This window comes from Elephas maximus, chromosome 17, assembly GCF_024166365.1.
Source record: "Elephas maximus indicus isolate mEleMax1 chromosome 17, mEleMax1 primary haplotype, whole genome shotgun sequence".
Taxonomy (NCBI): Eukaryota; Metazoa; Chordata; class Mammalia; order Proboscidea; family Elephantidae; genus Elephas; species Elephas maximus.
In genome coordinates, this window is record NC_064835.1 from 27,546,837 (window position 1) to 28,114,380 (window position 567,544).

Here is a 567,544-nt window from a genome sequence, read left to right on the forward strand (position 1 = left end):
CACTGGGTTTGCTTTGGGAATACAGTTCCTTTAATTTGTGGAGAATCATAGCTTTATGTGTGAAATGGAAGAAAATGGTTGCGTTCTATTGAATACGTGTCTCAAATTCATTCTACTTTCAGTGCCTCATTTGCAGTTACATAAACTATCCCAAAATTTCTTACATGTTTAACAACTTTGCCTGACTTGGCCCAGTAAGGAGCTCTGTGGTTAAGAAAATCATTATTTTGATTAACTCATTTTATTACAATTCAGTGTTAACTGTAGATAAGCACTGTTAAGGACTGAGGATACAAAAGACATATGATGTGACTCCTGCCTTTATAGACTGTGGTTTTGTAATGTTAGGTCAACAAAACATGAAACACGAGCAGCTCAAGATGGTGGCTTAGTCACATAACTGTGCTGTCCCCCTACAGCAAAGAACCAAGAAACCAAGTGAAACAGATACAGATGACAGTCTGGGAACCCAGAACAGCAAACAGAAGGAGAATTAGATTGAACACAGAGGGAAAGGAGAAACGGAACCAAAACAGCAGGCAGGGTGCCTATGGACTGTAGACGCCCTGCCAACTGGCCAGGCAGCATGGCCATCTTGAGACAAAGCAAGTAGCATTCTCATGTGAGCAGCACAGGACAGCAACTTCCCGGAATCCCCAGTAGGTGACAGAGAAACTGGTTAGACAAACCTGGCGTGAAACAAGGTGAGTGGAACATGAACTGAATCTAAGGAGAGAAGCACAAAGGTGGGCTAGATTGCTAGGGATCCAGGCAACCACAGAGCAGGGAGGGAGTCAGAAAATGGGGACAGAACTGCTCACCAACAGTGGTCCCCAATCATTTGAGCAGGTGGCACTGGTGGAGTGGAGGATCCTTGCAGGGATGACTAAAGATCCCTCAACCAACAAGATTCTAGACAGCCTCCCCTCCCATCACATTTGGTCAGGGTTCGGTCTTGATCATCAACTGCACTCTAAGGGGAATGCCCTGGAGCCCATGCCAAAGACTGGAGGAACATGCTCCCCCCTTGCACCCCACCTTTCTGGTGACCAGTGGTGTGCCCCTCTCCCATCTTACACGCAGTGATCTGTGGTGTGCCCTCCCATGAAACTGGACCTGACACTGGAGGCTCGTGCCCACTCAGCCCACAACCACACGACCTCACCTGCCTAGAGACCAACAGTGTGTGCTCCCACTACCAGAATGGCAACCAGAGGCATGACGCCCCCCGCCCCGCACCCGCCATCCCACCCACCTGGGGACCAGCGATGTGAGTTCCCCTGCCACCCACTCAGTGACTGGTGACCCATGTACCCTCGCCCCAACTATCTGGCAACCAGCAGTGCACAGACACCGCACCCAACCTAGCAACTGGCGAGAATGCTCCCTGGACCCAAGCCCCAGCAACCAGTGGGACAGACACATCACGTCATCCGAAACACCAGTCATTCTGACAGGTGCCATCTGTACCTCTGCCAAACTGCAAGCAGGAGATTCTACTGCCTTCATCCAACATCTGCCCAGCTGTGCCATCACACAGCCCCCACACAGTTTGTGCAGGCTGTCTACACTAGCGCTGAAACCCCTTGATACCTCACCACCTACTGATATGCCAGTTTGTGCGTGCACAGCAGGCCTACCCTGTCCATTTGGGTAGCACTCACAGTGGATAGGGAGACATTCTGCCCTGACCCCAAAAGAAAATCACCAAGACATATCATAATCAAACTTTCCAAAACCAAAGACAAAGAAACAATTCTGAGAGCAGCTTTTTGAAAAAATGAATTATTACCTACGGAGCACCAATAAGACTAAGCACTGATTTTTTGGCAGAAACCATGCAGTCAGGAAGGCAACTGAATGATATATATAAAATTCTAAAGGAGAAGAATTGCAAATCAAGAATCATATAGCCAGCAAAATTGTCTTTCACATACAATAGTGAAACTAGGATTCAGAAAAACAGAAATTAAGGGAATTTGTAAAAACCAGACCAACTTTACCAGAAATATTAAAGGAAGTCCTTTGTACAGGGAACCAACGACATCAGACAACAACGTGATATTAAGCTCAAGACTGCATCGCCCAGATACCAAACTCAGATTAAAAATTCTCAAAAGTAAACACTGCAAAACTGAAAACAGAGAAACAGAGATGTCAATCTGTGAACAACTATAACTTCAAAACAAAAAGGGGGAATAAATGGTGTAGTTATAGAACTTACATAAGGAGAGAAAGTCAAGGCGATATCAAGATACAACAGACTGTTTTAAACATAGGAAGATAAATGTAAATGTCAGAGTAAACTCAAAGAAAATTAATAAATCTACTCACCAAAATAAAGAAGAAAATCAAGACACAAAATCAACAACAATGAAGGATAGAAAATCATGAACAAAAAGAACTCAGGACAGAAAATTAAGAGGAACAAAGAAACAGTTAACCCCACACCAAGAAACAAAACAAAACAAAAAGGCATAACAAAATGGCAAGAGTAAATTCATACCTATTGGTAATCTCATTGAATGTAAATTGTTTAAATGCACCAGTAAGACACAAAGAGTGGCAGAATAAATTTTAAAAAATGACCCATCAATATGTTGCCTACAAGAGACACATCTTAGACACAAAAGCATACATAGGTTAAAAATCAAAGAATGGAAAAAAAATATATTAAGCAAACACTAATCAAAAGAGAGCAGGAGTGGTGATAATAATCTCTGATAAAATAGACTTTAAGTCAAGAGCCATTATAACCACTAGGGCCAAAGATGAAGAAATAGAAGATTTTTATCAGCTGCTACAGTCTGAAATTGATCGAACATGCAATCAAGATACATTGATAATTACTGATGATTGGAATGCAAAAGTTGGAAACAAAGAAGAAGGATCAGTAGTTGGAAAATATGGCCGTGGTGATAGAAACAATGCCAGAGATCCAATGATAGAATTTTGCAAGACCAACGACTTCTTCTTTGCAAATACCTACTTTCACCAACATAAACAGCAACAATACACGTGGATCTCACCAGATGGAACACACAGAAATCAAATTTACTACATCTGTGGAAAAAGACAATAGAAAAGCTTAATATCAGTCAGAACAAGGCCAGGGACTGACTGTGGAACAGACCATCGATTGGCCATATGCAAGTTCAAGCTGAAACTGAAGAAAATCAGAGCAAGTCCACAAGAGCCAAAATATGACCTTGAGTATATCCCTCCTGAATTTAGAGACCATCTCAAGAATAGATTTGACACATTGAACACTAGCGACCGAAGACCAAATGAGTTGTGGAATGACATCAAGGACAACATCCATGAAGAAAGCAAGAGGTCACTGAAAAGACAGGAAAGAAACCAAGAGCAAGATGGATGCCAGAGGAGACTCTGAAACTTGCTCCTGATCATTGAGCAGCTAAAGCAAAAGGAAGACTAAAGGACAAAGGAGGGCATAATACAGTGATTAAAATTTCAACCCACTGAGAGAATATAACCATAATATTTATGCATCTAATGACAGAGCTCCAAAATACATAAGACAAACAGAATTGAAAAAAGAAATACAATAATAGTAGGAGACTTTAACACAGCACTTCTGACAATGAACAGAACATCTAGAAAGAAACTCAACAAAGATACAGAAGATCTAAATAACACAACCAACTCAACTTCATAGACATATACAGAACATAGCACCCAATAGCAGCACAGTACACATTCTTCTCCAATGCACACGTATCATTCTCTACATAAGACGATATTTTAGGCCACAAAGCTAGCCTCAATAAATTTAACAACATTGAAATAATAGAAAGCATCTTCTCTGATCATAGTACTATAAAACAAGAAATCAACAGAACAAGAAAAAAATTAAATACATGGAAACTGAATAACATCTTACTTAAAAACTACTGGATAATAGAAGAAATTAAAATATGAAATTAAAAATTTCTTACAATCAAATGAGAATGAAAACATGACGTATTAAAATCTGTGGGACACAGCAAAACTAGTGCTCAGAGGCCAATCTATAGCAATAAATGCACAAATTAAAAAAAGAAGAAAGGGCCAAAATCAATAGCTTAACTCTACAACACAAACATATAGAAAAGGAGCACCCAAAGAAGCCAACACTGTCACCAAAAGAAAGGAAATAATAAAGATCAGAGCAGAAAAAAATGGAATAGAAAAAGAAAAACAATAGTAAGAATCAAAACTAGAAGTTGGTTCTTTAACAGGGTCAATTGATAAACCACTGACCAAATTGACAAAGGAAAAAAAATGAGAAGATGTAAATAACCAAAATTAGAAATGAGATGGGTGACATTACAACAGAGCCAACTGAGATAAAAAGGATCGTAACAGAATATTATGAAAATTATACTCCAACAAATTTGAAAGCCTAAAAAAAAAGGGTCAAATTTCTAGAAATACATTACCTACCTAAACTAACACAAATAGAGGTATAAAATTTGAACAGACCAATAACAAAAGAAATATTGAAGATGTCATAAAAAACGCTCTCTCAAAAAAACCCCAAAAAACAAAAAAAACCCAAAGCCCTGGCCCAGGCAGCTTCACTGGAGAATTCTACCAAACATTCAGAGAAGAGTTGACACCAATTCTACCCAAACTATTCTAGAACATAGAAAAAGAAGAAATACTTCCTTAATTCATTCTGTGAAGCCAGTATAACCCTGATACAAGAGCCAGGCAAAGACTCCACTAAAAAAGAAAATTACAGATCAATACCCTTCATGAATTTGTTGTTGTTGTTGTTGTTAGGTGCCGTCTAGTCGGTTCCGACTCATAGCGACCCTATGCACAACAGAACGAAACACTGCCCAGTCCTGTGCCATTCTTACTGTGTCAATCCACCTCATTGAGGGTCTTCCTCTTTTCCACTGACCCTGTACTCTGCCAAGCATGATGTCCTTCTCCAGAGACTGATCCCTCCTGACACGTCCAAGGTATGTAAGACTCAGTCTCGCCCTCCTTGCCTCTAAGGAGCATTCTGGCCGCACTTCTTCCAAGACAGATTTGTTGGTTCTTTTGGCAGTCCATGGTATATTCAATATTCTTTGCCAACACCACAATTCAAAGGTGTCAACTCTTCTTTGGTCTTCCGTATTCATTGTCCAGCTTTCACATGCATATGATGTGATTGATGTGATTGAAAATAACAGGGCTTTGGTCAGGCGCACCTTAGTCTTCAGGGTGACATCTTTGCTCTTCAGCTCTTTGAAGAGGTCCTTTGCAGCAAATTTGCCCGATGCAATGCGTCTTTTGATTTCTTGACTGCTGCTTCCATGGCTGTTGACTGTGGATCCAAGTAAAATGAAATCCTTGACAACTTCAATCGTTTCTCCGTTTATCATGATGTTGCTTATTGGTCCAGTTGTGAGGATTTTTGTTTTCTTTATGTTGAGGCATAATCCATACTGAAAGCTGTGGTGTTTGATCTTCATCAGTAAGTGCTTCAAGTCTTCTTCACTTTCAGCAAGCTAGGACCTGGCAGTCTATTTCTGAAAAGCATTAGCCAGTGAGAACCTTATGAATAGCAGCAGAACATTGTCATGAATTTAGATGCAAAAATTCTCAACAAAATTCTAGCCATCAATGTATATATATATAAAAAAAATTATGATCAAGTGGGATTCATACCAGGGATGCAAGGATAGTTCAACATTAGAAAATCAATCAATGGAATTCACCACATGAATAAAACAAAGGGAAAGAATCACATGATCATCTCAACTGATGCAGAGAAGGCATTTGATAAAATCCACCGCCCTTTCCTGATAAAAACTCTCAGCAAAAGAGGAATAGAATGGAAATTACTCAACATTTTTAAGAACATATGTGCAAAACCAACAGCCAACATTGTTCTCAGTGGAGAAAGACTGAGAACGTTCCCCTGGAGAACATGAACAAGACAAAGATGCCCTTTATCACCACTCTTATTCAATATTGTACTGGAAGTCCTAGCCAGAGCAGTAAGGCAAGAAAAGAAAATAAAGGGTATCCAAATTGGAAAAGAAGGAAAATCACCCTTATTTGCAAATTCCATGATCCTAATTTTATACCTATAAAATTCCAGAGACTGCACAAGAAAGTTACTCGAACTAATAGGATTAGCAAAGTAGCAAAATACAAGATCAACACACAAAAATCAGATGGATTCTTTTACACTAACAAGGAGGACTCTGAAAAGGAAATCAAGAAAACGATACTATTTACAATAGCCCCCCAATGGATAAAATACCTAGGAATAAGTCTAACCAGGGACAGAAAAGACATACAAGAAAAACTATAAAACACCACTGCAAGAACCTAAAAGAGATCTATGTAAACGGAAAAACATTCCATGCTCATGAGTTGGAAGACTTAACATTGTGAAAATGTCTGTACTACCAAAAGCAATCTATATATTTAATACAACGCCTATCCAAATCCCAGGAACATTCTTTAATAAAATGGAAAAACTAATCCCCAACTTTATATGGAAAAGGAGGAGGTCCCGAATAGCTAAGGCAATATTGAAGAAGAATGACAAAATAGGAGGCCTCTCACTTCCAGACCTCAAAACTTACTATGCAGCATGGTAATCAAAACAGCCAATGACAGACACATAGACCAATGGAATAGAATTGAGAACCCAGAAGTAAATTCATCCATCTACAGGCAGCTGATGTTAGACAAAGGATTAAAGTCCATTCAATGGGGAAGAAACAGTCCCTTTAACAAACAATGCTGGCAAAACTGGATATCCATATGCAGAAAAAATGAATCAGGATCCATACCTCACACCATGCACAAAAACTAACTCAAAATGGATCGAAGACCTTAATGTTACAGCTAAATCTATAAAGTTCCTGGAAGATAACATAGGGCTAAAGCCAGGGGACTTTATTTTCACCATAAATAGCCTTCAAATAAAACTAAAAATTCGTGAATGAGAAGATAAATTAGACAACTGGGAGCTCCTAAAAATTAAATACTTATGGTCATCAAAAGACTTTACCAAGAGAGTAAAAAGAGAACCTCCAGGCTGGGAAAAAATCTTTGACAATGACATGTCTGATAAGGGTTTAATCTCTAAAGTATGTGGAAAATGTCAACAGCTCAACAACAAAAAGACATACAATCCAATGAAAAAATGGGAAAGGACATGAACAGTCACTTCACCAAAGAGGACATTCAGGTGGCCAACAAATACAAGAAAAGATGCTCAAGATCATTAGCCATTAGACAGTTGCATATCAAAACTACGACTAGATACCACCTTCCAAAAAACCAAACCAAACCCAGTGCCGTTGAGTCGATTCTGACTCATAGTGACACTATAGGATAGAGTAGAACTGCCCCATAGAGTTTCCAAGGAGCGCCTGGCAGATTCAAACTGCCGACCCTTTGGTTAGCAGCCATAGCACTTAACCACTACACCACCAGGGTTTCCAGATACACTTTCCCCAGGCAAAAATGGGAATGGTCAAAAACCAGAAAACAATAGATGTTGTAAAGGTAATGGGGGGATTAGAAGTCATACATTGCTAGTGGGATTGTAAAATGGTACAACCACTGTGATGGTTAAGATTGTGTGTCAACTTGGCTGGACTATGATTCTCAGTGGTTTGGCAGTTATGTAACGATGTAGTGTGGCACTTAAGTAATCATCCTCCCATTTCCGGATCTTATGTAGTCATCCCCCATTTTGTGATCTTTTGTAAGCAGCCAATCAGTTGAAAAGGGAGTTTCCTTTGGAGTATGGCCTGCATTCAATATATATATGGATATCCTGGCAAAGCTCCCATGCTCTGGATCCTGCATCCAAATCATCATCCTCTGACCTCTGGTTCTTGGGATGTGAGACAGCACCTTGCTACTTGACCTGTAGATCTTGGGATTCACCAGCTCCTGCAACCTCATGAGCCAGCATCCTTCAGCCTGACCTGCCAATTTTGGGTTTGTCAGCCCCTGCAACCACGTGAGTAAGGAGAAGCCTCCAGTCTGACACCTGACCCAGGGACTTGGGATTTGCCAGTCTCCACAACTTCGTGAGCTATTTCCTTGAGACAAATCTCGCTCTTTCTCTATGTATACACTTCGCTGGTTTTGCTCCTCTAGAGAATGCAGTCTAAGGCAACCACTATGACTTCCTCAAAAAGCTAGAAACAGAAATACCTTATGATCCAGAAATCCCACTCCTAGGTATATATTCTAGAGATATGAGAGCAGTGACATGAATAGACACATGGACACCTATGACCATTGCAGCATTATTCACAATAGCAAAAAGATGGAAACAACCTAAGTGCCCATCGACAGATGAATGGATAAACAAAATGTGGTACATACATACAATGGAATACTGCACATCTGTAAAGAATAACAAGAAGTCTGCAAAACATCTTATAACATGGATGAATCTGGAGGACATTATGCTGTGCGAAATAAGTCAATTACAAAAGGACAAATACTGTATGGTCCGACTTTTAAAAAAAAGTCAAGAATGGATACACCCACAGAAAGCTCTATTCTTTGATGGTTACCAGGGTTGGGAGGGGCCAGAGGGGGAATCACTTTCTAGATAGTACCCATTGTCGCAAGTTGTTTCCGACTCATAACAACCCTATATACATGGTAAAAAACCCAACCCAACATAGTAGACACCTGTTATTTTTGGTGGTGGGGAAGACAATACCAAATATGGGTGAAATCTGCACAACGTGACGGAGAAAAATTAAGACGTACACAAGAAGAAAGGACAATTTTGGTAAATGCTATAACATATACAATTTTGTGTAGAATAACCAAAAAAATAATGGGCAATACCTGCTCAAAAGCAAAGACAAGGCAAGAAGGGGCAAGAACACTGGACAAATGGACACAGGTAACCTGGGGTAGAGAGGGAAAGTGGGAGACTGCTGACACAATGGAGGGATTGCAACCAATGTCACAAAACAATTTGTTTATAAATATTTGAATGAAAAATTAATTTGAGCTGCAAACTTTCAATCTAAAAAAAACAGCACAATTAAAAAAGAAAGAAAGTCTGTAGGCAAGGAGAATTCATTGATAATTTTCCTAATTTTGGTCAGTGCTAGAGGTCCTAATACGTGGCATAAATAGGATACAAAAGATAACTAACAATAAACAAACACCAGAAACTAAAGCTGGATGACTGGCATCTTCTTTTAAAAATTAAACACTTATGCACATCAAAAGACTTCACCAAAAGAGAACCTACAGACTGGGAAAAAATTTTTAACTATGACAAATTTGACAAAGTGCTAATCTCTAAAATCTACAGGAAAATCTAGCACCTCAACAATAAAAAGACAAATAACCCAGTTAAAAAATGGGCAAAGAATAAGACACTTCACCAAAGAAAACATACAGGCAGCTAACAGACACAGAGGAAGTGCCCACTAACCCTAGCCATTAAAAAAAAAAAATGCAAATCAAAACCACAATGTGATATCATCTCACCCAGATACTACTGGCACACACAAAAAAAAATGTTGGAGAGGTTGTGGGGAGGTTGGAACTCTTATGCACTGCTGGTGGAATGCAAAATGGTACAACCATTTTGGAAAACCATACAGCACTTCCTTAAAAAGCTAGAAATAGAAATCCCATATGATCCAGCAATCCCACTCCTAGGAATATATTCTAAAGAAATAAGATTCATCACACAAATAGACATATGCACACCCATGTTCATTGCAGCATACTTCACAATAGCAAAAAGATGGAAATAACCTAAGTGCCAATCAACAAATGAATGGAAAAACAGATTATGGTACATACGCACAATGGAATACTACACAACAATAAAGAACAGTGATGAATCTGCAAAACATCTCCCAACATGATGAATCTAGAGGGCATTATGCTGAGTGAAATAAGTCAGTCACAAAAGGACAAATACTGTAGGAAACCACTCATTCAAAAATGAATATACCATAACCAACAGTTTTTATAATATAAAAACTCATGAAAATATTTACACACAAAAAGAAACAATCTTTGGTGGTTACAAGGGAGGGGAGGAATGGGGAGAGAAAAACACTAAATAGACAATAGATAAGTGGTAACTTTGGTGAAGGGTAACACAGTACACAATATTGGGGAAGCCAGCACAACTTGTCCAGACAAGGTCATGGAAGCTCCATAGACACATCCAAACTCCTTGAGGGACCAAATTACTGGGCTGAGGGCTGTGGGACCATGGTCTTGGGGAACATCTAGCTCAACTGGCATAACATAGTTTATTAAAAAAAAAAAAAAAAGTTCTACATCCTACTTCGGTTGGTAGCATCTGGGGTCTTAAAAGCTTGTGAGCAGCCATCTAAGATACTCCATTGGTCTTACCCTGTCTGGAGCAAGAGAGAATGAAGAAAACCAAAGACACAGGGAAAAGATTAGTCCAACGGACTAATGGACCACAAGTACCACAGCCTCCACCAGACTGTGTCTAGCATAACCAGATGGTACCCAACTACTACCACCAATTGCTCTGAAAGGGATCGCAATAGAGGGTCCCAGACAGGGCAGGAGAAAAAAGTAGAACAGAATTCTAACTCCCCCCACCCCCAAAAAAGAAGACCAGACTTACAGGTCTGACAGAAACTTGAGAAATCCTGAGAGTATGGCCCTGACACCCTTTTAGCTCAATAATGAAGTCACATGTGAGGTTTACCCTTCAGCCAAAGATTGGACATGCCCATAAAACAAAATGAGACTAAATGGGCACACCAGCCCAGGGACAAGGAAGAGAAGGCAGGAGGGGACAGGAAAGCTGTTAACAGGGAACCCAAGGTCAAGAAAGGGAGGGTGTCGATGTGAGGCATGGGTGGCAACCAATGCCACAATGTGCGTATTAATTGTTTTTAATGAGAAACTAATTTGCTCCGAAAACCTTCATCGAAAATACAATTAAAAAATAAGAATTTCTGTAATTTGGAATAGTATCTCATCTGCACAAATACAATGTAGCATATACCAATTTAAGAATACCTGCACTTTCAATACGTATTTCAGCTATAGATTCTGAGCTGCTGTCTCCTGTCCATTTTTCTGACTATGTAGCCACCACAAAGAACCGTTTCACTTTCATGCTCTGTCACTCTCCCTTAAAAATCTCTGTCTTCCCCCTCCAACACAGGAATTCATAACTGGCTGAGTTACCCTTCCAACCTGGATGGGCTGTATGTGTGAGTGCTTGAGCGTGGGCAGAACATGGAGGAGGAGTGTCCAGGAACCCTGAGATTGTAAGGTTTAGTGTATATGTACATATATGGGCTTTTAGGCGAGAGGATCCATAGCTTTCATAAGGTTCTTAAAAGAGTCAATGACTCCAAGATGATTAGGAATTAGAGGTTTAAAACATGTGTTTCGGGGAGAAAACCGCTCAGACGTGTGGTGGGGAAGAGTGATCTAGGCCTCCTGGGAGTGTTATGACGGCTGATATGAGGAAGGACTCTCTGCCCACTTACACCAGCCCACCCAAGTTTTACCCTCTCTGCTGCTCAGAGAGGTGATAAAAATTTATCAGATTCACAGAACATCTGAACTCAGAAGGTGATGAAATCCCAGTATAATTTTCTCCGAGGAACATTCTGATTAATAAAAACTGCAGAGGAACTAATTTTATGAAAATAGCCAATGGGATTGTTTCACTTGAAGCAAGCTGGGAGAGCGGTGCTGATGCCAAGCAGGAAGATGCAAACAATACCATTGTGCGGAGCTGACAGCTCCAGTCTTGGAGCATATTTATTAAATGTCTTTCCCCTGTGAATTATTAAGTCTGGATTTGGGGAGGATACTGGAGCCAACATAGTAAGACAATAGAGTGGAGAGCAAACCTTGGACAGCTTTCTTCGGCATTATTGCAGTATTGTGTCTTGTGAAAAGTCTTAGCCTCTCCTGGTGCTGGAGGTGGAGGGGAGCTCTCTCTTTTGTGGGACTCCGAAATGGACGAGACAAATAATGTGCTTTTGATTTCTAATTTATTTGCCAGTTTCTATGAATCAGAATGTTTTGCAGAGAAAAGTCAACCTGTTGGTTGATTGCCAACTGGGTGCCAGATATTTATTTTCTGGGAAGGCTGTTTTGTCCAGAAAAGGAAGAACTTGGCCTATTTTAACACTGTACCAAATTGAATATTTTAGGGTAGTCAGCTATCAGACGATTGGGTTCACCTGGCTAATTTGATAACTGGGGAAGTGCTGGGAAGGTGTTCTAAGGTTAGCAAAACAGGACGCTAGGTCAGGCAGCCCCAGAACTGAAGTTCTCAAGGCTTCTTCCCCTGTTTATAGACAGTGGCCTTCACCAAAATAAATAAATAAATACAGAATATTTGTGGGACTGTACTCTTAAGCTGGACTCATTCTTAAGCTAAAGAGCGGGAAAAGGCAGCTCAATCATTTGAAAAGCTGGAGCTCTGGTACATGAAGCATACCTGGTTTATTGGAAACTTTTAGCCCTTCTCTCCGGACAGCAGAATAGAGGGCAGTGGGCTATGTTTTTTCTTTCTTTTTTTTTTTTTGGCCAGGCACCACCTGGTTATTTGCGCAAGGCAAGTGACAATATGTGCATCAGTATGGATGTCATGTGAGTTGGTACCATTTATTCATTATTGTTCATTCATTCAACAAGTACTATTATTGTGTTGGAAAGTGGAGACAAAGAGTGAACAAGACAAGTCCTTGCTCTCATGGAATTTATATTCTAGTGGTGGATTCAGATAATCAACAAATAAATATCTAATACCATACTAGTTGAGAGCTTGCCTGGTCACCAAAAGATCAGCAGTTCGAAACCACCAGTCACTCCTTGGAAATTCTATGGGGCAGTTCTGCTCTGTCCCATAGGGTCGCTATGAGTCAGAATGTCTTGACAAGTGCTGTCAAGAAGAAAAATAGGTAAAAGAATAAAGAGTAATGAAGGGGCAGGTAGGATGGGGTACTGTTTTATATGGGATGGTGAAGGAAGACATCTCTGATGAAGTAACACCTTAGCAGAGACCTGAAAGAAGCTAGAGAGCAAGCCAAGCAGATATCCAGGAAGAGTCAACAGCCAAAAAAGCATACATAGGTCCTTACAGGAGAGGGTGCCAGGTGTATTCCAAGAAGAGCAAAGGAAGCCAGTAGAGCTAGAGAAGAGTGAGCTAGAGGGAGGAGGGGAGGGAGGAGCTGCAATCAGAGAGGTGATGGAGTAGATGGTGGAGGTCCACCCTCGAGGTCCTTGTAGTCACTGAGAGGGCTTGAGGTTTCTTCTGAGTGGGATGGGAAACCCCTGGAGGATTTTGAGCAGAGAAGCTACCTGATGTGATTTACCAAAAAGCAAAAACAAGGGGAAAAAAAATTATAGTAATGAGTATGTCAGATATCAGTTTGTGCAGCCCATGGGCAGAATGGAGGCTGCTTCCCATAATACCAAGCCACTAACTAGCTTTTGATGATTCCAACTCAGAGTGTGCTATGAGAGGGCTCGTTTCATTTTTCCCCATCTGTAGATTAAGTGGAATTTCTTTGCTATTTGTAAAATGGCAGTCTCTTGGAGAGCGCCAAGGGTGGTGGTAAGCTGGGGCTTAATATCCCTTTGTTTCCCTACATAGAGAAAAAAAAAAAAAAAGCAATCAAACAGCAAGAGAGAGAATCTGTCACCACCAGCCCTGCCCAGCCACTGGGTTTGCAGTTTAGGCATCTTTGCTGGGGATTTGATAGCAACTGGCTGGCAAGAGAATTCTGTGAGTTCTGATTTCCTCAACTCTTGTGACAGAGGAGAGGCCTGAAGCCCAAGAGGTACAATACCAGGCAGCTGCTGGAAGGATATATATGGCAAAGCTCAGCTGGAGCCTCTACAGGAACATTTGGAGGGTGGGGGAAGGAAACTCACCAGGCTTTATGGGAAAGTGTGAAAGTATTAAAAGAACCATGGGGTTTCTGGATCAGCAGATGTCTTCAGGCATTGTTACAGCCCATGACAAGGCTCAGCCCCATGCTTCCTTACAAGATGCAAGGCTCACTGTGAGAAGCAGCTGAAAAATGCTCATGTTCAGCTGGGTCACATCAACGGCCACTTTCTCTCTATTTCATCGAGGAAGGTCAAGCTGAGGCTGTGGCTATCGTAGCCACAGTTCTTAGGATCTGTGTAGGGGAAGATGGCCAGGGCCAAAATTGAGGGATTTTAAAACGTGGGGGCAAATCTTATTTGAGTTCTCAGCTACTCAAATTGAAAGATTCTTTACTGATCTGTGCTGTGCTCTGTGACTGAAAGACCAAATGCTTCAGATGGATATCTAAGGCCTGAATCAGGGTCAGGAGTATAATTCTCTCAGAAGCTCATAAATCCACAGTATGGTCCAGCTTGAGAGTGCAGTCTCACAAATATTCTGCTTTTTTTTTTTTTTATTATTAATTGGTGAAGGCTGCTGTCTATAAACAGGAGAAGAAGCCTTGAGAACTTCAGTTCTGGGGCTGCCTGAGAGTCCTGTTTTGCTAACCTTTAGAGCACCATGCCAAACTATTCTCAATCGAAAACATTAATAGAGAAGTTTGCTACACAAACTCAGAGGCCCTGAGGGCAGTAAATGTGATTTAAGTTAATGTAACAAGTAAATGATGACTAATAGAATTGCTTCTTTGATTGCTCAGCCAACTTGTTTCCCAGGTTGAGAGTTAGGGGAGGCAAGGGGTATGTAAGTAGGGGAAGGAGAAGAAAGAAGGGGGATGGCAAAGGGGAGGAGTCTTAAGGAATGCATAAAAAGAGACCAAATTCCTTAAATAAAAAAGAAGTGCCACATGTAATCATTTAGATGGCACACAATTGAGAAAAATGGCTATTCCCTCAGTTGGTCAAGATTCTCTCAAACCCTCTTTCTTGAGATCATTGCCTGTTTAGTAAATTCCAGATTCTGCCTGACTCCTTTGTCATGTTTTTTGTTTTGCTTTGTTTTTTAACCTTAGCTGGGCTGCTTGGAGTTGACATTGCATACGGGTGGTTCAGGAGCTAGCCAGAGATTTGGGCAAGAGTTTATATCCGGAAATTGGAGCTCTGCTCTTCTGCCTCTCTCCCTTCGTGGATTTTTCTTCTCACTTTCCAGCTGCTGTGGTTGCCATGAACTCTGTACTTGGGTTCTTTGAGCCAAAAAACTATATCTCTCCTTAGCCAAGATGCAAACTGGGGTCTGCTCCAGGCAAAAGCTCTTAAAAACAAGAAACAAATTGAGGTTCTCCTCTTCCAGAATTAGACCCCACCAGGTTCAGAATCTGCCTTCTTTGGTAGATTTCTCTCTTGGTCATGTTTTGACCTAAGGGAAAAAGGTCTAATGCAAGTCGCTTCGAAAACTAAACATCTATCAAGCTCCGGGCAGTGTTCTGGAAATAGCGAGTGTGGAGAAAAGATAACAGTCCTTTTCTTTGAATTGTTCATATTCTACCATGACAGACAGACAAGAAAAAGAACTTGTGTAACAGAGGCTACATCAGGAGCAGATGCAGGGTCCCTTCCAAGTACAGAGGAGGAAATTAGAAGGTTTAAGGTGCCTCTATGTGTGACTGGAAATTAGCCATAGAGAGTAAGAGGGAAGGGCATTATAGACCCAAGGAGCAGCACGTGCAACTCTCCAGCTACATGAGACAGCTTGCAAGTGGATGGTGGGCCAGTAGCTCAGGACGTCTGTAGTATGGAGTGTGCTGGGATCAAAGGCAAGAGAGATGGGTAAAGGCTGAAGATGAGGCAGAAGGGCTACTGGAATCCGAGGCATGCATGACATTACAAAGAATTTGGACACTATTCTAAAGATTATGATAAGCCACTGAAAGACCTTAAGGGAAGATGTTTGCATTTTGTATAAACATCTCTACCATAAATTCCTTACGGATATTTATCTAGTTCTTCATCCTCTGCTGGAATACCTTCAGGGCTGTAGAGCTCTTAACCTCCCAAAAATGTCCAGTTAATTATTAGATGATGATAAATTTTGGAAGGTTCTTTCTTACACTGAGCCGATGTTTGATGAGGCACTCTTCTTAATTCCTACTCATTGTGTCTAGTTGTGCTGTTTATAGCAACACATATAAAGTCATTGAAAAAAATATTTGAAGATATCTATCAAACCTCCCCTTAGTTTATCAAACCTCTCCTTAGTTTACAATTTTCCAAGGTAAGTACACACAGAGTTCTTTTGTTCTTAGTTTATTTTGTTGCTTCTGGACTCACCATCCTGGCCACAGCTATCCGGATAAACATTATCAATGAATGCATCAATGCACCTTTTAGAATGTAGCACTAGAATTTCTCATCAAATAGGCTCTAAAAAGCATGGAGCGCAGTGCCACTATACTGTTTCTTTTGAGCTGGACACTACACAACCAGCAGTGGTCCCAATGGTCCTTTGTTTGTTTCCAGTCATGTCTCACTGTTTTTTTGTTTTTTATTGTGGTAAAATACATCCAATGTACAATTTACCTTTTTAACCATCTTTTAACCGTGTCCGGCTCAACGGCATTTAGTACATGGACAATGTTGTGCAACCCTCACCATTATCTAGTTCCAGAACATTTTCATCAGCCCAGAGGAAACCCGTACCCATTAAGCAGTCACTTCCCTTTCCCCTTTCCCCAACCCCTGGCAACCACTAACCCTGATCTGAATATTTCATATGAATGGAATCATACAATATGCGGCCTTTTGTGTCTGGTTTATTTCACTTAGTGTCATGCTTTCCAAGTTGCTGCCTGTTATAGCATGTATTAGAACTTCATTCCTCTTTATGGCTGAATGATATCCCATTGACATATATACTACATTTTTTTTTTAACCCATTCATCTGTTGATGGACACTTGGGTTGTGTCTACCTTTGGCTATCTTGACTAGTGCTGCAATGAACACTGGTGTACAAGGATCTGTTTGCGCTCCTGCTTTCAAGTTTCTTGTTTTTGTTTTTGGTATATACTTAGGAGTGGAATTGCAGGGTCATATGGTAATGCTGTTTAACTTATTTAAGAGCCGTCAAGCTGTTTTCCACAATGCTGCACCATTATACATTCCCACAAGCAATGTATGAGGGTTCCAATTTTTCCACATCCTCACTAACAGTTATCTCCCTCCTCCCTTTTTCTAAAATTATGATCATCCTAGTGATGTGGCCCAAAAAAAAGCCTAAACCCTCTGCCATGGAGTTGATTCTAACTCATAGCGACCCCATAGGGTTTCCAAGGCTGTAAATCTCTAGGAAGCAGACTGCCACGTCTTTCCTCCCAAGGAGTGGCTGGTGGTTTGGAACCGCCAATTTTTCAGTTAGCAGTCGATCACTTTAACCGCTGCATCACCAGTGCTCCTTCTAGTGGTGTGAAGTGGCATCTTATTGTGGTTTTGATTTGCATTTATTATTAGGGAAATGCAAATCAAAACCAAGTGCTTCGGCTGCTAACCAAAGGGTCGGCAGTTCAAATCTGCCAGGGGCTCCTTGGAAACTCTGTTGGGCAGTTCTACTCTGTCCTGTAGGGTCGCTATGAGTCGGAATCGACTTGATGGCACTAGGTTTTTTTTTTTTTTTTAACTAATGTGGCGTAGTGGTTAAGAGCTATGACTGCGTTAACCAAGAGCTCGGTAGTTCCTATCTACCAGGTGCTCCTTGGAAACCATATGGGGGAGTTCTACACTGTCTTTTAGGGTCACTATGAGTCAGAATCAACTCCATGGCAACGGGTTGGTTGGTTTAATGACTAATGGTGTTGAGCATCTTTAGATGTGTCACTGTTTGCTTTCAAAGCCTTTGATTAACTGAAGCTTCCAACTCCTCTGCACATTATTTGGACTTTACTTTTCACTTAAATTTTACCTTGTCACTTTGAGACCAGCATTTCATCTTTTTAGGTTCATTTAAAACGTCTGATTCTCTTATCTATGATATTAGTGGGTGTTCTGGATTGAATTGTATACCCCCAAAATATGTGTTAGAATCCTAGCCCCCATACCTGTGGGTATAACCCCATTTGGGAATAGGGTTTTCTGTGTTATGTTAGTGAGGCCATATCAGTGCAGGGTGTGTCGTAAACCTAATCATTTCTGAGTTGTAAAAAGAGCAGATTAAATACAGGAGCAATGACAAACAGGGGAAAATAGATGTCACAGTGAAGATAGCCAAGGAGCCAGTGCCCTGAATTTAGAATTCTAGCCTCCTAAGCTGTGAGAAAACAAATGTCTGTTCTTTAAAGTCACCCACTTGTGGTATTTCTGTTATAGTAGCACTAGGAGACTCAGACAGTGAGCCTTCTGGCATATTTGGTAAACATCTTTGTAGGTTTTAAACCAATTCACTAATAAAAATGTTGACTAGGATAAAACTTGATAGCATTAGAGAACTTCTTCCCGTCTTAGCGTCTGCTCAGAAAGCTTCGGTTTCGCCTAATGGTCCACAGGAAACCCTGGTGGCATAGTGGTTAAGTGCTATGATTGCTAACCAAGAGGTCAGGAGTTCAAATCCGCCAGGCCCTCCTTGGAAACTCTATCGGGCTGTTCTACCATGAGTTGGAATTGACTCGATGGCAGTGGGCGGTGGTGGAGGAATAGTCCACAATTCTCAACATTATTTGTGATGATAACCTTTAAGATTTATTAGACACTCTGTTTAAATGAAGATACATTGCATTTGGCATTTTTTCCCATTCAAATCAAGAATGTATATTGTTGACTTCCTATCTGTATTAGGTGCTGAGGGTACAAGAATGACCAAGATACTGTTCTTTTCCTAAAGAGCTTACTATCTAGCACAGGTGACGGGCATATATATAAAATATACCAACTACAAATCAACGTATTTATAATTAAGTATGTATTACTTCTAATTTGCATTATATATATAATACATATATATACATGTATTTGCTATAAAGGATAATATAACATTATATCATATTCTATGTTAGCAGTATGAATGAAGGATATTGAGAATCTAGAGAAAGGGGTGGCTAATTTCACGGGGGAAAAGAGAAAGGAAGGCTTCACAAAAGAAGTGACATTCGATCTGGGCCTTGAAGGATACGTAGGATTTTTGTGAGCTAAATGGGGAGTGGAGATGGGAAGGTATTCTGGAATAAAGAAACAGGATAAGTAACCCACAGAGACATGAATGTCTTCAGAATGATTCAGGAACAGAAAACAGTCCAGTGTGAGTGGAATGCCAAGTTCAGGGCAGTGAGTGGCAAGAGGTGAGGCAGCGTGTGAAAGGCCTTGAACGCTGTGGTAAGGAATTCAGGTTTTATCCTGCAGGTGGTGATGAGAAGTCTTTAAGCAGGAGAGTAAGCAGCATAATTGGTTTATCAGCTTCATAACTCTACACAACAGAATGAATTCAGTTTAGCAAAACTTAGTGAACCCATGTGGGCTCTAGTATTAACAACTTTAAAAAATCAAACCCATTGCCCTGGAGTTGGTTCTGACTCATGGCAACCCCATGTATTACAGAGCAGAGCTGATCATAGGATTTTTTTGGCTGTAATCTTTGGGAAGCAGATCCCCACAGGCCTTTCTTCTGAGGTGAGTTAGAACCACCACCGCTTAGGTTAGTAGTGCAGTGTAAACTGTTTGCACCACCCAGGGCCATGTATTATCTGTAGCCAAAACCAAAAACCAAACCCACTGCCGTTGAGTCAATTCCAACTCACAGCAACCCTATAGGACAGGGTAGAACTGCCCCCTTAGAGTTTCCATGGAGCGCCTGGTAGATTTGAACTGCTGACCTCTTGGTTAGCAGCCGTAGCACTTAACTGCTACGCCACCAGGGTTTTCGTATTATTATCTCTAGTATGTGTTAAATGAACAGTCTTTTTTTTTTTTTTTTTTGGTGTATTTGTTTTCCTACTTCTTCAGCACTTACGTGTTTCTTAACTGTAGCTTTGAACTTTTGACCACTTGCCTTTCTTTTCCTTAGGCATTTTTGTTTTGCATTCTTTTGACCTATTTATTGACCCACAGCTTGCTCTGATCTTTACTATTTAATGTGGACTCTGCCTCTGGCTTGATTAGTTGATACCGAGCCGTAGAGACACCCTGGCCCTCAGTCCTGGATATGGCTCCATTTTGGACTGCTCACCTGATTCCAGTTCCCCAGTTCTGCAGTGACCCCTGGAATCTCACCTGGCTTCATCCTTTGTGCTACCAGTCTTGCCCCAGCTCTTCTGTCTCACTTCCTGACCTGTAAATTGTACCTGTTTGCTCATTTTGTTTCCAATTCTGGTAACAAAAATGTTATCTTCTCTTTCTAGTTGCTGTGGTGTACCTGAGGATATAGGACTAACACATAAGAAAATACGTAAGTTTTGTTAAAGTGTAAAAACATCACAAAGTTTACTAAAGCAAAAAGAAAGTTTTATTCAGCATATATTCAAAAAAGGCAAAAGTAGGAAAAGGATAAGCATGCTGCTACACCCATGTCTGTCCAAGTTCAGGGAACTATTACAGAACAGACAAAAGCGGAAAATCAGAGAAGCATGCTGCCACGGCCATGTTGCCCGAGCCAGAGGAACGTTACAGAATCATCAGTATATATTAACATCACAAATGGGCAAAACAGTTGAAAGCTTCACCTTTTCACAGATTGGCTAGAAACTGCTAAATCTCCTTAATCCTACATTTTGAATTGTCTCTCGTAACAATCATTGGTGCATGTTTCTGTACTGACAGTCAGGAGGTTCTTCATTGCTGTTTTATTAGTTTATGTGAAAGATTCCCGAAAAGATGTTTTCCAAGATGGTCCTAGCTATTATCTTTATAACTCAGGGCCCAGCTGATTTGTCCTAATGGGCCCTTGTGAGTCCAGCTCCAGCTGGGTCACATCCTTTATGCTCAAGGACAGGGAATAATGGCTCTAATTTTAATCTCTTAAATCAGTTTTAAGTGACTGATAAATTGGATGTAGTAACTAAAAGTGTAATATGAGTTTAAAGAAAGTATTAAATTCAAGAGCCTTAGAAGGAATGTTTCTTTCCAGGCAACTCCCTTTTAGAAAAGTTTGGATATTTGGGACACAAGCACTATCTTGGAGGAGAGGAAATGTAGGGCGGGACTTCCTCTGAACTTCTGTATCATTGGCTCCAAAGCTGCCTGTCTCAGAGGAGCTTCTCCTGTCTATGCCCTCTAGTGGTTACTGTCACCAGAACCTTTCCCGCCTCAAGGAGAGAGCAATTTAACGCCATTTCCAACTTAAGCACCATATCTACGGGGCGTGAAATTAGTTCCAGCAAGCAGCAAATTTGCTGCTAATAAAAATATTTAGCGATTCACTTGTCTTTAAATCAGCAGCAGAATATTCTTTACTTGCATCAATGCTTGTTTCTTCGAATTCTAATATTTGAGAATCAAGCTAGAGTTGTTTAGCTAAAGCTATGAAATAGCAAGTTCTTCAACTCTGCAAAAATTTGGGTCTCCTGAGCAGGAATTTTTATCTCCTTCTGTTTTAGTCAAAAATAGGCCTAACTGTTCTTTGGATCATGGAGATGTCACAGTTTCACTGGTTTGGGGGTCTTCGAAATAAGCCTTCGTTCTCTTGTCTGTCATCATTATCTCTTGAGTCGTTACATGTGGAGAATCTGGGACACTGAGAAGACACAATTTCTATTTCATATTTAGACACATCTTTACTCTGCCTCAGTGCCAAGCTTATTTTAATTCTCTTCTATTTCTTTTAGCCTCCATCTTTTCCAAGTCAAAAAAAAAAAAAAAAAAAAAGCATTGCTGTCAAGTTGACTCCGGCTCATGGAGACTTTGTACACAACAGAAGGGAACATTGTGTGGTCCTGTGTCATTCTTACCATTGCTGGCTAGTTCAAGTCCATCGTTGCAGCTAATGCATCTCACCAAGGGTGTCCTTAATCCTCACTGGCTCTCTACAAAACACAATGTCTTACTCTAGCTATTGACCCCTCCTGATGATATGTCTAAAGCAAGTGAGTTGTACAATGTTCTGTGTGGTCCATAGGTTTTCACTGGCTAATTTTTGGATGTAGATCTGCTAAAATCTGTCCACCTCAGGTGACCCTGTTGCTGTTTGAAATACTGATGGCACCGTTTCCAGCACCACAGCAACATACAAGTCATCACAGTACAACGCACTGACAGACGGGTGGTGGACCTAAGCAACCACATACTTTACTTTTCCTTATGGTAATACATTGGTTCATAAAACAGGCTGGCCACTTGATAGAATTTCTAAGGTGTTAGGTTGCTGGTCTTCATTAAAATTAGTTATCTAAGGGGTCATAGAGCAAGTGCCTGATTTCTCTCTGAGGAAAACTTAACCAACTCCTCACCTTACCATCAAGGATATGGATGGTTGAAATCAAGACTGGATCCCACATACTGAGAGAAGGAGTTATATGTGGTACAGGACTGTCAAAAGAAATGCCTCTGCTGGTAGGACAACCACACTCCAGAAATGGGAGGTCATTTGAAAAGTGTCAAAATGAGAAAAAGGAAACAATGCTTAGAGTCCCCTAAGGCAGCATGGCATTGTATAAGACTACAGGCACTTGTGTCAAACTGTCAGGGTTTGAATCTCCGCTCAAGTCCTTACTGGCTGTGTGACCTTGGGCAAGTTACTTAACTTTTCTGTGCTTTTGCTTACCCATCTGTAAAAGTAGAAAAAAGTTACTTACCTCAAAGTTTGTTTAAGGCAATAAAAGTCAGATATTAATACCTTTAGTAATCCATTCATGACAAATGTTTGTAAAGCTCTTCAAAATAAGACATTCTATGTATAAGAGTGCTCTCTGCTTGATGTGGAAACCCTGGTGGGCTGCTAACCAAAAGACTGACAGTTCAAATCCACCAGGGGCTCCTTGGAAACACTATGGGACAGTTCTACTCTGTCCTACAGGGTCGCTATGAATCAGAATCGACTCGACGGCAATGGGTTTGGTGTTTGGTTTTCCTGCTTGATGTAACTAGAAAACTTGAAATTCCGTACCAGTTGGATTTACTCTTCAGTTTATGCTGTTTAAGCATGGGTTGGCCTGTGCAATCCTCCTACCCATATCTTGTTGACTTCTTACTGAATTCCCTTAATAGTTGTTGTAAAGTAGGGTTTCTCAATAGCAGCACTATTAACATTTGGGCTGGATAATCCTTTGTGATGGAGGCTGTCCTGAACATTGTAGGATGTTTAACAGCATCCCTGGTCTCTGCCCACTATATGCCAGTAGCACCACCTCTGAGTTGTGACAACCAAAAATGTCTCCAGACTTTGCAAAACATCCCCAGATGGCGAAGTTACCCTTGGTTGAGAACCTTGTTCTAAAGTTTTTCTATCTTCCTCAAACTCATGACCTCACCTTCCAATACCTACTTTCAGTTGGTAATTTTGCCTCCTGCTTTTCTGAGGAGAGCATCAGATCTAAACTTTTTAAATATTCCTTTCTTTCTGCTCAAAATTCGTCTGGATTGACACCCACCCTTTCTTCCTCCCCTTCAGTCTCCTAGTGTCCTCTTTTTTAAGACTAGCCACTGCACTTAAACCTTTTATTAAAGTCCATGCCAGCTCCTCCAGTCTTCACTTCCATCAGTCATTGCTTTGCTCTCTGCTCCTTTAATCATTTTTCTGCTGAGGTCTTCACTTCTGTCTAGATGTAGTCGTAGTGGTTAAGAGCTCAAGTGCTAACCAAAAGGTCGGCAGTTCAAATCCACCAGCTGCTCCTTGGAAACCCTATGAGGCAGTTCTACCCTGTCCTATAGGGTTGTTATGAGTTGGAATCCACTTGATGGCAATGGGTTTTTAATCACCAACTTGGAGCCTCTGGGTGGTGCACACAGCTAATGGTGCTTGGCTGCTAACTGAAAGGTTGGCGGTTTAAGTCCACCCAGAGGTACCTGAGAGAAAGGGACTGGCAATCTACTTCCTAAAGATCAGCCTTTGAAAACCCTAAAAAAAACCCTATGGAGCACATTTTCTACTCTGACACACATGGGGTTGCCATGAGTCGGAGTCGACTCAAGGGCCAGTGGAACTGGAAATCACTAACTCAGCTCCAAACTTTGCAGGAGAACTATAAAATTCCTCCCAGGATGGTCATGAATATCAGGTAATTTATCGGTTCCATATCTGTTCAGTTTTATTTTGTTTTTCCTGAGGATAGGCCACCTAAATCATCCCTCTTCCTACTCCAGTCTAGACTGGTTGATCTTTAGGCCTATGGCACTTCTTTGCATCCACATTTTGGGAATTCCTTTCGCTCCCCTCTTTTGTTGAATCTTTTATTTCCTGGAGTCTGTGTCTTCTTCTTTCTTAATTTACTTTCTTATTTTGATGAAGCAAATTTTCTCTAAGCTTTTACACAAAAAATTCACAGGAGATAAGTATCTTTTAGTGCTTGAATTTTTGGAAATGCCTTTGTTCTCCTATAGTTGATTGATAATTTGCCAGCATATAGAAATATAAGAAGTACCTCAGCGGAGCAAATGGTTAAGCACTGGACTGCTAACTGAAAGGTTGGTGGTTCAAACCCACCCAGAGGTGCCTTGGAAGTAAGGCCTGGCAATCTGCTTCTGAAAGGTCATAGCCATGAAAACCCTATGAAGCAGCTCTACTCCACACAGCTGGTATCAACTCAAGGGCAACTAATAACAACAACAAACAGAAATATTAGTTAAAAGTCATATTCCCTCAGAATTTTGAAGACATTATTCCACCATTTTTTTGCATCCAAGCCTGCTTTCCAGAAGTCCAATACCGTTCTGATTCCTATTCCTTTGTATGTGAATTTTTTTCCTCTCTGGGAGTTTTTAGGCAGTTCTACTCTGTCCTACAGGGTCGCTATGAGTTGGAATCTACTCGACAGCAGTGGGTTAGTGGGTGGTCCTCACCGTCTTCCTCTTCTTCTTTGTCATCTTCTTCCTCTTTTTCTCCTTCCCTTTTTTAAAAATGTAACAACCCCACTGAGATATAATTCATACAATTCATCCATTTCAAGTATACAATTGCATGTTTTTTAGCATAACAGAGTTTTATAACCATCACCACAATCAGTTTTAGAACATTTTTATTACCCTGAAAAGAAATCCTGTGCTTATTTCCCCCCATTTCTCACCAAGCCCTCAAGCCCTAGGCAACCACTAATCTACTTTCTGTCTCTATGGATCTGCCTATTCTGGACATTCCAGATAAATGGAATCACACAATATGTTGTCTACTGCAACTGGCTTCTTTCACTCACACAATGTTTTCAAGGTTCATCCATTGTGTAGTATATTATTCCTTTTTGTTGTTAAAAAAACATTCTATTGTATGAATATACCACATTTTGTTTATCCATTCATCAGTTAATGCACTTGTTATGAATAGAATTTTCTTTTATCCGTGGTCTTCTGAAGTCTCACGATGACATTCTTTGGTGCTGCTTTTTTTCACTGTTATACTGGGCACCCAATAAATCCTTTTAGTCTAGGGAATTACAGTCTTTAGTTCTGGCAAATTTCTCACGTTATTTCTTTGATAATTTCTTTCCACCAATTTTCTCTCTTCTCTTTTTGTGGAATTCCTATTAGCTGGATTTTGAGCCTTCTAGATTGAGCCCCAGATTTTCTTATGGCCCTTCTTTTTCCACTTGTTTTCTTTTCTGGGAGACTTCCTCAGTTCTTTCCCAACTTTTCCATTTAATGTTTTATTTTAATATTAAAAAGCTCTTTTTTGCTCCCTGCTTTTTCATAGTATCCTGTTCTTTTTTACGAATTCAGTAAAAGCAGAAAAACCAAACCCAGTGCCATCGAGTCAATTCCGACTCAATATCTCCTCCTAATTCTCTGACAGTTTTAGTTATTCTATTTTTAATGTTTCTTTTTCTTTCTGCAGTGTCTGTTTCCTCAAAGTTCCTTTCGTTTTACCTCTGTCATTCATATTAGCTATTTTCCTCGATTTTTAGTGATTGTTGCCTATCCAATAGTATTTAAAAACAATGCCCTAAAAAGCAGTTCAGAGATTCTGTGTGTGTGTGTGTGTGTGTGTGTGTGAGCGGGGATAGCTAGGTGACTAGTGAACCTTATAGTAAAGGAATTGGGCAGGGATCTGGACATTTAGTTGTTTAGTCTTATCTCCTGAGCTGGTAATTTCCCCCCAAAAGAAATTCTCTAGACTTCTACCTGAAGAGGTGAGTTTAAGCCTGGCTGCTGACCTTTTGAGAAGCTAGCCAGGTAAGAGGACTAGGGAATCTCACCGTTAGGTATGTCATCACTCCCTACATCCCTCTGGTTTCTAATTGGCACCTCACTTCTACCTTCAGCTCTGACTGTTGACTCTGCAGCCTGATCCTCTCTAGTTCAGTCTCTCTGAGGATGTCCTGTCATCTGCTGGATATGGGGTGTGAGGTGCTAGGCAGTTACCTGGTTGCCTGTTTCCGCCTCACCCAGCAACTTGACCCTCAGAGGCCCCTAGTGCTTCCAATTCCATGTCAGATTGTGTTGACATCTCCAGTCTGCTGTTGTCTTCAGTCCAATATCCTTCTCCTTTGTGGGTTCATATCCTTTTTATACATTTACTATCATTTTAGCTGGAATTTAAGAGGGCATGCAAATAAACAAGTATGTCCAATCTACCATGTTTAACTAGATGACTTAGCTGCTTTCGATTGAGCGATTCCATCAACCTCATGCTCATCTCTGTTAAGGTTATTCCTCCTTTGGTTCAGTCTCTGGATTTCTGACAGGTTAATCTTTCTAAAGCATGGCTCGACTTATATCATTACTTGGTTAAAAATCCTGTACTGCTCCCCATCCTGCTACAGGATCGTAACATTAGAAAAGGCTTTATACTTTCTTTGGACCAGCTCCCTGTGGTGCTGGAGAGAATGCAAAGAACAAGATTTATGCCTCTGTTGATCTTGGGCTGTTCCCTACCTAAGGTGGAAAAACATTCCTTCTGTTCATTCTCTCTCTCTCTCTGTCACACACACACACACACTATACCACTCCACCCCACATACACTACAGTCTTTTACTTCTACCTTCCCCTACTGGGTGGGGCGTAACTGTCTCTCTCATCAACTTGCAGCAAGAATAGACTTGAGCCAAAGCGGGTCCTGGCTCCCTGATTTTGGGGGGCTGCCCCTTGTTACAAGGGTAAGAAAATGTAAGTCCTTGCCCATGTATCCCCTTCCCTCTTTTCTGAGTTCATTACTTGCTCTCCACTGGCCTGCAGACAGAAGATTAGCTGGTGTTTCCTTACAGAGAAGTGTGAACACAGAAGGGGACAGCTGGTGTCCTGTCCACCCAAAACCCAAGCCAAACCCAGTGTCGAGTCGATTCCGACTAATAGCGACCCTATAGGACAGAGTAGAACTGCCCCATAGAGTTTCCAAGGAGCGCCTGGCGGATTCGAACTGCCAACCCTTTGGTTAGCAGCCGTAGCACTTAACCACTATGCCACCAGGGCAGATGTTACGTGTTCCAAGTCTTTGTTTTGTGTTTGGGACTTTGGGGGCACATCAGTGAGTTGATCATACGCTTCATTTCATGGCATTCCCTCATCAGTGGTTCAGTGAGATCTCTTGGTCAATTAGTGAATTCTTACTTTCCCCTCCCATTCCCCACACGCCCTTTTCTTGTCCATACCCAGGCTGCCATTCCTGAGTATTGAATGCATTTCTTAGCTAGGGTTTCTTGGAAACAAGCTCTAAAACAGGGAGCTGTATGCTGAACGTTGATTCAGGAGTGCTGGCAGGAGATACATACATGGAGGCAAGTGAGGAGGGCAGGACTGGACTGAAGGTGAAGTTGATCCCCATTGTGGATGCAACTGAGGACTCAGCTGGGCCCACAGAGCTCTGGGCCTGTCATAACCCTTCAGAGTTATTCCTGTATCAGCCAGCCATTGGCCACTGGCCCTCCCCTAGGAGGGTCATAACCTTAGGTGAGGCAAAGGGCAAGTCCCCTGAGGAATGCAGCCTTGAGCTGCAGCAGCTGATATTTCTAGCAACTGGGGTGTGGTACATTGTCCACCCCCCACCCCAAAGTCCCAGAGGGGATCTAGATGGAGCGCCACCAACCAAACCAAACCTGTTGCCGTCCAGTCGATTCCGACTCATAGCAACCCTATAGGACAGAGCAGAACTGCCCCATAGGACTTCCAAGGCTGTAATCTTTATGGGAGCAGACTGCCGCATCTTTCTCCCCTAGAGCCACTGGTGGGTTTGAACTGCCAACCTTCTGGTTAGTGGCCGAGAGCTTTAACCACTGTGGCACCAGGGCTCCTTTGAACATCACAGTATCCACTCTAACGCATGTCCTTCTAATCCACCTTCCATAAGTTTATTCACCTACATATAGGTCCTTGAAACATGTAGTGTTGATTTGTGCCATTTAAAAAATGTATGCAAATGGTGGTGTACTATAAATCCATTCCTTTTTTTTTTTCTTTCCTTTTCCCACTCAGCTTTGTTTTTGAGCCCTATCCATGTTGCCATAAGTGAATCTATTTTATTCCTTCTTACCACTGCGTGGAGTTTCATCATTAGTATTTACCCCAGTTTACCCTTCTATTCCCATGGTGCTGGACACCCAGGTTGCCACCACCATCAGCGATGTGATGAGCGGTCCTGTGCTTGCAGGGTTTTCCAGGGTACACACACCCACAAAGTGGCAATTCTGGGCCATAGGTGCTATGCATTCTTCACGGGACTAAAAACCAAAAAGCCAAACTCACCGCCAAGTCAGTTTCGACTCGTGGTGATCCCACGTGTTACAGAGTAAAACTGCTCCATAGGGTTTTCTAGGCTGTAATCTTTACAGAAACAGATTGCCGGGCCTTTCTTCTATGGCATTGTTGGGTGGGTTGAGTGTAAACTGTTTACACAGCCCAGGGACCTCTCATTTCCCTAAGTACTACCAAACTGTGCTCCAAAACGGCTGCACTCGTTTTTGCATTTGTCGGCTTTCCTTGCCAGTGCTTATCAGGTTTTCTAATTCTTGCTGTTTTGTTGGATGTAAACTGGTATTTTATTTTTGTTTAAATTTGTGTTTTCTTGTTATTTATCAAATTAAACATCGCCTCATATACTTGTTGGCCATTAGGTTTCCCTATGAACTACCTGTTTGTATCCTTTGCCCATTTTTCTATTGTTTCCTGTCTTTCTCTGAACATTTCCTTGTGATTGTTTTCTTCCAGGCATTACCCATTTGTTAACACTGTCAATGGTGTACTTTGTTGACCAGAAATCCTCACTTTCGATGTAAAATCCATCCATTTTTCTCCTTATGGTTTTGCTTTTTTAGTTCTTGTTTAGGAAACCTCCCACCTCACGGTCACAATATATGATCATATATTTTCTTCTAACAGTTTATGGTTTTACCTTTCACATCTAGGTATTGAATCCACATTGAGTTTATTTTTGTATTTGGTAAGGAAATAGGCATTCAAATTTATTTTGCCATTTATAAAATAGCTCATTTTTCCTTTATGAGGCCAGATTTATCAAATGCCAAGTTTTTGTGCATTCATGTCTGCTTCTGCCTTTGCCCTTCCATTTCACTCATCTGTGTATCTGTTCCTGTGCCAGTACCACACTGTTTTAATAACTATAGCTTTGTAATACTTTTCAACATCCAGTATAGTGTATTCCTTCTTTTTTAGTCATGTTAGCACTAGTGGACCTTTAAACATTCTCATAAGTTTTAGAATGTTTGTCAAGTGGTCTTCCCACCCACCCTCTGCCCCAAATTAGACTTCCCTCCCCTCAGCCAAATCTACTGGGATTTTGACTTGAATTAATTAAAACTACAGATTAATTTAGGGAGAACTAACTTTTTATAGGGTTAAGTCATCCTTTCCATGACTATGATAGATTATTCCATTTATTCAGGCATCCTTTTATATTTTTAAATAGGGGTTTAAATCTTCCTTCATAAAAAGTCTTGTATATTATTTGTTAGACTAGTTTTTAGTTATTATACCACTTTTGTTGCTATGATAAGTAGTATCTTATTTTACATTGAATTTTTTTTACTGATAAAAAGGAATGTGTGTTTTATTCTCTCTTGGTAAGGTAGATATTTCATGCAGTAGGGGTAGATACTGAAAAAATACGATAACTGACTCTTAACGTTCGGTGTCAAATAATCACTCTGAAATGAGTGCTGAAGTTCTGGGAATAACTAGTGTCTAAATTCTCTACTAAGACATCACTAGTTTATAACTATGTGCTGTTTTCCAAAAACTGCACATGTTTAGTTGGAGCCAACATGCACCTCAGTTCTCTCTGGTCCTGCTTCCTTTCCTCCAGGGAACTCATATCCCAGAATATCTGACCGCGCAAGACCTGCCTGGACTTTACTTAGGTGGGTCCAGCCTTGATTGCAATACTGTTGATCGCAGAGTCGGGCCAGTGCCAGTGCAGGAAAAACTGACAGCCCTCTTCCCCAGACGCCTTTCCCAGCCTAAGTCAGAAGGGGGCCCTGGAGGGCACAAGGATGAATAAAGCAGAGCTGGGCATGAACAGAGCAGCAGGGCTCTCCACATCAGCACCACCAAGGAGCAGGATTTGATAGGAGCCCTGTGGTATCTCGGAGGCTAAGCAAGGCACCAGCAGGCTAAATATGTGCTCCCTTTTGTACCCCTGAAAACTCTGGTGGCACAGCGGTTAAGCACTACAGCTGCTAACCAAAGGGTCGACAGTTCAAATCTACCAGGCACTTCTTGGAAACCATATGGGGCAATTCTACTCTGTCTTATAGGGTCGCTATGAGTCTGAATTGACTCAATGGCAAAGGGTTTGGATTGGTTTGGTCTTGTATCCCCTTCCTTCTCCTCCGTAAAGTGTTCTAAATGAACTGCTATCGAGTTGATTCTGACTCATGGCAACCCATGCGTGTCAGAGTAGAACTGAACTCCATAGGGCTTTCAATGGCTGTTTTCAAAAGGAGATTGCCAGGTCTTTCTTCCATGGCACCTTTGGGTGGACTCAAGCCAACAACCGTTTGGTTAGCAGCTGATTACGTTAACCTTTTGTACCACCCAGGGACTCTGAAGCCTTGTTAGGTTAAATGGTAAGAGAAGTGACAACTTTTTTTTTTTTAATAACTTTTATTAAACTTCAAGTGAACGTTTACAAATCCAATCAGTCTGTCACATATAAGTTCACATACATCTCACTCCCTACTCCCACTTACCCTCCCCCTCTTGAGTCAGCCCTTTCAGTCTCTCCTTTCTTGACAATTTTGCCGGCTTCCCTCTCTCTCTATCCTCCCATCCCCCCTCCAGACAAGAGTTGCCAACACAATCTCAAGTGTCCACCTGATATAATTAGCTCACTCTTCATCAGCATCTCTCTCCCACCCGCTGACCAGTCCCTTTCATGTCTGATGAGTTGTCTTCGGGGATGGTTCCTGTCCTGTGTCAACAGAAGGTCTGGGGACCATGGCCGCCGGGATTCCTCTAGTCTCAGTCAGACCATTAAGTTTGGTCTTTTTATGAGAATTTGGGGTCTGCATCCCACTGATCTCCTGCTCCCTCAGGGGTCCTCTGCTGTGCTCCCTGTCAGGGCAGTCATCGATTGTGGCCGGGCACCAACTAGTTCTTCTGGTCTCAGGATGATGTAGGTCTCTGGTTCATGTGGCCCTTTCTGTCTCTTGGGCTCTTAGTTGTCGTGTGGCCTTGGTGTTCTTCATTTTCCTTTGTTCCAGGTGGGTTGAGACCAATTGCTGCATCTTAGATGGCCGCTTGTTAGCATTTAAGACCCCAGACACCACATTTCAAAGTGGGATGCAGAATGATTTCATAATAGAATTATTTTGCCAATTGACTTAGAATTCCCCGCAAACCATGTTCCCCAGACCCCCGCGCTTGCTCCGCTGACCTTTGAAGCATTCATTTTATCCCGGAAACTTCTTTGCTTTTGGTCCAGTCCAGTTGAGCTGACCTTCCATGTATTGAGTGTTGTCTTTCCCTTCACCTAAAGCAGTTCTTATCTACTGATTAATCAATAAAAAACCCTCTCCCACCCTCCCTCCCTCCCCTCCTCGTAACCACAAAAGTATGTGTTCTTCTCAGGTTTACTATTTCTCAAGATCTTATAATAGTGGTCTTATACAATATTTGTCCTTTTGCCTCTGACTCATTTCACTCAGCATAATGCCTTCCAGGTTCCTCCATGTTATGAAATGTTTCAGAGATTCGTCACTGTTCTTTATCGATGCGTAGTATTCCATTGTGTGAATATACCACAATTTATTTACCCATTCATCCGTTGATGGACACCTTGGTTGCTTCCAACTTTTTGCTATTGTAAACAGAGCTGCAATAAACATGGGTGTGCATATATCTGTTTGTATGAAGGCTCTTGTATCTCTAGGGTATATTCCTAGGAGTGGGATTTCTGGGTTGTATGGTAGTTCTATTTCTAACTGTTTAAGATAACGCCAGATAGATTTCCAAAGTGGTTGTACCATTTTACATTCCCACCAGCAGTGTATGAGAGTTCCAATCTCTCCGCAGCCTCTCCAACATTTATTATTTTGTGTTTTTTGGATTAATGCCAGTCTAGTTGGTGTGAGATGGAATCTCATCGTAGTTTTAATTTGCATTTCTCTAATGGCTAATGATCGAGAGCATTTTCTCATGTATCTGTTGGCTGCCTAAATATCTTCTTGAGTGAAATGTGTGTTCATATCCTTTGCCCACTTCTTGATTGGGTTATTTGTCTTTTTGTGGTTGAGTTTTGACAGAATCATGTAGATTTTAGAGATCAGGCGCTGGTCGGAGATGTCATAGCTGAAAATTCTTTCCCAATCTGTAGGTGGTCTTTTTACTCTTTTGGTGAAGTCTTTAGATGAGCATAGGTGTTTGATTTTTAGGAGCTCCCAGTTATCGGGTTTCTCTTCATCATTTTTGGTAATGTTTTGTATTCTGTTTATACCTTGTATTAGGGCTCCTAGGGTTCTCCCAATTTTTTCTTCCATGATCTTTATCGTTTTAGTCTTTATGTTTAGGTCTTTGATCCACTTGGAGTTAGTTTTTGTGCATGGTGTGAGGTATGGGTCCTGTTTCATTTTTTTGCAAATGGATATCCAGTTATGCCAGCACCATTTGTTAAAAAGGCTATCTTTTCCCCAGTTAATTGACACTGGTCCTTTGTCAAATATCAGCTGCTCATACGTGGATGGATCTATGTCTGGGTTCTCAATTCTGTTGCATTGGTCTATGTGCCTGTTGTTGTACCAATACCAGGCTGTTTTGACTACTGTGACTGTATAATAGGTTCTGAAGTCAGGTAAGGTGAGGCCTCCCACTTTCTTCTTCTTTTTCAGTAGTGCTTTGCTTATCTGGGGCTTCTTTCCCTTCCATATGAAATTGGTGATTTGTTTCTCTATCCCCTTAAAATATGACATTGGAATTTGGATCGGAAGTGCGTTAAATGTATAGATGGCTTTTGGTAGAATAGACATTTTTACTATGTTAAGTCTTCCTATCCATGAGCAAGGTATGTTTTTCCACTTAAGTATGTCCTTTTGAATTTCTTGTAGTAGAGCTTTGTAGTTTTCTTTGTATAGGTCTTTTACATCTTTGGTAAGATTTATTCCTAAGTATCTTATCTTCTTGGGGGCTACTGTGAATGGTATTGATTTGGTTATTTCCTCTTTGGTGTTCTTTTTGTTGATGTAGAGGAATCCAAGTGATTTTTGTATGTTTATTTTATACCTGAGACTCTGCCAAACTCTTCTATTAGTTTCAGTAGTTTTCTGGAGGATTCCTTAGGGTTTTCTGTGTATATAATTATGTCATCTGCAAATAGTGATAACTTTAGAGAAGTGACAACTTTTTAAATCTCATTGGGTCTAAGCATGCAAATCCAAGAACCACCTGCCCCAAATTAGATTCACCCTTTATTATGCTACTATGCAAAAACCACTTTACAGCATTTTTAAAAATCCTCATTTTCGTTCTCGCTAATCCTCAGAGCCTCCCTGAGAAAGAGAAAAGCACACGTGTCACCCCTATTTTACAGTTGAAACTGAGTCACAGACACGTCCAACGCAGCACAGTGAATTATGTTCGGATTAGGCCCTAGAGCCTTCTGACTTTCTAGCCCAAAGTTCTCCCATCCTACCATGAGAAGCATGTTTCTCATATCTGATTAATGTTTGGAGCTCTTTTGAAACAGGAAACAAAAGTCTCTCAGACATCTAACATTGTCCTAAGTTATTTATATCATAATGCAACCTAAAGTTACAAACAAAAATAAGCATTACTTCCTAATGTTTATAGCACTTTTACAACTAAGAATTAATGAAATGTGAACAAAATTCTTAAAAAAAAAAAAAAAAAGGTAAATTAACAGTCTCAGTCTAATTTGAACCATAATGTTGTCGTCCTGGAACTGAATCGTGCTGTGGGTGAGCATCTGGTCCAGACCGCTCCGGAGGTTCTTTTTCAATGCCGCGCCTGCCTCCTGTGGGCCTCGCCAGTCTTCTGTATGGGAACTTCTGAAGAATCTTTGCTTGCTGAAAGCACTCATGGCAACTTTTGGTCTTGGCTGGCCACGACTGCATCATTTCAGCGTTGGATCTTCCTCTCTTCCTTGAGCTTTCAAAGTTGATTCCTTCTTAAGGAAAAAGGCAACTAGTAATTCTTATTAAAGCCAGCTTTCCAGCTTGAACTGTGGTAGGGCTGACCCTTTGCCTGATGCAATCGACCAATCCGCATAGCCAGAATTAAGCATTTCTAGATTTGGGGTATTAAAAAAAAACTTATCGGATTTTTCTCTTTGGGGAAGAGTTATGAAAAAAAAGAGGAAGATAAATACTGAGGAGTTCAATTTGGCTCTGTGAAGGCCTTACTGATAGAGGAGACTATCTAGCAGGGAGAAAAATAAAAAAACGCTCAGCACCAGTTGCTACCCTGATGAACCTCATCCAATTATTCAACAGGACACTGCCGCGTAGGCTTTTATTTTATTTTATCTTCTCTTGTTTGTCATTCCATTGTAAAAGTTTTGTTTTTTGGATAAAAACCCTATTTTGTGTCTATTATTTTTCATTTGGCAACTTTTTTTTTTTTTTTTTGGCTTCCGTATTTGTAACTGAGTTCAAAATTAATGTCGGATTTATTATTGATTTATGCATTTATTTCTTTACTTTCCTGCTGAAATGTAGCAGCTTAGATGTCCACCTCTGAAAAGGATTTCTAAGGAGCATCTGTGGCAGAGCTCTAGGTTGAATAAGAAGAATCAGGCGGAAGGTGTAAATGTAAAGTACTTTAGGAAAATGTTAGTTACATTCTCCTTTCCTGACGGTGTTCTTTTTTTCAACATGAAGAATTGAGGCAAGGTGTTCTCCCAGGGGAAATTCCTTCAAACTGGTTTAGGCCAAGCCTCTGGGATTCCAATGGATGCAAAAAAAAGGAGGTGTTTTTCCTTGGGAGAGTCACTCTGATCCTGCCAAGCCCTGCTTCCTTCCATCTTAAAGTCCTTGGCAGAGATAAGAGGATCTGCCTGTATCCCCCACAGAGCCCAGAGCCATTTTACAACCCCACCCCACAGCCGGTGTATACTGGTCTGACACCGGTGTGGTCAAGCTCTTTGGCATGTTTAGCTCTAGGAAGACATCTTCAGCCTGGACAGGCTTCCTGGGCCTGGCCAAGCTCATGACACATGCCTCCTCATCACTGCCCCAACCTTTCAAACCCCAGGGATAGGAAAAAACAAAAAAAAACCCAAACCCAGATAGGGTGGCCAGATAAAGTATAGGACAGCCACTCAACTTTGAATATCAGTTAAATAACTTTTGTAGTATGAGTATGAGTATGTCCCAAGTATTGCATGAGTTACACTTATGGCCCTGTTCTTCCCTCTCCTCTACCACGTACTCCCGGAGTTTGACTTTTCCTCTTCTTGCTCCCTTTTTCCTTCAAGCTTCTAACCTTCAGCAGTCTTGGATTCCTTACTTCTTTCCATCTCACAGGCCCCTTCCTGTTCAGGGTCGCTGCTGGTATTTGCAGGCCAGGGCAAGGGTACATATGGAAGCCTGCCCTTCCCCACCCCAGCGCCTTTCTGCTCCTCCAGGAGCTTGCACACCCTTGGCCCCAGTCCCAAAATCTGTTCACACATTCTGTGCCCTCCCTCCCTGCCCAAACAGCCATCCCTTGGCTGGCCTGTGTACCTAGAGTGTGGTCTAGAAAGGAGAGAAGGACTTCCTGTGGAATGTCTCCTTGGACACGCCTGCCCCTTGTCCACAGGGAGAGACACGACTGGAGTAGAGCCAAAGACGGCTCTTATAACGTGCAGGGTCCAGGCAGAGACCTGGGAGTGGGCCCAAGGGTGGCACTACCCATGCCACAATCCTGGAGAGCTTACGTGGACATTCTTTTGGCCTTGGGACTTGTATTTGCTGGATTTCTGCATTCTTTCACAGAAAGTCCTGCTGGGATGTCTATGAACACCAAGGCATCCAGCTTACTATCTTGGCTACCCTGTTCTTCCCTCCCCCTCCTTCCCTGGCTTCAGCTACCATCTCCCTCCCTCTACCAGTGTGGCAGGCTTTGGGATTCCTTTTCCTTGTACAACAGAACATTGCAGGGTAGGGAGGTGGAGTCGCCAAATTTAATTGAAAAGTAAGAGTTTTAGTGTATTGTAGACAGCACTGGGTTGGTTTTTTTTTTTTTTTTTTGTGGAGGGGAGCAGGGAGGAACAGGTATGAAGAAGAAGTTAGCATGGGGAGAAAATTGTTACTTTGGAGAGAATTCAACCAGTTGTTTTTTACCCCCTACTCCCTTCACCCCCTGCTTTGGGTTGAATTCAGGTAGTGATTTTTCAGTCTGGTTGTGTGTGTAGACATACCCATAGCATCTCTGATCCCCTCCTTCCTAACAAACTGCTGCCAAAGCTGAGGGCTTCATTCTCCATGGTGACCAAGCCCCTCATTTCCATTTCATCTCAGCCTCCACCTCCTCTCCACCCACCCCTTCACTTCACAAATAGCCGGGTTCTTTCCTTTCTCTTGTTTCATTTCCCTCCTGTCTCACTTTTTTATCCCGCACCTAGAGATTTTCTCCAGCGTTTAAGGACTCAGTGTCACCATGTCACTGGCTCCTTCCTTTATCTGCCCTCCTCCTTCTCCTTGCCCCTTTTCTCCGCTGACTCCTGACTCTTTGCTCTGCCTCAGACACATTCCTTCTAGTGCCCCCTGCCTGCTCTCGCCTCTGGCCTAAGGGACTGGAGAGGCAGAGGAGGGAGGAGGAAGGAAGGCACCCTGCCCCTCCTCTGTCCTTGGCTCAGCCAGGACTCAGGATTTTCCCTGGGGGGAGACGAGTCTGCAGCACCATCTCCTGGTCCATCCCCCACAGCTGGGGGTGTGGGGTCTGTGAGGGGTGGGGGTGTGTGAAGGGCTGGGAGGCAACCCCCTGACTTCTGTGGAATGATTCCTGGAATCAGCGGCCACTGGAACCCTCCCAGATGCCTTCTTCAGCCATTCTCTGTGGGAGACTCAGAGGCCTCCCCAGTAGGACAGTCAAGGAAGAGAGACCGCCATTGCACCTTGCCTGGACTGTGGAATTCAACTCACGTCTTAGGTCTCACTGACAGGTTTCGAAATTCCATTCATAGCTAGCTCCTCTTTGCCAGGAGGGAGGCCTTCCTACTCTAATGGATACGCATCCCACAACTGTAAAATGGCACTTGTCCTTAAGCACTGTTTTTATGGCCCATTCCTTTACAGCATACAAAGCATTCTTACCAAAATTATCTTCTTTAATCCATTTGATAATTAATCAATTCATCGAGGAGTTCCTGGAAGCACTCAGCTACTAATTGAAAGTCTGAAGATTGAAGTCCACCCAGAGGCACCTAGGAAGAAAGGTCTGGCGATCTACTTCAGAAAGGTCACAGTCGTGAAAACCCTATGGAGCACCGTCCTACTCTGACACACATGGGTTCTCCATGAGTAGGAGTCCACTCCATGGCAACTTTAAAAAAAAAAATTTATTGATGATCACGTGATTCTGATTTGTAGGTAAACTGAGGCCCAGAGGCGTTGAATAATACATTACCCAAGTATTTGGAGGAAGAAGTAAATGGTGGAGCTGGGACAAACACCGGACTTGTCATTCCTGGTTCATCACCCCTTCTTTTCTTTAGAGGTCTGTGAAAGGAAGGGGGGAAGGCCAGGGCGCTGCCCACTGCACCCACCCGAGGAGAGGTGTTAACAGGAGGGGTGAGTCTCAGTGGTTTCCCTTCTGCCATGTCCCTTCGTGTCCAATTTGCATTACTGTACAGAGCTAATTCGTAACGTTCTTGTTAACGTTTCTTTATAGACGTTTTAGTTGTGCCTGCCCATATGTGAGCCTGATTTTTTTTTTTTTCCTAGACTGTGAACTCCTTGTGGGCACTTTTCACTGCCCGACTGCCCACAGGGAGTTAGTTCCGGGGTCCACACGCGTCCAGCATAGTGTAAACAGTAGGAACACTGGGGCAGGGGGAGACCCGGCTGACTCTCTGGCTTTCCCTTCTTCCTGTTAAACTTCAGCCAGGTTTCCAGCCTCCTCGTTAGCCTTCGAGAGAAATTCAAGTTCCAATCATCAAATCAGCCATTGTAAACTCCCTTGAAGCAGCTCCAGAGCTCCAAGGAACTACCAAACCCCAGACCCAAATCCATGTCAAATTTCATAGATAAAATTTAAGCAGGGATCATGGACCACACTAACCTAGTAACTAAAAAAAAAAAAACTAAGGCTGCTCAAAATGCAGAGTTTATATAGTCCATCTGCCACTCTGCTTCAGGGAGTCTGTATTAAATTTATTGCAAAGTAAAACAAATAAACCCAGGCAAAGGCAGGATGGGAATCTGCATACTCGTCAAAGAATTAGCGGTTCTCTCTGTTTTTTTTTTTTTTTTTTAGGAAGGCAGCTTCTCCATTTGCATCTCTAAGGAGTTGTGACTGGGCTGGATGGAGGCTGGGGGCTGGGATGCTCGGGGCAGAAACGAGACTGGCTGCAGGACCGCCCCCTCGTGGCGGATTGCTGAACTGCTCCCGCTTGACCACGGTGGAGGCTGAGGTGGGGGCTCAAGAAGGGTTTCTAGAAAGAGAATCTGCAGCTGAAAAAACCTGAGAAGTGAAAATATTGGGAAAGTGTGGAATTGGAAGAGGAGGTAGCAGAGAGAGGAGAGGGAAGGGCACTGTGGGGAAGAAATTTCGATTTCTAAACTTAAGATTTGGAAATAGGGAAAGGGAGCAGGGGTGGGAATACACAGGTATGTATCTGCTATATTCTTATATAACCATAGGTATCTCATCCTGTAATGTCGTGTGCCGTTGAGTCAATTCTGACTCATAGCAACCCTTTAGGACGGAGTAGACCGCCCCCTAGTGTTTCTCCTAGGCTGTAATCTTCTGGTTTTTGGAATCTTTGTGGAAGGTGCCCTGGTGATGGTAAAGTGGTTGGTGCTAAGCAAAAGATCTTTGATGTAAACCCACCAGCCACTCCGAGGGAGAAAGACTTGGCAGTCTGCTTCCTTAAAAATTGTTATTGCTGTTGTTAGGTGCCATTGAGTCAGTTCCAACTCATAGCGACCGTATGCACAACAGAACGAAACACTGCCTGGTCCTGCGCCATCCTTATAATCTTTGTTATGCTTAATCTCATTGTTGTAGCCACTGTGTCAATCCACCTCGTTGAGGGTCTTCCTCTTTTCCACTGACCCTGTACTTTGCCAAGCATGATGTTCTTCTCCAGGGACTGATGCCTCCTGACAACATGTCCAAAGTATGTAAGACGCAGTCTCGCCATCCTTGCTTCTAAGGAGCATTCTGGTTGTACTTCTTCTAAGACAGAATTGTTCGTTCCTTTGGCAGTTCATGGTATATTCAATATTCTTCACCAACACCACAATTCAAAGGCGTCAATTGTCTTCCTTATTCATTGTCCAGCTTTCACATGCATATGATGCAATTGAAAATACCATGGCCTGGGTTAGGCGTACCTTAGTCTTCACGGTGACATCTTTGCTCTTCAACACTTTAAAGAGGTCCTTTGCAGCAGATTTGCCCAATGCAATGCATCTTTTGATTTCTTGACTGCTGCTTCCATGGCTGTTGATTGTGAATCCAAGTAAAACGAAATCCTTGACAACTTCAGTCTTTTCTGCGTTTATCATGATGTTGCTCATTGGTCCAGTTGTGAGGATTTCTGTTTTCTTTATGTTGAGTTGTAATCTATACTGAAGGCTGTGGTCTCTGATCTTCATTAGTAAGTGCTTCAAGTCCTCTTCACTTTCAGCAAGCAAGGTTGTGTCATCTGCATAACGCAGGTTGTTAATGAGTCTTCCTCCAATCCTGATGCCCCGTTCTTCTTCATATAGTCCAGCTTCTCAGATTATTTGCTCAGCATACAGAGTGAAGAGGTATGGTGAAAGAATACAACCCTGACGCACACCTTTCCTGACTTTAAACTAATCAGTATCCCCTTGTTCTGCCGGAACAGCTGCCTATTGGTCTATGTAAAGGTTCCTCATGAGCACAATTAAGTGTTCTGGAATTCCCATTCTTTGTAATGTTATCCATAATTTGTTATGATCCACACAGTCAAATGCCTTTGCATAGTCAATAAACCGCATGTAAACATCCTTCTGGTATTCTCTGCTTTCAGCCAGGATCCATCTGACATTAGCAATGATCCTTAAAAATTACAGCCTTGGAAACCCTATGGGGGCAATTCTACCCTTTCTATACGGTCACTACGAGTAGGGATTGACTCCACCACAGTGGGTTTAATTTACGGGAGCAGATCACCAGGTCTTTTCTCCTGTGGAGCCGCTGGTGGGTTCAAACTGCAACAGAGTTTAAACAGTGCACCACCAGGGCTCCTTCACTAAGTGGATTTGAGAGTAACTTTGGAAGTGGACTAGAGCTCTTATGAGGTAGTCGAAGAAGTGAGAGAGATGGAGAGAAATAGAAAGTCAAGGATGACGCCCAGGTTTCTGGCTTACGTGACTGGGTAAACAGTACAGCCAAAACTTGATCACCTTCTGCCGCCTCATTCATTTGTCCACTCATTCTTTCATTCATTCAAAAATCTGTTGCCATCAAGTTAATTCCTACTGATAGTGACCCTATAGGACAGAATAGGACTGGTCCGTAGGGTTTCCAAAGAGCGGCTGGTGGATTAGAACTGCTGACTCTTAACCATTGCGATTCAACAGATGCTTATTCAGAGCCTGTTGTGGTTCAGGCACCTGGGAGGGAAAAGCAGGAAGAAAAGAGCAAGTAAATACTGAGAATGACCATGACGCTAGCCCCTTGCCCCTCCCCTCATCCAAGAGCTCAAGGACTTTATGGGGACGCTGTGGATACATATATAAATAAAACAAAGAAAGGAATGAGGTGATACAACGTGATCAAAATTTGGCTATACTGTTTACCCAGTTGTACAAGCCAGAAACCTGGGTGTCATCTTTTTTTTTTTTTTTTTTAACTTTTTCTTGTGCTTTAGGTGAAAGTTGGCAGAGCGAATTAGTTTCCCATTCCATAGTTTGTGCATAATGTGCTCCATGACATTGGTTGCAGTCCCCACACTGTGTCAGCACTCTCCCAGTTTCCACCCTGGGCTCCCCATTTCCTTTTGTCTGTGTTTTCTACCCCTTCCTGTCTTCTCGTCTTTGCTTGTGGGCAAATGTTGTCTTTTTGATCTTGTAGAATTGATTGTTCTAAGGAACACATTCCTCTCAGGTGTTACTGTTTATATTACGGACCTATCTATGGTTTGGCTGAAAGGTGGTCTCCGGGAATAGCCTCATTTCCGGAAGGGTGTCTTAGGGCCATACTCTCGGGGGTTCCTCCAGTCTCTGTCAGACCAGTAAGTCCGGTTTTTTTGCGTGAATTTGATTTTTATTTATTTATTTTAAGTGTACTTTAGATGAAGTTTCACAGAGCAAATTAGTTTCTCATTAAACAATTAATACACGTATTGTTTTGTGACATTGGTTGCCAATCCTGCAACATGTCAACATTCTCCCCTTCTGGACCTTGGGCTCCCCGTTACCAGCTCTCTTGTCCTCTCCTGCCTTCTAGTTCTTGCCTCTGGGCTACTGTGCCCATTGAGTCTCATTTTGTTTTATGGGCCTACCTAACCTTTGGCTGAAGGGTGAACCTGAACCTCAGGAGTGACTTCGGCACTGAGCTAAAAAGGTGTCCAGGGGTCATACTCTTGGAATTTCTCCAGTCTCTGTCAGGTCAGTAAGTCTGATCTTTTTCGTGAGTTAAAATTTTGTTCTACATTTCCCTCCAGCTCCATTTGGGACCTTCTATTGTGATCCCTGCCAGAACAGTTGGTGGTGGTAGCCGGGCACCACTAGTTGTGGGGATTCAGTCTGAAGGAGGCTATGGTAGTTGTGGTCCATTAGTCCTTTGGACTAATCTTTACCTTGTGTTTGGTTTTCTTCATTCTCCTTTGCTCTAGACGAGGTGAGACCAGTGGATTATTTTATATGGCCACTCACAAGCTTTTAAGACCCCAGACACTACTCACATGTGAATTTGATTTTTTGTTCTACATTTTTCTCCCGTTCTGTCCTGGACCCTCTGTTTTGATACCAGTCAGAGCAGTCGGTAGTGGTAGCTGGGCACTATCTAGTTCTTCTGGTCTCTGGGGCATGTAGGCAGTGGCTCATGTGGTCCATTAGTCCTTTGGATTAATTGCTCCCTTCAGTCTTTGGTTTCTTCACTCTTCTTTGCTCCAGACAGGAAGAGACCAATAGCTGTGTTTTAGATGCCTGCTTGCAAACCTTTAAGATCTCAGCTGCTGCTCACCAAAGTAGAATGCAAGACATTGTCTTTATGAACTATGTTATGCCAATTGACATAAATGTCTTGAGTCTATGGTCCTTTGCCTTCAAGCCTAGGAACTTTGTCCCACTAGGTGTTTGGTTATGTCTAAGAAGTTTCCATGACTGTGTCCCTTGTGTGCTCTATTGTCTATATTAATATACTTGCAGCACCTACAATTATGTATCTAGAAATATCCACAACCAAACCTGTATCTGCAGGTGGGTCTACTCGCTTACACCCTCCTACACCTCTTTAGCATACCTATCTACCTATGTATCCATTTGTAAATTATTGTTTCTTAAAACTCTTGTTGCGGGGTTAGAAATTACTGTACCCAGCTGCCCTTTATTCTTGCCTTCTTCTCAGTGTTTTGCTTTGCCTTGGTCATGTTGTGCTGACTTCCACCATATTGTGTTTTGCCTTTCCCTTCACCAAAGTTAACACGTGTCTTCTGTCTCCTTCCCCCTCCCATCCCTGATAACCATCAGAAAAAAAAAGGTGTAAAACTTTTCTTATTTTTTTATGTTGGTGGTATCATACAGTATTTGTCCTTTTGTGATTGACTTATTTCACTCAGCATAAAGTCCTCCAAATTCATCCATGTTCTGAGATGTTTTACAGATTTGTCATTATTATTTATTGTTTCATAATATTCCATTGTGTGTATGTACCACAGTTTGTTTATCCATTCATTTGTTGGTGGGCATTTAGGTTGTTTCCATCTTTTTGCTATTGAGAGTAATGCTGCAGTGAACATGGATGTGCATATGCCTATTTGTGTCATGGATCTTATTTCTTTAGGGTATATACCTAGGAATAGGATTGCTGGATCATATGGTATTTCTATTTCTAGCTTTCCAAGGAAGTGCCATACCATTTTTCATAGTGGTTGTACCATTTTACATTCCCACCAGCAGTGTGTAAGAGTTCCAATCTCCCCATAACCTCGCCAACCTTTTTTTTTTTTTTTTTGGTTAGTGTCATTATTTTGGGGGTGAGATGGTATCTCACCATAGTTTTGATTTGTATCTCTCCAATGTCTAATAATTGAGAACATTTCTTCATGTATTTGTTAGCTGCCTGAATGTCTTCTTTGGTGAAGTGTCTGTTCATATCCTTTGCTCATCTTTTTTAATTGGATTGTTTGTCTTTTTGTTGTTGAGATGTTAAAGTATCCTATAGGTTTTGGAGATTAGACCCTTGTTGAATATATTATAGCAAATTTTTTTCTTAGTCTGTAGGTTCTGTTTTTACTCTTTTGGAGAAATCTGTTGATGAGCTAAGTGTTCAATATTTAGGAAGTCTCATTTATCTAGTTCATCTTCTGCTGTTTGCTTTTTTAGCTATGTTTGGTATTTTGTTTATGCTAAAAAAAAAAAAAAATTTTAATATATATTAGGGCCCCTAGCATTGTCCCTATTTTTTTTTTTTCCACATGATCTTTATAGTTTTAGGTTTTATATTTTGGTCTTTGATCCATTTTGAATTAGTTTTTGTGTATGCTGTAAGTTATATGTGTATGGGTCCTATTTTGTTTTTCTACATCCAATTGGATAGACATCCATTTTGCCAGCACCGTTTGTTAAAGGGACTCTCTCTTCCCCATTTAATGGACTTTGAACCTTTGTTGAAGATCAGTTATCCATAGGTGGGTGGGTTTATGTCTTGTTTCTCATTTCTGTTTGGGTGTTATCCTTGGCTTCCTATTTCTCTCCATCTCTCTCTTACTTCTTATTCAACTACCTCATGAGAGCTCTATCTAGTCTACCTTCTAAATAACTGTCAAATCCATCTGCTGCTTCTTTATTCCCTCATGAAGCAGCACGTTTAAGTGGTTAAGAGTATGGACTCTGGAGCCAGAAAGACCTGAATTCTAATCCCAGCTCCAATACTCAAATTAGCCACAGGAACTATGGTGTCATTATTTAACCTCTCCAAGTCTGAGTTTCTCTGTGTTAAAAAAATAAAAATAAAAAGACATTATAAGGTAGTGGTTCAGAGTATAGATACCAAGCTATACTGCCTGGGTTTGTTTTGTGTGTGTGTGTGTGTTCTACAGTGTTTTTTTTTTTTTTTTTTTAGTTGATTCTATTCTATTTTTTTGTTGTTGTTGATAATATACATAGCAGAACATACACCAATTCAACAATTTTTACATGTAAAATAAATTACATTTTTCAAGTTGTGCAACCATTCTCACCCTCCTTTTCTGAACTGCTCTTCTCTCATTAACATAAATTCATTGTCCCCTAAGTTTCCTAATATTTCAAATTGCTGTTGTCTCTTTGATCCCATATAAATAGCTCTTAAAAGAGCACAATGCTCAAGACAGATGTTCTACACTTGTTAAGCTAGACTATTGTTTGGTTTGCAGCCCTGGTGGCACAGTGGTTAAGAGCTTGGGTGCTAACCAAAAGGTCAGCAGTTCAATTCCACCAGCTGCTCCTTGGAAACCCTATGGATTAGATTTTGTCATTATGAGTTGAAATTGACAATAATGGGTTTGGTTTTTGATTTATTGCTTGGTTAAAGATGACTTCAGGGAATATTTTTGGTTTAAGGTTTAAAGGTTATCTCAGGGCAATAGTTTCACAGGTTCATCCAGCCTCCATGGCTCCAGAAATTCTGGATTCCATGAAACTTTTTAAAAATTCTGTTGTACATTTCCCCCTTTTGAACAGGATTTTTCTATAGGCTGTTTGATCAAAATGTTCAGTAATGTAGCCAGGTATCAGACACTTCTTCTAGTCTCACGACAAAGAAGGCAATTGTTCATAGAGGCAATTAGCCACACCTTCTATTTCCTCCTCCTACTCTTGACTCTCCTTCTTCCTTTGTTGCTCCAAGCAAATAAAGACCAACTCTTGCACCTTGGATGGCCATTTGCAAGCTTTAAGACCCCAGGGACTACCCAGTGAACTAGGGAACTAGGAGGTGGAACAGAAGCACTGAACACGATATTAGGCCAATTAACTGAGATGTCCCATAAAACAAAGAAACCAAATCCCATGAGGTGTTTGATCGTGCACAAGCAGCCTCAGAAACTGCTTTTGTTGTTGTTGTAACTATATCACACAACATTTGCCAGTTCAGCTTTTTACAGGTGTACAACTTATTGACATCAATTACATTAATCATCTGTGCAACCCTCACCCTTAATCAATGCGGTTTTTCCATCACCATAAACCAAAACTCAGAGCTTCATAAGCAGCAAACTCCCTCTTACCCCTCTCTCCTATACCTGATGTCTTAGTTATCCAGTGCTACTATAACAGAAATACCACAACTGGTTCGCTTTAACAAACAGAAATTTATTTTCTCTCAGTTAGGAGGCTAGAAGTCCAAATTCAGGGCAAGTCTTTATGTTTCTGTCAGCTCTGGGGGAAGTTTCTTGTCTCTTCAGCTTCCATTCCTCGGCTCCTTGGTGATCTTCACGTGGCATGACGTCTATCTTCCCCCATCTCTGCTTGTTCACTTGCTTGTTTCATCTCTTTTATATCCCAGAAGGGATTGACTTAGGACACACTCCTACATTTTCGTACTGTTTCATTAGCATAACAAAGAAAACCCATTCACAAATGGGATTGTAACCACAGATATAGAGGTTACGATTTAAAACACATATTTTGGGGGGACACAATTCAATCCGTAACCCCTGGTAACCACTAGTATACTAAAAAAACTACCCGGGTTTTAATTCTGGCTTCTGCATTTGTTAGCCGAGTAGCCCTGGGCAAGTGACTTAATCTTTTTGTGTTGGTTTCCCCATCCTGGAATTAACAGGATCTACTTTACTTTAAAGGTTAAGAGTTAATACACATAAAACCCTTAAAATAATACCTGGTACATGGCCAGCATTAGCTAACTCAGTAAACACTAAGTGATCATTAACAAAAAGCAAAGGAATTTTGCCAGAATGAAGACAAGCACCTGAAGAAGCGGTTGTCCCAGAAGATGCTGAAAGGCAATTAGAAAATTTATTCATGAAAAAGAAAAGCCTTTCTACCCAAAATGTATGCAGATATGCGAAAGGTAGATTTAACTGACTAGGGTGGCAAAAAAAACTGGCTACTTCTCTTTACCTGCAGAACCCAAGTTGAGTTTTTTTTTTTCATCAGAATCAGAAGCATCAATGGGGTGAATCCAAAGTTTTAAAAGGTATAGCAGCTTCATGAACAACTGCCTCCTTTGCCATGAGACCGGAAGTACTGGATGATGCCAGGCTACCATTACTGAATATCTTGAGCAAAGATTCCATAGCAGAATCCTGATCAAAAGGGGGAAGTTGCAGAACAGAACTTCAAACTCTCATAGAATCCAGAATTTCTGGAGCCATGGAGGCTGGATGAACCCCTGAAACTATTACCCAGAGATAAGCTTTAAACCTTAAACCAAAAATATCCCCTGAAGTCTTCTTAAAACCAAACAATATTTTATCTTAATTGTAAAGAACGTGTGCCTTCAGCAGTGTGCATTTTTTCCGGATCTATCTAAATGAGATCAAATTCACAACAGCAACTTGAAAATGGTGAGATAGGAGACTTAGAGGGCAGTGAGTTTATGTTAGAGAGGGAGAAACTACTCAGAAATGGAGGGTGAGAATGGTTGCACAACTCAAAGAATGTAATCAACTTCACTGAATTGCACTTGTAGAAACCGTTGAGTTGGTGTTCTTTTGTTCTTTATATATATTCTCAACAACCACAACAAAAATAAATTATTTTAAAAAAGAAGGTATAACAGCTTGTTCTCCTTCAGGGTCTCCAGGGGAGTGTTCACTCCCCTTACCCACTCAACCTTGCTCTTGCCACTCTTCCTTTGATACCCCAAGTTCCATAACCATATCCATAATGAGATGTGTTTAGCTCCTCCAGCTTGCTCTGTCTTACCTCAGAGTCATCACAAGTGTAGGTGTCCTACCCTGATCACTCTTCCCCTCTTTTCACCTGATTAATCCTCCTGACCCTTCCAGACTGAATTTAGATGTCAAGTCATCAGGGAAAGCTTCTCCCATCCCATCGACTGGGTAAGGTGCCTCTGCTCTCTGCTCTCATAGCACTGTGGCCTTCCCCTATTTTATCACTTATCACAGTATATCGTTATTGTGTTTTAAACTGCCTATCTCCCCCCATTAGACTATCAGTTCCACAAGAGCAGGGCCTTGTCCATCGTTTACTTACGTGTTCCCCACCTTTCAGTCCTCACCCATCTCCTTGCTCATAGCAATGACTCTTGCATATTTGTTGAGTGAGTGATGAACGAATACATAAATTGGCCAATCACTTGTGATGATCAAACAGGTTTTAGAAACATAGGCATTTAGATATTATCTAGTTTAGGTTCCTCATTTTACAAAAGAGGAAACCGAGACATAAGGATACTTGCTAGTTAGTGGCAGAACGAGGATCGGAAGGCAGGCTCCCTCCATACTGCCTGCTACTCTAAGCCCAGTGCTCTTTTTCACTTGGAAAAGGGTTGTCAGACAGCTGTATACACTGGTGACCCTATTTAAACTCATGCCCAGTTTCCTTGCAAAGAAAAGTTCTCTGGTCTCGTATTGACAAGCAAAAACGCTTCCTCACTGTGTCACCACCCATCTGTCAGCTTGTCGCACTGTGGCGGCTTGAGTGTTGCCGTGATGCTGGAAGCTATGCCACCAATATTTTAAATACTAGCAGGATCACCCATGGTGGACAAGTTTCAGTAGAGCTTCCAGATTAAGACAAACTAGGAGAAAGGCCTGGAGATCTACTTTCTCAAAAATTAGCCAGTGGAAACCCTATGAATCACAACCATTTCATATTGTCTGACATAGTGCTGAAGATGAGCCCTTAGGTTGAAGGCACTCAGAATGAACGGTGGCAGCAGCAACGGACTCGAGCATGCCAGCAATCGTGAAGATGGTGCAGGACTGAGCAACATTTAGTTCTGTTGTACATAGGGTGGCTGTGAGTCAGAGGACACTCAACTGCAACTAACAACCACATGTCTCACTTGTCACACTTGCAGGTTTCTTTTCATCCTGGTAATCTTTAAAAAACCAAACCTGTTGACGTTGAGTTGATTCTGACTCATAGCGACCCTGTAGGACAGAGTAGAACTGCCTTATAGATTTTCCAAGGAACATCTGGTGGATTCGAACTGCTGACTTTTTGGTTGGCAGCAGAGCTCTTAACCAAGTACTTTGAATACTTTCCTCTTTTATTCTGGTGAGGAGTGAGCTTCTTGGATCAGGTGGACACTTGAGACTGTTGGCATCTCCTGCCTGGAGGGGAGATGAGAGGGTAGAGGTGGTTGGAAGCTGGCAAAATGGACACAAAAACAGAGAGTGGAGGGAGGGAGCGGGCTGTCTCATGAAGGGGAGAGCAAATGGGAGTGTGTAGCAAGGTATATATAAGTTTTTGTGTGAGAGACTGACTTGATTCATAACGTTTCACTTAAAGCACAATAAAAATTTATAAAAACAAAACTTTCCTCTTTCCCTTCTGGTTAGGGGCAGCCACACTTCGTCTGCTTTAGGTCAGGGACTTCCTTACCATAGATTTTCATTCCAGGCTGACAACCAGTGTGAGGTTCTTTGGATTTCTGCTACTTTGCTAATGGAGTTTGTTAATTGTCATTTGCTTATGCAAATCTACTTCTTTCTGCATTAAAATGAACCCAATTATAAAGGGAAATTTCACAATTAAACCACTTAGTGAAGGACATTAAGGGACCAGAAGGAATTGATTTGTGAAAATTTCAGCGATAATTACAAAGTATTTCTGAAATGTGACTAAGTCCTAGGTTTTCCTTTAAACAAACATACGGACTTGCACATTTTTACATACATACTGCACAGACACGTGTGCATATTTTCACACACCTGGTTTCCATCTTCTCACTGTGGGACTTATTCTTGCCCCTTCTCTGGGTCTAAATTTTCCCCAAATAGAGGAAATTCCACCAGCCATCAGATCATGTCTGCAAAGTTCTTGGAAAATTTCCAAGAGAAATGGCCACTGGGCTGAGGAAGCTGGGGTAGGCAGGAAAAGGGAAGAAAGTGTATTGGTTTTAATAAAGTCTCGTTGCCACCTTGGTGATTGATGGATGTGTTTTGGCATTTGCTTCCCAGCTCTGCCATAATCAATAGCAGTTATAGACCGAGGAGCAGGAAAGAGTGGGGATGTGGAATGGGGCTAGTATTGATTGGTCTTTACAGGAAAGAGCGAATACAGCGCTAGGGCCACTAGAGACTGGACCTCCCTGTGCCAGGGATAGGTTACCTAGGCTACCTTTCCTTACAGCTCCCCAGCAAGAAGGTAGGGAGTTTAGAAGCCTGGAGGTGGGTAAGGCCGGCTGGGCATCCCCCTAAAAATCATCCTTTCTAGTATTTGAAGGACCAAAGTCATGCTTACCTTCTGCATCACACCCACAGTTAGAGGGTGAGCAAGACAGTCTCCTGGGGTGGTGCAGGGACAAAGTGGGAAGGGTCTTTGAAGTTGAGGGGTTATGATATGCTTGTGGATAGGTTCCAGGTCCAACTACCTTGGCAGCATACTTCATGCTCATGGAGAGGTGACTGTAGCATAGACTCTGGAGCCAGATTGCCTGGGTTCAAACCCCAGCCCTGCCATTCCTGTGCGACCTGGGGCAGCTGTCTTAGTTTCCTAGTGCTGCTGTAACACAAATACCACAAGTGGGCGGCTTTAAAGAACAGACATTTATTTTCTCACAGTTCTGGAGGCTAAAAGTCCAAGTCAAGGTCACTGTGTGATTTTCTTCCTTGTTGATAGCCCAAGGTGTTCCTTGGTTCCTTGGCGTCTTTGGCTTGTAGACCATCCTCACATGGCATCTGTCTTCGCCCATGTGCATGTCTCTGGGTCTATTCTGGTCTTTTCATAACTCAGAAGTAATTTGGTTTAGGATCCAGCCTACACTGGATGACCTCATTAACCAACAAAAGAAAACCCTATTTCCAAACAGGATCTCATCCACAGGTACAAGAACATATTTTTGGAAGACACACTTCAGTTCATAACAACAGGTTAATTAACCTTTCTGTGACTTGGTTCCCCATCATCAAAATGGGGCATATAACAGTACCCATTTCATAGGGTTGCTATGATAGTTATGAGAGTTAATGAATGCAAGGCACTTGGAAGAGTCCTATCATATAGTAAATGCTATGTATGTGTTACTATTATTATCTGATGGGGGCGGACACCTGGCCTGACATCCATGATTTATGGGTGGAAACTTAAGGGTACGAGTTTCTCTAATCAAACAAGGTCATCGCAGCATTTGCCTTCTTGAGACGAGAACACAGGGCTGAGGACCCACCATCTGTTAAATAATTCTCTTAGTACGTCAGCTCATTAGCTACAGGGTTTCTCAACCCTTTTTAGATTAGCATTTTTTTTTTTTGAAGCATTAAAAAATAAGGACCAGGTCTAGATACACAGGAATAGAGGGATAGCTTCAGTACCTAAGAAGTGAGAAGGGGGAATGGATAGCTTCGTTGCTCAAGAAGCCCACCTAAGAGAAGTATTTATTCGTTCAACAAACGTCAGACTCCTACTATGTGTAAGCCAGTTTCAACTGATGTGATGAATTCTGTCTTGTGAACCCAGACTTAATACTGTATGTTCAGATGTACGATCACCTGTCTGCAATGTCATGAGAAGCACCTTCAGTGCGACTGGGGAGCTAGCCCTCTGTCTAGAACAATGTGCTCAAAATGGAAAATGGTTTGTTTAAGAAAAAACATTTGCCACTTAACATTTTTATTGAAAACATCTTCATTTTTGAAAGATGGTTTTATTTTCTTTTATTGACATGGATTGGTTTTTAGTTTTTAGACATTTATTATAACACATGAAGTGACTTTGGGGTTTACTTTCCTTCCAATCTTAGAACTGGATGCTGTGACTAGTAGGAGCCAGCAGACTGGCAGGCAGGTACTAAGAAATCCGTGTTGAGAAAACCAGGGTGAGCCCCTGAGTCATTCACTGGGCACTGGTGCCAACACATTGGCAGGGTAGCAAGCAGCTAGGATTCATCGGTGGGCCATTTCCTGAGCCAGTGGGTGAACTGTCTTTAGGTAATGGCACCCCTGGTGAAGTCACTAAGATTTCTGATAGTGCTTCTAGTCAGAGAATCTTTTATGTGCCCCCAACAATGGGTCCTTGCCCCCTCCATAGGGTTGCATGACTTATTTTCTTTGACTAAGATGTCCTGCAACAAAGTTGGAAAATTTTCACCTTCCATTATGGCCTCATTAGCATTTGTCCTCTTGTTCTTTGCCATCCTGTGTTGTTAGGATTTTAATCCTAAAAGGTTAGAAATGGAAATGGACCATAAAGAGCATCTATGTAGTTGTTCTACTGCTGTACTGGTTCATTCTCTTCATTTTAAAGATGAGCCCAGGAATGTGGAATGATTTTCAGGGCCTCAACTAGAACCTCGGTCCCTTGACTGCAAGCCCAGTGCTATTCCACATACCATGAACTAGTTGATGTCCTCCCTCCCCCCAACTCTGTATCAGGCCCTTTCCCTTTTTCAAATCTCATCTGTTCTCAGGCTTGTATATTAGGACAAGTTGTTATTTGACTATTCAGTTCAATTCAATGAGTGGCAAGCATTGTGTTAGGTCCAAGCTACAAAATAATACGTGAATACCACCCACCATCAAGGAGATAGTAGTAGATGATATTATCGTAACCTATTATTTGCTGCCTCTCCCTCTGAAATGATTATACTTATCTCTGCTGTTGACATCAGACTAAGTCATATGACTTGCTTTGGGCAATGAAATATGAGTCATTTCTAAGCAGAGGTTTTTAGGGACACTTTGTGGTCCTACCAACATTTTTTGTTTTCTATCTCGCAGGACAGCAAGATAGAAAGTCCATCCTTCAAATAGGGGTTCAAATAGGGCTGTGCTTCCAGCTTGTTCCCACCATGAAGAGAAGATGTGGAGTGGAGCCAGAGCCACAGCCAAGAAATCAGCCTTTATGTGGGGAGCCACTGGGATCTTGTGATTCTTTTTCCTGCAGCATAACCATCAGAAGACTATAGAGAGGATCAGAGTCCCTGCGTGGTGCAAATGGTTAACATGCTCAGCTGCTTTAAAATGGTAGCATCTGAAGTCCTCTAACTTCACTAAAACCCGTTGCCATCGAGTTGACTCCATGTGCCTATAGGACAGAGTAGAACTGTGAATTTGAACTGCTCAGCTTTTGGTTACCAGCTAAGTTCTTAACCACCAGGACACCTTAACTTCACTAGGGGGGAGGATAATCACTATCAGCCCAAACCTGATTCCAACAAGGTGGAAGTCAGACATACCTCCAGTCTTCAACCTTTTTACCAGTTCTGACACCAGCCACCCCTCCCACGGCACTCTTTACTTCTCTCCTGTTTGTTGCAACAGCCACACAGAACTCACAGACCACTCTCACAATTATGAGGTTTATTAGGGAAGTATCAGGTTACAATTCAGGATCAGGATCAACTTGGAAGTAACAGGAACAACTCAGGATCAGTTTGTCAATCAGGTCAGCTCCCAACCTCTCAGCTCCTTTTCTACCATGCCCACAGGAAGGCAGGTCTCACTCTCAGCCATGCCAGCTCTTGGCCTCTGCCCTGCTCGGGCAAGTGTTACAGCTCTTTAGCTGTGCCAATAAGTGCCCAGAGGCACCCCACTCTCCCAGGAAGCCTCCCCCCAAAAGGCGCTTATCTGTCTTGTTCTGTGGGTGAGCGGAGTCCACTGCAGCCATCTTGTTCTGTGGGCTGGGAAGCCCACTGCAGCTGTCTTGCACCAGTCTCCTGATTCTTGCCTGTTATGCCCCTACCATCTCATGCCACCACCAGTGTTACAGCTCTGTCTCCCTGGTCTAGGAGGTTCTTAGCATAGGGACTCCAAGTCTAAAGGACATACTCCACTGCTGGCTGTTCTTGATGGTAGTAAGGTCTCCCTCACCTTCTGTAGGATTGGCTTTTTTAAGCCTAGCAGGATGGCAAAACCGACCAATCCCATTGGTAGGCCACAGTCATCATATTTACATAGTTGCTGTCCAATCCCTGCAAGAGTCTTATACACTTTATTTGCATAATTCCAGCCAATCTTTTATGGGAGTTACAAGACCATGGCTAGAAAGACCAAATAGAAGCAATTCACTGCACATCAGCTGCTAACCAAAAGATTGGAAGTTTGACACCAACCATAGGCACCTTGGAAGAAAGGCCTGGTGATCTACTTCCAAAAAACCAGCCATTGAAAACCCTACGGAGCACAGTTCAACTCTGACACACATTGGATAGATTTTTTTTTTAGAGGGTCATAGATTAGTTAGAGACTTTGTTTATAACTGAAACGTAGTGTGATGGGTGCTTTGCTAGATGTACACATAGAAGATTGAGAAGTAGGCCAAAAGAAGGAACAATTAACTGTCTGGGGAGACGGCATCAGGGAAGGCTTTCTAGAAACTTATAACTGATAACTTAGAAGCATTTTTTAAAAATAATATTTCATTGTGTTTTAGGTGAAAGCTTACACAGCAAACTAGGTTCCCATTCAGCAATTTTTACACAAATTGTTCCATAACATTGGTTACATTTTCACAATGTGTCAGCATTCTCATTATTTGTATTCTGTTTGTTCTGTTTCCATTTATCTAGTTTCCCTGCCTCTCCTTACCTTCTCATCATTGCTTTAGGGTAAATACTGACTGTTTGGTCTCATTTAGTTGATTATTTAAGGGAGCACAGTACTTACAGGTGATACTGTTTATTATATAAGCCAATCTATTATTTAGATGAAAGGTGACCTCCAGGAGTGGCTTCAGTTCCAAATTCAAAGTGTATCTTAGGGCAGGAGTCTAGGCGGTTCCTCTAGTCTTTATTGGTCTGGTAAGTTTGGCCTTTTTTTTAGGTTTTGAGGTTTGTTCTACATTTTTCTCCCATTCTATCTGGGACCTTCTATTGTGTTCCTGGTCAGAATGGTTGGTATTGGTAGCTGAGCACCATCTAGTTCTGGTCTTAGGCTAGATGAGGCCATGGTTCGTGTGGGCTATTAGTCCTGTGGACTAGTTTCTTCTTTGACTCTTTGGTTTCCTTCATTCTCTTTTGTTCCAGAAGAGCAGACAACAATAGTTGTGTCTTAGATGGCCGCTACCAAGCTTTTAAGATGCCAGACGTTATTCACTAAACTAGGATGTAGAACATTATCTTTTTGAACTATGTTATGTCAATTGATCAAGTTGTCCCATGAGACTATGGTCCTATGCCTTTTAACCCAGTAAACCAATCCCATAAGGTGTTTAGATATGCCTAGGAAGTCTCTGTAACTATGCCCCCTATATCTTTACTATATGTATGAATATATATGCAGCACACACAAACATGTATACCTTTGCCTACAGATACACCTATACACGCACATGCACATAGTTACATATCCTTTCTATCCACATATATACATACATGTCTACCTATGTAGCCACACATATGTTTTTTGGTTGTTGTTACTGTTGTTGCAAAATTCTACGTTATAACATTCATCAAAATTGTCCCTTATTCTTGCTTACTTCTTGGTGTCTTCATTTACCTTGGTCAAGTTGTGCAGACTTCAGCCATATTGGGTATTGCCTTTCCCATCACCAAAAATAACAAGTCTCTACTTCTGGAAGGTGGTTCCCCCTCTCTCCTCCACCATCCATGGTAACCATCAAAGAATGTTGCTTCTTGTGTGTATATCTATTCTTGATTTTTTATAAAAGTGAGACCATACAGTATTTGTCTTTTTGTGATTGACTTATTTCACTTAGTGTAGTGTCCCCCAGATTCATCCATGTTATAAGATGTTTCACAGACTCCTAATTATTTTTTATAATTGTGTAGTATCCCATTGTATGTATGTACCACAATTTGTTTATCTGTTCATCCGTTGATGGGCACTTGGGTTGTTTCCATCTTTTTGCTATTGTGAATAATGCTGCAATGAACGTGGTGTGCATGTGTCTATTCACATCACTACTCTCATACCTTTAGAATATTATATCCAGGAGTGGGATTTCTGGATCATAAGATATTTCTATTTCTAGCTTTTTGAGGAAGCATCATACTGTTTTCCATAGTGGTTATACCACCTTATAATCCTACCAGCAGTGTATGAGAGTTCCAATCTCCCCACAACCTTGTCAACATTTGTTGTTTTCTGTTTTTTTTTTTTTTTTTTATCATTGCCATTTTTGCAGGGGCGAGATTTGGTACCTCACTGTTGTTTTGATTTGCATCTCTCCTTAGAAGGGTTTTAAAGGCTGAAGAGAAGTTCACCACATTTGTGAGAGTGAGAGATTTATTTACTGAGGCATTCTAATTGGAGAGACATACACAGACAGTGAGACATGAGATATCATGCTGTGTTTGAGAATTTCCTATAATGTTCGTAACTGTGGTTCACGATCAGATTTCTTTATCTTTGAATAGTATTGGCCAACAACCACCATGTTAGGTCCCCAAGAGGTATATGTAAACACTGAAATAAAGATAACCCAGACCAAGATGCCTCATTTATTTTGGTCAAACCTTTGGCTCAAATCTTCATCTGACTGTGTGTGAGCCATAAGCACCCTTTTTAAAAAGTGTAATTTTAATTTTAATCGAAAAATACATACATAAAGTTTAGAAATTAATAGTTGCCTTTACTCACCCCTCCATACTTCCAAGTCCCTTTCCCCAGAGACAGTCATCATCAACTCTTCTAGATCATTTGTCTTTTGTATTTATTTTTATGTTTCCAAATAATACACTTACACTGCTATTTCTTGATTCACCAATTTTAGAAATTATTGACTTCCTGCCATGAGAGAGAAGGGCTCAATTCTCCCACTCCATTATCCCCCAACTCCAACGCTGCTCTTTCCCTTCTATTATCTCTCTAATAAATTTATTGTTTCCAGTATTTTGTGTTTACATAATAATGACTATGCAAATACGGTGGCTCAGTGGTTAAGCACTCAGCTGCTAACCAGACGTTTGGTGGTTTGAACCCACCAGTGGCACTGGGGGAGAAAAATGTGGCTGTCTGCTCTCGTGAAGATTACAGCCTTGGAAACCCTATGGGATAGCTCTACTCTGTCCTATAAAGTTGCTATGAATCAGAATCAACCGGACAGCAATGAGTTTGGTTTGTTTTCTTTATGCAAATGGTATTCATTACTGGGCCAAGTGTCCTCATTCCATGTGTTCTTTTTTGTACAACCATTTTTTTCTCCTGGAGTTAATAATTACCTCTTTTTTTTTTTATTAATCTGTTTTAGGCTTTCCTTACGTATCTGGTGATTCTTGGTTGTTTATTCATATTTAAGAATCAGGCACTGTCTTGGTTATCCGGTGCTGCTATAACAGAAATACAAGTGGATGGCTTTAACAAACAGAAGTTTATATTCTCACAGTCTAGTAGGCTAAAAGTCCATATCCAGGGCGTCAGCTCCAGCAGAAGGCTTTCTATGTCGGCTCTGGAGGAAGGTCCTTGTCATTAATCTTCCCTTGGACTAGGAGCTTCTCCACACAGGAACCCTAGGTCCAAGGGACATGCTCTGCTCCTGGTGCTTTCTTTATGGTATGCGGTCCTTCACACTCTGCTTGCTTCCCTTTCATCTCTTGTAAGATAAAAGGTGATGCAGGCCACACCCGAGGGAAACTCCCTTTACTTTGGATCAGGGATGTGACCTGAGTAAAGGCATTACATCCCACCCTAATCCTCTTTAACATAATCTGATCTTGCCTTATTAACCACAGGCTGAGATTAGGATTTACAACACATAGAAAAATTACATCAACACAAAATGGGGAACAGCCACACAATACTGGGGATCATGGCCTAACCAAGTTGACACATATTTTTTGGGGACACAGTCCAATCCATAACAGGCACTCAAGCCTGATTTGGGGAACTTGGCACATAAGTGGGTAGAGCTTGTTCACTGGTGGGCTTCACATTGGATGATCACGTGGCAAGCCACCTTTTTATCAAGGGACCCTTGGATATCAGTAACTGAAATTCTTCTTCTCTCTGGGGCTGTTCAGTTCTTCAGAGAAGAATTTTCCAGTCTACTGGCTAGGGTTGGTGGTATGGAGGAGTTGCTAGCAAGGCCAGACAAAGGGCTGAAGGTCACATAGTTCAGTATGCATCTCCTTAAGTTTTCTCTTCCTCCGTAGTACTGAGTGTGCCCAAATCTAGTATTATTCTTACACAGTTTCAGCAAAGAAAAAAAAAATGTCTCATTGCCTGAGGGGTAGAGGGGAGTTGTTGACGGGCTGAGTGGGGAGGGTGGAGGACCTCCTCTATAAACAGACTTTCCTCCAGTCTCTCTTGTCCACTCAGGTGCCTGACCCCAGCTGCACAGAGCTTGGTGCCGCTGAGGACAGAACCTCTCAGAGTTCTGCAGAGGGAGTCAGCCCCACCACATGCACTTAGCTCGTGACCTCCTCTCCCTGCCGGGCCAGTTACCACTCTTCCCTCTGCATTCTGTCAGAAGAACAATTGTGAAACTCTTTAGTTCACTGCTTTTTCCTCTCCCCATCTTGTTCTTGATAAATGCCTCTGTGATCTCTAGTTTCTGGAGGTTGTGCTGATGATTCACAGGCTTTTCTGGGGTAATAGCCACAAAGCTGGAGGAGAAGCTGAATGCGTTGATTGGGTACCTGCGGTGCACTGAATTACTTAATATGGCCCTTCTAGCCATAGCTTTGTGACTCACATGCAATGATTAAGTGGAACTATGATTTTTTTTATGCAAATAAAGTATATGGAACCCTAACAAGGGGATTGGTCAGTTTTGTCATCCCACTAGGCTTAAAAGGACTTATCCCAGAGGCCGGAGGGGAGAATCCAGCCACCACCAAGAAGAATAGCCAGGAGTGGAGTATGTCTTTTGGACCCTGGATCCCTGTACTGAGCAGATCCTGAACCAGGAGACCGAGAGAGACAGACAGACAGAAAGAGAGCGGTAACACCGAAGACAGCAAGAAGCAGGAGCCGAGAAACGGTGGCAGCAGAACCAGGAGACTGGCAGGATATGGTCTGGCCCGTGGAGACAGCTGAGTGCCTTCAGGCAAGAGGCTTGCTGAAGGAGTAGTGTACCTCTGGGCACTTGGTGGAGCTAGGTTTGCCAACCCAAAGAGCTAGCATTGAGCATCTTCAGGTATAGGCTTACTGGCAAAATGGGGTGCCTTGGGGGCACTTACCAGGAGAGCTAAAAGAGCTTTGTAACACTTGCCCAGGCAGGGCAGAGCCAAACACCAGAGAGAGACCTGTCTGTGGGCATGGCTGAGAAGAGGCGGTCCTGATGGAAGAACTGTATCCTGAGCGTTCCTGAACCTGAGTTATAACCTGTTACTTCCCTAATAAACCCCACAACTTCAAGTATGGTCTGTGAATTCTGTGTGGCCATTGCAACGAATTATCGAACTCAGTAAAGAAGGAAGTAGAGAGTGCCATGCGAGGGAGAGTTGGTGTCAGAATTGGTAAAGATGGCAGAGAGAGAAGGTATGTCTGACTGCAGCCTCATAGGAATCAGCCTCGGGCTGTTGATCTCCATTCTCCTTCCCCCTTGTGAATTCAGAGGAGATCAGATGCCACCCCCACGCCATTTTTACAGCATCATTCTGGGTCTCACGGCTCTCTAAGGCATGCCTCAGTTTTCCTTGCAGGCGCCTCGTCTATGCGCTACCCCTTAAATATTGATATTCCTCAGGTTTCTGCCCCATAAAGACTCCTGTTGTCCCTTTAACATAAGCTGAAAACTGGGGGCAGGAGCATGATCTACTCCTTGACCCCCTTTCCCTAAGATCACATTCACTCCTGGACTGGAAAGGAGAAAGAAGAGAAGACAGAGAAGGCAGGGCTGGCCTATGCAAACTGCTGAAGACCTCTGGACCTTAGCTCCTTTGTCCCTGCCTTGATGCCTGCCTGGTCCTCCAGTGGTTTTGCCTGACCGCATACAAAAGGGTCCTAGTATGGCTGAATTACACAAGTCACATGGGAGGGCAGAGATGCAGAGAACACTCTTGTTTCTTGGTCCAATTCTTTTCACTCATTCCAGAATAAGCCAGACACTGCCCTAGGTGCTGGAATTATATTTATGAGCAAAATAGAATGGATTCCTACCCTCATAGAACTTATAATGTAGTCCCAGGGAAAATGATAGTGACAGCAATAACAACAAGAGTAGCAAAACAGAAACACGCTACCCTTTACCCCACAGCATGGACGCTCTGCTGTGTCACTGACACCCATTGGCTTCTTAACCATTACTGAGTTCTTGTCTCTTAGGACTGGGATGGGTGGGGTAGAGGGGGTCATGGGAAGGGTAGGGAGGTTTTGAGTAGGTGGTCAATACACATCATGCTATTTCATGTTTCCATGTCATTTTGCACATGTCATTCCCACTAGATTAAGTTCCCACTCCTTGTCATTTTGGCCAATGCCATTCATTATTGAAAACTGTTCAGTGATCTCTTCCTATGCAGTCTTGCCTGTCCCAGCACTCAGAGTTAACTATGTCCTCCTCTGTACCCCTCCATATCTATAAAATCAATGGCTTCATGAGTTAAGCACTGCTTCAGGTGTTGAAGACACAAAGATGAGTGAAACTCTGAGCAGTGGGCAGGGGAACAGGCATGCGTCTGGAGCCTCACTTTCTTGGGTTGAGTCCCAGTTCTCCTACGTACTAGCTTTGGCCTTGGGCAAGTGACTTAACCTCTCTGAGCCTCACTCTTCTCATCTGTGAAATGAGAATAATAAAAATCTACCATGAAGCATAATGGTAGAGATGAAATGATTGTAACTTGTCTAAGAAACTAAGCCAGCTGTCATCTAGTTGATTCCAACTCAAGGTGACCTCACATGTGTCAGAGTAGAGCTGTGCTCCATAGGATTCTCAATGGCTTATTTTGTGGAAGCAGATGGCCAGGCTTTTCTTCAGAGGTGCCTCTGAGTGGATTTGAACCATTAGCCTTCCAGTTAGTTAGTAGCCAAGTGCTTAACCATTGGTGCCAGCCAGGAACCCCAAAAGTGCCTAATGGGAGCTTATGATTGGCCATTGGCACTTACCGACTATTAACTCCCTTTCACCCTTTAAGAAGCTTCTGGCCTAATGAGGGGAGAAAGACAAGCAAACTAAGACATGCAGCAGCTTTTCACATGTCCTGTGATAAAGACGTGCATGATAAAGGATCATTAAGTACTTGGTACTGATTGAGTCTACTTCTCTGTCTGACAGCAGGCCCAACGATTCTGCCCTACACAGCCCTGTGTCTCTAGCATCTAGCACAGTGCTTGGCTCAGAGTAGGTGCTCAGTAAGTGTTTGAGTAGATGAGATGAGAATAACTCCTCCCTTCATTGATCACGGTTTGATGGTCAGAACCACGGCCAGCATTGCCTTTTTTTCTTTCCAGCAGCTCTCACTTTCTGTCTCACAGAATGGAAAAGGATGGTTTCAGCTACTGGGGTGAGAATCTTCTCTCCTCCCTAGAGGATAATTTTTTCAAATATTCTCAAGGTTTGGGATGTGAGCAACCCCCTATCCTTGTAAGGTGGGCATGGATGTCTGCCAGAGATGAGGGGCCGCTCATCCCCTAGCCTCCGGTGAGTGAGGCTGGCCTCACTCTGCCTCCCGCACTCTGAGCATCCAGACAGGCAGACTTCCAGCAGCTTATCCATCCTGGTCAAATGAGTCTGTCTCCCAAGAACCAAATATTTTCTCTCACTGGCACTGACTTGAAATGAAACAACTTAGCCCATAGACAGTTTTATGGTCCCTCGCCTTCCATTCTTCTTGTAGAGTTATCGCATTGGTGCGAACCCAGCCCAGGCCCTGATTTATACAGCTCTCCCAGGCCCCTGTTGAATTCCAAGTCTGGAACAATGAGACAGGGCTATTCATCACCCCTTTGCACAGGTCTCCCTGGACTCACTGGGAAGGAAGGAGGGGTGGGTGGCGGAGAAGACAGCCTCAGGGCTTCTGCCCAGAAAGCATTTGTCACATTGATCGAATGTGCAGAAGGGGGGAGGATGGAGGCTTTTTATCTTGCCCCAGGCCTACCCTGTGACAGCTAGGGACCAGGGTGAGAACATGCATAGGAGGAGGGGCAAGAAGGGAGTTAGAACTCAGAAGGCTGATCCTGACTAAGGCTGATTCTCGCCCCACCTGCCCCAGCTGGGAATGCAGCAACCACTGGTCCAACCATGTTTGACTACCACCAGCTTATTCATCCTATTGTGCCTCATGGTACCCCAGCACCTAGTACAGTGCCTGGCTCATAGTATGCATGCAACAAAAGTGTGTATTTGCTGATTAATTAAGCCTCTGTTACCTCCTTACTCCTTCAGGTAAGTCCCTACACACTTAAGCTTCCTGCATCTGTGCGTGTGTGAAAGCATGAGTGTGTGTGTTGTTTGTTTATATCTGAGGAGGGCATGTGTCTGCCTGCTGGCCATGGCACAGGTGTCCACAGGATCCCATGTAATACGCAGACCTTCCTGAGAGTCAGGGTTCTTCAATTCTAGAGTGGATGGCCCAAGGGAAACCATGACTTTGGCTTCTGGGCAGAATTGAGTTATCTAAGCCTGGGGCTGGGAGAGGTGTTACTCTGCCAGGGAGGGAAAGAATGAATGGGCTAACCTCTAAATGGCCTTCTATGCTTTCTGAGCTCTGCTCAGCCAAAGCAGAAGGGGGCCGTTAAGTGCTTATCATCTGTAAACAACTTGACATCGCCTTTCTGAGAAGTCCCTGCTCCTTTGAACTTGGGGAGTACTTCCCCAGAAACAAGTTGCGGTGGGGATGGAGCCCGGAGATTTGAGAACAGTGACTCCCTCAGCACCTCCCCACGGACAGGAAAGACTCAAAAACATGTTTGCCACTTCTAGCAGAGTGCAAAGACCCAGGGGAGAGCATTTTGGTTGTCAGGAAATTAGAGGCTTTGCTCAAAACTTGGAAAAGAAAACCAACGCCCAAATCTAGGAGGGGAAGAAAAGAGAAAGCAAGGGCCATGGCACATTTGTGGCTTTGTTATTCTTTTTCTTTTAGGGCTGTCGAAGCAATAACATCTAATGACCTGAGCACCGCTGCCTTTCTGTTGCCAGCTGCCTCCCAGAGCTTGGGAAGTTGGCTGACCTGAGGAGAAGCCAAGGGTGGCTAATGAGTCATTAAGAGTCTTTATCGAATTAGGATTATAATCCATCTCAACATGCAGTGGAAAGTGTTTCAAATTATCTACTTTCTTAATTGCAACTCGAAGATTTGGCAGGCAATTGTTGTGAGAGATAAAGTCTGGAAATTGACGGATTGTGCTGGTGTGTGTCTAAGCTTCTATAATAGCTGGAGAAGCCGTCCTCACATATGTGCACATGGTTGCACTGATCTTGTACGCACATATGCCCCTGCCACACACACACACACGCAGAGTGATGTCTGTACACAGTAGGTCAAGGTGCCAGCATTTGTTAGGCAATTTAAGCAAGGTGACATTGCTACCAAATGCTGAGCTATTGGGAAGGAGAAGTTAAGATACAAAAGAAACAGTTCAAAATCTAGTCAGAGAGATAATGCATAGAGTGGACATTTAAGCACAGGTACCCCGAGTGGTGCAAATAGTTACCCAGCTCAGCTGTTAACCAAAAGGTTGGAGGTTTGAGTACACCCAGGAAGAAAGTCCTGGCCCTCCACTGCTGAAAAAATCAGCCATTGAAAACTTGATGGAGCACAGTCCTACTCTGACACACATGGGGTCACCACGAGTCAGAGTTGGCTTGATGACAACTTTTTTTTTTTAATTAATTTTTATTGTGCTTTAAATGAAAGTTTACAAATCAGGTCAGTTTCTCATACAAAAATTTACATACACCTTGATATACATTCCTAATTGCTCTCCCCCTAATGAGATAGCACAGTGCTTCCCTCCACTCTCTCTCCTCATGTCCATTTGGGCAGCTTCTGGCCCCCTCTGCCCGCTCATCTCCCCTCCAGACAGGAGATGCCAACATAGTCTCATGTGTCTACTTGATCCAAGAAGCTCGTTCTTCACCAGTATCATTTTCTATCCCATAGTCCAGCCCAATCCCTGTCTGAAGGGGTGGCTTTGGGAATGGTTCCTGTCCTGGGTTAACAGAAGATCTGGGGACCATGACCTCTGGGGTCCTTCTAGTCCCAGTCTGATCTTTAAGTCTGGTCTTTTTATGAGAATTTGGGGTCTGCATCCCACTGTTCTCCTGCCCCCTCAGGGGTTCTCTGTGATGACAACTGTTTTTGTTTTTAACAAAGCAACATACAAAGTGCATACTACTCTAGAGGAAATGAGAGTTCATAAATTGAGAAGGCTATAGGACATAGGTGTCCCGGATTAAATGGAGTTTCTAGAGTGCATGAGTTCTGATTTGGGAGTGGACATTACCACGCTGTGTTGTGATAATAGCCAATGGACATGGAGGCAGAAAAAGGCATATTGAGTCCATTGAGAAGACCCAGGTAGCCAAGCAGTGATACAGCATATCTGCAAAATCTCCAGGATGGGTGGGGCCGGAGAACAAACCCTGGCTCCAGGTGAGAGAATCCAGGCTGACACCTACTTGCCCATTAAGTCAGGAGAGATATGAATTTCTCTCCTCCCTTGCTCCTCCTACTAGGCCTCAGTTTCTCTGCCTGTGGAATGGGAGTGAGATCTGAAGGCAGACTTTGCCTTTTCCATGGCTCTCCTGGCCCTTGAAAACCTGTAAGATTTCTGCCTGTGAGATGTCTGTGAGTTCAGGGATTGTGGCTGTTCATCTTTGCGGCCTCAGGGCCTACCGCAAGCCTGGCCTTCTGGATGCTGAATAGGAACCAATGAGCTGGTGTGTTTCCAACAGGCTCTCACCATGTGTATGTTGAATGAGTGAATCCGTGAATGAATTAATGAATGAGGGGGTGAGGGAGTGAAGAAGCAATACACAACAGTGGTTTGGAGTGCCGATTCTGGAGGGAGCCGTGAAGATTTGATGAGGAATGCATGCCATGCATTTAGCACCATGCCTGGCACAGAGTAACTATCAACACATATTAGCTATTGTTACTTCGTTTTGTTTTTCTTATTAAGTAGCCCATGCTCCCTGTGCCAGGTAAGCTCGGTGTATCTTGCTCCTTCATTTGGTCACTCCTTCTCACGCTTCCCACACAACTGGATAAGACAGGACCAGCTGCTCTGGGGGATGTGTTGGTGCTTGATGCCCTGCGCCCTGCATTCTGGCTGCTGAAGGCCACGGCTGCCAGACGGAAGTTGGGAGCCCAGCCATGCAAAATCCTAGGCTCAGGAGGGCTTAGAGGTTGGATGCAGCATCAAGGCTGCAAATGCTGCTAGGGTCATCCCTGGGGACATAGGATGAGCAGGAGGATGCAGGGAGGCTCTGTAAGAGGCAGTGATGGTGAGGGTGGTAGGAGTGGGCATAGGGTCAAGGAAGAAGACAGTGATGGTAGGGATGATGCCTGTGATGAGGATGAAGATGCTGAGGAGGAAATGGGGATGAGGCTCAGAATGGGTCCCCTAGTGGGGATAGGAAAGGAGGTCTTTATTTGCAAGGGTAGAGGTGTCAGGGAAACCCTGATGGTGTAGTGGTTAAGTGCTACAGCTGCTAACCAAAGGGTCAGCCGTTCACATCTGCCAGGCACTCCTTGGAAACTCTGTGGGGCAGTTCTACTCTGTCCTGTAGGGTCGCTATGAGTCGGAATCAACTGGACGGAACTGGGTTTGGTTTTTGGGTTTTAGAGGTGTCGGAACCCCATGTAACCCTGAGGCGGGGCTGGGAGATGGTTCTCAGCAACCTCTGTGGCCTGGGGGAGGCACAGCATGTCCTGATGGCCATGCTCACTCCTCAGCTGATTCTGTGTGGTGTTGGTGGGAAATGGAAGAGACTGGAGAGCTGGCGAGCCACAGTGATACATAACAAATGATAAGTGCTTCAGCATGCAACCATAGCCTATATCAGGACAAAAATGAAGCCCGAAAGAGAGGCTTCAACAAGAATAGAATGCAAGTCATAGAGTGATTTAAAATTTTCTGGTAGCCACATGAAGAAAGAAGAAGAAGGGCACATCAGCCCAGGGGCAAGGACTAGAAAGCAGGAAGGGACAGGAAAGCTGGTAACAGGGAACCCAAAGTTGAGCAGGGAGAGTGTTGACATGTCAAGGGGTTGTTAACCAGTGTCATGAAATAATATGTGTACTGTTTAACAAGAAACTAGTGTGTTCTGTAAACCTTCATCTAAAGCACAATAAAAACAAACAACAAAAAAAGAAAGTAAAAGAAATAGGTGAAATTAATTTTAATAACACATTTCTCTGTAACACAATGTATCCATGATTTTATAGTTTCCATATAAAAGAGTATAAAATAATTATAAATAAAATCATTGACATTCTTTAATCTGCTACATTTATTACACTTACTGCATATCTCAATTTGAACTAGCCACATTTCAAGTACTCGGCAGGTACATGTAGCTAGAAGCTACTATACTGGGCAACATAGGTTTTTATCTTCCCTTCTCAAGTTTTTGTGGCCAGACGTTTGGGATGCCAGTTCCCAGAAGTGACTCTTTTTGGAAATCATTGTAAGTGTCTCCTCTTCTCTTCCTGAACAGTCTAGATATTCACTCCTTCAATCTCTGTCTTTCTCAGTTCTTTCAAGCCGGGCTGTAAAACTTCCCATCTCTTGTTGGAACCTGGAGCAAACTACTGACTCAGTTAAAACTCCTGTCTTTCCTTTCCAGCCTCCTCCCAGGGAGGAGCCATACCTCCTTGAAGACCCCTCCTCTGGAACTGAGCTGCAGGGTGGCCCTAAGATGGGGCAGCTCCCACCTGAGTGCCTGAATATTTGGAGTGTGTGTGTGTGTGTGTGTGTGTGTGTGTGTGTGTGCGCGTGATGGAGCCCTGGTGGGACAGTGGTTAAGCACTTGGCTGCTAACTGGAAGGTCGCTGGTTTGAAACCACCAGCTGCTCCATGGGAGAAAGATGTGGCAGTCTGCTTCCGTGAAGAGTTACAGCCTCAGAAACACTATGGGGCAGTTCTGCACTGTCCTCTAGGGTTGCTATGAGTCAGAGTTGACTGGATGGCAACAGATTTGAGTTTTTTTTTGACGTGTGTGTGTGCACATGTGAAGGTCCCTGGATGGCACAAATGGTTTGCAGTTGATTACTAACCTAAACGTTGGCAGTTCGAACCCATCCAGTGGTACTGTGGAAGAAAGGCACGGTAATCTCCTCCCATAAGGACTATTACCATGGGGTTGATTCCAAATCATGGTGACCCTATGTGTTAGAGTAGAGCTGCTCCATAGGGTTTTCTTGGCTGTAATCTTATCAGAAGTTGATTGCCAGGCCTTTTCTTCTGCCAGGTGGGCTCGAACCAGCAGCCATTAGGTTAGTAGTCAGTGCAAATGGTTTGCGCCACGTAGGGACCTTCCATAAAGATTACAGTCAAGAAAGCCCTATCAAGCAGTTCTACTCTGTAACACACAGGGTCGTCGTGAATTAGAATCAGCTCCACAGCAATGGGTTTGGTTTTTGTTGTTGTTGTTGTTGTGTGTGTGTGTGTGTGGAACCCTAGTGGCACAGTTGTTAAGTGCTCAGTTGCTAACTGAAAGGTTGGCGGTTGGAACCCATCGGCTGCTCCATGGGAGAAAGATGTGGCAGTCTGCTTCCAAAAAGAGTACAGCCTTGGAAACCCTGTGGGGCAGTTCTATTCTACTCAAAATAGACTCCACAGGAACGAGTTAATGGGTTACGGGTGTGTGTTTGTGTGGTGGTGGTGGTGGTGGGGGTGCTTGGAAAAAGTAAGGCCTGGGGAGGAGACAGTGCTTGAATAAAGTTCCCATAAGTACATTGGTACCCTAAGATCAGTATTTTGAAAGGCTTTGGGGTATTAGCAGAGTCCTCGTGGTGCAGTGGTTAAGAGCTCAGGCTGCTAACCAAAAGGTCAGTGGTTGGCGCCCATCAGTCACTCCCTGGAAACCTTATGGGTGAGTTCTACTTTCTCCTATAAGGTCACTCACTGTAAGTCGAAGTCTACTCAGTGGCAGTGGGTTTGGTTTGGTGGGACAGTGGTTAAGAGCTCAGGCTGCTCCACCACCTGCTCCTTGGAAACCCCTTGGGGCAGTTCTACTCTGCCCTATAGGGTCGTTACGAGTCAGAATCGACTGGACAGCAATGGGTTTGGTGTTTTGGCTGGGGATTATATTGCTCCTGTATTAGAAAATCTGGCTGGAAACATGACCTGATTGACTGCTTCTTGCATGCCCAGAGGACAGGCTTCATCCTGTTACTGGAATAAGGCTCTTGACTCCCACTGGTCAAGAATGAGCAGGTAAGGCACGTAGTTTTCCACACAAGCAAAGCTTTACTGACTGAAGAGGCTTGCAGCAAGCACAGACCAGGAGGACCTAGAGCAACAGCATACCCTCATCTCACAGAACAAAAGATAGGCCTGAGTTTTTAAAAGTTCTTGGGCAGGAGAAGATTCATGTTTATTCATAGGCACAGGCAGGGGTATGTTAACCAAGGTGTTCCCAGCAGCAGCTTTCCAAGATGGCTCCTGTCCTGGTGGCCTCTGGGATTCGTAGCAGGACTTATTATGGGGTGTCATGCCTGCACAGCCTCTCGCTCCCTGGGTTCTATTCCCTGGCTGGGGCTGTAGCCCCTCACTGCCCCTGGTGGAAGGTCACCCAGAGGTCACAGGTGCATGTTCTGCACATGTCCCTGGGCCTGGTTTTCTCCAGCTGCTTCTGAAAGGCAACTTTAAAGAAGTTTGTGGGCTATTTTTAGATACCCTGTCCTGTTGTTCTCGGAAATGGCTTTGTTTCTGTGCCCTGGTCCAGTTCTTGTTATTTTGTTTGCAGATTTGGGGGCCCCTCTGTTCCCTGTCTTACTAAGTCTCTAGGTCCACACTCAACCCCCTATTACCTCCCCTGTAGTATGGTCTATTTCTGTTTTACTTGTTTCTCCTCTAAACACACCAGTCTCTGCTATTTCTCGAACAGACACCCTCTGATCTCAGGGCCTTTGCTCCCTGTTTTAATCCCCCATGTTCTGCAGAGTGGGAGTGTAGTGGGGAGCAGAGAGGCTTTCCCAATGTAAAAAAAAAAAGAATCAAAGATGAGCAAATGACTTAGACATCCTGACTTCCACCTCAGCATAATCCTGGAGCCCAACCATTCAGAGGATTTACTGTCTGTGAGTTTCCACACCGTGCAGCCTCTCTCTCCCTCCCCGTCCCTCTAAGGGACGCGCCCTTACGCGTTTAATCAGGAATGGAATCTTCCTGTTTCAGCCTGGCTCCCTTTTGCACCACAGTCTCACCTGGCCACAGGGTCAGGGTGAAGGGAAAGGTAGAGAGTAAGCGTCTCCCTTCCTCCTGTTCCTTGTTTCCGTTATCAGTGTTTACAACCCTCAGGGCCTGTCATTATCTGTAAACAGTCTCTTTCTTCCTCAGGCCAATTAAATAAGCACTATAATAATAAAAGTACCAGGCAAAGTGCTGTGGAAGGCCTGGGTAAAGGGCTATTAAATCTAACGTTGTTAGGTGCCATCCTGTCAGTTCCCACTCACAGCGACCCCATGCACAACAGAACAAAACACTGCCCGGTCCTGCGCCATCCTCACAATGGTTGCTATGTTTGAGCCCATTGTTGTCAATCCATCTCATTGAGGGTCTTCCTCTTTTTTGCCCACCCTCTACTTTACCAAGCATGATGTCCTTCTCCAGGGACTGGCCCCTCCTGAGAACATGTTCAAAGTGCATAAATAGAGTCTTGCCATCGTCCCTTCTAAGGAGCATTCTGGCTGTACTTCTTCTGACAAAGATTTGTTCTTCCTCTGGCAGGCTGTGGTATATTCAATATTCTTTGCCAACGCCATAATTCAAAGGCATCAATTATTCTTTGGTCTTCCTTATTTATTGTCCAGCTTTCACATGCTTATGAGGTGATGGAAAATACCATGACTTGGGTCAGGTGCGCCTTAGTCCTCAAAGTGACATCTTGGCTTTTTAACACTTTAAAGAAATCTTTTGCAGATGATTTGCCCAATGCCATATGTCATTTGATTTCCTGACTTCTGCTTCTATGAGCATTGATTGTAGATCCAAGTAAAATGAAATCCATGACAACTTCAATCTTTTCTCTGTTTCTCATGATGTTGTTTATTGGTCCCGCTGTGAGATTTTTGTTTTATGTTGAGATGTAATTCATCTAAATAAATCTAATGGCCACCATTTATTAGAGAGCCTCCCATGTGCCAGGGACTGTGCTAAGCTCTTTACTTTTATTTCATCTCCATGGTCACATGAGCAGGGTACCATTATCATCTTCATTTCACAAATGCAGAAACGGAGACTTAGAGAGTATCAGTAACTTCCCAGATACAAGACTATTTTGTAACAAATGAAGATTTGAGCTAGGTCCACACAACACCAAAGCTTGTGTTCTCTGCTGGGAGATCCAAGGAGGCTTTGAAAAGAGGTGACATATCAGCTAAATCTTGAAAGCAGGCAGAACTTTGGAAGGTAGAGAAAGCGGAGTGAAAAATCAAGGCTACAGGGCCAGTTGGAGCAGGAAGGTTTGAGAATGAAGGTTGGTGTGTTCTGGGATCCAGAAGTACTCTGGGGTTGCTAGAATAGAAGTCCCCAAACTTCTCAGTGGCAGAGACTTTAAGAATACAGATTCTTGAGCTCTTCTCCAGACCTACTTTCCCCAGGGGTGGTACTGGGACTTGAATTCTCCAGGTGATTCTGTTACAGGAAGTCCATGAAAGCACTTGGAAATACTGGAGGGCAGTAGATTGGCCTGAAAGGCAGATGGATCAGGGCCAGACTAAGAGGAGGAACTTGAATACCATGCTAAGGAAAGTGACCTTCAAAGCCCACCTATTTATCATATGACCCCAAACAACCTTTCAGGCTAAACCTTATAGGCAATGGAAGGCAACTGAGGGTTTTGAGGGGACATTCACAGTGTGATCCAACCTTTGTTTTAGGAAGAACATTGTGGAAGGATTGGGGAGACTGGAGACAGGGTGACCAGGTAGGAAATCATCAAAATATTCCAGGTGGCTAAACTAGGACAGGGGCAATGATGGAGAAATAAGTTCCATTCAGTTTAATTCAAGAAACATTTATTTAATACGTCTTCTGAATTGGCACTGTACCTGGTTTTAGAGATCCTAAGATGAAATGCAAGCCCTGGTGGCACAGTGGTTAAGAGCTCAGGCTGCTAACCTAATGGTCAGCAGTTTGAATCCACCAGCCACTCCTGGAAACCCTATGGGGCAGTTCTACCGTGTCTTGTAGGGTTGCTCTGAGTCGGAATCGACTCGACGGCATCTGACGACAACAACAGCAAGATGAAATGAGGGCAGTGGTAGAATTCTCGCCTTCTACACTAGAGACCGGACTTTGATTCCAGCTGATGCAACTCACGCACCGCCACCACCCATCTGTCAGTGAAGGGTTTCCATGTTTCTATGGTACTGAACAGGTTTCAGTGACGCTTTCAGACTAAGATGGGCTAGGAAGGAAGGCCTGGCGATCTACTTCTGAAAATCAGCCAGAGAAAACCCTATAGATCACAACAGTCCGATCCTCAACCCATCATGGGGATGGTATAGGACCGGGCAACACTTCATTCCATCATGCATGGGTTCTCCATGAGTTAGGGGTTGGCTTTATGGCAGCTAACAACAACACAACATGATAAAATAAGATGTTCTCCCTGTTCGCAAATTGATCACAATCTGTCAGGTTTCATTAAAAATAATTAAGCTGAGAGTAAAGAGAACTGGTACTTGGACAAGTTTTAAATTTTTATTCATTGGAGGATACAGGCAGGATTCAGGTTAGGCTGTTCATTGTACAGGTCTGGAGCTCGACGAGACAGCTGGGCTGGCGTGGGCTGCTTATACGACCAAGAAATGAAGCACAGCTACAGTGAGAAGAGGGGAGGGAAGCAAGCCTTATGAATGCCAAAGTTTAGAAATGCTAAGATTACTAGTCACTCCTGTTTGGTTATAAGGTTGATGCGCTGATGACATAAGACATGTACACGCCTCTCCACCCTCTTCTTCATCCTCAGAAGGGTGAAGGGGAAAGGACTGTAGAGAATCTAAAATGAGCTCTCTAATTAATGAGACATTAACGACTTAATTTCTGCTCTATCGCTTCTCTCCTCACTGACAGAGCCAATATTTAAAATATTGGCTACTTGTGTTCATGAACTATATATACTGGCCTGTGTCACCTATTGGACTTTTTGTATTATTGTCATGTAATATTCTACAGGTTGTGACATTGTCTTCCTCAACAGAATGAAAGCTCTTTGAGGATAGGAGCCAAACTTGAGCTTCTTTGCTTCTGTCCTTTCTCCCTAGAACTATTACTTGGCTGAGCTTCCCGTGGGTGCAGAATATTTGCCTCGAATAATTGTAAAAAAAGATGGTTGCCTTCTAGGTAATCATTTGTCAAACTTTTGCAAATTGAAAAAACAGTCAAAGCAAGATATAGATTTATTTAAAATTGCAATGTACATTTAAAAAAAAATCAAAAGTGGAAATCATGGTATATTTAAAAGAGTCCAACAAATCACAGTTCATGGCAATGGGTTTCCCACATGAAGAAAGAGTTGGGCACCAAACTGGATTTCAGAAAACGAGGGGCCTGACAAGTGTGAATCAGTGATGCATGGCTGTGGCCTGCAGTACTATTTATGGCTCACTGACACCTCCCTGATGGGGTTAAGTATTTATATGCAGCCTGAATCTCCCTTCTGACTGCAGCCTACAGCAACTCACCAGAGCCATGGGAAAGAGAGAAAGGCCTCCTTCCAGGGGTCCTGGGCACGGGCAAATGAGCCTCCCTTGCCCCGCCTGTGTCTGAGGAGAGCTTCCCTCTGAGAGTTTACGGCAGCCTGACCTCTAGCCTCTGGCTTGGAAAATCAGGTGGCTTCTCTACTACGTAAAAAGGGCAAGTGCATTCATGATTATTCTATTATTATACAATGTATAATATAAAATAGCAAATATGCTGTCAGCAGCCAGAGTCTCTGACCACAGATCAGAGGCTGGGGTAACATAAATCCACCAAGTGAAGTCTTTGGAGGTTCGATGTGAAGGTGAGCGGCTTCAACTCTCACTGTAACGGGCAATCAGTGAGGAATTTGGGCCACTTTGGAGGGTGAGGTTGCGGGTACTGGTGGGATCTGGCCAAACAGTAGTTAGTATATTTGGGATGTGATACAAAAGAGATTCTAATGGCTCCCCCTAAGCCATGGAACCTGAATAGCTCTCATCCTTGCCTGTGACTGAGGCAGGTGAGGAGTGACCTAGAGGCTCAGAGAGAGCTAAGGGGCAACCTTCAACTTCTTGGGTCACATTCTTTACTGAAAACCTGGACTGCCTGGGTTTCACTTGCTGCTTTCCCTGATTACATTAGCTCCTTTGTCTGGGCTTTATCCAGGCCCCCTGCCTGATCTGAGGTCAGAGGATCAATCGCTGCCTGACTGGCTGAAATGGCTCCTCTGTGAGCAGAGGGGAGCAGACTTCAAGGGGCAGAAGGGCTTCTCTGTCCTTTTATGCAGAGAGGCGCGTGCTAAGTTGTAGAAGCAAGCAAGCCTTCGTTTGTAGATGGCTGTGGGCCTATACCTGGCACATAATAGGACTGTCATCTGCTGAACGAATGAAGATACATGCCTGCCTTGGTCTTCTTCTGTAGGAACGTAACCAAACAGGGAGTTACTCTAAATCCTCACTTAGGTGAGGAGCCAATTTCACTCCCTGAGGTAGATGAAGCCACCCCACCAGGCCCAGGCCGAAACAGTCCAGCTGGTCTCTCCTTTATATTATAGCACCCCAGCCCCGCCCCCCACCCCCACCCCCAGGACTCACTGGTTTACTAAGGACTTTTTAGAATGAAAATAGCAGTAGCTTGGAACAGGCTTGCCTGATATTTGCAAAGAGGTGATTTACTGACAAAGCCTCTACGCCCTTTCATCTCTCCCCTACCCCATTACACTCTCTCCCTTTCTGCCAACCTAACGCCCCAGGAAGCCCACAGCAGAGAAAGCTCTTGAGAATAGGAATAACTAACCAGAGTGTCATCTGAGCACCTTCTCTGGGGCCAGGGTAATGAGAATTATTCAAATGCAATCATAAAATGAGGCCAGGCTGGCAGGAATGGGGGGGGGGAGTGGGGGTAGAAGGAAGGCTTCCTCGCTAGTCTAAAGTCTTATAATTTCTTGGGGAGTTCTCTTGGGGTCCACAGAAAATTTCACCTCATCCCTGTCCCCTCAGCGCAAGGATGTCTTGAAACCCTGCCTCAATTGTTTGCTGAGGAGGACTTAGAATGGGGAACAGTGCTCCTTAGTCACTTGGGGGTCCGCTGCGCTCCTCCCTCAGAGGCAACCCTCACATTTTGAGCCTTTTCCTCAGGGTGGTTCTTGCCTCCCCGCCAGCAGGAGCAGGCCGGCGTCTGACGTCTTAAACGAGCCTCCAGTAGAGGGAGACACTCCAGCAGCGCCTCCGACTTGGAAGCGGCCGGGGCCGGGAGTGGGTGGGGGTAATGGGGGGTGGGGAGGAAAGGGGGAGTGGGGAGAGGGGAGGTGTGTAAAGGGGGGCCTCGGGGGGCGGGTCCCTGTGCCGCTGACGTCCCGAGCAGTGCTGGGAAGTATAGGCTGTGTTGTCACGCCGGTGTCAGTCTGATGAAGATTGGCATCAGGTAAGCTGTCATTCATTTCCATGTCAGAGACGCTTTTGCAGGCGGCGGCGGCGGCAGCGGCGGCGGCGGCGGCGGCGGCTGCTGCTGCTGCGGGCGGCTGCCTCAGAGCGCGTGTGTTTTATTCCAGTCCCCAAGCCAGAGTATTATTCATTGCGACAGGGCAAGGAGGAGAGAGGGAGAGAGGGAGGCAGCAGGGAGGAGAGAGAGGGAGGCAGCAGGGAGGAGGGAGGCAAGGAGCAGAGAGAGACGGCGGAAGCGTGCAGAGAGAAGCTGGGGGAAGCGCCGGGAGAGCGCGGAGCGAGGCAGCGCGAGTCGCTGCGAGGCCAGGGGAAGGAGGCGGCCAGAGACGCGCCGCTTGCAGGCGCCCTGGCCGGGCGAGCGCGCAACCCTGCAGCCGCAGCCGCCTCCGCGCCGGGCGCGCATTGTCCGCGGGTGCGAGGAGTCGGGCTGCGGACTCGGGCGACCGCGGGCCCAAGAAACCGTAGTGGAACGGGCGGGGAGCTGCGCACCGGAGCGTCCGGGGGACCCGGGACTAGGGGCGGCGCGCGGTCGGAGCTCGGGGCCCGGGTTGAGGAGGCTCGGGCTGGGCGCTCCGTGGGGCGAGGCTGGGAACAGTCGGCTCCAGGTTGGCTTTCTCCGGGCTTCGGACGTCCTTGGGGCCGGCGCTTACTCGGCGCCACCAGCCTGGAGCTGCCTTCGAGTGGCTGGAAGCCGGAGCGGCCCCAGGCTGGGGCCGGGTGATAGGAGTCAAGGAGCGGTGGCCAGCCAGGCCTGGGGAGCCGGGACGAGTGGGAGGTTGCGGGCAGGCCAGTGAAACCCGGGCCAGTGAGCTGTAGCGTGGAGAAGCCAGGCTCCGAGAAGCCACTCTCAGGGACGCTCGCCCCGGGAGGAGCGAGAATCTGTACGGTCACTGGCTTTCAGCGGATTGCTGGGGGGATTTGGTGAGGTGGGGGGAAGCGGAGGGGCCCGTGACCGAGGCTTGGGAATTGGGAGCTCTCCTGGCTCGAGAACTAGGGGATGAGTTCGTAAAACAGGGGGGTGAAAAGCACCCTAACAGCAGAGAGCTGAGGGGGATGGGGTAGGGTCCTGGGTCTGCCGCGCAAAGTTTGCGTTTCTTTCTCTCTCTCAGCTCCCGGCCCCCAGGAAGAAACAAGCGAAGCAGGCCGCCTTTTCTCGGGGCTCTTAACAGGAGAACCCGGGGTTCCCGCGCGGTGGGGAGACCCGGGCTGGGCATGGCGGGGGTGGGTTGTGGATCAGCCCTGAATTAGAGCTGGGCTTTAGGGCCAGGCTAGAGTTTGGCGTATAGGATTCAGGCTGTTTTCAGAAGCGGAATTAAAGGGTTGCTGAGTAGTTTAGGGATCGAATCCACACCCCGGCGAGATCAGCGGGCTGGAGGTAGGAGTCGGGTGCCCGGGCTTAGATCTGAAGCTGGAGTCGGAGGAACGGGTGGCGTTTTTAGGGTTCGGTCTCGGGATCACGGCTCTTTATTGAGGTTGAGGCAATTGAAATTTGGGGAGGGTCGCGCGCGCGCTGGTCCTGACGCTCGGTGGGTGGGAAAGCGTTTAGGGAGGTGACGAAAGTAGTTGATCCGAGCCACGGCAGGCGAACCCCGAATTCCTATTCCTTCTCCCCGAAAGCGGATCTTTAGGAGGAGAGGGCTTAGGGCCCGCGGAACCCAGTTTTAGGAGAAAGATTCCGGGAAGCCGGCAAATAGAAGGGACGTTCTGGGCGAGTGACTGGGCAGCTGGAGGGACTCGGAGTGGATCCTAGGATCCGATGTCAGCTCGGCGGGCCCCGGGAGCCACTTGCGGGCTGCGGGCGCAGTGCGGTGGGGCGGGGGCGGGGGCGGGGGCGGGGGCGGGTGGCCCGGAGGGGCTGCGGCCTGCGGTGGGGTGGCTCTAGCAGCGAGTTCCAGCATCCTGCCCAAGGCAGGGCGGACTCGAAGCTGGGCGCCCTGGAGGGAGCTGCCGCCCCTCAGCCGGCAGGCGCTGCCTGCTCTTCCCTTGGCCGGCCCTGGAAGCTCACACGCCCGCCGCCGGTGCGATGTTCCGCCTGGTGGAGCGGGAGCTCAGGATTCCTACTCTCACCCCACTTGATCCAGGACTCCGCCAACGTGTTGTTGACTTTTTGGATTTCAGATGCTCCCAACTAGTGGAAGTCAAGAGCCTCTCATTTTAGGCAGGTTTAGGCTACTTCCCCCAGCCAAATCTGAGAAAATGATGGTGTTCAAAAATAACATGATGTTAACCAAAGCCCCAGCCCTTTGCCCTTCCATTTAGCCCGCCATTCTGGCCTCCCCAAGGCCTCAGGACCTTCGGGGAAGGGCGATCTCCCGTTTCTGGACTCATCTCCCATTCGAGCTGCACCCCCATGGCTCGGGCCTGGCTCGGAGGTGGGGGAGAGGTCTCGGATCCGGGAGGGAGGTATCCCTCTGATCATATAGGGAACAGTGGGGTAGGAGGAAGGTTTGAGGTTTCTTCCTCGCGATTTTGAACCCACCCTCCCTGCCCCCGACACTCTCGCTGGGCCAGCCAGGCAGCCCTTCCGGTCGCAGAAGACGCGGGACCCACGCGAGGCCCTGGAGGTCCCGGGAGTCGCGATCCGCCGCGGCCGCGGAGCTCCAGGGCTGTTGTTTTGCAGGCTTGGAATTCGTGCGCTCCCTCTCCCGCCGAGAGCCTGAGGAGGGAGGGAGCCCTGACCCCTACGGAGACTCCCCGGTCACCGCCTCCCTTTGTGAGCGCGAAAGGAATGAAAGCCAAGAGAAAAAGAAGCTACTCAGAATAAGGGGCAGGGGGTTACTGGAGGGAGATAGGCCCGGCCCCCGCTCACAGTAAAATGCCTCGTGCAAATTGCACTGAAGTGTACCCAACTTGAGACTGGCTGTTTTATGATCCTTTCTGGGAGTTTACTGCTCTCTGCTTTTAAGTCTATAGATTGCCTTAAGTTAATGAAAGTGCCGCTTTTAAAAGGGGCTTTTATGGTGTGGCAGCGGTCTGTCCAGTACCTCCCCTTTACTTTTCCAAAATGGGCATGTTTAGAAAGAAGGAACTTGCTGGAGTTCCCACATGGACTGAGTGTGGAGGAGGAAGCCATGTGACAATAAGGATTAATAAAACCCAATGTCTCTAATTCAGAAAGATGAGTTTTCTTCTTTTCCCGTCCAGTTTCGTCTGTACATTCCTGTATCACCTCTCGGGCTTTCACTGAGTCTGTTACTTTACATGTTGCTGGGTGCCTCACCCACGCTCCCCCACCCCCAATTCCTAATATGTAGGCCTGACCTTGTTCAATTAAACCCGAACTGGATTTCAGTATTTCAAACCCAGTGCCAATTCAAACAGCAACTGAAATATTCACTTGGGGGATTTGGGGAGGGGCTTTGCCTTGCATTTGGGAAGACAAATGTGTTAAAATGGCAGGGAGAAAGGCTGGGCACCTTGCTTGAGAAGGAACATGGCAGGCTGTTTTTCAGCTCTTTTTTTTTTTTTCTTTTTCCATCTTTTTGGCGCAAAAGGTGAGATGACAAGGTTTTTGAACCAGGTCCTAACACAGAAACTACAGTGGGGCTGGCCTGTGGCTTTGACCGCATGTCATAACCATTTAAACTGTGGTTACTTGTTCAAAGCTCAAAGCTTCTCCAAGCTGGGTTTCATTAACTCTACACCAGTTGCCTGGAAGTTCAGTAGCAATAAATTGTATAAACACATTTGAAGTGAGTTAGTGATGAAATAAGGAGAATTACTGTCTTGTGAGTGGAGAATCCTGAATTCATGGTGTTCTAGCTTAACTGGAAACATACCTTCTCTCCCTTGGCTTGATGTTTATGGGTGCACCAGAGTGTGTGTTAAATTTCTTTCTGCCATGTCCATCTTCAACCTGGGGCTGCAACTCATTAGAGACCAGGGCATGCCGAGAAAGCTAAAAGGCAGAGTTTTAAAGGGGCCTCTATTAGCCTGCTTTAGGAACCAACTCACACTGATCAACCTGACTTTCTTATCCCACATGAATGCAATGTGCAACCTAAACAGCAGCAGAGCAGAGGCAAATTAGATTTTTAAATGTTAGAGGCTTAATACTGCTGTGTTGTTAAAATTTGAATTTGTTGTTATTAAAGAAACAACCTATAACATTTATAGGCTTCCAACCAACGTGTTGCTAGATTTAGCCTCCCCCCCCCTTCTGAAATTCTATCTCCAATATCAGACTTTTGTCCCTGATTTATTTAATCTGGAGCACATTTTCTAAATTAGCTGGAGGAAGGTGAGAAGGGCCGTTATAAGTTTTCCGTTTCCTATGCTGCATGGCACGAGGACTGGGGTGCTCTAAGATATATATAAACGTGTGATGCAATGGCAAGAGGGGACGGCACGTGAAGCAAAGTGTCTAGATCAAACAAAATGTAGCTCAGAGTATTGAGAGAGTGAAAATGATACCACCCAAGAAAAACAGAGGAAGTTATATGGAAAAGGGAATCAAGAGCCACCGTTAGCCTTGATTCTAGCCAACACACTGTGCTTTGCAAAAAACACTTGACATGAGATCCGTGGCTTATGGCAGATTGAATTATATTGAGATGCAGAATTTAGCAGGAGGGGCTGCACTCACCCAGGCTGTGTGGCCAGGATGTGTTGCAGTGGGGATCTGCTAATTTAATTAAATTTAGTACCTGGTGGGAAGTGGCCAGGAGATAATCCAAGTTGGCAGATCAGCAAGCTGAGCTAGTGTATAGACTGAAATTTGGGGACTTGGTAATTTTATACCCTTTTACGGCCTGGCTTTGTGACTCCAGTGGGCCTTCAGCTTCTGAACCTGGGTTTCTTCATCTGTAAAGTGGGATGTGTCTGTTACACAGATTCTTCATTAGGCTGTGAGGAGTGAAGGACACAGCAGAGTCCCACACAGGGTTCACACTACATAACAAAGGACATAGGAGGCAGAAGGATTCTCTGCAACAAAGTCACACCCTTGGGTGTGTTTTCTTTCCCTGCCTGGTCCCAGAGCCTTTCCCCACAACTCTCAGGAGTTCTCACCTTGGTGAAGGGGCTGAACTCTGGCCTTTCTTTGCATACTTGAATTTGGAAACCCTCCTGTGATTCCCAAAACCACCTGCACTCTATCAGTTGGGAAAATTAAGGCTGAGTCGGGGAACCAGGCTGCTTATTCCCAATGGTGCTCCCTTGAGTAGTTTTCATACATCCGCTGAACATCAAATCGGACTTACCAGAAACCCAGCCCCTTTTCTTTGTGTCACTGGGGAGGCCTGAACCCTGACTGTTATGTGACATTTAGTCAGGTTGTGGGGACGCATACTGGTCTGGAGCTAGCCGCAGCCTGGGCCTTGCTTAGCAGTCTTCGTACTGGCAGATCAAAGCAGATTCTGGGCCAGAAGGCCCAAAAAGTTACACCCAGCATTCACAGCAACATGTACACTGCACTTATACGTAGCCTCCTTTCGTTCCAGTCCCTGATTTTTAAAAGCCACCCCTGATACTGCAGACGTAGCTCCTGTGGAATGTGTTTAATTCCCCCTAGTCCACGGTGACTCCTATGGGTCAGTTTTTTGTCCACACACTTATCTCGTTGCAGGCCACATCTTAGTTTCCATTTCGACTGCAAGTGGGAGCGAGTGCCTGGGGTGGCGGGGGTGGGGGAGTGGTGGTGGTGGTGGTGGTTATAGACAGACTTGGAGGGGGGATAGAAAAAGCAACAGTTTTGCTGAGACGATGCATGACAGTGGGGGAAGAAAGACCCTCTACCAGAACTTGGATTCTCCTTGATTCCAGAGCCTCCAGGAGTGCAGGGAGCAAGCGCTGGAGCAGTTCAGTGCATCTCATGCCGGAAAGAGAAGCTCGAGAAGAGCTTGCTGCAAACGTGTTGTCTTCTGGGGGATCTGCTGTTTGGCTTGGATGCCTCCCCGCAGGCCTGCCTGCCTGGGTTTCTAATTACAAGAAGGACGTTTTCTGCTAAGACCTATCTCACTAAAAACACATCCCTGCGTGTAATAAGAAACCTTAAACCAGGCAGGATATTTTAAAACTGAAGCCATGAAGATTAGATTAAGTCTCCACCAAACAGCTTCGTTCTCGTATTATTTTTGGCTGGAATGTGGAGAAAAGCAGCTGGCCCTGGGGCCCACGGCAGACTCTTGAGGCTTCGGATGGGGCCGGACTGGGTGGCGTAGCTGTTCATTTCTCTGCCTAATAGGAACGTGGCCAATTTCAGTGTGGCTCAGTCGAGGTAGGGGGGTGCCCAGTGGCGGATGAGGGAGGCTGGGGGAAGGGACCCATTCAGATGGGCCAGACAGCGGCCCCAGAATCAGGTCACAGAGCAGCAAGAATGCTTTTAAATCACCCACCCAATGAGTTCTTACTCTCTTGTGTTGAGCTTTTCCTTCTCTTCCCACCCCCCATCCCATTCCTAGTAAACCCAGCCATCTTCCAAGTGGCCTTTGACGGAACCTTAAAATATTGGGTATTTGTCTGGGTGAAAAGAGGGAGCAAATAGCTGTTCAGGATTTCCTGCAAGTAAAGCCCAGTAACCTTGCTTCCTGGGCCCTTGTCCTGTCCTGCTGGGGACACACAGTGGGCAGCATCCAGGCCACAGTGTTGACTGACCAGTTGCTCAATGTTTGGTGATGGTGTCAGTGACCTAAGGAAGGGCCCACACCAAGCCCTATGGAAGCAAAAAACAAACCACATCCTATGGAAGCCACAGCATGGTATTGACTTATTCCTTTGTTCCTTCACTCAGCAAATCGGCATAGAGTGTCTTCTATGGTCCTGGGACCATCCTAGGTGCTGAGGATACAGCAGCAAAAACAAAGCAGATACATATAGCTGGAAGTTCCTGTCCTCAAGGAGCTTCCTTGCTGTGGCCTAGTGGAAAGAGTACGGCCGTTAGTATCCGCCAACACTGCATTTTGAGCTGAGTTCTGCTATTTACTAATTGCATGAATTTAGACAAGTTGCTTAACATCTTTGATCCCAGTTTCCCCATCTGTAAATTGGGAAATGAAAGTACCTAGCCCTTAGGATTGTTGTGAATGTCAAGTGGAGGGAGAATTTGTAAAGTACCTAGCAGAGTGTAAGGCACATAGTGGACTCCATCTTGGTAGACTCTCCTCCCCCATGCTGTTTGGGAACTGATGGTCCAGTTAGTGGATTATCCAACTTTGCCTTTTCTTTTTGCTTCCATAGGATGTGGTTTGGGGCTTCCATTAGGTCACTGACACCATCAGATGACCATCACCAAACATCAAGTAAACGGCCAGTCAACACGGTGGTCTGGGTGCTGCCCACTGTGTGCAGAGCAGGGCAGGGGCCATGAAAGAAAAGAGATACAGGGTCCTTGCCCTCAAGGAAGGTGCAGCTTGAGGGTAGTGGTGGACAAGCCCAATACACAAATGCATGGGAAAGGACATGTGGACACGTAGAGGTGACATAAAAAAGGAATGAACCAATTGTCACACAAAAAAGGCAAAAGAGGGGTGGAATGGTGCCCAGTAATCAGAACAGAGTGGAGGCAAGCTCCGTTAGAGGAGGGGAGGAGAGGGGAGGGCTGGAAGAGCTGGGCTGCAGGGGGAGGGGTGAAACATGAGACTCCTCTGTCCAGTCATGGTGCTCTGGTGTTGTCATCAGGGATTGCTGGGGAGCAGCTTGAACTAGAATGAAGATTTTGGCCCCCTCTGACTTCTAAGTGGCCAAAGTGGGCTGCCATTGCTTCAGGAGTACAGCCTGGGCCTCCCTATTGGGGATTGGCTTCTTTTACACATTGAGGGATTTCTCAAAGGACTTTTCTGTGTTGACTTCTCAATGGACACAACTTAGGCTAATGATTTAGTCTACAAAGCAAATGAACTAATTTCCTTCCTGACTACAACACAGCTATTCTACCCAGTCTCCTTGCTTTTCCTAAGCTAAGAGAGCAGAGACTATAGGCTCCACATCTGGCCCTTTCATCTTTCAGGGACCATAAGGCTGGACAGATGTCAGTGTGGTTGGGATGTGGCAAGAACAGGAGTCTGTGCTAGAAGGCAGAGGGCAATGGAGTCTACTCTAGACTCTGTGTGACCTTCAACAAGCGACTTACCTTCTCTAGATGTTTTCTCCTCACCTATCCAATAACGGGCTTGAACTTGCCCTCAGAGGTCCCCTTCAGCTCAAAGTTCCATGATTCTGTGTTTCCTACCAACTGGATTGCTTCATAAATAGTCAGTCATTTAAACAACCACTACCTCAGGAAAAGCAAACAAAAGCAGACTGCAAGTGCTTGTTCCCGGGGTTGACTTGTGTTTTAGGGTCTCAAGAACAGTGAGAAGTTGGGCTTTGACTTACTTGGTGGTCTTCTTGAAGAAAATAGATGCACCCTAGCTATAGAGGTTAGCTCCATGAGGACAGCATTTTCAGTCTGGAGACTCACCTGCCTGCTTATAATAATCAGCATTTGCTTCTTTTGTTTAGACAGCCTCGTGTTTCGGGGAAAGAACACAGGTTTTGGAATCAGTGTCTAGGTTCTGATCCTGCTTCTGCTACTAATAAGTTGTGTGTCCTTGGGCATATCACTTAACCTCTCTGAGCCTCTGTTTTCTCAGCTATAAAATGAGGATAATAATAACACTGAGCGTGTAGGACTGTCGTAAAAACTCTGAAGGAAAATATGTAGAAGTGTTTGGCACAAGGAGAGCTCACGGTGAATGTTAGTTTTATTTCCTAATGAAGCACGCCCTCACATGGGCTCTCATTTGATCCTTACAACTTTGTGGAGTCGGTAGAATGGGTATTGTTATACAGTTTTACAAATGAGGAGAACTGAGGCTCAGAGAGGGGCTCCACCTATTCCTTTCTTGAGAATTTCTTTAAAGGAATAAACTGAAATTCCGTGGCCCCCCCAACCCGTTACCCATACCTTTGGTTGGCAAATATCTGGGAGAGCTACTGGCTGTTATGGAAACCAAAACCCAGAAGAAGAGCTATTTTTTTACTTCCACAAAACCTTCAGTCACAGGTTGGGGCTGGGCTGGACAGCACAAAGTGGTAGAAGTAGATTTAGGGGCACATAGGTGTAGTAGCCATGATGGTGGCGGGGGGGCAGGTGGCAGAGCAGTATGGCCTTTGCCCTTCCTTGATCTGCCCACCCAGGCTGTAAGCTGGACTGGGAGCCCCATGAAGAGAAGCCCTTGGGGGCCCACACCCATGGTCCACCGGCTCAGAATTCTGACTGACACCAAGGATCACTTAGCCCATTAGTGGTAGGGCTTGTCTGGGTCCTGTTAGGTGAAGGGTGGGCACAATCTCCCTCCACTCAGGGTAGCACAACGGGTCTGTGGTAGAGTAGGGGGGCAAGCCCCACTGCAGAGGTTCCTCTACCTGTCCTTACTCTAGCAGTTCATTTTTACTGAACACTAATTCCAAGGCCTGTGTTATTAGGCCTTTGGGAGTACAGCATTGAATACCATATGGTCCCTCTTAAGGAGCCCTTCCTGCCCATTTCTCAGGTGAGACCGCCCTCCACGAAGACTGTTAGTTCCAGCTCCAGGTCAGAGGCAGGGAACAGCCCAGAGAGACCCCAAGGGTATGCCCAGGGGCCCCATGATGACAAGTGCTGGTTCTCACCCCTGAGTCCTCCCTGTGGGTCCATCCACCCGTCAACAACCCTGGCCTGAGTACACTATTTAATTAATGCCCAGTAGTGTGCTATGTATGGAGCCCTGGTGGCACAGTAGTTAAGCGTTTGGCTGCTAACCAGAAGGTTGGCGGTTCGAACCCACCAGCAGCTTTGTGGGAGAAAAATGTGGTGGTCTGCTTCCATAAAGATTTACAGCCTTGGAAACCCTGTGGGGTGGTTCCACTCTGTCCTAAAGTGCTGCTGTGAGTCAGAATCAACTCCACAGCAATGGGTTTAGTGTGCTATGTAAAGAGCCTGTTGACTGAAAAGTCCACGGTTTGAACCCACCAGCCACTCCCCAGGAGAAAAGACTTGATGATCTGTTCTCATAAAGATTTCAGCCTAGGAAACCCTATGGGACAGTTCTAGTCTGTACTATAGGGTCACTATGAGTAGAAATCAACTCAATGGCACACAACAACAGCAGCGTGCTAGGTATTTCTAGGTGATGCAAATAATTAACGCACTTGGCTGCTAACTTAAAGGTTAGAGGTTCCAGTCTGCCAGAGGCTCCTAGGAAAAAAGGCCTGGTGATCTACTTCTAAAAAATCAACCACTGAAAAATCTTATGAAGCAAAATGGAATGTGTGGCTAATCGCCTCCATAAACTACTGCCTTCTTTGCCATGAGACTAGAAGAACTGGATGGTGTCCAGCTACTACTACTGAATGTTTTGGTCAAAGATTCTATAGAAGAATCTTTGATCAAAAAGGGGAAAATGCAGAATGGAATTTAAGATTTTCATGGAATCCAGACTTTATGGAACCATTGAGGCTGGATAAACCCCAGAAACTGTTGCTCTGAGATAATCTTTAAGCCTTAAACCAAATATATCCCCTGAAGTCTTCTTAAAACCAAACAATAGTATAGCTTAATTAGTAAATAATGTCTGCTTTGAGCATTGTGCTCTTTTAAGAACTGTATATATGGGATCGTACTGACAACAGCAGCTCAAAAGATTAGATAGGAAACTTAGGGGGCAGTGAGTTTAAGTTAATGAGGGAGGAAGAATTTGGAAAAGGAAGGTGACAATGGTTATACAACTTGAAGAATGTAGTCAATGTCGCCGAATTGTGCATGGAGAAATTGTTGAATGGCGTAAGTTCTGCTGTGTGTATTCTCAACAACAACAACAAATTATAATAAATTAAAAAAAGAAAACCTTATGGAACACAATTCTACTTGGACACATATGGGCTCACCATGAGTTCAAGTCAACTCGATGACAGCTGGTAACTGGTAACTTCATGAAAGCGTCCATTATACCTCGGGAACCTGGTAAATACTTACTGAAGATTTCTAAAGTAAACATTCGAAAACTGGAAAAAAAGAAGTTCTATGGAGCACAGTTCTATTCTGACACACTAGTGGCCACCATCAGTCCTAATCAACTCAATGGCAACTGGTTTTTAGTGTGCTGTGTGGGACTCAGAACCCTATTCTTTTGTTGGGGAGACTGAACTAATGCACATCAAACTGACAACAGGCAGCATGACTTTTGAGAGGTCTCAACTTCTTTGGGTCTCAACTTCCTCACTTTACACAATGGAGAGATTAGGCTAGATTAACTTCGAGTCCCTTCCAGGTCTGCTATTCTGATTCTTTGGGCCGTAAATGCTAGTGTGTGGCCAAGACCATCGGGCTCCTCAAGTTTAGAGAAGGTTTCTTGGAGGTGATAGGACAGCTGGGCCTCCCTTCTTTAGATGCAGGGGCCTGGGAAAGCTGCAGAGAGGGACCCTTCTGAATCCTCCAGTTACCAAGAGGAATATTTGCCCCAAGGCCATGGGAACAGAAATCAAGCAGGAAAGCTCTGTTGGGGTAGAGCTCAAGAGCACCGTTCCCCCATGGCCGGGGTAGCAGTGGGGTGGCTTTGCTCGGCTGCCATGCAGAGAGCCCCTGTCCTCACAAGTCCAGGGAGCCAGGCCTCCTCTCTCACTGTGCCTCTCCCTGCCCTGGGAGGAGATCACTAGACTCCTAGTGGGCAGCAGTCCCCTGGGGGCCCTCCTCATTGCCGAGTACCATTCTGGAGGAAAGCCAGGAAGCTTGGTGGGATTCTTTAGCGTTCTCTGGAGCCTCTTCCCAGGGAAATTGACTTTGGTTCTTGCACTGGCATGGCTCTTCTTGGGAAGGCACTCTGTTCATTACAGCCTCTGAGTTGCAAAGAGATGGGCACTGCTAACGCCTGCTGGCTTCCAGATTGTTGGGGAAGTCACCTTCCAAGCTGGACATCTGGTCTCCTGGAATACTTTAAAAAGTCATTTCCATTGGATTTGGAAAGGAAGAATGGAAGGAGAATTCAGTCCTAGGCTACTCTGGGGCATGCCTTTAGCTGCTGGCAGGGACGCCAGGAACTTCTCCAGCATTCTTTTTGCACAGAGTGCTGGCTTTGGTGTCCTGGCCTGGCCCATGGTGGATCTGCATCCGGGGAGGGAGGAGATAGGCTGCCACAACTAGCAAAGGTAAAGGCAGGAGAAGGTTTATTTCCTGAGCTCCGTGGTTTCTGGAGAGCTGTGGAAGACTGCCCGCACAGAGGCCACACACAGCAGAGACTCCTCCACTACAGTGTGCTGGGCCCTGGGCAGGGAGCTCTCACCCTTTATTTTACTGCGTCACCACCACAGACTGAAGAGGGAAAGTAGGCTCAGAGAGGTAAAGACAGTTAGACCAAGGTCATGCAGGTGGGTTTTGTGTGACTCTAAGTCTTTCTAGCACAGCTTGCTGGAGCTCTAGTTGTACATTTTAGGAAAGCTGCTGGCTTCCTTGGTCCCTTCTTTCTCTATCTCTCATCTTCCAACCCCAGACCTCACGCTTTAGTTCCTCTGCCGTAGCTCAGTGTAGGATGCAGGACCCTGGATTGGCTAGGTCATGTCTAATGGACTGTGGTATAAGAGGATAAAGTCTGGAGATTGAGGCAGAGTCGTGCAGAGCAAGACTCTAGATTCGATGCCAAGGCTTGGGGTTGAGTCTTAACTCAACCATACACACAACTGTGTAACCTTAAAAGCTAGCCTCAATTTTCTTGTCAGTAAGATGGGGATAACAATGCCTCCTGTAGGGGCTGTGGAGAAGATCAAATGAGTTGATGCGTTTGGATGAGTCACACGCTTTTTATAAACATAAATGAGAGTGCCTACACAGTGCCCTACATGTAACACGTGGGGGAGAAATTGGCTCGCACAGAGATATGTTTCTTATTAGTTTAAAATAGAGCACAGACACAAACACACACTCCCTGCCATACTCATTTGCAGAGTGATGACAGCCGTGTTTATGTGATTAAAAGCTGGCAGGGTGGCCCTTCGTGACTGTGCCCCACAGCTGGGGCCTGATGGTCCCCTCTGGGGCCCCTGAGTACCTGGTGGTTTTTCAGATTCCAGCTTAGAGTCAACATACCTGAGCTGTGTGCTTACTATGTGCTCTGGTATGGGTCAGCCTCTGCCTCACAGTCCTGTCAACCTGAACCAGCCTTGGGTTCCTCACTGCTGGTGACATTCAGTCAGTAGACTTTTATTGATCACCATCTATGGGTCAGATCCTGTGGAGGCAGTAGGGCTATGACTGTGAATTAGACAGATGGGATCCATCCTCAGCAGAGCTTATAGCCCATGGGGGAAGGCTGTGATAGGAGCCGTGAAGAAGTCCAGGAAGCTGTGAGAGCATATCACAGGGGCTGTAACATATTCCACAGAGTCCCTAGGTGGTGCAAATGGTTAATGTGATTGGCTTCTAACTGAAAGGTTGGAAGTTCAAGTCCACCCAGAGGTGCCTTGGAAGAAAGGTGTGCTGATCTACTTCTGGAAGGTCACAGCCATTGAAAACCATCTGGAGTGCAGTTCTACTCTGACACACATGGGGTTTCCATGAGTTAGAATCAGCAACTGGTTTTTAGCCTACATTGGGAGCCTTGGGGAAACCCTGGTGGCATACTGGCTAAGTGCTATGGCTGCTAACCAAAAGGTTGGCAGTTCAAATCCACCAAGTGCTCCTTGGAAACTCCATGGGGCAGTTCTATTCTGTCCTATAGGGTTGCTATGAGTCGGAATTGACTCGTCTTCTCAAAGCACGAGGTTTAAGCTGAGGTGTGAGGGTAGAGGAGTTACAGTGAGGTAGGTGAGGAGTTGGAGCAAGAATTCTAGATACCTTGTGGGCTGGCCTTGCCTGACCTCAAGCTGAGTTTTGTCCCTCAGACGAGGACCTTCCCAGAGAGACCTTTGGTCAGCCCCTCCATCCCTGGCAAGGCAGAACAAGGTGAGGGGAAGACAGCCGGGAGCAGATGATGTGTCCTGGGGATTTGCCCTCACCTGAACATCTCTATACCAGCTGCCTGGCACAGTAGAGTGGTTGCTATTTCCTGCCTCCCGCCAACCCACCATTCCATGCTCCCAGAGGCACAGCTTTCAGAAGGAGCCTTTGGAAAACACAGGCATCCCTGCCTTGTTCTTCCTGCAGCCCCAGCTAGGCCCTGATGACATCATGGGGGTACCTGGTGCTGTTCACATGCATATCTTACCTGAGTGTGATTTCTGGAAAGCCATCATGGGCCCTGCTTTGAAGTTGGGAGGGATGACTCAGCCCTTCCTTCTCAGTACCGGCCATGGATAGGACTGTTTATTTGAAAAATACAGAAAATTAAAAAATATTGTTCAGTGACCACGAGACCTAGGGCACTCATTCATTCTTGCGTTCAATTACTCTTCAACAATTATTTATTGGACACTTCTCGTGTGTGCCAGGCATGTGTCAGTGCTGGGGATAGGAAACACAGATACAGATACAAGTGAGTTTACATCTGACTGTGGGCATTGATTGAAAAAAAAAACAATCACACAAATAAACATGAGAATGCAAGTATAATAAGAGCTTGGAAGGGAAGAGTGTTCCAGGCAGAGGGAACAGTAGGTGTGAAAACCTGGGGGAGAGAGGAAGGATGACGTGTACAAGGGTCTGGAAGATGCTGGGCCGGCTAGAGCAGAGTGGTTTTGGTGTGAATCACAGAGCTGTGCCTTGGAAGAGTTTGGGAAAGAACCAGGGCTTTGGACTGGTTCATTCTGGTTCAAACCCCTACTGAGGAATTTGCATTTCCACCCCAGATATACTGAATCAGAGTCTATATTTTAAAAGATCCCCAGGTGATTCTTATGGATAATAAGTTTTAAGAACCACTGCTGTACCACTGGTTTTCAAAATTGGTCCCTAACCAACCGTATTAACATCGCCTACAAATTCTCAGCCTCTAGTCTAAATAGTAATACAAGACAGAAATGCAAGACACATCATGAGGTAGTGGTGTGAGGTCAAGGGAGGGGGGTTCACTGAAGGCTGGGGTAGTCAGGACAGCTTCCTGGAGGAGGTGCTGCCTGAAAGAAGAGGAGTGTGGATAGCAGGAGAGAGGCTTAACCCTCTTGGTTCTCCATCCTCATGTGGAAAGGAATGGTGTTTAGGAGTGCCTTGTGAGGCAGTGAGGTAAAGATGTGCCTCCTCCTCCCTTTATATGCACAGTTGGAGAGGACAGACAGGAGCAGGTGCCTACCAGCTGCCCAGTGAAGTCTGGGAGGAGAACCTGGTACCAGCCTTAACTCCTTCCCTCATAGGACAGTTCTCCATGGGCTTGTGTCATGGGGACTACCTAGCTCAGGTGAGGAGCCTCCTGGGCAAGATGCTCAGAATGCAGACTTATTAAATGCTTGGGGGATTCCAAGATTGTGGCTGTTCCATCTGTACAGTGAGGTCGTATTCCCTCCAGTATGTGGTTGTAGTAAACATTTGATGGGGGCAGTATCTATAAAGAACCAGCTCATTTGGCTTCAGTTACTGAGCTTGTCCTCCCTTCCATCTGTGTCCCTCCCCCAAGCCCCAGCTCAACCTAGATTGGTTACTCTTGGTCTTAGCCTCAAGCTGGGACACAGAGAGGAAAGTTCTATTTGATTCTGTGATTCAGCCTTTTGGGGCTGTGCTGGGGACAGGCCTAAAGCAACTCTGCTCAGAGAAGGAGTTATTGATAATGTCCTTTGATTATGTTTGCATTCTGAAAATATATTTACTCTTTTGGGAGCCACAAAGAATAAGGATGCCTCAGTCACAGGGTGACCAACTGTCCTGATATGTCTGGAGCCATGCCAGTTTTAGTGCTGAAAGTTCCATGTCTGGGGAAACCTCTCAGTTTTGGTCATAACCAGAATGGTTGGTCACCCTACCAGTTGGCCAAGAGGAAGCAGATGCAGTGGGACTGAGGACTTGTGCACCATTGAAGGCTATCCCATTGCTTCATTCATTTGGCATCTGAATCTCCCAGTGATAGAAGCAGAGGAGCCTAGTTGAAAGGGTCAAGGCTCAAATCCCACATCTGCCATGTACTATTAGCTTGACCTTGGCCAAATGTTTTAACCCAAGTCTCACTTGTAAAAATGGGGATTATAGTAACTATATCTGAGTGTTCTTTTGGGACTCAACAGGCTTAATGCATATAAAGTACCTGGCACACCCGTTAAAAAAACCCATTGCCGCCGAGTCTATTCCAACTCATAGTGATCCTATAGGACAGACCTGGCTGGTTAACCACTAAGCCTCAAGGGTTTCTACCTGGCACACAGTACCCAAAACAAACCAAACTGTTGCCGTTGAGTCAATTCTGACTTATAGTGACCCTGCTGGGCAGAGTAGAACTGCCACACAGTATTTCCAAGGAGCTTCTGGTGGATCTGAACTGCTGACCTTTTGGTTAGCAGCTGTAGTGTTTAAGCATTACACTACCAGTAGGTGGGTACACATAAAGGACTAAGCCATCTTAGCCACTACTTTTATTCCCAATGTTGGGGATGATGTGGGAAGGAGTAACTACTTCCATTCCCTCAGAGAGTCTGGGCTGAAGATAAGGCTTTCCCAGTTTCTTTGGCCTGCTCCATGGGCTTGTCCTGGCCTGGCAGCAGCTCCAGAGAGGGCCTGGTGAAGTACCCATAGCTTTGTTTGTGGAGAGAGATGAAGACAGGCGACACGCTGTTGTCCCTGTCCTTGAGGCTGGGCTGATGGCCAGACTCCTGGGGCTTTAAATGTGTCTTTTCCCCTTTCCCTGACTCATTTGACTTTCTGGCAAATAGGAAAGTTCATTACTGTTTGGAAGCAATGAAACTTGCAAGAGGGACCTTGGAGAGCCTCTAGTCTAATTTGGCCTTCTCTCAAATAAAGGCCTTGAGGTCCAGGGAGGGCATGACTCATCTAAGGCCTCACTGCTGGTTAACACTCAGGCACTCCCAACCCCTGGCCAGAGTGCCTCCTTGTCCCATACTCTGGGGACATCCTCTAAATCCTGAGGGATACAGTGCATGACGGTTTCTGCTGTTGTTGTTAGTTGCCATCTAGTCAATTCTGATTCATGGGGATCCCATGTGTGCAGAGTGGAACTGCTTCATAGGGTTGTCAAGGCTGTGACCTTTTGGAAGCCAATCATCAGGCCTGTCTCCCTAGGACGACTCTGGATTGGTTTGAACAACCAACCTTTTGACTAGTAGTCCAGTGCTTAACTGTTTGTGCTCCCAGGGACAACTGCAGCGGGCACCGAATCTGTTTTCCCACAGTGGATCACCTGCTTTCTGGATCATGGGTGACATATTTACAGTTGCTGGCCAGCTCTCTCGGCCACTTTAGCCTTCTCCTGGGCCACCTCTCCCTAATGCAGGGTAAGCTGTGTTCATGGGACATTGCCTTTTTTAAAAATAAACTTGTATACATTGACTTTTTTTTTTTTTTATTTTGTGTTTTCAGTGAAAGTTTACAGGGCAAATTAGTTTCTTGTTAAAAAATTTAGACATAAATTGTTTTGTGACATTGGCTGTAATCCCCACAGTGTATCACCTTTCCATCCCGGGTTCTCTGTGTCCATTTGTCCAGTTCTCCTGTCTCTTCTTGCCTTCTTGTCTTTGCTTTTGGGCAGGTGTTGCCCATTTGGTCTTGTATAATTCATTGAACTCAGAAACATGTTCCTCATGTGTTCTTGTTTGCTTTATAGGCCTGTCTAATCTTTGGACATGTCATCAGGAGGGACATCATGACATCATGCTTGGTAGAGGAGAGGGTCAGAGAAGTAGAGGAAGACCCTCAGAATAAGATGGATTGACACAGTGGCAGCAACAATGGGCTCAAGCATAGTAAGGATTGTGAGGATGGCGAAGGACCAGGCAATGTTTTGTTCTGTTGTACATAGGGTCGCTATGAGTTGGAATCGACTCGATGGCACCTAACAACAACAACAACAATCTTTGGCTGAAAGGTGGACTTTGGGAGTGGCTTCAATTCTGAATTAGCAGGGTGTCCGTGGGCCATAGTCTCTGGGATTCTTCTAGTCTCTATCAGACCAGTAAATCTGGTCTTTTTTTGTGAATTTGAACTTTGTTCTACATTTTCCTCTCACTCTGTCTGGGACTCTCTTTTGTGATCCCTGTCAGAATGGTCAGTGGTGGTAGCCGGGCACCATCTAATTCTTCTGGGCTTAGGCTGGTGGAGGCTCATGTGATCCATTAGTCCTTTACACTCATATTTTCCTTATGTCCTTGGTTTTTTTAATTCTTCTTTGCTCTGAACGTGACAGGACCAAGAGATGTATTTTTTTTTCCTTTTCTTTTTTTATTGTGCTTTAGATGAATGTTTACAGAGCAAGTTAGTTTCTCATTAAACAATACACATACCGTTAGTGACATTGGTTGCCAACCCAAAGATGTGTCAACACTCTCACCTTCTTGAACTTGAGTTCCTCATTTCCATCTGTCCGGCTTTCCTGTCCCCTCCTGCCTTCTCATCCTTGTCCCTGGGCTGGTGTGCCCATTTAGTCTTGTATACATGGTTGAGCTATGTGTATTATTGTTTGTTTTATGGGCCTGTCTAATCTTTGGCTGAAGGGTAAACCTCAGGAGTGAATTCAGTACTGAGTTAAAAGGGTGTCTGGGGGCCATTCTCTCTGGGTTTCTCCAGTCTCTGTCAGACTAGCAAGTCTGATTTTTTTTTGTGAGTTAGAATTTTGTTTTACATTTTTCTCCAGTTCTGTCTGAGACCCTCTGTTGTGATCCTTGTCAGAACAGTCACTGGTACTAGCCAGGCAACATCTAGTTGTGCTAGACTCAGTCTGTTTGGTGCTGTGGTGGTTGTGGTTCATTAGTCCTTTGGACTTATCTTTCCCTGTGTCTTTGGTATTCTTCATTCCGCCTTGCTGCAGACAGGGTGGGACCAGTGGAGTACCTTAGATAGCCAATCACAAGCTTTTAAGACCCCAGACACTATTCACTAAAGTAGGCTGTAGAACATTTTCTTTATAAACTATGTTATGCCAGTTGAGCTAGCTGTCTCCAGAGACCATGGTCCCCAGCCCTCAGCCTAGTAATTCAGTCCCTGAAGGAGTTTGGCTATGTCTGTGAAGCTTCTATGACTTTACCTTGGTCAAGTTGTGCTAACTTCCCCCATATTGTGTGTTGTCTTTCCCTTCACCAAAGTTAATACTTGTCTACTATCTAGTTAGGGATTTCTCCTCCCCACCCCTCCCCTCTCTCATAACCATCAAAGATTTTTTTTTCTGTGCGTAAAGCTTTTCTTGGGTTTTTATAATAGTGGTCTCAGAAATATTTGTCTTTTTGTGATTGATTCATTTCATTCCACATAATGCCCTCCAGATTCATCTAGATGTTTCGTGAATTCATCATTGTTTTTTGTTGTTGCATAGTATTCTGTTGTGTGTATGTACCATAATTTGTTTATTCATTCATCTGTCGATGGGCACTTAGGTTGTTTCCATCTTTTTGCTATTGTGAATAATGCTGCAATGAACATGGGTGTGCACATGTCTATTCATGTGACAGCTCTTATTTCTCTAGGATATATTCCTAGGAGTGGAATTGTAGGGTCATGTGGTATTTCTATTTCTAGATTTTTTAAGGAGGTGCCATATTGTTTTCCATAGTGGTTGTACCATTTTACATTCCCACCAGCAGTGTATAAGAGTTCCAATCTCCCACAACCTTTCCAATATTTTTTTTTTCATGCCAGTAATGTTGGGGTGAGATGGTATCTCATTGTAATTTTGATTTTCGTTTCTCTAATGGCTAGTGATTGGGAACTTTTCCTCATGTGTCTGTTAGCCACCTGTATGTCTTCTTTGATCAAGTGTCTGTTCATATCCTTTGCCCATTTTTTAATTGAATTATTTGTCTTTATTGTTGAGGTGTTGAAGTATTCTATAGATTTTAGAGATTAGACCCTTGTCAGATATGTCATAGCCAATTTTTTTTTTCCCCGTCTGTAGGTTCTGTTTTTACTCTTTTGGTGAAGTCTCTTATAAGCATGTTGTTGTTGTTGTTAGGTGCCATCGAGTCGATTCCGACTCATAGCGACCCCATGCACAACAGAACGAAACACTGCCCGATCCTGCGCCATCCTTACAATCGTTGTTATGCTTGAGCCCATTGTTGCAGCCGCTGTGTCAATCCACCTCGTTGAGGGTCTTCCTCTTTTCCGCTGACCCTGTACTTTGCCAAGCATGATGTCTTTCTCCAGGGACTGATCCCTCCTGACAACATGTCCAAAGTATGTAAGACGCAGTCTCGCCATCCTTGCTTCTAAGGAGCATTCTGGTTGTACTTCTTCTAAGACAGATTTGTTTGTTGTTTTGGCAGTCCATGGTATATTCAATATTCTTCGCCAACACCACAATTCAAAGGCGTCAATTCTTCTTTGGTCTTCCTTATTCATTGTCCAGCTTTCACATGCATATGATGCAATTGAAAATACCATGGCTTGGGTCAGGCGCGCCTTAGTCTTCAAGGTGAGATCTTTGCTCTTCAACACTTTAAAGTGGTCTTCTGCAGCAGATTTGCCCAATGCAATGCATCTCTTGATTTCTTGACTGCTGCTTCCATGGCTGTTGATTGTGGATCCAAGTAAAATGAAATCCTTGACAATTTCGATCTTTTCTCCTTTTATCATCTTGTTGCTCATTGGTCCAGTTGTGAGGATTTTTTTTTTCTTTATGTTGAGTTGTAATCTATACTGAAGGCTGTGGTCTTTGATCTTCATTAGTAAGCGCTTTAAGTCCTTTTCACTTTCAGCAAGCAAGGTTGTGTCATCTGCATAACGCAAGTTGTTAATGAGTCTTCCTCCAATCCTGATGCCCCGTTCTTCTTCATATAGTCCAGCTTCTCTGATTATTTGCTCAGCATAGAGATTGAATAGGTATGGTGAAAGAATATAACCCTGACGTACACCTTTCCTGACTTTAAACCAATCAGTATCCCCTTGTTCTGTCTGAACAACTGCCTCTCAATCTATGTAAAGTTTCTTCATGAGCACAATTAAGTGTTCTGGAAACAAAGTAAAGTATTATAATGACATGTGCAAAGAGCTGGAGATGGAAAACCAAAAGGTTTGGTATACGCTTGGTATTTCTCAAGCTTAAAGAACTGAAGAAAAAACTCAAGCCTCGAGTTGCAATAGTGAAGGATTCTATGGGGAAAGTATTAAACGACACAAGAAGCATCAAAAGAAGATGGAAGGAATACACAGAGTCATTATACCAAAAAGAATTAGTCGATGTTCAACCATTTCAAGAGGCAGCATATGATCAGGAACCGATAGTACTGAAGGAAGAAGCCCAAGCTGCTCTGAAGCCACTGGCGTAAAACAAGGCTCCAGGAATTGATGGACTATCAATTGAGATGTTTCAACAAACAGATGCAGCGCTGGAGGTGCTCACTCGTCTATGCCAAGAAATATGGAAGACAGCTTCCTGGCCAGCTGACTGGAAGAGATCCATATTTATGCCTATTCCCAGGAAAGGTGATCCAACCAAATGTGGAAATTATAGAACAATATCATTAATATCACACCCAAGCAAAATTTTGCTGAAGATCATTCAAAAACGGCTGCAGCAGTATATTGACCGTGAACTGCCAGAAATTCAGGCCGGTTTCAGAAGAGGACGTGGAACCAGGGATATCATTGCTGATGTCAGATGGATCCTGGCTGAAAGTAGAGAATACCAGAAGGATGTTTACCTGTGTTTTATTGACTATGCAAAGGCATTCGACTGTGTGGATCATAACAAATTATGGAAAACATTGCAAAGAATGGGAATTCCAGAACACTTAATTATGCTCATGAGGAACCTATTGATAAGCACGCGTGTTTAATTTTTAGGAGCTCCCAGTTATCTTTTAGTGTTTGTACTTTGTTAATTATAGTTTGTATGGTATTTATGCCATGGATTAAGGGCCCTATGATCTTTATAGTTTTAGGTTTTATATTTAGGTCTTTGATTATTTTGAGTTAGTTTTTTTGTATGGTTTGAGGTGTAGGTCCTGTTTCATTTTTTTTACAGATGGACATCCAGTTTTCCCAGCACCGTTTTTTAAAAAGACTTTTTCCCATTTAATGGACTTTGGTCTTTTGTCAAAAATCAGCTGACTGAAGGTGGATGAATTTACCTCTGAGTTCTCTACTCTGTTCCATTAGTCCATGTGTCTGTCGTTTTACCAGTACCAGGCTGTTTCGATACTGTGACTGTGTAGTAGGTTCTGACATCAAGGAGTGTGAGGCCTTCCATTTTGTTCTTCTTCAGTAATGCTTTGCTTATCTGGGATCTCTTTCCTTTCCATCTAAAGTTGGTGATTAGTTTTTCCATTTCATTAAAGAATACTGTTGGAATTTGGATTGGGATTGCACTATTCCTCTAGATCACTTTAGGTAGAATTGACATATTCCTAATGTTGATTCTTCTTATCTATGAGCATGGCATGTTTTTCTATTTATATAGTTCTCTTTGGGTTTCTTGCAATACTGTTGTATAGTTTTCTTTGTATAGGTCTTTTACATCCCTGGTTAGATTTATACCTAAGTGTTTTATCTTTTAGGGGCTATTGTAAATGGTATTACTTTCCTAATTTCCTTTTCGAAGTTCTCTTTGTTGCTGTATAGGAATCCAACTGATTTTTTTGTGTTGATCTTGTATCCTGCCACTCTGCTGAGTCTTTCTAATAGTTCCAGTAGTTGTCTTGTAGAATCTTTGGGGTTCTCTATGTGTAGGATCACATCGACTGTGAAAAGGGTTAGTTTTACTTCTTCCTTTCCAATTTGGATGCCCTTTATTTTTTTTTCCTGCCTTATTGCTCTAGCTAGGACTTTCAGCAGAATATTAAATAGGAGTGGTGATAATGGGCATCCTTGTCTTATTCCTGTTCTCAGGGGGAATGCTTTCAGCCTCTCTCCATTGAGAATGATGTTAGCTGTTGGTTTTGTATACCAAAAAATCCAAACCCAGTCCCACTGAGTAGATTCCAACTAATAGTGACCCTATAGAACAGAGTAGAACTGCCCCATAGAGTTTCCAAGGAACACCTGGCGGATTCAAATTGCCGACCCTTTGGTTAGCAGCCATAGCACTTAACCACTATACCACCAGGGTTTCCTGGTTTTGTATAGATGTTCTCTATTATGTTGAGGAGTTTTCCTTCTGTTTCTATTATATCGATAGCTTTTATCAGGAGCGGGTGTTGTACTTTATCAAATGCCTTTTCTGCATCGAGATGATCATGTGATTCCTTTCTTTCATTATATTCCTGTCGTGGATTATGCTGGTTGATTTTCTAATGCTGAACCATCCTTGCATACTTGGTATGAATCCTACTTGGTTGTGGTGTGTGTATATATATACATATATATATATATATGTATATGTATATTTGATATGACACTGAGTTCTATTGGCTAGAATTTTTGCATCTATATTTACCAGAAATATTGGCCTATAATTTTCTTTCTTTTTTTTTTTTTTTTTTGGTGTCTTTGCCTGGCTTTAGTATCAGGGTTATGCTGGCTTCATAGAATAAATGTGAGATTATTTCTTCCTTTTCTATCCTCTGAAATAATTTGAGTAGTACTAATGTGAGCTTTTTTCTGAATGTTTGGTGTACTTCTCCAGGGAAGCTGTCTGGGCCAGGGCTTTTTTTGAGGGGATTTTTTTTTTTTTTTGCCTCTTTTGCCTCTTCAATATCCTTTCTTGTTATAGGTCTGTTCAGATTTTCTATGTCAGTTTGTGTTAGTTTAGGCAGGTGTTGTGTTTCTATAAATTTGTCCATTTCCTCTAGGTTCTCAAATTTGTTGGAGTACAGTTTTTCATAGTATTCTGTTTTGATCTTTTTTATTTCAGTTGGGTCTGTTGTAAGGTCTCCCATCTCATTTCTTATTTGGGTTATCTGCTTCCTCTCCTGTTTCCTTTCGTCAGTTTTGCCGGTAGTCTCTCTATTTTGTTGATCTTTTCAAAGAACCAACTTTTGGTCTTGTTGATTCTATTGTTTTCCTGTTCTCTATTTCATTTCTTTCTGCTCTAATCTATTATTTTCTTTCTTCTGGTGCCTGTGGGCTCCTTTTGCTGCTCTCTTTCTATTTATTCGAGATTTTTGGCTAATGTTTTGATTTTGGCCCATTCTTTTTTGATGTGTACATTTGTTGCTATAAACTGACCACTGAGCACTGCCTTTGCCATGTCCCAAAGGTTTTGGTATGATGTGGTTTCATTCTTTGATTCTAGAAATTTTTTGATTCCCTCTTTGATTTCTTCTCTTACCCACCTTTTTTTTTTAAAGCGAGGTGTTATTCATTTTCCATATACTTGATCTTTTTTCCTTGAAAAAAAAAAATTTTTTTTTTCTTCCTGTTACTGATTTCTATTTCTATAGAATTGTGATCAGAAAGAATGCTTGTTTTATTATGATGTTTTGGATTTTGTTGAGGATTGCTTTGTGGCCTAAAATGTGGTCTGTTCTAGAGAACGTTCCATGTGTGTTGGAAAAGAATGTATAGCTTTCTGCTGTTGGGTGGAGTGTTCTATATATGTCTATGAGGTCAACTTTGTTGATTGTGGCTTTTAAATCTTCTGTATTTTTGTTGAGTTTCTTTCTAGATGTTCTGTCCTTTACCGAGAGTGGTATATTGAAGTCTCCTACTATTATTGTGGAACTGTTTCTTTCTCTTTTCAGTGCTGTTAGAGTTTGTTTTATGTATTTTGGAGCTATGTTTTTGGGTGGGTAGATATTAATTAGAGTTATGTCTTCTTGGTGGATTGTCCCTTTAATCATTATATAATGTCCTTCCTTGTCTTTTATGGTTGATTTTGCCTTAAATACTATTTTATCTGAGATTAGAATTGCCACTCTTGTTCTTTTTTCATATTGTTTGCTTGATGTATGTTTTTCTATTCTTCGTTTTTTAATCTATTCATGTGTTTGTGTCTAAGGTGTGTCTCTTGTAGACAGCATATTTATTGGTTGTACTTTTTTAATTCATTCTGCCACTGTCTCTTTACAGGTGCATTTAAGCCATTTATATTCAGTGTGATTATTGATACGTATGAGTTTATTGGTGTCATATTGTGCTTTTTTTTGGTTGTGCTGACATTTTCCTTGTTCCTCTTATTTTCCAGTGTTGAGTTCTTTTTGTTGTGAGTTTTCCTTTCTGTTATTATAGATTTTGTGTTTACTGTGTCTTTATGATTTTCTTCTTTTTTATTTTGATGAGTAGGTTTGTTAACTTTCTTTATGGTTACCTCATAATTTACTCTCATCTTTCTAAGTTTGAACCAGTCTTTTATTTCTCAGTATTGCCTTGACTTCCTCCCCATTTCAAAGTTCTATACCTGCACCATTTATTCCCCCTTTTACTGCTTTGACTTTGTCATTATTTGTAGACTGACATTTCTGTTTCCCTATTTCAGCTTTTTTTTTTTTGTTATGAAGAGTTCTTTACCTAGGTTGGTATCTGGCTGATGCTGTCCTGTGTCCTAGACTATGGTCGTTGTCTGATGTTGTTGGTTCTCTTACCAAAGGACTCCCTTTAATATTTCTTGTAAGTTTGGTTTGGTTTTTACGAATTTCCCTATTTCAGTTTATCTGAAAATGCCATAATTCCACCACTGTATTTGAGAGAGAGTTTTGTAGGATAGATTATTCTTGGTTGACAGTTTTTTTTGTTTCTTTTGAGGTCTTATATATGTCATCTCACTGCCTTCTTGCCTGCATATCTTCTGTTAAGTAATCACAGCTTAATCTTATTGTTTCCTCTTCATAAGTGACTTTTTGTTTTTCTTGAGCTGCTCTCAGGATTCTTTCTTTGTCTTTTGTCCAGGTGGGTAGGAAAGCAGCAGCAGGTTGAACCCACTTTGCTGTACACTGGTTTGGCGTGGTGGCTGAGGGTGGACTGGATGGGCATTGTCTGCCTTCTGATGTTGGTCCAGTGGTGTGGGAGCATTCAGAGCCCCTCTGTGATAGGTGGGGGTGTCATACGGTGAGTGGTATGGGCTCATTTCCCTCCTTTCAGCAGCTGGTGGATGGTGTGAGGGGAGAGCCAGTACAGGCCTGGTATGGGTGCAGGCCAGGGATGCTCTAGCCATGGTGGCAGGGTGGGGCCCAGTGGGAAGATGGGCTGGCATATGGGCCTAGTTGGGGTAGGGAAGAAAAGAGAGAAAGAAAAAAAATAAAGGTAGCCAGTGGGTGGGGTGGGGCGGACTTGGAGACTAATGGGAAGAGGGACAGATGATCTGTCTCCTGTTGGGAGCTTCATGAAGTTGACTTCTCATACTCCTTATCTATGGTCATTGCTGGCTGTGTTCCACAGTGGCGACACTGTGCTATATTAGTTGGCAGGAGACCTCCACTCCATATCTCTCTTGGTTCTTTGATTTCCATCGGTTTCTTCTTCCATTTGGTGTTTGATCTAGTTCTTTATCCTTTCATTTAATGCTTTGGATTCCAGGATTGACGTTTCTATCTGTTTTATGTAACTTTTCAGATCTTGGAGGCAGATGGTCGGCATGGTGCGACTGTCTATGCTGCCATGTTGGCTCCCAGGAGTGAGTCTGCATTGACTATTCTTGATGTTCAAACTAAACTAAGATAATAAACATAATTTCAAAATACATCTAAACTTTACAAACAAAAAGAGGTGTTCCCCCCCCCCAGATAAACTATTTTCCTGGATTAGCCACACTACCATTGACCCTAATGAACCAGGGACATCAGTGGGTTTAATTTGTTAGTGAATGGAGTGTTCATTAAGTGCCCGTATGGCAGGGAGCTGTTACATCCAGAGCAGAAAACATGAATGGGCTGTTACTCTCAGAGCTGAATGTGTTCTGCTTCCTGTGGGGTTTTCCCCTGTTGTCTGCGGACCCTCCATTTGCCTCAGATATATTTTCAATTTATTTAGCACCCACTGTGTGCTAGCCACCATGGAGTGAAACAAAAGATGACAAAATTTGGTCTCTACGTGAAGGAACTTACAGTTGAAGTGGGAAGATAAGCATGGAAACATGGAAAGTTAAATGATATTGGAGTGGCTAAATAATAATACACAAAAGTATATTAATAACAAATAATAGCACGTGAGAGTATATATTACATAGAAGGAGATGTTACAAGGCAGATGGGATTAATCATCAAATGAGTGAAACTATTAAGAGGGAGGTTTGTAGAGGAAGGAGAGATCAGGTGGGCTGTGGGGACCAAGGGAGACTTCACAGCAGAGGTGGGTGTGCCAAACCCACAGCAGACTAGTAATGGACAGTAGAAAAGGTAGGGTGTCCTTAATTAATTTTTCACATAAAATGAAATGGAACCCAGAGAGTCTAACCGAACAATTGAATCTAAACTTCTTTCAACTTTGAACTCAATATCTATAAATGTTGTTATATGTCTAAATACTACAGTTAACTCAGTGGTAATCAACACTCTTGTGGTGATTAGCTTTATCAAGTAACTCCACCCACAGGGGCCTAGATAATTCATAGTCAATGGTTACTTCCTTCCTCAAATTTCTGGGTCACTAGAGCTGTGTAAAATCCTCTTCTGGACAGTGTTATGAGGCCGGCTAGATGGTCCATATGTCTCCCCTCATCTTTTTTTAAAAAAGAAGTGCCTGCATGAGCCTGGACCAGAGACTCCCAATTGGCAGGGGTGGCCACCAGTTGCCATTGAGTCGATTCTGACTTTTGGCAAACCCATGTGTGTCAGGGTGGAACTGTGCTCCACTGGGTTTTCAATGGCTGAATTTTAAGAAGTAGATCACCGAGACCTTTCTTCCGAGGCACCTCTGAATGGACTTAACGCTCCAGCCTTTCAGTACCCTGCAGGAAGTCCTCAGGTGCTCTGAGTCCTGGTGCTGCGTGCTAATCCTTGCGATGGATAGCAGAGGTTGCTGTGGATATTTGGACCAGGAGACTCCTGCACACAAAAGCCCAGATCAACCCAGGGCAGGGAAATGTCTGTGTTTTTGCTCTCTTTGATCGCTTAGGTTGACTTTCTTCTTTCTTTTTGCATCATTTTCTGCATTTTAGTTGGGAACAGGGAAATGGATGAATCATTTCCCTGTTCCTTCTGTCCTGTTGGAGTAGTTTCATTGACCTTCCACTGGCAGTGTTGCCATTAGGATGCCACTTTCATGTTTTCCACACAGATTAGAATCAACCGTTCATGATGAGACTTTCCCGAGCTGCAGATGGCCACAGGACAGACCCACCAATGGGTACTTTTATTTTATTTAAAATTTAAGAACAAAACCAAGGGAAGTGGATTAGATCTGCCTTCTTTTCTCCCAACGATCAGTTCTTTTTAGAGCAGGGCTTTGAAACAGTTCGTTCTGGTTTGAGCTCCAGCTGAGAATCTGTGTTTCCACCCCCAGATATACTGAATCAGAATCTACAGGTTAACAAGACTCCCGGGTGATTCTTTTGTATAATAAAATTTGAGAACCACTACTCTACTAGTGGGTCTCAGAATTGGTCCCTAGCCAGCAGCATCAGCATCCCCTGGGAACTTGTTAGAAATGCAGAGTCTCAGCAGGGATTCGAAACGGAATGAATGGGTTTGGAGCCCTGCTTTAGCGTAAATTTAGCAGGTTTTTTTTTTTTTTTTGACTCAGTTCAATGTAGTAAATATCTTTGTGCTAACTCAGATAACATGCAGTTCTTGTCCTCAAAGAATCCAAAATCTGCTGCACCACTCAGCTGCCACAGATACTGCAGGTCCCTTTCATGCCTTACTTCTTTGTTGCTCAGTGCCACTTCCTCCCTTCATCCTCCTGCCTGTCCCCCTAACTCCCCAATTTTCCTGTCTTGCAGGCTTGAAACCTTGGAGTCCACCTTTGCCCTCCTTTCCTTCATTCTCTGGTCTCTGATACAGACAAACCATACATCCCAGGCTGCTGGGGACAGTTGTGGTTTCAGTCTGCCTTCCCAGTGTAATTGTTAATAGCTCCTCTTTCACTCTTGAAAGTGTCCAAGTTTGGACAATACATTAAATGGCCAATCTCTAACCTATCAGAGGCCAAGGCTGTCCCCACATCCTCACTGCATTCTCGCTGCCATTTGTCACTTCCTGCTTGGATTACTGCAGTTGCCTTCTCTCTGCTTTCCTTACCTCTTGTGCCTCTCACTTCCAATCCGTTCTGCAAATCATTGCCTGATTAATCTCAGAGTACAGTATTCCACAGCTCACTTCATCGGTTCCTTACTGCTTATGGATACAATTCAAACGTCTTAGCCTCACACTTAAAACCTTTTGAAGCCCAACCTCTGCTTCTGTCTACTGCCTTCCTTCTTTCTGTTTCTCAGCATGACATCTCATTTGCACTTTAATCGATTATGCTCTGTCCTCTGTCCCTGCCCTTTGATGACCACCTGTAGACATTTGCTTGCAAAAGTCATGCACTGGCCATTTCCACAGATGCAAATCCAATGCATCCTTCAAGCCCAGGTCCAATTCTCATCTCTTGAGTACAGTGTTCTGTGACCAGCGCATCCTTAGCACTCTCTCCTCCTCTGAACTCCACAGCCTGGAGCAATTATTGTCTGCACAATTCATTTGGTATCTAATCATGTGCCGCCTCATAACTTTTCATATATTGCTATCTTGAAATAGCACCAAAAGTATTTACTGTAATTTCACTTTTTGTTCTCATATGCCTTTCTCCTTGATTAAATTGTAAGTTCCTTGAGGACAGGAGCTGTGTGTTATTCGTCTTTGTCTTCCTCATGGCACCAAGTGCTTAATTATGCATAAAATAAGTACTTCCCAGAAAACCTGAATAAGTATTCACTTAGTTTTAGTAATCCCAGGACTGGAAAGACCCTTATAATTATGTGGTTCAAACTCTTATTTTGTAAATGAGCAAAAAAAAAAAAAAAAAAGAGAGAGAGGAGACAGCAGAAGTTAAGAGACCTAGTTAATGCAAACGGCAGAGCCAGGACCTATACGCAGACCTTGTCATTCTAAGCCCAGGGGTGTTGCCACATCACCAGGCTACCTTCTGTTCGTTGATTTCATTTATGTGAAATTGCATCTACTTTCAAGGATGATAAATAGATAGATAGGTAGGTAGGTAGGTAGGTAGATGATAGATAGCTGATAGACAGACAGACAGATAGATAGATAGTTGCTGTTGAGTAGACGCCAACTCATGGTGACCTTATGTACAACAGAACAAAACATTGGCCAGTCCTGTGCCGTCCTCACGATCGCCAGCATGTTTGAGTCCATTGTTACGGCTATTCTGGCAATCCGTCTTACCAAGGGTCTCTCTCACCCTCGTTGGCCCTCTACTTCACCAAACATGATGACCTTCTCTGGCAGTTGGTCCCTCCTGATGACGAGTCCAAAGCAAGTGAGCCAGACAGTGTCCTATTGTCATCCATAAGGTTGTCACTGGCTTATTTTCAGAAGTAGATTGGCAGGCCTTTCTTCCTTGTCTTAGTCTGGAAGTTTCGCTGAAATCTATCCATCATGGGTGACCCTGCTGGCATTTGAAATACCAGTGGCATAGCTCCCAGCATCATAACAACAGGCAAGCCACCACAAATATGACAAACTGACGGATGGTAGGTAGAAATTTAAAAACCAAGAGGATGGAATGGCATTAGTGAAATCTCAGAGGTGGGAATTTGCTTGGCATATTTTTTGGCGATAACAATTAGGTCAAGATAGTTCATATGGAAGAGGGTTATTGAGGAGGAGTAGATAAGAGAAGACCTTCAATCCCATGATTTTGGGCTTGGGTAGTAGGATGTCTACCACTTTCCAGTGCCTTAGATAAATATCTCACTTCTTGACTTCACTCTTCAGAGGCTGAGGTGGTGTGTGTGCTTGGGGCGGGGGATGGAGTGGACAAGTCAGGAGGACTTGGGGACGTGGGGAAAATGCTTACTTGGAAGTACCAGGCTTTTACTTTGGTTTGTAATGAAATCTGACTTCAGTGGCATTGGAAAGCACCACCAGTTATGCTGTTATATATAGCTTTTGACTTTAATAAGCTGTTGCAAAACTGAAAATACATGCACGGGCAGTCCCCGGGGTTACGAATGCCCGACTTACATACAACCCGTGGTTATGAACCAACCCCCATAAAGCCTATTATATTAAAAATTTGAGGTATATACGATGGTTCATAATACCAAATACGCATCAAAACATTATTATTATTATGTTAAAGATGTTTTAATGTATCTAGAAGCGTTTCATTAATATTTTTATGCATAGAAAGGTACACTACCAACTAAGACATTTGACTGACATTAGACATGAACTTAAGTACTAAGTGTTGAGACTTATGTACAAATTCAACTTCAAGACAGATTTAGGAATGGAACTCTGTAACCCGGGGACTGCCTGTAACTAAGACCACATTTCACTGGAAGCTTGCTCTCAAATCCCTCTCTACTGCTCCTGTGTGGTGCTTTGTGCTGTCAATACAGCTGTTAAAGCACAATGGAGTGTGGGTAATCGTGCGTTATATAGCTTTTGTTTTCCGTTATGAAATATTGACATCTGAAAAGAGAGTGGCATTATTGTGGCGAAGGGCACAGTGAAAGAGACACAGGAGGGAGGCTGGTGGCTTGGGCCGGAGTAGCGAGAGTAGCCGGAGTGAGTGGGAGGGGAGGAAGCTGGGCTTCTATTCCAGAGGGACCCTCAAAGCCTTGGTTTTTCTAGCCATAAACCTGAGGAAATTCACACATCTCACTGATGTGGAGAGGCTCTGAGCTGATAATCAGGGTTAGCAGAGGACTCTGGGGCCCTGGCATAATGGTGAGAGGCAAGGGCAGGGGCTGTAGGCTTATTCACGGCACAGCTGGCTGAAGAATGTGTCTGAAGGCAGCTGGGGGAGACAAGCGAAAATGAAGTCAGGAAACAGGCTCTGGAATTGTTTCCCCGGTAAAGCTGGGCCAGTGTCTGTCCCCGTAGCCCAGATGTCCTTTCACCTGATGCCAGGGGCCTGGTCTGAGGAGGGTCTAGAGAAGGTGGAGACTCCGCCTGGGTCACACTGTTCTCCCCCAGCAGGAGCAACAATAAAATCATAATAGCCACTGTTTATGGAGTGCTATATGGCAGGCGCTTTACATAGATTTTCTTATGTAGTTCTTGCAAGAGCCCTGGAAGGGAGGTGCTGGCCTCACTTTCTGGGTGGGGAACTGAGGCCAAGTTGGAGGCTTCTCTGCTTTGTCTCCCAGGTCTCTAGCCCTCCCTGATTCTGAGTGCCAAGCGCAGGGAGGGGCACATCGGAAGCACCTAGGAAGCCAAGGTCAGCCAGGTTGAAGGGCTTTGGCCTTGTTTTGGGGGAAAGAATCAGCAATGGTTGGCAGGGAAATTGACCATGAGCTGTCAGTGGGCTATGGTGGTTTCTGCGAGGGGAAGGCTGCCCTGAGGTGACCTGAAGGCAACCCAGCCTTAGGAGAGCCTTGGAAGCACAGGGGTCATCTGGGACAGTCCCCTGCCTCCATACAGGTGAAGCATTTGCTGGGGTGGGTGCCTTTGGGGTGATTTCTCTCAGATGTGCGGCATCGCAAGGTCTGCCATTGAATTTGAGGAACGACCTCTCTCTCAAGATAGATTACATTTGGTTTGCTCAGAAGGCATTTATGGCTTTATAAAGCTCTTCAATTGGCTTTTTTCCCCCCTTCAAAACATTTCTTCAAGCTTACAAGGCCAGTTTTAGAATAGCAATTACCAGCTCCAATATCCCCCAGCAAACTCACGCTGTGCTGTTGTATATAAACTGCTCGGGACATTTGTAAGGCTGCCGCGCTGGGCTCTGCATGGCCGAGAGCCCCATCTGTGCAGAGGACGCCATGGAGGCCCTTCCTCAGCTCTGATTTATGGGCCACATAAAACTCGGTGAAGTTGCCCTGCATTTTTCTGAGGCAAAGTTGAGGTTTTTTTTTTACTCTTTCAAGCTGCTAATTTTTTCCAATGAAGCCCAGCCTTCTGTCCCTGCCAGCAGACATGTGTGCGTACAGGTTGGCTGCTTTAATTTATGTGCCTCTCTCTCTCTGTAATGCTCGTAACTTTCAAAGATGCGTAATATACAACCAGTTCTTCATTATTACAGGAGACGTGTCTGCTTTGTCCTGGGTCTGCGGTAAACTGGGACCCTCTCTCCACCCCGCTCCCCACACCCAGAGAGGCTGCCCCAGTGTGGAGAGGGACACTGGCCTGGGAGCAGGAGCGCCTTACCTGTAAAATGCCTGGCCTCATGAGAGGCAGCCCTGCGGAGTATAGGGGAGGAGACTTGGAGCCGGGACTAGGCTTTAAGGCCAAAATGTAGCACATTCCTGCTGTGCTAGCTGGGGCAAGCCATGTAACCCTTCTAAGCCTCAGTTTCTCCACGTTCAGAACGGGGGTGGCATTATCAATTTCTCACTGGGGTGTTGTGTGTATGAAGTATGCTAAGGACTGTGAAGGCCCTTCCTAAGCTAAGGCAATATCCGAGAGTGGGTTGTAGCTATTCCAAGCTCTAAACTGCTGGCAGGGCCCCCTAGGAGGAGAAACAGCCAAGAGCAATGTGATGGCTCAGGGTTTTCCAAAGTCAAATCTCAATGCCTTTGGATGAGCCCTGCCTCCTGCGGTCTCTGCTGAGCCCAGAGTGGAGAGCCCTTGTGTAAAGCAGGGCAGGAAACGGAAGCTCAGCTGACCCAGCTCCTCCTTTACCTTCAGGGCCCTCCAGGCTCAGAGGGATTTCTTATCCCTCCATAAGAGCACATTGCCACCCCCTTCCCTATTCCCAGGCCAGAAACTACCCCTAACCTTTCTCAGGAGTCCCTGGGTGGTGCAAACAGCTAACTCACTTGGTTGCTAACTGAAAGGTTGGAGGTTCAAGCCCATCCAGAGGTGCTTTGGAAGAAGGACCTGATGATCTACTTCTGTTGAAAGCCCTCTGGAGACAGTTCTCCTCTGATACATATGGGCTCGCCCTGAGTCAGAGTTGACTTGATGGCAACTGGTTGTTAAGCTTTCTCAGGAGCAAGAATCCTTTCCTGGTCTTTGCTGATGCATCTCATTAGGAGATTACACAAGCTGGTTTTTATAGGCGTCTCCTGGGTTCTAAAGGCCCAGGAAATGTTCAGTAGGTTGTGAGCGATTCCCAGGCAGGGAGGTTTGCAGCTCCCAGTCCCCCCATCCCCACAGGAGGACCCTTATCCACAGCAGGGGAACTTTCCCCCTGGATTGAAATTAAGCCAGCTGATAGAAGAGAAGTTCAGTCTCTCCTAGGGGTTTTGGCGAACCCCTCAATGCAGAGGATTCCCAGATCCCACTCTTCAATGTCCCCCAAGGCCTCATTCCTCCTCTTTAATTGTTTGCTGCTGGAATGCTCCCACTTGGATATTTTGCCACTAATGCAAACTCTACGAGTTTAAAAACAGAGTAATTCAACCCATTTTTATTGAAGGGAAAGATGCTGTCATCTCTTGAGCATTTACTATATGCCAGGCGGTAGACAAGGTGCTTTATGTGCTCCAGATAATTTCTTTCTCACCACAAGCCCTGCTAGGTAATAATAATATAAACGTATTCAGCACTTCCTATCTGCCAGGGTGCTGAGAGCACTTGGTGTCTTCTGAGAGTGCTTTGCTGGAACTTGATCGTCACAATGCTCCTGTGAGGAGGTGCTATCAGTCCTCTTTTACATGAAAGATGATAAAACTTGCCCAAGGTCACACATCTAGTAATATGGGGAGCTGGGATTAGCACCCAGGTAGTGTGGTTCCAAGCCCGAACTCTTAAGCACCATGTAAGAAATACTGCTACTTCAAGGAAGGTATTTCTTCTTTTTTTTTTTGTATTTTAAGTGAAAGTTTACAAATCAAGTCGGACTCTCATACAAAAATTTATAAACGCCTTGCTATATACTTCTAATTGCTCTCCCCCTAATAAGACAGTACACTCCTTCCCTCCACTCTCTCTTTTCATGTCCATTCGGCCAGCTACTGACCCTCTCTACCCTCTCATCTCCCCTCCAGACAGGAGATGCCAACATAGTCTCATGTGTTTACTTGATCCAAGAAGCTCATTCTTCCCTGGTATCATTTCCTATCCCATTGTCCAGTCCAATCCCCGACTGAAGAGTTGGCTTTGGGAATGGTTCCTGTCTTGGGCTAATGGAAGGTCTGAGGACCGTGACCTCCGGGATCCTTCTAGTCTCAGTCAGACCATTAAGTCTGGTCTTTTTATGAGAATCTGAGGTCTGCATCCCACTGTTCTGCTCCATCAGGGGTTCTCTGTTGTGTTCCCTGACAGGGCAGTCTTTGGTTGTAGCCAGGCACCATCTTGTTCTTCTGGTCTCAGGGTAATGTAGTCTCTGGTTTATATGGCCGTTTCTGCCTCTTGGGCTCATAATTATCTTGTGTCTTTGGTATTCTTCATTCTCCTTTGCTCCAGGTGGGTTGAGACCAATTGATGCATCTTAGATGGCCGCTTCCTAGTGTTTAAGACCCCAGACGCCACTCTCCAAAGTGGGGTGCAGAATGTTTTCTTAATAGATTTGATTATGCCAATTGACTTAGATGTCCCCTGAAACCATGGTCCCCAAACCCCTCCCCCTGCTACACTGGCCTTCAAAGTGTTCAGTTTATTCAAGAAACTTCTTTGCTTTTGATTTAGTCCAGTTGTGCTGACCTCTCCTGTATTGTGTGTTGTCTTTCCCTCCATCTAAAATAGTTCTTATCTACTAATTAGTGAAAACTCTCTCCCTCCCACCCTCCCCCCTCTCGTAACCATCAAAGAATATTCCCTGTTTAAGGTATTTCTCCAGTTCTTATAATAGTGGTCTTATGCAATATTTGTCCTTTTGCAAGTGATTAATTTCACTCAGCATAATGCCTTCCAGATTCCTCCGCGTTATGAAAATGTTTCGGGGACTCATCATTGTTCTTTATCGATGCGTAATATTCCATTGTGTGAATATACCATAATTTACTTATCCATTCATCCTTTGATGGGCGCCTTGGTTGCTTCCATCTTTTTGCTGTTGTAAACAGTGCTGCAGTGAACATGGGTGTGCATATATCTGTTCGTGTAAAGGCTCTTATTTCTCTAGGATATATTCCAAGGAGTGGGATTGCTGGATCATATAGTAGTTCTATTTCTAGATTTTAAGGACACGCCAAATCGATTTCCAAAGTGGTTGTACCATTTGACATTCCCACCAGCAGTGTGTAAGTGTTCCAGTCTCTCCACAACCTCTCCAACATTTATTATTTTGTGTTTTTTGGATTAATGCCAGCCTTGTTGGAGTGAGATGGAATCTCATTGTATTTTAATTTGCATTTCTCTAATGGCTAATAATTTTGAACATTTCCTCATGTATCTGTTCGCTACCTGAATCTTTTCTTTAGTGAAGTGCCTGTTCATATGCTTTGCCCATTTTTTAATTGGGTTATTTGTCTTTTTGTGATTGAGTTTTTGCAGTATATGTAGATTTGAGAGATCAGACGCTGATCAAAAATATCATAGCTAAAAACTTTTTCCCAGTTTTTTTTTTTTATTAACTTTTATTAAGCTTCAAGTGAATGTTTACAAATCCAATCAGTCTGTCACATATAAGTTTACATACATCTCACTCCCTACTCCCACTTGCTCTCCTCCTCTTGAGTCAGCCCTTTCAGTCTCTCCTTTCTTGACAATTTTGCCGGCTTCTCTCTCTCTCTATCCTCCCATCCCCCCTCCAGACAAGAGTTGCCAACACAATCTCAAGTGTCCACCTGATATAATTAGCTCACTCTTCATCAGCGTCTCTCTCCCACCTGCTGACCAGTCCCTTTCATGTCTGATGAGTTGTCTTCGGGGATGGTTCCTGTCCTGTGTCAACTGAAGGTCTGGGGAGCATGGCCGCCGGGATTCCTCTAGTCTCAGTCAGACCATTAAGTTTGGTCTTTTTATGAGAATTTGGGGTCTGTATCCCACTGATCTCCCGCTCCCTCAGGGGTCCTCTGCTGTGCTCCCTGTCAGGGCAGTCATCGATTGTGGCCGGGCACCAACTAGCTCTTCTGGTCTCAGGATGATGTAGGTCTCTGGTTCATGTGGCCCTTTCTGTCTCTTGGGCTCTTAGTTGTCGTGTGGCCTTGGTGTTCTTCATTTTCCTTTGCTCCAGGTGGGTTGAGACCAATTGATGCATCTTAGATGGCCGCTTGTTAGCATTTAAGACCCCAGACGCCACATTTCAAAGTGGGATGCAGAATGATTTCATAATAGAATTATTTTGCCAATTGACTTAGAAGTCCCCACAAACCATGTTCCCCAGACCCCCGCCTTTGCTCCGCTGACCTTTGAAGCATTCATTTTATCCCGGAAACTTCTTTGCTTTTGGTCCAGTCCAATTGAGCTGACCTTCCATGTATTGAGTGTTGTCTTTCCCTTCACCTAAAGCAGTTCTTATCTACTGATTAATCAATAAAAAACCCTCTCCCACCCTCCCTCCCTCCCCTCCTCGTAACCACAAAAGTATGTGTTCTTCTCAGGTTTACTATTTCTCAAGATCTTATAATAGTGGTCTTATACAATATTTGTCCTTTTGCCTCTGACTCATTTCGCTCAGCATAATGCCTTCCAGGTTCCTCCATGTTATGAAATGTTTCAGAGATTCGTCACTGTTCTTTATCGATGCGTAGTATTCCATTGTGTGAATATACCACAATTTATTTACCCATTCATCCGTTGATGGACACCTTGGTTGCTTCCAAATTTTTGCTCTTGTAAACAGAGCTGCAATAAACATGGGTGTGCATATATCTGTTTGTATGAAGGCTCTTCTATCTCTAGGATATATTCCCAGGAGTGGGATTTCTGGGTTGTATGGTAGTTCTATTTCTAACTGTTTAAGATAACGCCAGATAGATTTCCAAAGTGGTTGTACCATTTTACATTCCCACCAGCAGTGTATGAGAGTTCCAATCTCTCCGCAGCCTCTCCAACATTTAGTATTTTGTGTTTTTTGGATTAATGCCAGCCTTGCTGGTGTGAGATGGAATCTCATCGTAGTTTTTATTTGCATTTCTCTAATGGCTAATGATCGAGAGCATTTTCTCATGTATCTGTTGGCTGCCTGAATATCTTCTTTAGTGAAATGTGTGTTCATATCCTTTGCCCACTTTTTGATTGGGTTGTTTGTCTTTTTGTGGTTGAGTTTTGACAGAATCATGTAGATTTTAGAGATCAGGCGCTGGTCGGAGATGTCATACCTGAAAATTCTTTCCCAGTCTGTAGGTGGTCTTTTTACTCTTTTGGTGAAGTCTTTAGATGAGCATAGGTGTTTGATTTTTAGGAGCTCCCAGTTATCGGGCTTCTCTTCATCATTTTTGGTAATGTTTTGTATTCTGTTTATGCCTTGTAATAGGGCTCCTAGGGTTGTCCCAATTTTTTCTTCCATGATCTTTATCGTTTTAGTCTTTATGTTTAGGTCTTTGATCCACTTGGAGTTAGTTTTTGTGCATGGTGTAAGGTATGAGTCCTGTTTCATTTTTTTGCAAATGAATATCCAGTTATGCCAGCACCATTTGTTAAAAAGGCTTTCTTTTCCCCAATTAATTGACACTGGTCCTTTGTCAAATATCAGCTGCTCATACTTGGATGGATCTATGTCTGGGTTCTCAATTCTGTTCCATTGGTCTATGTGCCTGTTGTTGTACCAGTATCAGGCTGTTTTGACTACTGTGGCTGTATAATAGGTTCTGAAATCAGGTAGAGTAAGGCCTCCCACTTTCTTCTTCTTTTTCAGTAGTGCTTTGCTTATCCGGGGCTTCTTTCCCTTCCATATGAAATTGGTGATTTGTTTCTCTATCCCCTTAAAATATGACATTGGAATTTGGATCGGAAGTGCGTTAAATGTATAGATGGCTTTTGGTAGAATAGACATTTTTACTATGTTAAGTCTTCCTATCCATGAGCAAGGTATGTTTTTCCACTTAAGTATGTCCTTTTGAATTTCTTGTAGTAGAGCTTTGTAGTTTTCTTTGTATAGGTCTTTTACATCCTTGGTAAGATTTATTCCTAAGTATCTTATCTTCTTGGGGGCTACTGTGAATGGTATTGATTTGGTTATTTCCTCTTCGGTGTTCTTTTTGTTGATGTAGAGGAATCCAAGTGATTTTTGTATGTTTATTTTATAACCTGAGACTCTGCCAAACTCTTCTATTAGTTTCAGTAGTTTTCTAGAGGATTCCTTAGGGTTTTCTGTGTATATAATCATGTCATCTGCAAATAGTGATAACTTTACTTCTTCCTTGCCAATCCGGTTACCTTTTTTTCTTTGTCTAGCCTAATTGCCCTGGCTAGGACTTCCAGCACGATGTTGAATAAGAGCGGTGATAAAGGGCATCCTTGTCTGGTTCCTGTTCTCAAGGGAAATGCTTTCAGGTTCTCTCCATTTAGAGTGATATTGGCTGTTGGCTTTGCATAGATGCCCTTTATTATGTTGAGGAATTTTCCTTCAGTTCCTATTTTGGTAAGAGTTTTTATCATAAATGGGTGTTGGACTTTGTCAAATGCCTTTTCTGCATCAATTGATAAGATCATGTGGTTTTTGTCTTTTGTTGTATTTATGTGATGGATTACATTAATGGTTTTTCTGATATTAAACCAGCCTTGCATACCTGGTATAAATCCCACTTGATCAGGGTGAATTATTTTTTTGATGTGTTGTTGCATTCTATTGGCTAGAATTTTGTTGAGGATTTTTGCATCAATGTTCATGAGGGATATAGGTCTATAATTTTCTTTTTTTGTAATGTCTTTACCTGGTTTTGGTATCAGGGAGATGGTGGCTTCATAGAATGAGTTGGGTAGTATTCCGTCATTTTCTATGCTTTGGAATACCTTCAGAAGTAGTGGTGTTAAGTCTTCTCTGAAAGTTTGGTAGAACTCTGCAGTGTAGCTGTCCAGGCCAGGGCTTTTTTTTGTTGGGAGTTTTTTGATTACCGTTTCAATCTCTTTTTTTGTTATGGGTCTATTTAGTTGTTCTACTTCTGAATGTGTTAGTTTAGGTAGGTAGTGTTTTTCCAGGAATTCATCCATTTCTTCTAGGTTTTCAAATTTGTTGGAGTACAATTTTTCATAATAATCTGAAATGATTCTTTTAATTTCATTTGGTTCTGTTGTGATGTGGTCCTTCTCATTTATTATTCGGGTTATTTGTTTCCTTTCCTGTATTTCTTTAGTCAGTCTAGCCAATGGTTTATCAATTTTGTTAATTTTTTCAAAGAACCAGCTTTTGGCTTTGTTAATTCTTTCAATTGTTTTTCTGTTCTCTAATTCATTTAGTTCAGCTCTAATTTTTATTATTTGTTTTCTTCTGGTGCCTGATGGGTTCTTTTGTTGCTCACTTTCTATTTGTTCAAGTTGTCGGGACAGTTCTCTGATTTTGGCTCTTTCTTCTTTTTGTATGTGTGCATTTATCGATATAAATTGGCCTCTGAGCACTGCTTTTGCTGTGTCCCAGAGGTTTTGATAGGAAGTATTTTCATTCTCATTGCTTTCTATGAATTTCCTTATTCCCTCCTTGATGTCTTCTATAACCCAGTCTTTTTTCAGGAGGGTATTGTTCATTTTCCAAGTATTTGATTTCTTTTCCCTAGTTTTTCTGTTATTGATCTCTAGTTTTATTGCCTTGTGGTCTGAGAAGATGCTTTGTAATATTTCGATGTTTTGGACTCTGCAAAGGTTTGTTTTATGACCTAATATGTGGTCTATTATAGAGAATGTTCCATGTGTGCTAGAAAAAAAAGTATATTTTGCAGCAGTTGGGTGGAGAGTTCTGTATAAGTCAATGAGGTCAAGTTGGTTGATTGTTGTAATTAGATCTTCCGTGTCTCTATTGAGCTTCTTACTGGATGTCCTGTCCTTCTCCGAAAGTGGTGTGTTGAAGTCTCCTACTATAATTGTGGAGGTATCTATCTCACTTTTCAATTCTGTTGAAATCTGATTTATGTATCTTGCAGCCCTGTCATTGGGTGCATAAATATTTAATATGGTTATGTCTTCCTGATCAATTGTCCCTTTTATCATTATATAGTGTCCTTCTTTATCCTTTGTGGTGGATTTAAGTCTAAAGTGTATTTTGTCAGAAATTAATATTGCTACTCCTCTTCTTTTTTGCTTATTGTTTGCTTGATATACTTTTTTCCATCCTTTGAGTTTTAGTTTGTTTGTGTCTCTAAGTCTAAGGTGTGTCTCTTGTAGGCAGCATATAGATGGATCGTGTTTCTTTATCCAGTCTGTGACTCTCTGTCTCTTTATTGGTGCATTTAGTCCATTTACATTCAGGGTAATTATAGATAAATAAGTTTTTAGTGCTGTCATTTTGATGCCTTTTTATGTGTGTTGTTGACAATTTCATTTTTCCACATACTTTTTTGTGCTGAGGCGTTTTTCTTAGTAAATTGTGAGATCCTCATTTTCATAGTGTTTGACTTTATGTTAGTTGAGTCGTTACGTTTTTCTTGGCTTTTATCTTGAGTTATAGAGTTGTTATACCTTTTTGTGGTTACCTTATTATTTACCCCTGTTTTTCTAAGTAAAAACCTAACTTGTATTGTTCTATATCGCCTTGTATCACTCTCCATATGGCAGTTCAATGCCTCCTGTATTTAGTCCCTCTTTTTGATTATTGTGATCTTTTACCTATTGACTTCCATGATTCCCTGTTATGTGTATTTTTTTTTTTAATTAATCTTAATTTGTTTGTTTTTGTGATTTCCCTATTTGAGTTGATATCAGGACGTTCTGTTTTGTGACCTTGTGTTGAGCTGATATCTGATATTATTGGTTCTCTGACCAAACAATATCCTTTAGTATTTCTTGTAGCTTTCGTTTGGTTTTTGCAAATTCTCTAAACTTGTGTTTATCTGTAAATATCTTAATTTCGCCTTCATATTTCAGAGAGAGTTTTGCTGGATATATGATCCTTGGCTGGCAGTTTTTCTCCTTCAGTGTTCTGTATATGTCATCCCATTCCCTTCTTGCCTGCATGGTTTCTGCTGAGTAGTCTGAACTTACTCTTATTGATTCTCCCTTGAAGGAAACCTTTCTTTTCTCCCTGGCTGCTTTTAAAATTTTCTGTTTATCTTTGGTTTTGGCGAGTTTGATGATAATATGTCTTGGTGTTTTTCTTTTTGGATCAATCTTAAATGGGGTTCGATGAGCATCTTGGATAGATATCCTTTCGTCTTTCATGATGTCAGGGAAGTTTTGTGTCAGGAGTTCTTCAACTATTTTCTCTGTGTTTTCTGTCCCCCCTCCCTGTTCTGGGACTCCAATCACCTGCAGGTTATCCTTCTTGATAGAGTCCCACATGATTCTTAGGGTTTCTTCATTTTTTTAAATTCTTTTATCTGATTTTTTTTTCAGCTATGTTGGTGTTGATTCCCTGGTCCTCCAGATGTCCCAGTCTGCATTCTAATTGCTCGAGTCTGCTCCTCTGACTTCCTATTGCGTTGTCTAACTCTGTAATTTTATTGTTAATCTTTTGGATTTCTACATGTTGTCTCTCTATGGATTCTTGCAACTTATTAATTTTTCCAGTATGTTCTTGAATAATCTTTTTGAGTTCTTCAACAGTTTTATCAGTGTGTTCCTTGGCTTTTTCTGCAGTTTGCCTTATTTCATTTGTGATGTCTTGAAGCATTCTGTAAATTAGTTTTTTATATTCTGTATCTGATAATTCCAGGATTGTATCTTCATTTGGGAAAGATTTTGATTCTTTTGTTTGGGGGCTTGGAGAAGCTGTCATGGTCTGCTTCTTTAAGTGGTTTGATATGGATTGTTGTCTCCGAGCCATCACTGGGAAACTAGTTTTTCCAGAAAATCCGCTAAAAAAAAAATGCAGTCAGATCCCTATCAGAGTTCTCCCTCTGGCTCAGGCTATTCGGATGTTAATGAAGCCGCCTGGGGAGGGTGGGGGAGGGAACAGAGAGATAGGAGAGTAGCACCTCAGAATATAGCCAGAGTTGCTTGTCTTGCTTGGAATGACTATTATATCTGAGATTCCCGCGGGGCGCGTCGCCTATGTGTGCTGGCTGTGTGGAGATTGCCCCCGGGGGTTCTGGCCCGCTGGAGTCAAGGTCAGATCCTCCACTTCCAGCCCCACACCCAGCTTCAAGGCTCCCCTACTGGGACGGTGCACTCTCGACTCCAAAATCAGTCGCTGCCTCCTGGGGACTTCTCGTCCCTCCAGCCGCGTTGCCGTGCCACCGCCACGAACCAGTTGGGCTGCCTCCCGGGGTTAGTTCAGGTGGGTGGAGCAGCTCCCCGTGCTTGTGCTGTGACCGAGTGTCCCGGCTGGGACGCTGTTCTCCCTGCTCCAATACCAGTCGCTGCCTCCTGGGGACTTCTCCTACTGGCTGCGTCCCACGCCGCCCATGCGAAACCGGATGGGCCCCCTCCCGGGGTTAGTTCAGGGGGGTGGAGCAGCTCCCCGTGTTTATGCCGTACTTGTGTCCAGTCCAAATCCCGGTGGGATGGTTCCCTGGCTGGGACGCTGCTCTTCCTGCTCCAAGACCAGTCACTGCCTCCCGGGGACTTCTCCTACTGGCCGCGTCCCATGCCGCCCGCGGAACTGGCTGATCCCCCTCCTGGGGTTAGTTCAGGGAGGTGGAGCAGCTCTCTGTGCTTGTGCCGTACCTGACTGGTACGCTGGCTCCAGGCTCTGAAAACAATCGCTGCTTCCCCATATTAGTTCGTTCTCCGTCTCTAAATCTGTGTTTGTTGTTCAGGGTTCGTAGAGTGTTATGTATGAGATCGATTCACTTGTTTTTCCGTGTCTTTGTTGTAAGAGGGATCTGAGGTAGCGTCTGCCTAGTCCGCCATCTTGGCTCCACCCCCTTTTTCCCAGTTTGTAGGTAATCTTTTTACTCTTTTGGTGAAGACTTTGGATGAGCATAGGTGTTTGATTTTTAGGAACTCCCAGTTGTCTGGTTTCTCTTCTGCATTGTTAGTAATGTTTTGTATAGTGTTTATGCCATGTATTAGGGCTCCTAGCTTTGTCCCTATTTTTTCTTCCATGATCTTTATAGTTTTAGATTTTATGTTTAGGTCTTTTGAGTTAGTTTTTGTGCATGGTGTGAGGTATGGGCCTTGTTTCATTTTTTTGCAGATGGATAAGGAAGGTATTTCTTATTGTCCCATTTTATAGATGTAAAAATTGCTGTCCACAAGGTTTGAGGAGCTTGCTCAATAACATGTAACTAAGAAGAGGCCGAGCCCAAATTTGAACCCAGGTTGGTCTGGCTCCAAAACCTGTGGTCTTTTCCTTATACCCTCTATCCTCTTGCTTATTAAGGAAAAAGACTTGGTGATCTACTTCTGAAAAATCAAACATTGAGAACTCTATGGGGCACAGTTCTGTTCTAACACTCTATGAGTGTTAGAGTGGCAATTGGATCTTTTTACTTTGTAGTAGTCAGACAATGAGAGGAGAGGCAGTGAGGTCCAGGTTAGGGTAGAGGGAATGGAAAGGAGAGTGGGTTTAAGAGCTGTTCTGAAGAACTGGTGGAAGCTGGTGATTGAACAGACACTAGGAGTCTAGTTTTGGGTGGAATCTCCAGGCTGAAAGGCACAGTGGATTGACATTCCATTTATGAAAATTAGAGAGATGTTCTTGTGGGGAAAGTGTCTCATTTTCAAAATAACTGAGTTTGCAGTACCTTGGAAACATCTAGCAGAGAAGACTTGGCAGATGGCAATGCCTGATAGTTTCTCCAACCTCCAAATGTATTTTAGGGGGCCAGAGTTCTTACGGCACGGGGTTTGGGTGTAGAGTTCTTAAAGTGTTTGGGCCATGGCCTCTTGGAGAATCCGATGGAAGGATGAGTTCTTTCCCAAGGAAAATGTGCATACACGCCATTCGATGACAATTTCCCAGGCCCTGGAATCCCTCAGGCACAGGGACTCCAGGTTAAGAACGCTTGGTTGGGAGCCTCTGTCCTGGCTAACAGCATCCAGGCTCCACCACCACTTGTTGGAACGCTGGGAGAATGGGCATCTGAGTGGTGCAGCTCCATCTCTGGGTACTGGGCATGGGGCCTGTGTCAAAATCCTTGGGTGTGCTGAGAGAAGACCTTTCCATTCCAAAGCATGCGCCTGGAAACAGTACCGGTGGAATCTCCTCTCTGACTCTGAGTGAACAAGAGGATCAGCTGAGTCAATTTCCCCGAGTTCTTGTTTCCCTCTGTGTGCCCCAAACTTGGCCCTGAGGTTTGTTCATTTTCCCTTTCACTCATTCACTCTGCTGAATGCCGACTGCTTGTCAGGGGCTGGGCTAGGCGTTGAGCTGGTTTCCCGTTGCTTTCTAAGGACTGTAGCTCAGAGTGGGGTCTGAAGCAGGGCCTGGGCAGAGGAGACCACCCCCCGCTATGTTGAGCTGCCTTCTGTGCACCGGGCTTTGACTGGTGAAGCCCTTCTATCACGGGGTCTCCAAAACACATCACCCTCTCTCCCAGACTGACTTGCGTATTTCCCTCTCTGTTGGGCTCCAATGTGTGCATGTCTAACCATGCTCTGGGGTGGGGGGATGAGGGTGGGAGGGTAGTTGTAGGGGGGAGTACTGCTATTCAGAGGCCTTCAGGGAAGGAGGGAGGTCTTGGTGCCAGTAAAGTAAAACCCAGACTCTGATGGTCCTGCAACAATTTCTTCTATAACCTTGGAAAAGGTGCCTCCCCTCACTGGGTCAGAATGTTCTCATCAATAGGACAAAGGGGCTGGATCCAGTCATGTCCAAGGTCCGGCCATGTCAATCTTCCATGAGACTAAGTATTGGTATAGAGCTGCAGCTGGCCTATAGGGTTTACAGGAATGAAGTAGCTCTGCTCACTAGCAAGGATGAAAAAGCTCCCCTCATCCTGAGCAGGATGCTGGCTGGATTTAAGCCTCCACTTCTTCCCTCAGTCAGTCACCTTTTTGTGGGCACAAACAGCACAGCTGTAGGTGCTGGGCCTTCTCTGCTTCCACCAGTGAGGAAGAAGGGGCCCTTGTGCTTTATCACATAGACAAACAGCCTTTGTACTAGTGCTGTGTAGATGTGAAGAAGGCACTTACCTGGGACCAGTGGATCTTATCCTACTGGGTAAGAAGAATATAGTAGCCACTAGCTATGTAGCTATTTAAATTTAAGCTCTAAAATGAAATCACATTAAAAATTCAGTTCCTCAGTCACACTAGCTGCATTTCAAGTGTTCAATAGCCACATCTACCACTGCAGAAAGTTCTACTGGACAGTGCTGCCTAGAAGGTAGCCCCAGACAGTGCTCCGGTTTCTCTAGGGGATGAAGACCTTGCTTGGTTTGGGAAGGCAGGTGTTTGCAGTAGTTAAGTAGTGATACTTTGGAAGTCCTTAAAACCAAAAAAGCCAAACCCATCGCTGTCCAGTGGATTCCTACTCATAGCAAACTTACAGGACAGGGTAGAACTGCCCCGTAGGGTTTCCGGGGAGCACCTGGTAGATTCAAACTGCCAACCTTTTGGTTAGTAGCTACGTTCTTAACCACTGCACCACCTGGGCTTCTGCTCCTTGTGTAATTCATTAAGTCTGAGATGAGAGGGGAATGATCAGAAGCCCCCAGCTCAGGGAGCTGAGATTTTTCAATTAATTACAGCCACTTCAACCTTCAGATTCACTGAATTAATGAAGTTTTGGGGGTGATGAGCAGCAAACCCAGGGTTGTACTGGCACCCCAGGGACTACACACATGGATCAGCTGGCCCTCCAGGTTCTTGAAGCCAAGGATCAGACCTCCCAGACCCCTGACTAGAGATCTCTCTTTTTGAACCCCTATTTGGCTGTGGCCCCAGAGAACTCTTTTTTCTGCTCCACAGGTGCCTGAGAAATAGGCTTTTTCCCCTGGGCTTCCTTGGGTATCCTCAACTTCCTGTCAAGGCTCCTCTGAGGTCTCAGGTTGGGAGAGTTCTTATGCTGGGGATTTCATAATAGTAAGTAACTCTACCATAACCCTTTCTCCTGCCCCAAAAGCAGGGAAGAAAGAGGCAAGGGCTAAGGCTCTGATGGAGCTGTTTCAGGAGCAATAGTAGGGGTGGGCTGGAGGGTCCCAGGGTCCTGGGTTGCTATAAAGTTGAGGTCAGCAGGGGAGCTGGTCTTGTGCAGGCAGCAGCTTCTTGTGCATAGAGCTGGTAGGACTCCTGGAAAGGAGTCAAGGTAATATCAGGGTGGGTCATGTCTGCTCCCCCTCCACTCCCCCCTCCACACAGATGCTCTGCAGCTCCCGCTAGTTGTGAGAGAGACTCAGGATACTGTTATCTCTGTCAAACAGTGTGTTTAGCACTCGCTAATGCTTGGAAGGGGTCCCAGGGTGATGCAAACATTAACATGCTTGGCTGCTGAGATTGGAGGATCCAGTTCACCCAGCGGTGCCTCGGAAAAAAGGCCTGGAGATCTATGTCCAAAAAGTCCACTCATTGAAAATCCTACGGAGCAGAGTTCTACTCTGACACACATGGGGTCGCCATGAGTTGGAACTGACTTAATGGCAACTGTTTTTTTGGCTTAGGTGCTTGGAACACACCATCTAGTACCAAAAGTTAAAAAACTATAACACGGCTAGTTGGGAGAGAGTCACTATGGTGTTATTCCAGTCAAACCATGTGTTTAGCACTCTCTGGTGCTAGGAACACGCTGTCTAGTGTCAGGGGCCTCTAGACACCACAACAACAGCTGGGGTCTCCCACTGGAAGTCACTGGGACATCTGGATTTCAGCTCCCTATGAAACATGTTGGAAACCCTGGTAGCATAGCAGTCAAGAGCTACAGCTGCTAACCAAAAGGTCTGCAGTTCGAATCCACCAGGCACTCCTTGGAAACCGTATAGGGCAGTTCTACTCTGTCCTATAGGGTCGCTATGAGTTGGAATCGACTCGACAGCAATAGGTTTGCGGTTTTTTTTTTTTTTTGGTTATGAACCATGTTGGCCACATAACCCTTGGCCTTGCAGGATCAATAGAGGGGCCTCCAGCTGATTTTTTGTTTAGCCCCTAAAGGCAGGCCCTTTGATGGAGAGGAGCTTGGGAGGCACTGAGCTTCCTTGACTGCATCTCCCAGCCCCATAGCAGGGGCATTGACCTGGATGTTCATCCTCCTGGGACTTGTTGGGGGCTCGCAAGTCTACCGACCAGAGAAGAGATGAGCAGAGTTCCGTGTCTAGAGTCCTACTTGCTTCCATCAACTTTTTTATAACAAGGCCAGGAGGGCAAAGGTGGGGCTAGGGGGAGCATAAACACCACACTCAGTCAACCAGAGTTTTCAACCTTGAGTTCTCTCTTTGTTTGGCAGCACCGAAAGGGAGGGGCCAATTCTTCCTTCAAAAACTGCTTTCTGGTTCTCCTTCAATGTATTCATTTCTCTTTGTAGTAGTGTGGTAATTTGAGTGCCACTGGGCATTGGTTGGTTTAGTGGTAGAATTCTTGCCCTCCATGTGGGAGTCCCAGGTTCTCATGCATAACTACCACCGGCTGTCAGTGGAGGCTTGTGCATTGCTATGATGCCAAACAGGTTTCAGCGGAGCTTCCAGTCTAAGATGAACTGGGAAGAGAGTCCTGGTGATCTACTTCTGAAAATCAGCCAGTGAAAACCCTGTAGGTCACAATGGTCTGACCCATAACTGATCATGGGGATGGTGCAGGACCAGGCAGCATTTAATTCCATTGTGCATGGGGTTACCAAGAGTCAGGGCTGATACGGTACCAGCTAACAATAATTTGAGTGTCTAACTAAATTTTACTTCAGGACAAGTGAATTTGGGGGTCAGGCTTGTCACCACTGAGCAAATCCACCAGAGTGTGTTCATTTTTATCCTTTGAGCCCCTTTTACTTGTCACAAGGGTCTGCTCTGAGATGACCTTGAGTCCCGAGCCTGTCACCTTACCTCTGGACTCCTCAGACAGACAGTCCCCCATACCAACACATTCCTCCCCTCCTTCCTGTTCTTTTCTTTCTTTACAGATCCTACTCCCTCTCTTCTCCCCATCCTCTTTCTCTTCCTCCTTTTCATTGCCCCCCCATCTCCTTCTCTTCCTTTTCCTTTACCTCCTTCTCTTTCACCTCCTCTGTTTCCTCTCTCTCTCCTCTTATTCATGGTTGTCAAGGTCTGTACCCCATCCTCTCAGCCCTTCCCCAAGTGGCACTTGATGGTACTTCTGCTCAGTTGACCCTCACAACTCACTCCTGTGTTTCTGAAGCGGCTCTCCCAGCCTCCAGGTCTACTCTAAAGAGGCGGAAGAGCTTCTGTGGAAGCAGAACATTCCTTTGTTCTCATGTTCACTCAGGTGCAGGTGCATCCCCCCCCCACTCACTTAGGTACAAATTAAGTTCGTTATCCAGCCAAGAAAAACCAAACCAAGACGTTAAATCAGTGATTGAAAAAACAGAACAATGTGATGCCTTTCCTTACCACAGATCATTGATCTGGGGCTTCTTGGCTGTTTAGGACTTTCTGGGTTTCTCCTTGTTATGGACTCGGTAAGACAAGCAACGTCAGTCTAAGAGTAAATCCTGGAACCGGACCACTTGACTTACAGTTCCAGGTCCAACACCCATGGCTGTGAGAACTCGGGCAGGTGGTTCAACTTCTCAGTGACTCTGTCTTCTCATCTACGTAATGGGGACAATTATGGCCTCTTAGAGTAGTATGTGAGGAATGCACTTGTATTGTTATACAGATATACAACACTGGGTCCTGGCTGCAGGCATCGCTATATCTCCCAAGAGGTAACTGAAGCAGGAGCCAGAGGGTCCCATGGCTAGTCCATTTTGTTCTCCATTCCCACAGTCCCACGAGGAAATAAGAAAAATGGATGAGCAAAGAGTTTTTCCCAAGGGTTGGAGTCAGGAAAGAGAAGAGAAAGAACCAGAGCAACTTGACCTCCTCTGCTCTCACCTAAGTCTGCCTCCCCTATCTCACCAAATAGCAGAAGATTCACCAAGTTACTCGAACTGAAAGCCTGGGCATCACCCTTGACTTTGATCTGTCCCTCATTTTCATGAAACCCGTCCCCAGGCTTTGTCAATTCTACCTACTCTATAAGGTAAATCTTGAATGTGACCACTTTTTGCCATTCCTAGCACCACGACATTAGTCCAGGCTTCTGCCCTCACTTGCCTGGCTCTTGCAATACCTGCTACTGGTGTCCTTGCTTCTACTCTTTTCCTTGATCGGTCCTCTCCACTGAAGTCAGAACAGTCCTTCGTACCCTGTGTCTCAGGCTGGGTTCTCTAGAGAAGCAAAACCAGTGAGATGTGTACATACATACATACATATATATATAACTAAAAAAAAAAATTTTTTATATAGTTGTCTGTTATTGTTAGGTGCTGTTGAGATGGTTCCGACTCATAGCCACCCTATGCACAACAGAATGAAACACTGCCCGGTCCTGCGCCATCCTCACAATTGTTGCTATGCTTGAGCCCATTGTTGCAGCCACTGTGTCAATCCATCTCTTTGAAAGTCTTCCTCTTTTTCCCTGACTCTCTATTTTACCAAGCATGATGTCCTTCTCCAGGGACTGATCCCTCCTAATAACATGCCCAAAGTATGTAAGACGCAGTCTGGCCATCCTTGCTTCTAAGGAGCATTCTGGTTGCACTTCCTCTAAGACAGATTTGTTCATTCTTTTGGCAGTCCATGGTATATTCAATATTCTTTGCCAACACCACCATTCAAAGGCGTCAATTCTTCTTTGGTCTTCCCTATTAATTGCTCAGCTTTCACATGTATATGAGGTGATTGAAAACAACATGGCTTGGGTCAGGCACACCTTAGTCCCCAAGTGACATCTTTGCTTTTCAGTACTTTAAAGAGGTCTTTTGCAGCCGATTTGCCCAATGCAAAGCATCTTTTGATTTCTTCACTGCTGCTTCCATGAATGTTGTTTGTGGACCCAAGTAAAATGAAATCCTTGACAACCTCAATCTTTTCTCCGTTTATTATGATACACACACACACAGACAGACAGACAGACATTCATACTATATATATATATATATATAATATAAAGAGAGAGAGAGAGATTTATATCAAAGAAATGGCTCATGCAGTTGTAGAAGCTAAAAAGTCCCAAGTCCATGGGTCAGATATCAGACTGGAGGCTTCTCCTGACTCAGGTAGCTGCAGAGGCTGACGAACTCAAGATCAGCAGGCCAGATGGTAGGCTGCTGGCTCAAGGGCTGAGGAGGCTGGCAAATCCAAGATTGGTAGGTGTTTTAGTCATCTCTGCTATAACAGAAATACCACCAGTGGATGGCTTTAACAAAGAAAAATTTATTTCCTCACAGTAAGGTAAGTTAAAAGTCCAAAATCAGGGGGTCATCTCCAGGGGAAGGCTCTCTCTCTCTGTCGGCCTTCTCATCAATCTTCCCTGGACTAGGAACTTTTTCGCGCAGGGACCCCGGGTCCAAAGCACGCACTCTGCTCCTGGCAGTGCTTTCTTGGTGGTACGATGTTCCCCTGTCTCTCTGCTCGCTTCTTTCTTTTATATCTCAAGAGATTGCCTCAAGATACAGTCCAATCTTGTAGATTGAGTCCTGCCACACTAACATTACTGCCGCCCATCCTCCCTCATTAACGTCGTACCCGTAACCCATAACCCATTGCCATAGAGTCAGTTCTGACTCATTGCGACCCTATAGGACAGAGTAGAACTGCCCCATAGGGTTTCCAAGGAGCACCCGGTGGATTCGAACTGCTGAGCTTTTTGTTAGCAGCTGTAGCACTTTACCACTATGCCACCAGGGTTTCCCATTAACATCATAGATGCAGGATTTATAACATATAGGAAAATCACACAATACTGGGAGCCATGGCCCAGCGAAACTGATAACACACATTTTTGGGGGGACATAATTCAATCCATGACAGTAGGTAAGATGGCAGGCTGCTGGCTCGAGTCCCAAGAACTGGAGTTCAGATGATGATGAGCTGAGTGCAGGATCCAGAGCAGAGCTTTGCCAGAAAGTCCATATATATTGGATGCAGGCCACACTCCCAAGGAAACTCCCTTTCAACTGATCGGCTGCTCCTAGCAGATCTTATCATGGCGGAGATTACATTATATCAGATCTCATCATGGAGGTGATGACATCACTACATCACTCAAACCACTGAGAATCATGACCTAGCCAAGTTGACACACAACCTTACCCATCACACCCTGTATTTCTCCTCCATCAAGGCCATCGCAGTTTGCAGTCATATTTATTTGTGTGCCTTGGAGTTTACTACCTGGTTTGCCCATGAGACATGCTGCAGAAGGCCAGGGACAGTGTTTGTGTTGGTCATCCTTGCATCCTCACTGCCTATGATAAGTAACTGTTGAGCAAATGAATGAGTGATCCTGCCAGGCACTTGTTTTCTTGCCGTCTGTTGCCTCTCTTGCAGAGGAACTCCCCATCTGGAATGTGCGCTACACGTGGACAGGGGTCTATCTATCTCTTTTGTACATTGATGCACCCTCAGAGCCTGGAGTGCCAGCTCATTGAGGATCTCAGTGAATTTATGCTGAGCGAACTGAGGGTCTCTGAACCAGAAGGCTTGATGAGCTCACTGAATTCAGACCATTCATCCTGGGATCACCTTCTCTGTAACATCATCCCTCATTCTATCTCCTTCTCTGGCCTCCCAGAGCCTCTCAGCTTCATGAGTTGAGAGTTTAGGCTGAGCTTAAACCCAGATTGCTGTTTAACCATGTCCCTGCTGCCACCCAAGGAGGCGCCCCTGCGTGGGGCAAATCCTTAATGCATTCTGCTGCTAACCAAAAGGTTGGAGGTTTGAGTCCACCCAGAGGTGCCTCAGAAGAAAGGACTGGCTATCTACGTATGAAAAATCAGCCAGTGAAAATGCTATGGAGCAGAGTTCTACTCTGACACACATGGGGTCACTATGAGTCGGAATCAGCTCAGGGCAACTGGTTGATTTACTGTCAAGGAGGATCTTCCCTGTCACTTCATGTTTAGGACTGGAAGATGGGGGAGGAGTTCTGGGGACACTTGAGTGAAGTGCCATCCTTACTGACACCTGGGCCCTTGACCCGATAAGCTCCTTGGAGACCTCTGTGCCACTCTGGAGCCTGTGTCCTGTGCAGCTAAATCTTTCCCACCTCTTCCTTTCTTCTCTGGTAGAAAGAAAAGCAGTATCTCTCCAAACCCCGTACAAAGTCTTGGAAACTCTTGGATATATGGAAAATGTCCCTAAGGATTTGACTACAAGAGAGGGGAAGCCTTAGAGTGTCCGTGCAGTTGTTGTTAGGTGCCACCATGTCGGTTCTGACTCATAGCGACCTTATGTACAACAGAATGAAATGCTGCCCTGTCCTGTGCCATTCTCACAATTGTTGCTATGTTTGAGCCCATTGTTGCAGCCACTGTGTCAGTCCATCTCATTGAGGGTCTTCTTTTTCACTGACCCTCTACTTTACCGAGCAGGGACTGGGTCATAAGTCAGGGAAGCTTAAGTGGCCCTATGGCATTGTGTGGTTCACACGTCTCAGTCCCTCTCTCAGCTGTGGTTTCCATCTGTGAAAGGGAGGGTGTGACACCTGTGTGGCTGCCAGGCCAGAGAGTATCAGAGATTCATTGGGAATGGGAGTCTGACAGCTGGAAAATGGCTATTTTTCATCTCAAAGTCTCAGGACACCCCAAACTTAGCCCCTTCCCTCTCTCCTGTTATTCATGGCCCCTTGGACCAAATTCCTCAGCCTTACTTCCTCAGAGGATTTCTCCAGAGCCTTATCTTCAGAGCTCCCCTCTGCCTTTTCATTCCTCTCCCACTGTGTAGGCATTTCCCCCAAGAACCTGGCTAGTAGAGTTTAAAGCTTTGGGTTGGGGAAGGTGTGTGTTTGGGGGCCGTGAGCTCGGCTGGGAGGCTGGGGGTCGCGAGCTGCCTTGTGGCTGCTCTGCGGGGTTTGGCCAAGCCGCTGCCTCTGGCTGTGACATACAGCCCCCTTCATGGAACCAGACAGAATTAAGCCTTTTGTTTCCTGTTTGCTAGGCTGGCTTAAAGAAAACACAGAAAGTCCATGAGGCTGGGGCTTCCAACAAGACGGCCTTTGTATTCATTTAATTAATCAGTTCGCTGAGGGGAAGGAGAGGAGGGAAGTTCATGTTATAAATACATGTTTTCTTTGGCTTTTTTTTTCTTTCCGAAAGACATGGCCTGAATGGCTTCCCCAAGAGAGCCCCCCTTCTCACCCCAGACATGCTGGGGGCCAGGGCTTGCCAGGCTGCAGTGGAACCTCCTTGCTGTTTGCCCCCCGCCCTCTTCCCTTGCAAAGGATCTCTCTGGGTCCTGGGGAAATATTATAGAAAAGGGGGAGATGGCTGCTAGCTTCCAGACCCCATTTCCTCCAGTCGGCACCTCCCCCCTCAAGCCCTGCACCCTCCTACATCCACCAAGGGTGAGGTGCCTGCACTGCCATGTGGGAGAAGTGGTCTGTCCCCTAAGAGAACTGTGCATACTGCAGGTGTATGGTGGAGGCGGGGGGCATGCTTCAGTGTGGAGTGATCTTGGTGCTTGCCCCCAAGGGCTGGAGTTGCTCCCTTTTCATGGTGTTTCAGGCAGGGGCGGGTTAACCAGTAAGCCTGGTATGCGCCAGCTTGCATTGAGCAAGGTACTCGCAGGCTTAATTGTATTTACTTGCTAAGCTGTAGTGAGCAATTTCACATGGGTTTCACCACATCCATGCCATGGTGGGGGACAGGTGAAATTGTGCAGTGCAGATTGGTGGGAAGGCACAATTGGGCCCGTGTGTACCTTGCTTATTGGGTAATCTGGCCCTGGTTTTAGGCCTACTATAATAGAAATGGAGCCCTGGTGGCGCAGTGGTTAAGAGCGCAGGCTGCTAACCAAAAGGTTGGCAGTTCAAATGTACCAGCAACTCCTTGGAAACCTTATGGGGCAGTTCTACTCTGTCCTATAGTGTTGTTATAAGTTGGAGTCGACTCAACAGCCACAGGTTTGGTTTGGTTTGAGTATAACAGAAATACCAAGGATGGGTGGCTTTCAAGAACAGAAACTTACTTTCTCACAGTTCAGGAGGCTAGAAGTTCAAATTCAGGGTGCCATTTCTAGGGGAATGCTCTCTTTGTATCTACTCTGGGGGAAAATCCTTGTCTTTTCAGCTTCTGTTCCTGGGCTCCTTGGTGATCTCAATTTTTCCCCATTCATGTTTTCTTTTCTGTGCCTAATCTGCTCTTTTTGTATCTCGAAGTTGATTGCTTAAAACACACCTTACACTGATATGGCCTCGTTAATATAACAAAGAAAACCCAATTCCCAAATGGGATTACAGCCACAAGTATAGGGGTTAGGATTTACAACACGTGTATTTTTGGTGGTCATAATTCAATCTATAACCATCCACCCCAAATTGTCATGGGCACAGCACCCAGCAAGCTCCCAGGGAATGGATGCCTTTGGCCATCCAGGGCACGTTGTCCCTGTGCCTCATTTTGAGCCTTCTGAAGTGCAGGGGAAAATGAGGTGAAGAGGTCCCGTTAGGACTCTTGGGGAGAGGCTGTGGTTGAGGAAATGTAGTGAGCCCTCCCACTTCCATCTTCTCAGAACTTTTTCTTTTTTAGAGACGGGCAGATTCACTTACTTTCCCTCACCCTCCTCACTGCCACGTGTTTTTAGAGCTTAAAAACATTTCATTACGAGGTAAAATATTTGTAGTCTCTAATACGGCCCTCGTAATGCAATTTCACTGGGGTAAAGTTTTCCTCATGTGCCTTTCATTTCAAGTTTCAGCTGGAATGCTCTGGTACCTGGTAACCATGACGCTAGGTCTTCTGGACACAGCTGCCCAGAATTTCCCCAGACCTGGCCCAAAGGTAAAGGATCTAGCTAGGGCCTGGGCCTTGCCTCTGGACTCTTAGTGTTTAACTCGTCTCCTCAGGCCAGCATCCAGTGCCCTCTGAGGAAATCTCCACAGCCCCGACCTCCTCTCTGGCCTCTGTTTATGAGGACAGGGCACTGCCTCACAGACAGCACAAAGCCCCTGCTTCCTTCCTCCACCTCTTCTCTGGCTTCCTTGTCCCTCAGTGAAATGGGAAAACAGCGGTGGGCAGGAGAAGGGTAAAGTCTGTAAAATGCTCTGGAGGATAGGACTGCCAGGCCTTGGTTTTCTCTTCCCCAGCTTGAGCATTCTTCCCTTCTCAACCACTGGGGAGGCCCACACTTACAAACCACAAACCCCAATGACCTCCCTTCTGGTCTGTTTTTTTTTTTTTTTTTTTTTGGAGCACAATCAAGCTAGGCTGAGCCCTCCAGGTGGCATGGTCTTTCTCTAGCGAACCATCAAAATGTCTGGAGTCATGCATGACTTGGGTTAGCAGCCTGTACTCAATTTACATACTATGTGCCTGGGGTGCGTGTCTGTGTGCATGTGCCCCCTGGAGCCCAGCACCCCAAGAGCAATGAATGAGGCTCCAAACCAGTTGCAGTCAAGTCAATACAGATTCTTGGGAACCCCAAGTGTGTCAGAGTAGACTTATGCTCCACAGGGTTTTCAATGGATGATTTTTTAGAGTAGATCACCTGGCCTTTCCTCTGAGGGACCTCTGGGTGGGCTTGAACCTCTAACTTTTTGGTTAGCAGCCGAGTGTGTTAACTGTTTACATCACCATCTCCAGACTCCAGAATTTCTGTGCCATCTTGTGTGTGTTCTTGTATCAGCCCCTTTTCTTCCCAATTTTTTATTTTCCCAAACCAATGCCTCACCTGTACCATCTGAGTAGGGAAAAGTACAACCCTGGTGGGTTTTTCTGACATGAGAGTAGGCCATAAGTTCAGGAAAACAAATCCATGTTGCCCTCTGCCTGGGGCCCTGGAGCTACCTTTTACTAGAGATCAATCTTTCTTCATGCCCTCCATCGTGACTCGCACACAGTGGGTTGTTAATCCTTGGAAGATAGGGGCTTGTCCTGTGTGCTCCTGCATTCCCAGACTCAGCACGGTGCCTAGCGCAGAGGCAGTGTTCATTACATGTTCATCACATGTGCGTTACACATTACCCCTAGGAAGGAGGAGTGAGTTAGGACATGCTCAGTGCATATTTTAATTATGAATGTTCTTTGCAAGCTGGGTTCTTGCAATTATTTCTACCTGGCACAGACCAGGGCTGGGTACTTTTTATCTTTAATGAGAGCATGCTCTTGGGTGTGGAGTCCCTTCTAAAAGGGAGGATGAGAGTGAGTTCTTGTGAAGGGCCCCAGTCTCAACCCGAGACTCTAGTGGGCTCTCTTTCCTCTACCCCATGGCCCGCTGCCTTCCCTGATGGTGTCTTCAGCCTGTGGAGGGAGAATTAATTGACTATGGCCTTCAGTGTCCTGCAGGCTAGGCAGGTGGCTTCATGGCTGAGGGCAGAAAGTGAAATCTTTGGTTTTTTTATGCATATTTTATGATCTCCTTTTTCTGAATCCAGAGTTTTAATTCTATATTTTATTACATCCAAATAAATACAAATTCATTTCAAAGCCACTGGGTGACTCTCCTGCTGTGGGGAAGGATGAACAGAAACTGGGTTAAGCGCCTTGAGCACCAAATATTTTGCCCATCTAAATAGCCTCTATTTTAAAATCAGGGTATCTTCCCTCCTTTCCTATCATGTCTCCTACCCAAGCACACATACTGCAGCTCCACCTCAACTTTTCCGGATTGTATCATATTAAATCACCATACACTTATTGGGCACATAAGACGTCCAAGGCACTTAACCCATTGCTGTCGAGTCGATTCTGACTTATAGCGACCCTATAGGACAGGGTAGAACTGCCCAATAGAGTTTTCAAGGAGCGCCTGTTGAAGTCGAACTTCTGATAATTTGGTTAGCAGCCGTGGCACTTAACCACTACGCCACCAAGACACTTAAAAGAACCAACCAAAGCTGTTGTCATTGAGTCGATTCCGACTCATAGCGAGCGTATAGGACACAGTAGAACTGCCCCATAGAGTTTCCAAGGAGCACCTGGTGGATCCGAACTGCAGACCTTTTGATTAGCAGCCATAGCTCTTGGCCACTATGCCACCAGGGTTTCCCCAAGGCACTTAGGAAGATAAAAATGCAAATGAAGCCTAGCCCCTAACTTGCACATTCAAGGAGTTTCTCCTCTAATTGGGGAGGTGGGTCATGAAAAGGAAAGTAACAATACTAGAGTTAAATAATAATAAAGATTACAATGGAAGCAATGTCACAAGATGGGACAGGATTAATTAATTACTGAATAAGTGGCAAAGATTCTACGTGCTGAGGGTATTCAGGGAAGAAAGAAATGGCTGTGTGCACTGGAGTGACCTGGAATGACTGGGGCCAGGCCTCAGCTGAGGTGGGATGGAGTAAGCCAAGGAAGATGGAGTTCAGTAAATTATTTATGGAGCACCTGCTATGTTCCAGGCACTGTGCTAAGCTCTGCAGATACAGAGACGAGTAAGAGATAGTCCTCACTCTTGATGAATCTGTAATCTAGAGGGTAAGGAGTGTGGGGGCATCATAAAGGGACACTCAGCTTAGGCTGATGGTTCTTGGGAGGTTGAAAGGAACTGTCTTCTGTGACATCTTAGCTGACTCCAGTAGGAAGTAGTTAGGCAAAAAAGTTGGGGGGCGGTGAGGGATGCTGTTAAACAGAGAGATTATTCTGTGCAAAGACATGGATTCATGAACCAGCGTGGTGTGTATGTGAAAAGCAAACAGTTCAGGATCTCTGGAGCATAAGGCATGGTCCAGGGAGCAGCAGGATGTGAGTGGAGAAGCAGGCAGGGGCCAGGTCATTCAGAGCCTTGTACCCCTTGCTAGGGAGCTTAGATTTTTCATCTGGTCTGTGGGAAACCCTGGGAGAGGCAGTAGGAAGTAGTGGCTAAGAAGCAGACTCTGGAGCCAGATGCCTACCCTGCTCTGCCACTTGCTAACTGTGTGACATTGGACAAATTACTCAGTGATTCAATTGCCTCATCCGTAAAAAGGAATAGCAGCAGTGCTTGTTGGTAGTTGCAGTCGAGTGGGCTCCGACTCATAGTGGGCCTTACGTATAAAAGAACAATCCTGTGCCATCTTCATGATCCTTGCTATGCTTGATTCCACTGTAACAACAGTACTTACCTCACAGCTAATTAGCATCAAGGGTTTACAGGAGTCTTAGAGCAAAGACAGCACTCAGTAAATTATATCTATTGTTATTATTAAAGGCTTTTAGGTGAGTGAGTGACACAGGCAGATTTGTGTTTTAGAGGAATGACTCTGGTGGTACTGAGAAGCCTGGGTGAATGTAGGGTAACCCACTAGATGCAGGAAAACCAGTTAGAAGTTATTGCAGGACTTCAGGTAAGCAATGATGCGGCCTGGATGGAGGCAGGAAAGCTGTGGATAGAGGAAAGGGCCAGATTCCAGCAGTATTGAGAAGGAAAGATCTGCAAATCTGGGGAACTGAGCTAGAGATGGGAGGGTAAGAGAAACAAAGACTCCAAGGAGACTGCAAGTCTTTACCTTATATACTGGGTGCATGATGGCTCCAGCAACTGTGATGGCAAACACAGGAATAGGTCTTCTTCCCTCTTTTTCTCCCTTTCCCACTTCCTTCTTCCCTTCCTTTTTCCTTTTCTTTTAACATATTGCATTTCAGTATCCACAGGGCATTTAGTTGAAGGTGTCTATCAGGGAATTGAATATACATGTTAGAGGACATGGCTGGAGATAGAAACATGGGAGTCATTAGCCCATGGATGGTGGTCAAAACCATGAAAGTGAATGGGCTTATCTGGCAGGGTGTGTAGAGGGAGAAGAGCAGTGGACAAAGACAGGATCCTGAGGAATACAATATTTAAGGATGCTGATAGAGAATTCACAGAAGAGACAGAGAAGGTAGGAGAGTCAGGAGGAGAGTCTGGAAAGGGTGGTATCACTGAACCTGAGGAGTGGGAAGTTTTGTGATGGAGAATGAGACCACTAAGTTAGATACTACAACAAGAACAACAAAAATCCAGTAAGAGAAGGACTAGAAGAGTATTCATTGAATTTGTCAGTTTGAAAATCGTTGGCACCCTGAGGAGAATAGCTTTAGTGGCAGGTCGGGGTGGGAGACAGATTGGAAAGGGGTGAGGATGAATGGAAAGCGAGGAAGTGTTGGGAGCAAATGTGTGTGGGGCATTGCAGATTGCCAGTTGCCAGTGTTGACCTGGTTTGCCACAGGACTCTTGGACAGTAGGGAGCAAGTCCTGCATGTGGTTCTTGAATTGGAAACCACCAGTTAGACTTACTAATTTAGTAATTCAACAAATACTTTATTGTATAACTACTATGGATAAAAAAAAAAAAAAACTGCTCAATGTAATTCAGTAATGATATATGTTCAGTAGAGGAGATAGGATAAGGACATGGATAATAAACATCATAGACCACATGCTGTGAGTTTGGATAAGGAAAGATTAATTCCCTCTGGGATGACCGGGATATTTCAGAGGTGAGATGACTTTTGAGCTGACCTTGAAGAAGTAGGGTTCTAATAAATACTAGTGGAAGACAGGGATTTCAATAGATGGATGGGATGTGCAAAGGCCCTCGGACAGGTAAATATGGAACAAAACTGGGGAACAAGAAATATTCTAATTTATTTAGAGTGTAAGGTTGGCATAGAGGTAGATTGGAAGTTGAGGCTGGAAAGTTAGGTTGGGGCCATGTCATAGGAAGCTTCCCATCCCAGGCTTAGGACTTTATGCTTTGTTCTACAGACCATGAAGAGCCATTGCAGATTTTTGATATAGTGGGTAACAAAAGCAAGCTTTGCCTTAGAAAGATCTTGTTGACGCTAATATGCAGCGTAGATTACAACAGAGAGGGGTGAGTCAGGGAACTACTGTATTTGCCTGGGAAGGAAACATAATGAAGGATTAACCAGCATGTTGGTAGTGGGAAAGGAGTAGGTGAATATGGGAGACATATATTGGAGGAGTCCCTGGGTGGCACAAATAGTTAAGCACTGAATACTAATCAAAAGGTTGGTGGTTCAAACCCACCCAAAGGCACTTTGGAAGAAAAGCCTGGCCTTCTGCTTCTGAAGGTCACAGCCATGAAAACTCTACGGAACACAGGAACTCTATGGAATTCTGCAACACATGGGATCGTCATGAGTCAGAATTGACTTGATGGCAACTAGTTTTTGTTTTGTTTTAACATGGGAACTGGACCAATTAGAACTTAAAAACCTGTGTTGGGTCTGGATTAGATAGGTGCTGAAATGGGAGTTAGGGGAGGAATATATTGAGTGATGGTGTGAGAGAAATCAACAAGGATTTCAAGGTTTATATATAGATGATTGGAAGAAAAGTGGTACCATTAGCAGAAACAATAAAGGCAAGAACATGAGCAGGTTTGAGGGAAGGAGAGGGGACAAGTGTTCCATTCTTTGGACATGTTGAGTTCATGTACGAAATGTGTGGCTGGACATGACTTGAGAAAGGCAAGGTTATGGAAGCTTCATAGACACATCCAAACCCCCTGAAGGACCAAATTGCTGGGCTAAGTGCTGGGGACCATGGTTTCAGGGGACATCTAGCTCAATTGGCATAACATAGTTTATAAAGAATATGTTCTATATCCTACTTTAGTGAGTAGTGTTTGGGGTCTTAAAAGCTTGTGAGTGGCCATCTAAGATATTCCATTGGTCTCACCCCACTGGAAGCAAGAGATAGTGAAGAAAACCAAAGATACAAGGGAAAGATTAGTCCAAAGGACTAATGGACTACAACTGCCACCACCTCTGCCACACTTAGTCCAGCATAACTAGATGGTGCCTGGCTAGCACCACTGACAGGAATCACAATATAGGGTCCCAGACAGAGCTGGAGAAAAATATAGAACAAAATTCTAGCTCACAAAAAAACACCAGACTTACTGGTCTGACAGAGACTGGAGAAACCCCGAGAGTATGGTCCCCGGATATACTTTTAACTCAGTACTGAAGTAACTCCTGAGGTTCACCCTTCAGCCAAAGATAAGGCTGGCCCATAAAACAAACAATAATACATGTAGCTCAACCATGTATTCGAGATTAAATGGGCACACTAGCCCAGGGGCAAAGACAAGACGGCAGGAGGGGACAGGAAACCTGGACGAATGAAAATGGGGAACTCAAAGTCGAGAAGGGGGGAGTGTTGACACGTTGTGGGGGGCTGGCAACCAATGTTGCAAAACAATATGTGTATTAATTGTTTAATGAGAAACTAATTTGCTCTTGTAAACCTTCATCTAAGGCACAATTAAAAAAAAAATGTGTGGCTAGAGCTGGGGCTGAGTGTGTGCTATTCTCCTGGAGCTGAAGGTATTATTTGAGGTCCTGGAAAGAGTGGCAAGGGTGCCATTGGGAGTGTGAGAACAGCAGGGCCAAGAATCAAGGGCAGATCATTAGAGAAGCCACAGTCTGAAGGGGCAGAGGATACAGGGAAGGTTCCTTGGTGAACAGCCTCACCAAGGTCAAGGGAGGAAAAAGTGGGGGGAGGGGCACTTGTGTCAGATGCCAAGAGGGTCAAGGAGGGCTGTGACTGAGAAACAGCCATTCAGTGGGTGATTAGAAGTACTTGGTGAACTCAAGAGCAGCCTCACTAGAGTTGTGAGGTCATAAGCTGGGTTTCTCGAGATGAGAGAGAATGGGAACTGAGGAAGCAGCAGCTGTGACCACACTTGCTCTTTCAGAAGTTTGGCGGTGAAAGGAAAGAGAGAGGTTGGAGGCATAAATCCAGAGGGCTAAGAAAATTATTTGAAAATTCAATAACTCTTTGCATTCACATTACAATTTATAAAATACTTCAAGTCTGTTATCTTACCTGATCTTTAGAATATTTAAGAGAGTCAGGGTAGGAGCTATTACATCCATTATACAGATGGAGAAACTGATTCCCTGTGGACACAGGGCCAATAAGTGTCCCAGGTGGAATTCTGCCTCTATGCCAGTACTCTCCACTTCATCATAATGCCTATAAGAGCCTCTGGATGGAATGGTTACCCATCTTGACTGCTAACGAAAGGATGAAGGTTCGAGTCTACCCAGAAGCATATAAAGAAAAGCCTGATGATCTACTTCTAAAAAATCAGCCATTGAAAACCCTATGAAACTCAGTTCTACTCTGATACATATGAGGTCACCATGAGTTATATTCAACTTGATGGCAACTAGTTTGGTTTTTTTGTTTTTGTGTAATGCCTAGGGTCTAGGGGGACCTCTGCATGCTTGTAGATCACAGAGCTGGGGTTCAGGCGGTGGGGCGGGGTGGGTAGTTGAAGTAGAGGAAGAGATTGAAGACACACATAACACATACGTATAGTTGATGATGTACCAGGGATGGAGGGTCAGAGTCCAAAATAGGGTCAGCCTTGAGAAACAGGACAGTTGAGGCAGAAGGAAAGGAGAAGGAAGTTAAAGATACAGCATGTTGAGGAAGAATGGAAGGAAATGAGGAAAACTTATAAGACACAGAGCCAATGAACACTGAAAACACCCAAGGGAAAAAGTTGAAGAGAATTTAAAAAGCAACACCCCAACAAGCGTAATAATGAATGGGTGTGGGGATGGAGGGCAGAGGAGGAATACAGCAGGGTGTGGGTACCGATAGGTGAGCACCATCTTTGTTGTGGATGAACAAAGGAACGCAGGAGCAAAAGGGCCCCTTCCATATGGCCCTAGAAGTAGAAACCTTGAAGGCAGAAGGGAGTTATAGCCTATACAGTTCCACACTCTACCTCAGTGTCTTTCTTCACTCCACTGTCACCTTTACTGGCTCTCTGCTGAGGTTTTGGGCTGCTGTTTATCTTATTCTAGCCCTAGCCCCAGGGAGAGGAATTCCATTAGCACCCACTCAGAGTCAGAGGTGATCCAGGATGGAGGTTGGCGGTCACTAGAGGTGAAGCATGGTTGGGGAGAACAAGGCGGACCCTGGACAGGTCTTCCCTATGGAGGCAGGAGAATGAAGATACACAGTAAAGGTTTTGCTGGCTGAAGAGAACCCCACGGAGGTGACCTTTCTCTCCCAATCTGTGCCTTTGATCTGGGAACCTGGGAGGGTTCATCCCAAAGGCCCTCTGGTACTTCTTGGTAACTTATTGGCCATTCTGAATTTTCCTCTTTGTGTTGAGGGAGGGGGTGTCTGGCTAAGAATGAAGCCTCATTGACTGGAATTCCAGGAATCCGCCCTCCTTGCTTTGGGGAGGTCATCTCATCCTAGTGATTGCAGTCCCTTCAGGGGAGGGCCTACACTGTTCATACTCTGAGGCCAAAGTCTGCATCCAGGACAAAGGAGAGCCATGATGCCTCATAAGGTTGTGACCCCCTCTGTGCAGCGTGAGCTGGAACTTGTGTGTCATGCCTGCAGAGGCAGGCATGGTGTTGGACTACATGCTGCCATGTGGCACAGACCTGGCTGGACCCTCCCCTCACTACAGATGGGAAGACGCGAAGATGTGCTCCTTCTAAGAAACCTGGGCACCCCCATGGTCTTTGGCTCAGTGTCCAGAGTGTCTAGCTGTGGCTGCATCCCACCTTAGATAACCGCCTGTTCCAGTTTGCCGAGGACTGAGGAGTTTCCTGGGATATGGGGCTTTTAGTGTTAAAACGTGAAAAGTCCCAGACAAACAGGAACGAGTTGGTCACCCACCCCTACTTCTGGCAAAATGCAGAGAGGCCAGTATCTCTAAATCCCCTGCTTGCAGCCTGGATTTTCCCTTGGGCTTATCAACCCAGAGGAACAAACTGTAAAATCAACCAATGATTTTATACACATAAAATGATACTCTGAAATGTGGAGCCACCGTGTTGTGTAGATGTGGCTTTGGAATCTGTAAGCCAGGGTGGAAATCTCCTTTCTGTCACTTCCTAAGTGTACAAGTTAGGGTGAGCCTCAGTTTCCTCTTCTGTAAAATGGAGATAATATCAGTGTCACAGTGTTGCTGTGAGGATGCAGTGAGACAGTGTATGCTACGTGTAGCACAGTGCATGGCCCTTGCAGGAGATAGCACCATCATCCTCCCTGGACTCTACCTCTCCTTCCTTGTATTGGAGTAGCTGGTAGGATGACTGATATCCATTCTGCAAATGGGGAAGTGAGGCTGACGAGCAGGCATAGTTTATTCTGGGTCAGAATGACAGCACAAATTAGAAACCAGAAACAGTCCTCCTAGCTCTGAACTGCCATCTTCCTACTTTGGAGTAGTCCAGGGATCCTCTTTTGGCAATGTTCCCTGCATGAGAGGAAAGGGAAGATTTTGTTTGCTCATTCATTCATTGATTCATTCAGCAAATATATGAGCCAGGTACTGTTCTAAGTGCTGGAAATACAATTGTCAACAGAATACATAAAGTTTCTCCCCTCATAAAGCTCGTCTTTGTTTTTGTGTGTTGTTGGGTTGATTCCAACTCACAGTGATTGTATAGAACAGAGTAAAACTGCCCCATAGGATTTTTTAGGCTGTAATCTTTATGGGAGCAGATTGTCAGGTCTTTTCTTCTGTAGAGCTGCTGGTGGGTTCGAACCATTGACATTTTGGTTAGCAGCCAAGCACTTAACCATTGCACCACCAAAGCTCCTTCAGGAAGCTTACTTCCTGGTTAAAAAACAAACAGAGGCACGGCCAAGATGATAGAGTAGTCAGACGCTTCTGGTGGTTCCTCTGACAACAAAGACCCTAAAAAACAAGTGAATGGGTTATATATGACAATCTAGGAGACCTGAACATCAAAGGCAAAGTTGAGGAATTGGACTGAGTGGCAGGGGGAGGGAGAGATGGTTCAGAAGCAGTGAGGAGTTCCAGGCCTGACCTGGAGGGAACCAGCACTCTGCAGGCCAGATCAACTGATGAGCACGGTGAGGCAAGCAGTGGTGTTCAGGACATGTTTTCTACATCAGGAGAGACCAAGCAGTGGAGAGTCTGCTCAGCCCTCCAGAACCAACAAGAAGCAGCCCTCAATCAGCAAAAGATAAGTACCTGCGTGTAACCTACCTTGCAGACGAAAAACACCCTGTTTGGGAAGAACCTCTCTCCCTTCTCCCTCCCCACTCTGCACCTGTCCTGGCTGGCTTCAGTGATTGCCAATTGCTGCTTCCCCTGGGCTGGAAGTAGGGCCCATCCCGCACTCTGAGCCATTCTCCCGGCATAGGAGAGGGAACAAATTTACAAACAGGAAAAAATAATCTGCCAGTTCCCCTAAGTGGGAACTCAGGGCAGGTACAGCTCTTTTGTCTAGGGACAGGCATAAGGGGTCCCTGGACTTTGAATGCCTTTCATCCCTGCCTAGACCTGCGTGGGTCCATTTCAACAGCAAAGGCCCTCAGCACAGTACAACACGGTATATACCTGAAGCCTAACTTCACAGTATCAGCTGTACAGTAGAGTGGCAGGTTTCTGACATTTGATACCACTCTGCCCATTAAGCAGAGTCCTTAGCTACCCACATCAGGGGCCTGAGGACTGGTGGCTCCATCCACACCACCTAGCCACCTGCAACAGGGGTCCAAGAATAAGTGGTGCCTCCCAGTCCTTACATCCAACAGCACTGAGTGGCCATAGGCCAGCTGCAAAGCCTGCTCACCTACGTACTCTGGGGAACAGGGACATGGTTTCCTCCCAGACACTCAGGGGCAGACATCAGCCCCCTACCTTGCTCAGAGCATGACCCCATATTGCAGCCAGATACCTGTGCATACTCCAATCACCCCTGCCCATCTAGGACTGTAGGTAAGAGTCTGCACCACATGCTTGGTGACCAACTATCTGGATACCAGAGCTGAATCCATACAAGACAATTAAATGGACTTCTGGGCTCACATAAAAAACCAAACCAAACCCAGTGCCGTCAAGTCAATTCCAACTCATAGCGACCCTATAGGACAGAGTAGAACTGCCCCATAGAGTTTCCAAGGAGCGTCTGGTGGATTTGAACTGCTGACCCTTTGATTAGCAGCCATAGCACTTAACCACTATGCCACCAGGATTTCCTGGGCTCACATGCCTAGTAACAAATCTAACCACCTGGTGACAGGACATTAGCACTTCAAAGGCGCCAATAATCAAACTAGCTCACATGAGCAGCCTAGATGGGCATATCAAGAAAAAAAAAAAAAGAAGCTAGGACACAGTAAGCAAACATAAAATAAATAAATATAATAGCTTATTTATGCCTCGGAGACAACAGTCAATATGAAATCACATAAAGAGGCAGACCATGATGGCTTCAACAAGGCCCCAAAACAAAGAGTCAAGCAATCTTCCAGAGGAAGAGAATTTCCTGGAATTACCGGAGGTAGAATACAAAAAATTAATATACAGAACTCTTCAAGAGATCAGAAAGGAAATCAGGCAAAACACAGAACAAACCAAGGAACATACAGACAAAGCAATAGAGGATCTTAAGCAGGTTATATAAGACCATAGTGACAAATTTAACAGGCTGCAAGATTCCATAGAAAGACAGCAAAGAGAAATCCAGAGGATTAACAATAAAATTTCAGAATTAGACAACTCAGTAGAAAGTCAGAGGAGCAGAATTGAGGCAATGGAAGTCAGAATTAGTGAGACTGAACATAAAGCACTTGACATGAACTTATTTGAGGAAAAATCAGTTAAAAGAATTTTAAAAAATGAAGAAAACTTAAGAATCATGTGGGACTCTCTCAAGAAGAATAACCTACGAGTGATTGGAGTACCAGAACAGGGAGGGATAACAGAAAATACAGAGAATTGTTGAAGATTTGTTGGCAGAAAACTTCCCTGATATCGTGAAAGATGAGAAGATATCTATCCAAGATGCACATTGAACTCCACATAAGGTAGATGTTAAAAGAAAGTCACCAAGACATGTTATGATCAAACTTGCCAAAACCAAAGATGAAGAGAGAATTTTAAGAGAGACTAGGGATAAATGAAAAGTCATCTACAAAGGAGAGTCAAGAAGACTAAGCTCAAACTACTCAGCAGAAACCATGCAGGCAAGAAGGGAATGGGATGAAAAGCCTTGAAAGAAAAAAATTGCCAGCCAAGAATTATATATCTAGAAAAACAGTCTCTCAAATATGATGGCGAAATTAGGACATTTCCAGACAAACAGAAGGTTAGGGAATTTGAAAAACCAAACAAAAATTACAAGAACTACTAAAGGAGGCCTCTGGTTAGAAAGTCAATAATATCAGATAAGAACCCAAAACTAGAACACAGGACAGAGCAACCAGATATCAACCCACTTAGGGAAATCCCAAAAATAAATCAAAGCTAAAATGCTCAAAACAGGGAAACAGAGATGTCATTATGTAAAAGATGGCAACATTAAAACAAAAAAGAGGGACTAAAAAATATAGTCATAGATCTTTTATAGAGAGAGGAAGTCAAGGCAATATAAGGAAATAAAAGATTGGCTTAAACTTAGAAAAATAGGGTAAATATTAAGGTAACCACAAAGGAAACTAACAATCCTACACATTAAAATAAAAACCAAGAATAACATAAAGACTCAGCAAATACAAAATCAACAACAATGAAAAAAAAATACATAAAGAAAAACGACTCAGCACAGAAAATTAAGTGGAACAAAGAAACCATCAACAACACACAAAAAATTACATCAAAATGACAGCATTAAACTCATACCTCCCAATAATTACACTGAATGTTAATGGAATAAATTCACCCTTAAAGAGACAGAGAGTGACAGAATGGATAAAAAACACGATCTGTCTATATGCTGCCTATAAGAGACACACCTTAGACTTAAGGACACAAACAAATTAAAACTCAAAGGATGGAAAAAAATATATCAAGCAAACAACAATCATAAAAGAGCAAGAGGGGTAATATTAATCTCTGACAAAATGAACTTTAAAGAAAAATCTACCACAAAGGATCAGGATGGACACTATATAACGACTAAAGGGTCAACACACCAGGAGAACATAACCAAAATAAATATTTACACACCCAGTGACAGGACTCCACACAAAAACTCTAACAGCATTGAAAAGAGAGAGAGACAGTTCCACAATAATAGTAGGAGACTTTAACATACCACTTTCGGTGAAGGACAGAACATCCAGAAAGAAGCTCAATAAAGACACGGAAGATCTAAATGCCACAGTCAACCAACTGGACCTCATAGACATATACAGAACACTCCACCCAACAGCAGCCAAGTGTACTTTCTTTTCCAATGCACATGGAACATTCTCCATCATAGACCACATATTAGGCCATAAAGCAAGCCTTAACAGGATCCAAAGCATCAAAATATTACAAATAATCTTTTCTGACCATAAAGCCATAAAAGTAGAAATCAATAACAGAAAAAGCAGGTAAAAAAATCAAACACACAGAAAGTGAACAACACCTTGCTCAAAAACTACTGGGTTATAGAAGAAATTAAGGACGGAATAAAGAAATTCACAGAATCAAACAAGAATGAAACCACATCTTACCAGAACCTTTGGGACACAGCAAAAGCAGTGCTCAGAGGTAAATTTAGAGCAATAAATGCACACATACAAAAAGAAGAAAGGGCCAAAATCAAAGAATTATCCCTACAACTCGAACAAATAGAGAGCAGCAAAAGAAGCCCTTGGGCACAAGAAGAAAGCAAATAATAAAAATTAGAGCAGGATTAAATGAAATAGAGAGTAGAAAAGCAATTGAAGAGTTAATAAGACCAAAAGCTGGTTCTTTGAAAAGATTAACAAAGTCAATAAATCATTGGCCAAACTGACAAAAGAAAAACAGGAGAGGAAGCAAATAACCCAAATAAGAAATGAGATGGATGATATCACAACAGCCACAACTGAAATTAAAAGAATCATAACAGAATACTATGAAAAATTGTACTCCAACAAATTTGGAAACCTAGAGGAAATGGACAAATTTCTAGAAACACACTACCTACCTAAACTAACACAAACAGAGGTATAACAACTAAATAAACCTAAAACAAGAGATTGAAAAGGTAAGTAAAAAACTCCCAACACAGAAAAGCCTGGGCCCTGAGGGTTTCAATGGAAAATTCTATGAAACTTTCAGAGAAGAGTTAACACTACTACTGTTAAAGGTATTTCAGAGCATAGGAAAGGATGGAATACTCCCAAACTCATCCTATGAAGCCAGTATAACCCTGATACCAAAACCAGGTAAAGACACCACAAAACAAAAAAAAAATTACAGACCAATATCCCTTAAGAATATAGATGGAAAAACCCTCCAAAAAATTCCAACCAATAGAATTCAACAACATATCAAAAAAACAATTCACCATGACCAAGTGGGATTCATACCAGGTATGCAGGGGTGGTTCAACATTAGAAAAACAATCAATGTAATCCATCACATAAACAAAACAAAAGCCAAGAACCACATGACCTTATCAATTGATGCAGAAAAGGCATTTGACAAAGTTCAATACCCCTTCATGATAAAAACTCTCAGCAAAATAGGAATAGAAGGGAAATTCCTCAACATAATAAAGGGTGTTTATATAAAGCCAACAGCCAACATCATCCTAAAGGGAGAGAGTCTGAAAACTTTTCCCTTGAGAATGGGAACCAGACAAGGATACCCTTTATGGTCACTCTTATTCAGCATTGTGCTGGAGGTCCTAGCCAGAGAAATTAGGCTAGAAAAAGAAATAAAGGGCATCCAAATTGGTAAGGAAGAAGTAAAAGTATCTATTTGCAGATGATATGATCTTATACACAGGAAACCCTAAAAAATCCACAAGAAAACTACTGGAACTAATAGAAGATTGCAGCAAAGTGTCAGGATACAAAATAAACATACAAAAACCCGTTGGATTCCTTTACACCAACAAAGAGAACATCAAAGAGGAAATCACCAAATCAATTCTGTTTACAATAGCCCCCAAGATGATAAAATACTTAGGAAAAAATCTAACCAGAAACATAAAAGATCTATACAAATAAAACTACAAGACACTACTGCAAGAAACCAAAAGAGACCAGCATAAATAGAAAAAGATATATTGCACATGGATAGGAATACTCAACATTGTGAAAATGTCCATTCTATCCAAAGCGATCTACAGATAAAATGCACTCCTGATCCAAATTTCCAATGGCATTTTTTATGAGATGGAGAAACAAATCACTAATTTCATATGGAAAGGGAAGAACAAATATGGAAAGAAGAACAAAGTGAGAGGCCTCACACTACCTGATTTTAGAACCTATTATACCACCACAGTAGTCAGAACAGCCTGGTACTGATACAAAAACAGATACATAGACCAATGGAACGGAATTGAGAATCCAGACATAGATCCATCCACCTATGAGCACCTAACATTTGACAATGTCCCAAAGTCCATTAACTGGGGAAAAGACAGTCTCTTTAACAAATGGTGTTGGCATAACTGGATATCCATCTGCAAAAAAATGAAACAAGACCCATACCTCACGCCATGCACAAAAACTAACTCAAAATGGATCAAAGACCTAAATATAAAATCTAAAATGATAAAGATCATAGACGAAAAGGAGCCCCAATAAGTGGCATAAACAAAATACAAAAGACCACTAACAATGCACAAACATCAGAAGAGAAACTAGACAACTGGGAGCTCCTAAAAATCAAACACTTATGCTCACCAAAAGACTTCACCAAAAGAGTAAAAAGACAACCTACAGACTGGGGAAATATGTTTGGTTATGACAAATCCAATCAGCGTCTAATCTCTAAAATCTACAAGATACTGCAAAAGCTCAACAACAAAAAGACAAAGAACCCAATTAAAAAATGGGCAAAGGATATGAACAGGCACTTCACCAAAGAAGACATTCAGGCGGCTAACAGATACACAAGGAAATGCTCACGACCATCAGCCATTAGAGAAACGCAAATCAAAACTACGATGAGATACCATCTCACCCCAACAAGGCTGGCATTAATCCAAAAAAACACAAAATAATAAATGTTGGAGAGGTTGTGGAGAGACTGAAAAACTTATACACTGCTGGTGGGAATGTGAAATGGTATAGCTACTTTGGAAATCAATTTGGTACTTCCTTAAAAGCTAGAAATAGAAGTACCATGTGATCCAGTAATCGCACTCCTTGGAATATATCCTAGAGAAATAAGCGCCGTCACAAGAACAGATATATGCACACCAATGTTCATTGCAGCACTGTCACAATAGCAGAAAGATGGAAACAACCTAGGTGCCCATCAATGGATTAATGGATAAACAAATTATGGTATATTCACACAATGGAATACTATGCAAGATAAAGAACAATGATGAGTCCGAGAAATACCTCATAACATGGATGAATCTGGAAGGCATTATGCTGAGTGAAATTAGTCATGAAAGGACAAACATTGTATGAGACCTCTATCATAAGAACTAAAGAAAAGGTTTAAACAGAGAAGAAAACATTCTTTGATTGTTATGAGGATGGGTAGGGAGGGAGAGGGGTATTTACTAATTAGATAGTAGTAGACAAGAATTATCTTAGGTGAAGGAAAGGACAACACACAATACAGGGGAAGTCAGCACAACTGGACTAAACCAAAAGCTAAGAAGTTTCCTGAATACAACCAAACACTTTGAGGGACAGAGTAGCAGGGGCAGGGGTCTGGGGACCATGGTTTCAGGGGACATCTAGGTCAACTGACATAACAATTTATTAAGAAAATGTTCTGCATCCCACTTTGGTGAGTGGTGTCTGGGGTGTTAAAAGCTAGTAAGTGGCCATCTAAGATACATCAATTGGTCCCACCCCATCTGGAGCAAAGGTGAATGAAGAACACCGAAGGCACAGGTGAAATATTAGCCCAAGAGACAGAAAGGGCAACATAAACCAGAGACTCCATCAGCCCGAGAGCAGAGCTAGATGGTTTCCAGCTACCACCAGTGACCACCCTGACAGGGAACACAACAGAGAGCCCCTGCTGGAGCAGGAGAAACGTGGGGTGCAGAATATAAATTCTGGTAAAAGACCAGACTTAATGGTTTGACTGAGACTGGAAGGACCCCGGAAGACATGGTCCCCGTACTCTCTGTTAAGCCAGAACTGAAACCATTCCCGAAGCCAACTTTTAGACGAATATTAGACTGGACTACAAGACAGAAAATACTTGTGAAGAGAGTGCTCCTTAGCTCAAGTAGATACGGAGACTAAATGAGCAGCTTCTGTCTGGAGGCGAGTTGAGGAGGCAAAAAGGGACAGAAGCTGGTTGAATGCACATGGGAAATCCAGGGTGGAAAGGAGTGTGCTGTCTCATTATAGGGATAGCAACTATGGTCACGTAACAATGTGTCTGTATGTTTTTGTATGAGAAACTAACATGAGCTGTAAACTTTCACTTAAAGCGTAATAAAAAAAATAACAGCTAAAAGACAAACAAGCAAAAACCCATCTTGTTGCTGTTGAGTTGATTCCGACTCATGGCGACCCAATGTGGTACAGAGTAGAACTGTTCCATGGGGTTTTCTTGGCTATAATTTTTACCGAAGCAGATCGCCAGGCCTTTCTTCTGTGGAACTGTTGGGTGGATTCAAACCTCCACCTTTTGGTTAGTAGTCAAGTGCAAACCATTTGCACCACCCAGGGGCCTACATCCTGGTAGTGGAGATAAATAATAAACATCTATATATTATAGATACATACTATAACTGGTTTGGTTTTATTTTTATCTAAAAAAAAGAAAACTCTCTTTTCTTTTGTATAAATTCAGTTGCTATTAGATCAATCCACCTCATGGCAATCCCACGTGTGTCAGAATAGAACTGTACTTGATAGGGTTTTCAAAGGCTGATTTTTCAGAAGAAGAGTGCCGGGCCTTTCTTCTGAGGCACTATATACTATATACAGCCATATTCTATAATGCAGAGTAGTCATAATTGCTTTTGAGGGAAAACAAAACAGGTTATGATGCTAGGAGGTGTCTGGGGCATGGGCATTGTTCCATATGGTGTGGTTAGGGGATATCTCCCTGAGGAGTGGATGTCTTAGCTGAGCCCTAAAGAATTTGGTCAAGGCCCAGAGGTGGGCCTGCCCTCCCTCATCCTGGAACTCCCAGCTCAGGCCCAGCTGCCCCAGGGTAGAGTCAGCTGCTGCAGAGAGATAGTGGGTCCCTGATCTGGGCTGAAGTGGTCGGTGAGAGTGCAGCTGTTTTCATCAGCTGTCCTTCCGCGGTGCTGACCCCAAGCTGGAGAACAGTACTGAGGGTCAGAATGCAGACGAAAATGATATAAACGGGATGCTCTGCCCTGCTTGGAAACACTCTACATCTGAGGACAAATCACAGTGCATTGGGTTCCCTGTATTGCTCTATTTCTTTGGGATTGCCGTTTCCTTTAAGAAAAAAAAAATGCACCCGTGTTTGGATTCCGTGCTAAATGATTTATGAACGTTCTTCTTCTTCTTCGTTAGTTCTACCTGTAGGAGCTGCAGCCCTCGCAATCCTTTTCATGTTGATTAAGTACATTTGAAAGCAAAAGGAGACCGTCTGAAATTGCTTCATAGTATTGACTAGCGGCTTCTTTGGGCCCAGGAGGAATTCCTCGTCTTCCCTTTGAAAGAGTTCGTTTGCAGCTGGTTAAGCAGGAGATCAGTCCAGAAACACGTAACCAGCCTTGTGTGCCAAAGGTGGCAGAGGAATCGTTTTTGTCTGGAGCTGGCGATTACGGATTTGAGATCCCAGAGTCATCCTCCAGTCCCTCCCTCCAGGAGTGACCTCACCTGGCATGTCCCTGGCAGGTCCACACTGGTCAGGAGGATGGGAGGGTGTTCTTAAAGGGCCTGTCAGAGCCCGGGGTCATCAGGGGATCCCACTGAATAGGAGGGGAGGGGGGAAGGAAGTCAGAACATCACAGCCCTGTTCTCTGAATGTCCCCCAGGCTAATGGAAGGTGCTGGGAGGGGAAACGTAACCCCCAGTCAGCTCCCTTGGCTGGTTCTACAGTGAGGACAGCTCTTGCTGCTAGGACAGTGACCTTCCCTAGTCTCTCCTCCACCCCTCATTTATTACTGGGTGTTGGACATCTCAGGCACACACGCTGTAGGTCAATGGAAAATTAAGGTTGTAGGCTCAGAATCCACTTGGACTTTGCCCAAGTTAACCTATAAAGGAAACTTTAGTAGATTCCATTTCTCCCACTTATTCAGTCTCTTGCACCCCAGTCTGGATCAGTGCTCTCTTCTGCAGCTCTTCAGGTCAAAGGTGAAGGTCGGACAGTTTTCCCTGAACTCCTAGTCTATGTACACTGTTCCCTGTTCCCTGCCTCATTGACCCACAGCTGCTGTCAGCATTTGGTCTTCCAATACCAGGCTCTAAAGGGGTAATGGTTAAGCACTTGGCTGCTAACTGAAAGGTTGTCATTTTGAGCCTACCCAACAGCTTCATGGGAGAAAAGACCTGTTGATCTGCTCCTGCAAAAATTACAACCTAGAAAACCCCATGGGGCAGTCCTACTCTTTCCTATAGGGTCACTATGAGTTGGAATAGACTCATCGGCACATGACAACTAACACAACAAAGTTTTATTCTCTCCCTTCTTCAAAAAGTTATTCTTTGTGACTGCCCTGTCTTTATAAGCCCCAGGTATCTTCCCATCTGGCACCTCTCTGTGTCCTTTTCAGGGTGGTGTGGAGGTTATGTCTGCATTAATAAGACGTGGTTGATAGTGAGAGAACATGGCATGGGGCCAGGAACCAAAGAGGGTATCCAGTCTTATCTCTGTTGCTTGCCTATTGGGTGGCTTTGACGAAGTCACTTAGTATCTCTGATCCTCAATTTCCTGACCTGTTAAATGGGAGTAAGACCACTCGAGGAACAGGTGACACTAGTTTTGAAAAATGCTTTGTAAATTGTATGTTATTGTCTTCTCAGGACAGAAGTTAAGGTAAACACTCACATACTTGAATCTGGTTTCATTTGGGACCTTCAGTCCCAGCTAGACTGGAATTACAGTCCAGCTATCTGGGGGAAGGGTAGGTGCTGCTTTACTGAGATGATATGCACTCAGGAAAAACCCAAGCTATTTGTATGGAGACATAAAGACAAGCACTGATTCTGCTAACTCTCCATGAATTCTCACAAGGGGCTTCTGGATTCCTGGCTTCCACAGCAGGGAGTGGGGAGGGGAGGGGAGCTGCTACTGTGTGCCAGACTCCCCGCTTGGCTTTGCCTCTGTTGTCTTGCTTCTTCCTATCAGCCTTAAGGTGGGTGTTGTTCTCCCCATTTGAGCAGATGTTGGATGGCAGACCCAGAGAGGCTAAGTAACTAGCCCAAGGTTACAAAGTTAGCAAGTCGTGGGGCTAAGAATCAAGCCCAGCTCTGCCTGACTCCAGCACCCATGCCTGTTCAATCGTGGGTCAGGACCCACTTCCTGAAGGGGGGCTCTGAGGAGAGCTAGACTCCCATCAGAGTGGCCTCCCCACTCTATCACCCCTGAACCCCACCTATCCCTTGAGCCTGTTATTTTACCCTCAGCAATTTATCCCTCAGAGCTAAACATTTCCTCCTCTGGTTCTCTCTTGCTTTCCCTCTTGTTCCATTTCCCCGTCTCTTTTTAATGTACTCACTCATGGGGGGTTGCTTGGAAAGCATGGATTAGTGTTATTAGCCCCTTTTCTTTTGGCTAGAGAAGACAGTGGTTGTTCAGCGGGAGAATTCTCATCTGCCATGCTGGAGACCCAGGTTCAATTCCCAGCCAATGCACTTCATGTGCAGCCACCACTTGTCAGTGGAGGCTTGATGTTGCTATGGGGCTGAACAGGTTTCAGCAGAGCTTCCAGACTGAGACAGAGTAGGAAGACAGGCCTAGCAATCTACTTCCAAAAATCAGCCAATGAAAACTCTATAGATCACAATGGTCTCGTCATCTTGTGTGGGGAGATGGCTGAGAACTGGGCAGCGTTTCATTTCACTGTGCACGGGTTTGCCGTGAGTTGGCCGCTGATTCAATGGCAGCTAACACCAAAAACTTCCTGGCTAAGAGAGACAGACAAAGTAAAATCTCTACATCATGTACCAGGGAAGCAGCTGGTCCTGAAAGGGACAAACAGGAAAGTGGTGTCCATCTAAGACAAACCTAATCCCTTTCTCTGTCCTGCCTGGACCAGCCCTGCCTCTATGCAAGCTGAGCTAAGCCTGGGCTCAACCTTGGTGATCCGCACCCTGCCATCTGAGCCTCTCAGTAGCACCCCCACCGTGGGGAGGGGGCACCCCCATGCCCATGCTTACGTTCAAGGCACATGCGCACACAGTCTCTCCTCTGGCTCTTGCTCTCTTCCCTCCCCCACCCCTGGATGTGTAGGGGTCAGCCTCACTGAAACTTCTGTCCACTCCGAGAGCCCCCCTCCCCTCTGAGTGGCTCAAAGGGCCTTTTGAGTGGGTAAACGGGCAGTCTGTGGGCCTGGGAGGAGAGAGAAAGGCACAAGATCCCCCGAGGTCCCGTAGGGTCAGCAGGCTACGTATCTGGTGACTTCTGAATGCAAGCCCCAACAAAGAGAAATCTGTGGTGGGAGAGCCTCCGTGAAGGAAATAAAATCTCCATGAAAACAAACTTTTGTTGGAAGCTTTCTCCTCTTGTTTTGGCGGTGTTGCTAAGGCCTGGAAGGGGAAGACCACATCTTCCAGAGCAGTTGGGTAGGCTCTCAGATTATCCAAATATCAGCCTGCTACTTGATGACTGTTCTTCTCCCACCAGGAAGATGGGCTTGAGAGTTAGTACAGTAATCACTGGATTTCTAATCAAGGTGAGAATGATTGAAAGAAAAGCTGGGGCAGTGGAAAGAGCTCTGGAGTGTGAGTTAGGAGACTTGGAGGACACTAGCCACTCAGTAGGATGGTATTCTGTGACTTGGGCAGACCCTGCAATCCCTTGGTACCTCACTTTTCTCACCTGTAAAATGGAAATAACTTGCTTCACCCAAGGTCATTCAGCTAGAATAAGAGAGTCCGAGCCAGGATTTAAACTGCTCCGAGACCCTGTGATTAACGAAAACAAGAGGGGAGGTTAAGTGTCTTCTACAGGCATCATAAGACCACGGGAAGGTTTGATGTTGATGATTCTTTTGACCCATGGCCAGGTGGACACGTAGCATGCTCAGTCGTTTAGCTTCTATGTTGCATTTTGCTAACGTCAAAGAATCTTGCTCTTGGTGTGAGCTGTTGAGTCCATTCCAACTCATAGTGAGTCTATAGGGCAGAGTAGATTTGCCCCAGAGGATTTCCTAGACCGTAATCTTTATAAAAGCAGACTGACCGGTCTATTCTCCTGCGGAGCTGCTGGTTAGCAGGCAAGTGCTTAACCATTGCGCCACCAGAACTCCTTTCAAAGAAGCTAGGGGATGATTAAAGAAGGGTCAGACATGCGTAGGTGTATCTGTAGGCATATATACACATGTTTGTGCATGCTGCATATGTATCCACATATGTAATAAACCACATAGGGATACAGTTATGGAGGCTCCCTAGACATATCTAAACAACTCATGGGATTGGTTTACTGAGTCAAAAGTCTTGGGACCATAGCCTTGGGGCACAACTTAGTCAATTGGTATAACATAATTCACAAAGATAATGTTCTACATCTGAGTTTAGTGAGTAGCGCCTGGGGTCTTAAAAACATGTGGGCAGCCATCTAAGATACAACTATTGTTCTCTACTCATATGGAGCAAAAGAGAATGAAGGAAATCAAAGGCTCAAAGAATAGTCCACAGGACTAATAGCCCACATGAACCACAGCCTCTTCTAACATGAGATCAGAAGAACTAAGTGGTGCCCAGCAACCACTACCAATTGTTCTGACCGGAGACTCAATAGAAGGTCCTGGATAGAATGGGAGAAAAATGTAGAATAAAACTCAAATTCCTAAAAAAGGCCAGACCTACTGGGCCAGTAGAGACTAGAGGAACCCCTGAGACTATCACCCTAAAAGACCCTTTGAACTTGGAATTGAAGCTATTTCTGTAAACACCTTTCAACCAAATAATAGATTGGCTTATAAAATAAACAATACACCTGTGAATAATGTGCTTCTTTAAACAATTAACCACGTAGACTAAATGGTCAACAGTTACCTAAAAGCAAAGATGAGAAGGCCAGGAGGCAAAGGGAAGCTAGATCAATGGAAATAATGAGAATGCTTACACATTGTAAAAATTGTAACCAATGAGGCATAGAACAATTTGTATTAAAATTGTTAAATGGAAACCTAATTTGCTGCGTAAACTTCCACCTAAAACACAATAAAATATTATTAAAAAATAAAATTAAAGATCACAGGTTAATCTTTAGTGATAAATTGGTCAGCTACGTAACCTCTCTGTAGATTGATGTGGGGACATTGGGTACTCATGAGGTTTAGGGGATGCAGAAAATGAGGCTCTCCCCAGCTGCTGGGATGGTTTTAGGTTAAATAAGTATGGAAACCCTGGTGGCGTAGTGGTTAAGTGCTACGGCTGTTAACTAAAAGGTTGGCAGTTTGAATCCGCCAGGCGCTCCTTGGAAACTCTATGGGGTAGTTCTACTCTGTCCTATACGGTAGCTATGAGCTGGAATTGACTTGACGGCAGTGGGTTTGGTTTGGTTTTAAGTTGTTGTTGTTAGGTGCTGTGGAATTGATTCTAACTCATAGTGACCCTATGTGTGACAGAATAAAACACTGCCTGGTCTTGCGCCATCCTCACGATTGTTGCTATGTTTGAGCCCATTGCTGCAGCCGCTGTGTCAATCCATCTCATTGAGGGTCTTCCTCTTTTTCACTCACTGTCTACTTTACCAAGCATGTTGTCCTTCTCCAGGGACTGGTCCCTACTGATAACATGTCCCAAGTATGTGAGATGAAGTCTCGCCATCCTCACTTCTAAGGAGCATTCCGGCTGTACTTCTTCCACGACAGATTTGCTCGTTCCGGCAGTTGATGGTATATTCAATATTCTTCGCCAACATCATTATTCAAAGGTGTCTATTCTTCTTTGGTCTTCCTTATTCATTGTCCAGCTTTCACATGCATATGAGGCAATGCACCTTTGTCCTCAAAGTGACATCTTTGGTTTTTAACACTTTAAAGAGGACTTTTGCAGCAGATTTGCCCAATGCAATGCATCCTTTGATTTCTTGACTACTGCTTCCATGGATGTTGATTGTGGATCCAAGTAAAATGAAATCCTTGACAACTTCGATCTTTTCTCCGTTTATCATGACGTTGCTTATTGGTCCAGTTGTGAGAATTTTTGCTTTCCTTAAGTTGAGGTGTAATCACACTGAAGGCTGTGGTCTTTGATCTTCATCAGTAAGTGCTTCAAGTCCTCTTCACTTTCAGCAAGCAAGGTTGTGTCATCTGCATAACACAGGTTGTTAATGAGTCTTCCTCCAGTCCTAATACCATGTTCTTCATATACTCCAGCTTCTCGTATTATTTGCTCAGCATGCAGATAAGTACAAGGATATTTTTTCTCTCTGGAGTCCAGAGAAAAGAGTAAGAATTTGTGTTGGGCCCAGGCCCCATATGATTGTCATCTTTTGCTCTGCTCAGGGAGAAGAGTCCTTGCACAGAGCTCAGAGGGATATGGAGCAGCAGGCAGTGGGGGATCCAGCAAGGCCTGTGAGCAGAGTTGTGATTTCTAATTCTCTCTGCCCCTGACAGGCAGCATGACTCTGGGAGAGGTGCCCCTCCCTGGCCCTGTTCCTTGCACCATAAACCCATTACTGGAGAGTCAGTTTCGACTCATAGAGACCCCATAGGGTTTCCAAGGCTTTAAATCTTTACAGAAGCGGACTGCCACTTCTTTGTCCTATAGAGTAGATGGTGGGTTCAAACCGCCGATCTTTTGGTTAGTAGCCAAGTAATTTAACTACTGCACCGCCAGGGCTCCTTCCTCTCACCATAAAAACCCATAAAACCCGTTGCTGTTAAGTTGATTCCAACTCATAGCAACCCTACAGGACAGAGTAGAACTGCTCCATAGGGTTTCCAAGGAGCTGCGGGGCTGGTGGATTTGAACTGCCTACATTATGGTTCGCAGCTAAGCTCTTAACCAAGGCTGAAATGGGAGGAGTCCCTCTGGCCAGCCATCCACATCTGAGGGAGAAGTCCTTGTGGCAATAGTGCAGCTGAGGAAGGCCTGAGAGGGCTGGCGGGGGCGGCAGAGGGTGGAGGAGGGGTGTGGAGGCCCGGAGCCAAGCTGCCATCCTCCCTCAGCTCCCCTTTCCTCCTTCTTCCCCAGCCTGTCTCCCATCCACTAGCTCCAGGGCCAGGGCTGCTGTTACTCTCTTCTTCAGGAGGGCTGCTTATCAGCCGCATGTGTGGGTGTTTTGCCCGTGCTGTGAACGTCACTGAGAGCTGAGAGATGTGTCTTCCCCAGAGTTCTCCCTGACCAGAGGGGCCAGGATGTGTCTGGATTTGGGAAGGCCCGTCAAGGAAGGCCCTCTCTTCTTCCCTTCTCTGTCCATTCAGCAGCCTTCCCTGGTCAGTCTTAGGTAATAACAGAGACAGTAATGGCCAGTCAGAACTGCCAGCAGCAGGGGGGCATTGTTAGAGGTAGTTAATAGGTGAAGTCTCCTACTGTCAACCACAAACGGATTCCACATGGGGTGTGTTTAGGCTTGGCCTGGCTGACCAGGATGTGAATGTGTGGAGAAGGAGGCAGGAAGCCAGTTTGTGCTAGCTTTCCTCCTCCTATCCTACACACACACACACACACACACACACACGGAGTCATGTATACACATAGGAGTATGTACATACACTCTCATGGTGGCAATAGAGAGAAATATTTTCTAAGAATTTCTTTCCCCTCTCCCATTTCCTCCTTTCACCCCTCCTTTCCTACCCCTAGAGCTTCCTTCTCCTTGTTCCCTCTTGGAAACCCTGGTAGCATAGTGGTTAAGAGCTATGGCTGCCTACCAAAAGGTCAGCAGTTCAAATCTACCAGGAGCTCCTTGGAAATCCTATGGGGCAGTTCTACTGTGACCTACAGGGTCGCTATGAGTTGGAATCAACTGAACAGCAATTTTTTTTTTTTTTTTTGTCCCTTTCCTGGTCACCTCCTCCAGTTTTACCAACACTGAACAGAAGTCCTGGATTTTTCAGGCCATCCTTCATTTCAAATAGTTTGGAGGTACCATGAAGCAATAAAAAGAGCCCAGGTTTGAGAACCAGAGAGATCTGGGTTCAGATCCCAACTCCTCCACTTAAATGGGTTTATGACCATGGACAAATTAGGCAAATTGCTTAACTTCTCTAAGCCTTAGTTTTCTCATTTATAAAATTGGTCTAAAAATACAGCCTTGGAGGGTTGCTGTGATGAATACGCGTGCTAATAAGTATGAAGCAGTTAGTACAGGCTGGCACACGGTTATTGTTGTTAGTTACCATCAAGTTGGCTCCAAGTCAGGGCGACCTTATGTATAACAGAACTTTCTCTGGTCCAGTGCCAGCTCCATGTTGCTGGTATGTTGAGTCCACTGTTGTGCCAATCCATCGCACTGAGGGTTTCTTTCATTTTTGCTGACCCTCTGCTTCACCAAACATGATATTCTTTTCTAGCTATTGGTGGTTCCCACCTCTCCCCATTTGCCCCCATAAGTATATTTATGCCTTATGGTTACCATACTGGTGTTTGAGGTAGAAAAGAGGCCATCCTAATAAAGTATTTGGTCTCTAAGTAGATTTTGTCTCATTTATCTGAGAGACTCATTATCTGATTTCTACTTTAAGGGGGAAATTCTTTAACTAACATTTATTGAATACTTCCTGTGTGAGACATTTACACCCATCTCATGTTCACAATAGGCTACCCCATCCCTTTTTCACAAATAAGGAAGCTGAAGCACAGAGGGGTTAAGTAATTTGTCCAAGTTCACACAGCCAGTAAGTGGCTAGGAATCCAGCCCCTAACTCCTAATTTTGTTGAAGTCGATTATTTGCTATAGTATTAGGGCTATTGGCATGGAGCCTGTCATAATCTGGGATCTCTAGAGGAGCAAAATCAGTGAAGCTTATGTAAATATAGATAGAGAGAAATTTCCTTCCAGGAAATTACTCATGCAGTTGAGGGGGCTGGGAAGTCCCAAATCCATGGGTCAGGTGACAGGCTGAAGATCTCTGCTGGCTCAAGTTGTTCAGGGGCTGATGAACCCAAAATCTGCCCTTCAAATGGCAGGGCAGACATTCTTGTGGGCTTACATCCCAAGAACCGGAGGTCAGGTGACAAGAATAGTACAGAGTCCAGAAAAAAGAAAGCGAACTTTGCCAGAACATCCATTTATATACCGGAGGCAGACCACACCCCCAAGGAAACTCCCCTTTCAACTGATTGGCTGCTCACATCAAATCACAAAATGGAAGATGATTACATAGTGTCTTCCAAACCACTGAGAAGCATAGCCTAGCCAGGATGACACATAGCGTTAACCATCACCGAATCCATGCCTAACATAGACCACATTATTTAGTCTGGTAATTTAACAAGTCTCCTGCTGCTCTTCTTTGAGCAGGCCCACTTAAGGGGGGCCTTTCCTCTAGTCTGTATATAAATTGAGGTGGTTTGGGAAGGTTTGGCCCTGAGAGCCTGGTAGGGGGTCTGAGGGGGCATCTTTGAGAACAAATGAGATGAGGACAGGATGGCTCCATTCGGGCTTGCAAACACCTATTGGATACCTGCCATGTGCTGGGCACCAAGCCAGGTACTGGGGATACGGAAATGAAGAAGACGTTGTCTCCCTACCTTCAAGGGGCCCATGAGGAAGTGAGTGGAGTGGGGCTCAGGCATGTACAAAGGTGTACACACATGAGGTTAGTACAACCATTGAGGAATGTCTGACCTCTGCTTCATAGGAATCAGCCTTGGGCTGTCGATCTTGATTCTCCTTCCCACTCTTGAAGTTAGTGGAGGTCAGATGCCATCTCCACACCGTTTTTACAGACATTGTCAGATTTATGTTTTAGGAATACTGGCCTTAGTAGCAATGCGAATGGTTTAGAGGGACCAGACTTTTGCAAGAAAAGCATTTGAGATGTGTAGCAGAATGCCTTTAACGTCTGTCTTAGTCATCTAGTACTGCTATAACAGAAATACCACAGGTGGACGGCTTTAACAAAGAGAAATTTATTCTCTCACAGTCTAGTAGGCTAGAAGTCCAAATTCAGGGCGTCAGCACCAGGGGAAGGCTTTCTCTCTGTGTCGGCTCTGGAGGAAGCTCTTTCTCATCAGCCTTCCCCTGGACTAAGAACTTCTCTGTGCAGGAACTCCAGGTCTGAAGGACGCGCTCTGCTCCTGGTGCTTCTTTCTTGGTGATATGAGGCCCCTCTGTCTGTTAGCTTCCCTTTCTTTTCATCTATTGAGAGATAAAATGTGGTACAGACCACACCCCAGGGAAGCTCCCTTTATATTCTATCAGGGATGTGACCTGGTAAGGGCGTTACAATCCCACCCTAATTCTTTAACATAAAATTATAATCACAAAATGGTGGATAACCACAGAATACTGGGAATCATGGCCTAACCAAGTTGATACACACATTTTTGGGGGGACATAATTCAATCCATGACAGCTGTCATTAACAATAAATCCAACCCGAAATGGCTTAAAGGGCAAGGAATTAATTTTCTTAAGTATTGTGAAGTTCGGGACCAGGACTGCTCTAAAAAAACAAGCAAACAAACAAAAAGTGGATTTCAACTCAGAGAGGCCTGCTAGGACAGAGTAGAACTGACTCATAGGATTTTCAACGAGCGACTGGTAGATTCGAACTGCTGACCTTTTGGTTAGCAGCCAAATGCTTAACCACTGCACCACCAGGGCTCTAGGACAGCTCTAGGGTGGATAAACTCAATGGATTAGTGATGTTAATGAGCACCCAAGTTCTTTCTCTGTCATCCTCTAGATATCAGCTCTGTTCTCAGACTACATTCCCTCTGGATCACAAGATGGTGATGGAAGTTCCGGGCATCACACCAGCATCCAAACTGGAATTAAAGAGTAAAGCAAGCAAATCTGTGAGGAGTAGTGGAGACTGCAGCATTCAAACTGAAAAATTTAAGAAGCATTGGAAAAATATTTTAAACAAAGTCAAAAATTAAAAAATAAACGGGGAAAAGTCTTTTGCAAATCATATCACAAAGAGTTCCTAAAAATCAACAACAAAAAACACAGCCCAATAGAAAAAATGAGTGAAGAACACAGACTAGTCACAGAAAAGAAAATGCTAATGGCTCTTAACATATGAAAGGATGCTCAACCTCGCTCATAATAAGAGAAATGCAAATTACAATTATCCTGAGATACCATTATTTATTTACCTCTTAAATTAGCAAAAGTCCAAGAAGTTTGATGTCACATCCTATTGGCAAGGCTCTGGGTAAACAGACTGTCCTATAGTGTAACTCAGTACAACTCCTTTGGAAGGCAATTTGACAATATCTATCAAAATTACAAACCGACATACCTTTTGATCCGGCAATTTCGTATTGGGAAATTGATCCTAAAGATATACTTGTACGTACCTGAAATAATGTATGTACAAGTTTATTCTTTGCAGCAACATTATATGTAGTAGGAAATGATTGGAAACAACTCAAATGTCCATCAATTGGGGGAACAATTAGTTAAAACATGGAAAATCTTGACAATGGCATACCATGTACTCAAAAAGAGAAAAGGGGAAGTTCTCTTTGTACTGATATGGAAAGATCCCCAAAATACATAAAGTGTTAAAAAAAAGAAATTCACCAAGGTGCAGAAGAGTGCATATAAAGAGAGAAAAAGAATGTATATTTGGGTCTGCTTGAGCTGGTTGGGGACAGGAGTGGGAGGAAGACATTTCAGTGTATACCTTTTTCTGTTTTTTTCAATTTTTGAACCATGTGACATATTACCTTTTAAAAAAACCAAATCAAACTAAAAACATTGCATAAATATCACAAAACACATCTGGGACTGAGTTCTGCCAGAGCTGCTTTCAACCTCTGGGCTCTGAATTGCCCAGTACCAGTAGAAACGGAAAGGCACAGATTTGAGAAATATTTTTTAGGAGTGAAATCGACATGGGTTGGTTGTGGGGTGAGAGAGAGGGCAGAGATAGAGTCAAAGATGGCTCTCAGATGTGGCTAACTGGGTGGAAGATGGCACCATTCTGAGACGAGGCAGCAATGAGGCAACTTCAGGTCACCAGGGCCATCTGCCCTGGAGAATCATGTCACCTCTGGAGCTCAGTCTCTTTGCAATTCTCCAGTCACTCAATTCCTGGTCCCCTGCTTTGTCCTATTTCTCCATCCATCCATAGTGGCAGTATTTCCTGGCTGCAAAAGCAGAGGGGCCATTCTTCCAAAGTTTCCCCATTTGCTAAATTCTACCCAAACAGAGACATGGGACCCACTCGAGGATACAGACTTCTGGATTGACAGTGGCATTCCCTGCTCCTGCACACACAGCCAGCACAGCCCCTAGGCGGCTCTGGGCTCTGCCTCAGCGTGTGGCCTCCCAGGGAATAGTGTCTGGAGCACTGAGAACATAGAGGAGGCCCAATTAGTGGGCACGAAGACAGGCATCTCAACCCCTTCCCACATTCCCCACGGCCAGAAAGACCTAGAGAAAGGGCAGGCCTTTGTGTTCCCTTTCCCAACCTCTTTCTAGTTCTCTTTGGCTCACCATCTTCTGTGGGAAAGAATTCTCTGGGGCTCTGAGCATGGTGCTTGGGCATCCAAGGAGACAATGGCCTGCATCCTCCCAGAATTAGTGGATACCCAGTGCATGGTGAGCCTGCACCTGGTACTGACAGCAATGGGGAGGAGGGAGGGAATGGGAGCCCAGAGGAGGGGCACTGTGTAGGCCAAATGAACATGTTTTGTGTAGCACTGATGTGAGAGGTGCGGTGGTATGGGATATGTTTGAGGGGACATCGCTCCCTTTTGTGAGGATAGCAGTCCCCTCAGCTCCTTGCTCTGCTGCAGCCCATCCACAGAGTTGGGGGCCAGAATGAAAAATGGACTTAGTAGTTAATGGCAGCTGTGCTGTTTGGCGTTGGAGGCATTATGAGCTGGTATGTGAAATATGGCCACACTCTTGGTTTTACTTGTAGCTGGAAAGGATTAGAAGACAATTATAAATCATTTAGTGCCTTGAGTTTAAGTAACTTATTATTATGGGCTGCATATATTTATTATGCTTCACCGAGCAACATTGGCAAATTTCTTTTGAACGTCACACAATTTGTATGCAATTTGTTTCAGAAGGTTTTTTTTTTTTTAATGCATATATAAATTATTAACCTGCATGCCTCAGGACAGACTGCCAGACCCCTCCCTCACCATCCCTTATGAGTGTCATAAAAATTCCCTGTCCCCTAAATGCTGACAGTGCTGCATCCAGCGGCCCACTGTATAAGGGGCAGGGAAGAGGATGAAGGGTGGCTCACTCTCTCCTTGGATTAGGTAGAGACCTGAAGAGGTTATGAAGAAAACAGACACAGGGTTTGGGGTGATTGGCTAGAGGCTGGAGAGGAGCTGTTGATCAAAATCCTTTTTTTTTTTTTTTTGATGAAAATTAAAGAAATCAGGTTGGCCGGGAGGGTCAAGCCCAAAAAACCTATTGCTGTTGAGTTAATTTCAACTCATAGTGACCCAATAGGCCAAAGCAGAACTGCCCATAGGGTTTTCTTTTTTTTTAAACTTTAAGGAACCAGACTGCCACATTCTTCTCCTGATGGGTTCAAACCACCAACCTTTTGGTTAACAGATTAGCGCTTAGCCACTGGGCCACCAGTGCTTCTTAGGGAGGGTCAGCTATTGAACAAAACTGGGAACCCACTGACTATGGGGCTGAAAGGATTTCAGCCACTGATGGCTCCAAACTGCTCACTGTATAGATGTGGAAAGCAAGGGCGACAACTTGCCCCAGGTCCACAGTGAGTCAGCGACATCGCTGGGCGATTCCTTCTCCCCACCCTCAGCTCATCCCTCCCTTACCTCTTCTGGCTGTGATTTTTCTGAGGCTGGTATGGATGCTCCTCTTTCAAATTTTGTATTAGATGAGCTGAAGAATCTTTCTCATATTTTTCCAGGCCTGATTTTTTTTTATCGTTTTATTGTGGAGATATATGTATATATATATCTCTGTGGAAAGAGACAATGGAAAACCTCAATATCATCAGCCAGAACAAGGCCAGGAGGGGCTGACTATATGACAGATCATTAATTGCTTGTATGCAAGTTCAAATTGAAGCTGAAGAAAATTAAAACAAGTCCACAAGAGCCAAAATACGACCTTGAGTATATCCCTTCTGAGTTTAGAGACTATCTCAAGAATAGATTTGACGCAGTAAACACTAATGACCAAAGAACAGACAAGTTGTGGGATGACACCAAGGATATCATACATGAAGAAAACAAAAAGGTCATTAAAAAGACAGGAAAGAAAGAGAAGACCAAAATGAATGTGAGAAGAGAATCTGAAATGTCCTTTTGAACATGGAGCAGCTAAACAGAATGGAAGAAATGATGAAGTAAAAGACCTGAATAGAAGATTCCAGAGGGTGGCTCGAGAAGACAAAGTAAAGTACAACGACATGTGCAAAGACCTGTAGTTAGAAAACCAAAAGGAAAGAACACACTCAGCATTTCTCAAACTGAAAGAACTGAAGAAAAAATTCAAGCCTCAAATTGCAACAGTGAAGAATTCTATGGGCAAAATATTGAATAACACAGGAAGCATCAAATGAAGATGGAAGGAATACACAGAATCACTATACCAAAAAGAATTGATCATTGTTCAACCATTTCAGGAGGTGGCGTATGATCAAGAACTGATGGTATTGAAGGAAGAACTCCAAGCTACACTGAAGGCATTGGTGAAAAACAAGATTCCAGGAATCCACAGAATAACAACTGAGATGTTTCAACAAACGGATGCAGCACTGGAAGTGTTCACTTGTCTATGCCAAGAAATTTGGAAGACAGCTATCCGGCCCACCAACTGGAAAACATCCATATTTGTGCCCATTCCAAAGAAAGGCGATCCAACAGAACGTGGAAATTATCAAATAATATCAGTAATATAACACAAAAGTAAAATTTTGCTGAAGATCATTCAAAAGCGTTTGCAGCAGTACATCAACAGGGAACCATCAGAAATTCAGGCTGGATTCAGAAGAGGACATGGAACCGGAGATATCATTGCTGATGTCAGATGGACCCTGGCTGAAAGCAGAGAGTACCAGAAAGATGTTTACCTGTGTTTTATTAACTCTGCAAAGGCATTCGACTATGCGGATCATAACAAATTATGGATAACATTGCAAAAAACGAGAATTCCAGAAGACTTAATTGTGCTCATTAGGAACCTGTACATAGAACAAGAGGCAGTCTTTCAAATAGAACAAGGGTTTAAAATTAGGAAAGCTGTGCATCAGGGTTGTATCCTTTCAGTATACTTATTCAATATGTATGCTGAGCAAATAACCTGAGAAGCCGGACTATATGAAAAAGAACACTGTATCAGGATTGGAGGAAGACTCATTAATAACCTGTGATATGCATGTCATACAACCTTACTTGCCGAAAGTGAAGAGGACTTGTTTGAAGCACTTAGTGATGAAAATCAAACACTATAGCCTTTGGTGTGATTACACCTCAAAGTAAAGAAAACTAAATTCCTCACAACTGGGCCAATAAACAACATCATGATAAACGGAGAAAAGATTGAAGTTGTCAAGGATTTCATTTAACTTGGATCCATAATCAATGCCCATGGAAGCAGCAGTCAAGAAATCAAAGGATGCATTGCATTGAGCAAATCTGCTGCAAAAGACTTCTTTAAAGTGTTAAAAAGCAAAAATGTCACTTTGAAGACTAAGGTGGACCTGATCATGGTACTTTCAATTGCCTCATATGCATGTGAAAACTGGACAATGAATAAGGAAGACCAAAGAAGAATTGATGCCTTTGAATTATGGTGTTGGTGAAGAATTTTGACTATACCATGGACTGCCAGAATGAACAAATCTGTCTTGGAAGAAGTACAACCAGAATGCTCATTATAAGCAAGGATGGTGAGACTTCATCTCACATACTTGGGACATGTTTTGAGGAGGGACCAGTCCCTGGAGAAGGACGTCATGCTTGGTAAAGCAGAGGGTCAGCAAAAAAGAGGAAAACCCTCAAGGACATGGATTGACACAGTGGCTGCAACAATGGGCTCAAACACAGCAAGTATTATGAGGATGACACAGGACTGGGCAGTGTTTTGTTCTGTTGTGCACAGGGTCGCTATAAGTTGTAATTGACTTGACGGTACCCAACGACAACAACATATATGTATACGTGTGTATATACATATATATATGTGTGTATATATATATTTGTATGTCCATAACAAAACATTTGCCAGTTCAACATTTTTACATGTACAATTCAGTGATATCAATTACATTAATCACGTTGTGCAATTGTCACCACTAGCCTCTTCCAAATTATTCTACCACCATTAGCAGAAACTCAGTGCCCCCTAAGCAAAGACTACCCCTCTCCTCCTTCCTCCTACCCCTGGTTTTAAAAAAAAAAAAAAAACCTATTGCCCTAGAGTCAATTCTGACTCATAGCGACTCTATAGGACAGAATAGAACTTCCCCAAGGAGCACCTGGTAGATTTGAACTGTCGGCTCTTTGGTTAGTAGCGAAACTCTTAACCACTAAGCCACCAGGGTTTCCCCTACCGCTGGTAGCCACTAATAAACTTTGGTTTCTATCCATTTGCCTATTTCATATAAGTGAGATCATACAGTATTTGTCCTTTTGTGTCTGACCAATTTCAGTCAACATGATGTTTTCAAGGTTCATCCGTGTTGTAGCATGTGTCAGGACTTCATTTCTCTCTATGACTAATATCCCATCGTCTGTATGTACCATCTTGTTTACCTGCTCATCTGTTGATGGACATTTACATTGTTTCTACCTTTTGGCTGTTGTGAACAGTGCTCCAATGATCCTTGGTGTACAAGTCTTATGCTGTGTTTTGTTTTGCTTTGTTGTCATGTTTTGTTCTGTGCAGCCGTTCAAAGTTTTTTTTTTTTGGTAATATGACATTTTTACTTGACTCCTGAATTATTTTAGCCCTTCTTGCCACACCTTAAAGATTCCCCCCAAAATACCTAGATACTGAGTTCAAGGACACTCTGGCTTATTCTTTTTCTGTCTAGATGCTTTTTCTAACATCTGTACAACATGCACCTATTGGTCACCTAATGTGCACTAGATGCTCCTGGTGTGTGTCTGGCTGTGTGTGTTTGTGCATTTGTGTGTAAAAGCCCCTGCCTTCATCATGCACATGCATTGTCGGGGTGACCCAGCACCCACAGGAGCCAACGCAGGTTGAATAAACGAATGAGCCAATGAGGAACGGTCACAAGCAGCTTAGGAACAACCACAGGACAACCTACAGGAAGAACTCAGCAGCTTGGAGCCATTGAGAAGGGGACTCACTTGCTGTTTTCCAAATAGCTAAAGGGTTACCTTTTAAAGTATCCCAAGAATGTTTTAAACATTACCTGTGGACGTCCTCCCTGGGTTCTTACGCAAATTATCCCGAACATGTTTGAGCTCTCTTCTTGGTCGAGACTCCAGGCCCTCTAGTCGTCCAAGCCTCTGTGTGACTTCTGGAGAAGCCCAAGCCACCTTCTCTTTTATTGCTTTTAATTGTCCAAGATACCAGATAATATAGCCTGTTAGAAATACGTTTAAAGTCAGAGTAAAGGAGCCCTAAGTAAAGGGCTGAGAGTTTCTTTTAGAAATAAAACTCATAAACTGTAGTGTAAGGATGTTGTGACATGTATTTTGACTGCTCAGAGTTTTTTAAAAATTTTTATTGTGCTTTAAGTGAAAGTTTACAAATCGAGTCAGTCTCTCATACAGAAATTTATACACACCTTGCTATATACTCCGAATTGCTCTCCCCGAATTAGACAGCACACCTTTTCCCTCGACTCCCTATCTTCGTGTCCATTCGGCCAGCTTCTGACCCCCTCTGCCCTCTCGTCTCCCCTCCAGACAGGAGATGCAAACATAGTCTCATGTGTCTACTTGATCCAAGAAGCTTATTCTTCACCAGCATCATTTTCTATCTCATAGTCCAGTCCAATCCCTGTTGCTCAGAGATTTTTAAAAACTGTTTTCTTTCTAGTATCTTTAACTATGTTGGATATATGAGGTTGTTGAATAGCTAAGTCACATGCTGGTTGGGAAGGTATTTTTGTAATAGAAACTATTACCTGTCTGCTGGGAGGAGATAAATATAAGGAAATGGTAGGGCTGGCAAGGGAAAGCTCTTTGAGGCAAGGTATTTCATCTACTAGTTTGTGTTCAAGATGGTCATACTGAAAGTTCTCTGATTCAGCTATTTTAAACCACAAGAAAGCAATATAACTATGAGAAGGGCCCCTTGCTTATTGGTGATTTTGTACATCAGTCTTGAGAAACCATCTGCTGCAGTGGCCTTGTTCATCACCTCTTCCTCTTTGCCCCTGGAGGGTGTAGCTCTTCACTCTGTCGTGTACAGAGCTTCTTTTGGGTCTTCTGATGGGCGTCCTAGGCTGACCTTACTGCAGCCCAAAGAAGAGCCCTGGAAACTAGCGCTGCCTCAGGAGACCTTTGCGTCCCCATCTGCGCCTGGGGAGAAGCGTCTATGCCAGCCAATGACACCAGTGAGCTCTTTTGCTGGCAGGTGCCATGTGGAGATAGTCAGGTGCTCAGGAGAGAGATTGTTCTGGGTAGTTACAGCTAGCAAGGGACACCATTTTATCTACCTGCCATCAAAATAATCTGCTCTCTGCTGGAGGCACCTCAGAGGAGAGATGAGCAGGTGAGGCGAGGCAGATGCCTGCTGCGCTCGGGGCGACAGCTGGCCGAGGGGAAGCTGCGGCCAGCCCTGCTCTGGTACTGCTAGGAGGCAGGGGGATGCACTCCAGGTGAACTCCGGAGCGCCTCCCACTGCTTCCCTTCTATGTGGTAAAATGGAGTCTCCTTTAGGAAAGGCACAGTTTTCCTACTCTGTTTGTACTCAGACTGGTGTTATACCCCAGAGCCAAATTAGTGGCTGAGAACAATTGGAAACAAATGCTCTTTCAGCATCCTGCTGTGACTCCGAGATCCAGGTGGGGACACCAGCCGTGTTGTGTGGTTGCCTTCTCCACAGAGCCACCTCTCCACAGAGAATCAGCATCCCAGACCCATTCAGCACAGCCAAATTCCCTCATAATCAGCCTTTGCTGTGCACATCTGCCTAACCTCAGTTAAACAAGCTGGAGCCCTGTTAAGTTATTTATGAAACAATATTCAGGACCAGCCCCGGGAGGCGAGTTAGGGGATAATGAACGGCAAGTGCCACGGTGCTGTGCTCGGAGGCTGCTCACTACGGGCTCTGGCTGGCCTGCTGGGGGTGTGGCCGGATTTCCCCAAGGGTGCTGGTACTCCAAGGCTCCTTTGGGGTGGCTGCTGTGGTGCTACCCTTCTCTGAGCTGTGGGTGGCTATTGGCTTGCCTGGGGTTTGATAGTGAAGTTATTTCTGCTACCTCCAGCACCTGCACAAGGGAAAGCTGTGAGCCACCCGCCTCACCTGTTATCCTGAAGGGAGATTGTTAATATGAGGCTTTGCAGAGCTTTGGTGGGACAGCCTCCTCTGGGGTCCACACATACCTGCTGGATTACGCTGACCACCCAACCGCCTGATTGTCTATCTTCCCCATTAGACTGGGCCCCTTGGGGGCAGGGACCCTGATGTTCATCATTGATCCCCAGGGCCTAGTAAAGGGCCTGGCACTCAAAAACATTTGTGAAGGAATGAAGGGAGATACTGGTCTGACTTCCAGCCCTGGACTTGCATAAATACATGTCCATTTCTCTCTAAACCTGTTTCCTCAAAAGCAAAATGAGGAAGTTGGAAAGATGGTCTCTAAGGTTCTGTCCGGGAATCCTTGGGGGGTGCAAATGGTTAACATGCTTGGCTGCTAACCGAAAAGCTGAAGGTTCGAGTCCACCCAGAGGCACCTTGGAAGAAAGGCCTGGTGATATACTTCTGAAAACTCAACCCCTGAAAACCCTATGGAGCACAGTTCTACTTTGGCACACATCGGGCCACCATGAGTCAGCATTGACTAATGGCAACTGGTTTGTGTTTTTCTGTTTTTTAAGATTCTGTGGGTCGCAATGAGTCAGAATGGACTCGATGGCACTAGGTTTTTAGGTCCAGGTCCAATAGTGCGCCTGGCTCTAACATGGAGTCGTGCACTCAGCTGGCTGCAAAAGCTTTGCTCCCTTGCTGCCTCTGGGTGGTCCCTCCTGGATTTGCACTGCCCATTTTAGTTACATTTCTCTGCATCCTGGTGACCCTGGCTTAGCCATTATGCCAGTTTCCAGTCTTAGTCTTGGTATCTGGTGGCCAAATGCTGTCCCTTGTTACATCCTGGTCTGTCACTTTTCTGTCACACGGTTGAAAATTTCCTCTCAAGTAAAGCCAGTTGCGAAATGAGGGCTTGTTGCCACAAAGAGATGCGTGTATTCTGCCCTGGGCTGTACCTCCGGGGGAGACTGTATTTACTTTTTTCCCTAGGCTAGACACCTCTCCACAAGGGGAATTAAGGGCCTCTTCATTTCCAATCAAATGAGTAAAAGCCAAGGGGTCAACCTGTAGAGCATCGGCTTCTCTTTTCATGTGGCCTTTCTCCCTTTGTCCAAGGAAATCATGCTGAGACTCACAGAAGGACCTGGCTTCTTTCCACGTCCTTAATGCCTGGCACAGAATTCCTCCGACTTCCTGTGAAACAACAACAATGACAATAATAATAATATTTACTTTTCATGACAGGAAATTTTAGCTTTTCAAAGTAGGTTATTATTTCATCTTCTTTTTGTAACATCTCTGTGTTGCAGGCAAGGCAGGAACAAACATCTTGATTTATTTGAGGCTCAAAGATTTATTGGTATCTAGTCCAAAATTTCTTGGAACCTTAGAACTTTTGAGCTGACTGTGAACCTAGTGAATATCTTAACGTCTCTGGGGACATGGACACCCTTGAAATCTTGGTAAAATTTGTAAGCCTTCCCGTAGAAAAAGGTACACACAGATACCATCTTGGATAAAATTTCAAGGGGATCGTGAACCCTGAAATCTTTATATTCCTCTTGTTCCAGGCCAGCCACTCAGTTTAATAAATTAAGAGATTGAGGCCCAGAGGGTTGATGCAACACGCACAAGGTCGTGGAGCTGTGGGGACTAGGACCTGTCCCCTAGGTCTTGTCTACCACTCTCTCCCCACTCTAAGCTGCTCACTGCCACATCAGATGAGGAGACCAAATCCCCTCAGCAGTTTTCAGCCTCCTGTTCCCTTCGCCTTTTAGAGTCCTTGATAGTCTTTCATTTCAGACTAGAGCATAGGTCTCCCTTCCCCCTTCTCCAAGTGTTTTCTTTTTCTTTTATTTCTTGTCTTCTTTCATTCCCTTTACTTTAAGTCATTTCTCCAGCATCAGTCCTCTGCAGTCTCCTTGGTTCAAATGCTCCCACTGGAAAGTCACTTTCCCTGTTGGCAGGCTGCCGGGTGTCCTCCTGTGAGGCGACCGGGGCCCCAGGAGCCTTAGTCCCTTCTCCTTGCAGCCCTGCTGCTCCTTCTTGCACTGTGTTTTCAGAGCCTCTGGCCCCCTGCTCACTCATTCACCTCCCTTGGCTCTCTTGTCCTCTGCTATCCTTCAAGTCTATTTTTATTGTATTCTTAAACTAACATTTTTTTTAGCAATTATCACACCGTTTGTGCTGGATCTGTGGCACACTCCACAAAGGGCACTTCCTTGGAGAGACTGGGGAAGCTTTCTGACCCCTCTATTTTTAAAATACCCACCCCTCGCCTTTCTGGCTACTTCTGTCCCCTCACCTTTACCATCAAAGCACTTATCATCACCTGACATATATGTCTTCTTCATTTTTTTGTATTTTGTTTTCCCCTTAGACCATGAGCTCTGTGAGAGCAGGGACTTCTCTGTTTTATCCATTGCTTTATACACATACACAGTGCCTGGAATATATGCCTGTTGTGGTTGCTAGTTGCTGTTGAGTTGGTTCTGACTTGTGGTGACCCCGAGTACAACAGAACAAAATATTGCCCAGTCCTATGCCATCTTCATGACTGTCGGCATGTTTGAGTTCATCGTTGGAGCTATTTTGCAGTGCTTTCCAGCCTAGGGGGCTCCTCTTTTTCCACTGTATTGGACAATATACTGCTGTGATCCATAGGATTTTCATTGGCTAATTTTCCAAAGTAGATCACCAGGACTTTTTTCCTAGTCTTTTAGTCTGGAAGCTTAGTCTGAAACCTGTCCACCATGGACAGATATTTGAAATACCGGTGGCTTAGTTTCCAACATTGTAGCAACACAGAAGTCATCGCTGTAGGACAAACTGACAGATGGGTGTGGTATATGCCTAAAAAAACACAAAAAACTAAACCTGTTGCTATCAAGTTGATTCTGACTCACAGTGACCCTATAGGACAGAGTAGAACTGCCCCATAGTGTTTCCAAGGAGTGACTGGTGGATTTCAAGTGCCAACCTTTAGGTTAGCAGCCGTAGCTCTTAACCACTACGCCGCCAGGGTTTCCTATATATGCCTAAAAAAATTAAAAAAATTTTTTTTATATATGCCTAGGATACCATTAATAAGTGAATAAATAAATGACTGAGTGATAAATAAACAAGGGACTGTCCATACTCACAAGGAACTTAGATTCTGGTAGGGAGACACACATCAAAATAGTAATGTAAGGCAAAATACAGGGACCCTGAGAGGTATACAGTAAGATGTTATGAGAGCCGAGGAGGGTTGATCCAGGAAGTACCTCTGTGTACTGGGCAGGAAATTCCCAGGACAGTAATAAAACCTGCACTTTGCTACCACGTGATGATGCTTTAAATTCATTTTCCCATCAGTCTCCTCCACAGCCCTACAGTATAGATACGATTATCACCAATTTCCAGGTGAGAAACCAGGACTGAGAGAGGTTAAGGAACTTGCCCAAGGTCATACAGCTAGCAGAAGGCAGGCCTGAAGTCGGGTCTGGCTGCCTCCAAAGTCCAACCTCTTTTTCTTTCTTACAAAAATTAATTTTCTTTATTAAATTTCTCTTCAAAAAGGACAGAAGCAGCAGTGCTCACTGCAACCAGTGAGACAAGGCAACATAATGAAAAATTAAAAAAAAATAATGAGCTTTTATCCCTGTTTCTGTTCTCCCCCACCCCCGCATCAGCACCAGTATTAACACTCTGGTGTGTATCCTTCCAGTCTCCTTGTTTGTGCCAACATGTTCAAATGGACACACTCATATTCATTCACTCAGTCATGCATTTAATCACTTGTTGGTGTCCTAGGCACTTGTGGGAGAAGTGATGGGTATCTCCATGTTCATGGCAACACGGTCAAATGGACATACTCACACTCATATTTAGAGTTTTCTTTGTTTTCACAAAAATGGAATCACACTCATTTTTCTGCTGCTTACTTATCTTACTTTGAACATTACGGCCATCTCCTGTGGCAAAAGATGGTGATTTAACTCAGTCTTTCTAACGGTTGCATTTATTTACAATATAGTTGTACCATAAGTTATCCAGCAATTCCCCTACTGATACCGTATTACCTTATGTACTGGTCGTTCCTTCTGCAGGATAGATTCTCATGTTGGGGTTGCTCAAAGCATTCGTGTATTTTTGATTGTAATAGATACTGCCATACTATTTTGCCGAGAGATAGTAGCAATCAAATGTCATGCTTTCAACTACTGCGGAGTTTCGGGCCCTGCAGACTGCCCCTCACTTCTTCCCTTCCTGCTTCTCCTCTGGATCAAGCATCCTCCAGGCTTATCCCAGCCCCTTCTGACCTAACCCAGGACTCTGGAGAAGTGCTGAGGGGATGCCTCTTCCTCTTCTCACCCTGTGGCCATTTATTGACCCTGGGAGTTGCTCTGTCCTCTCCTTGGCCAGTGAGGACTAGTCGTCAGAAGACCTGGATTGTAGTCCTAACTCTGTCACTAACTAGCCATTTAACCTTGAGCAGTCTTTTGGTTTTTGCCTGATTTTCAGAAGTTGATCGCCAGGCCTTTTTTCCTGGTCTTAGTCTGGAAGCTCTGCTGAAAACTATTCAGCATCCTATCAACATGCAAGTCTCCACTGACAGATGGGTGGTGACTGCTATGCCAGGAATCAAGCCCAGGGATCCTGCATGGGAGCTGAGAATTCCACCACGGAACCACCAATGCCCCCACAGATGATCTCTAGGCCCTCTCTTTCTGACTGGCCTTGCCCTGTTTGTACACCCTCAGAGCTGGCTCCTCCACCTCCTTCAGACCGGAGCCTGTAACTGAAGTAGAACACTGAGGTCTGTGCTCAGTGACGGTGACCGCAGAGGACAGAAGAGCCTTTCTCCAGCCAGCTTCCCTCCATAGTCTGAGGAGCACCTCCCTGCTGCCTCTACTGCTGGTTCTCTCAGGAAGTAGGGTACAGGGCAACAACCCCAGAACCAGACTGACCTCAGCAGAGAACCTTGGGCAGATTGCCTCACCTCTTTGAGCTTTAATTAATAATCTGTTAAGTGGGAATATAGAATGGCCTCAGGGTTCTAGAGCAGTGCTGTCAGTGACAACTTGCAGTGATGATGGGAATGTATCTGAGCTGCCTGCCCAGGACCGTAGCCACTAGCCATAATGGCTGTCGAAGCGCTTGAAATGTGGCCAGTGAGACTGAAGACTGAATTTTAAATCTTTAATTTTAATTAATTAGAATTAGAATTTAAATAACTACATGTTCTAGTGGCTCCCTTATTGGACCATGCAGCTATAGAAGATAAAATGGAACATAGCTTAGCCCGGGCGTCTGGCACATAGTAAATGTTTGCTATCATTAGGTACCATGTGCCTTGCTTCCCTGCCTTCCACACCTGAAGGCTCTCAATGACACCCCACAGTGGCCGTCCCAGGGTCACCTGGGTGAGGGGGAGGGCAGGAGCGAAGGTGTTGCTGCAGTGGTGCGTGTCCGTAATGAGCCTTGCACTAAATGTTTCTGGCCTGCTACTTTCCCTGGAGGGTCATGTGAGCTAGAGTGGTATGTGGCCTGCTTTGCAAGTGATTAACATGGTGTAAGCAATCTGCATAGAGAGAAAAAAATCCTGGGCTGGTATTCCATTATTCTATTAGAGTTTCAGAGCTGGGATTAAGTGGACATGATTTCTTCCTATGGGCCATTAATTTTGTTTTATTGCTGGTCTGATGGCCATTACCCTTTTTTGCCAATGCATTCCCCCATTAGGTTTGTACAATTAACAAAATATGTGCTGTTAGGGCTTTGATAGGAACAGAGAGATGGAAATAAAGGGGGGTGGGGGCAGCAGCCACAGAGCTGGGGGTGGGGAGAGGCTAGAGCCAGGGGTGGGCCTCTGAAATAAAGAGGGGTCAGACCGCTTCAGCACCTGCCTTGTGGCCATTGCATTCCTGGGTAACTGCTGGGAAACCCCTTCTGAGCTCTCTCCTGGCTAGGAGCTGAGGAGCTGATGAGGTGAGAGGGAAGGACACCTCTGGGGGCCAGGGTGGGAGCCGTGCCGGCCTTTTCCTGTTCTCCTTCAGCCTCTGGCCAAGTACAGTGCAGCTGAGAACATAATGTGGCCTCTCCCCCACCCCCATCACCTTAAACCTGAAGCTCCTCAGCAGGCAAATGCATTAGCCTCCAGGAGCCTGGCCTTGTGATGGGAGACCTTTCTCTGGGGGCCAGCAGGAGGACCTGTACAAATCACAAGGAGGTGGCTGAGACTCAGCACTATCCAACATTTACCATGTAGAAGTGTAGGATTGATGCGTTAGGTCATCCAATATTTGGAGAAAAGTTAGAAATCTGGGTTTTTAAATGTGAAATTCCCAATTTTTAGATGTTGGCAGAGTTTATAAAAACACCGTATAGGTAAGAGTCAACCGAGGGACTGCCAGCTTGAAACCTCTGCCAGGCAGTGAGGAGTTCCTGGAGGATTTTCAGGAACGGACGTGATCAAATTTGTGTTTCAGAAAGAGCATGGACGGGGGAGTGAGTGTGACTGGTGGGCAAAAACGGGGCGAGGCTGGTGGACAGAGACCAATCAGGGGCCTTTGCAATAGTCAAGGAGCCCTGGTGGTGCAGTGGTTAAGCACATGGCTGCTAACTGAAAGGTTGGTGTTTTGAACCCACCAGTGGCTCCGCAGGAGAAAGATGTGGCAGTCTGCTTCCATAAAGATTACAGCCTTGGATACTTTATGGGGCAATTTTACTCTGTCCTTTAGGGTTGCTGTGAGTCAGAATCGACTCGACAGCAGTGGATTCCAACAGTCAGGAGAAAAAAGAAGACAGCCTGGGCCAGGGCAATGATAATGGGCATGGGTAGAAGAGCAGTGAGATTGCTGATGGTGAATTATCAAGCTTGGGTCTTGGTGTAGTCACACTGCAGAGTATGTGCCCAGGGCCAGGGAGGCTCACCCTGTAAGTAGGTCCATCATGCATAGGGTTCGCCCCCGCAGAGGGCTCGCTGCAAGTGCTGTATTGAAGTCTTCCTCTTCTCTGGCTCAGAGGGTAAATCTGCTGTACAGAGGTCATTAGCTTCTCCAATTCCACCTCCCATATAAGAAAATCATTAGGATTAGCCACAGTGCCAACATTCCTTCTCCTTACAGGATTTCATATTCAATACAGGCCCAAGATTAGAGGCTTGGGTCTGGGGAGGACTTGGGGACATCACGGAGAGGGACATTTTCCAGGTTCTCTGCAACTGGGCACCCAGTGCTGCCTGTAGCCCATGGGGCTGAATCTGGAATTAGCACCCTTACTTACCAGGCTTAGAGAAAGGCTGTGCAGTATCCCTCAGTGCTGGTGGGTGAGTCTCTTGAAGCCAAATATTCGATGCCAGGTAATTATATCTTTATTAAATAACCAGTTACTGTGTAACTTAGAGCCTGGTGTTCAGGGGTTACAATGTGACTGACAACCACATTCAACAAATGCGAACAACTGAAAGCTGTGGTCAGGTGGGGCGGAGAGGGGACTCAGGGCCATGAGGGGGAGAGACGCAGGACACACTATCTGGAGGGGCAAGTGGGCATTCAGGTGTTTCCTCCTGGAACAGTCTATCTCACTTGGATTTTTTTGTTTAAGTTGTATTTCTTTTCTGGAAGTTTTGCTCATATGCTTATAGAGGGCTTTTCAGAGAAGAAGAGTGTCCAGGGGCACTCTTGGTGCCCAAATATGTGATGGTACAGTTTGGTCCTCATCCCAAAAGTCTGACTTGGACAGGGAAGCTTGTCACAGGCAGTGGGATAAATGTAGAAGTCCTCAGTCTTCTTGATTTGCCTCTTCTTTTTCCCTTTCAGTTCCTGCCAACTCTTACCTCATAACACTGAAAAACAACCCAGCAGCATTTTTGTTGTTAGCTGCCATCAAATTGGACCCTGACTCACGGCGACCCCATGCACGGCGGAACAAAACTCTGCCCAGTCCTACACCATCCCCATATTCGTTGCAGATTGTTCCATAGGGTTTTCGTAGGGTGATTTTAGGAAGGAGATCACCAGACCTTTCTTTCTAGTTCATTTTAGTCTGAAAATTCCCTGAAACCTGTTCAGTGTCATGGCAACACACAGGCCCCCACTGGCGGATGGGTGGTGGCCGCACATGAAGTGCCTCGGTCGGGAATCAAACCCTGGTCTCCTGCTTGGAAGGCCAGAATTCTACCACTGAGCAACCAATGTCTCAACAACAGTAAAACCAAAAAAAAAAAAAAAAAAAACCCCATTGCCGTTAAGTTGATTCCAACTCCTAAAAACCCTATAGGACAAAGTAGAACTGCCCCATAGGGTTTCCAAGGCTGTAAATCTTGACAGAAACAGACTGCCGCATCTTTCTCCCACAGAGTGGCTGGTGGGTTCAAACAACTTTGGGTTAGCAGCCAAGTGCTTAACCATTGAGCCTCCAGGGCTCCAGAGTAACAATAATAGCCCCTGCTTATTAAGTTATTATCCTGTTCAAGGCATTGTGCAAAATATTGTCCATGCATCATCTTGTTTAAAAGTACTACTCTCATCCCTCTTTTGAAGAGGAGAAAATTAAGGTTCATAGATGATAATGTTGGGTAAGTGATGAACATAGGGCTGAACTCAGAACTGTTTGATTCTATCATCATTACTCAACCACAATGATACACTGAGCTACTTAGGAAGAGAATTAGAGCTTTCCCTGAGGGATTAGTCTGGGCAACCTCATAGGTGTGGAATTTTGTTTTAAGAATCATCTAGTAGTCCACCCTTATTCATTTTCCAAATGGGGAAACTGAGGCATAGAGTAGTTAAAGTTTCTTGTTCAAGGTCATGTAATAAGTTAATGACAGAGTCAGAGTGTGAACCCAACCCCTGTCTGGTGACCCCCAGTTTTGTGCTCTCTCTGTTAGACCCTGTCTTAGTCATCTAGTGCTGCTATAACAGAAGTGGATGGCTTTAACAAACAGAAGTTTATTCTCTCACAGTCTAGTATGCTAGAAGTTCAAATTCAGGGCGTCAGCTCCAAGGGAAGGCTTTCTCCCTCTGTTCGCTCTAGAGGAAGGTTCTTGTCATCAATCTTCCCCTGGCTTAGGAGCTTCTCTGCACAGGGACCCCAGGTCCAAAGGATACGCTCTGCTCTTGGTGCTGCTTTCTTCGTGGTATTAGGTCCCCCATCTCTCTGCTCGCTTCTCTCTTTTACATCTCGTAAGAGATTGGCTTCAGACACAATCTAATCTTGTAGATTGAGTCCTGCCTCATTAACATAACTGCCACTAATCCCATCTCATTTAACATCATAGAGATAGGATTTACAACATATAGGAAAAATCACATCAGATGACAAAATGGTGGACAATCACACAATACTGGGAATCATGGCCTAGCCAAATTGGTATGCAAATTTTGGGGGGACACAATTCAGTCCACGACAGACCCCATGGCTATGCTATGCCCAGGCTGATCTTCTTCCATCCCCTCAACTTCCTAGGTGTGCTTCCCGGATGCTCACACAGCAATCCTTGAGAACAGAGTCGATTTCCAGTGTCATGTGCGACTTCCTGTGGGAAGCTTTACTCTGTCCCTCTTCTCATCACTCTTCCAAACAAGCACGAGCATTCAACAACTCCCTTCTCATTTGCCATTTTATATTTATGAATGTGAATGATCTATCTCATTATGATTCCACTTTATTTTCATGGCGAATAAGACAGACTTGAGTTTAAACTCTGGTTGCATTATTGTGTGGGTGCTTGTGTGAAGGCTTTTGACATGATCATTTGCCTGCCAGGATCACAGCCTCCTGGCTTTGAAAGGCCCTAAAATATCATGAACATGGATGGTTCCCCAGCACACATCCGTGGAAGCCATTTCAGTAAGAATTTTCCACTGGTGAAAAATAAGGACAATGTGGAGACGGTGTGTGTGAGAGAGAGATGTTTTATTTATGGAAAGGATGGCCTTTTATTCTGAGATTTCGTTCTTCCTATTTTTGTTATACTGTGGTGGCTTGCATGTTGCTATGATTCTGGAAGCTATGCCAATAGTATTTCAAATACCAGCTGAGTCACTCATGGTAGACACGTTTCAGCAGAGCTTCCAGACTAAGATAGGCTAAGGAGAAAGGTCTAGTGACCTACTTCCGAAAATTAGTCAAAGAAAACCTTATGGATCACAACAGAACGTTGTCTGACTTTGCTGCCTTGAACCTGTCATGAGGAAGGATCAATTGCTTGAAGAGGACATCGTGTTTGGTAGAGGGCCAGCGAGGGCAAGGGAGACCTTCAGTGAGAAGGACTGGCCAATAGCTAGAACAATGAACCTGAGTATGCTGGTGATGTGAGGATGATGCAGGACTGGACAATGTTTTGTTCTGTTGTACTTGGGGTCGCCACGAGTCAGAGCCAACTTGACAGTGGCTATCTATCTATCTACTTTCAGGGGTTGAATTACTTTATGAAATGATGGTGAAGAAGACACTATGAATATTTAATCAAAATTTAAGTTTGTCAACCCTATCAGTCTTCTAACATTTTTCAGCGTTTTACTGCTGGGTGAAACCCAAGTCTGGGAAACCACTGCTCTGGAGAAGCTTCTCACCCACTGCAGGATTATCCTTCCAGTGTCAGGGTGTTCACTACCTCTCGAGAAAGCCTAACTCATATTTGCATGGTCTTCATTGCTAGAGAATTCTTTCCTGTATTTAACTGAAGATTGGCTTCCTCTAACACCCACCAATTTGTCTTAGTCCTAGCCTCTGTAGCAATGCAATTCTTCTTTCACATAGTTTCTCCGAGTATCTGGAGGATGGCCCTGAGGGAGAGGGATGGTGTTGCTTTTTTAGTGAATAGAGCTAGGACCAGTGGGTAATATCAGAGGGGAACAAATGAAGAGACATCTCTATACTCTTCCCATATCTTCTACCTCACAGCCTCCTAGTAGTAATGAAGGCAATAACAATGACAGCTAACATTGAGTGAGTGCTTATTTTGTGGGTGGCACTGGTCTAAGCACTTTATAGTACATTAATTTCTTCAATTCTCAGAGAAACCTCTTTTTAGCCTTCTGTCATGGATTGAATTGTGTCCCTCAAAAATGTGTGTCAACTTGGCTAGGCCACGATTCCCAGTATTGTGTGGTTGTCCACCATTTGATCTGATGTGACTTTCTTATGTGTTGTAAATCCTACCTCTATGATGTTAACAAGGCAGGATTAGAGGCAGCTACTTTAATGAGGCAGGACTCCATTTATAAGATTAGGTTGTGTCTTAAATCAATCTCTTGTGAGATATAAAAGAGAACAGTGAGCAGAGAGACGGGAGGATCTCATTACCACCAAGAAACAAAAGCCAGGATAATAGAACATCCTTTGGACCCAGGGTCCCTACCCTGAGAAGCCCAGGGAAGACCGATGACAAGGGCCTTCCCCTGGAGCTGGCACCCTGAATTGAATTTGAACTTCTAGCCTCCTAGACCATGCGAGAATAAACTTCTCTTTGTTAAAGCCATCCACGTGTGGTATTTCTGTTATAGCAGCACTAGATGACTAAGACACCCTCTTTTACAGAAAAAACTAAGGCACAGAGAAGTTAAATGATTGCTTATAGCCATACAGCTAGTAAGGAGGGAAGCTGGGATTCAGGCCAGTGCAATCTGATTCCAGAGCCTAGACTTGTAAGCACTAGAATTTTTTTTTTTTACTTGTGGCAAAATACATACGTAACAAAGCGTTTGCCATTTCAGCCATTTTCTCGGGCACTCTTCTTGGCACTAACTACGCTCACCATGTTGTTGCAAACATCACCCCTATTTGTTTCCAAATTTTTCCATCATCCTGAAAAGAATCTCCATGCCCCCTAAACAATGACTTTCCCTTTCCCCTTCCCACCCACCCCTGGTAACCACTAATAAACTTTGGTCTCAATGCATTTGCCTGTTTGAGGTAGTTCATACAAATGGGATCATGTAATATTTGTCCTTTAGTAGCTGATTTATTTCATTCTGCATAATAGTTTTATTCATGTCGTAGCATGTATCAGGACTTCATTTCTCTTTATGGCTGAGTAATAGTCCATTGAATGGACTTATGACGTTTTATTTATCCATTCATTTTATTCATCCAAATGGACATTTGAGTGGTTTCCATATTTTGGCTACTGTGAATCATGAGACAATGAACATTGGCATACAGGTATCTGATTGCATCCTGGATTTCACATTTTTAGGGTATACACCTAGGAGTGGAATTGCTGGGTCATTTGGTAATTCCATATTTATCTTTTCGAGGAACGACCAAACTGTTTTCCATAGTGACTGTACCACTTCACATTCCTACCAGCAAGGGATGAAGGTTCCAATCTCTCCACATCCTCATCAACACTTGTGGTTTTTCATTTTCCTAATCATAACCATCCTGGCGGGGGTGAAGTGGTGGTTTTGATTTGCATTTTCCTAATGACTAATGACACTGAGCATTTTTTCATGTGCTTGTTGGCCATGTCTTCTTTGGAGAAATGTGTGTTCAAGTCTTTTGCCCATTTTTTGGTTGGGTTATTTATCATTTTGTTGATGACTTATTGTTCTTTATATATTTTGGATATGAAACTCTTATCAAGTACATAGTTCCCAAATATTTCCTTCCATTCTGTAGATTGTCTCTTCACTTTATTGATAACCACTGTGCTTTTAACTCATACTTTAATCATTAGATCTCTTCTCTCACCTCTTTTTCTACCCATTGCTGTCAAAAGTTTAAAAATATGATGCCAGAGTTATGGTACCTATAAAACTAATATGGAAAGGGCCACATAAATCAGAGACTACATCAACCTAAGACCAGAAGAACTAGATGGTGCCCAGCTACAACCGATGACTGCCTTGACAGGGAACACAACAGAGAACCCCTGAAGGAGCAGGAGAGCAGTGGGATCCAGACCCCAAATTCTTATAAAAAGACCAGACTTAATGGTTTGACTGAGACTAGAAGGACCCCGGTGGTCATGATCCCCAGACCTTCTGTTAGCCCAAGACAGGAACCATTCCCAAAGCCAACTCTTCAGACAGGGATTGGCCTGGACAATGATAGAAAATGATGCCGGTGAAGAATGAGCTTCTTGGATCAAATAGACACATGAGACTATGTTGGCATCTCCTGTCCGGAGGAGAGGTGAGAGGGCAGAGGGGGTCAGAAGCTGGAGGAATGGACACGAAAAGAGAGAGCAGAGAAGGAGTGTGCTGTCTCATTAGGGGGAGAGCAATTAGGAGGGTATAGCAAGGTGTGTATAAATTTTTGTACGACAGACTGACGTGATTTGTAAACTTTCACTTAAAGCACCATAAAAATTAGAAAAAAAAAACTAATATGGACTAATAAGTCCAGAGTAGAGGGGTTCTTTCACCCCTTGGTTGGATACCATATGACGATTAATGCAACCTAAGATCACTTTTAGTGGTTTGGGGCAGCAGCATTGAACCCTGGACTCATACTGAGCTTACATTTAACTCAATAACCCAGATCTTTCTTTCTTTTTTCCTTAGCCACAGGTAAACCAGGTCACTCCATCCTGTGTTTTTACAATTGATTTTTTGAATGTAAGAGCAGGACTTGGTGTATATCTTCTCGTCAAATTTTTTTTCTAAACTCTGTGCAAAATAGACTTGTAGACAGAAGATGTGATAATTTGATGGTTTGGAGGGATGCGATTATGGACAATTTTTCCAAATTATTTCATTTATGACTGTCATGATGTTATTGTGCTAGAAATAACTGGTAAAGGGGGGGAAAAAACTGACTTTTTAGTTTTGGCCAATCCTTTCGGGTGGTTAAGAGCTTCTTTACAACTTTGAATCAGTCTTCCCAGCAGAGAGAGTGTCCTTCCCAGCTTTGCATCATGTACAAAAGGGATAAGCAAGCCTGTCACGTCTTCTCAGTTGTAGGTGTCTTAGACGGACCCTTCCCAGAGGGCAGGCTTAGGGCATACAGCTCTCTGTAACTTAATCTAGAGACTTCTTGTCCTGGGTTTATGTAGCGCTCAGTATCTATGTGTGAAAAGTTTAAAATTATACAAGGTGGACCGTGTTGCTGGCCTGGGCCCGGTGCTGAGGTGCTGGTTGTGGATTCTGGTGGGAATTAACACAGTCCACTCTCTAACATTCAATAGACATTTACTGAGAACCCTCCATGAGCTGGTCACTCTGCTAGGTCTACGTGATCCTTTGTCCTCAAGGGCTTGCAGGCCAGAGGTATTGTCTCTGAGGTACCTCCATGAACTACTAGCCTGCATCACACAGATGTTGCTAGACAGCTCCAGAGGAAGCACCTCAGCCTGGTGGACACGACTGTGAACAAGAGGGGCATTTTCTTTCCATAAACACATTTCATGCCTGAATCTTCCCAGTGAAATTCCACCTCTTCCAAGAAGCCATTGTGCCTTAATTAACGGAAAAATGCTAAAGGCAGAGGAAAGCTCTTCCACTACCTTATTTCCTTGTTGAAAAACCTTCCCTCGTCCTCTGAACTCACAGCCCAAGCCTGACCTCTCTTGCCTGGCACTGCCAGCCCTAGATGTCCTGGCCCCGCCAGCCCTAGATGCCCTGGCCCCATTCTCTTACTCAGCGTTATCCTCTCTTTCGTCTTTTTCAAGATTCCTGTGTGGTGCCAAGGGTTAATGCGCTGAGCTGCTAACCTTTCAGTTTGGAGGCTCTAGTCCACCCAGAGCTCCTTAGAAGAAAGAGCTGGTGGCCCACTTCCAAAATATCAGCCATTGAAAACCCTGTGGAGCACAGTTCTACTCTGACACACATGATAACTGGTTTAGTCTCCTTCAGGCAGCCTCCACATTGTTCAAGGGCATGTCCTGTTTTTTCTCTCCTCACCCTGGTTCAGATAGCTTCCCTTCCTTGGAATGTCTTCTGCCTCCCTTCCACCAGCCAAATCCTGCCTGTCCAGTCCTCCAAGGAGCCATTAAAGTTCTACCTCCCCCTGAAAACTTCCTTGACTGCTTCAACTCATGCTGACTTTGCTTCTCTGCAGAGAGAGAATTTATAGTCTCTCTGTCTTTTTTTTTTTTACTACACAGCTTAACACCCCTTGATATATAATCTTGTCTTCTCTGATGTTGCTTCATATGGGTAATTTTATTTCCCCAATGACAGGGCAGCACCTGTGTAACAGGGCTCATGTATTATATCCCTATCACACCTACGAGTGTAGATCATGGAGTGGAACCTGATGAATATGTTCTCGATGTGTTTGTTTTTTATTGCTTTATCTCTGAAAGAGAATTAAAAGCAATCGGGTTTTTTATCTTTCTAGTCTCGACCCATCGTTTTTCTCCCTGCATCCTGTGCTTCCAGTCCAACTGGACTCTACTTTTACTTGAAAGTTCTCTCCTGCATCAAGATTTTCCATAATCTTGCCATGTACAGTGCCATCAGTTTTCTTTGTTTGTTTTCAATATTCCTTATAGGGACCGTAAGCTTTCTCAGGGGCTCCTTCCACCAGGTGGGCAGCTCCAGTAAATGAATATGGCCTTGGTCAGCTCAGGGCACTCAACAGCCATGAGCTTTTGTTTCTCTGGGATTCCTGTAGGGAAGGGGATGAAATTAATAAGAAATTGAAGTACTAAGCAGGTAGAGGAGTGTTTGGCCCTGGCTCTCTGTGCTGGTTAGATCTCTAAACCATAATGGTTTTGCACCAGAAGTCCCTTGCTCAGGAAACTTGCCCTGGCTTTGCTCCTGAACCAGGCCCACCTCTGGGTTTACCCCACCCCCACCCTAGCTCTGACTCTTAGCAGAGTCATACACAGTCTATAAATATGCTTCGTTTTATCAACAGGTGAAGTCTGGAGCAGGACTCTGGGGTTCTCTGTCCTCCGTGCTGCTCACCAGAAAAGGGACTGTGAATTGTAAGTAACTTTGATTGGCATTTTCCACACTGACTCAAGAAGGTTATGGGCTAAAAGACCAGCCCTGAACCCAATCTTTAACAGCCATGCATTGTGCAGGGGAAACACTCAACAATGAACTAGTGAGAATGTAAACTACACGGGAACTCTAATTAGATTATGTCTGAATGTGACAAAGAAGCCCTGTAATATGACATCCTATTTAATTAGACTTTATTGATTGTGCATTACGGTAGACTCTATGTGTTACGTGTGTCAGGAGTGCTGGAGAGGGAAGCTCTTGAGTTTGCGAGGCCACCCGAGACCCTAGCCACTACTATCTGTGGGCTAAGCTTGGGAGGCAGTAATAGGAAGAAGTGCCAGTGTCAATTCCAAAGCTGGTCCGAGTTCATAGCTTGCAATTGCTTTTACATCTGGTTATATCTGGGAAGGTGTGAAGGAGGGAAAAGGAAATATTGCTGACCACTTCCTTTCCACTGACACAGTAATAGCTGTACCTTATACCTGTAATGGAGTCTCTGGGTAATTGAATGCTAACCAAAAGGTTGGTGGGTTGAAACAACCCAGAGGTGCCTCAGAAGAAAGGCCTGGTGATCCACCTTTGAAAAATCAGCCATTGAAAATCCTTTGGAACACAGTTCTACTCTGACATACCTGAGGGTTACCGTGAGTCAGAGTTAAACTGAAGGCAACTGGTATACCAGTAAGTAGCTCCACCTTATACCTGTACTTATTTGCTCATATTGGTTCCCCTACTCAGCAAAAGCCTACTCATCTCTAGGACCTGGTCTAAGCCCAGCCTCCTTGGTGAACCTCCTCTGATAACTCCAGCTAGAAGCAAGTGATCTCTCCCCACTCTGAAACCCTGCAGCATTCCCATACCATCTGGCTCTCCAGCGAGGCTGTGAACTCCTGGAGGGTCCAGTCTGGGATTCTCACTTCTTCATTTCCCCGTTGCCTCTTCAACCTGGCTGGCCACTGTTCAGTAAGTGGTAGCCGAATGGCTGTGTTGCCCTGGGCCAGCATGGCTTCTCCGTCCTGCTTCTGGCAGCACCGGAGGCTGTGCTGCTGCTGCAACTTTGATAGTACATTGGCTTCCAACCAGTCCATGGAATTATAAATGATTAACCGTTATCAGTGCACATCTTCACCTCTGTGTAAAAATAGATTGACTGTAATGAGTATTTGAATAAATCATAAGAATGGCCACCCTGCGATCGTCTAACATCCTGCCTATGGCTGCCCGGTGAGTGAGCAGGGCGCCGGCCCTCCCGCCTAATGGCCTGCGATTCAGTGCTGGTTGCCTCTGTGATTGACGGGCCTTAGCTCGCAGGGTACCTCCTCTCTAGCCCAGGCTCTAGAGTGGTCAGATCTCCAGGCTGAGGAGGGGGGAAGGTGCCTCCCTCCATCCTGTTCCAGGAAAGCCAGACTTGGAGACGGGAGGTGGGGGAAACCAGAGTAGAAGATAATGACCTTTGTGAGAATCGATGTCTCCTCGTACCGGAGGTTAGAGGGACCTCATAAGTCAAGTCAAGTATGAGAAAAGCAAGCTGAGCGTGAACCTTAATGAGAGAGGAGAGAATAAGGGAGATGAGTCTGCATTCCCTCCTCGTCCCTGAGGGCAGCTGGTCACTCACAGGAACACCCATACCTGGGGAAATCTCCCTCACAGGGAACGCACTCTCGGACCTCCACTGAGGAACTGGTTTCTGGGCTCGGACCTGGGAAGACTCAGTCTTTCAGGGAGTGGGTTGCCAAGACCCCCTCAGGCATGAGGATGCTGCTTTTTGGAGGAGGAGGAGGAAGAAAAGGAGGAGAGGCAGGTCTAGAGGAGCTGGGGTCAGCTGAGGAGGGAATAATCTGAAAGTCTGAAGTCTCAGAGAAAAGATCAGTGAGGGAAACAGCAAACATTCTGATTTAATTTCATGGTGTTCTAGTTACTGTGGCTGTGTAACAGACCACCCCAGAACGTAGTGACTGCAAACAACAGCAACTTTTATGCTCATAGATCCTGTGAGTCAGGAACTCAGAAGGCACAGAGGGGACACCTTGTCTCTGTGCCGAGATATCTGGACTCTCAGCTAGGGCAACTCAAAAGCTGGGTGCTGGATTCATCTGAAGCCTCATTCAACTGTAATTTTGTGGTTAGTGTAGTCTCAGCTGTTGGCTGAGACCTTACTGGGATTGTTGGCCAGAAGACCTACATTTGGCCTTTCCATGTAGCCTGGGTTTCCTCACAATATGGTGGCTGTGTTCCAAGGACCAGCCTCCTGAGAGAGCAAGAGCCAGGTGACCTCCCCTCAGAAGTCAAGCAATGTCCCTTCCACCAGATTTTCTTGAATGAGGCAGTTACAAAGGTCCAACTGGGTTTAGAGGAGAGACCACAGACCCCACCACTACTGCCCTCTCTCAATGGAGGACTGTCGGCATCACATTGAAATAACATGACACATAGGATATTCATTGCTGCAGCCATCATTGGGGACTGCAGTCTACCACAACTAGTATTGGTAATGTATCTGCCAGTGGCCTGGCACAGAGCAGCCTCATCTATTTCCCAGAGAGAATGAAATGGACCCTTTCTAGGTCGTGACCTGCTCGCCTGAGAAAGACAGGCTAAAGAAACCCCTGTCTTAGAAAAATCAAGCTGCCCCTGATTTCCAAGGGCTATTTCAGAGGCCAGGCTTGCCTTCATCCCAGGCAGGACTCCCCTAGGATACACCTGTGTTCCTGAGTTGTTGCTAGAAGGTTCTGCAGTCAGTGGAACCCCCTACATCATAGTCCATCTCAGCAGGAGTGGGTTTTGTTTGAAACCCACAGCTTGAAGTGCCAGGACTGGACGGGGACTTAGATGTGTGACCAAGGAATCTATAAGCCCTGAGCGCTTCCTTTGCTTTCAGGGCTTCCCACAGCCCCATCTCCATGGCCTTCTAAGCTGGGGAAGGTTTCAGCCAAAGATCAGGACTTATGAGGCTACAAGGGGAGTGTCCTGGGGCCTGGGGAAGTCTGGGTGGCCCTCTCTCACCCTCCCACTTCCACAGCTCCTTTCTTCCCCTCTGCCACAAAAGGAACCAGCTTCCTTCTGCTCCTCCATTTTCCTGACCCAGATGCAGCTACATTTTGGAAAGGAATCTGAGTGTCCTGGATGTCTTGTTGTGACTTAAGGAAATAGAAACAAAACCCAAGCAACCAAAGAGTGGAAACAGAGCCAGCCTACCTTCCCAAAGGGCAGAGATCTGAGAATGGCTAATGCAGAAAGGGAAGGGATGGGGAAGAGCGGGTAAGTGGGCATGCCTTTGTTGAATCTTGGGTTGGAGGAGAAGTTTTGGGTTCTTCCACAAGTCAGCTTAATATCAATATTTATCCCATTAATAGAAGACTGAGCACTTACTGCATGATAGATGCAATGCTAAGCACTTGTTGTGCATTTTTTCATTGAGCCCTTACACTACTTTATGAAACACTGTTATTATCTCTGTATTACAGAAGAGCGAAGGTTCAGAGAACATGAGAAATACCCTAGTAAGTAATAGTGTTCTGGTGGCACAGTGATTAAGCACTCGGCTACTAACAGAAAGGTCGGCAGTTCTAAACCACCAGCCGCTCAGTGGGAGAAAGATGTGGCAGTCTACTTCTGTAAAGGTTGTTTTTGTTTTTGTTTAGATTGTACTTTAGGTGAAGGTTTAGAGAACAAACTAGCTTCTCATTAAACAGTTAGTACACATACTGTTTTATGACATTGGTTAACAACACTGTGACATGTCAACACTCTCCGTTCTTGACACTGGGTTCCCTATTACCAGCTTTCCTGTCCCTCCTGCTTTCTAGTCCTTCTCCCAGGGCTGGTGTGCCCCTTTAGTCTCGTTTTGTTTTATTGGCCTGTCTAATCTTTAGCTGAAGGGTGAACCTCAGGAGTGACTTCATTACTGAGCTAAAAGGGTGTCCCAGGGTCATACTCTCAGGGTTTCTCCAGTCTGTGTCAGGCCAGTAAGTCTGGTCTTTTTTTGTGAGTTAGAATTTTGTTCTACATTTTTCTCCAGCTTTGTCTGGGACCCTCTATTGTGATCCCTGTTAGAGTAGTCAGTGGTGGTAGCTGGGCACCATCTAGTCGTTCTAGGCTCAGTCAGGTAGAGATTGTGGTAGTTGTGGTCCATTAGTCCTCTGGACTAACATTTCCCTTGTGTCTTTAGTTTTCTTCATTCTCCCTTGCCCCAATGGGGTAAGACCAGTGGAGTATCTCAGATGGCTGCTCACAGGTTTTTAAGACCACAAATGCTACTCACCAAAGTAGTATGTAGAACATTGTCTTTATAAACTGTTATGCTAATTAAGCTAGATGTTCTCTGAGACCATAGTCCCCACAGCCCCTCAGCCTAGCAGTTCGATCCCTCAGGGAGTTTGGATGTGTCTATTGCTTCCGTAAAGATTGTTGTTGTTGTTAGATGCTGTCGAGTCATTTCCAACTCATAGCGACCCTATGTACAACAGAACAAATCAACACCCAGTTCCTGCACCATCCTCACAATTTTTGCTATGTTTGAGCCCATTGTTGCAGCCACTGTGTCAATCCATCTCATTGAGGGTCTTCCTGTTTTTTGCTCACCCTGTACTTTACCAGGCGTGATGTCCTTCTCCAGGGACTGGTCCCTCCTGACAACATGTCCAAGTATGTGAGATGAAGTCTCACCATCCCCCTCTTCTAAGGAGCATTCTGTCTGTACTTCTTCCAAGACAGACCGGTTCGTTCTTTTGGCAATCCATGGTATATTCAACATTCTTTACCAATACCCTAATTCAAAGGACTCAGTTCTTCTCTGGTCTTCCTTATTCATTCTCCAACTTTTACATGCATATGAGAGAATTGAAAATACCGTGGCTTGGGTCAGTTGTACCTTAGTCCTCAAAGTGACATTTTTGCTTTTTAACACTTTAAAAAGTCTTTTGCAACAGATTTGCCCAATGCAATATGTTATTTGATTTCTTGACTGCTGCTTCCATGAAAAGATTACAGCCTTGGGAACCATCTAGGGCAGTTCATCTCTGTCACGCGGGATTGCTATAAGTCAGAATCTACTTGATGGCAATAAGTTTATGTAACAGGGAACTTATTAGCAATGCAAATTCTCAGTGGGGGTTTGAACCAGAATGAAAGGGTTCGAAGCCCTGTTTAGTAAGAGTTGGAACTCAAACCTAGGACTCTCTGATTCTAGAAACTTAACCACTTCATTGTGTTGCTCCAAGAGCCTCAGTTTACTCTCCTGTAAAATGAGGACATCTGATGACATCATCTCCAGTGTCACCTTCACATCTAAGATTCTTAATGTGCAGAAAGGATTCTGAGAATTTGCTTGGATATATTTAAAGCAGAGCCCCATGTTATGGAGATGGGTCTATATGAAACTGTAGAATGGTTTCCTGTTCTTTCTTTTCCTCTTTCATGGAGCTTATGCAGGAAACAAGTGTTTAATTTGGTCAGGTGAAGGAAGTAGATACATTTGTATGTATTCTCCAGGCTCTGACTTGGGAAAGGATGTTGAATATGAAGTGCAAATCTCATATTTGAATTCTAGCCTAAACTTAGCATCTTTATGACCCTGGACAAGTCAGCTAACCCCTTTGGCCTTTGGATGCCTCATCTCGAGAATGGAAATGGGATCGGATATACTTCCCCAATTACTCTGGGCACTAAAGGAAATCCAGCATGTAAAGGCACCTAGAGTTGTTCCTGGCATACAATCGGTACTCAATAATGAATCAGACATTCTTTCCGGTAGTACATACATGAAAAGTGGAGTGGGAAAAGAAGAGGATTCGTTTCCATTGCTCCTAAGAGAGATGGTCAAGAATCTTTCCTTTAACTGAACCTACCATAAAAGTTCACTCATAAACTATTGATATTTTAATAATACACATTAGCATCGTGCCCTTTGACAAATGAATATTGAATAAGCAATAACGAGGCAAAAGAGTAACCCGGGTATAAGGCCGCAGAGAGACTGGAATCGTGAGCAGTTGTCAGAGGGAATGCCCCTCTCCCTCTACCTTGTGACTCACCTCGCTCCCTAGGGGCCCCCAGGAAGCAGCTCTGAGGGAGCTCACATCCCAGCCCAGCCCAGCCCAGCCAGAGCAGAGTTTGTCCTAGTGTTTTCTTTCACTGGCTAGAGGGGACTTGGGAGAAGAGAGAAGAGGTTGTGAAAGAGCTGCTGAAGGGATGGATATTTCACCCACCTGTGAAACACCTTGGCTGTCTCCTCCAGCTTTGCTAAAGGTGTGGGTGTCTTCATAAAGTTGTTGTTAGTTGCCATGGAGTTGATTCCAACTCACGACAACCCCACGTGTGCAGAGTAGAACTGCTCCATAGGGTTTTCAAGGCTTCGAGCTTTCAGAAGCCTATCACTGGGCCTGTCTTCTGAGGCACCTCTGGGTGGGTTTGCACTGCCAACTTTGGTCTTGTAGTCGAGGGCTTAACCATTTGCACCACCCAGGGATTCCTCCTACTCCATAAAGTAAATGCCTACAATTAGACAATGTGCCTGAAATAAGTTAGGCACCAAGCCTAGAAAGAACTCAGACCAGTTCCATCCTTCTCTCTCCTTTCTCTATCAGGTCTTGATGGGAGCCTATGCTTGGGGTGTGTGTTAAAGTTCACAAGACAGATTTTCTTGCTCCTCCAGCCCTACATCTGAACCTTCTTTTAGCTCCTTTGCCCAAGCCCACTCTGCAGACTCCAGTTTTTCATGGCCTCTGTCTGGGCGGGAGAGTCCTTGAGTGTGCAGAGAGCAGGGACAGGGACTCTTCGTTGGTCCGGCTTAATTGGTGTGATTTAATGGTGTTTCTGGTGGATTCAGATTTATATGGCTTTTTGAGCTGCAAATCTGCTTTCTAAATGTAGAATTTTTGTGGAGTGGTAAAAAATAATGGCTGTTCTGTGATTCCTGCCTCCCGAGCTAGGAGATTGCAATTTACATTATGCAAATAGACATTATGCAATCAAGGCACTTTAGCAGGAATCTGGCGGCAGCGAGGCCGCTGATGAGCTGCGAGGTCTGCAGCCCCCATTGGAGGGGCTCTGGAAAGTGGGTATGAAGTGGGGGTAGGGGGACAGGCGGGAGGAGGGAAGGCGTCTGTTCCATGGACCCAAGGAAGCAAAGTGGAGCCTGCCCGGAGATGAATACATCCAGGGAGCTGCCAAAGCGACTCTCTCAATTAATGGCTTTGTTTAATCATACCCCCTGTCCAGAGGAGTATTGTCTTACGGATAATTTCGTTTGCCTAACGAGATTTTGCTAATTAAATCTCCTTTCAGTTGGTGTGACTATGCCTGCCGGAGAGGGGCTATTTGGAGTCTTCTCCATAAACCTTTTTCTGGAGAGGAGCTAGGAAGGAGGGGAGGGGGTGGGGAGGGAGAGAGAAGGGGAGGGAGACCCTTCCCTACTGTGAGGAGGGCTGGTGAGGCTCTGAGCAGGGTTTGGAAACTGCTGGGGGATGGAGGACAGCTGCCACCCACCCACCTTTCCTCTCCCTTGTTCACTGACACCCAGAATGCAGGCACTCATAAATCTTTGTCCAGCCAGAAGGGGTTTCCCTCTATTTTCTTCCCCTGTGGCTTCTGTCATCTCCACCATTACCTGTGCTCAAGCTCTTCCCAAAATCTCCAGGGAGAGAACAGTGAGGCTTATAAGGAGGTTCTGATGGATTTCCAAGTACTGCTCCCAGCACACTGGCTGGAGGGGGGTAGTGGTGGTGTGGGAATCAGCTTTCCTCCTCTTGCCTTTGCTGTTAGCCAGCCAGTCTGGCTCTTCAGAGAGGAAAGATTGTTCCCCAAACCAGACATTTCTTCAGGGTTAGTTGCATGAATCAAAGAGGGGAATACTTAGTCATGTTCATTTATCCTCAGAGTCCTTCAAGGGTCTCCTCTTTTGTATGGAAGATCCTAGCACTATGCCTTTTGATAATAAGACCTGAAAGAGAAATGAATGTTGTTGTTAGTATCTGACCATGTCACTCCCCTCCTCAGCTACCCCAGTGGCTTCTTACTGTCTACAGGCTCAAGGTCAGCTTCCTTGGCCTGGCTGACTTGACCATGGGCTTCATCATTCAACTCTGGTCTACTTTTCTTTTCATCTCCCACCAGCCCATGCCGTTCCCTCCTCCCTGTTACGTACAAACACTGAGACACACAGCGACGTGCTTACTCCTGATAGGCCACATATTCTGAATTTCTCAATTTCTCCCAAATACTCTCTGCTTTCGCACCTTAGTGCCTTTGCACACGCTGCTCCTCTACCTGGAATAGCTTCAGCCTGGAGAACCCCTGCTCTTCCTCTAATACCAGATCACATTTCTCATCTGTGAATACCTTTTTACAGATCTTCTTTGCCCTCTCATCCCGCCTGACACTGATGTACTCTTTTGTTGTCCTATATGTCAACACAGGACATCAAACATATCTATTTGTCTATCCAAGTTAAGGACCGAATCTTACTCTTCTCTTAACCCCAGTACCTTGAATAGTCCTGGTCACCACATGTACCCTACAAAGTTGGTTGAATGAAAGAACAAATGAATGGACCAAGGGGAGAAGGGGGAAGTGATAGAGAGGCACTCTCCAGGAAGCCTCCAAAACCCTGGTGGCCAATGATGGTGGTGAGGGACCAGGAGGCAGTTCTCTGTTGAGGCTGTTCAGAGTTACCTGCCCATCCTTTACCTTTATTTCAAGGACAGGCAGGGTTGTTTGTTGATTCCCTTCTGCATGCTAGGCCCTGCAGTAGGTGCTCTGTGTCTCATTGCACACATTTGCACACAGGCCCTGTGAAATAGGTGTTATTTCTGCAGAAGGAACTGAGGCTCATTGTCTTAGTCATCCAGGGCTGCTACACCAGAAACACCACAAGTGGACGGTTTCAACAAAGAGAAATCTATTGTCTTACAGTCTAGTAGGCTAGAAGTCTCAATTCAGGGCATCAGCTCCAGGGAAAGGCTTTTCTCTCTCTGTTGGCTCTGGAGGAAGGTCCTTGTTATCAACCTTCTTCTGTTCTAGGAGCTTCTCTGTGCAGGAACCCATGATCCAAAGGACACATTTCATTCGCAGAGCTGCTGTCTTGGTGGTATGAGGTCCTTCTGTCTCTCTGCTCGCTTCTCTCCTTTATATCTCAAAAGAGATTGATTTAATACAAAAGGTAATCTGGTCAATTGAATCCTGCATCATTAACATAACTGTGTGTAATCCCACCTCATTAACATGGTAGAGATAGGGTTTACAACACACAGAAAAATCATGTAAGATGACAAAATGGTGGACAATCACACAATCCTGGGAATCATGGCCTAGCCAAGTTGACAGATATTTTTGGGTGACACAGTTCAATACGTAACACTCATCTACTTTCCTCAGAGGGCAAGGCGGTATCTACCTGTAACTGGTCCCGCTCGCTGGTGGGGCTCCAACAGGGTCTCCCCTTAGAGAGGAGGAGAAAGCATCTTTGCACCCTAGCCTCTGCTCCTCCACGCTGTCCCTCCTTCTCTCCATTCCTCCTAATCAGAACCTAATGGTCTAAGACATGCATCACACTTTTGTTCCCCATGGTTCCAGGGTTCATGCGCATGCTGGAACAGTTGCACTCTGAGTGTGTCCGTCTGTCTCTGTGTGTGCTGTGGGGTGAGGGGAAGCACAGGCCCCACAGGGTGGCCTTCAAAGTGGCTGCTGGTTCTAGACTGTTGCCCAGTCAGCAGTGGGATGTCAGGGGTGGAGCAGTCTGCATTCCATGCCTTGGAGGGGATGCCCAGGAGAAATGGCTTAGATCTTCATGTGTGATGTATATGTGTGTGTGTACAGGCTGTCACGTGTATGCGTGCACGTGTGCATGAGAGAAGTCCATTTTTTGAGGAGAGTGGGTATGTGTTTTTCTTGGCCCCTGAGTTTCAAGTGCTCTGCCTTTTGCCCTTGTTTTCTCCCTTTGGTCCAAGTCTGTCCAGTCGTTGTTTTGTCTCTTCAGACTTTTAATCATCTTAATATCCTTACCATGCTATGCTCTGAGTATATAGTATTTCTAGGTACACAGTAAAAAAAAAGTGCTCACCAAATGCACAAGTCAATGGCTGAACGAGCATGCACTTTGGTGCCAGAGAAACTTGGGTTTCAGCCCTGGTTCTGTTATTTAATAACTGTGACCTTGAGATTTAATTTTCTCATCCAAAAAGCAAGAATAACCCTACTTATTCTCTCTTTCTCCAAGGGTTGGTAGTGGAGGGTTATAAGAAATACGTGGAAATGTTTTATAAACTATAAAGCACTATACAAGTATAAAAAGTTATTATTATAATGGTTATTACACTTGAAGTGATCGTTGTGTTTGAAAATTAGGGATTCTGTTTTTAGGAATATAAAATCATCTAGGCCTGTGTCTTAGTCATCTAGTGCTGCTATAACAAGTGGATGGCTTCAACAAACAGAAATTTATTTTCTCACAGCTTAGGAGGCTAGAAGTTCAAATTCAGGGCGCCAGTTGTAGGGAAAGGCTTTCTGTCTCTGTGGGCTTTCGGGGAAGGTCCTTGTCTCCTCAGCTTCTGTGTCCTGGTTTCTTGGAGATCTCCATGTGGCTTGGCATCAGTCTTCCCCATCTCCTCTCCCTTGTTTAATCTCTTTTCTGTCTCAAAAGAGATTGACTCAAGATACACACTACACTAACCCTACCTCATTAACATAACAAAGACAACCTATTCCCAAATGGGATTATAACCACAGGCATAGAAGATAGGATTTATAACGCATGTTTTTGGGGAGACATAATTCAATCCATAATAGCCTGGTTTGAACTCTGAGACTTCTACTGGAATTGTTATAGGAACTGACTCCAGATTTGCCTCATTTTGGGAACTTTCAGGGGCTGGAGTCTCAGGGGCGACTGGCCTCTCCGCTCCCCCATGGGTTGTCACTGGGATTAGAGGCAGGCTCTAGGAAAGTAGCCCATTGTTTTCAGTCCACCTGTCCCCCAACTGGGACTATGTAAATGGCTTTCCCTGAGTCACTGCAGTCACGTAGCGGTTCATGCCTCATTACCTTTGCATATGCTATTCCCTCTGCCGGAAACCCTTTCCCTTTTTCTCCACAGGTCTTTTGGCCCTTTCATGCCAAGTTGCAATGCTCTCCCCAGGGCTCTAGGGTTACCAGGTATCGCATTATGAGGGCATTTATCACAGTGTATTGGTGACCATTACTGCCCATGTGTACCTCCAGGGCAGGTACTGAGCCGTCCTCATCTCTGCAGACCCAGGGCCAGGTTGATGAACGGACAGATGGATGAAAGATGAAGGGAACGGCTGAGGCTTGGTAGATGCCCAGCATTGGAGCTTCTGAAACATCTTAATCTGAGGGGAAGGCAGGGAAGCAGTTTCCGAGAGATTAGCACTGCCTTGCAAATAACCCCCGGAAGTCTGAGATATTTCCCACCTACCGTCAAGCCCCAAAGATCAAATAGATTGATCATCTCCTAGGGTCATCTGGGCCTGGGGACCCCAATCCCATCATGGTGGGCAGTGAGGCCTCCATATTGGAGTTGAGCCTAAGGATGGGAAGGCATCTGTCTGTTGCTGACCCTACAGGTGAGCCTTACCCACATGGGGAGGCAGCCATTGCCTACCCCATCCACTATCCTTCCAGATTGTCTCTTGCCAGGTTTGGAACCAGCTGGCAGAAAATTTGCTGGAAGACTTCCCTGGGACTTGGCCTGCTCAACTTTTCTCTAGGTTTGGTGGCACCTTGTCCCCTGCATGTTTTGGGCCTCTTTTCCCATGCCCTGCCCACTCTCACCAATTCTCCTGGAGCCACAGGCAGCTTCAGCAAAGTGCCAGGGGGCTGGGAGGCTTTTCATTATCGAATGCACTGAACCTGTTTGTGAGCGTTTTGCAAAGTGTTTAATCCAAGGTGTTCCCTCAATTAAATTAGAGCAAACATCTGTGTCCCACATCCACCTCCATTTGCATTCTGTGCCATTTATTACAGTGGGAAATTGGAAAGCACCTCAGGAATACTTAGGACCGAATTAGGCTAGGTTGAGGTGGGCGTCTGGGGGAGGGAGGGGTGTCTGTGAGGCTGGTCCACAAGGCAGATCTGTTTCCAGTCTGGGACGTGTGGAGAAGCCACTTTCTGGTGCAGGAGAACACGTGGGGGAACAGTCAGGGCTGGGGACCACCTGGTCCAAGGGGGAGGCTGGGTGAGTTTAATTAATGCCCTGATGCCCGTCTGGGACCAAGTACCTGCGGAGGCAGGAGGAGTATGCTGCTGGTGTTTTATAACTTTAAATCCAATTAAAAAAAAAAAAAAGTGTATCACATTCAAGTGCCCCTCCCGGCGCTTCTGCTGGGGGCAGGGGCCTACCTATGGAAAATAGCACCTAGGGCAATTAGTGTTAAATTGCTGAATGATCTCTCCCAGCTGGTCACGGAAACTGTGATGGGCCATCGAAACTGCTCTTGGCATCCCAACTCAAGCGGCGCCAAGGGCACGTGCCCCCTGCTATATGTTAGCGACACCCTTGCCCAGGGGAGCCCTTTCCTCCTGGAAAGTGGTATGTTTTCATCCTGGCACTACTCAGCCTTGGTGACTGAGCATGGGCAGCAGTGTCTCTTCCCTTATACCATGTGATGCTTCTGACCGTCAAGCACCTTAGGAGTGCTACCATTATGCTAACCTGGGAGGGATAGAGGAACAGTTTCTACTGTATGGCAGCCCCTGTAATAAGTGCTTCACGTGCGTTATCTGTTGGGATCTCCCCACCAAGCCCCTGAGATAGGTCTTCTAAAAAAAACCCAAACCGGTGACCGTGGAGTTGATTCCGACTCTTAGTAGGATAGAGTAGAACTGCCCCATAGGGTTTCCAAGGAGTGGCTAGTGGATTTGAGCTCTTAACCACTGCGCCACCAGGGCCACCACAGGATAGGTCCTTTAATGAGAACAAACCAGGGAGCCACAGCTCAGAAAGGTTAAGCAACGTGCTCATGGTTTCACAGCTGGAAAGTGGAGCAGATTGGGTTTGAACTGGGCTCTGCATGACTCCAGAGCCTATGTGTTTTCCACTACTCTCAAACATCTCTCTGCAATATAGCAGCTGGGATTGGCCTTGAGTCAGGGACTTTGTCACCTTTCCCAACCCCCTGACCAGCACACCCTGGCCCAGTTGGACCTGGCCGGCCTGGCTCAGTCTCCTATACTCCTGTTAGGATGGCTTAGCCTGGGACTCTCAGGGGCGTTCAGATGGGTCACTCAGCCTGCAGTTGATAGGAGCCCTGGCTTTTGTGGGGTGGGTCGGGGGTAATAGGACAAAGGAAAGTTTAGGGAGTGAGGAAAAGGCTCACAGGCTACTGAAAGGGACCACAGAAATTGCTAAATTCTTTTCATAGTACTGAGAAGGTAAACTGAGGCTCAATGGAGGCAATGACCTGCCTATGGCCATGGGATTTAGTTGGTGGCAGAGGCTGGACTGGAACTTAGGGCTCCCAACTTCTGGGTGGGGAATGATGTCAGGGCTTGGGAAGGTTCCAACAGTTTTGTAGGGAGGATGCTGCCTTCCTGGATGCAAAATGTAAAACCAGGCTGGAACAAGGAACCAGGGTAGGAAAGGCATGGGAGGCTGCTGTGGCCCTCCTCCACCCAGAATTCTCAGCACTCTTAACTGAGAACCTTCCGGCTCCTATAGAGCTGCTGGCCTTCTCCAGCCTGGGTCCTGGGGTACCTAGACCCCAACAGAAAGGTCCTAACTAACCCCTGGAGTTCCATCTAGGGACATCCAGGAGGAGGCAGAACCTGGGGAGGCAGAAGGGTACTCAGGATCCGGGTCTGCACATCCCCTTGCTGGCATCCATCTTCAGTTCCCCTCTCATTTGCCCTGCCATATGGGGCAAGTGAGTACAATGGAAGGATGATGAATTTGAATTCAGACCCCTGTCTTCCCACTTCCTCTGTTTGGGGAGATATGACCGTGTCTCGGCCTTAGTTTCCCCATCTGTTAAAGGGAAATGATAATCTCATCTCACAGGATTGTTGGGTAATTAATGGAAATAATAGGCAATGCTTGACCCAGTTTAGGGACCCAGTATACTGTTGTTTTGTTTTGTTTTCCTTTCTTTCCTTACTCTCTTTCTTTCTCAGACCCTGTGTGTCTGGATCCCGGGTTATTGGGCGGGAGGTGCTGTGGAGGTGAGGGTGGACAGCCTGTTTCAGGTCTTCCTCCCTGTCTCTCCTCTCTGCCCCTTCCTCCCTCATCAGAAGACTTTAATAAATGTTCCCAGCATGTGGCACTGCCTGGGGCTTTCTAAGAATGAATTGCTTATCCCAGCCCCTATTCCTTATAAATGACAATCTACAATCAGCAGACATTTATTAAATACCTACTGTGTATAGTGGAGCCCTGGTGGCACATTGGTAGACAGCTCAGCTGCTAACCAAAAGGTCAGCAGTTCAAATCCACCAGCTGCTCTTTGGAAACCCTGTGGGGTGGGTCTACTCTGCCTTATAGAGTCCTAATGAGTTGGAATTGACTTGACGGCTATAGGTTTGGTTTTGGTTACCATGTGTAGTACTCAGCACTGAGCACAGTGGGATCTCAGGGATACTTCCAGCTTAAGAGCAGACCCCAAGGGCCTCTTATTTCTTGCCAGTACCTGAGTGGTTCCTGCTCTCTTTGGATTGGTCGGATCCCAGGCCCAGGAAACCCTGGTGACGTAGCGGTTAAGAGCTACGGCTGCTAACCAAAGGGTCGGCAGTTTGAATCCAGCAGGTGCTCCTTGGAAACCATATGGGGCAGTTCTACTCTGTCCTATAGGGTTGCTATGAGTCGGAATTAACTCGACAGCAATGGGTTTTTTTTTGGATGCCAGGCCCAACCGCCTTTACCACCGGGGTGGGGCCTTCTGTACTCTTGTGCCCTCCACTTCTACACATGAAGCTCTCTCTGCCTAGAGTGCCCTCCGCCACCTTGTTCCCTGGTTAGAACTCAGTTTCTGGGTGACAATTAGCTCTGTGACCACATCTCAGGTAGAATTTATCTTCCTTGAGCTTCCAGTGCATGCTGGCACACCTTCTGTGACCATTTGTCACACTGTATTTCAACTGCTACTTTACCAGAGATGCCCAGCTCTTCAGCTCTCCAGCTCTCCAAAGGTAAGGAGTTCACAAGTGTAGAACCCTCGAGCTAGAATGGGCCCTTGGGGTTGTCCGTTCTGTCTCGCTGCCTCTAGGCCAGATCGCGCTCAGTCCATCACTAGCAGAAGAGAAGGCCCAGTTATTAGAATGCCTTCCCCTCCCATTAGCCTTTGGCACTGCATAAATGCATGTTTTGTTGAGCGACTTCAGCAGCCTCCGTCACCACTGGCAAGTTTGAAGGGAGCCTGTCATAGCAGGCCTCCCTCTCTGGTTTCCAGGATGTTCAGTCTGAGAGCACTTCCCTGTCTCTTTTCTTTGCAATTCTAGTAAGTATTCTTCCCTCTCCCACCCAGCCTCAGGATATGGGATCTCCAGATGGCGCTGAGGGTAGGCAGAGAAGAATGACCCCCTTAATTTATTGCCCCTGTATCTTTGCCAAGGACATTTCCTTTTCCTGAAAAGTCTTTCTTCTTCCTCTGCGAGGCCGAACCTTACCCATTCTCTCCAGCTCCTGTGCTTTCTCTTCACAAAGTTTTCTTAGATCCCTCAGGAAAAGCAATTTCTCCTGTCCAGGGCACCTGGCCTGAACCTCCAACACTGACTGGTGTCCACCTGCATCCCAGGTGTATCCAGGCTGAGTTTTTTCGCCAAGCTGCATCAGTGCAGTATTCACAGCAGCTTTGCTCCTGTGTACCTCGGTCCACCTGGCACTGTGCCAGGCACATGTGGCATTTATAACAATGAATGAATGAGTGAATGAACAAATGCACAAGACTCCTCTCTCAGAGGGAGTTGTCTGGGTTCTCCTCTCATCTTCCCCTTTGACTTTTCTGCCCCAGGTTTTAATGGACCTGGAGGTGCACATTTGTCACCAGTTACTGGAAACTAGATGCTCTGGTCGCAAAAGAAAAACAAGTGTTAAATTCTGCATGGTGTACTGAGCAGACTGGAATTACTTCTGCAGGGCAAACCTGTCAAGTCCCAGGATATAGTCTACACAGTAGTCTGCAAAACAGAGTGAGCAAGATGACCCACTGGAATAAGAGAAGAAAATATTACTTTATTTGTGCTTTTATCTCATCTTGTTTAGATTTCTTTTTTTGAATGTGTGTCATAAGACATATAATATATTGGTAGAATGTGTCTAATATATATACACATTTTTTTTTATACATATATACATGCATGAGCATATATATATGTATGTATATCTTGAGAGGAGTCCCCAGGTGGTACAAACAATTAACGTGCTTGGCTGCTAACTGAAAGGTTGGAGGTTCGAGTCCACCCAGAGCATCTCCGAAGAAAAGCCTGGTGATTTACTTTTGAAAAATTGGCTGCTGAAAACCCTATGGAGCACAGTTCTACTCTGACACACATGGGGTCACCATGAGTCAGAGTCTTCTCAATGGCAGCTGGTAACAGGTATATCCTGAGAATGTATTAAAGTTGTTTTTATTGATACAGTTGTGAAAACATCTGGCTACCGTGAACTGAGGCCACAGGTCCACTGTTCGGGAGGTGAAACAAATACATATTTGCTAGTGTCTCTAGACACGTGTCCCACTTTCTATGGTGGCCTCACCTCATATCTAAAGCCTTACAGTTTGACCCTCACTAGATGGCAAATTCCTTAAGGAAAGGAACTGGGGAACCCTATTCATGTGTGAGTCTCCAGGCCTGGACACATAGCATAGCAGGCACCCATTAAATAAGTATTGCTTGAATTGTATTTAATTGAATTGATTGAAACAACCTGATAATCTTTTGAAGTTTTAAAATGTGACTTTGATTTAATCATCTATTGTCTGCTTCCAAACAGTAAACTTGGTGACCAGAACCGTTATATAATAAATAAACAAGCATGTGCCTACCGTGTGGCAGGTCCTGAGCTAGGTCCTGGGGTGACAAACCCTGCTGGGGTAGTGGTTAAGAGCTATGGCTGCTATCCAAAAGGTCAGCAGCTCAAATCCACCAGGCACTACTTAGAAACCCTATGGGGCAGTTCTACTTTGTCCTATACGGCCACTATGAGTCAAAATCTACTAGACGGCAACAAGTTTGGTTTTCTGGACCTCAAATTACTTATATTCCTTTTTTCAAAAACAAACAAAAGAACCAAATGAAGTTTTTTATAATATAAATTTTCAAGCTTATTTTAAAAAAAGAGAACAAATAGTATAATGAACTCCATGTACTCATCACCCAGCTTCACTATCAACACTCCCCTCACCAATGGGGTTATTTTGAAGCAAATCCCAGACCTCATATAATTTCCTATGAAAATACTTCAGTACTCACAGCCTTTTAGGGAGAGACCAAAAAGCCCAGTTACAGTGGAGTTGACACTGACTCTTGATGACCCCACGTATGTCACAGTGGAACTCTGATCCACAGGGTTGTCTTTGGCTGATTTTTCAGAAGCAGATCACCAGGCCTTTCTTTCGAGATGCCTCTGGGTGAACTCAAAGCTCCAACCTTTAGTTAGCAGGCAAGCATGATAACCATTTGTACCACCCAAGGACTCCATTAGGGAGAGACAGACCCATCCGCAAATGCAATAATGCTGCAAGAGCTGAGCTAGACCGTTCTGTGCACGGCCAGGGCCCAGAGCAAGCCGGCAGTTACCCCCTGGGAAAGTAGAGTGGGGTCAGAAATGGTTTTTATATAGATAATGCTTAGGCTCTGTCTCTAGGCTTAATTTCTAGGCTCTCATGTTGAAATTTCAGAACCAATTAGAGGACCTATCGGATAAGGAGAGAACAGGAGATGAGGACACACCACTAGAGAAAGATGGGCAGGCCTTCACCAAAGACAAATCAAACACTCGAGTTTGACCTTAGAGACCTTAGAGTTCACCTCCCTAATTTCAAGACAAGAGAGCTGAGACCCAGAAAGCCTAGGTAGGCCTCTTGTTCATGGTTGCTCCAGAGATCAGCCCTGGGGCTCCTTGGCTGGGCGGGGCTCCTTGGCTGGGCTCCTCCCTCTACCTCCTTTCCGCACATGGAGGACTTGGTCTGGAGAGCCAGGCTAGGCTGCCTTCTCACACACCCAGGTTTCCGTGGCCAGGAATAGCACACACTGGGCCCCCAGCAGGCTCCGGGCTGTGCTCACCCTTCCGCCCTCCAGCAGCTTCCAGAGGGGGCCTGCGGCCTGCAGCCCCAGTAGTCACTGTCTGCATGTTCCCTCTTCTTTCTTTCTGTACAAGTTGAGCACTTGCCACCCTGCTGTCTGTTTTTCCTTGCTAAGGTTCAGTTCTAATTATGTTGATTTTCTTCATCCCACCCCCTCCTGGAAGCTTATTAGGTTGAATATTTTTATTTATTATCATTTCGCCCAACTCCTGCCAGCATTTCCAATTACTCTCCCCGCTTCCTTGTAATTGTCTTTCTGTAATGGCTCTGAAACAATTGCGCTAAATGAGGTGTCTCCTGGAAGATGAGAGTTTCACTTCATTAAAGGCTAATGTATTCTCAGCTCCAGCTCTGTGGGGCTAGCTTGGAAGGAAGACATTTAAACAGCTTCTTTTATTTTATAGGGAGCAACTTTTCAGCGACGGAGATGTCTGTGGGGTGGATGCGTGTGTGTGTGTGTGTGTGTTGCCTGATTTTAATTTAAAGAAAGTTTATGAAATAGCATAAGTCTCCTTCCTGATGAGACCTTCTGTTGGCAGGTAGCTGAGATTTATGCAGATGGGGCAGTAGGCTCTGGCGCTGGGCGGGAAGGGGCAGTTGAAAAGGGTATTCTAATGCCCTCCCTGCCTTGCTGCCAGTCCCCAGCCCTTCCTGCTCCAAGCTTGCCAGGATTAGCCCCCAGACCCCTTCGTGCCTGCACCCTGTGTCTCTGCTGCCCACGTTACGTGCTCAGTGTCTGCTGTGGGGCTGGCCTCCTATTACGTATCGCTTTGTAGGAATCAAGTTTTTTTCAGTTTATATATTCAAATTCATTCATTCCTTTCTTGCTTGTCCATTTGTTATCCATTCAATACATGTTTATTGCCCACTATGTTTTGGCATGTGGAACATTGATGGTTCAGTGGTAGACTTCTTGCCTCCCACGCAGGAGACCTGGTTCAATTTGCAGCCAAGACACCTCATGTGCAGCCACCACCCATCTGTCAGGGGAGGCTTGCATGTTGCTATGATGCTGAACAGGTTTCATCGGAGCTTCCAGACTAAGACAGGCCTGGTGATCGACTTCTGAAAATCAGCCAATGAAAACCCCATGGATCACAATGGTCGGATCCAAAACCAATCATGGGGATGGCCTGGGACTGGGCAACGATTCGTTCCTTTGAGCACGGGGTCACCATGAATTAGGGGCCGAACTGATGGCAGCTAACAGCAACAACGTGTTCAGGCATCTGTCTAGGAGCTAGAGCTCATAATGCAGCAAGAGGCAGAGAGGAATGACAAGTGAGCAGACATTCATCATACAGTATGATAAACACTGTGATTGAACAAGGACGGGTCACTCTCACAGAGCATAGGTGGGTATTGAATAAACTCTTGGGGGGCCGGGGAAGGCTTCTAGAGGGAGAAGGGTCTGGGCTGATACCTGAGGATGAGGAGTTGGCCAAATGATGAGGGAGTAAGGGGAAGTATTCCAGGCAGAGGAAACTTCATGAATAAAGTCCTGGTAGCTAGAGAGAGGAGTCCCTAGATGATACCATCAGTTAATGCTTCTAACCAAAAGATTTGAGGTTCAAGTCTACCCACAGGTGCCTTGGAAGAAAGGCCTGGCGATTGACTTCTGCAAAATCAGCCATTGAAAGCCCTATGGAGCACAGTTCTGCTTTGACACACTTGGAGTCGCCATGAGTTGTAATCAACTTGACAGCGACTGGGAGCTAGAGAGAGCTTGGCACATGAGGCAAGATGTGAAATTCCCATCTGGCAGGTGTGTTGTATGGAACAGGGGTCCTGCTGATGCTCCTCAACAGTGGAGATCACAGAGGGCCTTGAGTGGCAGTCTACTGAGTGGTCCTGAGGGCTGAGGTGGGACACCGAAGAGTTTTAAGCAGGGGGATTATAGTTTGGCCAGATTTGTGTTTTTGGCAATGTTGTTCCTGCTTCAATACGTAGAATGGATTGGAGGAAGGCAGAAAAAGAGGAGAGGAGACCATTTAGGAAGCTGTTCCAAGAGATAATGATGTCCTGCTTGCAGCAAGTGGCAGTAGGGAAAGAGAGCTGTATACATTTGTGGATGTTACAGATGAAGAAATGACACCACTGGAGCAGGAGGTGGTGGTGCGGGAGAAGGAGGCAGCAAGGATGAGACCCGGGTTTCAGGCTTGGGGTCCTGAAAACCAAGACATGCCTTTAAACTCAGTGAGTGTTCCACATGACTCCTCTAGGGTGTGGGACTAACAGGCTCTAATCCCAGCAAATGCTGGACACTCTGCTGCTGTCACCAATAACAGCTAAGGCTTCACCGCACCTTCACCAGCAGGGCCTCGTGGTTGCGCGTGAGCTCTAGCTAACTCCTTTGAGGGGTCAGAGACGGTTGTACCCATAGAGGTCTTTAAAGCACCCAGATGCTCTGAACTGAACAGGCCACCTCTTGGACCTGACTTCTATCCCAGGTAGCTACCATGCTAAAGAGCTGCCTCTTCTAAAGGGTTTTTCATTTCACAACCAGGAAAGAGCAGGAAGTCCTTCTGCATACGTTTGGTTTGAAAGTGAAGAATTTAAACTTACACCACGGAGAGAATCAAGTACAACTAGAAGTGTCTTTAAGCCTCTGAGGCATTTTTTTAGAGTTCCTAGAAGCTCCCTTGGACCTGAAAAATGGTAGTGATAATAGTAAAGATAACAGTTTTTCTCATTTATCAAGGGACTACTATGTCCCATGCGCTCTTTTAAGCACTTTCATGAAAACCCTGGTGGCGTGGTGGTTAAAAGCTGCTGCTGCTAACCAAAAGGTCAGCAGTTCAAGTCCACCAGGTGCTCCTTGGAAACTCTATGGGGCAGTTCTCCTCTGTCCTATAGAGTCGCTGTGAGTCAGAATCAACCCGACAGCAATGGGTATGTATGTAGTATCTCATTTAGCTCAGTCCTCCACTTCCTGTTTCTCTTACTGCTCTTCACACCTATGTGTCTTTCAAGGCCCTGTACAAATGCCACTTCTGGAGCGGAGAACTAGTACTCCCTGATCTCTGGATCCCCACGACATATGCATTTCTTGATTGCAGGACTGCCAATTGGTAGTTATTTCTTAGCCAGTCTGTCACCTCAGCTCTACTTTGGGTTTTCCCAAATATGGGGTCTTGCATTTCCCTTTATATCCTTGGCATCCAGCACTGAGTCTGCTGACACATAGTAGGCTTTCTGTGAATAAATGATATTAGGGATGTCAGGATGTCCAGAAGGGCTCTGGATGACTGTCATGGATTGAATTGTATCCCCCCAGAATATCTGTCAACTTGGCTAGGCCATGATTCCCAGTATTGTGGGATTTGTCCACCATTTTGTCATCTCATGTGATTTTTCCTAAGTATTGTAAATTCTGTCTCTATGGTGTTAATGAGGTGGGATTAGTGGCGGTTATGTTAATGAGGCAGGACTCAATCTACAAGATTAGATTGTGTTTTAAGCCAATCTTTTTTGAGATATAAAAAGAGAGAAGCAAGCAGAGAGACAAGGGGACTCTATATAACCAAGAAAGCAGTGCAGGGAGCAGAGTGCATACTTTGGACCCAGGTTCCTGTGCAGAGAAGCTCCTAGACCAGGGAAAGATTGATGGCAAGGTCCTTCCCCCAGAGCCAAAAGAGAGAGAAAACCTTCCCCTGGATCTGGCACCCTGAATTTGAACTTCTAGCCTCCTAGACTGTGAAAGAATAAATTTCTGTTTGTTAAAACCATCTACTTGTGGTATTTCTGTTATAGCAGCACTAGGTAACCAAGATAAGATCAGAATAAAAGAGGATCCCTCATGCCCCCTCTCCATTTCAGGAGGAGCAAGCTGTCCAGATATGTCCCAGATTAGACTCGATTCCCCAGGGAGACAGCCTGGCAGTAAGGGGGCAGTTGTTAGGAACAAAAGCCTCCCTCTGCATTCTGGGAAACTGAGGGGGGTTGAGGTTAGTGCTCCTCCAGGGTGGGAGGCCGGAAGGAAGCGCTGCTCACTGGATGTTTGTTCTGACGAGGTGCTTATGTAACACCAGGCGTCCTTGGGCTCCCAGGGACTGAAGAGTGCACATGCCAAGGAAAAAAACAAACTGAGACTGCAAACCACTTGTGCTGTAGATGTCTCAAGTGACAAGGCGTACACAGCTGACATCTTCAGCAGAAGTTTAACACCAGGACAATCTCCAAACAGCTTTTTACAAAGAATCAAATGTGTTTTCAAATAGTCAAATGCAACGCAAGAAGTCACCGCTCTTGTTCTGATCGCTATTCTTCTCAGGCTGGTGCAGGGAGATTCTGCCCTCAGGGGGGACAGGGGTTGCCTCTTCAGCAGCCCTGGCCTCAGCAAAATGGAATGAGGGCTCTGTCCATAACCCAATGGCAGCGAGGACCCCGGGAATGGAGGTGGAGAGCAAGGCGTCCTGGCTTTGAGGCCTAGTCACTAAATAGCTATGTGACATTGGGCGAGTAGCATAACCCTTCTGAGCCTCAGTTTCCATATCTGTAAAATGACGAACATAGTCAATTCTGCCCTGTCTAACTCACAGGTTGGTTTTGAGTATCTGAGCCTAGTACCAACGCACCAATGTATGGGATCATTATCACTTTGTGATGCTGTGTCTCATCCAAGTTGGGTGATGGGTTAAAGTTGGGTAACACAGAATTTCCTGCCTGCTCTGGCCAACTCTCTCTTCCGGAAGCTCCAGATTTGAGCAGAGTGTCCCTGCCTCACTTTCCATAACATCGAGCACAGGGTCTAGCTGAATTCTAAGTCTGAGGCCCTGTGGGTCTCTTGGAGACAACAGACAAGTCCTCCTGGGCCCAAGGGAAGTGGGAAACTGACCTGTGTAGTGTAGAATGACGGGCAATTTATGTTAAGGAATCTTAGGCTCCTAGAGTGGTAGCTAGACAAAACATTACTTTGTTCATGTAATAAATATTTATTGGGCACCTACCATGTGCCAGACATTGTGTTAGCTATTGATATGTTGTTGTCATGATGTGCCCTAGAGTTGATTTGAACTCATAGTGATCCCATGTGACAGAGTAAAACTGCTCCATAGGATTTTCTAGGTTGTAATCTTTTTGAGAGCAAATCACCAGGCCTTTTCTCCCACAGAGCCACCGGGTGGGTTTGAACCATCAACCTTTTGGTTAGCATTTAACTGTATAAGGGCTGTGAAAGTCATGCTCGGGGTGATATGCTAGAGTTCTCACTATCAGGGGTGGCGGATTTGGGGATGGTGAATGGGGGTGTAGGGTTGTGCCCTTCTGGAAATTGCCCTGCCAAATGAAACAGGATTTTGGTGAGTTTCTACCCAGCTCCAAAACACCAGAGTCTCTAAGCTCAGCATCCCAAAGAAATGGTATCAATACTGACAGAATCCCTACCCTACCTAGTTCCCCAACCCACAGCTAGAAGGCAACCAGCATAGGCCACCTCAGTTTCCATCCATATCCTCTTTGGACTTGTGTGACCCTGATCTTAGTTACCAGGTGAGTCCCTTAGTGGGTGGCCTCAGGACTGCAGGCACCCTGGAACCTCATCAGCAAGGGGCTGGGATCCCCCAAGCCACCTCATGATTTGGAAGCAACTAGACTCAGTCTTGACTGCACCTCAGGGCCCAGCCAAAGTCAGGAGCCTTCTTAGGGGCTGGACAAGCATACTTGAAAAGGCAAAGATCTGAACAAACCTGATGTAGGGACTTGATGGTCCACAGTTCTGGGTTCTTCATTCCTAGGTGTGCCTGGGACATGAAGGGGTCACCTTTTCCTCCCCCCTTTTCCAGACAGGAATTCACTTACTTAACCAAGCAGATGAAAATCTCTCCTGTTCCTAAAAGCACCCATTCACAAAGTCTAAAGGCAGGCTCCACAGAAGGAATTTGATTGGGGGGTGGGGGGCACACTCAGGGGGAGTTCAGAAGACAAAAAAAAACAGGCCCTGGATTCATAGGGAGCTGGACTTCTGGATATGGGACCCCACTGAGTCTGCCTCTTCAGAAATCTGCCAGGAGCCCCTTTTGAAAGAAACATTTGGCTCATAAATGGAGTGTTCTCCCCGATCTGGGTCTCCTCCCCACTGCCTCTGAGTCCTGCCTCTGCAGCTAGGGGCAAAACTGGGAACAAAGGAGACAGTCCTGAGCGGGTGGCACTCACTGTGTGTGCAGGGAGGTGGGGAGAGCACTTCTCAGACACCGTGCAGCAAGTACCATGGCGTCTGCGAAGCCAGTCCTAGAATTGACAAGACCCCAAGCTCCTAAGGAGGCTTGCACAGCTAACTCCTGAATTGTCAGCTGAGCCTTCCCCACCAACGTTCTAATCCTTGGGCCCCAATCATCCCAGTTCCCTTTTTGTCCACCAATCCCCTGACTTGGTAGCCCCCCTGGAGACAACGCCTCTTCCCAGGTAGTTTGCCACTTCCCAATTTCTCAGCAGATAAATCCTGCCGCTCTTCTCTGGCTCAGCTGCTGTTGAGGTTGCAGATTTCTTGGTAATGATCTTCCTCCAGGATAGGGGTGACAGAGGGGTGCTGCTGCTGCTGGGCTGCCAACATCAAAGCCCTCAGCTTGGCTTTGGTAGAATGTTAAGAATTGAGAGATAATTAAGTTGCGTTTCTGTGCATTGTTTACTGTTGCTCTCAACCAATCGCTATTCCATAGGGGCTAATCTATGTGTAGGCTTTTTTTTTTTCCTTTGCAATGCCTGTTTGTACCACATCCTTCATTATGCTTCAGTTACAATTTTAATTTTACTATTATTAAATCTTCCCCAAAGCTGTATTATTCAGCTCTTCTGAGCTGGAATTCCTGATTTGGGGACTGTTTGCATCTGGGCCTGTTCACAAATGATTGTTCTTGTTTACAAAAGAACAGACATTAAAACTCAGCCCTGGAGGAATCCTGGCTCCCTGCCCTCCTGCCTGCCTCTGGCTCACCTGGTTGTAGGAGGCAGCGGAAGAGGGGAAGTGGGGAGCAGAGGGACCTGGTGCTTCCTGAGGTTTTGCTATTGAAACATGGTCTTCATGGTCTAAAGTGGTGGTGGCGAGCTGAGGCTCGGTTTTCATAGCCTGCAGCAAACCAGTAGTGAAGGAGCTGCAAGCTTCTCCCTACAAGGCAGTGTGGTCACATGGATAGGAGCATGGATTTTAGAATCCGACAAATCTGGCTTTGAAACCTAACTTCTTCACCTACTAGGGATTTGATGTTGGGCATTCATGTAACTTTTCTCAACCCGTTTCCTTGCTTCAAAAATGAAGAAGATGCTGCTGCTGCCCCCAGGTAAGGATTAAAAGGGATAACGTTTTAGTACAGTGCCTGCCACGTAGTAAAGATTTAGTAAAGCGTAAATAAGGTTATGTCGTTGTTACCATCATCGTCATTATTATTATATCTACTATCTGTGTTGCCTCCTCCATCTCCCGTCTGAGGCTTGCTTGCTTACTTGGCTTTGCGTAGAGGGCTGAGGCCCAGCCCAGCCTCTGGCCTCTATGTCACCACTTAACCAGCTGAGTGGAATAGGGAGCACTTTCCATGTGCTCCCAATGACTGGGTAATGGTAGGAATTCCTTACCTGCCTCTCCAAGAAGCAAAGAGTGGCAGGCTCTTTGGGGACCTGAGCTTGCATGTCCCAGGCCAGGGGAAGGTGGTCAGCTCTGGAGTTTTGAGAGCTTAAAGCCAGCTGCCAGTCCCCCTGCTGTCCCAGCTAGATCGCTGGGCCCCAGCAGACCCAAACCAGCCAGTCTCTCAGCTCTCTCCCAGTGCAGCCACCCCCAGCTTCCCTGCAGCCTCACCTTCCTCCCCGCCTTTCCTTAGCTTCTTTCTTCCTCTGTCACCCCTGTGTCGCCACACACACACTAAAACCATAACTTTTTCCCCCTTTCCCATTATCTCTAACCCATATACTCCAGGAAGTTTAATTTGTTCTTGGTAGTAATCACCATTAACTAGAAATTGTCTTTCTCTGTGTAAACACGTCATTAGTGAAGCTGGTTTTCTGCAGGGTCCAGATTTCATTTTTATTAAAATGAAACACTTTCAGGCGCCTCACTGTGTCCAAGGAAAGAGAGTATAATTTTAACCCATTGGGTTGGCCACAGATAATTGGGCTGGCATTTGATTGGACGATTAGGGAAATATCTTCTTTGCATGCAGTATAATTTGCATTTTTTCCCACTTATATGAAGCTAAGTCATGCTTTCTTACACAGGCAGTTTTAATGAGCATTATAAATCCTAATGAATATATTTTCATGTTCATTTTATTGGCTTGTTTTTATTACTAGAGGTCTGAATAACAGGGCCAGTAAGGGAGCACCAAAGAGAGAGACTCTGTAGCAGGCTCCCCCTCCCCGCCCTTCCCGCCTTCCCCAGGCTGCAAACCACTGGAGGACCCTGGCTGATGCGGGGAAGGCAGACTAAAGGGGTCATCCAGGTCCTTTTTAAATCAAATCATAAAGTTGCTCTGAACCCCAGGGGATGCGGAGAACATGGCTCTTGCCGGGGCCCAGTGGAGCTCCTTCCTACAGCCTGGCCCGTGCGCAGCGTCAGCCTCTGAGGCAACAGCCAACAGTAGCCATACCTAGAAGCTGTGAAAGCCATAAACTTGAATCCGTCATAATCTGGGATGGCGGGGGAGGAGGGGGGAAAGAAATATCTGCACAGTATTTGGCACAGAGTAGGAACTCGATGCACGTGGATCCAGTGGAACTGAACTGAATTCCGATTCATCAGGAGTTATTGGTACGGAGCTTGGGTTTTCCAAGGCTGCACTAAAAGGCAATCAACAAGGTAACTCTACAGAGCACAATTTTCTCCTGGGTGATTCAGGAGTCTTGTCAACATCCTGGGTCCTCGCACATCATTATGAATGATCGGATACAGGTTTCAGAGTTTTATCTCTAAAAATTTATTCATTCGTCCATTCATTCATTCAATAAATTTTTTTTGAGCGCCAGGAGACATACAGGGTGGCCCCCAAAATGTCTGCCAGATTCAACATTTCTTAAAATTCTGTAGTAGATGACCATGAGGCATTGGTGTCCAGTGGCCTTTCAGTGGTAGAGCTCTACCATGAGAGAGACCTGGGCCCCATTCCCAGCCAGTGTACCTGCCTGATAGTGGAGGCTTACATGTTACTATAAAGCTGAACAGGTTTCAGCAGAGCTTTCAGACTAAGAGGGATTAGGAAGACAGGCCTGGTGATCTACTTCCGAACTTAGCCAACGAAAGCCCTATGGGTCACAACGGTGAAATCTGCAGCCCATCATGTGGATGGTGCAGGACTGGGCAGCATTTCATTCTGTTGTGATGGGGTCACCATGAGTTGGGGACCAACTCCAGGGAAGCTAACAACAGCAGCAATAAATTACTAATAAAGTAGCATTTTTTGTTCCAGTGTGTGGCTCTGGTTCCAAAATCACTCCGTGAATGCCAGAAGTTCAGCCTCTTTTCGTCGGGCACCCTGAGTATTTCTGGTGTGAGAGGATGGCCCAGGTCTCTTGCCCCAGTGTGTTTGAGCTTCCAGGCCTCTGAACTGAGAAGGCCTTTTGTAACTGCCCATGCACACTGAGCTTGGTCCTGGGGTCTTCTGCTTTACCCTTTGCTTCTTTGCCTCTAACTAAAGGGCACCGTTCATCTCTCTTCCTCTCAGTTTCCCTGAGAGGGCCTCCCTTTCTTTGCTGTGGAAGATCGACCGGCACTTGGCAGTGGGTCTTGCTGTGGGGGACCTGTCTGGAGTCCGCTCCCTTCTGTTGCTCAGCCGCAGACTGCTCTTCCTCACCAGATGACCTGCTCTCTGCTGACTGTCGCAGCCCAATCCTCATTCTTCCTACTTGCCCTCCCCCCTCCAATTTTTGCTTAATCATAAATATGTTTGCTGCTCACATAGGTTGGGAGTTTTGAGGATGTTTTAGAAGTTAATTCAACTAAAAACTAGTTCAGTTTTGTTGCCACTATCTCTTCAAAATGGCAGCTCAGTGATTGGGGCAGTGGGTGTGACTGTCCCAACTGGAAACTGATGAGCCCTGCAGGCTTTTGCTACATTCCCTCCTTCGACCACCACCAGACATGGACACAGCTGAACATGTCTTCCTGTGGTCTTCAAGGTAACTTTAGGTTTTCCTGCTGTGCAAAAGATGTTCATTGAACAACTACTATGTGCTAGATTCTGTGAGAAACAGAAAAAATTAAGAGAGGCCTTGTTTTTATGGTGTAGTGGAATGAGTACAGCCTAGAGCTGAAGACTGCGGTTGAGTTCTTTGCTGCTTTCAACTGTGTAAGCTCAGGAAAGCCTTTCACTTCTTTCTCCTCATCTCTAACATGGGAATAATAATCACCACCTGTGTTAGAGGGGTGGTGGTCCCTGGGTGGTATAAATGGTTAAGGTACTCAGCTACTAACTGAAAGGTAGGACGTTTGGGTGCACCTAGAGGTGCCTGGGATGAAAGGCCTGGAGATCTGCTTCTGAAAGATCAGCCATTGAAAACCCCATGGAGCACAGTTCTGCTCTGACACCCATAGGGTGGCCATGAGTTGGAATTTACTCGATGAGGGTTGTAGAGATTTAAATGAGATAGTGATTATGGAAGTGACTTAGAAATTGTAAGTGCTGAGCATCATCCAGGTGGAATGTGACCAAGTCCCCACTTGCTTCAGACCAGGAATCCTCAGTCAGGGCCCATCTCTCATCTGGGAAGGGCCGGTGAGGAAGAAAAGTGATGCAGGCAGGGAGGTTACTGCTTCCTGGAGTTGGATATTTATGTGTCTGTCTTTTCCAAAGAGGAGAATAGAAGGGATGGTTTCATAGATCTGGCTTTGCCGTCACCATCGCAGTCTGCCCAAAGGCCCCGTCACTACCAAGGGAGTGCCTGGACTTTGCCTCGGGAAATGGGCAGGGAAGTTCCCACTGGCATCTCTTCTTCTTTGTGTTTATTTATTTATTGTGTTTTAAGTGAAAGATTACAATTTAAGTCAGCCTCTCATACAAAAACTTGTACACACCTTGCTATGTAACCCTAGCTGCTCTCCCCCTAATGAGATAGCACACTCCTCCTCTCCACCCTGTATTCCCCGTGTCCATTCAACTAGCTTCTGTCCCCCTCTGCCTTCTCATCTCACCTCCAGGCAGGAGCTGCCCACATAGTCTCCTGTATCTACTTGAGCCAAGAACCCCACTCCTCACCAGTATCATTTTCTGTCTTATAGTCCAGTCCAATCCCTGTCCGAAGAGTTGGCTTCAGGAATGGTTCCAGTCATGGGCTAACAAAGGGTCTGAGGATCATGACCTCTGTGGTCCCTCTAGTCTTGGTCAGACAATTAAGCCTGGTCTTTTTATGAAAATTTGAGGTCTGCATCCCACAGTTCTCCTGCTCAATCAGGGATTCTCTGTTGTGTTCCCTGTCAGAGCAGTCACTGGTGGTAGCTGGGCACCATCTAGTTCTTCCGGTCTCAGGCTGATGGTTGGCATCACTTCTTGCAGAGAGTTTGGTGCCTCGACTCCTATCACATCAGCAGTCAGAGTGGGCTGGTGCTCAGCACTGATTTGTTTGTAACTGCTCCATGTCAGAGGTCAGCCCTGCCTTTCTTTCAGACTGCAAACTTGTAGTGGACGGGGATCCTTGCCTGGACTTGCTCCACATGCCCCTCCCTACCACCAGGCACAGAGGCTCGGCGCAGGGTAGGGTGCTCAGTAAATGCCTTTTGATGACTAACTGGCTGAGGGGGTGGTACAACGCTCCTCTCTGCCAGTGCATTTCACCCTCAAATCAAAGCCAAGTGTCTGTAACTGACCAGCTGGTCTAAGGCGGGCAGAGGAACAGCACATCAGCTCCAATCCTGTCCTTGTCAGATCTGCAAACACAATATAAATACTCACCTGAGATATGAATTTTTATCAAAAAGGTGGTAAATGTAAAAGCAATCTGCTGGCCCATTGCAGAGCCAGGTATTCAGTTACAGGGTGCAGTAATGCTGGTGCAGTAATGCTGGTACATTCCCCAGCTGTTTACCGAGTCACTGGTCTGCGAGTAAAGCCTTCATAAAGAAGACAACTGCCCACCAGCAAAAAAGGGCAAGTGCGCAAAGCAGTCCTCTACTGGCCTGCAAGCAGCTGTGCTTGGGTGGCTGGTGGGGAAAAGGCTTACAGAGGGCACCAGTTCATTAGGATCAGTGAGGCCGGTTCTGGAGGAGAGAAGAGGGCCGGATGCTTACTACACTGATTTTAGACTCCATTCTAGATGAGTATAGGTTCACTATGAGTCAGAATTGACTCAATGGCAATGGGTTTCTAGATGAGGAAGGGCCAAGGAGGGAAGGGGCGGGGAGTTGGGAGATGGAGGAGGGGTGGGGCTGCTGAAGAGTCCTCTCCTTCAGCTGCATCTCCCCTTGAGCCAGCAGGGTGATGACCTTTAGGGGTGGGGACAAGGGTCATAACAAAGTGAGCATGAGGCGGGTCATGCTGGGGGAGGAAAAGGAAGCCTGTGTTCTCGCTGCTGTAGGAGGTCGACTGATAGGGCACCTGGAGGAAAAGCTATCTCACCTCTCTGGGCTGAAGGGGTGTTTGCTCAGCGTCCTGCTCAGATTAGCCTGGCCTGAGCCTGGAAGCTTCACACTGCAGCAGGGGCCAGGTTGGTGTGTTTGCATTAGGCCACTTGGGGAGCTCGAGGCATTATGGGATGGCAGGAGATGTCTCCCTGAAACCAATCCTAATATGCCTTCCACCTTTGCCCCTTCTCCCTTCCCCATTCCCTTCCCCCTCCTTTCTGACATAACGCTCACTATCCTACAACACCTTGTTTGGGGTGGGGAGGCTGTCTTTTCCCCTGCTCAACTCGTTCTGTGTAGCTCCTCACCTCTCTGTTTTCTCCTTCCCTGACTTTCTCTGCCCCTCTGCCCTCCCCCGCCCTGCTCCCCAGCTCACACACACTTCTTCTCTTGATGTAACCCTCTTTCTGTTCCTATTATCAGTTTTCTGGCATTCCTTTTGTTGAGTGGTTAATGCCACCTCCACTTGCTTATGTCAGGGAGTGAACATTGGCTGAATGCTCCTGTCTGCACGGAGTCCGTGACTCTGGAGTGAGGGCTGAATTGCTGTAAGGGCTGCAAAGAGACCGCGCAGAGAGCAGAGCTGTGGCTTCCGCCTTGACCTGCTGCGTGGCTGGGGCCAGAACCTATTTTCCTCTGGACCTCAGTGTTCCCTGCTACACAATGGCGATGAGGCTGCCCTACCATTCAAGAATGCATCATGCTTCATAGAGGAGACCTCCTCTCTCTGGATTCAAGCATTCTGTTCTAACTGCCCCCCAGTCCTGCCATGGCCGACTCAGCCTTTCCCTTCCTGGCTGTGGAAGGGGGAGCTGTACGAGAATTAGGAGTGGGAGCAAATGGAGGGGATCTGCTGCTGGGACTAGTTTAGACAAACAGCAGGGATAGCTGGCTGCGGTTCCAGCCCCCACTTGAGCTGTAACAGCTGCGGTCCAGCTGCTGGCATCCCTGCTGGGGGAGCGTGCTAAACCTCTCCGGGGTCAGCACTGTGGTATGTCGGTTTCCATAGCAACCAGCCAACGGGCCACTTTCTCAGAACAATTCCCCTACTCAGCCGGGTTCTGGACTTAGCTCAGCCCAAGGGCATGTGGCTGAGGAGCAAAGCAGAATGGGGAGAGGCTGCCCCAGGGCCGGAATGGGCCCCACAGAATGTGGCTATCTCAAGAGTCTTGTCTTTGCATGGAGGGCGTGGATCAAGGACAAGACATGCAGACTCTCTTCCGGTCCTGGCTCTCACTGGTCCCTCTCCTTGCCACCCCGCCTCCACCCAGACCGCCCAGCTCGGCCAGGCTGGAAGAAGTAGTGGGTCTTTGTCTGGACAGCAGCTGCCTTGGCGGGGCTCAGAGCTGGGAGGTGAAAGTTCCAGAATGGTGTCTAATGAAGGAGAAGGAGGGTTATTGGCCTCCATCTCCACACCCTTCTGTCTAGCTCTTCCGGGACCATCTGATAGTCCATTATCCTCAACTCATCCACCCAACCCTGTGACCTCAGGGGACCAGCACAGGGTTATAATGTTTACAGGGTGGTAGAGATGGCCTTTCCCCCGCCCCTTAAGCCTGAACTCCCTGACCCTGAGCAGGATGGTGCCATGACTGCCATCCCTGATGTTGAGGATGCTGTACTCCTCTCTCTGAACACTTCCAGAAATAGTCTTTAGAGGTAGACATACAGACCAGGAGCTACAGGGCACCTGGATTCATTTTCTGGACGTGAATCACATGCCCCCTCCCTGCCTACCACCACACACAGTGCTAAGCACAGGGTGGGCCCAGATGGAGAGGCGACTGGGAGGAGTGGGAATGACGGCCCCATCCCTGTGCAGAGGGCAGTCATGTCCCAGCCTCTCCCCTCACCTGGTGAGCTCCATGGGTGCCTTCCTCAGGACTCTTGGAATGTGGCCCTGACTACTGTGGACTTGGGGACTTTGTCACTGGATATGAGCCTATTTCCGGAAGGGCGCCATTAGCCAATGGGGAAACTGAGGTCAGGGATAGTATATCTAAGCAGGTCTGATAACTGTGGGGTGGGGCATTGGAGGCTGGGACTCAGCTTCCCGAGAAGTGACCTGAGTGGTCCCTGCTTAAGATCTGCAGAGGCCTGGAGTGCTCTTGGGGTGGCCATTTCTGTTACTGCCTTCTTAGTTACTCTGTTCAATGGCTCTTCATTTTCAAGGGGCCTCGTTCTTCCTTCCCCATACCCCACTTCGTGCCCCATTCCCTTAAAAGGAAGGGACAGATATCCTTTCTTCCATGTGCCACAGCTGCAGCCAGACGTGTTTTCTCTAAGCCCTGGAAACAGGTGTGGGCTAATTCTCAGCCACATATACTGGAGAGATGAGGAAGACTTGGGAAAGTGACCAATTTTATAAAGCTGCACCAGTTCCCATCCTCCTTTGGCCCCACCTGTGAAATGGGAAGGTGGCCCCAAATCAGTTATTTCCCAAAGTTCAACTCAGTGGACTCGGGGGGTAGGGGAGAGGTTCCAGAGCCAAGCCAGCTGCCTCCTAAACCACATCTTGAAGAGTTATAGGGCTCATACTCCACTTTAACCTAGGTTTCCTAAACACATGTGAACATGGGAGTTCCAAGGCCTTTATCTGCTCCATGTCCCTCATTGACAGCGCCCAGCACCACAGATGACCTCGTGATAAGTCTCTCTTTGTATCCTTCTCTTGGTTGGGGGCATCCCCAATACTGATTTCCTCCTCTGCCTCCTCAGCCTAGCTGGCCATGTAGCTTCACTGGGACCGTTTCCATCCCAGCGACAGATAGAAACGCTGGTGTCGCAAAGAGATCTGTCCTAGACCTTCAGAGAGCCAGGACAGAGTGGACACAGTGCAGGGCTGTTGTCTGTGTTCCTCAGTGGAGTGTAGGACTCACAGCCCCCCATGGCACTGTCCCCAGAGCTTTACAGGCCCCCGTGGTTTTTCTGCCTCTAAGAGCAGGGGAGAAAGCCCTGGCTGCCAAGTGTCTAGTCAAAGGACTCTGAATGGGAAGCTTAAAAAGGAAAAGTGCCCCTCTCCTCCCCACCAATCTGAACTCGCAGAGAAGTAACTTTACCTCACATTCTCCAGCCCTTAAACTTCCCAGAGGCCCGGAGCACATGACCTCATCCTCACATCAGGAGACAGCTGTGGTGAAGTAGAAAGCCTATGGGCTCTGGAGTCAGAGACCTGGGCTCCACCACAGCTCCACAACTGACCAGGGCTCTGCTCTTAGGCAAATCGCTGCACCCCGCACTGTTGTCTCATCTCTCAGAAGGGAGTGCTAGCCTTTCCTCACAGGGCTGTTGTGAAAATTGAATGAGAAATGCGGTGATGGCCGACACGCAAGAGGAACTCTAAGCATTAAAACTGAGCAGAATTAAACCCCCCATGAGATAACATTTTTCTTATGCTGGAAGGAAGAAAACGGAGGCTCAGAAGATAAGTGACTTGTCCAAGGTCACAGAGCTGGTCAGTCTCCTGACTCTCAAACCTCTCGGCCTTCCAACTTTACCTTATTTCCAGGAAAATGCCTCTGAAGTGGGGCTGTGTCTCGTTTTAGGAAGGCATTCAGCAACTGTGATTTCCTTTACTCTTGACCCTTTCACGCTTCCCTGCAAGGCAGGTGGAGGTGTGTGTAGGTAGGAAGGGGTTATTAGCCCTTTTGAAGACAGCTTTTTAAAAATAAAATGTTTATGAAAGGTAGGTTTACAAAGAGCTCCACCCCCTAAGACAAAAACAGTTGTCGTTGAGTTGACTCTCACTAATGGTGACCCTGTGTGTGTCAGAGTAGAGCTGTGCTCCATAGGGTTTTCAGTGGCAGGTTTTTTGGAAATGGATTGCCAGGCCTCTCTTCCAAGGCACTGGGGGTAGGGTGGGTGAGTTGAGGATAATGGACTATCAGATGGTCCTGGAAGAGCTGGACAGAAGGGTGCAGAGATGGAGGCTACCCCCTCATTAACCTCCAACATTTCAGTTAGCAGTCAAGTGTGTTAACTGCACTACGACCCCTGCCCCTGCCAGTCATCACCAAGAAGGAAGAGCACGTTCTCCTGACCTTTCTCCTTCCTGTCCCCTCAGACCCTAGACCTTGCCATCGAGTTCCTCTCATTCAGCACGTGCAGCTAGATAATTTCTTGGTGAGTTACCACCCTTGAGCCTCTTTTCTTAGAGCAGCAAAACCAACGTACACACATGTTCTGGGGTTCAGGAAAGGCCTCACTGTTGTCTTCCAACCCCCAGCCCAGGTTTTAAGATCGTTTTATATTGCACAAGGAAGGGAGGAAAGAATAGGAGGAGACGAGAGAAAGAAAGGATGCCTAGAATATGCAGCGTGCTGTGCTCAGATCCGAAAACCTTGCCTTCTGCAAACTCTCTGCCTCCGTGGGGATTTGAGTATAGGTGAGAGAGAAACTGCTTGGAGCCCCTGGGAGAAAGGGGTTTTGTTCACGCCAGGTGTTACCAATGAGCTTGCCATCACTGTTTGTGTTGCTGTCATCAGCCACAGTGTGGACACTGATCGGTGTCTTCTTTTGGCTAAATCACCTTCTCATCTGCCACCTCCCTGCCCCGCCCCGCCCCCCCATATCTGAACATTTCACAACTGGGTGAAGTTGGGAAGGATGAGTAGATGCGTTTGGTGACGTATGAACAACTGGTCTACCGAACTTATCTCCATGTGTTTGTGTGCAGCCTTCAGTGCCCATGTGGATCAAACTCCTGTCCCTGGACAGTGCTCTGATCTGGAGCAAACAGAAGGGCCAGGGAGGACGTGCTTGTCCCCAAGGCCTGGCAGGAGAGGTGACATCTCTGAAGCTGTTCGTTTTGCACTCATCCAGGCGTGCCCTCTACCTCGCTGGGGACTCTCTTTCCTTGCCCTTTTGGGAGGAAACCGTTTGAATTATGCTAGAGAGAAGAAGAAGGTACTGCTTAGAGGGTTTCTGCTCTCCAGACATTAAGCTGGGATGATTTCTAGCGCTGCGGGTCTCATTTAAAGGGCTGGCCCGACTCCAGCAGGTATCTAGTAGTAAAAAAAACAAACAACCCCAAACATCTCTCAGCGCCAGATCGATATCTCAGATCCCCACCACAGGTACGATTTCCTGCTCAGCTTTCTGACAGAGGGAGTGTGTGTTTTGTGTGTGTGTGTGTTCTCTGTTGGTTTACAGGCACTTTGTGCATCAGTAGACACATCAGGAGGAGTGGGACTGGGAGGAGGGGATTGTCTTCGAGCAGAGGCCTAATTAGAACAAGGAGCTAATCAGCACTATTTATGAAGGTGTTTTGTATGGGAATTTGTGGTAAGTGATTGTTGAGTGGGAAGATACTGAGAGAGAGAGAAAAGGGGGACAGTATAAAGCCCAGTCTTTGACAATTCAAAGCCCAGAGGATCAGAAAGATGTTGGGATTTCAAGGCCACTTTTCCAACAGTTCTCCTCTGAGGGTCTCTGGCCGGAAGGTCACTGGAAGTCTCTGAGGGAAAAAGGAACAAAGACACAGAGGCCCTGTCAGGTGAACAGAGAGCTCAGTCCCTAAGTTCACATTGTTTTCATCTTTCTCTAAGTCAACCATGCTAACTGGCCACTCAGAAACCAGGAAGCAAGGTGAAAGAGCGTCTGTCAGCCCAATTTTTCTGTTTACTTCCATGTTCAGTATTTTGGAAGGCATTTGCTGAAGAAGCTGCACCAAAACAGTGGAAAGAGTTTTGGTTTTGGAATAAGGAGAACTTGGGCCTTGTTGGGGTCCCTGGGTGGTACAAACAACATGCTCAGCTGCTAACTGAAAGGTTGGAGGTTCGAGTCTACCCAGAAGTACCTTGGAAGAAAGGCCTTGGTAATCTACTTCTGAAAAATCCATCATCGAAAGCCCTATGGAGCACAGCTCTACTCTGACCCACATGGGGTTGCCATGAGTGTCTACTCAGTGGCAATTAGCTAGGGGTGGGCCTTGTCACATGGCCTCTCAGAACCTGGGTTTTCTCCTGTGTAAAGTTTATTTTTAAAGTGAAGCTTGATAACAGCATCTTCACAGGGCCGGGGAGGGGCCAACGTGGTCCGGGAAAGTATTTCGTGAGGGAATACAGGTGTATAAAAAAAAATAGTTTGGCATTATTGTGAGTGAGTTTGCTCACCCAGGTTAATGCTGGGCGTGAGGACAAGGGCTGGATCCCGGAGCTGGGATTGAAGGAGAAGTAATAGTCCTAAAGTGACTCTCCCAGGTGTGATCTTCAGGAAATTATTTCTTCTCTCCAGCCAATTCTGTCTTACAGTAACACTGGAAGCACAGAAAGCCGATTTGGTGGGACTTGGACTAGAAGCTTCTAGAGGGTAGGGAGGGCCTGGGGCTGTGTGTGAGAGAAAATCTCTTGTTTCTATGAGAAATTAGTTCAGTGTGGAATTTCTCTATTTCCCATACCTACAAACCTGGGCTTAGGCAAGCACTTTAAACCCACAACTTGGCCTTGTCATCTCTGAGAGCTCCGTGGCCCTCTCTGAGTGGGCTGAGGAGGACAGGAAGTGCCTCTGGTCTCATAAGTCCTTCTGGCGCCAGAAGCCCAAGGACACTGGCTTCCTGGAGGGGAGTTGGGGGAGATGCCTGGGGTGGGGAGAGCAGAAGGACGCTGTTCTCATACCCTTTTTACACAGGTTCTGTTAAAGATGGTCCCTGGAACGGCGACGGCAAAGTGCCTCCTGGGTGGAGGAGAGAGGATGAAAGAGATGGGAATTCTCTTAAATTTTTAATCTGAAAAATAAAGAAAGTGTGAATTAGAATTAATGCAGGTATTAAATATTTAAACTTTCTGTACTCACTTTCATTTTTAACATATTCCTCCTTCAAAAGCCTCGATAACGCTTGTCAGATTTGTTCTCGAGATGTCCCTCTCTCTCTACCTGCCCCCCAGCCGTAGTCCCAAAGTTAGACTGCAGGTATTCATCATCCTGATGGAAATTCTCATTTTATTTCCCCTCCAGGAACCATCTGATCTCTCTCTTTATATTTACGCTTTGTCTATATGGCAGTGTAAATAATTAATGCAGTTATAAACACATCCTATGCAAAATATTTATTAGAAAAAATAACTCTTTAATTTGGCGTGTCATTTAATTCCATTTTGTAATCATAGAACATGGGCTACAATCAGTGCGAGGGCTGAGGGAGCTGGCGTGACTACTAAGGCTTGCAGAGGTGGGGTGGAGTGTCCCAGGGTGAAGCACCCTTGGCCCCTTGACTGTTTGTTGCTTAGGTGTATTTGGTTGGTGAAGGCAGATGGGGTCTGTTGTCCAGTGTGGGACTTAAGGTGAGTCTGGGCGCAAGACAGGCAAGTCGCTATTCTCTTCAATAGAATAGGGAGATGATCTAGGTCTCTTCAAGTACATTTGGCAGTGTGCATTCAAAAGGATGCCAGGTCATTTAGATGTAGGCTGTTTGTTACATCTTCTTGGGTGGGGGTGACTCTTAGAGTTTTGGTGAGTTCTCCCCAGTGGATTGGCTTGGGGGATAGTAGCATATAGTGATAGTTTTCTAGAGGTTGGGTTTCATGCATGCATTCATTTAACAAATACTTATTAACAAATACTTCATATGTGCTGGGACAGTTGTTGGCACTGGAGATATAACAGTTAATGAGGCAGAGGATGGAGAGAATATCCACAGTTCCCGAATATTCTGCTATTGCTCTGCTTCTTCCCTTTCCCTATTAAACAATTTTTCTGGCTATCTGAAGGAATCTGTTTACTTACTGGAGCAGCTACATCTCTAGTCATGGCTAGTATTTGGATAACTCAGTGTTCTTAGACTTATCCATCCCTACATGCACTTGGCTGCCAAGCAAAAGGTTGGCAGTTTGAGGCCACTCAGAGACGCCTTGGAAGGAAGACCTGGCAATCTACTTCTGAAAGATCAGCCACTGAAAACTCTACAGAGCACACTTCTACTCTGACACACATGGAGTCGCCATGAATCAGAATCTACTCAATGGCACCTGAAGACGGGTTTAATACAGCCTTGCAAATAACCTATAACTAGCACCAGCCCACTCTTCTGAAAAGCAAATGAATGACATCAGTGCTCTTTCCTCCTGGAGCCCAGTTGTGGCTCTCCCTCTGCACTTAGGTGAGTGGCTCTTTTTGGAGATCACTGATCCTGTCGTGACACGTCTCTCCCTGTGTCACCTCAAGAGCACAGGTGTCGAGCGGATGCCTTGGGGTTTTTAATTTTGGCTTTAATATGCCATTCATTAGTCTTTGTTCCCATTGACTATCTTCTCTAATTTTCCCCATGCCTAGTGTCATTCACAGTGTGCTCCTAAGCTAAGACTGGCTCATTCACTTGTGGTCCAACTGTCGTGAATTTGTTCATAGAATAGAGAATAATGAAGGGACAATGAATGCACTGGAAAACAAAAACTTTATTTTCAGTTAGCAGTTTGCCACTCTTCGTTTGGAAGGCAAGTGTGGCCTCCTCAGCCTTAATTCAGCGGAGAAGAAAATTAAAACAAATGGCACCCAGATCCCAAGCTACCTTTCCAAAGAGGCTCTTATACCTTCTGACAGGCTTTTATGCTCTCTGCCTTTCATATTTCCCAAAATAGGATGATGAGAAGAAACATGGAAACCATAACTGGCCACCTAGGCAGCCCCTGGGTCTGGGTTTACAATGAGTATGGGCTATTTAAGGAGAGTTTGACATTTGACTTGAGAGGCCCTGTGGTAAGGGTCTTTCAAGGTGTGTCGGGGCTGTCCCTTGGCTGAGGTCAAAGCTCCAGACATCTGTGTCCTTCACAGGGTCTGATGGTCCTGTTTAGAGATTTGGGGGCAGAAATTTGAATGACCTTCCCAGTTCCTTGCCTGTGGTGCTCATCTCTCTAAAGCGGTAGCCACAGAATTTCTACCCACAGACTGAATCCTACCCATGCTCTGGGATATATTTTGGTCTTCTTTCTCGGGAAGGATCTAAGGAGCCCTGGGTTAATTCTCAAATCTTGCTGCAAGTCCAACTTGACCATTTCTCCCTGCTTTTAGAAAAGGGGCTTCTACCTAATTCTAAGACCAAGTTCCCATTTGTACACTGTCGAGGCACTCATACTCTCTTGCTGGACTTCCTCCATGCTGCATGTAGCCTGAACATGGTGCTCCATGCACTTCTCTCTTAAATGGGCCTCTACTCCCATCATGTGCACTGGATTCCTTCCCAGCCCCTTACCTCCATCCCAAGTCAGATCTCAGCCCCACTCCTGCCTCCATTCATTTAACATTGAATGGGCAGATACTGTATCTCAGAGCACTCTGCCAGGCACTTGGCTTTCAAAGCAGACTCAGTCTGCACCCTCCAGAGGCTCTGCTTTCAGGTCTAGTTAGTCCTTCCGTATCTGTCCTGTCCAGAAAATAGCACAGTTAAGGGAAGGATAGCAGCAACTTGATGACCTTCTCAAGGAAAAACAAACAAACAAACAAAATCCTGCAAGACCTGTCAAGAAGCATCTTCTCTTTGGGCCCCAGAGCTCCATTGACCCCATGGCACCCGGAAATGGGATGATTCCAACTGGAGCCATTGAGGGACTCCCACATGCTGACAGGAAAGCTGCCCCTGCCCACCTGAGGTACAGAGGCCCAGCTGGCTCCCTCAGCTCTGCAATAAAATCTCCTCTTGTTTCCCTAATGTCCAGTGCCTAGGGCAGCAGGGCCAAGTACTACGGTGGCAAACCCAGAGAGCACCTTGAGTCCGGAGCCACTCAGTGCTTTTTATTAGACCTGACAAATATCCAATAACCCAGGCCTCTTGCTACACTCCTAGAACATTTGGAACAAATTGCATGGAGGCTTGGAGGGAAGATTATTTCAAGTCGGGAAAAGTGCTGGCAGTGTTGGTGGGATGGGTCTCAGAGAGCAGGGTGAGGGTACAAAAAGCTCTCCAGGTGTTTTTACCTAAGTCTGTCTCGATGTGGCTGATCCTGGATTCTTAGGTGATTGATCCACTGATTCAATGTCTGACTCTGGTCAAATAATGACAACCGACATTTATAAAGCCCTTTACCATTTACTGGAGCCCTGGTGGCACAGTGGTTAAGATCCCTGTTGCTAACCAAAAGGTCAGCAGTTTGAATCCACCAGGCGCTCCTTGGAAACCATATGGGGCAGTGCTACCGTGTCCTGTAGGATCACTATAAGTCAGAATCGACTCAATGGCAATGGGTTTGGTTTGGTTTTTTGGTTACCATTTACTAAACACGTGCACAGTTTTTTTTTTTTTTAATCTCATTTAGTGTTTACATCAACCCTGAAATGGCTTCTGTTGCCCCAACTTATAAAATTGAGATGACTGAGACATAGAAAGTTTAAGTGACTTGCTAAGGTCACATAACAAATATATGGGACAACCAAGACTCAAGCTCAGATCTTCTGGTTTTACATATCATGTTTTTTTTTTTTTTATTTTATTTTTTGTGATAAAAATACGTGTAAGAAAAATATTTGCTATTTCAACATTTTTTACTTGTACAATTTAGTGAACGCCATGTTCTTTTGACTGCTCATTTTCTTCTGTGCCTGCCCTCCCTACCTCCGTTTACAATATGGAGGATTCAGGCCTTGCTCTACCTTGGACCCTGCCTGAGAAGGAGACAGATGTTCTTTAGGCTTTGATCTTCTCAACTAAATTGGGCACAATGACAACTCTCCGGCTTCCTTCAGGGGGAGCAGCCTTCTTTATGGTGCTTTCTCTCAGTGCCTTCAGCAATGGGTCCTGATGGGTGTCGGAGCGAAGCAGCAGTGAATCAGTGCTTTCCTGAGGCTGGTTTCCAAAGTGGGGGAATTGACTTCTCTACTCAAGCCTGCCTTGCTGCCTTAGCCCTTGTTTCTGGGGGAGAATAGAAGTACCTCTGAGATGCCTCATTTCCTTAGCCCTTGTTTCTTTTTTTGTTTATTTGTTTCTGGGGTGGCAGGGGGATAGAAGTACCTCTGAGATGCCTCCTCTGTGGTCTGGGCACCCCACCTGCCACTGACCCATCATTCAAGGACCTAAGCAAGCCAGCCTGCTGCATCAGTCTTAGATTGGAGAAAACTTGCAGCTTGTTTGCCTAAAAGCATCCTGAGCTCCCCAGAAGCCCAGGGTGAGAGGCCCTTGTGTCAGGCCAGGAGTTCATGGCCTCACTAGTCAGGAAGGCAGCTGCTGAGAGGAACAGCTTTCCCTGGTGAGGCTCAGAGGCCATGGATGCACGTTTGCCTTTGTAGCCCACTTTGCTTCTCAGCACTTGAAATTCTCCTAAAAACCCAGAGGAGCAGCTGAAAATATCGTAGGTAATATGAAAATGAATAAAGGCTCAGCAAACAGAGCCCAGCTTCTGAGCAAACAGCCAAAAAGGCAGGCAGCCCAGGCAAAACGAGGAAAGGGGAAGATGCAGAAGGAGGCGGGGGACATAGAAGAAAGAGAAGGAAGGTGGGAGGCGGGAGGCGGGAGGCAGGCAAGGTCAGGTCAGCCCACAGTTCTCTTGCTGTGAGTTGTTCTGTCTCCAGTAATCTCTCTAAGGGGTGAAGATGATGCTGCAAAGAAGACGTGTTTTGGCTTTGGGCTACATGGACAGAATTTTTGCTGGAAAATGTGTCATGGTCTGGTGTCTTAGGCAATGTTTTTCTACAGCAGAAGGGTATCTGGAAACGAGGTTAGGTGTGGGCAGTGTGCCTTCCTTTGAATTAGGAGGCCAGAGTTCCAGACCCAACTATCACTATGTGACCTTGGGTAAATTCCCATTTTTGTGGGCTATAGTTTCCTTATTAGCAAAATGAGAAAGTTGGCTTAGATGATCTCTGGGGGCTCCTTTCAACTCTAACGTTCTATATATATATATATATATATTTACCATAATCAACAAAGACTTTGATAAGTGTTTTGGTAAGTCAACTAGTTGAGTTGTGCAATTCAAGAGTGTATGGTTGTGGCTAGTGTTCTGGGGGAGCTTATCCTCTAAGACACACCTTGGATCCAGGGAATCATCCTAGCAGTAACCAGGAGACTAAAAAACTTCTGCATATTCTCGGAAAGACTAGAGGTGGGGGTGGGGGTGGGCCAGATAAGAAATTGTTTCCTTCTAATGATGTAAAGATAGCATTATGTTGGTCTGGGGCCAGAGGGTAGAATTGGGGCACCTAATATCTGACATGGAGCCCCGGTGGCCCAGTGGTTAAGAACTCGGGTGCTAAGCAAAAAAGGCTGGCAGTTCAAGTCCACCAGCTGCCCCTTAGAAACCCTATGGGGCAGTTCGACTCTGTCCTATAGGGTTGCTATGAGTTAAAATCGACTCAATGGCAACGGGTTTGGTTTGGTTTTAATATCTACTATAGTTATCATTTATTGAGTGCTTACTCTGGCTAGAACTATAGTAAGTACTTTGTCTTATTAACACATTTACTTTTATAATAATCCTTTGAAACTATTATTATTTTTGAACTAAATGTTATTATTATCTTAATTTTAGAGATGAGCCTCAGAGAATTCAGGTAACCTGCCCATGGTCTTACCTAAGTCTTAAACCAGTTGTCATTGAGTCGATTCCATCTCATGGTGACCCCAAGTGTATCAGCGTAGAACTGTGCTCCACAGGGTTTTCAATGGCAGATTTTGCAGAAGTAGATCACCAAGGGTTTTTTCTGAAGGCTCTCTGAGTGGGTTCGAGCCTCCAAACTTACGGTTAGCAGTGGAGCGCATTAACCATTTGCATCACCAAGGCACTCCTACCTAGGTCTTACAAGATAGTAATCCAGATCTTACCTAGGTCTGAATGATGCTGGAAGCTACACTCTTCACCACAGTATCACATGACCTTTCATGACCTCAGGATCCTTGGGCGGGGGAGGGGGAAGGATGGATGACTGGTTCCGGGAGTGAGAAGGATGAGGGTATTTGGCAGAAGTAGACCAGAGAAAGCCAGGTTACCTTACCAGGGTATAGCATGGAGTCATGACGTCTGGGGCTCAGGTGCCCCTGCAGAGCTGCTCCTGCTCCCTGGAGCTCAGTCAGTTCACATAGGAGAGCTGCTCATGAAACCGTAGCCTTTGCATCAGCTGGGATGTTTTTTTACCTTGTAATAAAATTGAAGAACAAGCTGTGGGGCAACCATGGCACCAAGAACGTAGGCAAGGAAGCGCAGAAGAAGAGTGTGGTGGCGCCAGAAGACCAGGTTGGGAGCAAGGAGAATTTGACAGGGCCTGGGGGCTGGGCCAGGCCTAGGCTGGGACCCTGAAGAATGGCACCAACCTTTCTTACCGATATTCTAGGATCTTGGAAAGCTGAATGACCACCTGTCAAGGATGTTATAATGAATGGAAGATCTTGCATTAGGGTGGAAGATCAGATCAGGGATGATGAAGGAATGCCCAACTCTGAGATGCTACACGTCCACATGTATTTATTATGCACTGATTATGACCCAGGCCTGTGCAGGTCCTCTCCTGGGGCACAGAGATAAATAAGACAACAGAACCTGCCCTTAAGGAGCCCACAGCCTTACTCCTACATCTTTACCATATCTGGGGGTCTCAGAGTTCCCTGTGCCCCCACATCTGGGCACAAACTGCTTCCTTCAAGCAGGTAATCGACAAATATTAATTAAGTTCCTACTGTATGCAAGGCTTTGTTGTACGTGCTGGGAATAGAGCTGAATAAGAGAGACAGTGCCCTTGCCATCAGAGAATTCATATTTTAAGTGGGGAGAGAGCCAACAACAAGACTCTCAACAAGGACACAAATATACACATAAGAAAGTGTTAGCTCCTGATAATGCCATGAAGAAGACAAAGTAGGGTCCTGTGGAAGAGAGTGGGAGAGAGTGTCTGGGCTGGTATTAGAGAAGGCTCTCTGAGGCCTTTGAAACTCTGAGGATGGGATATTTGCATTGAACCTGATGGAAGGGAAGGTGACAGCATTTCTAGGTAGGAGGGAAAAGCATCTCAAACAGAAGGAAAAGAAAGAGCAAAGTAGCTGAGATGGAACCAAACCAGTGTGCCTGGGAATCAGGAGACAAGACAGAGAATAAAGAGAAATGAGGTCAGAAAGGCAGGTAGGGGCCATGCAAAAGTCGTAGGAGGCCACGCAAAGGTGTTAGGATCTTACTTTACTTGCAGTGGGAAGCCATTGGAGGATCGTAGGTGGGAGAATGATGAGAGCTTACTGTGCTTTAGAAAGACCTCTCTGACTGCTGTGTGGAGCCCAGGAGGCCCAATGGGAGGTTCTGTTGACTTGGTCTAGGTCGTGGCAGTGGTTGGATTCAGGTGGTTCTACTCCCACTCACTTTGGGAGTAGAGCCAAGAGGACTTCTTCATGAACTGGATGTGGTTGAGGGAAAGGGAGGAATCAAGATTGATTTATAGGTTTTTAGCAACTGAGTAGAGAATGTACTTTTTACTTAGATGGGAAGGCTTGGCAGGAGGGGGTATTTGGATTTGAGGGGTGAAAATTAAAGATCTGTTTTGACTATGCTAAGTCTGGAATGCCTTTTGGACTCCAAAATAGAGATGTTGAATAGACAGTTGAATGCAAACATCTGGGGCTCTGGAAAGAGGTACAGTTGGGGACGTAAATCTGAGTGTCTAAGGAGGTATTTAAAACCAGAGGACGAGGTAAGATCAGGGAATGACAGAGGATGCAGGAAGTAAGAATGCTGAAGACACTCCAGCATTTTCAGGAAGTGTCAGTAATGGTGACGGAGAATGAGTGCCAGAGAAGTATGAGGAAAAACTGGGTGAGTGAGGTGTCATAGAACCTGGAGAAGGATGTTTTTTGAGAAGGAGCAATTGGCCAACTCTGTCAAGTGCTGCTGGGAGGTCAAGATGAATATAAAGAATTAGCCATTTACTTCAGTGAGATATAGTCATTAATAATCTTGGTAATAGGAGTGGGCTGAAAAGAGAATGGAAGGTAAGAAAGTGGAGACAGTGGGCAAAGACAACTCTTCTCAATAGTTTTGCTGGGAAGGGGAGCTTAGAAAAGAGGTAGTAATTGGAGGAAGGTGTGGGGTCAAGGGAGGGTTTATTTAAAGGTGGATGATATTGAGGTATGTTTGTATGCCAATGGGAAAGATCCAGTAAAGAGGGAGAAATGATGAATGCAAGAAGAAATAGAAAAGTTCCAAAACAAAGTTCTTGAAATGACCAGGGAGAATGGGCTCACAGCCCAATGAAGGTGCTGGCCTTGGATAGAAGCCAGGACTCTTCTTCTATTGGAATTGGGGTTGGAGAGGTGGCAGTGTGTTTCAATTCTGATGCAGATACAATAAAGGGCTTGTTGATGGGAAAATGAGTTAGCTCCCATCTTATAGAAATCTATTTTCTCTATGAAATATACTTCAAGGTCATCAGCTGAGAATGGGATAAAGGGAGGGAGTGTTGGAAGCTGGAGGAGAGTGAACGAAGTATGATAGTTTCCCCAGAGATTAGGAAATTGAATTTTCTAGGGAAGTGTAGTGTGTTTTTCTGGCAGTGTTGAGTGAGATTTGTGGCTATGTTGGTCAGTAAATTTGCGTCATTTTTTGTCTGGAATTATTCAGCTGATTTGGTGCAGGCCCAGAATAAGTGGATAGGCTATCAGGACTGGAGTTCTTCCCAACTAGCACAACAGAGAGAAAGATGCAAGAAGATTAAGGTTGTTGACAAGGAAGTAGTTCAAGTGTTGGACTGTGGAATCAGAGCTAGGTAAGAAAGGAAGTGGAAACATGCAGGGAGTGGTAGTGATGGATAATAGAAAAAGTGTTTTGTAAATGGAATGGAGGCCTAGATGAGGTTCAAGTGCCGGAGTAAGTGAGTGCTGAGGAGAGTGGCAGTGGCCATAAAGTGGGTTGTTGGAAATCTGCATTTCATAGGTTATTCAGTTATTGGTGTAATAAAGCCTAGGGAATGACCATGTGAGGGAAGAGAAGTTTATTGGAGCTAGGAAGCTCAGAAACCAAGAGGTCAGGGTATTGAATGGGTCATCTTTATGGGTGTCGAAGTCTCCAACAATGATGGCAGGAGTTGTGGTGAGAGGGAGTCAGGGATCCGAGCAGAATGACAGCTTCATATATGCAGGAAGTGTCAGAAGATCTGATGGCAAGCATTTCAAATAAGCTTGGGTTTTTGAAAGAAGGAGAGACAGTTTAGAAGCTGCAGTGGGGAGCGAAGAAGATACATACCCATTTCTGGATGCTGAAGTACTTGGGATGTGGTAGATATGACTGCCTCCACTGGAAGGGGCTTCTGAGGAAATGCATCCTCAGGGGAAAGCAAGTGTCACGGAAAGCAAGAAAGTGGAGGAGGCAGTCAGAGTGGACCAAGATCTACAGAGGGCACAGAGAAGGATGTGGGGAGGGGGAGGGTGGCGTTGAGATTAGGGAGATGTACAGAACAGGATGGAGCTGAGTGTCCATACGGTAGTGCGTGATGTGGGAGGCTTAGGCTTCAAAAGATGTCTCAGGTGAATGCGAAGCTGAGGTATGATGGGATTATTCATAGCAGTCTGTGGTTGAAGGCCTTGGGATGGCTGGTCTTGGATGTAATGGAGATGTGGAGGCTTCAGCTGAAGGCCAGGGGAGAGGGGCTGACTCAATGGAGTTAGTATGATGTGACTGAAGATCTGGGTAGCTCATGTAGCCCACCAGTGGAGGTGTGTTAGCTGTCTGCATATGGTAATGGAAGATTAGAATCATGGTCACAGAGAATGTCCAAGCATGAAAAGCATTTTAAATATCCCCAGTCAACTCTTTGATTTTTCAGAGGAGGAAACGAAGGCCCAGAGAAGTTAAGTAATTTGTCCAAGGTAAGCCAGATTAGAATGCATTCAAAACAAAGGTATGTGTATATGTATTGCCTGTCTAAGGCTGAGTGAAAGAAAGGTGAAGTCAGTTCTACCAGCCTGGCTGCAGCTGGAGAGAGCACTTTGTCTTGTGTGTCTTTTCCCTCCTTGTGGTCTTCCTATTTTCTCCAAACAGGGCCATATACCTGGCTTGGCGGGACCCTTGGAAACCAGAGAGCTTGGACTAGAGTCTCCATTCCTTTTACTTCCTGTGGCACCTTGGTCAAGTGCCCTGGCTTACTCTGCTTTAGGATCTCTACTTGTGATTGTGTGCACACCTGTGCGGCAAGAAGGTGTGCTGCCCTGTGAGCTGCAGTGGGTGAGGCAGTTCCCAAACTCTCAGGACTGGGCTCTGGCACCCCGTAGAATGGCTCCTGTCTGACCAAATGAATGAATCATTTACCGAGCAAATTAACCGTTTCCCTGTGCCCAGCTCTGCTTCCGTGAAGCTCAAAATCTGGTTGAAGAGACACTTGCCTGTAGAGATTCATAGACTTGGTGCTAAAAGATACCTTGAATTCAGCTGCCTCACATTTCAGATGCGAAAACTGAAGCCAAGAAGGTAGAAGCAACAGAACAAGGATTCTGCCCAGGCCTCTGAACGCTTGGTCCTCAGCTCTGTCACTGATGTGTGCAGCCTTCTTATTTAACTTGGAATATCTTCCCGGTGGCCCCAGCATCTGCGGGGCTACCTGGGAGCCCACCCATCTCCTTCCTGCAGAACACTTGAGGAGTAGAATTCTGGGGGACTCCCCTCCCCCACCCACAAGCCTGGGGCAGCACTGAGTGCATCATGGTGCCTGGGTCGGGGGGCCCTCTTGCCACTCTGGATATGGTGCCAGTGAGCATGGCCCCAGTGAGCTGGCCCCTGCCTTCCAGCCCCTCTCTCCTTCCAGCCCGTGCAAGTGTTAAATACTGCATCAAATTAAGCAAAATTAAGTACATTTCCATGCAGCATTTTTCTCTTGACTGAATCAAACAATGCGGTTGCCATGGGAACAGCCTCTTCTGAAAAGGTCACCTGCAAGAAACTGTGTTTTAGGTACAACTCAAGGAGATTATAGGGGATTAACTCATTTTATACATATATATTAAATATATTTATTTTTCTTTAAAGGGACTGTTAGGAAGGACTAATTTCCAACTGAGCTGGAAGATACTCACAGAAAAAAAAAATTTAAGTCCCTGATAAAGGATTTTTTTCCTTTCCTTTTTTTTTTTAACCAGCATGCAGTGGGGGTGATATCTGAAATGGCGACTCTGTGTTTTTACTCAGCTTTAATTAAACCTCAGTCGGGGCTGAGAAATGTGGTGAAGCGAGATAATTGCACTATTCCCAGTACAGTTTTTAAACTCCGGCTTTGATATGCACCTCGTGACAGCCTGAACCTGCACCCAGACTCCTGGGGTGCTTGAAGCTCAGCTTATAACCATCCCTCTTAACCTGTAGGCATCTGGGAGTGGCATTCGGGATCCTGAATGGAAAATGAAGGCTGGGGGAGGTGAGAGTCCATGCCCTCTGCATAGAAGCAGAGGGAGGCCATGTCTCCCTCCAAAGTTCATTCCTCCACTGGTCTTTAGAATCCAAAATGTCAGGAAGGACAAACACCCACCAGTCTAACTCAGACAGCGAATAAGATGGGTCTTCTCTAGCTTTCCCCCATAACTTAGAGAGTAACTAAAACATCTCTAGGAAATCCTCACTGGGTTTGAGTTAAAACGGGCTGACTGGCATGGGTTCCTGTGTGAGTGTTGTTAGATGCTGTTGAGTTGGCCCCTGACTCATGGTGACCCCATGCATAACAGAACGAAACACTGTCCAGTCCTGTGCCATTCTCACAATCAGTTGCAGATTGGACAGTTGTGATCCATAGGGTTCTCACTGGTTGATTTTTTTCAGAAACAGTTCACCAGGCCTTTCTTCCTAGTCCTCATTAGCATGGAAACTCCACTGAAACCTACTCAGCAACAGCTATATGCAAGCCTCCACTAACAGATGGGTGGTGGCTGCACCTGAGGTACATTGGCTGGGAATCCAACTGGGTCTGTTGCATGAAAGGCAAAAAGTCTACCACTGAACCACCAATGACCCCTTCCTGGTCAATACGGAGGGGAAATACACGTGGGACTCAATGCTGTCTGGAAACTAGTTGTGGAAGTGGTTGTGAGCAGCCCAGGTGGGGTCCTCCCAAGGAAGAAGCTTGATCACAAGGCTCACAGGGCCCACACGGTCCCACAGCTCATCCAGTAATGACACAGGAGTGGCAAGGTCCTGGCTGTTCCTGGTGCCAGAGTGCAGGACATCTGAACCTAAGTTGTACAAAGAGAAGGCCTGGCCTCTTCCCTCCCACCCAGGGAGGCAGAGGTTATGCCTTCTGTCTTGGGCCAGGAGGCAGAGGGCCTCTAGCAGAAGGAAGGTTAAAATAGATGGGGGAACAAAAATATCTTGGGATCTGTGCTGGCTTCCTGGGCATTAGCTAGACAGCTTTTCTGGAACCAGTTAGAGGTAATTCAGAGCTTGATGGCCAGGGCTGACAACTTGAGATCTGGCCACTTGCTGCGCCCATGCCTTCCTTCTCTTTGGGCCTGTAAGAGCTGACAGCCAGCGGCAGCTCAGAAATAGCTCAAGAGGAAAGAGATTTATAGCTTAGGATATATATGTGTGATAAGGTCAAATATGACCTACAATGGGTAGACCAGGCTCAATGGGTGGAACAGATGCTCCCAGAAATATTCCTTCTCTTCCTGGTGGCTGACCTGCCATCACATGGAACTTCTTTCCCCTTCCATATTTATTAGACTGCTATGCCTTAGATCTTGCATTTACCCCAGCCACCCCCCCAGGCCCCAGTCCTTTCTCTTAATTTATCCCAATGCTAGACACAGTAGGGTTGTGTGGTGTTGTAGAGAGTGAGAACTTTTGAGATAGACAGACCTTGGTTTAAATTTCAGCTGATCACTGACCAGTTGTATAGCTGTATGCCTCTCTTGCCTTATCTGTCAAATGGGGATAATAATAGCTACTGTCTTAAATAACAGACCCTCATAGCGTTGTTCTGAGGATTAAATGAAATGACCTGAGGGAAAATATCTGGATAACACAGGTGCTCAACGGATGTTTGTTGAATATTTCAGGAATGTACCTTTTGTACAAAGCAAACTATGTGTTTCCTTTTCTGTGAATCCAACTTGCCAGTCTAGGGACTATCGCCGATATTAAAGAAGGAACAGTAATTTCTAGCTCTAATCCCCTAATACAATCACTGGAGGTTTTCTTGAACTCTTAAGAAAATCAAATCTGCAGTTATCCAGGGAAGAATTTTTATTTATAGATCAATTCAGATCCCTGAATTCACATATGTTCTTAAAACATGATCCCCAAGTACCTGGACAAACTAGAAAAATTTGGAAAAAGACCATCGTCCAGAGTAAAGAAGACCTGGACTTTGAGTTTCCCACATTCCCCTTATTCAAGCCCATTCAGAGCAAGGAGGAGCTGCTGTTGGCGTAGTTGCTCAGTGGGAGCTTGGCCACATTTCTTTTCTGGTCCTGGGTCCTGCTGCTGAACTTGACAAATGAGGAGAATCTCCCAAGTCCTTTCAGAAGACAGTCAGTAAGGACAGCTCTCTGCCAGCTCTGAACCAGCAGGTGTTAATACATGGACTTTGGAGTCAGGCACAGCTGGGTTTGAATCCTGCCTCTGCCAATTTTTAGCTGTGTGAGCTCGGGCCGCTTATTTCCTACTCAGGACTCCAATTTCTTTTCTGTAAAATGGGAATAGAATGTTTATCTCACAGCATTGTTGCCAGGAATAAATGAGATAATATTCGTAAAGTGCTCACCATCATGACTGGCACACAGCAGTCTCCCAATACACAACATTATTCTCATACCTGTACCCATGTATAGCAGGTGCCAGAATCACCTGGAGGGCTTGTTAAAACACAGATTTCAGGGCCCAACCTCCAGAGTTTTTGATTCCATAGGTCTGAGAAGGAGACTGAGAATTTGCATTTCCAACAAGTTCCAAGGTGCTAGCCCAGGACCACACTTTGAAAAGTATTGGTTTATACCACCAAAAGCAAGGGAAATATTTGACCACGATCCATTAAACCTGAGCCTTATAGGTATCCAACCTAGTTTATGGATTCCAAGTGGGTTAGAGGACTGAATTATCTAGACGTCTGTGTCTAGTGGAATTTTCTGCAATGATGGAAATGTTCTAGATCTGTGCTGGCCAGTTCAATAGCCACTAGCCACATGTAGGTATAAGCACTTGAGATGTGACTATTGCAACTGAAGAAGTGAATTTTAACTTTTAAAGAGCCATATGTGGCTAATGGCTACCATACTGGACAGTGCACACTAAATTCACATAGATACAGCTAATTTTTGTTGTTAGTTGCAGCTGAGTTGCCTCCGACTCATGGTGACCCCTTGTACACCAGAACAAAATGTTGCCTAGTCTTGCGCCATCTTGTTTGAGTCCATTGTTGTGGCCATTGTGTAGCGCCTTCCAACCCAGGGGGCTCCTCTTCCACCACTAAATTGAACATTATTCTCTTGTGATCTGTAGGGTTTTCATTGGCTAATTTTCAGAAGTAGATTTACAGGCCTTTCTTCCTAGCCTGTCTTAGTCTAGAAGCTCTGCTGAAACTCATTTACCATGGATGACCCTGCTAGTATTTGAAATACCAGTGGCATAGCTTCCAGAATTACTGCGGTACACAAGCCACCGCAGTACAACAAACTGAGAGACGAGTGGTAGCTTAGGGAAGACATATACATTAACCATAAAAATGGATGGTTATTGGATGACAACTCAAAGACCAATGCTGGAGTTAGAACACAACATTGTGGGCACCTGCTCCTTCAGTGACCTCCTTCAGAGACTTTAGGAGCCAAGTAATGAAGCTTCCCCCTTCCCTCACATACCTGCACATCTAGGTATGCTGCTCTCTGGAAGGGCAGCAACAATTGAAATATATGAAGTACAGCGTTTGAACATCCAAGTAGAACACAATAGTGATGGGCATCTTAGGGACAATGACAGAGAACCACAGGAGTGGAGGTGTGCCAGGGCCATGACCAGTATGTTTCAGAAATAGAATAAAATAAAGACATTTCCTGGAAGGAAGTGGAAGCAGAAGCAGAGTGATTTGTTCAGGGTTAGAAGGTGGAAGAATAGAAGGGTCAGTCTAAAAGGAAATATAATGTGATGTAAGGCAAGACAGCTAGTAATACCTTGAAAGAAGGGAGCTGATTCTTCACAGTGGTAGACCGTGGGAAAGAAGGAGATGGTGTTTGCAGCTAGGATGGAGAGATGCTGATTCAGGATGTTTCTGTCAGTGGGAAACCAGGAAAAAGCTACTATTCAAGAGTCACTCTGACAAGGTTTGCCTTAAAATCTTTCATCTCAGGTTGTGTCTACTCTGCTTGGGAAGGTGCTGTAACACAGCAGTTAAGATCATTGGTTCTGTGAGTCACAAAGATCAGGTTCAAAACTAGCTGTGCCATTCACATGCTGTGTGGCTCTTAGGCAAACTACTTAACCTCTTGAAGCCTTGGAATCTCCATCTATAAATGGAAATAATACTATTGCACACCTATAGGGTTGTTTTGAGAATTACATGAGAGATTGGATCTCAAATGCTTCACACAATGCCTGGCACATGACAGGTGCTTTTTAAGATGGAAGCTATTATGTTTACACCCACCCTGACCTCATGCCAGGTCTCCCTAGTGAGTTTTCTAATGAGGGAAATGGGTTTTCTAATGAGGGAAGTATAAGAGCTCAGACCCTGGGAGGCCTTCTCTGAGGGAGTTGACAAGGAGCGGGTGCCCTAACCCAGACCCCGTGCTTGGGCAGAGGTGATGTCTCAGCTCACCAACTTCTGGAATGTACCATCACTCTGCAACAACCACCATGATGATTTGTGGTGCATGTTTGAGCTAAGACACAAGAAATAGCATCACCAGAGAACCAACTTAAGCCTGGCCTGATTTAGTACAGAGAAAATGACAGCGGCTGTGCTCGGCTGGCTTCCACCCAGCAGAAGGCTATTTTTTGCAAATAAAATGGTAAGTTGCTAATCAGAAAGATAAATTAAGAAGCATTAAGATAATGATGGTCTAATCACCGTCCACACGGAGAATTGCTAGAGTGAATATCCAGGCTACCAAGTGCTTGAACGCCTTTGGTGATTATTTGTATTATGAAGAGAATGATGGATTCCAGGCCTGGAATCAATCTTGCCTAGGAAACCCACAAGACCGGAGACTTCTGGAGGTCATCTGATCCCCTTCCTACCCTCGCCCAATCTATTCTTCATTTCTAGGTGTTTCACCGTTGAGGTTCCCCAGCTTCTGTGCGGGCACATCTTCGTCCAACTTTTTAGGTACCCAGTATCCTCCTGGAGTCCCTGGGTGGTACAAACAGTTAATGCATTAGGCTGCTAACTCAAAGATTGGTAGTTCGAGTCCACCCAGAGGTCCTTTAATAAAAAGGCTTGATGATCTGCTTCGGAAAAATCAGCCACTGAAAACCCTATGGAGCACAGTTCTACTCTGATACACTTGGGTTCACCATGAGTCAGAGTCAATCCATGGCAACTGGTTTAATGTGCTTCTGCTTGGTACTGGTTGGGTGGGAGGATCTGCTCTAGTTTGAGAACAATACAAGAACACTGTCTGGTGGTGAGCCAGCCACACTGCTGAGAATGGAATCTAGGAATGCCCTTTCCATAGGTTGTTGGGCAGAAATGCTAACCCATAGCAGCACAGAGCCTGGACCTAACAAGACCATGGAGACCGTTTGCTCCCCTCATTCTTCAGCTGAGGACTCCAAGGCCTAGGGAGGGTGATTTGTACAACATCTCAGAGACACAGCTAAAACTAGAACTCAGCTGGTGCTGCTATCCCTACATATGGTCTTCTGCCTTTAAAAGAGCTCTAACACCAGGCTGACTCTGAGAGAACCTACCCAGGTCTGCAGTTCCACCCTGATGCCTCATTGGGGATGAGGGTATCCATTGGTGTTGAGAAATGAAATTGCATAAATAAAGAAGGCTCAGCTGATACAGAGCCTTAACAGTTAGGCTGAGGCATTTAGATCTGATCTATTGTTGGGCTATAAATCACTTAACTTCTCTTATACTTCAGTGTCGCCTCACCTGTATCCCCATCAGTAAAACAGGGATACTGAATAATCTAATCTATAGGTGTCTTAGTCATCTAGTGCTGCTATAACAGAAATACCACAAGCGGATGGCTTTAACAAAGAGAGATTTATTCTCTCTCAGTCTAGTAGGCTACAAATCCAAATTCAGGGCGCTGGGTCCAGGGGAAGGCTTTCTCTCTCTGTTGGCTCTGGAGGAAGGTCCTTGTGATGCATCAGTTTTCCCTTAGTCTAGGAGCATCTCAGTGCAGGAACCTCAGGTCCAAAGGACACACTCTGGTCCCGACACTGCTTTCTTGGTGGTATGAAGTCCCCATGTCTTTCTGCTTGCTTCTCTCTTTTATATCTCAAAAGAATTGGCTTAAGACACTAATCATGTAGACCTCATCAATATAATTGCCACTAAAGCATCTTATTACATCATCGTGATAGGATTTACAACATATGGGGAAATAACATGAGAAGATAAAATGGTAGACAATCATACAAGGGAATCATAACCTAACCAAGTTGACAGATATTTTGGGGGGACACAATGCAATCCATGACACTAGGTTTGCTGTGAGGCTTAATTGAAAGGCTGCATTTGAAATACTAAACTTGACATCGTTACTACTAACTCATTGCCATCAAGTTGAATTCTGACTCATAGGAACCGTATAGGGTAGAATAGAACTGCCTTATAGGGTTTCCAAGACTGTAAATCTCTACAGAAGCAGACTGCTGCATCTTTCTCCTGCCGACCTTTCAATTAGCAGCTGAGCACTTAACCACTGTACCACCAGGGCTCCCTATCATTACTACTACTGTGAGTATTTGCGGCAACAACAGCAGTACAACAATAAATACTAGTAGTGGTCATGGCAGCAGTAGCCGTAGTTAGGATCTAAGTGGTGGTGTGCTGGAGACAGCTTGTACCAGCTTACAAAAGCTGATGGTTGAATTCTCAGGGATTTTGCCACTCAGTTGCTAAGCACAGTACTAAATTAAGTTATATATAAATTAAATTATATAAACTTGCAAGTAAATAAATCATATTAAAAACAAAGATAATAAATATTGAAAACTCGTGCTTCCTAAGAATTTTCTGCATTTTACTCTGACCTATGCCCTCAAGGTTATTTACGTCTATCATGTCTGAATGGTGAAAATACAGCATGCGACTGCTCCTCTCAACATCCCAACTCCACATTCAGAGTTAGCTCACGCCAACATTGGTAGCTTGAAATGGACCGTGGTGGGAGTATTAGTCCAGAGAACCAGTTGTTAAACATTTACCAGCACACCTCTGGCTGTAGGTATGGGATGGGCTGTGGCGAGAGTCCTGGGGTGAGGATTAATGAGGGTGTATAGAAAAGCCCCAGCCCAGTGCGAGGCACTGATGTGACTGAGGAGACATGGGTGGAAGAAAGCAGTGGGGGAGACCAGGGACAGGGGACTAAGGCTTACAGGTAGATTTCAAAAATGCACAGTTCGTGACTAAAGGAAATCTTAGTGCTTCACAAATTTGAGTTCCTGAAACCTTCTGTCAACTGAGTTTTTAAAAATCAAATCGTAACTTAAAGATATTAGGAAGCTGTCACTGAAAAGTCCCATGACATAATAAAATCTATTAAGAAAATATTCTGCATCCCAATTTGGAAAGTGGCATCTGGGTTCTTAAATGCTAGCAAGCGGCCATCTAAGATGCATCAGTTGGTCTTAACCCACCTAGAGCAAAGCAGAATGAAGAACACCAAAGACACAAGGTAATTATGAGCCCAAGAGACAGAAAGGGGCACATAAACCAGAGACTTCATCAGCCTGAGACCAGAAGAACTATATGGTGCCCAGCTACAACTGATGACTTTTCTGACAGGGAACACAACAGAGAACCACTGAGGGAGCAGGAGAACAGTGGGATGCAGACCCCAAATTCTCGTAAAAAGACCAGACTTAATGGTCTGACTGAGACTAGAAGGGCCCCGGAGGTCATGGTCCCCAGACCTTCTGTTAGCCCAAGACAGGAACCATTCCCAAAGGCCAACTCTTCAGTCGGGGATTGGACTGGACTATGGGATAGAAAATGATACTGATGAAGAGTGAGCTTCTTGGATCAAGTAGACACTTGAGACTATGTTGGCATCTCCTGTCCGGAGGGGAGATGAGAGGGCAGAGGGGGTCAGAAGCTGGCCGAATGGACATGAAAAGAGAGAGTGGAGGGGAGAAGTGTGCTGTCTCATTAGGGGGAGAGCAACTAGGAGTATATAGCAAGGTGTATATAAATTTTTGTATGACAGACTGACTTGATTCGTAAACTTTTAGTTAAAGCACAATAAAAATTAAATAAATAAAACATTAAAAAAAAAAAAAAGCCCCACGACAGAAAAACTGTAGACTAGGTGTATATCCAAAAGACTAGTAAGCGGGAGAAAAACATAATTTTACACCAATGTTTGTTGCAGCATTATTCACAATAGCCAAAAGGTGGAAACAACTCAAGTGTCCATCGATGGATGAATGGATAAGCAAAATGAGGTATATCCGTACAATGGAAGACCATAAAGAGGAATGAAGTTCTGATACATGTTATGACATACAAAAAAAAAAAGAAAAAAACCAAACCCATTGCGGTCAAGTCAACTCCAACTCATAGCAACCCTACAGGACGCAGTAGAATTGCCATCCAGTTCCCGAGGAGCTACCGGTAGATTCGAACCACCAACGTTTTGGTTAGCAGCCTGAGTTCTTCATCATTGAAAACTTCATGTTGAGTGAAATAAGTCAGATACAAAAGGACAGCTATTGCATGATCCCACTTATATGAAACCTATACAATGGCGAGGGCATAGAGGTGAAGGATTATGGGTGGTTACCAGGGGCTGGGGGAGGGGAGAAAGAGGAGGAAGTGCTGAAGGAGTACTGAGTTTCTGCTCCAGGTGCTGAAAGACTTTGGAAATGGATAGTGGTGATAGTTGTACAATGTAGTAAATATAATTAATGCCACTGAATTTGACACTTAAAAATGGTTAAAATGGAAATAATTTTGTTATAAATATTTTATCTCGATTAAAAAAAATTTTTTTAACATAGAGGAAGGAACCCTTTTGAAACATAATCAATTTCTACCCCAATCTCAAATTTTGTGTAAAAATGGATTTTTACCAAGTTTCTTCAAAGTTTTACGAGGAGTCCCCGGGTGGTACAAATGGTTCAGGAGCTCACCTCCTAACCAAAAGGTTGGAGGTTCGAGTCCACTCAGAGGTGCCTCAGAAGAAAGGCCTGGAAATTTACTTCTGAAGAATCAACTATTAAAGATTCCCATGGAGCACAGTTCTACTCTGACACACACAGGGTTGCCATGAGGTGGAGTTGCCTTGACGGCAACTGGTTTACCCAGTAGAATTGTGCTTCATGGGGTTTTCAATAGCTGGTCACCAGGCCTTTCTTCTGAGGTACCTCTGAGTGAATTTGAATCTCCAACCTTGGAGTTAGCGGCTGAGTATGTGTTCATGAAAATATTGTGTGTGACGTACAGGTGGACACTGCACAGCCTCTGCCCACTGCCCCGACACTATGCCAGTGGAATAAACGTCTGACTATACCACCCCCTTGTTGCTTATTGAGGTTTGGGAAGAGGTGTACTGACCCCCTCCTCCCCACCACCGAGGGCTGGGGACGAACCTGGGCTGTTGGGCTTCCCTGGGCCTCCCAGCTCTGCGCCCTGCTGGTTGTAGCGAGGGGGTGACCGGTAGCTAGTATCAGTGCTTTGCAGCCCCTCTCCCTCTCCCTCCTTCCCCTCAAGCTCCCTGAGAATCGGGTCTTTGGTTTCGGCCGGGACCGGCAACTGGAGGCGTGAACCTCAGCCCTTTCCTGTCCCAGGGGCTAACATTGCTGTTTGGCCAGAGTCTCCCAGGGATGATGTGGCCAAACTGTGCGGGGAACAGACAGCGCGTGTTATAATGTTCAGGGAGAGTATGGCCTGTAGGCTGTCCTTGTGTCTTCCTAAGAGGAGGTGCCTTCCTCATGCTTCCATCCTGGATGAAAGAGTGGATCCTCTCCCCGCTCTCATGTTGTGAGCTCCATACTGCCAGGGAACCTGCCAGCTGGGGAGGCTCTCTGTGTCTCTTAAACTTTCTCTCCCTCAGGCAGTCAGTAATGATAATCTCACCACATTAATCCTCACCGTCACCTATGAAATAGATAGTTTATCATCCCCACTCTGTAGATGAGACAACTGAGGCACAAAGTGGGAGGGAGGTTCACTTGCCCAAGGTCTTGTAGCTACTAAGTGGGGTAACTGGGACTCAGCTCCAGGGCCGTCTGGCCCCAGAGCCCACGCCTCACCACAACCACATGGCTCACTGGCAGCAGCCAGGGGGAGAGGAGGACCGGCCTTGCACTTCCAGGCGGAGTTCAAGGTGAGGGCTCAGCTTGGGCCCTATCCATCCAGGCCGCCCACCCCCAAGTCTACTCTCAACTTAGCAACTCTGGTCTGGTGGGGCAGCTCTCCCACGGCAAAGGACAATAACACCCTGCTCAGAGGCTCCACGCGGCAGCCTTAGGAACGGATGTGGTCACCAGCCAAATACTCTAGGGTCCCTGTGGAAACAGGGCTTGACTCCTCCACCCCATGTTGGCAGGGAGGAAGGGTCCTCAGAGTCTCACCATTTCCTCTCCCTCTCAGCCCCCTCCCAGCAGCCTTCAGGCAGACGTGGAGCAACATGTGGCTTTGGGCTATTTCCAGGCTGAGTGGGTGGGGGAGGAAAGGGGCTGGAAATGCCTGAAGACTCGGCCTTCTGGGGAACAAATGAGTCTTCTTCCTCCCAGGTCTCCTCGGCAGCTGCTGAGCTGCAGAATTTATTGAAGCCCTTCACGCTTTGTGACAGACTGCTAATGAAAGGAGGCCCGGGCTCCTGTGTCTGCCTCCTCTGGTTTCTAATTTGTCTGGGGAGTCTACCCCCAAGAGGGGGCAAGTGACTGGGAAGCCCAGAGGCCCCCCAGGGCCCTGCAGCCTGTCAGCAGGGCTTGGCTTGAAAGGCTCCCGCCGTGGGCCACCCAGGGGGCTGCTCCCAGCTCCAAGTACCTGCCTGGGATGTGAAACATGCCCTGGGATTAATGGAAACCAGATGGGGCCGGACAGCCCCACCACCTGGCCTTTCTACCAGTGAAATGTTCAGGTTTCTGGCAGAGTGGTGAAGATTTTCTTGGTATTCCTTTAATTCTGGTGTTCGCTCCAGGCCACATGCCCAGGAATAGTGGAGCAGAGCTAAGAAGCCAGGAGTCCTGGTGCTTTCTTTCCAAACAAAAATATGAGGAAGCTAGTGGGGACCTTAGAGGTCACCCAGTGCAATGGTTCTCAACCTGGGCTGTATACTAGAATCACTGACGGCTTTTCAAAAATATCTCGGCCTGAGCCCTGCCCTAGACCACTATGTAAAAATCTCCTGGGAAGAGACCCTGGCATTGTTTTGTTTTAAAAGCCCCTCAGATGTTCAAATGTGCTCCCCAGACTGAGAACTATGGAACTATTCCACCGTCCTCATTTTACAGAGGAAGAAAATGAGGTCTGGATTGAGGAAGTGACCAGGCTAGGGCCACACAGTTAATACTCAAAACAGCATCTCTATCTCCAACTCCCAGCCTGGGGTGGGCTCTGCAATGCTTTGACGGCACCCTCTTCGGTGTCTCCATGACCCATCTGCCCCACAGTTTCTATTAAGGCTTGGAATAGCCTTTTTTATTCTGCTTTAGAAGCCCTGGTGGCACAGTGGTTAAAAGATCGGTTGCTAACGAAAAGGTTGGCAGTTTGGATCCACGAGCCACTCCTTGGAAACCCTATGGGGTAGTTTTACTCTATCCTACCAGGTTGCTAGGAGTCAGAACCAACTCCACAGCAATGGGTTTGGTTTTTTTTTTTTTTTCTTCCTCCTCTGAACAATGCATAAATGCATCTCCCCTAGCTCCTCTGACTTTTCATAATATGGGCCATACATTGCCTGGCTACTCAAAGTGGGGTTGAGGACCAGCTGCATCAGCGTCATCTGGGAGCTTGTGAGAAATGCCTCAGCAAGTCTCAGCCCCCAGCTCTGATCTACTAAATCTGCATCTGCATTTTAGCAAGATCCCCAGGTGATTCACAAGCATATTAAAGTTTTCCAAGCACCAACGGTCATGTTTAACATGCACTCTATCAGATTGGTTAGTGTAGGTTTTGTCTCAACAATAAAATTACCTTCTTGAGAGTGTGTCTTCTACAACTCATAGCACAGCACTATGCATGTGTTGCCGTTGTTGTTAGTTGCTGACAAAGCGGCTTCGAATCATGGCAACCTTATGTGTAACAGCACGAAATGGTGCCCAATCCTGTGCCATCATCATGATTGTTGATATGTTTGAAACCATTATGGCAGGTATTATGTCAATCCATCTCATTGAGGGTTTCTCTCATTTTCCCTGACCCTTTACCAAACATGATGTCCTATTCTTGTGATTGGTCTTTCCTGATGACATGTCCAAAATAAGCAAGTTGAAGTCTTGCCATCCTCGCTTCGAAGGAACATTTTGGTTGTATTCCTTCTTAGACTGATTTGTTCACCCTTTTGGCACTCCATGATATGGTCAATATTCTTCTCTAGCACTGCAGTTCCAATGCATCAATTCTCCTTCCATTCCTTGGCACATAAAAACAAAAACCAAACCCACTGCTGTTGAGTCGATTCCGACTCATAGCGACCATATAGGACAGAGTAGAACTGCACCATAGAGTTTCTAAGGAGCGCCTGGCGGATTCAAACTGCTGACCACTTGGTTAGCAGCCATAGCACTTAACCACTACGCCACCAGGGTTTCCCCTTGGCACATATGCTTTTTACCTTTTTGTTGACCTGGAACAACGTCTTCTGGCTGTCCATTGTGTAGAGATGTAGAGCGTGGACATAAAGTCAGGAAACCCACAGCTCTTCAAACCGAATCCCAGCAGACGTGGATTGTGTTGGCCAAGGGAAACCATCTCAGCTCCCAACTGGGAGTCTCCCGCAGTGTGACGAGCACTGAAGCAGGGATGAAGGCAATGAGCATCTGTTGGCTGCCAACTCTGTGCCCAGGGCTGTGGGTGGCCCTGCTGCCTTCCTTCTGCCTTGACCCACTGACTAGCCTGCTGTGTGAGCCAGGTGACTCCATGCAACTTTTTGCTTCCGTTTCCTTTTCTCCAAAATGGGAATGATAGGGTCTGTGCCACAATATTCAAGGCGTCACTGAGAAACTGGGGCACTTAGTAGGCATTCAGTAAATGCTTTGAATGAGGATCAAATGAGATAGCAGCTGTGCAAACACTTTGATATCCTGAAACCAAGAAACCAAACCCATTGCCATGCAGTCAGTTCCAACTCATAGTCACCCTGTAGGACAGAGTAGAACTGCCTCATAGGGCTTTCAAGGGGCGGCTGGTGGCTTTGAACTGCCAACCTTTTGGTTAGCAGCCATAGCTCTTAACTAACCACTGCACCACCAGGGCTCCATTTGATACCTCTAGTGGTTCTGGCTTAGTCTTGTTTAATTATAAGGTCATTTTCTTATTCTTCCTTCTCCCATTGTCCTGATGAGCAAACTGAGGCTTTGTCCTCAGCCTAGAGCTTTCAGATTCTGGGTCAGATTTCAGCACAAACAGTCACCCCTGGTGCTGCAACTGGAGTCTCCATTGCAGAAGGGGGCAGAACAAATGTTACCCAGGGCAGAGCATGGCGTTAGCCTGACCAGGTCCTAATAGGAGAGGAGATGGAAGCGGGACAGAAGACCAAAGCCTTAAATCACTTCTTTAAAAAAATTGCTGCTCACCACCAGCATGTCACCTGGTGCTCATTAAATGTGTAAACACCTTCACAGAGGCCAGGCGTCTTCTGAATGCTTTATCCTTTGCCCAGTAACCGCTGATCAGCCCATAGCAGCAGCACCAGCCCTGCGAGGGCTGGGTCTTGCTTGGCAACGGCAATCTGTTCCTGTTTCATCTAAAAAAATAAAATGGGTAGGATGTTGTGTTCCAACCCCCCACCCAGCATGAAAGCCTGGAGGATCAGAGCCCTCTCCCAGCCCCCACCCCGACTCCTTCATGAAAAATTAACCAGCTGTGCGAGAGGATGAATCCCTAAAGGGAAATGAGGTCTCTAATGTGAGCTGGGCTGGATTCTGGGAGCTCGAAATTCCTCCTGGTCGTTCATTCTCCCGCCCGTGGGTCCTGCGCGCAGGCGCAGCAGACAGGTGTCTACAGCATGCTAATTGGCCACTCTTCCAGCAGCCAGCCATGCCCAGCAACTGGTGGAACAGAGAAGGCCCCGGTCAGTTTTGCGATGTGGTGCAAGTCCCTGGGTGCTTTGGGGGAAATGAAGCCGCTCGCAATACGCCTTGTTTACTTCTGTCTTCACCTTCTTGTCTGTGGGCTTCCTGAAGACAGAAGCCGAGTCTTATCAGTATCTGCCCCTCAGTACCTAGTACTATCTGACACACAACAGTGACTCTAATGAGTGAATGAATGAGTGAGTGATGAATGAATGAAGGTTTAACTTTGAGCCAAGAGCCTACTCCTAGGCTTATCTCAGTCTTTGTGATACCATTCACCCATTCACTCATTCAGTCAATGAACATTTACCAAGCCGCATGGTTGCTCACAGTTTATTCATTTTTCTCATTCATACATTAATTCATCTACAAAAAAAAAAAAAAAACACTAGGTAACAAGCCTTGTCCTGGCCCTGGGGATACAGGGATAAAATTCTCTGCCCTCAAGACAATCACGATGTGGTAGGGGAAAGAGGTTAGCAGGTTGACAAGAAAGGGAAGGGCAATGGTAGAATTCTTGCCTTCCATGTGGGAGACCTGGGTTCGATTCCCAGCCAGTGCACCTCATTCCAGAGACCTTCTGTCAGTCTATGATCCTGAACAGGTTTCACTGGAACTTCTAGACTAAGATGGATTAGGAAGAAAGGTCTGGCAGTCTACTTCCAAAAATCCACCAACGAAAGCCCTGTGAATGACAACTGCTTTATCCCCAGCTGGTCTTGGGGATGGTGCAGGACTGGGCATCGTTTTGTTCCATTGTGTGTGAGGTGGCCATGAGTCAGGGGTCAGCTCAACGGTGGCTAAAAAGAATAACAATCCTTCTGGAACTTGCTTAAAAAAAAAAACAAGAGTCAGCCCCCTAAGGCTCTGGAGGAGCCCAGAGGAGGGCGCCCAACTCCTCTGCAGGGACAGAGGGCAGGTGTCAGTGGAAGAGGTTGAGGAGAGGACACCTGAGCTGAGCTGAGCAAAGCAGGTAGGAGTTAGCCAGGTGAAGCTGATGAGGGAAGGAGGATTCTGGCAGAGAGAACCGAGACACAGGACAAAGCTCAAATACTGATATCATGACAATCGCAGAGCCAGCTCTGCAAAACGGTAGAGCAGAAAGAACGGGGGACAGGGTCAAGAGGCTTAGGTCCAGTGTCATGGGATCTCAGGGTTTCACTTTGCTTGAATGTAAATAGGAGCCAGGTGGCTGGATCCTTAAGATTCCTCTCCCTCCTCACCCCAACCCCCAGCCTGTCCCTGCAATTGTAGGTTTACAATGGGCACTCTCCCAGGTTCTGGTGGTACCTGGGGGATGGGCTCAGAGGGTCGAACCTCTTTCTCCTTCTTCCCACTTGGGACCTGAATGTCCTTGTGATCTTCCCGGACCAATGTGCTCAGGACCCTGTCTCCTAAAGCGGAGAGTGAGTCATCCTCTTAAATCTTAGACTAGCTTTTACAGAAGACCAGCCAATCCATACACACTCTGCTAGACCCTCTGCCCACCTCCCTGGCAAGCTCTCCACCCCCCCCCCCCACCCCCCGCAGGACTTCTCTCAGCACTGAGTTCTGCCAGGCCTGCGTGTTTCATTTTTGTTTTTATTTCCTACGTCCGCATCTGTTACCACCAGGATCTGTGATTGCTCTCTGGGGCTCATGCCTTGACAGCAATCATTTGTACATGTAAATCAGAGAGCCAGGGACAAAGCTTTCATGACAGTCTCTTTGGTAGCAGCAGCGGTGGCAGCAAGATGAGCAAGTGGCAGCCCCTGCTGAGTCCCCCGTGGTTCTGAGCCAAGGGGTGGGAATGGGGTGGGGGGGCTGACCCTGTCTGGTCTTTGTGGTAGTAAAGTGAATCCTGGATTCTGGGGCTCAACCTTTAAAAATGCCCTTGAGTGGAAGGATTCATTTTTAAATCCTCAGTTCCTATTACAGCCAGATACATAGTGGGCACTCAGTTTCGGACTACTGGAACTTAGCAAGTGGAGCCACGTAGGGGAAGGCAGCTCTTCTTTTCAGCAACCTCTTCTCTTCTCCTCCCTGAGAAGTGACTGCCCCAAAAGAGAGGATGGACATCAGTTCAAGATCGGGGACACTTATCAACTCTTTTTTTTTTTTAAATAATATTTTATTGTGTTTTTGGTGAAGGGTTACACAGCAAGCTAGGATGTAGAACATAACTTTATGAACTATATTATGCCATTTGACCGAGTTGTCCCACAAGGCTATGGTCCTAGCCTTCAAATCCAGAAAATCAATCCCTTGAGGTCTTTGGTTATGTCTAAGAAGTATCTGTAATTGTGCCCCCTATATGCTTTATTGGAAACCGTGGTGGTACAGTGGGAAAGTGCTATGGCTGCTAACCAAAAGGTCAGCAGTTCGAATCCACCAGATGCTCCTTGGAAACTCTATGGGGCAGTTCAACTCTGTCCTATAGGGTCGCTATGAGTTGGAATCGACTTGAAGGCAATGAGTTTGGTTTGTGTTTTTTATATACATATACATATCTATACACATACATACCTATGCACATATATGCCTACCTACATACATATATACCTGCACATGTATTTTTTGGTTGTTGTTGCAAAATTATATACACCACAGCAATTACCAACAGGCCCTTTTCTCTTATGTACATTTTAGTGACATCGTTTACCTTCTTCAATCTGTGTGCACTTCACCCTCATTTGATGCTACCTTCCCCATCACCTAAAATAACAAATGTCTACTATCTAGAGAATGAATTCCCCCTCCCCCCCATCCCTGGTACCACTAATGAACATCGTTGTCGTTGTTAGGTGCTGTCGAGTCAGTTCGGACTCAAAGTGACCCTGTGTACAACAGTACGACACACTGCCCAGTCTTGTGCCATCCTCAAAATCATTATGCTTGAGCCCATTGTTGCAGCCACTGTGTCAATCCGTCTCGTTGAGGGTCTTCCTCTTTTTCACTGACCCTCTACTTTACCAAGCATGATGTTCTTCTCCAGGGACTGGTCCCTTCTGATAACATGGTCAAAGTATGTGAGATGTAGTCTCACCATCTTTGCTTCTAAGGAGCATTCTGACTGTATGTCTTCCAAAACAGATTTGTTTGTTCTTCTGGCAGTCCATGGTATTTGAAATATTCTTCACCAACAACATAATTCACAGGCATAAATTTTTCTTCTGTCTTCTTTATTCATTGTCCAGTTTTCACATGCATATGAGGCAATTGAAAACATCATGGCTTGGTTCAGGCTCACCTTAGTCCTTAAAGTGACATCCTTGCTCTTTTAACGGTTTAAAGAGGCTTTTGCAGCATTGCCCAATGCAATGCGTCATTTGATTTCCTGACTGCTGTTCCCATGGGCGTTTAATGTTAGTTTCTAAATGTTTCCCTGTTCATGCCATTTCTTAAGAGTGAGAGCCTACAGTATTTGTTTTTTTGGTTGACTTATTTTGCTCAACATATGTCCTCCGAGTTTATGTTTTAGGAATTCATTTTTCTTTATAGCTGAGTAGTATTCCATTGTATGTACGTACCACATTTTACTTATCCATTCATCCATTGATGGGCACTTAGCTTAGTCCATCTTTTTGATATTTTGAATAGTGCTGGGATGAACATAGGTGTGCATATGTCTATTCATGTCACTTGTATTAGACCTCTAGGGTGTACACCTAGGAGTGGAATTGCTGGTCAGATGGCAGCTCTACTTCTAGTTTTTTGAGGAACCACCAGACTGTTTTCCACAATGGCTCTAACATTTTGCATTCCACCAGCAATGCATAAGGGTTCAAATTTCTCCATATCCCCTCCAACATTTATTTTCCTTTTTTTGTTGTTGTTGTTGTTGTTTTTAATCTTAATCATCCTAGTGGCATTAGCTCATTGCAGTTTCAATTTGCATTTCATTGATGACTCATGATGTAGAGCATCTTTTCATGTGTCTGTCGACCATTTGAATATCTTCTTTGGTGAAGTGTCTGTTCATGTTCTTTGCCCAGTTTTTGATTGGGTTTTATGTCTTTTTGTTGTTAAGTTGTAGAAGTTTTTTATATATTTTAGACATTAGGCATTTATTAGTTATATCATTCCCAAAGATTTTTTCCCAGTCTTACTCTTTTGACAAAGTCTTTTGATGAGCATAAGTATTTAACTTTTATGAAGTCACAGGTATCTGTTTTGTTTTCTGTTGCTCATGTTATTTATCAACTCTTGATGTACATATGTGTCTTGGTTTCCCAGGGCTACCATAACAAAATTCCACAAAGTGGGTGGCTTTAAAGAAGAAGAATTTATTGTTGCACAGTTTTGGAGGCTAGGAGTCCAAATCAGAGTATTGATTCTAGGGGAGGGCCCTTCTTTCTGTAGCCCCAAGCATTCCTTGGTGTTCCTTGGCTTGTAGTAGGTTCTTCACACAGTCTCTTCACCCTGTGCGTGTCTCTCTGTGTCTGTTTTCCCTTTTTTGAACCATAAGGCACTACTCAGAAAGAATTAGGTTTAGGACCCACCCTATTCTGATAATAACCTCATTGACGTAACAGAAGAAAAACTTTCTAAGTAGGGTCACAGTTACAGGTACAGCGTTTAGGACTTCAACATATGTTTTGAGGGGACACAATTCAATCCATAACACCACGGCTTGGAATTGGGAGAGGGGCTGCAGGAGAAGCCAGAATCCACAAGTGGGGGAAACTGCGCATGTCATTAGGCTTGTTTAGGGGGGAAAGTGGGGAGTCACCATGAACCACCTCAGCTTGTTTATGGGCCAACACCAAGGGGGAAAAGGCAAGATACAGAACAGTTGTTGTAGAGCATGTTGCCATTTAGGTTAAAAACATACAGGCTTGTATGTGCATAAAATATCCCTCTGGGAGGTAGACCTGAAACTTATAACAGTAATTGCCTCTGGGGGACGGAGCAGAGGAAATGGGGGAACTCAGGATCAGAGGTAGGAGAAATATTTTCCTTTTACTATATATTCTTTTGTACTGTTTAAATTCTTTACTGTGTGATTTTAATTGCCTAATCACAAAACCAAATTTTAATAATTTATTTTATTTTTGTAGTTGTTGAGAGTATACACAGCAGAACATAAACCAATTCAACAGTTCCTACATGTACAATTCAGTGACATTGTTTACTTTCTTTGAGTTGTGCAACCATTCTCACCCTCTTTTTCCAAGTAGTTCCTTCGTCATTAACTTAAAGTCACTGCCCCCAAAGATTCCTATCTAATCTTTCTAGTTGCTGTTGTCAGTTTGATCCCATATACCATATTTTAGGTAAACAACATGTGTGTTTTTTGTTTGGCAACTTTGTCCTCCTCCTGGGAGGTATTTTCATACTTTTTTTTTTTTGCCATGCTAATCTTTAAACAGCACAGTGCTCAAGGCAGACATTCTTTACTAGTTAAGCTCAACTATTGTTTAGTTTTAAGAATACTTCAGGAGATACTCCACAGGAGATATTTTTGGTTTAAGGTTTAAAGATTATCTCAGGGCAATAGTTTCAGGGGTTCATCCAGCCTCAATGGCTCCATGAGATTTTGAAATTCTGTTCTGCACTTTCCCCTTTTTGATCAGGATTCTTCGATAGAATCTTTAATCAAAATGTTCAATAATGGTAGTTGGGCACCATCCAGCTCTTCTGATCTCATGGCAAAGGAGGCAATTGTTCGTGGAGGCAATTAGCCACCCATTCTGTTTTCTCTTCCTATTCCTGACTCTCCTTTCTCTGTTGCTTCAGTCAAATAGAGACTAATTGTTGTACCTTGGATGTCCACTCCCAAGCTTTTAAGACCCCAGGCACTATGCAACAAACTAGGAGGTAGAACAGAAGCACTAAACACACTATTAGGCCAATTAACTGTTATGTCCCCTGAAACCATGAACCTGAACCTCCAAACCAAGGAACCAAATCCCACGAGGTGTTTGGTTGCACATAAACATTCTCAGCAGCTATTCTTTTTTTTTTTTTTGTCATTGTTGTTCAATATATCTATTACACAACTTTTGCAAATACAACTTTTTACAGATATACAACTTTTTGACAGCAATTACATTAATCGGCTGTACAACCCTACCCTTAATGTGATTTTTGCATCACTGTAAACCCAAGCTCAGTACCCCTATAAACAATTTTTTTTAAGGCAAACAACATGCATTGTAAGTGGGCAGGTGGATGGCTCCCTGGGAAACAGAGTAAACTGTAGCTCTCCTCCCCTTGATGTCTCTCGGTGAGTGTTTTTCAGAGGGAAGCTGGAGAAGTGAGGAGCGGCTCTTTTCTCCCTGGGGAACTCACCAAGGGTTAAGTGTTACTTAAATTTCCTTCTCTGGCATTTGGAGAAGAGATCTTTTCTTTTCAACAGTCTATTTTTTATTGTTGTTGTTCTCATCCAACCTGGTTTTACACCTGGAGGATCCCCCCTCTTACCCTCTGAGCATCCATGTTTTATTGTCCCGGCCTCTCAAGAAAACATCCCTGTTTGACTTTAAATCTTTTCAAATTTTGGGAAGAATCTGTCCTCATCAATGACCACACTCTTGTGGAGTTCCTTTTTGTTTGAGTAGTTGTAACGCGCGCGCACACACACACACACACAGAGCTTCTCCCATCTCCCTTACTCCAATGCCTTCAAAATGGCTATGGATATTACCTTTAATCTCATTTCCTCACTACATTGGTTGAGGGAGGGAAAAAAATCAGAATGTTTGAGAATACTTTGTGCAATGGAAAACTCTGTGTTAGGAAGGAAGTTGTCTACTGAACTGAAGTCTGTAGTTCACTGTCATTAATGTTGTAATAATATTTTTCTTAAATAACAAGGCTTCCTAACATTACTGTCCCACTTAGTTTGTAATTTCAGAAAATTATTTCCATATTAACTAGAGGAAATTAATACATTACACTGAAATACAAATGATTCTTGCTTAAAGTTGGTTTGAATATTATTGTTAAGGAATTTGCTGTTATCTCATTTTCATTTCCACATTTTATGAACTGTTGCCCTTGGGCCTAGCATTGAACATGGGATATGCGGAAGCCTGAGACAAGGCCCAGCTCTATGGAGCTTACAATCTTAGTGGGAAAGCAAGACTGAAAGGCATGAAATAAAGAATCGTGGAAGGCCTTCTATAACTATATGGCCAGAGGAGAGGTACAGAAAATAACTGACTTGTGCATGAAAAGAAAGAAGAAATCAATGCTGACTGGAGAAGCTGGGAAAAGTCAGACTTCGTGGAGAAAGGAGGCCCTGGGAGCTGGGCCATAAAGGATATAGGGAGGAGAGGCTCAGCGGAAAGGGTGGGGTTGAGAGGCTGCATGGTAGGGCACTGCAAATGAGTAGAAAAATACGAGCCAAGTCTCCACAGTGGAAAGACTGGTGTGTATGCAGGATACAGCACGGTAATGATGGAAAGGGTGTGGGCTTTAAAGCAAGAAAGGCTCAAGCGCGAATCCCGCGAATCCCGGGTCGTCCACTAATAGCTCTGTGACTGCCACTCTTACTTAGAACATTTTTCTTCATCTGCAAAATGAGTATGTTAATATCTAGCTTGCAAGGTTGTTGTGAGGATTAAATGAGATAATGAAAGACACATACCGAGTGCCCAACAATTGCTGACTCTCTCCACCCCCTGCCTTGAGTGGAGAACTGGAGTCCCAGTAAGAGCTAAGAGTGAGACCAGTTACAGGGGAAGGAAAACACCAGGGTGAGGAATTGGAACTCTGTCTTGGTAGGCATGAGAACCCACCTGCAGTTTTGAACAGAGACGTGAAACAGTAAAGGTCATGCTTTAGGAAGATTAATCTGGCAGTGGCCTTCAGGAGGACCGATGAGACAGAGAAGCTAGAGGCGCAGCCACGGTGTTAGGTCATGTGATATAAGGGAACATTTCTGAGGAAGTAGGAATAAACCAACAAACCAACCAATCCATTGCCATCGAGTTGATTCGGACTCATAACGACCCTACAGGACAGAGTAGAACTGCCCCATAGGGTTTCCAAGGAGCTCCTCATGGATTTGAACTGCTGACCTTTTGGTTAGCAGCCACTCTTAACGACTTAATCAATCAAACTTAATTACTTAATGGATGAAAGCATGGAAAGGAGGAGGAAGCCAAAGGTGGATCTAGGGCTTGGAACAGAGTGATGGGACAACCATGGTGCCACTGACAGAACAAGCAAAGCAGGATGGAAGGCTGAAAGAGGGGAACAGCACTGATCACATCTTGAACGTGGGACAAGAGCTGGACATTCAAAGGAAAATGTCCAGTTGAGAAGAAAGTCTTTGGGGGTGTGGTCAGTTCTAGATATATAGATTTGAGAGTCAAGCATTCTCATATATCAACTCTGAGGTCCAAGGGGGAAAGGTGGATGAGTGTGTATGTGTATGTGTGTGTGTGTGCGTGTGCACATACACCCACATCCACTCTCAGAGCCAGAGAGCAGAGGAAGAGCTCAGAAGTGCACTTGGGTGGATGCCTGTGGTTGGAGGAAATGGACACAGTGAATTGGGGCAGTAGGAGAGGAGGGAGGAGCAACGTTACGGAGCAGCACTAAGGATGCTATAGAAAGGGGACTTACACAGACTAGGGTAGATCCTAGTGTCAAATGTGAGAATAAGTTACAGAAAAATGAGGTCTGAGATAAGGTCATTGGGCCTGACAAGAAGATGGCCTTCAAGAAGGTGATTTTGGGGCCTAAGCCAACATGGATCCCTGTCCTTCCTGACCACTCACAACCCTCATTGTCTGTACCATTTCAACATGTTTCCATTTGGTTTATTCTTTCATAGATTGCTCTCTTCTATTCTTCCCTCATTATGTGCCATGTGTAACTCCCCTGCTCCCCATCTTCATTATGTTTATAAGCTCTTTAGAATGTTCTTTTGTCCTCTCCACCCCTGATCCATGGAAGACAGCCATCTCAGTAAATGACAAATCCATGCTTCAGGTTGCTCAGATAGGATACCTTAGGGTCATCCTCTTTTTTTCTCACACTCCATATCCATGTCTTCAGGAATCTTGTCAGACCTAACTTCTCACTATTTCCATTGCTCCCACTCTGGTCCATGTCACCATTAGCTCTTGCCTGGATTATTGCAATAGTCTCCTAACTGGTCTCCTTGCTTCCACCCTTTTCCTCTTCGGTCTGTTCTCAACCCAACAGCCAGAGTCTTCATTTAAAATGTCAATCAGATCATGTCGTTCCTCTGCTCAAAACTCTCTGTTATGGATTGAATTGTGTCCCCCAAAAATATGTGTTATAAATCCTAACCTCTGTGCCCATTTGTGAATGAGTCATCTTTGTTATGCTAATGAGACAGAATTAACATAGGGTATGTTTTGAGTCAATCTCTCACAAAATGTAAAAGGAGCAGAGATGGGGGGAAGAGAGATGCCAAGCTACATGGAGATTGCCCAGAAGCTCAGAAGAGGCAAGGAGAGCCGAAAGAGAGAGAAAGCCTTCCCTGGAGCTGGCACCCTAAATTTGGACTTCTATTCTCCTAGGCTGTAAAGAAATAAATTTTTTTGTTAAAAGCTACCCATTTGTGGTACTTCTGTTATAGCAGCACTAGATAACTAAGACACCATCCAATGGTTTTTCATTGTATTCGAGTGAGACTTTAAAGGCCCTATGTAATCTGGGTCCTTGCCGGTCTGCCTCATGTCCTAGCTTCAACCACACTGGCCTGCTTGCTGCTCCTCCAAAATGCCCCCTCTGTTTACACATTCTTCCCCCAGAAGCCTCTGCTCAACTGTCCTCTAATCCATGAGGTTTCCTGACTACCTTATATAAGATATAAGAGAGCAAACACCTCCCCCACCCTAAACTCTCTATCCCTTTTATTTTGGCTTTTTTTATTTTTCTTCCATGGCTCTTAATCTCCTCCAATGAGAACAATGCCCTATGAAGACAAGGAGTTTGTTTTGTTTACTGCCTGGAACCCAGTGCCTAGATTAGTGCTTAGTACATGCCAACATGAGTTGAATGAAAGAGAAGTGAAACTAACCCTTACAGGTATTTTCTACGTGCTAAGTTGTGGTGTAGTGGTTAAGTGCTACGGCTGCTAACCAAGAGACCAGTAGTTCAAATCCACCAGGTGCTCCTTGGAAACTCTATGGGGCAGTTCTACTCTGTCTTGTAGGGTCGCTATGAGTCGGAATTGACTCGATGGCAGTGGGTTTGGTTTTTTTGGTTTTTTAAGTTGTGTCCTAAGCACTTCCACCTCTATCATCTACTCCTCACAACAATCCTCACAGTATTATTATTCCTCTTATCTGGATGAGGAAACAGATGACTGTAGATCCACGTCAGTATTTATTTACTTACATTGAGGGCTCAGGATGGAGGGAGATAAAGTGGAGTCAGTAGATCACTTGGCTTCATTTTGCTCTGGTTTATGTATCCAAAAATATTTATTAAGTACCTGAGTATGCCAGGCCCTCTGCTAGTTTCTGGAGATCTAAAATTGCATAGAAAACAATTCCTGGTCTCTAATACAGTGGCGGAAACAGCCATTTAAACAAAAACTTAGAGCAGTGTGGTAAGTGCTGCAGTAACCTAAGAATGTGTCATTCAGAAAGCAAGGGTAAAAAAGTACTTAATTCTGGGTAAGTCAGAGAAGGCTTCCTGGAGATGGTGACATTCGAGGTGAGTCTGTGAGTGAAGGCTAGGCACTCAAGAAAATTGGAAAGATGAAGACCAAGCTCTTGAGCTGGGCATATGGGACCTACATAACTCAGCTGCTCCCTGCCTCATCAGCTTCATCTCCTGCTACTTCCTTATCATGTACACAAGCTTCTCCTTATTCCCTGCGTATACTATGCTATCTCCTGCCTTTGCACATGCTACTTCCTCAGACTGAATGCCCTCTACCACCTCTTTTTACTCCTCAAGGCTCAGCTCAGTGTCATCTCCTCCCCGGGATGGACCCAGTGCCCTCCTTTGAGCCTCTATATCACCCTCCCCCTAGATTAGCTCATTGTTATTTCTATAACTCCCTCCAAACTACAATCTCTTTGAAGACAAACTGTCTCAATCACCTTTGTTCTTGCTAGTGTGTAACCTCATGGGACCAGTCACACAGTGGACACTCAACATCCATCTGCTCAACCAAACTGTACCAGCACTAGAGGAGAGAAGAGGGTTCCTAAGGCTTGGGAAGGTCCATGCATATTGAAGGAAGCTGGGGACCAGTCAGTTGAGGAGGCAGGATTGATAAGTAGTAGCATCAAGGAAGCAGGTAGAGGGACACCTGGGCCACAGACATATAGACAAGGGTAGATGAAGGAGTCTGCGCAGGATACTCTTAAAGGTGAGCACTGAGAGATCGGAAAAAGCAAAGCATCCAGTTGAGGGAAATAACCCTTGTGGGCCCACCTTATGTACAAGAGTTACCTGGGCTAGAGACCCATGTGGGGCACCTTGGAGCCAGCGGGTTGGTCACAGGGCTGTGGGAACATTATTGCCTCCCTCCTTACATACCTGGGCTGGCTTAGCCCTCAGCCTGGCCACCTGAGTGACAGGCTCTTTTTAAAACTATGCTGAAGCTCAAAAGCAATAGTTGGGGGGTGGGAAGCCTGACTCTAAGGTGGGTAAAAGCAGAACCAGTGCCTCCTTTCATATACTCGCCTTGGCTGAGTGCAGGCAGGCCTTCCAGTTATCAAGCTCTGAACTCCTGAAAGGACAGCCCTTAGCACAATGTCAGGTACCTAACAAATACTTGGAGTGAATGAATGAATGAACGAACGAAGGAAAGCGAAGCTGAAGGGCCAAGTCAAAAGTGGCCAAAGGTTGGCCTCAGGTTGTGACTCCTGAGCTTGAACCTATTTCTCAGGGTCTCCTCAAGCTATGTGATGTGCCGTGGCCATGTCCTGTTCTTCCCTTTCTCAGTCCTTACCTGACCAGTGATTATCATGTCAGAAGTCTAAGAAACACCTATCAGATTTCCCCAGCTCAGGTTTGAAACCCAGCAATAGTGTGAGTGGGTAACCCTGATGGCTACCAACCTCTCTGAGCACAGGATAAAGGAGCCATTGAATGAGCCCCTCGACTGCTTCCCTGGGGAGATGGAGAACTGACCATTGAGCCCAGGGTGAAGGGGCAGGGTGGTGGGGTGGAAGCTGTGCTCACTAGGACTTAGGACATCACCACTTACTCATGACCTTGGGCAAGTCCTTAGAATCTCTGAGTCTCAACATCTTTGTCTTACGCTGGGTTCTCTAGAGAAGCAAAACCAGTAAAGCATATAAATATATATAGAGAGAGATTTATATCAAGGAAATGGCTCATGTGGTTTTAAAGTTTGGAACATCCCAAGTCTGTGGGTCAGGGTAGAAGCTTCTCCTGATTCACCTAGCTGCAGGGGCTGGTGAGCCCAAGATCAACAGGTCAGAGAGCAGGGCTCTTGCTCACAAGCTGCCAAGATCAATGAATCCCAAGATAGGCAAGCAAGATGGCAGGTAAGCTGCTAGCTCAAGCCCCAAGAACCAGAGACCAGACGAACAGCAGCCAGCTCCAGGATCTAGAGCGAGCAAAAGCCACGAGCCTTTCCAGAATGTCCACTTATATTCAATGCAGGCCACACCCCCAAGGAAACTCCTTTTCAACTGATAGACTACTCACAGCAGATTCCATCAAGGAGGTGATCACATTATATCAAATCTCATCCTGGAAGTGATCACAACACCATATGACTGCCAAACTACGTCATAACTGCCAAACCTCTGAGAATCATGGCCCAGCCAAGCTGACACACAATCTTAACCATCACAGTCTTCATCTGCTAAATGCGGTTGGTTATATCTGCCATAATTATCTCAAAGGATTGTTGGGAGGAATTACAAGGTGTGTAAGCAACTTCATTTTGCAGATGGCAGTGGTTTAAGTCTGAAGTTGCCGCCTGGAGCCTCCTTATTCACTCACCTGGAGAGGGAGAGCTGAATCCCCGCCGAGTAGCGCGAAGGGTGAGAGTGGCCAGTCTTGGGATTGGGGCTGAGCCAGGTCCCCTCCTGTCCTCCTACTTGGGCTGCTTGGCAACTCTTACTTCTCTGCTTTCCACCTGGATTTTCTGGGTGCAGTTTGTGAGCCAGAAGTCACAATGCAGCTCCCCAACTGCTGTGAAGCAAACCCAGAGGAATAAAAGGCAGCTTGGGCTCTTCCCATGACCCTCTTGCCACTCCGTCCATTTATTCCCAAGACTCTCTCACTCCTCCTTCCCCTCAGGACTGTGCTCGTGGTTGGGAGAGGCTGGGCCCTGGGCCTGGGGGGAGGATGACTCTCCCTTCTCCATCAGTGCAGACTGTCATTTATCCCTGCGCTGGCTGTCCAGGCCAGCGTTGCCTCTGCTTGTGGCCCTAGAACCTGCCCAGGGAGGGAGAAGAAGAAAGACGGTACCTGCACTTACCAGCTGTCAGACCCCCTGCAGCAGCGGTATGGTGGGTATGGAGACAAGAGGGGGCTGAAATGAGTGGCTCGTGCCCTGATTTTGGAACGGTATCTTTGGAGAGTCTGCTTTGAAATGAGCCAAGCTGGCCAAGGCTAAGGCTGGAGACTTCTCTTTTCCCACTCCTCTTTATCTTTTGCCTCTTCCTTATCAGGTCTTCCAGTTGCCATCAAGGCGACTCAATTCATGGAGACCCCATGTGTATCAGAGTAGAACTGTGCTCTATGGGGTTTTCAATAGCTGATTTTTTCAGAAGTAGATTGCCAAGCCTTTCTTCTGAGGCACTTCTGGGCAGACTCAAGCCGCCAGCCTTTCAGTTAGCAGCTGAATGCATTAACTGTGTGCACCATCCATGGCCTTCCCTATTAGATCTAGATAATAATGATGATGATGGTAATAGCAGCTAGTATTTTTTTTGAGTGCGTACTATGTGTTAGGCATTGCGCTAAACATTTTACGTGATTATCCCATTTAATCTTACGTAGAGGTATTATTGGAGCCCTGATGGTGCAGTGATTAAGAGCTTAGGTTGCTAACCAAAAAGTCAGCAGTTCCAATCCACCAGCCACTCCTTGGAAACCTTATGGGTCAGTTCTATTCTGTCCTATGCCGTCGCTATGAGTCAAAATCGACTCGATGTCAATGGGTGTTTTTGTTTTGTTTTGTTTAGGAGTATTATTATTATTCACCCCATTTTACAGATGAAGCCTTTGACTCACAGACAGGTTAAATAAGTTGCCATGGTCCTCAAGCTGGCAAGTAGTAGAACCAAAATTCAAACCCTGGCGTTTAGACTCCAGAGCCTGCACGCTTAACAATTGTTCCCTGAAAATGAAGGAATTCTACAACAATCTAAAGGGCCTCAGGTGATCAGTGTGTTCAGGAGGGCTGGAGTGCAGGCGAGTGTATGCATGTGTGCGTGTGTGTGTTAGAGAGAGAGAGCACCTGTAAATGCCTGCTGAAGCTAGGTATTGTTTGTCCTGATGGGACCTGCCCAGGTGTAAACTGGCAGAGCCTGTCTCTAGGGGGCAACCTGAAGGCCTAGCCCCCAGGACTCAGGAAAATCCACCCAGGGCCTGAACACCGTGCCTGCCACATTGCAAGCATTTAGTATTTGTTAGATCAATTTCTGACCTAGGGGTCAAAGTAGGAGGTTTCAAACTCTAACAAGATGCCAGTGTGTGCCCCTGGGCAAGTCTTGTCCTCTACATAGTCCCCTTCTCCGGAAATGAAGGTGCAGTTCATAGATGCTTATTTCAGCACCAGGCTGAGGTGTGCTGCGGAAGTCAGGAATCTGAGCTCGGAGGCGCCAGCCTGCTCTGCAGAACTCCAGGGCCCTGGGCTGCCTCTGGCTCAGGAAGCATTTGTTTGGGCTCAGATGCTCCCAATCTGTGGCTGGGACTGTCTGGAAGAGGACAGTGGACAGAGGGGACCGAAGGTCATAAAGAAGAAAGGTGTCGCAGTCTATCCTGGACACCCCAAGTGAGCAGGACCCTTCAGTCCAGGCCTCCCTTGACTGTGGATAGAGCAGACATAGGGTCCTGAGTGCTCATCCCAGAGATCCTTGGGTGAGGACAGGCCCCCACACAGGGCCGACTTCTGCATGCCAGAAGCAATGCGGCATCTGATTTCACCTCCCACAGCCAGCAGCATAAAGTCGATATTTTTTTGTGGTGCAGACAGAGTAAAGAGAAAATAAAGTGTTGAATTGTTTGGCATTATCAAGGATTTCAGCTCCCCAGGACTCCTGCATAAAGAGATGGAAATTTTAGCTACCAGAGCCAAGAGACACACAGAAGTATATGAATTTATTATATATTATCTTTCCTTCTTCCAAACAGCCCTGGAAATGTCAAAAGATCATCTATTGTTTCATTGTTGATAAAAAACAGTTTGAGTTTGGTGGGGTGTCGACTCGGGCAGGAGGCAAGCAGTAGAAAGCCAGTCGGAGAGGAAGAGAGGGGTATTTTCCCAGGACACCCTCCAGGGGCCCCAGCCCTCTTTGTAATTCTCCCTCTGTGGTTGCGAGTTTCACAAAGGTAATGCAGGCCAGGCCAGGCATGTGGTTACACATTGTCTTCCACCAAATCATTTGGGCCAGCATTTACTGAGCACCTACTGTGTGCAAAGTTCTGCATACAGTGCTACTGGAGACCCCAGTATGTGTTGACAAGCTCAGTGTTGCCAGGAGCTCAGGGCCTGGTGACTGATGGTGTGCTGAGCAGTCATGGCATCTGTGCGGCAGCTACCTTGGCCTGCCTGGAGAGTCCAGAGGAGGGAGTGGCTATGGCACCTGGAGAAGGTCCAGGAAGGCTTCCCAGAGAAGGCAGCACCTGAGCAGAACCTGAAGGATGACTGGCTTTCTACTGGCAGAGAAGGGGAGCAGACACATTGGGGGCAGAGAGAACAGAGTGGATAACGTGAATTGAACGGCCACATTTAGTCATCAGACCTTGAAGTTGGGCCTGGAAAGGCAGAGAAGCAGTGAGCCAACTCCCTGGCCCTGAGCTGACCCAGGCCCTGGCAATCTATCTGTGTAATGGAGGCCAGGTCTGATCAGAGATCTGATTTCTGAGCTCTCGCCGATGCTGATATGGGTGTAATTCTCTACCTGTGAGTTTCACACTGCCCACCACCCTCATCGCTGCCCATAGCAGGCAGGCCTATATCTGCAGCTGGACTCTCAGACCTCCAGGGAGGAAGCTGACCTTTGGCTTACCTCCCTGCTCTCTCCTCATTTGGCTGGAGGGAGGCCGACTGTTGGGGAACTGCTTGGCCACCCCGCATGTACTGGAGGGGCTGTAGGGCCAAGGGAATTGGATCAGGCCCTCTTTCCATTATCACCAGCCCCCAGGGTATTGTGGGGTGTTTAAAACAAGGCTGTTTCCAACAGAGCCATGTTTGCCAAGAGCGGTCAGTCTCACATACATTGGTGCCTGCGGCCAGCCCTGAGCCCTCTGGGCAGAAGGGCTGACAGCACCCCTGGCTTCTCCTCCCCTGGTTGGACACTCCCTCAAAGGGAGGCTCTGTATTCCTTCCACATGCCCTTTCCACCTCCCTTTTTCCAGGGCAAAGGTACAGGGGGAACCAGTGTCCACGAATGGGGACTGTCCGAGCCGTGAGAAACCCCAGCGATAGAGAACCCATCCAAGGCAGCCTGTTGTTTAGCTTCAGCCTGGACACGACCAGCTGGAACCACCAGCCAGAATCCCCAGCTTGCCACTCCACAAGGCGGCCCATTTTGTGGTTGGTCTGATCTTCCTTTGGTTAGGCTGAAACTGTCCCCCTGGTAGCTTCTCCCAGAGAGGTGAGTGTGGGTGAGGCCCGCTTACTCAGAGGCCAGACCTCTGTTGGTCCCTGCCCTCTAGATGGGAGACAGAAGAGAGGCCTGAGCTCGTTTCTTGATTTCACCTGCAGCTCCTCTCACTGCTCCCTTGCTGAGCACTGGGCACCAGTTGGAAGGGAAGATTCCTTTCACAGACCTCTATTTATCAGCCTTTTCTTAAACCTGAACCCCCAGGTGGTTCAGAGAGACCCCAAGCCCAAGAAATAAATATAATCTACATCTGTTACTTTTGATTCCTGCTTCTCAGTTTTCCTGGCATTTTCATGTGTATTCCTCTTGTGACCCTCAAGCCACCCAGAGGACAAGCAGGAAAGATTTGTATCACCCTCACGTTTTCAGATGGGCAAGTGGGGTACAGATTGCCTGAGGTCATGGAGCTAAATTGTGGCAGAGCTGACACGGGGACCCAGGTCTCCAAACTTTGGCCGCAGGCCCCAGCCTCTCAGGCCATGTCCCCAGGCAGGCCTCAGGCACAGCATGGATCCCTGCGCAGCGGTCAGGCCTTCTCTGTCTGCAGTCAATGGCAGCCTGAATCTGTGGGTGGGGAGACCCAATAGCCTCTGAGATTCCTTCCAACCCCAGTGTTCTCTGGTCCTGTGATTCTGTCACATAGGTCCTCCTTCTTGATCAGAAGATGGCCACTTAATCATTTCTTCTTCTGTTTTGGGGGAACAGTTGACAGAATGAAGAATAGAGCCAAATCAGCATCACAGACCAGTGGAAATAATTGGGATTATGTACAAATGGGCACTAGAAGGGCACTGGTGGTTCAATGGTAAAACTCTCACCTTCCATGTGGGAGGCCCAGGTTCGATTCCTGATCCATGCACCTCATGTGCAGCCACGAATCTGATCTGCCAATGAAGCTTGTGAAGCTTACGTGTTGCTATGATGCTGAACAGGTTTCAGTAGAGCTTCTGGACTAAGATGGACTAGGAAGAAAGGCCTGGCGATCTTCTGAAAGTCAGCCACTGAAAACCCTTTGGATCATAGCAGTCTGATCTCCGAACGATCATAGTGATGGCATAGGACTGGGTGGCATTTCATTCCATTGTGCATGGGGTTACCATGAGTCAAGGGCCGATTTGATAGCAGTTGACAATAACAACAGGGACGAGGCATGTAGTCTAATGGGAAAGACAGGTTGTAAGGCCGTCCTACATAAACAAATCAATGGTGGGTATGTTTCTGTCTACATGTCCAGTGCAAAACTCTCTCCTCCCACTTCATCAGCGCTCCCTTCCTCCAGCCCCCCCAGAGAAATCCAATCCTAACTGAGGAGGAGTAGGTCAGTGGTGCTTAATGTAGGCCAATCCCAAAAGGCTTCTTAGAGCCCACACAGAGGTTGCTGGGATCTGGAGGTGGCAAGGGGTAGCTTGCCGAGCCTCAGTGACCTGGTAGACCAAGGAAACATCTCTGGGGCTCCACAGAGGAGACTGCCTCCTGGGGCTGCTTGAAATGGGCTGACTTGGGTGGAGACTGAAAGAGCTGATGCCCTGGACTACAGCCCCAGCCCTGAGGCTGGTCCCTCTCAGCTCTGGCTTGAAAGGAGAACTTTCCATTCCCCTTCCCTAGGAACCCCCTGACTTATGGGAAGCTGGGTGTTATCTTAAGGTCTGTAAACTGCCTGCCTGCTTTGCCAGCTGGAGCTGTTCATTCAGAACAATTAGCAGGCAGTTTAGAGCTGGAATGAAGCATATGGCAGAGGGTCCTCAGGAGTGAACCTGTGGCAGCCCAAGAAGGAGGGAAGCAACCTGGAGAGGGGCATGGGGGAGCGTTTGTATAACAGGAGGGCTGCAAGTCTGCTGCCTTACCAGGTACACCTGCTTTTAGTGTCTGAGGAAGCAGAAGTGAGGGCTGCGCACACTCCCTTTGCAGCTCAGGCTTGCATGCATTCAACATCGCTTAAGCATTTCAGGTCAAGAGACTTCAAAAGTGCCCCATAAGCCAGGCAATGTCCCAAATATCCATGGGTCTGCACTGGGTTGAGGGTGGGAATATTGGAGACCTCATATTTATCTAGGCACTCTTAGGCATTTATTCAGTAACTGTTAAGTGCCTGCCAAGCACTGTTCCAGGCACTAAGAATCCATCTGTGAACAAAGACCCCTCCCCTTCTAGAGTTTGCATTTGAGAGTGGGGAGTCTTAGTTATAAGTAGACTGCTCAGGAAGTCAGAGGGCGTGTTAACGTGGTTCCCTCAGATCAACTGCAGTAAGCATTTTTTGTTATTCCATTTTCACATTTGAGGAAACAGAAACTCAACGAGTTTAAAGAAAGCTTGCTCAAGCTCACTGAGCAAGTAAGAGGTAAAGTCAGAGTTTAAATCCATCCGGCCCAATATTTGCAGCATTCATCTTGTCTAGAGAGAGAGAGGGATGGATGAGATGGCCACCTGAACGACCTCCAATTTACAGCTCTGGATGGTCTGAACAGGCGATAGACTCATAGACTCACAGAGCCCAGAGAGATGAGCCCTCTGGCCTCAGCTTTTTACAGAGGAATAACGACCTCCAGAGATGTAGGGCCCTGTCTAAGGACACACAGCCAGTCAGAACATTCACTAAACTAGAAACTGGAAGTCCTGACTGTCTGGACGAGAGTTCTTTCTATCAACAATGCTAACTTGCTTAGGACTTCTCAGCAAGCCCACCATGTGTTCTCCTGCCGACTCCCTGTGCCCTTTGTGCTTCAGAGACACTGCACAATGCCCCCTTCTCGGCTCCCTAGCCTGCACTGCCTGTCGCCACATCAGGGACACTCACGATTTATTTGGTGGCTGACTCATGGAGCCCCCGCAGGGCAGTGATCTGGCACAGCTGGGGAGGGGGACTCTGAGCAGCACTGCCACCCTGCCCCTAGCCTGAGTTTTAATGTGCTCAAAGGAATGGCTGTAAACAGGTGTTAGGTGTCTTGCAGGGTCAGGAACTAACAGCACTCTGTCTGGAAGAAAAATAGCAGTAACAGTACTGGGGGCAACTGCAAAGATGGAGGGGAGGGGAGAGAAGAAGCAAACTGACTGTAATGCAGTGGTTATGAGACTTAAATTGGAGCCTAGGGCAGGTAAAGAACAGAGCTATAAATCCAGCCTCCTGAAAGAATATTCCAGAGGTAGGAGACACACGCTCACTTAAAATCTGCCTGAGATGAGAACCCAAGATCGTTATTTTTGAGCAAGGATATAAAATGCTAAACACCTCCTTTATTAGTCCTTTCTTTTTTTTTTTTTTTAAAAGCCAGGTATAGAATACTGCCATGCCCAAGACAGGGTTTTCTTTTTTTTCCTGTTTCTTTTATTTAATGGTAGAAGTTAAAATCTCCTTACACCGTTAGCCATCACTCCCAAGGTGAGCCCCCAAAGCGGTTCTCACAGGAAACCCCCTCCACTCAGGAGGGATGCTAGCCACCCCAGTAAGCCTCCCATGCCCCTTGCCCACCTTCTTTTGGCCCCAATTGGCACCAAATGCCTGCCTGGCAGCAGGTGGCTGAAAGGCTGAAAAGTTTATGGGTCTGCCCCAGTAGACCCTGTCTCTCCCCAGCTGCCAACTTGGCCAGTTGCTTCTCACTCACAAATACCTAACACGAAAGATATTCAACCCACTGGAGCATGGCCAGGGCAGGCCTGCCCCCAGAGTGAGCAGCGCTCAATGACTCAGCTTTAGGTGTGATCGAATGACACTTCTGCGCCCAGGGACGCTTCTCCCTGGACCGACTCTTCTTTTTCCTTTCCCACTGCCTTTCTTTCTTTTTTCTTTTCTTTTCATCAAAGGCTAGTGCTACCAGAGAAAAAGTTCATAAAAATGTTATGTCCACCATAAAACCCCTAATGTGGCATTCTGCATGATCCATGCATTAACATTAACATTTCCCAGACAGTTATTGTGAGATAATGGTCCCAGCTATAATTCAGCAGAACGTTCCTTCGAGCAAATGTTATGGAGGAATAAATGACTTGCCGAGTGTGCTGCTGCGGCGGGGGTAGGGGAGAGGGGAGCAGCTAGGCACGGCAGACTCTGGACTTCAGAGACCCCAACATGACTGTAGAGGGGCCTGGGATTCATTCTTGGGCTGAGCACAGACTCTCTGTGGGGTGCGACCAGGCCCATCTGCTCCCCTGCTTCTGTTTCATACAAGTCCTATTTTTCCTCCCAATGCTCTATTGGGAGAATTGCCAAGAAAAAGGACTCAGGGTCACAGGTCGGGCTGAGAGGGTGTCGAGTGGCTCTGGCATTTATTCTCACCAGCATTCTTCTCCCCATCATTCCCTCACTGTGGTCCCAGCACACTTTACACTCACCTCTCAGAGAGCGCTTACTACCTTGCCTTCTTATTGTTTACATCTGTGTCCCCTGCTGCAGCTGTGCTCTTCTTAAGAGCAGCAGACACATCTTAGTCTTCTTGGCAACCCAGCACCAAGCAGATATTCAATAAATGTTGGTTCAAGTTATGGATGGATGGATGGGTGGATGGGTGGGTGGGTGGAGGGAGGGAGGGAAGGAGGGAGGGAGGGGTGGATGGGTGGGGTGGGTGGATGGATGGATGGATGAATGGGTGGGTGGGGGGGATGGGTGGGGGGTGGGTGGGGGTGGGGTAGGTGGGGGGTGGGGGGGTGGGGGTGGGGAGGTGGGTAGGTTGGTTGGTGAGTGGGTGAGTGGAGGGATGGATGGAGGTATGGATGAGTGACAACGGAAAAAGATCCAGAAATGAAAGCAGACCATACAATGAACAGGATTTGACATTAGTAATAAAGGAGAAAGCACCCCAAAACAATATTTATTGAACAAAATCATAAGGGTGCCAGCCTGAATGGACCTTAGGATCTGCCATTACACTCACTTTACTCTTCAGGAAAATGAAGCACAGAAGACTTGGTGTCCAAGCAGCACTAGAACTCTGGGCCCCAATTTAATGCTCTGCCAGCTACCATCTTGCCTCTAATATGCAAGGCTGCTAATATACAAAAGAACCATTGTCTCCCTAAAGGAGTTTGTCCCCTAGTGGAGGGGATACATCAGGTACACACACACTCACCATAATTCAAGGTAGAAGATGAATGTTGCAATGTGAAATGTCTTCAGTTGGAAGACTAAAGAGGTAAGGTATGGGCCTTGGAGGAAGAACAAGACCCAAAAAGGCAAACATGGGGGGAGGGAGAGCATTTGAGGCAGAGGAAGCAATGTAAGTAAAGGAACAGTGGTGACTGAAAACAAGAATCCCTCATGGATATTTAATTTGTATCAGTTGGTGTTATGGTCCTGGGAGACCATTTGGCTATTGGGATGGTCGCCCTAAAAATATGCCCCATTACTCCCTCTTGCTACTTGCTCTGATGAATTATCAGCTCATGGTTCATGCTGTTGGCCACAGTGGTCAGCTCTTTGGACCTTGCCAGCCTCACTGCTGTCCGACCCATTGCCTCTGAGCTTGAGGAAGAATCTCCTCAAGAGGATGGCAGCCACGTCCTTCCTGGTTTTTTCCCAGTCCTGCCTATACCTCAGGAGAAGGTTAAGGGTACAAACGGTTAAGGCACTCAGCTACTAACTGAAAGGTTGGACATTTGAGTTTACCCAGGGGCACCTCAGAAGAAAGTTCTAGTGATTTACTTCTGAAAAATCAGCCACTGAAAACTCTGTGGAGCACAGTTGTACTCTGACACACATGGCGTTGCCAGGACTCAGAGTCAACCTGATGGCAGCTGGCACAAACACATTCCTCCCAGAAATGTTAGGAGGCAGAAAATTCTGTGAGCAGCCCCTTCAGCCACAGATTAGACAGGCGTATACAATAACACACATAGTTCAACCATACCTACAAGACTAAATGGGCATACCCGCCCAAAAGCAAAGCCCAGAAGGCAGGAAGGGACAGGAAACCTGGATGAATGGAAATGGGGAATCTGAAGTCGAGAAGGGGAGAGTGTTGGCACATTGCGGGGCTGGCAACCAATGTCTCAAGACAATTTGTATGTTAATTGTTTAACGAGAAACTAATTTGGTCTGTAAACTTTCCCCTGAAGCACAATAAAAATAAATAAAAGTTAAACATGAAAAAAAAGACAACCATGAGAACCAGAAGGGAAAATGTTGGCTCTTTTCCAAATGCCACATGCCATGGCCACCATGGTCTCTCCCAAGAGCAGTTTCCCAGAATGCAGGACCAGATTTATCATACAGGTAAAGGAGATGGCCACCTCTACAATGTATTCGAAGGACTCTGGGGAGGCTTCGCCCCCATCAGAAGTATCTTCCTCTCCCGAGACCTCATAATGTCCTAGAGCTGGAAGGGGTCTTGGAGACCAGCTGAGCTAACCTGCCATGCTGTGAAGGTATCTCCAATGGGCAGGCTTTTGTTCTCTTCCTGAAGGTTCCCAGAGAAGGTAGCTCTTCCATCTGGGGCAGATTTCACTGGTAGAGCTCCCTCACACAAGGGGAAAATTTGTCTCTGTCACTTCCACCCTTCTGTCTTAGTTCTGCTCTCCAAGCAGCACAGTGTAAGACCAGTACCTCTTCTGCATAACAGTTCTTTAAATATTGAAGACAACACTCATGCCCCTCCCCAGGTCTTCTGTTCTCCAGGTATATACCCTCAGTTTCTTCAGCATCCTAGCCTTTCCCCCCAGATGCACTCCATATGATAAATATTCCTTGAGGAAGTAAACATGGTCTTCCATTATGGTCTGAACCATTGCCCCTTTCATCTGGACGCTAGCCTTGCAATAATCCAGCCAAGATTGCAGCTGCTTTTTTTTTTTTTTTTTGGCAGTCACATCACCACACCTATTGAATTTTCCATCAACCCTCCTTTTTTTTTTCACATGAAATGCTTTTAGGCTCCATCTCCCTCACTTGTACAATTTGTGCTTTTTTCTACCAGTATAAATTTAGGTTTTTCTCTACTCCACGTTATCTCATTGCTTTTGGCCTGTAGTTCCTGCCTCACAATTCCTTTCTCGCCCTGATGCTGTCTTTAAACACATTAACTATCCATCCAGTGCATGGAATCAGAATGATAAGCACCCCTTCTACAACATCAAGCAAATTGTTGGTAAAAACACTCAACAGTACAAAACTGGTTACTTCACCATGAGAGACCTCTCTCCAGACTGAAATCAACTCTCAGTACTGATAGGTACAATCACTCATCCAGCTAAACGTTCACCTACCTGTTCTCCCATCCAATTTCCTTTTTTCCATTCTATCCAGAATGGTTTCATGGAAGACATTGTCATATATATTGCTGAAATCAAGATTCTCCTCCGATTTTCCCTTATCTACCAATCTTTTTACCAATCTAGGAATCCTGTTTGTTTGTTTTTTTTTTTTAAAGGGCAACAGAGCTACTTTGCCATGACTTTTTTTTATAAAGCTATTCTGGTCCTCAGCCATCACTTCTTTCTTTCACAAATTATCCAATTAAAAAATTGTTTTAGCAATTAATGTCAAACGTGCTGTTAAATAGCTTCCAGAATCTGATATTTACCACTTCGTGAAAATAGGGAAACTTTTGCCTATTTTTGTATCTAAAAACCATTTTGTTTTTCTCCCTTCACCAATAGCTAACAGCGGCTCTGCAGGCCCATCTCTAAGTTCTTTCTCTACTCCAAAATGTAATTTGCTGGTGTCTGTACTCCTGACTTTATTTAAAGCTGTCAGATACTTACCATCTCCTCACCTATCTGAAACTTGAATGCTTTTAAAATCGTGTTTTTGGGTTGATGATTGTTGTCCTTGAAGAAAACAAAGCAAAGTGGGAGTTGAGTCATTTTTTGCTTTTCTTATGTCATCTGGTAAACTCACACTGTCTGCCCCAGGCCGTCACTACCTGGATCCCTTCTTCGTCTGTGTGTATGTGTGTCTGTGTGTGTATGTGTTTGCATCATGTACTGCTTTGTAAGAGAAAGAGGAGACAGAGAATCTGTGTGTGCAGCGGGGGAGGTGTTTCCAGACTCCAGTTGATCCTGATCTTTGCCCTTCACAGCACAATCCAGGCAGGCTCCGCTGCTCTTTTGTATTGCTTCTTGTTTATAAGCCCCTTGTTTTATCTTCTGTGCGTGTGCTTTTAAATCATCACAGACCTCCGATTTGAAAATGCCTACAAAAAGTGTGATGTCCATTACATTTCACATTCACAGTAGAGGAAAACATGTTAAACCTTATCGTCTTTTCCCAGTCCTTCTTAGAAATAGGGAACAATGGAATCCAACCCAATTAATATTTCTTGATCACCTCTGATGCCCAAGGCATAGTACTGGATGGTGTGGGTGATCTAAAGGTGAGCAAGGACTGTCCCTGCCTTAGTCCCTGTGAAGGAGGCAGACACATACATTGCCACAGCCCCACAGAAGGAGACAAAACTCGCAAAGCTGGTATATACAAAGTGCTGTGAGAACCCAAAGGAAGGAGAGGACATTTCTGCCTGGGCAAATCTAGGAAAGATCCATGAAGGAGGTAGCCCTGAAGCGGTCATGGAAGGCTGGGTGGAATATCAGAAGTCAGAGATGCAGAGAAAAAAACAAAAAAACCAAAACCATTGCCGTCAAGTCAATTCCAACTCATAGTGACCCTATAGGACGGAGTAGAACTGCCCCATAGAGTTTCCAAGGAGCTCCTGGTGGATTTGTTTAGCAGCCGTAGCACTTAACCACTATGGCACCAGGGTTTCTGAGCTGTAGAGAGGGCTATAAATTCCTTATAAAGGCACAAAGGTAAAGAAGCAAGAATGTGTAGATGGTGTTTTGGAAAAAGCAGATAAATTTCGTGGCGAGATCATATGGTGGACAGAGGGTAGACTATAGCTCTAGACATCCATTGCAAGCCTTCTCTACCCCACTGTCCCATTAAAACCTTGAACACAACACACCTCAAATAAGCTATCAGCACCTTCTCCAGACCTATTCTTCCTCTACAATTAACACCACCATCCTTTCAGTAATCTGAACGTTGGACTTAGAATCAAAAGATCTGAATTTGAGTCTAGGTCTCAGCACTTGAGATGTGATCTTGGCCAAGTCCCTTAATTTTTCCAAGCCCCTATTTATTCATCTGTAAAGTGGGGAAAATAGTGCCTAACTTACCTCCTCACATAGGAAAGTCATAAGCTGGAATGGCAGAAAGGGGCAGGCACTGCTTTGTAGATAGTAAATGCTATGTACGGATAAGAGTGATGTTAATATGATATTCTGCCCCCTGATCTGTGCACCTTGCTGTAAATTCTCTGTAATGGAATGAGGCTTCCTTTAGGCAGTGCCTGGTGCTCTCTGTAGGGTCCCTATGAGTCGGAATCGACTCCACAGCAATGTTTTTTTGGGGGGGGCGCGGGGAGGTGCTCTTTATTGGTAGAATGCCTTGTGGAGGAGGCTGGAAAGATGAGCAGGGCAGGGTTGGGAAGGCCGGAGGCAAGGGGAGGAATGTTGGAAAGACTGGTTTGGAGATCACAGACCAAAGCCCATTTTGGTTGGGGCTGAAACAGGTTGTTGTTGAGCTGCTCTTCAAAGCTGTCAGGGTGAATGCTGAGTGCCAGGCTCTGTGGGAAGTCACCCCATTGTGCCTCAGGAGAGCAGGCTGTGAGGTGAATCAGGAATGTCTGCACCACCTTTCCCTACAAGCCTCCATATGCAGAGAAAGGTGGTGTGGAGATGGGGATAGTGGGGGAGAGGGCAGGGGCAGGAGGAGTATCAAAGAGAGAAACTGATAGCAGATATCCGATTGGGGGGTTTGATTTGGGGGTTTTCTTACCCACAAAACCAAATATTTACTGAATTTGAATTCCAAAAATATGGCTGGGTGGAGGGCCAGAGACCATCTTAGGGCCTGTTATCAGATAACCTCAGTAAAGGGAGGAGGGCAGAATTCTATTAATTGTGATCAGATTAGCCATTGGTTGGTCTTCTATATTTCTCCCTTCTCTTCCCTTTATAAGCCTCTTTGTACCTAGCTTCTTCAACCCATTTGCTTTTTCTGGACTCAAAGTGGTCTCCCTATATGCACATAGAATAACTGCTCAGAATAAACTTTATGCTCAAATTTTGCTGAGTTCTGTTTATTTTTAACAGGTGCTTTAGCTCTCCAGAGAACAGCTGGTGCAGCACCCCTGCCCCCTCCCCTCCTCCCTTCTCCCCTGGGTCACACACAATGCAGGCACGCTGGACACAGATGGCAAACCCACTGTCTCTGACCTCAGAGGACGCAGTCTGATAGGGGAGACCCACCGACCTATAATTACAATTCAGTATGGTGAGCAGAGCCACAAATATGTGTTCAAGAATTGTAGGAGCACAGACGTGGGAGTCACTATCTGCCAGAGGGGAAAGGATTTCCAGAAAGGTAACCCTGAGCTGAATCTTTAGGACTGTGTAGTTGTCTGAGTAGAAATCTATCTCTCTATCCATCCATCTAGCCATCTAGCCATCTAGCTACCTATCTGTTAGCTATATCTATTGCCTTCGAGTCAACTCCAACTCATAGCGACCCTATAGGACACAGTAGAACGGCCCCATAGGGTTTCCAAGGAGCAGCTGGTAGATTAGAACTGCCAACCTTTGGTTAGCAGCCAAGCTCTTAACCACTGATAAGTCAGGAAAGGGCATTTCAGCAAGAGGAAATGGCACAATCAAAGCACAGAAGCACGAGAAAGCTCCTGGAAACGCCTGCTAACGTGGTGTGGCTGGAGCATGTGGTGTGGGAGTGTCAGGAAAGAGCCGCAGAGGGGGCTGGGGCCAAGTTGAAAGCCTTGTATGTCACACTATAGGCAGGGCAATGGGGAGCACAGATAGTGGGGGTGGGAAGGGAGGACCGTAGGTGAATCATTGGAGGAAATATCATCTTGTCATTGAAAGTGAAAGGTGAGAGAAGAGGGGTGGGGGGAAAAGAGAAGTCGAGGGGGTCTCTAAGCTTCCTGCTTGAGTGGCTGCAAAGATGACAGTGCCATTCATCCAGAGGAAGAAACACAGAGAAACAAATGGGGAAGGGGCAGGCAGAATGAAGATATGGAGTCCATAGCCAGGCTTGGTTGAGTTTAGGGCACTGTAGGATACCTAGGTGACATCCTACATCATTCAGTTTTACACCCAAACTCCCTGTTTCAAGTGGAATTTATTTTGTCTTTCAGCTGGATTAGTAACACCTTGAGGGCAGAGACCAGGCAGATCTTACTCACCTTTGTGCCCTTCAAGGCATCCCTTGCATCCTCCTAGATTTAGCACCATGCTGGGATGCAAAGTCAAGGTTCCATGGACTCGTTGATGACATACTATTTCTTTACTTCCTCTGGCCTTCATTTCTTCACCCACATGATGATAGTTCCTCCAAGGACAGCATCGTGGAAGGGCACATGTGCCCTAGAGCCAGGAAAACCCAGTTTGAATCCTGGCCATGCCCTTTACTAGATGGGTGAGCTTGAGTATGTTTGCTTGACTCCTACGCTCCAAGTCTTTGGTGTCCAATATGGTAGCTGCTCACCAGATGTGTCTATTTAAATTAAAATTAAATTAAAAGTTCAGTTCCTCTGTCACACTACCCACAATTCCAGTGCTCAATAGCCACATGTGACTGTATTGGACAGGGCCAATATGAAGCATTCCCATCGTCACTGACAGTTTCTGGGATAGTGCTGGGCTAAGTCATATTTCCTTATTTGTAAAATGCAGATATGAGTACTTACCTTACAAGGCCATGTGAGGGTTTAAGGAGGTCACTGAGCTTAACGGCTGGCTCACAGGATAACATTCAATAAACATTAGCTATTCTTAAAAAAAAAATTTTTTTTTTTTATATTCTTACTCTGAATGATTAGAAGAAATAGCTGTCCATTGTTTGAGAGCCTCCTTGAGGTATGCAAGGCCACAGCAACCCTGTGGGGTGTAAAGAGGTGACTGGCCCTGACCTTGGGCCTGGGTCAGTTCCTGAAGAATGAATAGGTTAAGGTGGGGAGAGTCAAAGGGGCTTTAATGAGCAGGTTGAGAATTTGGGATTGATGTGTTGGGCAATTCCTTGAGACCTTCCAGAAAGGCATTTTGAGTACTTTGGTGATTCTAAACTGACCCTCCTTTGAGCAGAGGGGGTGCCCTCACTCGCTTGTGATGTCACCATGGCTGGGTGTTGACATGGCTCTGGGGAGGGGCCTGGGCAGCTCTTGCTCAGAAGTCCATCTGCGTAGCAATAGGGAGAAGACACGGAGCTCGGCGTCCAGATGGCCCAGTCAATTTCTCTTCCTGAAGGCATGCTGCTTCTCTGCACACTTTTGCCCCTCTTTTGTGCCCTGTGTTGGGGGCCAAATGAGCAGGATCCATCACTGACCTGTCGCCAGCAGGGAGGGGAGAGGATTGTTGCAGGAGGCCTGGCCAGATGGAGCTGATGGCTTTGCGCTTCGTTCCCCAGAGCTGGCTATGTGCCAGCAGCTGGGAAGGGCTTGTGGGGAGAGGCAGATCTGTGTCCCAGCTCTGGCAGGGTACTGAAAGGCTCCCTCTTTCTCAGGGGGCCATCGCAGAAGCCTGCCTTCCCCCACCACTTCCTAAGCCCTTCCCTTCCCAGAGTGGGAGCTGGAGACAGCCTGAGCCAGAAGGCAGTGATTTTGGTCCTCCATCCAAGGGGCAGCCCTGGCCCAGGCCTGGGGACATACATTAGATTACCCCTGCCAGCAGCTCCCCTAAGGGGAGGGAGGACAGTCACTTTGAGTGGGAGAAGAGGCAGTGTGGGAAGGGACTTCTGGTGTGATAGGAAAGCCCCTGGTAGGGGGCATCAGGCTGGGTTCCAGCTGAGCACTGTCACTGGCCCTTTGGGGGCTGTGTGGAAGTCACACCCCTCCCTGGCCTTCCAAATAAGGGCTAGGCTAGACATCTCTAAGGCCCCTTCCTGCTCTGCTCTGCCACCGTGGGGGGAGCGCAGGCTGAAACCTGCCCAGAGACAGGAGCCTCATCTCATCCCACCCGCTCCCTGAAGCCTCCTCCTCTCCCTCCTCCTTGTCCTCCTCCCTAGTAGGATGGATGGAGCCAGTGCTGAGAAATCCGAATAACTAATCAGAGTCCTCATTAACCCCCTGCCGGGATGCTCAAACATTCACTTTGCTGTTTGTGAAGCAGAAAAAAAACCTCTCCCTGCATTAAAATTGATGCGTTATTAATCCCCCTGTTCCCGACCTGGTGGGCCGCCTCACCCCCACCCTGCCCCAGGCACCGCGTCTGCTGCTCAGGCCATGTAGACTTTCTATTATTTATTGGCCCAGCGCAGAGCGGCCTGTCTTCACAGGGAGCAAGACTGAGCGCCAGCTCAGAAGTAACTGCTTTGTTTTCTCCTTTGCTCAGCCCAGCCCATGGCCCCTCTGCTCTGTCCAGGGCACAGAATCCAGTTTGCCCCCAGGCATCTGGAGTGGAGTGAGAGCACCCACGGTGTGTCTTTCTCCAGACCTGAGAGGGTGGCCTGCTGTTTGCTCAAAACAGGCAGCTTCTGAGTCCAGTGAGGGGCTGGACTTTGAAGGTCTTAGCATTTGTCTGGCCCAAGAGCTGACCCTTACTATACACCTGAGACCATAGTGGGAGTCCCTGGGTGGTGCAAATGATTAACACACTCAGCTACCAACCATAAGGTTGGAGGTTCGAGCCCACCCAGAGGTGCCTTGGAAGAAAACCTTTGAGATCTACTTCTGAAAAACGAACCATAGAAAACCCCGTGGAGCACAGTTCGATCTACTCTGACACACATGGGCTTGCCATGAGTCAGAATCAACTCAACAGCAACTGGTTTTCCTGGTACCACAGTGCCCCCACGGCTGCTCCCTGGAGCCATACCACATGCAGGCATCCCCATATTGCACACTCTTCACATAAGGACAGCAATCCACAGGTCCCTGATCTTGTGCCAGGAGCTGTGGGGGATGCAAAGACACAGTCCCTATCCTCAAGGAGATTACATTACAGTCAGGGACAAGGTGTCCACACATACAAAGATTACTATACGACAGGCAAACGAATGAATAAATGAACGTGGGGGCCACAGGAGAAGAAAAGCTTCCTCACGGTTCTCATGGAGACTTCAGTGCTGTGGGAAGGCAGATGGAAGAAACAAGGCCTACTGCAATACCATCCCTGACTGGTTAGTGCTGGCTCCACTCTTTTCGTTGGTTGTTGATCTGCCCTAATATGGGTCTGTCCACATCTGTTGCCTGCCTTGACCTGTGAACCCACAGCCAGCGACTGGGCTTATGTAACCTCCTTTATATGGTCTTCTGTGCAATAGGCCCCTAAAGACAGCTGAGGAAAAGCTGAAAGAAAAGAACGAGAAGAAAGAGGAATTTAATCTCTAGCTTTTACATCTAATCACCTTCCTTCACTGCATAGAGGAAAAGTCAGAGATTGCCTTCCCCAATCTTTGACTCAATTTGGTGAGGATGACCACTCAACTAATATTTTTGAGTGCTCCTAGGCGATGGGATTCAAGGTGAGCAAAACAAGCTTGGTCCAGATGGAGTTTATAGCCTAGTGGAGAAAACAGGCCTTGGTCAAATAATCACAAACGAAGGTGTATAATTACAAACTCAATTACTAAGTGCTCAAACTGAATTAAGAAATGCAGTATAACAAAGGAGGCTTACCTGGCTGGAGAGGTTAGTATAGTTTCCCTTAGGAAGTGACTCTTGAGCTGAAATGTGAAAGAGAAGCAGGTTGTTACTAGCTGAAAATGGGTGAGGAAAGAGCGACTTCCAGGAGGATGGGATAGCTTGTACAAAGGCCCTCTGGTGGGAAGGGACAGAGGTGTCAGGGAAGCAGAAATGTGGGATTACCAGAGTGTATCAGTCACTATACTGGTCTGTTGTGCTGGCGTTCATGCACAATGACACAGACATAAATTGTGCAACCTCTATTCCCTGCTCAAGAGCTTCCTCTCATTTAGCTAATGGCTCCTCCGTCCTTGGTGACCCTACTTGCTACTAAGAAATTGCTTTTGTCTAGTTTAGGGAGAAAGTTCTTCCTTCTTTCACTTCCACAAACATTCATTGACCATATTCTAGGTATAAGAGTACTCTGAGGGTCAAAGACACATAAAACACTGCCCTTGTCCTTGAGCATGCTGCCTCTGGGAGAGAGAGATATGTAAACAAGTAACCCGTAGAAACCCAAATGAAATAAGCACTAAGGGCAGAGTGACCGTATGACCTGGTTTGCCTATGGTGGTCTCTTTTGAAGCTGACACTTGCTGTGTATTAATACTGCTGTCTTTCATTCTCAAAATTGTTCTAGTTTGGATGATAAATTGTGTGGTCACCCTGGCAAAGGTGACTGTGGCAGTAAAGAGGTATGAGTACTACCTTGTAGGGATTCAAGAAGATATCACAGAATAAATAAAATTGAAGCTGAGTCCTTGGAGAATGAATGAGCTGTGTTTCAGTTATTAGAAAAGGGGAGGAAGAGCATCCCACTGCTGGAGAGTAGAACAGCAAAAGTGTGGAGGTATCTGTAAGTAGAGTCTATAGGAGAGGCTGAGTACAGTTTGACTATGACTACACCAGGGGTCAGCAAACTTTTATGTAAAGGTTTACGTTTTTTAGGCCATGCGGTTTCTGTTGCAACTACTCAATTCTACCATTATAGTAGAAAGTGGCCAAAGACAACAGTAAGTGAACAGGCATGGCTGTGTTCCAATAAAACTTTATTTACAAAAACAGACTGCCACAGGATCTGGCCCATGGATGTAACCATCCACCTCCTGTTCTACTTGAAAGAGAGTCATAAGAGTTAAGCCTGGAAAGTTGGGTAGGAGCCGTATAAAGAAAAGTCTCAAATGTCTGGGCTGAAGACTTATTTTTAAAATGTAATAATGTTCTGAGCATAGGAGTGGATCATCTTGGGTCTGAGGGTTTATTGTCAGGTTTGGAAGGGTACTGGAGAAAAACAGGGAGCAACAGTGAGAATACTGGACTGGCTTTGGTCCTGGACCCCTTCTTGGAGGCAAGTCTGTGAGAATGTAGGAGAGCACTGGCCTCGCCTTCCTGAATCTTCCCTTTTGTGCTGTACTCCCCTCGCACTCCCCATCCTCTTGTCTTTCTGAGGGTGCTATGGGACCTCACACTGGCTGACTATCCTCTGCCTCTCCCATAGAGTGAAGGCAATGACCCCTTTCACCTACCCTCTCCCCATTCCACCCCAGTTGGTTGATGTGGTGTTTAATCTTGACAGAGCCCAGCAGCTCCTGGGCAGCCAGCACCTCACCCCCAGAACATCCCATGGGTTCTGGCACCTCCACAACCTAGTTACTATGGCAGACACGGGGATGCACAGCTGGAAGGGGAGCAGATAGCCTTCTGCTATCACCTGCGTGTCCTCCAAGCCCTCTGACTGCTGGGGTCACCTTTCCCTTCAATATCCCCGTAGAGCAACTTGAGATTTCCTCCCACGCCGCAGAAAGCCCAGCATCTTCCTCCAGTTTCCAAAGATCCCTAGAGAGGAACAGTGTTTATGTTCTCCTGGCCACGTCTTGCTACAAGGTCCGCTTTGGGAACAAGTCCTGCTCCCCTTTCTCAGTCTTGTGTGTGGTGCCTTCTGGCTCTCCCAGCACAGCTTTCCCCATTCCTGGGGCAGCCCCTCCTCTTTCATTCCCAACACAAAGCTGGGGCGCATGCACCTTTTTCTAAAGACAGGGTGCAGGGCTGACTCAAGTCAAGCCTCAGACAGCAAATTTAAGAAGCACCAAAAAACCCAATCATCAATGCAATATTAAAAAAAATCAATATGAATGCAAGAAAAATCCATGAAAAGCAAAACAACAAAATTTTAAAGAAAGGCAAGATCACTATTACTGATTTTTCCTTTCTCCCCAGGCTCCAATATTACTCAACAGGGCCATGGTACTGATGCGCTTGTACTCAGTGTTTTGAACTACTCCATAGAGTTTCTAAGGCTGTAAAACTTTTGTTTGTTTGTTTTATTTCTTTTTTATCGTGCTTTAGATGAAGGTTTACAGAGCCAATTTGTTTCTCATTAAACCATACACATATTGTTTTTGTGACATTGGTTGCCAACCCCAGGACATGTCGACACTCTCCCCTTCTTGACCTAGGGTTTCCTGTTTCCATTCATCAAGCTTTCCTGTCCCCTCTTGCCTTCTTGTCCTTGCCCCTGAGCCAGTATGCCCATTTAGTCTCATATACATGGTTGTGCTACGAGTCTTCTTGTTGGTTTTATGGGCCTATCTAATCTTTGGCTGAAAGGTGAACCTAGGGAATGAGTTCAGTATTGAATTAAAAGGGCATCTGGGGGCTGTACTCTTGGAGTTTCTCCAGTCCCCGTCAGACCAGTAAGTCTGGTATTTTTTTTGTGTGTGTTTGAATTTTGTTCTACATTTTTTTCCAGCTCTGTCCAGGACCCTTCATTGTGATCCCTGTCAGAACAGCCAGTCGTGGTAGCCAGGCACCATCTAGTTGTGCTGGACTCAGTCTGGTGGAGGCTGTGGCAGTTGTGGTCCATTAGTCCTTTGGACTCATCTTTCCCTTGTGTCTTTGGTTTTCTTCATTCACTCTTGCTTCGGATGGGATGGGTCCAGTGGAGTATTAAATGGCTGCTCACAGACCAAAGTAGGATGTTGAACATTTTCTTTATAAACTATGCTAAACTGATTGAGCTAGATGTCCCCCGAGATCATTGTCCCCAGCCCTGAGCCCAGTAATTTGGTTCCTCAGGGAGTTTGGATGTGTCGGTGAAGCTTCTAAGACATTACCTTGGTTAAGTTGTGTTGACTTCCCCAGTATTGTATACTGTCTTACCCTTCACCAAGGTTACCACTTATCTATTGTCTAGTTAGTGTTTTTCCCTTCCCACCCCTCCCTTCCCTCATAACCATCAAAGATTGTTTCTTTCTGTGTGTAAACCTTTTCACAAGTTTTTATAAAAGTAGTCTCATACAGCATTTGCCCTTTTGTGATTTACTTATTTCACTCAGCATAATGCCCTCCAGATTCATTCATGTTGAGATGTTTCAACGTTCATCATTGTTCTTTACTATTGTGTAGTATTCCATTGTGTGTATGTATCATAGTTTCTTTATCCATTCATCTGTTGATGGGCACTTAGGTTGTTTCTATCTTTTTGCTATTGTGAATAATGCTACAATGAACATGGGTGTGCATATGTCTATTCATTTGATGACTTTTGTTTCTCTAGGATATATTCCTAGGAGTGGGATTACTGGATCATATGGTATATCTATTTCTACTTTTTTAAAAGAAGTGCCTTGTCTTTTTCCAAAATGGTTGTACCGTTTTATATTCCCACTAGCAGTACATAAGAGTTCCAATCTCCCCGCAGCATCTCTAACATTTGTTATTTTCTTTCTTTTAAATTTGTGCCAGTAATGTAGGGGTTAGGTGGTATCTCATTGTAGTTTTGATTTGCATTTCTCTAATGGCTAGTGATCACAAGCATTTCCTCATGTGTCTGTTAGCCTCTTTGGTGAAGCATCTGTTCCTACTCTTTGCTCATTTTTTAATTGGATTATTTGTGTTTTTGTTGTAGAGGTGTTGGATTTTCCTGTAGATTTTAGAGATTAGAACTTCGTTGGATATGTCATAGTCAAAATTTTTTTCCCAGTCTGTAAATTCTCTTTTTACTCTTTTGGCGAAGTCTTTTAATGAGCGTAAGTGTTTAATTTTTAGAAGATTCCCGTTATCTAGCCTAGCTTCTGGTATTTGTGTGTTGTTAGTTATGGTTTGTATCCTATTAATGCCTGTACTAGGGCCTCTAGTATTGACCCTATTTTTTCTTCTATGATCTTTAGAGTTTTTGGTTCTGTGTTTAGGTCTTTGATCCATTTTGAATTAGATTTTGTGTGTGGTGTGAGATATGGGTCCTGTTTCGTTTTTTTAAAGATGGACATCCAGTTTTGCCAGCACCATTTGTTAAAAAGACTGTCTTTTCCCCAGTTAATGGACTTTGGGCCTTTGTCAAAGATCAGGTGACCATAGGTGGATGGATTTACATCTGGGGGGAGGGTCCAAGATTCTGTTCCATTGGTCAGTGTGTCTGTCTCACCAGTACCAGGCTGTATTAACTACTGTAGCTATATAGTAGATTCTGAAGTCAGGTAGTGCGAGTCCTCCTACTTTATCTTTCTTCTTTAGTAGTGCTAACCATCCTAACCAGGGCCTCTTTCCTTTCCAAATGAAGTTAATGATTAGTTTTTCCATCTGATTAAAGAATGCTATTGTTATTTGGGGAAACCCTGGTGGTGTAGTGGCTAAGTGCTACGGCTGCTAACCAAAGGGTCAGCAGTTTGAATCACCAGGTGCTCCTTGGAAACTCTATGGGGCAGTTCTACTCTGTCCTGTAGGGTCAGTATGAGTCAGAATCGACTTAACGGCACTGGGTTTGGTTTGGTTTGGTATTGTTATTTGGATATGGATTGCATTATTGCTTTTGGATAGAATTGAATTTTTCGCAATGTTGAGTCTTCCTGTTCATGAGCGTGGTATGTTTTTCCATTTATTTAGAATAGACCACGTCTTAGGCCACAAACCGTTTATGTAGGCCACAAACTGTTTATGTAGGTCTCTTTTTGTTTCTTGCAGTAGTGTTTTGTAGTTTTCTTTGTATAGGTCTTTAAAATCCTTAGTTAGATTTATTCCTAAGTATTTTATGTTTTTAGGCAGTATTCATAAATGGTATTGTTTTCCTGATTTCCTTTTAGTAAATCTCTTTATTGGTATATAGGAATCCAACTGATTTTTTTATGTTTGTCTTGTATCATGCTACTCTGCTGAATCTTTCTATTAGTTCCAGTAGTTTTCTTTTGGAGTTTTGGGGTTCTTTATGTATAGTATCATATCATCCACAAATAGGGATAGTTTTCCTTCTTCCTTACTAATTCGGATGCCCTTTATTTCTTTTTCTTGCCTTCTTACTCTAGCTAGGGCTTTCTGCACAACACTAAATAGGAGTGGTGATAAAGGGCGTCCTTATCTTGTTCCTGTTCTCAGGGGTAATGTTTTCAGCCTCTCTCCATTAAGAATGATGTTGGCTATTGGTTTTGTATAACCAAAAAAAAAAAAACAAGCCCACTGCCATTGAGTCGGTTCCGACTCATAGCGACCCTATAGGACAGAGTAGAACTGCCCCATAGAGTTTCCAAGGAGCACGTGGCAGATTTGAACTGCCGACCTGTTTGTTAGCAGCTGTAGCACTTAACCACTATGCTACCAGAGTTTCCTGGTTTTGTATAGATGCCCTTTATTATGTTGAGGAATTTCCCTTCTATTCCTATTTTATTGAGAGTTTTTATCAGGAATGGGTGTTGGAGTTTATCGAATGCCTTTCTGCATTATTTGAGATGATCGTGTGATTATTTTGTTTTATTTATGTGGTCACTCAGCTATGGTACAGTAGGGCAGGTCCAGTGGGAGGGAGAGATGGTGATAGGCTATCTGCGGCACAAACTGGGGCCAGTGGGGTGTGGCAGGGGGTCAGTCTGAGGATGCTGTGCTCGGCACATGCTGCATATAGGCAGGAGGGAAGGGAGAGGATATGATATGCAGAGCTAAGTGGGTGACAGAAAGAGGAGAAAGAAGAGAGAGAAACAGAAACAGAAGCAACAAAAAAGCAAAAAACTGAAGATAAAAAAGTAAATGAAATGGCCGTGCGGTGGGATTCGGCTGGTGGGGCAGGGCAGATCCAGAGAAGCCATGTGCTCGTGGCTTTCTAGCCAAGCGGTACAGCTCGGCCTGTTGAGAGAGAAGAAACAATCAAAACAACAAAAATGGTGATGGGGAGACTGTGTATCAGCGGATCTCTAGCCATGCAGTACAGCACGGCCCTTCAAGAAGGGGCGGGGTTGGTGCATGGGGCTAGGCGGGTTGGAGACAGGGAACGGAAGAAGGAAGAAAGAAAGAAACAAAACAACAACAACAAAAATGGTGCTAAGGGAGCCAGCCTGTAGGGGCAGCACAGACCTGGGGAGGTTGTGTGCCAGTGGCTCTCTAGCCAAGCAGTGCAGCACACCCTTCAAGAAGGGGCAGCAACACATGGGGCTAGGTGAGTGGGAGAAAGGAAAGGAAGACAGGAAGAGATACAGAAGAAACATCAAAAACAAAGCAAAACAAAACAAAATATGGTGCTGAGGGATCCAGCCTGTAGAGGCAGCACAGACTTGGGGAGGCCATGTGCCCATGGCTCTCTAGCCAAGCAGTGTGGCATGGCCCTTTGAGAAGTGGCAGGGACAGCGCACATGGCTAAATGGGCAGGAGAAAGGAACAGAAGGAAGGGATAGAGCGAGAAGAAACAAAAAAGCACAAACAAAAAAAAATATGGCACTGAAGAAGCCACCCAGGGGGGTGGCATGGACCCAGGAAGGCCATGTGCTGGTAGTCATGGGGTACAGCACAGCCCATCGAACAGGAGCGGGGACAGTGCACTGGGCTAGGTGGGTGAGAGAAAGGAAAGGAAGGAAGGCAGACAGAGAGAGAGAAGAAACAAATGAAAAAAGCCAAAAAAAAAAAAAACAATTAAAAAAAAATATATATATGGTACTGGGGGAACTGGCTGTTGGGGTTGGGGTGGACCTGGGTGGCAGTGAACTGGTGTCTCTCTGGCCCGTTGGAAAGCAGCAGAGGCCACATAGAGGAAAGAGGGTGGGGGATGGGAAAGCTTGTATCCCTAGTTACTGGGTGCTCTGTCTCCTGTTGGGAGCTCCATGAATTTGACTTCCTGTAGTCCCTGTCCATGGTCCTTGGTGGATGTAGTCCAAGATGGTGAATCTGCACCATGTTAGCTGGTAGGGGACCTCCACTTGGCAGCTCTCCTCTTTCTCTATTCTCTGTCAGTTTCTTATTCCACTCAGTGCTTGATCGAGTTCTTTATCCTTTCATTTGACACTTAGGTTTCTAGGATTGATGTTTTTATCTGTTTTACTTAGTTTTTCAGGTCTTTGCTGAAGAGGGACAGCATGGTGCTTCTGCCCACAGCACCATGTTGCCTTCATCTTCCCCCAAGACTGTAATCTTTACAGAAGCAGACTGCCACATCTTTCTCCTACAGAGCTGCTGGTGGGTTCGAAAAGGTGGTCTTTCTGTTAAGCCAAGTGCTTAAACAATATACCATCGGGGCTCCTTGAACAGACAGTAAGGGAACTTTGTTGTCGTTGTTCTTGTTAGGTGCCATCAAGTCTGTTCAGACTCATAGCGACACTGTGTAAAACAGAAGGAATCACTACATGGCCCTGCACCATCCTCACAATCGTTGCTATGCTTAAGCCCATCACAGCAACCACTGTGTCAATCCATCTCATTGAGGGCCTTCCTCTCTTTCACTGACCCCCTATTTTTTTTCTTTTTTTTTTTTAAATAATTTTTATTCTGCTTTAAGTGAAAGTTTACAAATCAAGTCAGTCTGTCACATATAAACTTATATACACCTTACTACGTATTCCCATTTACTCTCCCCCTAATGAGTCAGGCCGCTCCCTCCTTCCAGTCTCTCCTTTCGTGACTGTTTTGCCAGTTTCTAACCCTCTCTACCCTCCAATCTCCCCTCCAGACAGGAGACGCCAACACAGTCTCAAATGTCCACCTGTTACAAGTAGCTCACTCTTCATGAGCATCTCTCTCCAACCCACTGTCCAGTCCCTTCCATGTCTGGTGAGTTGTCTTCGGGAATGGTCCCTCTCCTGGGCCAACAAACGGTTTGGGGACCATGACCGCCGGGATTCTTCTAGTCTCAGTCAGACCATTAAGTCTGGTCTTTTTATGAGAATTTGGGGTCTGCATCCCACTGTTCTCCTGCTCCCTCAGAGGTTCTCTGTTGTGGTCCCTGTCAGGACAGTCATCGGTTGTGGCTGGGCACCATCTAGTTCTTCTGGTCTCAGGATGATGTAAGCCTCTAGTTCATGTGGCTCTTTCTGTCTCTTGGGCTCATAGTTATCGTGTGACCTTGGTGTTCATTCTCCTTTGATCCAGGTGGGCTGAGACCAATTGAAGCATCTTAGATGGCCGCTTGTTAGCATTTAAGACCCCAGACGCCACACTTCAAAGAGGGATGCAGAATGTTTTCTTAATAGAATTTATCTTGCCAATTGACTTAGAAGTCCCCTTAAGCCATAGTCCCCAAACCCCTGCCCTTGCTCCACTGACCTTCAAAGCATTCAGTTTATCCCGGAAACTTCTTTGCTTTTGGTCCAGTCCAGTTGAGCTGACCTTCCCTGTACTGAGTATTGTTCACTGACCCTCTGTTTTACCAAGTGTGATGTCCTTCTCCAGGGACTGGTCCCTCCTTATAACGTGTCCAAACTTCATGAGACAAGGTCTTGTCATCCTCCCCTCTAAGGAGTATTCTGACTGTTCTTCTTCCAGGACAGATTTGTTTGTTTTTCTGGCAGTCCATGGTATAGTCAGTATGCTTCGCCAACACTTTAATTCAAAGGCATCAATTCTTTTGTCTTCCTTATTCATTGTCCAGCTTTTGCTCACATATGAGGCAATTGAAAATACTGTGGCTTGGGTCAGGCACACCTTAGTCCTCAAAGTGACTTTTCAACACTTCAAAGAGGTCTTTTGCAGCAGATTTGCCCAATGCAATACATTGTTTGATTCCTTGACTGCAGCTTCTATGGGTGTTGATTGTGGATCCAAGTAAAGTTCAAATCCTTGACAACTTCAGTATTTTCTCTGTTCATCATTGTGATGGCTAATATTGTCTGTCAACTTGGCTGGGCCATGATTCTCAATGTTTATGTGTAATCATTTCCATGATGAAATCTGCGGTAGTAGCCAATCAGTTGAAAGGGAATTTCCTTGGGGGTGTGGCCTGCATCCAAATATAAGCAGACATTCTGGCTTTTTGCCCACTCTGGATCCTGCAGCTGCCTCCTGTCTGTCTGGCCTCCAGTTCTTGGGACTTGAGCAATCAGCTTATCTGCAGATCTTGGGATTCATCAATTTTCATAGCCTGAGCCCTGCTTGCCGACCTGCCTATCTTGGGTTCACCAGCTCCTGTGGCTACATGAATCAAGAGAAGCCTCTATCCTGATCCACAGACTTGGGACATTCCAGACTCTACGATCTCGTGAGCCATTTCCTTGATATAAATCTCTCTCTATATATTTATATGCTTTACTGGTTTTGCTTCTCTAGAGAACCCAGCCTTAGACAAATGAGCTGCTGCTTATTGGTCCAGTAGTATTTTTTTTTTTCTTTATGATGAGGTGTAATCCATACTGAAAGCTGTAGTCTTTGATCTTCATCAGTAAGTGCTTCAAGTCCTCTTCACTTTCGGCAAGCAAAGTTGTATCACCTACATATCACAGGCTGTTAATGAATCTTCCTCCAATCCTGATGCCACATTCTTCTTCATATAATCCAACTTCTTGGGTTATTTGCTAAGCATACAGATTGAATAAGTATGTTGAAAGCTTACAACTCCAATGTACACCTTACCTGATTTTAAACCATGCAGTATCCCCTTGTTCTGTTCAAACAACTGCCTCTTGGTCTATGTACAGGTTCCTCCTAAGCACAATTAAGTGTTCTCGAATTCCCATTCTTCACAATGTTATCCATAATCGTTATGATCCATGCAGTCAAATGCCTTTACACAGTCAATAAAGCACAGATAAACATTTTTCTGATAGTCTCTGGTTTCAACCAAGATCTATCTGACGTCAGCAATGATATCCCTTGTATCTGTCCTCTTCTGAATCCAGCTTGAATTTCAGGCAGTTCCCTGTCAATGTACTGCGGCAAATGCTTTTGAGTGGTCTTCAGCAAAATTTTACTTCCTCTGATATTAATGATATTGTTAGATAATTTCCACATTCTGTTGGATCATCTTTCTTTGGAATGGGCACAAATATGGATCTCTTCCAGTCTGTTGGCCAGGTAGCTGTCTTCCATATTTCTTGGCACCTCCAGCGCTTCATTCATTTGTTGAAACATCTCAATTGGTATTCCATCAGTTCCTGGAGTCTTGTTTTTCACCAATCCCTTCAGTGCAGCTTGGACTTCTTCCTTCACTACCATCAGTTCTTGGTCATATGCTACCTCCTGAAATGGTTGGACATCTACCAATTGTTTTGGTACAGTGACTCTGTGTATTTTACCATCTTCTGTTGATGTTTCCTGTGTCATTCAATATCTTGTCCATAGAATCCTTCAATACTGCAATTCGAGGCTTGAATTTTTTCTTCAGTTCTTTCAGCTGACCCTCTATTTTGCTTTTCTAATTCCAGGTCTTCACACATTTCATTATACTTAGTCTTCTAGAGCTGCCCTATGAAATATTCTGTTCAGCTCTTTTACGTCATCATTTCTTCCATTCGCTTTAGCTGCTCTACATTCAAGAGCAAGTTTCAGAGTCTCTTCTGACATCTGTTTTAGTCTTTTCTTTCTTATCAATGACCTTTTGCTTTCTTCATGTATGATGTCCTTGATGTCATCCCAATACTCATCTGGTCTTCAGTCATTAATGTTCAATGCCTCAAATCTATTCTTTAGATGGTCTCTAAATTCAGGTGGGATATACTCAAGATCTTATTTTGGCTCTCGTAGGCTTGTTTTCATTTTCTTCACCTTCAACTTGCATACGAGCAATTGATTGTTCTGTAGTCAGCCCCTGGCCTTGCTCTGATGATATTGAGCTTCTCTATCATCTCCGTCCATGAATATAGTCAATTCGATTCCTATGGATTCCATATGGTGAGACCCACATGTATAGTTTCTGTTTATGTTTTTGGAAAAAGATATTTGCAATTAATAAGTCTTCCGTCTTGCAACATTCTATCTTGTGATCTCTGGGGTCATTTCTGTCACCAACGCCATATTTTCCAACTGCTGGTCCTTTTTCTTTGTTCCCAACTTTTGCATTCCAATCACCAATAGTTGTCAATGCATCCTGATTGCATGTTTGATCAATTTCAGATTGCAGAAGTTGGCAAAAATCTCAATTTCTTCAACTTTGGCCTTAGTGGTTGGTGCATAAATTTGAATAATAGTCGTATTAACTGGTCTTTCTTGTAGGTCTATAGATATTTTCCTATCACTGACAGCATTGTACTTCAGGATAGATCTTGAAATGTTCTTTTTGACAACGAGGGCAACACCATTCCTCTTCAGTTTGTCATTTCTGGCATAGTAGACCATATGATCGTCCAATTCAAAATGGCCAATACCAGTCCATTTCAGCTCACTAACGCCTAGGGTATTGATCTTTATCCATTTCATTTTTGATGACTTCCAATTTTCCTAGAGTCATACTCCATGCATTCCATGTTCCAATTATTAATGGATGTTCGCAGCTGTTTCTTCTCATTTTCAGTCATGACACATCAGCAAATGAAGGTCCTGAAAGCTTTGCTTCATCCACATCATTAAAGTCAGCTCTACTTTAAGGAGGCAACTCTTCATCAGTCATATTTTGAGTGCCTTCCAACCTGAGAGGCTCATCTTCCTGTACTATATCAGACAGTGTTCTAGGGCTATTCATAACGTTTTCACTGGCTGATTTTTTTAGAAGTAGGCTGCCAGGTACTTCTTTCTAGTCTCTCTTAATCTGGAAGCTCTACTGAATCTTGTCCACCATGGGTGACCCTGCCAGTATTTGAAATACTGGTGGGATAGCTTCCAGCAACACAGCAACACACAAGCTACCACAGCACGACAAACTGACAGACCAGTGCTGGGAGGGAACTTTAAATCCTTAATATTCTATTTCCTTTATTTGCTTTTTCTCCTTTGCCTTTATCATTATCTTACATGCTTTATTGATACATCTTGCTATTATTTATAACCCCCATAAACACTGGGATTGTTATCTTTTTTTATTCACAACTGTCAACAGTTCCTGGCACATAGCAGATGGGTACTTAATAAACATTTCAGTGGATAACAATTTAGTCCCATTTTCTTGAATCTTCCTCCTGTCAGACTAGGCTGGGCCTTTTCTTTAATAGCCACAAAACCTGTTAAAGCTTTTTCTTAAATGAAAGAGTCAGCTTTCTTGGGCGTCCACCCCAAACCATGCAAAAAGCCAACAGAAGCTTTGAAATTATGGTAATCACTTAACAAGTCCCAACCTAGGCAATAGAAAAAAAATATTTTCTAGAGCAAGCTTCAGAATTTGCAAGATGTGTTGTGTGTGTCGTTGTTTTTATCCCCCTTTAAATAGGGAGTAATGTCCAGGGGATGGTTTGAATTCCATGTAATTTGAAGCAATACTGATTCTTTTTGCAAACTTTGCCAAAACACTTGAGTCTCAGTTTTGCTTGTCTTGCCTATAATATGGGCATATTGATTTCAGCGCTACCAACTTCGCAAAGGTGCTGTGAAACTCAAGCTGAAAGCTAATGGATGTGCTTTTTAAAAAATATTTTATTGTGTTTTAGGTGAAAGTTTACAAAGCACATTTGTTTCTCATTCAACAAATTGTACATGAAGTGTTCCATGACATTGGTTAAAATCCCCACACTGTATCAGCACTCTCTCTCTTTCCACCCTGGGTTCCCCATTTCCTTTCATCTGCCTTCTCATTTTCACTTTTGAGCAAATGTTGTCCTTTTGGTTTCATATAATTGTTTGTTCTATGGAGCGCATTCTTTTTGGGTGCTATTGTTTATTTTATAGGCCTGTCTATTGCTTGGCTGGGAGGTGGTTTCCAGGAATGGCTGCAATTCCAAGTCAGAGGGGTGTCTTGATGGACATGCTTTAAGATGTACAAATCTCCTTGCAAATTCAGAGGTTTGTAAAGTGTTATGAACACTGGGGCCAGGGTAGAGCAGGGGTCTCCTGATGCAGACTATGATGGGAGTGATCAGGCCTAAACTTCTCATTTTACAGATGGAGAAACTGAGGCCCAGAGAGGAGATGTGCCCAGGGTTACATCGAAAGCTATGAGGCGTTATGGATGGAAGCCAGGTTTCCTGGCTCCCAGTGCAACCTCTGACCTCTCTAAGTTCCTCAGATTCTGATTCCTTCAGAACAGGGCTCCTTGGCTCAGCGCCCAGGTCAAAATTACCATGACCGGAAGTTATTTCCTGATTTTTGGATATCCGTGAAAATCCCAAACCTTCACAAACGGCCTAGGGAGGGAGGCATTTTAAATAAAATCCTTTTGCTATTCCTGAGATTCATTTCTGAGTGGCATCTGAATGAGGACTTTACAGACATTTCATCTTCCTTCCTTGCTATCATTCCTTTGTGGTCCTCCAGAATCTGATTGTGACTGATGCCTGTGCGAGACACAAGGTATAAGTCTTTCCTGAGTGAGCCCCTTGCCTTGGGCAGCAAGTCACTAGATTGGCAGCATCTGCATATTAAGTGTGGTCATTGAGGGAGGGGAGAGGGCCCTGAGAAGGGCGGGGAGCCACAGAGATATTAATTTCTTCAATGTTATGCTTCCTGTATGTTCCTTAATGACGGAAATTTCCTTGTAAGAGGATAATCACAATTTCCCCTAAAAGGCATGGAAGGGAAAGGCAGAGCCACCAGACTGTTTTGCAAGTAGGTGTGTCCATAGGGCTGTGTATTGATCTGATGTGGAATCTTTTGGCTTCTTCCATGTATGAGGCCATGACCATGAGCATGAACTGGAATCTGTGCTTTCATGTGTCCATGACAATGTCTCCGTGATTACTCCTCTGTGTGTGTTATCACTGGTGTCTTTGTGACTATGTGTAGATCAATGTGTGTCTCTTAATAAAAAAAAAATTATTTCTCATTTCCAGCATAAATTACTCCATGTGAAAGGCCATCTGAGCTCAATTCCTGGCATCCTTTTTCAATAAAGCAATATTATCAGATCATAGTCCCAAAACTTGTCCCAAGAGAGGTTCTTCCTAGATTCTTTGTCAAACGAAATGTCACCGACTCACCAAATGATGAGAAGAAGTATTCTTCTAGTTTATTTCCCAGGTGAGGAGAGCGGAGGCAGCTCAGCCTCTTTACAGCAGCCCTTCGACTTGTGCTTTCCCTGGCTGGGTGTCCAGTGGGCAGGGGTGCCCAGGAGGCCACAATAAAATCCTTGAACCCTAATCTTTCACTTCACCCCTTAACTACCTTGTGACCTTGGACAAGTCACTTAACCTTTCTAACCTCAGTTTCCTGTTTTTAAGATGGGACAAGTAATGCCCACTCTATAGGGTTATTGCAAGGATCAAATAATAAGATTCGAACTGCCGACCCTTTGGTTAGCAGCTGTAGCACTTAACCACTATGCCACTAGAATGTCCAATTTATATACCCAAAAAATTATATATATATATATATTCAAGGATTTTACTGTGGCCTCCTCAGCACCCGTGTCCACCGGCCAACCAGCCAGGGAAAGCACAAGTCGAGGGGCTGATGTAAAGAGGCTGACTGCCTCCACTCTGCCTCATTAAATACATATAGAAGTAAGCGTGTGTGTTAGTCATCTACTGCTGCTGTAACAGAAATACCACAAGTGGATGGCTTTAACAAAGAGAGATTTATTTCCTCATAGTAAAGTAGGCTAAAAGTCCAAATTCAGGGCATCAGCTCCAGGGAAAGGCTTTCTCTCTCTGTCGGCACTGGAAGAAGGTCCTTGTCCTCAATCTTCCCCTGGTAGAGGAGCTTCTCCGAGAAGGGACCCCAGGTTCAAAGGACACGCTCTGCTCCCGGCACTGCTTTCTTGGTGGTATGAGGTCCTCAAAACTCTCCTTACTGCCTTTCCTTTTATCTCTTGAGAGATAAAAGGTGATGCAGGTCACACCCCAAGGAAACTCCCTTTACATTGGGTCAGGAATGTAACCTGGTATGGGTGTTACAATCTCACCTTAATCCTCTTTATCATAAAATTACAATCACAAAATGGAGAACAACCACAGAATACTGGGAATCATGGCCTAACCAAGTTGATACACACATTTTGCAGGGAACATAATTCAATCCATGACAGTGTGTCCATAGGGCTGTGTATTGATCTGATGTGGAATCTTTTGGTTTCTTCCATGTATGTGGCCATGACCATAAGCATGAACTGGAATCTGTGCTTTCATGTGTCCTTGGCAATGTCTCTGGGATTATTCCTCTGTGTACATGTGTGTATGAGTGTGTGTGTGTGTGCGTGTGTGTGTGCTCTGTGTATGTGTATATACTCTGTGTGTGTGTATGTATATATATATTTGTTGTTGCTGTTAGGTGCCGTCAAGTTCATTCCAACTCATAATGACCCTATGTACAACAGAACAAAACACAGCCCAGTCTTGCACCATCCCCATGATTGTTTTTATGCTTGATCCCATCGTTGCAGCCACTGTGTCAGTTCAACTTGTTGAGGGTCTTCCTCTTTTTCACTGACCTTCTACTTTATCAAGCATGATGTCCTTCTCCAAGGACTGATCCCTCCTGATAACATGTCCAAAGTATGTGAGACATAGTCTCACCATCCTTGCTTCTAAGGAGCATTCTGGCTGTACTTCTTCCAAGACAGATTTGTTTGTTTTTCTGGCAGTCTATGGTATATTCAATATTCTTCATCAATGCATAATACACACACACACACACATATATATTTTTACTCCATTCAACAAATATGTATTGAACACTTAATACATACAAAACACTGCTATGCTCCAGGGAGATATATAGGCTTAAAATACAGTTGAGGATTATGTAATCTAGTGGGGTAGACAGACTGGTAAATAGTCCCAATTCAGCAGGATGAGTGCTAAGAGAATTGAGCATAGAATGCGCTAAGCTGCTAGAACCATCCCCACGGTAGTTAACATGGGGATGGAGTAGAGAACAGAGAGGTTGATTAGAAGGCTGTTGCTAAGCGGAGGTGAGTGGCAATGGATTGGAGAGAAGAAAAAGGATATAAAAGAGGGAGAATTGTTAGGATGAATTCTTACTGGATTAATGTAGCTCACTCATTCAGGAGGAAGGTACAAAAAAAAAAAGAATGATTAGATTGTACCAAGATGTACTTTCCTTCTCCTGCCCCTGGAGAGCTTTGGTGCTGGGAAGCCTGTCTCAGAGCCAGTCATTCAGCAGTCTGCCTGGGTGATGAAGCAGGGTGTCAGAGGTGGGTCTGACCCCAGGGGAAAGGAATGGGAGGGGGGTAGTAGAAGTGGACAGAGCACAGGCCTGCTAGTGAGGAATCCAGGGAAGAGGAGAGGGTAGAGATGTAAATAATTAATGCACTTGGCTATTAACATAAGGTTGGAGGTTCGAACCTACCCAGAGGGACCTTGGAAGAAAAGCTTTGGGATCTACTTCCAAAAAATTAGCCATTTAAAACCCTGTGGAGCACAGTTCTACACTGACACACGTAGGGTTGCCTTGAGTCAGAATTGACTCCGAATCAACTTTTCTGTGTCTGGTTAAACTCTGCCCAGGTCTCTTGACGGCTTTTGGCCTTTCTACTCATCCATTCATCCCTTTATTTAGTGAACACACATTGATCCTGATGCTAGGCCCAAGCTGAGAGCACAATGGTGAGGACAACAGAGCCCCTGCCATCAGGATCTCAGAGCCTAATAAAAAGCCCAGAAACCAAGCCTGTTGCCATCGAGTCAGTTCCGACTCATAGTAACCCTATAGGACAGTGTAGAACTGCCCCCATACGGTTTCTAAAGAGCGGCTGGTGGATTCAAACTGCTGACCTTTTGGTTAACTGCTGATCTCTTAACCACTGGGCCACGAGGGCTCCTCAGAGCCTAATGGGAGAAACAAATATAGGAATTGTTGTTATCAGGTGTTGGTTGCCATCTGTTTGGCTCCAACTCATGGTAACCCCACATACAACAGAACAAAATGTTGTCCAGTCCTGTGCCATCTTCACGACTGTTGATATGCTCAAGTCATTGTTGTGGCCACTGTGTATTCTGAATGCCTGCCGACCTAGGGGCCTCCCCTTCCAGCACTGTGTCAGACAATATTCTGTTGTAATCTACAGGATTTTCATTGACTAATTTTTGAAAGTAGATCGCCAGATCTGTTTTCCTCATCTGTCTTAGTCTGGAAGCTCTGCTAAAACCTGTCCACCACGGGTGACCCTGCTGGTATTTGCCATATCAGTGGCATATCTTCCAGCATCATAGCAACACGCAAGCCACCGCAGTACAACAAACTGACAGGTGGGTGGTGGAATATGTTGTTAATTGTTATTGTGTCAGCTCTGACTCATGGTAACTTTATGTTATAAACACTGCCTGGTCCTGTGCCATCTTTAGGATATCGTTGGTATGTTTGAGTCCATTGTGGAATACAGGATTAGATAATAATAATTCTAGATACAGCCTGGAGTTCATGACTAAAAAGGGGTTGGACTTATAAGAGTAATGGTCCCAGTTATTTGGAGGGAATGATTAAACTTGGGTGGGGTAAAGAGTATTCAGAGAAAATTTTACAGAGCTGAATCTCGAAGAATAGGATTTTCCTAAACTGGATCTAAACAAATTATTGTTACTATCGTTATCATTAACACAAAAAGACAGAAAGAAAGAAAGAAAGATCGATAGATAGATAGATGTTGTTGTTGTTAGGTGCCGTCAAGTCAGTTCCGACTCATAGTGACCCTACGCACAACAGAACGAAACACTGCCCGGTCCTGTGCCATCTTTACAATCGTTGCTGTGCTTGAGCTCATTGATGCAGCCGCTATGTTAATCCACCTCGTTGAGGGTCTTCCTCTTTTCTGTTGACCCTGTACTCTGCCAAGCATGATGTCCTTCTCCAGGGACTGATCCCTCCTGACAACACGTCAAAGTATGTAAGACGCAGTCTCGCCATTCTGGCTTCTAAGGAGCTTTCTGGTTGTACTTCTTCTAAGACAGATCTGTTCGTTCTTTTGGCAGTCCATGGTATATTCAGTATTCTTTGCCAACACCACAATTCAAAGCCGTCAATTCTTCTTCGGTCTTCCAAGCTTTCACACGCATATGATGCGACTGAAAACACTACGGCTTGGGTCAGGCGCACCTTAGTCTTCAGGGTGACATCTTGGCTCTTCAACACTTTAAAGAGGTCCTTCGCAGCAGATTTACCCGATGCCATGCGCCTTTTATTTCTTGACTGCTGCTTCCAAGGCTGTTGATTGTGGATCCAGGTAAAATGAAATCCTTGACAACTTCAATCTTTTCTCCGTTTATCATGATGTTGCTCATTAGTCCAGTTGTGAGGATTTTTGTTTTCTTTATGTTGAGGAGCAATCCATACTGAAGGCTGTGGTCTTTGATCTTCATCAGTAAGTCCTTCAAGTCTTTTTCACTTTCAGCAAGCAAGGTTGTGTCATCTGCATAATGCAGGTTGTTAATGAGTCTTCCTCCAATCCTGATGCCCCATTCTTCTTCATATAGCCCAGCTTCTTGGATTATTTACTCAGCATACAGAGTGAATAGGTATGGTGAAAGAATACAACCCTGATGCACACCTTTCCTGACTTTAAACCAATCAGTATCCCCTTGTTTGTCTGAACAACTGCCTCTTGACCTATGTAAAGGTTCCTCATGAGCACAATTAAGTGTTCTGGAATTCCCACCCTTCTCAATGTTTTCCATAATTTGTTATGATCCACACAGTTGAATGCCTTTGCAGAGTCAATAAAACACAGGTAAACATCCTTCTGGTATTCTCTGCTTTCAGCCAGGATCCTCAGCAATGATATCCCTGGTTCCACACCCTCTTCTGAAACCACCCTGAATTTCTGGCAGTTCCCTACTGCAGCCATTTTTGAATGATCTTCAGCAAAATTTTGCTTGGGTGTGATATTAATGATATTGTTCTATAATTTCCACATTCAGTTGGACCACCTTTCTTGGGAATAGGCATAAATATGGATCTCTTCCAGTCAGTTAACCAGGAAGCTGTCTTCTATATTTCTTGGCACAGACGAGTGAGCACCTCCAGCGTTGCATCTGTTTGTTGAAACATCTCAATTGATATTCCATCCATTCCTGCAGCCTTGTTTTTCGTCAATGCCTAGAGCAGCTTGGACTTCTTCCTTCAGTACCATTAGTTCCTGATCATAGACAGATAGCTAGATGATAGATAGATAGACAGATAGATAGATGCCATTGAGCTGACTCTGAATCATGGTGAACCCATGTACAACGGAACAAAATTCTGCCTGGTCCTGCATCATCCATACAATCTCCAGGATGTTTGAGTCCATCATTGTGGTTATTGTGCCAGTCCATCTCACTGAGTGTCTCCCTCACCCTCGCTGACCCTCTACTTCACTAAACATGATATCCTTCTCCAGAGATTGGTCCTCCTGATGATGTGTCCAAAGCAAGGGAGCTGGACAATGTTCTGTTGTGATTCACACACTTTTCATTGGCTGAATTTCAGAAGTAGTTCACCAGGCCTTTCTTCTTAGTCTGTTTTAATCTGCTGAAACCTGTACACCATGGGTGCCCCTGCTAGTATTTGAAATACTTGTGGCATAGCTTCCAGCATCATGGCATCACAAAAGCCACCACAGTGTGACAAACTGACAGATGGGCGGTGGCTAATGACAATTAAAAAAAAACCCACCAAACCTATTGCCATCAAGTTGATTCCAACTCATAACGACCATTAATTAAAGGCTTAGTCTATGTCAATGCTGAGCCTTGACTCTTTCCTAAGCCCATCATGGATACAATATAATACCATAAAATCCTAATAAAGACCTTGAGGCAGAGGTATTATTATTATAATTTTACAGAAATAGGAAAACTGAGACTTACAGAGATCACACAGCTAGGAAGAGGGTGTGTTAGAATTCGAATCCATTTGTCTGACTTCAGAGTCTTTTTATGCCACTAGCCTGTCTTTTCCAAGTTCATTGCTAATACCAGTGCAGGAGGTACATGAAATAACCTGTTGGCCAACTAGCTCTCAGTTCAGGGCACGTTGGAATTTAGAGAATTGTGATTATCTTTGGCAATAAATAATAACTAAATAGGTAAACTCTCAACGAACTGATTAAGCATTGATCTGGTTTCGTATTTTCCAGTAGTAGGTCCTCTTCATGTGATAAGAAAATACTTTTGATTATCTACACGGTTACAGTACTAACCTAGGTAGGTATGGATGGCATAAGAGAATTATAAGACACAGTCTTGTCCTCAGACATTTATGATAACACTGAAAAAAAAAAAAAACGAACCCATTGCTGTCAAACCAATTCAGACTCATAGCGACCCTATAGGACAGAAGAGAACTGCCCCATAGAGTTTCCAAGGAACGCCTGGTAGATTTGAACTGCTGACCTTTTGGTTAGCACTCATAGGTCTCAACCATTATGCCACCAGGGTTTCCATGATACCACTGAGGAGACTTTAATTAACACAGAAAACAGTTCATAAAATAGAGTGAGATTAAGGGCTAAGGATAGGGTAAGGGCCAAAAGGCTGATTTCTTTCAGCTGCAGAAGTTCAGACAAAGTAGGCCTTGGGGCTGACTTTGAAGGCTGGATAGGACTTGAATGAGCGAGCACAAAGCACCCTAGAAAGGTATGATGGTTTGAGCAACAGGTGACAGAGGGCTCAAATTTGTTCGCTAGCCAGCGGCAGCCTGCTGTGGCCAGAGAAAAGGCTCGGTGTGGAAGTAGCAGATTAGGTAAGAGAGGCAGGTTCAGGCTGACCACGAAAGAAAAGAATAGACGGTACAGAGGTTTGGATTTTATTTTTCTAGTCCCTGGAAAGCCAGTATAGATTGTTGTTGTTGCAGTAAAATTTATACAACCAAACATTTGCTATTTTAAATATTTTTAAGTGTACGACTCAGCAGCATTAAATTCATTACCATTTTCAAATGTTTTTCCTCCTCCTTCACAGAAACTCAGTACCCATTAAGTATTAACTGTCCATTTCCCCCTCCCCCAGCCCCTGGTAAACCCAAAAACCAAACCCAGTGCCGTCGAGTCGATTCCTACTCATAGTGATCCTATGGGACAGAGTAGAACTGTCCCATAGTGACCCTATGGGACAGAGTAGAACTGCCCCATAGTGACCCTATGGGACAGAGTAGAACTGCCCCATACAGTTTCCAAGGAGCACCTGGTGAATTCGAACTGCCGACCTCTTGGTTTGCAGCTATAGCACTTAACCACCAGGGTTTCCCAGCCCCTGGTAGCACTAATAAACCTGTCTTTATGCATTTGCCTGTTCTAAGTACCTCAAATAGGTGAGGTATTTGTCCTTTTGTGTCTGACTTATTTCACTCAGGATACTCTTTTCCAGGTTTATTCATGCCATGCCATGTATTGGAACTTCATTTCTATTTATGACTGAATAATATTCCATTGTATACATATTCCGTATTTTGTTTATCCATTCATCTGTTGATGGACACTTGGGTTGTTTCCGCCTTTTGGCTATTCTGAACAATGTTGCAATGAACATTGGTGTACAGGTATCTGAGTCCCTGCTTTCAAGCCTTTTGGGTCTATACCTAGGAGTGGAATTGTTGATCATATGGTAGTTCTATGTTTAACTTTTTTTTTAAACTTTTTTTTTATCGTGCTTTAGATGAAGGTTTACAGAGCAAACTAGTTTCTCATTAAACAGTTAATACATATATTGTCTTGTGACACTGGTTGCCAATCCCACGACATGTCAACACTCTCCCATTCTTGACCTTGGGTTCCCCATTACCAACTTTCCTGTCCCCTCCTGCCTTCTTGACCTTGCCCCTGGGCTGGTGTGCCCATTTAGCCTCATTTTGTTTTATGGGCCTGTCTAATCTACGTTTAACTTTTTGAGGACCTGCCAAGCTGTTTTCCATGCGAGTTGCACCATTTTACATTCCCTCCAGCGATGGATGAGGGTTCTAATTTCTCCACATCCTCATCAACACTTGTTATTTCCCATTTTCCTGATATTAGCCATCCTGGTGGGTATGAACTGGTATTTCATTGTGGTTTTGATTTGTATTTCCTTAATAACTCATCATGTTGAGCATCTTTTGGTTATTGGCCATTCATTTATCTTCTTTGGAGAAATGTCTAATCAAGTTCTTTGCCCATTTTTTGATTGGGTTGTTTGTCTTTTTGTTGTTGACTTGTAGGAGTTCTTTATATATTCTGGATATTAAACCTTTATCAGATACATGGTTCCCCACATATTTCTCCCCTTCTGTGGGTTGTCTCTTTACTTTCTTGATAAAGTCCTTTGCTGCACAAAGGTTTTTATTTTTGATACAGTCCAGTTTATTTTGTCTTTTGTTACTCAAGCTTTTAATGTCATATTTAAGAATCCATTGTTAAAGAGGCAGAACAGCTGAGTGGTTAAGAGCACAGACTTGGAGCCAGGCTGCCTGAGTTCTAATCCCATTTTTGCCGCTTACTTAGGTTGGCCAAGTTGTTAATCACTCTGTGCCTGTTTTCTTGTTTATAAAATGACAATAAAAATGCCTACCTCACAGAGTTGCTGCAGGAATTAAAAAAAAAAAAAGAATCCATTGTCAAAAGTTAGATCTCAAAGCATTACTCCTATATTGTCTTCTAGGAGTTTTATGGTTTTAGTTCTTATATTTAGTTCATTTATCCATTTTGAATTAATTTTCATATGTGGTATGAGTCAGGGGTCTAACTTCATTCTTTTGCAAGTGGAGATCCAATTATCCCAGCACTATTTATTGCAGAGACTTTTCTTATCCACAGAATGGATTTGTCACCCTTGTAAAAAATTGGTTGACCATAGGTATATGGGTTTATTTCTGGACTCTCAATTATATTCCACTGGTCTATACGTCTATCTTTATACCAGTAGCAGACTGTTTTATTTACTGTAGGTTTACAGTACATTTTGAAATCGGAGAGCGTGAGTTCTACTTTGTACTTCTTTTTAAAGTTTGTTTTGGCTGTTCAGGATCCTTTGCAATTCCATATAAATTTGAGAATTAGCTTTTCCATTTCTGCAAAAAAGGCTGTAGGAATTTTGACAAGTATTTCATTGAATCTCCATTATAGATTTTCAAGCAGGGGAGAAACAATGTAAAGAAGTCTGTAAATAATTTTAGCTTCCAAGGAGCCCCTGTCTTCCTAGAGGATTAGAACCTGGTCTCCATTGCTCTGGTGAAATTTGAGGCTTTCCCTGGAATGACAATTGAGTTCAATAGCTGATCAAGAGTAGTCAGAGAATGGAATCAGAGAATGTCATGGCTGGAAGGGACCTGAGACACAATTTGGTCTAGCCTCTTGTTTACAAATGACAGAGGAAGATTGATGAAAATGATGATGTAACAGAAGTCAACGAGGTGAAGGATTTTGTCCAAACTCACAGAGTAAACTTGTGGCAGAGCTGGTACTGGCTGCCATTGTTTCTTAGCTCCCTCCCCAGCAGGGAGGTTGGAGGAGCCTACAGGCTGCTGCCACACTGTCCACTATTGGGAAAATGCTTTAGGGTCCTTGTAGGCAAACCTCACTTCCATCATTGCACTTATAGAAAAAGAGGCCCTTGGCTGGGCTCCAGTGTGAGAACAGACTCTTTCAAGGCTCTTAGGCCAATCTGGACAAAGACCTTGGTGGGTTTTTTTGCTTCTGTGATAGTTACCAGGATGGGGTAACTTCCCCAAAGTGGACAGAGGACAGGTCATTGATCTGGGCCTTTGGTCAGACTTCAGATGCTCAGGCCTTCACCACCGTTCTCATCTGAAAAAGCACCAGTTGCCCTCCTGGCACAACAGGCAAAGGTGTTCTCTGGGAAGCTTACCCTTCCCAGTCAGAGGAGGTGCCCTGGTAAAATGAACTTGGATGGGCTGGGAAGGGTTGATCTAAGAATGGAGGGTAGGGCTGTTCCATTTCTTGGGAAGACTGTGGGGTCAGAGAGGGACTGTATCTCCAAGCTGAAGCCCTTGCTTCTTTCCTTCTCTCCCGAAACCTCTGGGCCATCAGGTTGCACAGGACCCGTGTCTTCCTATCCATCTCTCTCTCTGTCTTTCTGCCTTCATGGCCCTGCCCTGCCCGTCAGGCTGCCTGTTAATTGGGCAGTCTGGGACCCTGAGCTCAAGCTTGGGATCAGGGCGGTAGTGTTGCAGCCAGTACTTTAGCCTCTTAAAGGGGAAGAACTTTGCGTGGTAACAAAAAGGATAGTGGTGAGGTCTCTATTCCCAAGATCTAAAAAGGTGGGACCAGGCCCCCTTCCTCCAGGGCAAGGGAGGTGTGAGTGTGGAGGGGTGTGTGAGGACGGCTGTGGCCCAACGGCAGTCTCCTTCCCCTGCCATCCCCAGACTGTCTTTCATTCTTCTCAGTGCTTTCTGTCATGCAAGCTGCCCTTCTTATGCTCAGAGGAATAGCTGGCAGTGACAGAAAGGAGATTACAGGCTGTATTTCTGCCTTGAAGCATTCTCCAGGCTGTTGAAAAACAAGTGGAACCAGGTAGGTTGTTAGCTCTGGAAGGGAGAAATCTGTGTAGATTGTAGCCCTGGAGCAGCGCTCTGCACAATGGCATACCAGGGTCACCTCTGATCTCCCTTCCTATCTCCAATGTGCATTTGATTAATTTCTGAGTCGGGGGTAGGACTTGCTTCTCTTCCTAATAGTGGCATGATTCCTTTCGGAGGAGCTCTGCTTTCCTGATGCAGTCTCGGGCTAGTGGTAGGCAGAGGTACAGATAGAGCAGAAATGCAAAAAGCATGGGGCTACCATAGGACACCGGGAGGGAGCTCCGGCCCCCCAGTGCCAGGAAGGACGTGACTAGAGGCAGAGGTTAAGGACACACCAGGCAGGCAAAGCTAGACCCAGACAAGGCCTGCCTCTGGGGGTGTGGGCAGAAGAGGGAAGAGGTAGAGGAAGGGGTGGTGAGGCCATCCACCTGAGGCAGCATCACACACATCACATATTACAACTATTTCCTTACCATCTAGCTTTCCCAGTAGACTGTGAACACCCAGGAGGCAGGGAGGCCCTGTGTGTGTGTGTGTGTGTGTGCGTGTGTGTGTGTGTGTGTGTGTGTGTGTGTGTTTCATCCTGTATCCCCTGGCCCCAGCACATGGTAGATCTTAACACATGGAGGCTAAATGGAAGCAATTTACACCTGCCCAGAAGAGCAAAGCTACCCAAGAACAGATCTCTAATCTGCCAAGTTGACCTCAGACACCTGGAAAATGAGGTGGGGTGTGGGGCTGACATCATCTAAGCTCCTCCTTTTCTTCTGAACAACTCAGGGCACATCATTTTTGTCTTCTCCTTCAGGGAGCCCAACATTTTGTTGAGCATTTACTACTCCAAACATGAGACCATTGGTGGTTCAGTGGTAGAGTTCTCACCTTCTATGGTAGGACTCGGAAACCCTGGTGGCGTAGTGGTTAAATGCTACGGCTGTGAACCAAAAGGTCGGCAGTTCGAATCCGCCAGACCCTCCTTGGAAACTCTATGGGGCAGTTCTACTCAGTCCTGTAGGGTAACTATGAGTCAGAATTGACTCGATGGCACTGGGTTTGGTTGGTTTTTTTATGTAGGAATAATGGGTTCAATTCCCAGCCAATGGACTTCATGCATAGCCACCACCCATCTGCCGGGCTTGTGTGTGGCTATGATGCTGAACACGTTTCAACAGAACTTCCAAACTAAGGCAGACTAGGAAGAAAGACCTGTCTATCTACTTCCGAAAATCAGCCAATGAAAGCCCTATGGATCACAACAGTCAATTCTCAACCAATCATTGGGATGGAGAAGGAGCAGGCAGCATTTGCTGTCATTGTACATGGGGTTGCCATAAGTCAGGTGTCCATTTGATGACAGGTAACAACAACACTCAAAGTGATAAACTAAGATTGGGAAGAAATACAAGAGCTAAGAGGAACAAAGAGTTTTGAAGAGCAAATTGAGTCAGAAGACACACCACTTGCTGGCTAAGTTCTTAGGCTTGTTTGCTTGACTTTCCTAGACCTCACTATCCACATATATAAAATGGAAACAACTACCTGGCAAGGAGACAGACATCTACACTGCTGATAGGATGTCAATGGTTGTGACCTTGCAGAACCATTTGGTAATGCCATAAAAACTCTTTCAAATGAACATACCCTCAGACTTGGCAGTTCCACATCTAGAAATTTATCCTGAGAAAATGATCAAGGCTGGAGCAAAATTCAGCTACGAGAATGTACATTATTTGTTGATAACGGCTAGAAATAATCTAAACAACAAATGAGAGAAATTTGGCTAGCTATAATAAGTCATAAATAGGATATCATATAGGCAATAAAATTTTAATGTATATTTCCCTTTCATGCAAGCATTTATGACATATTAAATGAAAAAGGCCAGTTATAGAACAGTATATACAGTATGATGCTTTTTTAAGAAAGAAGAGTTTTGCTGCAAATACTAACCGCGGTTATCTTTGTATTGCAGGACTAACCAATAACCAATTGCCATGGAGTTGATTCCAACTCATGGCGGCCCCGACTCAGGGCAACCCTGACTCATGGCGACCCCATGTGCGTCAGAGTAGAACTAGGCTCCACAGGGTTTTCAGTGGCTGATTTTTCAGAAGTAGATCCCAAGGTCCTTCTTCCAAGATGACTCTGGGTGGGTTTGAACTACCAACCTTTTGGTTAGCAGCCAAGCATTTTAACTGTTTGAACCACCCAGGGCTCCATTGTAGAATTACAACTAACTTAAATTTCCCTCTTCTTCTTATCTATACTTTCTATGATAAGCATACATTATATTAGAAAGATAATCAAATAAGTTATTGAATAAAATACTTATCTCTAAAGTTTGTTTTGAGGGTTAAAGAATATACTGCACATGAAATTACTTCTGAACAACTCAGGGCACATCATTTTTGTCTTCTCCTTCAGGGAGCCCAACATTTGTTGAGCATTTACTACTCCAAACATATAATGCAAATTATAAAACAGGGTCTCTACCCATGAGGAGCTTACAATTTGGAAAGAGAGATGAAAGATGTGTAAGAAGACAGCTAAAGCATAAGGCAGGATGTGAGAAGAACTTTCAGGGCATTATAAACAGCATATTACTTGGACGTACAGAGGAGGTAGAAATTACATCCGGCTGTGGAGGTAGCGGCATTTGATCTGAACATTGAAGACTGGTTAGGGTTTTGTCACGTAGCAATACAGACTTGGGGCAGCGTGAGAAGTGGGAAACTGTGGACCAGTTTTGGAGAATGGAAAGTGGCTGTGTGTGGACATTGGGTAGAGAGCTTGAGGGAGAAGTGTAGATGAGCCTAGAAAGGCACTTAGGGGCCAGAGGGCAGGCACCTCGAATGCCGTACTTGGTATAATGCAACGAGCAAATACTTGTTGAGTGCCTTCTAAGCATAAGGAGTTTATTCTGGGGACAGTGGGGTGTCCGTGACCATGCTGGCGGGTGCTAACACAACTGTAAGCCCATCGAGGGTGGGGAGATGCTCATTGCTGCATTCCCAGGGCATAGAACTGGTTCTTGATGGGTGCAGCATGCAGGCGTCTGCCTCTCTGGAAGCTCAGTCTGGAAGCTGCAGTGTGCAGACATGCTGGAGGGGCTGGCAGGGAGGAGGGTTCTGGCAGGCATGACCACAGAGCTGGGCCCTCTCTAGATTTGTGTCACTGAGTAGGAAGGGATGGGAAGTGAGAGCCATGTGAAAATGAGGTGGGGCTCAGCAGAGGGAGGGATCAAACCTATCTCTAGATTTGCTCCTAGGCAGCCAGAGAACTGGGGGTCATTCACAGAATTCGGAGAGTCATTTGGAGGAGGAGCAGATTGGGGCGAGGTAGGCGGAGGAGAAAATCGGAATCCTCTCTCTCAGTTGGTCCTGATCTCTTGGTCTCCTCCCTGTGGCTACCCCAGGGCAGGCAAGGGCCCCAGGACCTGAGATGCCTGCTGCTTTATAAGTGTCTCCATGTCCTTTATCTCCTCGGTCTCTCCTCCCTGGATACGGGTTTGGGGGGCTGGGGGTGGGGTTTGTTTCGATCCAGAGAGCTTTTGTTGATAAAAATTCATTAACTAGTCTGCCTACACTTGGAGCCTCACTCAGCTCAGCCCATCCATCCTCCTAACACGCTCGGCTTCCCGGTTTCTGCTACTGGGAATTCATACCTCCCTTAGGATCCCGGATGCTGTCTCTGCCATCCTCACCTACAGCAGCACGCGCTCGCACCGCCCCCCCCCCCCCCGACACACACACGCATACGCACACCCTGGAAAGGAGGCCGGAAAGTCTTTGTGTTCAGGCAAATGTCTAAACCTCCATGCCCCTGCTGCAGCTTCCAGCCTGGACCACTGTTCAGCTCCCCCTGTTGTCATGTCACTAGTTAATTACACTCTTTACTGAGGTGTGAATGTGTTTTTGCAGGGAGAATAAGATGGTGTTAACTAGGAAGGAACTGTTGATGTTAAAGATGCATTGCCTTCTGGCGTAGGGCTGGGGCTCTTGGCTAGAGGATCGCCCCAATGTCGCCCTGAAAATGGAGCCAGGGCGCTGGAGTAGCCCTGCCACCCAGGCTCCGAGCACAGCCTACTTGGGGTAGTTATTTGACCCTGGTCAAATTAGCAACTCGATGCACCAGGAAAAATTAATGTCTGTTTAGGTAGTGTCAGGCCAGGCCTATGACAAGATGACCACTCAACCTCAATTTCCAGGCACCTTGATCTGCTTCAAATATGGATGAAGTTTATCCATTTACTTTAAAAAAAAAAAAAAAAAAAGTTATACAGCTAAAGCCACCTTTAGGCCTTAGGTTTACTGCTAATTTCTGCTCTTGGTCCATTCCCTCTAGACTCTTCCTCCTGCCCCTCGGCCACCTGGCCCCACCCCATCACTGTCTGTCCAGCCCCCAGACAAAACCTGCAGATCCCAGGAAGGATCTGTAACTCATCTGCATAACTGAAAAAGCTGCAACTGCCACCCCTTCCTCTTGAAATAAGGTATCAGCTTTGGCCTTCCCGATGCCCAGAAATCACGCCACAGAAACACGCCCACACTTCAGGGAGAAGGCAGCGTGTAAGCCTGGTGGCAGGAAGCCTGGTTCTTCATTGGTGGCAAGGGGTGGGCTCTAAAATGGCCTGGCAGGCCTAAGCAGCCACTCCAAGGAGACAGAGCTGATGGGTAAATATGGTAGAGACATCTGTGAAGGAAATGAAATTTCTCCGTCAGAGCAAGCCTGGGCCGGAGGAGAGGGGTGAAGGAGGGGCGGTGGTGAACGGAGCGGGAGCCCCTTGTTCTCTGGTCACCACTACACCTCTAACCTTCCCCGCTGAGACCTGGTCTGCCCTTTTTTTTTTTTACAGGAACTTGGGCTCTGGCTGACTGGTTTTCTGGCCCAGCTGGGAGTGAGAAGAAGGGAGGAAGTCTCCCGAGGACTGTCTCAGAGGCTGCCAGGATCACCTAAACAGTAAGAAATGGTTTTCCCTCCTTCAACACACAGTCAAGTCCCAAGGTAGATTCTGTTTTCTCCTGAAAGCCACAAGAATCAGCTCATCATGTTAGCTGACACTTAGCACGTACAGCCTTAGAGAGCAAAACGGTGTATTACCTTTTTCATGTCTTTGTTTTACTTCCTCTTCTTGAGAACAAGGGTCATGCCTTATGCATGTAGACTTCTCTTTTTCTTCTATGTATTCTGTAAGCAATAAATTTCTGTTGGTATAGATGGTTGGGGCATTGTTTATATTTGTGAAAAATGATGACATTTGTACCACCCTCTGGAGCAAACCTTGTTTGTGTTGTTGTAAGTTGCCATCAAGTGGATTCTGACTCATGGTGACCCCATGCATGCAGAGTAGAACTGGCTCCACAGGATTTTCAAGGCTGTGACCTTTCAGGAGCAGATGGCCAGGTCTGTTTTCTGAAACACCTCTGGGTGAGTTCAAACCACCAACTTTTTGGCTAGTAGTTGAGCACTTAATTGTTGGCTCCACTCAGGGACTCTAGAATAAGCATTATCACCTAAGAATCACCTGCAGGTGATCATTTCAAACTCAGTTCCTGGACCCCACAGCTAGAGGGGTGGGTCCAGGGTAAGACCCAGGAATCTGCACCCCAAGTGTTTTTGATGAACATTGGGGAAACTGTATCCCACGTGTTTCTGATGAACTTTGAGAAATAGTTCTTTAGAATTTATTAGGCATTTTGAATAGAGAATCTCATTTAATCTTCTTATCGGATAGGTTTTGTTTTTAATCCCCTTAATTTAATAACTTCCTAATCTCACAGTCTCAGTATAGGCAGGGATTTTCAATCCAGTTATCCAAAACAACCTATTTTCTTTCCAGTGTGCCGCGATAAGGGCTGGATCTGTTACGATGAGGTTGGGCTTGTAACTCCAAGGGCCCTGCCCAGGATTTAATAAGTCTCCCTATATCCTAGGGCCACCATGACCTTAGAGTTCATCAGCCTTTATTTTGGGGGCAATTCTAGAGTAAGATGTACTAGGAAGACAGGCCTGGTGATCTACTTCCAAAAACCCGCCAATGAAAACTCTATGGATCCCAACAGTCTGATACACAACTGGTCATGGGGATGGCACAGGACCTGGCAGTATTTTGTTCTGTTGTGCACGGGGTTTTCATGAGTCAGGGGACAACTAACAACAACAACAATTATTGCCATCACTGTTATCTGTCAGTTTGTCCTACTGCAGTGGCTTGTGTGTTGCTATGCCATCAGTATTTAAAATATCAGCAGAGTCACCCATGGTGGACAGGTTTCTGCAAAGTTTCCACATGAAGACAGACTAGGAAGAAAGGCCTGGCAATTTACTTCCAAAAATCAGCCAGTGAAAACCCTTTTGAAACACAATAGAACATTGTTAGACTGACTTGCTTTGGACACATCATCAGGAGAGATCAATTACTGGAGGAAAACATCATGTTTGGTGAAGGAGAGGGCTAGCTAGTCCAAGGGGGACCCTTGTTGAGATGGACTTGAACATGCTGATGATCATGAGGATGACACAGGACCAGACAACGTTGCTGGAGGAGAACATCACGTTTGGTGAAGCAAAAGACCAGCAAGGGCAAGAGAGGCCCTTGGTGAGCTAGATCGGCAAAACAGCCACAACAGTAGACTCAAACATGCTGGCAATAGTGAGGATGACGCAGGACCAAGCAATGTTTCCTTCTGTAGTACACGGAGTTGACAAGAGTCAGAGTCAACTCAATGGCAGCTAACAATAGTCACTGCTGACTAAAGATGGTTTTTCTGGAGCGAGGGAGAGAGAAAGAAACACAAGGTCAATGTTCCCAGGCCTGACTCTCCACACCGGTAGACAGTAAAGCCATGAGTATCAAAAGAGGACCACATTTCAGAAGATGACAGAACTGGCTAGCAGTGATTGTCCTGCCTCCTGTCCCTTCCACCTGTGTGAGAAGCATCTAGAGCATGCTGTACCCTTGAGGTGGAAGCTGGAAGGAAGACTCATCTAGAGGGGGTCAAGACTGCACTAAGTATGGGTAGGGTCAATGCCTGTTTGGGGGACAGGTTAACAGTCTTGTTAATAGCATTTGGGACCTGTGTGCAGGGTGGAGTTGAAAGGAGCCCACGGTAGACCGTGGCTGTGGTGAGAGCTTGCAGAAGGTAGGGGAAAGTGAAAAAGGAAAAAAAGGACAAGGGTTACAGACTCCTGGCAAAACAGTTGGCAAGTGTATTGTTGCCCAAGTCCAGTGGCTTTCTCTGGGACTGGAAATAGAACTGAGCTACCTGGGAGAGCCCTATTTCTCTCCAGCCCAAGACTGCGGATCTCCATGGGTCGGAATTGACTTGATGGCAGCTAATAACAAGACTGTGGATGCTGGAATCCAAACAAGCCAGACTGTGCCTGGGAAAATGGAAGTGCCCCTGCTATCACCTGCAGGGTAGATTAAGGATGGAAATAGACTGAGTGACTGCTACCTCCTGCTGTGGGCTGTGTCTTTCTGTAGGATGGAAGATGTCCATGAATGGGAGAGAGGCAAGCTCTAATACCACCCCCTCCTCCCTGACACATGAATACACACACCCACTGACCACTGAACAGTCTTGACAAGTGAGTGACAGTATAGTCTGTCCTGGGGGCCAGATACAGTTGACATGGTTGCTGTGGATGGGTGCAATTGGCAAGGACGATTTTTGCAACGAATGCTGGAAGCGTGGCAATCAGGGAAGCTGCCAGCTGTCTCACTTAAATTCTTAGCTCTCTCACTCTTTTTTTTTTTTTTTAAATCGTTTTGCTTACATAATCCACCCCCTTTTTATTTTCTAATTCTCTCCTTGCAAAGCTGGCACCGGAGGGAAGGGCTGGGGTGGATGGGTAGCAATTACACACCAGTTTGGGGAGCATTTACATTTCGCAATTACAATTTAAAAATAAGCCTCGTTAATGATCTCCACGTGTAAACGACAAACCTAACTGACACACATACTCTCTTGGGCCTGCCTGCTGCCCCCTGAAGTCAGAAGCTCAGAGGAGGCAAAGGTACCCAGGGAGGCATAGAAGGAGGCTGGGCTAGCATCTGAGGGGTGACAAGAGCAATTAGTGTGCTTTGGAGGTGGGTAGGGGACAGACCTGGGACAGAGAACCTGGAAGCCAAGAATTCTGGACGGCCAGCTTCTGTCCTCCTCTTTCATGCTCAGTTCTAGCCCACCTCCTTCCAAGTCCTGCCACAGCAGGTCTTTGTCCTCAGGAAGCAGGGCCAGTGCTCAGAGCTCTGGGAAAAAAGAAGACCCGACTGCGAATATTCTCCAAAGCGGGAATTTTTTAAGTCCTATTTTTTTTTTTTTATAGGGCAAAAGCAAATTCTAGTCCCTAAGACCATGCCAGTGTACCCAGATATTCACGGATTGGGAAAGGGGGTGATTGCATATGCAGATTCACGAAGGAAACGGGAGGAATGGTATTTTAGCTCAGGAAAATAATTTCTCCTCTTGCCAATTTGTCGTTAGTTGCCGTAGGGTGTACTCCAACTCAGGTAACCTTGTGTACAACTGAATTAAACATTACCTGGTCCTGCACCGTCTTCATAATCATTGGTATGCTCGAGCCCATTGTTGCAGCCACTTTGTATTTTGAGTGCTTTCCAACCTAGAGGGCTCATCTTCCAGCACTGTATCAGGCAATATTCTGTTGTGATCCTTAGGATTTTCATTGGCTCATTTTTGGAAGTAGATCTCCAAGCCCTTTTCCCTAGTCTGTCTTAGTCTGGAAGCTGCATTGAAACTTGTTCACCGTGGGTGACCCTGCTGGCATTTGAAATACTGTTGGCATAGCTTTCAGCATCACAGCAACATGAAAGCCACCACAGTATGACAAACAGACAGGTGGTGGTCTTGTCAGTTAGCTGACATACCTATCCAAGCCCTCTGATTCCTTGAGTAGTGTGAAGAGCAGGGACTTGGGAATCAGACCATCCTCGACAGGACTAGACAACCAGCTAGATCAGGTGCTAGCTCTGCCATTTGCTGGCTGTGGGATTTGGGGCGAGTTATGTAACTTAATTTTTCTAATGGACATTCTCTTTATGTAATTAGTATAATCCTCCTTACCTCACAGGACTTCTGTGAGGATTAAATGAGATAGTGTACGAGAAAGCACTCACACAAAGTCTGGCACATTGTAAGTGCTCAGTAATTGTCAGTCCCTTTCCAAGCCCCTCCCCAGTAGCCCAGCCTGCTTCCTCCCTGCCCATATGACAGCTGCTGCTTTTCCAGCTTCCGTGCACACTAGGGAAGGATGACCTGTTCTCATTTCTCCAGGTCTCCCCCCTCAAAGCTAAGCCATCTGAATTCTGAGCAGCGCCGAAATGGGTACAACCCTCTCTCTCTCATACACACACACTCACACTCACAAACACACCCACACCCTCTCTCTCATACATACAAGTCACCCACACACACAGTCACACCCACACTCAGCCACACACAGTCACACACACACATGCTCTCACACACACACTCTTACATGCACGCACACACTACACACACTCTCACACAGTCACACACCCTCTCTTTCATACATACACACTCACCCACACACACACCCAGCCACACACTGTCACACCCACACAAACATGCACAACCCTCACACATACACTCACACACACACACTCTCACACGCAAGCACACACTACACACTCTCTCACACAGTCACACATCCTCTCTTTCATACATACACACTCACCCACACACACACCCACACCCAGCCACACACACAGTCACACACACACTGTCACACCCACACAAACATGCACAACCCTCACACACATACACTCACACACACACACATATGCACACACGCATACAGTCTCACACATTCTCCACAAACTTAGCCACACTCACTGTCTCACACCCACACACACGCACACACCCACACAGCACTGTCACAAACTCACACACGCGTACCCACCCCTCTCTCATAATACACACCCACATACACACACACACTCAGCCACACACACACTGTCACGCTCACACACCCTCTCTCTCTCACAAACACACACACACACGCACACACACACGTCCCGATAGGAATCCCTGCAGGGTCTTCACGTCAGGTTTCTGATCCAGCCCCCAGCTTCTCATCAACTTTCCTCCTGACTCTAGCATTACGAGCCCAGTTCTCTCTTTTCTGGTCACTAATTCACCCGTGTGACCTTTTAGTGGCCACTGGCCCTCTCTGGGCTCTGGTATGTTCCTTATCTGTGAGATGAGGAAGGGGGACTGGGAGCCCTCTGAGGTGCCTCTCCGTCCTGACATCCTGTATCCTTGGCTTCCCTCCACCAAGCGTTTGTGTATAAAGTGTTTTTGTTTTTCTTTTCTTTTCTTTTTGCAGGAGGGAGGCTTACAATATAATCATTTATTTAGTTCTGCTGTTTTTCTTCTGGGCCTGGCTCAACTGATTTGTCTAGGCTCACTCACACAATGACAGTATAAATTAGAAAACCTATCAATGTATTAAATCACATTGACAAAAGGGGAAAAACAAAAAAAAAGGATCATCAAAATAGATTCCAAAAAAGCACCGAGTAAAATTCAACCTCCTTTCATAATTTTCCAATAAAGCCTAACAAGAAACAGAAGAGACATATAAGGTATTTCATCTCTTTTACATCTTTATTCTGTCCAGTCTTTGGGTGTATCACATACAGTCAAGAGTTTACATTTGTTCCTTAAAGCATATATAACATAGCTCCTAGCTACTGCAAAAACAGGCCTGTATCTTACAAAAACCTGCCAGAGGGAAGATGTTCCAGAGGCAAGTTGCTTTGCATAGGGCAGAGAAGATGGAAAGGGAGCTACAGGCAGGGGTCTCCTTGAAGAAAGGGACTATGTCTTGTTTGGGGTTTCTATTTTAACCCAACTGAGATTATGTTTTAAATGCTGTTCTAAACACTTGTTTTTTTAACCTAAGGTTATATAACAGATAGCTTTCCAGATCAGTGTAATAAATCGGCTCCATTATTTTAAACCACTGCATAGTGTGGTTTTTAAATGATATGCGTATTAAACGACATAGGAAGCACCAAAAGAAGATAGAAGGAATACACAGAGTCACTGTACCAGAAAGAACTGGTCAATGTTCAACCATTTCAGCAGGTAGCATATGATCAAGAACCAAAGGCACTGAAGGAAGAAGTCCAAGCTGCACTGAAGGCATTGGTGAAAAACAAGGCTCCAGGAATTGACGAAATATCAATAGAGATGTTTCAACAATTGGATACACCACTGGAGGTGCTCACTCGTCTATGCCAAGAAATTCGGAAGACAGCTTCCTGGCCAAACGACTGGGAGAGATCTATATTTGTGCCTGTTCCCAAGAAAGATGATCCAATCGAATGGGGAATTTATCGAACAATATAATTAATATCACATACAAGTAAAATTTTGTTGAAGATCATTCAAAAGTGGCTGCAGCAATTTATTGACAGGGAACTGCCAGAAATTCAAGCCAGATTCAGAAGAGGATGTGGAACGAGGGATATTATTGTCAGATGGATACTGGCTGAAAGTAGAGACTACCAGAAAGATGTTTACCTGTGTTTTATTGACTATGTAAAGGCATTCGACTGTGTGGCTCATACCAAATTATGGATAACATTGCAAAGAATGGGAATTCCAGAACACTTAATTGTGCTCATGAGGAACCTGTACATAGATCAAGAGGTGGTTGTTCAGACAGAACAAGGGGATACTGCGTGGTTTATAGTCAGGAAAGGTGTGTGTCAGGGTTGTGTCCTTTCACCATACCTATTCAATCTGTATGCTGAGCAAATAATCTGAGAAGCTGGACTATATGAAGAAGAATGGGGCATCAGGATTGGAGGAAGACTCATTAACAACCCGCATTATGCAGATGACAAAACCTTGCTTGCTGATAGTGAAGAGGACCTGAAGCACTTACTGATGAAGATCAAATACCACAGCTTTCAGTATGGATTACACCTCAACATAAAGAAAACAAAAATCCTCACACCTGGACAAGTAAGCAACATCATGGTAAATGGAGAAAAGATTGAAGTTGTCAAAGATTTCATTTTACTTGGATCCATAATCAACACCCATGAAAGCAGCAGTCAAGAAATCAAACAACACATTGCATTGGACAAATCTGCTGCAAAAGACCTTTTTAAAGTGTTAAAAAGCAAAGATGTCACCTCGAAGACTAAAGTAGGCCTCGCCCAGGCCATGGTATTTTCAATCGCCTTGTATGCATGCGAAAGCTGGACGATGAATAAGGAAGACCAAATTGAATTGTGGTGTTGGCGAATAATATTGAATGTACCATGGACTGCCAGAAGAAGGAACAAATCTGTCTTGGAAGAGGTACAACCAGAATCCTCCTTAGAAGCATACTTTGGACGTATTATCAGGAGGAACCAGTCCCTGGAGGAGGACATCATGCTTGGTAAAGTAGAGGGTCAGCAAAAAAGAAGAAGACCTTCAATGAGATAGATTGGCACAGTGGCTGCAGCAATGAGCTCAAGCATAACAACGATCATGAGGATGGTGCAGGACCTGGCACTGTTTCGTTCTGTCGTACATAGGGTCACTATGAGTTGGAACTGACTTGATGGCACCTGATAACAACATAGTGTTATACTGCATAGATGTTCCATGATTTATTATTTATTTATTTTAGTTAATTTTTGAATTAGGAGTAAAATATGTACATGGGGAAGAAAATCAAATGTAAAAAATGTTAGATAAAAAGTCTCCCTTCTTTTACCCTTAAGCCTTGAAATCCAAAGTCAACCACAATTAACAGTTTCTGATTATAGTTATTTGGTGGTCAACATTTATTATGTTAAATAATATACTTGTGTCTCTCTTTCTTAATTTATCTATGAAAGTTGGAGCCCTGGTGTAGTGGTTAAGAGCTTGGCTGCTAACCAAAAGGTCAGCAGTTCAAATCCACCAGCTGCTCTTTGGAAACCGTATGGGGCAGTTATACTCTGTCCTATAGGAAAGCTATGAGTTGGAATCTATTCAACGGCAGTGGGTTTTTTGGATATGAAAGTTGAAAAGTCCCTGGGTGGTGCAAATGGTTTTTGTGTTTGGCTGTTAATCAAATATTTGGCAGTTCAAGTCCACCTAGAGGTGCCTTGGAAGAAAGGCCTGGCGATTTACTTCTGAAAAATCAGCCAATGAAAACCCTATGGAGCACAGTTCTACTCTGACACACACGGGGTCGCCGTGAGTCTGAGTTGACTCAACAGCATCTGGTTAATGAAAGTTGAGGAAATTAGTACACATTGTTCCCTTCTCGATTTTTATGAGCTTGAACCGCTGTTTTCACAGTGTTAGGATTTAGAACATTTACATCCTGGGTTTTTTTTTTTTTATATAACTTAGTAACATCTGTATTCTGATTATAGGTTGATTTTAAGATGGAAATATATTAAAAAGCCTTAAACCTTCTATGGTTATGGAAATATCAGTCAACCACAGAATGAAATAGTGTGATTTGACCATGGAAATGAAAGTGTAATTCTCTGTCATTACAACATGGCAACCGTGGTAGGATCTTCAGAGCACCAGGTGTCATGACCTGTCTCTCATGTTCCCTCCAGCTTTCTTCCTTCCATTGGGTCACATTGAGCTGTTACTCTTTCTGTGTACAAGTTGTCCTCTTCCTTGGATTTCTTTGCTGGAGGGAGAACCATCTCTAGTTATTTTTTATATTGATGGGTAGGTAATAAACTCTGAGTTCTTATACGTCCAAAGCTGACTTTATTTTGTCTGCACGTGTGGTTAAAAATCTGATTGAACTCAGGATCCCAGGTTCAAAACCTTTATCTCTTAGAACTTAAAGATGTCGCTCCATTGTCTTATTTCCAGTCTTGTGGTGAGAATCTATGGAATGTTTTCATTTTCTTTCTTCTCCATTTTTTTTTTTTTAGCTTCAGAATTCTGAAATTTCATCACTGTGTGTCTAGGCTTGAATAGAAGTTTGCTTGCTCCTTTGTTTGTTAATCGTATTCAGTCATTTCATCCCTGTGTATCTCAGCTTAAAGTTTAGTTTTTTGCTCCTTTCTTCATTAATCTTCTTCAGGCCTTGGAGTCCTTTTAAATCTGAAGTCATCAGTTTTGCTTCAGAAGCTCAGGAAACTTTTCATTTCATTCTTTCTTTATTCCCCTCAATCATCTCCCTTTTCTCTGTCTGGAAGTTCCACGGTCCAGCATGGTGCCTCACACACAGAATGTGTACGTACATGTTTATTGGATTTGTTATTTGGGACCTGGGTTCTAGTTAGGACTGGACTCTAACTTCCTTCACAGATTTGGACAAGTGTCTCGTGTGTATAAAGAAGAAGCCAGACCTCATGACTGCCCAGGGCCCTCTCTCTGGTTCTGCCAGTCTCTGATGCTCTGCTCAAGAGCCTTGGGCCCCCTGCTCCTAGAATTGGGGAAGAAGCAGTTTCCTGAGAAGTGAAGGGATGTTGAGGTCCAGCTGCGGGTGGATCCACAAAAACAGGCTTACCTCCCTCTGATCCTTCCGTCTCGTCAGCACCCCCTCTCCTGTCCATCCAGAGGACCTCTCTTCTTGACCGTCCCAGTCATTCTCATTCTGCTTTCCTTCCTCTTCACCTCCCTGTGCCCACTCCCCTGCTCCCCCACATCTTCTCATCCCTGACCACAGCAAGTGCCTCATTAGGATCCTTTTTTTACTTTTATAAACTCCAGGACACAGCTGCTGACTGCTCCCCTCAGTGCTGCAAGGCAGGGGCTCTGCCCTGAGATGGCCGGGCCTGAAAGGAGAAGTCACATCAGCCATAGCAGGACAGCTGCCCAGCCTTAGGCAGACGTGTGCCCTTGGGGAGCCATCTTGGGTGAGGATTCCAATTTACTCCTCTGCCCACCACCCTCTGGGAGGCAGCTCTGGGAGCAGACACCGCTCCTGGCTGCCCAGCTCTGCTGTGACTCTGGATGGAACTTCTGGGTCTGGAAGTCACGATGCTAGGCTATTTCTCCCTGGGCAGTCTGGGCCCTGGAAGATCCAGATTAACAAGCACTCAGATCCCAGCAGATGGTTCTGTTCTGAGACAGAGCATCCTAATTGGTCCCTGAGAGGCAGAGGCCGCTGTGCGAAGTCGTCTTCTCCTCCTCTTCCTGCAGCCCCTGGTCCTTGCCCTGATGTGAGAGGTGGGGTCTGCCTCACCGGAGAAGTATGGGAAAGTAGAAGCTCCATCTTAACTTCAAGCCCACAAAGATTCTTCTACTGAAGGCAGAGCTCGGTCTTTCCACGTGGTAGGAAATGAGTTGTCATTGCAAACGGAGGGATGAAGGTTTGATTCAAGTTACAATTTCAGGCAAGTTTCTAGCATTCAAAGATTCTGCTGCTAATATGAAACACTCCTTTGTATTTGCGTGCAGCTGGAGGGACCAGCATATGACTAAGTGTTTCCCTATTAGAAGCCAGAACTACAGACCCCCTTCCAAGGCTGGAGGTTGAAGGGGATGGGGCCTGGCAGCGGACAGCTGGGAGCTGGTGGGAGGTGGAGCGCAGCTCTGGTCCTCTGCCCTTTGTTTAATTGCTGCCTGCTGCGGGGCTGTGTGGAATCACCCCACTGCTGGCCCGCTGAGACTGCTGCTGCCTCAGAAATCTCTGGGCTGAGAGAGGAAGCAAAAGACTCTGAGAGGAAGGTGAGAAGGAAGGGGCTTCTACAAGGGGATAAAGCTAGTGCTGAGGGAGATACAAGAGTGGGGCACCCCCTAGGGACAGGGTGCCCCTAACTTGAGAAAAATTAGGCCCTGGGTGGTACAAACCATTATGCAGTCAGCTATTAACCGAAAGGTTGGTGGTTAGAATCTACCCAGAGACACCGTGGAAGAAAGGCCTGGTGATGTACTTCCAAAAGGTCACAGCCTTGAAAACCCTGTGGAACACGATTCTACTATGCAATAGGTGGGGTCACCATGGGTCAAAATCGACTCAACAACAGCTGGTTTATTGGTTTTTACTTTGGAAAAATGAATACCTTCTCAACTGGACAGGCTTTCCAAAGGTAGCATCAGGTACTTCTCAGTCTGTGAGTCATGGACGTGTTTCCCTCCAGAACAGGGACTTCTCTGCAGCTGTGAGTGATCCCTGGGAAACCGTGGGTGGGGTGGGACAAGAAGGTCAAGCGAGGCAGTGACAGGAGAAGACTTACTGAATGTTCCCTTCCACCCCATCCCACCTGGACCCAGCAGAGCTCTGGGCTCAGGCTGACAAGCAGACACTGTTGGAATCTTAGTCACACATGAGTCTGAGCCCTGCTGCCAGCACTGCTGAATGGGGGGCTGGCATGGACAGTCCCAGTTTGCACACTGTCTGTGTTCCTGGAGTCCTGCTTCCAGACAGTGAACTCACCTGATCAAATTTCCAATTATACATTGACTTTCAGATGCAATCTTCAAATATGTATTTCCGTCATTTTGTATTTGTTCTTTAATTTTGTTCTTTCCCTTCATAATTGAACGCACAGCCCAGTGAGTCTACGATTGAGACTCAAGATCTACCGCTTTCAGCACGCTTGATGTTTTCCATCTTTGTTTCAGTTGTATTATGTTTATGAGACCTCGACTTCTTATCGCTGGTATCAGCACTTTCATTTTTCCATCTTCTACCCATTTTTATAAAATAATAAGAGCAAACTGCAATAAAATATTTAGATGATTTTGTACACATGCTGCTGTGCAGAGAAAGGTGACGGGACCAGCAGAGATGAACTCTTGCTGTTGGAGCAGCCCCACACAAGCTGTGTGCTCACTACCTGATGTACAGAAGCCCAGATTTGGGACACAGAAGACATTTAGGGTGTCAGTATACACTGCTTTGAAATTTGGGGCATATGAAATCAAGGGCAGCCTACATTGCATGGCCTGACTCAGAGTTGGCAGCGTGTTTTCCTGACCAGCCTTGCCTTTTTGGTACTTTTCCCCTAATTTCTAGGGAGTCTCATTCCTCCTCGGGTATTTCCTACCTTCACCTTAAACTTCTAGGTTAAATGTTTGGACTCTGGAAATCAGACAGTAGGTAACATTTGGAAACTTTCTCCACCCCTCTAAGCCTCAGTTTTCTCACCCAGGAATGGGGGTAATCATAACACCCACATCCATATGGCTGTTGAGAGAAGGAAACAAGGTTATCTGCATAAGAAACTTAGCAGGATACCTGGTGCGTAGTGAGGGCTCAATAAATGGTAGTTATTATTTTTACAGTGTCATCCCATACCTATCAAAATTTACTCCAGGGAAAGGGACTAACAAACTTATTCTTACTGAGGTGTCAATGACTGCCAAGACTTAAAGGGTTATCCTTCCCAGATGTTTTTAACAATAAGTTAAAGGAATCAAGTTGTAATGGTGTATATATTCAGGCTCCATAAGGAGGTTGTTGTTGTGTACCATTGAGTTAATTCCAACTCATAGCCACCCTATATGACAGAGTAGAACTGCCCCATAGGGTTTCCTAGGCTGTAATCTTTACCATGGAGCCACACTGGTGGATTTAAACTGCTGACTTTTCAGTTGGCAGTCATGAAATCATATGGCATAGGCTTTCTGTGGCTTTCCCTAGAAGGAAAATGCAATACAAAGCCATGACCTTTTCTGCTGGGGAACACAGGATTAATAGGCAAGATGGGACACATGATGGGAAGTAGATTTTCAGTGACCTAGGAACACACAAACCAGTTGCCACCGAGTTGCCTCCAACTCTGGTGACCCCATATGTATCAGAGTAATGGCTGATTTTTCTGAAGTAGATCACCAGAGCTTTTTTCCGAGATGCCTCCGGGTGGACTTGAACCTCCAACCTTTGGGTTGGCAGCTGAGCGTGTTAGCTGTTTGCACCACCCAGGAAGGACTCCAGGAGCACACATAGTGATAATTAAAGCCACAGCGTCCCCATTGACACCTGATGGCAAGGCTCCAGCTGAGAGGACAGCCCTGGGGTGGGAAACAAATGAAGGCTTCCTGAAAGAGTGGCGTTTTGAGCAAAGTTTTAACGAAAGAAAGACATGGTTATGTGATACAGAGGGCCTTGCTGGCAGCGAGACGCACAGCAAAAGGCTCAGAGGAAACATAGAAAGTGATAGAGGGCATGTTTTCTCAGCTGGGGTTTAAGTAGAGACGGTAATGCTCAGGAGTGGACTCTGCCCAGCCTCACTCACGGCCATCCTAGGGGCTGCCTTTCCTGACAGGTCAGGGAAACAGAGCCCAATGTTGCTTCCCTCATTCCAAACAGCATTGAGGACAAAGGATGGAGGGAACCTGGCTGGGCATCTTGCCTCCCTCCAGCTGATCTCCATGGCTGTGGACTCTACCCTGGTCTCCCCTCCTTTTTCTCCTGAGCCTCACTTGGGCTACCATGAAGGCCCAGGGCAAGAACCTCCCTTGGCTGGCTAAGGAAGTGTCAGGGATGAGTGACTGCTCAATGGTAGACTGAACCCAGGCAGCAACTTGCTTCCACAAACCTATCTCCTGACCCCTTTTTCTGGAAGCCAGTTTAGAAAATTGGAACCAAGTATCATCCAAGGATAGTATCATCCGGCCCAGTCATTCCCAATGAGAAAAGGGACCTGTGACTCTCTGAGCATCCTCTGCTTCCAGGAGAATTCTCTGGCAGCCCCTCTTTGCTGAGATCAGTGCAGGTGATGGGTTGGTGGGCTGCAGGGAGCCTTACCCCTGTGGAGCCTCCTGTGGCAGCCCCACTGCTCCTGCCCTCTTCCCACCTGCACCTTACTCCTCCTGCCCTCTCTCCTCTTCCCAGCTCCCAGGCAGTGCCATCTGCCCCACTGTGCCTTGGAGAAGGTCAAGGATTTTGAAAGGGAGGGAGGCAGGCTGTGCAGCAGGGACTGGCTGTCTTGATCCTAACAGAACAGAAGCCCTTCTTGGATGTGGGATCCCCAGCGTCTGAGCTGTTTGTCTGTCTCTGTTGAGTTGTGAGCCTCAGGGGCCTGCCCGTGTTGTTTTCTCAGCTCGGTTCCTGAGCAGTGGCTGCTGTCAGCTCTCTACAAATAATAATAAAGCTGGGAATCAGGTTTGTCGAGGGGGATTTCAGTCCCTGGGTTCATTTTTAGATTTGTTTCTCTGTGCGTGTGCACATGATGGCGTCTCACGGGAGCCGGCTGGGCCCCCAGGTGCCCTGGCAACCCTCCTAAACAGCCGCCCCATGAAAGAGCTGGAGGGCTCTCCCATCCCTCACTCCTGGAGCTGCTTGGAGGCTTACAAGAAAAGAGGGTGAACAAAAGTCCTCCAGGCCCCTTTCCCTGTTGTGTCCCCACTCTCTCACTCATGTTATTGGGATTAAGGTGAAGGGGGCTAGAGGTGAGAAAGAGAGGACAGAATCCCATCTCTGGGTTAGAGGGTTGCCTGTGTGGTGGGCGGGAAGCACTGGAAACAGACCCAGAGAGAGGCACCACCGACTTGAACCTCCATGTGGCCTTCAACCCCAGGGTGGCAGTTATGGCCTCTGACCTCCATCCTGGGGGTGCCACAGCCAGGGGAAGGGTCTCCTGGAAAGGGGAAAATACTGGATAAGTAGAGCATCAGTGGCAAAAGGAGAAGCCCAATCGTGGGTGAGGGTGAAATCTGGGACCAAACTAACGATGCCCCTCTGGGGCAGAGGTACACCCACTTTAGCAGCTAGAACGTATTAGAGGTCATTGCAACCATCCCCCTGCCTCCAGGCAGGAGACGGTGCAAACCATCTCTCAGTGAGAAGGATTCAGGCTTACAACCAGCATGCTTTTTTTTCCTTCCCTTTTTTGTTTTATTTTGTTTAAAGGAACCAAAGGAGGAAAAATTGCCAAGTTATAAAGTGCTTAAAGAGGAGATGAGAATCTTCATCAAAATGCTAAAAGCTGGAGGGGGAGAGTAATGTGAAAACTCTTGCCTGCTATTTATGGGATTGATTCTCAGATCAAGAAGAAGCAAGCAGTTGGATGAAAGGAATTATTGTTAAGCTCCTCGGTAGGAAGATCTAATGGACAATTGCCGCTATCAGGGGGAATTAAATTGCTGTTTCAGTTTGTAAAATATATCAGCGGCTTTTTGAAGCCAGCAGAGGTATGACAGGCAAGGCAAGGAGGAAGTGGTACTGGGATGGAGAAGCCAGGGCTGAAGCCAGGAAGGAGGGGTTTGGGAGCAGCCTAGGTGTTGCTCTCATAACTCTGGTCCATTTTTTAGAAGCCAAGTTGAAAATTAGCTGAATCGGGGGTAGTGAAAGAAGAGAGGCTGCAGCCCTGGAATTCTGGGCCCTGGTGCGCTGTGAAAACCCATGAATCCAAGAGGCATGTCAGGAAGGTATAGGACAGGATGGAGGGGCTTATCCTGGGAAGCCAGGCCAGGCCAGGCCGAAGGTCAAGGAAAATGAGCCTGGCCTTGAAGGGACTGCAGGTGAGGAGGGTGGTGTGGGTCCGGCCTTGCCAGCAGCCCCTTCAGTCCAAGGCTCAGAGCCCCTCCTGAAATCCCACCTTGTGTGACCACACAGCTCCACCCACAAAGTTGTGGACACAGAAGGGCCCAGGGTGAATAGAAGCCATCCCTCCTCCCAGAATTGGGTCTCTAGCAGCAAGCTCTTACTCATCTCTAGGCTGGGGGTCAGCGCGTACATAAATGACCTGCTGACCTAGCCACATAAGGGGCATATCGTTATTCCAGACAAAGAGCAAACAATAAAATGGCTTTGGAGACAGGGAAAGGAGAGGAGGTGGAGGCCCTAGGAAGCAGGACTACGAGCCATTCAGAGGAGACCACGCTCCTTGGGATGGGGATGGGGGTCTCCTGTTTTCATAGAGGGCTCTTATCACTTCCAAAGGCCATTTTTCCCATAGGGCAGTTGAGGGGAGGCAGAGAGGGAGGGAGAGAGTGATTGCTTTCCACATCTCTCACGGAGTCAGAAGCAGGTAGTCCCAGCCAGAGCTGATGCTGGCATCCTCTCTGTCCCTCTCTGTTCCCTGGAGACCAGCATCATAATAATAGGGTGTGACCTGGCACCACCTCCCAAGCAGGCTTCCCAGAAAGGTAACAAATGGTCATTAGTACAGAGAGCTGTGGGGAGCCAAGGGCCTGAGTTGCCTGCTGTCTTGGTTGCCCTCTCTGCTTCCTCCTGAAGTCAGTAAAGCAGGAACAGCACGGGCATCGGGGAAGTGGGCCTCCGGTGCAGTACCAGGCTCAGTGTCCCCTGGGAGCTGGGTCAATGTGGACCATTGAGTCAATCGACCTCTTAGTCAACCAGCCTTCAGGACACAGAGTGAGCAAGGGGACCAGATCCTAAGTGCAAATCTTGCTCAATTTCTCCAGCTCAATTCCTCCTTCAGTAACACAGACACAATTACTCTCCTGGCTCCCAGGCCCCACTCTGAGCACCTGCCCTGACCCAAGGCAGGAAGGTAGGTACAGGAGAGCAGCATCCCCTAGGGAGAGCAACATCCCCTAGGCCGTGACATTCCTGTTGCCTGAACTCTTAGGCCCCTGAGCTTCCTCCTGGCTCCCAGGGCACCTGGCAGGGGAACCACAGGGACCGTGATCCGTGTGCTATGAGCTGGGAGCTTGCCTCTTTTCCCACCATTCTGTGGGCCCCTCCTCAAAGACCTTTCACTTTTCCCTCATTTGGATACATTTTCAACCAGACAACTGACTCAGGGGAACAGATCCCTGCTCACATTTTAAATCCACACAGCCCATGGGTGTGCCCTGTTTCCCACTGCACCCCCCACTACACCCTCATTGTCCTCACCCTTGTCATGGCCCAGTCCTTGGTGCCAACCCCATATGCCAAGCCACGGGACCACTGAGTTTCCCTAAACACTCAGCTTTCGGCTTGTTGATTTTCAGCCCTTACAGAGCGACTGGGCGAGGGAGGGGTGCACGCATGCATTTCTTTAGATAAATCCACAGTCACATGAAATCAGTGACAGGCTGACACCGTTATTTCAAGATTCATCGCTCTGAGCTGCCAGCAGAGGAGAGCTAGCCAGTTCCTTCCCACCAACAGCACTTTTTTCCAGGCATCATTTATAGCACTGGGGTGAATTTGTTTCCAAAAGATGAATATCACACTATCAGCAACAGCTGCCTCTCATTTTTATTTGTTTTTAAATTTGACTCAAAGTCCAATTCTCCATACACATTAGAAGCTGTAAATCCTAAGGCGACTGATTACATGATTTAGTAAACAGGTTACATTATATAATGCAATTAAAGTGGGTTCTGTGACGCCACCTACAGCCCGCTTGTGGGAAGGGAGCTGGACCAGGGACGGTATCAATCCGGACAAGGCTCTCCCTGAAGAAAAAAATAAATGGATCATCCCAGGGTTGAAGTAGCTGCTCCAGAGGGAAAAGTTGAAGCAAGCCAGGTCACTAAAGCTGCTTTTTGGTCCCTCCTGCTGAGTTCACTGTGTTATTTCAGCCTCCTGCAAATCTGTCTAGACATCAGAACCCAGGCCCGGGCAGCTGCTCAGATGGGACAGGTGGGGGTGGGGTGGGGCCGGTAACCTGGGGGTGTCTGGGTTGGGGTGACTGAGAAGGGCTCCTAGCTTATGGATTCAAGAGGCCTCCTTCCTCCGCACTCAAGTATGAAGTGAGGAAGAGAAGAGAAATAAAGCTACAATCCAACAATTTGAGTTCAGCTCAACAAGCATTTATTGAGTGTTAAGGGTAGGCAAAGGCTTTCAGAACGGTCTGGTAAAGGCAAAGTGACTTGTGCAAGAGGCAGATAAGTGGCAGAGCTTGGGTGCCAGAGTCCGGACGCTCTGACCCGCAGGCTACCATCACGGGAATTAGGAACTATGGAGGAGCTCACGAATCACTGCACCCAATCCCAGCGTTTTGACAGACGAGGAAATTGAGACCCAGAGAGGGAAGGAAAATAATGAAAATATACTGCTATACAGGTTTCCCCCGCTATCTGAAAGTATAGTGTTCCCATGAAATTTTTCGTAAGCAGAAGTGTAAGGGAAGACGTAATTACCCTCAATTTATATGGGAATTTTTTTTAGCATTCCAACACCCGCAAAATAACCTACAAATTATACCAGATGGCACATGAAACCTGGTTGGGAGCTGTAGAAGATGGTCCCAGAGGGCAGGTGGCCCAGGACGATGGAGTGCCCCCTGACGGTGGAGTGCCCCTGACGGTGGAGTGCCTCCTGACGGTGGAGTGCCCCCTGACGGTGGAGTGCCCCCTGACGGTGGAGTGCCCCCTGACGGTGGAGTGCCCCAGGGGCAGTCGGCCAGGAGGTTGGGGGACCAGCAGCCACCACAGCCTCCCAGAAGCCATTGGAGAAAGAAGAGAAGGAGAGGGCGGCAGCAGAGGAAGGCGAGGAGGAGCCTCATGAGGGGGCGGGAGGGAGGAAGGAGCTGCTGGGCTTTCTGACCAGGCTTTCCCCAGCCGACCCCACCAATCTGGACTGCGGCGCCCTGGACCTCGACTGGACCTACCACCCTTTGGGAGTGTCACATGAGACTGGTGCCCATCTAACCTCGCCAGCCTGCTGAGCCCACCCTCAGTGGGGCATGCAAGCCGCCAAACCGGCTGTTTACAGGCAGGAACGCTATTTTCGCTTTTTGCGCCATTTTTGTGTAAAAGCGAAAATCCTCTTCGGGTTTCTTTCCTTAGCCAGAACAGGTGGTAATGTAGTGCTTTTGTAAAAGCGAAGTGGTGTAAGATGAACAGGCATAAGATAGTGGGAAAACCTGTCCCTGTAGTGTGTCAAGGACAGAGAAGACTCCTAGGGGACCCTCTATCGTGCCTCTTAGCAGTCCCAGGACCAGCCAGTGCCCTACAAACCCTCCCTTCCCAATATAACATGTTTGGATGAATTAGGCTCTGGGGCCTCAAGAGTTCGAGCTCCTCCAAAGTTTCTAAAAGTGAGTAACAAATAAACAAAACCAAACCCATTGCCATTGAGTTGATCCGGACTCATGGCTACCCCATGTGTTACAGAGTAGAACTGCTCTGTAGGGTTTTCTTGGCTGTAATCTTTACAGAAGCAGAACGCCAGGCCTTACTTCTATGGTGTCACTGGATGGGCTCTAACTGCCAACCTTTAGGCTAGTAGTAAAGCTCAAAGCGTTTGCACCACCTGGGCTCCTGGGGCTAAGAGAGAAGTTGGACCAGAACGGAGTGTGTGTGCATGTAAGAAAGGCAGAGCATGAAGAAAATGAGCCTAGCCGAGTCCAAGAGGGTGGAAACATCACCCCCACCTCTGTGTCCTTGTGTTGACCACCCTCCCAGGCCCCAGTATGGGGTGGTGGACTGGGACAGCAAGGAACCAAAGGAAAGTCAGCCCCTTTCTCCCCTCTCCTCCCTCGGCACCGGATACAATTTAGTTCCAGTCGGCTAGGGTCAGGGGGCAGGAACAAATGCTGTCAGGCCAGCTAGCCAGAGAGGTCCCAATTAGACTTTGTTTCTCATCCTTGAGGCCCCAAGCCCCCAACCCGGGCACCCCGGCCCAATTACTGCTGGGCAGCATTAACCCCTTGGTGCCCCAGGCCGTTAATGGAATGTTAATTGGTCTAATGGGTTTCATGTCAACAAGTCCTAATGAGCTCCTTCCTAACAAGCTTGGCATTTTTTTCTAAGCCAGTTTGTCAGCATGCTGGAGCTTGGGCTACAGACGGAAGACCTCAGCACACAGGGATGTGGAGGAGCTAGAGTTAGGGAGACAGAGGGAGCTGGGTTCCTGGTGTCGGGACATGCCCACTCACCTACACCCAGCCTACGCACGCTGCATCACTCAGGTCCTGAAAGTTGCAAAGCGGTGCTTTAAGCTTCTTCTGATGGTATCAGTGACACATGATTCCTTTCTGTGTATCATTGTGGGGTCGGGTGTTGCATTAGATTGTTGTTTTTTGGTTTTTGTTTTCTCCCAGCTGTCATATAAAGATTTTTCAGCATTAATAAAACCTTTCCACGTGAGCCCCTCCTTGCCGGGAAATTTCTCGTTAGCTAATTGTCCCTCATGTGGCCTCCATTTGCAGTCTTGGCTCTGCTCCGTCGAGTGCCCTGGTGTCTGGTAACAGAGCCACCGACTAAGCCTCAGAAGGCTGGGCTGGGTTTCCTGGAGCTCCCTCTCCCGAAGAAAGGGCAAAAAGGGCAGGTTTCCCCACAAAGGGCTAGCAGCTGCAGCTACTGCTCCAGTTTGGGGTGGTGGGTTGGGACGAGGAGCCACAGAAAATCAGTCCCTCCTCCCTTCTCCTCCCTCAGCACTGGATTCAGTTCCAGTCAGCTAGGGTCAGGGGGCAGGAACAAATGCAGTCATCTGTGCCCCATACCCTGCCGCAACCTCAGCCTATCACGAGAGGAGTCCAATCCCAAAATTCCTCCCCAGGATGGCTCCACGTGGCCCCCCAGGATGAGCCTAGCTGGCGGGTTTTCCCAAGGATGTGGATGGAGGCAGTGCAGACAGAGGCGTTTCCCCAAGGTGGACACACGGTCTTAAAGGAGCTGAACCCTCTAAGTGTCACATTGCCGGAGGCATCTGTGCCTGAGTGGGCAGAGAAGGGAACTTAAGCCCCTGATGAAAAGGCCTCCTGTTCTCTTGCAGGAGCCCCCAGAGGGCAGTGGGGCAGTGGCCTAGTGGCCTATGGTGACCTGCAGGGGGGGAGGGGCAGGAGGAAGGGCCATCTGGGTCTTCAGAAGTTTGCCCCTGTGTCCCCTGGGGAGGCTGCCCCACCCTGCCTGCCCTGGGTCTGAGCTCAGGACTGAAGACTCTCCCCTCGGCCTCATCCATGGTTGTCTCTGGGGCAGACCCCTCTTAACCTTCCCTCCTCACACCCAGACAGCGCAGCCCCGTGTTCCTGCAAATGTTTCCAGGGATCCCAAACAAACAAACCAAACCCAGTGCCATTGAGTCAATTCTGACTCATAGCAACGCTATAGGACAGCATAGAACTGCCCCATAGGGTTTCCAAGGGAGAGCGGCTGGTGGTTTTGAACTGCTGACCTTTTGGTTAGTAGCCCAACGCTTAAAATGATTCCACCTCTCAATGGGTGGTAAACAAAAGAATGCAAAGGAAAGACTCCCCTATTTAGCCTAAATTCTCCTCATTGTGCTTCCATTGCTCTGCCTTCAATATGACTTTCTTATCCATGGGATGAGATTACCAAAGACTCACACCCCAGATTTGGCAAAAGGGAGCTAGTTGCCCCTCAAACCAAACCCATTTTGCTGTCGAGTCAATTTCAACTAGAATCAACCCTATAGGACAGAGTAGAACTGCCCCGTAGGGTTTCCAAGGAGTAGGTGGTGGATCTGAACTACCACCCTTTTGGTTAGCAGCTGAGTCCTTAACCACTGCACCACCAAATCCCTTTAGACTAAGCTGCCACCTCAGACTCTGTCCCCAGGCTCCCTCTTTTGGTGACTGCCGACACTACAGCTTTCTACTTTTTTCCCCCCGACCATAGAACATCTAAGATGGGTGCTTCCAGGGAAGAGATTTCCCCTGCCTTCAGGGCCCTTGGGCCCCACCCAGAGAGCCTGGCACACTCGTGAAATATCCCTATTTCCTTTACTCCTCAGAGTCCAAAAGAGAGATTCCACACCCATTTTAATATCTCAGAAGTCTTAATCCTGGGAGGTTCTTTCTGATATCTCAAGGAGTCTGTTTCCTCTTTTTTTCCTCTAGAACCCTCTCCACTCTGCTCTTGTCTTTTTTGGAGCTTACCACCATCCAGACAAAGATGCAGCCATGAAACTAAGCACTTATTTCCCTGCCTGAAGAGAGAGACTCCCCTCCATGGCGCCCTTCTGGGCCCTTTGCAAAGTAGATCATAGATCTCCGGTGTCCAGTGTGCATGACACAGGAGAGACCCTGAGTGCTCTTGTTACAAAAGAACCCTAGTGACCCATCTTCAGAAATAAGGCCCCGATACAGTGGGGTATAAAATGCAGCCAGGCCAATGAAAATTATTCTGCAGTTACCACGTTTTTAGCACAGCCAAAGTCATCACTCCCTGCAAAATCTCCATTTGTACCATCTCGGTTTCTTCCTTCCTGCTTTACTATCACTGCCTTTATTGACAGAGAAGACCTTGGCTCATCTCATCCAGCCTCCCACATCCCCTAGCACAGTTCTCTGCATGTGGGTGCTACATATCTGTTGAATGAATAAGTGAATTTCCAGGATTCTCCCACATGCACTTAAGGTCAACGCATCCTTGGTACCTGAGAGCTGATCTTCCCTGCAATTCCTAAAAAAGAACAGAAAGAACAATGTGCTCACACACACATATAGGGCCTGGAGACCCACCCCTTTACTTAATGACAGCTCCAAAACACCCTCAAATTCCTGCAGAGTTCAGATGTGTGAACATTTTGGAAGACTTGGGGTGGGGGGGGCATCAGGCTGAGAGGATGGGGGCATCAGGCTGAGAAGATGGGGTATCAGGCTGAGGGGATGGGGGGCATCAGGCTGAGAGCATGAGGGGCATCAGGCTGAGAGGATGAAGGGCATCAGGCTGAGAGGATGAGTCCCCACAGGGAGAAGGGAGGGAGGGTCTAAGTGCTGTGCTCATAGCCTTCCTTGCACCCAGGGTGGAAGGACAGAAGGACAGGTTGTACACCCCACAGAGATTCTTAGGAGTCTCCACAGCCCACAGATGGGCAGGCCTGCATCAGGCAGCTAGCCTGGGGTTTCTAGCTGTAAATATCTCAGAGCATCTACTGTAGCAAACAGCTCTCTGGGCATGCTGTTTCCTTGGGTGGCACTGCCAGGCTGTCTCTTCTTACAGCACCACACTCTCGAGGTCCACTGGAGACAGCTCACTTCCTGGTGATGGAGGGAGGGGCAGGGGTGTGGCACAGTGGTGCAGATGAGGAGCTGGGAATCTGGAGATTTAGGTTCCATCCCCACTCCACTAGCACCCCCACACTTCACCTCTGCTGGCTTCCATCTCTTCCTGGGTAAAGAGGGGAGGTGGACCACTTGGCTCCTGATGTCTCTTCCAGCCCCAAGTGCCTGTGACAATAATTAGCCAAAAGCAGCCCTTGGTGGCACAATGTTTAAGCTCTTGGCTGTTAACTGAAAGGGTGGCAGTTAGAATCCACCAGCAGCTCCACAGGAGAAAAGACCTGGCAATCTGCTTGCGTAAAGATTACAGCCTAGGAAACCCTGTGGGACAGTTCTACCCTGTTCTATAGGGTCATAATGAATCAGAGTTGACTTGATGGCACACAACAACATAATCAACCAAGGCTAAGGAAAATCTTCCTTAACAAAATGCACAGATTCATCCATACGCTCACACTCACAAGACACACCTAGAAAAGCCTGAGAGGTGACCTGAGTTCAGTCCCTGGCTCTCCGGTTGTCTTAGTCATCTAGGGCTGCTATAACAAAAATACCACAAGTGGATGGCTTTAACAAAGAGAAATTTATTTTCTCAGTCTAGTAGGCTAGAAGTTCAAATTCAGGGCATCAGCTCCAGGGGAAGGCTTTCTCTCTGTGTTGGCTCTGGAGGGAGGTCCTTCTAGTTAATCTTCCCTGGACTAGGAGCTTCTCTGCACAGGAACCCCGGGAGCAAAGGACGTGCTCTGCTCCCAGTGCTCCTTTCTTGGTAGTATGAGGTCCCCACTCTCTGCTAGCTTCCCTTTCCTTTTATCTCTTGAGAGATAAAAGGTGGTGCAGGCCACACCCCAGGGAAGCTCCCTTTACATTGGATCAGGGTTGTGACCTGGTAGGGGTTTTACAATCCCACCCTAATCCTCTTTAACATAAAATTACAATCAGAAAAGGGAGAACAACCACAGAATACTGGGAATCATGGCCTAACCAAGTTAATACACATATTTGGGGGGGGGGGGAACATAATTCAACCCATGACACCGATGTTTCCCTGCCTCTTTTCCTTCTGCAAAGACCTCAGAGTAGTCCCTCTTGGGCCCCTAGCTCTGTTCTTCTGAGGAAAGGGCAATGGCTTACATCCCTTTTCACCACTAGGGGGTGTGGTGAGCGCACTTGAGAGGGGCTACCTGGTGCTTGGAGATCTCGAGGCCAGGAAGGTGGGAACTGGAGCGCGTCAGGGTGAGGCCTTGCAGCCCCATGTGAGTGCTCGTGGCTGCCCCAGAAAGGCTGGGGAAGGGTGGGGTGAGAAGGACCCTTCTCATGTCTGGATATGAAGACGCTCAGGGCACTCTTGGCCAGAAGAAGAAAAAAAAAAACACCAAACCCATTGCCGTTAAGTCGATTCCGTCTCATAGCGACCCTATAGGACAGAGTAGAACTGCCCCATAGGGTTTCCAAGGAGCACCTGGTGGATTTGAACTGCCAACGTTTTGGTTAGCAGCAGTAGCTCTTATCCACTGAGCCACCAGGGCCAGAGAAGAGGGATGTTGAAATGGTCTCCAGTCCCCCTCTTCTGCCACCAGCCAAGCCACCCTCCCTCTCCAGCCCCACCCCCTGCCCCAACACACACATACCAGGCCAGATGCTGAACAAAGCATCACTGAGAGTGTACAGGTTGTTTTACACATGGCTTGAATACTGTTTCTTTCAAGTCAAAATAGCACAGCAAGGCCTCTCTACCCTGACCTCTCCTATTAGCTCTCATTTGTTTCCCTAAAGGGATTCCAGCCCCTGCTGTATCCAGCCAGTCCAGGCGGCACAGCCTGAAAAAATGTGGAGCTGGCTGGTCCCCAGGGGTCCTCTGTGCTAAGTGATATTAACGGTGCGGCCCCCTCTCTCCTGCCCACAGATCCTCCATGTGAATCAACCCCATGATGCAACATGCCTCCCCAGCCCCAGCTCTGACGATGATGGCCACGCAGAATGTCCCTCCCCCACCCTACCAGGACGGCCCGCAGGTGAGTGCGTGAGGGGCGCTGCCTCACAGGTCCCAGGAAGAACAGGTGAGGGACTGTGGGGGCCTTTAGAATCCTAATTTCAGTTTGGACTTCCTGGCCAAGGCTGGGATGGGTATTCCGGGGGTGGATGGGCAGAGCTAGGCCTCCCTCAGCTGTAACCTGGGAGCTCTCTGGGCTGTCCCCCTGGCAGGACTGAGGAGGCCTCTCTGGAGAAAACCCCAAAACACAGACTCCTGAAGGAAGGCATTGCCTCTGATAACACACTCTACTTGGCTAACTCTGACACCAGCACGCAGGACCTAAGAACTAGTCCCATAAGATGTAGGACCTAGGACCGTTGCCTAGAGCACATAGTCATAGTCCTGTCCCTGCCCCCCACCCTGCTTCACAGTCACAGACATCAGACAAATGTAGCCGAACCCTTTAGACGCGATCAGTACATAATCCCCACTCAGGTACAAAGTGCAAATAGTTTACCTTCAAGTGTTATATGAAACTTCCTACTTAGGGATTCTTTAGCTCCAGACCCACCTGTTTGCTGGTCATTAGAGCCATTTTGTCTGGTCCTTCTCTGCTGACCTACTGGAAGAATCTCCATTCTCTTCAGGACTCTGCCCAGTTTTTACCCAGAAAAAGCCAGGGCTCACTCTCAAAGTCCTTCAATCACTTCCCTCTGGCCCAGTTTCCATCCCTCAGCTCAGGGATGACACGGCAGTCCCCCAAGTTCTTTTGAGACTCCAGCCCTGGATGTAACACCTACAGAAGGCCCCATCACCTCATGGGCAGTCTCCTCACTGCTATCCTGTGGTCCCCTCTCCCTGTCTGGAAGCCTGGCTCAGCTTTGGTGGGTGGGGCTCCTGCAGTCCTTGGGACTCATCACTCCAAGTCTTTGCTTCCCTACATGTACCTCCCATCCATGCTCGGTTCCTTTGGAGACTCAGAGACTGTGCTTTCTCAGAAGACTCCTTCCTCTGACTTCTAACTTCATGCTCTCTTCTTTTCTCTACCCTAGCCTCTCAAGACAATATTAGTTTAAAGATTATTACTGAGTACCCAGCTAGAACCTTCATTCATTCATTCATTCACTGGGCAAATGTGCAGTGCGTGCCTACTGTGTGCCAGTGGGAGATCCTTCTCACCCTTTCCCCGTAGCCTTCTTGGCCCTCCCCCTGTTGTTCCTCACTCGTGAGAATTTCAAACACAGGGGAGATCTGTGCGCCATGAAAAGGATATTCAAGATGCAGACACGGGGTGGGGCTTTGCTCACATTAGGTCCTGGCTTAGACACCCCCAGCCTGGAGTATGCACATAGTAGCTGCTCTATCGTTCTTGTTATTCCTCCCCCATCCCCAGTGAAATTACCAGATGATGGGGTCACTTGGTCACTTTTCAGTGTTGGCATGTGACCACCATTGACTCTTCGGCTCCTGAAAATACAAAAGCACTGGCAACTCATGACCTTTAAGCCCATGTCCTTCTCCCCACCCCTGCTTGTCCAACGCAACATGCTCCTTCCTCAGCCCTGCTGAAGTTTTCCTTGTAGTCTGTGACCCCTCTGCCAGTTAGTCAGTAGCTCTCCATGGTGACCCCAGCCTGGACTCAGCATTTCCACGGCTCTTCTGTGGAAAGCTTCCAGCATCATCACCATGTTAGGCCCTTCTCAGAGCCCCAGACTCAGATTGAAAGTACAGAGGGAGCCCAGGAAAAACTGAAAAAGAGAGAGAGGAACCTAGGGACCATAGTGGGGAAGCCGAGAGTCCATCCTGCCTCAGTAGAAGCAGACTCATCTCTCATCTCTCAGCCAGTGTTGGACACCCCTGGGATATTGATTAAGAGACAGGAAGTTTGGTTCCATTTCCTTTGTAACTGGCTCCAAGCTCTCCAGGCTCCGCAGCAGGTATGAGGAGCAGAGAGGCAAAGACCCACATCCCCATACCTCACTCAGCTCAGGGTTAGGTTAGGTTCAGGCCAAGAGGTCAGAGAATGCCACACTGGCACAGCTGGCAGCTGCTGCTTCTCTCCTTCCCTCCTTTCCACCCCGTTTTGCCTGCCCAGCAGCTGGGAGAAACTTTGGTTTGGCGGGGGTTAACAGGAGTGCCGTAGCAGGGGCCTGCGCTGCCCACGAATACTGAGTGGGCGTAGTTAAGTAGAGGAGCCTAATGCAAAGCTCAGCCTACAGCTGGACTAACATATCCCCAAGCCACCTCTAGCCTCTTGTGGGGGAAAAGGAAGTTCCAGTTCCCTATCAAGGACCTCAAAGCAGAATCTGGAATCAGGGACCATTCCAAGGCTCTCCACACTGAGACTTATCAGGATGTCACCACTGAAAATATTCACATTTACAGCAGAGGAATATTTGCCGTGGGAAGGAACAGCTCTACTTGTATGTCCAGAGGTCCAGGAGTGAGGTGTCTGACAAGGAGCGTCATTGTCCACAGTGAAGTGACCAGGCCAAAGTCTTGGGGTCTTTGTGGCCCTGGCTAGTTTGCTAGGCTATAACTACATTGCCATTGGCCTTCCCTGAGCTGAACTGGTCCCTAAGAAACTAATCAAGGCGGGAGGATAAAAGGAAGGCATTAGGGGAAGAGATGGAGTGGATAGGATGGAGGAGATAGTGGGGCCACCAGAACAAAGGCTTCTGACCCACGGGGCAGGCGGAGGCTGTTCTCTCCAGAGAGAGCTGAGCTTTGAGGCCAACTGGCCTGACTTTGGGGGTCCGTCTTCTCATTCCTTAGGACTTTTAGGAATGGCTCCCTCACGGAATGACTCTTCCATATGCACCTGGTCACTCGAGTTTTGTTGTGGCATCTTGCCCAGGTCCTCTTGCCTCCTTCCCTTTATTCTTTCAAGAGGCTGGTCCCAGCTTCTCAGGGGAAAGCTCTGCTCTATTTCCTTCATAATGTTCATTATCCCGGAGAAGCAAAAGACCTCCACCACTCAGTGTCTTCAGGAAAGCGGCACCTAAGGAACATGGCTCAGACATACAGGGGATACCAGGCTATCACTTCCTGAAGGGGACTGTCCCCTCCCTGTTCCTTTAGCTTTAATGTCATTGCTTTTGGACCCTGTATTTCCTGCTTCCTCAAAGCCTGGACAGCTGAGCACACCTCTGTATACCTCTTCAGAAACCCAGGTTCTTCCACAGGCAAGAAATGGACAGTCCCTGACATGAAGTCCCCAAAATGAAATAGGAAGCAAGGAGCACAGCCCTTCCTCTGAGACCCACACAGTCGTTTTAATAATGTTCCCGTTGTGCTAAGGGCTAGCAATACCGAGCATAATCTATTCAAATGCACAGGAGAATCTCATTTTGGAAAATTAGGGATCTGCATTAAAAAAATTCCCAAGCCCCGGACCTTCTTTATAATAAATTAGAATTTCCTTTTTTTTTCAAGGGAAGTTCTTAACTTGGCAATTTCATTTTTGAAGTTTGGGGAATAAAGTTATTAAAAATGAGGGAGGCTTTTTTTTTTTTTTCCTTCCCAAATTAGTAGAAAGCATTCATGGTTATGGCCACATGCTATTTGGGCACAAGCCAAATGGTATGATAGCCAAGGAGTTTCTAGCCCCTCAGTTCTGCTTCAGTCCATCCTGGGGAAACTCTGTGATTACTTGTAAGGATGTCACTCTGTGTTTATTAGGCACTGAAGACTGACTGAGTTTAGATAGTACAAAAGCAACAGCCCACTGGAGCCTTCTATACAGCCTACTTCCTCCTCCTGATGGCATCTGATTAAATTCCCTCCCATCAGAACAGCAGCGTCCTCTACCATCTAATGATGCCGGAAGCTATGCCACCAATATTGCAATACCAGCAGGATCACCCATAGTGGACACATTTCAATAGAATTTTCAGAATGAGGCAGTCTAGGAAGAAAGCCCTGTCCATCTACTTCCAAAAACTAGCCAATGAAAACCCTATGGGTCACAAGTAGGTATTGTCTGATACAGTGCTGGAAGATGAGCCCGCCAGGTGGAAGGCACTCAGAATGCACCGTGACCGTAACAATGGACTTGAGCACACCAACAAGTGTGAAGGTGGCACAGGACCAGGCAACATTTTGTTCTGTTGTACATGAGGTCATCATGAGTCAGAGCCGACTCCATGACAATTAACAACAACTACCGTAGCTGGGTCCTTCATCTAGACCCTCACGTTATGCTGCGAAAGGGTAGGGGCAAGTCACTGGGGCAAATGGAATGGTATAATTAATGAAAAAACTATCTCTGGTTACGGTGTGAACTCTCAGTTGAGTGTGTTGTGTTGATTCCTCCATCCCTCCCTTTACCTTCTCCTACATCTCTGCCACTGCCTGACCATCTATCCCCTGGACTTTCACAAGGCCCTCCTGGCAGGCTTCTTGCCCCAGTGCCTCCCACTAATCCTAATGGAACTGTCAAAGTTATACTCTCTGCTGTCGCTCCCCTCTCCCCCACATTCATAGAATCCCCAGGAAGTGCCCCTCCAGTCTCCCTCCCAGACAAATACCCTCTGTCTCCTTCCACGCATATCCCCTTCACTCAGGTACTCTCTCTCCACCTCTGACATGTTATTGAGTTCTCCCATTTCCTATAGCGCTCCATACACACTATCACCCACCAAGCAAACTTCTTTCTTCCATGGTTCAGCAACGACTCCAGAAAACCATCTTAAAGTCCTAGTGAAGGAACACCTTCTCCACAGTCACTTTACCCACACACAAAAAAACTCCTACTATCAGCAACCCCCATCCTCCTCAAGCGTAGAGACATACCTACTGTTCCACAAATATAATTCACCCTTGGCTTATAGGCAGGACAAATATTTCATCTGGTCTATTTGTGTATATGTTCAATATTTAGTATTCCCCTGTCTGCATGTCCCCAGCATGTCAGGCTGCAGGAGTATTTGACTTGAAAGCAGAAATCCTAGTGGGTACTAGTCTGACCCACTAGACACACACCCTTACGAACGTGGATGCTCAGCTCATAGTTGAGATTAAGAACAAACTGATATGTAGGTAGATACATGTTTACTTAGTGTGACTTGATGATGAGCAATATTGAGAGGGTTTTGCCAACTCACCCAGGATGCGGCCTCATTATTGACCAGAGGGAGACAAGACAGGCAAAATCAGAGCTCCTTACTTCAAGACCAGGGTGGTGAGCTCACTGCACAAGAAAGTCAAGTGTTTGCTCGGGACCCTGTGACAAAAGTTATGTTTCCCATGACCCACCCAGGGCCCTGGGAGACTGCACTTGGAGGCCTGGGGTCAAGATAATGTTATCTCACCTGCCCTGCAAGGGGAAGGTTAAGGCTGGGGCCGGCCTCATCAGGAGAGGCCAGTCCAGCCTCTCTTGCCCCTTCTCTCCCTCCCTGTCCTGACACCATCCCCACTCTAGGCAGGGCCAAGGGGGCAGGCATCTTGGGGAAGCTGGATGGGCTTTGATCAGTCATTAGGATCCCCATGCTGGTTTCATTAACTGGAGGCAGAAGGGGGTGGCTGGGCCACAGGTTATGAATGGGCAGCCTCCAGGCCAGCAGCAGAAGTGGGTTCAGATGTTTTCACACTGGCTTTGCATTCTTCTCATCTCTTTAAGGGCTACAGCCCCCTGCCTTGCAGGCCCTCTGCTCAGCTGCCTGTGAAACACATTCACTCTGCAGCAATAGAGTTAATTCAGCAGATTTTCAAGTCCCCCTAAGCCTTTTCTGTGGCTGTGATTGACGGCTCCCTGTGCCCCTGGGGGCAATGCCCCAGGGACCATATGGGAGACCTACCTTCTCTTGCTTTGACTCATTCGAAAGGGACTCTTGTCTTTCTTTTTATGTTCTGCTGGGCCTTTCTTTGCTTTGTGAACAGTGACCTCTCTCCTTGCCCTGTTTGGGCCACCCATGTCTTTAAACTGGACGTACCCCTGAACTGCAACTCACAAGAGTCCTGGACTCCTCATTGTGTAAAAGGCAAACACAGCCTGCAGGTCCCATCAGGAGGACTTTCTGCCCCCATTTAGTAGACAGTTGTCTCAAAAAATGACTTTTAAGCTTGCAAAGAAATCCTCACTCTAATGACCTCGTCTAGGCTTTTTATTTGATGAATTTACTACCTCAGCTCTCATATTTACCAAACAAAGAGATTATACAGCCTGTTCCCCTGCCTCCATGCATCTTAAATGGCCGCAAAAATAGTTAACGGCCCAAGGACACAAGCCTAAAATAAATCAGGGAACAGGTGATCAAAGTCAGGCGGTGGGGCTAATGAACACTTTAACTAGTTTGCCTCTCTTTTCTGTGTGATCTTGGTGGAGCTCCGAGGTCTGTGGGTGGCCTAGCAGGAGGGGGCCGGAGATGGGTGGGTAAGGACTGAAGGATTCCCCTTGTCCCTGGAGTTGGAGTTTTATGACCTGGAGGAAGAGGAATGGGATGACCCAATGTAGTAGAAACTCAGGAATCCCAGGCCTGTCCCATCTCCCCTGCTGATGAATTATACAAATCTAGGCCAGTCATTTCAGTACGATTTCTTTCATTCACTCTTTCTGTAAACATCGGGCACTTTCTGTGGCTTTTTTAGACTTCCTGCTATACTAAAAAAAAAAAATTGCTGCCAAGTCAATTCCAACTCATGGTGACCCCCTGTGTTACAGAGCAGAACTGCTCCATAGGGTTTTCAGTGGCTGTGGTCTTTTAGCAGCAGATTGTCAAGCCTTTCTTCTAAGGGACCTCTGAGTGGATTCAAACCGCCACCCTATTGGTTAGTAGCTGAGGGCTTAAGTGTTTGTGTCACCCAAGGATTCCTTGTGCTATGTACTGGATTTACAAAATTGACAGAGTTCCTGCCCTAAAGGGCTTACATTCCATTTGGGGCCTTTGTGTCTACACTTTAAAACAGCAATAACTTCTGCCCCCCACCCCCCAGGCACAAATGAGAGCATGGGTGTGAAAAATAGAGCTGTGCTTCGTGGCCCTTTCACCCATGCCCCTGACATTGATTTTTTTTTTTCTTTAAATAATTTTTATTGTGCTTTAAGTGAAAGCTTACAAATCAAGTTAGTCTCTCACATATAAACTTATGTACACCTTACCACATACTCCCATTTACTCTCCCCTTAATGAATCAGCCCACTCCCTCCTTCCAGTCTCTCCTTTCGTGACCATTTTGCCAGTTTCTAACCCCCTCTACCCTCCCATCTCCCCTCCAGACAGGAAATGCCAATGTAGTCTCAAGTGTCCCCCTGATGCAAGTAGCTCACTCCTCATCAGCATCTCTCTCCAACCCACTGTCCAGTCCAATCCACTGACATTGATTTTTTACTCTCTCTTTTGCACACCTCCAGTAGTCAAAGTCAAGATTAAATTCAATTTTAATTACCCAACTTTTTATGAGGAACACAATAAATTCGTCGTCGAGTTGATTCCGGCCCATAGCGACCCCATTAGAACTGCCCCCATAGGGTTTCCAAGGAGCAGCTAGTGGATTCCAACTGCTGACCTTCAGGTTAGCAGCTGAGCTTTTAACCACTGCACCACCAGGGCTCCTTGGAACAGAGTAGACGTATCAGATATGTTTTTCCTGCTGTAAATATCCCTTACACACACACACACACACACAGAGAGAGAGAGAGAGAGAAACATACACTTGGTGAGATTCCAGGATAGCCCCTAAGCCCTGGTTTGGGACTGTTAGTAAAGTTAGGTGACCTCCAGAGATGGAGGAGCAGACGATCCCCAGGAAGTGCACAGACCTGGGAACTGGGAAATTTGGATGGATATCTACAGCCTTCTTTTATTAGCCACAGGTCCGTAAACACCCCAGGAAGACAGGGAGGCCAATGAACATTTTATAAGACGTATTTCTTAAACCTCTGCCTGCAAGCCCTTTTAAAATTAATTGATTAATTAAACCCCCATTTTACATCATTAAGTAACTTTTCTGTGGTTGGCTTTAACCTGTCAGCTGTGGACCAGAATGATGGTGACCTAGGCTGCTTGTCCAGGGAGACTCTGGACTGACCTGGGTCTGCTGCCAGCCCTTCCCCTCTCTGGGCCAGCCAGGGTGCGGGATATTTTGAGGTGCCCTCTTTGACCTCTCCCCTTTTTGATCCTTGATGTCTTTAGCACATGACTCCTTGCTTCACACATTCGGTTGGCTATCGTGTCTTTTAAATGTAACGGACACCTGGGAGCTCGCCATGAGCAGGCCATGGCGATGGGAGCCAGGGACACAGGCTGTGCCAAGGGGCTCTCAGTCTGCTCAGCACAATGAACATACAAGGGCCCTGCAGGGTTACAGGTTTTGTGCTTAGTGCATATGTAAATGAGGAAAAGGCCATCTACCTGGGCTGGGGCAGGTGTGGAGATTCTAGCCAGGTGATGCTCCAGCGTGTCTTGAGAGAGGCATGGTTTCACGTGGTGGGAATGGAGGCAAGGAGGGGGTGGCGTGAAGCAAACACATGACAACATAAACCAGTGAGGACACTCAGGCAGTTCTCAGCAGCAGGGTACAAGCAGGTGCAGGGCGAGGGTGCTGCACAGAAGACAAGATCATCAGCAAATAGGCCCGGGCCTAAAGCCCCACCTCCCCGGGTTGTACCCCCTGCTGCCTCTCACCTGTTCAGGCCAAACCCACGTAAATGGCTTCAAGCCCTGACCTCCTCCCAGGTCCCTAGACTCTCCCCTGGTTGCCAGGAAACCTGATCCTCTACCCAGCATGCCCTGGCACGGGAGGGAATGCCAGCTTCCCTGCAAGCTTAGCCTAGCTGCTGGAGCCTTAGTGGCCCCTAGTGGGCCAGTCTAGGCACAGCCCCTGGTGTTCTCTGTGACCTAGAGGGACAGGCACTGGGCCTGGTCAGCTCTCACCTACCTGTGCCAGGTGCAGGACCCAGCAGAGGGGGTGTCTTCTTAGGAGGAGTATCTATGCTGAGTGCTGAGGAGGTGCAGGCTTAGGTTGTCCAAGGTTTGCAGAAAGGGACCCTGTGAGAAGTATGTGGCTGTACTAGCCACAAAGAGCAGGCTGTAGATGGAGGAGGTGTGGGGGCTGGGGCCTCTGGGACAGGGATAGGGACAGGATGTGGGGTTTGGATTCAGAGGGAAAAGCTAGAAAAGTAAGCACTGAATGTGGTACTTTATATTAAAAATGCTTAGAAACCAAAATGTACAAAGCATCCACTGTGTGCAATGCACCTTAACATCCATGGTCTCAGAGTGGCCATGGGGGAGGTATTATAGCTACCTTTTTACTAATAGGGAAACTGAGGCTTGGAGAAACTGAGTTATTCACCCAAGGTGACGTAGCTGGTGATTAGTGACGTCTCCTTTCACTACACCACAGGCCCCTCTCCCTGTGCCTGAGCCCATGTGTGCCCCACACCCCTGAGTGCTTATGGAAGGGTGGGTTCCTTCAGCAGGGGCAGCCCAGGCAAAAGAAACAAATGCAGCAGCCACCTCGGAGTGTGGGCTGCAGCTTGTGCGGATTATATTAATGATAACAAACCCTGGTGGCGTAGCGGTTAAGAGCTATGGCTGCTAACCAAAAGGTCAGCAGTTCCTCCAGCCCCTCCTTGGAAACGCTGTGGGAAGTTCTACTCTGTCCTATAGGGTCATTATGAGTGGGAATCAACTCGACATCAGCGGGTTCGGGGTTTTTTTTTTTTAACTATACATCCACAAGGAGCCCTGGCGGTGCAGTGGTTAAGTGCTTGGTGGCAACACTGGTAGTTCAGCAGTAGAATCCTCACCTTCCATGTGAGAGGCCTGGGTTTGATACCAGCCAATGCATCTCACGCACAGCCACCGCCTGTCTGTCAGCAGAGGCTTGTGTGTTGCTCTGATACTGAACGCGTTGCAGCAGAGCTTCCAGACTAAGACAGACGAGGAATAAAAGCCCAGTGATCTATTTCCAAAAAAAAGCAGCAAATGAAAGCCCTATGGATCACAATGGTCTGACCTGCTATGATCATGGAACTGGCACAGGACTGGGCAATGTTTTGTTCTGTTGTGCATGGGGTCGCCATGAGTTGGGGGCTGGCTCAACAGCAGCTAGAATCAACAACCACATATTGGATCTCTCTGTTAAGCGCCCTTGAAGACTAAGGTGTGCCTGACCCAAGCCGTGGTATTTTCAATCACATCATATGCATGTGAAAGCTGGACAATGAATAAGGAGGACTGAAGAAGAATTGACACCTTTAAATTGTGGTGTTGGCGAAGAATGATGAAGATACCATGGACTGCCAAAAGAACCAACAAATCTGTCTTAGAAGTACAACCAGAATCCTCCTTAGAAGCAAGAATGGCGAGACTGCATCTTACATACTTTGGACGTGTTGTCAGGAGGGATCAGTCCCTGGAGAAGGACATCATGCTTGGCAAGGTACAGGGTCAGCGGAAAAGAGGAAGACCCTCAATGAGGTAGATTGACACAGTGGCTGCAACAATGAGCTCAAGCATAACAACGATTGTAAGGATGGCGCAGGACCTGGCAGTGTTTTTTTCTGTTGTGCATGGAGTCACTATGAGTCAGAACCGACTCGACAGCACCTAACAACACAACATTAAGTGCCAACTGCTTTGCATACATTATCTCATTTAATTGTAACAATCCTGTCCCTCAGGTATTATTGTTCCCATTTAATAGATGAGGACCTTGGGTCAGAAAGGTCTAAGTTACACAGGCAGAGAAGGTCGAATCCAAAGTAGATGCTCACCCCTCCACACCAGGCTGTGTGCCCCATTATCTCCCACTCCAGGTTGGACACCACAGGGACTGTGGACTTCTCTATGGTGGCCTGAGGCATTCAGCATCAAGAAAGTAAATCTGCAGCCAAAAAAAGTACCATTCAGTGGGAAGGCCAACCCACTCTGTGCCCACTATTCCTTCATTCTACAGGTATTCTTGGACACTCTCTCCATCAGACACAGGGGCTACAGCTGTAAGCAGGAAAGACAGGGTCCCTGCCCTCAAGGATCTTACAGTCTATTGAAAGAGAGGGATAAGTAAGCAGACAAGTCTAAACAGTGCGATATGAGCCATGACATACAGAACAGAGGGGTCCAACCCAGTGCCAGGTGTTCTGCCAGCATGCACCAAAGGCGACACAAAGCTCACAACAATGGAAGGTAGGAGGCACCATTCCTATGTTACAGATGAGAAAACTGAAGCCCGAAAAGGTAAAGCAGCATGTCCAAGGTTACACAGCCAGTAAGTGGCAAAGAGGGACTCAAGACTCACTGTAGGATGCCTAACCTCTGCTCTGCCACCATGCACACTGTCTCCGGGAGATGGGAGAAAGACTTTGGCATTGTCCCCCATTCTGAACCATCTGCTCCCACCTCCCAGGAGCAGCAGACAGGAGCTCTGAATGGAAGCTGACAGGAGGCATCAGCTGATCCTGCTTTGGAGCCCAGCACCCTGAAGGTTCAAAGCCCTGTGTGGTCAGGTTTTTCTGGCTTCGGGTCTCAGGCCCCCTCTGCAGACTCTGGGGAGAAGTTAACACAGCAAGTGAGTCATCTTTCTTCGGTTAATAAACCACCCATGACTGTCTACTTGGGTTCTGCATGGAAGGTCTGTTTCTGGCACAATTAGCACTTGGGGAATTGACTTGAATTTGTATGCCAGAGGTTTGTTAGGGGGTAGGAGAAGCTGGGGCCAGCAGTGAGGATGGGGTGAAAAAAAAAAAAGTGACCCAAGAGCATGTGCTGGAAAGTGAAGCTTCATTCTAACCAGGACCCCTTCCTCTCTTGCCCCTTTTTTCACTCAGGAAAAAAAAAAATCTTCCTATTTCTCCTTTTCAAAGAAAACTAATTAAATACACTAATTCACTTAGTGTGGTTTTTCAGAAAGGCCTAGGTTCTGGCCCCAGGCTTTGCATAATCTGGCTGTGATCTCCAGCAGTTACTTTCTCTCTGTGATCGTCTGTTTTCTCACCTGTAAAATGGGGGTGATATTAACCTACTGCACAGGATTGTTGTTAGAATGGCAGGAATGTAAGAATGATTTGTAGACAAGAAAGCCTACAGAAATCTTTTCTTAGTTCCTGAGAATGTAATGTGCCACGGTTTTCCTGTGATAATATTTTCCGAAAAAAGATACAGATTTGGGGAAGGGCAATACTTAGCAGAAGACAAAACACTGATGGAACATTTTGGGTGTCAGAGGGTAACTGAAATAGGCAGGTCAGATCCGCCTCCAACTTCTCTACTCCATTTTAGGCTGAGGGTGGGGGTGGTCAGGACGTTTATCTCAATGTGTCACAGAATCTGGGCAGGGGCCCTTTAGCTCCAAGCTCAAGACAGGGCTGATCCTAGCTAGATGATGGAAGGAAGTCCAATGCTTATAGCATCCATGGGAGGGAAGAGCATGGAGGTGGTTGCTACAGAGTCTTTTGTCCCGAGGAGGGACCCTTTGGGTAAGAGAGGAGATAGGAACCATAGAGCCCCATGTAGGTGCTGGGCACAGCCTCACAGCCGGAAGCTGACAGGGCACACTAACACCCTTTCCCATCCGTTAGACTAAGGTGAAACATTTGTTAGTCCTACCTTGTTCTCTTGATTAATCCTCATGGCCTGTAAAGTGGGAAACCAAGGGCCAAAGGGGTCAGGAAACATGCCCCAAAATCATAGCTAATAAGTGGCAGAGGAGCATCTAGCCCAGGGCCTCCCACTGCGGTCCTCTTCCCCTTCCACTCTGATCTCTTCTGATCTCCCAGATAGCTCGCAAGACATCATTCAACTTTGACCCTCTTCCTCTGTGCCTCCATTTCCCCATGTTGGAAAGGGACAACCCTCCATGTTAGTGTTGATGCCATACCCACCCCACCCCCTACCCTGTCCCCAGTGAGCTGCTGGGCAGGGTCTCCAGGATGCTCTGAGCTCTCCTCGTGGAAAGCCCCAGAGTCTGGGGTGGCCAGTTCTGGGACCGGCTGTGAACACACCCAGTGGTCTCCTGGAGTGTGTAAGGCTAGTTTCTTCATGTGCCAGATGGAGGAGATGCAGAGAAAGCCATGTGGGGAGATGCCTGAAATCAGCTGTGAGCTGGTAACTATTTAACTATGGGCTCTCTGAGGGCAGGAGGGTCCTGACTTAAAAAAAAAGCATTTGCCAATTCCCGTGGTATGAATGTTCCCACCATGGCCAATTTCAAGCTACCAGTGCATTGTCAACCAGTTTAAAATTCCTGCAAATCTAACAGTCTGGTTTCACAGGCCAGAAAAGGCGTTCCAGCCAGACACTTAGCAGCCTCACCCCTGGTCCACCCAGCTCTCCCTCCTCCTGCTCTAATGGCCATGCTGCCCAGTAACCTCCCCTTCCCCCTAAAGCTTACCTCAAGTCACCCCATCCCTTTACCCCTGGACCCTGCCATAGCTCCAGCTCCTCTCCCTTTGAGTTCTGGTTGTGGGGAAGTAGAGGTTTCTGGCTAGAAAAGAAGTCTATTTAGAAATAAACCGTCCTTTTTCCAAACCTAGAGGAAATGCAGAGTTGCTGAACTGGCTCCCAGGGGCTATATAAATGTGAGTCCTCATCCTCCTAATGCCAGCTCTGCTGTCTTCTCCCCCACCACCACCTCTCCCAGCCCAGTAACAGCCTCTCAGCTGGGGCCTCTTGGGATGCTAAAGTGACTGCTTTTGATTTACGTTTTTATTCCGTGCTTTCCTTTTCAACCCAGCAGGGCTTTCCCCCTCTTCTCCTTCCCCCCCACTGGTCCCCAAAGTCCCAGCTGAAAACGGGAAGGTGAGAGGAAAAGAAGTCCCTCCTCTCATCTCAGTCTATCCTAGAAGATCTTCTTGATGGAAGCCCCTGTGGGTTCCTCCAAGGACACCAGGAAATTCGCCTTTAGTCTGCACAGCAGAGCGTTCGGCCTACCCTGTATTTCACACTTCAACCAGCTATGTTGACCCAGCTTGCCTTGCTTTATGAAAGAAGTACATTTCTAAAATCTCGTGTTTAATAATATCCACTACCCTTCCACTGTGAAGAACTCAAGAGTTTTCAAAGCACGTTTACGTACTCTGCATCATCTAATCCGAGCCTCACCCCAACCCCTTGTGGGGATTACTAAACCACCCCCATGGCATCCGAGCCTGTCAGTGTTGGATGGGACCTAATCCAGCCACCCAGCTAAAGTTTCAATCCTCTGCACATGGTTTCAGCTGGTCAATTAATTTCTGCTTGACCCCTGCAGTGGTAGGAATCCCACCATCTCCTAGAGGCAGCCCAGTCCAGAAGTAAACAGCTCTGAGTCTTGGGCAGTTACAGTGAAACCTGGGAGAGACGGAACTCAACAGGACTGCCTTGTTTTTCTGGGTCTTGCAAGTCTTCCACCTTTGACAGGGTGCAGTCTTACCACTTTTCTATCACTTATTTTAGTGGAAAATACTTGCGTTTTCCTTCTCTGACAGCTTTCTACCTTACACAAGTTCCAACTTTTTCAGGTCTTACCGTATTGCTTGTGTTGATCCCAAATTTGTCTCCTTGTTCTAGATTCAATGGATTGTTTGTAGTTTGACCCTTTGGGGGTCGTACAAAACATAACTGATCTAAGTCCCTCTTTCAGATGTTCAAAGGATAACTCCTTATGTTCTCCTGCTCCCTCTCCCCCAAGTCTTGTTTGTACATTCTTGATCTTTCAAATATTCCTCATAGGGCATAGTGCAGAATCTCTTCACCACCCTGGTCAGTTCTCCTCTGAATGTACTGCCACACACTTGTTTAATATGAGTATGACAGGGTTGGAAGACCTGTTGTTGTTTTTGTCAGTTGCCATAGTCGGTTCCAACCCATGGTGATCCCATGTGTGCAGAGTAAAACTGTGCATAGGGCTTTCAATACATTCTCAGGTAGTATGGCGTAGTGGTTAAGAACTCAACTGCTAACCAGAAGGTTGGCAGTTTGAATCCACTAGCTGCTCCTTGGAAACCCTTTGGGGCAGTTCTACTCTGTCCTATAGGGCCGCTATGATTTGGAATTGACTCGAAAGCAATGGGTTTGGTTTTGTTTTCAGGTAGCATTAGTTTAGATGTTGGATTTTGTATTTTCTTTTTTTTTTTTGACAGACACATTTCACTTTTGACATACTGCACCAACTGTCAGTTAAAACACCGCTGCTAAGCCATGTCTCCTCTGTTCTGTATTTATACTATTGATTTTTTTGGTCTAAGTGTTAGAGTGTAAAAATTCAACTTATTTGATGGAAATTAATCTTATTAGACTCAGTCTGTTGCCAAAATCTGTAAAGATCCTTTGGAGCCCAGTTTCTTGCCATCCATTAATTGGTTGAACATTTCTTTAGCCATCCTCCAAATAAATAAAGTTGTTGACTAATGAAGACTAAACAAAAGTGTGTGGCCCTCCTCTAGAACCTTCCCATGTGCTGACACCTGTCCTTTCAGCATCATCTCGGGTGTAGCTGACTAATCATTCCATTGTCCACTGGGCTACCTTCCCCGAGTTTCCACAAGTTATCACAAAAGATACCTTGATGAGGTCATTTACACTATACCTACCACATTTTCCTGATCTACCAGTTTAAAAAAAAAATTTTTTTCACCAGTTTAGTTGTTGTTAGTTGCTGTCAAGTCACGCCAACTCATGACAACCCTGTGTACGACAGAACAAAACATTGCCCAGTCCTGCACCATCTTCATGATCATTGTATGCATAAGTCCATTGTTGTGGCCACTGTGTATTTTGAGAGCTTTCCAACCTAGGGGGCTCACCATCCAGCACTATGTCAAACAATATTATGTTGTGATCCAGAGGGTTTTCATTGGTTATTTTTCAGAAGTAGATCACCAGACCTTTCTTCATAGTCTGTCTTAGTCTGGAAGCTCTGCTGAAACCTCCCCACCATGGGTGACCCTGCTGGCGTTTGAAATACTGGTGGCAGAGCTTCTAGCATCACAGCAACATGCGAGCTACCATAGTACAACCAACTGACAGTTTTGTAATCCTGTCAAATCCAGAAATTGAGCCTCCATTATAACTGGCCCTCGCCCTTCTGACTCCAGTGCCCAGCGCAGTGCCTCGTGCATGGCAAGGACTCAAGAGGCATTTAAAGAAATGGTTGGTTGCTGTAGCAAATGAGTGAATCCAGCCCAGATCAGTGTGAAGCTTGCCAGTATTTAGCTTTTCTGAATCTAACTTCTCTATTTTGAGAACTGGGACATTTGCTTCTACTTTCTTCCTCCTAGAATCTCTTTAATACTCATAGTCTTAAAGGTCACCAAGTTGATTACCGGCGAGAAAGTAGGAAAGTTGGGAAATAGAAAAATTAGAAAGTTAAGGGATTTGGCCAAGATCAAATGTTAATAAAGGGACAACTTAAGATTCAAGCAATTGTCTGTGACTTCCAGATGCCATGATGCTAGGCCTATCTTCTTACACAATGGCCTTGGGAACGTTCTCCCAATTCAGCCAACAAGGATATTTTTTCCTGACAAAAATGATAAGGATACAGCGTAGTAAATCAGACCAATTTCTTTTATAGTCTCAGTCTCATTGGCCCTCTGTCATTCATTAATTCATTGATTCAACAACTGTTTATTAAGTACGAGAATGGTACCAGACTATTCTGGGCCCTAGGAATGCTACTATAAACAAGCCCTCCTTGAGCTTAAATTTTATTTCAGCTTGGGAGAGAAAATAAATAAGCAAATAAAAATATAACGTCAGGTCGTGGTAAGGGCTATGAAGACAGATACAGCTGAGTGAGGGAGTACCAAGGGACGGAGGAGTTCTCTCACTCTGAAGAGGCGGCATCTGAGCAGAGATCTAAATGAAGGGAGAGAATGAGCCATTCAGATCTCTTGAGGATATCTACATCGGCAATAACGTACTTGTATTTGTGGAAGTGACAATAGATTTTTCTTCCAGAAACCAGGGACCTAGATCATAGGATGAAATTCCCAGCTATAAAATATCTGATTCTTTAAAGGTATATTCATTCATTCATTTTTTTCCAACAAGTAACTTTATTAAGCATCTACTATGACATCTGTAGTGGTGCAAATGGTTAAAGCACTCAACTGCTAACTGAAAGGTTAGAGGTTCAAGTCCACCCATAGGCTCTTCAAAAAAAAAGGCCTGATGATCTACTTTAGAGAAATCAACTGTTGAAAACCCTATGGAGCACAGTTCTACTCTGATACACTTGGGGTCACCGTGAGTCAGAGTGAGCTGGGCAGCAACTGGTTTATGTGAACAAGGCAAGTGCCAGTGACAGACGAGTCTATCAAGCCTCAGAGCACAGCGTGATCAGTGCTATCAGGATGCTCTGTTCAGGCTGATGTAAGGAAACAGCTGAGCCATGTGATCATTTACCCTTTTAGGGATCCATCTGACTAAAGGAAATACAATGTCAAAGCATTTAATTCTGTAATGATGGTTTTCAAAATTTTTAAAGCCATTGAACCATTTCTTTACATAAAAAAAAAAATCTCATGCTGACAGTCCAATATACAAAGATTTGCTCTGGTTGGCACAAAATTGGGAGCCCAGAAGCATCTTCAAAAATGTAACAAAATAACAAATGTTGGAGAGGTTGTGGGGAGATTGGAACTCTCATGCACTGCTGGTAGGAATGGTACAACCACTACAGAAAATGATATGGCACCTCCTGAAGAAGCTAGAAATAGAAATACCATACAATCCAGCAGTCCCACTCCTAGGAATATATCCTAGAGAAATAAGAGCCGTCACATGAATAGACATATGCACACCCGTGTGCAATGCAGCATTACTCACAATAGCAAAAAGATGGAAACAACCGAGGTGCCTATCAGCAGATGAATGGACAAACAAATTATGGTACATACACACAATAGAGTAGTACGCATTGATAAAGAACAATGATGAATCTGCCAAGCATCTCACAACATGGATGCATCTGGAGGGCATTACACTGAGTGAAATAAGAGAATCACAAAAGGACAAATATTGTATGAGACCTCTATTATAAAAAACAGAGAAAAGGTTTATACACAGAAAAAAACAATCTTTGATGGTTATGAGGGAGGGAGGGATGGAGAGGGAAAATCACCAACTAAATAGTAGGCAAGCGGTAACTTTGGTGAAGAGAAAGACACCACACAATGTAGGGTAAGTCAGCACAACTTGACCAAGACAAAGTCACAGAAGCTTCCTAGACACATCTAAACACCTTGAGGGACCAAGTTACTAGGGCTGAGGGCTGGGGACCATGGTCTCAGGGTCATCTTGGTCAATTAGCATAACATAGTCCACATGTTTGGTGAGTAGCGTCTGAGGTCTTAAAAGCTTGTGAGTGGTCGTTTAAGATACTCCACTGGTCTCACCCCATCTGCAGCAAAGGAGAATGAAGAAAACCAAAGACACAAGAGAAAGATTAGTCCAAAGAACTAATAGACCACAACTACCACAGCCTCCACCAGACCAAGTCCAGCACAACTAGATGGTGCCTGGCTACCACCACTGACTGCTTTGACGGGGATTACAATAGAAGTTTCCAGGCAGAGCTAGAGAAAAATGCTGAACAAAATTCTAACTCAAAAAAAAAAAGACCAGACTTACTGGAGAAACCCCAAGAGTATAGCCCCCAGACACCCTTTTAACTGAGTACTGAAGTCACTCCTGAGGCTCACCCTTTGGCTAAAGATTAGGCAGGCCCATAAAATAAAACCAGACTAAATGGGCACACCAACCCAGGGGCAAGGATGAGAAGGCAGGAGGGGACAGGAAGCTGGTAACGGGGAACCCAAGGTCAAGAAGGGGAGAGCATTGACATGTTTGGGGTTGGCAACCAATGTCACAAAACAATATGTGTATTAATTGTTTAATGAGAGACTAGTTTGCTCTCTCAACCTTCATCTAAAGTACAATTAAAAATATATAAATGTAATGACTGTACCCTTACCCATACAATGGTTAAGGTTTCTTTCTGTCTTTGCAAATTCTTTAGCGGAATGCCCGTGATGCATCACATTCTGGTTTAATGCTCATTCAATAATAAAACTTCTTTCTCTTCAAAAAAAAAAAAGAAAAATTTCTACATCCTACTTTGGTGAGTAGCGTTTGGGGTCTTAAAAGCTTGCAAGTGGTCATCTAAGATAACATCTGTTGGTCCCATCCCATCTGGAGCAAAGGAGAATGACAAAATCCAGAGACACAAGGAAAATATTAGTCCAAAGGACAAATGGACCACACGAACCACAGCCTCCACCATCCCGACCCCAGAAGAACTAGATGGTGCCTGGCTATCACAATAGAGGGTCCCAGACAGAGTGGGAGAAAATGTAGAACAAAATTCAAACTCACAGAAGAAGACCAGACTTACTGGCCTGACACAGACTGGAGGAACTGCCGAGATTATGGTCACCAGACAGCCTGCTAACTCAGGACTGAAGCCACTCCTGAAGTCCACCTTTCAGCCAAAGATTAGGCCTATAAAACAAACAATAACACATGTGAGGAACGTGCTTCTTAGTTCAATCAAGTATATGAGACCAAATGGACAACATCTGCAGAAAAGCAAAGGCAAGAAAGCAGGAAGGGGCAGGACAGGAAAACTGGACGAATGAACACAGGAAACCATGGGTGGAAAGGGGGAGAATACTGACACAATGCAGAGATTGCAACCAATGTCACAAAACAATTTGTGTACAAATTTTTGAATGAGAAACTAATTTGCACTATAAACTTATACCTAAAGCACAATAAAATAAGAAAAAGCCCATCTAACAGCGTGAAACCAGTGCCTACACATTTGTATGGCCAAGAACAGAAATCTTTCCATTGCCCACCAAAACCTGCTTTTCTCCATGTTACCAGGTAAACCAAATTTGGAGAGCCGTTTAATCATCGGTCAAAACCATTAGAACTGTTACCTCTAGCTTGCGTTAAACAAAGTAAATAAACCCCTGCCCAAATGAGACCTGATTTCAGCTACTGTTTTCTGCTCTTCAAAACCATTAAATCAAACTTATTACCGCCCAAATGACTCATAATTTAAAGGGTTCATCTTTTCTTTTTGTTTTTTTTTTCCTACTTCTGGTCAAAGGTCACAACATTCGCATCAAGGATCATCTCTTCTGAAGTGTGCTGGTCCGTCACCTAGTATTGTATGGCCCTCACTTCTTCTCTCTAACTTTGTCATTTGAAGAAAGGGCTATTTTTCTTCCCACTGTAGTACATATGAGCCCTGGTGGTGCAGTGGTTAAGTGCTTAACTGCTAACCAAAAAGTCAGCAGTTCGAATCCACCAGGAGCTCCTTGGAAACCCTATGGGGCAGTTCTACTCCACCCCATACGGTTGCTATGAGTCAGAATTGATTCAATGGCAATGGGGTATAGGGTCACTATGAGTTGGAATCAGCTTGATGGCAATGGGTTGGTAGCACAGATACAGATGGCGCTCATTGTACACTCCTGCATGCTCTTGCATACGTTCTCTTAACCACGCACACACCACAGACCAAGAGAGCCCTCACACCACAGCTCAGAAACCAGCTCTCCTGCTGTGCTAACTACCGCCTCCCCGTTCTTCTCTCTGCAGATGACAGCAACTGCCCAGCCACCCTCCAAGGCCCAGGCTGTCCACATCTCAGCACCCTCTGCTGCTGCCAGCACGCCTGTGCCCAGTGCCCCCATTGACCCCCAGGCACAGCTGGAGGCTGACAAGCGAGCTGTGTACAGGTAGGAGACCCTGCAGCCGTGTCCAGAGCCCCAGCCAGCCTGAGAACCAGCTCAGCCAGAGTAGATGAGAGTGCAAGCCCGAGCTTGGCACAACAGAGACAACGGCCACCCATTGCTCTCCTCACCCTCTCTCTCCCTCATGTCAATCCAGAAACCCCTCAGCAGGCCACTGTGGGTTACTTGAGCTTCCTGAAAATGTTTCATGAGAGAGATGAAGTCCTGGGCACTAGCTCCCAAGAGGGCCCCTTTCCCATCCTAACTGGGGAGGTGGGCCCCAATGAGCGTCAGAAACCGCCAGCTGAGTAAACTCTACTTGCCCGTCTACACTGTTGCCTTCACTCCAACAAGCTCTGCAGAGCACCGGACATTTGACTGCACCATCTCAGACTTGGTAGTACTCACGCTTGAGTATGCATAAAAATCACCGGGAGGGAGGGCCTGTTAAAGTGTTGATTTCTGGGCTCCGTGCTCAGATGCTGAATCAGTAGGTCAAACTATAGGAATTTTTTAAAAGCATCCCAGGTGAATGTGATGCAGCTGGTCTTTGGACCACACTTTGATTCATGGCTATCTTTTTTTTTTTCTTTTTAGCAATAGATGTTGGCGTAGGTGTGTAGGTTCTGGCGCCCTGTCTCCAGATAGAGAGTTTGCTGCGACCAGGCAGCTTCTCTCAACCTGCCCTGCATCAGCCCTACACGTCCAGGGCTGGGCCCTAAGCACTGCAGAAGGAAGGGGCTCAGGGAAATTTCTATCTGCCTTAGTCAACTCTGGGGCCCTTGGAGGCACAAATGATTAAGAGCTTGGCTGCTAACCAAAAGGCCGGCAGTTCAAATCCACCAGGTGCTCCTTGGGCACTGTGTGTGGGGCAGTTGTACTCTGTCCTGTAGGGTCACTATGCATCAGAATCGACTTGATGGCAACGGGTTTTTTTTTTTTTTAGTGAACTCCAGCTCTTGTGTCCCTGGCTGGGGAGAAAGATGTGCATACCTGAGAGCCAGCCTCAAAGAGGCTTCCACAGTACTTCAGTCACCATTTATCTGTGGAGAGCCCAGATCACTAAGAAAAGAAGCCCGTGCCAGCACTCAGCGTTGAGATTGAACCCTTGCTCACATTCACTCGTGTGGGAGCATGTATGTCCACATGTATCAACAAGCACAGCTCACCTATGGCTGGTATACACTCGCAGCATGTGTTAATGTCAGTAACACGTGGGATGATCCATTCAAGACAAAATGAACAGAAAGAGGACTGATTCCCTCTTACCTCCTTCCTCTCCCCACCCTGGGTGACAGTGCCTTTATGGTAATTATTTCTGTTATTATCGTTATCATTGGCATTATCTTTAGTTACTCAGATGACTGAATGCCTCTAATATCAGCAGATGGGAGCCCAGAGCAGTGGGCCCTGGTCCATGGATCCCAGCATCGGGGTCTTCCCCAGGCCTGAGGCCTGCCTGCAGGAAGAGAGTTCTGCCTTGGGCCCCCACAGAACTCTGGGATTTGGTCACAATCCCCGTCAGGAGATGCTGAGGGAGGCCAGGCCATGCTGCCCCAGTGTGGGAGGAGCCCCCCGCCCTCCCTCTCTTTCACACTCTTTCATTGTACCCTTGCTGTTAACATCTGCTGGCACTGTGCTAGACTCCAGGGGAAAGAGGGTGAACATATGAAGGTAATGCATAGGCCCTTTCCTTGTCTCTCCAGCAACTGATAGATATGCAAACCAGTGAGGCGGCACAGGTGAGGCAACTGTAAGTTTGGTCTTAAAGACTGAGTGAGAGGGTTCACCAGCTGGAGAAATGGGGGGTGAGGCTCTCCCAGGCAGAGAGGAGCCTGGTATTTCCAGGAACTGCCAGTGGCCAGAGCCACTGGATGTGGGAGAATGAAGCTGCAGAGCCATCTGGAAATTAACCTGGGCACCGTGCCTTTGCAGGGTGCTGAAGAAGAGAGAGGGGTAAAACGTGGCCTCTGGAAACTGTCCAGTGCCTGGTAATTTGGGGTTGACTCATCTAAACCCCCAGGTGATTCATTAGCACACTACAGACTGATCACCAGCTCCTTCCCAGACCTCTGGTAGTCACGGCCTATAGGGAGGTAACAAGAAGTTCCTGGAAACAAAGGCTTGAATCCTGCCTTCACCATATACTAGTCTGTCTGAGCTTTAGTTGCAAAATAAAACGGAACTCAGCAGGTTTGAAAGAATTTAGGTGTGTAAGTACCTGGCCCTGTTTCTGGCACAAAGCAGGTGACGGGAAAGCAGATGGGTCACCATGTCCCACGAATGGAATCCGTGGGCTCCCAAGCCCTTCCCAGGATTCCACGTCAGGCTCATACACTCCCCAGGCCAAACCACAGGAGAGGTGGGTCACCTCCCGCATTGGAGCTTTCCATCACGATATCACTTGAAGTATGAATGCCCATATCTTCCTCAGCCAACATGATCTTCTGCTCACCTTTACTCCTGAGCTTGACCTTGTCCCATGGCTCACCCCAGCTCTTGGCATTTGCCCCAGTTATTCTTGCAGCTGTCTGACCCTGAAGAGGGACTCCCAGTGTGGGTGCCAACAAGTGCCCAGCCAAACATGGCCACCTTGGCACCTCTGGACCACTGAGGACATCTGTCCTCCCTCTGCCTCCTGGGCCAGGGGCGCCCCATGACCACACCTCTCCCGTTAGTACCAGCTGCCCTCTCGGCAGCCAGGGCCAGGATGACCGGGAGGAAGCTTAGCCTCCTGTAGGCTTACCCACCCAGAAAAACCCAGTGCCTGTAGGCTTAGGTAATTTTAATTAGATCTGCCTGCCTGGGGCAGCCCGACTGCTGCAGAGCACACTAGGAAGTCGACATTTCTTGTCAATAAATATAACAAGGCCCTTTCAATTCAGATTAGTACCTGGCACTGACTTTTGGGAGCCCCTACCGCGGCCCTTCCCGGAGCCACAGAGGAAGGAAGGGTGGGAAGACCCCTCCGTGGCCAGGCCCCTGCTGGTTGGCCCAGGGGTAGGGTGACAAAATAGGGGGCGCCTATGGGTGCAAGGAGCCTGCCAGTGCTTGGGAGGTTTTATTTGTATATGAAGATGTGCTAATGAAATGTGTGGGTTCCTTTCTGACGTGAAACTCGTGTGTGTGTGTGTGTGTGTGTGTCTGTCTGTCTGTCTGTCTGTCTGTCTATGGGGGGTGGGGTGAGAGGGAGGCCAAGTCTGCCTTTAATTGGATCATACCAGAGCATCATCTGGGCTAATCAGCAAGGCAACCAGGAGCTCCGGCTCAGATTAATGATTGCAGTATAATCTGAGCAGATCCCATGATTGGATGCACAGCATGGGTAATTGTGTTTGTGGCCCGGGAGAATGCCGAGGGGTGGTTCCAGGAGGGGAGGCTAGGGCAGTAGTGGGGGGGAGGTGTTCAGGTTTGGACTTCTGCTCAGTTCTTTTCGTCCCCACCCCCCACCTCAGCCCTGGGGTTTTCCTCACCCTGTGCTGGTAGGCAGTGTTGTGGAAGGTGAGTGCTGTTAGGTGCTGAAACCTGGGGATTAGGTTGCCTGCACAGCGTATACACAGGGCCAAAAGGGTGAGGTTAATCCAGCTTCACTCTCCCCGCCTCCCCTCCATCATCTCCCTCGTTCCCCTTTGAAGTGAGTGGGTTCCCATGGAAACCACGATGTCCTGGGGAGCAGAAGAGGGGCAGGGAGTGAGGCCTGACCGGGTGCTAGTGGGGGAGGAGGTTGCCTTTGCAGACAGACTGCTCTGCTAGGTATTAGCTCTCTCACTTGAAGGCTGGAAACCTCTCAGAGAGCCTGGGAAGTGCTGAAGAAGTTACCCATTAGTGATAAGGAAATGCTGGGCTGAAGGCCTGAGTGAGGAGAAATAGTGGGGCAGCTGCCATGGCACTTTGCTTCTCCCTTAAAAACAGGGCTTCAAACTTGGTTTCAGATTCGACACCCTGCTGAGAGTTTACATTTCCACCCCAGATGTACTGAATCTGAATCTACATTTTAACAACACCCCCAGGTGAGTCTTATGGATCCCCAGGTATGCATAAGAATCACCTGGGGATCTTGTTAGAATGTAGATTCAGATTCAGTATATCTGGAGTGGAAATGCAAATTCTCGGCAGGGGGGTCAAACAACAACAACAAAAAAAACCGAACCAGTTCAAAGCCCTGAAAAAAATGCTAGAGAACTGAGCTGCAGGACAAGGTGGGGAGGGTGCAGTGGCCCTGCACCTGTTTCTCCTCTGTGGCATTACTTAGGACTGAATTAATTGTGTTCACGTTTGTATTTACATTGTTTCTGTTTCCATCACTAGATTGTTAACTCCATGAGGGCAGCATCCATGTCTTCTTGCTCATTACTTTATTCCCAGCACCTTGGAGTCAGCAGCTTAGACGAACCAAAAAACCAAACCCATTGCCATCGAGTCGATTCCCACTCATAACGGCCCTATAGGACAGAATACAACTGTCCCATAGGGTTTCCAAGGAGCGGCTGGTAGATTCAAACTACTAACCTTTTGATTTAGCAGCCCAGGTCTTACCCATTGCACCACCAAGGCTCCAGCTTAGATGAAGTAGGTTCTCAATCAGTGCTTACTGAATGGAGTGAATTGATTCAATAAGATAAGCAGTACCCCATAAATATACCATGGTTCTATCCTGGTGTGCTGGTAAACTGGCTCTCTGGATATGGGGAAGCCCCGATTTATAGCATCTGCTGATTTTCGTGGTGTAAATACTCGCACCATGTCTGATGTCAAACTACAAGCATGATGCTACTAAACAGTTGGAAAGAGATATGCACAATCGTTCTTGCAAGCTGGTGTACAACTCTGGTTCCAGGTATGATGACAATGACTCTTACGATTACCACCGCGGGTGACCAACCACTGTCCCCATACCCAAAGACCATGCCGACTTCACAACTGGGTGAGGAAAATTTGAAAGTTCAAACCACACCCAGGCAGCCAAGCCACAGGTGCAAGGTCTCTGTTGTTAAGCGGGTCGCACATCTGATATGCCAGGTCTTGGTCATGACCCTATGTTAATTGGTCCTCGCTGGCCTGTGAGGTTCTAAATTTACAATGTTCTGTCTTAATGAATTAACACTTAGAACAGTGTCTGGGACAGAGTAAGTGCTTTGCAAGTGTTTGCTATCATTTTTTCCCACTGGAACCCCAAGGTAGTGAATATTCTCTCTCCTAGATTCTGTCTAATAGCCAACCGGTTGCCATCGAGTCGACTCTGACTCATGGCTGATGACCATGGCTGGCTGATTTTTCAGAAGAAGATCACCAGGTCTTTCTTCTGAGGCCCCTCTGGGTGGACTTGAACCTCCAACCTTCTGGTTAGCAGCCCAGGACGTTAGCTGTTTGCACCACCCAGGGATACTGCCTGTCTTTTTCCCTCTGGTTAAACAAAGCACAAGCTTCACCTCCAACTTCCCCACCTTCTCCAGTTAGCTTCTTGGCAGCTCCAGAAACTCTGCATTCTGCGGCCTCCTCTTCAGTTCCTCAGCTGTCAGAGCCTTGACCCTCCACACAGCTTTTCTAGCTCCTCACGTCAGTCTCATGTCCCCACAAACCACACCCCTAAAGCTTCCACCCCTGTGTGGTCTGTCCTCAGGTAGCTCAGACTTAACCGCAGCTCTAGCTCAAAAACAGCAATATGCAATTCTGATGTCCTCTCTATAGGACACCTGTTCCTGTCTCGTCCAGACTGGGTTCCTCTAGAATCCACACTCATTTGGGGGAGGGCTAGGACAGCGCAGTGGGCAGTATTTGGGGTGCTCCCCTAGAGACCATCCTCTGAAGATTACTGGCATTCGCGCTCCATCCTGATGGTCCTGCAGCTAAGGTTCCCGTGCAGCCCAGTGGCGATGCTGGGCAGTGGTGAGCTTGCCCTCTGGAAACAGACTTGATGATAACTAGCTTTGTCACCTTGGACAAGTTCATCTCTCTGAGCCTCTGTTTTCTCAATTGTAAAAAGAAAATAAGAATAGCTAGAATAAAATTACGGGGGCAATGGTGGTTCAGTGGTAGAATTCTCACCATCCGTGCGGGAGACCGGGGTCAATTCTGAGCCAATGCGCCTCCTACACAGCCACCACCCACCTGTCAATGAGTGGAAGGTTGCATGTTGCTATGATGCTGAGCAGGTTCAATGGAGCCTCCAGACTAAGATGGACTAGGAAAGGCCTGTCGATCGACTTCTGAAAATCCGTCAGTGAAGACACTATGACTGCGACAGTCTGATCTGCATTCTGCAACCAATCGCGGGGATGGCATGGGTCTGAGCAGCTTTTTGTTCTGTTGTGCTTGGGGTCACCATGGGTCAGGAGTGACTCAATGGCAGCTAACAACAACAACATAATAAAATTAGGTGTGATAATACTTGGTACACAGATGGGTGTTTGCTAGGTGGACTGGGGTGGGGTGAGGCAGGGGGAGGACATGGGAATCAGCTGGTGTCCCTTTGACACTTCCAGGGCAGCCTGGGGCACTCAGGGAGGTGAAAGTCAGGCTTGCAGGGTGGCCTTCGGACTTAGAGCCTGGGTTCAAATTTTGGCTCTACCACTATTTCCTTTCTGTGTCTCAGTTTCCTCGTATGTAGAACAGGGCTAAAAATTCATTATCTCACAGTTAGGATTGCCATAAGGGTGCTTTATGGCAAGCTCGCCGTAGGTGTTAGCTGCTACTAGATGGTTGGGAAAATGCAAGCTGGGGTTGGTGAGGCTAGAAGGTAAATACCAAGAGGTAAAACTAGAAAGGACCCCCAGTCAGATGGTCTTCACACGACCCCTCAATTAAGCCTTCATTGAGTTCTGCTGTGTGTAAAGCATTAGGTTAGTTCTGAGAGGGTTAGAGATAAAGAGGTAATGTTCAGGGAGGTGGGGAAGATAGACGGAGAAAGGAGTTACGAGCTTAGCACTTAGTATGTGTTCCAATAATATTTATGGAATTGACAATAAGGCATTCTGGCCTGTGGTGCGGGGGGGGGGGGCGGGGTGCATTGCTTCTCCCAAGGGAGGTGAACCCCAAGAGAACTGACAGCTAAGCTGCTTTTTAAGGGGCTGGGCTGGCAGATGGGGAGAGGTTGGGCTGGACCAGAGGGACTGGGCCCTGTTGTGACTGTTCTCTTTAGCAGCTACTTGATCAGGACCCTGGAAACTGGTACTTCCTAATGAAGTGTCTTTGAGGGAACTCTTCCACCCTGTGACCCAAGGGTGTTCTGACTCTGGTGAGTCGACCCTGAGACCTAACCCTATGCCTTTCCTGGCATTGCCCTTGGTCACTCCTGGAATGTGCTGGGTGAGGGGACCTGAGAATGGTGTGACAGAATATAGCCACTCCAGGGGGAAGGCAGGACCAGGTGCCTCAGGCCAGGCCTCAGGACTAGGTGCTGGGGGCTGATGCTCCAGGCTGTGTTCTGGGCTGCACTCTAGCAGACACTCTCTGCTTTTTGAAGCAATTGTTTTCACCGGGGAGTCTCTGGGTGATACAAACAGTTAACATGCTCAGCTGCTAAGCAAAAGGTTGGAGATTCGAGTCTATCCAGAGGTGCCTCGGAAGAAAGGCCTGGCAATCTACATCTGAAAAGTCGGCCATTGAAAACCCTATAGAGCACAGTTCTACTCTGACACACATGGGGTCACCATGCTTTGGAGTCAACTCAATGCAACTGGTTTTTACTGGTTTGGTTTCACCACCATCAGAGTTAACGCATTTTAGCTGTTGACTATAGTCAGGGGCAAAGCCTGTTCCCGGCCCTTGCTGTCACGTCTGCAGGCTCCCCCACCCCAGCCCAGCCTCTGCAGGTGCAGCGGCTGAAGACGCCTGGCTTAGGGAGCAGGTGTGTTCAGAGGCAGTGGCCTGCTGCTTCTACAGCTCAGCACCTGGCCTAGGTAGAGCTGATCATTCCAGGTACCCAGAGTCTGGAATTGCACTCACAAGGTTATGTTTAACCAGTGCTAACAGCTGACAGTGCTTGGTACATAGAGGGCCCTCAATGAATGGTATTTAAATTTGTTTAGAAGCTACTCCTAAGTACTAGACTGGATCTGCCCCCTTTCAGGAGGGAAGACAACCTGCAATCTATTCCCCTCCCCACTCTACCACCATCCCCCCACTCCCGCCCATGTGAGTGGGACGGGATGGAGTGGAGTGGAGTGGAAGGAGAACCAGTAAGCAGGGCCTTTGAAGCTCCTATGGCCCTGGCTTCTCCCAGAGGCTGGACTAAGCCAGGCTGGTCCTTCTTTTAACCACAGTGCCACTCTCTGCTTCTCCCAGACACTGGCCCACTTCATGGCTGAGTGTAAAGAGCCTAAAACTAAGACTTCAGTCTGAGTGATGACTCTGCACTGGGGCAAATTGTTTCACCTCTCAGGAGAAGCTTTCCTACCTCACAGGGCAGGCATCAAATGAGAAAATCAAAGATCTGCAGAAACGGTAAAGCCCTTTCTGAACACACAGGAGTCTCGTTAGTGGAGGAGGTTCTTTTGGAAACTCAATTTGTAAGGCAGAGGTTCTCTTGTATGCAACAGCCCCGACACTCAAAGGGTAAGCTCAGCAACTGAGTCATGCCACCCAAGATGCATTATGACTCAAGGAGACAGTAGAGAGAAAAAAGGGGGGAGTATGAAGTGATCCCAATAATAGTTCTAAAAAGAACTCATGGAAAGAGCACAAGGTATGGAGTTTGGGTATCCAGATTTAAATCTCAATTCAGTTGCTTCTTAGCTTGATGAAATTATTTAACCGCCTAGCACCTCAGTTTGCTTGTCAGTAAAATGGAATAATAAGACTGTTGGAGTGTTTAAAACCAAAGAAAACCTAACCCATTACCATCGAGTTGATCCCAACTCATGACGAACTTGTACGTTACAGAGTAGAACTGCTCTGTAGGGTTTTCTTGGCTGTAATCTTCACGGACACAGATCAACAGGCCTTTCTTCTGAGGTGCCCCTGGGTGGGTTCGAACCATCAACCTTTAGGTTAGTAGTCGAGGGCAAACCACCTGTGCCACCTAGGGACCTCTTTAAATACAACTAGCACATAAAAGCACTTTGTAAATTAGTGCAGTGGGCCTGCTGCTAACTTACAACGTGCAGTCAAATGTGCGTGGGTGTGTGCTTTTAGTCTCTGCGGGTGACCATGGCATAATGGATAGAACACGCCCTACCCACACAACGCTGTCCCCTCAAGTAGTTTGCCTTTGGGGACTGGCTGAGTCTCCAGGCGTTTGGATAGAAGCTCTGGCACCTGACCTCAGCAAAGATACTTCTTATTTCTGTGTCTGAGTTCCCTCTCCTTAAAAGGAAGGGGTGGGACATGAAAGCCTTACCAGGGCTCAAGTTTTAGTTTCTTTGTAATTTTGCACTTCCAGGCCAGCCAGCTTTAACATTCACGTTGTTGAGATTTCACATTTATTTTTAAAAAATTTTAAAAAGTGCTGGGAGGGGCGTGTATGCATGTGTATGTGTGTGTGTATGTGTGTGCATGTGTGTATATGTGTATGCATGTGTGTGTGTGTGTGTGCGCGCGTGTGTTTAGTGGGAGGGGAGGGGAACTGAGCAGACTGTGACCTGCCCTGTGCCCCACACTTGCAGAGAATGGTCCTGCCCACCCACCTGGGGGAGGAGTGCTGGATGGGAGCCCAGGAACCCTAACAGATGCGGTTCTAATTTAGTCACAAGAAGTCCTCTCCCAGGCAACCCAGGAGAACACACCGCCCACTGGGCAGGGCTAAAAATACACCCGCATGGTTTCAACGTCACACCTGAAGTAAAAATACATCCAACCCGGGGCTGCGGGCTTGTTCTTCCCCACCCCACTGTGCTCTCTCCATCTGGTGCCTTCCAGGGGAGGAGTGGCAGGCTGGGCAAGCACCATCCTCACTCACTCCCCTCCCTCCGGCACCCGACCCCACGCCCACACCACAGCCCACAGCAAGCTCTAAGACAGGTCCTTTTTAGCAACTGTGGCCAGAAGCGGACAGATGGCAAAATCTGAAGGGACTCCGGCAGTAGGCGTGGATTCTGCGCCTGGAAGGACTTCAGGCTTGTTGCTCAGAACCTTCATTCCCATCATCATTGCTTACTTCATTTGTTTGTTTTATTCCCATTCATTAATTCGCCAAATATTTATTGATCCTCTGCTCTGTGCCACACATGGTGCTTGACCTTTGGGAGTTCTAAGACAAGGTCACTGATGGGAGGAACTCACCAAGTAGACAGATAGGATCCCAGGTAGTTAGTAAAATTCAATAAATGTCATCAAGGAAATAAAAATAAATTTTTATTGGCAGTGCTTTTTGGTTTAAAAATGAGGTTCTGAGTTCTGATAAATTGTAAACGGCTTCTCCTACTCCTTTCTTTATTAGAATTGGCACGTGGACTTGTTTTTCCTGCCAAATGAGTCAGTTGAGATGGGAATATACATTGATTGGAGCGGATGGTGGCAATGTTGCTCTGAATAAAAAAGGTACCCGCACATCCTTCCAGAGAAATGGAACAAGCATTAATTGATAGCTTACTAAGTGCCAGGCACTCTACAGGCGTCTTCACCTCATCCTCAAAAGAACTTTCATGGAAGGCGTTTTCCCTCTTTTATAAAAGAAGAAACCGAGGCTCAAGGACATTCAGAAACTTGCCCCAAACCACACAATTCTCTGACTCCAAAGCCTGTGCTAGTTCAGATCACCAAGCATCCCACCCCAAATTGTAAGTAAGGTCAAGGGAGAAACCCCAAAGCATTTCCTGTGATGATTCAGAGAAGACCATGGTTTTTCTTGTCTGTAGGGAAGCAGGGGAGACTTCACAGAAGAGGCAGCATTTTGAGTTGGATTTGGAAGCTCATTAGAAGGGAGGCAAAGAGACACATAAAAAACAACAGAAACAGTTGCCGCAGAGTCGATTCTCACGCGTGGTGACCCCGTGTGTGTCAGAGTAGACTGTGCTCCATAGGATTTCAATGGCTGAGTTTTTGGACGTAGATCAACAGGCCTTTCTTCCAGCGTGCACCTGGGTGGACTCGAACCTCCAGCCTTTTGGTTAGCAGTCAAGAGAGTTAACCGTTTGCACCACCCAGGGATATAGGAGTAGGCAATTCAGATGGAAGAAGCAGATGGAGCCAAAGTACAGGGCATATGCAGAGAATGAACTCAGCGTGTCTGAGCCAATGAAGGGGAGTAGTGAAAATACAAGCCCCCAGGGCCCCCGTTGTCCCTCTTAACTACTCCATTGTCTCCGCCAAGTCTGTCTAGGAGAAATACCGACCAGTAGGCTGAGGCCACATCATGAAGAGCCTCGAATGTCCATCTGAGGAGTGCTGACTTCATCAGCACCCTGGAGAAATGTCACTGCTTAGTTCTCAGAGTGGGTGCTTGTAATGGGCCTTCTGACAGTGAACAGATGCCCAGGAAAGGGGGCGAGGCAGTCTTGGAAAGTGTCTCTAGGATATTGTCTTTGATTGTGTGACCCCCAGTGACCATTAGCCTGGGGCACTAAAAATAAAGGGTCAAAATGCTAGCCCCTAGGTAGGATTTTTAGGGTTCTGGGTCTTTAGCGGAAACCCTGGTGGTGTAGTGGTTAAGTGGCTACAGCTGCTAACCCAAGGGTCAGCAGTTCAAATCCGCCAGGCACTCCTTGAAAACTCTACGGAACAGTTCTACTCTGTCCTATAGGGTCACTATGAGTCAGAATCGACTCGATGGCACTGGGTTTGGTTTTTTTTGTTTGGGTCTTTAGCAACTTGAGACAGCAACATGTGTGTCGTTGGAGAGTCGGGCGGGCAGCTAGAAGGCCAGTCTGGCCACCGCTCTGACACCTCACAGGCCAAGAGACAAATGTCCTCTGGAGTAGTCTGACCCTGACCAGGTCCGTGGTCCCACTGACCTATCACTGAGAATCTCCACATACCAAACCAAAAATCCAAACCAGTTTGCATTGAGTAGACCCCAACTCATGGCGACACTACTCGTGTCAGGGTAGAACTGTGCTCCATGGGGTTTTCAGTGGCTGACTTTTTGGAAGTAGATTGCCAGGCTTTTCTTCTGAGGAACCTCTGAGTGGACTCGAACTGCCAAGCTTTCAGTTAGCAGCCCAGCACTTAACCTTTTGCACCACTCAGGGACGCGATCTCCATGTGTTGTTGTTAGTTGCCGTCAAGTTGATTTTGACTCATAGCAACCCCAGAGAACTGCCCCATAGGGTTTTCCTAGGCTGCAGTCTTTACGAGAGCAGATTGCCAGGTCTTTCTCCCTCAGAGCTGCTGGGTAGGTTTGAATGGCCAACCTCTCTGAAGAGCCGAGTGCTTAACCATTGCACTACCAGGGCTCCTTTGCTCCCCTGCCATGTGTTCCACCCTCTGGATCATCCATCCTCGTCCCAGCTAAGACAGGCCTGGAGCTTCTGCCTCCTCTGTCCCTACTGGAAGAAGCAGCAGAGGCTCCAGTAAAGGGTGAGTTCAGATACTGGGCTCCCTCGCCCCACCTCCACCCGCCGTGAGGCGAAGTGCAGGAGGACCCTGGGGCTCAAGGTCACTCACAGGGAGAGGAGGTGGACAGCTCAGGAAGGCTGCCACACACTTGGCTGGACCCATGATTGAGGTCTGCAGTTCTGGCCAAGGTCACAAGGGAAGGATGGCTGAGAGGCTCAAAAGTGACGGAGTGGCATGACTGTGAATCACAAGGTTTATCACCCAGAAAGAGAGCTCAACACGAAAGTCTCCCTCTGCCTGTGACCACCCTTCCCTCCACCCTCCCTCAGCTTTGGTGCTGTTTCTGACTACTGTGTCTCTTCTGTCTCACTCTTTGTCTTTCTCTTGTTCTTTGTATTTCTGTCTCTGCAAAGCTCTACATGTTTGCGTTCTTTCTGACTTTTTTCTGTCTCTATTATGGCTCTTAAAAACTGCTTCTCTGTTTCCACTTCTCCCCTAAGCAAGAAAAAATGTTTTAAAATTTTTTGTTTTTTAATTCAGATTGTCCAAAAAGGAAGGCAGATGGAAAAGGGCCCGAGAATCTTTCCTTGAGTCCTTTTAACAAAAGGACGTGCACTTCAGCCATATACGGAACTTTAAGTAGAGATGAGTGGCCTATCAATTATAAGCATTACCAAGAGGTTGTGGCCTTCCATCCCAGGAGGTCTTTGAAAATGTTAGGGAAACCCATAGCCCAGTTTATGTTAAGAATATCTGCCTTGACCCATAAAACAAAATGAGACTAAAGGGGCACACCAGCCCAGGGACAAGGCCGAGAAGGTAGGAGGGGACAGCAAAGCTAGTAACAGGGAACCTAAGATCGAGAGAGTATTGACATGTCGTGCGCTTGGTAACCAATGTCACAAAACAATATGCTTACTAATTGTTTAATGAGAAGCTAGTTCTATAAACCTTCATCTAAAGTACAATTAAAAAAAAAAAAAAGAAACACCTGCCTTGAGGCAGGTAGGCTTCTCTCAGGAGCCACACCAGAGGTGAGTCAGGATTTCTTTGCCCAGAAGACAAAATGGGGCTTGAGCCGGGGATCTCAGCATTTCTGTTGATAGGAAGAGGATGGTGTTCACCTCTGCAAAGGGCTCCCTTGAAATCCTGCCCCTATCATCCCTCCCTTGAGTAGCCCCTCATCCTCTGGCCCCAAACTGGGCATTCCAGGCCAATGAATTTGGGTGAGATATAAAAAACACGAAGGCAGAAATGTCAGACATAATTAAACCAAACGATGGTTAAACCCCTGTAGAAATCAACACATCCGGTTTAATCACCTTCTTAAGCTAGCACAAGACGGCAAGCCTGTTGAGAGGGCTTCTTTATTTCTTCGGGTCGTTAAAGGGAACTGCATATCTGGAGCTTGATTTTAGTTCAGATGCTCCTGGGGCGCGGCGATGGGGGGTGGGGTGGGGTCGGGGGCTCAGAACAGAAAAAAGAAATAATCAAAGGGTGTTTGAGATCCTCTCCCTCCCTCCTGCCTTGGTCTGCACTCCTGGTACAGCACCCGCCCTCGCAGCGCCCAGGCGGAGGCACAGTGCTGAATGTGCTAAATTAGGCCATTAGAGAAATTCATTTCTCTTTATTAGTCTGTGTCAAATCCTTTTTATTAGTGGCTGGAAACGACCTCTCTTCTGCAGTAAAATGTCATGCCAGTTCACTCCTTTTATTTGTTCTGCACTGACGAGGCTCAAACTCTCATGGAATTAGTGTGTGAGATTTATTTCCTCCAAATTTTGAGCGGCTTAAGAGATATTGGGGTGGGGGGTGGTCAGGCAGGAGAGACTCGGAGCGGGAGTGGAGAAGGGACCTGAGAGGGAGAAGGGTGAGCTCCTGTGGAAGTCAAATGCCCCAGGTCCTTAGGAGATAAGGTCTAGTGGTCATCTTTCATATCTTGCTCATTGCCTAATGGGCACCGGGGCTGAGTTTCCCCATTCCTGCTTTTAGCCCTCTAAAGGGTATTCATTCAGAGTGGAAGAGACCTGGCTGGCAGGAAGAGGAGTTCCTTAAAAGCCATTTTCTAGTTGGACAAACTGAGGCTCAGGGAAGGCAGGAATAACAGAATCAAGTTACCACATCTGACTGGAAACCCCCTCCCTGGTTCAGCCATTCATGTCCCAGGGCACTAAGATGCCCAGCCCAGTGGTCCCTGCCCTGTTCTCTCCACTCTCCCCATAAGCCTGCAGCTAAGGCTGCTTGAAAGGACCCTTTGAGGGTGGCTGCCAGCCTCATTGCCAGTCTTATAGGGTGGTGTTGGAGGGTAGCTTAGGAAATAGAGGTCGACCCTTAGGCAGGCATAGGCTGGGCAACTGAGGAAGGGACACAGGACTGTCCCAGAACTGGACTGGGAATACCTTAGTAAAGCCTATGGTGGACTGCAGCCATGCAACCCAGCTGAGTCTCTGGGAAACTGAGCTTGTTTCTCAGGGGATGGGTAGTAATCTGGGTTCATGGAGGGGTTCAGGTGCAGTGCTTGAGAGCCGAAGTCACCCCCTGACCCTGGCAGGGTCCATCGGAGAAGGTGTAGGTAAGCTTAGTGCCACCATAGCTCAGTGACACAGATGGGCTCCTGAGGTTGGGATGGGAGGTACCAGAGGCAGGAGCTGGGAGGCTGGGGTATAAGAAGGGAGGATTTGGGAGCTGATCATGCAGATGACTGTCCTCCACCCTGACCGCCCAGTCCTCAGGCCAGCAGGAGGGGTGAAGAGGGAGCATGCTAGCACCCATGATGTCTCCCTCCGCCCTGTGCTCCACAGACCCTTAGTTAACTTAGGGGGGAAGAACAGAAAGCATGCTTCCCTCCTTTGAGAGAGCAGAAAACACCCCCAGATATGTCTGCCACCCCACCACCCAGCCCCATTCTGGAGAGATCCGACACCTAGAACTGAAAAGGGCTTATGAAATGGGCCCATGCTAAGTGGCTCTGCATAGAAGGTACGTGTCGTTCCCGATGTAGGTGGCTACCCTGCCCACTACCCCGCAAGCCCAGCTCTGTCTGAGACTTCTCAGGGGCCTTATGACTGGACCCCTGCTTACCTCTCCATCCTCCTCTCCCTCCACCGCCCTCCTGACTACCTCGATCCACCCACACCCATCTGGGTTTTTTCCTGAAACATGCGGCTCTCATTGGTATCTCAAGTGCTTCGCTCCTGCTTTTCTCCTGCTTGGAAAGTCCCGCCCTCCAATCTCTGCAAGACTGCTTCCTCATCATTCGAGGCTTAACTTAAATGTCACCTCCTCGGAGAGGCCCTCCCTGACCACCTAAGTAAAGCTTCTCCCCCTATATAGGCAAGGAGAGGAGCAGAGGAGACAATGCTCCTTTCCCTGCCCCAACCCTAGTGCTAGTGGCTGGGGGACTCGATCGCCACAGGTCCATTTTCCCCTCCCCACACACCACTCGTGCTGGGTGCACAGAACACACAATTCCCACACACAATAACACCTAGTGCAGGCACGCACACTGCATATGGTATACTCACAGCACACAAAATCTGCACCCAGATTGCAAACACGCAAGGTGTGCGTGCATACGTACTGCATAAATAGAACACGGTGTGTGCACATACAGTGCAAACATACAAGACAGCACATACACACCACACCCCCACACTTGCTCTCCTTGACAGCGTACACTCAGCCAAGGTGCACACGCATGCACGTGCACGTACACGCACACGCACGCACACGCACAAATAGACCTTCCCCTCTTCATTCAGCAGCTGCCCAGTCTCCCTCCAACCTGCGAGAGAGGAAGGTGCAGTGACCATGTGGCTGCAGCGGGGCTGGGGGCTTGGGGCTGCACTTCCACCACCTGGCACGATGCTGCAGATTATTAGTTCCTGGTAATTTAGTGCCCTTGTACAGAGTCGATTTGTGCCTTTCATTCCTAATTGATCTAGTGGCTGTTTAAATGGCAGCAGGCATCTGTTGAGAGTAGGAAGGTTCATAAGGCGCAATAATTCATAACACCGTCTGGAATTTGCCTTTCATGTCCCTCAGCTAAACCACTGCAGGGCTCTGCTTAAATTACAGCCACTGAGGCTTTCTTTGGTATTCCACTCAGGGCCAGGAGGATCTTGCATTAAACTGGGATCAGGTTAGATTAGACTATAATATGCTGCGGTATTAGTGGCTGCAAATGAAGACTTACACTGGAGTTTAACCCCTTCACCTGGTTTTCTCTTTGTCTTCAGCCAGATGGCTAGGCTAACCTATTGTTTTCCCTACCAGCTTCCCACTGGGGCTGAATCTATCTTCTAGCAGTTTGAGGCTGCAGATGGGCCACCCCCAATACTCACTTTTTTCCGGCAGCCTGTGCACCCTGCCTGTAGCCCTGGGGCCCAATTGTTTATGTATCAGGTCTCAAATCACAGGTTGGGAGACCATGTCTGGGGACAGGTGCTGCCATACCAAGCAGCTCATCCGAAGCAGAAATTATCTCCACTTACCCACCACTGCCCATGAGCCTGATGTAAAACAAAACAGAAACACATCCATTGCTGTCGAGTCGATTCCAACTGGTGACCACCCCATGTGTTACAGAGTAGAACTGCTCCACAGGGTTTTCTTGGCTGTAACCTTTACGAAAGCAGATTGTCAGGCCTTTCTTCCATGGTGCCACTGGGTAGGTGCTAACTGCCAACCTTTTGGTTAGTCACCAAGTGCAAACCATTTGCACCACCCAGGGACGTAAGCCTGATTAGAAAGACCAGTAAGATGTGGGTGTGAGTGTGGATAAGAGAAGACATTCTCTGATTTTTGCCCAGAATTATAAGAATCTCAGAATGGGACAGGCTTTTAGGGGCTCCCCCACCCACTTACAAGCACATGTCAACTAGACGTTCAGCCCGTCTCTCAGTATGTTCGATCACGGTGTGCCGGAGAGAAAAAGCGTGGCCTGTTTTCTGCTTCAAGATTTACCACACTGTCCAATACGGTAGCCACTTGCCACACGAGACTATTTAAATTAGTTAAAATTAAACCAAATTTAAAATTCGGTCTCCTAGTCATCACAGCCATATTCCAAGTGCTCGATGACCAGATGTGGTGAGTGGCTAACACATTGGACAGCAGGAATTATAGAGCATTTCCGCCACTGAAGAAAGCTCTACTGGACAGTGTTGGCTAGCACATCCCTTTTGGCAGAGGCCTGGGACCTGGCACCAAATATGCATTCTCCTCTTCTTCCAATAAGCAGGGCTTACCCAAAAAGATAGGAACTAGGTTTGGTGGTCCCAGGAGGCTGAGGAAAGAGGCCAGGGAGAGATGTGCAGGTGTGTTTTTGGAATACCACTGGAAGGGACTTGGCTCTCCAGAGTCCAGTGTCAACAGCCCATGTGCACACATGCACACATGCTGAACTTTGAGCTGCAGTCATTCACACGTGCTATGGAAATACACATGGTACACTCAGATGTGTACATTAAGCATACCCACAGGTAACATGTATGCATTCAACAAGTGTTTACTGAGAGCCACATACTCGGCTACACTCTGGCCGTGCAGTGATTAATATAGTGGGCTTGATTCCTGTCCTTACGCAGCTCACCATCCCGTGAGGAAGGCAAATGATAAAACAGACAACTCGGTGCTATCAGCGTAGACTGGGGGAATCAGGAAAGCTTCCCAGAACTGGTGATATCTAAGATCAGGTCCACAGAGTTATCCGGGTAAGCACTTCAGCTCACGTATATACATAGATGCATCGTAGAACCATGCAGACGTCCACACACACTCACCTACTCTTCCATTCATCGATTCCTTGACTCACTCATTCACCAACTACTTATTACGGGCTGCTCTGAGCATGCATGGCCAAGGGCCTAGGGATAGAATGATCATTAAGACAGGTACAATCTTCCAGGAAGACAGTGAACAAGTAACTATGCAAATAATCATTTAATTACAGTTGTGCTAAATGTGTAATGATGGAAAATTGCAGAAATATGTTACCACATGTAATTAGGGTGTGTGACCTCAAGGGAGTCTGCCAACAGATGCAAGACAGGTAGAGACTGCTGCCCGCCATGTGTGGACAAGTAGTCTGGTCACACACACACACCCTGCATACACTGTACAGACACACAGGCGTGCACACACGCTGCCCTCAGCTGGATCCAGACAGCCAGCAATTGGTTGTGACCTCTCACTGAAATTCATGTCCAGGACTTTTCTGGACACTTCCCACATTTCCTTCCCAGGGTGACCCTGAGCCAGAAATGGACACCTACTTCTTTGGAGGGTCATAACTCATCATCCCTCACCCTATCTGTGCAGCTTGTCTGACCACAGAGAACAGGCAGGCACCCATGAGTGGGAATAGAAGGCTTCTGAGGCCCCTGGAACAAGGAGCCTGGAGTCTCCACGCCAGGGCATGAAATGCTGCCATCTAGATTGACCACGGGGACTGAGAACGTTCTCAAGGAATGGGACCTTGGGAGAAGAAGTGATGGGAAATGTGGGCAAGGGGCCCTGGTGGCTTCTAAGCCCCGCCAGCAGCATGGTCTCTTTGTACACATGTGTGAGCTCTCAATGTCCCCGCAGGCACCCTCTTTTCCCGCTCCTGACGCTGCTGTTTGAGAAATGTGAACAGGCCACCCAGGGCTCTGAATGCATCACCTCCGCCAGCTTTGATGTGGACATCGAGAACTTTGTCCACCAGCAGGAGCAGGAGCACAAACCCTTCTTCAGCGATGACCCAGAACTGGACAATCTGGTAAAGACCCTCCAACCCCCACCCTGGCTAGGGTCTTCCTACCCTCTGATCCCTTCCTAAGCCTTAGAAATGCTTCTTTCATTAATTCATTCTACAAATACTTGCGAGCGAGCACTATGTGGCAGGAACTAGATGTTTTGTTCTAGAAGCTGAGAACCGTTTCTGAGTTCCTTAAAACTAGAATTCCATGCAGAGGTTTGGCTGCCAAAATCCTCCCACTTTCTGTGTAGCACCAGCATCTCACTACCCACCCTCTTAGCAGCACAGAGAAGTCAAACCCTTGAGTTGATCCATGACTACCCTAGAGGACAGAGTAGAACTACCCCATAGGGTTTCTAAGACTGTAATTAATCTTTATGGAAGCAGACTGCCACATCTTTCTCCCACAGAGTCGCTGATGGGTTCAAAGTGCTGACCTTTCTGTTAGCAGTGGAGTGCTTAACCACCGTGCCGCCAGAGCTCCTTAGAGAAGACTGAAGGAGGGTCATAACAGCCAGAATGTCTGGGGTAGATGTCTGAGGGCTGGATTCCTGGCACATTAGTTATCTGTCTTGGGCTGCCCAAAGAGGAGTTGATGGCTGCTGTGCTACGGTATGGACGGTGTTGCCAGGGTAACATGTTCAAGGCCATCAACAAAGAGAAAGACCTGGAAACAAGTCATGTGGAGAAGACGACCAGCACAGGTCTTGCCTATTTAGGGGTTCACAGTAGATCAGGTTCCCAAACCTAGTGTGCCATCCAGAACATCACTACAGATTTATGAAGTCCATCTTCTTGGGTCCCATGACCTGGAAGTTGTGATTCAGTAAATTAGGTAGGGCTTGTGAATCAGCATTTCTTCAAGTTTCCAGGGCAATTCCAATCATCAGTTAGACTTGGCAGCCACTGAGACAGATAACTTCTGAAATTCTCATCCATCCCCAGGAGCTGTGCTGGGGGAGAGCGATAGAGGGGCTTCTCTGTTGGTTCACACTATAGTCATCCTGGAATTATGAACCACAACTCTTGATTTTCTGTAGATGGATTACTCAGACTGTGCACAGTGAATTTGGAAACTCTGCAGAAGTCTCCCCACCCTCCCCCCCCACACACAAACACATTGATTATAGAGTTGACGTCTCACCTCTAGAGTTTAGCCTGTACCTGCTCCCCAAAGGGAAATGGAATTAGAAAAATAAACGTGGTTCCAGAAAGGTGGGAATAAAAAGCACGCACACACGCAAACAGAGAGAAACACAGCACACCTGCAGAACAGATGCAAACAACTTCGGTATTATTCTACATTGTGAATTATCCACCCCACTGCTCCTCTCAGGAGTTGAACATGGTACTTTATGGAGTCCAGAAGAGCTACCGGGAAACCCCACACTGTCCTGGAAATTTGTGAAGTGTTATGTGGGGCCGGTGTTTAGAGGGAGGGAGCAGGACTCAGCCAGATGATAAGCACTGGCAGAGCAGCCAGGAGCCCTAGACTGCTCTGCTCATCCCTGGCTCCTCCTTCTCCCTTCAGGGACTGAGCAGACTCTCTTTCTAGGCAGCAGGCCACTGCCTCTCAGGCTGTGGCTGCTCCTCCCTGCCCCATCCCTTGGGAAAGCTCTCCCCGGGTAAGTTCTCCCCTTGATCCAATATGAAATGCAGCCTGGTCTGCCCCTGCCTTGTTCTGTGGCTGATTAGATGGCAGAACTGCAGGCGTAAAACAAGTCTACAGAATCTAGGCCCACAGCAGCCATGATATCAGACAGCCATCTCTGGGGAAGCTGGAATATACCTGGGGGGCCCGTGGCCCACTCCCCTCACCTTACGTTCACAAGAAACTGAGCCCTGGGACGGTGAGGAAGTGCCTAAAATCAGACTGAGTAATGGGAAAGAATTTAAACCTTCTTAAGGGGAGTGTTTTGTTGTTCCTCACATTGATTCTGACTCATGACGACCCCATGTGTGCAGAGTAGAACTGCACCATGGGGTTTTCTAGGCTGTGACTTTTTGGGAGCGGATTGCCAGGCCTTGCTTCCGAGGTGCTTCTAGGTAGGTTTGAACCACCAAGTCTTTGGTTAGTAATCCAGAGCTTCACCTTTTATGCAACCCAGGGACTCACCTAAAGGGTAGGAGTCCTGGGGCGACAAACTTCTCATTCCTCCGCCACCACCTGCCAGGTGAACTGTGGAAGACCTCCTGAGGAAAGCCTCCTATTGTAGTGAAACCCATTGCTATCTAGTCAATTCTGACTCACAGAGACCCTATAAGAGTGGCTGATGGATTTGAACTGCCGACGTTTTGGTTAGCAGCCAAGTTCTTTACCACTACGCTACCAAGTCGAGCCTAGAAAATGCCCAAAAGTGGTCAGTTCCTTCCTTTCCCTTGCCTACACTGCCCAGCTCTCAGGGTTCTCTTTAGCTCAGACAATCAGATTTTCTCCATTCAGTCCACAAACTTGGTTATGTGCTATGTGCCAAGCCTGACCTGGGGACATGGAGGTTGTAGAAGCTGCCCGAAGGGTCCTGGACCTCTGGTGTTCTCTGATCTTCTATCCCAGGTGGCTGGGCTGGGAGTGGACCTGCTCAGGCACAGGCCAGGTGGTAGAGCAGTACGCCAGACATTCCATCCTTCATCTGGACCTGATCTACCTAGCTGAGTTGGGCTGAGTCACACAGTCAATGACTGGTTGATTGATGGATTAATTAAGTGGAGAGATCTTGAAAGAGCACTTAGAGACGAAAAATCAGAGCCTGGCTTCACCACTTACTATCCTTGTGACTTTGATGACTTAGCTCCTTTGAAGCTCAGTTTCCTCATCTGCAGAGCTAATCATATCTATCTCACATGATTGTAGTAAAAAAATAAATGTGATGGCCTGTGGAAATAGTGTTAAAATTGCCCAGCATCCAGAAGATTAAACAGCATCACTAAGGAAAGGGCCTCCAGCTTCTGCCCTCATCGTCTGTCCCATCAAAGAGACTGTGTGGCTTGGACATGGAAATTTTATTTAGGGAGTCAAGCAGTGCCCTTTGCCAACCCCCACTCCTAGTCCCGTGATGGGAGGGGGGATGAAGAGACCAGCCACAGGAGCCATCATTAGAAGGAGAATCATGTCGCCAGCACAGGCGAGATGCACATAATTAGAAATTAGAAAAAGGTCAGATCGCGTCATTATCAGCTCAATCAGCTGCCGAGTGCCACAGTCAGTTAATTTGGCATCTGTATTTTTTACAACCCCGCACACGTAGCCCAACGGACTGTAACTCTTTATCCGGACAGATATACTGCGCAGCCGAGCAGGGACATAAAATGAGAGACCCCAAGCAAATGAGCTGAGATAATTGAGAGATTTATTTTTTATATATGTGTGTGTCAGGGCGGCTTTCCTTTGCCCTTGACTGTTGACTTTCATAGATGGGACTCTCAGGAGGGCACTCAGGTCCCCAAAAACTCTGTCACTCATAAGGTCCAATCCTTAGACCCTAGAGCCTCACTCGGGTCCCACTTTATCCCAAGCCCAGTAAGCCCGCCGTCTCCAGCCATACCAGACTCACCGTTCGGAGATGTCGTCCCCGCCCCAGCTTGTCGCCCTGCTCTCCCCCAGGCAAATTGCTATGTCATACCCTCCCGTGATCCTGCTTCTGGACAAGTTCCCATGGGAACAGCTGACTAAGCTCTCCTGGAGCTACCCAAAGAGTCCCAGATTGTAGTAGACATTTCAGAAGAAACTTCTCTGCCCGGGTTACACAGCTGCTCCCACAGCGCTCCTACTGGAGGAGACAGAATCACAGAAAGTCGTTTCTATGTGCCGTCCAATTGATTCCGACTCACAGTGACCCTATAAGGCGAAGTAGAACTGCCCCAAAACAGTTTCCTGTGAAGTAATTTTTACGGGAGCAGATCGCCAGGTCTTTTCTCCTGTGGAGCAGCTGGTGGGTTCGAACTGCTGAGCTGTCAGTTAGCTGCCAAACCCTTAACCATTGCGCCACCAGGGCTCATCACAGAAAGCTGGGGAGGAGGATACAGCCTTAGAAACAGGAGTCCCTGGGTGGTGCAAACAGTTAATACGCTGGGCTGCTAACTGAAAGGCTGGAGGTTTGAGACCACCCAGAGGCACCTCAGAAGAAATGCCTGATGATCAACTTCCCAAAAAGCAGCCATTTTGAAAACCCTGTGGAACACGGTTCTCTTCTGACACACATGGGGGTCACCATGAGGGAGAATTGACTCAATGGCAACTTTTTTTTTTTTTAAAGAAAGAAACAAGTCTCATTTTATAGGTGGAGAAATTGACGTCTGCAAAGGATGAAGGGACTTGTCAGGACCAGAACCTAAGCCTCTGACTCCTAGGTTGTGCTCCTTTCATGATGTCACACCACCTCTCTTCCTCCTTCTGTGACATCACACCACGCCGTCATTTAAAAATAGGACCAAGTACTCCTCCCCCCGCCCAACACCCACTTCCACACACACATTCTCTGGCCCTTAGGGTAGCTTCCCAAGGACTAAGCTGGACTGCCCCCAGGGAGAAGAAAGGTCATCTCCATCCACACCGTCCACTCCAATTCCCACACCCACCCAGCACTCCCCAAGCCTGTTTCTTACCTGGCCTCCTGATTCCCTCCTTGAGCCCAGCAGCCTCTGACTGGCGGTTGGTAAAGTTTGTAAAATTTGCAAGTTCCCCAAACCCCTTTGAAAGGCAGAAGCTTTTTGTTTTATAAAATCTGATTTACAGGCCCCAAGTGTAGGGCCAGGGTTTTATATATTATGCAAGATTTCAAACCGAGGCCGTAAAACGTACGGTTTCAGTTTCATGCATGGAATTTTTTTATGTGTAAATTTTTTAACATTTATGGGGCACGTTTTAATGAGACTCTCGTGTGGCTCGAGGGACAGATTACTGCTGCCTGACCGCAAAGCCAGCTCCAAAATGGGGCCCCCCAGGTCCTGGGCCCACTCCGCTCGGCCTATGGCTCTGAAGAGGCAGGGCCAGAGGCCTAGGCTGTGGCTAAGGAGCCACGTAAAGGAGCCAGCTCTGAGCTCTGGGTCCACAGGGACTTCGGGCCAGCCCCGTATAGAAAGAGAGCTCACTTCCGCCCTCAGTCCAGACTCTCCCTGCCTTGACTGAAGCAGAAAATCCTGCAGACACGGGGAAGGGAAAGGAATTAAGAATAATCAAAGCTAATTAACATTATGGAGCACCTACTAGGTGCCAGGTGCCCTGATAAACACTTTACATGTGTTTTATTTAATCCTTTTTGCAAACCCACTAGGCACATATCATTATTATCCCCATTTTAAGGTGAGGAGATTGAAAGAAGAGAGGTGAAATACGAGGACAAGATCACACAGTTACTGCACGGCAGAGGTGGGAAGCACGTGCAGGTCTCCCCATCCGGTGCCCATGCCCAGCAGTTACGCTGCCCCAGGGCTGATATTTTTCTTAGATCTTTCTGTGTGCCAGGTCTTGTGCTTAGTTCTTTTCTAACCACATCTCATTTAACCCTCAGTGCAACTGTGAGGGAGCCACTATTATTGTCCCTGTTTTATAAATGAGAAAACAAAAGCTCGGAGATGATGTCAATTGCTTAAGGTCTCACAGTAAGCAGAAGACCCAGAACTCTCAGACTCCAAAGCCCATTCATTGTCCTTGAGCATACTTCTTTGCTATGTAATTCTCACAATTGCCCTGTGAAGTAGTCGTTATTATCCCCCATTTTATTGTTGTTGTTAGCTGCTGTCGAGTTGTCTTCCGACTCATGGCGACCCCAAACACAACTGGATTGGACTGTTGATCCATAGGGTTTTCATTTGCTGATTTTTTGGGAATTAGATCACCAGGCCTTTCTTCCTAGTCTGTTTTAGTCTAGAAGCTCCACTGAAGCCTGTTCAGCATCATAGCAATACCCAAGCCTCCACTGACAGATAGGTTGTGGCTGCACATGAGACGCAGGGAATCGAACCTGAGTCTACCACATGGAAAGCGAGAATTCTTCCACTGAACCACCACTGCCCCCTCTATCCCTATTTTACAGAGAAAGAAATAAAAAACTAAAGACCCTACAGCTAATAAGTTGCAGAGCTGGGATTTGAACCAGGGGTCTGATTCCCAAAGCCACACTGCTTCTCCAGGTTCTGAGGACATCAGAGAGGAAGTACCAAGCTATTGACTCAAAAGCGATTTAACTTGTCGAGCATGATGGTTTCCATAAATTTTTCATTCTTCCTTCAAATCACCTGTCAGTTCCCTCATCCCTGGCATTCACCTTTCTCCCACGGCCTGTTCTTTGTTCTAGTGACACCATACTTCCAACTGGTCAGGTTGAGCTGGTCCAGTCTGGAAAAATTCCTGATTAGATTTTAACTTGGCTGCCCTAAAGATCCACAGGAAATATCCAAGCCCTTTAAGGAATGTGTGTTTATAAACTTTCTTCATCTCTAAGTGGTGAAGAATAGTCCCAGCTTCCCAGCTTGCAGAAGAGGAAGGAGCCAGCGAAAGAAATCTGTCCTCCAGGGCAAGACTCACTCTAACTCTGTGCGGTCGAGTCGATTCCAACTCATAGCAACCCTATAGGACAGAGTAGAACTGCCCCATAGAGTTTCCAAGGAGCGCCTGGGGGATTTGAACTGCCGACCCTTTGGTTAGCAGCCGTACCACTTGACAACTACGCCACAAGAGCAGCCCCTAATTGCTACATGGAGTGGAGCAGGTTACCTAATCTCTGAACTTCAGTTTCCTCATCTCTAGGACAGTGAGAACATTGCCTAGCTCCCATAGGTTAGGAGACACAAACAAGATAATGGGGAAAAAAAAAACAAATACATTTTGTACACTATAAAGTGCTCAATACGTAAATGTTCTGAAAGGCAAGGAATTGTGACTATTAAGTGAAGAGGCCAAGAGCCTGAAGGAGAGGAAACTTTCTTAAAAGGAATTGGTGGCAGAGGAAGGGGCACATTGGCAGAAATAATTGACATTTATTGAATAGCTACCATATACTCAGAGCATTTACATACATTGTCTTATTCAACTGTTACAACTCTGAAAGTTAGGTATTATCATCGTACATTTTACAAAGAAAGCTAAACCACCTGTCCAGAATACCCAGGCAGGAAATGGGTTCAGGACATCACACCATCCATAACCCCCGTTGCCATCGAGTTGATTCCAACACTTAGCGACCCTATAGGACAGAGTAGAACTGCCCCATAGAGTTTCCAAGGAGCGCCTGGTAGATTCGAACTGCGGACCTTTTGGTTAGCAGACGTAGCTCTTAACCGCTACCCCACCAGGGTTTCCCATCACACCACACTACTTGATAAAAAACGAGGAGGCCCCCTCGGGTTGTGCCTGGGACTGCGGTGTGGTGTGGAACTAAAAGTTAAAGCTGAGGCCTATTTTGCTTTGTGGGACAGGACTTCTTAGAAGGCATGATCTGTGTTTTGAAAGGGAAGGGAGAGAGAGAAGCTGGAAGATAGAGGAAATGCTGGGCAAAGGAATTAGGAGCACGTTGGTCAGATTTGTTGATGATATTAAATAAGTGGAATTGCCTTAGAAGATTTGCAGTAACTTTCTACATGACCTTGGTCATTTAGAAAAAGCAGTTTTATAAGTTAGGATCACATTCTGGTAACTTTTTACATGACCTTGGTCATTTAGAAAAAGCAGTTTTATAAGTCAGGATCACATTCTGATAACTTTTTACATGACCTTGGTCATTTAGAAAAAGCAGTTTTATAAATCAGAATTACATTCTGCTTTAGAGGCAAAAATCCAAAATTGCAAACACATAGGCTGAAGGATGATTTACTAAACACAAACATAAAGGAAAAAGCTGAGAATGATTGTTTTCCACTGGCTGAATATGGAATAATTATAGAAAAGTCAACAGGGTATTAGAAATTATTAAAAGAGGTAAAAAAAAAAATATATATATATATATATATATATGCATTTTTTCCCTGGGATTTATAAAGCACTTTCTCATTATTATCTCCCTCACCAGATCTTTTGAGTTGAGGACAATTGTTACCCCCATTTTACAAATGAGGAAACTGAGGCTCAGGGAAGTCGTGGAACTCGCTCAGTGTTGCCCAGTTAGTAAACAGTAGGCCTGGACTCAAATTCAGTTGTCTGACAGTGAGCCCAGCACCTCCCCACCATGACTGCTTCCCCCGTGTGGCTCTCTAATGCTGAATAGGTGGGTCCTACATATTCACTGCCTCAGAATACCATTGTGATTTACTCTTCCTTCTTAAAGCTTTAAACCAGTTCTGTCAGCCCATAGAAAAGTCATCCTCTGACTGTGTTAATAAATACCAAAGGGTAGGTCCACTTTTGGCCACTGTGCTTTTCAAAGGGTAGAGGAAAAAACAGGCGATCAGGGAGAACAAAGGTAAGGAAGTCACTGTCACCAAGTGTCCCTACTGTAGGCCAAGTCTGCCTGAAACACACTGTGCTTGTAAACACAGTCATTTAAGCAAAGCTTGGTGGGTGGTTTCAGCTTTCTATTTTGTTTTACTTGTCCATACTTTCTGGTTCTTTTTATAATAAGTATATATTGGTAATTTTTTTGAAATAAATGAATACATATGTGCACTTTACCCTTTCTTTCTCTGTGTGTGTGTGTGTATTTATATATATATATATGTATGAGCTTGTGTAAGACCTCAAAGAAAAAGTTTAAAAATAAATGAGTAAATAAAATATTGATAAGACATGAAAAATAGTCCAGTAAAGGAAAGTTCAGAGGAAGGAAGGAAAGGAAGAAGAAAGACAGGGAGGGAGGAAAAGAGAGGAAGAAAGAGAGAGAAAGGGGAAAAAAAAAGAGAAAGGCTTAAAGATTTAGGATTATTTCTAATCATTTCTGGAGAAGAGAAAGCTTATTGGACAACTTACTCAAGTCGGATGCTTCAACCAGTGTATGGCATAGAGTGAGACTCAGTATTTGTTGAATGAATAAACAGCTTCAAGGAAGATTATATTGATCAGAGGTACTAGACGTTCTTGGTGCCTACAGAAAGCTGGGTGAATTAAATTAATTACAGTGCTTACTTTAAGGCAGGAGAGGTTTGGGTTGGACGTGAGGGAGAGCTTTGCACTCGCAGGGTAAGAAAACACTTGAGAGTAAGGTCCTGACCTTGAGAGCCTCAGGAAGAGAAGCTGCACCTGTGTCATGGAGAGTGTGGACCATGCACTCACCAAGAGACTGGCCCACAGCAGCTCCACGGACTCCTCCCAGCACTCAGTGAACCCAGGACAGAAGTCCTGGTAGTGTTCCGAGAATCAGAAAATGGAAGAGATCCGACAGTCCCACCCTCTTTTTTGACACATGAGAAAGCAGACACCCATGCTGGTGAGAGCTTCTAACTCCTGGGGGCCAGGCCAGGAGCGGGAGACGGGTAATCAGACCAATGTGATTACATTACCACTGTGGCAACATTACCAGGGAGGAACTCAAGTAGGGAAACTGTAATGTTCCAAAAGCTATTTGGTTTTTCAGGAACCCCATACTTGCCTGTCACTGAGCCACTTTCCCCCCCAAACTCTACACCCTTTCCACTGCCATTTTCTCTTTGTACGTAAGTCCTGAAAGTCTGTATTAGGGTGAAGCAACACAGATTTAGGGAGGAGGCAACCTGGCTTCCTATTCTAGTTCTGTTACCCGCTGTGTGACATTAAGCAAGTCGAACTTAATATCTCTAGACTTCATTTTCTTCAGCTGTAAAACGTGGACAATAATAGTAACTACTTTCATAGGTGATCATGTGGAGCAAATGACATAGGGTATGGAATGGGCTCCACACACACCTGAGGCATAGTAATGTTTGGTGTTGTTACCCGTCAATCAACAAGTATTTATAAGTACCTTAGACTGTGCTGATTACTCCGAGAGACAAAGACCAAGATCTCCATGGCCAAAGCCAAGTAGAAAGCTTGGCAAGAGCTAATATTTATTAAATACCCAACTTCATTTTTTGGTACAAATAATCCATACCAGAGCCACCATTCTCACCTTTGCCTGGGACAGCCCAGTCTCCGTTGGTCTCAGCCCTGTGGAGGTGGCACTCCATCAAGACAAGACCCTGTGACTGAGCCCTGCATGAAGACTCAAGTTGTGCAGTTTGGTCTTTGAGGGACACACAGTCTAGTTCAGTAATCCAAGAGCTCTTAATTAGTTGAGCACAATCCCTGCCCCTCAATAACTTAAAACCTATCCCCTGGTATTGTGGGCCCCCCAGTTGAAATTTTAGTGAGGATCAGAAAGAGAGATATGCGGCACTTCCAGCCAAACAGCTCTACTCATATCTCATAGTCAAAATTTTCTGGGAGAGACTCCCTTCCTTGCTTCCATCCCTGTTTATACTGTCCAAACGCTTCCCTGGGCCTTAGAAGCTGGTGAAGTGCGATTAAAAAAAGACTCAAATATTGCTGTGCCAACATAAATGTGTATCACAAGGCAACAATCCCCCCTTTTTAAAACATTTTATTTTGACAGAATTATAGATTCACATGCAGTTATAGGAACTAATACAGAGAGATCCTTGTTCCCTTCACCCAGTTCCCCCCAGTGTTAACATCTTGCAGAATGATAGTGTAGTCTCCTTGCCAGGAAATGGACGGTAATACAATCCACCCGCCTTATTCGGGTTTCACCAGTTTTACATGCACTCACACACGAGTATGTATCTTTATTCTATGCCATTTTATCACATGTGTTGATTCAAGATGCAAAACAGTTCCTCCCCCCAGGCCCCCAACTCCTGACAACCACTAATCTGTTCTTCATTTCTATAATTTTGTCGTTTCAAGAATGTAATGGAACCATACAGTGTGTAACATTTTTAGATTGGCTTTTTTTTCTCTCAGCCTAATGCCCTTGAGATCCATCCAGGTGGCTGCATGTATCAGTAGTTCATTCCTTTTTTATTGTCAAGTAATATTCCACAGAATGGACATGTGACAGTTTGTTTAACCGTCCAACCGTTGAAGGGCATCTAGGTTCTTTCCAGTGTTTGGCTATTACTAATAAAGCTGCTTTGAACATTCATGCACAGATTTTTGCGTGAAAGTGTGTTTTTATTTCTCTGGGATAAATGCCCAAGAGTACAATTGCTGGGTTGTATGGTGAGTATGTTTAATTTTGCAAGAGACTTTCAGAGTGGCTGTACCATTTTACATTGCCACCAGCAGTGTGTGAGTGATCTAGTTTCCAGTTCCTCGCTGGCGTTTTGCATTATCACTATTTTGTATTTTAGCCATTCTGGTAGGTGTATGGTGATATCTCATGGTGCTTTTCATTTGCATTTTCCTAATGGCTAATGACGTTGCACATCTTTTCATGTGCTTGTTTGCCATCTGTATGTCTCCTTCCAAGAAATGTCAGATCATGTCTTTTGCCCATGTTCTACTTGGATTGTTTGTTATTTTACTGTTGGTTTTGGAAGTTCTTTACATATTCTAGATACAAGTCCTTTGCCAGATAATATGGTTTGCAAATATTTTCTCCTAGCCTGTGGTTCGCCTCTTCCTCATTGTCACGAGGTCTTTCTCAGAGCGTACATTTTTAATTTTGATGAGGTCCCATTCACCAAGCTTTCCTTTTACGGATTATGCTTTTGGCATCAAGTCAAAGACCTCTTTGTTTAGCCGTAGGTTCTGAAGATTTTTCTCCTTTTTTTTTTTTTTCTAATAGTTTTGTAGTTTCATGCTTTATATTTACATTTAGGCCTTTGGTCTGTTTTGAGTTAATTTTTATATAAGGAGCAAGATTTAGATCGCGTTCTTTTTTTTTTTTTTGAATGTCCAATTGCTCCAAAACCATTTGAAAAAGCAATTTGGCAATATTTATCATTAACCAGAAGAATGTTCATAGCTTTTTTTCTGTCACTTCTGGGGATTCACCCTAAGGAAACAATGCATAAACATGAATAAAATCTGTAAATTTGAAAAACAGTCACTATAACATTTTTTCTAAAGTTGAACAATTGGAATGCATCTAAATGGCCAACAATAGCATGGTGGCTAAGTATGGCACATACATAGAATAATATACATTAAAAATATTTACTCAGTAACTTTCACTCATTCAACAAATACCATGTATCCACATGCACCAAGCCCTGGGTCAGTGCTGAGGCTACTATGGTGAGCGAATTAGACATCATGCCTGCCTTCTAGAAGCTCCCGGTCTAGGAGGGAGACTCGAGAAGACAGTTCTGCCACTTAGAAAATATCTGCTAAAAGAAAAAAACAGGAAACAGAATTGCATGCACAAGGTGATTGAAACACTGTTTAAATACATGCATGTAGAAAGGACTAAAAAAGAAAAAAAAATTTTAAGGACTAGAAAAAAAAATTGTCCTTTTGTGATGGCATGTCCAAAGGCAGATTTTTTTTATCCCTATTTCCAGACCTCCCGTTACATTGTTTTCTTTCTGTAATAATAACAATAAAGAGAAAAGCTTCCATTGAGAAATAGCTTCTTGACGTAAAAGTGTTAGGAGTATCCCTTTGAAGAGGTGACAGGCACACAGACGACAACCCAGAGGGCACAGAAAAGGCCACAAGAGACAGTTAAGTCTCCCAGCTCCAAGCTAAGTCATGCTGGATTACTCAGTCAGTCTGCAAGTATTGATAGAGCGTCAACAAGGTCTCCAGGTCACATGAATCACTTAGAATGTGTTCAAGAATAGATAGTCCCTGACATCTTTGGGCACTTTCAAGAAACTCTGATCTCAAGCTTCCTTATGCTTGTTCAGTACTTCACACTTTGTCATGTGCTATCATATACATTTCCTTGTACGATTCTCTCAACAAACCTGTAAAGTTGCTAGGGAAGGTATAATTTTATCCCCATTTGTGAGATGCGACAGTGCAGAGAGCTTAAGCAACTTTCCCAAGGTCACACAGATGACGAATGGCAGGCCCAGGATGGAGATCTAGCCTTCTAGCTCTAAGGCCAGCACAGTGCTCAGAGCATCACAACTGCCTCAGTAACAGCTGTGATAGCAGCAGGATCAGAGCAGGTGAATAGTCAGCAGGTAGGCACAATTAGAATGCAAAGGACGTTGGTGAGAAAGCATGTACCTAAGGTCGAAGAGGGTTGGTACAGGGAGCCAGGGCAGGGGATGGCCTCCTGTCCCCTGGTGTGGTTGGGGGCTGGGAGTTGAGGCAGTGAGGGGTGTGTGACATGAACACCGGGGCTCACTTCTCCTCCCTCTCCCCAGATGGTGAAAGCAATCCAGGTGCTGAGAATCCACCTGCTGGAGTTGGAGAAAGTCAATGAACTCTGCAAGGACTTTTGTAACCGTTACATCACCTGCCTCAAAACCAAGATGCACAGTGATAACCTGCTCAGGAATGACCTCGGGGGGCCCTACTCCCCCAACCAGCCCTCCATAAACCTGCACTCCCAGGTAACACACAGGGCGGGGCCCTATCTCCTAAGCCAGGCCCCTAAGCCAGGTGAGTAGATATCTAGAAGTCCCATGGTGACCTAAGAAAAGGGGCTACACTCACTGAACCCTTTAACCACGAGGGCCCTCCTCTATTCAACTCCTTTTATTCATCCAGGCAGTAGTCCCTTCTTTTTTTGCCCAGGCCCGACCATGCTAGGCTATCAGTGATCCCTAGAAAATAGCCAGATCCGAGAGGGACAATGTGTAAAGGAGTTCCCAAAACTCCAACAGTGGCTTTCTGGCCTAAGAAATTAGCAGAGTTGGGGAGACAGAAAGCTCTCCTGGAGAATGGGGCAGGCACAGAGCTGGGGATGGACCCAGACATCCTGGCCCCACAAGACGGCTAAGGCTTGCTGAGCTCTCTGTGTTCCTGAGAAGGAAGGTTTGGGAAAAGTGGCCATTCCCTGAATCCTGCCCACCCAGCAGATGAAGACAGCTTCATCTGGTCTTCCGGACCATTCTCCAGTTGCTCTCCCGAGCCTGGCACACCTGCCTCCCTAAGTTTCAGAGCGACTGTGAGTTCACCTCGAGCCACCCCCCTTTCAAGATTCATCTACCACCTCATCCTGGGAAGTGGGAAATGAGGAAATGGTAGCTACATGTTCTAACCTAGCATAAGCTTGTCTCTCCTCGGCAGAATATTTTCCCCAAACCTACAAACTAAGAAAGCCTCCTGGCAATGCCTTTTCCCCATCATTTGTGTCTACATTAGCCATTGGCTCACTACTTCGTTCCCTCCCACTGAGTTCCAGCCTTTACTTCACACCCAGGACAGAGGCACAGAGCCCTCCTTCACCCGTCACCGGGAGGTTGACAGTAGTTTATTGTGTTCACCTCTTCTCATGAGACAACTGGGCTTGGGGATAAGGGTCAGCTCTCTAAGAATGAATGACGAGATGCCAGGAAGAGTGTCTGAGCAAGGCTATGCCATTTCTATCCCTAGGTCTTTTAAGGACCAACACATATCATCTATAGTTCCTTGAGTGGTACAAACAGTTAACTTGCTCAACTGCTAACCCAAAGGTTGGCAGTTCGAGTTCACCCAGAGGCACCTCAGGAAGAAAGCTCTGATGATCTACTTCTGAAAAAACCAGCCATTGAAAACTCTGTGGAGCACAGCTCTACTCTGACATACATGAGCTGGAGTCAACTCGACAACAATTGGTTGGGATTTTTTTTTTTTTTTTTTTTTAACACATGGTCTGTCTCTCCAGGTTGGATAGAGGCAGGGGAAGGAACAGGATAACAACAGGCATAGAAGATATTCTCAGTATATCAACCCCACCCCGGTGGGATCTCTGTAGACTGGATAGTGGACAAGACACAAGATGTACTGCCTGGGACATGGGGCAAGAAGTTTATTTCCACTTCCCATAGCTTGAAATCAGCAAATCACTTTATTACGGATCTAAAAACAGCCGCCCAGGCTTCTGCTTGCTAATATTCTCTTGAAATAGACTCATTCCTTCAGAGTCTTATTGTACTTTCCCTTATGATCAAAATTAGCAAGAAACTTGCATAAAAGAGGACAATAATTGCTCAACGAGCATCTCGTTTGTAATTTATTAGTTTCTATTATTGTGGGTTTCCATGGCAACAGAGCGCAGCCCTGGTGACGGGAGAGATGCAAGATAGGAGCTGAGGAGGCTGTGAGGCCTCACCAAATGGAGATGCACATTTTTATCAGTAATTTTCATGAAAATAATAAGTGAGGAGTTAATGAGATGGAAAGCAATCCTGTGGCTATTGTGAATTTTTTTTAAGTGTTGATCTAATTAGAATGCATCGGTCAGGAAAAGTAATGAGGACTTAGTGCTCACAGAGATGTGAGGATCATATCAGAAAATTAGCACAAGTCTTTGGAAATAATCAGGTCCTTGGAGAGCCACCGGATTTCCCCTCCCGGGCCCTCCAACCCTACCTTGAGATGTGGAGTTGGGGGTGTACAGGGTGGTGGGGAGAGCAGAGGAGGGAGGGTAGTTAGCAGCCCTAGTGGCCCCTCTGGGCTGGGGCCTGAGGCTGACGGGTAGAGGAAGCAGGGTCCCTGGGGGTGGGGGTTTACAGAAAAGGAGAGAATGGGCTCTGGGTGGTCAAGGCTAAGAGACACCAAGTCCTAAAATCAGTCCTCCTGGGGAACCCCAGCACTCACGGCCTCTTTGCTGTGAGGAAAGAGAACGAACTTCGATTCTTATCATTGTAAGCATCAGATCTCTGCCTGAGGGCGAAGCTGACACTGCAGAAAGGCCCCTGGTCTGCTTGGAAAGAGGAGCCTAGACAATCAGGCAAAAACAAAGACACCGAGAAAGAGAGGAAAAGACTCTCGCCGAGACATTCCGACTTTAGTTCTCAAACTTGCCCCTTGGTTGCCTGTGACTGCCACCACGTGCTTAGTTCAGGCTTCAGTGGGTGAATAAGGTAATGACACACAGGCTGCTGCAATAGCTTCCTAGCCTGTCCCTTGCACTCTTGTCTTCTCTGGCTACCCCTCAGCCCTCCTACACGCACACACACACACAAACATGCGCACACACATTCCTGTTAAGCCTCTGATGCTGGATTTATCTTTCATAAGCTGTATTCATATCCTTCTCCTACTCAAAAACCCCAGTTGCTCCCCAGAGTTTCCATATGTTTTCAGCTGACATTCAAGGCCCTCCTAGGTCTGGCCTCAGCTGACCTCTCTAGGAAAATCTGACTGCTCATGGTGCCGCAGCTATTCTTCCAGGCCTGTCCCACCTCTGCAGCCCTGTAAGACCAAATGCAGCCTCTTCCCCAAAGACAGTAACAATGCTGCTCGCCCTGGAGGTCCCTGGCCCCCCATCCAGAGTAGACTGTCCTTTATCCAACTAACTGCTAGAGTGCTTCGAGCCACTTATATGGTAAATTTCACCTATGGCTTTATATTAATTTATGTAAGCCTCAATTTCCTCTTCTAGATAATAAACATTTTTTGAGTACAGACAGTATTTTATATATTATTATAACTGAAACGCAAGGTGGCTACCATAGGGTACATGAAAGAAGGTCAGTAAATATTTGTTGAAAGAAGTAATGTAACGAGAAAGATGGAAAGACAGAGAATAGTGGCAAGAGGAAGCCAAAGGAGAAAAGGAGAAATAGGAAGAAAGACGAATATAAAGAGTCAAAGTTCAAGGAGAGGAAGAGACAGAGTGAGGAACTAGAGGACAAGATAAACAGTCAGGAAGGGACGCCGACCTCGCGAGAGGGAGGTAAGGCAGAAGAAAGACCAGGCAGGAAAGGGGAGAGGAAGAAGGTGGGAAGAGGAGGAGCAGCAATGGTGAGATGATGAAGGTGTGGGGTCGGTGGAAAGTCTGGGGCATGTGGAGGGTGGGGGTGGTGAGCAGGACGCACTGTTTGCTGTCTCCCACATATTCCCAGGCCAGGCTCCTGTCCTGTCTCACAGAGGGAGGGACGGGGCCAGCATGGACTCTCCCAGGAAGGAGAGACCCAGGGTGTGCGTGTCCCCCGGGGCTGCCAAGGAATGAGCACCAGGGACTTCTCAGCGCAGGAGACAGGGCTGGGGGTCAGGGCACGGGGCAAGTGTGAGAGAGGAGAGAAAGAAATGTTTGGGGCGTGTGTGCGCACGCCTGTGCGCGTGTGTATGCATACACATTCGTCATGGTTCGACCTTAATCCCCCGAGCCTGAAATAGCCACGCTGAGCGCCAGCCTGGCCTGGGGAGGGGTGTCTTCCCTCTGGAACATGATCCTTGGGATCAACATTCCAGCCGCCTGCCAACTTTGTTGCATCCTGCTGGCTCAGGCTTTTCCCTGTGTGCTAATCATCCAGCCTTGTGCTGCAAAGTAGGAGACATTGTTGGTTTTCCAGTCGCTACCCGCCCCCCAGCCAAGAAACCACAGTCTGTCCAGCTCTGTGGAGTCTGTGCATATTCCCTCCTCGGCCTTCCATTTCTGTTTTCCAGTTTCTGTGAGGGTGGATGGAGGAGGGCAGTGGGGAGGCTGCTTCTACCAGCAGGAGAATTAAAACAAAGTTTCCAAGGACTTGGGCCAATCCTGGTTCTATCCACCCGCCTAGAAAGCCAACTGCTACTGTCTGCACCCAATAGCACCCAGGCTTCCTAACCCCTCAGGGCCCAGACTTTTGCAAGGGCAGTGTCCTCAGTGAGGAGACTCATTCTAGACCCCACTCTGGAGTTTCCTGTCTTTAACCAGAAGGCCCACACTAAACCATTGCCTTGGAGAAAACCTGACTCCCGCCTCTCTTACCTATTAATTTGACCTGAAATTCATTCCTCTTTCTCCACGGAGTTTTAAGCCTCAGCTCTAGTCCTGGGCAAATGCAACTGAGCTGTGGTTCTCATTCAGTTGCCAAGCATTTTTTGGCCACTTACCGTATGCACTGTGCTAGGTTCGCTGTGAACACAATTGAAATGTCCAGGAGGAGCTCCCAATCTCAGTGGGAGGGCGCTGTAAATCCCACCTGGAGATCTAGATAAATAACATGTGCCATAGAAGGCTCCGGCTCCAGTGGGCGCTGCGAAGGGTGGGAAATGAGAAGCTAGAGATGGGGAGAGGAGCCACAGGACAGGGTTCTGGATTGAGCAAAACATAGTGGCTCAAGGTTGCCCTCATCACCACTCAGCATCTTTGTCCCTCCCTAAGAGAGTGCCCAGGTCCCAGACCTGGCCTCAGGCCCTCATGGTCAGGGTCTGTTCCTGCCCAGAGACAGGGTGAACAAACCTCAGTATGGGCTCCATTAGGCCAGCAGAAGAAGTTTGCTCATCGTGATTGGAGAAGTTATAGATTCGCTGGTCTTGGGAGGACTTCCTGGAGGAGAGGGCATTTCAGGCAGGTTTGGGGGAGGCTAGTGGCCTAGCTGCCAAATAGGCCACTAAACCCGACGGCAACGGGTTTAGTGGCCTATTTGGCAGCTGCAAAGCGGAATGTTCCTAGTGTACAGGGAAATATAGGAGAAGGCAAGGAACTGAGACAGCCTTTCAGAATCCTCTAGGGTATTCAAATCGCTGGAGGGAAGGAGACGTGGCAGAGCGGGGAGCATTCATTCCTTCATGCCTCATCCATGCATTCAAGCATGGATTGAGCACCGCTGAGTTTCAAGAATATAAAAATGGATGTGGCACAGCTCCTGACGTCAAAATGTCCTGATGGAGTATCTTACAGCCAAATGGGGCCAGGGGTGTTTTGCTTTGAGGCTGATGATGGCGACCAACTGCTAAAGACTGTAAAGGTAGTGGAGAATGTAGGTAATAGGCTAAGGGTTGGAAACACGTTGGAGACAAATGAATTGAGTGGCCACACCTTGTGTTGCTCAGAGAAGAACTGGCAGAAAGGGGAGAAGGTCAACATTCACTGAGTCCCCTGTGTCTCCAACACTGTGCTAGGTGTCTTACTTATTTTATCTTATTTACTCCTCCCAAGGCTGCAAGATACACATCATTTTCTCCCTTTTACACTCAAAGAAAGAAAAGCTCAGAGAAGTTGGGACCCTGGCTGCAGACCACACACAAGCAGTAGAGTCTGGGCTGGGTTACTTTAGAGCCCATGTTCATTTTCCTGTATCTTGGCACTTTTTATGTGTGTGGTACATAGGAAGGAAGGAATACCAGGGGTCCTGGGCCCAGGGGTGGGGGTGGAGGTGGGGAAGAGGAGTGACCCTGAAGGAACCAGTTGTTGAGAAGCAAGGCTTTGGATTTGCTAACTGAAAGTAGGGAGACAAGAGGTACAAAGTGAACACAGTTCTCAGATTCTGGACAGACATCAGACCAGAGAGTCAGAGTCTAATCGCTGCAATTTGTGGTCCTACCGGGACCAGAATGGGACTAGTCACATATCCCTACCTGGGAAAGAAAAGTATGTGTCTATTGACCCCCAAGGTCACCAGGAGCTTTACACTTTCCAGATTGGAAGGAGGTTTCGGGTATCACCTCAGCCAAGCTCCTGGAGGTTCTGCCCAGTGGCCAAGCATCTTAAGAATTTGACCACTAAGTTTCAAAGCAGGGTGGGCTAGGGAGAGGTGGTCTCCTACCCTGGGGGATTACCACTTGGATGGAAAGGGGATGCCCTCAGGCCAAAGTGACCAGAAGTGGAGTTCAGGGAGGCACATTCCTTGGCTCCTGCCATAGACATCAAAATTGTTCCCCTACCAGTTCCTAGCCCCCAGCTCGCCAGCTCAGGAGCCAGGAGACCAGGAAGGCTGCCCTTCCCAGCAGGCTAGTGAAACCTGAGCAGCTCTCTTCTTTGGAGAACGTCTGTTCCTTAAGAGCAGCAGCTGCTACTTGTCCCCACAGGCCAGAATGGCCTTTCCTTTGAGACTAAAGCCCCCAATAGGAGTAGAACAGGGAACAGGACAGGATTAGGTGGCTTGTTTACGTGGGTTTGGCTTCCTCGAGTTTGGGAGCCCAGCTTTTCCTGGCCTAACACAGGACCCTGGCTCTGCCAGAATGGAGGGAAGCTGCCAGGAACAGGGTGTCTGGGGACAGGTGCAACCTCTCCATTTTCCTAAGGCACACACACACACACCATCCCAGGCCAGAGCCCCCTGGCCCAGTCGGTTCACACATTGAGCATATACCATGCACCAAAAAAGACCCCTCTTTCCCTCAAAAACCCTGCAATCAAGCTAGGGAAAGAAGATACCTGGCATAAGAAAGATTACCAATCTGTTGTGTGTCCAGTTTGTGAGGCAGACAGGAAGCATTAATTAAGGAGGATGGGCCGTGGTCATGCCCTGGGTAGGTCAGGACAAGCTTCCCAGTGGAAGGGAGGCACTCAGAACCACCCCACCACCACCACCCCCCCCCCCCCCCCACCCAAAACCCAAGCAAGTTAGCTGCCAAACCCGCCCTCCTCTGGTAAAGCCTGGGGAGGCTTTGGTGAGCGTGAGCTGAGCTGGTGGATCGGCAGAGACCCCTAGTGGCCTGGGGGGTGGATGGCACACAGCTGGGGCCAGGCTCAGCACCTGTCCAGCTTCCCCCTCAGCACACACAGTAAGTCCTGGGTATGGGCATTGGCTTTCTAAAATCCTAGTTGGAAAAACCTTTGCAAGGTCATCTGGCTCATTCCTCTGCCTCACAAAATTTTAAAATCACTTCAAGGGAAATTTTCTATAATTTCTTTCCTTCACCCTTTCATTTCTTTGTCCCATTGCTGTTTATTCTAGAAATTTCTTCCTTCAGTAGAAATTAAGTCTCCCTGGGCCACTTAAACCCTTTCCCTGTTAACAGTGAAGAACTGTGATCCACAAGAATGACATAACTTCCTGGACGGACATCAGATCAGAGTGCCAGAGTTTGCAATCGCTGCCATTTGTGTCCTCACCCCCACCTCCAAATGTAATCCCATAGCCATTCACTTTCGTAGTAAGGTCTTCCTTGTTGAATAAGGTATGTTTTTGTGTGTTCCAAAGCTGAGATTTGGGGTAAAGCTCACCCAGTGGCCAGTGAGGTCCAGAAAGAAGGACTGTGGGCCACAGGGAGCAAGGGCTTTGAGGTTGGTTCAGTGGTGGGAGCCCAGGAGGCACAGGCTCTCAGCCATTCCAAACCTGCTACCCTCCCTTGCTCTGAGAGGCTCTTTGTCTCTCTGTGCCTTAAGGGAACGGCGTACAAGAAACAGGCTTGGAACAGCTTCTGGGCATGCCCATGGAAACTCCTCAGTTTCCATCTGACTCCTCTGTCACCTGGTCTGTGCCCTATAAAATGGCATTCCTGGAAAACTCCTATGAAATTTTTCAGCTTTTGGCCCATTTCCCTGGGTACTGCTAGAAGGCAAAACTTCAGAGGAGACCCCTCACTGCCCAGTCTGGGTGGAATGGCTCCATTCGGAAACCAGGAAGCACCCACAAGTCCCTGGCTTCTGGCAGTTTCCAGAGGATTAGGGACACCACTGCCATACTCCTGATGAACAAGACAAAGAGCTCTTTGGATAACCGGCTCTCAGCCCCTGGTTCCTGGGCAATCCAAACAGGGGTTTGGCTGCTGAAAAATGTCACTAAAATCGTACCAAATGTGCTTCTCACCTCTTTATGAGTGCTAAGGAGCCTGGAAGGAAACAGCTTTATTTAGGTCTAGACAGCAACATCCACCAGGTCTGTAGTCTGATAAGCCCCAAGGGAAGCTGTCGAGAAGATAATAATGCTGTGCGCTTAGCCAACAGTTTTTCCCCAGGTGTTTCTGCTGCTGCCGCAGTAACTCTCTCCTGAGACAAGACCTGTAAGCTGTTCCCAAAGATGCAGAGCCTATTGTCTCTATGCTACAAAGCCAGAGACTAAGGCTTCACCTGAAATAGCTGCAAAATCACATCATGGAGCTAGCTCAAGACAGGGACCCGGCTTAGAACTCTGGGGCTCCCCTTGGCCCAGGAACAGCCTCGCCAGGGAGGAGGAATGAAGGGTGCATGTGGAGAGATGTGTACTACTGTGGCAAGAGACTGGGGGTGACCCCCAACGGAATCTCTTCTGTTGCTAAGTAAAGAGCCCAGGAGGTGCTAGGACTTCTGAGACAAGTTTAAAGTCCTGGCTGTGCCTCTTCCCAGTGGAGTGACCTTATCCAAGGAGGAAAGCAAAAAAGAGGAAGACCCTCAATGAGATGGATTGACACAGTGGCTGCAGCAATGGGCTCAAGCATAACAACAGTTGTGAGGATGGTGCAGGACTGGGCAGTGTTTCATTCTGTTGTACATAGGGTGGCTATAAGGCGGAACCAACTCGATGGCACCTAACAACAACAACACGGAGTGCCACGCACTGTGCTCATATTGGAACCTGGCTGCCTGACTCCAAAGCACGTATTCTCTTTCCAAGCATCAGTTCTGCACTCAGAGCCAGGAGGCTTAGGTTTAGGGTACAGCTCTTTGACCCTGGAAACCCACTTCCACTTGCTGGACCTCAGTTCCTCTTCAGGCAAATGGAATCTCTCCTGCTGACCTCATAAAGGGCTGTTGTGAGATTAAAGTGAAACATAGTGGTGGAAGAATGCTCAATACTATTCAGTGCGTATGGTGAATAGGCAGTTTTCAGGCCCATCTGATCTTTGGCACCATCTAAGGGAGCTTATTAAAAATACAGGTTGCTGAGGGTTGTAGTCAGTGACTCTGAGAATCTGTGCCTTAAAAACACCCCAGTGGTACTAATGCTCAGACAGGTTTATAAGCCACCACTCCAGCTCCTGTATACAAATGTAAGGAATGAATAGCCTTTCCCTGGACCTGAGGGAGGCCAAGATTTCATTTCCTCTTTCTTGCCCCAGCTAAGACTTGCCCAGCCCTGGCCAAGGTCAGGTCTCTCCCCCAGAGGTTTTCCATTCCATTCCTTTGCTGACATAACTCAGCTGCCTTGCCGTGCCTCCCCATCAAGGTTCTTTAAACAACCAAAGACCCAGAGTAGGGTGGAGAAGGGCAGGAGAGAGAGAAGTCTGATTTAATGCATAAATTGCCTTAGTTACCCAAACTGGGCAAGCAGGCCTGGAGGCTGTCCAAGCCACAAGGTAGAGAACCAGCCGGAGTTTGAATAAGCAGATGAAGTATCCAGATGATGTCTCACCTGTTTGTAAAAATGTGGGCTGGTAGAATCTCAAGGGACACGTCTTGTAAAAATTTTACTGACTTCGCTTGTGATTTCCTAACCTGGCTGGGTACTTTTTTGGGGTAAAGAAAGACTGGGACAACTTTTTATGTTCAGAGTTCCCTAGCCAAAAAGGAGTGCCATGTCATGGCTGATTCCAAACAAAAGATTACTGAAAAGTCATTTCCATTGGTTTTGGGGTGAATGGCATGGGGGTGCCTCCTCCTGTGTTAAATTTACCTTCCAAGCTTGCCTCAGTTTCAAACAACATTAGTACTGGTTTACACCCTATGAGAATGGTTGGCTGGGATGATGGAATGAGGGGAGCTCAACCTTGGAGCAAACTCAGCTGAAAACTCAGGCTTAAGGGCTCATGATTGCCGGCATTGTATTAATGAGGAGACTGAGGCCCAGAGAAGAGATAGGACTTGCTGATTCCCAAACTGACCTCTGTCCTCTTGTGCCCATGTGGCCTCTGTATCCTGGGTTTGAGTTGTTTTTGCCTCTTCACCTTGCTATCAGTAACTATTTATTGAACCCCTGTGATGCTCTGCATGTAGGGTGTACAGAAAGAGGCATGGTATAACCACAGAAACACCCTGCAGCCCAGGACCTGGCACAGCATGGGTATCCAGCATTTTCTAGATAAAGGAGACCTGTGTTCTAGTCCTCTGGCTGCTGACCAACTGTGTGGCCTTGGGCAAATCACTCAGGTCTCTAAATATCAGTTCCTTCTCTATACATCAGGAAATTGACTTTTAAGGGCCCTTCAAGTTTCAGGCTTCTGAATGTCAGACTCAGTTTTAGATTCAGTCAGGCTGCATGAGCTGGAAGGCCAAGAGTTCTGCTCAAGGAACAAACCTTACTGGCTGGGAGGCTCTCACAGAATCCCGGCCAGGGGATACCAAGGCAAGAGCCACCCTCTCTCTTACCCAAGGTCACAGCAGCAGAGGTGAGCCAAGAACAGAAGCCAGGCCTCCACCCCCTCACACACTGCCCCACCCACCTAGAGGAGCCAGACCAGGAGGCCCCAGGGCACCAGGTGGGTGAGGGAGAGCCTGACTCCGTTCCCCTAGCGCTGCTAATTTATAGGAGGTACACCTCCAACTCAGGGCCAGACAGTCCAGGAGGGAAAAAGGCAGCTCTGGAGGAGATGCCAAGGGGATTTAGCCAGCTGAATCAAGCGAGGTTTACAAACCAGCGCCAACTTCCACTCTGAGAGGCTGTGCCTCTCCATGGCTGTCCACTGGGGCTGTGATGCTTTGCCTTTGTCTGTTGCTATAGGTAGACAGTCATTGGCTCCAGGTGCCCTCCGAACAGAGATTTCTCGTCACCCCAAACTCTAGGCTCCCCTGAGGACTGAAGGCCCAAGCTTCTTCCCGTTTTGAGACAAAAACTAGAAGCTAGGGGCCTTCATTTTACATCTATTTATTTTCTGAACTGCTTACCTATTCCCAAGTCTTTACAGCTAAGGTCTTATGATTCTAGCATTCGAACATGGGAATGGGAAAAGGAAAGAAAATGGGTTTGGGCCTAGAGAACGACAGCCCTGGATGCCCTTGGACCTGTTAGCTGATTCAGTCCTGATTTCAGATGAGGAGAGGGGTAAGAGGAGCCAAGAGCCCCGGGCAATGACAGCAGGCAGGCCCCTAGACACTCCTACCTCTACACCTCCCTCAACGCCTTTCTTGCTTCCTCCAACCACGCCTAAAGGACACCAACCTCTCCTGTATCCAGTTCCTTCCTCACAAACTCTGAGCTTAGCCATCAAGCGTAGGTTCCCGGGAATGAAGTCCCCATGCAGGAGGGCTCATTGTTCCTTCTTGGAGGCCTGCGGCCAAACCTCCTTCCCATGGTGGGAGGAGTCCCTCAACATAAAGTCCAAGGACTTCCTTGCCCCACTGTTAGAATGATGAGGGGCCTGGCATGCTGGAAGAAAATATCTCCTCAGCTGCCTTTGGCTGCTGCGAAAACAAACCGCAAGGATTGTCTACTGGGCTGACAGTGTTGGGCAATGGGAGGTTCTGCTTCCAAGGGAGCCTGGGGAAAAGGAAGGAATCAATGAAATGTGCCCAAGGGCAGCTGAGATTGAGGCTCATCAGAGACACCCTTAGGAGCCAGGTAATGCAGAGGCTAAATGGCTATTTTTTCTATTTAATAAATATTTTAGTGTCCCCTGTGTGCCAGGCACTGATAAAAAGTCAGGGTCCACTTTGTACATAGAGATTGGTGTAATAAATGGTGGGATGCAGGTATGTGAAGAAGAGAGGCTAGGGTGGGTGGTCAGGGAAACTGAGACAACTGAGCCTGAAGAACGAGTAGGCGCTGGTCAGGTAAAACACAGTTCTTAAAGCTGACAGTATGTCTGAGTCACCTGAGGAGTTTTGGGAGTCCCTGAGTGGTATGAACACTTAATGGGCTCGGCTGCTAACCAAAAACTTGGAGGTTCAAGTCCACCCAGAAGCACCTTGGAAGAAAGGTCTGGCAATCTGCTTTTGAAAAATCAGCCATTGAAAACCCGATGGAGCACTGTTTGCTCTGACTTACATGGCATCACCACAAGTCAGAAGGAACTCAACAGCTGGTTTGGGGGGAAGTTTTTTAAAAATCCCAAGCCCAGGCCACACCCTTTGACCAATTAAATTAGAATCTTTGGAGTTGGAATCCAGACGTCAATATTAGAGGTTCCAAAGTGTAGCTGAGGTGGGGGACCACTGGTTTTGGGGCTAATTTGGGGCTGAGGTTAGGTAGGTGACTGTTGTTGGTTATCTTGTGTGTTGAGCCTTCTTAGTCACTCTTTCTAGGGAAGCCAAGAGAATTGCCTTCTGGGTTTGGGTCCAGGGTGGGAGCAGGAAGCAGGCAAGAGGGAAGGCAGAAGGGGAAAGTGGAGAGGAAGAATTTGGGGCTGTAGCATCTAAGCCCTCAGTGACATTGTCACCACACCACGCTTCCCTTACTGGCAGGACCTCCTGCAGAATTCTCCCAATTCCATGTCTGGAGTCTCCAATAACCCCCAGGGGATTGTGGTCCCAGCCTCAGCGCTTCAGCAAGGCAACATCGCCATGACAACTGTCAACTCACAAGTTGTGTCAGGTCGGTGCAGGGAACAAAGCCTGGGGGATATGGGCAATGCTCTGGGAGGAGGAAGGGCGGCCCAAGGGAGCTGGGGGGATAGCGCACTGCACAAAGCATTGTGGGAAGCTGGAGGGGCATGCCTTGCCGAGGGAGGGCCTCGTAGCTTAGTTTCTGGACTAAAGTGTGCTGTACATTTGGAGATGGTTAACTTCAAGTCCGAATTGTGATGAGCATAGCAGTTTGGGGCAAATTTGGGTCAAATTCTCATGAGCCTACAAAGACCAATGAAGGTTATCACCCCTTCCTCGAACAATTTGATGGCTAGAGTGCCTCCCCCATCCCACCCGTGACCTTGCTCTCAGCTGTTGACAACCCAGCCCCACTTTCACCCCAGACTTTCTTCCCACCCACTCCCCCCAGAGGCTGAATACCTACAGTTTTCAAGTGGGAAGAACACACTTCCCTACTCAAGACTCCAGAGTAGAAGGTCTTTTCATGTGAGTTCAAGTGAATCGGGGGCCCTGCTTGCCCTCCTTCCTACCCACCCTGGTGGCAGGGGACCCAAAACTGGTTGTCTCCTCAGGTGGAGCCTTATACCAGCCGGTTACCATGGTAACCTCCCAGGGTCAGGTGGTCACACAAGCAATCCCCCAGGGAGCCATCCAGATCCAGAACACACAGGTGAGTGTACAGGTGTGTGCACACGTGTGTGGGAATGGGGAGAGGAGTCATGATGGCTGACACTTTACACACTAACTCACTGAATCCTTGTTATGTGCTAGGAGGGGTCTTTATCCCCACTCTACAGATAAGGAGCTGGGTCTAGAAAAGGTTTTATTCAACTCCTGGGATTGTGCTGCTTTCTGGGCCTACATCAGAGGATGCTGGGCACTTCCTATTTCTGGTCTCCAGACCTAGCCACCACGTACCTCAATGTGCATTTGTGTAGAGTGCACACACAAGGCAGGGGGTATAGTAAAAAAGCTCTGAAATTCGAGGCTTGAGACCTGGCATTAGCTCTGTGATCTTGGATAAGTCACCTAACCTCTCTGAGCCTGCATTATTATCAATAAAAGAGAGATTAATACTAAGGGTACACAGTGCTACCAACCCACAGACTGGATAGGAAGGTGCTTTGCAAACTGTGAAGTATCACAAAGATGCTAATAACTATTAGAAGGTTTATGGGAATTCACATCTTCTATACCCTCTGCATGACAGTTTACTCTGTCTTCTCTCTTATTCCCTCCTACCCCTCCCTTCCTTCCTCCTCTTCTTCCTCCTTTTCCTTCTCCCTTTCTCTCCCAGCCCCAAGCCTCACCGCTATTCTCTGAGAGACTGGTGTGGGGTTAGAGAGAAAGGTGTCCTCCCCAGGGCCCTGAAAATGAGCTGGGAAAGGGGGTTGGCAGCACAAGTCTGCTGTCGCTATGGCAACAGGTCCCTCAATGCTGGCCTGCCAGGCTACTGATGCTGCTTTTTTCTCCACATGCCCTGAAGGTTAACCTTGACCTCACCTCCCTCCTGGACAATGAGGATAAGAAGTCCAAGAACAAAAGAGGAGTCTTGCCCAAGCATGCCACCAATATAATGCGTTCTTGGCTCTTCCAACATCTCATGGTGAGTGTATGTGTGTTGGGGATATGGAGTTGCAGTGTGGGGTATGAATAACCCCTTGGGTGCCAGACTCTATGGTAATGGCCAAACCTAGAGAGGGTGAGGCCTCAGAGGTAGGAGTAGCAGAGGTAGGGAGACCATCTTCCAGAGGCCAAGTCAGAGGGGAGGCTTCAGTAGGACTAAAGCTTGCTTTGTTGTTGCTGCTGCTTCTGCTGCTTTCTCAAAAAAAGTGACATCAAATGAGGTAATGGGAACAAAAATATCTTGCAGAATTAAAACTGGGCAAGTGTACCATACTGTTTCATTAACAGTGAAAGCTCATGAGGGCAGGGGCTGCGGTTACCTGGACAGATCCTTCCTCCTGCAGGCAGCCTTCTCCTGTGAAAGAAAATGCTGGTTCTCTGCCAGGACTTTTGTTCTGCTTTCCCAGAGTCCTCCCTGCTCCATTTTGTCTGGGGAAGCAGGGTGTGTGTGTCCACCTTCCTCTGGATCAGAGTGGCCGACGAGGTACAGCGGAAGGGAGCATGGGCTGAGAGCATGGACTCTGGGGGGCACAGAGGCCTGACTGAAACCCTCGCTCCCTCACTTAGCCAGCTCTGTGACACAGAACAACAGAACTTTCTACCTTTGTAAAATGGCAACAATGCCTCATATTCAAATGCAATTTATAAAGTGCCTACCATGTGTCTAACATATGATGGCAGCTATGTGTTTGTGTGCAGAGTTAGTTGCAAGAGATAGGCCTTTGGTTGGACGTCAGGAATGACTTCAAAACTATAATTCAAGAGAAGTAGCAATAAAGAAAGAAAGGTCAGGGTCTCTGTGTCTACGCTGGGTGTGTGTGTGTTTTGGGATTCTGTGACCACAGGTGGGCTCCCAGCAGCCTGTAAGCTCTTTGCCTGGCCCACTGCTATTCTCAGTGGATACACGGATACAAAACAAGTACCAAAGGACTATAGATGTGTTTAGGAGTCCCTGTGCTGTGCACACAGTTAAACGCTTGCCAACTAACGAAAAGGTTGGCAGTTCGACCCCACCCAGAGGCACTTCAGAAGAAAGGCCTGGCAGCCTACTTCCAAAAGTCATGGAAAAATCCTACGGAGCACAGTTCTACTCTGTAACACATGGGGTTGCCGTGAGTCGGAGTCAACTCAGTGGCAATGGGTTTGGTTTTCTTTGGATTATAGACATATTGACCTGAGAAGTCTGGAGAAGAGCCAGGAGTAAATGGAAGTCTTGTTTTAGAGAGAAGGAGAAAATGCAAATGGATCATGAGAATGAATTAATCAATTCAGTCAAGCAACAACACTTTATTTGAAATGGGACCATCTCTGGAAACCATTGAGATTGGTCCATGGCTCTCAGACTTTAGTGAAGACAGAAGTCTTAGAGACCCTGCATTTCCCCCCAACTCATCCATGCACCCATCTCCACTGACTGCTCCCCCTTCCCCAACCCCTACCTCCGCCCAGAGCATTGCTGAGTGAACACATTTTGAAAATGGGAACAAATAATAACCAAATATGGAGAGAATGGGCTGAGGGTTCAAGAAGGAAGAGGAAGCTGGAGAGACCCCAGAATGTAGATGAAGAAGCCAGTGAAGGAGGTGAGAGGTCCAGCCTCAGGCCTTCTGGGGGCTGTCCTGAGGGAGCACGCGACGGGGATGCCCAAGCCTGCTGTCTGTCTGGTTTTCCAGATAGTCAGAATGTCGGTGGGCTCCTGGACTTGGTGGCCCCATGAGCCCAGTGTCCACTCTACAGCTCCCAGAGCTACAGGAGTGAAAGATTCGTGAGAGAAGGGGCTCTCTAGGGACAGACCCATCTTCTGTGAACACACCTGTGACACCCAAGATTGGGGCAGTGTGGCTCTCACCTCCTCATCCCCACCATGGATCTAGATCTGGCTCCACTCATTGTGAGGCAGTGATGTATAAATAGGGGCTTGTGGGTGAGGCAGAAAGCTCGCGAGCTTTTGAGGCAGCCAAACCTGGGTTCAAATCTAAGCTTTACCTCTTACTCTGTAAGCTGACCACACTCATCTCGTGTGAAGATTATATGAATAAATGAGATACTTGCAAAGATCCTGGCACAGTGAAGGTGCTTAATAATTGTTAGTTCCTTCTCCTCCACCACTTCCCACCTTGAAGAATCTTTTTAATACTAGCAGCCTATTTATTTATTTTTGAACATTTTAGTGTGTTTTAGGTGAAAGTTTACAGAGCAAATTAGTTTCCCATTCAATAATTTATACACGGGTTATTTTGTGACACGATCCCCACAACGTGTCAGCACTTTACCCCTTTCCCTTTGACTGAATTAATCAATTCAGTCTATCAACAACAATTTATTTGAAATGGGACCATCTCTGAAAGCCACTGAGATTGGTCCATGGCTCTCAGACTTTAATGAAGACAGAAGTCTTAGAGACCCTGCATTTCCCCCCAACTCATCCATGCACCCAACTCCACAGACTGCTCCCCTCTCCCCCTCCCCTACCCCCACCCAGAGCATTGCTGAGTGAGCACATTTCCACCCCGGGTCACCTCGATGCATTTTTGAAGACTGATGTGAGCACCCCAACAACCTCACTTCTGAAGAGGAGAAAAGGCAAGAGATGAGACTGCAAGACAAATTCACCTTCCGGGGAGCCCAGGCCAGCACCCCCTCACGGACTCCATCACCCCATCCTTGGCTACCTTCCTCTCCCCACTCAACGCTCACTCTTGAGTTAAGTCTTTAGCCTGAGACTAGATGGTCACCAGCTCAGTCCCCCCTGGCTGTGCCTCCCCTTTCTCCTTGTACCTAATTCACCCTCTTCTTTGTGAGGCTCCCTCTAGAGCTCAGAGCTTTTCTTTCCACTCCACTGCCACCTCCTCCACTCCAGGCTGAAGAAGGCAGAGGAATATAGAGGTGGAGGAGAGACAGAAGGCACTGGCTGAGCACAGAACAAAGGGAAAGAAGGACCCAGAACACCTCTTAAGAAAAGGATCTGGAGCAGGGCAGGGGGCTTTGCTGGAAAGCTTCAGTAAGAGCTTTCTGCCCCCTCCTCCCACCCCTCACTGCTCTCGCTGTCTCAGGGGCAGGTGCTATTAATAAAGCACGTGGTCCTGGCAAAGACCTCCCCCCATTAATGCCTTCATCACAGAGGCCATCAAGAGATGAGAAGGGATTGGCCACTGGGCCTATAAAGGCAGGACTCTGAACTTCTGGACCAAAGGGGAAGAAGAGAATGGGGAGAAGCCCAGGCTAGTCTGGGAAGTAGGCAGATTACAGCTGTCCTCTGTAGACCCAGGCTGGGCCACATAGCCAGGGGCTTCCACCAGATCAACCCAGTTATCCATATGGACACACATCCCCAAACCCAGTTGTCCGTATGGGCACGCACCCCCAAACCCAGTTATCCATGTGGACACACACCCTCAAATCCAGTTATCCATAGGGACACACACCCCCAAACCCAGTTATCCATGTGGACGTATACTCCCCCAAACCCAGGTTCAGGATAGAGGTTATAATGACTCTTGGTAACAGGGAGCGGTGAAAAGAAAAGAGGCTCTGAAACCAGATAAACAACTGAGGCTCTCCCATTAATGATGTGATCACTCTGATCCTATTTCTTTGGAAAAATAAAAGATAATACCTATTTCCCATGATTGTGAAAACTAAATGAGCTAACATAAATAGCCAAGTCTTGGCACATAGTCAGAGCTTAAGAAATGTGAGTTCCCTTTGAACCTTCTAAAACAGTAGACCAAGGGCAAGTTTTTTGAGACTGAGGCCCAGAATCTGTGAAAATTACTTAGAGATGGATGGATGAGTTCAGTTTTTTTGATTTGTAGCATCTACTAATTTTACCTACTGGTCTGACCCTAAGACTGTAGGAGCTAATGCTGCTGATTACCTCTTCTGTGCAAAATCTGTGTGTCTTGTATCTCCAGCTCAGCCGTAGATTTCTCCTCTTCTGGTATCCCTAAAGCATTGATTCTCAAAATGTGTTCCTTTACAGGGTGCTAATAGGTGTTGCTCCCCAAGAAAGAGTCCATGGTAAAATATGTTTGGGAAAATTTCAATTATACAAAGTTTAGCGTGTTTCTTGATTCTTAGTGTACTAGGGGACATCGTGAATTTGCAAGAGGTGGGATAGTTTGAAAATTTTCCCAAACTTATCGGATGACTCTAAGTTACTGTTGTTTTTCCTGTTGTATTGGGGGGCAACCCTGAGACTAGACATGCAGTTGCCGTTGTTAGCTCCCATTGAGTCGGCCCCAACTCATTGCAACCCTGTGCACGACGAGATCAGATTGTTGTGATCCACAGGATTTTCATTAGCTGATTTTTGGGAGCCGATCACCAGGTCTTTCTTCCTAGTCTGTCTGGAAGCTCCGCTGAAACCGGTTCAGCATCACAACAATATACAGTACAACCCTCCACTGACAGACCGATGGTGGCTGCATGGGAGGTGCATTGGCCAGTTCTTATGGTCTTGTGCGTAGAGGGCAAGCAGCTCTGTGGTAACACCACACGAGGTGTAGGAAAAAAGGGTAGAATAGGTATCAAGAAAGGACAGACCTCAGCATACAGAACCAGACCAAACCCACTGCCGTCAAGTTGATTTCAACCCATAGTGACCCTAGGGGAGGGAGTAGAACTGCCCCATAGGGTTTCCTAGGCTGTAACTCTTTACAGAAGCACACTACCACATCTTTCTCCCACAGAGCAGCTGGTAGGTTTGAACCAACAACCTTTTGGTTGGCAGCCTAACACTTTAACCACTGGACCACCAGGGCTCCTCAGTATAATATAGTAGATGTCCTCATAGCTGATGCATTTGAGACAACTCATTTGTTGGTTTGTGAATTGGAAAAGTTGGTTGAAGAAAGGAGCCAACCGTTAAAAAGATAAACTTTATTTTAAAGATATACATACATTGGTTGGCTAATCTTTGGAAAGGCCCAAGATCTTTTTCTGATTGAAGTTTGTCATTTTATTTGCAACAAGCTCATCTATAATATAACATCTATAAACTCCATCTTTATTTTATTTGAAATGGAGTAAGAACTTTGACACTTGAGAAGAAACCTGGCTGTAGGGTCTTCCTGGATTTTTATTATGTTTTCCACATTTATCTCACCTACTTTTAACATTATAGCATCTTAAGCAACTCTGGGGTCTTTCCAAAACATTCCACTTAGATTTCTTAGAAGAATAACTCACTCTTTTTATAGTTATATTTCATTAGCTTACAGAATAATTAATTAAATGACATAATTATAATAACACGTACAGCTGGCATAAACCAGTTTGGATGGAAACACTGCTGCCTCCTGGTAAGCAGCTCATTTAACTGGTAAATATTCTAGAAAGTAGCCTGTTCAGCTCGAGCATTCAGGATCCTGTGACAGCAGTTCTTAGGATTTGCAGGAGTGGAGAGTGTCGTATAATCTTCAAACATGGTTAAATCAAGATTGGTTAAGAGACCTTCTATAGTAAATACTGATTTTTCCTGTTGTCTTCTTTCCTTTGGGCAGAAGTTAGTATTCTTTGGTTCCTTTTGTCCCGTGTCTGAGGTATCTTGTCATTTCCAGTGTTCTGTGGCATTAGCAGCTCCAGAAATGTATTCAGATACCAAAACGCTCCTGAGATGAAGGTTGAATCTCAGAGTCTTTTTGTTGTTAGGCTGCGGTGAGGTTGGGATGGTTTCATCTCTTAGCTGCCAGCTTCTGAGCCCCTGAAGAATCCAGTGACATTTTCTTACTATTGCATTTTGGCGGAAAGAGGCTAAACCCCTGCTGGAAGCAATCATTCCTTAGCAAACCCAGGTCAGGTGAGAAACCCTAGCACAGGGTCTTTCCCCGTGGAGGTTGGAGAGGTCCCTCATGGAGAGGAGGGGGCTGCTCCTCCTCCCCAGCTCCTGTCCCCACCTCCTCAGCTCCAGATTCTGGCACCACCCTGACCTGCTCAGTGATTCTGAAACACCTTCTTTATCTGCTCATTTCCATCCTTCCTTGAAAATTCTGAAAAATGTGACTGTTCTGTATGCTGCTGCCACCCTAGAGGGGAAGCCCAGCCCCAGGAGGCCCTGCCATCCGTCACTGAGCCACTCATTGACAATACACAGCAGCGTGCCAGATTCCACACTCAGCTCCTTACACACAGCATCTCATTTAACCCACACAGTCACCCGACAGACACTGGTGCTTGCTGGTATTAGAAAATAACTATTATTGTTATTATTTTCATCTGAACAATGAGACAGCTGAGGCTCAAAGCAGACAACACATTTCCCAAGGTCACACAGATAATGAGGTCGCACAGGATTTGAACCAGATATGTGTGGCTCGGGGCTCTAGTCTCTTACTCACTAGGCTATACTGTCTCCACATTGATCCAAGAAATCACAGACCTCTCTCCGCTTCCAGGCAAAGTCTAGGGGAAGCAAAGGGGAACCGCGGCTTGCAGCCAAGGCACAGAGCCCTGTCCTGGGAGAGGTACTGGGTTTTCACACACCAGGCCTGGCATGTGACACTGCTTTACCATCTCTTCCCTTCCTCTCCCCCTCCCCATCCATTCTGGCCACAAGACTGACATGGCACCAGCCGGGGCCAGAGTTGACTGCTCACTGCTATCCTACACCCTCGTCTGCAGGTGACTGTTCTTCCTCCCAGCCACACGGAGGCAAGGGCTTACTCCAGGGCCCTGGTGTGCCTTCTGCTGTAGTCACAAAAGGCAGAACCAGGGGCCTCGTTTCTCCGCACAATATGTTTTGTTAAGATATAATTCGCATACCATAAAATCTACTCTTTTAAAGTGTATGGTTTAGTGGCTTTCAGTATATTTATGAAGTTGTGCAACTATCACCACTATCTAATTCCAGAACATTTTCGTCTTCCCAGATAGAAACCTCATACCCTGGCTACCCCTCATCTACTTTCTGGACCTTCATACAAATGAATCATACAGGATTTGTGTCTGACTTATTTCACTCAGCATGATGTTTTCAGGGTTCGTCGATGTAGTAGTGTGTGTCAGGATGACATTTCTCTTTATGGCTGAGTGATGTTCCGTTGGATGGATGTGGCACATTTTGTTTATCCATTCATCAGTTGATAGACATTTGGTAGTTTCCACTTTTTGGCTGTTGTTCACAGTGCTCTGTGAACATTCGTATACTCGGTCAATGTCTCAGTGACAGGCCCTTTGTCAGGTCCCCAGTTAATCTCACACCCAGCCCTAGCGCCCCCCAGGCTGGGCTCATCCTGCCGGGGAGGCAGGGCTGCTGCTGCATGCTGCATACAGCACCAGGGCTCCTGCCCGCAGGGGTAAATGGAGGTCACATCAGCCCCTCACCCCTGCACCTTGATGTGGCCTTCAGTCACTCACCAAATATCCTGAGTGCCTCGCCACCTCCCTTGTGCCTGTTGTCATTCCTAGTCAGTTGCATTGTGATCCACAGGGTTTTTGTTGGCTGATTTTCAGAAGTAGATCACCAGGCCTTTCTCCCTAGTCTATCAGTCTCACCCAGAGCTTCCATAGGCTGTCCTGCCATGCAAAATGCTAAGAGAAATCTTGGAGCTTTTAGGGAGCCTGTGGAGGAAGATAAGAACCCCTGAGAAGCGGGAAAATGGCTCAGGGGTACTGACCCATTCTTGTGCCAGAATACCTTGCCTACTTTTGCCTTTAACTTCATCACACTGCCTGAAATTCCACCAATCAGAGACCTGCTTTAAATTACCCAATCCTTGTAAAAGCCACAGGCCTACGGAGAGGCTATGAGGCCATCTTTCATTCACAGCTTAGTACGAGTTAGTGCCAAAGCTCGTTTTTCTACTCCCACTCAGCCAAGATCAGCTTCGTGGGAAGAGCACCAGTGCTTGTTGGTATTAGAAAATGAGGAGCAAAACCTTTTTGAACACAGCATTTTGAGGAGGCAAGCCAGAATGGGGAGCTTTCTAGCAGTTGTTCATAGCCTCTTCTAGGCTCCTGACTCCTTTGAAAATCTCATGAAAGCCTTATACACATAAATATGGTGAACATAGCTTCAGGGGAGTTGACCCAGCAGTCCTGATTCAGAATTCTTGCGCTGGGATAATATACGGGCCCACAGCTTCAGAGAAAAGGTGCTGGAAAGTGTCAAAGGATCACCAAAAAGGAGAAGCTGACAGAGTCCTGGCTCACCCATCTGAGAGTTGTGCCCAGGTATGGCTCTGCCCCAGGAATACTCCCTTATTTCTCCTTCTTGACCCCTGCGTACCCTTCCCCCTCCTGAATGCAGACCCTTTAGTTAAATTGGCCTTTGGGGCTAGCCAAGTTTTTAAAACAGCTTGTTTCTATAGGAAAATGTGATCTAAGTTCCAAATGACATACCTATTCACTAACATCTAAATTTCAGGTATGAGACATGATTTCAGCACTCAGGGGGCTGATGATTTAATTGCAGGAATAAATTACACCCATAAACCATGAGAGATCAGGACATGATGTAATCAAGTGCTATCATGCAAACCCAGGTACTCTGGGGGTCCAGAGAGTGGAGGGATCAGCATAGGTGAGTGGACTCGGCCGTTTGTGCTGGGTAGACATGACCAGAAGACTATGTCCAGGACTCAGCGTCAGATTTCAAAAAACCCTCTGACAAGTCATGTCCAGAGAAGGGCAGCCAGGAAAGGGAATGTTTGTTTAAGTCTCTCACAGGAAGCCAGTCCTGTGAGGAATGACTAAGGAGGCTGAGATGTTTGGCCTGCAGAAAATCACAATGCCACGTACAGGAAGCCTAACAGATGTTCTTTCAGGGCAGCATGGTGTTGTATAAGGAACAAGGGCTTAAGAGGCAGACATGCCTGAGCTTGATCCCAGCTTCATTTTTCACTTACTCTATGACCCTGGTGTTGCGGTGGTTAAGAGCTCGGCTGCTAACCAAAAGGTTGGCAATTTGAATCCACCAACTGCTCCTGGGAAACTCAATGAGGCAGTTGTACTCTGTCCTATAGGGTCGCTATGAGTCGGAATCGACTTGAAAGCAATGGGTTTTTTTCGCTTTTTTTTTGAACTAAGCATATCAATTCACTTCTCTGGTGTTAAATTTCTCTTCATAAAGTGAAGATAATAATATTAATGAAGGAGTCCTTGGTTGCAGCAAATGGGTAACACGCATGGCTGCCAAACCAAACAGTTGGAGGTTCGAGTCTACCCAGAAGTGCCTCAGGAGAAAGACCTGGAGATCTACTTCCCAAAAATCAGCCATTGAGAACCCTATGGAGCACAGGTTTACTCTGACTCACATAGGGTCGCCACGAGTCAGAGTCAATGCCTCAGCAACTGGTTGGTTGGCGATGGGGAAGATGATCCGATAATGTGTTAAAAGCACAGTTCCTGAAGGTGGTCCAGAGCAGTGGGAGAGTGGCCAGGGTTAAAGACACAGGGGCTTCGAATCCCATCTCTGCCACTTACTACTCACATAACTTGGGCGAGTATTTTTTTAACTGCTCTAAGCTTAGTTTCTTACATGTAAAATGGGAATAATGATGCCTACCTCACACCAGAAAACCCATAGCCATCGAGTCAATTTCGACTCATAGCGACCCTATAGGACAGAGTAAAACTGCCCCATAGGATTTCCAAGGAGTGGCCGGTGAATTTAAACTGCTGACCTTTTGGTTAGCAGCCAAGCTCTTAACCACTGTGGCACCAGGGCTCCATCTACCTCATACTTTCCATGATAATTCAGTGAGGATACATGCCAAGCACTTAGCACAGTACCTTACACACTACAGGTATTTAATAAAAGTTAGCTAAAAATGGCAGTGGCTGTTGTTTATAGGTGGGAGGCAGTCCTGTTGACGTCTGTGTAATTTCAGAGGACAGGTTGTTCTCCGTGGTTGAATGCAGTAGGGAAGCCAATTTGAGTTCAACAGAAAGCCCTTCCCAAGCATCAGAAAATGGGGCTGCCATACTGAGTGATGGTGACACTACAGAGCCAAGCATCCCAGCATTTTCAGGAAAATGATAGTAAGTCAGCTAGGCTGCTTGCCGCTGGAGACCATCCAGGGGACTCTTGGTGCCCCAGACCCTACCAAGTCACTCTGGGGCTGAGGACATCACTAACTCTGCTCACCTATACCTTGTTTGTGGTACCCCAGCTGAAAAGCCCTTGTGTAGAGGACTCCTACTTTGTAGGAGAGGCTAAGCTCAGGGACCCCTAGGGCTCTGTGCAATACTGAGATGTTGGTTAACAAGGTTTGGTGGAAGAGCTGGGATTTGGGCTGAGCCTTGAAGGATGGCTAGGATTTAGGATTGGGTAGGAAGAGCAGAAGGAAGAGTCATTTTGGATGAGAATTATCTCCTTAATAATCACCAGTGACCTCTTGAATCCCCTTACTGGCACTATGATTCTTGCTGTCTTAGTTATTGACTGCTGGTATAACAAAAATACCACAAGTAGATGGCTTTAACAAATAGAAATTCATTTTCTCACAGCTTAGGAGGCTAGAAGTTCGAATTTCAGGGCACCAGCCCTGGGGAAGACTTTCTGTCTCTTTTGGCTCTGGGGGAAGGTCTTTGTCTCTTAAGCTTGTTTCCTGGTTCCTTGGAAATTTCCAGGAGGCTTGGCTTCCATCTTCCCCCATCTTTCATCTGCTCACTTGTTTAATCTCTTTTTATATTTCAAAAGAGATTGACTCAAGATATACCCTACACTAATCCTACCTCAGTAACATAACAAAGACAGCCCATTCCCAAATGGGGTTATAACCACAGGCATAGATCTACACTTATTTGGGGGGACACAATTCAGTCTATAACATCCTACCCTTTGGCCCCCCAAAATTCATGTCCTTGCACATGCCAAATACGTTCACCTCATCACATCATCCCAAAAGTCTTAAATCAGCTCCAAGTCTAAAATTTCATCTTCTCAATCATCTAAATCAAATACGGGTGAAACTCTAGGTGTATTCCATCCAGGGACAAAATTCCTCTTCACCTGCGAGCCTGTGAAATCTAGAACACAAGTTATCTGTTCCCAAGTAAAATGGTGGAACAGGCACAAGGCCGGTATTTCCGTAACAAATGGGAGAAATTGGAGGGTAAGAAGGGATAACAGGCATCAAGCAAGTCCAAAAGCCAGCAGAACAAATTACATTAGCTCTCAAGGCTTGAGAAGAATCCTTCATTCACTGAGACCATTTAGGCAGTGTGGCCTTGGCCTCCAGACTCTGGGTGTTGGCCATGCTCTTTGGATTCTGGGTGGAACTCCCTTGGCCCTTGGCTTCAGCTCTGCCTTCCAGGCCTTCTGGAATGGCAACTCTGCTTCCTCAGCTTTGGGCAGCCTCATTCTCCTAGTCCGTCTGAGCGGTGACCCACCCCCTCGGCCCCAGCAGGCCCCATTCTTCCGCCCCTTGGGCATGGCAGCCCCACTCTCTCAGCTTTGGGCAGCAGCCCCATTCCCCTGGCACTCATGAACAGCAGCCCCACACTTCTGAACCCATTTGGTGAAGATCTGGCTCTTTTATACCTAGGAGGCCGTGGCTCCACCCTTTAAAACAGATGCAGCCCAGCTTCCGTGCTCCTTCCAACAGTTCTGATGATCTCTGAGCTGCTCCAGAGATGGTCCTTTGCTTTTCCTGGAGGACAACAGATGTAGCTCCTTGGGCCTGTTTCCTGCCTGTAGAATTCCAAGAGGCAGACAGTGTTCTTTCCTTTCTTTCTTTCTCTGTCTCCTTCAGTCCAAGTCGATGGGTTTTCTGCTGTGGTAGTTGGTTAGATCCACCAGTCACTGGCTTAATCTCTTTAACAAACTATTATATAGCCATGTTCTTGGTGAACATTGTAGGACATGTGTCCTAAGTTTGTACAACAGAATTTTCCAAATCTTTAAGTTCTGTTTTCATTTTGCACAGTTCATTTTTAAGTCCATCTCTTCCCTCTCACATTTTACTGTAAGTGGCAAGGGGAAAACACACGACCCCTTTAAAATCTTGCTTAGAAATCTCATCCGTCAGGTATCCAAGTTCATCACTTACAAATTCTACCTTCCACCAAACATTTGAACATATTTCAGACAAGTTCTTTGCCACTGCATAAAAAGCATTGTCCTTCCTCCATTGTCCAATCACATGTTTATCATTTTCTTTTAAAGCCTCGTCAGAAACACATTTAATGTCCACATTTCTAGCAATAGTCTGTTGTATTCTCTCAGACCATGGAGACTTTCTGTAGCTCTCCTCTCTTCCTTCTGAGCCCTCCCAGAATTGCCTTTTTTGTCCATAATTCTACCAACAGTCTCTTCAAGGCAATATAGGCTTTTACTATTGTTAGGTGCTGTCGAGTCGCTTCCAACTCACGGCGACCCTGTGTATAACAGAAGGAAACACTGACAGGTCCTGCCCCATCCTCACAATTGTTGCTATGTTTGAGCCCGTTGTTGCGGCCACTGTGTCAATCCATCTCATTCAGAGTCTTCCTCATTTTCGATGACCCTCCACTTTACCGAGCATGATGTCGTTCTCCAGGGACTGATCCCTCCTGATAACATGTCCAGAGCACCTGGGATAAAGTCTTGCCATCCTTGCTTCTAAGGAGCATTCTGGCTGTACTTCTTCCAAGACAAATTTGTTAATTCTTCTGACAGTCCAGGGTATAGTCAATATTCTTTGCCAACACCATAATTAAAAGGCATCAATTCTTCTTTGGTCTTCTTTATTCATTGTTCAATTTTCACATGCATATGAGGCGATTGAAAACACAATGGCTTGAGTCAGGCACACCTTAGCCCTTAAAGTGACAGCTTTGTTTTTTCACACTTTAAAGAAGTCTTTTGCAGCAAATTTGCGCAATGACATATGTCGTTTGATTTCTTGACTGCTGCTTCCGTGGGTGCTGATCGTGGATCCAAGTAAAATGAAATCCTTGATGTCAATCTTTTCTCCATTTATCACGATGTTGCTTTTTAGTCCAGTTGTGAGGATTTTTGATTTCTTTATGTTAAGGCGTAATCCATACTGAAGGCTGTCTTTGATCTTCTTCAATAAGTGCTTCAAGTCCTCTTCACTTTCAGCAAGCAAGTTTGTGTCATCTGCATAACGCAGGTTGTTAATGAGCCTTTCTCCAACCCTGGTGCTGCATTCTTCTTCATATGGTCCAGCTTCTCAGATTATTTGCTCAGGAGACAGATTGATTAAGTATGCTGAAAGGTTACAGCCCTGACACACACATTTCCTGATTTTAAACCACTCAATATCCCTTTGTTCTGTTCTAATGACTGCCTCTTGATCTATGTACAGGTTCTGCATGAGCACAGTTAAGTGCTCTGGAATTCCCATTGTTCGCAGTGTTATCCATAATTTGTTCATAATTCACACAGTCAAAGCCCTTTGCATAGTCAGTAAAACACAGTAAACATTTTTCTGGTATTCTCTGCTTTCAGCCATGATCCATCTGACATTAGCCATGATATCCCATGTTCCACATCCTCTTCTGAATCCACCTTGAATTTCTAGCAGTTCCCTGTTGATGTATTGCTGCAACCACTTCTGAATGATCTTCTGCAAAATTTTACTTCCATGTGATATTAATGATATCATTCAATAATATCCACATTCTGTTGGATCACCTTTCTTTGGAATGGGCACAAATATGCAGTGGGTTGACCAGGTAGCTGTCTTCCTAATTTCTTGGCACAGAAGAGTGAGCGCTTCCAGCACTGCATCCATTTGTTGAAACATCTCACTTAGCATTCTGTCAATTCCTGGAGCCTTGTTCCTCGCCAATGCCTTCAGTGCAGCTTGGACTTCTTCCTGCAGTACCATCAGTTCTTGATCATAGGCTACCTCCTGAAGCGGTCGAACATCAACCAATTCTTTTTGGTACAGTGACTCCATATATACCTTCCAACTTCTTTTGGTGCTTCCTGCATCGTTTAATATTTTCCCTGTAGAATCGTTCAACGTTGCAACTCGAGGGTTGAATTTTCTCTTCAGTTCTTTCAGCTTGAGAAATGCCAAGCGCATTCTTTCACTTTGGTTTTCTAATTCTAGGTCTTTGCACATTTCATTATAATACTTTACTTTGTCTTCTCGAATTGCCATTTGAAATCTTCTGTTCAGCTCTTTCATCATTTCTTCCTTTCACTTTGGTTACTCTGTGTTCAAGAGCAAGTGTTACTATTATTAAAAAAAAAAAACCGTTGCCATAGAGTCAATTCCAGCTCATAGCGACCCTTATAGGACAGAGTAGAACTGCCTCATTGGGTTTCCAAGGAGGGACTGGTGGATTCAAACTGCCGACCTTTTGGTTAGCAGCTGATCTCTTAACCACTTACTATTAGGCACCTTAAAACTCTTTCAGCCTGTACCCATTACCCAATTCCAAAACCACGTCCACATTTTAGGTATTTGTTAGAGCAGCACCTCACCCCCATACCACATTCTGTCTTAGTCATCTAGTGTTGCTATAACAGAAATACCAGAAGTGAGTGCCTTTAACACACGGAAATTTATTTTCTCACAGTGTAGGAGGCTAGAAGTTCAAATTCAGGGTGCCAGCCCTACGGGAAGGCTTTCTATCTCTGTTGGCTCTGGGGGAAGGTCCTTGTCTCTTTAGCTAGTTTCCTGGTTCCTTGGAGATCTCCGTGTGGCTTGGCATCTGTCTTCCCCCATCTCTGCTCTGCTGCTTATTTAATCTCTTTTATATCTCCAAAGAGATTGACTCAAGATGCACCCTACACTAATCCTGTCTCATTAACATAACAAAAACAACTGATTCCCTAATGGGTTATAACCCCAGGCACGTTGGATCAGTTGATCCTTAGACCTCGAAGTGATGAGCACAGGCATAGAGGTTAGGATTTACAACACATATTTTGGGGGGACATAATTCAATCCATAACACTGGCTACAGGGGTTAACCTCTCCCTCCAATCTGATCAAGAAAACCTCTTCACCCTTATTTACACCTTTACTTTTTTTTTTTTTTTGAAGCCCTGGTTGTACAGTGGTTAAGAGCTCGCTGCTAACCAAGAGGTCGGCCGTTCAAATCCACCAGCCGCTCCTTGGAAACCCAGTGGGGCAATTCTACTCTGTCCTATAGGGTCGCTATGAGTAGGAATTGACTTGATGGCAACAGGTTTGTTTTTGGTTCCGGAGCTTGGAGTCTTGCATGGCCACTTACCATGGCTGTTTTCATCCAGATGTGGCTCAAATAGCTATAAGTGCAGGGCTTTGGTGTCAGGCACACCAGCAGGCTGGAAGACAGGCCAGCTGGGCTCTTGGCTCCTCCATTCATCACTCTGTACCAGAGAGGCATTAGGCCTCAGATTCCCTGCCTGTGAAATGGGTGTGCTTTCCCACCCACCTTCACTGTAGGTATATAGGAGAATAAACCCCCAGAACCTGCCCTCTGACTTCTGGGAAGGATGGCACAGAGTTTCAGCCATGCCCTGGAGTAGCCATACTCTCAGGCTTGAGCCACTTTGGCAGTTTCAGTCTCCAGGGAAGGAGCCAAGATTTGTGTGTCTACATTTGAAGACAATAAGCCCATCAGCCACAGGGCTGGATGGACTGAGCTAAGAAGAGAGGGTGTGTTGGAGACTCCTGGATCGGACACAGCCTCTTGACACTCCACGGGAGCCTGCAGCACTCCAAGCTTCCACTTGAGAAATGGCCAGGGAAGATTTATAACCTCACAGCATCTCTCAAGAGGCGCCCTTTCCTGTGAAGCCTGAGACTCAGTGAGTAGAAAACATACTGCTGGATGTGAATGAGAGCTGGAGTGGTCAAGGGCATCCAAGAAATAAGACCCATTTGAAAAAGGAGCACATTTATACATTTAAAGAAGGGGCTGCTGGAGGCTGCTGCCCTCGGCCAGAGAAACAACCTGTGGCTTTTACGAGATGGAGCCATGTGTGTCAAGCTGCAGACTTATTTGTTATTTATTTATTTAACAAACACTCAGAGTGTGCTAGGCACGGTTCTGAGTACCCTTCCAATATAAACTCATTTCATCCTTACAACGTGGACGTGGGTTGGGATTATTTCCCCATTTTGCAGATGAGGAAACTGAGTGTCTTGGCTTCCCAGTGCTGCTCTAACAGAAATGCACAAATGGGTGGCTTAAAGGACAGAAATTTATTTTCTCACAGTTCAGGAAACCAGAAGTCAGAATTCAGACTGTGGCTCTAGGGGGAGGTCCTTCTTTGCCTATTTCAGCTTCTTGCGGCTGGCAGTCCTTGAAATTCCTGGGCTTATTGGTTCATCTGCCTCCATCATCATCCGATAGAGGTATCTCCCCCATTTGTCCTTGCTTCCTCCTCTAACCTGTTCTTTTTATAACTCAGAGGTGATTAGGTTTACGACAAAATCTACACTGATACGGCCCACTAACATAACAACAACAAAAAAAAACCTACTCCCAAATGGGATTGCATCCACAGGTATAGAGGGTTAGCATTCCAACACGTATTTTGCGGGGACACAATTTAGTTTGTAACACTGAGTGGCATGCCTGAGACGGTAAGAGGCAGGACCAGGGTACACACCGGGGTCTGGCTCTAGAGTCTATGCTCTTGCTGCCTTCTCACAGCACAGGACTCCTCAGAGAGCTGAGCAGTGTGCCTCCTTGGTCTTTCAAGTCTCCCCTTCTCCTCTTCTGTCAGCTGCAGGAGCGGCACTATTGTAAGCAGGCAGTGGGTGAGTCTGAATCACTGACATGGCCTCGCCCTCCCCATCCATCTCCACACCCACCAACACACACAAAGGAAGTGGTAAGGAGCAGTTACCCCTTAGGCCCTGTTCATTCACTAAACAAATACAAAGATTGTGCAGCCTGTCTAGTTGGACCACAAATACTAAACAGGCCATCCCTGAAGTGTGAGGAGTCCTGGGTAAGGCAGGCTATCAGAGCTCTTAGGCTTAAGGTGGGGAGTTGGGGAGAGAAGAGCCATCTAGCTCCAATGTGAAGGAGGGACGGAAGTAGAAGCCAGCAGGAGGGATGGAAGTAGAAGCCAGCAGGAGAGAAAATCGTTTTGAGATTGCAGCAGGGTGCAGAACAGGAGGGCAGTAGATTTTTACCATGAAAAACCATGTAACGGTAAAAAAACATAGAACAGTGAAAATGATTAACCACGGTTACACAGGACAGCCGTGGATGGATCCCACAACCATAATATGGAGTGAAATTTTTTTTTTAATTTCCTGGCAAGTCAATTCCGACTCATGGCAACCCCATGTGTGTCAGAGTAGAACTGTGCACCATAGGGTTTTCGATGGCTGATTTTTCCGAAGTAGGTCACCAGGCCTTTCTTCCGTGAAATGAAATACCACATACTGTATGGTTCCATTTACATAAAGTTCAAAAACCAGGCAAAAGTAAGCCGTAATGTTAAGAATGTAACATAGATCATAAAAGCGTAAAGAAAAGCAAGAAAGTGATTATCATAAAAATCAGGTTATCTTAGGGGAGGATGGGGAAGGGGAAGGTAGTGACAAGAGGGGAGAGAAAGGGACTCCTGGGGTGCTGGTAGTTTTCCATTTCTTCACCCGGGTCATGGCTACATGGGCGTTTACCTTGTGATAATACATCAAGCTTCACATTTTAGTTCTTTGTACTTTTTTGTGTGCACAAATTTTTTAAAGGTGTGTACAAATTTTTTAAAAGGTAAAAGTGAGAGGAAATAAGAGTGGAAAATCTGAGCCAGGGCAAAAACAGTTGGAAAGGGAAATTGCTGTGTGACTCATAGTACTTCTGTCGATTCTAAAAAGGTTCATTTTTTCCATTTTAGCGTCTCTAAAATCAGGGCATATCCTACCCTCGATGACATCTTCGTTTTGAAGGCATGTGGTTCTCTCAGGACCCCTTAAAATCTCGGCTGCCTCCCTTGTTCCCTGTCTATCATAGAGTGTTACCATGCCAACAGAGTTGTGGCCCGAAGCAGGCCACCTCCCCACAGAAGTTAGGAGCGAGGAGAAAGGTAGAGGGGCGCATGTTGCCTCCAGTGTGGGGCTGGTTATGGCAGGAAAATGGGAAAGGAAAGTTCACCTGTCCGAGTCATGCTCCAAGCCACACTCAACTGGCAGCACAGGGTCTACTGACACCAGCTTGCTGCTGGTTCCCATAGGTTGTGTCCCTTGATGACCTGGCTCGGTCTCATGGTTGGATCTGGATGGGGAGGAGGTGGAAGGACAATCTCGGGATGGGCTTGTGGTGAAAGAAGTGGTGTTAGGGCTTCAGTCTACAGGCCAGGCCAGGGACCTATGGACCACCCTGGTTAAGCTTCTTTTGGACCCAGGACAGGGGCAGAACCCACTCTTCAAACTGAAAGATGCCTTAAGCTTCAGTTCAGCTGAGATAAGACTTGAGTTACAGGGCTATAAGGGCACGTGCCAGAAAGAGGTGGGAAAGAGTTTAGGTTAGGTTTCAGAGGAACTTGCCGAGGGCAACTATGGTGCAACGAGACCGACTTAATGTAAGTACTCCAATTCCGTTCTCTGGAGACTTTGAATATTCAAGTGTGTGATGTGGAAGTCAATGGAGTACTATCTCATGCAGTCGGCCCCAAACACTAAGAAGCAGGCACGATTTTATTATTCTCATTTTAAGCCAAGCAAATTAAGAATTGGAAACAGCAAATAATGAATTACTAAGGTCACACAGCTGGTAAGTAGTGGGTACAGTGCTTGGACCCACCTCCAAAGGCCATGCTCTTAACCCTTAGACCACACCGCCCAATCATCTGAGGCTCCATGCTGACCCGCAAAAGGATCTGTAATTTTCTGGTCCCTTCTGTACTCTTCTTCAGGGAAGAATTATCTGCTTCCAGAGAGCTGTTGTCTGGGCCCTTTCCTTCCACATTCAGAGTTCCTCCAAGTAGTGATCACAGAGTGGCTACCATGGCTTCATGGCTTACCATGATCTCATCTGACTCCTCTTCTCATACTTGGCCCTGAGCCGTGCCAATTGTACTAAAAGTAGCACTGACTAAATGGAGGTCTGTCCAGGGTGAGGACTATTTTGACACTGTCCTCAGGAATCATCTGGTCTGAGGCATGTACCAGCTGGACTGCTCCCACAAGCATTCAGATATGGTGTCAAGAATGTTCTGGCCGACACACCTGTCCCCGAAGCTGGGCCGAAAGCTGCTGCTCCCCCTATGGCCTCCACCATGTGCCTCCTGAGATACTGGTTCCGGGAGGCGTAGATGGATAGTGGGGACTTACACTGAAGAGAACAACCAGACAATTTTGGTGACACCTTTTACCCCTCTCCATTAAATGGTTGCATGTTAACCTATACATTTATGATATCTACTAGAAGAAGGGAAGCCCCTGAGAGATAGCAAACATTATCCATCCAAGGGAGGCTGGAAGCTTTTAAAGGTGAAAAGATCTTCATCAGCCTGGCTAAAATGTAAGTCCTAGCATAAGGCATCTGCCTGGAATGCCCATCCCCTCCTCTCTACTAGAATGCTTTGGCCATTCTTTAAAATCCAGCTCAAGTCCCAATTGCCTAGGGAAGCCTTCCCTGACCAGTCCAGCCCACCTCACCCTTCTCTTACCATCCATTGGGTATTTAGCACAGACAGCCCTTTAATGGAGTTTTTGTCCTTTGTCTTTGGCCTTTCCATCTAAGCTGTGAGCTCTTAAGGTCAGGCAACTTCCACTTGCTGGCTCTGGATGCAGCAGATGCCCAATATTGGTGCATTGTATTGGCACAGTTGGCAAGGCCAGCCTTCTGTGCTCAGCAAACAAGTCTGCCGTAGTCTTCTTGTGTTAGTTTACCATCTGTTCCACTCATGAATATTGAATGTTGACTCTTCGCCTGTCACTGGTCTGGACGCTAGAGATGCAGTGTCTAATAAGGCTGGATCCCTGCCTTAAAGCAGTTCACAGTCTAGTGGGGAGGTATACATTGCCATACCAAAACCAAACCAGTTGCTGTTGAGTTGATCCCAATTTATGGCAACCCCATGTGTGTCAAAGTAGAACTGTACTCCACAGGGTTTTCAATGTCTGATTTTTTCAGAAGTAGACTGCCAGGCCTTTCTTCCAAGGCACCTCTGGGTGGATTGGAACTGCCAATATTTTGATTGGTAGCTGAGTGCTTAACCATTTGCGTTACCCATGGACTGTACCATCAAGTGGGCTAAATGCAATTACTGAAATGTAGTAGTGACTACTTTAGCCTCAGGGAGTTGGGGAAGACCTTACAGATTTGATCCCTGAGCAGGTCTTCATAGAAGCTCAGAAACGCAGGCAATAGGAAGCTGGGAGAAAGAGCATTCAAGTGGAGAGGATAGCCTGTGCAAGGGAATGAGGGCACGAAAGGGCCCAGTGAAGCCCAAGAAGGCCAAAAGCCGCCATGTTTTTGCTGTGTTCACAGACCAGCTGGTCCCAGAGAAGGTGGCTGCTTGGCTTCTTACAATGGACAGGGGAAGGTAGAATCCAAGAAGCCAGTGTCAGAACTACAGAGGTGTGCCTCCTCTGCCCCTTGGGGCCTGCAATGTCTCCTCCCAGTTTCCTGCTGCTTCTTCCCAGTTTGGATGAAATTGGCTCCTGTGACTTTGATGTGCTTTCCTCCTTGTTAGAACCTTAATATTGTATGAACCCCCAAGTCCCACTGCCCAGCCCGGCGGCCAGGGTCAGAGGTGTGAAATAAAACAACACATGACCCTGACTGCCTTGGTCAGGGGCTGCTTAGGCCAACTGAAGGGGTTGCTTCCCTCTGTCACTGATGATGAGAGTACCACCAAGGCTGTTGATCTCAAACTCTTTCCTCGGAGAGCTTTAAGGACCTCGCAGGTTTCATCCAATCACAATGGCGTTAAGAGCAACCTTTTCATCAAGCAGTTTACAAATATTATTTCGTTTGATCATTAGAGGACTTTAAGATGTAGGGTTAAGTGACGTGCGTGGGATCTCACAGCTCGTCATGATAGAGCCGGAATCTGAGTCCCGGTCTGATTATAAAGCCCAAGCACCACTTTCTAGTGCTTTCCTGAGCATAAGGAATAATCCTGGCCTGAGAGATCTGGGCATGTTGATTCTCTGCCATCTGAAACCCCAAATCTCCCCCAGCTTCCAGGACAAATCTCAGACACAGTAGGACACTCACCACACCTTTATTATGTGCCCACCAGGTGTCAGGGACAGTGCTGAGGCCTGGGAAAGACACAAAGAGCCATAGACTCAAAATTACATTGATTAAGGTAGCAGTTCAGGATGAAAGGAAATGGAGAGCCTAGGACAGAAATGGGGGGAGGGCAGGCACTTTGTGGGGAATGGAACTAATGTCATGGAACACTTAGCGTACCAACTATTGAATGGGAAACTAATTTGCTATGTAAGATTTCCCCTAACACACAATTTTAAAAAATCGCGTTGATTAAGATAGAGCTGCACAGCCAACTAATGAAATTGCTGTTAATAAGTTGTATACCTGTAAAAAGTTGAATTGGCACAAGTTGTGCGATATATACATTTACAACAATGACAAAAAATTTTTTAAATAATATAGAGTAGCTACTGAGGCTACTTTTTTACTGAGGCTACTTATATACAACAAAACACCTCATGGAATTTGGTTCCTTGGTTTGAAGGTTTAGGGTCATAGTTTCATGGGACATCCTAGTTAATTGGCCTAATAACATGTTTAGTGCCTTTGTTCTATATCCTACTTCAATGCATACTGCCTGGGGTCTTAAAGGCTTGCAAAGGGCCATCCAAGGCCCAACAATTGGTCTGTATTCGCCTGGAGCAACAGAAGAAGGAGAGTCAGGAATAGGAGGAGGAAATGGAATGTGTGGCTAATTGCCTCCATGAACAACTGCTTCCTTTGGCATGAGACCAGAAGAGCTGGATGGTGCCCAGCTACTATTACTGAATATTTTGATCAAAGGTGTTATAGAAGAATCCTGATCAAAAGGGAGGAAATGCAGAATAGAATTTCAAATTCTCATGGAATCTGGATTTTCCAGAGCTGTGAAGGCTGGATAAACCCCTGCTACTATATTCCTGAGAGGTTCTTTAAATCTTAAACCAAAAATATCCCCTGAAGTCTTCTTAAAAGCAAACAATAGTTTAGCTTAACTAATAAAGGTTGTCTTCCCTGAGCAATATGCTCATTTAAGATCTATCTACACGAGATCAAACAGACAACAGCAACTCGAAATATTAGAAACCTTAGGGGGCAGCGAGTTTATGTTAATGGAGGAGGAACAACTCAGAAAAGGAGGGTGAGAATGGTTGCACAACTAGAAGAACATGGTCAATGTCACTGAAATGTACAGGTTGAGACTTGAACTGGTGTATGTTTTTACTGTGTATATTCTCAACAACAACAACAAAAATAAATTACATATTAAAAAAAGGAGGCATAGGCCCAGTTATGCGGCTCCCCACCCCATGGGAAGGACCCTTGTGTGGTAATGGAAAACAAATTTGGCCTTTGGCCTTGATTCCTGTGAAGTAACCCTGGGAGTAATTGAGGAGCCTTTATCTGAAATCTCCAGGCCACACCTGAGGATCTGTGCTAACATGTGGGGGCTGGCCACACCAGAAAAGGCACACTTGATAGGCCAAGGTCAACTAACCTCAGGAGGCATGATTTAGCCTATCATGCATATGCAGTGAGGGTTCAATCACGACTGGCTGAAAAAGCCCTGAGCATGGAGGCTCAGAGAGCTTCCTGGTTGGCAAAGGGAGAGTGCTGGGAACTCTCTCAGACCTCATCCATGCATCTCTTCCTTATAACAGTCCTGATTTGTATCCTTTTGCTATAATGAACCTATAATCATAAATATAGTGTTTTCTGTGAGTTCCATGAGTCTTTCCAGTGAATTATCATACTCAAAGCAGTAGGGGGAGCCAGCAGGTGAAAGTGAGGGGACCCAGGGAAGTCCCCCAAGCTTGTGACTGGCATCCATTCTGAAGAGGTAGTGGGAAAGCCTCAAATCAGTGGCCAGCAGTCAGAGGTTTGCGGTGTCATGTGACTCCCTAACACATGGCTTGCTTCAGCCTGTTTGGCAGCCTGAGGGACAGTGCATTTTAAAAGCTGTGAGATCTGCCTAGTTCCAGGTGGCTAGGGCCAGAGAGAGAAAGTGCCGTGTGTATGGCTGGGGTCAGAGATGATGGAGAAGTGGGAACGTGGGGATTTAATTACTCCTCACATTCTGGCTCTTAGCCACAGAACCCTCTTCCCACTGTCATCCAAAACTTGCCCATCCTTTAATGTGACCTGTTGATCTTTCCCCACCACCCAGGCCAACACCAGTCTCTCCCTCTTCTAACCTTCTAGAGCACTTATTACCCCAACTGCAGTGTCTGTCGCTTTATTTATGCTGTCTTTCACAAAGCAGTCATTTGCACATTTATTGTGTGGAAGACATCAGGGATACAGAAATTAATAGGACGTAATTTTTAATCTCTGCTCTCAGAGCCCTGGTGGCGCAGTGGTTAAGAGGTCAGACTGCTAACCAAAAGGTCAGCAGTTCCAATCTACCAGCTGCTTCTTGGAAACCTTATGGGGCAGTTCTCCTCTGTCCTACAGGGTGGCTGTGAGTTGGAATTGACTTGACAGAAACGGGTTTAGTTTTTTTGTTTGTTTCTTTAATTTTTGCTTTCATGAGGTGCAGCCTGTGGGAGGGAGACTAACATGTAACCAACATATGGACTGAAGTATACTGGAGACCACAGTAGACACCTTCAGCACTTAATCACTCATCTCCACAAAGGCACTGACTTAGCCTTGGTCTGCCTCGCATGAAGTAATAGGAGGAAGGCTGGCGAAGATCAGAAGAACTGAGTCCCAATCTGGGTGCTACCATCTGGGTGACACTGGATTAGTCATTCAGTTTCTTCTTCTGTAAAGTGCGGATATTGTTATTCCTACCTGCCTATCTTATATAGTTTCAGGGGTATGCTTTATTAAATGAAATTGAGTACATGAAAACATTTTACAGGTTATAAAGTACTATACAAATAGTAGTTACCATTTTAGTTATCTTCTGTCCCCTAGGAATGCCTAACATAAATCTGGGTGCATAGTAGGTATTCAATAAATATCAGGTAATTTAAATTGAATTGGTTTGTACACTCCATTTACCTTGCTTCTGATAGCCTGTGGACTTTGAGGCCATAACGAATCCTCACACTAACTATATTGCCACTGGTGAGATAGCTGTGAGGACCAAGTGAGAAAGCCGTGCAAATATCTTAGAAACCATAAATATTAAACTGTACTCAATCTTGGGAAACCACCTTGGTCCACTGCCCCCATTGTAGAGGGCTGGTAAGGTCGGGTAGGCCTGGGTGTGGAGTCAGGGCTTGGGGCAGCCTCCCTCCAAGCCCTAAATCTATTCTCTTTAGGAACGAACTTTCCCCAGTTTTGGTTCTCACACCGCTCTAGTTGCCTGTGTCCATGATGGTATGTCCACCCCTCATTAGCCCTTCACCTCTCATTTCAGCACCCCTACCCCACGGAGGATGAGAAGAGGCAGATCGCAGCCCAGACAAACCTCACCCTCCTTCAAGTAAATAACTGGTGAGTTAGCATCACCTGCCCAAAGGCTCTCAGACCCTGGGGTCACATGCTTGGCAGAGGAATGGCACAGCAGGGAGAGGAGACTAGCTTGCCCAGTCCTGCCTCAGTCCCAGCCCAGCCTCAGTCCCAGCCCAGCTACCACACCAGTCCTGCCATTTGGGCTAGAAGCAAAAAGCCAGAATCCACATAGGCACCTGTGGCTTCATCTACAGCTTCTCAGCACCCTCTGCTGGGGAATTGTGTCAGAACCTCACTGGAAGTTTCTTGCTGAATAGAAAACTCGGCCCCACCTGCACTGCAGCACTAGACAGGATTGCCTGCATCAATGGATTGGTGGGGCTGCCAACGGTCATCTTGTCCACCCTCCCCACAGTGTGGACTGAACTCAAACTAAAACATTCTTCAAAGCTGGAGTGGGAGGAAGGAGGAAAGGTCGGCCCTTTAGACCCCACAGGGATTTCGGCTGTCTGGCTGGACTGTCATAGAGAGAAGAAAGCTCAGAGAACCCAGCCTGGCTGGATGGGAGTGGACCCAAGAGCAGGCCCTTAACTGATTCCTCAACCCCCTGAAGAGAAGTCAGAAGTTGGCGCCTGTGGCTAGGGCTCTTCCCACCTCTGTTCACTCCTGGTGGATCTGGAGCAGAGTTCTGAGCCCTCCCCATGCCTCCTTCCCTCGCGACTTGGAGGTCACCAAGCTGATTTCATGAGTGCCTAGTGCCCAGGGCTCTTCTCCTTGCTGGGCTTTTATACCCTAGGTCTGAACCCCAGTCTGGTCTGTGTAATAGATTAATAGAGAGTCTGAAAACGGATTAGCCTTCTCTGCACTCATTCCCTACCTCCCCACCCTGTATGCCCTGTCCCACCATCACCACCCCATTGGTAATTAACCAGGTCTCCGCCTTTAACCCTGCGCAGGTTCATCAACGCCCGGAGACGCATCCTGCAACCCATGCTTGATGCCAGCAACCCAGACCCTGCCCCCAAAGCCAAGAAGATCAAGTCGCAGCACCGACCCACCCAAAGATTCTGGCCCAACTCCATTGCTGCGGGGGTGCTGCAGCAGCAGGGTGGGGCCCCAGGAACGAACCCCGATGGTAAGAACTGGGGCTGAGTGTACTCTAGACAGAGGTTGAGTGGGAGGCCTTCTGGCGCTCCTTCCATATAGGTTGTGCAAAGATTCAAGGGCTGAACATCTACTCAGCTGAGTCCCAGCTCGAACTCTGTCATGATAATTATCCCTACCTGATCCCCATCAAAGATGTTCATATGCCTTGGGGAAGGGGCTATTTTGTCCATACTTTAACAAGCCAAAAGCAGCGTCACAAAATGAGTGGGAGTGGGTGGTCTTCTGAGCCAATGACTGCTCAGCAGAGCCTCTCCTCACTCCCACACTTGCCCCCAAGTTCCTCATCACCTTTCGGTGTCTGAACAGCTCTTTAAGAGCCAAGGCCATCTATAAATACCAAGGCAAGCAGCTGGCTTGTGAACGGAGGCCAGGGAGAGCTTTGTTTTCCCAGCTTCTACATCACACCCTTTTCTAATTGCCGATCGCCTAGTGCACAATGAATAATTCAATGAGCCAGACGTTTTATAGCTTGTCATGTGAAGATAGCTCCGTGTGGGAAGTGGGGAGGGCGTGTTTGTGTGCTAGCATACCTCTGCACGTATGTGTGTTTCTCTAGTTGTGTACAGGTTCCTATGTGGTGGGAATGATAATGGAATTATTACACAGAATAATGGAAACGAACAGATTTGGTACTAGACCAACTTGAGAGAGAATCCCAACTCTGTTATTTCAGGGACTCAATTCCCTCTTCTTTACAATGGGGACAATAATACCTGCCTTACGGGAGATTTAGGAAGTCATAAGTGCTTAACGTATTTATATAGAAGATGCTTGGTAAATGGTAGCTAGGATTGCTGCTGCTTGGGATGGGGCAGAGAGTGGCAGAGAGTGAATGGATGGGGGCTTCATACCAGGGAATTGTCCATGGTTGGCTTAGGAACATTTAGAAACAAGGGCTCACCACCCCTTGAGCCATTCCATTCCAACATGGTCCAACACTGAGGCTCCTGGGCTTGACTGGGCCCCTGCTATCCTGACTTTTGCTATTTTCTCTCATGTAGGCTCCATCAACTTGGACAACCTACAGTCCCTGTCCTCTGACAATGCCACCATGGCCATGCAGCAGGCTATGATGGCTGCACACGATGACTCATTGGATGGGACGGAAGAAGAGGATGAAGATGAGATGGAAGAGGAGGAGGAGGAAGAACTGGAAGAGGAGGCAGATGAGCTGCAGACGACGAATGTCAGCGACCTGGGCTTGGAACACAGTGACTCCCTGGAGTAGTCAGGCAGCCCAGATGGCACCGATCACCGAGCAGGAGAGGAGTGTCGTCAGAAGGGCTTCAGGGTGGGGGGAGGGGGACATGGGCAGGCAGCACTGGAGGAAGTTGGGCCCTAGCCTCCCACAATCAGCAGCTTGAAGAAATGCAGAGGAGACATCCTGCTCCTTCCCAACCACCAAGCTTCAATGAGAACCCCAACTCTACTTCCCTAGAACTGCCAAGGACTTCATTTGGCAGGGCCAGTCAAGCAGTATGGAAAGACAGGAATGAGATCTGGACTCACCCAATCCCTGATGATAAAGGGCACCCACAGGCACCCCCACTGAAGGACTTGACTTGTTTACAAGCCCTGCACTGTAAGGCGGATTGGTGCTGTTTGCAGAGTAAGCCTTTGCTGGAGACAGAACTAGGAAGAAAGGGGGAGACAAAAGGACCTGGGTTCCACCCCCAGAAGATTTTCAGCTCCTTTGAGAGACATTCGAGGGCTGAAGGGAGCCTAAAAGCATAATCAATGGCTGGAGGAGGGGGATGGGCTGAAGGCATCACATCTTGGAGGTCAGAGTGGGACCTGGATTCCACAGGCTCCAGCTGATTCCTCCAAGACCCCTGTTTCTGGGTACTGACAACCATGGACATGGCAGAGAGAGATGGGAACCAACAGAACCTCCTTCTCTCTCTCCTGGAAACAGACTGCAAGCTGGTGAGCTCAGACTGTAGGAAGCTAAGAGAAGTCCCTTTATTTGGGTTGGTTCCAGGGCCCCAGGAGATGGCAGAACCTGGGTTGGTAGCCATATGAAGGCGGCCCTAGACATTCACAGAACTCACCTCATGTAACAACAGGACAATGGTGTCTCACCCAGGGTGTCCCAGCCCTCAGTTGTGCTCCTCAGCTGCCCAGCCCTCTGCTGATCTTCAGAGAGGGTGAAGCCAGGTTAGCTTGGAGTCTTTCCACCCCTGAGGTCCACCATGGCCGTCCCTCTGCTCCCAAGCTGATTCCATAAGCCTGCAGCCTCCCTTCTTTATTCTCTCCTTCAGAGAAGGCAGAAGAAACATTGGAAAGATTTATCCAGACCAATGTGAAGCCAGGGGTTGTAGAAGGTGCTACATCCCACTTCCAATCATATCCCAAATGTGGGGGAGGGCCCAGAGCAATGCACCCAGGAGCCTGTGGTGGAGCCAACAGCCCACCCCGCCTCGCTGTTCTACGCACCACCATTGCACACTCTACTGGAGGAACTGGGGCTCCCACCAGGAGGAGGCTTTCCATCCATCTGCCCTAACACGTCTTCCCACCCCGACTTCCAGCCCCCACAGTTGGCCCTCCCTCCTTCCCCCCACCCCGTCTCTCCCATGCCTGGGGCTGTGAATGACAGGACTGATCACGTGTGTTTTCCATTGGGTTTAATTTAATGGACTTGCCGTTTCATTTGTAAATTGTGCATTGGCCACTTCCTTCAGTGGCAGGATATGAGTAGCTACCTGGCTTTACTTGAGGGAACCCTCAGGACCCTCTGGGGCTTTCCCTCCCCCACCAGGTTGGATGGAGCAAAAGGATGGTCGCTCTCCTGAGGTCTCCCTGAAATGAATGTATTTCTCCCCAAAAGAGCTGATATTTAATGTTTTAATAGGGATTTTTGAGAAACAAATAACCTTATTTATAATCTGGGTGATCCAATCATTTTTTACTCCCTTTTGATGCCATGGGTAGAGGAAAGTCTAGCTTTTTTGGCGTGAGACTTTTGCAATGTGCAGTGGGATAAAATACATTTCATTTTCTGGTTCATTTTCTTGCTTAAACACACACACACACTTTGGACAGCATCCCCCCAACACAGGCTCACCTGCGTACACGTGCCCACGTATCCTCCTCCCAGCTCCTCCACCTGCCTAATGTTATGCAACCTCTTTCTGATGTATCCACCAAACCAGTACTGAATGTGGCCGAGACGTTTTCAGTAAATCTTATTACCTACCATAAATCTGGTGCTCCAGTCTCTTTTTCTGTGGCTGCTGTAGCGATCCCTGCATTTTTAGTGGGACCAGAGGAAATCTGGGGACTTCGGGGTACCCCTTGTTGAACTGACTGTACAGAAGAGGACAAGATGGAGGGCTTTCTTGGTGGTCTCAGCTTACGTGTCTGGGGAAGAAGAAAGTCAAGTTTGGCACACTTGCTTTGTGTCTAGCTCTAAGATACAGAAGACTAGATGAAGCTCTATACTGCCCTCTCCTGACAGTTGTCCCCTATAGTAGGGGATAGTCCTGAATTTGGTCCTCTCCTGCACCATGTGGCACCTCCCTCTCCATTCTAGGCTCCGAGGGTTTTCATCATCCAAGCTTGTGTCACCACTGCCCCCTTCCATCCCTCACATACCCAGCCTTTCCCTCCCCCTTCCTTCAGATGAAAGGGAAGGAGAGGAAGTCTTGATTGCCCCAGTTTAATCCTGGAGCTGTGTCCAGAGGGGAGCCTGGCCTTTGGGTCCCAGGGTTAAACACTGTTTCTCTGGGGCAAGAAGGAATTCAGGAGCAGCTGATATTCCCAAATCAGTGAAAGGGAGGCTTTCTTGTTATTTTCAGACACTGGGCATTTTGCTGAGATTTCTCAGGCTTCCATGTTCAGAAGCAAGAGGGAAGGTTCTTTGTTTCTATTTTTCAAACAATATTTTCTTGTGTTTTCAGTAAAGATTTACATAGCAGTTTAGGTTCCCATTCAACAATTCCTACACAAGTTGTTCAGTGACATTGTTACAGTCTTCACAATGCATGAACATTCTCCTTATTTCTGTTCTGGTTATTCCATTTCCATTAATCTAGTTTCCCTGCCGCCTTACCTTCTCATCTTTGTTTTAAAGTAATTGTTGACCGTTTGAGTTCATATAGGTGGTTTTTTAAAGGAGGATCGTACTTATGGGTGATATTCATTATTTTTTTAGCCAATTTTTTATTTAGTTACAAGGTGACCTTGGGTTAGTTTCAGATCAAGATTTGAAGAATATCTTAGGGCAAGAGTCTCGGGGAGTCCTCCAGCCTCAACCAGTCCAGTAGGTCTGGTTGGGTTTTTTTGGTTTGCCTTTTTTAGGAATTTGAGGCTCTGCTCCACATTTTTCTCCTATTAGGGTTCACTTATTGTGGCCTTAACGTAGCAATGGTTGTGAGGATGGCACAGGACCAGGGTGTTTCGTTCTGTTGTACGTAGGGTTGCTATGAGCCAGAACCAACTCGATGGCACCTAACAACAACAATATTGTGGCCTTGATTAGAATAGTACATAATGGTAGCGGGGCACCATCTAGTTCTTCTGGCTTCTGTTTTGTCCTGTAGACTAGTTTCTTCTTTGAGTCTTTGGTTTCCTTCTCTCTCTTTTGCTCCAGACAAGTAGAGACCAATAGTTGTATCTTAGATGGCTGCTCACAAGCTTTTAAGGTCCCAGACACTACTCACCAAACTAGAATGGAGAACATAAGTTTATGAACTATATTATGCCAATTGACTGAGATGGCCCATGAGACTAGAGCATTCCTTGTTCACATTCCCAATGGTTGGAGAGGCTGCACTGACCTGTGGAAACCCTACAACCAGGCTGGAGATGGGGGCAGGGTGGTTATAGAGTCAAAATGAGCCCCTGACCAGCCTCCGATGGAGGATCTTTGGGTCGCTGCTTCCACAGAGCCCAACCTCGCCCATCACACCTAGAGAGCTCTGCAAAGGATGACAGAGTCCCCTGCCTCTAGGCAGATGGAGGAAGTCTCAGGATTCACAAGAAGATGATACCTTATAATCTCACCTCCCACAACCAGGAAGACAGTCTTCTAAAGCAGTGTTTGCCAAATGACGTACTGTTAAAAATATGCTAGCCCCCCTCCAAAAAAAAATTCCATAGCCAGATTAGTGTAGGACTGACTGCATATTATATTTTGCTAGTGGAATTTCACAATGCACCAGTAACCAGCTTCTGAGGAGTCAGCTCTGACTCAGGGGGACCCCCATCCGTGTCAGAGGAGAGCTGCACCCCGTGGGGTCTTCAATAGTTGGTATTTTGGAAGTCGATCACCACAACTTTCCTTCGAGGCCCCTCTGGGTGGACTTGAACCTCCAACCTTTTTATTAGCAGCCGAACATGTTAACCCTTTGTACCACCCAAGGACTCCTTATAATGCACGTTAGCATATTAAAGGGTCTGAAAAGTCCTGCAGGAAAGAAACCTGTTTAACTTCGTTTAACCTGATATTTCCCAAATTTATTTGCCTTTTTTTTTTCCCCCAAGTAATATCTTTTCAAGTTATACCAGTATTCCACTGAACACACTTTAGGGAACACTATTCTAAAGAAATTATGGAGTAGCCTTTCCCACCTCCACCTATGTTTTTCTACCAAGCTCTGTCATCTTTTCAGCCGTGCTGCCAACTAAAAAGGGGTTTCCTAAATCTCTTGAGTTGTGGGTGGTTGGATTTTGAGGAGGCACCAACTTCCCTCTGGCATGACCCACATCCTTTCCAACCCAAGGAGAGGCCGTGCCACAATCCCTGTGGAACTAGAGATATGGGACAACGGGACAGCGATGATGTGTAGGGACAGAATGGAACTCTGATATCAGGGCCCTAGGGACATTCAAACTGAGTTCTGCCTCCAGGCCCCCTTCCATCAGGGCAGGCCTGGTGGATATCCCTGCTCGTGGGAGGGGATGGCCAAAGCTAAACTTCTTTGGCCCAAGGAGGCCCCCTGCTGCCTTTGATATGGGCGGCTGCAAATGGGGGCAATGAATCTGCCCTACTACAGCCAGCTTGGACTCATCCCTAATGAGTCATTCATTCCACATGTAATTTATTTAGCATCGACTGTCCCAGGCATTGTCTTATTTATTTATTTTTTACTTTAAAGAACAGAAGTTTATTTTATGTCCAAATCAGGGTCTTGGCTGTGTTGCTTCCTTTCTTATAGGCTGTTGTCGTTGTTGTTACGTGCCATCAAGTCAGTTCCGACTCATAGTGACCCTATAGGACAGAGTAGAACTGCCCCGTAGGGTTTCCAATGAGCTAGTGGATTCAAACTGCCAACCTTTTGGTTAGTAGCCAAGCTCTTAACTGTTGCGCCACCAGGGCTCCTTCTTATAGGTGGTCCCGTATACTTCCTGGTTCCTTGGCTTGTAGAGGATCCTCAAATGGTGCCCATCTTCCCCCGTGTGTGCGTATCTCTGTGTCTAAGTGCTCTTTTTAGAACTCAGGAGTGATTAAGTGTAGAACCCACCCTACTTGGGTATGATCTAATTGATATAGTGAAGAAAATCCTATTTCCAAATAGGATCACATCCACAGGTATAGATAGGGGTAAGGATTCCAACACATTTTTTGGGGGACACAATTCAATCCATAACAATGCCTTTGGGATAACAAAGCTCAGGAGTTTGTTTCTGTGGTTTCTCTTACAACTTCACACCTCTTCCCTGGAAACATGCCATACCTGAGTTTAGCTCTGAGTTTACTTATGATTCCCCCACCCCCACCCCTTATATCTTACTGAAAACCCTGGTGGTGCAGTGGTTAAGAGCTCAGCTGCTAACCAAAATGTCGGCAGATCAAATCCACCAGGTGCTCCTTGGAAACCCTATGGGACAGTTCTAGTCTGTCCTATAGGGTCACTATGAGTGGGAATCAACTCAATGGCAATGAGTTTTTGTTTTGTTTTGTTTCTTGGGGGGTGTATATTTTACTAATTCCCTCGAAATTGCTTTTTACTTGGGTCTTAATATGGAGTCAGGTAACTATCTTCTCCGTGTATTAGGTGATTGATGGATGAACCAGCCCTCCTTACTGAAAGCTGTAGCTGAGTAAATGGCCCCTAAGAAGGAAATGAGTGGTGAGGATTTCCGCCTTGAAGCAGACACATCAGGTTGATTGGTGTTTTGTATTGTTGGTTGCAGAGATCCTCCATTCCTTCCAGGGCGATCCTTCCTTCACAACTCTGAGCCCCTTCCATGCAACAGGGACCCACCCCCACACACACTCCCTTCAACCCTGAGGGATCCTGAGGCAACTCTCCCCTGAGAATAGTAACCTGACTTCTTGACCTCTGGAAACTTTGGGGATCATGTAAAGGCAAGAAAAAGAGTAAATTGTCCAAGGGAAGGGCATGGGTGGGAGGCAGCACAATTGCAGACTCCCAGTCCCGTTTGACCATGGAAGAACCAGTAGGTGGAAGTTCAAGTCCAGTAACGAAGGGACTGAGCAGAGGAGGCTGTAGGCACAGTGAAGTCTCCATAGACCAAGAAGTCAGGTTATTCAACCAAGACTCGATAAGAGAAAATGTTTCTTGCCACACTGATTGCAGATTTTTATCCTTGATGTAATCAAGTCCATTCACCACCCATCAGCTTGTCCTTCTGTGGTGGCTTGCATGTTGCTGTGATGCTGAAAGCTAAGCCACAGGTATTTCAAATAACAGCAAGGTCACCCATGGTGGACAAGTTTCAGCAGAGCTTCAGACTAAGATTAGAAAGAAAGGTCTGGCAATCTACTTCCACATATCAACCAATGAAAACCCTATGATCACAACAGAATATTGTCTGGTATAGTGCTGGAAGATGAGACCCCTAGGTTGGGAGGCATTCAAAATATACAGTGGCCACAACCATGGACTTGAGCACACCAACAATTGTGAAGACGATGCAGGACCAGGCTATATTGTTTCCTTGGGACACCCGAATCATATCAATCCAAAGACTTTCATCCTATCTCATGTGAATATATCCATATAAAGTATGTGCCCCCATGGCTGGGGGTGTAGGACGTCAGCGACCAGCCACGGCCAGGCACAGTTTTAGATGCTGAGGATACGACTGTGAACAACAAACACAAAGGTCTTACCTTCTAGCAGAAGGCCGAGAATGCAAATGTCCTTGTACCATCCCTGTAATGGTTACAATATGATCTCATGCTGTAGGACAGTGATCTCAAACTTATCATTCAGGGTTGCAAACAGGAGGCTCTTGGGGCAAGTGTGCTGTTCAGGCCACAGTCAACTTGCAGACAAGTTTTCTTTGGACCATATGTTTTTACTACCTTCTTTTTTTTTTTTTCCTTGCCAACACTTAAAAATTAGAAGATTGCACATTAATAGCCAGATTCTTGGTTTCTCTCGAAAAATCAGGCAATCAGGCAACTTGGGATCTCTACTCCCACATGGCCACAGTTGGGCATTGTTATATAATTGTTGCCCCTAAGGCAGGGTGTGCTTTCAGGCCGTGATGACACTAGCCCCCATGTGGCCCCCCAACTCTGAGGCTTAGGGTCAGTTGTCATTTGTTATCAGGCTGTGACAGTTAGGTTGGCTGGTTGGTTGGTTACTTACACTTCCTCTCTCCCTTTTTTATTTATTTCTCTCTTTCGTCTTCCTTTTTCACCTTTCCGTCCAACACTTGAGCAGTTACTTATAAGGAGGGAAATATTTCTCTGTACCCGTCACTCCATCAAGAATGAGAAAACAATATAGCCCAATATAGCCTTTGGGGGAGGGGAGATTGGAGAGAACATATTTGTTTATGGAGGTGAAGACACCCCTCCCTTTGACACGCAAACTGTATCTGTGTTTTACATCCAGATAGTTGCTGTCTTAAGCTGGGTTCTCTAAAGAAGCAAAACCAGTAAAGCATATAAATATACATAGACATTTACATCAAGGAAATGGCTCATGCACAGTTGTACAGGCTAGAATGTCCCAATTACATGGTTAGACTGGAGGCTTCTCCTGATTCACATTGCCACAGGGACTGGTAAACCCAAGATCGGCAAGTCAGACAGAAGGGCTCTGGCTCACAGGCTGAGAAGACCAACAAATCCCAAGATCAGAAGGTAAGACAGCAGGTAAGCTTCTAGCTCAAGTCCTAAGAACCAGAGGCCAGGAGCCTGCTGCAGGATCCAGAGTGAGCAAAAGCCCGTTAGCCATGCCAGAAAGTCCACCTGTATTGGATGCAGGCCACACCCCCAAGGAAACTCCTTTTGAATTGATAGGCTGCTCACAGCAGATTCCATCATGAAAGAGATCACATTATAGCAGATCTCATCCCGGAGATGATTACATCATCATACAACCACCAAAATCCATCATAACTGCCAAACCACTGGGAATCATGGCCCACCCAAGTTGACACACAACGTTAACCATCCCAGCTGCCTATGTGGCCTCTATAGGCAATCCTGAGACTCGGGGCACACAGATCACCAGGGCTGCTTGTTATCTGTGTAGATTAGTCCCACAGCCAGAGCTCTCCCCAGATTCTGAAGCAAGCTGTCTGAAGACTTTGAGAAACATTGCTGTCAGAAAATAGGCTTCAGTTGCCTTTTAGAAGTTCTTATTTTATAGCTAGGAAGTCCCCAGGTGGCAAAAACCGTTAAGTATTCTGCTAGCCACAAGGCTGGTAGTTCAACACCATCCAGAGGCACCTCAGAGGACAGGCCCATTGATCTGCTTCCAAAAGGTCACAGCCATGAAAACCATATGGAGCAGTTCAACTCTGCACACGTGGGGTCACCATGAATGGGAATTGATTTGACAGCAACTCACAACAACATTTTATGGCTAGGAGCCCCTGGGTGGAGTAAACTGTTGACACACTATTAATAGAAAAGTTGGAGCTTTGAGTCCACTCAGAGGTGTCTTGGAAGAAAAGCCTTTCAATCTACTTCCGAAAAATTAGCCATTGAAAACTCTATGGAGCACAGTTCTATTCTGACCCACATGTGGTCACCGTGAATCAGAATCAATTCCACGGTAACTCTTTTTCTTGTTATTTTTTTATAGCTGCTCCCTTTGACTTTCTTTGGCCGTATAGACTGCAACCCTCTGAGCCAGTTATTCATTCACTAACCATTTACAGCTGCCTACTGTGTGCCTGGAATCTTACTATGTGCCTGTAATCTTGCTGCGAACAAAGGATAATTGGACTTTGCCGAGTCACAGGCCAGGGGATTCGGTCCCAGGGACTGGCAGACCAGCGGGAGGGAGTGCCAATGGCACCATACGCAGCGCATTTCCACTTTGGCATCTTATTTCCATCCTACAAATGAGGTAGGTTTTATTATCCCACTTTCAGGTGTATGTATCTTATACTTTTACATTGCCTAACCTCTCTCTGGGCCAAACTCATTTAGCCCCTTTGCAAATTAAATGCATCTCATTAAACTGAACCCATTAGGACAATACCCTTCAGGTGTTTGCATCTTAGTACATCTTTCATTTTAAGACAAGTGTTTGATTTATTTTTCATCTCATTACACTCTTTCAAATTATGTGCATCTCATTACACTCAGCCCACCGAGACGACTTATTTCAGGTGTAGACACTACACCCAGTATTATCAGGCAAGAATATGATTTTTTTTTTCATTTCATTACAAGCCTTACAATTTATGTACATCTCATTACAATCAGCCATTTAAGACAATTCCCTTCAGTTATGTACACCTCATTATACCTTTTCATTTTCGGATCTTTTTTCATCGTATTACACCCAAGCATTATTCAGAGGACTCAAATCAGGTGTGCGTATCTTGCATCCACCTGTTAGTTCAAGCGCGCTTCTGGTGGTCATTGCCCCAGTGCACTGCAACAATTGTATTATACCAAACTCATTTAAGACCAGGTCCCCCCACCTGTAGGACTCCCATGATGCCTTTGGGGGAAAGGAAGAACGCTGGGTTCCACTGAATGTGGTCAAGACTGGGCCAGTAACTCCCCCTCACACACACCAAAAAAAAAAAAAAACACCAAAAAAGGGACCATTAAATCGACTTCCTCACTTGCACACTGAGGAAGTTAGAGGAGATGGTCACTAAGCTCCCCCTAGACAGCAATCAAGGAACAGCGGGTCCAGCTTCTCCTGGGGAGCTCCTCTCTCTGGACAAGCACCCCCCACTCCTGCTGGGAAACTGAGATCACCGTCACTGCCCAGGCTTCCAACAGCCGGACCACTTCACGCTTCTGCTGTCCTTTGTCTGGATAACACCGTGCATCCATGTGCACACAATTTGCTCTCTTGTGATGGAACCTCCTCAGGGCCCCCCAGCCCCCATCCCAGGGCTCTCCATTGGGGTATTCCTTAGAATTGCTGAGCAGCCTTTTGGGATCTGCAGGTGCCTGAGTCCCACTGTCAACCTACTAAATCAGAATCTCTGAGGGTAGAGCCCAGGCAGCTGGATTTTCAATAGCAGCACAGGAACTCTGAGCCACTAGCTTCCTCAAACCTGATTTCAGAAAAGCATCTGCAGTTTAGTCATCTGGGATGAAAAACCTGACACTCACTCTCAGTGTTGCCCCTCCCAGTCATATTTGCATTTTAACAAGAATCAAAGCCTAGAGTAAAAAAAAAAAAAAAATCATTTCTCAGTACTGGAAAGGCCATTAAATCCTCCTCACCCACCCAATGCAGGGATGCTATCTACAGCATAGTATAAACTGTCATCTACCTTCATCTTGCACCTCCGGCAATGGTGGGCTCACTGCCTCCCCGGGCAGAAAAACCAGATTGTTACACAGAGCTACCTGACCCCTCCAGCTTCTGCCCAGTGGTCTGAGATCTGCCTTCTGGAGACAGATGAAACAAGTAGAAGCCCTCTAGACTTTTTCATTGTGGTCTTTAGGCTTACTTAATAAGTGAGAGAAGTATTTTAGGAGCAATCGGCAGAGCCTTCTCGAGCCTCTTGAATTAATCCCCATGCGCTCAGCTGTCCCACGTAATCATAAAGCACCGGTGCTTTCCTGAATGTGTCTGGGTTGGTGGCTTGTTTCCTCTCGTCCCCTACCTGTCTCCTTGCCAATGAAAATGGAATCTTTTCTCTAAGCTCAAAACGAAATGTAACTGTTCCCCAGCCCTCCTCCACCTCTCCCGTTGAATGAACCTGCTGAGAAATCAGAATATGATCCAACCCCTGCCTCTTTGCTTTGCTTCCTTGTCCAAGAGTACCTGGAAGCCGCTGGCTTTAGAGCTAGCAAGTGCCAAGGCTCACTGGCCCACCACCAACCAGGATTTAACGAGGAAAAAGGTTAAAAGGCTCATTTTAGGAAAGCATAGTTTAAAGGAGCAGGGTCCACCCTGCCTTGGTTTTTCTTTTTATTTTCAGGTCTTCTGTATCTACTGAATTGAAAAAAAAAAAAAAATTGATCAGGACCCCAGGGCTAAAGAGGCCTTAAAGTCTAGCCCTTTCTGTATGCCAAAATAAAAAATAAAAAAAAGGCAAGCCATTGTCTTTGAGTTGATTCTGACTCATAGTGACCCTGTACGACAGAGTAGAACTGCCCCATAGGGTTTCCAAGGAGCAGCTGGTGGATTCGAACTGCCAGCCTTTTGGTTAGCAGCCAAAAGCTTAACCACTGTGCCACCAGGGCCCCCTCTATATGTCAGACATTATTAGTGACTCAAAACAACCCTGCAAGAAGAATATTATTATTAATATTAGCATTCTTATTGTTAAAATGAGGAAACTGAAGCTCAGAGAGATTAAATAAAAATCTTGAAATTATTTAGCTAATAAGTAGCAGAGCCGGAATTTGAACCCAAGGCCAAAACGCATGCTTCTCCTACCAGATAATCTGCCTCCTTAAGCCTCAGCACATGGGTCACCATGAGTCAGACTTGACTCAATGGCAAGTAACAACAACAAGCCTTGGCTTGCCCAGGCTAGCCTTCAGAGTCAACGGATGGGCCCCTGTACATTGAAATTCCTGGAGGTGCCTTCATCTCTGCACCCCGTCTTTGGTTTTCTCCTCCTGGGTTCCCAGAAGAAACAGCATTCAAAGATGTGGATCCAAACCTTAGCCTGCTTCTCCTGAAGCAGAGCATCTACTCTGTAGACCCCCAGCTCCCAAGGATCTAAGTCCTCTGAGCTTTAGAAATTGCTCTGCATACTTTTCCAGGAGCTTCGCTGTGGGAGGGGGCCAGGAAGCTAGTCTTCAGAGCAGAGGCTGCTGCTGTCTATCAGTAGACTGGGATAAAGTCAATTGTTCTGTTGCTGATGGTGGCTCAGATGTGTTCTAGAGATTCATGTGTATGGTCAAGGACTGCTGGGTCCATGCGATGTCAATGATGACAGCTAACATACAAACCTTCTCTTCCAGCCTGTGTAGGTGATCCCTTTCCCTCCTATTCAGAGGGCAAGGCCAGGTTCCAGGTTTTCAGGCTTTACTGCTGAGAGTAAGGACGAAATAGTTCAGAAGATGGAGGAAGAAGGGCAAAGAGAAGGGAGCCCATCTCCGTAAGAGACGGCATAGAATGTGGTTCCCAGACAAGAACTGGGGGAGTCAGCTGAGAGCAGAGAATGGGCCCAGGGCCCTGGGGCATTTTCAGACCTCGCAACACTTTAATGGGCAAAAGTTTCTGCCTCTGTTCAAGTAGAGGAGGAGAAAGGATGGAGTGGGAATGCCCTGGACTGGAATGCAGACACCTAGCTCTCCTACTAATGTACGTCTCTGGTCTTGGGATTCATTTTCCTGGACTCTGGCAGGTCAGGAGTGGAAGAGAGAGTAGGATGTGGAACCCTGGGATGCAGAAAAGAAAAGAGAGAGAGCGCAACCACATTGCCTGTGTCTCCGGGGTTTCAGACACAACTATTATCAAAATGCCAACCAGCTCGAGCCTGGCCGATTTGCATATTCCATGCTGTGCTCTTTGAAGCAAGATGAATATGCATGAGGGTTTGGGCGGGCTGCAGAGCTGCTGGGCTGTAGGCTAAGGTGGCTTGTTGTTCTTTGGAAAGAAAGACACTAGTATGAAGCCAAAGCACCTGCCTGGTCAGCAGCGTGGCCTCTGCTTCCTTTCCCTGTTGAAGCCTCAGACAGAAATCCTAATGGCTATCCTCTCACCCTCTCAAGGAAATAAATAATCAGCTGCCATCAAGAACGCTAACGTTTCACCTCCAAGAGCATCATTTAATCACTCTCATCTCTGCGCATACTAATCATGGAGGCCGGCTCAGGGTGAGAGCCACCTCTCCTGGCTTCCGCGGAAACGACGCTGTCTCTCCCCTCTTCCAGTTTCTGCTGCAAGGAAAGCTGGGCGCCCTGGGCTGCTCCCAGCTTTTTTCTTTTGGTGAGACCCATATCCCTCTCAGTGACTGGGCTGCCGTGGTGGGAGTAGGCGCTCAAAAAATGCTCATTGAATGGAAATTCTACATCCCATACAGTTTGGTTTATAACTTGTTTTGAGACAATTGGGGGATAATGCCATCTTATTGATAGTTGCCATCTCTTCTTCCCTGAACCACTCGCAGGAGATAGTAACACTCTAGACATTATTATTCCAGTGAGTATGAAAAAGGTTTATTTAATTTAAAAAATCTAGTATGTCCCACAAACTTTAACTACAGCCACAAAAACCCTCCCTTTGGCTTTCTTTCTGAGATATCACGTCTGCTTCCCTTCCTGAAATAGTGACGGGGAACACGAAGATATTCCATTTGGAAAATGGTTTGTCCTCGCTTGATCGTTTGTTTCAACCCTGTACAAACGCAGGCTCTTTGGTGGAGTTTTGTTACCAGATTTTGGCCAGATTAAAAAACCAGTTGCTGTCAAGTCGATTCCAACTCATGGAAGTCCTATGTGTGTCGGAGTAGACTGTGCTCCACAGCATTGTCAATATAGCTGATTTTTCAGAAGTAGATCACCAGACCTTTCCTCCAAGGCATCTCTTGGTGGACTTGTACTTCCAACCTTCCAGTTAGCAGCCAAGTGCCTTAAGTGTTTATACCATCCAAGGATTCCTTGACCAGTGTGATGGTTAAGGCTGTGTGTCAACTTGTCTGGGCCATGATTCTCAGTGGTTTGGTAGTTATGATGTAATTTGCCAGCTGTGTAATGATATAATCAACTCCATGATGAGATCTGCTATAAGCAGCACTCATTTGAAAAGGAGTTTTCTTGGGGGTGTGGGCTGCCTCCAGTATATAAATGGATGTTCCAGCAAGGCTGTCACTCTGGATCCTGTAACCAGCTCATCATCATCTGACCTCTGGTTCTTGGAAATTAGCTATCAACTTAGCTGCCAATCTTGGGATTCATCAGCTCCACAACCTGTGAGCCAGCAACCTGCCGTCTGATCTGCCGACCTTGGGTTCATCAGCCCCTGCAGCCTCTAGCCTGGCGCCTGACCCACAGACTTGGGACTTGCCAGCCTCTACAACTGTAGGAGCCATTTTCTTTAGATAAATCTCTCTCTCTCACTCTCTCTCTCTCTCTATGTGTGTGTGTGTGTGTGTATGCACAATTGGAGCCCTGGTGGTACAGTGGTTAAGCACTCAGCTCCTAGCCCAAAGGTCAGCAGTTTGAATCCACCAGCCGCTCCTTGGAAACCCTGTAGGGCAGTTCTACTCTGTACTATAGGGTGGCTATGAGTCTGAATTGACTTAACAGCAATGGGTTTTATGTATAAATGTATTATATATATATATTCAGCTTAAGAAAATATACACATTTATATACATAATATATTTTTATACATAAATATTTATATAAATATATAATAAAATAAATAATATTTATAATAAAAATAAATATATAATTATAAATATATAATTTATATTTATATAAATATATTTATACAAACATATATAGTTATATATAAATAAACTGACTCAACAGCACCTAACAACAACTATATACATATACACACACATACACACTCATACATACACACACTTCACTGGTTTTTCTCCTTGGGTACCCAGCCTAAGACAACCAGAATGTTGCTGTATGCCATTGAGTTGATTCCAACTCACAGCGACCCTATAAGACAAAGTAGAACTGCCCCCATAGGGTTTCCAAGGCTGTAATCTTTATGGAAGCAGATTGCCATATCTTTCTCCAGCAGAGAAGATGGTTTGAGCCACTGACTTTTAGGTTAGCAGCTGAGCTCTTAATCCATGCCACGACCAGGACTCTTTCTTGACCAAATCAAGATTAGCAAATCTACATTGAGGCCTTTAATCGATGGAAACACACCCAAATTAAAGAACCTACTAGCCAGATCTACCTACCTACCTAGAGGGTACCCTGAAGACCATACCTCTCCACAGACCCTTAGCTGAGTGCGGACCTACTAGACCAGATTTGGGTTTTGCAATCAAGGCTGACCAGAGTCTCAAGTGTCTTACTGAATGGGGGATAAGGGTTGGGTTCACCTGTTAAACACACTGCAGGTGCTTTTCTCAGGTTCAGTCTGGAGGAGTCAGGGCTTGAGCACCTCTGAAAACCAAGAGCAAAGCTTCTCCAAACCTAAAAGTAAATACCAATCCCTGGGGATCTTGTTAAAATGCAGATTCTGATTCATAGGTCTGGGGTAGGGCCTGGGCTCCCAATGCTGGCACTGCTGCTGGTCTGAGAACCACACTCTGAGTAGAGGACTGGAGGGAAGGGCAATGCAAGAACAGGAAGGACTGATTTGCCATTCCCTCTGAGCTCCTGACGTGGACAAAAGGAGGAAGAAAAGAGGAGCCACAGTTCTCACCGTTCCCTGCTCACCTCCTCCTAAGCTGAGCGTATCCCTGACACTTGAGATTTATTTTTATCCACCAGCAGCTTTGATTAGCTTCTATCTGCTGCTTCAGACACCTGCTGGCAGGATAAATGGGGGGAAAGGAGTGGCTGACCCAGATCTGACAAACCCAAGGCAGGAAGGCAAGCTCTTGGGGATTCACTGCTTCTCCTTTTCTGGGAGGGGTTAAAAACCTCATATCTGGCAAAGTGCTAACCTTGCTAATGACCTCATACTACCTATGACCTTTTGCACCTGCAGCCTTAGTAGCAATGAACTGCAGAATAAAAGTCACCCCTTTTTGCCAAGGGACTAATATTTATCCCAATTTGTGGACCCTGAGAATGCTGTAGGGGCCTTAGTCTTGCTTCTCTGTTCCTGAAGCAGTTGGAGCTCTGACTCGACACAAACCTTCTGCTCCATGTAGATTCCTGAGTTAGAGCCGGGTACTGGGGAGTCTTTCCTGGGAGGGTTGGTCTCCCTCACCCTGAGGTAAGATTGCCCTTTGATCACCGTCTTACCCAATCTCACCTCCACTGGTCCTGGAGTCTTCTGTGGAGTTGCCAATGTGATAAAGCATGGCTTTTCCAGTGGCATGCTCCGTCAAAACAAACACTAAGTCAGTTTAATTGGGTAAGAAGCCTAAGTTCTAGTCTGACTCTACCACTTCCTGTGTGGCCTTCAATCAGGCACTTCTGGTTTTTAGTTTCCTCATCTGAAAATAGGACAATGCTAGTACCTATATGGAGTCCCTGGGTGCTGCAAACAATTAATGAGGTTGGCTTATAACCAAAAGGTTGGAGGTTCCAGTCCACCCAGAGGCATTTCAGAAGAAGGACCTGGCACTCTACTTCTGAAAAATCAGTCACTGAAAATCCTCTGGAGCACTGTTCTACTCTGACACACATGGGGTTGCCATGAGTCAGAGCTGACCTGACAGCAACAGGTTACGTTAGTACCTACTTACCACATAGGGCTGCTTGATGTGAGATAACGTATACAAAGCAGTAAGGCACATAGCACCTGCTCAGTAAAGTTTCTGCTTTAAGATAAGGGCATGGGAATTGGCAGGGTTATTCCATTCGAGCCAGGTGGAAGTCAACAGAATTCAGGTTGTACTGGAATCATGCCAACATCCAGGATATGAATACAGCCTTCACCTGTAGGTCAGTCTGCCCACTACCTGCCACAGATGTGGGGGACAGGACATAGGAGTCAGAGCTGCTGGCCTTTTAAGACTGCAGGAAGGGACGGGGAAGGCATGCAAGGTCAGAGGACACTGTTCCCAGGGGTTGTTTAGGGCAGTCAGGGAGTAGTGGGGTCACTAACTGCAGGAAAGGAGCAGCAACCCCATGTTGGGAAGAACTCACAGCTGACTCCCTCCAGCCCTCCAAGCCTCAAGGTCTCCACGTAGGGCTGGAAGAGGCCTCCATGTCTGCTGACTTCACAGTCTCCCCACCTAGTCTGACGACCCTCTGACCAGCTAGTTCCAACAGTACAGCATTCAGCTCCCTTTAATGCTTCCAAGCAGCAAAGTCTCATCAGGAGTTCTGTGGACGGCTCCTCCTTCTGCCTGTACCGTATGCAGCCTCACTGCATCGCTACGACCCGCGACAGGGCATGCTCCTGGTTCTAAACACTGTGCTGGTTGCCAGGGGCCACGAGACCTCCCGTCAGGGCAGTTACACGCTCTTTCTCTAGAGGGTTTGGAACAGAGGGCCAATGGACATCACACTCCAAACACATGACAATTGTTAATTAAATGAGGTTTTATTTCAAAATTAGTCTTAGAGTGTAAACTGAGTTTAAGGGCTAGAGCCAGACTACATAATGAGTGGTGAAAGCACTTGCCCTCCTCCAGCGTAGGTGGAGAGGAGGCACTATCACCAGCCCCGCCCCTCGGTCATGCATCCAATGGTTACTAGGACTAGAAGCCAACAGCAAAGGACCCCGCGTTGCTCATGTTTAATCCTGGTTAAGCTATACACGTTTAAATACACGTTGGAGGTTACGTGGTGTCATGCAGTCCCTGTGATCGAATGAACTCTTGCTTGGTGACCTCCTGCAGCAAGCTGTTCCAAAGAGCAAGGTTAGGTAGGACAGAGCACTGAAAAGAGAAGAGAGGAGAGAGGTCAGAGTGGAGCCACAGGTCAGCAGCTGTCAGCCCAGGGTGGCCCTGGCAGAGAGCACATGGCTTTCTCCAGTGTTCTGAGCAAAGAACTACCCCTTAAAGCAAGGCGGAAATTGCAGTCATGTATTGGGTCCAGGGAAACCCTGGTGGCATAGTGGTTAAGTACTACAGCTGCTAACCAAAAGGTCAGCAGGTCAAATCCACCAGGTGCTCCTTGGAAACTCTACTCTCTCCTATAGAGTCGCTATGAGTCGGAATCAACTCGACAGCAATGGGTTTGGTTTGGTTGGCATTGGGTCCAGAAGGAGAAAAAGACAATGATAGGTGTGTTGTTCAGTGTGAGGATTAAGTGTACAGTCTCTGGGTTCAAATCCTGGATCCGACTATTGCTAACTTCACGACTTCAGGAAATTCCTTAGCCATCTGTGCCTGTTTTTTTCTTCATCTCTACAATAAAATGTGCCTGTACTGACCTCAAAAAGTTGCTGAGGGGCATACAGAAAGTGCTTAATAAATGTTAACTATTATTTGTAAATTATTTGGCATTTCAGTGAATCAAGAGGATAAAGTCTAGCCCTCAGACTCCCAGACTGCTATATAAGCCTCCTCTGAATCCTCCTTTGAGAAATTTACCGTTCTTTTAAAACCTTTTAAGAGTCAAATTTCTGGGCAATATTTCACCTAAATTCCTCCTGCTGAAATACAAGATTAATCTGTCTGATCCTTATGGATACAATATAGCTCCAGGGTTCTTAACTGAGGTCCACTAATCCTCTAAAACTATCCAAAGGTTTGAGTATATGTGGAGAAAAACCTAATAAAAGGATGAATCTAGAGAATAAATGATGACCAACGTTATTAACATCACAAAAAGAAAGACAACCAGACTGTACATATCTCCCAGTAGAAGCTCGTAGCCATGCAATGCTTCTCAAAAAATTTGATGCTGAATCTAAGCTACCCTCTAGCTCTCCCAGCTAGCAGGAAATAGAGATGGAAGACCATATTAAATTATACCATGGGGATGCAATTAGGAAAATCCAGAATGAGGAAATTCCACGGGACAAATGACCTGGTTTCTCCAACAAAAAAAATTTCAAGGAATGAGCAAGAGCGAGGAAATGGCAACCCATATACATAAAAAGAGACTTTCGACATTTTATCCAATTGCAATGTATAGATCATTTTTGGATCCCGATTCAAACAGATAAACTGAAAAAAAAAATTAGGGGAGAATTTGAACACTGATTGGATATTCAATGATATGAAGAAGTTCTTGATTTTTTTTAGTTGTGATTATGGTATTGTAGTTATGTTTTTTTACATCTTAGAAATGTAAACTGAAATATTTATGGATGAAAAAATACAATGACTAGGATTTACTTCAAAATGATATGAAGGAGAAAAGTTGGGTGGGGTTATAAATGAAACAAAATTGGCCAAGAGTTAACAATTGTTGAAGCTGGATGATAAGTATATCAGAGTTCATTATACCCTTCGCTCTACTTTTGTGTATGTTAAAAGTTTCCATGATAAAAGGTTAAAAAAAAAAATTTTTTAAAGGAGGTTATGCAAGAATGTAGATAATCATGACTACAGTTTCCTTTCAAGTACTTGAAAAGCATTCAAGTTTTCCTCAGGCTTCATTTTTTCCCAAGTAAATAGCCCAGACTCCACCGAATTTTCAAATCCTTTGTTGGTTTGGCTACTCCACATGTGGAGTCATTATGGTAACTTGGGGAAGATGGAATCTCCTTTTCAGGCCTCCTAGCACAATCCAACTGCAAAAATCATTCTTGTGAGGGCCTCACAATTGTTCACTAAGTTTCCTGCCCCTAAACCCCAGTCTGGCCTGACTAAGATGCTCTTGAATGGCTCGGATTGGGTTCAACACCTGGAGTTGAAATCCCAGGGAGGGTTTCTATAGAACCGTTTCTGCTGCAGAAGGCCTGGGGCTGCCCTTACCTTTTAAAATGTAGTCCGTTAGCAAAGAAGGCACCTTCTCATTGTCCTCCTTCATGGCAAAGAGAACTAGGGAAGGAGAGAGAGAGATAACTCAAGACACCATCAGGGTGTAAAGCTCGCTTGAAAGGCAAACAACCTACCAACCCAAAGTGAGTGAGAAATGATTCAAGGAAACCAGATATTCATTGAGTATTATGCTACCTGAAGTCTAGAAGTCTCTGTCTGGAGTCAACATTTGACAAGGTGAAGGAGGAGAGCCCATCAAAAGAGCCACAGCGGCTGTCTCTGGGGGGTGGGCCTATCAGTGACTTTACTTTTCCTTTTTAAACTATTTTATTTTTGCTCATCTATAATTTCCATATAATCTTTTAAGCATGTATCTTTAATAATCATAAAAACAAATAAAGCAGTTAGAAAGATCACTTTCAGATGCAGTCAATCTAACTCTTCAGGATAAGAGTTGTCACATCACTGAATCACAAATAAAACTTTAAAGGTGTTTAAAGACATTCTGTTGATACAAACAGACTTTTTTTTAAGAAATATCTCACCTCAAATTCATTATTAACAAAAGAATTTAATTTAACAAATATTTACTTTGTTAAATTCTACATCATGTACTATGCTGGAATTTGTGGAGATGCAAAAGAATTATGGACTCTCAAGGAGTTTTAAAGACTTCTTGTTAAAACAGTACATGAGCTATATATGAAGCAAACAAGAGGGAAGTTATTAAAGCCTAAAGACTCGTTATAAAAGTTTTAAAAATAGTTTTTCTGTTATTAAACTAAATAGTAGCTTCCTGCATTCATATTATGGAAATTCTTCAAGAAAGTAGCTGGACATTGTTTATAATATCAAAAAATGGAGGGTAGTGGTAGTGTCAGTCAATAGATCTCTTAAAATGATGATACATTTATTCAGGGTAGTTCTACAGCTGTATTTAAAAATTGAGCAAAACAGACTATCAATTGCTCACATGCAAGTTCATGCTGAAGCTGAAAAAAATTAAAATAAGTCCACAAGAGCCAAAGTACAACCTTGAGTACATCCCACCTGAATGTAGAGACCATCTCAAGATAGATTTGATGCATTGAACAGTAATGACTGAAGACCAAATGAGTTGTGGAATGACATCAAGGACATCACACATGAAGGAAGCAAAAGGTCATTAAAAGGCAGGAAAGAAACAGGAAACCAAAACGGATGTCAGAAGAGACTCTGCAACTTCCTCTTGAACACAGAGTAGCTAAAGCAAACGGAGGAAATGATGAAGTAAAAGAGCTGAACGGAAGATTTCAAAGGGTGGCTCAAGAAGACAAATTAAAGTATTATAATGAAATGTGCAAAGACCTGGAGTTAGAAAACCAAAAGGGAAGAACACACTCGGCATTTCTCAAGCTGAAAGAGCTGAAAAAAATTCATGCCTTGAGTTGCAATATTGAAGGATTCTATGGGCAAAATATTGAGTGACACAGGGAGCATCAAAAGAAGATAGAAGGAATACACAGAGTCATTGTACCAAAAAGAACTGGTAGATGTTCAACCATTTCAGGAGGTAGCATATGATCAAGAACTAATGGTACTGAAGGAAGAAATACAAGTTGCACTGAAGGCATTGGTGAAAAACAAGGCTTCAGGAATAGGTGGAATACCAACTGAGATGTTTCAACAAAGGAATGCAGCACTGGAAGTGCTCACTTATCTACGCCAAGAAATTTGGAAGACAGCTACCTGGCCAACCGACTGGAAGAAGTCCGTATTTGTGCCCATTCCAAAGAAAGATAATCCAACTGAATGTGGAAATTATCGAACAATATCATTAATATCACACGCAAGTAAAATTTTCCTGAAGATGATTCAAAAACAATTGCAGCAGTACATTGACAGGGAACTGCCAGAAGTTCAAACCAGATTCAGAAGGGGATGTGGGACAGTGATATACTTGCTGACGTCAGATGGATCCTGGCTGAAGGCAGAGAATACCAGAAGGATGTTTACCTGTGTTTTATTGACTGTGCAAAAGCATTCCACTGTGTGGACCATAACAAACTATGGATAACACTGCAAAGAATGGGAATTCCAGAACACTTAATTGTGCTCATGAGGAACCTTTACATAGATCAAGAGGCAGTTGTTTGGACAGAACAAGGGGATACGGATTGGTTTAAAGTCAGGAAAGTTGTGCGTCAGGGTTGTATTCTTTCATCATACCTATTCAATCTGTATGCTGAGCAAATAATTCGAGAACATGGACTAGATGAAGAAGAACATGACATCAGGACTGGAGGAAGATTCATTAACAACCTACATTATGCAGATAACACAACCTTACTTGCTGAAAGCAAAGAGAACTTAAAACACTTACTGATGAAGATCAAAGACCACAGCCTTCAGTATGGATTACACCTCAACATAAAGAAAACAAAAATCCTCACAACTGAACCAATAAGTGACATCATGATAGACAGAAACAATACTGATGTTGTTGAGGGTTCCGTTTTACTTGAATCCACAATTAATGCCCATGGAGGCAGCAGTCAAGAAATCGTGTACTGCATTAGGCAAATCTGCTGCAAAATACCTCTTTAAAGTGTTAAAAAGCAAAGACATCACTTTGAGAGCTTAGGTGTACCTGACCCAAGCCACGGTATTTTCAATCGCCTCACATGCATGCGAAAGCTGGGCAAAGAATAAGGAAGGCTGAAGAGGAATTGATGCCTTTGAATTATGGTGTTGGCAAAGAATATTGAATATACCAAGGACTGCCAGAAGAACGAACCTATCTGTCTTAGAGGAAGTACACCCAGAACGTTCCTTAGAAGTGAGGATGGTGAGACTTTGTCTCACATACTTTGGACTTGTTATCAGGAGGGACCAGTTCCTGGAAAAGGACACCATGCCTGGTAAAGTAGAGGGTGAGTTAAAAAGAGCAAGACCCTCGACAAGATGGATTGACACAGTGGCTGCAGCAATGGGCTCAAGCATAGCAAGGACTGTGAGGATGGCACAGGATTGGGCAGTATTTCATTCTTTATGTCGTACAAGGTATTGCAAAAAGTCAGAACAACGCAACAGCACCTAACAACAACAACATGTGCGTGTGTGTGTATACATATATATATATATGCAAGATGCAATTATTCAGTAAAAAAAAAAAAAGTCGCAGAACATTATGTATTATATTTTTAACAAATAAATAAATTCTAATAGTCATAGGAAAAAACCTGGAAGAATGTGCATGAAATTGTTACAAGTGATTACTCTGAGTGTAAGGCTATAGGGAACTTTTCTTTCTACACTATATTTTTATAGTGTCTGGCTTTTTTCAGTGAGCATGTACTACTTTAGTAAGCAGGTAAAACAATAAAGATCAGCTGGCACTGAAAGCTGGGGTCAGGAGGCAACCATGAAGGCAGACCATTTCCATGTCCTTACCCTCCACTGATGGCCTTGCTAAGTTTCAAGGCAGGATAACAAGACTTGAATCAAACAATCAGGAGCAGGGGAAGAACAGAGCCTGAGCGTGGAGTAATTTTTTTTCACTTTTTCATATTTTCCAAGTATTCTAAATGATAGCCACATTCTAGCTATAATTGTTTTTTAATGAACTTGAAAAATGCACACAAACCCACTCAGAATATAAGCAAGTCTGTTTCTTAATTAGAACGAAAGGATTTCACCCTGGATTCCTCAATGGGTATCTGTAATAGATAGCTTTTCCTTTTCTTTAAGCTCAAGAGAGAGTACTTTGCATAGAGCAACCTCTGTAATAATTTATTTATATTATTTTCCAAATGCTTACTACCTGTGAAAACACAAATGCCTATACGCGCCAGTTCATTTCTGTCTGCCCCTTTAAAAAATATTAGTGCATATCTATGCAAATAAAGGAGTTTAAAATGAGCTAAGAGCAAGCCAATGTATTTTGAATTTAAAATTGCAGAGTCTCAAGGACGCAGCGTCTTGAATATCTGCTGGCATAGGCAGGATTTCCGTTCTCCAGAACGATACCAATGAAAATATCTGGTCACCTTTGGCACTAGGTCCTCAGCTCTTCTGCCCTTCTCTGGGGATCAAACAGTCCTGCACGCCTTCCCTCCAGGTGCAGTGGGCCAGGCAGCCCTGTGTGTGTGTGACTCTCTGCAGTGTGTGGGGGCCGGGGAACCCTGTGTGTGTGACACCCCGCAGTGTGCGGTTGCCAGGGAAATGGGAGCTCTCATGATTCATTAAGCCTGTCACCACCTCTCAGTCTAGGGTTTTTCCCTTCCTAAAAAGAGCCAAGCTGACACTGATGGCTGACACTAAGTGCCCCCAGCCCTTTGGGGGCAGTAATGTCTGATGTATATAAAAAGATATTGCCCGTGAAAGGCTCTTTATTATATACTGCTTTCTCCCATAGCTCAGAAGGTTTATTAATATTTGACAATTGAGCCAAAGTGAAGGAGAGGAGGCAGTCATTTCCTGAAAGGAAAACAAGACTCTATTCATTCTAATCAGCCTTGCCCCACCACGCCCATCCCTACTACCAGGCCTGTGACTTCTTGTCAAAACTAGAGCTGATCCTATAGGCCAAAATTCCTGCATCTGGTGCACCAGCCCTGGCTAGGCAAATTCGAGAAAAGGAGAACTGCTAAGGAAGACCCCCAAAGCCTTGCCAACTGCCAGGCAAACCACAAAAAGTCCCCCATACCTGTACTGGCCCCTTCCCCGTCCCTTTCACCAACTGCTTGTTTCCTGGCAAGTCTCTCCTTACAGGAATAGGGAATCACTGCAGAATGTTTTCATTTTTCCTATTCACAGAAGGAAGTGGGAGATGATATGGAGTGTATTGGGGGCCATCTAGAACTGGTCTCAGGAAACTGGAGCACCAGGGGTGCAACTGAGAGGCAGGGAGGGAACAAACCACGCAGCCAGTCTCTCTGGGAATAAGAGGAACTCACTGTTTGTCAGCATCTGCAGATCTTCTACTGACGGAGGGGCCGCTTTCTTCTCATAAGGGATGACTGTGTTCAGATACTACAAGAGAAACACAGCACACAGTGCTTGAGACACAAGACATGGCCCTCTGGGGCTGAGATAGAGTCGACGATTTGCACGAAGACTGTGCTTTTCTCTAAGAAACACACTTCATCAAATTTGACATTCTCACAGCACCCATGATCATCTCCACACCACTATTTCAGCATCCTTTTTTCCCATCTTCAGAAAAAAGCTCTTTAAAAGTCAGACTTTGCTGTATTAGCCAGGATAAATTTTCTCCATTCCAACTTCTTCATTCTTTCTATACTAAAAACTTCTTGGTTATTTAGGAATCCTGTTCGGAATCAACTTGACGGCAGTAGGTTTGGGTCTCTTTGGTTCGTTTTGTTTTTTGGCCAGCTTTTTCTCCTTCAGGCTGAGACCACAGAACATCTTAAGAGGATTATATTTTCTTATCCTTTGCAGTACAATTTGGCGATGAATTGTCTATTTTCTGTTTTGTCAAAACTGCCTGCCGAGAACCTCCATTCCATCTGGTCTTGGGTGTCTGATTTGCTCCCTCTGCTGGACATGAGATGCTTCTGCAACAAAACCAGCGTCTTCCAAAAAAACCAAACCCATTGCCATGGAGTCGATTCTGATTATATTAACTCTATAGAACAGACTCACAGACTCATAGAAGCTCTATAGGACAGAGCAGAACTGCCCCATAGGGTTTCCAAGGCTGTAATCTTTATGGAAGCAGACTGTCACATCTTTCTCCTGTGGAGCAGCTGGTGGGTTCAAACCACCAACCTTCCAGTTAGCGGCAGAGTGCTTAAACATGGCACCACCAGGGCTCCTTTAGGCTGGAGAGACCTCAAAGGGTCATAAGGGACCCTGGGGTGGTGAGCAAGAAAAGCTCTAGACCAAGAGCCGAGAGGCTTGCATTTTAATCTTGTCTCTGCCAGGGGCAGTGTGGCTTTGAGACAGTGCCTAATCTCTCTGGGCCTCTAAAATGAAAGGGCTGGGTTAAAACCCCTTCCCACGCTACACTTCTAGAATCCTGACACTTAGGATTCAACTATAAACATGTTTGAAATGCAAACACATTTCATATACACTTATTCCACAATTTCAAGCAGGTCTATTACATACCTGGCACCTCTATTAGCTTGTGTACTGGATAAGAGCAGGGACCATGACTTATTCACCTGTGTACCCAAGGCGCCTGGAGCCCTGGTGGCACAGTGGTTAAGAGCTTGGCTGCTAACTAAAAGGATGGCAGTTCAAATCCACCAGCCGCTCCTTGGAAATCCAATGGGGCAGTTCTACTCTGTCCTATGGGGTTGCTATGAGTCGGAATTGACTCGACGGCAACGGATTTGGGTTTTCTTTTTGGTACCCAAGGGTCTACCAGAGCTGAGCACATAACAGACACTCAGTAAAAGTTTTTGAACACCGTATTAACAACCAGAAATGCCAGCTACTTCTCAGGCAAGTTATGAGCTAAATGGAGCCAAAGAGGAGATAACAAAGCAAGACAGTTGAAAATGTAGTCTTGGTGTTGGCATAATTGGTGATCCAATGTGGTAGAGTTGATTAAGCTCTTGAACGGGATATATCATGAAGTGGATTCCCTGTTAATGGATTTTCCTCTGAAAACAACTTAATCTGTAGGCCTACAAGTCACATTGACTTTTAAATTTTATCCACATCCTAGAGTATTGAAGCTCAAAATAATGTTTACCTTTAAGAAGACATTTTCTGTTCTTTCTTAAGAGTGGAAGAAAATTTTAGGATTCTTCTTGCCCAAATGCTGAGATAATTCTAGTGAATCACTATTCCCACTCTTTGTTAAGGAGACCCAGTTGTAAGAGGCTGGGAACAGGGAGACCACCCGTACCTGTTTGTCGGTCCCCGAGGAGCCAAAGGTCTGGCGGATGCTGCTTTGCAGAATGCTGGAGATGCCCTCCATGCTGAAGCGCTGGGAGAGAGGAGAGAGACTCAGAAAGGGCAAATGCTTCCTGCTCCATAGTCACCCCAGAGACATATGTGTCTTCCCTAAATGACCCAGGCCAGCCTGTAATCACTCTAGCCCAGGCTTCTGTAACTAGAAAGTAAAGGTAAGACCTGAGCTAAAAGGCCAAAATTTAAGCCTGAAGCTTGCAAGAATAACTAGTAGAATCTCAAAGACTCTGTCTCAAAGACCCTTACCTTAGTAAGTCCCCCAGAGCAACAAGACCCTCTTCCTTCCTCAGGTCTCCCCATCTCATCCTCCATTGTATAAACAGAAAAATAAAGCAATACAGTAAAACTTAAATAGATGGTGTTGCAAAGATCTTAGGCGGAAAAAATAAATGTTCCGCCACCAGGAAGGACAGGTTACAAGCAATTGTCCTTATCTGGGAAGGATTTTTCAAAAAGTGCATACATACGCCCAGTTGGGTCCCTGGGTGGCGCAAACAGTTAAACACTCAACTATTAGCCAAAAAGTTTGTGGTTCAAACCCACCCAGAGGTGCCTTGGAGGATAGTCCTGGTGATCTGCTTCCTAAAGGTCGCAGCCATTGAAAACACTATGGAGCAGTTCTACTTTGAACACATGGGGTTGCCAGGAGTTGGAATCAACTCAACAACTAACAAAACAACAAGGCCCAATTCAGTAGGTCCAGCATAGAGCTCCTTAGATGCCTCAGCTGAGCTTCCCTGGTTAAGGACCATTGGTTTGAAGAATTCTGTCAATGTGGCAATAAGGCATCCGATAATTTTCAATCCCTGAAACATTCTACACACACCCTAAAGAGATGAGTCAGGACTATAAGCTATGCCCATAGCAGAAATTCTGACCCAAAGTCCCAGGCGTATCTCCATTCCATTCGAAGACCTTCTCCCCACCTTCTAAGGTCTTGCCCACAGAGGACACGTGCCCTATTCAATCATTTCTTAATGTTTACATCCTGCCTCCCCAGTTAGACTGTGAGTCCTCTGGGCACCATCTTCCCCACTTTGAGATCCCATTGTCTCTCATAGTGCTGCACTCATAGTCACTGCTCAGTAAATGTTTGTTTACAATGAGTCTACAGAAGGGTTGCGTTGGGACCTGAAATAGCCAGGGCTCCGTGTTGGAAACACCTAGTCCCTGGCTGGGCTTTTCACATACCTTTAGAGGCATCTGGTTTCCCTTCTCTATTCGGCTGCTCTGCAGGCTCAGTCCCTTCTCTTTCCGCCTCTTTTTCATCAGTTCTCGCTGCTCCTTCTGCTTATTCTGAACCTCAATAAGCACCGTGATGAAGGAGTTCTTCACTTCCTTTTCAAACTCCAGCTCGTCCCGGCGGGCCAGCTGTTGGACCAGCTCCTCTGAGAAGTCACGGATGGCCCCCTCCACCTGATCCAGCAGCTCAGTCAGCTCTGACCCTGACATATGCCTCAGTCCTGTGGGGAGAAACCATCCCGCAGGTAGCCCCTGCATCCAAGCCAGATCCCACGGGAGGCTCCTGGTGCCACCACTACGAGAGATAGGACTGCCCCTCAGGAGGAGAACCCTTCCAACTCTATAAGGTCCAGCAGAGACCTTCACAATTTAAGGGCATGCTAGGAAGGGAGGGGCCCCCAGGATGTCTTCCGCAGAGGAGAACAGCACTCTCAAGCAACCGAGGAGGAAGAAGAAACAGACCCCAAAGAAGTCTGCAGACTCTGTCCGCAAAACTGCAGCAGATCGTAGACAAACACATAGCTTTTTGACCCCTTGTTCTGTCTCCCTGTTTTTCCTCCTGTCTCCATAATATTCCTCATGTGAAATGGGTCAAGAGTCAAGAAAAAACACCAAGAGGAGGTTTTTGGAGTCTGTGCTGAAGAGCAATAGAAAGGTGGTGTTTATTTCCAAGAACCAATGGAGACATCGCTGACAGCAAAACAAGCAGAGAGTGGGGGGAGGGAGAAGGGAGAGTCAGTGTTGAGGAAGCACTGGGTTTCTGTTTATGGCAATGGAAAATTTGGCAATGGATATTGGTGATGGCTCCACAACTTGATAAATGTAACTGATCCCTCTAAATTGTACACATGGACAATGTTAAATAGGCAAATGTTGTGTTATATATAATTTTACAACAATAAAAAATAAGTTAAAATCCTTGAAAAAAAGAAAAGCAGCAGAGAGATCTGAGGCCTTCTTTCCACCTATGGCTCTGTGTCATGGGACACGCATTCAACAAGATGTGGACTATGGAAGACAGCAACATGTACCTGAGAACACCTTGAGACCTAGCTAGTTGGTACAGGTGTTCCACTACTTGCAGAAAAAAGAGAAGGGACCCTGAGATCACTGGAAGCAGCAAGTATTTTAACTTCTTGTCCCCTGAGAGTTCTTCACTTAGAAGAGATGGGGGGAGTCATATTTTCAAATATGTCCCTTTCTAATGGTATCTTTTGTTGTTACCTCAGAATCCATTTTCCTTGTTCTTTCTGCTGGGGCCTGGATATTTGCTGACTAGGTTCAACTCTCCCCTTTATTTAGCTCTTTGGAGCTGTCCTCCTCCTTTTTTGCCATTTCACTCCGCATTTCAGCTGTTTTCGTGATTCTTTTGCTCACTGTGTCTATGTCTGGAGCCTTTGTGTGGCTGAGAATGGCACAATTGGGGCCGCTACGGATGCCGCACCTCAGCCAGCACCACTCCGTCCCCCCGAATAGAGTTGTTCTGCTGGCTGTCACCCTGCTCCCACTCCTCAGAGTCAGAGTTTTACTTTCAGGGTGCAGCTCTTCAGAGCATGCCTCTATTGCTCAAGAGTTCCCGGGTGGTGCAAACAATTAACACGCTCGGCTGCTAACCAAAAGGTTAGAGGTTTGAGTCCACTCAGAGATGCCTTGGAAGAAAGGCCTGGAGCTCTACTTTCAAAAAATCAGCCATTGAAAACCCTGCGGAGCACAGTTCTACTCTGACACCCAGAGTAAATGCAACACCAACTGGTTTTAACCCTTACTTGGACCTCTACACTGTGATCAGTCCACCTCCTCTCTGCATAATTTCTAAATCTCTGTGACTCCACGAATGGCTCTGTTCTTTCTTGAGTACTGGCATCGTTATCCCTGAAGATAAATGAACTTTATACTCAATTCTGCCTTTGCCATGTTAGATTTGTTTTCATTTCACATTTCAGCCAGCACTTTCTTAGCCTGATGATAATTACTATAAACCTGTGTTCCAAGAGTTAATATCACGAAGTGATGAAGAGTGTGGACTCTGGAGTTCACCTACCTGGCTTCGAATTTTGGCTCCACCACTTACAACTTGTATGTGGCCTTGGACAAGTTGCAAGTCTGAGGCTCCTCTCTAAGACTCAACCCAAGTGGGGCTGGGAAGGTCCCTGAGTGGTACAAATGGTTTGTGCTTGACTACTAACCTAAAGGTTGGCGGTTCAAACCCACCTAGAAGCACTGTGAAAGAAAGGCCTGGTGATCTCCTTCCATAAAGATGACAGCCAAGAAAATACTATGGAGCAGTTCTACTCTAACACATGGGGTCACCATGAGTTGGAATTGACTTGATGGCAACAAGTTTGGTTTCATTTTGGTTTAATGGGGTTGGCGTGAGATTATGCATATGAAGTCTTAGAACAAGCTCTGCTTATAAAAAGCACTCCAAAAATATGAGATATTATCATTTCGTCTTGTAGTTTTTCCCCCTATTAATTTTATGGAAGCTTCACTCGTTGCCATTGGATAGTAGTTTCAATTTCTTCTACTTACTCTGCCTTTGTACTGTTCTGTGGTTAGTTTTACCACTTTACTTTATTATTTTTTTCTTCCTTTTTTTATTGTGCTTTAGGTGAAGGTTTACAGAGCAAATTAGTTTCTCATTAAACAATTAATACTCATCTTGTTTTGTGACATTGGTTGCCAACCCTGCCACGTGTCAACACTCTCCGCTTCTCAACCTTGGGTTCCTCATTTCTATTCATCCAGCTTTCTTGTCCCCTCCTGCCTTCTCATCCTTGCCCCAGGCTGGTGTGCCCATTTAGTCTCATATACATGGTTGAGCTATGTGTTTTATGGGCTTGTCTAATCTTTGGATGAAGAGTGAACCTCAGTACTGAATTAAAAGGGTCTCCAGGGGCCATATTCTTGGGGTTTCTCCAGTCTCCATCAGACCAGTAAGCATGTTTTTTTGTTTGTTTGTGAGTTTGAATTTTGTTGTACATTTTTCCCCAGCTCTGTCCAGGACCCTCTATTGTGATCCCTGTCAGAGCAGTCAGTGGTGGTAGCTGGGCACCTTCTAGTTGCGCTAGAATCAGTTTGGTGGAGGCTGTGGTAGTTGTGCTCCATTAGTCCTTTGGACTAATCTTTCCCTTGTGTCTTTGGTTTTCTTCATTCTCCCTTGCTCCAGACAGGGTGGGACTTGTAGACGTATCTTAGATGGCCACTCACGAGTTTTTAAGACCCCAGATGCTACTCACCAAAGTAGGATATAGAACATTTTCTGTATAAACTATGTTATGCCAGTTGAGCTCGATGTCCCCCAATACCATGGTTCCTAGCCCTCAGCCCAGTAAATTGATCCCTATGGGAGTTTGGACATATCTGTGATGCTTCTATGGCTTTGCCCAGGTCAAGTTGTGCTGGCTTCCCCAGTATTTTGTACTGTCTTATTTTACCATTTTACTTTAATTTTTCTCAGCTGCCTTAATTTTTTTTCAAAAGTGCTAATCCTGCTTCTCTCCCAAAGCCAAGTGAGAAAGGTATTGTTGACAGTCAAGATTCATAAGACTCTGCTTTGGGGAAGTGATGGAGGTTCTATTGGGCTCATGTGAGATGGTGCCCAGAATAGGTGCTTCATCCCCACACACCTGCCCTGGGCCTCACCTTCGTAGGACCAGTTGTTGTTGAAGGTCTGTGTCAAGGCCTGCATCTCCTGTAGGAGGACCGAGTCTGCCTGGGAGGAGGTTTCTCCCCCATCCTCTTCTTCCACAGCCTCCTCTTCCTCCTCGGGGTCTGGGGAGTTCTGCATCATTTCCTCAATCTCCTCAATTACCTGAAGAAGGTACCGAAAAAGCGCTAATTCTGTTCTCTGCTAGAAGGACATTCTGGCTTGAATTTTGGTCAGCTAAGGAAGTTTCTAATTTGACGTCTGTACCATTCCAAAAGCAATAGCATACTTAATAAATATAAAATAATAATAAAAATAGATCCAACCAGAGGCTTACATATACTTTTTCTTTAATGTAAAGCATTCCTTAGAGTAGAACCTCTTCCAAGAACTCCATTTAGATAAGTGCTTTTGTTGGAAATAAACTATTCTTTCAGAAAACAAGGCAAAGCTGCCTGGAAGGGAATACTTACTTCAATTTGCTGAGCACTTTATTTCTAAGTGGGAAAATATTTTATCCTTTTAACTTTAATGCAAAATCCAGTCCGTTAATTGTTACAATACATATGACTGGCAAAACAAAGTGTTCCCAGGGCAAGTCAAAATGGGGAAGACTTTTTACACAGAGGAAAAAAGCTATTTCCCCAGAATTGACTTAGACATTGAAACTGCACAGCAACAAATGAGAATAAAGATAATAAAATGATAAAAGTACTGGTAGAGCCTGGAAAGCAGAAAATAGATAAGAAGCCCAGTTCTAATCCAGATTATTGACAGTGGATAGCTCCTAGAAATAGAGAACATAAATAGATACCTCCCAAAAGGAGTAAACCAAAAAAACCCAAACCTATTGCCATCAAGTCAATTCCAACTCATAGTGACCCTATAAGACAGAGTAAAACTACCCTACAGGGTTTCCAAATAACTGACGGATTCAAACTGTCAACCTTTTGGTTAGCAGCCAAGATCTTAACCACTGTACCACCAGGGATCCCCCAAAAGGAATAGGGGTGCATTAATTGTTCATACATGAAGAAAATGGAATAAGCAAAAGCCACCTCTGAAAGTAAACCTGTAGAAGAGTTTGGTTGCAAGAATACATTGATGCGTTTGTCTGCTCTCCATGCTGCGGTGGATGGATTCATACTCCAAGGCCACTGGACTGTGGACTTTGAAGTGAGTTTCTTCAAGTTGGATTGGACCAAAGATAACAGGGCTTAGGATCTCTTCCTTTAGAATAATTCCTATTTTTTATTTCCAAGCCTTCTTATTTCTAGTCACAAATTTAGGGAACACCTAGGCTTTGACTCCTGGAAAACATTTCACAGCATTCAGCTAAATGACACAACCCACCTTTACAATTTTAAGGCTGAGTTTTGCTTTCTCTCAGATTAAAAAAAAAAGTTATCATCAAATTTCTGGGATCCTATTACCCTCAAAAGGAGCCCTGGTGGTGCAGTGCTTAAGCACTTGGCTACTAACTGAAAGGTCGAACCTACCAGCTGTTCTGCATGAGAAAGACGTGGTAGTCTGCTTCCTTAAAAGATTACAGCTTTGGAAACCCTATAGCGCCATTCTTCTCTGTCCTATAGGGTTTTTATGAACTGGAATAGACTCAGTGGCAATGGATTCGGTTTTTCGGTTTTTAGTTCCCTTAAGAGCGTAGCTGTTAACCAAAAGGTTGGCAGCTCAAATTCACAAGCCACTCCTTGGAAACCCTATGGAGCAGTTCTACTCTGTCCTATAGGGTTCTTATGAGTCGGAATCAACTTAATGGCAACAGATTTGGTTTTTGGTTTTTAATTCCATCTACAATTTACAAGAACATCTATTAGCTCCTATTCTTTTTTTATCTAGTTCCCTTTAACCTCTTAATCTTTACCTATCTCAAATCCCACCCTTTTACGACAGATTGGCATAGTTCTGTCTTCTGAAAAGTACTTTGTGGCACTGAAGGCTCCTGACAGAGCTAATTTGAGAAACCTTGTATGGGGCCTTGTACAAAATTAGCATTCAGTAAATATTTGTTGGCGAAAAGGTTGAATAAGTAATCTAGGGACTCAATAATATCCTTCCTAAGTAATAAATTATTAAAACCAAAGTATCATTAATAAAATGTGAAGCACTATATCTTTTTTCATAAACAAAGACAGATGTGTCTCTAAGATCCTTTTAGAAGGATCAAAATTTTCAGTATTCTATGAAATATGAGAAAATATCCATCATACAAAAGCTTCATCTGCCATTTCTATTTGTGGAAAGACAAGTATTTGGGGAAGCCCTGGTGGTGCAGTAGTTAAGAGCTGAGCTGCTAGCCAAAAGGTCAGCAGTTCAAATCCACCTGCCACTCCACAGAAACCCTATGGAGCAGTCCTACTCTGTTGTACAGGGTTGATATGAGTCAGAATTGACTCGGCAGCAACGGGTTTGGTTTTAAGTATGTGGGACTCTCGTTTAAGTATCTTCAAGTCAATGAATTATAAGGACAGGCTCATCAGGAGGTGGAGCCAATAAACACTGAACCTGTCTCTGGCTGTTCTCAAAGACTGGCCCCACCCACCCCAGTGTCAAAATTGTGCTGAGTATTCACTGCAATCACATTGTAGCAGCTGAAAGCTGAGGCATAAGAGAAATGAAATCCCTTATCAAAGACGCTCTTCATCACAGACACAGCCACCACAAGACCATGTGTCTTTCTTCTGCCTTATGTGGATGTGGCAAGTATATTCTCTTAAACTTTTTCTCCATCAGAAGAATAAAAGTTTCAAGGAAAAATCTAGAGATACTCATACCTGCTCTGCTGTGAGTAGAGGCTCCTCATTGATACCAGAATCATTTTCACCCTTCTCATTGCACTCTTCCTCCTCTTTCTCATGGATCTGGAGGGGGGAAATGGAATTCTGAGAATGACCGTCTGCAGGACTTGGATTCCCTCTAATCTTTAGAATAGATGGCTGAGAGGCTATTCTAGCTATTCACTGTCTAAAGAGGGATGCTGAAGAGGTGTCCAGAATTGCAAACGCACCCCAATCACACAGCACACGTCACGGAGTCCAGCTTGGTGAGAAAAGGACAATGAGGGATGATGGCCACCGCCATTCTGACTCACAGATCTTTAACTCACAGACGGGTCATTCTTGGGTGAACAAGGAACCTACTCAAGGTGGGTGATGCTACAACCAAATCTTCCAGCAAGGGTGCACTTATTGTATGAAGGAATTTCTATCTGGGTGTTTCTTTTCAGATTTTATTTTATTAGGCATTGTAAGGGGTAAAGCGTTCCAGTCCAAACAAAGGAATACCACCTTGTTCCTAGAATCCAGGTAAAATGCTGTAGCTGATGGAGCATTTAATGAGTCTACATGGGGCGTGCCACTGAATAACGCTGACCACACGAACTGCAGGATAAGATAAACAGCAACAGAAAAGGAGAAATCCATTTATCCTATTCGCCCTGTGTCTCCAAAATCCCATAAGCCTAAGTAATATTCTTTAAGTTCCTTACCAACTACATTCTAGATGTTTAAGTCCAAAAGAGAGCTTTATTAGTTTAAAGCAGTGATTACCAATTCTGGCTGCCCCTAAACATCACTTGAGGAGATACAAAGAAATACAGATGCCAGGGCCTACCCTCAGCAATTCTGATTCAGCTGATCTGGGGTAGAGACCTGGCATCAGTATTTTTTAAGCTCTATAGGTGACTGTAATGTGCAGCCAGAGTTGGGAACCACTGGTATAAAGTAGGAGCCCTGGTGACACAGTGGTTAAACACTTGGCTGCTAACCAAAAGGCTGGCAGTTTGAATCCACCAGCCAGCCACTCCTTGGAAACCCTGTGGGGCAGTTCTGCTCTGTCCTACAGGGTCACTATGAGTCAGAATCAACTTGGCAGCAATGGGTTTGTTTTTTTGCTTGTTTTTTCATGTAAAGTAATCCTGCAGAAACTTGCATCCATCCAGCAGTTCCTCTCTTTATAGTTTCTGCCTGTGCTGGCTGCCAACTCAGTTATATCCAATGCTAGGTGTTCTGATTTTCCTTTCCAAAAGTGAGTAGGCAAGAGTGTATTAGAAGAGAAAGTAGATAATGCTCTTGATCACGAGATATCCATAGCACATCTGGCTTTACTTACTATATCCCAAACTTCCATATCCTGGCATTTATGTTCAAATCCCACACAAATAAACCACTAAACCAGGTAACAAGCTGTCCATGCCCAGAAGTTTGATTTGAAAGTCACGTAGGGGGTTGGCAAGAGGAGTCTCCAGGAAGTCTCCCAGCAGAGCCACCTCTCAACCAGGAATTAATTTTTACTTGCTCCCCAATAGGTGGCATGCTGATCTGCCTCTTCCCTGGGGAATCACACATTCCTACTCTAACAGGAAACACTCCAATTCCAAGCAACCATGTCAGAAAATTATTCCCTCCTTTGAGCTCCACCATGGCAGACACCTCTAACCAAACACATCACCTTCTATCTCTATTTGCTTAAAACCAGGAATCTCCATATGGATTCCTTATCTTCTAGATCTCACTACCTCCATCTTCCTTGTCCCTCGCCTTTCTCTCTCTCTCTAGCTTTTGATTCTGATTCTCTCACTCCTCCTCACCCTCTCTAGGCCTGGCTCCGCATTTTCCCTCAATCCTACCAGGCTCTGTTCTGCTCCATTACCTTCTGTCACTTCTCAGCAAGCTCCCTTTCCTCTATGCATACCACTTGCAGAGTCCCTAGCTTCCCTCAGTTACCAGGAAAATATTTTGTCCAGAGAATGGAGAGCCAAGGGGGAAATAAAAGAAAGAGCAAGAGAGAGAGAAAGATTTTTTTTAAATGACAGTACTTTTGTATCCAGATGGTGTTCTCAATTGCCTCAGATGCATGCGAAAGCTGGGCAATGAATAAAGAAGGCTGAAGAATTGATGCCTTTGAATGGTGGTGTTGGTGAAGAATATTGAATGTATCATGGACTGCCAAAAGAATGAACAAATCTGTCTTGGAAGAATACAGCCACAATGCTTCTTAAAAGTGAGGATGGTGAGATTTTGTCTCACATACTTGGGACATGTTATCAGAAGGGATCAGTCCCTTGAGAAGGATATCATGCTTGGTAGAGTGTTAGCAAAAAAGAGGAAGACCCTCAATGAGACGGATTGAAACAGTGGCTGCAACAATGGGCTCAAGCATAGCAACAATCGTGAGGATGGCGCAAGACAGGGCAGTGTTTCATTCCGTTGTACACAGGGTCTCTAAGTCTGAATCAACTCAATAGCACCTAGCAACAACAACATGTATGCGGACACTCTTATTCCCAGTATAGGGCATAGAAATTGCCACTGTCAGCTCCTTTAGCCTCCTGCACGGCAATAAGAAGCTGTGAAAATGTGAAGGCTACAGACGGAAACCAATCTTCAAGCCAGGTCGTTTGGGGCTGAGTTTCTCTGTGGGCTAAAACTGCAACTTGCTTCCACACTATTGAAGTAAACTATCCTCTTCCCAGAAAAATTATTCTTCCAAGTGACTTCTTCCCAGAATTGAGAGAAGACTTGGATCCAGAAAAGGGTCTGGCCATGCTATTCGTCAAGTTGTTTCCTCCTCCTGCTTTTGGTAAAGGGTGTCTTTCAGGCTGTATAACAATGGAGTTTAAAGCTTGAAAATAAATGCGAGAAACCTCCCAGCCCCTGGAGCCTGTAACATTTCTAAATTTTGCTTCACAGTAGTTTGAGTAAGGATTAACATTATGTTCGGTCTTTCTGTCCAATAATGACTATTAATTAGTGTCTTTTGTTAAAACATTTCGGATAATTCCATTCATAAGAAAAAAGGTTCTGCAGCATTTTTAGCTATTTGCATAATACTTTCCTCCTCTTACCACCACGGGAGGTTGCTTCCCTGACCAATATTAAAAGGAAACAAATGTACGTCTTCACCAGAGACCTCCAGCCTCCTTCCTGATGAGTTTCCCAGTTGCTGGCAGCCAGGTTCATTCTCCTCAATCAGAAGTTTGGAGGACTTTTCTCAGGGGATGTTGCCTCAAAAAAAAAAGACACGTAGACACATACCAATATTTGGGGTCCCCAAACAAAATGACCAGGTTCTTACTGGTCACTCTACACTGTGGTCGAGCAGAAGACAAGCCCTGACCCCACAGAAAAAGTTCAGCCTTCTAGGGCCTCACTTGTAAATATGAAAAGATGCCCAAGTATTGCCAGACAATGAAGACAACACTCAACATGAAAGACAGGGACTAAAACAAATATACACAAAAGAAAAATCAAAAGCAATGTAGAAAGCAGAAGAAACACCTTCCAAAAAACTATTATTATTGCCCTAAGAGGGATAAACAAAAAAAATGAGTCCTTGAAACATGACCAATTTATGGGAATTCAGCAAAGAACTAAAAAGAGTTCTCAGAGATTAAAAATAATAGCAAAAATTAAAATGCAATAAAAGAGTTGAAGACAACTGATGACTGCCCTGACAGGGAACACAACAGAGCATCCCTGAGGGAGCAGGAGAACAGTGGGATGCAGACCCCAAATTCTCATAAAAAGACCAGACTTAATGGTCTGACTGAGACTAGAAGAATCCCAGCAGTCATGGTCCCCAAACCTTCTGTTGGCCCAGGACGGGAACCATTCCCGAAGACAACTCATCAGACACGGAAGGGACTGGACAATGGGTTGGAGAGAGATGCTGAAGAGTGAGCTGCTTGTATCAGGTGGACACTTGAGACTGTGTAGGCATCTCCTGTCTGGAGGGGAGATGGGAGGGCAGAGAGGGTTAGAAACTGGCAAAACAGTCATGAAAGGAGAGACTGGAGGGAGGGAGCGGGCTGACTCATTAGGAGGAGAGTAAATGGGAGTACGTAGTAAGGTGTATATAGCTTATGTGTGACAGAGTGACTTGATTTTGTAAACTTTCACTTAAAGCACAATAAAAATTATTTAAAAAAAAAAAAGAGTTGAAGATAAGGTCAAGAAAATTCCCCAGAAAGTAAAACAAAAGAAGTAGATAAGAAAAATATATATATATATATACAGGAAGAAAAAAATAAGAGAATCAGGAAATAAGTTTAAGAAGCCAACACCTGAATACAGGCAATCCCCAGGTTAAGAATGAGATCGATTCCTGTGTCTTTAAGTCAAATTTGTAGGTTAGTCAGAACAGCTGCATATGGTTCTTATTTAGCCTTATTTTAGTGCAATGATTTAAAAGCTGCATGTGCAGCAAGTAAAGGTGACTGTGATGAATTTGTGGCAAATAGGGATTGGATCAATCATTTCAAAGTGAGGGGAATTTGTATACCATTAAAGGTCAAGTACTACTTGTCTATTAAGTCCAACATTGTAACCTGGGGACTTACTGTAAAAGGAATTCCAGAAAGATAAAATAGAAGCGATGGCTACTTTCGGCAATAACAGAGTAATTAGCACTGAATTTACCCCTCCTGCCATAAACAGCTATGGAGTCACTGGGAGGGACCAATGGGTAACACACTCAGCTGCTAACCAAAAGGTTGACAGTTCATTTTGGAAAAAAATCTATGAACTAATTGTTTTCAGGCACTGAACAACAGGCAGTCCAAGGCTATGATACTTGAAAGAAGGTAAACACATAAAATAAATAGAAGTTGAGAGAATCTGTCCCCTGCGAACCTACACTAGAAGAAATGCTATAGGAAGTGTTTTGGGCTGAAAGGAAATGATGAAAAATCTAATCATTTAGATCCACAGGAAGGACTAAAGAGCACCAAAAATGGTAAATATATGGGTAAATGGCTGTCTAAAGCACTAATAATAATGTAGATTAAAGTAATATATATGACAACAAGGGCACAAAGGATGGAGGGAGTGAACTTATACTATTGCGAGGTTTTCGCAGTCTTTATGAAGTAGTCTAATGTTAATTCTAAGGAGGCTATGATAACTTAATGTTTACTGTAATCTCCAGAGCAACTATTTAAATAAATAAATAAATAACAAAGAAGTATAGCTAAAAATCCAAATGAAGACATGAAATGAAATACTAAAAAGTATTTGATTAACCCAAAAGAAGGCAGATAAGGTGCAACAGAGGAACAAAAAAACAAATGAGACAAATAGAAATGCAAGATAGTACACCTAAGCACAGCTACAAATACTACACTAAATGTTAATGAACTAAACACTATGTAAATGAACTAAACACAATGAAATAAAAACCATTAATTGTCAGACTGAATTAAAAAGAAAGGCCCAATTAAATGCTGTCTACAAGAGACACATTTTAAATATAAAAATACATAGGTTGAAACTAAAAGGATTGAAAAATCAGTACACATAAGAAAGCTTATGTGTTTAAATTCATATCAGACAAATTGAATTTCAAGAGTAATACCAGAGATAAAGTAGGACATTTCATAATGATAAAAGGGTTGATTGATTAGGAAGACATAACAATTATAAAATTATATGCATCTGAAAACAGAGCTTTAAAACCTGTAAAGCAAAAACTAACAGAACTAAATGAATATACAAACCCATAATAATAGTTGGAGATTTTTAACACTCCTCTCAGAAGCAAACAGACAAAAAAACAAAATCAGTTAGGATATAGAAGAATTCAACAATACTATCAACCAATTTAATCCAGCTGACAATTACAGAACACTACAACCAACAATTACAGAATACACATCCTTTCCATGACACATACTTCCTTCTCTAAGATACAGCATATAAAAATCAGTCTCAATATATTTGAAAAGGCTGAAATCATACAGAGCATATTCACTGGCAAAAGTAAATTAGAAATCAACAACAAAAAGGTAGCTGAAAAATCCCCACACTTGGAAATTAAACAATGTACTTCTCAATAACCCAAGAAATCAAAAGAAAAAATCCAAAAATATTTTTAAGTGAATGATGATGAAAACACACCATATCAAAATTTTGGAGATTCAGCTAAAGGCGTGCTTAGAGGAAAATTTATGTTCAAGACACTTATGTTATTAAAAATAAAGAAAGGTTTAAGACACAATCAAAGCTTCCACATTAAGTAGCTGAAAAACTGAGGGGCAAATTAAACTCCTAAGTCGAAGGAAGGAAATAATAAAGACAAGAGAAAAAAAATCAACAAACTAGAAAATGGACAAACAATATTAAAAAAAATCAAAGAAACCAAAAGTTGGCACTCTGAGAAGATTAATAATAGCAATAAGCCCATAGACTGACTGATGACAGAAATAGAAACAGGTAACACAAATTAGCAATATCAGAAATAAAAAGGGTGATATCCCTATCACCATAGATCTTATAGGCATTAAAAAGAAAAATAGAATATTATAAACAACTTCATCTCAATACATTCAATGACTTAGATGAAATTAACCAATTCCTTGAAAAATGCAATTTACCAAAACTGACTCAGGAAGAAATAGAAAATCTGAATAGCCCTATATCTATTACAGACATTTAATTTGTAATTAAAAACCTTGGACAGAGAAAACTCCAGGCCAAGAAGACATTACTGATGAAGTTCATCAAACATTTAAGGAAGAAATAATACTTTTTCAGAAGCTAGAGAACAATTCCCAACTCATTTATGACATTTCAAGGAAAGAAAAGCACAGAAATATATTCCTTATCAATGTAGATGCAAAAATCTTTAATAAAATATTAGTATATCAAATCCCACATTATATAAAAAGAATAATATATATCATGACTAAATAAAGCTTATCTTAAAAATCCAAGATTGGTTTAATATTTGAAAATCAATTATGATGTAATTCACCGCATTAACAAAAAAAATCTCTACATATATAAATTAACTGATTTATAGATTCAATATCATCACAATCAAATTTCCAGCAAGATTTTTTTATAGAAATTGTCCAACTGAAAAAAAGAAAAGAAATTGACCAACTGATTCCAAAATTTATACGGATATGCAAAGGACCTAGAATAGCCAAAACAAATTTGAAAAAAAAAAACAAAGAACAAAGTTGGAGTACTTCTACTATTTTATTTCAAGACTTATAATAAAGCTACAGTAATCAATACAATATGATACTGGCACAAAGATAGACAAATATATCAATAAAACAGAATACAGAATTTAGAAATAAATCCATACATATATGGTCAACTGATTTTCAACAAAGATACCAACGGAATTTAACGGGAAAAGATAACAATTTCAAGAGTGCTACTGAAACAATTGAATAGCCATATGCAAAAAAAATATGAACCTTGACCCTTACCTCACACCATATATAAAAACTAACTTGAAATGGATCATAGATCTAAATATAAGCTCTAAAACTATAGACTTTCTAGAAGACTGAAGATAAAACCTTAGTGACCTTGGATTTGGCAAAGATTTCTTAAATACAACAGAAAAAGCACAAACTATAGAAAGAAAAAAGCAATAAATTGGATTTCATAACATTTAAAAAATTTGCTATTCAAAAGATAATGTTAAGAAGATTAAAAGGTGAAGCACAGACAAGGAGAAAATATTTTCAAAACATATATCCAACAAAGGATTTATATTAGGAATACATAAAGAATTCTTACAACTCCGTGATAAAAACACAAACAACCCATTAAATAATGGACAAAAGAGTTGACAGAAACTTCACCAAAGAAAATAATACAGGTTATAAATAAGCACATCAAAAGATGCTCAACCTCAGGAGTCACTTAAAAAAATATATTGCCTTCTAGTCAATTCCAACTCATAGTGACCCTATAAGACAGAGTAGAACTGCCCCATAGGGATCCAAAGAGTGGCTAGTGATTTGAACTGCCAACCTTTTGTTTGGCAGCCAGGCTCTAAACCACTGTGCCATCAGGGCTCCCAGTAGTCATTAGAGAAATGCAAATTAAAACCAAAATGTTATACTACAATATATCCATTTAAACCGGTTGCCATTGAGTCAATTCCAACTCATAGCGACCCTATAGGACAAAGTAGAAATGCCCCACAGAATTTCCAAGGAGTGGCTGGTAGACTTGAACTGCTGACCTTTTGGTTAGCAGCCTGAGCTCTTAACTACTGTGTTACCAGGGCTCCATATACACACTAGAATGTTTCAAATTATAAAGACTGACCATACCAAGTATTGGTGAGGATCTAGAGAAATTGGAGCTCTCAAACTGACAGTTGGATGGTTCCTTAAAAAGTTGAACATATTTGGTGAAGGGTAAGACAGTACACAATACTGGGGAAGCAAGCACAACTTGTACAAGGCAAGTTCATGGAAGCTCCATAGATACACCCAAACTCCCTGAGGGACCGAATTGCTGGGCTGAGGGCTGTGGGGACCATGGTCTCAGGGAATATCTAGCTCAACTGGCATAACATAGTTTATAAAGAAAATGTTCTACATTCTACTTTGGTGAGTAGCATCTGGGGTCTTAAAAGCCTGTGAACGGCCATCTAGGATACTCCACTGGTCTCACCCCTTCAGGAGCAAGGAAGAGTGAAGAAAACTAGATACAGGGGGAAGATTAGTCCAAAGGACTAATGGACCACATCTACCATGGCCTCCACCAGACTGAGTTCACTACAACTAGATGGTGCCCAGCTACCACCACTGACTGCTCTGACAGGGATCACAATAGAGGGTCCTGGACAGAGCTGGAGAAAAATGTAGAACAAAATCCTAACTCAAAAAGAAAGACCAGACTTGCTGCACTGACAGAGACTGGAGAAAACCTGAGGGTATGGACCCAGGACACCCTTTCAGCTCAGTAATGAAGTCACTCCTGAGGTTCCCCTCTCAGCCAAAGATTGGACAGGCCCATAAAACAAAACAAGACTAAAGGGGCATACCCGCCCTGGGGCAAGGCAGAAAGGGACAGGAAAGCTGGTAACAGGGAACCTAAGGTTGAGAAGGTAGAGTGTTGACATGTTAGAGGGTGGTTAACCAATGTCATAAAACAGTATGTGTACTAACTGTTTAATAAGAAATTAGTTTGTTCTGTAAACCTTCATTTAAAGTATAATAAATTTTTTTTTTTTAATTTAATGACTGCATCAATGAATAAAGTTATACAGACACTTAAAAAAAAAAGTTGGACATATACCTACTGTATGACCCATCCATTCCACTCATAGGCTTGTACCCAAGAAAACAGAAGCACATGTCCACACAAGGACTTACACAAGGCTGTTCATAGCAGTTTTATTTATATTATTCAAAAACAGAAACAACCCAAATGTCCATCAAGAGGTGAACAAATAAGCAAATTGTGATATAGCCATACAATGAGATACTACTCAGGAATAAACTATTGATACATGCAATAACATGGATGAATCTCAGAATAATATGTTGAGTTTTAAAAGCCAGACAAACAGAAGAGTATATACTATATGATTCCATTTAAAAAAAATTTTAGAAAAATGTAATCTGTAGTGACAGAAAGTAGGTCAGTGGTTGCCTGGGGATTAGGGGTAAGAGGCAGGGATGGAAAGGAAGAAAAACAAAGGGATACAAGGAAACTTTGGGGGATGACTGATATGGTCAATATCTTGATTGTGGTGATGGTTTCAAAGATATATACATATGTCAAAACATCAAATTACACCCTCTCCTCACTTACTGGCATGGAGTCATCATGCAAAATCAGTGTTATGCGAAAATGGAGGATGACCACATCAGATCACAAAATGGAGGATGAATACATCATACATAACTACCAAACTACTGAGAATCATTGCCTGGCCAAGTTGACACATAACCTTAACCATCAAAGCCAGCACCTCGGCATTCATTACTGCTAGACATATGTTATTAATATGCAAAATAGTCAACTGTTGTTGTAAATGTGAAAAGTTGTATAAGGAGACAGTCGATAAGTGAGGAGAAAGTGTACACAATTTAATTTGTGCAGTTTGTTTTATGCCAATTACCCTTCAATAAAGATATGGAAAAAAAGAAAAGAAAGAATGCCAAAAAAGAAAAAGGTAATAAATTATGACCAAATTGGGTTTCTCTCAAGAATGCAAGATTGGGTTAATATCTGCAAATCAATTCCTGTAATTCTTCACAATAGTGTACTAAAGGAGAAAAACTATATAATCATCTTAATAGACGCAGAAAACAGAAGGAATGAAGCTTCGGAGAAATAATACCAAAAAAATGCCACAATTTAAGGTCATGAGCTTCCAGGTTGGAGGAGCCCACTGAGTATAATGCACAATGAATGAACAAAAGCTCACTAGAAGCCACATTACTGTAAAATCTCAATTTAGATAGGAAAAAGAGAGAAGACCCTAAACGCTTCTCGAGAGAACTTAAAGAGAGCCACATACAAAGACTGGGAATCAGAATGTCTTTTGGGCTTCTCAACAGCAACCGAAAGCTAGAAGACAAGACAACAATGCCTTCAAATTTTTGAGTAAAAACTTTTTGCAACCTAGAATAGCTAGCTATCCAGCCAAGCGCTCAATCAAGTATATGACAGGCAAATAAAGACATTCTCAGATATTTTAGGATCTAAAGAGTATATTCCTCTGCACCTTTTCTCAAGAATCTACTGAATGTGTTTCATCAAAACAAAATAAAAATATGGTAACCAGAGGACAGAAGAGAGATGCAAAAAGAATCCCCAGAAGATTACTCGGGAAACATGGCAGCAGCAGACCTAGAATACGACCAGATCAGCTTGTAGTAGGAAGATGGGGGTGGCGGGGGGGGCACTACTTTGGATATCTTCTGGGAAAAAAAAATTAAACTGGTAGAATACCTGATTTTTTTTAACTATATTATGAGATTTACAGTTTGATCAAAGAATGTGGGGTTGGACTAATGATAGGTACACTGCCATGCACCGCATAATGTCCGTCCGGGCAACATCTGGCTGCATATACGTCCGTGGTCCTATAAGGTTATAATAGAGTTCAGAAATCCCAATCAGAGAACATATTTAACATAACAATACAGTAATAATAACAATGTTTTGATGCACATTGCAAAGTCAAACCAAAAAAAAAAAAAACAAAACCAAACCCAGTGCCATCGAACCGATTCTGACTCATAGTGACCCTTTAGTAGCACCTGTTTATTATTATGAACCATTATATGTATCTTGAATTTTTTGTATAATAGGCTATATCGGGGTTGTACGTAAGTTGGATGTTCGTAACCCAAGGACTGCGTATATATAATACAGTGTTCACACAATGTGCAAATCACATAACGTCCTATTTCACAGAACATATCATGGACATTAAGTGACCCGTTACCGTACAGGAAACTAAGCAAATAAGAAAACAAGGTAATTCTCAACTCCAGGCTAGACAAAAAGTTGTACAGGAGAGAAAATATTCTTAAAGAACGCCACATGGTTCCTCTAGAGAGAGTACTTGAATAGTTATAAAAATGTGTATCTTAATACTGATTTAACTACAAATCGGTGACAACTGTATGTTAGAGGAGGGAAGGGGGAAGGGAGAAAGGTTATGGAGGTGATGTAAGTGAATTAAATCTTCATCCCCCGTAGTGCCAAGTTAACAGACAATAGCCAAAACTCAGCATTTAAAAAATCGAAATAGCAATATAAATGTGTTATTTAGAAAACTGGAGATATATGTCAGAAGAAACAGCTGAAAGAAAGAAAAGTGCTTGCCTCAGGTGTAGGGAAAGACAAAGCAAGGAATCGCTATTTCTCTCTCTTTTTTTTTTTTAATCTTTTTAAGGATTGTACTTATAAGTATTATTTGAAAAGTATCATTTGACTTTTTAAACTATGTACATATGTTATTTTTATTTTTTTTTAAATCAGAAATGATCCTTTTGCAGTCATAATTTTATAGGTTCTTTAATTAAATTATGTAATTACAGTCACAGGGACAAGTATAAACTGGTTGGGGAAGAAACACAGTTGATTCTGAACAATGTGCCGTTTCAGTGGAAGAAGAGGTTTGAGGGCTTCCTAGAGAAAAGCCTATAGGTGGTGTGCCTTCAGTATGCCAGGGGCATTCCATTGGCAAGTTTTACAGAAGGAACACAGAGCACCGGTTAATCTGGCCAGTCATTTAAGCTGAGGTCAGTTAGAAGAGCTTCTACTGTAATGAACCCAGATAACACAGGAGGATGAAAAAAAGATAGCCTTAATCCATCCACTTTTGCTACCCTGTCATTTTCCCGTGGAAGAAATTTTACAAAGAATGGAGCTCAAGATCATCTTTGTCAAGGTCATTCAATTTGCCCTGAAATATTAACCCTCTTGAGGAAAATCTACAAATGAGAATAAATTAGTCCTTTTGAAGGGCAGGCTATCTTCTACATCCCTTGGCTTAAATCACGAAATGTGTTGGAAAGGTGGCAAAAGAGATAACAAAGCAAAATCTGCCTTTGAGACCACAATGGACCTGATTTAATTTCAGCAACTAGATTTATTCCAGTATTGCCTCCTTCTCCTTTGCCTTTCTGCAAGAGAAAATGAGCAGTGGGGAGTTCAACGCAGGATCTGAGACACAGCCTCCTGTATCCGTGTTGAGTAGGCTTTGCAGTAAATCTGTTAGCCTCAAAGTCACCATCTTACCTGCCCCGGTCAATGAAGTCTTGAGGTTTTGAGTATTTTGGGTTGCTAATGAGTCAGAATCGACTTGATGGCAATGTTTTGTTTTGTTTTTTAATTATTAAAGAAGGAGCCCTGGTAGCACAATGTTTAAGCATTTGGCTGCTAACCAAAAGGTCAGTGGTTCAAACCCACCAGCTGCTCCACAGGAAAAAGATGTGGCAGTCACTTTCAAGATTGACCCCAAGAACCAAACCCATCGTGTCGATTCCAATGCAGAGCGGCCCTATAGGACAGAGTAGAACTGCCCTGTAGGGTTTCTGAGGAGCAGCTGGTGGATTTGAACTGCCAACCTTTTGGTAAGCACCGAGCTCTTAACCACTGGCCACCAGAGCTCCCTGTAAAGATTATACCCTGGGAAACCCTGTGCAGAAGTTCTACTCTGTCCTATAGAGTCGCTATGCGTCGGAATCGACTCAAAGGCAATGGGTTTCTTATTGAAGAGTTCAGCAGAAGATAGAGCCACGTTTTCAACAAATCAGCCAACCGCCGATCTCTTCGATGTCCTATTTTGGGCAGTAGTCTACAGAAATATCTCGCAATAAGGGGAATCTGTTACTTGCTCTTACTTGGATTCAATTCTAGATATCCTAGAAAGATTAGATTCACCCCTCTCCCTCATTAGCTGAGTTCATAGGGCTGTGACAGCCCTTCCTAAGAAGAAATTGTCAAATTTCCTTCACAGCTGAGACTAGACAACCAAGTAAGGCAGAAACAGGCTTTTAACATGGACAGAGACATTAAATGATTTTGCCTTTCTATCACCTAAAAAAAAAAAAAATTTTTTTTTTTTGAGGGACAATTTAGATGTTCAGAAAGGTCACTCTCCATAGCCTTTGCAAATCAACTCAAAATAAGTATCCTCTTTGTTTCTCAGGGAAACCCTGGTGGTGCAGTGGTTAAGTGCTATGGTTGCTAATCAAACGCTCGGCCGTTCAAATCCACCAGGCACTCCTTACAAACTCTATGGGGGCAGTCCTACTCTGTCCTACAGGGTTGCTATGAGTTGGAATTGACTCAACAGCAATATTTTTTGTCCTCAGAAGCCCTTAGGCTACTTTCTTCTTTGGCATCGGTTATCAAAGAGTGTCACTCTGGTGCACAGCATGTCCCATTGGTTGAATTTCATAAAGAATTCCTTCCCATCGCACGGCCACCTAACCCAATATCCCAATATCTGGGCCCCAACTCTGGCTTATCAGCCTGACTTGGAAATATGGCAAGATTTGTCAGCATTTACTCTCAGCATTGTTATCAGTGTGACTGAACTGTTCATTTTACATAAGAAAACCTGATTTTTTTCAACCATACTGTACTGTATTGAATACAAAAAAAAAATTTTTTTTTTTGTATTGTAAATGACTATCATAACCTGAACACAAAAGGAGTCTGTGATAGTCACCCTCTTCCCCTTACTTCAGACCACCTTATTTTGCATGTTGTACAAGTTATCAGTGTTGCACTTTTTACAAATAAGCCCTCCAATCGCCTTGTATACACTGGGTGTTCCCCTCACCTTGTTTTCACCCTCCTCTACCCTCCCACCTTCCCAGCAATGATTCTGAGCTATTGCTGAGCTTCCTTAGAAGATGGGGAAGACTGCTGAGTTACAGAATGTTTCTCTAACTGGAAACAACATCTTCTCGAGTCCTATTACACAGGGGGCCCCTGAGAGGTACCTCAGTGTCAGAGCTGTTGCCATTCAGAGCCTCCATGTTTGGGTCCCTCCAGTCTTCTGAGAGTGAAGGGATGTAATTGTCCGTCAGAGCATCCCAAACCCTGTAAACAAAGAGAAGCTCTCATTAGCACACATCTGTGGCCTGGCCCCGCCTGGAGGAAGGAAGAGCTGGGCCAGGGGAGGAGAGAGGCTTCTGTGTGTGCCAGGCTGAGATCATCTGCCCTTCAGCACGCAGGGCAAAGCAGCTTAAACACGGAATCAGAGGCCCTGCTGGGAAAGAGAGCTCCAAGAGGATGGAGCCTGGCCAGGGGCTTCAGGGTAAAGGTGTTCGCTGAGGGAGGAGGAACTCCTCGCTATGACAGACATATGGCAGAGTCTACAACACCACCACTAGCCCTGGAAATAAACCTGCCCCTCCACCAAACAGTTCATATCCTGTGAACCTAAGGAGTGCCCCCATGTTTCCTTTCCTGTGGAAAGAGAAGAGTTAAAAGAAAACCTGGGAAGATTTTCTGGCTGAATGACCCCTTCTCATTAAGATCAGGGTCATCGTCATCAAATTTATATGCATTTCAAGAGGCCTGCAGCCTAAAGTGTCAGGAATTAATGCCTTGGCATCTAATGTCGCTAAGGAATAATGCCAGTGCTGTGACTTTCTTTGCTTATTTATTTCCCAAAATGCTTTAGTGAGCCCAAGGGTGGCACAATCCTGCCCTCTAGCAATGCAGAGTCTAGGTGGGCTCTGTCTCCAGCACAAACGCTCTAAAGCAAATATATGAAAGTAATCAATAAATACACTTCTGTCTACACAAGTAGCTCTAGTGGGAGAAGAACAGTGCCCCTTTTTTTACACTTACCTTTAAAATTCTGATGTGTAAGTTATAAGGTTTTTCTACAATTCTTACCCCTTAACTCACCTGTTCAAGAAGTGTTTCTTTGAACTGTTGAATTGGTATATGTTATGCTGTGTATATTCTCAACAGCAACGACAAAAAAGAAAATAAACTTAAAAAAAAAAGAAGGGTTTCTTTGGGGGGAAAAAGGAGGGGCTTAGGGAAAACTATGAAGTCACAAACACACAACAGGAAAATGTATAATTGGTCAACACCAAGAGATAAATGCAAATCCGTAAACAAACTCCTAAGATAACGCCATCCATGAGAGCCACTGGCACTGAAATTAATATTAGATCACAATAAGGGAGGGATCTCTGCCATCTCTTTTAGGGGCCTGTGCGTGTCAAATGTGAGTACAACCATGAGACCAAAATACAGGAAGTATATTTTATTTAGATATACTAATGTAAGGAAATAGCACAAAATATGTTGCACGATGTCAAAGACAAACGCAAAAAAATAAAAACCAGAGCAAAGATACTTGACATCAGACACACTCAATGATGGAGAGGAGAGGTGATACGGCCAACCAATCCAAAATCAGGAACGGTCTGTGCTGCATGGGTATATAAGCAAAGACTTTTTCCTGGTGCTCATGCATGCAACTGGTGATGAAACAAACAAAAAGGAACCCAAGAAAACACAACTTAATGGCAATGTTTGGAGCATCCCTTTATTCTTTATTTTCCTACTATCTCGAGAAAGCCCTTGGAAAGAACAACTCATACAGTACTCATTAGCACAATTCCAGAACCTTCTTAAACCATGGGTAATAGCTCAATCTCTACCAAGCACTACTAGAGCTGTCCAGCTAATTCTAAATCCAAGTTCCATTAGCATTTAAAGCCAAGAGGCAAATATGATTTGCTGGCTCCAAGACACCACGCTCACTAGAAAGGTCTGTGGAGAATTATCCTTACATCACTGCTTTATGTTCTCTGCAGATCAGACCACCAGCAATGACCTCTCATGCCCTCTCTAGTCCCAGTCCTCCCCCACCCCCGCCAGAAAGAACAACATCCATGCAAGGCACTGACCTTCAGATTTGTCCCTGCAGAAAGTGCCTGGAAAAGTAAATTCAGCAAAGCCCAAAATAGGCAAGAGTCTTTCGTACCTCTCCTAGGCAGGAAGGAAACTGGAACCTTTAATGGGCTGCACTGATTATCTAATGACTTTGCAACTGTTTATCGCCTTAAAGACAGTCCTCACTTTTCTCATCTGAGCCTTCATCTGACATACTCTGGATTTCATTTTCAAATTCTAGATTTTTAGTGACAATCCCCTGAATCTTTATCTCCTTGGAATTTCAAGCTATCCTTGTTCTCTTTCATATTTTGTCCAGGTTTTCTTCTTCCTTTATGACTTAGTTTTTACCCTTTGGTGTTCATAAATAAACTTTAAGGTAAAGCACTCTCATCTCCTTGGAATCATTTGCAGGCCCTTCCCATGGTCCTTCAGGGCACATTTGACAATGGTAACAACAGCCAATACTTACTGAGGTTTACTATTTATCAGGTAATTTTTTACCTCAAACTCTATATGTGGATTAATTCACTTATTCTTCACTACAACTCTATGGATTTAGAAAAAACTGAAGTACCAAGAAGTTAATTAACTTGTCTAAGATCACAAAGCCAGTAATGGCGGCAGTGAGATTTGAACCCAGGCAAAACAGCTACTCTTAACGAATTGCATGGTTGGCATGCCTGTTGCAGAATAATATATCAAGTTTCAAATCACAACCTAGAACAACAGTTAAGGAAGTGGCTTTATAAAAAATCTATGCCTGCATTCTGCATTCTGGACATGTGTCTTCTTCATCAGTCTACAAAAGGAGAATGGCCGGGGCAGCGGCTGCTTTCTGTCCAGGGGAGGTTAAGGAAAGACAAGGGCAGAACACTGCAGCAGGCAGGGGCAGAGGACTGGAGGGAGGGTTCACTAGCCTGGGGTGGGAGGAAGAAAACAAAGCTTTCTGTGAAGAAGAGGATGGAAAGGGCTTTTATCCCCAGAGAGGCCTTCTATCCTATCACAATAAACTGGGCTCTTAAGAGTGGATCTATCCCCTTTCATAAGTGCCCTGAGGTGGGCTGTAAAATTTCACTTCCTCGGCTAGCATCCTGCTATCTACTCTTGTCTGGGAGAATAGGGGCTTTGAAAGCTATCTACTGTGTCACTTATCAAAGTATAGATTAAACAGATCGCCCCAATTCCTGCCATCATTCTGCCCTGCCTTGATTCAATTTGCTCTCTCAGTCCCTATAATAACAGGAAAACTTTTCATGTGCGTATTTTATGGCTTTGGCTCAGATGCTTGTAGAATTGACTAAACTATCTTTCACCACAGAGGACTAGGGATTTGGAGAAGGATGGTGGCAGAGTACGAGCAAACCCAAGGGAGTGGGTTGTGCCAAGACAAGGGAATAAAGAGACGGGCAACATGGCCAACAAGGTTATATAAACCCATGATATATTGAGAATGGGGATAGTGGTGGTTCAGTAGTAGAATTCTCACCTTCCATGAGACCCACGTTCAGTTTCCAGTCAACGCACCTCAACTGCAGTCACCACCCATTGTCAGTGGATGTTTGCGTGTTGCTGTGATGCTGAGCAGGCTTCAGCAGAGCCTCCAGACTAAGATAGACTAGGGGGAAAGGCCTGCAATCTACTGAAAAAATCAGCCAGTGAAAACCCTAAGGATCACAATGGTCCGATCCCATTGTGTGTGGGGTCACCACGAGTCGGAATCAACTCAAAGGCAGCTAACAACATATCAAGACATATGCACACACTATCTATCCCTGACGAGTATGATAGGCAGCTTAATAGGCTTCTGTTAGGATTCCAGCGTGGTAACCCTGCATTTCCTTAATACTCCATAGGCTGGTTACTACCATTGTCCGATGTTTTGTTTGTGCCCAGTCATGCCAATGTCCATACTTAGATGCGCATTAATATAAATACACCTTTGCATTTATATTGGCACATTAACACCTTTGAACAACTTTGTAGGTTCTTGCAAATAGGCTTAAATAGAATCAATACTATCTTTGCCTTTTATATAGTAAAACTGAACCTCTAAGAAGAGAACTACCTTTCCTAAAAATCAATTATTAGTCAGCTCTCCCTATCTGATTATTGGGTATTTACTTGTCTTCAGCTTAAATCATGGCTGACTACAAGCAGTTTACTTATCATCTGGACATTATTTTTAGCATCATCTTTAACCCAAAAATTCTATCTAAGGAACAAGAAGCAACTATTGTTCTCACACATTTCACCCCTCTGTCTTCAGGGTAGTTGTAAGAAGGCTGATAGGGACTCCAATGAGGCAAGAGGCAGGAGAAGGGCTGTCCATTCCTATATTGTAGAAGCCCTTGGAGGCTCCGGCCTCCAGGTCCTATTTCTTCTAGGAAAGGAAAAGGGTGATCACATATACACAAAGAAGAGATTCTGGAATATTTTCTGAGTTCAAAAACAGAGAATATATATACAAATCTGACTCTCCTTTAATGCCTGAATTTCCATGCCCTGAAAAATCAGAGATAAGCTGATATCTTAGCCAACTCCCCATTAGCCAAATAGTTCCAAATGAAGACTAAATAAATCAAAGCTACTGAGGAAATCACTGCGTTTGCTTTATGAGTTGTGCGATATTTAAGGAAGTTGGCCTGACCAAGAATTTCATTCTTTTGTTTTTGTTAGCTGCTGTCAAGTCAACTCCACCTCATGGCGACCTCATATACAACAGAACAAAATGTTGCCCAGCCCTGTGTCATCCTCACAATCGCCATTGTTGTGGCTGTTGTGCCAATCCATCTCACCAAGGGTCTCCCACGCCCTCGTTGGTCCTCTATGCTTTTGCTTTAAGAGTCTATTATTTAGGTCTATCCCTAAGGACTCACCCAAAACACCTTCAATTCATTTTTGGATGAAACATTCCCCTAAATACTGAGCAAGTTTATTACAAAAAACACTAGATCTTTGCCCGAGGCAGTGCCAACCAGGTAAGATATTAAGTCATTCTTCTCCTTTACTTGGTCATAATTTCACAGCTGAAATATGTGGACAGGTGTCTACAAAACACAGTATGTAATTTAATTGTGCTTTTTATTTGAAGGTGTAAAGAAGCTTTAGATACACTGAATGTCTAGAAAATGCAGTGTTAATTTCTCTCTTCCCAGCTTCTTCTCTCTATACCTGTCCCCAAATCATACTTTATCGCTAAGAAATTATTCAACCTTTGGTCTCTTAGCTGAAGCAGTCAGTGAGGCAGACGTGTCAGGAAAATCGGAATGAGAAGACCAATAATCCCATGTGACAGCAATTAACATTGAGTGGCCTCTGCTAATGTGCTACAAGAGAATAAGAACCTGCTCACTGGGCCTTCGTCCTCAATGAGGCAGAGGCATCTTAAAATGTCATTTTCAGAGCCCTGCCTGGGTAAGATAAGAAATTAGTTTCTTTGCAAGTCCTTAGCCCCACTTCATCAAGATTGAACTCTGGAGGTTTCAAAGATGAGGACCCATGCAGTCAACTAGAGTTAAGTGACTTGCCCAAGGTCACACAGCAAGTTAGTGAGAGTATGAAAATTACAATTCATAGTCTTTGTGTTTCTAGTTCATTGCCTGGTGCGCTGAAGTGGAAAATAGTATAATAAAGCCCCAGAGCCATTCTTTTTTGACTTATTGGGGTCGAGCAGATAATAATGGGCTCAGAATCTAAAACGAATCAGTTTGAAACTTCAAAATTGAATCAAAACACACAGCCCACAGTTATAGTGCTGGTCATCAGAGTGAAATGTTCTCTGTAATCATACCTTCAGGCTAACATTAATTAAAACAAAAAGAAGGAAGTGGTGTGAGTACAAAAATACATTAGATGTACCCACAAGGCTAGCTATTATCACTCACCAAACTCATTGGATATTCAGTATTTCATCCAAAAAATATTAGTTGATCACTTACTGTGCACCAAGCACTATATTAGACAGTGGGGATACAATACTGAATAAGACAGACAGGTCTACAGTCCCTGTCTTTATAGCCTTAGTGGCCATCGATAAGCAACTATCTTCCAAACACCATCAGGTTCAATTCCCTAGGACATGCCTCCTTACCCCACTTATTTATATGCAACTTTTCCCACTTAAGTCCATAAAAAGAGGAACCAAAAGCACAGTCGCTCCGAACTTCTATAACCAACTACTTGGCATTTCTTGTGTGATTCTTAAAAGTACAACTGATGCACATTTAAGCTCTATTGGGAATTCATGCACTTTTTTTTCTAAATACCTAAAATACCCTTCTTTAATTTATATAACGTATAACAAATTGCCCCCTTCTTCTCTTTCTAGTCCCTTCTTGAACAGTAGTTTCCTCAGATCCCTTTTCTTGACTACTGTTAAGTCCCTAAAAAGATAGCTAATAGTGGCACAGGGAATCTAACTACACCAAAGCCATGACACCTAATTATTACCTTTATTTGTCCCAGGCAATTCCCTGTGCTCACAATTCAATTTTTATACTTTCTTATTTGGACATATCTTTAACATTTCTAGATAATTTTTTAGGACCAAGGGGTTGTAAACCATCTGGAGATTTTTTAAATTCTGGTGTTTCTTGAAGTAAATTGATCCAATGACATAGCTTCCCCCATCACAACTAATTTTCTTTTCTGGTCCTCATTTCTTATATCTGGGTGGATTCCCACTGATATAAAGAAAGCTGAGGGTAGACAGATTTCCAAGTTTACCATGCTCCTGAAACTCTATTTTGTATCCAGGAAAACCTTCCTAAAAAACCCACTGCCGTCGAGTCGATTCTGACTCATAGCGACCCTATAAGACAGAGTAGAACTGCCCGATAGAGTTCCCAAGAAGCGCCTGGCGGATTCGAACTGCCGACCTCTTCCCATTACCTAAAAATCCTTCATTCTTCTAATGTGCTTAGAACAGTGCCTGGCACTTTCTGCAGGCAGTCTAAAGCGGCATGAATAGAACAATGTCAGCAATTAGCAGGGCGCTGCCCCACTGAGAACATGAAAACATAAGTAATATGCCATAAACCTACAGATAGAAACAAATCCTATTTCAAGGAGACCTGGTAGAGCAACAGTTAAGCACCTGGCTGCTAGCTGAAAGACTGGAGGTTCGAACCTACCCAGAGGCTCTGCAAGAGAAAGACCTGGTGATCTGCTTGTACAAAGATTACAACCGAGAAAACCCTATGGGGAAGTTCTACTCTGTCACATGGGGTCACTAGGAGTCAAAATGGATGGAAGGCACCCAACAACAGTTAAAGAGCAACAATCCTATATCAAGGAGCTCATCTGAAGCAAGAGGGCAATTAAGACTTCTTACTCCTCATCCTGCAACGTCTCCTCCTCCTCCTGGATCTGTAGCTGGTTCTTCACAGGAGCCAGGTTCTCCGTCTTGGCATTGTAGTTCCGAAAGCAGACATTGAGCTTCTCGTCAAATTCATTCACAAGGTCCTCCATGGACTTGAAGCTGATGATTTCAGAAGAAAAATTCTCAAGCTCAGAAAGGGAGGGATCCTCTAGATGATGGGGAGATGTGCCATAGGAACACTGAGGTTTCTCCTCCTGTTCCTCTGAGCAGCAGGGCCGAAGATCCTCAAACTCTTCATCCAAACTCACCAATGGGGCCTCCATGTTTGCACAGCAATGGACCAACAGCAACTCTCAGGATTTGCTTGTCTAGGAGAAAATGCAAGGTACTGTGAGCTTAGTCTAGGCTTTTGTACCAGCTCTGCAGAGAGGCATTTAGAATATTGCCCATAACCGTATATTCCCTCACTCTGTGTCCCCCTAAAAACAGTGGTTCCACTTTACTGACACCCATCGCTTCTGCATGTCCTCACTACTATGCATTTAAGGAGTTCAGATCTCCCTGTCACTGTCACCACCACTAACCTAATGCAGTAAACTTCAGAGACACACCTGTTTCCAAGTCCTTGCTCCAAAAAACAATAATGATAAAGCTATTGTTTAAGTACACAGCCCCTATTTAATAAAGCCCTGTTTAAGTACCCAGCCAGACCACTCATGTTTGAATCCCGGTCTGCTCCTTACCAGCTGTTACCTCAGACAAGTTACATACCTTCTCTGTGCTTCCTTCTATTTTTCTCAAGATAGAGATAATAATAGGACCTACTTCAAAGGGTTGTTATAGGAGGAAACACAGCTAACGTGCTTGGAACAATGCCTGGCAGACAGATAAATACTCAATATTGCTTAATATATGTTATCAATTCTATTTATTATTATTATTTTTTTTTACCACCGCAGGTCCATATCTTTAGCCACGATTCCAAAAGAAATCTCTGAAAACTGCAAGTTTTTTTTTATAACTTTTTTGGTGATAAAACCTGACCTGACATACTCATTTGGTAACTAAACCTAACCTACAAAAATACGAAGCCGCTTATGGTTTCTATTTAGTGTGTTTCTGCAGAAATACTTTTTAAATTATACGGATTGCTGCCCCACATTCTTGGGAGTGATATGCAAAATACATCCTCTGTTATTACCTACCAAAATTTGAAGTAATCTGAATTCTGAAATACACATAGCCCCATGGGTTTTGGATAAGGGTTCATGGACCTGGATATTACTACTCTTTCACTTGAAAACTACCAGAGAGGCTTTCCAACAAGGATCTGAGTTTTTCCCAGACACTGAGCATATGCCTGAGAGCAGAGAAATGGACTAGATGATCTGCTATAATCATGTAAAAGCCAGAACTCCAAAGCCAGACTCATCACCATCCGGGTCACTGTGTACTGGGGGGCTGTACACTCAGGCCTCCCTTCATTTCCCAACAGCTCCTAGACCTCTATGCCTCATGGGGCATTTTTCATGCCTCGCCTTCAGCTGTGATTTATCTATTTATGTGTACCTCCAGGCCTGTTCCCAATTTTAATTTAAATTACTCGAGGGCACAGACGTCCTCTGGATAGCCTCCATAGCTCTTAGCATACACTGCCCTGCAGGGAGGCAATCCATCAGTGTGTGCTGATTAAAAATGATCTCCTGTCCACCACATACAGCTTCCCATTTTCAATTCCAGGCAGCACAAGCATTACTGTTTATCATACCCTTCTCTACATACTCAGCTTTCTTCCCTGTAACACAGAAGGGCAACCAATCCTTTCTCTCCTGTCTCCTTGTTTCTTGATCCAGCTAAATGCTTAAATTGGAACAACTATGAGTCAGAATCGACAGCACTGGGTTTGGGGTTTTGTCGTTGTTGTTGTTTGTTTGTTTACCTGAGAACCAGAAAGCAACAAACATGGGTTGTGCCCTAGGAATGCCCGTTCTCCATCTCTGCCCACAAAACAAAACTCTAACTAGACAAGGCAAATAACACCCAGGTGAGCAGCTAGACAGTTCTTGCTAGGGTCTTACTGGGACTAAGTCAGTTACCATAGCCATCAAAACATATTCTGATCATTCACAGTTTGCAAAGACAACATGATAGGTCCTTGGAATACAAAAATATATAAGAACAGAAGATTATCCTGGAAGGAACACAGGCTCCACGCCAGTGGACATGCCAATGGCTGGCTGAGTGACCAGCATTGTGGGTCCTGATTTCTTCATTTGTTAAAATGAAGGTGTGGACATAGCACTGACACCTTTTGAAGTGAATTTTATTTAATCCAATACAATTAATAATAAAGCATTATTATTCCAAATGCAATCCACATTAAAAAAAATATTAATGAGACATTTTGCATTCTCTCATCATACCAAGTCTTTGAAATCCAGTGTGTATTTTATACTTAAAACACATCTCCATCTGGACTGGCCACATTCAAGTATTCAGTAGCCACATGTGGCTAGTGACCACCATATTGCACAACACAGCTCTAAAGCACTGCATGGCTAATTTCCAGGCAGAGGTTCTTTCCTTGGAGTCCATAGGCTCCTAACAGCTCTTTGAATATAACTCTATTTCAATGTAATTGGTTTGCTTTGTAAGCCTAAGTATTTTACTCTATGAATACAAAAACATCGCTCTGAGAAGGATCCCACAGGTTTCTCCACATTGCCAGTGAGGACCATGGCACAATTAAGAAACCCTGAGCACCTAAAAGGTGATTTTAGAAGAAATCATAAGGTGCAATAAAGAATAAAAAAGGGATTTAAGTTGATTAAAGGGATAGGATAGCTATTAGTCGGAATCGACTCAACAGTAACGGGTTTGGTTTTGTTTGCTTTTTAAGTTGATTGAGGTGGTACTCTGTCCGTGATGGTTAGGAGCCTGAACTCCAGGGCTCTTGTCCTGATCCTGTTACCTCCCAGCTGTGAGATTTTATGCAAATTATCAGCCTCTTTGTGCCTCTGTTTCCTCATCTATAAAGTGGAGTTTAAAATAGCTCTTACTTTGAAGGTTATTTTGTGGGCTAAACGAGATAATCTTTAAAGTGCTAAGCACAATGTGTGGCATACAGAAAGTGCTCAGTAAATGTCAACAATTCTAAGAAAATGGGGATAACTTCATTAGATGAAAATGTAGGCTGAGAGTGTTCCAATTAAAAGAAAACTTCCCTCGCCCTTGCCACGATCTTCTCAGCGTGATGCTTTCAAATGCGTATCAAATGAAAGAATTCTTGCTGAACGAATTATAACATATTTTTTACTAAGGCAACACTGATCTTTAAATTCATTTGACCAAACCTTCTTGGATCGCTGGTTTCATTCCAGAGAGGCAAGTAAGCTAACCAGCTTGCATTCCAGATATTTAAATTTCCTTTAAATGTGTACTCTTCGCAGGGAGGGGAGACTGGGATGAGAAGGTGACACCAGTAGCGGCTGATTTGAAATGACACAGTAGATACTGTTAGCCAGGAACAAGAGGCCGATGCGACCAGAATCTAGGGTTAAGATTACACTTCAACTGTTGGTACCAGACAGGTTGTGCTTTAGCACTTATCCTCAGCCCAGCCAGGCTCTAGAGAAAATGGATTTATCTAGAAGATTATAAAAGAAGAAATGAGTAACACAGCTCTAGAGTTCAGAAAAGGAGCCCTGGTGCAATGGTTAAGCACTAGACTGCTAACCAGAAGGTAGGCAGCTCAAATCCACTAGCCACTCCGTGGTAGAAAGATGTAGCAGTCTGCTTCCATTAAGATTACAGCCTTGGAAACCCTACTCTGTCCTATAGGGTCGCTATGAGTCGGAATCAATTCCGTGGCAAAGGGTTTGGTTTACAGGTAGAGTTCAGAAACGTGGCCGTTTGAAACAATCCATAGCATAGCCAGACGGCTTTTCATCAACTCATTACCCAGGAGTGAAAAGCGCTGGGTGAAGTACCAGCTAGAGATGAAGCCAGAGCTGAAAATCTTTGTTGGAAGTCTGAAATTACTCAAGACCCAAATGGAGCCTAACATTTGCAGAAAGACTCCAGGCTGGGGCAGAATCGAGAAGAGCCAAGCATTCTGACCATCTCTGCCACAGCCTCAAGGCGAGTCTCTGGGCTGAGCTGGCAGCCTTTCCTTCCCACCAGCCAAGATTCCCTCTAGCCCACTTGTTTTTGCTCTTCTCTCTTGACAGGCTGCCTTTGTCCCCCAGCTAAATTTTCTGAAACAACCTCCTACTCTTCCATCCTGACAAGATTGCCCTGCTGTTCATTCTCCGTTCATTCTCAGGTTAACACAAACAATAGCTTATTCTCTTTCTCCATACTTCCAAAATCAATGTCAAAAAATAAACACAGGAACAATGACAGAAAGAAGGAACCATGAGAGGGGTCATCCTTTCTTTTTGTCTGCATTGTGAACCAGAGTGCAGGACTAAAGCTTGGTTATATCCTGTAATCTACCCCATTTATTTTGACTTCCATAGCGGTGTAATTTAGAAGACAGACCGGATGGGAAATGTATAAGCCTCTCCCTGCAGCAACTCGATGCACTAGCCGCAGCTTGGGACTGCAGTAGAAATTACCAGTCCCAGCTTTGCCGAGCTGGGCTGAGCAGAGAGGAGCAGAGCAGAGCAGAGCCCAGAAAAGCCGTAGAGATTTCGCCATGCCTCCCCCTACTAGGCCTCTGCACCCCCAGAAAGGTTCCATTTCATATCCCCCTTTTACCCCATTACTTGTCCCAAAGATCAATTGATTGTGTGCCCCCCCCCCATATTCATCTCAGTTTTCTCCTTAAACCTGCCCTCCACTGATCCACCTTTGGCTTCCCACTGCTTCTCAGCAAAATCCAGTCAGTGTACATGTTGGTGGTATCTTCACAGGTGGACAGAAAGGGAGGATTTCATTGCATGTAAGTCAGCATACCCCTTCGGAGTTCTTGCCCGATCCGCCTTCCTTCTGCAGCTCCTTTCACCTCCATCCCAGATCCCCCTGCACCCTCAGGTCCGTTGGGGTAAAGAAAGTCTCATCCAGGCAGCACAATGACTGGCGAGCGCCAAGGAAGCCAGGCTCCTCCGGCGCAGGCCGCGTAAAATACTAGACTGCCCTTTTGGCCAAACAAGACCCGGACGCGGGAGTGGGATAGGGGTTGGGGATGTGGAGCAGTGAGGAGGAAGGTTGGGCAAGAGGGAAGAGGGGCTAGGATAATACCCCGCAGGGCTGTCGAGAGCAGCATCCCAGAGCTCCAGAGGCCCAGAGCCCACTCGGCGGCAGCGCCCCTTTCCCCCGCCACAGCGTCCTTTCTCCGACCTATTTCAGTTGTAAAACAACTGCTCCCCCAGCGTCCGCAGCAGCTGCCAGCGGTTCTGACACTGCAGGAATGCGCGGCCCTGGGGAGCGGCACAGGTGGGGCAGGGCCAGGTTCTCAGGGTCAAAGATTACTTTGGGGCGTTTAAGGATGACCGGACCAAATAACGGTCCTGGCATAAGGTGCCGACCCGTTCCCCAACACCACCGCATCAACATACACACGCACGCGCGTACACACACACACACACGCCCCAGGCCGCTCTGAGGTCAGGCTTCACGTGCCCACCATCCCCCATCTCCCAGGCCTGGGCGCTGCATCCCCGCCGAGCTCCCGAGAAGGGCTGGGCAGGAGGGCGATGGGCCCCCAGCTTCGGCTTTCCCATCTCGGGATGGGGGCAATGGGCCCCGGGCTCCTCCTTTCCGATCCAGGGATGGGGTGCAGGCGGCTGCGGTTGAGGGCTGCGCGCCCCTACACCGGCCGGCTGGAGAATCCCGAGTCCCGGGCTTCCTTCACCCACCCCGGTCCAATCACCATCCCGGCAGTAGTCGGGCCCTGACTAAGGTCGCCCCGCGCGATGGCACCTGTGCAGCTTCTGGCGGAGGGAGGCGGATCCCGGGGTCAGCCGGACACCCCCATCCAAGGGCCGCGGCAAGCCGCCGGAGCGCAGCGCAGCGGCAGCGGCGAGCCACGAGCCAGCGAGCCAGCCAGCGCTCCCCCAGCCGCTCGGCAGCGCCAGGCTCTGCTCCCTCCTTCCACCCGGTCCCGCCGCCCCTCCCCGTGCTCGCACCCGCTCCGGGGCGCGCCTGCGCTCGGGCACCCGCCCCAACGGGTACGCGCAGGATCCAGACGTCATCTTCTCGTTTGCATTCCTGGCCTTCATTGGAGCACGTGAGCCTCCTTTTATTAATATTTATGAGTTACTGCCTCTCCCCTTTTCACACTAGGCTTTCCGCTTCGCTCATGAATATTCAATAGCTCCTAGATACAAGCGGAGCCACAACTACCAACATGCATAAGGCACAGGGCCTCTTTAGGTTCTCCATGAAAATGGAGGCTCCTGGATGAGTGGATGGCTGGCAGATGCTGGCAGACACTCTGAAAGACCCCTTTGCACCTTCTGGACTCTCCGTTGTACTGGGGGCTGGAATGGGCAAGCTGAGAGAGGCCTCCCACCACAAAGGTTCAGATCTCCAGCCCAAAGTGAAGAGGCACACAGAGGCGCTTTTTGTCAAGGTGAGAGTTGACCCAGGACTGGAAATCTGAGTGAGAAGGTTGCAGGCCTAGGAGGAGAAGCACTGGAGAGAAGAGAATCAAGTGGTGGATTTAAGGAATTACCCTGGAGCCTCATGAAAACTTACTCCTCATTCATTTATCTAGGCTACTGTGTATAAACCCTGTGCTTCTACCAGTTGCCATCAAGTGGATTCAAACTCATGGTGACCTCATGAATGTTAGAATAGAACTGTGCTCTGCAGAATTTCAATGGCTGCTTGTCTGAAGTAGACCGCCTGGCCTGTCTTCTGAGGCACCGCTGGGTGGACTCAGACCTCCAGCTTTACAGTTAGCAGCTGAGCATGTTAACCATTTACACCACCCAGGGACCCCCTCTGTGCTTATAGATACTGTTAATACAAAGTCCAATAATTCGTGAAAGTAGACAAGTAAGGTAGCACTTGAGAACTGCAAGTATCAGGAAAACCATGTCTATTTGGAATGACAAGTACTTTTGTCAGTTTAGAGATGAAAGCAGAACAGGATTGATGGTGTCTGACGGTGAAGTGTATCTGGGCTAAGCTGAGAACTTCAGCAGAAAGCTCATTCATTCCACAAACCTTTCAGTGGTGAGAAGGACGCTAAGCAGAGGTATATCCTGATAAAATGAGAGGAAGAATTGGTAGTTTTTCCCTTCTGGTGACATTAACCACAGGGTTTTTTTTTTTTTTTTTTTTTTTCTGTTAGAAGAAAAGACTACAGTGGTTAAAAGATCCCTGAGTCAAAATCACATTGATTAAGGGTAGAGTTGCATGGCAGGTTATTTTGTTCTTGTTAGGTGCCATCAAATGGGTACCAACTCATAGCAACCCGATGTACAAAAGACTGCCCAGTCTTGTGCCATTCTCACAATCATTGTTATGCTTAAGCACCACTGTGTCAATCCATCTCGTTGAGGGTCTTCTTTTTCGCTGATCCTCTGCTTTACCAAGCATGATGTCCTTCTTCAGGGACTGATCCCTCCTAATAACATGTCCGAAGTATGTGAGAGGTAGTCTCACCATCCTTGCTTCTAAGGAGCATTCTGGTTGCACTTCCTCCAAGACAGATTTGTTCCTTCTTTTGTCAGTCCATGGTATAATCAATATTCTTTGCCAACAACACAATTCAAAGGCATCAATTCTTCTTAGGTCTTCCTTATTCATCACCCAGCTTTTGCATGCATATGAGACTATTGAAAACACCATGGCTTGGGTCAGGCACATTTTAGTCTCCAAGGTGACATCCTTGCTTTTTGATACTTTAAAGAGGTCTTTTACAGGAGATTTGCCCACTGCATTGCTGTCATGGATTGAATTATGTCCCCCAAAAAATGTGTGTATCAACTTGGCTAGGCCATGATTCCCAGTATTGTATGGTTGTCCTCCATTTGGTGATTGAAATTTTATGTTGAGAGAATTAGGGTGGGATTGTAACACCAGCCTAACTCAGGTCACCTCCCTAATCCAAGGTAAAGGGAGTTTCCCTGGGGTGGGGCCTGTACCGCCTTTTATCTCTCAAGAGATAAAAGGAAAGGGAAGCAAGCAGAGAGTTGGGGACCTCATACCACCAAGAAAGCAGCACCAGGAGCAGAGTGCTGGTCCTTTGGCCCTGGGGTCCCTGTGCCTGAGAAGCTCCTCAACCAGGGGAAGATTGAGGACAAGGACCTTCCTCTAGAGCTGACAGATAGAGAAAGGCTTCCCCCAGAGCTAACACCCTGAGTTTGGACTTGTAAACTAGTAGACTGTGAGAGAATAAATTTCTCTTTGTTAAAGCCATCCACTGTGGTATTTCTGTTATGGCAGCACTAGTGACTAAGGCGAATACATCATTTGATTTCTTGACTGCTGCTTCCATGGCTGTTGATTGTGGATCCAGGTAAAATGAAATCCTTGACAACATCAGTCTTTTCTCCTTATATCATGATGTTGCTTTTTGGTTCAGTTGTGAGGATTTTTGTTTTCTTTATGTTGAGGCATAATCCATACCGAAGGCTGTGGTCTTTGATCTTATCAGTAAGTGCTTCAAATCCTCTTCACTTTCAGCAAGCCAGGTGTGTCATCTGCATAACGCAGGTTGTTAATGAGTCTTCCTCCAATACTGATGTTCTGCTCTTCTTCATATAGTCCAGCTTCTCGGATTATTTGCTCAGCATACAGATTGAAGAGGTATGGTGAAAGGATACAACTCTAATGCACACCTTTCCTACCTTAAACCACACAGTATCCCCTTGTTCTGTTTGAACAACTGCCTCTTGATCTATGTACCGGTTCCTCATGACCACGATTAAGTGTTCTGGAATTCCCATTCTTTGCAATTCCATCCGTAATTTGTTATGATCCACACAGTCGAATGCCTTTGCATAGTCAATAAAACACAGGTAAACATCTTTCTGGTATTCTCTGCTTTCACCTAGGATCCATCTGACATCAGCAACGATACCCCTGGTTCCATGTCCTCTTCTGAATCCAGCTTGAATTTCTAGCAGTTCCCTGTTGATATACTGCTGTAGCCACTTTTGAATGATCTTCAGCAAACTTTTACTTGGGTGTGATATTAATGACATTGTGTGATAATTTCCATGTTTGGTTGGATCACCTTTCTTGAGAATAGGCATAAATATGGATCTCTTCCAGTGAGTTGGCCAAGTAGCTGTCTTCCAAATTCCTTGGCATAGACAAGTGAGCACTTCCAACCCTGCATCCATTTGTTGAAACATCCTGATTGGTATTCTGTCAATTGCTGGAGCCTTGTTTTTCACCAATACCTTCAGTGCAGCTTGGACTTCTTCCTTTAGTGCCATTGGTTCCTGATCATATGCTACCTCCTGAAATGGTTGAACATCTACCAATTCTTTTTGGTACAGTGACTCCGTATATACCTTCCATCTTCTTTTGATGCTTCCTGCATTGTTTAATATTTTCCCCATAGAATCCTGTCGTAGGATTAAAAGTTAATTTGTGTAAAGTACTTCCATGCACATAGGAAAGCCTGTTAATGTCGAGTCTATCCCAACTCATAGCCACCCTGTAGGACAGAGTAGAATTGCCCTATAGGGATTCCAAGGAGCTCCTGGTAGATTTGAACTGCTGACCTTTTGGTTAGTAACCAAGCTCTTGACCACTGTGCCACCAGGGCTCCATTGCACATAAGCAGGTAGTACATAAGTCTTGGCTAACCTCATGGTGCAACGGTTAAGCGCTATAATAGTTAAGATTCTGTGTCAACTTGGCTGGGCCATGATTCTCTGTGTTTATATGTGATCACTCCCATGATTGAAACTGCTGTGAGTAGCCAATCAGTTGAAAGGGAGTTTCCTTGGGGGTGCAGCCTGCATCTGAATATAAGCAGAGGTTCTGGCTTTTTGCTCTGGATCCTGCGGCTGCCTCCTGTTTCTCTTGGGATGTTCCAGCCTCTACAATTGCGTGAGCCATTTCCTTGATATAATCTCTCTCTATATATTTATACACCTTACTGGTTTTCCTTCTCTAGAGACCCCAGCCTAAGACAAGCGCTAAGCTGCTAACTGAAAAATTGGCAGTTGGAACCCACCCAGCCACTTCGAGGGAGAAAGACCTGTTGATCATCTTCCATAAAGACTATGATAGGCAGTTCTGTTCTGTCACATGGGCTTGCTATGAGTTGGATTCAACTTGATGGCACACAACAACAACATTATCTTCTTTAGGAGAAGCTTGAGAGACTCTATCAGAAGCCACCTTCTGTCCAGATCTTCAGAGTGTTGGGTGCACAGGCTTGATGGGTGACTAGAATTGGCCAGATCTTTCTCAATTCAAGACCGTGAGTTAGGATGTTTCTCCAGGCCACAAAATCTGAATTCCACACTGAAATCTTTGAGCACCATTACACATTTTTAATCAGAAGTGTTAAGATAACCAAATCAATTTGGAAAGATAATTCTAAATTGAGAATTTAGAGAATGAATCAGAAGTAGGAGAGTAGGAGGCAGGTAGCCAACAGTTCAGGTGAACCAACTGACACATTGCCATCGAGTCAATTCTGACTCATAGCGACCCTATAGGACAGAGTAGAACTGCCCTATAGGGTTTCCAAGGAGCGCCTGATGGATTCGAACTGCCAACCTTTTGGTTTGCAGCCATAGCACTTAACCACTACACCACCAGGGTTTCCAACAGTTCAGGTGAAGAAGGATAAATGAAAATGAAGAGCGAGTTCTGGAAAGACGTCTCAAAGGTAGTAGACTCTAGTAGCATTGGAGACTCTTGGCTGTGGGGATGAGAGAAAGGGACTACTTGGATTCTCGCTTTGGGTGTGAAGGGGTGAGGGAAGGTCTGAGAAAATGGAGCAGTGAGTGGAGATTCTAGTTTTCCCATCAAGGAAAGGAGAGGTAGGGAACTTTAAGGGAAAAGCAGGTTTAAAGGAATGTTATCTTCAAATGGGAAGACTTAACTCTGGAAGGTGAGGGGGAGAAGCCATGGAAAAGGATAAGATGAAAATGACAAAATGATGAAGGAATAACTGAGAAAGCAAGATCCTTAGGAATAGGACAGATTGAAATTGAGGTTTTACACGAAATTGTAAGAAGCAGGTTTGAAAAGGAAAAAGTATATTTTTCCCCAAGACAGGTAGGTGGCTGATTCCTTAAGGATTGGAGCCTAGCAAACAAAAACAGCAATTATAATATCAACAAGCCTCAGTTTCACCCTTCTAATAAGCTTAAATACCATTCCCTCTGAAAGGAGAGAATAAACACCAAGGGAAAGTGCACACAGGGAACAAAAGAACAACAACAACAAAAAAAAAAACCTAATTGATGCAACTGACTTAGGCATTGAAATAGAAGACAGTGGACATTCAATAAATGTTTGCCAAATTAATGAACCAAAACGTGCAAAAGGAGACTTGGGTCCCAGAATATGAGTACCTAGATTCCAGTAGCACAACATCAGCGTGACTACCAAAACTGTCTGCAGACGTTGCAAAATGTCCCCTTGGGGAGTTAGGTTAGTCTTTGTTTCTTATTTAATCTCTTTAATGGTTTCTACTTCTGGGAGTTTTGTGATGAGTAAGCCCCTTAGCAGAGGGGCTAGTACATAGTTACCAAACCCAAAAAAACCTTTGCCATCGAGTTGATTCCGACTTATAGTGACCCAATAGGACAGAGTAGAGCTGCCCCATAGGGTTTCCAAGGAGTTGCTGGTAGATTTGAACTGCCAGCCTTTTGATTAGCAGCCAAGCTCCTAACCACTTCACCACCAGGGCTCCCTAGTACGTAGTTAGCACCTAATAATAAAACTAGCTAATGTTTGTTAGAGGGCAGTGGCTGTTCAATAGCAGAATTCTTACCTTCCATGTGACCACCCAGGTTCGATCTGTCAATAGAAGCTTGCGTGTTGCTGTGATGCTGAACAGGTTTCAGTGGCAATTGCAGACTAAAACAGACAAGGAAGAAAGGCCTGACAATCTACTTCTGAAATCAGCCAATAAAAACCCTATGGATCACAAGGGTTTGATCATAAGGATGAGGCAGGACTGGGGAGTCTTTTGTTGCATTGTCCATAGGGTCACCACGAGTTGGGGCTCACTCAGTAACAGCTAACAACAACAATAACAACGTTTGTTAAATAAGAAAAACTGAGGCTGGATCATATGCACAAACTGCAGGTTGTCGGAGATACAGGGTAAATAATCACTCCTGGAATCATGGCAGTACCACACTAGGGGTTTATTTCAAGGGTTGCTGATGAACCTGATATCAGAATCAAAGAACCTTAAATCACCTAGAGCATTTAAAGGCCATCCAGTCCGACCACCCTCCTCCCACCCCAGTACAGATGGTGCTACAATTTCTACTTCAACACTTCTCGTGATGAGAAATTGGACCTCACAGGGCTGCTTGTTCCATTTTTTTAACGGCTTACGAGGCTAGAAATGGCTTTTTAAGGTTAGAAATTCTGTGGTAACGTGATACGTACTATGTTCATCCTGTTTGATCTTCCTTAGAAGAGTCTTTCTTGAAGAAGCCAGTTTTTCATGACATTCTAGAAGTGAGTTTCTGGTTCTTTATTGAAAACCTATGCCAGTCACAGCCAAGCCAAGCATTCTAAGGCTGCTTGATTTTCTCAAACCCCAACATTTAATTCAAGCCTGTATTCATCTCCATCCTTAACCTCCAGGGTTGATTCAATTCCCTGATTTGTTTCTACAAGGGAAATGGAATATTTCCCAGGGTTCAAAATCTATTCATAGCCATTTCATCAGCAGGTAATTACTCCATGCCAGAAAGCAGGTGCAGCAAGAAACAAGGCCACATTACTTAAAAAAAAAAAGGGGGGGCAGAAATATAAAAATCAACAATAAATCAGACCCAAGAATAAGTATCAATTCCAGAATAGTCACCTCTATTACCTGATGAAAAGTGACAAAATTACATGAAATATTTGGCAAATAAAGAATGAGACTCCTTAAGATAGTAGAAATTCCCATAAGCGTAAATGTTATGGCTAAAAAAATTCCGTATGAGAAGGTAACTGGATATCTTGAGAAAAGAGAATCACAGTTTTGATGGGAAAAGGGAAATGAGATCCCCTGTGTATGGAAAGCTTTCAGACCTACAGTGGTGTTATGGATTGAATTATGTGTTGTATATCCCCTCAAAATTATGTGTTGTATATCCTAACCTCTAGGCCTGTGATTATAATCCCATTTGGAAATGGATTGTGTTTTTTATATTAAAGAGACAGGATTAGTGTATTTTGAGTCACTTTTGAGATATAAAAGAGATTATATCTCATTTGAGATATAAAAGAGATTAAACAAGCAAGCCGAGAAGCAATGGGAGAAGAGAGATGCCAACCCAAAAGAAGATGGCCCAGGACCAGAAGCTCAGAAGAGACAAAGACCTTCCTCCAGAGCCAACAGAGATAGAAAGGCTTCCCCCGTAGACGGCACCCTGAATTTGGATTTCTAGCCTCCTAAACTGTGAGAAAATAAATTTCTGCTAAAGCCATCTACTTGTGGTCTTTCTGTTATAGCAGCACTAGATGACTAAGACACTATCCACTTGTGGTCTTTCTGTTACAGCAGCACTAGATGACTAAGACACTATCCACTTGTCGGCTTTCTGTTATAGCAGCACTAGATGACTAAGACACTATCCACTTGTGGTCTTACTGTTATAGCAGCACTAGATGACTAAGACAATATCCACTTATGGTAATTCTGTTATAGCAGCACCAGATGACAAGACAGTAACTGAGGAACAGGACAACCTTATTGTAGCTCTGCTACTTTCAGTAGAAAATAGAACCTAGGTAGCACCTAAGAGGCAGTGTCATGAGGAGACACTCAAGAGAAGCTTCAGCTTTGTGAACCCACTTTTAGGTACTTTCTGGCTTTTTTTTTTTTTTTTGTAAAAAAGTATAAGTAACACAACATTTGCAAATTCAACTTTTTTTTACGTGAACAATGTAGTCACACCAATAACAATCACCTTGTTGTACAAACATCACCAATATCCATTGCCAAGTTTTCCATCACCATAAACAGGAACACAGTGCTTCCTGATCAATGACTCCCCTTTTCCCCCTGCCTCCTGGCTTTTTGGTTCTCCGACCCCAAGTCCAAGCAGGGATACCATTTGCATGTGCCCATGCTGAGCTGCCTCCCATGTGCCTTAATCTCCAGGCTAAGCTTCTCTATTTTCTTCTACCCCCAAGATGCCTGTGTAGATGATGATTGAGAAATGAATTTGAGGAAATGACAGTGTCAAAGAAAATTACCGTTTCACTGCACCAGTCCAGCCATATAAAAATCACTTCACCAGCAAGCCTCCAGAGTCCACCACGCAAAGGCTGCCCCCGGCCACAGTGGTCCTCATTAAGGCCTCAACTCTGAGCTGTGACGGCATGTTCAACCCTGGGAAAAGAGCTCACATTCCCCACAAAGTCTCATTTCCAGCAGTTAGTCTCTTTCACAAAGTCAGTATATCCAGGATTTAAATAGCCAAACTCTTCTAATTGTTACGTCTTCCAAGGTGAGAGCTTAACAACACCAAGCCCCCAGAGAAGAGGGTGGGTGATGAGGAAGGTTGCTCCCAAAAATCGACTAAATAGTATCCTCCAAAATGCTTGACAGGTACAATTGACGTGGCATTGTGACTGGGTTTTAGAGAGCTACGAGAGGAAAACGTGCTGCCGCGTATTGATCAGAATCTGGGATGTATGAGGAAAAGTTGATGCTGTAAAGTAATGGCTACTGTTTTGTGGTTAGTTGCCATCATCTCCAACTCCTGGCGACCTCATGTACAGCAGAACTAAACGTTCCCAGTCCTGCACCATCTTCGCAATCATTGCTATGCTCAAATCCATTGGTGAGGCTACTGTGTCTTTTCAGTGCCTTCCTATCTAGGGGAAACCCTAGATTGTTAAGAGCTATGGCTGCTAAGCAAAAGGTCAGCAGTTCAAATCCACCAGGTACTCCCTGGAAACTCTAAGTGGCAGTTCTACTCTTATAGGGTCGCTATGAGTCAAAATCGATAGCAATGGGTTTGGGTTTTTTTTTTTTTTTTTGGTCCAATCTAGGGGGCTTATCATCCACCACTATATTGGACAATGTTCTTTGGGATCCATAAGGTTTTAATTGGCTAATTTTGGAAGTAGATTGCCAGGCCTTTCTTTCTAGTCTTAGTCTGGAAGTTCTGCGAAAACCTTTCCACCATGGGTGACCTTGCTAGTATTTGAAATACCAGAAGCATACCTTCCAACATCATAGCAACACACAAACTACACAGTATGACAAACTGACAGACAGGTGGTGGAAAAACCAATTGCCGTCAATATCTGGTCATTTAAAATCTGCTGATTTTGTAATTTTCATGTTTAAATAAATCCAGATTCTTTTCAGATTAGAATTCATTAATTCATTGTGTATGAGGGTTGGATGTGAATGAAATACAAAACATATAATTTAAAGAAACCTCACTCATTAGCTGTTAGGAAAGAAAAGATTACCCCAAAATCTGATATTGGCAACTCTCCTTGACAGATAAATAAGTAAACCTCGGGAACATCTAGCTCACTGGGTATAACATAGTTTATAAAGAAAATGTGTTACATCCTACTTTGGTGAGTAGCGGCGTCTGTGGTCTTAAAAGCTTGAGAGATCAGGCGGACACTTGAGACTATGTTGGCATCTCCTGCCTGCAGGGGAGATGAGAGGGTGGAAGGGGTTAGAAGCTGGTGAAAAGGACACGAAAAGAGAGAGTGGATGGAGAGAGCAGGCTGTCTCATTAGGGGGAGAGTAATCGGGAGTGTGTAGCAAGGTGTATATGGGTTTTTGTGTGAGAGACTGACTTGATTTGTAAACTTTCACTTAAAGCACAATAAAGATCATTTAAAAAAAAAGCTTGTGAGCAGTCAGCTAAGATACTTCTACTGATCCCACCCCATCTGGAGCAAGGGAGAATGATGAAAACCATAGACACAAAGGAAAGGTTAGCCCAAAGGACCACAGCTACCACAGCCTCCACCAGACTGATTCCAGCACAACTAGATAGTGCCTGGCTGCCAACACCGACTGCTCTGACAGGGGTCACAACAGAGGGTACCGGACAGAGCTGGAGAAACATGTAGAACAAAATTCAAACTCACACACAAAAAAAATAGACTTACTGGTCTGACGGAGACTGGAGAAACCCCAAGAGTATGGCCCCCAAACACCTTTTAACTCAGTACTGAAGTCAATCCTGAGGTTCACCCTTCAGCCAATGATTAGTGGGACACTGGCTAAGCATTGGGCTGCTAACCAAAAGGTCAACAGTTCAAATCCACCATCTGGTCCTTAAAAACCCTATGGGGGTAATTCTGTGTCCTACAGGGTTGCTATGAGTCAGAATCGACTTGAGGGCAACGGGTTTTTACAAAACAAACAATAACTCAGATAGTTCAACTGTGTATATGAGGCAAGGACTAGAAGGCAGGAGGGGACATGACATGTCATCGGGGGTTGACAGCAAAAGTCACAAAACAATATGTGTCTTAATTGTTTAATGAGAAACTAATTTGATCTGTAATCTTTCACTTAATAAAAATTTTTTTCTTTCACTTAAAGCACAATTTAAAAAAATAAGTAAAAATTATTTTTAAAGTCTTTCATAAACCTTGTTTAGAATGAAAAAAAATTTTTTTGATCCATATTAATTAATTCAACTCTGTACTATTTGTAAAACCTAGAAAGAATTCCCAGTTTAGTGTTTCATAAAATTGTGTGATTATGGCTAATCTGACATCTAGACCACATTAAAACAGAGAAAAATAAAGGAAATGGAGGAGAGGAAAAACGAGCAGAGGGAGATGAAGGGTAAGTTATTGTTATGTTGCTAAGTGCCTTCAAGTTGGTTCCAACTCATAACGACTCTATGTACAAAAGAACAAAAAACAACCCAGTCCTGCGCCATCCTCACCATGGTTGTTATGCTTAAGCCCGTTGCTGCAGCCACTGTGTCAATCCATGTCGTTGAGGGTCTCCTTCTTTTTCGCTGACACTCTACCAAGCATAACATCCTTTTCCAGGGACTGATCCCTCCTGATAACATGTCCAAAGTATGTGAGATGTAGTCTAGTCATCCTTGTTTCTGAGGAGTATTCTAGTTGTACTTCTTCCGGGACAGATTTGTCTGTTCTTTTGGCAGGCCACGGTATATTCAATATTCTTTGCCAATGCCACAACTCAAAGGCATCAATTTTTTCCTCTTCCTTATTCATCTTCCAGCTTTCACATGCATATGAGGTGATTGAAAACACCACAGCTTGGGTCAGCCACGCCTTAGTCTTCAAGGTGACATCTTTGCTTTTCAACACTTTAAATAGGTTTTCTGCAGCAGATTTGCCCAATGCAATGCATCGCTTGATTTCTTGACTGCTGTTTCCATTGTGAATGGATGGTGGATCCAAGTAAAATGAAACCGTTGACAATTTCAACCTTTTCTCTGTTTATCGTGATGTTGTGTATCAGTCCAGTTGTGAGGATTATTGTCTTCTTTATGTTGAGGTGTAATCCCTACTGAAGCCTGTGGTCTTTGATCTTCATCAGTAAGTCCTTCAAGTCCTCTTCACTTTCAGCAAGCAAGGTTGTGTCATCTGCATAACACAGGTTGTTAATGAGTCCTTCTCTAATCCTGATGCCCCGTTCTTCTGCATATAGTCCAGTTTCTCGGATTATTTGCTCAGTGTACAGATTGAATATTGGAAGACAGCTACCTGGCCAGCCAACTGAAAGAGACCCGTATTTATGCCTATTCCCAAGAAAGGTGATCCAATCAAATGCGGGAATTATTGAACAGTATAATTAATATCACACACAAGTAAATTTTGCTGAAGTTCGTATAGCAATATATTGATAGGGAACTACTAGAAACTCAAGCCAGATTGAAGACGACATGGAGCCAGGGATATCATTGCTGATGTCAGATGGACCCTAGCTGAGAGCGGAGAATACCAGAAAGATGTTTACCTGTGTTTTATTAACCATGCAAAGGGCATTCGACCTTATGGATCATAACAAATTATGGATAGCATTGCAAAGAATGGAAATTCCAGAATACTTAATTGTGCTCATGAGGAACCTGTACATAGAGTCATTCAAATAGAACAAGGGGATACTCCTGTGTGGTTTAAAGTCAGGAAAGTTGTGCATCTGGGTTGTATCCTTTCACCATTTCTATTCAATAAGTATGCTGAGCAAATAATTTGAGAAGCTGGACTCTATGAAAAAGAAGGGTAAGTAGCCTCGATAAATTGGAAAAAGGTCCATAGACTGGGGTCAGGAATTTTGGTCTTCAGTGCCAGCTTTACTCTCAGCTAACTTTGTGGCCTAGGAAAAACTACTTAAGTTTCCTGAACTTGATTTCCTCATCTATAGCATATAGGGGTTGGAAAAAAAATCCTTTCCTGGTCTTAAATTTAGTAAATCTAAAACCTCTACATTTTATTTAAAAAATCCATTGGAATACTTTGTTTAAATTGACTCCAAACTCACTGAGAAAACTTGGATTGTCTCTGAATTTCTTTTTTTTTTAAATTATATTTTATTGTGTTTTCAGTGAAGGTTTACACAGCATTTTAGATTCCCATTCAACAATTCCTACACAAATTGTTCAGTGATACTTGTTACATTCTTCACAACGCATGAACATTCTTATTATTTCTGTGCTGGTTGTTCTGTTTCCTTTAATCTAGTTTCCCTGCCCCCTTACCTTCTTGTCTTTGTTTGGTTCCATACAGAAGATTTTTTAAAGGAGTGCAGTACTCACAGGTGATACTCTTTATTTTGTGAGCCAATCTGTTATTTAGCTTTCTTTTACTTTTTTTTACATTTTTCTTAGACTTTTTTTTTGTGTGTGTGTGCTTTAGGAAAGTTTACAGAGCAAACTGGTTTCTCATTAAACAACTAAAACACATATTGTTTTGTGACATTGGTTGCCAACACTGCAACGCATCAGCACTCTCCCCTTCTGGACCTTAGGTTCCCCATTTCCGTTCATCCAGCTTTCCTGTCCCCTCCTGCCTTCTGGTCCTTGCACCTGGGCTGGTGTGCCCATTTGGTCTCATATAGATGGTTGAACTATGTTTGTTTTATAAAACCAGAAAAATCCATTGCCATCAAGTCAATTCTGACACATGGTGACCCTATAGGACAGAGTAGCACTTCCCCATAGGGTTTCCAAAGAGTGCTTGGTGGTTGGGAACTGCTGAACTTTTGGTTAGCAGCCATAGCTCTTAACCACTATTCCACCGTTTGTTTTATGGGCCTGTCTAATCATTGGCTGAAGGGCAAACCTCAGGAGTAACTTCAGTACTGAGTTAAAAGGGTGTCCAGGGGCCATACTCTTGGGGTTTTTATATTTTTAAAATTTGTTTGTAGACTCCTTTGTATTCCACAGGGATATTATGAAAAACCAGTATTACACAACACTTAGTTACTCAAAACCCTATGGAAAGAACAAAGTAAATTAGCTCTACCAATTACCTTCAAATTCCAGTTTGTTCAGGGCTTTTCTCTAACAAAATCTCAGTTGCTACCCAGTCATAAAAATTATTTATGCCCATTGGATGTTGTTCTGTATGTTTTTATAATGCTCTCAAATCACATAAGGTATAAATCACTATTATGCTTTTAAAGTACATATGTATAAGCACTCACAATATGAACTTAGAAATAGAAATACATTTACCTTTATGGGGCTCTCTAACATTAATCATAAGTTATTAGAACAATGTGAGTCATTAGAAAGTTATTTACAAACTTTTTGAACACAGACATAGAAGTATGTAAAGTATGTGAAAAATGTAAACAACCTTGAGGTTGACTTTGACTGGCATGGCATGGTAAAAGAAAATATAACATAATTAATCTTTATGAACTAGCCTTGAGACATAAGTCTAAACAACTTCCCTAATCTCTAACCTTGAAGAGAAGATATGACATACTTTGGAGAGAAGACATAACATACTTTGACATCACACTGGCCTTTATCATGTGAAGATAACACCCTTTCTTGATGAAAACACTAAAGAAGATTGAAATAGAAGAGAAATTCCTCACTATGATTCACAGTGTATAAGATCACCACTTTTATTCAATATTGTATTAAAAGTCCTAGCCAGATTAATAAAACAGAAAAAGAAAAGGTATCCAAATACGAAAGCAAAATTATCTCTATTTGCAGATGACATGATCTTATATAGAGAAAATCCCAAAAAGCTCACCAGAAAATTTCAAGAGCTAATAGAAGAATTTAGTAAAGTTGCAGGATACAAGGTCAACAAGGAAAAATCAATTGCGTTTTTATATACCAATGTCTTGTTATTTGACGCTGCTATAACAGAAATACCATTAGTGGATGGCTTTATCAAACAGAAGCTTATTCTCTCACAGTCTAGGAGGCTAGAAGTCAGAATTCAGGGTGCTAGCTCCAGGGGAAGGCTTTCTCTCTCTGTCAGCTGTGGAGGAAGGTCCTTGTCATCAATCTTCTTCTGGTCTAGGAGCTTCTTAGTACAGGAACCTCAGGTCGAAAGGACACTCTCTGCTCCTAGCACTGCTTTCTTGGTGATATAAGGTTCCACTGTCTCTCTGCTAGAGTCTTTCTTTAATATCTCAAAAGAGACTGACTAAAAACATAATTTAATCTTGTAGATTGAGTCCTGCCTCATTAACAGAACTGCCTCTAATCCTGCCTCATTAACATCATAGAGGTAGGATTTACAACACATGGGAAAATCACATCAGGTAACAAAATTGTGGACAATCACACAATACTTGGAATCATGGCCTAATCAAGTTGACAGATATTTTGGGAGAACACAATTCAATCCATAAAACAAACTCTGAGAAATCTGAAAGGGAAATTAGGTAAATGATTTCATTTACAATAGCATCTTAGATAACAAAATGCCTAAAAATGAATTTAACCAGGGATGTGAAGGACTTATCCAATGAAAATTATAAAACACTACCAAAAGAGATTAACCAAAAACCAAACCCATTGCCATCGAGTCAATTCCAACACATAGCGATTCTTTAGGTCAGGGTAGAACTGTCCCACAGGGTTTCCAAGGAGCACTTGGTGGATTCAAACTACCAACCTTCTGGTTAGCAGCTGAGCTCTTAAACGTTGTGCAATGAAAGAGCCTAAAGAAGACTTAAATAAATGGAAAGTTGTTCAATGTTCATGGATGACTCACTTAATATTGTTAAGATCTCAATACTACCCAAAGAGATCTATAAATTCAATGTAATCCTGATCAAATTCGAACAGCCCTCTTTACAGAAATGGAAAACCCCAATTCTCAACATAATATGAATTGGCAAGAAGCTATGAATGGCTAAAGCAATGTAGAAAGGGAAGAACAAAGTAGGGGGACTCACACTTCCTGATTTTAAAACATATTATACAGCTACAATAATTAATTGCTGGTGATTGAAATACAAAAGTTGAAAACGAAGAATAAGGATTGGTAGTTGGAAAATATGGCCTTGGTGATAGAAACGACACCAGATATGGCATAACATTATTTTGCAAGACCAAAGACTTCTTTATTGCAAATACCTTTTTGAACAACATAAATGGCAACTAGACATGTGGGCCTCATCAGATGGAAAACACAGGAATCAAATCAACTACATCTGTGGAAATGGTGTGGAAACGCTCAGTATCATCAGTCAGAACAGTGCAAGGGCTAACTGCAATGGAAGAGACCATCAATTGCTCATAAGCAAGTTCAAGCTGAAACTGAAGCTGAAGAAAACAAGTCCACAAGAACCAAAATATGACCTTTAGTATATCCCACCTGAATTTGGGGACCATCTCAAGAATAGATTTGATGATTTGGTGCATTGAACACTAATGACCTAAGACCAGACGAGTTGTGGGATGACATAAAAGACATCATACATGAAGAAAACAAAAGGTCGTTAAAAAGACAGGGAAGAAAGAACAGACCAAAATGGATGTCTGAAACTTGCTCTTGAATGTAGAGTAGCTAAAGCATATGGAAGAATATAATGAAGTAAAAGAGCTGAATAGAAGATTTCAAAGGGCGGCTAGAGAAGACAAAGTATAATAATGAAATGTGCAAACACCTGGAGTTAGAAAACCAAGAGGGAAGAACACACTAGGCATTTCTCAAGCTGAAAGGACTAAAGAAAAACTTCGAGTCTCAAGTTGCAATTTTGAAGGAAAAATATGGAGCCCTGGTGGCACAGTGTTTAAGAGCGCAGGTTGTTCACCAAAAGATCTGCAGTTAAAATCCACCAGCTGCTCCTTGGAAACACTATAGGGCAATTGTACTCTGTCCTATAGGGTCGCTATGGAGTTGGAATCAATAAAAACATGGGCAAAATATTGAACAATTCAGGGAGCATGAAAAGAAGATGAAAGGAATACACAGACTCGCTGTACTGAAAAGAATTGGCCAATGTTCAATCATTTCAGGAGGAAGCTTATGATCAAGAACCAACGGTACTGAAGGAAGTTCAAGCTACACTGAAGGCACTGGTGAGAAACAAAGCTCCAGGAATTGACAGAATGTGAATTGAGATGTTTCAACAAACTGATGCAGCACTGGAGGTACTCACTCATTAATGCCAAGAAATTTGGAAGACAGCTACCTAGTCAACCAACTGGAAGAGTTACTTTTTTGTGCCCATTCCAAAGAAAGGTGATCCAACAGAACGCGGAAATGATCAAACAATATCACACTCGAGTAAAATTTTGCTGGAGATAATTCAAAAACGGTTGCAGCAGTACATTCACAGGGAACTGCCAGGAACTCAGGTCAGATTCAGAAAAGGACATGGAAGAAGGGATATCATTGCTGATGTCAGATGGATCTTGGCTGAAAGCAGGGAATAACAGAAAGATGTTTGTATTTTATTGACCATGCAAAGGCATTTGACTATGTGGATCATAACAGATTACGGATAACATTCCGAAGAATGAGAATTTCAGAACACTTCTTTTTGCTCATGCAGAACCTGTGCACAGACCAAGAGACAGTCATTTGAACAGGACAAGGGGATACTGAGTAGTTTAAAATTAGGGAATGTGTGTGCCAGAGCTGTATCTTTTCACCATACCTAATCAATCTGTATGCTGAGCAAATAATCTGAGAAGCTGACCATATGAAGAAGAACAAGGCATCAGGATTGAAGGAAGACATGTTAACAAGCTGCAATATGCAGATGACACTACCTTGCTTGCTGAAAACAAAAAGGACTTGAAGTACTTACTGATGAAAATCGAAGACTACAGCCTTCAGTATGATTACACCTCAACATAAAGAAAACAAAAATTCACAGACCCGGGCCGGTTAAGCAACATCATTATGAAAGGAGGAAATTTTGAAGTTCTGCAAGGATTTCATTTTACTTGGATGAACGATCAGCACCCATGGAAGAGCAGTCAAGAAATCAAATGACATATTGCATTGGGCAAATCTGCTGCAAAAGACCTCTTTAAAGTATTGAAAAGCAAAGATGTCACTTTGAGCACTAAAGTACACCTACTCACGCCATGATATTTGCAATCACTTCACGTGCATGTGAAGGCTGGACAATGAATAAAGAAGACCAAAGAAGAATCGATGCCTTTGAATTATGGTGAAGAATACTGAATATACCATTGACTGCCAGAAGAATGAACAAGCCTCTCTTGGAAGAAGTACAGCCATAGTGCTTCTTGCAAGAGAGGATGTACCTAAATGTGAACACTAAAACCATAAAATTCTTAGAAGAAAATGCAGGGACATTGCTGTCGAGCCTATCTTTTAACAATGGATTATCTAATATAATTACAAAAGTACAAACAACAAAAGACAAAATAAACAAATGGGACCTCATAAAAATTAAATACATTTGCTCATCAAATGACTCTACAAAAAAGTGAAAAGACAAGCTATGGACTGGAAAAACATCTTTGGAAACCACATATCCTATAAGAATCTAATAACCAAAACGTATATAAAAGTTTGACAACTTAACGACAAAAGGACAATCCAATGATAAAGTGAGCAAAGGACTTGAATAGACATTTCACCAAAGAGGACTTTCAAATGGCCATGAAACGCATGAAAAGATACTCAATGTCATTCGCCATCAGAGAGACACAAATCAAAAACCACATTATATACAATTTCACTCCCAGTAAGATGGCTAAGATAAAGAAAAAGAAAGTAACAAATGTTGGTGAGGATGTGGGTAAATTGGAATACTCAGCCATTGCTAGTGGGAATGCAAAATGGAAGAGATTGTGGAAAACAGTGTGGCAGTTCCTCAAAAAACTAAAACTGGAACTACCGTATGACCCAATAATTCCGCTCACAGAATTGTTGGCAAATTGCCTCCATGAACAACTGCCTCCTTTGCCATGACACCGGAAGGACTGGATGGTGCTTAGCTACCATGTACTGAACATGTTGATCAAGGACTCTATAGAAGAATCCTGATCAAAATGGGAAAAATGCAGAAGGGAACTTTAAATTCTCATGGACTCCAGACTTTCTGGAGCATTATGCTTATTTAAGATTTATCTATATGGGATCAAATTGACAATAGGAACTTAAAAGTTTATACAGGAATCTTAGGGAGCAGTGAGTACATGTTAATGGGGGAGGAACAACTCAGAAAAGGAGGGTGAGGACGGTTGCACAAGTCGAAGAATGTAATCAATATCACTGAACTTAATTGTTGTATGTTTTACTGTGTGTATTCGCAACAACAATTACAAAAAGCAATGTTCCTAAATGATATCTTAATTGTCTTTGAATAAATCTTGTTTTACATGCCTGTCTCTCCTCTTGGTCTTCCCCTTCTGCACTTAAGAATATCTTGTGGGGAAGAAAAGAATGCCTTCTGTAAGTGGATGGCATATTTGGATATCTGCCTGACACTGACTAGACTGCCCCATGGAAAGTGGTAGGGGTGACAGTAAGGTGGGGGCTAAGGACAGGGATAGTATTGCCAGGAGGAAACTTAAAAAGAAACATTCCCATCTCTTTCATAGCTATCATTTTTGTACCTGATCATATCATGTAGGTCATAGACTGAGAAGCTATAAAATAAAACTTCATCAGTACATTTACACACAAAAAATTGTAAATAGGTGTTCATAACAGCTTTATTTATAATAGCTAAAAAGCTTGTGGGGTAAAGAATTAAATTTACTCAAAGAATTTGGCCTCTGCCCCCGGTTTCTGGAAAGCAACTTTTAAACCCTTGGAATTTCCCAAGTGATTGTGGTGTCTTTGTTATTAATGGAGGGTCCCCAGCCTGTACCTGACAGTTTATGTTAAAGAGATGACTCAGGCTGGGGGCTAGCCAGGCCAGAAAGACCCGCCATGCCATAACAGCCCACCCTCTGGGAAAGGGAGGGGGCTGGAAGTTGAGTTCAGGCACAAGACTAAGAATTCAATCAATCAAGCCTAAATAATGAAACCCCAATAAAAACCCTGGACACAGAAGCTCAGGTGAGCTTCCCTGATTGGCAATACAGGGTAATGCATCCTGACCACTGGGAGAGGACATGGAAGCTTTGAGTTTGGTACTCTCCTGGACCTCATCTTATGGGGCCTTTTATTTTGGCTGGTTCTAATTTGAATACTTTTTTTTTTTGCTATAATAAAGCTGTAACAGTAAGTATAGCACTATCCTGAATTTTGTGAGTCATTCTAGCAAATTATGAAACTTGAGCAGGTAGTGGGGGCCCTCAAATTTATAAATAGTTGGTCAGAATTACAGGTGGCCTGGAAACTCCCCAGCTTGTGACTGGTGTCTGAAATGAGGTTAGTTTTATGAAGGATTATGTCCTTAACCTGGGAAGTTTGGCCTATCTCTGGGTTCAGAACCAGAAGAACTGATTTTGCAAACCCAAATGCCTACCAACTGATGAATGGATAAGCAAAATATGGCATATTCATACAATGTAATAGTATTCAGCCCTGAAAAAAGAATGAAGTACTGATACATCCTATAATATGGATGAAACTTGAAGACATTTTGCCAAGTGAAAGAAACCAAAGAAGCAAGGCTACCTATGGTATGATTTATTTATATGAAGTGTCCAGAATAGGCAAATCCATAGAGACAGAAGATAGGTTAGTGGTCACCAGAGGTTGTGGGGAGGGAGGAATGGTGAGTGACTTCCTACAGGCATGTAATTTCTTTTGGCGGTAATGAAAATGTTCTAGAGTTAGATAACGGTGATGGTTGTTGCACAACCCTGTGTTGTTAGGTGCTATCTAGTAGGTTCCAACTCATAGTGACTCCATGTACAACATAATAAAACGCTGCCTGGTCCTGTGCCATCCTGACAATCTTTGTTATGCTTGAGCCCATCTTTGCTGCCACTGTGTCAATCCATCTCGTTGAGGGTCTCCTTCTTTTTCGCTGACCTTCTATTTTACCGAGCATGATGTCCTTCTCCTCCTGATAACATGTCCAAAGTATGTGAGATGTAGTCTCTCCATCCTTGCTTCTAAAGAGCACCCTGGCTGTACTTCTTCCAAGACAAATTTGTTCGTTCTTTTGGCAGTTCATGGTATATTCAATATTCTTCACCAACAACATATTTCAAAGGCATCAATTCTTCTTCAGTCTTCCTTATTCATTGCCCAGCTTCCACATGCATATGAGGCAATTGAAAACCACTATGACTTGGGTCAGGCACGCCTTAGTCTTCAAGGTGACATCTTGGTTTTTTAACACTTTCAAGAAGTCTTTTGCAGCATATTTGCCCAATGCAATGTGCCTTTTGATTTCTTGACTGCAAGGAGCCCTGGTGGCACAGTGGTTAAAGCGATGAACTGCTAACCGAAAGGTAGATGGATGGAAACCACCAGCAGCTCCTTAGGAGAAAGATGTGGCAGTCTGCTTCTGTAGAGATTTACAACCCTGGAAACTCTATGGAGTCGCTATGAGTCAGAATAGGCTCAATTGCAGTGGGTTTGGTTTTTGGGCTTCCATGGGTGTCAATTATGGATCCAAGTAAAATGAAATCCTTGACAACTTCAATCATTTTTCTATTTATCATGATGTTGCTTATGGTGAGAATTTTTGTTTTCTTCATGTTGAGGTGTAATCCTTACTGAAGGCTGTATGTGGTCTTTGATCTTCATTCAGAAAGTGCTTCAAGTCCTCTTCATTTTCAGCAAGCAAGGTTGTGTCACCTGCATAATGCAGGTTGTTAATGAGTTTTCCTTTAATCCTGATGCCTGGTTCTTCTTCATATAGTCCAGCTTCTGGGATTATTTACTCAGCATACAGATTTTAAAAATATGGTGAAAAGATATAACCCTGAAGAACATCTTTCTTGATTTTAAACCACGAAGTATCCCCTTGTCCTGTTCAAAGGACTGTGGACTGTCTCTTGATCTATGTAGAGGTTCCTCATAAACAAAATTAAGTGTTCTGGAATTCCCATTCTTTGCAATGTTATCCACAATTTGTTACGATCCACACAGTCAAATGCTTTTGAATAGTCAATAAAACACAGGTAAACATCTTGCTGTTATCTTCTGCTTTTGGCCAGGATCCATCTAACATCAGCAATGATATTCTTCATTCTACGTCCATCCTCTTCCAAATCTGGCTTGAATTTCTGGCAGTTCCCTGTCAATGTACTGCTGCAATGGCTTTTGAATGATCTTCAGCAAAATTTTATTTCAATAATTTTCACATTTGGTTGGATCACCTTTTTTTGGAAAAGGCGTAAATGGATGGCTCACTTCCAGTTGATTTGCCAAGTAGCTGTCTTCCAAATTTTTTGGCATAGGTTAGTGAGCACTTCCAGCACTGCACCCATTTGTTGAAACATCTCAATTGGTATTCTGTCAATTCCTGGAGACTTGTTTCTCTCCATTGTCTTTTGTGCAGCTTAGACTTCTTCCTTCAGTACCCCATCAGTTCTTGACCATATGCCACCTCCTAAAATGGTTCATGTCAGCCAATTCTTTTTGGTATGGTGACAGTGTGTATTCCTTCCATTTTTTCATGCTTCCTGCATCATTCACTATTTTGCCCATAGAATGCTTCACTATTCCAACTCAAGGCTTGAATATTTTCTTCAGATCTTTCAACTTGAGAAATGCCAAGTATGTTCTTCCCTTTCGGTTTTCTAACTCCAGGTCTTTGCACATGTCATTATAATACTTTACTTTGTCTTCTCTAGCCACCCTTTGAAATCTTCTGTTCAGCTCTTTTTCTTCATCATTTCTTCCATTTGCTTTAGCTATTCGATGTTCAAGAGCAAGTTTCAGAGTCTCTTCTGACATTCATTTTGGTCTTTTCTTTCTTTCCTGTCTTTTTAATGACCTCTTGCTTTCTTCATGTATGATGTCCTTAATGTCATTCCACAACTCACCTGGTCTTCAGCCATTAGTACTTAATACTTCAAAGCTATTCTTGAGATGGTCTCTAAATGCAGGTGGGATACGCTCAAGATAGCAGTTTGGCTCTTGTGGACTCTTTCTAATTTTCTTCTCTGTGCACAACTCTGTGAATATACCACTGAATTGTACACTTCAAAGGAGTGAATTTTATGGCATGTGATTATATCTCAATAACCAAACAAAACCAAATCCATTGCTGTGAAGTTGATAGGAACTCTATAAGACAGAGTAGATCTGCCCCATAGGGTTTCCAAGGAGCGGCTGGTGAATTCAAACTGCTGACCTTTTTGGTTAGTAGCCTGAGCTCTTAACTACTGCATCCCCAGGGCTCCATATCTCAATAAAGCTGCTTTTACAAAAAAAAAAAGTCAATGCATTAAAAAGAAACCAACAATGTCAGTCAGATCTCAGATGATGCTAAAGAACCACACAACAGAGCCAGCAGAATAATAAGAAACCAAAATGGTTGCCATCGAGTCAATCCCGACTCATATGGTTCCTGCAGGATGGAGTAGAACTGCCCCGTAGCGTTTCCAAGGAGCGGCTGATAGATTCCAACTGCCAGCCTTTTGGTTAGCAGCAGAGATCTTAACCACTACAGTGGCTATTATTTGTGTGCCTGCTAAGCAAGGAGGGGGCAGTGGTAGTTGCAGTGGCAGAATTCTTGCCTTCAATGCAGGAGACCCTAGTCTGATTCCTTGCCAATGCAACATCTGGCATCTACTTTCAAAAAATCAGCCAATGAAAACCCTGTGGATCACATGGGTCCAACTTAATGGCAGTCAAAAACAACTATGCAAAAGGAGCTTTACTTAACATTATTGTTTACTAAAATTTTATCTCATTTAATTTCCACAACAACATTATAAAGTAAGTATTACCATCCCCTGATTCTGGAAAAGAGAAAATGGACTCTCAGAGATGGAATAATTTGTTCCAGGCTCACATGGCTAAGGGGCAGGGCAGGGGTTGTAGCCCAGGGCTAGCTGACTTCAAAGCCCAAACTAACGCCACTTCACACTCTGTCAGAGAAATCAAGAATGACAGGGATTCCAGCTAAATCTAGAAAAGGACTGAGTGTGAGACCAACTACCTGCTGCTTTCTCTGCAGAGAAACCTCTTCAGTATTAGCTCTGTCCTCTTTCTAGTGGGTTTTTGTTTGCTTTCATTTTTGCTTTTGTTACATTTTCAGCCTTCCTCAACCTTATTGCAAAGATTTATTGCTTATTTCAGGTGCTGCTTATAAGTCTCCTCCTTGGTAGACGTCTTTAACAAAAGGCGCTTGGACTCTTAGAGCCAAACAAAAGCTCTGAGTGACATTTTTCCTGTAATCAAAACTTAATGTCAGAATTTGCTCACGGGGTGTGAGACCTTTTGCTATGTGGCTCCCAGCCCCTATTCCTTCCCTGTTGCTGCTGAGCCATACTTTGGAACAGAAAAACACCAATAGTTCTAGGTCTGGGTATCCAGAATTGTTTATAGCCCTGCCCCAAGACCCTCCTGCACTGGATTAAGGAGTTGGGTTTGAACTCAACAGGGGTTCCCTCCCTGGGGCCGTCCAAGGAGCTAAAGGCCCAGCTGGCCACCGTTCCTCCTCCTTTTCTCCCCTCAGCAGGAAGGAAGGTAGCCTCGCCTCCCCTTTTCCACAGGACTGCTTCCCACCACTTCCCTCCTCTTCCCTCCAGCTGCCTTTCACGTAGCTGCCTGGTTGCCATGCCAATGAAGTTCCCATGGTTACTAAGAAGGCCTGCTGCATTCCCATAGGCTGCACCTGCCTACCAAAGAGAAAAAAAAAAAAAGAAAGAAAAGGAGACCATTATTGCCCCCTGGGCGAAAAAAGGGACTGAAGGGTCTCAGCCCAGTGGCTCTTTAAGGAGGGGTCGGTCATATTTAACTCTGATCTCGCCAGGCTGGGACTTGGACCAAATCCTGCTGCCTCCACTCGGTTGTGTCTGTAATTCTACAGGAGAGTGCCTGAACTAGTGCAAGTCCATTGTTTTACAGACTGTGGGTCCAAATAGGCACCACATTTTAAGGATCCTGTTCCTATGTCACTATCCTAATACGTCTGCACTCTTAGTCTAGCTAGGAAAAATAAACAAACAAACCACACAATCCAAAATGTGCTTTGCTGTCAGCCCAGTGAGCTGTCTAGTCAGGGAATCTGCTTTTCTCCTTGTGGCATTCCTCCCTACAGTGACCATTTTAAGCCACTTTACTTTTTTTTTTTCTTTTTTAAATAAATTTGGTTTTCTCTCAGCTATAAAGAAATGTATTTTAGTATAAAATTCAAAAATAAGAAAAAAATCATCCACAGTTCCAAAATCAAGATATGTATCTTATTTTTTTAATTTTTGTTTTTCCTGGCTTGTCTCACATAGTTGTAGAACATCAGTTTTGAACACAATTTACTTTATTCCATATTTTTGCTCTGGTGACTTTTCTCTCTGTTTTCATCAGGAGACAAACAAAAAAGGGCAGTTCTACAAAATGTTTCACGTAGAGTTACCATATGATACAGCAACTCCACTCCTTCATATAGGTAAGAAAAATAAAAATGCAAAACTTGGACATGAATGTTCATAGCACCATTATCCCTAATAGCCAAAAAATGGAAACAACCCAAGTGTACATCAACTGATGAACTGATTGTTAAAAATAATCAAAACTCAACAAAATTTGAACAGAAGGTTTGTTCTGAGCAGTTGTACTATATTGCGTATAACCCGTGGCTGTCAATTCCCTTAGCAACCCTATAGAACAGAATAGAACTAACAAACTTTTTGTTAGCAGGCTTACCACTTAACCACTACACCACCAGAGTTTCCATATGCATATAGGGACACCAATTTGATTTCAGAACAAGCCAATGGCTTGAAGAAGTTAGGTACAATGAGTTAGCTTGAAGAAGTTAGGTACAATGAGTCAGCTTGAAGAAGTTAGGTACAATGAGGCTTATAAAGAGAGGAGGAGGGAGAAATATAGAAGATCAACCACCGGTTAATTTTAACATGATCGATTGAACCCTGCCCTCCCCCTTTTACTGAGATCAAGGGTCACAGGATGGTCTGGCTCTCCATTCAGCTATATATTCTGAAATTCAAATTTAAGTAAGCCTGGCTTTGAACAGGGAAGACAAAATTAGCAATTTTGTGGTACAGAAAAGCCTCTGTCAGGATCAATTCTGGTCCGAATTTCTTTGCAGTAAATATTTGGTTTAGTGGATAAGAAAACCCCAAAACTAAAGCAAAGTGTCTGCTATCGGTTTCTCTCTTTGACATGATAAACAAAATGTGGTGTATACATACAATGGAGTATTATTCAGCTATAAAAAGGAATGACATGCTACAACATGGATGAACCTTGAAAATGTTAAAGAAGCCAGACACATATCGTATGATTCTATTTATATGAAATGTCCAGAACAGGCAAATCTATGGAGACAAACGAAACCCTGGGGGCATAGTGGTTAAGTATTACAGCTGCTGTCCAAAAGGTTGGCAGTTTGAATCCACCAGGCGCTCCTTGGAAGCTCTATGGGGCAGTTCTACTCTGTCCTGTAGGGTCACTATGAGTCAGACTAGACACGGCAACAGGTTTATTAGAGACAAAAAGTAGTGTATGCCTAGGGCTGGGGGACAGAAAAGTAAATGGGGAGAGATGGCTAATAAGTATGATTTCTTTGGGGGATGAAAAAGATGTTCTAAAATTAGATTGTGGTGATGGTTGAACAATTAAAAAAAAAATACTAACAACCATTGAATTGTACACTTTAAGTGGGTGAAATATATGATATGTAAATTATATCTCAATAAAGCTGTTTGAAAATAAACTGGTGGGAAAAAAATAAGTCTTAACAATTTGCTGAACTCCAATAGCTCTAGGGGAGCGCTGATGGTGCAGTGGTTAAGAGTTTGCCTGCTAACCAAAAGTTTTGTGGTTCAAATCCACTAGCCACTCCTTGGAAATCCTATGGGGCAGTTCTACTTGTCCTAGAGGGTCACTATGAGTCAGAATTGACTCCATGGCAACAAGTTTAGTATTTGGCTGTGAGACTGATAGGGTTAACTGTGCTGGTGGAACAAAGGAGCTGTTAAAAGATTACCATCTAGAAGGTAGGTAAACAAGAACCACACCCTGTCAACAGGAGATAAGGTTGAAACAACCCCTGAATTACTATCTCCTTCTTAGTGTTTTTCTAGCCCCTTCCCCCTTTAAAAAAAAAAAAAAAAACCTCCCTTTACAGGCTTCCGCATGTGCAGAAGAACAAAGTGTGACTGCTGTTTAACCTTCCTTAGCCCTCTGAAGATGGTGATGTAGTGCCAAAGATCAGTGAGCTTGCGCTGTATCCCATAATAAGTGATGCCAAAGGCTGCCGAGAGGACTCCATCTTGAAAATCAGCAGGTTCCATCTTGGATTCCAGGTGCGCCTGCAACGGAATTAATATACACCGACATTCTGAAAAGTACCCACCCCTTGAAAGAAGCCCACTAAATATTCATTACTTGATCTTCTCCACCCTCTCCACTGAACCCATATACACCCTAGCCTTGCTTCCCTTTTTGAGTCAGTTTTTTGGAGAGGCTTAGATCCCCACTGACTCCTTTTGCTTAACTCAAGCAAAATAAAGCTTGCTGAAGATAAAGTTTGTCTTTAGCGTGTATTCTTACTCGGGAAAAGACAAGGGCCCCTTGTGTCAGATTGGCAGTTGGTAACAGCTGGAATGGCACTAGCAGCTTACATAAAAAGTCAAAGACAGCATGACCCGTGACCTGTATCTCCAGTTAACTAAAGAGAGATTCACTATGAGCTTATTCTAATGTGTCACCTCAACAAATTCAGTCCAGGCCCTTTATTTTTAACTCTGCCATAGATTTATTGCTTCTGTTTGAAGAGGAAAATTAATAATGGATATCGTACTTTGATTTTTAAGGTTTTTCTTGTCCATAAAACCAAATATTAACCAGGAAAAGCTTGACCCACACTTCAAAAGCCTGCCAGAAACTGCTCTACAGCAATGTAAATTTGCCTTATCCTGCTAGAAAAAGGACAGCCCTCAAACCATTACCTCCCAAATTTGGTGGAGGGCCAAATTATTAGCCACCAGGCCAGAAATAACCTGGTATCAGTTGATTTTAGTAAAATGGGAAGGGCAGGGTTCAATCAATCACATTAAGATTAGTCAATGGTTGATCTTCTATTCTTCTCCCTCCTCTTCTCTTTATAAGTTTCATTGTAACTAGCAAACTTGGAGCCATTTGCTTTTTTCTAGAATCAGAATGGTCTCCCTATATGCATATAGAATAACTGCTCAGAATAAGACTATGTGTGAGTTTTTTAAGTTTTGACTGATTTTTAACACCTTTAATTTTCTGGGTAAGCAAAGATGGAGTGTAAGGGAGATTGCTTTCCTAAACGTTAATTGAGTGGAAAATTCCTAACATCATACTGTGCTGTCCTGGGCAACTTACTTCTCCTTTGCTTCAATTTCATCATATCTAAAATAGGAACATAATATAATTCCTGTTAACTCTCATAAGGAAATGTGGAATAAGCAAAAGAGATTTACTGGTTATCTTTGATTTAGGAAATAATATTGGAGCCGTTATTCCCTGTCCTTAAGCATAGAGAATGTGACCCAGCTGGAGCTGGAATCACAAGGACTCACAAGGTCACATCAGATGGGCCCTGAGGTATAAAGACAATAGCTAAGGAAATCTTGAAAAATATCTTTTAGGAAACCTTTCACATAAAGCCAATCAAACAGAACAGGAGAGACTTACCACTCTTATCTTTTCCTTAATAGAAAATCTGTTGGACCCATGAAGACCCTCCTGACTATCATTACTGAAGCCTGTACCAATGATTGTTAAGAAAGATGATTCAAAATGTAGGATCACAGTTTCTAGCCAATCTGTGAAAAGGTAAAGCTGTCAATGGTTTTGCCCATGCTGTAACGCTAATACATACTGATGACTCTGTGATGACTCTGTAACTTTCTCTGGACTCTGGCAGACATGGCCTGTGGCAGCATGCTTGTCTGTTTTCCTATTCTTGCTTATTCTGTAACATTTCCTTGGATTTGGACAGACATTAGCTCTGATAGCATGCTTGACTGCTTCTCAACTTTTGTCTTTTTTAATAAATGCTGAATAAAACTTTCTTTTTGCTTTACTAATCTTTGTGATGTTTTTCACCCTACAACATCACCAATGAATAACACCTCCCCACCCAGTCCTTTAAGGTATACCATAAGGGGTTATCTGATTTTAAGCTCAACTACCAGCCAGGGTACCAGCCAAAAGGTTGTTGCTGAAACCCACCCAGATATGCTCTTGTTGTTGTTAGGTGCCATTGAGTCGGTTCCGACTCATAGTGACCCTATGCACAACAGAACATAATACTGCCCTGTCCTGCGCCACCCTTACAATCGTCATGCTTGAGCTCATTGTTGCAGCCACTATGTCAATCCACCTTGTTGAGGGTCTTCCTCTTTTCCGCTGACCCTGTACTTTGCCAAGCATGATGTCTGTCTCCAGGGTCTGATCCCTCCTGACAACATGTCCAAAGTGTGTAAGACACAATCTCGCCATCCTTTCTTCTAAGAAGCATTCTGGTTGTACTTCTTTTAAGACAGATTTGTTCGTTCTTTTGGCAGTCCATGGTATATTCAATATTCTTTGCCAACACAATTCAAAGGCATCAATTCTTCATCAATATACAATACGGAGAAAAGGCCATGCATAAATAAAGATTGAATTAATTAATTAGGTAACCGTTGAGCTGTTACAACCAGTTCAAAGGAGAAGTCAAAAATACACACATTTACAAGGGTAAGCCAAGGTGAAGGAGTGTAGGGGAGACTGCTTTCCTAAACCTGGGAAATCAGCCCGACAATCTGCTTCTGAAAAGCGAGTGCCTTGAAAACCCTACGGGGGTCACTATGAAACCGAACCCCCACAGTGCTGTCTTCTTTACTTGGCTTCCTCTCCTACAATGTTGTATTACAAAAGCATCTCCTTTGCAGGGCTCCGCACCCCCACCCACCCACCCCACCCCTGCACCCCCAACTCCCCCACCCCTGCCTTTAGCTTTGCATCTGAATCCTGCTTTTGCTTGGAGGTTATACTAAACCCCATTGCACCTGCGTGGTATGATTAAGAGTGTTGCTGACCTAACTTGTATGAACCCCGTACTTGTAAACCCTTTTAAAAGTAACCTGTCTGCCTGCCCTTGGCGAGCCATCTTCAACAGTAAGCACCGACTGACTCTATCTCCTTGTACAATGAGATAAAGATGCCTTTTTTGTTCTCCCACCTCGGTCTCTTGTTTATTGGCCAATATGAGTCATGTCAAGTAAGAACCTGGGGTTTCTACCCGGTAACAACCATGAGTCAGAATCCACTTCACGGCAACTAGGATACTCCATATAAATCTGTGCATCTTTAACTTCTCCTTTCAACTGGTTGTAACAGCTTTCCGGTTACCTAATTAATTAATTCAATCTTTACGCATGGTCTTCTCTTCTTCTTTCTTTTTTTTTTTTTTTTTATCTGTATGAGACTCATGTTTTATCTTTTATGAAAAATCCCCTTCTTTTTTTGAAAACAGGAAGACTCCTAGTCCTAGGCTTTTCCCAGTGCATCACAAATCTTCTTGTAACCAAACAAGGGTTCTTGTCCTGTCCTATTAGCTGATGGAAAAAAGATGGATGCCACACCACCAGTTGCAAGGGAAACAGAAAGTGGAAATTTATTGTCTTTGCAGACAAGGTGAAACGCAGAATTTAGCCACCATAAGACCATGTGCTAGCTGTCTGAGGGGGATGGGGAGCTTTTTATTTCCAAAGGCATCTGGGGGTTGGGTTTGGTGCCCAGAACTCTCCACCCTTAGAACTCCCATGTCCACATTTGGAGGTCCGGTTGTTGAATCAGATCGGTGATGTTCAGGTCCAAGGACAGACAGGACACAGCTCTTCAGGTCCAGTGAGTGTGCCAAAATCTTGGTTTGCGCATGCGCAGGATTCTGGCACCAAATTCTAACTGTGGTTAGGGCCACAGGGTGGTCAGGCCAAACCTCGGTTAGAAGCTGTGGCTTGGTGGGCTGTGATGCGGGGGCGGGGAACCACAGGCGAGCAAGGGAAAGTCTTGGCGGAGGCTTCAATCCCTCCTCTAACAGGTTGCTTTTAATCTTAGAAGGTCTTATCTTCTGTAGCTTCTTCCTGCTGGCTAGGGGCGCTGGCATAGAAGTGGGCTCTAGCTGGAACCTGTTCGGGGGAGATGGAGTGATATCACCATCCCTGCATCATTTGCGGGTGTAACTTCTGAAGCCTGGAAGGTATTAACTTTACTAAAAGGCTAAACAAACAAGGCCTGAATACAAGCAGCAGACAACCATGGCCAAAGATCTTAGAAGGGCAAGATACCATGTTAAATTCAGGATTGTTGCCTTTACTATATCCCAGATATCTTGTGAAGTTGGGCCTTGATTACACTTTTGTAGCCATTTATTACGGAGGGACTCGAGTCCTCAGCAAGGAGCCAGGAGCCCTATTACTGCACCTGCCCCAGTTAGGATTAAACCCAGTGCCCTCTTTAGCCTATAACCTGAGCCTCACCTGGAGACCCAGTACATGCAGACACTGGTGTCTGAGAGAAACAAAAACCCTAGGGAACATTGACTGGTGGTTGTGACAGGGCTGGTGTAAGAAGCTGTCTATCCACAGCCAGGACAACGACAAGTTGGGCTGCAGCCACCCAGGCGCGGGCCAGACCCACACACTCGGACACATCCACTGGGGGCACACAAAGATCCAGTGATAGCACAGCTACCGAGGGTGACACTAGCTTGTTTGAGCCAAGTGCCGCTCCACAAGTTCAGGGACAGAGGAGCACAAAGCCCAAGTCGGCACACTCGGCACTCAGGCTCTGGTATTTTTTTTCTCATGGCATTGTAAATGTGTTTCGGAGGTAAATGAGTGTGCCCAGAGGTGTAGGCCCCATGTTGTTGGGCAAGCAATAGTCAAGTAGCAAATAAAAAGTTCTTGGGAAATTCTTGGGGGAGTGGAGGGATGGGGGGTGGGGGGCGGGGGGGCGGGAATCTGGGTGGAGGCTTCCTTCTCAGTTACACTGAAGAGTAAAAGTTTACTGAAGGTTTCTCCATAGGCTTCTTTTTCAACTATAGTTCTGACAATCACATCAAAAGTAATTTAGTCTTCAAATGTTAGATGTGGGTAGTTTGAGCTTACATTTATTGACGACTTAGTATGTTCCAAGCACCATTTTAAGTACTTTATTTGCATTATCCCTAGGAGGTAAGTACAGAGAACCAAATCGTCTATTCCCACACTCAATCTGAACACTGAAAGCAAAAACCACACCTCTCTGGCTATAATAAAGTGACTCTGCTGTTTTACTGTCTTCGTGAGCATTACTTTGCTTTGCCTGGACTGTCCTGTCCAAGCAAGCAGCTTGTACCTTATAGGGATTTCCCAAAAGACCCATTAACCCTTCAATGGAAAGCCTTAATAGGAAGTTTATGCCCTAAGATTATTAGATTCATATTATTTGGCAATAACCCATTGCCGTCCAGTCAATTCTGACTTACAGTGACTGAATAGGACAGAATAGAGCTGCCCCATAGGGCTTCCAAGGCTGTAATCTTTAAGGAAGCAAAATGTTACATCTTTCTTACTTGGAGCAACCTGGAGCAACTGCTGGGCTTGAACTGCCTACCTTTTGGTCAGCAGTCAAGTGCTTAACCACTGCACCACCGGGGCTCCTTTATTTGGTAATGAAAGGAAATGAAGTACGGATACATGCTGTAGCATGGATGGAACTTAAAAACATTATGCTTAGTGAAAAAAGCTAGTCACTAAGGATCATATATCATATGATTTCATTTATCTCAAATGTCCAGAATCTGTAGAGACAGAGATGGTTACCTAAGGTTGGGGATGAGGTGGGGGTGGTGAGCTTAGGGGAAAATGAGGAGCAACTGCTAATAGTTATGGGATTTCTTTTGGGATAACAGATGCACAGGTCTGAATATATTAAAATCATTGAATTGTATCTTTAAATGGATGAATTGTATGGTATCTGAATTATAGTGTGTCTCAACAGAACTGTTATTAAAAAAAGATTATGTATTGTATGATCCCACTGATATGAACTATCTAGAAAAAAAAAAAAAAAGAATAGACAAGTATATTGAGATCAAAGTTTATTAGTGGTTACCTGGGAGAGGAGGGAGGGAGGGGACAGGAAGGCACAATGCTTAGGGGACACTGAGCTTCTGAAAAGTGTGGGACTGGTGACGGCTGAACAACACGATGAGCAGATTCAGTGTCATCGAACTGTACATGTGAAGATCATTGAAATGTATATTTACCACCAAAAAAGGATTATGTGGAATGTTATCCAGCCATTAAGAGAAACGAAGTCCTGATGTATGCCACAATGTGGATAAGCCTGGAAAACACTGTAATGGCTAAAATGAGTCAGACACAAAAGGACAAATATTGTATGACCCCGCTTATATGAAATAGCTACTATAGGCAAATGCAGAGACAAAAGTTTATTAGTGGTTACCGAGGGCAGGTGAGAAACAATGGCTTAGATGTCTACATATATAGACATCCAAAAATCATAAAAATAGTGCTGAATAAAGAAGAACCAGGCTGAGATCTATAACACAATTTATGTAAATTTTATATATATGTATTATCAAATGGTTCACATTTTATAAGAACATATTCAAATAAAATAATACATACCAAACATGTGGCACATTGTACAGGGGAAGACGGGGAAAGACAGTGGAGAATAAAGAATAAAGGAGAATGTATAAACGAATAAAAACAAGCAGAGCCTCGTCCAGACCAATGATGACAGTGAACCGTGAACTGAGAAATACAAGTAACTCAATGAGCTGTGACTGATATAAAAAAAAACGTGAAAAAAATAAATAAACTTAAGACTCCTTAGCAACTTCTTATGCCACCCACCCTTCATGATGAGCCTCCCCAACCTTACCACTTTCTCCTGACCCCTATGGATTCTGTGTTTGCAGCTTCCTGGATGCACTTTACCATTTCCTCCTCCTGAGCTTGGAATGGCCATTCCTCCCACCATATGCAGAAGCTTCCCTAGTTTCTTAAGACCTCACACTTCCTCCAGAGAGCCTTCCCCGACATCTACAGCCAGGGTATAGAGCTGCCTTTTGAGTTTTCCTTTGTTGACATGCTCGCTTAAGTGCCCTTGCACTTGCACATTGTAATTATTTATTTACAAGTGTTTCCTGTAATGTTGTATTAACCTCTTAAACTATGCAGTAACCACACTTCCGTCAGCAGAGGCTTGTGTGTTGCTATGATGCTAAGCAGTTTTCTTAAAAAGTCTTTATTTTTTTGTTTGTGTTAAATAATATTTTATTGAGTTTTTGGTGAAAGTTTACACATCAAGTTAAGCTCCCACTTGACAACTTCCACATAAATTGTTCAGTGACATTAGTTCCATTTATCACAATGTATCAACAACATTCTTTTTAATTGTGTTCTGTTAGTTCCCACCTTCCAGCACTCCAGCTTCCTTGACCCTCTATCTTCTCATCTTTGCTTTCGAGAAATTGTTGATCTTTCGGTCTCATCCTGATGGTTTTTTAAGTAGGTCAACAATCTTACCGATAATATTCTTTATTTTGTGTGCCACTCTGTTATTTCACTAAAACATGATCTCAGGGGATCTTTATTTGTTTTTTGAAAGAAATTTTTGCTGGGCATAGGATTCTACATTGACAGTTATTTTCTTCCACTACTTGAAAGATGAGGCAACATTCTCCTATGGCTTGGATTATTCCTGAAGAGAAGTTTGTTTTCATTCTTATCTTTGTTTCTTTGTTCTTCTGAACATAATGTTTCTTTCTTTTTTTTTTTTTCTGGAGGCTTTTAGAGATTTTCTCTTTATCACTGGTTTGAAGTGTTAAAAATAATCAAAACTTACTAAAATTTGAACATAGTTTATTCTGAGCAGTTATTCTATATGCATATAGGGGGGTGATTTTGATTCGAAAAAAGTAAATGGCTCAAAGAAGCTAGGTGCATTAGGGCTTATAAAGAAAAGAGTAGAGAGAAATATACAAGATCAACCACGGACTGATTTTAACATGATTGGTAGAACCCTGCCCTGCCTCTTTTACTGAGATCAATGGGTATCAGTTCACAAGATAGCCTTTGACTATCCACCCAGCCATATCTATTGAGATTCAAATTTAGTAAGCCTGGCTTCTAACAGGAAAGAAAAAATTTATAACTTCAGGCGGAAAAAAGTAACTGTCAGAGAGATTTCAGTCAGGAATTTCTTTAAAAGTAAATATTTGGTTTCCTGGGTAAGAAAACTCCAAAATCAAAGCACGATATCTGCTATCAATTTCTCTCTTTGACATAAGAAATTTCATTACAACACACCTTGGTGTAATTTTCTTCATGTTTCTTGTGGTTAAGCTTATTGAATCTATGGCTTTATGCTCTTGTTTACATATTGTGTCATCCGTGTCATTTATGAGTCTGTTTCTGTTGATTGATTATTCTCGTTTTGTGTCATATTTTTCTGTTTCTTTGCATACCTGGTTATTTTTTAATTGAATGCCAGACATCATGCCTTTTACCTTGTTGGGAACGGGATTTTTTTTTTTTTTTTTTTGAATACTTTAGATGAAGGTTTACAGAACAAACTAGCTTTTCATTAAACAGTTAGTGCACATACTGTTTTATGACACTGGTTACCAAACCCAGGACATGTCAACACTCTCCCTTCTCAACCCTGGGTTCCTTATTACCATCTTTCCTGTCTTCTCCTGCCTTCTAGTCCTTGCTCCTGGGCTGGATGCCCCTTTAGTCTCGGTTTGTTTTGTGAACCTGTCTAATCTTTGGCTGAAGGGTGAACATCAGGAGTGTCTTCATTACTGGGCTAAAAGGGTGTCCAAGGGCCATACTCTTGGGGTTTCTCCAGTCTCTGTGAGGCCAGTAAGTCTGGTCTTTTTTTGTGTGAGTTAGAATTTTGTTCTACATTTTTCTTCAGCTCTGTCCAGGACCCTCTGTTGTGATTTCTGTCAGGGCAGTCAGTGGTGGTAGCTGGGCACCATCTAGTCGTGATGGACTCAGTAGGGGTGGAGGCTGTGGTAGTTGTGGTCCATTAGTCCTCTGAACTAATATTTCCCTTGCATCTTTGGTTTTCTTCATTCTCTCTTACTCCCGAAAGAATGAGACCAGTGGAGTATATAGATGGCTGCTCACAGGCTTTTAAGATCCCAGATGCTACTCACCAAAGTAGAATGTAGAACATTTTCTTAATGAACTATGTTATGCCAGTTGAGCTAGATGTTCCCTGAGACCATGGTTCCCACAGCCCTCAGCCCAGTAATTTGATCCCTCAGGGAGTTTGGATGTGTCTATGGAGCTTCCATGACCTTGCCTTGGACAAGTTGTACTGGGTTCCCCAGTATTGTGTACTATCTTACCCTTCACCAAAGTTATCACTTACCTATTGTCTTTTTAGTGTTTTTCCATCTCCACTTCTTCCCTCCCTCGTAACCACCAAAGATTGTTTCTTTATGAGTGTAAACCTTTTCATAAATTTTTACAGTAGTGATCTCATACAAAACTTGTCCTTTTGTGATTGACTTATTTTACTCAGCATAATGCCCTCCACATTCACCCACATTGTGAGATGCTTCACAGATTCATCATAATTCTTTATCATGTCATAGTACTCCATTGCGTGTATGTACCACAGCTTGTTTATCCATTCATCTGTTGATGGGCATCTAGGTTGTCTCCATCTTTTTGCTATTGTCAACAATGCTGCAGTGAACATGGGGATGCATATGTCTATTCATGTGATGACTCTTATTTCTCTAGGATATAGTCCTAGGATTGGGATTGCTGGATCATATAGTATTTCTAGTTCTAGCTTTCTAAGGAAGCACCATATCATTTTCCAAAATGGTTGCACCATTTTACATTCCCACCAGCAGTGCATAAGAGTTCAAATCTCCCTGCAGCCTCTCCAACATTTGTTATCTTGTTTTGTTTTTTCATTCTTGCCAGTAATGCTGGGGTGAGATGGTATCTCATTGTAGTTTTGATTTGCATTTCTCTAATGGCTAGTGATCATGAGCATTTCCTCATGTGTCTGTTGGTCACTTCAATGCCTTCTTTGGTGATGTGTCTGTTCATTTCCTTTGCCCATTTTTTAATTGGATTATTTGTCTTTTTGTTGTAGAGGTGTTGGATTTTCCTTTAGATTTTAGAGATTAAACCTTTGTCTGCTTTGTCATAGCTAAAAATTTTCTCCAAGTCTGTAGGTTCTCTTTTTACTATTTTGGTGATGATGAGCATAAGTGTTTAATTTTTAGAAGATCCCAGTTATCTGGTTTATCTTCTGGAGTCTGTGTGTTGTTAGTTATGGTTTGTTTCCTGTTAATGCCATGTATTAGGGCCTCTAGAGTTGACCCTATTTTTTCTTCTATGATCTGTATAGTTTTGGGTTTTAAATTTATGTCTTTGATCCATTTTGAATTAGTTTTTGTGTATGGTGTGAGGTATGGATCCTGTTTCTTTTTTTTTTTTTTTTTGCAGATGGACATCCAGTTTTGCCAGCATCATTTGTTAAAAAGACTGCCTTTTCCCCATTTGATGGACTTTGGTCCCTTCTCAAATATCGGGTGACCGTAGTTGGATGGATTTACATCTGGGTTCTCAGTTCTGTTCCATTGGTCAATGTATCTGTCGCTGCACCAGTACTAGGCTGTTTTGACTACCGTAGCTGTGTAGTAGCATCTGAGGCCAGGTAGTGTAACTCCTACTTTATCCTTCCTCTTCAATAGTGCTTTACGTATGCAAGGCCTCTTCCCTTTCCATACAAAGTTAATGATTAGTTTTTCCATCTCTTTAAAGAATGTTGTTGGTATTTGGATTGGAATTGCTTTGGGTAGGATTGTCATTTTCACAACGTTGAGTCTACCTATCCATGAGCGTGGTATGCTTTTCCATTTATGAAGATCTCTTTTGGTTTCTTGCAGTAGTGTTTTGTAGTTTCTTTGTATAGGTTTGTTACATCCCTGGTTAGATTTATTCCTAGGTATTTTTTTTTTTTTAGGGGCTATTACAAATGGGATTGTTTTCCTGATTTCCTTTCTGATGTTCTCTTTATTTGTATACAGGAATCCAATAAATTTTTGTATGTTTATCTTGTACCTTGCCACTCTGCTGAATCTATCTATTAGTTTCAGTAGTTTTCTCATGGAGTCTTTTGGGTTTTCTATGTATAGTATCACATCATCTGCAAATAGGGACAGTTTTACTTCCTCATTACCAATTTGGATGCACTTTATTTCTTTTTCTTCCCTTATTGTTCTATCTAGGACTTCCGGCACAATGTTAAATAGGAGTGGTGATAAAGGGCATCCTTGTCTTGTTCCTGTTCTCAAGGGGAATGTTTTCAGCCTCTCCATTAAGAATGATGTTGTTTGTTGGTTTAGTATAGATGCCCTTTATAATGTTGAGGAATTTCCCTTGTATACCTATTTTATTGAGAGTTTTATCAGGAAAGGGTATTGGACTTTGATGAATGTCTTTTCTGTGTCCATTGATATGACCATGTGATTCTTTTCTTTATGTGGTGATTGATGTTGATTGATTTTTCTGATGTTGAATCATTCTTGCATACCTGGTATGAATCATACTTTGTCGTGGTATATTATTTTTTTGATATGAGGCTGAATGCTACTGGCTAGAATTTTGTAGAATTTTTGCATCTATGGGAAGTGGATATCTTTGTATTTATGTACATATTCTTGAGCTTTTTTTATGGAACATAATTAAGTTCCTTGGAAACATGTTGATACTTTTAAGCTTTGTTAGGCTGGACCAGAGCAGACATTACCCAATGGCTAGTTTTTCGCACTACTGAGGCAATAGTCTTCTGGCAATAGTCTACATGATGCCCCTTTAAATATGAAGTTTTTACACTCTGGCTAGTGGAATAGGAAGTAGTTCCAGCTCTTTGTGAGGTTCAGGGATTATTTCCTCCAATCCTTTTAGGTGATTCTTTCTCAATGAAGGGTAATTTCCTCATGTATGTGTTGATGAGTACTCAGCTGAAGACACTGGGAAGACTCTTGGGCAATCTCTAGAGTTCAATCTATCTCTCTCTCCATCCTCTTCTATCTTTCTGTCCTGTGGGCTGTAGCCATATTCACCTCCAAGGAGTCCCAGCTCCTTCTCCTCAATTCAGAAAAACTGCTAAGCTCCACCTTAGTTTCCCTTCTTTGTTCTGCAGCTTCCACACAGGAAGTTGGAGCAATAGTCTAGCTCATCTCATTTGTTTCCCCTCTCTCAGGTATCAGTATCCTGCATCACCTGATGTTTAATATCTGAAATCTATTTCTTCATGTATATTGCCTTTGTATTTTTTCCCTGTTAATATCTTGGCCAGAAGAGGAAGTCCTTTTCATATATATTTTAATTCAATTCTCAACATTACTCTGAACTACATAATTTTATCTCCAGTTACAGATGAGGCATCTGAAGCTCACAGAAATTTAATAAACATGTGCAGAGCTTTGCACAGTATGTCATTGTTTTTAGGTGCCATCGAGCTGATTCCGACTCGTAGCGACCTTATGCACAACAGAGTGAAACGCTGCCTGGTCCTGGGCCATCCTCATAATCGTTGCTATGCTTGTGCCCATTGTTGCAGCCACTGTGTCAATCCATCTCATTGAGGGTCTTCCTCTTTTTCGCTGACCCTCTACTTTACCAGGGACTGATCTCTCCTGATAACATGCCCAAAGTATGTGAGACGTAGTCTCACCATCCTTGCTTCTAAGCAGCGTTCTGGTTGTACTTCTTCCAAGACAGATTTGTTCGTTCTTTTGGCAGTCCATGGTATATTCAATACTCTGCCAACACCACAACTCAAAGAGGTCAAGTCTTCTTTGGTCTTTCTTATTCATTATCCAGCTTTCACATGCATATGAGACGATTGAAAACACCATGGCTTAGGTCAGGTGTATTTTAGTCCTCAAGGTGACATCTTTGCTTTTCAACACTTTAAAGAAGTCCTTTGTGGAATATTTGCCCAATGCAATGCGTCTTTTGACTTCTTAACTGTTGCTTCCATGGGTGTTGATTGTGGATATGAGTAAAATGAAATCTTTGACAACTTCAGTCTTTTCTCCGTTGATCATAATGTAACTTATTGGTTCAGTTGTGAGGATTTTTGCTTTCTTTATATTGAGGTGTAATCCATACTGAAGGCTGTGGTCTTTGATCTTCATTAGTAAGTGCTTCAAGTCCTCTTCACTTTCAGCAAACAAGGTTGTGTCATCTGCATAACAAAGGCTGTTAATGAGTTTTCCTCCAATCCTGATGCCCCGTTTTTCTTCATACAGTCCAGCTTCACAGATTATTTGCTCAGCATACAGACTGAATAGGTATGGTGAGAGGATACAACCCTGAGGCACACCTTTCCTGACTTTAAACCACAATGTATCCCCTTGTTCTGTTTAAATGACTGCCTGTTGATCCACGTACAGGTTCCTCATGAGCACAATTAAGTGTTGTGGAATTCCCATTCTCCACAATGTAATTCATAATTTGTTATGGCCCACACAGTTGAATGCCTTAGCATAGTCAATAAAACACAAGTAAACATCTTTCTGGTGTTCTCTGCTCTCAGCCAGGATCTACATGACATCAGCAATCATATCCCTGGTTCTACGTCCTCTTCTGAATCAACCTTGAATTTCTAGCTGTTCCCTGTCGATACACTACTTACTGCAGCTGCTTTTGAATGATCTTCAGCTAAATTTTGCTTGCATGTGGTATTAATTGTTCTATAATTTCCACATTCAGTTGGATCATCTTTCTTGGGAATAGGCATAAACATGGATCTCTTCCAGTTAGTTGGCCAGGGAGCTGTCTTCCAAATTTCTTGTCATAGATGAGTGAGCACTTCCAGCACTGGATCAAATTGTTGAAACATCTCAATTGGTATTCAGTCAATTTCCGGAGCCTTGTTTTTTGCTGATGTCTTCAGTGCAGCTTGGACTTCTTCCTTCAATATCATCAGTTCCTGTTCTTATGCTACCTCCTGAAATGGTTCAATGTTGACAAATTCTTTTTGGTATAGTGACTCTGTGTATTCCTTCCATCTTCTTTTGATGTTTCCTGCATCATTTAATATTTTCCCTGTAGAATCCTTCAGTATTGCAACGGGAGGCTTGAATTTTATCTTCAGTTCTTTCAGCTTGAGAAATGCTGAGCATGTTCTTCCCTTTTGGTTTTCCATCTCCAGTATACGATCTATTTTTGTAGTTAACTGCTGTTGAGTCAGCCCTGACTCATGGTGACTCCATGAACAATGGAGAGAAAAGATGCCCAGTGCCACTCCCTCCCCATGATCATTGTGATCCATAAAGTTTCCATTGCATGATTTTCAGAAGTAGATAACCAGGTCTTTCTTCCTAAGCTTAGTTTGGGAGCACCCGTGAAACTTGTTCAGCATCATAGCAACACACAAGTCTCCACTGACAGACTGGTGGTGGCTTCACGTGAGGCACATTGCCCAGGAATTGTAATTAATAATTGCAAGAATCAGTTTACCATTAAACCTCTTAAATCTCTTTATAACAAGATTTCTAAGCCTCAGCAGATGGTTTGCTCACTTTAATCAAAATATGATCCTAAAAGAAATAAGAACCTTTTCTGTGTAGTTGCTTATAATAAGCAGTTAAAGGGATTTATCAATATGAGGCAAAACCAAAGTTTAGGAATGTCTCCTCTTTATAATGACTTTAAGGATGAAGTAAATAACCCTGTTGTTAGTCAAGAAACCCCAACTTCACCGAGTTGAACTCCGACTCATAGAGACCCTGTGGGACAGAGTAGAACTGCCCCGAAGGTTTTTTCCAAGGCTGTAATCTTTAATTTTTTTTTTTTTTAATCTTTAAGGGAGCCGCCTGCCACGTTTTTCTTCAGATGAGTAGCCATTGATTAGCAGCGGAGCATTTAACCGTTGCATCACCAAGGCTCCTCCTTGTTATTTGACAGATTTACTAAAGTAGGAAATTTGAGAGGATATCCTTAGACTTGTTTTCAGTGAAAAGGAGAGCTTTGTCCAAGGCTGAAACAAATAAGATAAAAGGCCCCTCCCTAAAGGAGTTTACATATTTAAAACCTAGGTTGGCTCTGTATTTTAGGGATTCTACTCTTCTTTCTTGAGTCTTCAGAGTACTTCATTACCTCCTTCAAACTTGTTAGATCCAATTTCAAGTATCCTCTTCCTTATAAAGAAGGTAAAGTTTCAGCAGGTTCAGGGTAGGGGGCTACCTTGTTCTGGAATGGGGCTGGAAGCTGGGCGGTGGAGTAGGGGCCAAAAGCTGCCTTAGCCCACTGAACTGAAGGAGTCAAGACAGCGTATTTGTTCTATCACTTAACTTCTGAACTTGAGGTTTCTCTAAAATAGGAGGTTGCACTAAACAGCTTGTAGTTGTAAAACTCTGATTTTATAGGTGGCCCTAGCGCTAGCAGCTCCAAGCACAGCTAGAGGTGAAGGAAAATAGGCAGTGTACAGAAGAGAAGAAATGGTGGAGAGTGATATGAGGTTGGGAATAGGGTGAAAGAAGGTTATAGGTGAGGCTTGATGGTTCGATGCCAAGAAATTACTATCTTTGGGGTAGAAATTTGAAGCCCTGGTGGCGCAGTGGTTAAGAGCTCGGCTGCTAACCAAAAGGTCGGCTTCCAATCCACCAGTTGCTCTTTGGAAACCCTATGGTGCAGTTCTACTCTGTCCTATAGAGACGGAGTCGGAATCCAGAGGAGGGTAACGGTTTTTTTCTTTTCTGGGGGGTGCGGGTGGGTAGAAATGGACTGGTGGGGATGGAGATAAAACCATTATTTCTATTTACTTTATCGTTTCCATTTCAACCGTCACTTTGCCATCAGAATACACATCTAATACAGGCGACGTGGATTAAAAAAATAGGCGCTGTATATTCGAAATTATGAGGGGAACTTGACGATTTAAAGCCATCATTGCTTGTGCAGCATTGCTTTGTACCCTTTGATTACAGAAAATCTCCAACCAAATAAACCAAGGTGACCTCTGTATTTTAGCAGTTTCCTGTTTTTAGGCTTCATAGTGTGGAATGAAATTTGTATTGAAATATTGTTTACTTTTATTTCAAAAGGCCGTCTCTGATCTGCAAGGAGCCCTGGTTTCGCTGTAGCTAAGCGCTTGGCTACTGAAGGTCAGCGGTTGGAACCCAGCAGCCTCTCCACGGGAGAAAGATGTGGCAGTCTGTTTCCTTAAACATTACAGCCTTGGAAGCCCTATGGGGCAGTTTCACTCTGTCCTACAGGGTCCCTTTGAGTCCGAATCCACTTGATGGCAACAGTTTGTCTCTTATCCTCGAATTTAAAATTTCCTGACCCAAAATTAATCCTCCAATGGGTTTTTTCCTCCCCCTCTCTCACCCACAGTTGCTAATCCACTTTTCTTTCCTGTTCAAGACAAAAGAGTAGACAAAAACAAAACAATTAACTTGTGATGTTTTGAAAAAGACTTAGGTTCTTTAAATTTCCGGAGGTCTCAGGACTGTGGGTGGGAGAAGGGCCAAATCGTCTGGGCTGTTACCCTTTTTAATGTTAACTCAGGGGCCATTCAGGGGCCATTTGGTACTTCATCACCATAGAAACCTGTGTTCTTTAAGCAAAAGTTTTTTACGTCTTTGTGAATTCTTCATTCTTTGGAAGCAGGATCCTGGTGCGTGAGGGGAATGTTCCCCTAATTTGCAAATTGCTTATTAAATCACAGAACAAGCAACCATTGCGTTATTATTTTGAATTCATACATGATGGTGTTTTTTAACAATAGGATTTGGAAGCCACAGTCAACCCCACGGAGGGGGAAAGGGCAAAGGACAGGAAGAGAGAGCTGCAAAGCAGGGGTCGGGGGAGGCAGGGTCGGCCTGAGCTTGTGCCGGCGGCCGGACTACATTTCCCAGGCTCGGGCCCCGCCCCCGCCGCCCCGCGCCGCTTCGCTTGGCGCGCCCGCCGGCTTCCCAGAGGCCCCCTGCGGCTCGGGCATGCCCAGTGCGGGCGCAGCGGCCCCGGCCTGGGAGCGCCCTGGCGGGAGCGGCGGCCACGCGCGGAGGAGCCGAGGGGGCCCGTGGCGGCCGAGGGCCGGGCCGGGGCCGGAGCCGCGGTGGCCGCGGCGGAGCTGCCAGGTAGGCCCGGATCCTGCCGAGCCAGGCCTCGGGGCCGCCGCGGAGCCGGCCTGGGCGGCGGGGTCCATGTGGGCGTGTGAGGGCAGGCAGGGCCCGAGCGGGGGGTTATGAGGTTCCGCGCAGGGGCTGCGGGAGAGGTCATCGGGCGGGAAGGGGCCGCGAGAAGCGGGGAGGCAGGGCACCTGGACTCTGCTCCAGGTGCGACGCTGCTGTCTTCGGCTCTCCGTGTGACCGAAGGTGAGCCTGGGCGGCCCCGGCACCTGGTGCACATCTGTGTTGGGGGAGGGAGACTTGAGTTTCCAGCCGAAGGTGCCTGGGAGCCACGGGGGAAGGACGGGACAGTACTGGGGGAACACGGGGCCGAGCCGACCTGTAGGTTCACCTTTTCTGCACCTGGTGTGGGAAATGAGTCTGCTTCCTGCCTTCTGGGATTGGCTTTAGTGATTTAGAAACTAAAGTGCACAGCCGTGCCTCAGTAGAGGCTTAATGAGGTCTTGTGACTGTTTGATTTTAATGACCAGGTGTGTTTCATCGTGAAAGAGAGGTTGGTTGTCCTTTCGATACTCGGGTTAAAGAACAATCCTTATTGAGAGTTTGAAGAAAAAGAAGTCAGAACTGAGAGCTAGGGCACCATGGGTCTGAAGTTTTCTGTAGCTCCCTTTCACATACTGTGACCTTGGGCAAGCCGTTTAACTTCTGGGACTCAGTGCACCTTTCTGTAAAATTAGTGAACCGGGTACATCTTCGTTCCTCCCAGTCTAATCCTGTAGTTCCACCTGTAGCGTTCATTTTGTGTGTGGTCTCAAAATTGTGGCAAGTTACTTTTCTGTGTGCCCCTGTCTTTTGTCAAGCCAGATAGTTCACCAGATAATCCAGTAGAAAGGATGCTAGGATCTCAGTATAAATCGAAGTGGTCAGTAGGAACCCTGACATTTGGTACCTTGCCGAAACCAGGTGTTAACTGGCCCAAGTTTCAGATGACACAGCTGTTCTTTGGACTGGAATAGACATAACTTCAGGCTCCCTGTCAGTGTCCTGTGGGAAATCCAGAGTAAGTAGTTGGTTTCCTTAAACTCAAACTGGTTCATTTTTTAGTGTGTTTATATAGCATTTTAAGTTTTTGTTTGCATGTTTTTGCACGTCATACTCAGAAAACCTATTATGAGCTTTTAACACCTTAATTTATAAATGAGAGGCGATTGAGAGATGAATCCCATAAAGTCGTTCCAAACTAGTACCTTGTATGTCTTATCTTGATCGAGCATTGGCTACCTGCCTGGCTCTGAGTTACCCTTACCACAACCCTGGCAACAGCGTCTGTATGGCTGCACTCGCATGATTGAGACTGGAGGTTTTGTTTTAAACTATCTTAAAAGGGAAGGGTGGAAATATTAACAAATGCTTCTTGCCCTAGAAACTTCTTTACCTGAAGTGAATGCATCTGTGTAGGATTTGACCTAAGCAGTGGTCATACAGTGTTGTGCCAGTGGTCTTACTGCCATATTCCCTGCTCTTCTAGTTCTGAGTGGCATTAGTCCAGTTGGGTCAATGAGATGTAGTTTGGTGGCTAAAGGTCTGGAGTGTAGATCAGTTTGCATGATCATACCTTGATGTTTGAGGCTTATAAACTTCCTGTGAAATTCTGACTTATTATATCACGATTTTTTACCTTAAATTGAGAACACCCTTGCTTGGTTTGTAGGAATTGAGAACTTTAGAATCTCAAGTTCTTAAAACGTTTCTGAAGATGGATTTTCCATTCACCTTAAAAATAAGTAAGAGCATTAGGCTTTTAAGAGTGCATGTACACATGAACTCTCAAGTTCTTAATTTTTGAAAATAGATTTCTCATTCACCTAAGAAATAAAATTGGACAACATCAGTGTTTTAAAGAATATTTGCACACATGAAGTCTTTTTTGGTCTAGTTTAAAAACCACTGTTCCTTGCATACTTATTAAAATTATATGTATATATTTGAAATTAGAAAACATAGGACGACGTATTTGGAGGTGCATTGTCTTAGGCAGTTTCATGTAGTGCCTTAAACTTTTCTTTGTGCTGGAGGGCCCTGTGTGTGACGAAAGTGCATATTTAGTAAGTTTTGTAGGAACTTTTATCTTGCTCTTTTATTTTCCTTCAAGTGTTTGAGGGTATAAACAGGGTTTCCGACTGGTTTGAAATGGTTTAGTAATTGCCAGCATAAACAAGGGCAGCATATGTGTTGCATAGCAACCAAATCTATGCTATTGCCTGTTGAATTTTGACCCCAGTAGGAAACAGCCAGCTGTGCCCACTCAAAGATGGCAACCATCGCTCTACTTTGGATGTGTCGCTCTCTACAGTCTTGCCAATAATCCAGTCTCCCACGTGGATCCTGAAAATTGCAGCTGTTTGATGTGGAAGATTGGATTATTGGCAGGACTGTGGGGAACAACACATTCAAAGCAGCGGCAGTGGGCGCCATCTTTGAGCGGGACACTACTGTGCTGCTTGTTTCCTACTGGGGTCAAAATCCCACCAGCGATAGATTTAATTGCTGTGTGTTGTGGATTGAGTTGTGTCCCCCAAAAGTGTGTGTCAACTTGGCTAGGCCATGATTTCCAGTATTGTGTGATTGTCCACCACTTTGTATTCTGATGTAATTTTCCTTTGTGTTGTAAATCCTACCTTTATGATCTTAATGAGCCAGGATTAGAGGCAGTTATGTTAATGAGGCGGGACTCAGTCTACAAGATTAGGTTGTATCTTGAGTCATTCTCTTTTGAGATATAAAAGAGAGAAGCAAGCAGAGAGGCAGACCTCTTAGCACCAAGAAAGTAGTGCTGGGAGCAGAGCACGTCCTTTGGACCCCAGGTTCCTGCACTGAGAAGCTCCTAGACCAGGGAAAGATTGATGACAAGGACCTTCCCCCAGAGTCGACAGAGGGAGAGAGAAAGCCTTCCCCTGGAGCTGGCATTGTGAATTCAGACTTCCAGCTTCCTAAACTGAGAGAGAATAAATCTCTCTTTGTTAAAGCCATTCACTGGTGGTATTTCTGTTATAGCAGCACTAGATGACTAAGACACTACGCAGTGAGTATGCTGCCTTTTTTGTCTCAATAGCTGAATCATTCTGAGCCAGTTCAAAGCCCTGGGTGTAAATCAAGCATAAATATTGCTTAAGAGGAGATTGAAATGTAATTATGACCCATCTCTAAATCCTCAAAAGTACCGGGAGTTTACACGAGGGGTAGTTAAGGAAATCAAAGCTTAGAGAAGAAACAGCTGGTGCAAGAACACATTTTCACCATGTAAAAGTGAAATCGTGGTGTGTGATTAAAAACCTGAGATTTCAGTTTTCAACAACTACAGGTGTGGCCTTGCTCAGTTGACTCTGCTAGTGTCTACTGAAGTGAGAGAATCTATAACACTCCTATCAGAGCTAGAAGTATGTGGAAAATGTCATCACGCAGAAAAGTACATAAAGTAACTTAAAGTAAACATTTTTACCGCAATGCGTTCATCTGTTTCCAGGCCCTCCATGATGAGAGATTTTGAAGCACTTCCCTCTCTTCTGTGTAGTTGATCGTTGGGGTGGTGAAGAGATGGCTGACAGTGTCAAAACCTTTCTCCAGGACCTGGCCAGGGTGAGTACATCTTGTTTCTAGGACATCATCTCTTGACCTTTTTGCTGAAGGAACTGATTAGGAGATCCTTCAGGCATTTGTGTGTGAGTGCGCGTGCTTTAGGTGAAAGTACAGTGCAAATTAGTTGTTTCTCATTCAGAAATTCATACACAAATTACTTTGTGACAGTGGTTTCAATTCCTGCAATGTGTCAGCATTCTCCTGCTTTCCCTTTCCACCCCAGGTACCCCGTGTTCATTCGTCCAGTTTTCCTGTCCTTCCTGCCTTCTTGTCTTTGCTTTTGGGCAGGTGTTGCCCATTTGTCCTCATATAAATTCCTCTTGTGTGTTGTTGTTTGTTTTATAGGACTGTCTAATTTTTGGCTGAAAGGTGGACTTCAGGCGTGGCTTCAGTTCTGAGTTAGCAGGGTGTCTGGGGTCCACAGTCTCAGGGGTTCCTCCAGTCTCTGCCAGACCAGTAAGTCTGGCCTTTTGTGTGTGTGTGTAAGAATTTGAATTTTGCTCTATATTTTTCTTCCACTTTGTCCAGGACCCTCTATTGTGATCCTAGCCAGAGCAGTCGGTGGTGGTGGCTGGGACCATCTAGTTATTCCAGGCCCAGGCTGGTAGATGCTGTGGTTCATGTGGTCCATTAGTCCTTTGGACTAGTATTTTCCTCACGTCTTTGGTTTTCTTCATTCTCGTTTGCTCCAGATAGGATTTTACGAATAGATGTATCTTAGACAGCTGCTCACAAGCTTTTAAGACCCCAAATGCTACTCACCGAAGTAGGATGCAGAACATTTTCTTTATGAACTATGTTATGCCAATTGACGTATGTGTCCCCGGAGACCATGGTCCCCAGCCCTCAGCCCCAGTAACGTGGTCCCTCAAGGTGTTTGGATGTGTCTGGGAAGCTTCTGTGACTTTACCTTGGTCAAGGGGTGCCGACTTCCTTCACCAAAGTTAACAGTTGTCTACTATCTAGTCAGTGATTTCCTCTCACCACCCCTTCCCTCTCTCATAACCATCAAAGTTTTTTCTTTTTTTTTTTCCTGTGTGTAAACCTTTTCTTGGCTTTTGGCAACAGTGGTCTCATACAGTATTTGTCCTTTAGTGACTGGCTGATTTCACTCAGCATCATGCCTTCCAGATTTATCCATGTTGTGAGATGTTCAGGGATTCATCATTGTTCTTTATGGTTGCATAGTATTCCCTTGTGTGTATAATACAGTAGTTTGTTTACCCTTTCATCTGTGGATGGGCACTTAGGTTGTTTCCTTTAGGCATTTTTGAAGTCATCCGATTTGTTGGATCCTTCACATACAAGCTTTTATTCGAATTATTCTGTGTCTTGCAGAATCTTGGGACACCTGTCTAGTGAGTGTCACTCTAGTATTGAAATCCTGGTTAGCGAGCTCTAGAGCCTTTTTCCCCCATTCTGCAAGGTGCAGACGATGAGGATGCCTTAGCAGAATGCCCCATAAAGAACTATCTAGGGCCTGGTCAGCAAGGGTTTAAAACATTGTTATTTTTGCGTAAAAGAGGGGAAAATGAAGGCATTCCTTAGAAAGGTTAAAGACACTTTATGCAATATGATCTACTTTCAGTGTCCTTACCTCCTTGACTGCCGTTCTTGTGCTATAAAATTTTAGCCTTGCATCGGTTCTACAATATGCCTTTACGTTTGTCAGCCTTACTAAACTATATCCAAAGGCAGAGATCATGTCATCATAGCCCTCAGATATTTGAATTTAACTCTTAAATTTTTGAGTTAGCTGTGTAAGAAAATTCATTTTTGGAAAGTTTAGAAGCTAAAAGAAAAATGAAGACTAAAAATGACAGACAAAAGGTTAGGCACGCACTGTGGCAGTGCATCCCCCAGCAGATAGTCCATAAACCGGCCCATTTCTCTGCACTGTGGCTGTTAGCCCAAATTCGTTTTGACTCATAGCAATAGGTGAGAATGCCATCCTTTAATCCAGCTTGCCCACCATCTCCTGAATGCCTTTTTCTGTTTCTTCATGAGATTACCCACTCCAGTTTGGACATAAATCTGTTACAGTACTTACTTAATAACTACAGTGTAAGTTTTTTGGGTTTTACTTGTGTACTTTTTCTGTTAAGTTGTAAATTTCTTGAGTATTTCAACATGACCAGTGTCTGGCTCAGAAGATAGTATATGGGGTGGGTGGATGAATGAATGAATGAATGAATACAGTTCTTTGGGATGAGTGACAGGGAATTCTGGTGTTTCTAGCACCAATAGAAATCTTCCTACTATTGGAGCTCTTTGAGTATGGTTGGCAAGTGCCCGTCACTGTCTTTATCATCTCAACAACACTCTTCAAGGACACTCTCCGCCAGCTACACTACCGTGTGGCTTCTGTCTTAATGTGAGCGACCCTTATCATAGGGCTTTTATGTGTCTTTCCCTATCCTCGCTCCAGCCTTAGTCCTTTCCAGAGTGTTTTATTTATCCTTGTATATCTGTGGAGTTTAGGATACAGAGCATACAGTAGGCATTTAGTTAATACTGAAAGAGTAAAGGGAAGGACAAGCTGGCTTTATATTATTGATAAATGTTGGGGGATTGGAAAATCACTGTTTTGCAACCAGGTTATTCAAGATTGGTTCAGGTAAGAACTGGTAGGGGATGGTAAGTGGAGGAGGGACAGTTTGGTGAGTGGGATAGTTGCGTGGTCTCAGAAGGGTCTCCCCACAGGTGGCTTATTAGTTATGAGGGGAAGAGTTAAAACCATGCAGTGGAGAAGCTGGATGCAAAATTAAAATCACCACGGGCAGGCACATATCTCGTGCCCCTGGACATGATACCTTGAAGAACACAGCATCGCTTCTGTGGTCATCCTGTCAAAAAACGCCTAACCTGGTCTAATCGTGAAGAAACAAGCCTAAAGTGAGGAATTCTATAACATAATTGACCTGTATTACACCAAAGGAAAGACTAAAATAGTTGCTGATTAAAGAAGTCTAAAGAGACACACAGCTTAATGCAATACGTGATTCTGCACCGATAGACTAAGGGCTTCTAGATGCCAGAGAACATTGTTGGGACAGGTGGGGAAATTGGAATACGGACAGTTGTTCAGTACGGTCCAGTCGATGTTGATTCATAGCGTCCCCATGAGACAAAGTAGAACTGCCCCATAGGTTTTTCTTGGCTGTAATCTTCATGGAAGCAGATTGCCAGGTGTTTCTCCCGTGGACCCACTAGGTGGGTTTAAACTGCCAACCTTTGGGTTAGCAGCTGAGTGCTTAACCACTGTACCATCAGGGTCATATATATGAGTCCTGTAGATTAAAGTGTTTGTTATAATATTGTATTTTGTGGATTGGTGACTGTACTGTGGTTATGGACAAGAATATCTTTGTTGCTGGGAAGTACATACTGAAGAATTAAGGTAAAGGGATGATGTCAGCACCTACTCATGCTTCAGAAACAGTGTGTGTATGTTAGATACACACACACATACATGGATCTGTATGGGAATGATAAGGTGGCAAAATACTAAACTGGTGAATCTGAATAAAGGGTATTTGGGATTCTCCATTCTTGTAATTCTTCTGTAAGTAGGAAGTTGTTTCAAAATAAAAAAATTAGCAAAACAAAACAGCCAAGGTCTCTTGTGCCTTGCAACAAAATAAGTACAATGATTTCTACGCTTCTTTAACTTTACTGTAGGTAACTTTGGAAATTCTTCTCTGATCCCTAATCTTAATCTCCTTCTCTCTAGGGAATCAAGGACTCCATCTGGGGTATCTGTACCATCTCAAAGCTGGATGCTCGAATACAACAGAAGAGGGAGGAACAACGTCGAAGAAGGGCAAGCAGTGTCCTGGCACAGAGGAGAGCCCAGAGTATAGAGCGGAAGCAAGAGAGGTAAGGAGGATAGTCTGATGTCAGGAGATATCCAAGGAAGGGGTACTTTAGGAAGTGACCAATTCTTAGTATGGAATTAAGACTTTTGGAGTATCAAAAAAAAAAAAAAAATCTGTTGCCATTAAGTCCATTCTGACTCATAGCAACCATATAGGACAGAGTAGAACTGGCCCATAGGGTTTCCAAGGCTGTAATCTTTACGGAAGCAGACTGCCACATCTTTCTCCTATGGCACGGCTAGTGGGTTTGAACCACTGACCTTTCAGTTAGCAGCTGAGTACTTTAACCACTGTACCACCAGGGCTCCTTTTTGGAGTATTCAAACCCAAACCAAAGCAAACCCGTTGCTGTTGAGTTGATTCCAACTCATAGCGACCCTGTAGGACTGTCCCATAGGATTTCCAAGGAGTAGCTGGTGGACTCCAACTGCTGACCTTTTGGTTAGCAGCCATAGCTCTTAATCACTGGGGCATCAGGGCTCCTTTTTGAAATATCAGTACCCCATTCTTTGGTTTTTATACTTCCAGAAAAAGTGTCATAGGTGAATTTTTTTTTTTTCACATTGAATTAAATTTAGGCTCTAGCAATAATCTTTGCTCAAAATGTCGTATTTTTTTTTAATTAATTTTTATTAAGCTTCAAGTGAACATTTACCATTCCAATCAGTCTGTCACGTGTAAGTTTACATACATCTTACTCCCTTCTCCCACTTGCTCTCCCCCTATTGAGCCAGCCCTTTCAGTCTCTCGTTTCGTGCCAATTTTGCCGTCTTCCCTCTTTCTCTATCTTCCCATCCCCCCTCCAGTCAAGAGTTACCAACACACTCTCCAGTGTCCACCTGATATAATTAGCTCACTCTTCATCAGCATCTCTCTCCCCCCCGCTGACCAGTCCTTTTCATGCCTGATGAGTTGTCTTCTGGGATTAAAATGTCGTATTTTTAACAAAAATCAGAATAGGGAATCGAGAACCACAAATTTGGATTGATGAGTACCTATATGGGTTTATTTATTGAAAGAAGAACCTCAGACTTTCTTTTTTAATCTTGTCCAGCCCCAGATTTCAGAAAATAATTTTTTAAGAAAAGCTAGTTCCCCAGAAATATCTCTTATCCACTTCTCATTGACTGATACTAGGAGAACATTGGGACGACATTAGGTGCTGGAAAGTAAGTCATATGGTACTGAAGCTAATAGTGGTGACAGTTGTCTAACGTGGCGACACACTGAACGTAATATCACTGAATCATACACGTAAAAATGGCCAAAATAGCAAATGTTTTACTATATTTCACCACAATAGAATTAAAAAAAAAAGAAGTATAAAATGGAGAGCTACTGAATAACAGTAAGGAAATAACCTATATGCCTTTTAAGCTAAGTGCGTGTGGTCTTTTCCAGTGAGCCACGTATCGTTAGTAGAATTTTCCAGTGTTGCGCTTGGAATGGAGGAGTATTTTGGGTAAGTTCTTTTCCTCAAATTCTAGGTGTCTTGTGGTTGTCTTTGGTCCTATACGCATCTGTGTTTTGTTGCTATGTGATAAAAGTTTTTAGTTTTTCCTCGAAACACGGACAAGTAGCTTTCACATGCTGACAGATACTTAAGAATATCACTCAGAGTTCTCTGCACTTGCAGTGATTTTAATCCCATTCAAGAAAGAACACTTGTATGTGAATGCATACCAGGGGTGGTCCTGAATAGACACGTACAGTTTTTTAAAAAATGTGACTTGTTCCCAGGTTTTAGGGCTATTGCAGGTGACAGTTTCTCTTGATGTTGTCTGGGTATTTTGACAAGGAACAACCTTGGACATCAGAGGGGGAGGACTGATGTGGCTGGACAGGAGCAAGGTTCTTCCTACACCTGGTCTAAGCGATCTACCAGAATTAATTACCTTTGAAACCCATACCAGAAAAAGTTAATTAACTGAGAATCAGTGCAGGCTTAGGTGAAATCTGGGTGCTTTGAAGAACAGATGGTTAAGTATTTTCTTTGACTCAGATATTAGTTCAGACTTAAAACATCCCTGCGTACTTAGTAAAAAAAAAAAACCCAGAAACTTAGTAGATGCCTGTATTTTGGCTGGAATATTTGAAATGTTACTCTTGTATGCCCCACAAAGTGTCACTATTTTATAGGTAGTATTAAGTTCTTTTATATTAAGTTTGTACCTCTGAGCGGGAGTATTGCAAAGTAGAAATGGATCTGATTTTGGTGCAGATAGTAACGGTTGAAAGAGTGGCAGGCCCCCTGTTTATATAAGGTACCCCACCTGGAAAATAATTACACTAAAACTTGGATCTCTTGTTTTAAAGGTGGTTTTGATTTTTACCTTATTTTTTCCTTTAGTTGAGTCTCCTCTTGTTTTACCGAGTGTTTATTCCTGGGCTTCAGTCAGTAACAGCACAAATTATTGGTAAGTAATACCCTTGCTGTTTACTAGGGATGAAGGTGGGAGATGTTTCCAGGCTCCCTCAATTTATTAGACACTTCCTATGCGAACACCTCAAACCTCTTGTTTTTAACTGAAAGCTCTTAACCCTTTAAAATGGGTACTGTTATTATATCCACTTTATGCATGAGGAAATGGAAGTTAGTTACCAAGGTTAAAATAAACCATTGGTATGTGGCAGAACTGGTATTTAAACACAGGTGGCTTCCTATAAATGGTATGCTCTTAGTCTGTGACATCAGAGTCACTGTCACATAGACAGGTTTATTTCAAAGTAAGCAGAATGTATCTATAGTTGCTCCAAATTGGAGTTGTGTCCTGGCACAACGGTTAAACATTTGGCTGCTAACCAAAAGATTGGCGGTTCGAACCCACCAGCAGCTACATGGAAGAAAGACCTGACAATGTGCTCCTGTAAAGGTTACAGCCTAGAAAAGTGTATGGGGCAGTTCTACTCTGTCACATGTGGTCACTATGAGTTGAAAACTGTTGAAAATCAACTCTACGGTACCCAGCAACAACTCAGAAAAAAACCCATTGCTGTCAAGTTGATTCCAACTCATAGTGACCCTGTAGGACAGAGTAGAACTGCCCCATAGGGTTTCCAAAGCTGGAATCTTTTTTCACGGAAGCAGACTGCCACATCTTTCTCCAGTGTGACTGGTAAGCTCAAACCACTGACCTTTCGGTTAGCTGCCGAGCACTTATCCAGTGCACCACTGAGACTCCATGCAACAACAAAGACAACTAGGAGTAAGACTGTATCAATTAGGAATAGTGAAGCTTTAGCAAGAAACAGAAATATGTGTGGTGAAAAAGAATAGTCACAAAATAGGTGTTCCATATTGGGTCTTCTGGTGGCGCAGTGGTTGAGAACTTGTCTGCTAACCAAAATGTCAGTGGTTCGAATCCACCAGTCGCTCCTTGGAAACCCTATGGGGGAGTTCTGCTTTGTCCTGTAGGGACAATGTGAGTTGGAATTGACTCAACAGCACTTGATTTGGTTTTTTTTTTTTTTTTTTGGTTGGTGTTCCATTTCTATTGTTGAACTAATAAATCTTTTTCCCTCAGGTGATCCATCATTGCACGGAGATGTTTGGTCGTGGCTGGAATTCTTCCTCACATCAATTTTCAGTGCTCTTTGGGTGCTCCCCCTGTTTGTGCTTAGCAAAGTTGTCAATGCCATTTGGTTCCAAGTAGGTCTGGGGCAGAATGGAGTTTGGGTCCTACAGCAGGGTGGGTTGACAGCAGGTTTCAGCTGGTGAAGGCAGTGGCCATGTAGGGGGCTTATTCCTCAACCTTAACCTTTTTTGGCCAAGCAGCCAGTGGGTGATCTTTGTACTCTTGTAGAATGGAATGATTGTCCCAGGTCATTAGAGCACCTCATTGTCAGATGTCTGGGTGCTTTTTCACTTGGCAGTTCTAGTGGCAGACCAGTGGCCTTACCTTAGGGGATGTTTATCAGGGTCATTTAACTCAAGTTGTTTTGTTGATCTGCTTTATCTGTTACAGGATATAGCTGATCTGGCATTTGAAGTGTCAGGGAGGAAGCCTCACCCATTCCCTAGTGTCAGCAAAATAATTGCTGATATGCTCTTCAACCTTCTGCTGCAGGCTCTTTTCCTTCTCCAGGTGAGACCAGCCTTTTGGGCACATGGGCAGGTAATAGAGTTTCATTAGAGGGCGTTCTCCCCAAGGGCAGGGTTAGCATTTATGCCAGCGGGTACGTGACAGTTACATGACAAGTTATTTGACTGCAGTAAATTTAAAACCACACAGCGAAAAACAAGAGAACTGACTCTTGATCAAGGAGCACAGATACCCAGACACATGGTGCGAATGGGGAGGTATGTGAAGTCATAGCATAGACAGCACATCGTTCTGGAGCATCAGTTTGACTTGGTAAAAGTTTAAAACTGTCTTTCCACAGAACAAATACATTAAAGAATATAAAAATCTTAGTTGTAAGAAATGTGAACTTACCTGCTCCTCCCTACCACTCTGGACATTGTTCATTCTGCTCTTCAGCAGCTTGAGAAGCAGCTGTGAGGCTTTGCTGGCAGATAGCGATGGATCAGAGAGGCAGGTGACTAGTGTTAGGTCTTTGAGGCTTTGGAATTAAGATCTTCATCTTTGTTCTTTCAGGGAATGTTTGTGAGTCTCTTTCCCATCCATCTTGTTGGTCAGCTGGTTAGTCTCCTGCATATGTCCCTTCTCTATTCTCTGTACTGCTTTGAATATCGCTGGTTCAATAAAGGTAGGTTCATCTTTCTAACAAATAAACTCAGACCTTGGAGGCCTTGTTTTGAAATGCTGCTACTAAGCAGACTTGTTAAACTCTTTAGTCCTTAAACCTTTGGCAAACCACCTTTGGAAGGAAATAACCCCATTGCCAAAAGGAAGCTTCCATTCTGCCTAAATGGTTTAATCGTGTTTATTTTATTTGCTGTCTTGCTTTGTTCAAAACTAATCCTGACAAAAGATGCTGCTGTTGTAGCTCATAATTCATTTAGCTTGCCACCTGTGAAATTGTGACTGTTATAAAAAGGTTGAATAAAAGCTTTATATCAGATTTACACAAGTATAATTTACATATTTGCTGTTTTCTAAATGGCAGATCTGTACCTAAAACTCAGCCTTCAAGTAGTTTGTCTCCCCTAGTCATTTGACTAAAATGGCATATGCAATCTAATTGTATTGCTTCCGTTGTTGTAGGAATTGAAATGCACCAGCGGTTGTCAAACATAGAAAGGAATTGGCCTTACTACTTTGGATTTGGTTTGCCCTTGGCTTTCCTCACAGCCATGCAGTCCTCATACATTATCAGGTAATTTGGCTAGAGGGATTTGAAGGGGGCTAGTAAAAATTTGGGGCCCTGGTGTTGCAGTGGTTAAACATTTGGCCACTACCATAAGGTTGGCAGTTTGAATCCACCAGCTACGCCTTGGAAACTCTATGGGGCAGTTCTACTCTGTCCTGTAGGGCCGCTATGAGGTCAAAATTAACTCGACAGCAATGGGTAGTCAAAGTCGGAGCCTTGGTGGCACACTGGTTAAAGAGCTGGGCTGCTAACCAAAAGGTCAGCAGTTCGAATCTACCAGCCACTCCTTGGAAACCCCAAGGGGCAGTTCTAGTCTGTCTTTTAGGGTTATTATGAGTCAGAATCGACTCAAGAGCAATGGGTTTGGATTTTTTCATCAAAATAAGAAGGCTTGATGTCACAGTGCTTAAGAGCTCAGCTGCTAACCAAATGATCAGCAGTTTTAATCCACCAGCCGCTCCTTGGAAACCTTAGGGGGCAGTTCTGTCCTGTGGAGTCACCATGAGTCAGAATCGACTCGACAGCAGTGGGTTTGGTCAAAATAAAGACCCACGTTCCGGCACTTTCTTGTTTGCTGCTATGCTAGGCATCTGCCGCCTTCTTTGATCATGAGGACACCTATAGGATTTTCTCACAGACATTTGCCAGTTGGCATTAAAATCCAGTCTGCATGATTCTGTACCCATATTCTTTCTTTTTATTGTCTCCTGGAGCTATGTTAAATAAAGCCAGTGCTTAAAAACAGCTTTTTTCTTTTTGAAATGTATGATTGTCACATTAAGTTTTCACCAAGCTGTGATGTTTGCACCAGAGGCAAAGGAGTTAGGAGTTCTAATATCTTCTTCAAAGTCATGGCTGTGATGAATAATTAGGTGACTGATTATTTCTGCTTTTTACAGTGGCTGCCTCTTCTCCATCCTCTTTCCTTTATTCATTATCAGCGCCAATGAAGCAAAGACCCCTGGCAAAGCATAGTAGGTATTAACCAGTGATGAACGAAGGTTTTACTGTGTAACGGATTGGGGTTGTAATGCCACAGTTGTGTGAACGAGACTTTTTTTTTTTTTAATAGCTTACTTCATTGCAGAAAAACTTCTACAGTTTAAAGGCAGAAAAAACACTTCTGGGATATAGTCCAAGCTTTTCCTCATGCATATATGTACATGTCTTCCAAAAATTGATCTTATTTCACATACTCTACGGCACACTGAATATAAGAAACACTTGTAGACACCAGTAGTGAAGTTCATTTTTGTTAAGAATGGTCAAGTTTTTAGAAAAGTTATGGGCCATATGATCTAGCCATGTGAGTTTATTGATAATGATGGTGAAAGGTAGTATTTTAAAATGAATTCAGCAATACCAGTGACACTCCAAAAGTTTAATCATTTCAGAGAAAAGCTCAGTCATGTGTGTTTAGTAGGGATGTTTGATGAATTTTGGTTATGTCAATGAGGGTACGTGTATTAGAAATCTCAGGTCTGTTTTGGATTTTTACATGCTCTTGCTAGTCAGTAATGCTCTGTGTGTATCTTAGTGGGCATAATTGACTTTCTCTGGGAACCAAACCACATAGCATATGTTATCTTCCGACATTGCTTGAACTTTGTACTGTGAATCAGCCATAGAACAGTACTTCATCAGAATTAGTCTTCTGAGGTACAGCGTCCTCTGAAGAGCCCCAGTGCTTCCAAGCTAGTGATTGCTTTGCATTTGCAGCAGCGATAGGACCCAGTGCGTTCTTCAGTTGCTCCCTGTTCAGGCCATGTCTCTGAAGATCTGCACTTCCTTGATCAAATGTCAGTTCTCTTGTTTTTCACTGCGTGGTTTTAAGTTTATTGTAGTCAAATGACTTTGCATATAACTAAGAAACAATTTTTTTATTAAAGGGAGAGTTAATAAGTTGGATCTCTTGCCTTTTAGCCTTTTTCAGTTGCGCCTCTTCTCCTTGGTGGTCTTCTTGAGCAACAGACTCTTTCACAAGACGGTTTACCTGCAGTCTGCTCTGAGTAGCTCAACGTCTGCCGAGAAGTTCCCTTCACCACACCCGTCTCCTGCCAAACTGAAGGCTGCTGCAGGCCACTGACTTTACCTGCCATCCACAGGGGACGGGTGGGATTGGAGGGAGGATGTGGCAGCTCTTTTCCCTGTTACCTTCCCTACCCGGGGGAGGCAGGACCCACTCTGCCAAGGGCCCTCTGCATAAACCCTTCTCTCTGGGGAATTGGAATCTTGTCTCTGGTGCACTTAGGCAGAATCTTCCTGACACCAGTACATGGATTTTTAACACCGTGAGTCTGAAAGGACCACATGTCTTTCTGTAGCTGTTTTCTAGCATTTGCCAGACCTTGTGCCTGGACTGATTTGAATACTTTCTCTCCCTGTGCCATTTACCCTCCCACCTCCCCTTCCTGCCTTCCACCCTTGGATGAATGGATTTTGTAAATCTAGCTGTTGTATTTCGTGGATTTGTTATTTTTGTTGTTTTTCTGTGAAGCACATACATTGGATGTGGTAGGTGAAGGAGTACCTCAGTTGCTCCTGGCCACTCCCTTTATAGCCATCACTGTCTTGTTTTTTGTAACTCAGGTTAGGTTTTGGTCTCTCTTGTTCCACTGCAAAAAATGAATCTGAAGAGATGCAACAGGAGGAAAGACCTCACAGCCATAACTGTTGGGTTTTGAGGAATGATTTTCTTCCCCTTGAAGGGGAAAGGCTTTCTTCGCTGGTACATAAAGTACCCCAGCTACGGGAGTTACCAATTCTGGACAAGTGCCACTGCAACACGGAAAGCTCAGAGAACCTGAACTTTAACTCTGCTGGCCATGGTGGGTCTGTGTGGTATGTCAAAGGAATATTGGGTGCTGCAAATAGGAACTGAAGGGGTAAATCTATTAAACCCATTGAACCTGTGATTTGTTGGCTTTTTTCCTGTCATTTTAAGAGACTTAGTACGGGGGTGTGGGCAAGAGGTGACAAAACAACTGTACAGTTTTCAAATACCACAATTAAATGTCAGCTGGTTTCCCACAAAGGGTATAATAGTTGAATTTACAAATCATGACCTGGAGAAATGTGTTCATGGAACATAAGACTTTACCGTGGATAATTTGGGCATAATTTTTGGGGATTTGCCCTGAAGAATACTCCCTGAGGAAGTCTGCAGAAATAGTCATATATATTGTATGGAAGAGTTTGGGATTGTTAATATCTGTTTCAAAGTCTGCATGTATATCTCTACTGTATATTCAGGAAGGGAGAGAGAGAACCTTTAGATTTTCATTAGGCAAGGAAAGAGATCAGGTATTTGGTTAACCAGCCTTTACTATGTACAAGACAAAATAAGGAATTAAAAATAGTTGCTTATGCGGTTGACTGAGGGAGAGTTTTAAAATAGTGAGAATCTCGGGATTAATCATTTTCAGTTTGTGCACAAAAAAGTTGTAAAACGTGTAGTTTAAGGTATTTTCTGTGACTTCATTGATTATAGACAGTAGTATTGCAGAGAACTACTCCCAGGTTGCTCTGGGGTGGTTTGGAGGAGACCTCATTTCATCAGCTTGTAACTTGTCAGCAATTGCCCTACTTAAGCTTAGTTTTTTTCTAGTGGCAATGCCTTTGCTGGCTGAGCTCTGTTCCAACTAGAAACTTCTCAGCTTGTGCTAGGAGGGGGTGGGATGATGAGTGGATGAAGGTATGTGATTTTGAACCCAGCACCATGCCTGGCTATAGAAAATGTTTATAAAATTTAAATGTAACTGAGAGACTAGGCCTGAGCAAAGGCTAGATTAGGCCTATCTACAGTCAGAAATTTGGGAACACTCTCAAATGCAATATGTACACAAAAACTAAACTGCCTTTTCACTAGGGTATGGGCGCAAACAGCAGTGATTAGAAAATCGCAATCTGAGGAGACTAGGCTCTGTTTTTGCCAAGTTCAGAAAGATAAAATGCCAACTTCAAGGATGACTAATAATTATTAAAAATAATAATAATAGTAATTAGCAACTGAAAATAGGGGAGACCAGATCACTAAAACTGAGAAATAAAGAGCTCGAGTTTCAATCACATAACCAGTAGAATCTGAGGAATTCTCTTCACAAAACCTATTTTCAGGAGTAGCTGGGGCCTGGACAGGTGTAGGTGATATAAAACAGTACTCTTATCGTTCTTTAGGGCTGAGTTGCTCGTAGCAGCTCTCCAGGAATTAGAAAGTAGATGCTTCAGACCTGAATACATTAAGTCTGCTGGAACCCTTTAAATGGATAGATTTAGGTACTGGCTTGTGTAATTGCTCTGCACTTAAGGGCTAAGATGAAGTTTCATTTTTAAGAGGAATTGTGACAAACTGGAACAGACCAAGGAGGGGGCAACTTAATGATTAAGAGGTTTGTAAGCCACCTTAAACAAAGTGGCCCACAAAAACAGTAACTAGGGTTGTCTGTTCATGGTCTACTCATTTTTCCATCCACTTATTTTCTAATCATAAAAGAGTACATTTATTCAGCTCCTAGAATCACATGTTTACCTCTCATTTTGTTGAGACTGCTGTGGCACAGGTTATCAGTAGTGGATTGGAATGAACATTTAAGCATTTTATACTCTTTCCCCCTTCCAGCCCCCTTTAACTTCATCCTTCTGTGCTATGCCACCCTCAGATTCTAAAAGGAAGCCAGCTGACTTCAGTGTAACAGGCCCTTACCACAATGAAAACCACACATTTAATGAACTTTTGGGGTGCCCTGCAGTAGCAAGTCCATAGAATCAGTAAAGGTTTAAGTGGAGAAGAGACAACCCTGTAGCAAGTGTTGTTTGTCTAATGACACCTTTCAGAGAAATTTGAAAAGCTGCATCCATAAAGAAGGAACAGATAATTGTGTATAAGGAACAGAATAGGAAAATTCCTGCAAATTAAGTTATGGAAATAAAAAATAAGATGATGTAACGGTAACACTGAGGAGGCTCAATTAGTGAACCACAGGATAAAATTGAGGCAGTTTCCTAGAACATAGAGCAAAATGATCAAGACATGTAAACCAAGAATCATCCAAGTGATATTCAGGAGACCCATTTGTCTAATAACTGAGAAAATGAAAACAAAAATGGAGACAATAATATCTGAAAATTTACTTGGCAATTGGGAGTTTTCAGATAGGAAAGAGCCACCAAGTGTAAAGTGGGAAAAAAAAAAAAAGGTGAAAACTCTTAAGGGTTAATAACAAAATTAAAAAACTAAAAAAATTATAGAAAAATAGTTATTTTCAAAGGAATGTGACTCAGGTTGGCATTGCACTTCTCATAAGCAACTGGAAGATAGAAGATAAAGTTATAATGGTTTAAAAGTTGTTTCTAGGTCTACTCATGTGTATGGGGTTGGGTGAGTTCAATTTTGTTCACGTAATTCTAAATTAACCAAACTATTAACCAAAAGCGGCTGTAGCAGTATATCAACAGGAAACTGCCAGAAATTCAAGCCAGATTCAGAAGAGGACTTGAAACCATAGCTCATGTCAGATGGATCCTGGCCAAAAGCAGAGAATGAATACCAGAAGGATGTTTACCTGTGTTTTATTGACTATGCAAAGGCATTCCACTGTGTGGATCGTAACAAATTATGGGTGACATTGCGAAGAATGGGAATTCCAGAACACTTAGTTGTGCTCACGATCAAGAGGCAGCCGTTCAGACAGAACAAGGGGATACTGTGTGATTAAGTTGGGAAAGGCGTACATCAGGGTTGTATCCTTTCACCATACTTATTCAATCTGTATGCTGAGCGAATCGATAAACTGGACTATATGAAGAAGAACGGTATCAGGACTGAAGGAAGATCCATTAACAACCTGTGTTTTGCAGATGACACAATCTTGCTTGCAGAAAGTGAAGAAGACTTGAAACACTGATGAAGATCAAAGACCCCATAGTTCAGTAGGGATTACACCTCAACATGAAAACAAAAACCACCACAACTGGGCCAATAAACATGATAAACGAAAATATTGAAGTTGTCAAGGATTTCAATTTACTTGGATCCACAATCAACACCCATGGAAGCAGCGGTCAAGAAATCAAAAGACACATTGCATTGGGCAAAACTGCTGCAAAAGACCTCTTTAAAGTGTTGAAAAACAAAGATGCCATCTTGAAGACCAAGGTGCACCTGACCCAAACCATGGTGTTTTCAGTTGCCTCATGTGCACGTGAAAGCTGGACAGTGAATAAGGAGGACCAAAGAATTGACATCTTAAATCGTCAATTTCTGGTGTTGCTGAAGAATATTGAATATACTATGGACTGCCAAGAGAATGAACAAATCTGACTTGGAAAACATATGACGAGAATGCTCCTTAGAAGCAAGGGTGGCGAGACTCATCTCACATACTTTGGACTTATTACCAGGAGGGATCACTCTAGATAAGAACATCATGCTTGGTAAAGTGGAGGATCAGGGAAAAAGAGAAAGACCCTCAAGGAGATGGATTGGGCGGTGTTTTCATTCCGTGTACATAGGGTCGCTGTGAGTCAGAAACAGCTAGACGGCACCCAACAACAACAACGTTAATCAAGATCAAAATGACACTTTCAGTCATGTAAGGCATTGTTTACTTCCCATTCAGCTTTTCTGAAAATATTGAAAAAATCAAAGTGAAAAACTGAAGAAAGAGGAAGACACGTAGTTTAAAACAAAATTCCAATGAAACAACATACAACAGTGGAATCGAGTAGATTAAGAAGAAATCATAGTAATACAACTTTGCAGTACACCTGGAAAATCAGACTCAGCAGAATATCTTCAAGGAGAAAATAGGTACTGTTCTGAAGTGCTACAGAAGAGATGAAGACGTGTTTCTTTTGATTTATGATATAAAAGGTTAAGTACACACTCCAGGAAAGATCAAATGCTGTGTAAGAGGGTCATGATTCAAACAAAGGAAGCTGAAAAATAGCAACTAATGGAATAGTAAAAACTGTGCTTTCAGAACCAAGTTAAAACTTGTGATCAGGAGGAAAGAGGACTAACTGATGTGCTGAATTCATGCGTAATCTCTTTAGGTCAATAAACCAAACCCAGTGCTGTCGAGTCGATTCCGACTCATAGCGACCCTATAGGATGGAGTAGAACTGCTCCACAGAGTTTCCAAGGAGCGCCTGGTGGATTTGAACTGCCGACCCTTTGGTTAGCAGCCGTAGCACTTAACCACTATGCCACCAGGGTTTCCCTTTAGGTCAATAATAACTAAAAAATTTCCCTATGCTTTTGTTTTCCAGGAAGTAACATTTTGCTTATATACAAGCCTTTCCCTACCAATTGGTATTAAAGTTGTTAGGTGCTGTCGAGTTGGTTCTGACTCATAGTGACCCTATGCGCAACAGAATGAAACACTGCCCGGTATTGTGCCATCCTCAATCATTATGCTTGAGCCCATTGTTGCAGCCACTGTATCAATCCATCTTATTAAGGGTCTTCCTCTTTTTCACTGACACTCTACCAAGCATGACGCCCTTCTCCAGGGACTGATCCCTGCTGATAACATGTCCAAAACATGTAAGACGTAGTCTTGCCATCCTTGCTTCCAAGGAGCATTCTGGCTGTACTTCTTCCAAGACAGATTTGTTTGTTCTTTTGGCAGCCCATGGTATATTCAATATTCTTCTCCAACACCACAATTCAAAGGCGTCAATTCTTTTTTGTGTGTTCTTTATTCATTGTCCAGCTTTCACATGTCTGTCAGTTTGTCATACTGTGGTGGCTTGCACGTTGCTGTGATACTGGAAGTTGTGCCACTGGTATTCAACTATCAGCAGGGTCACCCATGGCAGACAGGTTTCAGCTGAGCTTCCAGACTAAGACATATTAGAAAGAAGGACCCAGCAGTCTACTTCTGAAAAGATGGTAGCCAGTGAAACCTTATGAATAGCAGTGGAACATAGTTTGATGTAGTACTGGAAGGTGAGCCCCTCAGGTTGGAAGGCACTCAAAAGACAACTGGGGAAGAACTGCCTCATCAAAGTAGAGTCAACCTTAATGGCATGGATGGAGTCAAGCTTTCAGGACCTTCATTTGCTGATGTGGCATGACTCAAAAGGGGAAGAAACATTCATTAATTATTGGTATTAAAGAGATATCCTAAAAGCGGGTTTAGATTTTTTTTTAATTACTGTATTTTTGGTGCAAGTATACGAAACCAAACAGATTCCCATTCAACGATTTCTACACATAATGTCCAGTGACATTGGTTACATTCTTCACATTGTCAGCATTCTCATTATTTCCATTCTAGTTGTTCCATTCCCATTAACTTAAGTCTCACTGTTCCCCAACCTTATAATCTACGCTATAGAGTAACTGTTTTCCATTTGATCTCATATAGTTTTTTTAAAAAGCAGAGTACTTGTGATGGTTAAGATTGGGTGTCCAGTTGGCTAGGCCAAAATTCTCAGTGGTATGGCAGTTGTGATATAGTTTGGCAGCTCTGTAATGATATAATCACCTCCATAACGCGGTCTAATATAATGTAATCACCTCCATGATGAGATGTGCTATGAGCAGACAATCAGTTGAAATGGTGTTTCCTTGAGGGTGTGGCCTGCATCCAATACATGTGGACTTTCTGGCAAAGCTTGCTGGGTTTTGCTCATTCTGGATTCTGCAGCTGTTCATCTGACCTCTAGTTTTTGGAACTTGAGGTAGCAACTTACTTGCTGATCTTGGGATTCATCAACTTCTGCAGCCTGTGAGCCAGCAGCCTGCCATCTTACCTGCTAATCCTGGGACTTGTCAGCCTCTGCAGCCTGTGAGTCAGGGGCTTGCTATCTTTTTTCATTTATTTATTATTGTTATTTTTTATTAATTTTTTTATTGTGGTTTAGATGAAGGTTTACAGAGCAAACTATTTTCTCGTTAAACAATTAATACACATATTGTTTTGTGACACTGATTGCCAACCCCATGACATGTCAACACTCTCCACTTCTCGACCTTGGGTTCCATATTACCAGCTTTCCTGCCCCCTCCTGTCTTGTCCCTGCCCCTGGGCTGCTGTGCTCATTTAGTCTGTTTGTTTTATAGGCCTGTCTAATCTTTGGCTGAAGGGTGAACCTCAGGAGTGACTTCATTACTGAGCTATAAGGGTGTCCAGGGGCTATACTCTTGGGGTTTCTCCAGTCTCATTAGATGAGCAAGCCTGATTTTGTGTGTGTGTGTGAGCCAGAATTTTGTTTTATGTTTTTCTCTAGCCCTGTCTGGGACCCTCTACTGTGATCCTGTCAGCAGTTGGTGGTAATAGCCAGGCACTATCTAGTTGTGCTGGACTCAGTCTGGTGGAGGCTGTGGTAGTTGTGGTCCATTAGTCCTTTGGACTAATCTTTCCCTTGTGTTTTTGGTGTTCTTCATTATCCCTTGCTCCAGATGAGGTGAGTCCAGTGGAGTATCTTAGATGGCCGCTCATAGGCTTTTAAGACCCCAGATGTTACTTACCAAAGTAGAATGTGAACATTTACTTTATAAAATGTTATGCCAATTGAGGTAGGTGTTCCCTGAGACCATGGTCCCCACAGCCCTCAGCCCAGTAATTGGGTCCCCCAGGGAGTTTGGATGTGTCTATGGAGCTTCCATGACCTGGCCTTGGACAAGTTGTGCTGGCTTCCCCAGTACTGTGTGCTGTCTTACCTTCACCAAGGTTACCACCTATCTGTAGTCTATTTAGTGTTTTTTTCTTCCGCCCTCCTCTGCCTCATAACTAACAAAGATCGTTTCTTTTTGTGTGTTAACATTTTCATGAGTTTTTATAGTAGTGGTCTCATACAATATTTGACCTTTTGTGATTGACTTATTTTACTCAGCATAATGCCCTTCAGATTCATTCATGTAGTGAGGTGGTTGGCAGATTCATCAGTGCTCTTTATCATTGCATAGTATTCCACTGTGTGTAGGTACCATACTTTGCTTATCCATACATCTGTTGATGGGCACCTAGGCTGTTTCCATCTTTTTGCTAGCAATGCTGCAATTAACATGGGTGTGCATATGTCTATTCATGTGACGGCTCTTATTTCTCTAGGATATATTCCTAGGAGTGGGATTGCTGGATCATATGATATTTCTATTTCTAGCTTCTTAAGGAAGTGCCATATCATTTTCCAAAACGGTTGTACCATTTTGTATTTCCACCAGCAGTGCTTAAGAGTTCCAAGCTCTCTGCAGCCTCTCCAATGTTTGTTATTTCTGTATTTTTTGTTCTTGCCCATAATGTTGGGTGAGATGGTATCTCACTGTAGTTTTGACTTGCATTTATCTAAGGGCTAGTGTTCACGAGTATTTTCTCATGTATCTGTTAGCTGCTGGAATGTCGTCTTTGGTGAAGAGTTTGTTCACATTGTTGGCCCATTTTGTAATTGGATTATTTGTCTTTTTGTTGTAGAGGTGTTGGATTTTTGAAATTTGTTGGATGTGTCATAGCCAAAATTTTTTTTCCAGTCTCTCTTTTTAGTCTTTTGGTGAAGTCTTTTGATGAGCATTGTATTTAATATTTAGAAGATCCCAGTTTTCTGGCTAATCTTCTGGTATTTGTGTATTTTTAGTTATGGTATGTATCCTGTTAATGCCATGTATTAGGGCCTCTAGAGTTGATCCTATTTTTTCTTCTATGATCTTTGTAGTTTTTGGTTTTATATTTAAGTCTTTGATCCACTTTGAATTAGTTTTTGTGTATAGTGTGAGGTATGGGCCCTGTTTCCTTTTTTTTGCAGATGTACATCCAGTTTTGCCAGGACCATTTGTTAAAAAGACCGTCTTTTCCCCCATTTGATGGACTTTGGGCCTTTGTCAAAGATCAGGAGACTGTAGATGGATGGATTTGAATCTGGGTTCTCGATTCGATTCCACTGGTCAATGTGCCTGTTTTTGTACCAGTACCAGTACCAGGCTGTTTTGACTACTGTAACTGTATAGTAAGTTCTGAGGTCAGGTAGTGTGAGCCCTCCTACTTTATTCTTCCTCTTCAATAGTGCTTTACTTATCCGGGGCCCCTTCTCTTTCCCTATAAAGTTAACGATTAGTTTTTCCATCTCTTTAAAGAATGTTGTTGGTATTTGGATCGGGATTGCATTGTATTTGTACATTACTTTGGGTAGAATTGACATTTTCACAATGTTGAGTCTACCTGTCCATTAGTGTGGTATGTTTTTCCACTTATGTAGGTCTCTTTTGGTTTCTTCCAGTACTGTTTTGTAGTTTTCTTTGTATAGGTCTTTTACATCCCTGGTTAGATTTTATTTTTTAGGGGCTATTATAAATAGTGTTGTTTTCCTGATTTCCTTTTTGTTATTTTCTTTATTGATGTATAGGAATCCAACTGATGTTTGTATGTTTGTCTTGTATCCTGCCACTCCGCTGAGTCTTTCTATTAGTTCCAGTAGTTTTCTTGTGGAGTCTTTTGGGTTTTCTATGTATGGTATCATATCATCCACAAACAGGGACAGTTTTACTTCTTCCTTACCAGTTTGGATGTCCTTTATTTCTTTTTCTTGCCTTATTGCTCTGTTTAGGACTTCCAGCACAATGTTAAATAGGAGTGGTGATAAAGGGCCTGGCCTACCATCTTACCTGCCAATCTTGGGTTCACTAGCCCCTGCAGCTGCATAAGTCAGGAGACACCTCCAGCAGGACCCATGGATTTGGGACTTTCTAGCCTCTACAACTGCATGATTCCTTTTCTTGATATAAATCTCTGTGTGTGTGTGTATGTATATATATGTGTGTGAATCCCAGTGCCGTCGAGTCAATTCTGACTCATAGCAACCCTATAGGACAGAGTAGAACTGCCCCACAGAGTTTCCAAGGAGCCCCTGGGAGATTCGAACTGCCAACCTTTTGGTTAGCAGCTGTACCACTTGACCACTATGCCACCAGGGTTTCCATATATATGTATACACACATATATATATATATCAGAGTCCTGGTTGCTCAGTGGTTAAACATTCAGCTGGTAACCAAAAGGTGGGCAATTTGAACCCCACCAGCCCCTCCCCCTCCTTGAAAACCCTATGGGGGCATTTCTACTCTCTCCTGTAGGTTCACTATGAGGTGGAATTGATTGGACAGTGGGTTTGGTTATATATATATTTACATATTCATGTTTATATATATATATTTACATATTCATGTTTATATATATATATATATACACACTTATATATGTATTAAGTATATATATACACCTATATATATGTCACTAGTTTTGCTTCTCTAGAGAACCCAGCCTAAGTCATTTAGTGCTGCAAGTGATTCTATAGAAGCAAAATTGTAAGGATGAATTTTCTATCTCAAGTCTGGTTACTTTAAAGATATTGATGACTCTGCTTCCAGTAGTAAAGAGGACATTGCTAATCCATGGCATGAGGTGGCAGTAGTGAAATGGAGAGAATATATTTTCTAGTGTTTTAGTATAGCTGTATAAGCTGTGATAACCTCTAGTGTTTGAAACGTAGTTACTTTCTCTGGAATCTGTCTCATGATTGTTCCTTTGAAGAAAAATGAGCTAATCAATTTTTTGTTGTTGATTAAACTATGTTCCTCTCGCAGGGGCAAAACACACAGGACCGAAGTACCTGAACAAAAGTCAGATCCGTCTTGTGACTGAAACCAGGATGGTGTGAAAAGACTTGCAAGAATTCAGTAATAGGCCACTTTACCATTATGTCCACCTCAAAGAAGAATCAGCATTCCTGGAAATCTCTAAACCCTGACCTTCTCCCTATAAAACCCTCCAGTTAGCCCTTTAGAGTTAGAATTTGGGAAGAACTTAACCCCTCTGTCTCTTGGGTATCGGCATTCAAATAAAGCCCTCTTGCTGCTTACCCCCTCCTGTCTCAGTATTGGCTTTGCAGCAGGTGGCTTGAATCTGCAACTTGCAGTAACAATAACCCACTGTTGTCAAGTCAATTCTGACTCACTGTGACCCTATAGGAGAGAGTAGAACAGCTTCAGAGGGTTTCCTAGGAGCACCTGGTAGATTCGAACTGCCAACCTTTTGGTTAGCAGCTGTAGCTTTTAACCACTATGCCACCAGGATTTCCGAGGTGCCAATAGTAATGAGCAAAATATCATCACCAATAGATCAGGTATTGGTGAGAGGCGAGGCTCTGGGTGAGCACATGTTTAATACCTTTCTACAATTTTGTCAGAATAAGAAGTGTAAGGAAGCTGTTCTATTGGTCCTACTTTTGCTAGACAAAGTGGTGAAAGAGATGAGCTCAGGGCTTCAGAGTCACAGCTCAAGCACCATATAAATGATCCCAAAGTTTCCACTTGTGCCTTGAAAAAAAGCCTTATTTTCCTGTACTAACTTCTGACATTGCCAAAAACCAAACCAAAGACTTATGGTAAGAGTGGCTGAATTAAAATACCAATTGAATTCTCAACCTCGCGTGATGTCTGAAGATATAGTGAGGGCATTGATTGGGAATAAATGGGATCCTGAAACGGAATGGGGACATATGGGCAGATAATCAGGAAGCTGAGGACACTGAGCCCCACTGGATCATCATTCCATTGAATCACCCCTGCCAACAGAACTAGCCCTTTCATTCCCATCTGAAGACATTAGCCCATTTTTATCTGCTAAGCCACCCTCCCCAGTAAAACCATTAGCCTAACCAGCTGTGTCTGAAGAACTTTTGCCTGAGTCATGCCCTGGGGAGCCATCTGTGTCATTGCCTGGGGCATCACTTGAAGTAGATACCTTACAAGATGTTGCTGAATGTTCTCAGAACACTTCCCCACTACCCATTTTTGCTTCCAAACCAATAGCTAGATGTAAATTTCAGGGAGCCCCAGAAGTTGAAGTACAAAGCGTGATCCAAGAGAAGGTACACTATACTCTAAAAGAACTGCTTGAGTTTTCTAATATGGACAAACAGAAACCTGGGAATATGTGTGGGAATGGCTATTAAGGGTATGGAATAATGGTGCAAAGATCATAAAGTTGGATCAGTCTGAGTTTATTGATATGGGCCCGCTAAGCACAGACTCTTCATTGGATGTTTCAGCTCAAGAGGTTAGAAAAAGATCTAAAGGTTTATTTGGTTGGTTTGCTGAAGCATGGGTTACATGGCAGCCCACACTAAATCATGTTGAAGTACCAGACCTTCCTTGGTATACTGTAGAAGAAGGAATCCCAAGACTTACGAAAATTGTCATGTTAGAGTGGATTTATCAGATTAAACCCACACATGGCGTGCCCAGAGGACACAACTTTTGTCACAATGGTGAGGAACAAATTTGTGAAGGGAGCCCCAGCATCTCTGAAGACTGCTGTGATTACTATTTTGTGTAAGTCAGATATGACAGGGGGAACTGCCCTAACTGAATTAATACACCTAACTCTAATGGGGCTGGTTGGGCCCTGTGGTAGTAGGGACCAAGTTGTGGCACTCAGTTGATGAAGACAAGGTGAGCGTGGTCATCAGAATAGACAGTGGACTCAAAGCAATAATCACAATAGTCTGACTTGTATGGACTTAAAGCATTGGCTACTTAGTCATGGTGCCCCTAGGAGTGAAATAGAGAGGAAATCTACTAAATACTTGATTTGTACGAGTGGAAGAATTATAGTTCATGTGAATGGGACTCTAACTTGAATCACCAGAATAGAGAATGACAGCCTCTCAATATATTCCTAGACATCAGTCAGTTTACAGACCCACAACCCCTTGAATGAAGGGGTGGCTGGGCCCCCTTGAGGAAAGGCCCCACTACACTGCCAAAAATTCATACTGTTAATCTTTCTCCCAGCATTCCCCAAAAGGATCTCTGGCCTTTTATCAGAGTGACTTTTCATTGGGAAAGGAAATAATCAGAGTTTTGGGGGATTACTGGATACTGGCTCTAAACTGATGCTAATTTTAGAAGACCCAAATATGTCACTGTGACCCACCAGTCAGAGTGAGGGCATATGGAAGTAAGGTTATTAATGTTCTCTCAGGTTCATATCACAGTGGGTCCAGTGTCTTCCTGAACCCATCCTGTAGTGATTTCCTTAATTCCAGAATGCATAATTGGGATAGATATAGTCAGTAATTGGCAGAACACCCATACTGGATTTCTGACATGTGGAGTAAGGGCTATTATGGTAGGAAAAGCCAAGCAGAAGCCATTAGATTTACCTTTACCTAGGTAAATAGTAAATCAAAAACAATACTCATTCCTGGAGGAATTGATGAAATTACTGCCACCATCAAGGATTTGAAGGATTCAGGGATGATGACTCCCACCACATCCCCATTCAATTTGCCTATTTGGCCTATGCAAAAAAACAGATGGATCTTTATAATGACAGTGGGTTATCGAAACTTAGGTAGTGACTCCAATTGCAGCTGCTGTTCCAGGTGTGGTTTCATTACTTAAGCAAATTAATAAATCTCCTGGTATCTAGTATGGAGCTATTGATCTGACTGTCTTAGTTATCTAGTGCTGCTATAACAGAAATGCCACAAATAGAAGGCTTTAACAAAGAGAAATTTATTTCCTCACTATAAATAGGCTGGAAGTCCAAATTCAGGGCTTCAGCTCTGGGGGAAGGCTTTCTCTCTTTGTCGGCTCTGGAGGAGGTCCTTCTCATCAATCTTTCCCTGGACTAAGAGCTTCTCTGTGCAGGAACCTGGGTCTAAAGGACCACTATGCTCCCAGCACTGCTTTCTTGGTGGTATGAGGACCCCTTGTCTCTCTGCTTGCTTCTCTCTTTTGTATCTCAAAAGAGATTTCCTCAAGACAGAATTCAATCTTGTCGATTAAATCCTGCCTCACTAACACAACTGCCACCTATCCTACCTCATTAACATCATGAAGGTAGGATTTACAACACATAGGAAAATCACATCAGATGACAAAATGGTGAATAATCACACAATATTTGCCTAGCCAAATTGATACACATACTTTTGGGGGATGCGATTCGATCTATGACACTGGCTAATGCCTTTTTCTCCATGCCTGTTTTGAAACACCACCAGAAGCAGTTTGCCTTCAGTTGGCAATGCCAGCAATACACCTTTACTGTCCTACCTCAGAAGTATATCAACTCTCCAGACTTTTGTCATAATTTAGTCTACAGGGACTTTGATCACATTTCCCTTCCACAAGACATCATACTGATCCATTACAATGATGACATTATGCTGATTGGACTTAGTAAGGAAGAAGTGTCAATGACTCTGGACTTGTTGGTAAATCAGTAGTGTGCTAGAGGGTGGGAAATTAATCCGACAAAAAATTCAGGTGCCTTCCATCTTAATGAAATTTCTAAGGGGTCCAGTGGTGTGTGGTATGTCAAGATATTCCTTCTAAAGTGAAGGATGAGTTATTGCATTGGACCCCACCCACAACTAAAAAGGAGGCAAAACATCTGGTGGGCCTCTTTGGATTTTGGAGGCTACATACTCCTCATTTGGGGGTGCTACTTCAGACTATCAAGTGACTCAAAAAGCAGCTAGTTTTGAGTGGGATCCAGTCTAAGAGAAGCCCCTGAACAAGTTCAGGCTGCTCTGTAAGCTGCTCTGCCACTTGGGCCATATGATCCGTTTGATCCAATGATGATTGAAGAGTCAGTGGCAGGTAGAGACACTGTTTGCAGTCTTTAGCAGGCCCTTACTGGTGAATTACAGTGCAGACCCTTAGGAGTTTGGAGCAAAGCCCTTCCATCCTATGGAGATAACTACTCTCCTGTTCAGAAACTGCTTTTGGCTTATTACTGAGCCTTAGTAGTGACTGAATGCTTAACCAAGGGCCACCAAGTCACCATGCATCCTGAGCTGCCCATCATGAACTGGGTATTGTCTGACCCACACAGTCATAATGTTGGACATGTACAGTAGCACTCCATCATTAAATGAAAGTGGTGTATATGAGATTGGGCCCAAGTAAGACCTGAAGGCACAAATAAGTTGCATGAGGAAGTGGCCCAAATGCCCATGGTCTCCATTTCTGTCACATTATCTGTCCTCTCCCAGTCTGCATCTAAGGCCTCATGGGAAGTTCCTTCTGACCAATTGAGTGAGGAAGAGAAACCTCGTGCCTGGTTTACCGATGATTCTGTGTGATATGCAGGCACCACTTGAAAGTGGACAGCAGCAGAGACCTTCCTGGGAACTCTCAGAAGGACAGTGATGAAGGGTATCCTCCCAAAGGGTAGAACTTCGAGCAGAACACCTGGTTATTTTCTAGTGGCCAGATGTGCAATTGTGTACTGATTCATGGGCTGTGGCCTGTGGCTTGGCTGGGACTTGGAAGGAACATGATTAGAAAATCAGAAACAAGGATTTATGGGGAAGGGGTATGTGGATAGACCTCCCTGAATGAGCCAAAGAAGTGAAGATGTTTGTATTTCATGTGAATGCTCACCAAAGGGTGACCTCGGTAGAGGAGGATTTTAATAGTCAAGTGGATACAATTACACGTTTGGTGGATACCAGTCATCCTCTATCCCCAGCCTCTCCTGTCATTGCCCAACGGGCTCATGAACAAAGTGGCCATGGTGGCAGGGATGGAAGTTATGTGTGGGCTCAGCAACATGGACTTCCGCTCACCAAGACCAACTTGCCTACAGCTATTGCTTAGTGCCCAATCTGCCAGCAGCAGACACGAACACCAAGTCCCCAATATGGTACAACTTCTTGAGATGATCAGCCAGCAGCCTGGTGGCAGATTGATTACATTGGACTGCTTCCATCGTGGAAAAGTCAGTGTTTTGTTCTTACTGAAATAGACATTCACTCTGGATACAGATTTGCCTTCACTACACGCAATGTTCCACAAAAACTACCATCCATGGATTTACAGTATGTATTATCTGCCATCATGGTACCCCACACATCATCGCCTCAGATCAAGGGACTCACTTCACAGGAAATGAAGTGTGGCAATGGGTCCATCCTCATGGAATTCACTGGTTTTACCATGTCCCCCATCCTCCTGAAGCAGCTGGCTTGATAGAATGTTGGAATGCCCTTCTAGAGAGACAATTATGGTGCCAGCTAGGTGGCAATATCTGGCAGGGTTAGGGCAATGTTTTCCAGGAGGCTGTATATGATTTAAAGCAGCATCCAATATATGCTGCTGTTTCTCCTATAGCCAGGATTCATGGGTCCAGGAATCAAAGAGTGGAGATGGGAGTGGCACCACTCACTATACCTCTATGACCCACTCTGTGACCCTATGCTCTGCAGGTCTAGAGGACCTAGTTCCAAAGGGTGGAATGCTCCCACTAGGAGACACAACACTGATTCCATTGAACTAGGAGTTAAGAACACCACCAGGCCACTTTGTGCTCCTCGTGGCTGTGGATCAACAGGCAAAGAAGGGAGTTATCATATTGAATGGTGTGATTGATCCTGATTACAAAGAGGAAATCGGATTGATATTACATAATGGAGGTAAAGAAGAGTGTGTCTGGAATACAGGAAATCCCTTAGGACGTCTCTTAGTACTATCATGCCTTGTGATTCAAGGCAATGGAAAACTACAGCAACTCAATTCTGACATGACTACTAATTGCCTAGACCCTTTAGGAATGAAGGTTTAGGTCACCTCATCACACACAGAACCATGACCAGCCGAGATGCTTGCTGAGGGTAAAGGGAATATGGAATGGGTGGTGGAAGACGGTAGTTCTACGTACCAGCAATGACCGTATGACCAGTTGCAGAAATGAGGACTGTAATTGTTATGGGTATTTCTTCCTTGCATGTGTGCATCAAACATTTTTGTTTTCTTCGGTTATAAAATATAAGATGTAAACAGAGCTAGTGCAGTTTTAGTTGTATGTGTGGTAGTTGTATCACGTTAGGTGCAAGTATGACTTTATTACTGCCTTTATTTAGAGACTCTATAGTTTAGGGAGATGTGTACTGGTGTCATGTTGACAGAGGGTGGACTGTGATGGTTAAGGTTGTGTGTCAACTTGGCTGTGCCACGATTCTCAGTGGTTTGGCAGTTGTGATGTAGTGTGGGAGCTATGTAATGCTGTAATCCCCTCCATCAGATCTGATATAATGTAATCACGTCCATGATGAGATGTTATGAGTAGGCAATCAGTTGAAAGGGACTTTCCTTGGGTGTGTCACCTGCATCCAATATATGTGGACTTTCTGGCAAAGCTCTCTGGTTATTGCTTACTCTGGATCTTACAGCTGGCTCATGTTCATCTGACCTCCAGTTCTTAGAACTTGAGGTAGCAGCTTACCTGCTGGTCTTGGGATTCATCATCCTGCACAGCCTGTGAGCCAGCACCCTGCCATCTCCCAATCTTGGGATTCATCAGTCTTTGCAGCCTGTGAGCTAGAGGCTTGCTTCCTGACCTACTGATCTGGATTTGCCAGCCCCTGCAGCTATATGAGTCGCGAGAAGTCTCCATCTTGACCCACAGACTTGGGACTTTCAGGCTCTGCAGCAGTGTAAGCCATTTCCTTGATATAAATCTCTCTCTACATATATGCTTCACTGGTTTTGCTTCTCCAGAGAACGCAGCCTAAGATAGTACTCAAGGGTGACATTCTTTTCTTTTTGAGCTAACCTGCTATTTAGTTAAAAGGTGACTTCAGAGGATAGTTTTGTTTCAGGGTTTAACTAGCATCTCAGGGTTAGAGTCTTTGAGATTCCTCCAATCTCATTGGGTTCACTAAGTTTAGTTTCTTTGAGAATTTGAAGTTCTGTTTCACATTTTTCTCCTTTTCTATTGGGATCCATATATTGTGCCTCTGATCATAACATTCCATAGCGGTAGCTGGGCACCATCTAGTTCTTCTGGTCTCAAGGTAGAAGAGACCATGATTCATGGAGACAAATAGTACTGTAGCTCGATCCCTCCTTTGATTCTTGTATTTTGAATAGAGACCAATAGTTGGGTCTTCGACGACTGTTCACAAGGTTTTAAAACCACAGACACTACTCACCAGAGCAGGATGTAGTTCATAAGCTTTATGAACTATATTATGTCAATTGGCTGAATTGTCCCACAAGACTATGGCCCTAAATGTTCAAACCAACAAAACTAATCCTGTGAGGTGACTAGTTATATCTGAGAAGTATCAGCACCTGTAGCCCCTATTTGTTTTATATATACAGTCAGTTGTTGTTATTGCAAAATTATATATAACATAGCATTTATACATCCTTTTTCTTGTGTAAAAGTTAGTGGCATTAGTTACATTAGTCAAACTGTGCAGGCCCGCATTCAGTGCTACCTTTCCCATTACCATAACCAAGTAACCATCACCACTATCTGTTTCCAAATTTTTCCATCGCCCTTAACAGAAACTCAGTGCTCCCTAAGCAATGACTCCCATTTTCTTCTCCCTCCCAACCCTGGTAACCACGAATGAACTTAGGTTCTCTATACATTTGCCTGTACTGGATATCTCATATGAGTGGGGTCATGCAACATTTGCCGTTTTGTAACTGATTTCACTCGTATGTTTTCAGGGTTCATCCACATTGTAGCATGTATCAGGATGTCATTTCACTTTTTTGCTCAGAAATACACCATTGTACGTATGTACCATATTTTGTTCATCTCCCTGGTGGCACAGTGGTTAAGAGCTATGGCTGCTAATTGAAAGGTTGGCAGTTGGAATCTGACAACAGCTCCTTGGAAATCCTATGGGAAGTTCTACTCTGTCCTATGGGGTAGCTATGAGTCAGAATTGACTCGACAGCAATGGATCGTTGGATTTATGTTGATGGACACTTGGGTTCCCATTTTTTGGCTATTGTGAATAGTGCTGCAGTGAGCATTGGTGTATATGTATCTGTTTGTGTTCCTGCTTTCAGGTCTTTTGAGTATATAACTAGGAGTGAAATTGTTGGGTCATATGGTAATTCTATGTTTAACTTTTTGAGGAACTGCCAAACTTCCACAGTGGCTGCACCATTTTACATTCCCACCAGCAGTCTATGAAGGTCCCAGTTTCTCCACATCCTCGCCAAAATTTTTGTTTTCTTTCTTTTTTTTTTTTTTTGATCATAGCTGTCCTAGACGAGGTGAAGAGGTATCTTGTCATGATTTGGATTTCCATTTGCCCTAATGAGTTGCACATCTTTTTTGGTCCTTGCTGTTGGTCACTTGTATATCTTCTTTAGTGAAATGTCTTTTCAAGTCCTTTTCCCATTTTTTTGATTGGTTTGTTAGTCTTTTTGTTGTTAACCCAACATCTCAATGTTCTTAAATGTGCTCTTTCCTTTTTAACTTTCAAGAAATCTTTCTAATTTTAGATTCCTGTTTCAGAAAAACTATTGTTCTCAAGAAGCATTTAATTGAAGTTCTGCAATTCCTTGGTTCCTTCTGTTAAAGTAAAATTACGTTGTATACTTGATACAAAAACAAAACGAAAAAAGTATATCTATTCAATCATAACATCCTGGGGTGGGCCTGGTCATGTGAATTTTGAAAATGCACAGGATATGAAGCAGTAATTTAAATAATGTGCTTTCATTAGGTTTGACCAGTTGCATTCATGTGAGAGTGAATGGGAAGAATTAGTGGCACTGGCACCAAATTTGAGCAGTTGCCTGATGCTTCCCTTTTCTTTGGGGTAGCCTTTGCTCACTGAAGTGTGAAGGAGTGGAAGACTGTTAA

The 567,544-nt window shown here is 44.9% G+C and overlaps 3 protein-coding genes across 6 annotated transcripts; 2 read left to right on the plus strand and 1 right to left on the minus strand.

Annotated features, from left to right (window-relative positions):
- The first annotated feature begins 74,489 nt into the window (after window positions 1-74,489).
- PKNOX2 (PBX/knotted 1 homeobox 2) lies at window positions 74,490-429,378 on the plus strand. Of its 3 annotated transcripts, XM_049857337.1 has the most exons (14): window positions 74,490-74,583; window positions 183,966-184,035; window positions 307,535-307,682; window positions 308,046-308,149; window positions 332,920-333,028; window positions 353,526-353,665; window positions 372,680-372,851; window positions 386,058-386,246; window positions 398,810-398,939; window positions 399,505-399,602; window positions 400,419-400,538; window positions 424,983-425,059; window positions 425,974-426,152; window positions 427,186-429,378. In XM_049857337.1, the coding sequence occupies exons 5-14, from the start codon at window positions 332,942-332,944 to the stop codon at window positions 427,410-427,412; spliced, it is 1,419 nt and encodes a 472-aa protein (XP_049713294.1). In that variant the 5' UTR covers window positions 74,490-74,583; window positions 183,966-184,035; window positions 307,535-307,682; window positions 308,046-308,149; window positions 332,920-332,941; the 3' UTR covers window positions 427,413-429,378. The 3 variants fall into 3 exon arrangements, with proteins under 3 accessions (XP_049713294.1, XP_049713293.1, XP_049713295.1); XM_049857336.1 differs by lacking the exon at window positions 307,535-307,682; XM_049857338.1 differs by lacking the exons at window positions 74,490-74,583; window positions 183,966-184,035; window positions 307,535-307,682 and adding an exon at window positions 214,675-229,557.
- A 15,288-nt stretch (window positions 429,379-444,666) lies between these two features.
- FEZ1 (fasciculation and elongation protein zeta 1) lies at window positions 444,667-489,451 on the minus strand. The gene is made up of 10 exons (XM_049857339.1): window positions 489,255-489,451; window positions 483,342-483,697; window positions 476,089-476,188; window positions 461,633-461,719; window positions 458,837-459,005; window positions 455,141-455,412; window positions 453,885-453,965; window positions 451,960-452,035; window positions 447,017-447,082; window positions 444,667-445,027 (listed from the first exon to the last, which is right to left on the minus strand). The coding sequence occupies exons 2-10, from the start codon at window positions 483,650-483,652 to the stop codon at window positions 445,011-445,013; spliced, it is 1,179 nt and encodes a 392-aa protein (XP_049713296.1). The 5' UTR covers window positions 483,653-483,697; window positions 489,255-489,451; the 3' UTR covers window positions 444,667-445,010.
- A 43,573-nt stretch (window positions 489,452-533,024) lies between these two features.
- EI24 (EI24 autophagy associated transmembrane protein) lies at window positions 533,025-548,828 on the plus strand. Of its 2 annotated transcripts, XM_049857341.1 has the most exons (12): window positions 533,025-533,136; window positions 534,091-534,187; window positions 536,651-536,763; window positions 540,497-540,642; window positions 542,043-542,103; window positions 542,992-543,058; window positions 544,166-544,290; window positions 544,607-544,726; window positions 545,240-545,351; window positions 545,810-545,921; window positions 546,815-546,889; window positions 547,839-548,828. In XM_049857341.1, exons 3-12 carry the CDS (start codon window positions 536,722-536,724, stop codon window positions 547,999-548,001), a joined length of 1,023 nt encoding a protein of 340 aa, XP_049713298.1. In that variant the 5' UTR covers window positions 533,025-533,136; window positions 534,091-534,187; window positions 536,651-536,721; the 3' UTR covers window positions 548,002-548,828. The 2 variants fall into 2 exon arrangements, with proteins under 2 accessions (XP_049713298.1, XP_049713297.1); XM_049857340.1 differs by lacking the exon at window positions 534,091-534,187.
- The last annotated feature ends 18,716 nt before the right edge of the window (window positions 548,829-567,544 follow it).

Coding starts and splice junctions, on each gene's coding strand:
- PKNOX2 (XM_049857337.1), top strand. CDS start 332,942: ATGATGCAACATGCCTCCCCAGCCCCAGCTCTGACGATGATGGCCACG. Junction 353,666..372,679: donor GACAAGCGAGCTGTGTACAG/GTAGGAGACCCT, acceptor ATGTCCCCGCAG/GCACCCTCTTTTCCCGCTCC. Junction 425,060..425,973: donor CTCCTTCAAGTAAATAACTG/GTGAGTTAGCAT, acceptor AACCCTGCGCAG/GTTCATCAACGCCCGGAGAC.
- FEZ1 (XM_049857339.1), bottom strand. CDS start 483,652: ATGGAGGCCCCATTGGTGAGTTTGGATGAAGAGTTTGAGGATCTTCGG. Junction 476,189..483,341: donor GAGACGTTGCAGGATGAGGA/GTAAGAAGTCTT, acceptor CTTTGTTTACAG/GGTTTGGGATGCTCTGACGG. Junction 459,006..461,632: donor CTCTACTCACAGCAGAGCAG/GTATGAGTATCT, acceptor TACCTTCTTCAG/GTAATTGAGGAGATTGAGGA.
- EI24 (XM_049857341.1), top strand. CDS start 536,722: ATGGCTGACAGTGTCAAAACCTTTCTCCAGGACCTGGCCAGG. Junction 540,643..542,042: donor ATAGAGCGGAAGCAAGAGAG/GTAAGGAGGATA, acceptor GGTCTTTTCCAG/TGAGCCACGTATCGTTAGTA. Junction 545,352..545,809: donor ATATCGCTGGTTCAATAAAG/GTAGGTTCATCT, acceptor CCGTTGTTGTAG/GAATTGAAATGCACCAGCGG.